At 44.5% G+C, this 558,537-nt stretch overlaps 7 protein-coding genes across 19 annotated transcripts; 3 read left to right on the plus strand and 4 right to left on the minus strand.

Annotated features, from left to right (window-relative positions):
• Positions 1 to 12,556: 12,556 nt before the first annotated feature.
• On the minus strand, positions 12,557 to 96,252 carry QSOX1 (quiescin sulfhydryl oxidase 1). The gene is made up of 12 exons (XM_068239716.1): positions 95,951 to 96,252; positions 53,335 to 53,435; positions 48,949 to 48,997; positions 46,860 to 46,956; positions 44,067 to 44,157; positions 38,544 to 38,689; positions 32,141 to 32,269; positions 29,450 to 29,579; positions 21,926 to 22,045; positions 19,819 to 19,963; positions 17,049 to 17,222; positions 12,557 to 13,627 (listed from the first exon to the last, which is right to left on the minus strand). Exons 1-12 carry the CDS (start codon positions 96,204 to 96,206, stop codon positions 12,837 to 12,839), a joined length of 2,229 nt encoding a protein of 742 aa, XP_068095817.1. The 5' UTR covers positions 96,207 to 96,252; the 3' UTR covers positions 12,557 to 12,836.
• Positions 96,253 to 166,309: 70,057 nt separating this feature from the next.
• Positions 166,310 to 275,563, minus strand: CEP350 (centrosomal protein 350). Of its 4 annotated transcripts, none has more exons than XM_068239720.1 (39): positions 275,479 to 275,563; positions 257,686 to 257,768; positions 257,238 to 257,281; positions 249,634 to 249,748; positions 244,854 to 245,019; positions 242,205 to 242,668; positions 238,824 to 238,937; positions 235,840 to 235,950; positions 235,450 to 235,737; positions 233,266 to 233,888; positions 230,544 to 230,665; positions 228,612 to 229,576; positions 228,381 to 228,531; positions 226,404 to 226,546; positions 226,090 to 226,270; positions 225,852 to 225,997; positions 224,025 to 224,188; positions 219,405 to 219,515; positions 216,856 to 216,933; positions 212,778 to 212,872; positions 208,926 to 209,003; positions 208,653 to 208,810; positions 208,304 to 208,452; positions 207,536 to 207,720; positions 206,531 to 206,618; positions 206,310 to 206,456; positions 201,017 to 201,174; positions 198,672 to 198,794; positions 198,233 to 198,426; positions 196,569 to 196,765; positions 194,385 to 194,526; positions 193,530 to 193,690; positions 187,495 to 187,625; positions 187,343 to 187,410; positions 185,984 to 187,236; positions 183,026 to 183,430; positions 174,410 to 174,556; positions 174,205 to 174,327; positions 166,310 to 167,833 (listed from the first exon to the last, which is right to left on the minus strand). In XM_068239720.1, exons 2-39 carry the CDS (start codon positions 257,762 to 257,764, stop codon positions 167,669 to 167,671), a joined length of 8,232 nt encoding a protein of 2,743 aa, XP_068095821.1. In that variant the 5' UTR covers positions 257,765 to 257,768; positions 275,479 to 275,563; the 3' UTR covers positions 166,310 to 167,668. The 4 variants fall into 4 exon arrangements, with proteins under 4 accessions (XP_068095821.1, XP_068095820.1, XP_068095822.1 ...); XM_068239719.1 differs by having other exon boundaries at positions 208,653 to 208,813; XM_068239721.1 differs by lacking the exon at positions 198,672 to 198,794 and having other exon boundaries at positions 208,653 to 208,813.
• Positions 261,500 to 264,592, minus strand: LOC137521017 (uncharacterized). Its single transcript, XM_068239717.1, has 2 exons — positions 264,136 to 264,592; positions 261,500 to 263,781 (listed from the first exon to the last, which is right to left on the minus strand). The coding sequence occupies exons 1-2, from the start codon at positions 264,587 to 264,589 to the stop codon at positions 261,728 to 261,730; spliced, it is 2,508 nt and encodes an 835-aa protein (XP_068095818.1). The 5' UTR covers positions 264,590 to 264,592; the 3' UTR covers positions 261,500 to 261,727.
• Positions 275,564 to 275,754: 191 nt separating the features above from the next.
• Positions 275,755 to 304,917, plus strand: LOC137522494 (uncharacterized). 3 transcript variants are annotated; one of them, XM_068242563.1, is made up of 7 exons: positions 275,755 to 275,944; positions 297,903 to 298,067; positions 300,089 to 300,224; positions 302,401 to 302,498; positions 302,684 to 302,785; positions 304,105 to 304,247; positions 304,756 to 304,917. In XM_068242563.1, exons 1-7 carry the CDS (start codon positions 275,928 to 275,930, stop codon positions 304,869 to 304,871), a joined length of 777 nt encoding a protein of 258 aa, XP_068098664.1. In that variant the 5' UTR covers positions 275,755 to 275,927; the 3' UTR covers positions 304,872 to 304,917. The 3 variants fall into 3 exon arrangements, with proteins under 3 accessions (XP_068098664.1, XP_068098665.1, XP_068098666.1); XM_068242564.1 differs by having other exon boundaries at positions 304,759 to 304,917; XM_068242565.1 differs by lacking the exon at positions 275,755 to 275,944 and adding an exon at positions 292,733 to 293,162.
• Positions 304,918 to 322,753: 17,836 nt separating this feature from the next.
• On the minus strand, positions 322,754 to 363,742 carry LOC137521020 (torsin-1A-interacting protein 1-like). 4 transcript variants are annotated; one of them, XM_068239728.1, is made up of 13 exons: positions 363,622 to 363,742; positions 362,154 to 362,201; positions 361,683 to 361,733; positions 359,864 to 360,055; positions 357,353 to 357,469; positions 353,682 to 353,732; positions 346,092 to 346,121; positions 338,577 to 338,636; positions 337,731 to 337,790; positions 334,126 to 334,173; positions 330,584 to 330,613; positions 327,671 to 327,709; positions 322,754 to 324,862 (listed from the first exon to the last, which is right to left on the minus strand). In XM_068239728.1, the coding sequence occupies exons 1-13, from the start codon at positions 363,668 to 363,670 to the stop codon at positions 324,075 to 324,077; spliced, it is 1,563 nt and encodes a 520-aa protein (XP_068095829.1). In that variant the 5' UTR covers positions 363,671 to 363,742; the 3' UTR covers positions 322,754 to 324,074. The 4 variants fall into 4 exon arrangements, with proteins under 4 accessions (XP_068095829.1, XP_068095832.1, XP_068095830.1 ...); XM_068239731.1 differs by lacking the exon at positions 362,154 to 362,201; XM_068239729.1 differs by lacking the exon at positions 330,584 to 330,613.
• A 47-nt stretch (positions 363,743 to 363,789) lies between these two features.
• On the plus strand, positions 363,790 to 395,099 carry LOC137521019 (trichohyalin-like). Of its 5 annotated transcripts, XM_068239727.1 has the most exons (5): positions 368,828 to 368,921; positions 376,469 to 376,551; positions 380,635 to 382,348; positions 382,973 to 383,145; positions 393,198 to 395,099. In XM_068239727.1, exons 3-5 carry the CDS (start codon positions 380,802 to 380,804, stop codon positions 393,974 to 393,976), a joined length of 2,499 nt encoding a protein of 832 aa, XP_068095828.1. In that variant the 5' UTR covers positions 368,828 to 368,921; positions 376,469 to 376,551; positions 380,635 to 380,801; the 3' UTR covers positions 393,977 to 395,099. The 5 variants fall into 5 exon arrangements, with proteins under 5 accessions (XP_068095825.1, XP_068095826.1, XP_068095828.1 ...); XM_068239724.1 differs by lacking the exon at positions 368,828 to 368,921 and adding an exon at positions 363,790 to 363,894 and having other exon boundaries at positions 380,635 to 383,145; XM_068239725.1 differs by lacking the exon at positions 368,828 to 368,921 and adding an exon at positions 364,303 to 364,379 and having other exon boundaries at positions 380,635 to 383,145.
• A 53,668-nt stretch (positions 395,100 to 448,767) lies between these two features.
• Positions 448,768 to 554,534, plus strand: ADAMTSL2 (ADAMTS like 2). Its single transcript, XM_068242081.1, has 18 exons — positions 448,768 to 448,866; positions 449,685 to 449,735; positions 451,378 to 451,466; positions 467,850 to 467,969; positions 474,080 to 474,155; positions 481,581 to 481,683; positions 484,557 to 484,702; positions 488,123 to 488,240; positions 495,275 to 495,355; positions 497,045 to 497,220; positions 501,025 to 501,301; positions 511,117 to 511,360; positions 515,186 to 515,277; positions 516,891 to 517,017; positions 518,779 to 518,992; positions 520,377 to 520,532; positions 522,552 to 522,696; positions 550,792 to 554,534. Exons 1-18 carry the CDS (start codon positions 448,768 to 448,770, stop codon positions 550,908 to 550,910), a joined length of 2,433 nt encoding a protein of 810 aa, XP_068098182.1. The 3' UTR covers positions 550,911 to 554,534.
• Positions 554,535 to 558,537: the final 4,003 nt, after the last annotated feature.

Below are 558,537 nucleotides of genomic sequence, written 5' to 3' on the forward strand. Positions count from 1 at the left end.
AAACATTCTCGATCGCAATGTTATTTTTGCTCCCTCCAACTGGGGGACGCTGCTCTGTCATGCGCTGATAGTCGTCCTTCCGCCCCAATCCATAGTAATAGAATGCATCGCTAGGCTAGAGAGGTGACTGTACAGCATCAGTCCCTGATTTATCGCACAAGGTATCATTTCCCGATCTCCAATAGGCGACAATAATCGCATGTGTGTACATAGCTTCAGCCCAGAACTCCTTTATGAGACAGCGCTAGAGAAAAGTTGTTTTTACCTTTATTTATAATAATTTATACTAAATTTGTTTAAATGTGTAAGTGTGTGCGTGTTTGTGCATGCATCAAAATAAATAATTTTAGATCATAATTCTGTCTTTGGAAATTACAATAGAGCCATTTTGACACCATAACTTATGTCGCATTTGGGTTTCTCATCTCATAGAACAGGTTACTGGTTTTGGACCCAACCCATATATTATATACACTTGCTCTTATCTGTTCCCTCAAGTCACCCACTCCCACAACACTTGTATCGGTTATTTACTGTATATCATTAACATACTGCCTAAACCTCTGTGACAGCGAAGCTTTCCTTGGCAGGTTTTGTTGCTCCATATCAGATGAGATGTACAGAGTGCTCTGTGAGGCCCAAAGTAAAGCTCACACTGGGGCACATAGCCACACCACTGTTGTCAGTGTATATAGACATTCTGCCTAATTTGTGGACAAGACCCCGTCCAGCTTTGTTTCTGAGCATCTGCAAAAAGTTCCAAGGGTCAAAGCTTCTCCACAAATGCACATTTGTGGGGAATTCCCTATATGAACTTGTTAGTACTTACCAAATGTAATCTTTGGAAGAACAACTGGAAAAATAGTACTACGCTCATAGGCAATGCCTATAGTTTGCACAGTTAACATACGTGAGCAGGGCCGGATTCTTACTTTTTACCGCCCAAGGCCACTATTACATGCGGCCCCCTGAGGAACAGCTAGCGCCATAACACAAACACACACACACACACACACATATATACTTTTATTGATCCCAGTAATCAATGGATTTAAAGAGGAACTGTAACATGAAAAGATCCCCTGGGGGGTACTCACCTCGGGTGGGGGAAGCCTCCGGATCCTAATGAGGCTTCCCACGCCATCCTCCATCCGTCAGGGGTCTCGCTGCAGCCCTCCGTGGAGTCCGTGCAGCGGTGACGTCAATATTTACCTTCCTGGCTCCTGCGCAGGCGCTCTGACGGCTGTCGGCTCCGAACTACACGGAAATACCCGATCGCCGTCGGGTCCGCTCTACTGCGCAGGCGCAAGTGTCCTGCGCCTGCGCAGTAGAGCGGACCCGAATGAGATCGGGTATTTCCTGTGTAGTTCGGAACGGAAAGCCGCCACAGCGCCCCCGCTGGAGCCAGCAAAGGTAAATATTGAACTGACAGTCGGCACAGTCGCCGGCTGTTCGGAGGGCTGCGGCGAGACCCCCGTGGGACAGAGGACGGCGTGGGAAGCCTCATTAGGATCCGGAGGCTTCCCCCACCCGAGGTGAGTACCCCCCAGGGGATCTTTTTAATGTTACAGAGTCTCTTTAAAGATTCTTATTAACGATGCAATTTTACTGATCAACCTTCCGATTGATTGGGTTGAACAGTGTTGATGGTGCCAATCGACTACAAACGACCAATTGTCAATTGTTTTATCGGTCTGTTATGTGAGTTGATTATATCTGGAATGGTTAATTTTTTATTGCATTTATGGACCAAATCGATGCTTTCTGCTCTGAACAGTTGGATCTGGTGGATTTGGAATTGAAAAGCGATAAGTGACAGCTCAGGTCACAGACAATGAGCTGCCCCTTCACTCCCTGAGTTCCAGACACTTACCTGACTGCTGCAGTTAACATGTTAACAGGTTGACTGCATGAGTGTGCCAGCCTGCAGCCCGCCCCTTGCTTCCTGGTGCCCTAGGCCATGGCCTATGTAGCCTTGCCTGAAATCCGGCTATGTACGTGAGAAGTGAAGGCTATATCATCTGATCTGTTTCTATAAGAGAACTAATGTAGGTCAGGTTGTTGAAAAGGTTAATGCTGGCCACAAGAGAAAGGTGTCAGAACACACAGTACATTGCAGCTTGCAGTGTATAGAGCTACATAGCCGTAGACCAGCATAGCCGCTGGACCATAGAGCGGTGGAAGAAGGTGGCCTGGTCTGAGGAACCACAAAACTTCTAGATCAAATTTCCCCAGATCTCAAGCCGATTAAGCATTTGTGGAACGTGCTGTAAAAATTAGTTTGATTCTTGGAAGTCCACCTTGGAAGTTGCTGCTATCTTGATAGCACATGACACCTCCAGAGATCTTGTGGAGTCGATGCCTTGTTAGGTCAGAGCTGATTTGATGGCACAAGAGGGACCTTCACAATATTAGGTAGTTACAATGTTTTAGCTGGTCAGTGTATACATTTTGTAGGACTTGGTTCAGATAGCAAAAATAGAGAAATTGCAAAACACCAACACAACAATATTATAGAGTTAAAATAAATGCAAAGTGTTGTTAATGAAGTCAGAATGCCCCCCTCCCCATAGGATATTCACATAGGATATAGATTGGAGAAAACAGTTAAAATATAGACTGTCCCCTTGGGTTCATGGCCGGATTTGAGGCAATGCCACAAAGGCCATGGCCTTGGGCACCAGTAAGCAAGGGGCGGGCAGCGGGATGGCACACTAAGGTAGTTAAACTGCCAAACATATAAACAACAGCAGTCACAAACCTAGTCCACAGCCCCGCTTCCACAGGGGCAAGCAGTGGAGCACTCCCCAAGCACAACACAGAATGGGGGTAGCACAAGACAAGGGAAGTGCACAGTATGGGGGGAGTACAAGACGAGAGCACAGGACCAAGGGAACAAACAGGACAGGGGGAGCACACAGGGCGGGTGGTGCACAGGACGGGGTGGTTGGGGAATGGCAAGGTTGGTGACAGTGGGCATTAAAACTTCCAAATCCGGCCCTGCTTGTGTTATCTTCATGGTCTCTACTATTGATGGTCAGCTACATGCTACCAATTGTTGAGCATGCTAATTTAATGCTAACTGCAAGCATCTTGGAATTGGGCCAGTCAAATGCACTGCGTGCTAAGTTTGGCCAAATTTCAAGCTGCATAATATGCATGAAATTTGCCATTATTATTTGCATTTCTTAGGCCATGTCTACTCACTACTTTAGAGCCTCTAGTCAGTTTTTAACACTACTAGCTTCAGAACTCCACCAGCGTTAACAAATTAACCTTTCCCTGGCTATTGCTGTGCCACCCCCCGCGATTTGAGAGTTGCTAGAAAGCGGAGCATGGAGGAGACGGAACTCACCACTCGGGATCTTTCTTCATCAGTGCCACAGCTCCCCCTGTCTATGACTCCCACAGTGGCGTCCCTCATTATCTGGCACTGCTGTAGGAGTCATAGGAAGGGGATGCTATATGCCCATGAAGTTATACAGCAGTGCCAAGTTGTGAGTACCTGTTCCTGCATGCTCACAGCTCAGCATATTAGGGAGAGTGGCCAGGGGACACATTCTACAACCTATACTGGGTGGTGGGGGCTACCGAACACTGGAGGCACGTCTGGCTTCATATTGTGGGTGGAGGGCTGCGTAATACTGGGGGCACATATGGGGGGCTACCTGACGCTCCCCCGCCTCCCTGGACACTATGAGAGACAACACAGGGGTCACGCAAGTGAAAGTGGGTCCGCGGCCCACCTCGGGCTCTCTTTAAAGTGAACTCAAGGTGAAAACAAACTGATGAGATATTAAACATTTACTAGATTGAATGTTGTGTTGCCTCCGCTCAGTGGCAGCCTAATAAGTGTCCCAGAGTTAGAAAAAGGAAGGTCAATAGTTCATGTATTTTATCTCCCTCCGCTCTCAGAAGTTGTATTCTGCCAGGAAAACTTTTATGGCTGTAATTAGCTTATCAGTGATGTTTACTATATTCCTAACAAGGATATAGAAAAGGGAAACCGAGAGCCCAATATAACAATAACAATAATATTTATATAGCGCTTTTCTCCCTGGGGACTCAAAGCGCTGTGACCCTGCATTATGCAGTCTCAAAGGCTAGGGAAAAGAGGTGAGTTTTTAGCCTTTTTTTAAAGCTGTCCAGAGAAGGAGCCTCTCGTACTGATTGTGGAAGTGAGTTCCATAGAGTAGGGGCTGCATAGGAAAAGGCCCGAGCACCAAATGTTAAGTGTATCCTGGGAATAACCAGCTTCATCTTGTTGGCAGAGCGGAGGGTGCGTGGAGGGGCATAAAGTTCCAATAGATCCGCTATGTATTTGGGTCCCATGTGGTGTAGAGCCTTGAATGTCAGCAGGCAGATCTTAAAATTGATTCTCCATTTTACTGGCAACCAGTGAAGAGTTTGCAGTACTGGGGTGATGTGTGAGCTGCGGGGGGCATTGGCTAGGAGTCTGGCTGCAGCATTCTGTACTAGCTGTAAGGGGCGCAGAACCTTATCTGTAGATCCGATTAACAGGGCGTTGCAGTAGTCTAGGCGGGAGGATACAAATGCGTGAACCAGGGCAGGTAGGTCTTCAGCTGGGATAAGGTGTTTTATTTTCGCTATATTTCTTAGATGGAAGAAGGAAGACTTGACGACAGCTGATACCTGCTGTCTGAGTTTTAGATTTCCATCCAGGATCACCCCAAGGTTTCGCACAGAGTCTTTATACTGTACAGTATCTCCCCCAATTGCTAGTTTGAGGTGGTGAGCGTTTTGAACTTTATCCATCATGTGTGGACCACCTACCACCAACACCTCTGTTTTGTCAGAGTTCAGCCTCAGCCAGCTGGTGTTCATCCAATTTTGTAAATCCACTAGACACGCATTTATGGATGCTGATGGGTCTTGGGTGCCAGGCTTGAAGGACAGATACAGTTGTGTGTCATCTGCATAACAATGGTATCCTAAACCATAGTTCTGGATTATTTTGCCCAGTGGGAGCATGTAGACTGCAAAGAGTAATGGTGATAGTACAGAACCCTGTGGAACTCCATAGGCAAGTGGCACTGGATTAGAGTAGTGTGTGCCCAGACATACTTGCTGTGTCCTGCCAGATAGGAAGGTCTGAAACCAGCTAAGAACAGTACCCCTTAGGCCACAGTAATTCTTCAGTCGCTGGATTAGTATTTCATGGTCCACAGTATCAAATGCTGCTGACAAGTCAAGAAGAATCAGAATTGAGCAATCACCCTTGTCCCTTGCAGTAAGTAGATCATTCATTACTCGGACTAATGCTGTTTCAGTGCTGTGCCTTTTCCTGAATCCTGACTGAAAAGTATCAAAGATGTTGTTATCTGTAAGCCTGGCTTCTAGCTGGTTGGCGACTGCTTTCTCGATAACTTTTGATAGGAATGGTAAGTTCGCCACAGGTCTGTAGTTGGTTACAGAATCAGGATCTAGTGATGGTTTCTTCAGGAGGGGTTTTATGATTGCTTTCTTTAGTTCTTCTGGGAAAAGTCCACTTTGCAAGGAGCACTGAGTGATTTTGTGAAGTGCTGGCCTGAACAGCGCTGGGCACTGCATTAAGGATCCAGTTGGGCCAGGATCCAGGTCGCAGGTAGTGGGGCGGAGACTTTGAATGAGAATTCCAAAATCTTCTACACTCAGAGTGTCAAAGACTCGCCATGGTGGTACGGTAGTAGGCATATGCAACGTCCAGTGGTCAATTGATGTTGTTGGTGTAATGCTGGCACGGATGGTAGACACCTTGTTTGAGAAGAAGGCAGAGAATTCTTCACACCTTTCCCTGGAGTATGTGGTTGGGGCTTTTAGGCAGGAAGGATTGCAGAGTGATTCCACTGTGTGGAAGAGTTGAGCAGCTCTGTTGTTGGCTGTAGATATTTTGTGTGAGATAAAGTCTGATTTTTTCTTGGTTATTGCTTGTTGGTATTGTCTGAGGTGTTGAACTAGGCAAGATTTGTGCTCCCCAGACCCTGATTTACGCCACTGTCTTTCTAGTCTGCGCCCTTTCTTTTTTAGATCCATGATGGTTTTGTCAAACCAATTAGCTTTCTGCTTTTTGGTTGCTGATTTGGTGCGCCATGGGGCAATACTGTCAAGTGTTTCATATATCGTGTTGTTGTACTGGGTTACTAGAGAGTTTGGGTCCATTTGACTGTGGAGCAGATTTGTAAAATCCAGGTTGGCAGTTATCCTCTCCGGTGTTAATTTACTCAGGGGACGGGTTTTGATTGTTTCTTTAGGGAGCTGCTTGATAGGGTGATGTTCAATAGTAAACTGTATTATGTGATGGTCTGACCACACCACTGGGGTTACCGTTATGTTACTAATGTCCATTCCGAGGTGGAACAGTAAGTCTAGCGTATGCCCTCCTCTGTGGGTAGCTGATTTTACAACTTGTGTGAAGCCTAGTCCACCCATGAGATTTATTAGTTCATTTGCATCTTGTGATTGAGTGTTATCAGCCCGGATGTTGAAGTCACCAAGGATGATCCATCTCGGATAAGACAGAGCCAGCATGGCCAGAAGTTCTGGAAATTCCTGTAGGAAAGGGTCAGCATCTCCGGGGGGACGATAAACCACTAAAATTTTGAAGCCTTTACCAGCTGAGATCTGGGCACCTATACATTCAAAGGACTTTGTTGAGCCAACATTCAGGGCCCTGAGCTGCAGAGTTGTTTTGCCACAAATTGCTACACCCCCTCCTCTGCGGTCTCGTCTTCCCTCACTTAGGACTGAGTAATTGTATGGGATGGTTGCTTCCAATGTGGGGCCTGCATTGGCATCAATCCAGGTTTCAGTGATGCATGAAAAATCGCATGTCTGAATAAGGTCCGCAATAATGGCTGTCTTATTGTTTATAGAACGGGCATTGCAGAGCAATGCAGTGACTGCATGGGGCTTAGCAATGGCGACTGGGTTCACTGCCGGGGTGTTACTGCATCTCTGACTAGGGACATGGTAACTTCTGCTACTTTCAGCCTCTGATTTCCAGTACACATCACTAGAGATCGCTGGAAAGTTCTTTTCTTTGAATGGACCTGGGTCCCTGAAGTTGGACTGAGACTGAGTGTGGCACTTTTTATGGGCCTGGCCGCCTTTTTTACCTCTGTGCGTTTTATTTAAAATCCCTAGAGATTCCAGCAAATTAGCTTGTTTTTTTCCAATGTGAGATGCAGCTCTCAATGGCCTGAGAGATAGTAAGAAGCTGGCTGTATACATTAACATTGCTCTTTGGGAAGGAATGGGTTAAGTAAGCTCTTCCTTTGATTGTTGTTGTTTATCAGTGGGGGGTAGACAAAAGCAAATGCTGGCCTTCAGGATCTGCTAGAATAGGTGTGAAAAGTATAAATATAGCGCAGTATGTACTGTAGAAATTGGATATATGAAAGAGTACAATAATTATACTCACAAAGCAGGGATACCTCCAAGGCAACCACTGAATAGGCAGGCCCGTTTTGGAGTATGCCAATAAAATCTATATGTATTTGAATAGACAGTTTTCAGTGTCTGCTTGAAGGAGGTAAGTCCACCACTGCCTCCTAAGCATTTTTAACCCTTTTATCGTTTTGGTTTTATCCTGTTGGCGCCTCTGTATTCTCTACATAATATTCCCAACAAGGTACAGACAAGACAGAAGCTGTCACTTCCATGCCTGGAAATGAACTATTTCAGGCAGAAAAATAAACCAAATCACAAACACTGGTCCACATGACAGCCCAGGGGCCCCAGGTCTCTCTCACTCACTGGGGCCCCCAAACCACCATGCGACACCTAGAGGGAAGTGCGGGCAAGCCCTGGACCTCTCACCTCCAGGGAACTCACCCCACCAACTCTAAACTGAATGCCAACTGCAACAAACACAATTGCTAACTTCCAGCTAGAGCAATATCGTGCCTCTATCTGGCCAGCAGACGCCAATCAGCCAATCAGGTGTACTGTCATACACCCTTTGCCTGCTGTACCAAATCTAGCAGGAATTACATAAATTAGCATTCAGGTGGGAGGCTTCGGTTGGACGCAATCGTGAATTACATCGTTTACAGGGACGGCTGACTGGCGTCTGCTGGCCAGATAGAGGCAGGATATTGCTCTAGCTGGAAGTTAGCAATTGTGTTTGTTGCAGTTGGCATTCAGTTTAGAGGTGGTGGGGTGAGTTCCCTGGAGGTGAGAGGTCCAGGGCTTGCCCGCACTTCCCTCTAGGTGTCGCATGGTGGTTTGGGGGCCCCAGCGAGTGAGAGAGACCTGGGGCCCCTGGGCTGTCATGTGGACCAGTGTTTGTGATTTTAAATTTCGTTTTTGCAGCTTCTAGGATGCGGTTGACAGGTCAGTGGTTAGGGAGGGGACCGTGTGGGAGATGTGCCTACACGGGGCGTCCCTGTAAACGATGCAATTCACGATTGCGTCCAACCGAAGCCTCCCACCTGAATGCTAATTTATGTAATTCTTGCTAGATTTGGTACAGCAGGCAAAGGGTGTATGACAGTACACCTGATTGGCTGACTGGCGTCTGCTGGCCAGATAGAGGCAGGATATTGCTCTAGCTGGAAGTTAGCAATTGTGTTTGTTGCAGAAAAATAAACCAGTCTGGTTATTAATGTTTTGCGCTGTACATACACGTTTATCTCATCATGTCATATGTTGCCTTGGGTACACTTTAAGCTACCTGGAAGTTTGTATATGGACCTGGGACCTGTAGTCCGACAATTCTCTGCTCAGCAGCAGGATCTGTAGTGGATATTACCAAACTGAACTTCCAGAGCTTAGTGCCCTAGGCAATTGCCCAGTTTACCCCTATGGATGTGCCAGCCCTGACCCATCCTCTAAATTACTTAAGTATAAGAAAATCTATTGGCTAACAAAAAAGATAAAAACTTTGTGATTGCAACAAAACCACTTAAAACATTTTCCTCCTGGAATGAGGTTGGGGCGCATTCTGACATCTCTGACTTGGGTGCTGGAGGACTTTCTCCCAGTCTGGAAACATTCCCAAAGACAATAGCAACGATACAGAAAACAGATTACAGATTGCCCAGCAAGATCAAGGTGAACCAGAATTCCTAGGAGTAAACAGATTATAGTTTGCATGCTGTTGGATAACTACATTGAAATGGCTCCCTCTTGTGGTAAATCCCAGAAAATATGGTAGTCTACGCAGAAAGAAATCAATGGAACAAATTTTGCATACAGAGTTTCTGTCCCTAATCTTTTGTGTGTGTGTGTTTAACAGAGAAATCAGAATGTGTGATTAGTATAGTAATACTGAATTTGCCACTGTTCACTGGGATCACTTCTGATTGATTCCTCTTCTACTCTACATCTGCTGACAAAGCCTGCCAGAAGGAAGCCACAGCATTCTCTACATTGCCTATTGCTGAAGCCCAAACCAGATTTTTCTGTAATCCAGATACATACACATACAGATGTGTCAGATCACTAGCTATTTCATTGTCTTTGTTTTTTACAAAACTATATTTATTTATTTTTTTGCATGATTAACTAAATGTTCTAGTAAATATACATAAAACTATATAAGAACTTGGAAGTTTAACAATAATCTTACCCAGGGCCGGAATTACCATAAGGCACTGTAGACACATGCCTACAGGCGCCTGATGATGGAAAGGCGGCTCAATCCCCTCCCCTAGTGCCTCCCTCCCACAGAGTCTCGAGTTGATTGTAAAGCTCTCTGCTTTCCACTGATGAGATCTCCTTTCAGTTGGGGGCACCTCTAGCTACTTAATACTGAGGGTACCTCTAGCTACGTAATGCTAAGGGAGACCTGTAGCTGCTACCTATGACGGGTAAGGGAAGTAAGAGAGAAGTGACAGCTGGGCCAGCCAGCATACTTTAAGTGCGCTTCAGCGGGGGTTTGTAGATTCATGGAGGGCGAAGTCTAGGATGTAAGGACATCTGTACCTATAGGCTCCTATGATGTAAATCCGGGCCTGATCTTACCCATAAACTATGTCTAACACAGGGGCGTAACTACAGTGGAGCAACCCCTGCAACCGCAGGGGAACCCAGAGCAGTGGAGGGCCCCAATTACTAACCTTCCCTTCGTCCAATAAAAGGGTCCATCCTTCAGATCAGCTGTTATTGTGGCTGTCCTTATATGGGTATGAAGATTATCACGGCCACACTTTATGCACCTTGCAAGACAGGCACTTAGGCTGTAAGGGTCACAAGGGGTAGGCAAGGGAAAGGGTGTGTACATTGGGCACCACCAAAGTTTTACAGGGGGCCCCCATACTTTGTAGTTACGCCTTATACTAGCCTTTCCCCACCTATGCCCTAACATTGGACAAGGATGCACAGTAAAGGTGGCAAGGCATATGTACCCCCAACCTCTTTGCAGAGTCGTCCCCCGCCTTGATTTTAACATAACATTTTGCTGATTAAAATAAATGTTGCAGTATATTTTATATATAGATTTTATGATAAAAATATGACCCCCTCTTCTAGTGCGTAAAATGAAACCTCCCCACCTAATGCCTAAACCGAATTCCCCTCCCTAGTGCCTAAAACGAGCCCTCATTCCCATTGGCTACAATGACCCCCCCCCCCCCACCTAATGCCTAACCATAACCCCCACCCACTCCCTGTGCCTAAATGGAACCTCCTGCCTCCAAGCCCAATCCACGGCTAGCTGTAAGCGATCAGCAATAGCTGTTAATACCTATGGAGTAGCCAATCTAAGCTTGGGCATCCAATTGACACTTATTACCATAGGTGTCAATTAGATGCCTGCTGATCCCTGCACAAAAATTACTTGATCCAACAGAGCACATCTCAAGGTTACATTGGCTTGCTTGAGGGTTCGAGTGCCAATCCGTGCAGGTGACATTCTTCATGCATGTGTACAAACCTTTAACCAAGCCACTGTATCTGTCCAAACCAAATGTGTCACATCAGCAGAATTTCTGATATCTACCATCCATGAAAAGGAACATGCATTTATCCTGAACCTATGCTTATTCTCTATAACTAACTTCTTTTTCGCTGTCTATATTTGTACATCATCCTTCATTATACTTTTACTACAGCAACAGTCCAACTACCTGGTCCATATTCTGCCATTCTCTACTTTATGCTGGTTTAAGCTACTCACCCACTAAAAGATAAATTGTGTGAATCACCCAACGAAACGATCGTTTCACAATCTATCTTTCACAATGTACATGGTGAGATGTGTTGATGGGCGATACAGTAAATGATGTGATTGTTAAATGATCTGGAACATGCGACAAACGCCGTAGACTTTGCGGACACATGGTTTATAGCTCTGTACTCACTGCTGACTATAAATGATTACCTGCCAATGTGATCTGTAATGACAATCGTTTGAAACGCAAAAGAATCGCTGCAGATTGTTTGTCTAAACATTATACTTTTCCTACAGCAACAGTCCAACTCCCTGGTCCATATTCTGCCATTCTCTACTTTATGCTGGTTTAAGCTACTTACCCACTAAAAGATAAATCGTGTGAATCACCCAACGAAACGATCGTTTCACAATCTATCTTTCACAATGCACTTGGAACAAAAAGAAAAACCGAGAGCCCAATATAGTGCAGTAAGTCTAACAATTGTTGGCGAAATAATTAACAGATGTGGATATACTCACAAACTCGGGTTACCACACAGGCAATCACTTGATATGCAGGTGGGGAGCATTAGAACCTGACCCCACTCAGGTTTAAGAAGTCGCTCTCTGTAGATAGAAAGAGGGGGACAGTCCCCTCCACCCAAGGTGGACTATATACTGTGCAAATTTGGACAGGGGCGCCAGGCAGGTTAAAATGATCTAAAAACAACTAAAAAGGAGGAGTACAGGTGGACTTACCTCCTGAAATGATGGACAATCGAGATTGTTCAAATCACAAATAACAATTTATTTTGGCACTCCGCAACGCGTTTCGCAGGTATAACCCGCTTCATCAGGCAAGGAGTGCAAGCTCAAAAAGGTCCAATAGTGGCAATGCGCCACTAGTAGCACCTTTTTGAGCTCGCACTCCTTGCCTGATGAAGCGGGTTATACCTGCGAAACGAGTTGCGGAGTGCCAAAATAAATTGTTATTTGTGATTTGAACAATCTCTATTGTCCATCATTTCAGGAGGTAAGTCCACCTGTACTCCTCCTTTTTAGTTGTTTTTAGATCATTTTAACCTGCCTGGCGCCTCTGTCCAAATTTGCACACTATCTTTCACAATCTACATGGTGAGATGTGTTGATGAGTGGTACAGTAAATTATGTGATTGTTAAATGATCTGGAACATGCGACAAACGCCGTAGACTTTGTGGACACATCGTTTATAGCTCTGTACTCACTGCTGACTATAAATGATTACCTGCCGATGTGATCTGTAATGACAATCGTTTGAAACGCAAAAGAATCGTTGCTGATTGTTTGTCTAAACATGTCGTTTTCTACATACTGTATTTTCCCTCTGATATTGGAATGATCCGTCATTTGGTTTGTTCGATTTTTTTTCCCCTGTGGGTATGAGGTTTAGACATTGGTACAGTACTAGCCAACCACCAGTGTTTAAAATAAACATTTTAATAGTCTTTGTTTGTTTTGTTACCATATCGTTTGATAAGCTACAACGGTACTGAGCTCATTTTTGCTTTTTATTGATTGCTTTGTTACCATATCGTTTGATAAGCTACAACGGCACTGAGCTCATTTTTGCTTTTTATTGATTGTCTCAGGTTTGCAAAGAATGTCCACAAGTTAAAAGTGGCAAACTCTCTCTTTAAAATGAACCATTTTATAGGAATCTCTAAGTCTGTCATACACGTTATTGCAAAACGAGAGCTGGTATCACGCGTGAGACCACACGCTGCGCTGTCGCACGAATCGTGACCTGACATTTAGGTAGAAATACATGGCAAGGAGGCCCATGCTGGTGAGGAAATAAAGTATGACACACAAACTGATATCTAAACGAGAAAATCCCACTTCCAGCATCTTCATCCATCGTCCTTTCCAGTTAATGTTCCCATCTTCCACCACCAACCCAATGATATATTTTGTGTCTACTCCTCTCTTCAGTAGTCGCTCCCTGACTGCCTCCTCATCAAAGTCAGCATCTGGGGGGTCTAGCAATGTCTTGGGGTGGAGGGCACTTTTAAAGTGTCGTGAGTTGGAGTCCTGCAAAGTTCTTCCTGGGTAAAAACGGTTTTCATAAGCATCCAGGTCCAAAATCTCCTCCTGATCAACCTGAGAGGCTGGGTTGGCTATCAGCCTTATGATGCTGGGTCTATAACGTGGTATTTCCTTTGCATTGGTTATTGGAGAGGAGTCATCCGTTTCCTCCTCTCGAGCTTTTGCTGGTGAAACCGTAGCATCATCTTCTTTGTCCACATCTTGAGTTTCCCTTTTTTTTCTTACAACGTCTACGCTTGTCTCTTCTTTGTGCTTTTTCAGTAATTCTGCCTCATCTTCCAAGTACTCATGGGATATGTTGTCCTCTGAAAATCGTTGCTTAAAAAAACGAAGAACATTCACTTCATCCCACGTTATGTCATTTCGGAATTTCCTTCTGCACTTTGGACAGAGGTCTGTGGTGGGCCACTGAACCTTTGGAAACTCTGGATCTTCTTTTGCATCTTCTAGAAAAAAGGAACATAGGGTTGAGTTATTACAGAATTACAAAACATACAGAATGAAAATAAATGTAATGAAAAATGACACATCTCGTCACAGGAGTAGTGATAGCCCAATGGGCCTATCACAGTGTAGCGGGTTCTGGCGCGATAAAGCACTGTATGCCTCACTCCACTGTGCACCTTTGTCAGTCAGGACAATTACGGAGCGATCATATAGCAATTGCACCTCAACAGTGTAAAAAGGGCATAAGAGTTTTACGCAATTGCCCAAAGTGAGAATTGGTTGCAATTTATCCAGGCTGCTTTGTATTTGTTTTAAAAAAATATAAAAAAAACTTCTGGAGCTGTGGCATGCTCTTGCAATTACCAGTTCACATACCTCTGAGCAATCCTCACAATGGTCTGATAAGAGGGTGGCAAAACCTAACCACTTAATGGCAGACCACTTATTGATAAATTGAGTGCAGGACTGCTGGATCAGTTATGATATTCCCATTGGGAAGGCTGGAGATGTCTTAGTAAATCTGGCCACCACATTCGCAGGCCTATCTCTGAGCCACATTGACCTGCAAACGGACCTCTCCAGACTATCACAGAATAAAGTATTAATAATCAGGCAATAGTAAACAGAAATATTACTAGAACAATCACTTATTCCACTGGTAGTCAAACTTTAAATATAGAGGACACCATCAAATGGCCACTTATTATATTCCAAGCTAAATACCGCTAGTTCCACCACTGAGACTGAGGCATAGCTAGTGGGGGGGAAGGGAGGACATCTGTCCCAGGGTGCAGCATCTGTGGGGCACTCAGGACTATTATTGAGCAAATACATTACAGGAACCAGCTGTTTCACTGCATTGGTGCATTACACTGCTGATAATAAGCAAGATCATCATCAGCAACAGCCCTGTTGTCCTCACCGTCAGCCACTACAGGCAATGCTGTTCCACCGCTGAACACACAAGGCATACCCCAAACGTGCCCTCAAGTCCGCGCCCCCCAGTCCGTCCTTCCTGGAGTTCATGGTTGAGAACACACCCCTCACATGCCCCAAGTCATTGCCAGCCCGCCTGATCTTGGTGGTTGCTGGAGAACACACACACACACCTGAAATGCCCGTCCTTGCTCATCATCAAGGAGGGCAAGGCTGGTAGGAGGCAGGGACCGTGAGGCAGCGGTGGGGACTCTGGAGGGCAGGAATTCACTAGTGCTGCTCCATGTGAAAGGGGAGGTCTGGGAAAGCACTCGAGGGGTACCATTAAACTACCAGGGGGGGTTCAGACCTGTATCCTGTGTCTCCTCTTGCTCTACACAGCTCATAAACTAGGTGAGCCCTAACCACATAGCCTAAACTGCTTTTATCAACAAGACAAGGCAATGTGGAGCATTTTCTGGGTAGGCTAATGAAAGCAGTTTAGGCTATGTGGTTAGGTGCATACATTCGTAGCGGGCGCCCGTCATTTTGGCGCAGGGGGAGCCGAATGAGGGATCATCCTGCTGCCGCATAAATTCCAGGCAGCCCTAATTACTACTCCCCCTCTGAATCGTAGCAACTCAGAGGGAGACATAATTCGGGGTCCAGCAATCGCGGGGCGTGGACTATTGCATTGCTGCTATGGCCGCATCGAACTCAGGTGCTACGTGGCAGGCTGTGTGCGCCAGGAAGCCTTGCCCCGTTGTTAAGTCTCACCTGGTTGATGAGCTGCCGCTGTGACAAGCAACGTGCTGTGCTTCTGTCCCCATTTGTACACTGGAGACCAAGTGTCTGTAGCTACCCGTCTGCATAATCCGCTGTGTGTAGCGTTCATTGATTGGACCTCCTGGTATTCATGGCTGGGCAGATTGCTCGAGGGGAGAGTTGACAGGCTGTGGTGCACTTGGGGCAGAGAAAGCCTTGCCAGCTATGGGTTAGCAGATTATACACTATCACATAGCTGTCAATGGTGTTCTCTGCCCAAAGCGCACATAGCCTGTCAATGCCCGCTACCCTGGAGGATTGTACAACCAGGTACCAACACACACCTGGTCCTCGGCGTACAAGGCAGACACAAGTCCAGCTCTCTGGATGCAGCAGCTCTAAGTGAGACCTGACCATAAAGGTCTCCATATTGCCTTGTCTCGTTTAGAGGATTATTTTTTTGTGTTTGTGTGTGGGCATTATTTGTTAAAGGAGAGCGGGCTTCATTTAACATTTTGTTGGACAAGCCTACTTACACCACAGTTAAGTTCATGTACATTCGGATTCTACCAGGACCATAACCGCATTCTGTTGCATAGCCAAGGGTTTTTTTTATTGGTACAGAGCGTGACGCGCTCTGCAGGTGTTCCCAGGGGGCTCCAAAACCGTCTCTATCCCTAAACACTGAAAACCCTAGCTACGCCTCTTAATTGAGAATCAGCCATGTCGAGGAATTACCGGAACTATGGTGCAGAGTAAACCTGTATATTCTGAGTATGAGGAGGTGCTGAAATGTAACTATAAAGGTAGCTACAAACACTCCCAACCAAGCCATTTCTGTTCTGCAGATACTTCATTGATGTGTCTTTGTAGACACTCTACTGGGCATACTGGACTGATCCAAATATAAATATAGCTTTGATTTCAATGACCATATTTGGTTAATATTTGAGTATATTCATTAGTCTGATTTCACAGTAGGGCATTATGCAATTTCCTGCCAGCAGTGTGTAGTCATCTTTCTGCTCCACCTGCTGGGTACGAGTCTTAAATAAACAGTATTAATATTTATTATATAATTTTAGCCTCACTGAAACAAATCAAATCTAATTGTGTACAAAATGCAAAAATTACATAAACTACAATAATTACATAAAAACCTCCCCACAAGGAAACTAGGATTATGATTATTATATACCATCGCTTTGTAGGTTTGTAGGTGGCATTGCATTACATAATATCTCAACGTTCATCCAGTAAATGACAATCAACATTTGATGCCAATGCATTACATCTGGAGTAGAGGAAGTTTCAACTGTTGGATTCAGTTTACTGACTAAAAAGGGAACCCGAGGCGAGAGGGATATGGAACCTGACATTTTTATTTCCTTTTAAACAGTGCACACTATCTGGCTGTCCTGCTGATCCTCTGCCTCTAATACGTTAAGCCATAGACCTAGAACAAGCATGCAGATCAGATGTCTATGACAAATCTGACAAGATTAGCTGCATTCTTGTTTCATTAGCTGCATGCTTGTTTCAGGTGTGTGATTTAGACCCTATTGACCAGAAAGATCAACTGGACTACTAGGCAACTGGTATTGTTTAAAAGAAAATAAATATGGCAGCTTCTATAGGTCTCACACCTCAGGTTCCGTTTTAAGTCAGAGAATGAAAGCAGAAGACAGGCTGTTTGGAGGAAAAGCCATTACAATTAGCTGTGTAAGGTTTCCTACTGACCTGCCAAGCGTTTATTCACACGATTATGACTTCTCCATAACCACAGGATAGATTCATCATGGTCCCGGATACTGTCTATTGTCACTGCCATGGCTGCAAAGTGGCCGGCGCATTCCCTGCAGCCGAAGAAGTATCGCACATAACCCTTCATTGCCTGCAATACTTCTTGTGGATCTAAAGCAGGAAAAAAAGAAAACAGATCAACCGTGTTGCTTTATAATTGCATAAAGAACATATTTTAGTTGCTTAGCGGCTAGTGATCTCTACGTTATCTGTCTGGGCCTCCAGTAATGGGACAGCTAAGCCATCATTTACAGTTAGCACCAGCAACCTCATGGGCCTTATTAACCAATGCTGTCACTATCCTCTAGGTCAGTGGTTCCCAACCCATGTGCCGCGACACATACATGTGTCGCGGCAGCTTTGGGTATGTGTCGCGGCTCTCGGAGGGGAAGCGCAGTGGAGGGAGAAGAACTGTGGGCAGCGGCGGAGAAGGGGGCCATCTCCCCCCCTTCTCTCACCTTAGGGTGCTCTGCCTCCCTCACTCTCCCCTCCGATACTAACTGTGGCGGGCTGGCGGCACTTGGCAGTGGGCGGGACTTACCTTCCGTGTCGCTCCATGCGCCGGCCGGAAGTTCTGGCTCTGCAGCCGCTGCTCTGGTCTGGATCAGGCCAGAGTAGTGGCAAATCATCCCGCGTCGGTGACGAGACCAGACGGGACAGAGACACGGAAGGTAGGTTCCGCCCCTCTGCCAGCCACTGCACTTTGTTCCGGAGGAGAGAGCGAGAGCACCCTGAGGTGCCGCTCATCTTCCCTCGCTCTCTCCTCCTGGGGGGGGGGGGGGCACCTGGCTACATATACTGGGCACATATCCCTGGCTACATATACCCCTGACTACATATACTGGGGACATATACCCCTGACTACATATACCGGGGACATATACACCTGCCTACATATACTGTGGACATATACCCCCTGCCTACATATACTGGGGACATATACCTCTGGCTACATATACTGGGGACATATACACCTGCCTACATATACTGGGGACATATACCCCTGGCTACATATACTGGGGACATATACCTCTGGCTACATATACTGGGGACATATACCGGGGACATATACACCTGCCTACATATACCGGGGACATATACACCTGCCTACATATACTGGGGACATATACACCTGCCTACATATACTGGGGACATATACCCCTGCCTACATATACTGGGGACATATACCCCTGCCTACATATACTGGGGACATATACCCCTGCCTACATATACTGGTGACATATACCCCTGCCTACATATACTGGGGACATATACCCCAGCCTACATATACTGGGGACATATACCCCTGCCTACATATACTGGGGACATATACCCCTGCCTACATATACTGGGGACATATACCCCTGCCTACATATACTGGGGACATATAACCCTGCCTACATATCCTGGGCACATATACCCCTGGCTACATATCCTGGGCACATATACCCCTGGCTACATATCCTGGGCACATATACCCCTGCCTACATATACTGGGCACATATATCCCTGGCTACATATACTGGGCACATATTTCCCTGGCTACATATACTGGGGACAACTGGCTGTTTGTCATTATGTGCATTTACTGGTGAAAAGCTGTCTCTTATTATGTGCATTTACTGGTGAAAAGCTGTCTCTTATTATGTGAATTTACTGGTGAAAAGCTGTCTCTTATTATGTGCATTTACTGGTGAAAAGCTGTCTCTTATTATGTGAATTAACTGGTGAAAAGCTGTCTCTTATTATGTGCATTTACTGGTGAAAAGCTGTCTCTTATTATGTGCATTTACTGGTGAAAAGAGGTCTTTTATTATGTGCATTTACTGGGGAAACGCTGTCTCTCATTACGTGCATTTACTAGTGAAAGGCTGTCTGTCATTACCTGCATTTACTGGTAAAACGCTGTCTCTTATGCGCATTTAGTGGGGAAACGCTGTCTCTCATTACATGCATTTAGTCTACGTGTCACGGAGATCTGAACGTTTGGTTTGATGTGTCACGACTCCAAAAAGGTTGGGAACCACTGCTCTAGGTGTTGGCTAAATATAAAGGGATCCGAGCAGCATTTATAGCCCCCAAAGCATTTGAATGGCACATTAAAAATGCATGCTAACTACGTGACTCATTAAAAATAACTTCCATTCTACCTTCTCTTTTTACATTTAAATGTTTGTTAGAAGGTTTCATTACCCTACTTCTGCAGTTTGCTATTCACAGGAATAACAGGAAGATAAGGACTACTGTAATTACCTACTACTGTAAAAATCATTCATGTTTTTGTCCCCAGTTCAGAGGTCAGGGGCGTATCTGGGTTTTATGGTGACTATGGCAAATGCTGAAATTGCCCCCCATATCCATGCTGGAGGTTTCCCTCCAGGATGGATATCCAGAGTTGAGTCCACCCCAGTATAGGTAGCCAGAGGTGCCCCCTCCCAGCATAGGTATTTAGATGAGCGCTCCCCCCCCCCCCCCCCATATAAGTAGCTGCCCCAGTATAGATTGCTATCTCAACTATAACCCCAACTATAAGTAACAAGCGCCATCCCTCAGTATGGTAGTGGAGCACGAGAGAGGAGGAGGCAGAAGGAGGAGGGGACAGCCATAGCGCCCATGTTGCTGCGGCGCCCATGGCATGAGCCATGCCTTGTACCCCTCTAGATATGCCTCTGTCAGAGGTACTTAAAAGCCACTTGTGTGTACTCACTAGAATCGCTGGTTTTCAACTCGAATGCTCGGACTGTGAGTAGATGGAAGAGAGTCCACACTGTACAGGGGAAGCCTCGGTACTCCGGCTGGGATCCCTGGCACCACGCATAATTCACATTTGAGGCCAGTACTGCATCCTTATCCTTTGGAGGAACAGGGAGAGACGAGGAAATGAGCCACAAACTGCAAATACTGATCCCAATCACACTTTAATGAACAACCTCAAAGATTTAGCTCATATCAGTTACTGAGCCGTGATGCAGGGTTTCACCAAAGCTGCTATAGACACTCTTTAGTCCCAGCAAGCAGGTATCAGTTATAGTTAACAACAGAGGTAGGTTCTAGTTAGGCCTTGTTTCAGTGATGCACGTTAGAGCAAGGCTAAGATAAGTGGTTAGATTGCATTAGGCATATGGGGCGAGAAGTACTGTACTAAGCTAAGTCACAAGGTTAATATGTCCTCAGTGGTAATGGCAGAAACTGACGGATAAGCGTGTCAAAATGTACTGTTAATGTATTAGTTCAGGTGTTAAAAATGAGCATCAAAGCCTCTTGCTCAGTGCAGCTAATGGACATGTTGTAGTACCTGTACTAGAGTAACATAGTAACATTGCTAAGGCCACCAAAGAAGAGCAGTTTAAGTCTCACTGTCAGTTTTAGAAATTCTTAGACATTTTCAGAAATACAATTTTTAATAACACAAACGCCCAAAAAGACTGTGATCACAGAATCAGGCTCCTGACCAGCTCACAGAGCTTTGCTTTCTCTGCTGTCATACTGACAGCAGAGCAAGTGGGGTGCAGCAACAGGAGAGCGGCGCAAATAGCGAGAGAGACAGGTCTGTGCGGCGTGTTCTAGGTGAGCCCCCTTTTTACCAAAAAGTCTCTGGTCCATAAGGGGTCAGAGACTATGGGCAAGGAAGTGGTTAAAGTACACCTAAATCTCCCCCCCCCCAAAAAAGTGACATACTTACCTCAGTATTGGTCCACAGGCTGCCTAGATCCTCTTGCAGCCCACCAATCCAGCACGGAGACCCTCTGTACCTATTTGACTCAGCAGCATGCTCCCATCTGCAGATGAGCACTTCTGGACTGGCCATGCACCAGTAAGGTCCACATGCACGAGTGCTTCATTCTACTGGGCATGAGCAGACCTTACTCATGTAAGTACGTGATTTATTTTTTTCAATTGAAGTGTACTTTAGTTTCAAGTTTTTTTTATCTGAAAATACTGCTTACAGAATACAATTTTGGAGACATGGCCTCTATGCAGGGAGGCTTGCTGAAGTAGACAGTAGCTTGTAGCAAAAATATTCCCAGGAACACAAGAGATAACATAAGAAAATGTTACAGTTAAAACGAATAGTATACAAGTAGTAGGGATCACATAGGATATTCAGAAGGTGTCAGTTTTGTTAAAACATGGATGTACGGTCATATTGGGGCACGTTCCCTAAATAGTGATAAAACTGCCGTGGGTTACCTAAGTAGCCTGTATTACTACTAATGTAATGTACATTGTGTAAGTGCCCTAGCAACGTGTAATGCACATTACCTATCAATGCCTGCATTATCTAGGCAACACGAGTTACACTAATTGTGCAATGCATGTAGCATTACACGCTGTGGTGGTAAAAGAGCATCGTAGTGGCAACACAGCATCTTCTGGAGCAAAAAATACGGTAATTTTTTAATTTATCCATTAGCATTCATTTATCCATTCTGTCTTTTATTTGGGTGTACTTTAAAGAGAATGGATAAGAAAACTAACATTAATAGCTAGTGAAACAAAACCTGACTAGTAAGGAATAGTTTACACTGGGGTGCTTTTCAGGAGCATTTAAGCGCTTTGCTGATTGCTGGCAACCAGCAACACACTGTAACAATGTATCCCTCTGGGACCATTCTCACTGCAGGGTTTGAGATTTGTATAAATCATAAATGCGCTGCATGCAGCATTGTGACTGCGAATGCAATGGATTACTGTTACCCCCAACAAAACAGTATCATCGAAAGCTGTGCAACGCAAAAATGCAATTACTTGGCGATTTGTGATCTGAGTGATAAGCAGCCCTTACAGATGATTTCAGGATTAGGTGTACTCGCCTGATTCTTGTTATTTAAAACATCTGCAAATTCTCCGTAGGTCATGTTTTCCTGCTGCTCGGACATCTTGTTATTGAGATTTCCCAGAAGGTTTTGCAGCATGGGGCGAGCAGGAAAGTACTGCAACAAAAATGTACTGTGAGCAAACTAGCCCAACACATCAGAAACATTTCTCAAGATAAATTACTAAAAATAATTAATAAAATGTAATCAAAATATACCATTCAAGGAAAAATAATGGCTACTTTAGACAAAATTGGCAAAGACTTGACAATTATCGTGCAGTGATAGGGTGTCACATTAGTGTCAAGATTATAGAAGCCAGCTTGAAATTGGCTAATCAAAATCAACAGGTTTGATTGGTCCAATTTCAAGCTGCAAGCAATTTTAAAGGGGAACTGAAGTGAGAGGAATATGGAGGCTGCCGTATTTATTTCCTTTTAACCAATACCAGTTGCCTGGCAGCCCTGCTGGTCTATTTGGCTACAGTAGTGTCAGAATCACAGCAGAAACAAGCATGCAGCTAATTTTTTCAGATCTGACAATAATGTCAGAAACACTTGATCTGCTGCATGCTTGTTCAGGGGCTATGGCTAATAGTATTAGAGGCAGAGGATCAGCAGGGCTACCAGGCAACTGGCATTGCTTAAAAGGAAATAAAGATAGCAGCCTCCATATCCCTCTCACTTCAAGTGGTCCTTTAATTAAAGGGTCACTATCATGAAAAAATGTAGTATTTAAAATACTGTACATGTAAATACATACAAATAAGAAGTATGTTTCTTCCAGAGTAAAATGAGCTATACATAACTTTTCTCCTATGTTGCTGTCACAGTAGTTAGTTGAAATCTGATAAAATTGACAGGTTTTTGACTAGTCCATTTTTTCATGGGGGAGTCTCAGTATTTTTTTATTTATTCTTTAAAAAAGTACTACATAGAAAGATGCAGTCCATCCCCACCTGTTTCCACACTATTCTGGCAGTTGGACGGAGCAACTGCTGTTACTAAGTGCTTTTGAAAATAAGGAAAACCTTGAGAATACCCCATGGGGAGACAGGCTAATCCAAAACCTGCCGCTTCTGTCAGATTTCTACTACTTACTGTAAGTGAGAGCAACATAGGAGAAAAGTTATTTATAGCGCACTTCACTCTGGGAGAAATGTACTCAGTATTTATGTGATTTCATGTACTTGAGGGCTCGTTTCCACTTGTGCCGCACGCATCTGCGAGACGCGCGGCATCACTTCCGGGTCTGCGGGTACGCAGACGAATCCCATCAGCCGTGCATGGATTCGCAGCCTCCCGCACAACTTTGGATGGAAATGGCGGCCGAATCGTTAGCGCAAGTGATTCAGCTGGCGGCGCTGTTACTCCCTATGGCAGAGTATCCCCGTGCGATTTGCCTGCGGGGAAACTCTGCGGATTCGGAGCGGAAACGGGCCCTTAAAGTTTACAAGTGTTTGTGCTAGTGGTCCCTTATGCATACACAACGGAATTTTGTTGTCCCTTCCCAGTCAAGATTTAGTCCTGATGAGAAACTGTTGAAGTAAAGCTTGAATAATGAGCCACATCTTCAGCTTACTATATTCTGCCAGAATTTTGTACAATATTATAATGCTCCCCTATAAGCACAAATGAGCTCCTAGATCCGTGTAAGAACTAAGCTGTAGACCTTGATTTTAACTTTCTTGCAGCGTTAAATCATCCACAAGGCAACTAAGGTAGATGCCTAGGGCCTGGTAAGGTGTCCAGTAGGGATGAGCAAAGATATGCAAATTCTTCCAAGTTGATGCAAATGTATGCAAATTTGTATGCAAATGTATGCAGTTGCATAATTTCATAAGTATTTGCATCTCATTAATCATCCCCAGTGTCCAAGGCCTGGCTGCCACCTTTTCTGATCCCCATTCCTCATCTTACCTTACCAAATTAGCCAGGTGGCCAGCAGGTGGAGACAAATTTGATATCTTCCTGACATATGTTTTTAAACTGGCTATTTTTATGCATTTCTATTATACAGTATGTATACCAAACAAATGGCGGTCAACAGACGGTTGCTGGTCACCTGATAGTTGCAACTATAATAATATAAAATACAATAACATTTCTATAGGGCTTTTTTCCAATAGGACTCAAAGCGCTTAGGCTCTCTCAGATTCATTAGTTGGTAGTAGGATGAAGTCTTCACACAACAAAAGTTATATTTCTGCAAATGCCAAACTGAACAGGTGAGTTTTCACTCTGAATTTAAACACGTCCAGAGATGGAGCTGTCCTCATCTGTTGACGTAAGAGCAGCATGACAGAAGGCTCTGGGACCAAACGTTTCCAAGTGGACTTTGGGTATGACTAGATTATTAGAACCTGTGGATCTGAGAATGCGGGGATTGCTACGCAGCTGCAACATTTCTTTCATGTATCCAGGGCCCAGATTATTCAGGGATTTAAATGTCAGTACGCCGATCTTGAATAGGACCCTCCAAACTATAGGTAGCCAGTGAAGGGAGTGCAGGACTGGCGTTATGTGGCAGTGACGGGGTTGGTTGGTTAATAGTCTGGCAGCAGTATTCTGTATCAGCTGTAGGTGGTACAAGTCCTTTTTTGGAAGGCCAGTGTAGAGAGCATTGCCAGTAGTCCAGTCCGGAGGTAATGAAGGCATGAACTAAGGTTGGTAGATCTTCTGGGGGGATGAGGTGCTTTATTTTTGCGATGTTCTTCAGGTGAAAATAGGATGATTTCACCACAACAGAGATGTGAGTTCTGAAGTTTAAATCCCCATCAATAAGAACTCCCAGGCTACGCATATGATCAGAGCTATGTAGATCCGTGCCTCCTATTCCCAGTGGTGAAGACTGCAAATTAAGTTGTTTTGTTATCATGCTCTGCCCTCCGATCAGAAGGACTTCAGTTTTGTCAGCATTTAGTTTCAGCCAGTTGTCACTCATCCATTGCTGTAGTTCACGTAAGCAGGCGTTTATAGTTAAAGTTGGGTCTGTCACACCAGGCTTGAAGGAAATATATAGTTGGGTGTCGTCCGCATAGCAGTGGTATGTCAGGCCATGTTTTTGGATACGTTTTCCAAGCGGTAACATGTAAATTGTGAAAAGCAGATGAGAAAGGATTGAGCCTGGGGGCACCCCATACTTAAGTGGTATAGAGGTGGACAGGAAGGATCCCCTAGACACTTTTTGGGTTCTGCCACTCAAGAAGGATTGGAACCACTGAAGAACTATTCCAACAATGCCGCAATATTCCTGTAGCCTGTTTATCAAGATGTCATGGTCAACTGTATCAAAGGCTGCAGACAGGTCTAGCAGTATCAGAATGGAATGGAACTCTGTCTCTTGCTATGAGCAGGTTGCATATTTGGATGAGGGCAGTTACAGTGCTGTGATGTTTCCTAAAGCCAGACTGAACTGGACCAAAGAAGGGGGACGTTAAGCACTGTTCCTGATATAAGCCAGCTGGATTTCTTTATCTCACCTTAGTACTGTTTGGGGGCATGTGCAGTGAAGTTTTACATCCAATATACAAGCATGTGCAGCAGCATAAAAACACAGGAACCTTTCTGCACAAGTGGATTTTTTTTTTTAGTTATCACTAAGTAATTTCACTGCTCTTTACTGTATGACCGTTTAGTAAACTATTATACAATACAATACAATAACATTTGTAAAGCGCTTTTCTCCCATAGGACTCAAAGCGCATAGCTGTGTCTCAGATTAATACAGGGTTTCAGGCTGGGTTGTGTTACAGAGGAGATAGTCAGATGTTCATGAATGCCAGACTGAAAAGGTAGGTTTTCAGTTTAGACTTAAATGCTTCCAGGGATGGGGCTGTCCTGATTGGGTGTGGCAGGGAGTTCCAAAGTGTAGGGGCAGCATGACAAAAGGCTCTGTCTCCAAAGGTTTTGAGGTGGACTCTGGGGGTGACCAAGGTGTTACGTCCTTTTGATCTAAGATTGTGGGGGGTGTGATGTAGTTGCAACAAGTCCTTCAGGTATCCAGGGCCCAGATTGTGCAAGGATTTGAATGTCAGTAAGCCAATCTTAAACAGAATTCTCCATTTTATCGGTAGCCAGTGGAGTGAGCTCAGGGTTGGTGTTATGTGGCAATGGCGGGGTTGGCTCGTTAACAGCCTTGCGGCGGCATTCTGTACTAATTGCAGGCGGCGTAAGTCTTTCTTATGCAGGCCTGTGTAGAGGACGTTGCAGTAGTCTAACCTTGATGTGACGAAGGCATGAACTAGGGTTGGAAGATCCTCTGAAGGAATTAGGTGTTTAATCCTTGCAATATTCCTTAGGTGAAAGAAGGAATGTTTCACAACAGCTGAGATTTGATTCCTGAAGCTTAATTTCCCATCAATCAGTACTCCCAGGCTGCGCACACAGTCTGAGTTGTTCAGGTCTGAGCTCCCTATCCTTAGCGGTGTTGGTTGAGACTGGGGCTGCTTTGCTGTTGAGCCCTGGCCCTCGATAACAAGAACCTCAGTTTTGTCAGCATTAAGTTTTAGCCAATTATTATTCATCCACTCCTGAAGCTCAGCTAAGCATGCGTTTATTTGTGGAGTAGGGTCTGTGACATCAGGTTTGAATGACAAATATAGCTGGGTGTCATCAGCATAGCAATGATATGTCAGGCCATGTTTTTGTATGATTTCTCCAAGTGGCAGCATGTATATGGTGAACAGTAAAGGGGATAATATTGCGCCCTGAGGTACACCGTATTTTAGTGGTACAGGGTTGGAGAGGAAGGGCCCTAAGGCTACCCTTTGTGTTCTGCCAGCCAGGAAGGAGTTGAACCACCGGAGAACAATGCAATCTATGCCACAGTACTCTTGTAGCCTGTTGAGTAAGATTTCATGATCGACTGTGTCAAAAGCCGCTGAGAGGGCTGCACGATATATCGTTTTTTAATAGAAATCGCAATGTGCATCATGACAATTTCAGTATCGTCAGAGTGGCGATTTTTTTTCATTGCGGCTGTTTTTCCGCGTTCAATGCTGTCCCTAGCATTGCACACGTACATCACCGGCTTGTTACTATGGTGCGCTTCCTCCTTCCAGAGGGAGGAGGAGTGAGGCACAGAATCGAGGAATGCACGGCCAGCAGCACTTGTGAGAAGGAGGATAGTGAGTGATACTGCCGCTATTTCAGATAGGAAGCCGGCTTCCTAGTTCCAGCAGTCGGCTCTGCCCCCTCTTCGCGTCTGCTGCTACATGTAATATTGTCGTCCTGCTACTGTTCTTAGCATAATTATCCTCCACGCAAGTCCCCGGTAAGCTCCAGGCTGCCTCCAGCTTCATCTAGCCGCATACCCTCTTTCTCTCTCTCTTCCTTTAGCTGCCTTGGCTGCGCTGAAGCACGCATTGTTTTCTCTGATCCACCGCACAGTCACCCAGGCTCTCTTGCACAGTGGGACCAGAGAACACGTGGCAGAGAGATAGACCACACACAGACTATACAGGCTGTATACAGCACACAGCGCAGCGTCCTGTTAAAGCCACGCTAGCTGTCTGTTTACACAGACAGCTCTTAGCTGTAACAAGCTTTGCTGGCATTTTGAGGTCAAAAGGGCAGGATCCTTAAGGCCCATACACATGTCGGATTTTTCCAGAATGACGGGTCGTTTGAACGTCCCGTCGTTCAGTCGTCCATACGCCAAATCGGGCGTGTGTACAGACTGTCGTTCGGGTGATAAGAGTGATTTTGAGCGATCTTAGCCTCGCATCTCCTCGCATCCCAAAATCAGTCTTAGCCTCGCATCCCATCAGATAGCAATATGGGCAGTGACACCAGTAATGACAGCAAAGATCAGAATACAGCTAGAGCTGTCTGTGTAAACGGACAGCTAGACTGGCTTTAACAGGACTGTGCTGTATACAGCCTGTATACAGTCTGTGTGTAAGCTCTATCTGCCTGGTCCTGCTGTGCTCTCTGTCACAGCTCTGTTTCATGCCCTTTCAGCTTAGCCACTACTTTAACTAGCCTGTCTGCCTAGTGCTTCAGGCTTCACAGTGGCAGTTGCAGAGTAGTCATTGTAGCTGCAGAGGTTAAGTGTCGTGTAGCTGGGAATGGGGGCAGAAGGTGTTAGAGTAATGCATTGTAGCATAGCTGGTGGGCATCAGGGGTTAGCTTAGTGTGTTATTGATGGGAATCAGAGGTTAGCATTGTGCAGTAGAGTTTAATTGGTGGGGCATCAAGATTCAAGTTAGCATAAGTGTAGTGCAGGGCTGCCCAATAGGTCGATCGCGATCTACCGGTAGATTGCGACCGCCTTCTCGGTATGTAACGTGCCCGGCGCCGCCCCCAGCCATGAGGTAGCGGCCGCGCTCCCTCTCTCCTCGCCGCGTCTTCTAGCCTGCATCCTTATTGGCCAGCGGCCTGCCTGCCGGAGGTTCCAGGAGTCCAGAGGACCTGGCTAACCTACGCTGCAGGTACATATACCTGGCTAACCTACACTGAGGGCCCCTATATACCTGGCTAACCTACACTGAGGGCCCCTATACCTGGCTAACCTACACTGAGGGCCCCTATACCTGGCTAACCTACACTGAGGGCCCCTATACCTGGCTAACCTACACTGAGGGCCCCTATACCTGGCTAACCTACACTGAGGGCCCCTATACCTGGCTAACATACACTGAGGGCCCCTATACCTGGCTAACCTACACTGAGGGCCCCTATACCTGGCTAACCTACACTGAGGACCCATATACCTGGCTAACCTACACTGAGGGCCCCTATACCTGGCTAACCTACACTGAGGGCCCCTATACCTGGCTAACCTATACTGAGCGCACATATACCTGGCTAACCTATGCGGGGGGGGGGGGCGTGCTTAGCATTTGGGACGTTGGTAGATCTAATGGCCTCTGCAAATTTTAAAGTAGCTCACAAGCCGAAAGAGTGTGGGCACCCCTGATGTAGTGTATTGGTGGTTCATCAGGTGTTAGCAGAGTATAGTGGGGGCAATGTGAATTTAGTGCTAAAGCTTGATTTAAAGGGAAGGTCCAAGCAAAAAAAAAAAAATGAGTTTAACTTACCTGGGGCTTCTACCAGCCTCATGTAGCCATCCTGTGCCCTCATAGTCACTCACTGCTGCTCCAGTCCCCCGCTGGCAGCTTTCTGACCTCGGAGGTCAAGGCCGCATTGTGTACATTTTTACGCATTCCCGCTAGTGCAGGAACATTAACATATACATTTTTACGCGTTAGTGGTGCAACGCATACATTTTTGTTCCTGCACTAGCTGGAATGCGTAAAAATGTATGCAATGCGGCCCTGACCTCCGAGGTCAGAAAGCTGCCAGCGGGGGACTGGAGCAGCAGTGAGTGACTACGAGGGCACAGGATGGCTACATGGGGCTGGTAGAAGCCCCAGGTAAGTGAAACTCATTTTTTTTTTTGCTTGGACCTTCCCTTTAAAGAAAATCGTGAAAAAAAATCGCAATTTCAATTTTTTACTAAAATCGTGCAGCCCTAATCTACGTTTTTATTGCCCTGAAGTGCATTGGCACCACATACCTTTGTCAGCACACTGATATAGTTGGAAAGAGACTTTAGACGTTCCCCTTGAAACGTGGAAAAGCGAGCAACCTCAACCCTCAAAGAGTAATGGAGAGACGATTCAAGATCCGCCATGTAGACCTTGGAGCTAGAAGCAGAAAATAGCAAGGGTTTGCTCAACAAATGCAACTATTAACTTGTACTTCCTTCAAATTCAGGTTTCTAAGTCAGAGAATGGGCCAAATGAAGCCATCTGTCCATTCGGTATAATGGAAAAATCAAAGCTGGTTTCTTGTAGTAGAAGGTATTTAAGAGTTACCATGTCCAAAAATAATAATGCATGAATGCAGCATAGTGAGAGGAGCTTTGCAAGTCATTCCTGCACACCCTGGGCTTACTCAGGTATCCACTGGTGTACAGGGCAGATTAATCTAAGCCCTAGGTTCTCAACGTGTGGTACGCGTACCCCAGGGGTACTTCTGATGGTTCCAGGGGGTACCCGGGCTTGATATAATTAACCAAGAATAACAAATTTGGAGTTTTAGAAAATTATAAATCTTATTTAAACAACACCAAATTAGTGTTTTAGCTAATTAAAAGCAATAGTAAATGCTTGAAAATTGTTTAGAACTAATTATCATGTACTACGATTAAATATATATTTGTCAAGGGGTACTTGTGATAATGTTTACTATGCTAGGGGGTACTTGGTGAGTACAGGGTTTTAAAAGGGGTACATGCTAATAAAATGTTGAGAAACACTGATCTAAGCCATAGGGCTTGATTCACAAAGTGGTGATAACTCAGTTATCACGCCTAAAAGACTTTAGGCGTGATAAGCCGTGCAAAGCTGAGTTATCACAGATTTGTGCTGCTATTCGCGCGAAGCTCCCGCGCGCAAACGCGCACGCAAAGTCCCATAGGGCTCAATGGACGCTGCGCGCGAAGCACGGTACACTGCGCGCGCAGCGCGGTGCGCTACGCGCGCAAAACTTTGCGCGCGGGAGATCGCGCGAGTTTCTTCTTATGACGCCTAAACTGAGTTTAGGCGTGATAAAGGGCTTTTCACAGGCGTGCAAACACTTTGCACCGCTTTGTAAATCAAGCCCATAGACTTCAAACCAAGAATCTGAGATTCCAATGATTTTCCCAATATCCACACTTTGTGCACCTTACATCTTCCTCTCTGAACTCTGATGTTTGGTTTAAAGCAAACCTCGAGTGAATATAAACTGATGAGATAAAAACTGTTTCCTAGCCCTAATCCTGAATAGGATTTTCCTGGAATCCCATTGCCTTATTTTTTATTTAAAGCCATGGCCAATTTTGCATACTTACTTTGGGAGGGAAGCCTCTGGATCCTAGAAAGGTTTCCCCTGTTCTCCTCAGCCAGGTAATGAGACTGCGGTGGTGCACCCCACTGAGCCTGCACAGTAGCATGGACCCGCTTGGGCTCCGGAGATAAAAGCCTTGATCGGGCTCAGCTTGATCCAGCCTGATCCATGCTTCTGTGCATGCGTGAGCTGTCCACAAGTGATTTTATCAGGGGACTCTGTGGTGGAGGAGGACGGGGAAGCCTTTCAGAGGTGAGTACTTTATATGGGGTACTTTCTTTCCTGCAGGTAAACTTTAAAAGTTAAAATCTGTGTTTAAAGCTTTGACTGTCTCAGGTACATGAGTGTGTTTTTTATGTTATTAAGGGTCTATAAAGACAAATCTTGAACTTGCTATCTCTTTCCTGTACTCCGATCTGTTTTTCTCACAGTTATATAACACCTAATTAGACAGCAGTGAAAGCTACCCTACTGTCTAACTGCAGACAAACTCTGATTTAGAGCCCTGAATTTTTAACCCTTACAGTGAGAAAGAAGAAAAAGGCACTTAGCCAAGTTCGAAGTTGGATAGGGACTGTACATACCCATGTTTATCTCATCATATTACCTGTGACTTCAGGTACCCGTTAAAGAGAAACTTTAACCCAGGATTGGACTTCATCCCAATCAGTCGCTGATATCCCCTTTCCCATGAGAAATCTTAACCTTTTCTCAAATAAATTATCAGGGACATCTGTATGGCTGATATTGTGGTGAAACCCCTCCTACAGTGTGATGTCATGGCCATGACAGTTTCCTTTCTGTGAACCTTGCTGCATTGTGGGAAATAACAGCTGTTTCCAACTGTCAAGTAACCAGTATCTCCCTCTGTGCATATGTACATCTATAACAACCTTTTAGCCTATCGTATTTTTGTTGGGTATGGTTATAGATAATGGCAGTTGGTGCTGTCTTGTTTTTTCATGTCTGACAGTAGTAAAGACGATTACTTCCAGACACATTGAGGATCAAATGAATAACATAAAGAATATCAATCATTTCTTGATCTCTCTTCCATTGTTTAACTTCTCACTTTGCAACGTTTTCATTCTTTTTTCTCCCTACTACTATTTGTGCACTTAGAGAACACAAAAATGTCAGAAACAAAATGGCTCTTATCTGCTCCTGTGGGTCAGACCAGCTATGTTTCCTTTGACTATTGCCATGACTCCATACTGGAAGACATTTTTGGGATTCTACCTAGCAACACTTTTTAAAGCCTGCTATGCTGTAAATGACTAAAGATAAAACGCATGATGCAGTTAAGCATTCCTACAGCAGATAGGATAGGTCATCACTGTCGGGCATAGAAGATTTACAGTAAAATTCCATGTACCCATCTGTGGGTCTCATTGTCAGATTCTTCTCCTCCTTTCCCAGCCATCCGATGAGATTGAGATTTAGCTTCTTCACCCCAGGCAGAGAGCGCAGGAACTTGGTGTATTCTGCTCGAGACTCCTTTGCCCTGCAGAAGACACAGAAGAGGGAAAACTGTAGAGCGCATCTAATACAGACCTGATTGTTACTTGTTGCTAGACAGGGCCAGACTTCTGCAAAGGCCACAGGACGGGTCTGAGGCTGCACACATGAGGGCTGCTGCACATGGTAGTGGGGCTTCAGTACATCAAAGAGCTATACATGGAAAGAGAGGGTTCTGTACATGGAAGAGGAATATTAATGCCCTGGCAGCAGGGGCCGCTGTACATGGAAGAAGTGACTGCTGCACATACAAGAGGGTGGCTGCTATAGATGGAATAAGGAAGCTGCTGTGTATGGAAGGATGAAGATGGGTATGAAAGTGGAGTGGCTGCACAAGGCCCCTGATATAGAGGGCAAAAATAATAAATCTGCACCTGTGTATATTTGGAGACACATCCAATAGTTTGAAAATATTTTCAGTTTATCAGCAATTAAAGACTTTGTATGGCATAATCTGATGTTCATTACTGATACAGCCATATCAGAAAGGTTGCCTTTGGAAATACAAAGTAAGGAAAGTGGAAGTTGCTTCCCCAGCACAGAGCTATCACCTGACTCTGCTCCTATTATCCCTCTGCTCCAACCTGTGGAGGACAGAGAGGAGGAGGGGCAGGGTCTACTCTCTGCTCTGCTAGAGGGTGGAGCCTAGAAAGCTCACATACTGTATATCAGTTCTCCCAGGCACTCTGCATCTGACAGAACAGGAGAGCAGCTTTGTAAACCAAGACATCCAGGTATTAAAATGTGCAATGCACAAAACTTTGTTTGAATTTTTGCATATAAAGAAATATTCAATGCAACGTGCATTAAAAAACACAATCGTGGACTAGGACTTTAAACATGTGCTGTGTACAGTATTGTATCAAATAGCAAAACTAAAATCACATATACTGCAATCACCATTTGATCCAGTATTGAGCTTAAAGGACCACTATCGTGAAAAAAAATTGTAAAATACATGTTCATACAAGTAAAAAGTATGATTCTTCCAGAGTAAAATAATCCAAAAATTACTCTCCTATGTTGCTGTCACTTACAGTAGGTAGTAGAAATCTTACAGAACCGACAGGTTTTGGACCAGTCCATCTCCTCATGGGGGATTCTCAGCATGGCCTTTATTCCTTATAAAGACACTCCCTGAAAAGGATTTATACAAAGATGCTGGCCAGCCTCCCTGCTTGCTGCACACTTTTTTGGCAGTTGACCGGAGCAACTGCCATTCACTAAGTGCTTTTGAAAATAATGAAAACCCCGGGAATCCCCCATGAGGAGACGGGCTTGTCCAAAACCTGTCAGTTCTGTTAGATTTCTATTACCTACTGCGAGTGACAGCAATATAGGATAAAAGTAATTTATCTCTCATTTTACTCACTCTGGAAGAAATGTACATAGTTCATAGAACATAGTTTAAATGTACATTGAACATACTTCCCATTCATCGATCGAAGTCCCCAGCAGAAAAACTGGTGGTCTCTTATCTGAGGCCGCAGTCTTTCTGCACAAAAAAAAAGTTTCCCGTCCTTCTAATGCTTCCTGGAAGCGAGAACTTTTGCTTCCAGGACTTTTTAGACTGTAGCCATCTTGTGGCCAAATAGTAAAACTACACCCACATGCATTTCTTATTAAACAAACACATAATATTACATTTAAAATGAACTGTTTACCTCCCACACCAAAAATTACCCAAATAAAATGTTTAATAATAAAAAAAAAAAAATTACAACAAAAAACAACATAAATAGTTACCTAAGGGTTTGAACTTTTTGAATATGCATGTCAAGAGAGTATATTACTATAATTTTTTAAATTATAAGCTTGTAAATAGTTATGGACGCAAATTGAAAAAATGCACCTTTATTTCCAAGTAAAATATCGGTGCCATAAATTGTGATAGGGACATCATTTAAACGGTGTAATAACCGGGACAAATGGGCAAATAAAATACTTAGGTTTTAATTACGGTAGCATGTATTAATTTCAAACTATAATGGCCAAAAACTGAGAAATAATGAATTTTTTCCATTTCTTTCCTAATCTTCCTGTTAAAATGGATTTAGAATAAAATAATTCTTAGCAAAATGTATCACCCAAAGAAAGCCTAAATGGTGGCGGAAAGAAACAAGATATAGACCATATAAGTGTGATAAGCAGTGATAACATTATTGGCAAATAAATGGGAGATGAAAGTTGCTCGGATGCATAAGGTGAAACAATGCTGTAGGCTGCAGTGGTTAATTAAAAAAAAAATCATTAAATGTATTTTATATACACACAAGAAATTACGAGGAAATTGTTACAAGAAACCTCTCCATTTCCCCCAACTGATTTTGCCCTAGTTCAGAGGTTCTCAAACTGGGTGCCGCGGCACCCTGGTGCGCCTCAAACTCTTCCCCGGGTGCCTTGGCATTTATCCCCATCCTCTCTGCATTGCCATCAGGTAATGCAACCACATTGATATACAATGCGGCTGCATAAACTGCCAGTTAACCTTTGTGTTTAAGTTGAACAGGTTAGGTAAGGAAATGCTTGTCCTGCTAATGGGGGTTACTTACAATCTGGAGTGGGTGCTGCCTAGTGCCTAACAAGGGTTATAACAGCATTTTGGTAGTTGTTGCCAAGGGGTGCCTTGAAAAAATGTCAAAGCCATCAAGGGCGCCCTCACCCAAAAAAGTGTGAGAAACACTGCCCTAGTTGATTGCATGTTATCTACAGTAATCTTACACTTCAATAATACAATGTGGCCACTAGAGGGCAAACTTTACAAACGAAATTGCAAGCTCAGGACAGGCTACTGAATCACGAGTACAGTGGTGAGGAAAATGATTTTCCTCCTTCCTCATTTCCTCTATTTTTGTTTATGACCATTAAATGTAAGCCATAGCTACCCAGGTAGTTTTTATTTGTCCAAACAAAGCCCTCTTAAATCTCTGTTTTATTCAGAGTGGGTTGCCCCACCGTGTCATTACAAGGCTTTGTTGGCTGCACATTGAAATGGAAATATCATTTTTAAAGACGGTCCATAGCAAAAAGATTTGTGCAGCTGCCACCTATGTTTATTTTATAATGAAACTGGACTTTGCTTGTTGTTATGGTGATCCAGCTGGCATTGTTAGTTGCTGTGTGTGTCTGTGTTGATATAGCGTGCCCTTCACCTCCTGTGCTACAGGAGAATGATAAAGGTAAGACTTTCTGTAGTTTTGTTACATTGACCTTGCTGTACGATCTGACATGTTTGCAGACAAATATACTACTTCCAAAAAGACGGAAGATGAGAAAATATGTTTTAAGAAACACAGATGAAAATAAAACAAAATTACACATCAGAAGATGATGTCACAAATTAGAATCACGCAGAAGAAAGAAGAAAAAGAGGAGACAGAAATACACCAATGAAACAAGGAGAGGTCAAAAAAGAAATTTTTTTTCCCCGATCATTTGTGACCTTAAAAAAAAAGTCTCAAAGCCTCATGTAGAGGGGAGCTTCTGGATGCGCCAAAGGCTTCCTCTGTCTTCCTCTACCCCACCGCCGCTGGCTGGGGCCCTATTCTAGTTTCTAGCCACGCTCCCCATCGTGTAGGATTGCACCCGTACTGCGCATGGGCAAGTATGGCCGCATCTACGCAGTAAGCCGAATCTGCTCGTGATATGTTTGGAGGATTCCTGCATAGCAACAGTCGGCACTAGTACGGATTGGGGAAGAAACTGGGCCTTCCAATGGCTTCTCTCTATGTAGGTATCTAGCTCACAAGTTTCCTTTAAATTAACCATTTCAGCCCACTGGGATTTTTCACCTTATGCATCAGAGCAATTTTCATCTCCCATTCATTCGCTAATAACTTTATCACTACTTATCACAAGTTATTGATGTATATCTTGTTTTTTCTGCCACTAATTAGACTTTCTTTGGGTGGTACATTTTGCTAAAAATAATTTTTTTATAAATGCATTTCAACAGGAATATTAAGAAAAAAAATGAAAAAATTCATCATTTCTCAGTTTTCAGACATTATAGCTTTCAAATAATACATGCTACCATAATTAAAACCTATGTATTTTATTTGCCCGTTTGTCTCGGTTATTACACCATTTAAATGATGTTCCTATCACAATGTATGGCGCCAATATTTTATTTGGAAATAAAGGTGCATTTTTTCCATTTTGCGGCCATCACTATTTACAAGCTTATAATTAAAACAAATCGTAGTATACTCCCGTCCCTTCACATGCATATTTAAAAAGTTCAGACCCTGTAACTAATAGGTAACTATTTATGTTTTTTTTTATTATTGTAATTTGTTTTTTCCATTGAAAATTTTATTTGGGTCATTTTTTGGTGTGGGAAATAAACAGTTAATCTTAAATGTTAAAATGTGTGTAAATTGCCTTAAAACATGCATGTAGATGTAATTTTACTATTTGCCCACAAGATGGCCACATTGAGTTTTTGTTTAATCTCCTCGCCTACCAGAAGCATAAGGAGGATGGAGAACTTTTTTTTTCAGAAAAACCGCGGCCTCTGATGAGACCATCGGTTTTTCTGCTGGGGAATTTGATCGGGAACCATGTTCCCATTCACTGATCACAGGGCTACCGGGGAACAGCACGGGGGCACGGGGGAGCGTGCCGAAGCGCAGCACCGCAGCAGAGCAGCCAGCTGGACGTGAGGATCATGTCTGGGCAGCTGAAATGGTTAATATAAATAGGTAGGGTAGGTACCAATTGACTACCTTTATTTATTTTCCAGGGAAAGACATATTCCACCGTAAGTACCCCCAGAATCTTCCACCAGATCAGATGTGTGGGTCATTAACCCACCACCCGGAGCTTGAGATGGGGAAGAGTCCCTTGGTCTTGTCATGGGAAAGGGGCTTTGTCATAGACAATCTGTGTTGGTATTGTTCAGGATGTGAAGCCCCATGCTGGCTAGCTCAACCATCTGCAGTTGCAAGCTTGCAATCTTAAGGAATAGGGAGAAAACAAGAGGTGTGGCAGTATAAAAGATGAGTATCCAGAGGTGGTAAATTTTTTAAAATTATATTTACTTTTTTTTCAGAGGCTGAATAGAGTGACCTGAGTTAGATTGTATGCTTGCCTGAAAAGGGAAGTAGGGATGTTCAATGAGATGCAAAAAAATCTGATTTGATATAAATGTTGTTTGCAAATGTATGTAACGTTAAAATGGTGAAATTAAATTCCACCTTGGTGGGATTCAATTGGTCCATTTTTAAGCTACATAAAGTTTCCTACAAAATTTGCATAATCCTGCATCAACTTGACTTTTTTGCATCTGAATGGCCACCCAAAAAGGTGAGTTTTAAGTGTGTGTTTAAAGCGGAACTGAATACTAAAAAAACCAAAGAGTTTCACTTACCTGGGGCTTCTCCCAGCCCCTTGCAGCCTTCCTGTCCCTTGCCGGTCCTCCACGACCCTCCATTCTCCCACCGACAGCTAGTTTCGTTGCTGTTGACGTGGCAGCTGCGCCTGCGCGCCCCAATCCACGCTTAACTTTCTTCACATTCCCGCCCACAATAGCGTCCCACGCTAATAGCTAGCTGCCGAAACTAGCTGGAGGCAGGAGAACGGAGGATTGGGAGGACCAGCGCAGGACATGAAGGCTGCAAGGGGCTGGCAGAAGCCCCAGGTAAGTGAAACACGTTGTTGTTTTTTTAATATTCAGTTCCGCTTTAAACGCTTCAAGGATGTGTTTTGGAAGGGTATTCCAAAAAAGGGGAGAAGCATATAAGAAGTTTGGTAAATGCAAGGAGGTGATTCAAGAAGTGGACAAAAGAAGGTTGTGTTCAGAATGGTGGTTGTGGTTGGAGTTCTCTCAGGAAATTAGTCAGGAGATGCACAGGAAAAAAAGATTGTGGAGAGCCTTGTAAATTAGAATTAAGAGTTTTAAGTGGATTCTCTGATTAACTGACAGCCAGTGACGAGCTTGGCAGAGAGGAGCAGCAGTTGAGGAGTGAGAGAAGAGGTGAATGAATCTGGTGGCTGAGAATGGCACAGATTAGAGAGAAGCAAGTCAGTTAGATTGAGGGTCACAGGGAACGATACTACAGTCCACACTGAAGTCATCAAAATGGCTACAAAGCAGATTGTCATAGTGTGAAACGAGTATAAGTTATTTGCATTATTATTTTTTAAACACTTAATGCATTGCTTCGGACTGTAGGTTACATAGTGCTAATTTTAATTTGTTTTTCATTAGTAAGATTTAGCGACACAGAAGGCACTATACCATTCACAGCGATACTTACAACTGTATTCTGCTAATAGATCCATTTCTACTGAGCAGGTATCCAGACGGCAAGGACGTCACCTGGTACTTTGTGACGAGATCCTCCTGTGTATTGAGAACCCTCCGTACCGAAACACCGTCATACTGCACCATGTCCAGGGCCACCTGAGAAATGGGAAATTATGCTTATATGATACTGATGATACTTACTCATAAAGGCCAGCAAGTAAATGTTGTTATTGCTAATATTTTGCTGGCAACAAAAATAGTGATTTCAAGACATTGGAACGTAGCTAAAGTTCCATCTTTAGCATGTGATATAAACAGGTGTATACATAGAACCAATCCACTTAGAACTTGTCTGTGTTCCCATTTCTTACTCTAAGGGTTAAAAAGCAATTTATATTTTTTCCTTTTAAACAATACCAGTTGCCTGGCAGTCCTGCTGATCTATTTGGCTGCAGCAGTGTTTGAATAACTCCAGAAACAAGCATGCAGCTAATCTTGTCAGAAACACCTGATCTGTTGAATGCTTGTTTAGGGTCTATGGCTTAAAGTATTAGAGGCCGAGGATCAGCAGGATAGCCACGTAACAGGTATTGCTTAAAAGGAAATAAATATGGCAGCCTCCACATACCTCTCGCTACTGTTGTCCTTTAAGGTAGCAGATTCCAGTGAGACAGCTAAGTATTCAAACCTAGATTTTAAACCTTTAAAACCTAAATTTAAAATTAGATCTATAGAGACAATTGTTTAAAGAGTAACTGTCAGGCTACAAAAGCTAATTTAACCACTTAACGACCGCCCCCAGCCGATGGGCGGCGGCAAAGACCGGGCCCAAACGACCGCAATACGCCCATCGGCGGGGGCGGCTGCGGGAGTGGCTGTGCGGCGATCGCGTCATTCGTGACGCGATCAGCCGCCGGGGACTGGCTCCGCCCACCGTTCGTTGTAACCCGCCGGCCGTTCGGAAGCGCCGGCGGGTTACTAGCACCCGGATCGCCGCATGTAACAAGTATAATAGGCTTTGTAATGTATACAAAGCCTATTATACTGGCTGCCTCCTGCCCTGGTGGTCCCAGTGTCCGAGGGACCACCAGGGCAGGCTGCAGCCACCCTAGTCTGCACCCAAGCACACTGATTTCCCCCTCCCCTGCCCCCTGATCGCCCACAGCACCCCTCAGACCCCCCCCTGCCCACCCCCCAGACCACTGTTTGCACCCAGTCACCCCCCTAATCACCCATCAATCACTCCCTGTCACTATCTGTCAACGCTATTTTATTTTTAAGTCCCTAATCTGCCCCCTACTCCCTCCTGATCACCCCCCCACCCCTCAGATTCTCCCCAGACCCCCCCCCCCGTGTACTGTATGCATCTATCCCCCCTGATCACCTGTCAATCACCTGTCAATCACCCGTCAATCACCCGTCAATCACCCCCTGTCACTGCCACCCATCAATCAGCCCCTAACCTGCCCCTTGCGGGCAATCTGATCACCCACCCACACCAATAGATCGCCCGCAGATCCGACATCAGATCACCTCCCAAATCCATTGTTTACATCTCTTATCTCCTCTAAACACCCACTAATTACCCATCAATCACCCCCTATCACCACCTGTCACTGTTACCCATCAGATTAGACCCTAATCTGCCCCTTGCGGGCACCCAATCACCCGCCCACACGCTCAGATTGCCCTCAGACCCCCCCTTATCAATTCGCCCGTGCAATATTTACATCTGTTATTCCCTGTAATAACCCACTGATCACCTGTCAATCACCCATCAATCACCCCCTGTCACTGCCACCCATCAATCACCCCCTGTCACTGCCACCCATCAAACAGCCCCTAACCTGCCCCTTGCGGGCAATCTGATCACCCACCCACACCAATAGATCGCCCGCAGATCCGACATCAGATCACCTCCCAAATCCATTGTTTACATCTCTTATCTCCTCTAAACACCCACTAATTACCCATCAATCACCCCCTATCACCACCTGTCACTGTTACCCATCAGATTAGACCCTAATCTGCCCCTTGCGGGCACCCAATCACCCGCCCACACCTCAGAACGCCCTCAGACCCCAGCCCTGATCACCTCGCCAGTGCATTGCTTGCATCTATTTCCCCCCTCTAATCACACCTTGAGACACCCATCAATCACCTCCTGTCACCCCCTAGCACACCTACCCATCAGATCAGGCCCTAATTTGCCCCGTGTGGGCTCCTGATCACTCGGCCAAACCCTCAGATCCCCCTCAGACCCCCTTCCGATCACGTCCCCAGTGCATTTATTGCATCTATTTTCCCCTCTAACCGCCCCCTGAGACACCCATCAATCACCTCCTGTCACCCCCCTAGCACTCCTATCCATCAGATCAGGCCCAATACATCCTGTCATCTAAGAGGCCACCCTGCTTATGACCGCTTCCACAAAATTTGCCCCCTCATAGACCACCTGTCATCAAAATTTGCAGATGCTTATACCCCTGAACAGTCATTTTGAGAAATTTGGTTTCCAGACTACTCACAGTTTTGGGCCCGTAAAATGCCAGGGCAGTATAGGAACCCCACAAGTGACCCCATTTTAGAAAGAAGACACCCCAAGGTATTCTGTTAGGTGTATGATGAGTTCATAGAATATTTTATTTTTTGTCAAAAGTTAGAGGAAATTGGATTTTTATTGTTTTTTTCACAAAGTGTCATTTTTCACTAACTTGTGACAAAAAATAAAATCTTCTATGAACTCACCATACCCCTAACGGAATACCTTGGGGTGTCTTCTTTCTAAAATGGGGTCACTTGTGGAGTTCCTATACTGCCCTGGCATTTTAGGGGCCCTAAACCGTGAGGAGTAGTCTAGAATCCAAATGCCTCAAAATGACCTGTGAATAGGACGTTAGGCCCCTTAGCGCACCTAGGTTGCAAAAAAGTGTCACACATGTGGTATCGCCGTACTCAGAAGAAGTAGTATAATGTGTTTTGCGGTGTATTTTTATACATACCCATGCTGGGTGGGAGAAATCTCTCTGTAAATGGACAATTGTGTGTAAAAAAAATCAAATAATTGTCATTTACAGAGATATTTCTCCCACCCAGCATCTGTATGTGTAAAAATACACCCCAAAACACATTATACTACTTCTCCTGAGTACGGCGGTACCACATGTGTGGCACTTTTTTGCACCCTAAGTGCGCTAAGGGGCCCAAAGTCCAATGAGTACCTTTAGGATTTCACAGGTCATTTTGCGACATTTGGTTTCAAGACTACTCCTCACGGTTTAGGGCCCCTAAAATGCCAGGGCAGTATAGGAACCCCACAAATGACCCCATTTTAGAAAGAAGACACCCCAAGGTATTCCGTTAGGAGTATGGTGAGTTCATAGAAGATTTTATTTTTTGTCACAAGTTAGCGGAAAATGACACTTTGTGAATAAAAACAATTAACATCAATTTCCGCTAACTTGTGACAAAAAAAAAAAATCTTCTATGAACTCACCATACTCCTAATGGAATACCTTGGGGTGTCTTCTTTCTAAAATGGGGTAATTTGTGGGGTTCCTATACTGTCCTGGCATTTTAGGGGCCCTAAACCGTGAGGAGTAGTCTTGAAACGAAATTTCTCAAAATGACCTGTGAAATCCTAAAGGTACTCATTGGACTTTGGGCCCCTTAGCGCAGTTAGGGTGCAAAAAAGTGCCACACATGTGGTATCGCCGTACTCAGGAGAAGTAGTATAATGTGTTTTGGGGTGTATTTTTCCACATACCCATGCTGAGTGGGAGAAATATCTCTATAAATAGACAATTGTGTGTAAAAAAAATAAAAAAATTGTCATTTACGGAGATATTTCTCCCACCCAGCATGGGTATGTGTAAAAATACACCCCAAAACACATTATACTACTTTTCCTGAGTACGGCAATACCACATGTGTGGCACTTTTTTGCAGCCTAACTGCGCTAAGGGGCCCAAAGTCCAATGAGCATCTTTAGGCTTTACAGGGGTGCTTACAATTAGGCACCCCCCAAAATGCCAGGACAGTGAACACACCCCACAAATGACCCCATTTTGGAAAGTAGACACTTCAAGGTATTCAGAGAGGAGCATAGTGAGTCCGTGGCAGATTTCATTTTTTTTTTGTCGCAAGTTAGAAGAAATGGAAACTTTTTTTTTTTGTTGTTGTTGTCACAAAGTGTCATTTTCCGCTAACTTGTGACAAAAAATAAAATCTTCTATGAACTCACCATGCCTCTCACTGAATACTTTGGGATGTCTTCTTTCCAAAATGGGGTCATTTGGGGGGTATTTGTACTATCCTGGAATTTTAGCCCCTCATGAAACCTGACAGGTGCGCAGAAAAGTCAGAGATGCTTGAAAATGGGAAAATTCACTTTTGGCACCATAGTTTGTAAACGCTATAACTTTTACCCAATCCAATAAATATACACTGAATGGTTTTTTTTTTTATCAAAGACATGTAGCAGAATAACTTTCGCGCTCAAATGTATAGGAAATTTTACTTTATTTGAAAAATGTCAGCACAGAAAGTTAAAAAAGTCATTTTTTTGACAAAATTCATGTCTTTTTTGATGAATATAATAAAAAGTAAAACTCGCAGCAGCAATCAAATAGCATCAAAAGAAAGCTGTATTAGTGACAAGAAAAGGAGGTAAAATTCATTTAGGTGGTAGGTTGTATGACCGAGCATTAAACCGTGAAAGCTGCAGTGGTCTGAATGGAGAAAAAGGCTCTGGTCCTTAAGGGGCGAAAAGACTGTGGTCCTGAAGTGGTTAAACCTCTATTCTCCTGTGTTAAACAGTTTAGAAGGAAGCCAAAAAGGCAATACTGAAGTTAAAAATCTCTCTTACTTTTGATGTGTGCTGAACAGCAAGGCTGTTATTCCCAAGCTCTTAAGAGGCAGAGAGGCCGCATACCATACTGCAAAGCATTCTGGGGCTGCTTCTTCCCACCTTGGGTCCTCCCCTCGGCTGCTAGTGAGAAGTTACAAGCTCATGTTACAACAGCTTGTAACGCAGTCCAGCTCACAGCACAAATCTCCGGGCAGAGTATACTGCATGAGTCCGCTATTGTTCCTAGCCACATGGCTAATTAATATTCACTGTACAGTAGTGTTGTCTTTTTTCTGAGTCGAATCATCAGGAAGCAGGGAGGACATGACGACACAATTAACTTCATAGGAGACAGACAAACATGGAACCTGCCATGAGCTGTCAGGAGCATCATTCTCTGCAAATACTATATAAAAATTCTGTGAAATCCAAACGTGGACAGTGAAATGCATATGTAATGTAAGTACAGCCAATCTTTAGCTACTGATATATGTGTTTTTTTTCTCTGAGACCTTATACCTAACAGCTCCTCTTTAATCTCAAAGGGCACAGAGACAGCAATTAAAATCCCAAAGAAGTTCCTAGCTTTTCCCCACTCTATCCAAAACTTTAGAAAAGATAATTGTTTGCTTTGACTCACTTTATAATGAATTGTGGCCGGTGCTTTCTATATGTAATACTTGCCTCTCTTGCCATATACATGTTGGGGCGTTCAAATATAAGGAGCAAATATGCCTCATCATTGTTCTCGAAGAACTGTTCAACCTCAGTGGTGCTGCAGGCGATAAGAGGGTTGTTTAGGTCAATATTTCCAAAGATCTATGGATATCATTAAATAAAATAGCAACAGGCTTTACGATATCATGCTGCAAATACAGGAGAGATATTATACACATTCTTGCTCACTGGGCACCAACAATAACTCTCTCTTAAAGGAATACTATAAATACCCAAGTGTTCTAAAATGACAATGTACAAATAATGTCTAAGTAGCTGTGTAAACATTTTCCTACTTTTCATGTTAAATATCAGAGGCAAAAGCTGTAATTTATTGAGGGTAGGATTTAGCTATATTGGGACAAATCAATTGCAGAAGGGGTGTCTGCTTAAATGCACAGCCAGAGTAGCATATCAGACTACAGAAAGCAAATAGTAAACATATCAAACTCTGAAAGCAAAAACAGTATGAAAAGCTGTGACAATTAGTTACATTTCCTGTGCTCTCTGCAAACACTTCAGTCAGAAACACAGGACACAGGAGCTGCTGCTGTTCTCTCTGTCACACACAGAGTTACAAATAGAGTTAACTGATCAAGTGTGAGGGAAATTTCCCTTCTCCTCATGGCTCAGTCTACGTCAGTTTTGGCGTCAGTAAAGTTTGAAAGTATTTTGATAACAGTAAACAAGGAGGTTGCTACTAAAATGTATACACCAGTACTTAGCAGCACTTCCCAAACAATTCCTGTGTCAATTGAAAAAAATATGTGAATCGATAGTATTCCTTTAACTTTGTGTTTCTTAATCAGAAATGTAATGGCCAAATTGCACAGTGCAGTAACTCCCAGCAACTTAATATCCCAATAACCACAGCTCTTCATGCTTATCTGCGGGTAATACTGACTGGGAGCTTATTTCATCGTCACATTACCTCACTAGCTCCTGTCATCTGAATTTTAAAATTAATTTGAGGCAAACCTCCAGTCAGAAAACACATACTTACCTAAGAAGGTGGAAAGCTGTGGGCATGCATGTAATTAAGGAGCAGAGTATTTTGGGCGCAGGGAAAACCTAAAAAACGTCTCACCCTGCTATTGCAAAAGTCCCGGTGGCGTTAATTACTACTCACTCTCCAGGCCGCTGTAAACTCAGGGGTAAGATGTATTTTAGCTGGCGGCCGAATGACGCTGTTTTTATAGTAATTTGGGGACTGTAATTTGACGGCACCCAAACTACTGTCTGAGTGCCGCTATAGCTGTAATTCCCATCATGACCTATGGCGGCGCATGGTGCGCCAAAATTTCCTGTGCCATTTTTGCCCGTCTGGAGCCTGTGGATTCTGCCACTCCCCGGGACCCTCTGGAAGATGCATGCTGTGCTCCACTTCATGCACTAGCACGGCTGTTCTGCCTCCACACCAGCACGGCCACGCCTGTGCAGTAGTTCTCTGTGACTACACCTTTTCAATGTAAAAAAGCGTGCAGCGTCCAAAAAGAAGTGTGAAAAACCTTTTGGGTGTGAACACTGCATAAGCTTTAGAGTCTGTGTGTTCACATGCAGAAAAACATAGAAAATTGTGCACAGGGGAAATGAGGAATTGTGGTGAAAAAAAAAACATACTAAATGAATTAGCTTATTTTTAACAGTATTCACTTATTATTTAGTTAGTGTTTGTAAAATCTTTCCTCTCCCTGGTTTACATTCTGAAATGTATTAGGCGGTAGACACACTATGAGTGCTTTCTGAGCGTTTTTTTTAAAAAAAATGCTCCCATTAACTTTTAACCGTATTAAAATCGCGGTAAAATCACCACGAGCGAGTATTTCAAAAAATCGCAGTTGCTGCAATTTTACCACGATTTTAATGCAAATCAATGGGAGCATTTAAAAAAACACTCAGAAATCGATGAGGGTCAGAAAACCACTCAGAAAGCGCTCATAGTGTTTCTACAGCCTCACTGTTGCTGACATCTTTAGTTCTGCCAGATGATCTGTGTGGATTGTTTGTTATTGAGAGTTCCATGTACAGAGGGAGATAATGCTTGCTTGGCAGTTGGAAAAAGCCATTATTCACAGATAGCAAACTGTCAGGAACATGGTCATGACATCACACTGTGGGCGGAGTTTCACCACAATTTCAGCCGTACTGACTCCCCTAAAGATCCATTTGAGAAAAGGTAAAGCTTTCTTGTGGGGAGGGGGTATCAGCTACTGATTGGGATGAAGTTCAATCCTTGGTTATAGTTCCTCTTTACACTCACCTCTCCAAACAAGTATATCATGTGACCTGGCTACTAATCCTGCTCATTCTCTACTTCCCAGTCATGACTCGCTTCACCCAACCCTTTATTCATTTACACTGTAAGCACTTATAGGTAAGTACCTTCCTCAGAATGGATTACCCTTGTTTGTTTATCATGTACTTGTATGTCACTGCAACTGCGAGGCAACTGCGACCCTCAGTTTCAGGGTTACTGTCTAATTATATAGAGGTGTAGTTCATTATTCGTTGCTGGGTAGACTGGCCAGACAAACACAATGGATTTTTATTCCAAGCCATTGGTTGCGGATTGCCTCCCTTGATCACTTCCTGGAATCTGTACTCTATACGTAGATGAAACCAGGATGGTAGATTGCTGCCTCATAGCCTGAGAGCATTAGAAGGTAGAAAAAGAACTACAAATTGGTAAATACAGACTTCAACTCATCCTTTAAGGTCATTTCTGATTGGTTGCTATATGTATATATGGTTTAGTCATACCTGATTGGTTCTAGCGGGGGACATGCAGGAGGAGGGGACTCCTTCATGGCTTCCAGTTTGTCAATAATGCTTTTTCTGAGTGACTCCACATCCCGAGCTGCAGAAATATATAGCACAGATTGAGGCAACAATAAGCCCTAAACCCTTCTATTTAATTATTTCCAACCACTTGTATGTTAAACAACAAAGATTTAGGCCTTCATGTGACAGATGTTGGTAACGCTGGCCAAAGATTTCTCAGTCACATTAGCACTTGTAGTCAGGATAGTGGAATATTAACATTGATACACATTAGAGAGAGCCATGTATATGCTACAAAAAACAAAAAGCCTTTCAAATAAATGTGTGTTAATATGATTATTATAGATAGATTTTATGTCAAAGTACAATTGTTGACTGTATATCTGGTCAAAATACTGCTATATTGTAAATGAACTGTATATTTATATGTTATTTTTTTCATGCATTTTCCATCCTGGCACCTTGCACTTTATTTCTCCCATGATGAAGCCTCCTATATGGAGGTGAAACATGTAGGGGTTTTTTAGTTACTGTTGTATTTCAGTAGCGGGACCACTACAATATAACGGTACACCAAATGTTGCCTCATAGGGACCTCCATCAAGCTGATTAGGAACTTACTCAGTCACTGTGTTTATTTTGGCACTAACCCTTTATGGCAAATAGGTGGGGGTGAGAATTAATCCCTTACCTATTTACCTTGGTGAACGTTACTATTTGTTCTATTAAAGAGGTGACCAGGTTAGGGCTGCACGGTTTTTCGGTTCAAAACCGAAACCGCGGTTCGAGGCAAGACGATCTGCTGATCGTCAGTGCCTTCGGTTTTTCGGTCCGCTGTCTTGCTTCTGGCCCCGCTGTGCGCTGATTGGCCAGAAGCAGTGAATATGCATAAGTGTTAATGAGCGGGCGGGGGGGGGGGGGGCGGATCCACTCGAGCGAGCGGCGGGCACATGCAGCATTACTAATCACTGGCTAGCGATGGAATGACGGCAGCGGTAGGCGGAGCTGTATGCTCTGTACAGCTCCGCCTACCGCTGCCATCGTTCCATCGCTAGCCAGTGATTAATGAAATGCTGTATGTGCCCGGCCGCTCTCTCGAGTGGATCCGCCCCCCGCTCATTAACACTTATGCATATTCACTGCTTCTGGCCAATCAGCGCACAGCGGGGCCAGAAGCAAGTTAGACAGCGGACCGGGCAGGCATTGCGGACCGTGAACACCCCCCCCCCCCCCCCCCGAAGTGCAAAAAGCAGGATTTGAAAAAATCGGGGGAAAATCGAAATTGCGATTTCTGAGAGAAAAATCGCAATTTCGATTTTCCCCTAAAATCGTGCAGCCCTAGACCAGGTAGTACCATAGGTCCCCCCTAGGTGCTAGAGAACAAGAATCCTTTGAACAAGTCTACAAAACAGCCCCCCCCCCCCCCATGTTACTACTCCCAGCATTCCATCGCTGGACTCCCCATTAGCAGTCTCCAAATGATGCGGCTCAGTTCTGCCTCTGTGGGAGGCTTGGGCAATCTTCGGCCACGGGCCACTCCATACTCCGAGACTGCTAACAGGGGATCCAGCAATGGAACACAGGGACCATAGGAGGAAGGGGAAGGCTCTATAAGACCCAGAGCCTTCCCTCTCCTTAGGTGAGTATCCATTTTATACACACACACACACATATATATATATATATATATATATATATATATACTTGGTTCAGACTCCCTTTAAACAATAAAAAGTACAGAAGAAGGAACAGAATTAAAAAAGAAAAAAGACGATGGAGGATGTAAAATTTTACTTTGCTCTGATAGCCCAAATAAAACTTAGCAAAGCGTTACATAAACTGTGTACCACAAGTTGCGCAAGAACTGCAACGTACGCAAATAACGTAAGTCGTATTGTATTTTGCGCAAATAACGTAGGTGTGCACACAACACATGAATTTTACATGCGCTATCAATGTCAAATTTAAAGTGCGTTTGTAAATAACCCATGTCCCTTCACAACCCACCTACTAAATATACAAATAAGGGACAAAAAAAAGTCAAAAGAAAACTTAACAGATTGCTTACCGGTAACTTTGATGCCCGCTTTTGAGTTTTTTGTTTGTGCATGGAAGAACTGAAAAAAGGAAAAAACATGGCCAATAAACATAATCTAGGCTGATCACAGGACAAGAACTCAAAGGGCCTGGTTTACTAATGCAGCAGCATGTAAATAAACCAGCAATGAGTAAAAGATCCCAATTGCAGATTTACAAAAACATATTAAAAAGGCCACAAACATGCCTGTAGGGGGGCACACAACACAAGAATGAAGTTATTCTCCACCATCACTTGCTCCAAGCAATTTCTACAGCGATCACATGCAAAAAGGAGGCCGTGCCGCCGCACGAGGGCCCCTGAAGTTCCGTTTTCTTCAGGGGCCCATTAAGTATTTTTTTTTTTTTTTTATATTTTTTTTTTTTTATTATTTTATTCCCGGGGGGCCCCCCGACTCCTATCCTCCCTCCCTCCCTCACCTCGGGGGGCCCCCTCCCGATATGCGCGGCGGGAGAGCGAGCGAGCGGCAAATGCAGGAAGGGCTCTCCAGGCATCCGCTAGAGGCCCAGCCGCTTGGTCTCCAATATGTCTCCAGTTGGAGACATATTGGAGACTTAGCGGCTGGGCCTCTAGCGGATGCCTGGAGAGCCCTGAAGACTTCCTGCATTTGCCGCTCGCTCTCCCGCCGCGCATATCGGGAGGGGGCCCCCCGAGGTGAGGAAGGAAGGGAGGGAGGGAGGATAGGAGTCGGGCCCCCCACCCGGATAGCTACCCACCCGGCTACCTAACCACCTACCCACCCGGCTACCTACCTACCCACCCACCAGGCTTCCTACCTACCCACCCGACTACCTAACCACCCACCAGGCTTCCTACCTACCTACCCACCCGGCTACCTACCCACCCACCAGGCTTCCTACCTAACCACCCACCCAACTACCTAACCACCCACCCGGCTACCTACCCACCCGGCTACCTACCCACCCACCAGGCTTCCTACCTAACCACCCACCCAACTACCTAACCACCCACCCGGCTACCTACCCACCCGGCTACCTACCCACCCGGCTACCTACCTACCTACCTACCCGGCTACCTACCTAACCACCCACCCGGCTACCTACCTAACCACCCACCCGGCTACCTACCTAACCACCCACCCGGCTACCTACCGGGCTAGTTACCAACCCACCCACCAGGCTACCTACCCACCCACCAGGCTACCTACCTACCCACCCACCAGGCTACCTACCCACCCACCAGGCTTCCTACCTACCCACCCGGCTACCTACCTACCCACCAGGCTACCTACCCACCCACCAGACTACCTACCTACCCACCCACCAGGCTACCTACCCACCCACCAGGCTTCCTACCTACCCACCCGGCTACCTACCTACCCACCCGGCTACCTACCCACCCACCAGGCTTCCTACCTACCCACCCGGCTACCTACCTAACCACCCACCCGGCTACCTACCTACCCACCCACCCGGCTACCCACCCACCAGGCTTCCTACCTAACCACCCACCCGGCTACCTACCTAACCACCCACCCGGCTACCTACCGGGCTAGTTACCAACCCACCCACCAGGCTACCTACCCACCCACCCGGCTACCCACGCACCCACCAGGCTACCTACCTACCCACCCACCGGGCTACCTACCTACCTACCGGGCTAGTTACCCACCCACCCACCAGGCTACCTACCCACCCGGCTACCTACCCACCCACCCACCAGGCTACCTACCCACCCACCCACCAGGCTACCAACCCACCCACTCACCCACCCACCCACCAGGCTACCAACCCACCCACCCACTCACCCACCCACTAGGCTACCTATCCACCCAACCACCCATGGGAGCTGCGCGCCGGATGGAGGCTGGGACAGGAGGTCTGCTGCTGCAGGTGAGTAAATGTTTTTGTTTTATTTATATTAGCAGGTGTATGTTCTGGGCAGGTCTGCCACATGATTGCATGTATTTTCTTCGCAAATCTGCCGACATGATTGCATGTATTTTCTGGGCATATCTGCCGACATGATTGCACGTATTTTCTGGGCATATCTGCCGACTTGTTTGCACGTATTTTCTGGGCATATCTGCCGACTTGATTGCATGTATTTTCTGGGCATATCTGCCGACTTGTTTGCACGTATTTTCTGGGCATATCTGCCGACTTGATTGCACGTATTTTCTGGGCATATCTGCCGACTTGATTGCACGTATTTTCTGGGCATATCTGCCGACTTGATTGCACATATTTTCTGGGCATATCTGCCGACATGATTGCACGTATTTTCTGGGCATATCTGCCGACATGATTGCACGTATTTTCTGGGCATATATGTGTATTTTCTTGAGAAAACCTGCACAATTATGTGAATTTTCTGGGGAAAGGGTCACCAAAACTTGGGCCCACTGTCTTTGCGTTGCACTTTTCAAGGGAACCTGAGGTGAGAATAATATTGAGGCTGCCATATTTCTCTCCTTTTAAGCAATACCAGTTGCCTGGCTGCCGTGCTGGTCCTCTGCCTCTTATTCTTTCAACCATAGACCCTGAACAAGCATGCAGCAGGTCAGGGGTTTCTGACAATATTGTCAGAACTGAGAAGATTAGCTGCATGCTTGTTGCTGGTGTAATTCAGTTTATTACTGCAGCCAAATAGATCAGCAGGGCCGCCAGGCAACTAGTATTGTTTAAAAGGAAATAAACCCTCACCCCGGGTTCGCTTTAAGTTACAGTTAGCTCCGCCCTCACCCGGTCATTGCCACGCCCATTTTTTTGCCGCGGCGCATCTATCCACTAATTTTAGGTTGTAGCCACGCCCAGGGGGCCCACAATTACAATTTTGCACAGGGGCCCACTGCTGGCTGTGTCCGCCACTGGATGGAACATTAATAAGTTTTCACTAGTCCAAAATGTACTTTCTTGCCTGTTTATTATGGTTACAATTCTTGCACATTACAAGGCTTTAAAATACAAAACCCAAAACATAAATGCTTAGAACTCTTGTATAACAGCACTAAAAGTCTGTTTGATGCTTTCCAGGTACACTATGTGCCATGGAGATTGTATTATATTGTATGTTCTCTTCATGCTTGTCTGAATTCCCTTTGAGTGCTCTGCTTTCCCAAAACCAAAAACTATAATGGTAGGTTAAGTGGATATTCCTCATACTGTCCCTAGAATTGAGGCATTAAAATGTTATGCCTTTAGAGTAGGGGTGTCAAACTCAAATACAAAGTGGGCCGAAATTGTACACTGGGACCAAGTCGCGGGCCAATCTTAAGGTCTACTGGCCACCTTTCTCACTTATAAAGGTCCCTGCTGTCTAGAGGCCACCACGCTCCCCTATACAGTTCCATAGTGTTAAGTGCTTTCCTGCTACCCTTCCTTATGGTTTCCCAGGTGTTCTAGGGCTTCACCTTCAATATAGCTTCCCTGGTGGTCTAGAGTGGGCCAAATATAATGCAAAGTAGGGAAACCACTTGAGGGCCAAATGTAATGTCTCTGAGGGCCAGATTTGGCCCGCGGGCCGGAATTTTGACATGTATGCTTTAGATGCACAGTGGGTTATGTGAGTGAAAAAAACCATCAGTACTAAATACCTGCAATAATTATAATTATTGTGTTAAACTTAAAGCAGGAGGATTAGCCATACTATGCCAGGGAAAAAAAACACATATATAAGTAGATAGATAAACACTTGATATACTTACATAACACATGTATTGTACTGTCCACGTTTTGATTTTAGTGAATTTTATATAGTAAATGAAGAAAATTCTGTTCCTGGTGGGAACTATGTCTTTTGCCCACAGTTGAGTCTAAATACTGATGTCATTTCTTCCCTTAACTTTTTTTCTTTTCTCCTCCAATCGCTGAATCACCTCAGGCTTGCTTGTAAACACAAGTGAGCAGAGGATCATGTTTCAGCTAGGCAGGGAAATAAAGGGAAGAGGAGGAATATATTATCGATAAATAGAACCCCCAGCATGCAACTGAATGGCAAAGGCTATTAAAGGGCCAGTGCTCCTAAGGTATGTGATAACAGCAGAAAAAGTTTTGAATGCAGGATTAGCATCTTTATGACTTAATACACTCAGACGGGTTGCTGTTGAAATTTGGTTTTTATGGTGACAATACCGCTTTAACACACTTTCACTTTTGAGTTTGATATGCTTGGCATTGAGAGTCTGATGTTTTCAGTCTGTGTAAACAGATGAGAGAGGCAGCAGAAGGTTATCAAATCATGTGGCCCCCAGAAAAAGCTAGAGATGGGGCTCCTAACAACATAAACAGGGAGATCTAGAATGTGCTGTACAGAAAGTCATTATTTTTCAGTGAAGTAGAGTTTCCCTCAAACACACATTAGATAACAAAGGTTTGTTTTAACTGAGGCAGTTACCTTCATGGTTGGGAATCCTTGAACATCAAACTTTCTACACACTTCCAAGTTTTTCTCATCGCCACAGTCTATAACACCCAGGTACACTGCAGGCTTCCAGTCTGTAGAAGGAAATCAACACATCAATATCATGGCTACTACTGTACAAATAAAGATCACTTAAAGAGAACCAGAGATGAAGCACCCTCTTGTATTTTACCTTATAAATCAGTGGGAACATGACAGTAAACACCTAATCTGCTCTTTGTTTCATTGTTCTCTGTTTAATCTGACTGTTATCACCTCTGATAAGAATCCCCGACTGAGCACCCAGTCTAGTTTTGCTACGGAAAGATTATAGCTGAGTCTGTCTTCTCTGGTGTCTTTTCAAGCCCAAACCTGCCCCCTTGTGGCTCTGCTATCATTATAGTTCATTATGACTCAGCTATAATTATTCCCAGCAAAGCCAGACTGAATGCTCAGTCTGGGATTCTTATCACAGCTGATAACAGACACTTTTAGCAATGAGGATGAAACAGAGAGCATGGTAAGTGTTTTCTCTAATGTTCTTACTGATATATATGTTAAAATACACAAGGGTGCTTCGTCTCTGGTTCCCTTTAATCATTCACATCTAGAAATACATCTACCGGTATACAGTATGTCTTACTAATATCTACTCCCAAACTGTAGACGAGCAGAACTTTTTCTCATAACCAAGATCAGTTACATAAATAAATCACCCGAACTAAAGCCAACTATGTCCTACGTTTTACAAGTATGTAGATATTGTCCATAGGGGTGCAGTGAATATTCCTTCTCCTGGCTTTCTCTGTGGTATTCTGTCTCAATAGCCTTTTACTGAAAAGACATCTGGGCTGACCCAAAAAAATCATAAAATAAACTACTTATGAGGTTTCACTGCTGCCTGTGTCCCTATTGAGGAGATTGGGAATAGTGCTGGCCCTGGTGCCAGAAAGTAACAGAAAGAAAAACTAGAAAACTTGATAGAAGTTTACTTCTAACTCTTCCCTTCAATGGCGCCCATCTGCCAACATTTATATACCAAAGGTTGCCACCATGATCCCCCACCCATCCCTAGTGTAGGCACAGCAATACCTGCCCTAGGGGGAGGGGGCTGTATTGGAGGGAGGAAAAGTAAAAATGTGGGGCCCTCTATGGCCCTGGGCATCCTGCAGCTGCAGAGTCTACTACCCCAATAGTTGCACCACTGCTATGAAATGTTACTACAAGTACAGTTATGAGTTCCTCCACATTTACCTACATAGATGAGGTACTGACTACAGTACTAAGTGCAAATTATGAAAGATAGATTAGCCACAGGTCCAGTTCCATCTTCATTATGTACAGAAGAGATGACAGCAGGTGGAAGGTCAGCTACAGAAACTCCGTGTGTAGGTCAGTTTCTCCCAGAGGGAAGCCTGTGGAAGATGCTGAAATTTTGAGCCCGATCCAATTCACATTTGCTCCTAGGTGATATTGCCACATCTTATCAATAAAATGCCTTTGATGTCACCAGCAAGGAAGAAAATTCTCTTACTTGTGTGATGTCTTCTTCGTCCGTCCCTGGTGCCTCATACGATACGGTCCACGCGCATCACGTGACTTCAACCCGGAAGGAGGAAGTGTTTGTAGTCACATGACCGCCGCGTGGACCGCATTGTGGGAGGCGTCAAGGACGGACGAAGAAGACGTCACACAGGTAAGCTTGACCCCCCCCCCCCCCCCCGCGCGTTTACTGGGAGATATCCGGAAAGCAACTATCCGGGCATCTCCCAGATCCGGATTTCAGCAGCCCTAGTTATGGATATTCTGTGTCATGCAGATCTCACTACTTCATATCTTGCTGCAAAACCTCAAATGGAGCACGACGCGAGTCAGCCAGTGCTGAGCTGGTAATACTAGATGGAGCGCATGACGCGTAATGCGTGAGCGGAAGCGCAGTAGGCGAGGAGCAAACGGCCATAATGGAAATCGAGTATAATAACCCCAGAATGGCATCCGGCCCCCGTGCCCCTGATGAGCTACGAGGCAGTAGCAAAATCGATGGGGCGGAGGCTGGACGTTCTGGGAAAACTGCGGTGACCAAACCAACTAGATATAGCCGTATGCAGGACTATCCGGGGACGAGAGATATGCCAGACAGACCCAGGAGAGGACCAACAAGCCCAGCATAGGCAACGGGGGAGATGAAATCCTAACAGAATGTGAGTGTTTTTTATAATACAATTTTAGTGTTTTTAAACGGTATCACACTATGCAAGGTGTTTTCTTTGAGGTAAACTTTGCCGCAAGATATGAAGTAGTGAGATCTGCATGACACAGAATATCCATAACAACATAGGCACCAGGAACCTGAGGCTCCAAGGCTACCTGGATATTGTGCATATCTGACCAATCTAACAGTGGTCAGAGATATCTGGTGAGTCTATTCACAGAAGGGTGCTAATGGTGCAGGATATCGTCATACAGAAGTTGTGAAGTTTCAAATGAGTGAACTGTACTAACGTGGATGTGCGCTTTACATTATGGAATAGTGACTGTGAACAGGCCCGCCAGGCCTAGATGTGGCGCATTCTAATGTGTTTTAAGAAGTGGTTGCTATTGCGCTTTGATGTTTGATCTTACAATCAGTGATACAAGGTGTTCATTCAGTAGCCATCTTGGTTGCAGGAAGTAGTAAGATAATAGCATATCATGAAACAGCAGCGAGCAAAATAAAATAAATTAGCGTAGAAAGGGACGAGAAGCCGTAACAAGCGGAAACCCCCTATAGGATTACAGATACATCTTATATACAGTAAAACTCTCCAGCTTAACAAGTGTTTATTAGTCATCCCACTGTAGGTGGGCTGTAGGTAGATTATAGGTGTGAACTACATTATGAGCTTTCTATTGGCTTCTACGATTGACGTATTATCCACAGAGCATGCCAGTCAACCCAAGACTATGTTTTGGGTTTCTGTGAACTGTACCCTGATATTTCATGGAAACTCTTGTTCTCTTCAGGCTGGGAAAGTCCGAGAATGCATTCTGGTGTTTCCCGGACTGAACAACGTGTAGCTTAGAGCTGCTGATCTTCTAACAAGATGTTTCATTAGAATTAGTTCCTCTAGTCTAGATTACATGTCTTAAAGAGACTCTGTAACAATTTTTTCAGCCTTAGTTCTTCTATCCTATAAGTTCCTATGCCTGTTCTAATCTGCTCTGGCTTACTGCAGTCTTTCCTAACTGCACTGTCTCTGTAATAAATCAATGTATCTTTCCTCTGTCCTGTTTGTCGGGCTAAAGCTTGATTGTGTGGAATGTGCAGGGCTGCTTGTGATTGGTAGAAGCGATACACACCCTCTGCAGGCCCCCTGCATACTCTGAATGACTTATACACTATGCTTAGCTGAGCCTATTAGAAGCTGGTTAGTTTGTTTGTAAACACTGCCTAAAACTGTTAATTACAAGCCAGGATTGCAGCAGAGAGTGGCAGAAACAGCACAGAGGGGCACAGGAGAAAATAATGAATAGAATGGTATGCTTTTTATTGTAAGAATATTAGAGTACAGATTCTCTTTAAAGAGAATCTGTATTGTTAAAATCGCTCAAAAGTAAACATACCAGTGCGTTAGGGGACATCTCCTATTACCCTCTGTCACAATTTCACCGCTCCTCGCCGCATTAAAAGTGGTTAAAAACAGTTTTAAAAAGTTTGTTAGTAAACAAACAAAATGGCCACCAAAACAGGAAGTAAGTTGATGTACAGTAAGTCCACACATAGAAAAATACATCCATACACAAGCAGGCTGTATACAGCATTCCTTTTGAATCTCAAGAGATCATTTGTGTGTTTCTCTCCCCCATGCACTGAAGTTTCAGGCTGCTCTTTTCTTTCTGCAAACAGCTTTGCCCTTGTTTGTAATTCCTCAGTATTTGAAAGCCCAGCCAGCTCAGAGGACAATTTATCCAGCTTGTAAAAGATCAGAGAGAAGCTGCTCTAATCTAAATAACACACAGGCAGTGTGCATAGAGGGGCCAGGAAGGGTGAGTTCATAGCAGAACCACAACACTGAAGAACTTGGCAACCTTCCAGACACAGGCCGACAAGTCTGACAGGGGAAAGATACATTGATTTATTACAGAGACAGTGATAGTATAAAGTGCTGCAGTTAGCCAGAACACATTAGAATAGCTTTTGGAACTTGTAGGATGATAAAAAACAGGATGCAATTTTTGTTACGGAGTCTCTTTAAGATAGAACTCTGCATAAAGCCGTCTACTGAAACATTGGTTCTAAATGAATGAGGACTTTACATTTCAAAAACCTCACAAATTCCGGAAGATGAAAAATGAACTCCTACCCAAAAACTTTGAAGAAAAAATGAATTGCATCAGGCCCATTATCTGTTAGCGTTCTAGTAGACTGTATGCCAACAATGTGCTGCGCATGTCCTGGGAAATTTCCAAAGCAGGATAAGATTAATAATTCCATCCACAGTATTTACATTAATTATTATAATGATTATATATTTTAAAACAGTCTGTGAAGAATGCTTTTAACACAACTGTACACTTTAATTCTCCTGTTTATAAAGCTTTATTTGGGTGTGTGCTACGTTCCCATACCAGCCCTAACATCTCCACCAACTGTCTATATTATCATTGGCTTAGGAAAGGTTCTCAGCTAAGCCTAGATCTCACTAAAAGGTCAATCCAAAACTGTTGGATCAATGTTATCTTATTAAGAATAGGAGCTACTTCCTCCTGTCTACACTCAAACCCAAACATGGCTGAAAATCTGAATAGGATGAAATAAAAGCACTACTTTACCTTCTGACTAATGTTCCAGAAGTCTTCATTTTGACTTGTAGGTCTACACTTTTTTTTAAATTAGGGGCATAACTAAAAATCATGGAGCCTCCAGGAAAATTCTGATGGCCTCTGGTGGTGACTTCTAGTGCAAGGTGACCATTCCACCATAGATCATATAACAAGTGCAGCTACCATGACCTTCCCCACACAATAACCAGTTGTCATTTCCTCCACTAACAAGAGCGGTCACCGGTCCTCTTGCCCACATTACATGTGCATCTATCCATTTGCCCCAATACAGAACGAAGGTGGACACCTCTCACCACTCCACCATATCCATTTGACCCATTACAAGTTTGGCCATCATGAGACCTTCTCTCTCCCATGCAGAGTAGTGAAGACAGTGACTGTCACCCTTTCAGAGCCGGCCATGCCTCCTTTTTTACTGTATCTGCCCGCTCTCACTCTCCTCTGTCCTGGTCTTCTCATGCAATAAGTGGGAATAATTGAGGGCAGAAAGGAGAGTGAAAGCAGGCAGCTGCAACAAAATGGGAGGACTGAGTGGACTCAGCTCTGGAGACATCCTACTAGCAGCACTAATGGCCAGGGCTGTGAAGTCGGAGTCGAGAGGTTGGTTACATTTTTGGGTACCTGGAGTCGGTGTCAGGAAAAAATGCACCTACTCCGACTCCTAATGAATTTAAACTGTAATTCAAATAGAAAATATGATAACATTTTATATTTTTCAGATAATAGCCATCATAAATTATATATACAGTAATAGCTGTGCTTAGGTCCTCCTCCTTTTGTGTCCTACCTGATCTTGCACCTCCATTACTGTAAACCCATGCTATGCATCTGAGTGAACCTAACTAACCTAATCTCCATGCTCCCCTCCAGTGACTAAGCATTACTTGTACTCATACTGTGATGCATGATCTGGTCTTTCTTGTATTCAGGTATTGTCATTTTGCTGTATGTCACCCCTACACATTGTCTGCAACCTAAACTAATGTCCAGTGCTGCGTAATATGTTGGCGCTTTATAAATACAATAAATAAATAAATAAATAAACCACCCTAGCGTTCAATTTTTGCGGCCATGCGTCTGCGGGAGGGAATTTTTTATTTAAATTTGTTTTATATAGTGTAGCTAGCACCAGGCTAGCTACACTTGTGCCCCAAGTCCCCTCGCACCGCTCTGATCCCCCCGATCGCCGCTGGCTATATTTACCTAGCCACGATCCCGCGAGAACTGCAACTTCCCCGAACAGCTTCTGTTGTCGCTATGGCGACAAACGGACATGACGTCTGACGTCATCGACGTCATGCGCAGTCCCGATCCTCCCCATAGCGACACCTGGAGGCTATTGGAGAGGCTGCCCCATCGCGGGTTCCAGGGGGAGGTATGTATAAGGTCGGCGATCGGGGGGATCAGAGGGTGCCAGCTGCGATCGGCGGCAATATGTAGCTAGCCAAGTGCTACCGGTAGTTACATGATATGAGACCATTTTTATTTTTAAAAAAACATCCGGGGCCATGCAATCCCCTGCGGCGCTATGGACGAGCTGAGCTCGTCCATACCGCTCAAGTGGTTAAGCTGCCCTGCTTAAGCAGCGCAGCTTAATGTGAAGAGCGCAAGATGTGCGCATGCTACGTGCGGTAGTGCTGCGTAGTGTGCGCTGGTAACTTATGCATGCTCACATAACGGCCGCTCCACTGATCCCGCCCTGTGCCCCATCAGGTCCAGTGGCTTTGTAGGACTTGATTCCCTACACTTTGATTGGACCAATAGACTGCCTGTCACTTGACGCAGCTTAATGAATCAACCACTATATTACAGTAGATACACATGGAATAGAGAAGCTTCGACCCATGTTTTTCATAAATGTGCACCTAATTTATGCATGACTTAAAGGGGCACTACGGTGAAAAATTGTAAAATTCAAAATATGTGCAAACATATACAAATAAGAAGTACATTTTTTCCAGAGTAAAATGAGCCATAAATTACTTTTCTCCTATGTTGCTGTCACTTACAGTAGGTAGTAGAAATCTGACAGCAGCGACAGGTTTTTGACATGAAAAAGGGAAAACGCTAGCGTGGCCATGCTATAAGTTAGCACGGTTTAGTGAATCAAGCCCATGGTGTGGTGCAATTTGCATGTGGCAGAAGAACCTACTGCAGTGCATCACACTGTACCACAGCATGCAGATTGGTCCTAGCGGCAGATTGCACTGACAGGGAAATCTGCAGTATCCTGTTCCCAGACCATGTGTGTCACTGAAGTCAGGTGTCAGAAACATCTGACCCCTCAGTCATGTGCACACTTTCAGACAGGAAGTGCATCAGGGGATTTCATTGTTATGCGCATGCTGCTCCCGCAACAACCTATAAAGATTGTTATGGTGGCCACTAATGATCCAATCTTTTTCATCCAATCTTACCAAATCTATGTAGTAGAAGAGTAAACTGAGTGAATATACTTAATGGATACTATAGGCAGTTCCCTTATATTATATAGAAATGGTAAGATTGGATGAAAACGATTGGATCATTAGTGGCCACCCTTACTGTGCCATTGGCTCGATTCATTACAGTAATAGCACTGGGAAGCAGCGTGACTTAAAGGAATACTATCGATTGAAACAACTTTTTTTTTAATACTCTATATTAGTGTACACATTACCACTAGTGCTAGGGGCACTTTATTTATTCACCCAGGTCTCTCTGTCGCTATCCTTGCTTAAAAATTCATTTCTCACACAGCTCATAGTAGTTTGGGTCACCCTGAGCTGCTTGGTTACTCTGTCACACAGCTCACAAATCTATTTCACTGTGTCACTCACAGCATGCAGGAGACATGAGGAGAAATAGGCTGATCTGAGGTGGTAACAGGTAACTAAATGAGCTGGAATATTGCTGGAATATAACTAGCTATACCACGACTCTGTGTTTACACTCAGACTGGCTGCCTGCTTGAGGTGATTCACTCCAGGCTGCATCCACTTTACAAGCGGCTGAGAGGGGCAGACCACTGTCTACAATTAGCATTATTAGTATCTTTATCAATCAAGAGAAGCAAAGATAAAAAACACACATTGCTAGAATCTTTAACCCCTTACCTCCATATCAATAAGATTCTTTCAGCAAGGTGATAATTAAACTATAAACTGAGGAGTTGATAGCAACTCCCCTGTGCAGACACATGGTCTAGCCCTCTGGGAGCTCAGTATTAGTTACATTTTGTATCCAACACTGACGCCAAAACTGACGGAGGATTTTACAGCTGAGAGGAACAGCTGTGTGAGGAATCAAATTGCTCCTAGTACTTGTCCTAATGTGTGCTACAACATACAGCATTTAAAAATAAATGCATACATCGATAGTATTCCTTTAAATGAACTTACGCCCCCTAATGTTACCAGCGTGACTTAATAACAGAGCGGGCAAGCTACACACGTTACAGGCAGCGTAGTGTGCGCTCCTTAGCAACGGTCGCTCATTGTGAAGTCTCGCACGATAGAGCGGCCGCTACTACGTTAACTAAAGTAGTAGCAGCTGTCACTATAACGCGGGACTTCACAAGGAGCGACCGTTGCTAAGAAACGCACACTACGCTGCCTGTAGCGCGCCTATTGTGCCCGCTCTGTAATTAAGTTGCGCTGGTAACATTAGGGCGCGTAAGTTCATTTAAGTCACACTGCTTCTCTGCGCTACCGGTAATTAATCAAGCCCATTGACTCCCATGCAATCGTGTGTTATGCAGTACTGCCCGGCAACGCACTGCAGCCTCTGTGTCGCCCAAACCACTTCCGTTGCATTACGTTGCACAGCGGATACTGTGGTCTCAAGCCTGGGCTCAAAACAGGAAGTTAAAGTTTGAGCACAGCAGCTTTCCTTTATGAGAACAAATATGTATTTATTCTGTTCAAAATGTGATTTGCATCCCTCTATTGTCTACTGATTCATATAAGTTATTGTTTTTAGTTATAGGTGCACTTTAAAGTGCTTTGTTTTGTTTTAAACTTTGATATGTTTTACTTTTGTTGGTGATTTTACACACGCAGAAAGCTCCTTGTTTTCTTAATTCCCAGAACCACCCAAAGAATACACACTCACACGGATTACGTGCACAAGAGTGCAAATATTTGTGCTATGGAAGATTACACTGGCTTAGAGTCAGTTTCCACATTTATCCAGCTACGACAGGATCAAGAAATTAGAACAGATTATATTGTAATACGTAAATCACATAAATACAAGTAAACTGCATACATAGTGGAATAATGGGTGAAGAAAAAATGTATGCTGTGCAAAAATGTATATTTTTATTTTCAAACTCATTTCAGTAAAATGTCAGTTGTATTGAGATTTATTGATATGGGCAAAAGCCCCCAATTTTTCCTTTTAATGAATAAATGTATTTTTTTAACATTATTACAGGTAATGTCCTGGTTATTGAATGAAATAGGGACTGTAGGTTCATTCTTAACATGAATCCATTCTTACGTCGGAACACTGTACCATCTCTGTCCACCGTACCTCCTCCTTTATCCCCCCGTTCCCCTGTACCTCCAGTGTCCTCCTCTGTCTCCAGGGACCCCTCTGTTCCCCTGTACCTCCAGTGCCCCCTTCTGTGTCACTTCTACCCCCTACTGTGTCACCTCTGTCCCCCAGTGCCTCTTTACATCCCCCTGTGCCATTAGTGTCCTTCTCTGTGACACCTTTGTCATCCCATGCCTCCATGGTGTCTTTCTTTGCCACCTCTGCCCCCTGTGCCTCCACTGTATCCCTCTGTGCTAGCTCTGCCCCCCTGTGCCTCCACTGTATCCCTCTGTGCCACCTCTGCCCCGTGTCTTTCTGTCCCCCTGTACCTCCTTCTGTCCCCCTGAGTTCCCCTATTCTGTTTCCCTTGTTCTGTTACCTTGTGCCTTATTCTGCCCCTCTGTGTCCTCCTGTCCCCCTTGTGCTTTGTTCTGTTACCTGTGTCGTGTTCTGTCCAGGCTCCCCTCCTGCACTCCCTCAGCCCAATGCAGTGCAGAGTATGTGCAGCATAAAAAGCAGAGCTCCTCTCGCCTGCTCAGGGTGCATCCAGCAAGGAGCGACCTGCTCTCACTGCTCCCTCTAGTGCCGGCTTCTCCTGAACGCTTAATTCCATGAGAAATGCAGGAGAAGCTACCTGCTCTCACTGCTCCTTCTAGTGCCAGCTTCTCCTGAACGCTTATTTACATGGGAAACGCAGGAGAAGCCGGCACTAGGGGGAGCAGTGAGGGTGTGAGGAGGTCGCTCATCGCTGAACGAGCCCCCAGAGCAGGTGAGAGAAACTCTGCTGCTGTCACTGCGTATACTTTACAAGATGACTGTGGCTTTTTGTTTTTCTTCGTAAAGAGGTTCTGTGGGGGGGAGTTTAAAATAAAAATGGACACATACCTGAGGCTTCTACCGGCCCCCTGCAGCTGTAATGTCCCACGCTGTCCTCCAACGATCCTCCATTCCCTGCCGCCGGTGTAATTGCGATCCTAGTAAGACTGCAGCTGCGTGTCTTTGGGAGCTTACTGCGCAGACAAGAAAACTTCGTACTGCGCCTGCGCAGTAAGCTCCCAATGACGCAAGCGGGAGTGCGCACTGTTCGTCTTATAAGACAAATTATTTACCGGTGCCGGGGAACCGAGGATCGTAGAGGACGTCACGGAGTATGACAGCTGCAGGGGGCCGTTAGAAGCCCCAGGGAAGTGTCCATTTTTATTTTCAAACCCCTCCCAGAGAACCCCTTTAACATCAGCTCTCATTTGCTCAAGCCATCTGAATAGACTTCATCAGCTTGTTCCCTTGCCATGGGCTTGTAATTTGCATCATAGTTTGTAAAACACAAAAAAAAAGAAAAAAAAAAAAAAGAGAGGAAATCCCAAAACCAGTGCCCTGCTAAGATAGAAAGTCAAGAAAAGAAAAAGACCAGAACAAAATTAATAAATAATTAAAGCACAACTCATGAACCAGTATATTTTAATAGCTATTGATTAGGCATCTTCTTCTGTCCCCGTAGTAATTATTTACCGATTTCTTGTTATGCCTTTTCTTCCAAGATGGCCACTTCCATGTACACATCGCACCTTTCACACACACCCCACTCACTCTCTCCCGTCATCCCCACCCTCAGACTTGCTCTGTTCACTAATCACTACCTCTTCTCACCTCTACTTCAGAGGTTGCGACCGCATCGGGGCCCCGAAGGGCCCTCTCTCAACTACAGTATTAGCTCTCTATTGGTCCTGTGCTCATAATAATCACTTCTATAGATACTTTGAATAGTGGTAATCATTAACAAACTGTTCCCCATCCCCTTCTTGCACCTCTGACACTGTAGTTGCCATTGGCAGGTTTTGGTGCGCTGTATCAATTGTTATGTATAGAGTGCTTGGGGGGCCCCATTATAAAACTTGCATCGGGGCCCACAGCTCCTTAGCTACGCCACTGCTCATTGGCCACAATTCACTTAGCTTATCCCCTGTCTTTAATGACAATTCTGTGTTGTTTTTACTGTTATCCCCATGGTGATGAAGCATGTAGTATTCACTAAGCAATTTACCTCAGGCAAACCTTACAATAAGGTTTCTGTCTTTAAGTTAAGGAGTGATTTCTAAAGTTTCATCCTTAAACTAACAACAAAATCCTAAAGTTAAAGGCAGGATGTTAATTCACAAAGAGTGAATGCAAGTGTAAAGTGTGTGAGGAGTTATCCCCTGGCCTGAGCTGTCATTAAGTGGAGTGTTACTACAGACTGCAATGAAAAGTGAAGCATTAAGCATGAATCTAATGGGAACCGTTTTTTTTTTTTTTTTTAAAGTCAGATACTCACCTAAGGAGAGGGAGGTTCTGGGTTCCATAGAGCATTCCCTCTTTTCTCCCGGTGCCCGCTGCTGTCCTGCCTCCCCGTAGCGGTATTCAACCGTTTTGGTCAAATACTGCTGTCTCTCGGCCGAAGGGAGGCTTCGGAGATGCTTCGGGAGCCCGAGTGCTCCCGAAGACGGCCCGCTCTACACTGCGCATGCGTGTGCGCCCTCTATAACGCACTTGCGTGTGCGCCGCCTGTCTTCGGGAGGACTCGGCTCCTGAAGACTTCCGAACCCCCTTCAGCGGGGGATACAAACGGAGGAGCCAGCGCAGCACCGGGGGCACCGGAAAAACGGGGTTACATTCGCTTTAAAGCATATTAAAATATATATACACAGTACAGACCAAATGTTTGGACACACCTTCTCATTCAAAGAGTTTTCTTTATGTTCATGACTATGAACCTTGTAGATTCACACTGAAGGCATCCAAACTATGAATTAACACATGTGGAAGTATAGTATATAACCAAAATGTGTGAAACGACTGAAAATATGTCATATTCTAGGTTCTTCAAAGTAGCCACCTTTTGCTTTGATTACTGCTTTGCACACTCTTGGCATTCTCTTGATGAGCTTCAAGAGGTAGTCATCTGAAATGGTTTTCACTTCACAGATGTGCCCTGTCAGGTTTAATAAGTGGGATTTCTTGCCTTATAAAAGGGGTGGGGACCATCAGTTGCATTGTACTGAATAGACTGTTAGAATGTGTATTATGGCAAGAAAAAAGCAGCTAAGGAAAAAGAAACGAGTGGCCATCATTACTTTAAGAAATGAAGGTCAGTCAGTCTGAAAAATTGGGAAAATTGGGTGTCCAAACTTTCGGTCTGTACTGTACATACACAAAGACACACACACACATAGACCCAGCCATACACACACACCCACAGCCTATCTCTCTCCTTCCATTGCTGTCTACACAAGCTAGCTGTAATTGTCCTGGCAGCAGGAGGGATGGAGCTGCATCCTGCCTGCGTGTGCTCCTCCCTACCCTATGTACTGCATGTGAGAATAACTACAGAGTTGATAACTTAAGGACTGGAGTGATAAAACAACACTCTCAATGTGAAAGTTTATCACTACATGTTAATAAGGCAAGCTTCATTAGTGAATTAACACATAAAATACTGATCGATGTGTGGTAGTTTTCACTAGCCTTATTATAACAATTCTTAGTGAATTGTGGCCATTGTCACCCTCATTCTTTATATTTAACATTCATATTACTGTATATAGTGCATCCATTCTCTCAATGTTGGCATGTGTGGACTTATCCTATTGCTTTTAATGACCTCTTTTTTTTCATACACATCACGTATCACCTCTGGCTTGGCTAACCCTAATATTGGCACACTTTTGCTAGTGACAATTTAAGCACTGATAGAACCTGTGCTGCAGGTTAATGAAGTATGGAAAGTGCAAATGAAGTAAGAGGTAGAAAGGTGCCTAAGAGACAGCATACTGGCAGAGATAGACAGCAAAGTGGCAAAGAGAAGGCAAAGGGGCAGGAAGTGAGAGGGTAAGGAGAGGGGTAAAAAGAATGCACAAGGTGGCAGAGAGAGCTGAAGGTGGCAGAGGGAGAGAGGGAGAACAAGAAGGAGCTGAAGGTGGCAGAGAGAGAAAGAGAGGGGAAAGGAAAAAGAGCTGAAGGTGGCAGAGAGAGAAAGAGAGGGAGAAGGAGACAAGGCTAAAGGTGGCAGAGAGAGAAAGAGAAGGAGAAAGGGCTGAAGGTGGCAGAGGGAGAAGGAAAAAGGGCTGAAGGTGGCAGAGAGAAAGAGAGGGAGAAGGAAAAAAAAGCTGAAGGTGGCAGAGAGAGAAATAGAGGGAGAAGAAGAAAGAGCTGAAGATGGCAGAGAGAGAAAGAGAGGGAGAACAAGAAAGAGCTGAAGGTGGCAGAAAGAGAAAGAGAGAGGGAATGAGAAAGGGTTGAAGGTGGCAGAGAGAGACAGAGAGGGAGAATGAGAAAGAGCTTAAGGTGGCAGAGAGAGAAAGAGAGGGAGAACGAGAAGGGGCTGAAGGTGGCAGAGAGAGAAAGAGAGGGAGAACAAGAACCAGCTGAAGATGGCAGAGAGAAAAAGAGAGGGAGAACAAGAAAGAGCTGAAGGTGGCAGAAAGAGAAAGAGAGAGGGAATGAGAAAGGGTTGAAGGTGGCAGAGAGAGAAAGAGAGGGAGAATGAGAAAGAGCTTAAGGTGGCAGAGAGAGAAAGAGAGGGAGAACGAGAAGGGGCTGAAGGTGGCAGAGAGAGAAAGAGAGGGAGAACAAGAACCAGCTGAAGATGGCAGAGAGAGAAAGAGAGGGAGAAAAAGAAAGAGCTGAAGGTGGCAGAGAGAGAAAGAGAGGAAGAACGAGAAAGAGGTGAATGTGGCAGAGAGAGAAAGAGAACAAGAAAGAGTTTAAGATGGCAGAGAGAGAAAGAGAGGGAGAAGATGAAAGAGCTGAAGGTGGCAGAGAGAGAAAGAGAGGGAGAATGAGAAAGAGCTGAAGGTCGCAGAGAAAGAAAGAGAGGGAGAATGAGAAAGAGGTGAAGGTGGCAGAGAGAGAAAGAGAGGGAGAACAAGAACCAGCTGAAGATGGCAGAGAGAGAAAGAGAGGGAGAACAAGAAAGAGCTGAAGGTGGCAGAGAGAGAAAGAGAGGGAGAATGAGAAAGAGCTGAAGGTGGCAGAGAGAGAAAGAGAGGGAGAATGAGAAAGAGGTGAAGGTGGCAGAGAGAGAAAGAGAGGGAGAACAAGAACCAGCTGAAGATGGCAGAGAGAGAAAGAGAGGGAGAACAAGAAAGAGCTGAAGGTGGCAGAGAGAGAGAGAAAGAGAGGGAGAATGGGAAAGGGCTGAAGGTGGCAGAGAGAGAAAGAGAAGGAGAACAAGAACCAGCTGAAGATGGCAGAGAGAGAAAGAGAGGGAGAACAAGAAAGAGCTGAAAGTGGCAGAAAGAGAAAGAGAGAGGGAATGAGAAAGGGCTGAAGGTGGCAGAGAGAGAAAGAGAGGGAGAATGAGAAAGAGCTTAAGGTGGCAGAGAAAGAGAGGGAGAACAAGAAAGAGCTGAAGGTGGAAGAGAGAGAAAGAGAGGGAGAACAAGAAAGAGCTGAAGGTGGCAGAAAGAGAAAGAGAGAGGGAATAAGAAAGGGCTGAAGGTGGCAGAGAGAGAAAGAGAGGGAGAATGAGAAAGAGCTTAAGGTGGCAGAGAAAGAGAGGGAGAACAAGAAAGAGCTGAAGGTGGCAGAGAGAGAAAGAGAGGGAGAACAAGAAAGAGCTGAAGGTGGCAGAGAGAGAAAGAGAGGGAGAACAAGAAAGAGCTGAAGGTGGCAGAAAGAGAAAGAGAGAGGGAATGAGAAAGGGCTGAAGGTGGCAGAGAGAGAAAGAGAGTGAGAATGAGAAAGAGCTTAAGGTGGCAGAGAAAGAGAGGGAGAACAAGAAAGAGCTGAAGGTGGCAGAGTGAGAAAGAGAGGGAGAAGAAGAAAGAGCTGAAGGTGGCAGAGAGAGAAAGAGAGAGAGAATGAAAAAGAGGCGAAGGTGGCAGAGAGAGAAAGAGAAGGAGAACAAGAAAGAGCTGAAGATGGCAGAGAGAAAGAGAGGGAGAACAAGAAAGAGCTGAAGGTGGTAGAGAGAGAAAGAGAGGGAGAACAAGAAAGAGCTGAAGGTGGTAGAGAGAGAGAGAAAGAGAGGGAGAACGGGAAAGGGCTGAAGGTGGCAGAGAGAGAAAGAGAAGGAGAACAAGAACCAGCTGAAGATAGCAGAGAGAGAAAGATAGGGAGAACAAGAAAGAGCTGAAGGTGGCAGAAAGAGAAAGAGAGAGGGAATGAGAAAGGGCTGAAGGTGGCAGAGAGAGAAAGAGAGGGAGAATGAGAAAGAGCTTAAGGTGGCAGAGAAAGAGAGGGAGAACAAGAAAGAGCTGAAGGTGGCAGAGAGAGAAAGAGAGGGAGAACAAGAAAGAGCTGAAGGTGGCAGAAAGAGAAAGAGAGAGGGAATGAGAAAGGGCTGAAGGTGGCAGAGAGAGAAAGAGAGGGAGAATGAGAAAGAGCTTAAGGTGGCAGAGAAAGAGAGGGAGAACAAGAAAGAGCTGAAGGTGGCAGAGAGAGAAAGAGAGGGAGAACGAGAAAGGGCTGAAGGTGGCAGAGAGAGAAAGAGAGGGAGAACAAGAACCAGCTGAAGATGGCAGAGAGAGAAAGAAAGGGAGAACAAGAAAGAGCTGAAGGTGGCAGAGAGAGAAAGAGAGGAAGAACGAGAAAGAGGTGAATTTGGCAGAGAGAGAAAGAGAGGGAGAACAAGAAAGAGTTTAAGATGGCAGAGAGAGAAAGAGAGGGAGAAGAAGAAGAAGAAAGAGCTGAAGGTGGCAGAGAGAGAAAGAGAGGGAGAATAAGAAAGAGCTGAAGGTGGCAGAGAGGGAAAGAGAGGGAGAATGAGAAAGAGCTTAAGGTGGCAGAGAAAGAGAGGGATAACAAGAAAGAGCTGAAGGTGGCAGAGAGAGAAAGAGAGGGAGAACGAGAAAGGGCTGAAGGTGGCAGAGAGAGAAAGAGAGGGAGAACAAGAACCAGCTGAAGATTGCAGAGAGAGAAAGAAAGGGAGAACAAGAAAGAGCTGAAGGTGGCAGAGAGAGAAAAAGAGGAAGAACGAGAAAGAGGTGAATTTGGCAGAGAGAGAAAGAGAGGGAGAACAAGAAAGAGTTTAAGATGGCAGAGAGAGAAAGAGAGGGAGAAGAAGAAGAAGAAAGAGCTGAAGGTGGCAGAGAGAGAAAGAGAGGGAGAATGAGAAAGAGCTGAAGGTGGCAGAAAGAGAAAGAGAGGGAGAACGAAAAAGAGGTGAATGTGGCAGAGAGAGAAAGAAAGGGAGAACAAGAAAGAGCTGAAGGTGGCAGAGAGAGAAAGAGAGGAAGAACGAGAAAGAGGTGAATTTGGCAGAGAGAGAAAGAGAGGGAGAACAAGAAAGCGTTTAAGATGGCAGAGAGAGAAAGAGAGGGAGAAGAAGAAAGAGCTGAAGGTGGCAGAGAGAGAAAGAGAGGGAGAATGAGAAAGAGCTGAAGGTGGCAGAGAGGGAAAGAGAGGGAGAATGAGAAAGAGGTGAAGGTGGCAGAGAAAGAGAGGGAGAACAAGAAAGAACTGAAGGTGGCAGAGAGAGAAAGAGAGGAAGAACGAGAAAGAGGTGAATGTGGCAGAGAGAGAAAGAGAGGGAGAACAAGAAAGAGCTTAAGATGGCAGAGTGAGAAAGATAGGGAGAAGAAGAAAGAGCTGAAGGTGGCAGAGAGAGAAAGAGAGGGAGAATGAGAAAGAGGTGAAGGTGGCAGAGAGAGAAAGAGAGGAAGAATGAGAAAGAGCTGAAGGTGGCAGAGAGAGAAAGAGAGGGAGAATGAGAAAGAGCTGAAGGTGGCAGAGAGAGAAAGAGAGGGAGAATGAGAAAGAGCTGAAGGTGGCAGAGAGGGAAAGAGAGGGAGAATGAGAAAGAGGTGAAGGTGGCAGAGAAAGAGAGGGAGAACAAGAAAGAACTGAAGGTGGCAGAGAGAGAAAGAGAGGAAGAACGAGAAAGAGGTGAATGTGGCAGAGAGAGAAAGAGAGGGAGAACAAGAAAGAGCTTAAGATGGCAGAGTGAGAAAGATAGGGAGAAGAAGAAAGAGCTGAAGGTGGCAGAGAGAGAAAGAGAGGGAGAATGAGAAAGAGGTGAAGGTGGCAGAGAGAGAAAGAGAGGTAGAATGAGAAAGAGCTGAAGGTGGCAGAGAGAGACAGAGAGGGAGAATGAGAAAGAGCTGAAGGTGGCAGAGAGAGAAAGAGAGGGAAAACGAAAAAGAGGTGAATGTGGCAGAGAGAGAAAGAAAGGGAGAACAAGAAAGAGCTGAAGGTGGCAGAGAGAGAAAGAGAGGAAGAACGAGAAAGAGGTGAATTTGGCAGAGAGAGAGAAAGAGAGGGAGAACAAGAAAGCGTTTAAGATGGCAGAGAGAGAAAGAGAGGGAGAAGAAGAAAGAGCTGAAGGTGGCAGAGAGAGAAAGAGAGGGAGAATGAGAAAGAGCTGAAGGTGGCAGAGAGAGAAAGAGAGGGAGAATGAGAAAGAGGTGAAGGTGGCAGAGAGAGAAAGAGAGGGAGAACAAGAACCAGCTGAAGATGGCAGAGAGAGAAAGAGAGGGAGAACAAGAAAGAGCTGAAGGTGGCAGAGAGAGAAAGAGAGGAAGAACGATAAAGAGGTGAATGTGGCAGAGAGAGAAAGAGAGGGAGAACAAGAAAGAGCTTAAGATGGCAGAGTGAGAAAGAGAGGGAGAAGAAGAAAGAGCTGAAGGTGGCAGAGAGAGAAAGAGAGGGAGAATGAGAAAGAGCTGAAGGTGGCAGAGAGAGAAAGAGAGGGAGAACAAGAACCAGCTGAAGATGGCAGAGAGAGAAAGAAAGGGAGAACAAGAAAGAGCTGAAGGTGGCAGAGAGAGAAAGAGAGGAAGAACGAGAAAGAGGTGAATTTGGCAGAGAGAGAAAGAGAGGGAGAACAAGAAAGAGTTTAAGATGGCAGAGAGAGAAAGAGAGGGAGAAGAAGAAGAAGAAAGAGCTGAAGGTGGCAGAGAGAGAAAGAGAGGGAGAATAAGAAAGAGCTGAAGGTGGCAGAGAGGGAAAGAGAGGGAGAATGAGAAAGAGCTTAAGGTGGCAGAGAAAGAGAGGGATAACAAGAAAGAGCTGAAGGTGGCAGAGAGAGAAAGAGAGGGAGAACGAGAAAGGGCTGAAGGTGGCAGAGAGAGAAAGAGAGGGAGAACAAGAACCAGCTGAAGATAGCAGAGAGAGAAAGAAAGGGAGAACAAGAAAGAGCTGAAGGTGGCAGAGAGAGAAAAAGAGGAAGAACGAGAAAGAGGTGAATTTGGCAGAGAGAGAAAGAGAGGGAGAACAAGAAAGAGTTTAAGATGGCAGAGAGAGAAAGAGAGGGAGAAGAAGAAGAAGAAAGAGCTGAAGGTGGCAGAGAGAGAAAGAGAGGGAGAATGAGAAAGAGCTGAAGGTGGCAGAAAGAGAAAGAGAGGGAGAACGAAAAAGAGGTGAATGTGGCAGAGAGAGAAAGAAAGGGAGAACAAGAAAGAGCTGAAGGTGGCAGAGAGAGAAAGAGAGGAAGAACGAGAAAGAGGTGAATTTGGCAGAGAGAGAAAGAGAGGGAGAACAAGAAAGCGTTTAAGATGGCAGAGAGAGAAAGAGAGGGAGAAGAAGAAAGAGCTGAAGGTGGCAGAGAGAGAAAGAGAGGGAGAATGAGAAAGAGCTGAAGGTGGCAGAGAGGGAAAGAGAGGGAGAATGAGAAAGAGGTGAAGGTGGCAGAGAAAGAGAGGGAGAACAAGAAAGAACTGAAGGTGGCAGAGAGAGAAAGAGAGGAAGAACGAGAAAGAGGTGAATGTGGCAGAGAGAGAAAGAGAGGGAGAACAAGAAAGAGCTTAAGATGGCAGAGTGAGAAAGATAGGGAGAAGAAGAAAGAGCTGAAGGTGGCAGAGAGAGAAATAGAGGGAGAATGAGAAAGAGGTGAAGGTGGCAGAGAGAGAAAGAGAGGAAGAATGAGAAAGAGCTGAAGGTGGCAGAGAGAGAAAGAGAGGGAGAATGAGAAAGAGCTGAAGGTGGCAGAGAGAGAAAGAGAGGGAGAATGAGAAAGAGCTGAAGGTGGCAGAGAGGGAAAGAGAGGGAGAATGAGAAAGAGGTGAAGGTGGCAGAGAAAGAGAGGGAGAACAAGAAAGAACTGAAGGTGGCAGAGAGAGAAAGAGAGGAAGAACGAGAAAGAGGTGAATGTGGCAGAGAGAGAAAGAGAGGGAGAACAAGAAAGAGCTTAAGATGGCAGAGTGAGAAAGATAGGGAGAAGAAGAAAGAGCTGAAGGTGGCAGAGAGAGAAAGAGAGGGAGAATGAGAAAGAGGTGAAGGTGGCAGAGAGAGAAAGAGAGGTAGAATGAGAAAGAGCTGAAGGTGGCAGAGAGAGACAGAGAGGGAGAATGAGAAAGAGCTGAAGGTGGCAGAGAGAGAAAGAGAGGGAAAACAAAAAAGAGGTGAATGTGGCAGAGAGAGAAAGAAAGGGAGAACAAGAAAGAGCTGAAGGTGGCAGAGAGAGAAAGAGAGGAAGAACGAGAAAGAGGTGAATTTGGCAGAGAGAGAAAGAGAGGGAGAACAAGAAAGCGTTTAAGATGGCAGAGAGAGAAAGAGAGGGAGAAGAAGAAAGAGCTGAAGGTGGCAGAGAGAGAGAGAGAGGGAGAATGAGAAAGAGCTGAAGGTGGCAGAGAGAGAAAGAGAGGGAGAATGAGAAAGAGGTGAAGGTGGCAGAGAGAGAAAGAGAGGGAGAACAAGAACCAGCTGAAGATGGCAGAGAGAGAAAGAGAGGGAGAACAAGAAAGAGCTGAAGGTGGCAGAGAGAGAAAGAGAGGAAGAACGATAAAGAGGTGAATGTGGCAGAGAGAGAAAGAGAGGGAGAACAAGAAAGAGCTTAAGATGGCAGAGTGAGAAAGAGAGGGAGAAGAAGAAAGAGCTGAAGGTGGCAGAGAGAGAAAGAGAGGGAGAATGAGAAAGAGCTGAAGGTGGCAGAGAGAGAAAGAGAGGGAGAACGAGAAAGAGGTGAATGTGGCAGAGAGAGAAAGAGAAGGAGAACAAGAAAGAGCTGAAGATGGCAGAGAGAAAGAGAGGGAGAACGAGAAAGGGCTGAAAGTGGCAGAGAGAAAGAGAGGGAGAACAAGAAAGAGCTGAAGATGGCAGAGAGAGAAAGAGAGGGAGAACAAGAACCAGCTGAAGATGGCAGAGAGAGAAAGAGAGGGAGAGTAAGGAAGAGCTGAAGGTGGCAGAGAGAGAAAGAAAGGGAGAACGAGAAAGGGCTGAAGGTGGCAGAGAGAGAAAGAGAGGGAGAACGAGAAAGAGCTGAAGGTGGCAGAGAGAGAAAGAGATGGAGAAAAAGAAAGAGCTGAGGTGGCAGGGAGAGAAAGAAAGGGAGAACGACAAAGGGCTGAAGGTGGCTGGGAGAGAAAGAGAGGGAGAATGAGAAAGGGCTGAAGGTGGCTGGGAGAGAAAGAAAGGGAGAACGACAAAGGGCTGAAGGTGGCTGGGAGAGAAAGAGAGGGAAAATGAGAAAGGGCTAAAGGTGGCAGAGAAGGTGGCAGAGAGAGAAAGAGAGGGAGAACGATAAAGGGCTGAAGGTGGTAGAGAGAGAAAGAGAGGAAGAACAAGAAAGAGCTGAAGGTGGCAAAGAGAGAAAGAGAAAAAGAAAGAGCTGAGGTGGCAGAGAAAGAGAGTAAAGTAGCATGGATAAAAAGTGAACTCAAAGTGGTTGATTGGCCGATCAGTTTGGTGGAATCTCTCTTAAGGTGCCCATACATGGTACAATTTTTCATTTTTTTTCGATTAGATAATTTAGTTCAATTTCTCCGTTAGATTAAATATAATGATTTTTCCAGCATGTCCGATCAGATTTTTTTCGATAAAACGGGATAATCATTCGAATTTCTTGATCAAAAAAAAAAAGATGGCAGAGTGAGAAAGAGAGGGAGAAGAAGAAAGAGCTGAAGGTGGCAGAGAGAGAAAGAGAGGGGGAATGAGAAAGAGGTTAAGGTGGCAGAGAGAGAAAGAGAGGGAGAATGAGAAAGAGCTGAAGGTGGCAGAGAGAGAAAGAGAGGGAGAATGAGAAAGAGCTGAAGGTGGCAGAGAGAGAAAGAGATAGAGAACGAGAAAGAGGTGAAGATGGCAGAGAGAGAAAGAGAGGGAGAGCAAGGAAGAGCTGAAGGTGGCAGAGAGAGAAAGAAAGGGAGAACGAGAAAGGGCTGAAGGTGGCAGAGAGAGAAAGAGAGGGAGAACGAGAAACAGCTGAAGGTGGCAGAGAGAGAAAGAGATGGAGAAAAAGAAAGAGCTGAGGTGGCAGGGAAAGAAAGAAAGGGAGAACGACAAAGGGCTGAAGGTGGCTGGGAGAGAAAGAGAGGGAGAATGAGAAAGGGCTGAAGGTGGCTGGGAGAGAAAGAAAGGGAGAACGACAAAGGGCTGAAGGTGGCTGGGAGAGAGAGGGAGAATGAGAAAGGGCTAAAGGTGGCAGAGAAGGTGGCAGAGAGAGAAAGAGAGGGAAAACGATAAAGGGCTGAAGGTGGTAGAGAGAGAAAGAGAGGAAGAACAAGAAAGAGCTGAAGGTGGCAAAGAGAGAAAGAGAAAAAGAAAGAGCTGAGGTGGCAGAGAAAGAGAGTAAAGTAGCATGGATAAAAAGTGAACTCAAAGTGGTTGATTGGCCGATCAGTTTGGTGGAATCTCTCTTAAGGTGCCCATACATGGTACAATTTTTCATTTTTTTTCGATTAGATAATTTAGTTCAATTTCTCCGTTAGATTAAATATAATGATTTTTCCAGCATGTCCGATCAGATTTTTTTTCGATAAAACGGGATAATCATTCGAATTTCTTGATCAAAAAAAAAAAATGTTCTACTTTCATTCGATCATTTAGATCGAAAAAACGGGAAAATCTAATGTTTTTATTGCAGCGTGTCTGGGCACCATTACATTTTTTTTCAGAAATTATAAGTTTGAATTGAGCCTGAGCAATTGAAAGATTAACATTGTGATGAAGAGCAGCAGAAAATGCCAGCTGGTTGGTGGCGGTTGGATGTCTACCACATAAAACAGTATGTAACCACAGAATGGGGCATTACCAGTCAGGCTACTGCATATGGACCTCTGATTTCAGTCCAGCTACACTAAAGAAAGCTGGAGTTAATCTGTGGTCAGCCTGAACGCAAAGTTAAGACAACGATGTATGTACACTAGCTCAAACTGAGGTCAATGTCAGCTGATCAGTTTGGGATGGTGTACACAGAACTTTGTCTTCAGTTCACATTCACATTGACCGCAGGATCACCCATTCACTAGATCAAGTTCAGCTGGCAAATAAACTACGGTAAACAAACTGAAATCAAGGGTTTGGAAATACAAGACCTTGCTATAGTCATCAAAACAAGCTGTTTGTTTCTGTTGAATGGCGTGAGTTACACTTGATGCTTCCAATTTACAAACCATTTTCAAAGTTAAAGGGCCACTATCGGGAAAATCATAAAATTTAGAATACATTCAAATAAGAAGTACAGAGTAAAATGAGCCATAAATTACTTTTCTCCTATGTTGCTGTCACTTAGGTATTAGAAATCTGACAGAACCAACAATTTTTAGAATAACCCCTCTCCTCGTGGGGGGTTCCTGGGGTTTTCTTTATTTTCAAAAGCACTTAGTGAATGGCAGTTGCTCCATCCAAATGCCAAAAATGTGTGCAGCAAGCAGGGAGGCTGGCCAGCATCAAATTGTATCAATCTTTTTCAGGGAGTGTCTTTTTGAAGAATAAAGGTCATGCTGAGAATCCTCCATGAAGAGATGGACTAGCCCAAAATCTGTCAGTTCAGTCCGATTTCTACTACCTACTGTAAGTGACAACAACATAGGAGAAAAGTAATTTATGGCTCATTTTACTCTGGAAGAAACATACTTCTTATTTGTATGTTTTTTGCAATAATGGTTGTAAATCAGGAGGATCAGCCATACTATCCCAGGGAAGAAAACACGTATATAAGTAGATAAATACTTAATCTACTTACATAACACATGTATTGTACTGCCCACGTTTTGATTTCAGTGAATTTTATATAGTAAATGAAGATAATTCTGTTCCTGGTGGGAACCATGTCTTTTGACCACAGTTTGAATCTAAATACTGATGTCATTTATTCCCTTCTCCTCCAATCTCTGAGTCACCTCAGCCTTGCTTGTAAACATAAGTGAGCAGAGGATCATGTTTCAGCTAGGCAAGGAAGTAAAGGGAAGAGGAGAAATATATTATAGATAAAAAGAACCCCCGGCATGCAACTGAATGGCAATGGCTATTAAAGGGCCAGTGTTCCTAAGGTATGTGATAACTAAAAACTATAGCAGCAGAAAAAGCTTTGAAAGTTTTGAATGCAGGATTAGCATCTTTATCACTTAATACACTCAGACCAGTTGCTGTTGAAATTTGATTTTTATGGTGACAATCCCGCTTTAAGGGGCTCAGTATGTTTTGCTCTCCGTAGACTATACACTTGTCTATAGGATTTTCTCCAATACACAAGTGTAGGTAGATCATTTTATAAGGATAGTATTAGGCCCTGTTTCCCATATACACAGACTGGTTATTACTTTCTGCACTTTGCAAGCACGGCCGATGGAAAGGTCATCTCTCTGCTCCCAGTGACAGACCGGAGATGAGTGCCACCAGATTAGGCTGTTACGGTCTCATGGTTGCAAGCTCCATGCAGGCACTGCCGGCTAAATGCTACCTGCAGAGTAGGGAATTCATTACTCAGGATAAGGAAACCTTTTTCAGTCACTTTTGTTTATGTATCAGCTTATAAGCTGGATTTGGCAGTATTTCCGTCCACATTTCTCCCCACGTCTAGCCCCCTTGCAGATCCAGGAATTCGCAGCTGACCAAACTTGTTTCTGTCTCTGTGGCCTAAAACGTTGCCTAGAGACAGATTCAGTTACAGCAAATATAAAGGCTGGTTATTCTTTAATGCATGCAAATTGCCAATATTACACAAATATCACCTCGTACAACATTGGGGTCGATTCATAAAATCTTTGCGGTAAAAAAAAATCTAGTCTGTAAAGGCGCATTCGGTATTTTAGACTTCTGTGTGCTAATTCATAAAAATCTTGACAGGTGCGGTAGAAATGCTGTGTTTTACCGAACTAAAGTGTCGGTAATGAGAAGAGTAGCTGGCTGAGTTGATACATTAATGAGTAGCTGGCTGAGTTTAATACATTTGTGCAGAGACAGACAGCATTACAATAAAACAGGCATCCCCAACTTCCCTTTAGATGTGTTTTTTGTTATACTGCCTCTGTTTGCCCTGAATCTGTGCTGAATCTGTCTATTAGTCTTTCTATCTATCTATTTTTTCAATCTATTTGAGTGCCACAGCTTAGAAGATCTTTAAGAAATGTTACACATGCCAGGCTTTCTGATGTGAAATACACATCTGAAAACAGGTACTCAAGAGGTTAAAAACACAGCCTAAGTTATGCACAGGAAGCGTTGTTTGTTCCATCTCGCTGCTGCTGCCTGGGAGATCTGCCCCCCCCCCCCCCCCCCCCCCTTTGCTCTTATTGCTCCCTTATCACCTCTTCAAAGCAGGTGGTATTCTCAGTGCCATTACCGCCAGCTCTAATCTTTATGAATTGACATTTAATGACATTTTCTGACATGTGTTGGGATACTTACCGCACAAGGCGGTAATTTACCTCACTGCTCAGGAATTTCAGCTTTTCATGCGGTAACTGCTTGTATGAATTGACATAAAGCATGTGGTAATGCTTTATGAATCGACCCCAATGTGTTCTGTAATCACGGAGGCAGAATAACTGGAACTAGGTTTATTTACAAGTTACTGCAGCCCTGTAAATATCAAGCCATGCTTTACATCCAGTACAAAGCAGGACAGGAATTAACAAGTCTATCTGTTTTTTTGGTAAGTATCTGTTTTTTAGCATTGGAAAAAGTCACAGGTTTACTTTAAAGCAGTTTCCTCATGGCAGTCTGGCCAAAGGTCACATACAGTACGTGTGCTTACATTAGCAATATTTAAAAAATACATGTGCAGAATTTCTATGAGTAGATAATGCATCGAGTAGTGATTGTTACATTGTGACGGATGTTCAGCAGGAATATACAGACATCACAGTGCTGCCTGTCCTGAGACAGCGGTCTGTGAGCTGCTTGTTCCATTCCACGTGTGCAGTCTAATCCATCTCTACCGGCACTGGAAATCATTGCCTTTCCTAGAAAGTGATCTGTCCACACGTTCCAGACTAGATGGCATGACAGCATCATCACCGGCTCGGTACAGGAAAATCCGCAACAGCCAAGCAGTGAGGACACACACACCCCTTCTCTGCACTGCTGCCTTAAAAGGGAACCTGTCATGACAGAAGTACAGGCATTGCTGAGGTTTAAAATTTACCAGCTCCCTGACTGTCATGCTTCTCTACTCGCAGAAGTGGGACAGGGCTGCTTTCGATGTGTCCCAACTGATTCCCAACAGCCCATTACAATTAAAGGATATCTGAAGTGTGAGGCATATGGAGGATTGTCATATGTATTTCCCTTTAAACAATAGCAGTTGCTTGGCAGTACTGCTGCCGAAGTATCTGAATCACACACCTGAAACAGGCATGCAGCTAATCTAGTCAGACTTTAGTCAGAGCACCTGAATTACAGTGGCATGCAAAAGTATTCGGCCCCCTTGAAGTTTTCCACATTTTGTTGCATTACTGCCACAAATATGAATCAATTTTATTGGAATTCCACGTGAAAGACCAATACAAAGTGGTGTACACGTGAGAAGTGGAACGAAATTCATTCATAATTACAAACATTTTTTAAAAATAAATAACTGCAAAGTAGGGTATGCGTAATTATTCAGCCCCCTTTAGTCTGAGTGCAGTCAGTTGCTCATAGACATTGCCTGATGAGTGCTAATGACTAAATAGAGTGCACCTGTGTGTAGTCTAATGTCAGTACAAATACAGCTGCTCTGTGATGGCCTCAGAGGCTGTCTAAGAGAATCTTGGGAGCAACAACACCGTGAAGTCCAAAGAACACACAAGACAGGTCAGGGATCAAGTTATTGAGAAATGTAAAGCAGGCTTAGGCTACAAAAAGATTTCCAAAGTCTTGGACATCCCACAGAGCACTGTTCAAGCGATCATTCAAAAATGGAAAGAGTATGGCACAACTGTAAACCTACCTAGACAAGGTCATTCACCTAAACTCACAGGCTGAACAAGGAGAGCGCTGATCAGAAATGCAGTCAAAAGGCCCATGGTGACTCTGGACGAGCTGCAGAGATCTACAGCTCAGGTGGGGGAATCTGTCCATAGGACAACTATTAGTCGTGCACTGCACAAAGTTGGCCTTTATGGAAGAGTGGCAAGAAGAAAGCCATTGTTAACAGAAAAGCATAAGAAGTCCCGTTTACAGTTTGCCACAAGCCATGTGGGGACACAACAAACATGTGGAAGAAGGTGCTCTGGTCAGATGAGACCAAAATTGAACTTTTTGGCCAAAATGCAAAACGCTATGTGTGGTGGAAAACACTGCACATCACTCTGAACACACCATCCCCACTGTCAAATATGGTGGTGGCAGCATCATGCTCTGGGGTTGCGTCTCTTCAGCTAAGACAGGGAAGCTGGTCAGAGTTGATGGGAAGATGGATGGAGCCAAATACAGGGAAATCTTGGAAGAAAACCTCTTGGAGTCTGTAAAAGACTTGAGACTGGAGCGGAGGTTCACCTTCCAGCAGGACAACGACCCTAAACTTAAAGGGGAACTGAAGAGAGAGGTATATGGAGGCTGTCATGTTTATTTCCTTTTAATCAATACCAGTTGCCTGGCAGCCCTGCTGGTCTATTTCTCTGCAGTAGTATCTGATTAAAACCAGAAACAAGCATGCAGCTAGTCTTGTCAGATCAGACTTATAAGTCTGAACCACTGAAACACCTGATCTGCTGCATGCTTGTTCAGGGGCTATGGCTAATAGTATTAGAGGCAGAGGATCAGCAGGGCTGCCAGGCAACTGGTATTGTCTAAAAAGAAATAAACATGACAGCCTCCATATACCTCTCTCTTCAGTTCCCCTTTAAAGCCAGGGCAACAATGGAATGGTTTAAAACAAAACATATCCATGTGTTAGAATGGCCCAGTCAAAGTCCAGATCTAAATCTAATCGAGAATCTGTGGCAAGATCTGAAAACTGCTGTTCACAAACGCTGTCCATCTAATCTGACTGAGCTGGGGCTGTTTGCAAAGAAGAATGGGCAAGGATTTCAGTCTCTAGATGTGCAATGCTGGTAGAGACATACCCTAAAAGACTGGCAGCTGTAATTGCAGCAAAAGGTGGTCCTACATAAGTATTGACTCAGGGGGCTGAATAATTACGCATACCCCACTTTGCAGTTATTTATTTGTAAAAAATGTTTGGAATCATGTATGATTTTCATTCCACTTCTCACGTGTACACCACTTTGTGTTGGTCTTTCATGTGGAATTCCAATAAAATTGATTCCTGTTTGTGGCAGTAATATGACGAAATGTGGAAAACTTCAAGGGGCCGAATACTTTTGCAAGCCACTGTACATGCTTGTTCAGGGTCTATGGCTAAAAGTATTGGGGGCAGAGGATCATCAGCAGGTCAGCCAGGCAATTTGCATTGTTTAAAAGGTAAATATGTCAGCCTCTATATCCCTCTCACTTCAGGTGCACTTTAAGCTTTCGGCTACATTGGGCGAAATAAAACCTTTTTCTGCTACTGTAGCAGTGTTCAGGTAGATTTATCTCAGAAAGAACGTTCCCGTGCCTCCCCATTAACAGGATGTAAATGATATTTGTTTGCAGTAATGTACTTGTTACAAGGTAAAGCTGGCGATGCATGGGTTAATTATGGCCCGATTGGCCAAGCTGGTCAGACCTATCTGATTGAAATTCGATGGGATAGTGATCAATTCCTACAGCACACGGCATACTCAACCTCAGCAGAAGTCTACTGAACATCAGTTGACCCATAAGTGTTGCTCTACTCGATGCAGTGCAGTATGGGTCATCGATCTCCAAACGCTCCTGCCCTGCCCCCACACACCGAGATATTCCATCATGTCCAATCAGACGTATGATCAATCAACTGCACACAACTGATCAAAAGTGAATGGATTGATTGATGTTGGAGCAATAGATTAAAGGCAGATTCAAAGTGATCAAATTGGTCACAGACTGATCAGAAAAATCAGTGTGTGTATGGGCAAGTTTAGGGTGCGTTCACACAAGGGCCCTTATCCAATATGCTTTTTCTGGTAGGAGATAATTTTCATCTTCTGTTAAAAATAACTTGTCGGCACTTTGCAATTGAAAAACTACCAAAAGTAGGCGAAAAGTACTGTATTTTTTCTCACATATGCTTTATTTGCCTCATGTAGAAGTGGGCAAGTGAATAGTGAATATACACTTTCACCAGTTACTAAATCACTGCCCAGAACAAGAATAAAACAAATGATGAATTCTGACATCAGTGGCTGAACGTCTGTATTTGGGGAGTGTGCAGTGAAGACTGTGAAATTTGCTTTGTCAACTCAACCAAATCAGAGGATCTTTTCCAGTCCAGGATTAGCTGTGAAATGCAACTTTAATTGTTTGATTTTAAAGATCAAATTTTTTCACAAGGAAAGCTTGTTCAGGTCAATTTCGTTTACCCGATTATAAGTTAGAATTAGCAGCATTTCCACATAACTTCACACATGAGTTCCATGTCTGTCCCATCCTTAACCTTTTGTCTTTCTGCACATGAACCTTTTACTCAGCTCCTTCTGTCTTCTTAGCAGCCTTTCAATCAACTCCTTCTCTGCAACATTTACCTTAGCTCCTTCTCTGCCTTCTCAGCAAGCTCTCACTCAACTCCTCTGTTTTCTCAGCAATCTTTCATTTAAAGGGAACCTAAACTGAGAAGGATATGGATTTTTCCTTTTAAAATAATACCAGGTGCCCGACTCTCCTGCTGATCCTGTGTTTCCAATGCTTTCAGCCACAGCCCCTGAACAAGCATGCAGATCATGCTTGTTTCAGGTGTGTGATTCAGCCACTATTTCAGCCAAAGACATCAGGTCTGCCAGGCAACTGGTATTGATTAAAAGGAAACATCCATACCCCTCTCAGTTTAGGTTCCCTTTAACTCCTTCTCTGCCTTCTCAACAAACTTTCACTCAAATCCTTCTCAGCCTTTTTAGCAACCTTCACCTCAACTCCTTCTCTATACTTTCAACAGCTTTTCACTCAACTTCTTCTCAGCAACCTTTACCTCAACTCCTTCTCAACATCCTGTCACTCAACTCCTACTCTGCCTTCTCAGCAACCTTACAGTTAACTCCTTCTCTGTCTTCTTGGTAACATTTCAATCAAATCCTTCTCTGTCTTCTCAGCAACCTTTACCTCAATTCCTCCTCTGTCTTCTTAACAACCTTTCACTCAATTCCTTCTCTGTCTGCACAGCAACCTTTATTCAACTCCCCTATCTTCTCAGCAACCTTTTACTCAATTCCTTCTCTGTCTTCACAGCAACCTCTTACTTATCTCCTTCTCTGTCTTCTCAGCAACCTTTCACTCAACCTCTTCTCTGTCTTCTCACCTACCTCTTACTTATCTCATTCTCTGTCTTCTCAGTAACCTTTCACTCAATTCCTTCTCTGTCTTCTCGGCAACCTTTCACTCAATTCATTCTTTGTCTTCTCAGCAACCTTTCACTCAACTCCTTCTCAGTCTTCACAGCAACTTTTCACTCAATTCCTTCTCTGTCTTCTCAGCAATCTTTTACTCAACTCATTCTCTGTCTTCTCATCAAACTTTCACTCAACTCATTCTCTGTCTTCTCAGCATCCTTTCACTCAACTCCTTCTCTATCTTCTCAGTAACTTTTCACTCAATTCCTCTGTCTTCTCAGAAACCTTTCACTCAACTCCTTCTCTATCTTCTCAGCTACCTTTACCTCATCTCCTTCTCCGTCTTTATAGCAACCTTTACCTGAACTCCTTCTCTGACTTTTCAACAATCTTTCACTCAACACCTTCCAGGATATGATAGATACATTTTCTGAATGAACACTTACAACATAAAATTAATGAGATGAGATTTTGTAAATTGCTCCCATTACTTCTCAAACTACATTTGCCGTAAAAGAATTTAAAGAATTGTATGTCTAATGCTCAGCTTGTAACAGCTTTGGAAATTTCCATTATATCCGATAAGCACTGTCTAAAAGCATCCTTTACCATAAATTCACAAAACCAACTAAAACTTGTAAGAAGCTGTATGGTACCCCTTATATACACAAGTACAAGGGCAAGTATTAATACAAAGAGCATCACACAGTACAAATACACACACACACTATAAATGTGTAACTATTTACTCACGCAGCTACTGTCACACAAAGGTTTTACTATGTGAAGATGAAGGGATGTTTCTTTAATCTTTATGAGAAGCAGATGTGCACTCATCATGCCACACAGCAGCTTAAAATACTCACTGTTGTGCCACAAGCACTCTCAGCACTCTGATTTCACTTGTAAAAGTCCTATTATATTTAATGGCATGATGGAAAGTACCTGTGGAGTACCCAAACAGCAATGAGCTGCATTTATGTCAGCGGTACAAAGCTGATTAGTGATATTATTCTTATTACGGGTTGCTGTGCATCATTGTTGGTTGCACTGTGCTATTAAATAAGGCTGTTGGCGTGGCAGGGATCCCCTAATTGCTAGTGCAGTTTTTATAAAAGTAAAAGAAAGATGTAAAAAGAGAATGAGTCATGCCATGAAACTGCATTTTAAAAAATACCTTTTTTTATGGAAGGGAGGGAGACAGAAGGGGTCAGGCCTGGTGTTATGTGATATCAAGATGGCATTATCATTGCAAAAATGAGAGGTAAGTATAACCATTTTCAGAGGTCAGGTTAGGGTTAGGGAGGATAGTGTTTTAGTTAGTGCTAAGGTTATGTTAAAATCCTTGTTCTCCATCCCAGATTTTTTATTGGTGATAAAGCTAATGAAGGACTACGCTCCAACTCACAGGTATAAGAAGTCGCTCTCTGTAGACAGGAAGGAATGGGGATACTCCCTTCCACCACGGGTGGACTAGACAATTGGTAGAGTAGTAACACAGAGGCGCCAAGTAGTAAAAGCGATTAAAAACCGTTTAGAAAGGGGGAAGTTGGTGGACTCACCTCCCTCATGTAAAGACAAACCGGACAGTGGGACGTTACTCACAGTATAAAGTAACTTTTATTAAAAGCTCCGAAGTTGCAATGCGTTTCACGGGTCACAATCCCGCCTTATCAGGCAAAAAGTTTGGAGGGTACAAAGTCGGGTGAAAAGCCTGGCTAAGCGCCTCTGTCCGCTTTGTCACCCTCACTAGAGCTCAGGAGATATAATTACAACAATGAATCGTAGCTGCAATGCTGGCCACAAAGCGTTACTTGCTGGCCACAAAGCTTTGCCAGTACAGGGAAAAGGATAGCAAGGTCAGCTGATCTGTGCTCACAGTGAGAGCCTGAGCCCACTGATTCAGTTGTATTTGCTTCTGTCTGCTTTTCAGCATCTGTAACATTGATGTGTGACTGAAAAGCAGACACAACTGCGTCAGTGGGCTCAGGCCCTGAGAGAGACTGGCTGCTGCCTCCTCACAGCTCCTCTCTAAGTCCTGTGTGAGTGATGATGGGAAAGCCACCGCAATGTCAGGGATTGCCTGCTCAGTCCCTATATAAATGAAATTAGCGGCAGCTGCTATCACTAACCTCATTCTGGGAGCCCGTGGCCATCAGCTGCTGCCACCCTCATGCCCTCCGTGTCCCGTGTCCTGCTCCACTTTCCCTTTGTCAATGTAAGCAGCAGTGGCAGCCGCGGACATGACTCATCTTTTCCATGGAGCCCGCGTGATCAACCTCTTGTTTCTCTCACTAGTGCTGGTGTGGTCTGTAATGACGCGACCAGAAAGTGTCGGCACTAGGGGGAAGGTGGGAGAGAGACAAGCTCCATGGATCAGGTGAGTGATGCCTGCGGCAGTTGCTGCTACTCACATTGACAGGGCAGACCAGGAGACCGGGGACACAGAGGACGACACCAAGGACATGAGAGGGCCAGTAGCTGATAGCCGCAGGATCCCAGGAGGAGGTGCGTGATGGTGGCTGCCCCTATTTACATTTATGCAGGAGAACAGGGGACACTGAGGGGAACATAAAAAGACTACCAAGGGGGACATAAGGATGCTACAAAGGGGGGAAATAAAGAGGCCACCAAGGGGGATATAAGAGGGACACCAAGGAGGTCTTAAAGGGACACTTAAGTCAAACAAAAAAAATTAGTTTTACTCACCTAGGGCTTCCAATAGCCCCCTGCAGCTGTCTGGTACCCTCGCCGTCTCCCTCCTATCCTCCTGGCCCCACCGGCAGCCACTTCCTGTTTCGGTGACAGGAGCTGACAGGCTGGGGACGCGAGTGATTCTTCGCGTTCCCAGACACATTAGCACCCTCTATGCTGCTATATGGTACATGATATATGCTATAGCAGCATAGATGGCGCTATTGTGGCCAGGAATGCGAAGAATCACTCGCGTCCCCAGCCTGTCAGCTCCTGTCACCGAAACAGGAAGTGGCTGCCGGCGGGGCCAGGAGGATCGGAGGGAGACGGCAAGGGTACCGGACAGCTGCAGGGGGCTATTGGAAGCCCCAGGTGAGTAAAACTCATTTTTTTTGTTTGACTTAAGTGTCCCTTTAAGCAGGCCACCTAGGGGAATATAAGGAAGCTACAATAGGGAAAATAAGGAGGCCACCAAGGGGGACATAAGGAGGCCACCAAGAGGGACATAAGGAGGACACCAAAGAGAACATAAGGAGGCCACCAAATGGGGGCATAAGGAGGCCACCAAGGGGGGACTTAAGGAGGACACCAAGAGGGATATAAGGAGGACACAAATGGGGACATAAGGAGGCCACCAAGGGGGACATAAGGAGGACACAAGGAGGCTAGAAAGGGGAAATAAGGAGGCCACCAAGAGGGACATAGGAAGGCCACCAAAGTGGACATAAGGAGGCCATTAAGGGGGACATTAGGAGGATGCAAAGGGGGACATCAGGAAGGGGGGGGGGACATCAGGAGGACACATAGGGGGACAACAGGGTGTGGTTTTAAAACCACAACTGTGAAAGTATGATGTAATGTTATATATAAAAAAGCCATATAACTGAAAATAAAAATGTGAGATTCTTTTCTTTGCTACTAATGCTCTATTCATTATGTGTACTACACATACAATTCACTATATACTGTAAGTATTTTTTCCACTTAAGATTTGTTTTAAGTGCCTCTTTGAAGCAGAACTTTAGGTTAGAAATAAGACAAAATATTTGGTAAGGTTACTGCTGGCAGCGCTTCTGCTGCCCACTGCTATGGCAATCTCTCTGTGCTTCTTCCTGCTACTTGCTCTCCCACACCTCTTCATTTCCTGCTTGTATCATCAGCACAATATACAGTGGTAAAATTACAGAGCACGGGGAACACACAGCAATTTTACCAGCAGATCCGTGCTGCGGCTGTAAACAATTCGGCCACTGCTCTGTTCTGCTGTGCAGCCTGAATTTATAAGCTGCTATAGTGATTCAGCTGCGTGCTGCATAAAACTGCAGCATGCCATCCAGATTTGTACCAAAGTGCAATCTGAGCAGCAATCCCATGTTAGGTATAGGCAACGTTTCCCCATCCCGCTTATTTGTGAGGAAACGCTGCAGATTTGTGCCAAATTCGGCACTAGTGGAAATAGGCCCTAAGAGTGTATACGTAGCTTTACACATCTGTGATATGACACATATCTGCGATCTTCTATCTACGCATAAGGTCTTATCACTCCTCCCTGTCCTGTCCTAGATCTTATGTGCTGATTGAAGATATGGGATTTAGATTACAAATATGTGAATAATAAGTTGACATTCAGGTTGGAAAGCACTAGAAGGTTAAGGAGGTTGCAGAGAGCAGGAGAGGTGGAAGAGGTTGTGAGACACAGTGTTGAAACCGCACAACAGCAGTGTTTGTTACATGTGCACAGAATGCTGGTAAAGAGGTAAGTACTTGTAAGTGGCAGGCAGCCCAGGGGATTGGGGGCATATGGTATGACAGAGAAAGATACCTGCAGAAGGCACAACAGCTGTGTCTGTAATTGTGTACAATTTGCAGGTGAAAGTGGAGTACATGCAAGCAATTGGTGGCTCAGCTGTCATCATCTTCCTCCATTTGGGGGAGGGGAATGGGAAAGGTATCAAAACAGTAATGTTTCATTGTTAGGTTATTAACTATGGAGAATATGGAGTAGATGTAGGTTCACACGGACGTTTACCCCCGCCTGCGGCTCTCGTCTTCAAAGCGCTGTACCCTCATTTGCATGACCGCTACGTTCTGATCCCAATTTTTTGTTGTTGTTTCAGCCGACCATGGAAACAACATGCTGCTTCTAATGCTGGGTACACACGATGAGATTTCCCGTTCGATTTGCGGATCGATTCGATTAAATCAAACATGTTTGATTGGATTTCGATCGTTTTTTCCATCGATTTTGCATACCTATCATGAAAAAAACGATCGAAATCCAATCGAACATGTTTGATTTAATCGAATCGATCCGCAAATCGAACGGGAAATCTCATCAGTGTGTACCCAGCATAAGGTTGCTTACTGCTGCATCTCCGTGTCCACCTATGGGGGTGAAAAACACCGGGGGCTATCGAAAGCTGGTGGAAGTTGTCAAATGCTTTTCTGCAGGCTTGCAGAAAAGCATCTGACCGACACACTGGCAGAAGCCCAAGTGTACCGGCCCTTAAAGCAAAATTTCACTAAAAAAAACGATGGCTCTGGGTCCTATAGACACACAGGCGCAGCATGGAGCTGCCTGCCTTTGGGAGCACTTAGACTCCCAAAGACTTCTGAAGCCTCCTGTGGCAGCACAGAGCATTCTTTAACCCACCTGGTAAGGGAATTGACGGCACTGCAATGAGGAGACCAGGAGAGGAACGGGAAGACTCTATAGGACCCAGAACATTCCCTCTCCATAGGTGAGCATGTTTTTTTTTTTCCAATTCCACTTCAGGTTTGCTTTAAAGAGACTCTGTAACAACAAAAACCTCCCCTGGGGGGTACTCACCTCGGGTGGGGGAAGCCTCCGGATCCTAATGAGGCTTCCCACGCCGTCCTCTGTCCCACGGGGGTCTCGCCGCAGCCCTCCGAACAGCCGGCGACTGTGCCAACTGTCAGTTCAATATTTACCTTTACTGGCTCCAGCGGGGGTGCTGTGGCGACTTTCGGCACGGAAATAGACGGAAATACCCGATCTCCGTCGGGTCCGCTCTACTGCGCAGGCGCCGGAAACTTGCGCCTGCGCAGTAGAGCAGACCCGACGGCGATCGGGTATTTCCGCCTACTTCGGCGCCGATAGGCATCAGAGCGCCTGCGCAGGAGCCAGGAAGGTAAATATTGCGTCACGGCTGTATGGAGGGCTACAGCGAGACCCCCGAGGGACGCAGGACGGCGTGGGAAGCCTCATTAGGATCCTGAGGCTTCCCCCACCCGAGGTGAGTACCCCCCAGGGGCCGTTTTGTGGTTACAGTTCCTCTTTAAGATGCAAATTTTAATTTAGGGTAATTGTTATACAATAGAATCCCTTTAAAATAAACTCCAAGGGACAAGAAAAAGCAGTTTACTATATCAAAAATGATCATACATTGGGCTTGATTCACTAAGACAAATAACATATCTTATCAGAGTTAACGTGCCTTATCAGAGTTAACACGCCTTATCAGAGTAGCATAGCGAGCGCTACAAACTTATGCCCAATAGGTTGCCTGTCACTTGACAGGCAGCCTATTGGGCTAATCAAAGTGCGGGGATAATGTCCTTTAAAGTGATTGGACCCGCAGAGGCTCAGGGCAGGACGAGTGGAGCTCTCGTCATTGGCAATTAGCAGGCATACATTTGTAGCGCTCGCTATGTTACTCTGATAAGGCATGTTGACTCGGATAAGGCATGTTAACTTGGATAAGGCGTGTTAACTATGATAAGGCATGCGATTTGTCTTAGTGAATCAAGCCCATTGTATATTAATACAGACACATATTCTGATACCCGAGGACTGAGATTACTATATCCAGAGGTTTACTATATCAGAGTTTTTTATAGCGAGATTCTGTTGTATATAAAGGCAGTTGTAATATGCATGGTGTGGACGCAGTACTGCGTGCGCATATTGCAACTGCCTGTGTGATGATGGGGGAGCATGTGTGTGCGCACACGTGGGGAGGGCACAGCGGGCATGGAATAATCTTTAAATATTCGGGGGATTACTGATTATAAAGAGTAAGGGGTTGGTACATATTAGTACACACAGTTATTGCACATCCAAGATGACCGTTTTCTGACATGATCTTTTAATGTAATGAATTATGATCTTTCAATAATGACTGCTGTACAAACATGCAGATGCGGCTTGGTTCTCTGTATGTTCTGTCCTATAGAAAGAGTAGGGAGAAGGATGAGCATGAGGTGTCCCAGTGTGAGCTTCAGCAGAAACTGCAACAGTAGTCGGCTGAGTATCTTTCATTGTTCATCACTGGTTTTCCAGATCCCCTGACCCTGGGACATGGCCTTGTGGCTGCTCCATAATAGGCCACAAAGATGCAGCCTATACTCAGAAGGGCCGTACCATTTGCCCTGCTCACCCATGTCGGGACCCACTACAAGTATGGACCATCTTGTCTATGTGGGCGAAAGGAGATGTACCACCTTCGTCCCATACTGCAGTAGGGACAGCAGCAACAGCAGCCTCCAGCACAGCATGCCAGCAGTCTGTGGGGGTCTATGATTTGGCTAGGACACTAATAAAGGACACTAACCAGCCAGCAATCACCAAAGGGATTCACCTTTTCTCCCTCCCTTTCTCTCTTCTCTTGCTCTGCCCTTCCCCGAGGACAGACTGCAGGGCATCTGATTTATTTATCACTGCAGAGCATTTGAGTGCCATAGACTGCAGCAGATTGCCTCCTTTATATGTATCTTTTGTATCTACTGTATGCTTATCCTCTGTATTTACTGTATGCTTATGCATCATACTATTTGTAACTGTGTATGCCTGTGCACCATACTGTTGTTACCATACCACTGTATGTTACTGTTCCTTCACCGACCCGGTAGTGCCAAAGCCAACTCTGGGTACAGCCCCCGTTGTACATGGCAAAATAAACCAGATTCTGATTCTGATCTTGATGGACAGCAGAAGAGGAGGCCGTCACCAGAAACAATGATAACCAATCATTTATGGTCATAAAAACGTACTGTGGTCTGCTGCAAAGGAGCAGCCAGGAAATCAGTGGATGAGTTAGAAGATCAAAGAGGTCAATGTTAATCATTGTTCCATTCCACTATTCTCTTATTTACAAATATGGCAGAAGATCCGTGTGTCCTCAGTAGTCACACACATTGGGTTACTTGGGATCATCCTAGGAAACTGCCTACAGGGGAAGAACAGCTCCACCTTATGCTGGGAATACAAGATGAGTCTCTTTGGCAGATAGATGGCTCTATAGATAATTTCCAACAGGTCCGATCAGATTTTGATTGTTTTTCTGATCGATTTTCTCATAGAAGTGATTGAAAAGTGCTCAGAAAAATGATAGGAAAATAAATAGGAAAATCGATCGTTCAGTAAACTAATTGCGTTTTCCCAGCATAATATGTTCAAACTTGTCCTAAGATCTCACTGCACCTGCAGGGAGCAACGATCAGCAAATCAAACACATCCCATGAAATGGTTCTGTTTTAGTGATTGCTCAGTTGCAATCAGGGGCGTAACTAGACATCACTGGGCCCCCCTGCAAAACTTTGGAAGGACCCCCCACCCCCCTCGCTTTCTGCACAGGAAAACTGAGGACCAATGTGTTTTCCCCATGCAGATAAAAACACTTAGACTTAAAGGAAACGTCAGGCAATCTATGCTACCCCCAGATCTACTTACCCGGGGCTTCCTCCAGCCGACAAGTCCCTTGTTGCAGCTCTGCTCCCAGTACATAAATACACACACAGCATTATTATTTTACTACATAAAAGCACATGCTATATGGTGGAACAACAATGATATATGCTGAACATAAGATACAGTATTCAGGATGATGCCATTTATTGGCTAACTTAAAAGAATAAAAGTAAGCTTTTGGCTTCTCAGCCTTCCTCAGACTCAAATACTGTATGCTTGCATCCTGATTCAAAACGTCTTGCGTTTACTGATGACTGACATAGTACTATACTCTGCTGCGACTATTATTCAGAATAAGCATATCAGGGAAGTCAAAACATGTTCCAAGCAAGCGATTTAGAAAATCCCAGCATGACATACCAGATTCTAGCATAATCAGGAAATCAGCAATGGTTATCTACACATTTCACTTACGGTATATAGATTTATTTTCAAGGGCCCCTTGTGATAAGTAAGAAGTGCATGAATTAAAAAAAATGGATAATGCAAAAAGCATGTCAGCACACAGAAAAAAATACATAGATATAAAGTGACCATACCCATACATATTGCAATCCAACTCTTCAATAAAGCATATGGCTAACAGGGTACACAGAGCAGGTGTAGTTGCATTGTTCTATGGGACATACACACACTATTGACTTTTATGCTCACACCATTTTTCTTATCAATACAGCAATTTTCCATAGTCACATAATTTTTTTCAATTTAAGGTGCCAGATCCAACCATTCCTGTTGAATTAAATATTGATCATATATCAACAATCAAATATTGATTGTTGGTAAGCCATAAGGAAATAGAAAAAAAAAGTGAGCCCAATAATGCAAAACCCTACAGAATTCTATTACCCTGACAGTGTATGGCACAGGAAAGCCTGGAAGATGCCACACCACCGTCCTACCAAAATAGGCTACCCTTTTGGGAAGTTAGTGTAAAACAGCAGTTAGAGAAGGTTAGGCTTACGCAACAGGAAAGCAGGGTATAGCATAAGCTGGAGAAGGTTAGTTAGGCACCAGGAGGAAGGGTCAGAGTAAAGGTGCGTACACACATGCGACTATAGTCGTTTGAAACGATCGTTCCCCGATCGTTTCAAACGACGATCGTTTAACCACTTGCCGACCGCACGCTTATACTGTGCGTCGGCAAAGTGGCAGCTGCAGGACCAGCGACACCGGCTGCAGGCTAATTAATCAGGAAGCAGCCGCTTCCTGTCAATTCACGGCGGGGGGCTCCGTGAATAGCCTGCGGGCCGCCGATCGCGGCTCGCAGGCTAAATGTAAACACAAGCGGAAATAATCCGCTTTGTTTACATTGTACGGCGCTGCTGCGCAGCAGCGCCGTAAGGCAGATCGGCGATCCCCGGCCAATCAGCGGCCGGGGATCGCCGCCATGTGACAGCCTGTCACTGGCTGCACAGGACGGATAGCGTCCTGTGCAGTCCGGATCACCAGGGGGGCCAGGTAGGAGAGGGAGGGGGGGGGGGGATTTCGCCGCGGAGGGGGGCTTTGAGGTGCCCCCCCCGCAACACCCGGCAGGCAGGAGCGATCAGACCCCCCCAGCACATCATCCCCCTAGTGGGGAAAAAAGGGGGGCGATCTGGTCGCTCTGCCTGCACCCTGATCTGTGCTGGGGGCTGCAGAGCCCACCCAGCACAGATCAGCTAAAACAGCGCTGGTCCTTAAGGGGGGGTAAAGGGTGGGTCCTCAAGTGGTTAAAAAAAAAGCAGCCAACGACTATTAAGTCTAACGACGGACGAGCTAGATCGTTAAAAACGAATGATCTAGCTTGGCGGATTTTTTCCAACGACGATCGTTTGCAAAAGTAGTACATCGTTGGAAACGGCCGTTTGTACTAGGCTTGACATGCACATTTCACTATTTCTCCATGGAACTTTTCATTTTTATGCGCAGGTGCAATAGTTGCTTTTACGTGATGTAACGTTCGTTCTAACGATCAGATCGTTACACACCTTTTAAAACTAACTTTACTTAGGTCGTTCTTTCATCAATTAAAAGTTTGTTCGTCGTTGACAACGAACGATCGTTGTCGCATGTGTGTACGTAGCTTGAGGCTCAATACACACGTGCAACTTAAAGCGGACCCAAACCAAACATTTTTTTAATTAAAAATATTTAGTTGCACTATTCTGACACATACAAAGATAAATAAACACTCCTTCAAACCTATGATTATTTCAGTGCATGCTTTTCACCCTCCTCTTTTCATAGCTAGGGTTATACTGGGGGCAGCCATTAGCAATTCCTCCTTTGCTGGACACCATCTACTCCACCAGTTTGCCGGAAAAATCCCGGCAATTTGAAAGGAAGGGAGGGGTTCCTCCAATAAATGTAAAATATTTTATATTTGTCATCATGCAGCTGAAAAAAAGGCTGCTATTTATTATTATAATTTAGAAAATAGATTTTATTTCTGAAATCTTGTATTTTTAGTTTGAGTCCACTTTAATGCACAACCAGCCGCACAACTTGTTGTTTACACAAGTACATACACACGCGCTGATCAACTAAACAACCAACTAAATTAAATATATAAATACTGTGTGCGCACCAACAAGTCTGCATTCAAAAACTATAAGTTGTTTAATCTACCTGCACACACGTGGCCAACCAGCACTATAATTGGGTAGGTTTATCCACCGGTTGGATTGGGCAAACCACCTGTTATCAGTTGGATGTCTTGTCTTTTTCCAGCATACACACACCCAACTATCTTTCAACAGACCAAGTTTAGATTATAGTTGGGTGGAATAGTTGCACGTGTGTGCCTTAAAGCATCAGCTGGAGAAGGTTAGTTTTAGGCACCCGGTAGGAAAGGTTACCACTGGCTGGAGAAGATTAGGTTTAGGCACCAAGTAATAAGAGCCAGAGTTAGGCACCAGTTGGAAAAGGTTAGGTGTAGGACCTGGATAGGAAGGGTCAGAGTAATGCATCAGCTGGAAAAGGTTAAGCACCAGAAGGAATCAGCTGGAGAAGGTTAGGCATAAAAAAGAAAGGTAGGAGTAAGTAAGGAATCAGCTGGATAAGGTTAGAAACCAGGAGGAAGGGTCAGACTAAGGCATCAGCTGAGGTTAGACACCAGGAGGAAGGGTTGGAGTGCGGGCCGGTTCACACGGACGCTTGGCCGGAACTTGTCATCAAACGCTCTCATTCAAGTGAATGGAAGTGTTTGCATCGGGTGGCGTGGATCGATTACTGGATTTTGCACAAATGCGGCATTCCGATCCTGATTTTCCCCATCGTTCCATCCAGGGTCAATTACCGCTGTGTTTTCGTGCCCCCCCCCCCCTGCAGGAACTAAAAACGCAGATCGTGGTGGGAAGCTGTCAAAGGTCCGTGCAAGCCGCTGAACGAGACGCCGGCAAAAGGGACGCCGCTAGAAGCCCATGTGAACTAGCCCTAAGGCATCAGCTGAAGAATGTTAGGCACCAGGAGGAATGGTCATAGTGAGGCATCAGCTGGAGAAGGTTTAGGCACCAAGAGGAAGGGTCAGAGTAAGGCATCAGCTGAAGAAGGTTAGGCACTAAGTAGGAAGGGTCAGAGTAATGCATCAGCTGGAGAAGGTTTAGACATCAGGTGGAAGGGTCAGAGTAAAGCATCAGCTGAAGAAGGTTAGGCACCAGGAGGAAGGATCAGAGTAAAGCATCAGCTGTAGAAGGTTAGGCACCAGGAGGAAGAGTCAGAGTAATGCATCAGCTGAAGAAGGTTAGGCACCAGGAGGAAGGGTCAGAGTAATGAATCAGCTGAAGAAGGTTAGGCACCTGGAGGAAGGGTCAGAGTAAGGCATCAGCTGTAGAAGGTTAGGCACAAGGAGGAAGGGTCAGAGTAATGCATCAGCTGTAGAAGGTTAGGCACCAAGAGGAAGAGTCAGAGTGATGCATCAGCTGAAGAAGGTTAGGCACCAGGAGGAAGGGTCAGAGTAATGAATCAGCTGAAGTAGGTTAGGCACCAGGAGGAAGGGTCAGAGTAAGGCATCAGCTGTAGAAGGTTAGGCACAAAGAGTAAGAGTAATTAGGCATCAGCTTAAGAAGGTTCGGCTCCAGGAGGAGGAAGGGTCAGAGGCATCAGCTGGAGAAGGTTAGGTGTAGGCACCAGGTAGGAAGGGTCAGGGTTAAACACAAGGGAGGGCAGTTGGTACTCTGTACTGGTTAAGATTGCATAATAAGACCTTGGCTAAAGAAACTTAAATGAGAAGGTAACTCAAAGTCATCAAAGCAGGCTACCTGTCAGATAGTAGAGCCACGCAAAAGTATGTTAAAACAGAGAGAACACCCAGTCCTCCCTCTGCCATGCTGCAATGCAAACACGCTGAAGTTGCATATCTCACCCTTTACATCCTTGGCCAGCCGAAGCCAGGTGGGTTTGAAGTGTTGGCAGTGGCCGCACCAGCTTGCAAAGAACTGGGCGAACCATGCGCTGGAGGAGTTCAGCATAAGGTTGTGTGCGCCGTCAGCGAGGGATACCACCGAGTCATTCTTTCCATACAAGTGAGCCTGGCCCGGGGGTACAGCGAGCAGAGATACCAGCAGCAGCCCGGGAATACACAGCCAGCTCGGCATCCTCGCAGCACTGCGTCCCAGCATCTGGGAGAGGAGGCGCACTGACCCTGCCCACAGGGAAGAGACACTGACATCTGGGACAGGAGACACACTGACCCTGCCCACATGGCCAGACAGGCTGAGCGACTCCCAGCTGACCCTGCCCACTGCTAATCATCATCATCATTCCTTTTACTGGAAGCATCACTGGCTGCTGTCACTTCTAGCCTGGGCTTCTCACACACTGACAGTTTTCAGGTTTGCTATACAGAAAATATAAGGAGAGAGGGAGCCAACTAGAATGACGACAGATTAACATTAACATAAATTATTATTATTTAATAGGAGAAAATTAACTGGCTATTAGAACATGAAATTCAGAGAGGCGACTAAGTGGCTGCAAAAGAGGGTACAAAGGGTATAGGTAGCCAAATGTTCCCTCCTCATCAAGTATAGGTAGCAAGGTGGCTGTTCCCCTTTCCCCCATAGGTAGCCAGGTGCTGCTCCCCCTTCCAGTATAGGTAGCAAGGTGGCTGTTCTCCCCCTCCAGTATAGGTAGCAAGGTGGCTGTTCTTCCCCTCCAGTATAGGTAGCCAGGTGCTGTTCCCCCCTCCAGTATAGGTAGCAAGGTAACTGTACTGATTGCAGAGTGCAGGCGGACCTTAGTGGGGTTTGGGATAGCAACAGAGGCTGGGCTGTATAGGCAGATCCAGCCTCTGTATGCAGATAACATTCTTTAAACACACCTCGGGTTCTCTTTAAAGAGAACCAGAGAGGATCAAGAAAATCTTTTATACATATCTGGGGCTTCCTCCAGCCCCATAAGCCTGGATCGCTCCCACGCCGCCATCCTCCGCTGCCTGGATCCGCCGATACCGGGTCCCATCATTACCGCCAGTCGGCCGGCGAACGCGGCCAATTCTCCGCATCACAGAGGGCTCCCTCCATACAGTTACGCGTGTGGCTGCCTACTTCACAGCCGCATGCGTACGGGTATTGAGGGAGCACCTGTGATGCGGACAATTGGCCGCGTCCGCCGAAAGTGACGGGCCCGGTACCGGCAGATCCAGGAAGCGGAGGATGGCGGCGTTGGAGCGATCCAGGCTTATGGGGCTGGAAGAAGCCCCAGGTATGTATAAAATCTTTTTCTATTTTAACAATGCATTCCTCTCTGGTTCCCTTTAAAATCGATTTTCTCAAAAACTATAAGGTCTTTTTGAAAAACATTTCCCCTTGTTCCCACTGTTCTACTTAAACCCCTTGGCGTTCTGATTCTTTCCGGATTTTAGGGTCTAAAAGCGGTGCAATTTTTTGTAAAGTATGCAGTAGGGCTTCTTATGTGACTCCAGGGGATGTTCTGGGAGGGGGGAGGTCATGTGCAATGTTGTGTGTTTATGAGAGACATCTGTGTCTGTGTATAATCTGTGTGTGTGGCTGTGTGTGTGTGTGTGTGTGTGTGTGTGTGTGTGTGTGTGTGCGTGCGTGCGTGCGTGCGTGCGTGCGTGTGTGTGTGTGATCTGCATGTCTGTGTGTGTGATCTGCATGTCTGTGTGTGTGATCTGCATGTGTGGGATCTGCATGTCTCTGTGTGTGTGTGTAATCTGCATGTGTGGGATCTGCATGTCTCTGTGTGTGTGTGTGTGTAATCTGCATGTGTGGGATCTGCATGTCTGTGTGTGTGTAATCTGCATGTCTGTGCGAGTATATGATTTTCATGTGTGTGTGTGTGTGTGTGTGTGATCTGCATGTCTGTGTGATGTGTGTGTGTGTGTGTGTGTGTGTGTGTGTGTGTGATCTGCATGTCTGTGTGTGTAATCTGCATGTGTGTGATCTGCATGTGCATGTGTAATCTGCATTTGTGTGATCTGCATGTCTCTGTGTGTGATCTGCGTGTGTGTGTGTGTGTATGATCTGCATGTCTCTGTGTGTGATCTGCGTGTGTGTGTGTGTGATCTGCATGTCTCTGTGTGTGATCTGTGTGTGTGTGTGTGTGTGTGTGTGATCTGCATGTCTCTGTGTGTAATCTGCATGTGTGGGATCTGCATGTCTGTGTGTGTGTGATCTGCATGCCTGTGTGTGTGATCTGCATGTGTGGGATCTGCATATCTCTGTGTGTAATCTGCATGTGTGGGATCTGCATGTCTGTGTGTGTGTAATCTGCATGTGTGGGATCTGCATGTCTGTGTGTGTGTAATCTGCATGTGTGGGATCTGCATGTCTGTGTGTGTGTAATCTGCATGTGTGGGATCTGCAGGTCTGTGTGTGTGTAATCTGCATGTGTGGGATCTGCATGTCTGTGTGTGTGTGTGTGTGTGTGTGTGATCTGCATGTCTGTGTGATCTGCATGTGTGTGTGTGTGTGTGTGTGTAATCTGCATGTGTGTGATCTGCATGTCTGTGTGTGTAATCTGCATGTGTGTGAACTGCATGTGCATGTGTAATCTGTGTGTGTGTGATCTGCATGTGCATGTGTAATCTGTGTGTGTAATCTGCATGTCTCTGTGTGTGATCTGTGTGTGTGTGTGTGTGTGTGTGTGTGTGTGTGTGTGTGTGTGTGTGTGTGTGTGTGTGTGTGTGTGTGTGTGTGTGTGTGTGTGTGTGTGTGTGTGTGTGTGTGTGTGTGTGTGTGTGTGTGTGTGTGTGTGTGTGTGTGTGTGTGATATCTGAACATTGTTTATATATTAATTGAATTTGATAGTATCTGAAATGTGTGTGTGTGTGTGTGTGTGTGTGTGATCTGCATGTCTGTGTGTGTGATCTGCATGTGTGTGATCTGCATGTGCATGTGTAATCTGCATTTGTGTGATCTGCATGTCTCTGTGTGTGATCTGCGTGTGTGTGTGTATGATCTGCATGTCTCTGTGTGTGATCTGCGTGTGTGTGTGTGTGATCTGCATGTCTCTGTGTGTGATCTGTGTGTGTGTGTGTGTGTGTGTGTGTGTGTGTGTGTGTGTGTGTGTGTGTGTGTGTGTGTGTGTGTGTGTGTGTGTGTGTGTGTGTGTGTGTGTGTGTGTGTAATCTGCATGTGTGGGATCTGCATGTCTGTGTGTGTGTAATCTGCATGTGTGTGATCTGCATGTGCATGTGTAATCTGCATTTGTGTGAGCTGCATGTCTGTGTGTGTGATCTGCATGTGTGTGATCTGCATATCTCTGTGTGTAATCTGCATGTGTGGGATCTGCATGTCTGTGTGTGTGTGTAATCTGCATGTGTGGGATCTGCATGTCTGTGTGTGTGTAATCTGCATGTGTGGGATCTGCATGTCTGTGTGTGTGTGATCTGCATGTCTGTGTGATCTGCATGTGTGTGTGTGTAATCTGCATGTGTATGATCTGCATGTCTGTGTGTATGATCTGCATGTCTGTGTGTGTAATCTGCATGTGTGTGATCTGCATGTGCATGTGTAATCTGTGTGTGTGTAATCTGCATGTCTCTGTGTGTGATCTGCGTGTGTGTGTGTGTGTGTGTGTGTGTGTGTGATATCTGAACATTGTTTATATATTAATTGAATTTGATAATATCTGAAATGCCTTACATGATCTTATCTCATAACAAAAAAGGGTGCGGCCTGTGCTGAGGGGGTGTTTAGGGCGCCAGAACTTCTGTGCCTATAGGTTCCTCCGCTCTAAATCCAGCCCTGTGTATCCGAGCAACAGTACATATTAACTGCCTGAGTGCTGGGCGTCCCTTCTCCTCTGCCTCTCATCGGCCGCCCTGGGCCAGGGCCTGTGTGGCCTTTGCACAAATCCAGTTCTGCTGGTGACCACTTGTTGAATAAATCTTTAAACTGAATTTTTGACTCCAGTGGGCTTATTCCCTAATAAGAAAATATACAGGTCAAAGGGAAATAGGCATGATGTAACAGCATATTTTATTCCATATAATGCATCATTAGTTTTACGCTAGACCACCATATGTGCCAGTCTGACCCTACACTGTTACAACCACTACAACAATTTGAAAACCTGGTTGGGTTGAATTTGTGAATTTTCTCTGGAGTAACATACTGTATGCATGATGCTCCCAATAGCTCTTTCAGAGGGACAGTCCCTCTTTGGGAACCCAATCCCGCTGTCCCTCTTTCTTCCTCATTTGTCCCTCTTTCAAGACTCATGTACTGATCAATGTAAATATATGCATTTTTTGTACTGAAAAATGTGTTTCATTTACTCTAAACTCCTTTAAATTGATATATTTCTTGTTTTAAAGAGTAACTGTCGGGCATAAAATCAATTCTTTATTTTTATCTGGTAAACAAGTAATAAGGATGCTAATCAGGCAATCCAAAAGTTAAAATCACTATTAATTTTCTTGTTGATAAATTATCATTCCCCAGTTTACATGACTCTTATTTGGTACACAAAAGAGAAGTTGCAGGGCATGCTGGGTTGTCTTGTTTGCTTCTCTACTTCCCCTCAGACTTAACTAATGCATCCTGATTGGCTGAAGGCTGAAGCCTCTTTCCCTCCTGTTTTCCCCTCCCACACCTCTGTTCCTCTGTGATTGGCCAACATTTCTCGGGCTGAAACAATGCACTTTCTATAGTGAAGAGTGGCAAATCAGGCAGAGGAGACTAAGGGCGGATATTACATCACGACTGGCTTCAAAATAGCCACAGTAAATATGGAAACTGTCTAGAATAGGATTCTCTACTTTTCCTTTATAAAATTCACAGGAATCATAACGTGGACAGTGCAATACATATGTTATGTAAGTAGAGCAAGTATTTATCTACTTATATATTTGTTGTTTTTTTCCTGAGATAGTATGGCTGACAGCTCCTCTTTAAATGTTATTATGAAGGAAAGTGAACCAGGACAGAAAGGATCAGTGTGGTTTGAATTTTAAGATGACACATTTTGAAGCCTTCATGGTATGCATGACTAGTAGCGTGCCGGAGGCATGATTAGGGGTGTGGCAGGGTCGTGATTAGGGGTGTGGTAGGGGGATGGCTTAAGTGTTCCTCTTTATTATCTCAAAAAGTTGGGAGGTAGGACGATGTAATAATTTGACAGAGGATTCTCGAGTAGAGTAGTACATTTTCCATTAGGAATGCATAGCAAGGTGTGTATTTCCATGTAACTATTGGAACCCCCAGCGTCAAAGCCTTGCCACAAACCCGAATGTGCAATGCAAAACATGCATATAAATTCACATTACCAGAGTAGATGTAATATAGCTATTCCAGGGAGTTTGGCCATGTTCCATGTTACTTGCTCAGGGATAGATTACATTACCACACACCAGCCTTACCTGACAGAGAGAGCAGAGGGTGGGAACCAGTCCAACCCTGAGGAAATTGTAGGATCTTTTACCCGCCCTGCACTGTGCCAGTGCCAAATCTATACACCCTGAATATAATTACAGGAGAAGTGATTACCACATAACTACTGGAAGGAGAAAGAGAAGAAACTCCACAACCATAACTGTGTCATTTTGTGCCAGACGTAATAATTGAGGAATTCTTTGAAAGACAAAGACATCTGTGCTTTATACGTATTATTAGTAGTAGTTGTAGTAGCATCAGTATTTAAAGTAGTACTAGTAAACTAAATAACGTTAATAATTAAGAAGCAGAAATAACAAAGGAGCCAGGTGGGGCATTACTACAAATAATGAAATGACCTCAGTATGCACATGCCTACGGGGGAATGGAGAAAGGAGAAGAGGCACCAGCAGTGGGATACAGAAGGTTGGAGTGCGCTAAGGAAGGACAAAGGACTGAGCATGGTGGGTTAGATATTATGGTGGGTGAGAGATATTACACTGCACTATGCATTGCCAGGATGGCAGCAAAGGTTGTTCAATGTGGGGGGAGGGGCAGGGCACCACAAACGCCATCTACAGCTCAAACATATCATCAATAGATATATAGAAGTAGGGCCAGATTTCTGGCAAGGCCACATAGGTAGAAGGCAGAATAAAAACATAACAGTTTCGCTTTTTACACCTAAGTCTGTACAAATGACAAAAGGATGTGAACTGTGTATGGAGGAAAGGAGATTTTAGTACGTGTTTAGAAAGGAGTTCAGAAAGGAGTTCTTAACATTAAGAGTGTTAACATTACCATACGTAGCAAATTCTGCAGTTCCATTTAAAAGCCTTGAATGCTTTGTTGATAAAGATTTTTGTTCACTCAGATTTATGTCACATTGTGGCTGTGCTCCTTGTTTGGGTAGGATGCGTTACACAGTTACATAATTAGAAAAAAGACACATCCATCAAGTTCAACCTCTTCAGTGTGACATTACCTTAGTCCAAAGACAGGAAAAGCATCAATGGTAAAAGTATCTCCCTGAAAGGAGATCCTACCAGGGAGATAATTTTACCCTTGTTGCTTTTCCTGCCTTTGGTTTAAGATAATGTCACACTGAAGAGGGTGAACTTGATGGATGTTATATAGGAGAGAACAGAGGTGCCAAAAGGACAAAAGGGGTTTTAAATGAGCTTAAAAGCCAACAATTTGGTAATTAAAGGAGGCAGTGGTGGACTTACCTCCTTCAAGCAGACACAACACGACTGTACATTCAGTCTATTTATTAACGAACTCCAGATAAAACAAAGCAACGCGTTTCACGGGTCAGTGCCCGCTTCCTCAGGCAATAGAAAAAGGAGTTACAGTTGCAAATGACAGAAATCAGAGGGTATATTGTTTCTGCTATGATACATCCTACATTTAAAGCTTCGATCAATGAGTGACAAACATGTGCAACATAATATGGTATATTGGCAGTAAAGGTACAGTATTTGTATTATAGAATTGTTATGTTGGTGGGTTGTGTTGGTTGGGGAAAAGAATGGGAGGGGAGGAGAACCACACAGGGGTGGGGGATGGGGGAAACCTGGGGGGAGGGGAGGGGGAGAGGCCAAGGGAAAGTTGTGTATCAGGAGGAGGGAGTGGGGAGGGGGGTGGGGAGGAAGGGGTTTATCAATTATAGCCATGGGACGTGCAAGTTACAGATCAAGTAGCAAAAGAGGTGACTGTAGATCAAAGGTAGTAAAAGAGTGTGAATGGCAGCAAAACAAATGAAACAGTGGCAGCAGAACATACCCCAATATGGGGTTAAAAATTACAGATGGCAGCAGTAAAGACAAAATGTAAGTGGGTGAACCCACCAGGACTTACCATCTAGCAAAACAAACAACACTCGGCACCTCTGTAATGGCAGAGAGTGTCTGAGCATGCTAAGTAGTGTTCAGGATGTGACATCAACTGGGGAGAAGAAGTGCATCATCAGTGGGCGGAGCCTACAAGGACTTACCCTTTTAAAGAGGAGTCAGGCCGCCATCTTGGCAGAGGCATGCCTGGTTCTCAGTACTGATGGGCCAAGTGGTCTGATGTTGGTTGAGAAATTCACTATTAAACTTATGGTAGATCAACTCCAGGACCCATTCTTGAGACCCCTCCTCCCCACCAAACCACTTATCACCTACCGTAGAGCCCCCAGTCTCCGCAATTTACTAACCCCCAGTAAACTTCGCTGTCCCAAAACTGAACTTGCACACAGTTTAGCCCCTTTGACACCTGGCTCACGACCCTGCCAACGTCCCAGATGCCTAGCCTGTACCTTTGTAGCCAATGCTGCCACCTTTACGTCCACCGTCACCAACATCCAATACAATATAAAAAAACATTTCTCCTGCCAGTCCCGATTTGTTATTTATGTCATTTCATGTCCCTGCCATCTTCAGTATGTGGGTAGAACCACACAGGAAGTCCGGAGCAGAATTGGCCAGCATAGAAGAAATATCCTGAATAAATTCCCTATGCACAGCGTGTCACTTTCACCAAGCTCACCAAAATAATCCCGAAACACTCTCCGTCACCCTCATCGACAGTACCTGCAATAACGAACCAGCGGCATTCAAAAAATTAAAAAAGCTCAATGTATTGGGTCCAGACCCTGAGGACACTGGTCCCAGGGGGTCTGAACGAGGTCCTGGAAAAAATATACTAAAAAAATGGTGCATCCCTTTTGTTCCGTTTATTTTTAATTAGTCCTCTCTTTTTATATTTTATAGTATTATGATTTTTATCCACACTTTTATGCAGATTGATAAGAATTTTATGTTGTACCAGTTTTATGTTTATGTTAATGTTATTTCTTAAATTTTGTCTGAAAAACATTTTTGGTCAAAAACACCCACTAACCCCTTTTTTAAACCCCCCCCCCCCCCCCCCCCTCTCGAAAATCATATCTGGCAATTTTAATGATACTTCAGCTTACCGTTGATCTACCATAAGTACAATAGTGTGTTTTTTAACCAAATATTTTTTTTTTTTTTTATCTACCATAAGTTTAATAGTGATATTCTCAACCAACATCAGACCACTTTTTTTTTTTTTTTTTTTTTTTTAATACAAATGTGACATAGACCTTTTATTCTGTCCCTTTACTCTGTACTTTTAATATTATAAAGTATATGTTGTATGTATATTCATGTATATGCTTTTTATCAAGACCTGGTTAATCTCTGCTATTTATTATATCTTTTTGGCAAATGTTGTAGTTACTGCTGTGTATCTGGGCCACCTCCAACATGGTGGCCCATCAGTACTGAGAATCCGGCAGTTGATGTCACATCCTGAACACTACTTAGCATGCTCAGACACTCTCTGCCATTACAGAGGTGCCGAGTGTTGTTTGTTTTGCTAGATGGTAAGTCCTGGTGGGTTCACCCACTTACATTTTGTCTTCACTGCTGCCATCTGTAATTTTTAACCCCATACTGGGGTATGTTCTGCTGCCACTGTTTTGTTTGTTTTGCTGCCATTCACACTCTTTTACTACCTTTGATCTACAGTCACCTCTTTTGCTACTTGATCTGTAACTTGCACGTCCCATGGCTATAATTGATAAACCCCTTCCTCCCCACCCCCCTCCCCACTCCCTCCTCCTGATACACAACTTTCCCTTGGCCTCTCCCCCTCCCCTCCCCCCAGGTTTCCCCCATCCCCCACCCCTGTGTGGTTCTCCTCCCCTCCCATTCTTTTCCCCCACCAACACAACCCACCAACATAACAATTCTATAATACAAATACTGTACCTTTACTGCCAATATACCATATTATGTTGCACATGTTTGTCACTCATTGATCGAAGCTTTAAATGTAGGATGTATCATAGCAGAAACAATATACCCTCTGATCTCTGTCATTTGCAGCTGTAACTCCTTTTTCTATTGCCTGAGGAAGCGGGCACTGACCCGTGAAACGCGTTGCTTTGTTTTATCTGGAGTTCGTTAATAAATAGACTGAATGTACAGCCGTATTGTGTCTGCTTGGATGAGGTAAGTCCACCACTGCCTCCTCTAATTACCAAATTTTTGGCTTTTAAGCTCATTTAAAACCCCTTTTATCCTTTTGGCGCCTCTGTTCTCTCCTATATAATATTGTATCCACCCTGGGTGGAGGGTTGCGACCCTTTTCTACTATCTACAGAGAGCGACTTCTTATTCCTGAGTGGGGTCAGGATAATCTCCCCACCTGCCTTTACAGTGGTTGCCTATTGTTGACCCATGCTTGTGAGTATAACAACTATTACTCTGTCATTATCCCCTTTGTCAATACATACTACACTATTGGGGCTCTTGGTGTTCCTCTGTTTAACTTGATGGATGTGTCTTTTTTTCAAATTCGTTAGCTGTGTAATGCGTCTTACACAAACTAGAAGCACAGCCAAAATGTGACATAAATCTGAATCTACACAAATCTTCAGGGTGAGCCTAACTGAGGTTGCCCATTGGGGCAGAGGATGTATACACATGGGATGCAGCTAATGGCCCTCAAATGCAGGGCCGGTTCAAGTAACAATTGGGCCCTAGGGCAAAATTAGCCTGGGGGCCCCCCCAACAGACACCCCCTGACAAAAAGTGTCATTAGAGGCCCTTTGTTGCAGCCAAATTTCCCTCCTGGGCCCCTGCGCTGGCTGCTGACCCTCCCCCAATCACCTCCCAGCTTAACAGACTCTGCATAGTCCCTGGGGAGCAACAGTTAAGATGGGGAGGGACACCTTGGGGGCCCCTACAGCAGAGCAAGGACAAGGTCCTCCAGCACCCAAGGCTGAAACACCAAAGTGCGCCCCTCCATCCCTCCCACTCCAGCTGTCACACACTGATTGCTATTAGACTCAGAGGGCCACAGGGCCCACAACCTCCCCAACACCTTAATATCTAGTTATCTGGCTTGCAGTCACTGCCATATATCCCCTTTTCTTATTTATTTCTGCTTCATACACAATTAGGAATGACAGCTGAATGAATTGTGCCTCTCCAGCCTATGCTTCGGCCCGGCCCTGCCCTACAGGCTCTGGGGCCCTGGGGCAATTGCCCATTTTTTCCTATGGTAGCTCCGGCCCTGCTCAAATGAGGAGCTCACAAGACAAACTGTAGGGAACCAGAATGAGTGTGGCGTTGATGCTGGTACAGGGCTGGTCTTTATACAGGGTGGTGCATATAAAACTGGCCCTGGCTTCCTGCCACAAGCGTGAGTATATAGTCAGATGTCAGCCATCCAATCTGTCCCTGTTACTCTCCCTGCTGTGTGTGGTCCCTAGCTTTATTGAAGCCTGTGACACTTGTACTCGCTGCTGTACGGATAACGCTCTCATACGGCAGTAAATACAGGTGACACAGGCTTCAGTAAAGCTGGAGAGCACACACACTGGAGGGAGAGAGAGAGACAGGCGGGCAGGGATAGGCTGGCCGGCATCTGCCTATATACGCACGCTGGTGAAAGTGCTGGTTTTCTATGTGCTGCCCTGAATCATTAGATATATGGAATCAAGACTCTTTAAATTGAGGTGTTATGGGCATCCACTGGCTTCATGTGAGCTGAACCGGAGAGGGTAGGTTTCTTTTATTTTTTGCTGTGTGACAAATAGTCCTGCCCTATTAGCGGGTCACATGTATTGTTAAGGCTTGACTGAGTTAGCAAACATTCCTCTCTTAAAAAAAGATCTTGGTCAGATGCTTTAAAAGTGATTTACAACCAATGGTAAATTTTAGTTTCACAGTTACTGGAATTTGCAGGGAATTTGCAAGGGGCTAATCAGATTTGAAGTTTTGGGTCTTTCAAAATCCACCATCACCTACAGGGCTAGGAAAATATTTGTGCTAGTCTTTGTCTTCAGAGTAAACACAATATTCCCAGTTGGAACAAAGAGCCTTAGTCACAGAGATGTCTTGCAGTGGCTTTTATAGGCATATTTACTTGTATCGGCATGTGGTCTGTATTTTGTTTGTAGATGTTACTTGCCTTGTGAAGGACTGCTGTGTGCATGGACAAGGCCAGAGGTCTAGCATCGATCGCCCTCTGCAGTGTTTTCTCAAAACAAAGTCCTTTTAAGCACTCTGTGCAAGCTGTTCTCTGGATTCCTGACCCCATGAACCTTCTATTACTCTGCAAATGAAAAACACCAGCACAGTACATGGTTTCACCTGTTAGATGTGTGCAGCTGCCTTAGTGCACTCGCAGCATCAAAACAGGTTTCAATATTTTTTATTTGTTTTTTTCAAAAAGGAAGTTTTATGGCCAATTTCCATGAAAAAGGCCCCCCCAAATAAACATTATTCATCAAATAACAGATTATATTCAAGATACATTACAAAGTAGACCAATTATAACAGATCTAATCCAATATTACAGAATGAGTATAACCAAATTGACATAATATTTTAAGCGTTAAAGAAAGAGAAAAGAAACACATTATGTATTATCAGGGACGGATCTAGACCAAGTTGCCCCAAGTTGCGCCTGGGGCAAGGTCAGGTTTTGGCGCCTAAACTGCCATTCCCCATCCAAATTTTGCCGCCTTTTTAAGAATTCAACAAACTGCGCCTGGGGCAAGAGACCCGCTTGCCCCCCCCCTAGATCCGTCCCTGTGTATTATGCATTATGCATTTTAAGTAATTAGTTGTCCTGGTACTATTAAACTATAATACCTTTCTAAGGTTATTTGTTAGGGAGCAGAACTTCCCTAGTAACTGGGGGCTTTCAATCCTCCCAACTAAGTCACCAGGGAGTCGCGTCCATCTATTCCTGTTTCTAAGTATTATAGTGTATATATAAACCAATCTTATTTTAGAGCTATTATACATTAATATCTTTATATTTCTATATACAAATTTGGTGTATATAAGATACAACCTGAAAAAACCAATAAGAAAGAAAAATACTTGTTTAGGAGCTATTCTAATTAAAAAAAAGAAAGGTAAAACAAAAGAAAGAAGATGTATCTCATTAAATTTGGAAGATATATACTGTAGTTATATCTATCGTTAATCTAGTTATCAAGTCATTGTGTGTACAGAAGAGATCGTGAGGGTTTAATGATTTGTGTTGGTACATAAATATATTATACTTCTAGTAGTTTAGATTGAGGATCTAATTTAGGCCATAGAGATGATCTTTTCATGAAAGCTTGTATATTGCCTGATCTTATCGCCCAAGATTTTTCTGCCTTAAAGCCCCATCTACACGATATGATTCTTTATACGATTCTATTACGATTCTATTTATGATCCGATTAAATCCAACATGTCCGATTGGGATTCGATTCAATTCAATTTGATTTGCCATTTTTTGCAATGGCAAATCGAATTGAATCGAATCGAATCCGGATCGGACATGTTGGATTTAATCGGATCGTAAATAGAATCGTATAAAGAATCGTATCGTGTAGATGGGGCTTTAAAGGGACACTGTAGGGGGGGTCAGGGGAAAATGAGTTGAACTTACCCGGGGCTTCTAATGGTCCCCCACAGACATCCTGTGCCCGCGCAGCCACTCCCCAATGTTCCGGCCCCGCCTTTGGTTCACTTCTGGAATTTCAGACTTTAAAGTCTGAAAACCACTGCGCCTGCGTTGCAGTGTCCTCACACCTGCTGATGGCACCAGGAGCGTACTGAGCAGGCCCAGTATGGTCTGTTCCTGCGCCGTGCTCTCCTGTTGACATCAGGGTAAGCGAGGACACGGCAACGCAGGCACAGTGGTTTTCAGACTTTAAAGTCTGAAATTCCAAAAGTGAACCGGAGGTGGGGCCAGAGCATCGGTGAATGGCTGCGCAGGCACAGGATGCCTGCGGGGGACTATTAGAAGCCTCGGGTAACTTCAACTCATTTTCCCCCGACCCCCCTACAGTATCCCTTTAAATTAAATTCCATTGTCTTCAAATTTTCGTCTAAAGAGGGAATATATCTAAACTTCCAGTTATCCACAATACGTGTTTTTGTTGCTATACATATGTGATTGAATATATATCTTTCTTTTAAAGGAAGGTCTACAGTATTGATATGGAATAATGCCATATATGGTGGTATATTGTTAAGTTTTACATGTAATTTTTTGAGAAAACTTTCAATGTCAGACCAGACAGATTGGATTTTTGGGCAAAACCAAAAAATATATTCCAATGAGCCAATCTGTCCACATTCTCTCCAGCAGAGAGGTGAAACCTTTGCATCAAATTTTGAATTTTTTTCAGCGGTAAGGTACCAACGCCATACCATTTTAATAAAATTCTCTTGGTGAGATACTGAGTGAGATGATTTTTTAAGTGATCTAAATGCAATCTCCCAATCTTCTTGTGTAAAATCCATTTCAAAAATTATATCTGTTGCATAAGAATTCAAAAGTATTTAACCACTTTACCCCCGGCGGTACGAATTTCTCCGTCCCTTTTTTCCCTCCTAAAAAAACAGGGACGGAGAAATCCGTACCTTCCGCGCTCCCGCCGCTGTCCGCGCTACCGCCGCTCGTGCGCACGCACCCGCCGCTCGTGCACGCCGCCGCCCGCTTGCCCGGAGATCAATGAACGGGAAAATCCATTCCCGTTCGTTGATCTAAGCCCCCGCAATGATCTGCTGCTTCTTTTCAGAAACAGCGCGATCATTGTGATTCTCCCAGCCTCCTACTGCTTCCTGTAAGCGTCCTTTCGGTCGCTTACAGGTCGCATGTAAACATACTCACTGTGGCCATCTTGTGTCCAAATAGTAAACTACACCCTAAATCATTTTACACATACAAATAAATTGTTTTACATAATAAATTAACTCATTACCTCCCACACTCCCCAATTTTTTTTTTTGTAATTTAAAAAAAAAAATCATTGCGATAAGTAATAATAAAGTTATAGACGAATGAATGGACGGAGCTGAAAGGTGAAAATTGCTCTGGTGGTCAGGGGGTAAAACCCCTCAGTGGTGAAGTGGTTAAACCTTGTTCTCCAAACAGTTTGTCTAATGTGTCTATTCCTGCTTCTATCCAATTATGGTAAGAGATATTTTTAATAACATTCGATAGGTTAATGAGGGGAAAATGTACTTGAGTGGCCAATATATTATCTTTAGATAATTTATTAAATTCTCTCCAGATCTTCAATGTCTGATTCATAATTGGGTTAGAAATTTGCTTCCTAGCCTTCCAAACTAGGTTTGTTTCTAGACAGTTTCTATACGATGTATATGGATCGCAGCATCAAAACAGAGCTTGAGATGTGATTCGATTTTTCCACAAATGAAAATGCAGTGCCTGCTGTATATTTTTTTTCTGCCATTGCGTCTGTGTTAGTCAAAAAGTCAATAGAACCACAGAAAAAAAAATTGCATACCAAACATGCTTTTAAGTGATTTCATAGTTTAATTGTTTTTCTGTTTGTTTTTTTATAACAAAATGAATTGTCCTAAAAATGCAAACATAATAGCACTGTGATTGTACGGAACTGCGCAGAAAAAGCGTATCAAAATTTGATTTAAATAACCCTTTTCAGTGGAAAAGCTCCCTAAGGCTACTTTTACAGTGGTGCCTTGCAATGCGGCATAACGAGTGCACTGCAGTGCGTCACCGCAAAGCGCGGTTTTGGATGTGGATAGGGAAGAAAAGAAAAACCACAGATGGTGGAGTAAGAATGTTCAGGCTCCTTTTCCACTATATACATTCTATATACATTGTGTTAAGTATCCTGAAGTATAGGATTGCAACCCAATGGTGATGTTGAACTAAGCAGGAGCTGCATAGCAGCAATGTAATGCTGCGCGAGGTGCGTAAGGGTAATTCGGGGCTCCGGCGGTTGCTGGACCCCGAATCACATCTCCCAAAGAGTTGCGACAACTCGAAAGGGGGAATAGTATTTAATTACGCCAGGGAGTTTTGCAGCAGTAGGGAGAGCCATCATTTGGCTCTCCCTGCTCCCAACTCACCAGTGACACCTACATACGTACAAGCAGGGCCGGATTTCTGGAAAGGCCACAAAGGACATGGCCTAGGGCGATGAAAAAGCAGAAGGATAAAAGGGCGGCAGGACCTGGAGAGAGATAAGAGGCTGTATGTCAAAATAACTAATCTCTCCTGCTCCGAAGCCGCCCAGCTTTGCTGCACACACAGTCAGAATTCCAGAGCTCCGTGGATCTTCCTTAGGGTGAGTATACACACACTACGGCCGCCAACGCTGGGCGGATCGTTCAGAAACAGCCTTATCAGTCCACCGACAGTGCGTACACACGCGCTACTGTCGCATGAAAGTCCGCCCAGCGGGAGGGTCTGATGGACCTGTCGTTGGCGGCCGTAGTGCGTGTGTACGCACCTTTACTTCTTGGTGTGCGATGAGACAGTGCTATCTCCTGAACATACAAGCTTCAGTTTAGTGCCAGTGGTGTATTTTGACACCCGGTGTGGATTATTTACAGACTAGGGATGATCAATGAGATGCAAATTGTTCCTGAAATTATGCAAATTGTATGCAAATGTATACAGTTTGAAAATGGACCAATCAATTAAACCCAGGTTTAAATTGATTGGTTCATTTTCAAGCTGCATATATTTGCATGAGAATTTGCATAAATGTGCATCAACTCGGAATAATTTGCATATCTGTGATCATCCCTATTACAGACACCCCCCTCCCCCCCCCCCAAAAAAAACCCCCCCAAAACATAAAAGAAAACAATTTCTTTTGATGGGAAGGTTGACGGGTTGGGGTGCCAAGCGTTTACCTGTACATTTTTGGGGAAAAAGGAGTTGTCAGGATGTGGATGGAGCTAGCCATTATGGAACTCTCTACTCTGTACAGTGCTGTAGAGGATGTCAGTGCTATATAAATACACAATAATATTATGGTAGGACATTACACTATGACTATGGTACGATTAGATTGTGAGCTCCTCTAAGGACAGTCAGAAAAGGGGGACATATGGGGATGCATGGGAGGAGGGGGGGATAAAAAGGTAGAGGCACAAGACAGAGAGCCTGGTGGGAGAGGAGGAACAGGAGGAAAAGTCGTGGGATCAATTCTCATTAGAACAAGATGTTTCCTCAACACCTGCGGCAGCACAAAGTGGGGAGGAGGAGGAAGAGTCGTGTGGGGAAGAGGAGTCAGAATCAGATGATGAGGAAGGTTTTTTTTAGAGGAGGCGGCAGAAGAACAACCGCAGCAGGCGTCGCAGGGGGCTTGTGCTGCTCAACGTTCCCGTGGCATTGTTCGTGGCTGGGGGGAGGAGGAGAACTTACCTGACGTCACTGAGGAGGAGATGGATAGTACGTCTGGATCCAAATTTGTGCAGATGGCGTATTTCATACTGTCCAGCCTGTTGAGGGACCCCCGTATAAAAAAACTCAATGGGAATGAGCTGTACTGGGTGGCCACGCTACTAGACCCTCGGCATAGGCACAAAGTGGCGGAGATGTTTCCAAATCCCCAGAACACAGAAAGGATGCAGCACTTGCAGAACAAACTGGCAACTATGCTTTACAGTGCGTTTAAGGGTGATGTCACAGCACAACAGAATAAAGGTACCACTGCCAGTAATCCTTCTCCCATGTCCACGCAGGCAAGGACAGGACGCTCCAGCGATCTCATGGTTATGTCGGACATGCGGACATTCTTTAGTCCAACGCCTCGCCTTAGCCCTTCCAGATCTACCCTCCACCAATGCCTCGACCGGCAGGTAGCCAACTACCTGACCTTAAGTGTGGATGTAGACACTGTGAGCAGCGATGTCTACTTGGACTACTGGGTGCGCAGGCTTGACCTGTGGCCAGAGCTGTCACAATTTGCCATCCAACTTCTGTCTTGCCCTGCATCAAGCGTCCTGTCAGAAAGGACCTTCAGCGCAGCTGGAGGCATTGTCACTGAGAAGAGAAGTCGCCTAAGTCACAAAAGTGTTCAGTACCTCACCTTTATCAAAATGAATGGGGCATGGATCCTGGAGGGCTACTGCCCGCCCAAAGACTAAGTCAGTCCCCACACACAGCATCTCTGTCTGCACGCCGTGTGACTGCCTGCCCCAAAACTAAGTCGCTCCCCCCACAGCATCTCTGCCTGCAGGCTGCTTGACTGCCTTCTCCGCCACCACCAACAGGGTCCAGGACACCAGGCGGATTCCTGAATTTTTAAAGCCACTGCTATAATAATTTTTCTGGTGCGTGTCCAGCCTGCCTAATTTTTCTGGCTGCACTGCAGCTGCTACAACAAAACAAAAGGCATGTACATGTGCCAATTCCCCTTCGTGATCGTTACCTTGCTGCGGTGAAGGAGGGCTTGCGTATCACAATGAAGCAATGACCGACGGCTATATGAGTGTCTCGGGGGGCACACCCACGCTAACAAGGTCGTTGCTTCATTGTGCACAGACCAAATTCGATCAGCTGGACAGTCACTGTTATGTCATTCTGCTACCACAGCCCGGCGACCATATGGGCTTGAAAACCGCCATGGCCTGCACTCCCGCCATAGCGCGCACCAGTCCAGCAAGGCCGTCACTACACAAACAGCTGTTTGGGGTGTGTTACACAGTGAGTTTGGTGTGTCAGTGTGAAGCACTACACTAATTACACTACCTGATTGATGTATACACATGCAAGATGTTTTAAAGCACTTTATGCTTGTAATTTAGCATTCAATGTGATTTCTGCCCTTAAAATGCTGCTGTGCGTCAAATCCAGATTATTCCACTCATCCATGCAAAAACTCAGATGTTAGACCCCTTGAAACATCTTTTCCATCACTTTTCTGGCCAGCATAAATGTTTCTAGTTTTCAAAGTTCGCCTCCCCTTTGAAGTCTATTGCGGTTCACAGAAGTTTGCACGAACCGAACTTTTGCGGAAATTCCCATTCGAGGTTCGCAAACCGAAAATCGGAGGTTCGAGCCATCTCTACGGCAGTAATTCCCTGCAGAAAGTGTGTTGTTCGGAACTCGTGGCACTGCACAACTACCCTGAGTGGCCTAAATGGCTACTCAGGGCATCACAATATTTTTTGAAAGGGCACTGGCAGGACTGTGTCCGCCTTCCTCCTGTGTGGTACACAAACAAGCCGTACAGTCAAGTGAAGCTTCCCACTCAATGTAAAGAAAAGCACTTCTGTCTTCTGCACCTAACCAATAAGAGCGGAAGTGCTGCACATGTCACATACCCATCTGCACCTAACAAAGCAACATAGCTCCCAACTGTCCTTCTTTTGGAGGGACAGCGCATCTTTGGGAATCCAATCCCTTTGTCCCACTTTCTTCCTCATTTGTCCCTCTTTCAGGACTGATGTACAGATCTATATATACAGTATGTATTTTTCTACCTTCCTTCTCCTTTCTGTCTTCGGCCACCAGTGCAACGCAACTCGGCAAGTGTGCTAGGCCCCATTGCCTTGCATTACCATTACGTTACCCTGCGGTAAAAGAGGGCAACATAAAGCATACTTGCAATGCAAGTGTAAACAGGGCCTTAAAGGTATAATTCCAAAACATATACTGTGAGACTGTTCTTTGAAAACTGGTCTTTAGAGATAATTTACCAAATTTAAGTACAAATGGGACTAGAGCAATAAGAAGCACCTACCCAGAACAGCCAATCACTCAGCAGTTTCACTCAGCAGTTAAAATAAAATTGAGATGGCAAGGGAGAAAGAAAATATACATACCTGGGGCTTCCTGCAGCCCCCTCCAGGCTGATCCCTCCTTCACTGTCCTCCTTCGCCGCCTGGATCGTACACAATTGGTTTCGGTTCTGCACATGCATGGCCCAGCCGCACGCCCCTATCACGATCTCATAGCCAGGAGCGTGATGGGGAGTGCACGGGGCTGGACTGCGTTTGCTCCGACTGGAGGACTTTCCAGGGCCAATTGCGAATGATCCAGGTGGTGGAGGAAGATGGCGAGGTAGGGATCAGGCTGGAAAGGGCTGGAGGAAGCCCCACGTATGTATATTTTAGTTCTTCCTCGCCATCTTGGGTACCCTTTAAAACCTGGTTGCCTTGGGCAAATGTTCCACTTTGATGTAGTTTTACGTGTACCTTCATAAATAAGCCCGTCAGAGGAGTCATATATTTTATTGTTTCTTTACTGTGCTAGCAAGTACAATTTGTATTGAAGAGCTATACTTTTATATATACAAATATTTACTGAGACAGTTCACTTGGTACCTCTGCACTTTGCTGCAGGGCTTCAATAAAGTGCTTTGTCTGAGCTGGAAGTGGCATTGTTTCCTATGGATGTTTGCCAAGTCAATGGAAGGAAGAATAATAAATATGCAATGGAATTTCAAGGGAAGTGAAACTATATTCATTACAGATGAACTTGCAGGTTCAGTGCTTAAAATGTATGTCAATGTGATTAATATGTGGCTACATAAACCACCACTTTTATTACTATAAAAACAACCCCCACCCTCCCCAATTGATCTACTTCTTTCACTTTCCAGCCAGCCAGGATTTCCTGTGCCTAACAGTTAATGTTACTCTTCCTTGGAAAATGTACCTTGTAGTCAGCACAGCATTTCAGTATAAATCTACCCACTTCACAACCTTTTATCTAAAAGGATATCAGAGGTGACAAAATAAATCTATCCTTACTTAAGTGAAGATGTCTACAGGCAAATCTAACCCCCTGTTTAACTACCTAACGGCCGCGTCACGCCAATGGACGTGACCGCGGCGGCAGCCCCAGGACTGCCTAACACCAATTAGCGTCAAGTCCTGGGGCTGGCTACTGCAGGAGATCGCACGTGCGGATGTGCACGCATCTCCGCTTGGGAGGGGGAGTTCTGCCTCGCCTTCAGTCTCTGAACTGCTCGGGAGACTGTTAGACTGCATAACCGCCGTCTATTAATGGCGTAACCAACGTCTATTTACATGGTACAGCTCTGCAATCTGCAGCAGCGCTGTACTGGGGACAGCTGTGTGACACGGCTGTCCCCCTGGGACATTAGGGAGCGATTGGCTCTCATAGGCAGAAGCCTATGACAGCCGATCGCCAGGATTGGCTGGCTGAGGGAGGGAGGGGTTTGCAAAAAAAATAAAAATCAATAAATGGTGAAAAATAATAATACAAAAAGAAAGAAACAAATATTTCATTTAAAAACAAACACCTGGGAGGGCGTGTGGAGTTGTGCGGCCCTGCAGCTTGGCCTGTAAAGGAGTTATCAGCCAAATGAATGAAAATGAGGTTTACTCGCCTGGGGCTTTTTCCAGCCCTTGCAGCCGGCCGCTTCCCGCTGTTCGGCCGGTCTCCGGGCTCGGTATTCAGGTTGACCGCGGGGTCGACCTTACTGCGGCTGCGCAGTTCGCCGCGGCCCACGTGGCCGTGATTGACAGCGGCGCTTCGTGCAGCCGCAGTATCGAGCCCGGAGAATGGCAGAAAGCGGAGCGGTCGGCGTGGGACAGTCGGCTGCAAGGGGCTGGAGAGAGCCCCAGATGAGTTAACCTCATTTTCGTTCATTTGGCTGATAACTTCTTTATAGCTGCAGTGGCCAATTACACTAAATATGGCCTGGTCTTTAGGGGGGATCAGCACTGCGGTCCTCAAGTGGTTAAAGGGAATGTCCGAACTGAAATAAAAAAATTACATACATATAAATACTTACCCGGGGCTTCCTCCAGCCCCTAGCAGCCGCTATGTCCCTCTCTATGCTCCACTCTCAGCCGCTGGCTCCCAGTCCCCGATGGTGCAGAGGACAACCTTGCCAGGTCCTTATCGACTGCGCCTGCATGGTGTGGAGTGTACTGCGCAGGCACAGAACTACTGCGTCTGCGCAGTACATTCCACACCACGTGCGAGTGATTGACAGTGTCAATTGTTACCTTTAAGGACAATATTAAGATCCTCATCAGTCTGTAAGACAGGTAAGAACCTAAAATTTTATTTTTATTTATGGACCACTCCAGACATTTTGTACCTATGCTATGATTAATGAGACACTGAAGCGGGAAACAAAAATACACTATAATGATTATAAATTATAATAAATAAATTATTATAAAACAATAGGAGCAGAGACATAAGTCTAATATTGTTTCCAGTACAGGAAGAGTTAAGAAACTTCAGTTATCTATGCCAAAGAGCCATTGAGCTCCTGAAGCCTTCTGAAGCTTGTTATCTCAACTGTCAGTCACTGTCTTTTCTTTTTCTCTGCAGAGGACAGTTCAATAGTTCATTGGCCTGTTCTGTGAAATCATTTAGAATGCTGAGTAGTGTGTAAACTGCAAATATTAGAGAATGATGCAGTGTTATAAAAAACACTATATAACTGAAAACAAAAATATGTGAATATTTTCTTTGCTATTAATGTTCTAGTTACTATCCGTACTACACAACCGATTCATTATATCATAATTTTTTTTTCCACTTCAGTGTCTCTTTAAGGACATTGTAAGTCCATAACATGTCAGCATGTGGTGTATGGAATTTAGCCTGTCTGATTTAATAAAGCACTTTTATTTTCACCGGTTATTGTGCGGACTTCATCTTCTTTTTTCCATCAACCAAAGGTTTATTGAAATATCAGAACAACACATAAAGTGTAATATTTACATTTATCACAATGGCAATGGGAAGTGAAGAAATCTTAAGTAACAGAGGTACGTTTTCAGGCAGTAACAATTACAATTTAGATATCCAACGTTCCCACACTTTAAAGTATTTGCCTAGACATTTCCTATGTTGTTACACCAATTTTTAGTAAGGCAAGGAGTGGTTAACTTTAGCTTTCCAGTCTTCAATCCTGGGGCAGGTCTGGTACACCCGCCAAAAGGCAATACATTGCTTGGCTGCAAAAAGCGTTTCGGTAAGAAGCACCTTATCAAACTTAGCAGTATCTTCATCAAAATGCAGGTTTTTAGATCAAGTCAGACAGGCGATTTGATAACATCGTGTAAGAAAGCTATAGGCCCATACACACGTCGGACTTTTGCGAACGACGGGTCGTTTGAACGTCCCGTCGTTCAGTCGTCAGCACACAAAATCGGGCGTGTGTACAGACTGTCGTTCGGGTGATAAGACTGAGTTTGAGCGATCCGCCCGGTGGATCGCTCAAGACCAGTGTTATCACCCGAACGACAGTCTGTACACACGTCCGATTTCGAGTGCGGACGACTGAACAACGGGACATTCAAATGACCCATCGCTCGCAAAAGTCCGACGTGTGTATGGGCCTTTAAACTTGTTTCCAAAAATCCTCCAGAGGGGTGCATTGCCATAATAAGTGAAGAAGGGTAGGATTCACAGCATTACATTTAGGGTATTGATTGAGGGTTGAGGGGGAATATTTGGTTCTTCGAGCAGGAGTGATTGATGGATGATATAAAGTTGCGTTAGGCACTCTCCTATTCAAGGAGACACTTGACATATGGATAATAGACAATCCTCCCAGTCTTCATCATCAAATGAAAGTTCCAATATGGTGCTTTATTGGACCATCCTTTAGGAGCTCAAGACCCGAAGAAGTACCTGTATGCGGGAGGCCGTGTGGAAATTGAGCCCGTAAAGCATTCGTTAATTGTTAGTACATATAGGAGTGTACATCAGGAATGGAGTATTGAGTTTGAAGGGTGGTAAAGGGGACTGTCTGAGTGTTGTTGAGGATTTGGCCTAAATATTGTACACCTTTATTCACCCAGAGAGAAGTGTTTCCAAGTTTATCAAGCTCAGGTAGTAATAGGTTTTGCCACAAAGGTGTAAAATGTTCCCAGGAGGAGAAAGGAAGACTTTTCTTAGGTATTTGCCAATTTTACTTGGCTTGGTTGAGGAAAGAATTTGGTGATAAAGGTGATAAACCCAAAAGGCAGGTAAATAAATCAGTAGGACATTGCTATTGTAGTTTAGCCGTAAATGTATGCCATACTATAGATAAAGTCACAGATCTTAATTTCTTAAAGAAGGACATAGGTATAAATGTAGGGGAATTGTGCATCATATATGAAATGTTGGGCAGCATAACCATCTTGATCAGGTTAATACGTCCCATCACTGACCATGGCAGTTTAGTCTATGTAGCAAGTTTATTTTGAGCAAGGTTCACAAGAGGAGTAACATTATTATGGAGGTAGTGGTTTGGAAAAGCACTTAACTATACACCTAAATATTTTAATGTAGTTACTATTTGTAAAGGGCATGGCAGAGGGGAGGCAGAGACATTGGAATCATCCAGACCCATAATGACAGATTTACACCAGTCTATGGAGAGGCCTGAGTATTCACCCATTTCAGTAATGAGGTCATAAACTGTATTACGGGATGTAAGGGGATCAGCAAGATATAAAATAGTGTCATCAGCGTACTGGCCGATTTTTTCCTCGAGTCTTTTAATCCACAGGCCGTGAATAAGTGGGTGGGCTGTGATTTGACAGGCTAAGGGCTCAGCAGACATGGCATAGTAGAGGGGAAGCCTTGATGGGTTCTTTGGAAAATTGGGAAGGGGGGAGAAACAGAATTAGTACATATTTGGGCTGTAGCACTAGAGTAAAGAAGTGTAACCCACTGAAAAAAGTTGTCTCCAAATCCAAATCTGGTCAAAACCGCTAGCAAGAAGGGCCATTCTACTCAATAAAAGCAATAAAACAATAACAATAAAAGCAATGTAAATCGCGCTTGAGTCTCAGCATGCACACAGTACTTATCCTACGGTGGAGCGCTGTAGCCAAGACCACCTAGCAGTCCAACGTTGCATCCAATCCAATCTACAAGCGTTCAGTGTTCAAGTGCAGTAGTATCAAAAAACCGCATGCCTCTTCAATCACATTAACACCTTAAATAAAACATAGCACTTCTTCAAAGGACCGGCACCTCTCAGCATGTATTTTAAAGCTCAATCACTTTATTGCAGCATAGGCATATCGACAGCAATAACAGCCCGCTGTTTCGGCCTCATAGGCCTTTATCAAGTTGCCAACAGTCAATTACAAACACAAGTGCACAATCACACATATAGAGTAAAAATGTAGAGAAACCGAGAGCCCAATATAGTGTAGTATGTTAAAACATAAACGAAGTAAGGCATATCAGTGAGAAGATTATACTCATAAACGTGGGTTACTACACATGCAACCACTGTAAATGCAGGTGAGGAGATTAGACCTGTCCTCACTCAGGGCTAAGAAGTCGCTCTCTGTAGATGAGAAAAAGGGGTAGATCACCCCTCCACCAGGGGTGGACACGATTTTGCAGTGGGAGCAGGGGCGTCTCACCCACCAGGCAAGTATAGGCGGTTGCCTGAGGCGCCATGAGGTGGTGAGGCGCCATGAAGTGGTGAGGCGTATTCCCCCACCGCTGCTACTGTGACCATGTTTTTTTTTTTTTTTTTATATATTATATTACCTCCCGACTCAGTCCCCGGTGCTCGGCACGCTACCATGTGCTCAGCAGTGCCTCCACCTCCACTTCTCCCCAGCCAATAGAGCAATCAATACTGCTCTTCTCTGCCAGGCTCCTTCTTTAAAGCCATGCCCCTTCTTCTCAGTAGCCACACAGGTAAAGTGTTTACCTCGTGTGGCCCAGCCTTTAACTCCGCCCCACGCCAGTCAAACCAGGAGCCAGCGGCCAGCCAGCTTATGCCCCCGACAGTCTGACCCCCCACCTGTGTCACTGGCTGCACACAGACACTGGAGCGAGACAGCCAGGGGACAGATGCAGTCACAGAGAGAAGAATGTGATGTGTCTGTGTTGGAGCCCCGCCCCCGCACAAGACAGCAACACAGCCCGGGAGAAGGGAAGTTCCTGCTCCAGAGTAGTGATGGGAATTCCGGCTCTTACGGCTCTGAATCGGCTCTTCATTCAATATCACTAAACACCACTCAGAATCGGAGTAAAAGCCCCGCCCCCGTCTCCATGACAATTCCAGACTGCTTCTCTGACTGGGGCAATCCCTCCTGCTACTGCTCTGCTCCGCCCCATACACTCCTACAAGCTGCAAGAGGAGGACTACATCTCCCAACATGCCTCAGCGCCCTTTATTGCAGAGCAAAGCAGAGCTCTGTGGGGCGGCTGAGGCATCGGCTCTTTCAAAACTGAGAACCGGCTCTTGCGTTCGCAGCAAAGAGCCGGCTCTTAGAGCCGGCTCGTTAGCGAACGACCCATCACTACTCCAGAGATGATAAGCTGCATGCACAGGCAGAAGAGAAGGTATGCAGGCAGGCTGCTAAGAACACTTCCTGTCCTGTGTACAGACTCCCAATACTGTTATAACTGCTAGAATGTGCCCTGCTCTTTTGATACTAGAGATACTAGAGTTTTCTTTGAAAGCTGGTTAGGCTGTAGGCTGGTAAAGCTGTAAACCTGTGCTTTAGTGCTGTGCTGTCTCTCCCTCTCCCCTCTCTTTTCCTCTGCCCCCTCTTCCATCTTATGCTGTCTCTACCCCTCTCTGTTCCTCTGCACCCTCTTCCATCTTATGCTGTCTATCCCTCCCCCTCTCTGTTCCTCTACCCCCCTCTTACATCTTATGCTGCCTCTCCCTCTCTACTCTTTCCCTCTGCTCGGATTACGCTTCCACATTACGATTATTTTCTGACAACGCTGCCCCATTACGATTATTTTCTGGTGAAACGCTGCTGCCCTATGATTAATTTCTGGTGAAATGCTGCTGCAATAAGTATTTTCTGGTGAAACGCTGCCACCTTACGAATATTTTCCGGTGAACTGCTGCTGCAATAAGTGTATTTTCTGGTGAAACACTGCCACATTACGATTATTTTCTGGTGAATTACGATTCTGAATTACGATAATTACTATTATTTTCTGATGAAACACTGCCGCATTATGATTATTTTCTGGTGAAAAAAAATGCTGCATTATGATTATGTTCCTGGGGGGAGGGGCTTGGAGGGGGGGCGCCACAGGTTTTCTCGCCTGGAGTGACAAAATGACTAGAGGCACCCCTGAGTGGGAGAACAGAGGCGCCAGCAGAATAAAAGTGGATAAAACCTTTAAAATTTGCTTGGAGGAAGAGGTGGACTTACCACCATAAAGCAGACACGAAAGACTGTCTGAAAAGTAGCAATCACATTTATTAAATAGTACCCCAAAAGTGCAACGCGTTTCGCAGGCCAAGCCCGCTTCATCAGGCAATAAACGTAGGGAGAAATAAGAATTTCAGTAATAGCAGGTGTAGCACCTCAGTCACCCCATACCAAAGTGGCTGACCAATCATGGTGGACATAAAGAGCACCAATCATAGTGTGCACATTCAAATTTAAACTCACCAATCAGGGAACAGAGGCCAACCGCCAGTAAAACAAACAAAAGACCGGTGTGTAGTTGCCTCAAGATCAATGTTGCCACCATGGCAACGTGTACATACGTCAGCATAGCGTTGCGGTCACGTGACCAATCATGTGATCGCTCACCAGGCTTTTGTTTGTTTTACTGATGGTTGGCCTCCGTTCCCTGATTGGTGAGTCCAAAATTTGAATGTGCACACTATGATTGGTGCACTTTATTTAGACTTAGGGCCTGATTCACAAAGCGGTGATAACTCAGTTATCACGCCTAAAAGACTTTAGGCGTGATAACCTTTGCACTAGCAAAGTTATCACCGCTTTGTGCTCCAACTCACGCGAAGCTCCCGCACGCAAAGTTTTGCACGCGCAAAGTTCCATAGGGCTTAATGGGCGCTGCGCGCGAAGCGCGGTGCGTTGTGCGTGCGCAAAACTTTGCGCGCGGGAGCTTCGCGCGAGTTTCTTCACATCACGCCTAAACTAAGTTTAGGCGTGATAAAGGGCTTTTCACAGGCGTGCAAAGTGTTTGCACCGCTTTGTGAATCATGCCCATAGTCTCCCATCAGGTCCACTCTTTATGTCCACCATGATTGGTCAGCCACTTTGATATGGGGTGTGGTTTTTACTATATATGTGTGATTTGTGCACTTGTGTTTGTAATTGACCGTTGGCAACTTGATAAAGGCCTATGAGGCCGAAACAGCGGGCTGTCGTTGCTGTCAATCTGCCTATGCTGCAATTAAGTGATTGAGCTTTAAAAAACAGGCCGAGTGGTGCCTGTCCTTTGAAGGAGTGCAGTGTTCGTGATCCCTTGGTACAGGGGAGAGGACCTGGGCACACTTTTCTTTACTGTGCTTTTTCTTGGGTGCTCCTGGACTCTGTTTCTACTTAAACAAAACATATAAAAAAAATGCATCATAGTTCAGACTGTATATAACACTCAAGTCTCCGCCTGTCTATGTCCAAGGCATGCACCCAAATCCTCCAAGGGTTGTGATAAACCATCACCAGGGTATCGGGGTCACACACCCCTCAAATCCCTGCTCACCAGAGCATTTCTTGTATGATCGCAGATCAAATGCTGCCGCTCCCTTTAAGCAAGATCCAGTACCACCTCAGAATACAAAGGCTTATCATGTGTAAATCAATATTTGAATAAAACACTTTCTAAAACCTATATGCATACATTAGACATTCTTTGTAAACAGCATATCGCATAATCACCATCTGCTTCAGAAGCGGTCCCGACCACAGCTGCGTGCAATCTTTCTTCCCTATGTTTGTTCAACACGTCTCTCAAGGCTCCGCCTGACCGGTTTTGTCAGCGCTGCTGACTCATCAGGGGCTGGAGAGCATGCGCTAAACCTCAGACTAAATAGCTTAGACGTCAGCGCATCTAGCGTGAAAAAATTCCCTCCCCACCCTCTGATTAGATATTATTCCCCTTCCTCTCTGTCTGTCAAGCCCGGCCCGGAGCGTTTACTTCACAGAGATGGCCCGAACGGTTCGCACGCGAACCTATTCGTGCGAACTTCGGTGGTTCGAACGAACTCAAACTTTATGGCGGATCGACCCGCCCCCTATACTACATCATTAGGGTCAACTTTGACCCTATACATCACAGTCAGCAGGCACAGGGTAGCCAATCAAGCTACACTCCCTCCTGAAGCCCCACCCCCCTTATAAAAAGCAGGCAGCGTCACCCATTTCACTCACTCGTGTGGCTGCAGTAATTAGAGAAGGGAGTGGTGCTACAGAAACAATAGAGAAAGCTTAGTTAGGCTTGTTAGGTTGTTCTTTCTTGCTGAACCTTATTGCTAAAAAGCACTCCTCATCCTCAACAGCTCTTTTGAGAGCTAATGTTCTTGTGATCTATTTTTTGTGTGTGTGTGTCCCACAGACACTTGTGTTGCATATACAGCCCTGTCAGTCAGTCTTAGCTGCTGGACCTTGGCCCCTTGGTAATTCCTAGTGTGCCACTGCCAGGCCCAGCACATTCAGTGACTACCTGTGTGTGTGACAGCTGTACATTTGTAATACCCATCACTGCATATACCTACTTTTTGTTCACAGTGCACCCACCTACCTACGTGAGCGCATGCAGTGTCACTGTACCTGTTCGGTACCTGTGTGTGTGTGACAGGTGCACATTTGTAATACCCATCACTGCATATACATACCTGTTGTTCAGTGCACCCACCTACCTACATGAGCGCACACAGTGTCACTGTACCTGTTTGGTACCTGTGTGTGTGTGTGACAGCTGTACATTTGTAATACCCATCACTGCATATACCTACCTGTTGTTCACAGTGCACCCACCTACTTACGTGAGCGCATGCAGTGTCACTGTACCTGTTCGGTACCTGTGTGTGTGTGACAGGTGCACATTTGTAATACCCATCACTGCATATACCTACCTGTTGTTCAGTGCACCCACCTACCTACGTGAGCGCACACAGTGTCACTGCACCTGTTCACGGTACCTGTGTGTGTGTGTGACAGCTGCACATTTGTAATACCAGTCATTGCATAATTGTTCACAGTACCTGTGTGACCACACGCTGTGTAATATACCACACCGTGCATACCTGTTAACTGCACCTGTTTGACAGCTGCACATTGTATTGTAGTACCAACCACTGCATACCTTTCACTGCACCTGTGTGACTGCACATTGTATTAGTCAAGTCAGTGCATACCGTTCACTTCATCCCCGATATGGACAAAACAGGTAGAGGCAGGGGCAGACCCAGAGGCAGGCGACCCGGCAGGTCTGTTTGAGGTCGTGCTGATGTGATTTCGTGTGGCCCAGGACCAAAGTACAGTGCTCAGAAGAAGGCACACCCCATCAACTCCCAAGATTGTTAGGACGTGGTTCACTATTTAACACAGAACACTTCATCTTCCGCAGCCACCAGTGCAACTACAAGCACCACATCCGCTGCATTTGACACTTCGCAGGAGATATTTGGTGGGGAATTAACTGATTCACAGGCATTATTGTTACAACAAGATGAAGGCGCTAAACAAGATACACCACCTCATATGTCGGAGTTAGGCGACACTATGCACGTAACGTGTGAGGAGGAGGATGATGAAGTACCTGCTGTTGGTGCAGTTTATAAGGTGTCTGAGGCAAGAGAAGCTGGGGAGGATGATTATGATGATACAGATGCCCCGTGGGTTCCTAAGAGACAAGATGACCAAGGGGACAGTTCAGAGGGAGAGTCAGAGAGGAGTAGGAGGAGACGAGTTCCTGAAAGAAGCAGGGGGAGCTCGTCATCAGAAACAGCTGGTGGCAGTGTCCAGCACCATGTATCGCCACCTGTGTAAAGCCAGCCAACATGTCCTTCAACGTCAGCTGCTGATGCCACCATAGTGCCATCACCCCAGGGGGGCTCAGTGGTTTGGAAAGGTTTTAGTGTGTCTGCCTTAGATCAGAGCAATGCCATCTGTTCTCTCTGCTTCCAAAAATTGAGCCATGGAAAGGCCAACAGCCGCGTAGGGACAACTGCCTTACAAAGGCACATGAAGAAAAGGCACAAACTGCAATGGGAAGAGCACCAGAGGAAAAGCAGCACACAAAAGAAAAGCCACCCTCCTTCTCCTCTTCCTCCTTCAGGTGCATCATCTTCAGCCTCTTTCTCCCTTGCACCTTCACAATCACAGCCACCCTCCTCCACTCCGCCTCTCACCTTGAGTGGTTCCTGCACCTCTGCCCACAGCAGCAGCCAGGTGTCTGTGAGGGCAATCTTTGAGCAGAAGAAGCCAATGTCTGCCAGTCACCCCCTTGCCCGGCGTCTGACAGCTGGCTTGGCGGAACTGTTAGCTCGCCAGCTGTTACCATACCAACTGGTGGACTCTGAGGCCTTCCGAAAATTTGTGGCCATTGGGACACCGCAGTGGAAGATACCAGGCTGCAATTATTTCTTCAAAAAGGCGATACCCAAACTGTACCATGAAGTTGAGAGGCAAGTGGTGTCATCTTTGGCAGACAGCGTTGGGTCAAGGGTCCATCTGACCACGGATGCCTGGTCTGCCAAGCACGGTCAGGGCAGGTACATTACTTACACAGCCCATTGGGTCAACCTGGTGGCCGATGGCAAGCAGGGAGTACGTGGCTTTGCAGCGGACCTAGTGACACCTTCACGGCTTGCATGCAGGCCTGCTGCCACCTCTCCTCCTGCTACATCCTCTTCACTGTCATCCTCCTCCTTGGCTGAGTGGCAGTTTAACTCTGCTGGTGCTGCGATCTCCTCTCCAGCTACACAGCCCCAGCTCCCCAGGGCCTATGCTGCATGCCAGGTACGATGGTGTCACACCAACTTAGACATGTCTTGCCTCAAAGCGGAGTGTCACACTGGAGCAGCTCTCCTGGCTGCTCTTAAAGGACTTCCGAGGCCAAATGTTCCCCCAAAAAATAAAAAAAAGTTAGATACCTGTATAACTTTGGTGGACACGGAGGACGCCGTCCGCGCCTTCCGTGCCGTTCCGCCGGGTCCCCGCCTCTCAATATCCCCCCAAATGGATCCAGATCCCACGGCCAGGGTCGGGCTCTGCTGCCTGTATAAAGATGGCCGCCGGCACTGGCCGCGGCTGCGCAGCACTAGGGCCAACCCCCCGATCCACGCAACAGGCTGTTTCCTGTAGCATGGATCGGGGGGTTGGCCCTAGAGCTTCGCAGCCGCAGTATCGGCCATGCGGAGTGCGCAGCCGAGGCCAGCGGCCATCTTTATACAGTCAGCAGAGCCCGACCCTGGCCGTGGGGTCGGGAGCCATTCGGGGGGATATTGAGAGGCGGGGACCTGGCGGAACGGCACGGAGGGCGCGGGTGGATCAGTGGCTGACCCCGCAGCAACTGGAGATCGGCAACGTGGTGTGTGACAACAGCAGCAATCTCATTTCGGCTTTGAATTTGGGAAAGTTGACACAAGTACCCTGCATGGCACATGGGCTGAATCTCATAATTCAGAGATTTGTGTCTAAGTAACCAGGCTTACAGGACGTCCTAAAGCAGTCCAGGAAGGTGTGTGGGCATTTCAGGCAGTCTTACATGGCTATGGCACGCACTGCCGATATTCAGCGGAGAAACAACTTGCCGGTGAGACGCTTGATTTGTGATAGCCCGACTCGCTGGAATTTGACCCTGCTGATGTTTGACCGCCTACTACAACAGGAGAAAGCCATCAAACAGTATTTCTACAACTACAGTAAAAGGACACAGTCTGGGGAGATGGGGATGTTCTGCCTGAAGTACTGGACACTCATGCAAAATGCCTGAAGGCTCATGCGGCCGTTTGAGGAGGTGAAAAACGCAGAGTCGCAGTGAAGGCGTCATCAGAGACTTGATCCCATATGCTTTCTTCCTGGAGCGTGCCGTGGGAGAGTGGTGGATTAAGCTGTGGAGGAGCGTGAACAGAAACAAACAGGAGGAAGAGTTGTGGGATCAATTCTCATCAGAACCAGATGTTTCCTCAACACCTGCAGCAGCACAGAGGGGGGAGGAGGAGAAGGAGGAAGAGTCATGTGGGGAAGAGGAGTCAGATGATGAGGAAGGTGTTGTTTTGGAGGAGGAGAAGGAGGAGGCGGCAGAAGAACAACCGCAGCAGGTGTCGCAGGGGGCTTGTGCTGCTCAACTTTCCCATGGTATTGTTTGTGGCTGAGGGAGGAGGAGAATTTAGCTGACATTACTGAGGAAGAGCAAGAGGAGATGGATAGTACGTCTGCATCCAACTTTGTGCAGATGGTGTCTTTCATGCTGTCCAGTCTGTTGAGGAACCCCCATATAAAAAACTCAAAGGGAATGAGCTGTACTGGGTGGCCACGCTACTAGGCCCTCGGTATAGGCACAAAGTGGCGGAGATGTTTCCAAATCACCAGAAGGCAGAAAGGATGCAGCACTTGCAGAACAAGCTGGCAACTATGCTTTACAGTGTGTTTAAGGGTGATGTCACAGCACAATGGAATAAAGGTACCACGGGGGGCGGAGCTAGCCATGGCGGCGTAAAGACCTATCTGGACGGAGCTCCTCACTCTGACAGCTTAAACTACCTGTCCGACGGCACTTACGGAGGCAGAAACCACTCAAAGTATGCCCGGAGACCCCAAGAAAAAGAATACCACCAACAAAACACTTAAAAAAGAAAGGCTAACCCAGCAATCCGTGTCAAAGTTTCTAACGCGCACTGCCACTCCGGAGCCCAAGATGGCCGACACTCCCGCCACGAGAGGAGCCAAAGCAAAGGAAGACGTCAATGAGGCTACTACCCGCTCCTTAAATGAAATACGGGACTATCTCCACAGCCTCCCCACGAAAAACGACCTCACAGAGCTGGCAGAAAAAATCACTGCGAGCACAAGAGCTGAGCTCCAATCGTTAGCAACGACGGTGACTGACAACAGCGCCCGTATCACAGCAGCAGAGGTCAATATTCAAGCCTTACAAGCAGATCTAGCAGCACTCAGGGAGTCTCAGACACGCCAAACAACCTTGAACACCATGATGAGAACCGGCATAGAGGACTTACAAAATCGGAGCTGCCGGAACAACATCCGACTTCGGGGCCTGCCGGAATCCGTAGAGGCGGACCAGCTAACGTCTACGGTGACGGCCATCTTCAACGGCCTCCTGGGTAACCCAGAAGATACAGCCATTCAAATGGACCGTATACACCGAGCCCTACGTGCAAAACCAACTGCAGACGATCCACCCCGAGATGTGGTCTGTAGGATCCACCACTTTCCACTTAAAGAAAACATCATGAAGGCGGCAAGACAGCGGATAGAAATTCTCTACGAGGGCAACCAACTGAGCCTGTTTCAAGATTTGGCGCCCTGTACGCTAGCCCAAAGAAGAGCGCTGCAACCGCTGCTGAAGGAGCTACAGGAGAGGGGAGCGGTATACAAGTGGGGGTTTCCCTTCCAGCTACAGATCACCCTGGAGGGTAAATCTTTCATTTTGCGTACCCCGGCAGACCTACCGGAGTTGTTCCGCTCACTAGGGGTGCCGGAGACCGAAGTACCAGAATGGAAGCCGGAGCAGCTTTTCCTTGGCCTTCTGCAACGCACACGGAAACAACGGCAGGCACGGAACAAGCCTAGAGGAGACGACTAACGGAGCTACTTAGACGCAGATAAGTGGGGTAATTTTGTAATCGCTAAGCTAGTGGGATCCTAGTTAGGTGGGGCGGGGGGACCTGGGTAATGGGAAGAGGGGATTGCGGCCTATTTAGGTATACTCTGGGCGAGGAATATCGGATGGCGAATTACTTAAGCCACGAACAAACAGATATATATATCAGCAAGAAAGAGCAGCTGGCCACTTACGGTCTTGACTTGTACAGTTTAAAGACGGCTGAGGCCTATTTGCAAAGCTCACGAGCATACGATACACGCTCAGGCCTATGTTCTCCTAGTGGTTAAGCTGACCCTTATTAATATGGGACAATTGCACTCCGTTACAACTGATATGATGTCATAATATTATGTGAAAATGTGAGGCAAAGATCTTCTTGCTATCTGAATGCTTTTGAGCTAGTTTAACTTTTGTATATGCTTATGTACCTTGAAGTAATGGGATTTATGCTTTCATATGTTTAATTTTAAAATTGTGGCGCCATCTGAAATCTCAAACATTATAGCTCAGGGAACGCAGTGTAGATTTGCAATGCAAACGCACATTGATTATAATTGCCATAGAGAACAAGACCACTACCCAGTATATGAGGCTTCATGCGTACTCAGGGGCCCCTGCCCCCCTCTTCCCCTCGAACCTCACCTGACCCACGAGATCTGACACCTATTTATTTTTATACTAGAGATTAGATTAAAGTCTCTGGATTAAGCATCTATAACAGCGTACAGAGAAATTTTCTTTACAACCTAAGTTGATCTAAGATATAAACCCATACCCACTATAAGGGGGATAGTTCGGGTTTAGGTGGTTCTTTCTACAATTTTCACTGATAAGGTAGTTAATAGTAAGCCTCATTCATACTTAAACTTATTAGAGTGAGGGGGCCTCGGACGGGACATGACCGTCATGCTATTTTCCTTCCCACATAGGGCAGTCCTAGAGACTGATATCACTGAAGGATGGCCTTGGCTCACTACTCAGCATAATGTTTGGATGTTAATTTTATTCTGTTATGTTTTACCTTCCGGGATGCGAGGTGTTCATTCTCAGCTCTACAATAGTGATGCATATCAATGACAAACTTAAAAATAGTATCGATCAATGCCAGGGGGTTAAACATTCCTGAAAAGAGGACTGCACTTCTACATGATATGTGGAAGAAAAAGGCAGACATAGTGTTAATTCAGGAAACACACTTTAAAAAGGGACTAAAATTCCGAAGCTAACCAATAAACATTTTCAGTCCCTGTATACTAGCAACTCACCTGATTCCAAGACAAAAGGAGTCGCAGTTCTCTTGAGCAAAAACGTACCAGCTACAGATATTGAAATAGAAACAGATGACCAGGGTAGAAGTATCATGATAAAATGCCTCCTCAATCAGCAAAAGCATACCATATGCTCCCTGTATGCCCCTAACGTAAACCAGGTTACTTTCCTGCTAAATTTCTTAGAAAAACTGGACACATTCCGTGAAGGTAGTTTAATAATAGGGGGAGATCTCAATATAACCCTAAACCCAGAAATAGATACCTCTCATGGAAAATCTTTCATCTCCCATCACAAACTAAACAGATTGAAAAGAGCCCTAAGAGAAAGACAACTGGTGGACGTGTGGAGGCTGCTCAACCCAAATGCCAAAGATTTTACGTTTTATTCTCCGCTTCATGCGATGTACTCGAGAATAGACTATATACTTATTTCACATGATTTGCTTTCAGAAACACAGAGTGCAGACATTGGCATAATCTCTTATTCAGACCACGCCCCTATCTCCACGGAACTCTATTGTAGGCCTCTGTGTGAAAAGGCCTTTAATTGGAAGTTTAATCCCTCCATGTTGTCCGAGCCGGAGAACGTGGCAGCTATCAAACAAGAGCTTGAAACTTATTTTCGACTTAATTCAACCAATGACGTCTCCTGCCTGACAACATGGGAAGCCCACAAATGTGTGCTTAGAGGATTTCTGAACCAGCTGGGTTCCAGAATCAAGAAGCGACGTAGCAAGGAGCTTGCTGATCTGATATCTGAAATTCAGGAGTTGGAGCAAAGACATAAACATCATCCTGTACCACAAGACCTACAAAGACTAAAGGAAGCTAGGGACTCAGTTATGAGAATCATGAAGGCGAAATACTTAAAAGCGGCACACAGATGTCAGAATGTTTTCTACCAAAGTGGAAACAAATCAGGCAAAATTCTGGCTCGAGCTCTCAGAGAGCAGCAACAACGAAATTATATTCCCCAAATTGTAGATTCTAAAGCCCAAAAACATATACGTAATACATCGATAGCCGCGACCTTTCGGAATTTTTATGCTAAATTGTACAATCTGAGGGGGGAGTCTGGGACGGGCAGAGAATCCATACTAAGAGAAAAGATGAAACAGTATCTAAGAGAGAGGCCTCTATGCCTAAACTGTCGCAGGAAATGATTGAGGAATTAGAGGAACCAATTTCTGAAGAAGAAATAATACAAGTAATCTCTCAAATCAAACCGGGAAAGGCTCCGGGGCCAGATGGTTATCCTATAGAATACTTTAAGCATTACAAGAGCATCCTGGTCCCTTTCATGTGTAGAGCCTTTAACAAAATCGCAGATCCCGAAGGAAATGACTCCTTCTCTATTCAGACGCTTGAATCCCATATTTCGGTCATACTCAAACCAAACAAGGACCCCTCCTCGTGTGCCAGTTACCGGCCCATATCCCTGCTTAACTTAGATCTTAAGATTTTCTCCAAAATTCTGGCCAACAGACTTGCGACCCATATGAATCACCTTATTCACTGGGATCAAGTAGGCTTTATTTCGGGTAGAGAGGGGAGAGATAACACTATCAAAACTCTCGATGCGGTCCAGTCTGCTCGGTCGGAGTCACTCCCTCTGATGCTACTTTCAACAGACGTTGAAAAGGCTTTCGACCGAGTGGACTGGACCTGGATGTTGGAGGTACTCGGGTACATTGCCTTGGGTCCTAGGATGCTCCAGTGTGTACGGGCTCTGTACTCGGCGCCTACGGCACGGGTTAAGACCAACGGGTTTTTATCAGATGCACTTCAAATCAGAAACGGCACAAGACAGGGATGTCCATTCTCTCCTCTAATCTTTGCCTTGGCCCTGGAGCCTTTCCTGTGCCACATACGAAGTAATGCTGACATTCAGGGTCTTATGTACGGTGAGAACCAAACAAAAATAGCAGCGTACGCAGACGATTTACTGTTTTACATTTCTAACCCAAGGATAGGGTTACCAAATCTTCTAAAGGAGTTCCACAGATTTGGAGACATCTCACAATTTAAGATCAACCTAGACAAATGTGAGGCACTGAGCGTCAGCCTTCCTTTAGAATTACAGTCCTCTCTGAAGGAAAACTTTCCTTTCAAATGGAATGAGCAATTTATAACATATCTGGGGACAAAGATTACCCCCAATATCAGGGATATTTTCCAAAAAAACTTTCCGCCTCTGCTGAAAACTTTGACAGCAGATCTAAAAAAGTGGGATAAACCCCAATTTTCTTGGTTGGGACGAATAGCAATCATTAAAATGAACGTGATGCCACGGATCTTGTACCTGTTCCAGACTCTCCCTGTCCAGATACCAAATTCCTTCCTCAGAAAAACTCAGACGATATTTAATAAATACGTCTGGAAGAGTAGACCTCCCCGAATTCAGAGACAAATCCTATATAGGCCCAAATATGCAGGGGGTCTGGCTGTCCCGGACGTACAAAAATACTATTACGCAGCTGTCTTAACAAGGCAGATTGATTGGCATAGACATGTTACATCCAAACAATGGGTTGGAGTCGAACAACACTTTACCCGATTTCCCCTGGTTAATCTACCCTGGTCATCCGCAACACTTAAATCAGAATGGTCTAAATTGGACCTGGTCCAAAACACTCTGAGGGTGTTCTCTAGAGCACGATCCCTGCCTGGCGTCTCTTCTTGGCCTACCCCTCTCACTCCAATTTGGGACAATCCGGGCTTTGAACATGGCTGTAACCCAGGATATCTGAGATATTGGAAAGCTAATGGTCCATCAAAAATTCAGGACCTGCTCACTCTCAATAGATGGGCTACCCTGGAAGAGCTACAGCTAAAATATCGTAACCATAATCTTGATTGGTGGGGACATATGCAATTGAAACACTTTGTGAGGGCGGTGGGTGTCACACCAGGAAACGTGCGCAGCCCCACAGAGTTTGAAAAACTGTGCCAAGCCGGAGAACCCCTGAGGAAATCCCTATCCCTGATTTACTCCATATTCTCGTGCCAAGATGTAGACACTTTACCCTTCTTTGAGGCGTGGGAGAGAGACCTGCAGGCATCTTTTACCACGGCTCAGAAGAGAATGATGTGTACCCTTGCTCACAAGGCCTCTGCAGCATCCCGAATACAAGAAATAAACTACAACATTTTGGCCAGATGGTACTATACCCCCGCCAAGTTGGCACACATATTCCCCGAGAGAGACCCAAATTGCTGGAGATGTAAAACGGCTGTGGGTTCACTGGTTCATGTTCTGTGGGACTGCGCACTCATAGGCCCCTTTTGGAAAAAGATTGAGGGGTTGCTCGGGGAGATGTCAGGCAGAGATATCCCATTTAATGCTCAATTCTACCTATTGAATTTAAATACCTGGAGGATGAAGTCCTTTAAAGGGTCTGTGGTAAGACATATTTTAAATGCTGCAAAAACAGTACTTATGAGAGCGTGGGGAACAAACAGGGTTCCCAGGCTTTCAGAAATTGTTAAAGAACTCGACCTTATCTACGATCTAGAGAATACAATTTACACGCTTCAAAACAGAACCGAAAAATTCAACAAAATATGGAGAATTTGGGTTGTGTATAGATACGTGTATAGATACGTGTGCCAGGGGTCATGCATGACCCCTGGCACACGTGCGCGGCTAGTGCAGATGACTGCGTGTATGGAGGCGGCGACCCAGCGAACTCCAGCGGCTATTATTCAGAGGACCCAGCGGACTCCAGCGGCTATTATTCAGAGGACCCAGCGGACTCCAGCGGCGATTATGCAGATGGCCCAGCGGACCCCGGAAGTGTTTATGGAGATGGCCCAGCGGACCCCGGCGGCTCTGCACAGCGGTAGGCGGCCAGTGCCCCTGCCTACCGCTGCCACTGAAGAGGATCGCACTGCGGGACCCAGGGTGAAAGGAGGATGCTGAAGAGGATCGCCGACAGCCGGGGGGAGGATCGCGGCTGCAAGATCAGGTAATGTATGAAAGTGTATTGTAGTGTAGTGTAGTGTAGTTAATTGGAGTTTAGTGCAGTGTAGTGCAGTGTAGTTTAGTGCAGTGTAGTGCAGTGTAGTTTAGTGCAGTGTAGTGCAGTGTAGTTTAGTGCAGTGTAGTTTAGTTTAAGTGTAGTGTATTGCTGTATAGTGTATTGTAGTGTAACTGATGGGGAAATAGGGCATAGTGTAGTGTAACTGGGCAGTGTAGTGTAGATAGAGTAGCTTAGAAAATGTTTTTGGGGGATAAATGTCCATAAGACGCCCCTGCAGTATAGACGCACATAGGTTTAGTTTTTTTTTTTTTTCCTGATTTTTGCCCTCTAAACCTAGGTGCGTCTTATATGCCGGAGCGTCTTATATTCCGAAAAATACGGTATGCTTTCTCAAAATAAAAGTTTTTGAAGAATAAAGGTACCACTGCCAGTAATCCTTCTCCCATGTCCACGCAGGCAAGGACAGAATGCTCCAGCGATCTCATGGTGATGTCGGACATGCGGACATTCTTTAGTCCAACGCCTTAGCCCTTCCGGATCCACCCTCCACCAATGCCTCGACCGGCAGGTAGCCGACTACCTGGCCTTAAGTGTAGATGTAGACACTGTAAGCAGCGATGAACCCTTGGACTACTGGGTGCGCAGGCTTGACCTGTGGCCAGAGCTGTCACAATTTGCCATCCAACTTCTGTCTTGCCCTGCCTCAAGCGTCCGTCAGAAAGGACCTTCAGCACAGCTGGAGGCATTGTCACTGAGAAGAGAAGTCGCCTAAGTCATAAAAGTGTTCAGTACCTCACCTTTATCAAAATGAATGAGACATGGATCCCGGAGGGCTACTGCCTGCCCGAAGACTAAGTCAGTCCCAGCACACTGCATCTCTGCCTGCACACCGTGTGACTGCCTGCCCCATCACTAAGTCGGTCCCCACACAGCATCTCTGCCTGCAGCGGCCGCTATAATAATTTTTCTGGTGCGTGTACATGCCTGCCTAATCTTTCTGGCTGCACTGCAGCTGCAACAACAAAACAAAAGGCATGTACATGTGTCAATTCCCCTTCATGATTGTTACTTTGCCGCGGTGAAGGGGCTTGCGTATCACAATAAAGCAATGACCAATGGCTATATGAGTGTCTCGGGGGGGGGGGGGGGGGATGGGGGTTGGCACACCCAAGATAATAAGGTTGTTGCTTCATTGTGGGCAGACCAAATTGTATCAACCGGACAGTCACTGCTGTTCGGTCGTTGAGCTCCCTCAGCCGAGCGACCATATGGGCTTGAAAACCGCCATGGACTGCACTCTGACCATGGTGCGCACCAGTCCGGCACGGCCGTCACTACACAAACAGCTGTTTGCGGTGCATTACACAGTGAGTTTGGTCTGTCAGTGTAAAGAAGTACTGTAATTACGTTCCCTGATTGATGTATACACATGCAAGATGTTTTAAAGCACTTTAGGCCTCCAATTTAGCATGCAATGTGATTTCTGCCCTTAAGACGCTGCTTTGCATCAAATCCAGATTTTTCCCCGGGACTTTTGGCGTCTATCCCACTCCGCCATGCAAAAGCTCAGATGTTATACCCCTTGAAACATCTTTGCCATCACTTTTCTGGCCAGCATAAATGTTTCTAGTTTTTAAAGTTCGCCTCCCCATTGAAGTCTATTGCGGTTCACGAAAGTTCGCGTGAACCGAACTTTTGCGGAAGTTTGTACTCGAGGTTCGCAAACCGAAAATCAGAGGTTCGAGCCATCTCTATTACTTCATTCTACTGCATCGAAAGCTTTAGTGGCATCCAATGACACTATGACTCGACTGCCCTAGTTGTTATGTTCTGCTTCAATATTAGCATAGAGTCTGTGGATATTCAAAGATGTCTTTTTCCCAGGCATAAAACCTGTGTGGTCATTTTGCACTAGTGATAGGATCACTTGGTTCAGTCTGAGGGCAAGGATCTTTGCTAGGATTTTGACATAAGTTCATTATAGGGAGATTCCCTATTGGCATTGTGGGCCTGAGCAGCCTGGTTCCTGCACTATCGGTAGGACTGAGGTTCTGAGTGGAAAACCACTTACTTCCGTGCAGGGTCGGACTGGGACACTAAGGGCCCACCAAGGAAGTTTCAGCCTGGCCCCCCCCCCCCCCCCGATCCCCTCCTCCTCGCCACCCCCCCCCCCCCACCCCCCATTTTGGGCTCACATACACATGTACTCTAGAAATTTTGCATGAGTTTATGGTAGGGAAAAGATTGTGAGCACTTCTGAGGACAGTCTCCAATAGGGATATGTCCACATGCGGCGCGCGCAGCGCGCCGCAGCGAAAGTAAATGGGTGTCACCACGCACTGGAACATCGGCGTGGTCACGATGAGTCATGGGCAGACTTAAAAAAAAAAAAAAAAACACAACATAAGTAGCGGTGTTATTCACAGAGATTAGGTCCGACCAGATACATTTTAGATAAAATATTCAAGTAGTTACATGCCTCATGATAATTCATCAAGTAGTCAAATCGCAGCAGATTTTCCAACAAAATGCAATCAGGTTGGCGGCTGATACCCCCACAAAATGCAATCAGATTGGCGGCAGATACCCCCCAAAATGCAATCAGGTTGGTGCCAGATACACCCCCCAAAAGTGGGCAGCAGTGACCAGAAAATCGTAATGTGGGCAGCAGACACCTGAAAATCGCAATGTGGGCAGCAGTGACCAGAAAATCGTACTGTGGACAGCAGACACCAGAAAATCGTAATGTGGGCAGCAGACACCTGAAAATCGCAATGTGGGCAGCAGTCACCAGAAAAGCGTAATGTGGGCAGCAGACACCTGAAAATCGTAATGTGGGCAGCAGACACCAGAAAATCGCAATGTAGGCAGCAGTGACCAGAAAATCGTAATGTGGGCAGCAGTCACCAGAAAATCATAATGTGGGCAGCAGACACCTGAAAATCGTAATGTGGGCAGCAGTGACCAGAAAATCGTAATGTGGGCAGCAGTCACCAGAAAATCATAATGTGGGCAGCAGACACCTGAAAATCGCAATGTGGGCAGCAGTGACCAGAAAATCGTACTGTGGGCAGCAGACACCAGAAAATCGTAATGTGGGCAGCAGACACCTGAAAATCGCAATGTGGGCAGCAGTCACCAGAGAAGCGTAATGTGGGCAGCAGACACCTGAAAATCGTAATGTGGGCAGCAGACACCAGAAAATCGCAATGTAGGCAGCAGTGACCAGAAAATCGTAATGTGGGCAGCAGTCACCAGAAAATCATAATGTGGGCAGCAGACACCTGAAAATCGTAATGTGGGCAGCAGACACCAGAAAATCATAATGTGGGCAGCAGTGACCAGAAACCCCCCTCCCTCACCTAGGGGCCCCCGCTCCAGAATTGCAGCCAGCGGCAAATAATCACTTACCAGCATGACGGAGATGAGATCCGTAGCTCTGCGTGCCGCTGGCTGGTCTGCTCTCTGCTTCCTGAACTGACTGTCCAATCACGCTCTCGCAGTACTTCCTGCGAGAGCGTGATTGGACAGTCAGTTCAGGAACCAGAGCAGACCAGCCAGCGGCACGCAGAGCTACGGATCTCATCTCCGTAACTCATGCCGTTAAGTGATTCTTCCCCGCTGGCTGCAATTCTGGAGAGGGGGGGGGGGAGCGCGGAAGGGGGGCCCCTAGGTGAGGGAGGGGGGGGGGGAGGCTTCCGCCCCTCCCCGCCGATCTGTGCACAATGTCCCCCCTTCCTGCGCTTAGCCCCCCTCCTTTTTAGCACTGGGGCCCCCAGGATGCGGGACGGCCGGGGCCCACCGATGGGACCATCGGTGGTTCGGTGGGCCTGTCCGAGGCTGCTTCCGTGATTTTTACTTACCTGGGGCTTCTTCCAGCCATAAAAGTCACGCGTGTCCCTTGTCACAGCTCCAGTCTTCTCTTGAGTCCCGCTGACAGCTTCTGAAGTATCACCGACCCCTGATGGGCCCACGGGCGCAGGTATATTAGGCTCCCAATTACGTGAGTGCCTTCATAAACGGCACATGTGCAGAAGACACTGGCCTTATCAGAGGTTGGCGATACTTCAGAAGCTGCCAGCGGGACCCGGGAGGAAACCTGAGCTGCGAAGAGGGAAACACGTGATTTCTAGGGGCTGGAAGAAGCCCCAGGGAAGTAAAGAGAGATTTATTTTGTCACCTCAGATATCCTTTAACCCTCCTCTTGTGTTAGGGTCAGAATCGACCCGTTTTCAGGTTTTGAATGTCTATAAGTATCATTTAAATTTGTTTATTTCATTAAGATTTTTTTACTTTGTCAGGAGAAAAATAATCCTTTTCACTAAATTAGAAAATACTGTGATGAAAATTATGACGTTTATGGTGTTAGGGTCAATTCTGACCCAGTTATGATATAGGATTATAGAACACTAATAAGTGCCAAAACAGAGATACTAGAGCAAAATCTGACAAGCTTGCTCCCATAAGGGATGTCTGGGAGAAATGGGTTCAGCTCCTTCCACTAATGTTTCACCCTGGGCCTCAGGTAACAGTAGATAAACATTTGATCCCTTTCCGTGGAAATTGCCCCTTTCGGCAGTATATGCCCAGTAAGTCAGGCAAATACGGCATAAAAATCTGGGCAGCCTGTGATGCAAAAACAAGCTATGCATGGAACCTACAGATTTACACCGGCAAACCCGAAAGCGGCATCCCTGAGAAAAAACAAGGACAACGTGTAGTCTTTGATAGGACTACTGGACTGCGGGGTCACAATATCACATGTGACAATTTTTTTTACCAGCTATGACCTTGGACAAGAACTTCTCAGGAGGAAACTTACCATGGTAGGCACAATAAAAAAAATAAACCTGAGCTGCACACTGAAATTTTGCAAGTGAAGGACAGAGCTCCACTTTCTTCAAAATTTGCTTTTACAGACACCACCCCGTTGTTTCATACTGTCCAAAAAAAAAAAAAAAAATGTGATACTTATGTCCACTTTTCACAAAGATGCAGCTGTGTCATCAAGAAGTGACAAAAAGCCCACAATTATCCTGGATTACAATAAAAACAAAGGGGGAGTGGACAACCTGGACAAGCTGACTGCTACCTATACTTGTCAGCGAATGACCAGGAGATGGCCGATGGTTGTGTTTTATAACATCCTAGATGTGTCTGCATACAATGCATTTGTGTTATGGACCCACATCCACCCAGGTTGGAACACAAAAAAGAACAACAAGCGGAGAATATTTCTCGAGGAGCTAGGAATTTCCCTTGTCAAGGCACACATTGAGCAAAGGAAACGGGTGTCTCGAGATCCAATCGCTGCAGCCATGATCAGACAGATGCAGAGTTCATCAAGCACTCCATCCACACCATCAACAACACAAAGAGAATCAGTGCCAGCATCCTCATCATCATCTAGCCTTGCCACAACATCAACCAGCACAGCCTCAACTCCAGTGATGCCATCTGATTCTAAAAGAAAGAGGTGTCAGGTCTGCCCCAGCAATAACGACAGAAAGACACACACATTATGCTTCCACTGTAAAAAATATATCTGCAAAGAACATGCTAAAAGTGTCAGCTTTTGCCACACATGCATCTAAAAACACCCACACAAACACATGCAAGTTCTTGCACAAAGATGCTTTGAAACTAGTACTTGATTTCTATTGGTTTGCCTTGCTTGGTTGTGTGTTGTTTGTTTGACCTTGCAAGTCTACATTTTGTATTATTACTTGCTTTTCATTGTTTATGAATGTATTATATTAAAACCAATCTTTTCAAGGATAAAGAAGCCTAACAAGGTAACCAAGAGGAATGAAACAAATTGGATGATAAATGTTTGTTCAGAGGGTATTTTATGGCTTATTTAAGACACGGGTCAAAACCGACCCGTTAACATCATGGATAGTAACAGAAAGCCAACATAAGAGGAGGGTTAACCACTTGAGGACTGCGGTGTAAACCCCCCTAGTGACCAGGACATTTATTACTAAAATGGCCACTGCAGCTTTAAGACCAAGCTGCAGGGCCAAACAACTCAGCACACGAGTGATTCCCCCCCCTTTTCTCCACACCAACAGAGCTCTCTGTTGGTGGGGTCTGATCGCCCCCCAGGTGTTGTATTTTTTTGTAAATATTTATTTTATTAAATGTTTAATAAAATTTACTACTTTTTTATATCCCTCCCTCCCCTGGGCAGCCAATCACTGCGATTGGCTGTGATAGGCTTTATTAAAACCACAATGGGCAATCAAATGTAAAAAAAAAAAAAAAAAAGACAATATACCCTGCACGTGGGTGGGTAGGAGGGTGATGGTGCCCCTGGAGAGGAGGGGAAAAAATGATTGAAGCGCCAGCCGCACGGATGCGGTGTGTGGGATGCAGGTCCGGCATCATATTCTCCCCTCCTCCCTCCGAATGTGCCCCCGTGTCCCCCTGTTTGCAGAGTAAAGTGCGCAGTGGAGCGGGCTGTCATCTTACCATTCATCCTTGTGTACCGGCATCTGGCTCTTGTGTTCTTTCCTCTTCCTGTGACGTCACAGGAAGTAGAGTGAAGTCAGATCCCGGTACGCAAAGATGAATGGTAAGATTAAATGACAACCCGCTCCGCTGCGCAAACTTACTCTGCAAACAGGGGGGGACACTGGGGGGCACATTAGGAGGGAGAATATTATGCCAGACCCGCATCCCACACACCGCATCTGCGTGGCTGGCGCCTCAATCATTTTTTTTCACATCTGACCCCCACCAGCCAGCCGGGACACTGGGGGGTCATAACGGGAGAACGGGAGAGCCCCCCAAATTGGGACGGTCCTGCAGGATAAGGGACAGTAGGGGGGGCATGTGTCTGGCCACCTTTACTTTGTCTTCCTGGATTAAACACAACTTTCTTCACTGTGGCTTCATTGGCCGTAAATATATATATTTATTTATTTAGTACAAACTAGACTTGGATGGAATCTCCCCCCATAATGTTATATCATATACTCACCTCATGGCCTCACTCAGTGCCCTGCACTTGACGTTGAAAAAGCTTTTGATTTTGTTGAGTGGGAGTACCTGTGGGAAGTCTGAGGTTTAGCATTATAAATTTACTTAGTGGCATTTACTATATATTCTGGGTGCTTGATCCAGGCTACCGCCTGTGTATTTTTTTTTTTTATTATTTATTTATTTTTTTTGTTCCTTGCATTTGAGTTCTTAAGCTAATAAGAAATCCACCGAACTACATCCAGGAGAAAGAGTCTGTGATAGCTGACATTTTTATAGCACTCTGAAAAGATCAATAAATTTCATACCTTCCCTAAGGCTACCACACACAGAGTTCAGTCATTCAAAGCTAATTATAAAACAAGCAGACTCCTATCTCGTTGATCTTTGTGTTGTAAGCTAATTTAATGAGCTAGCTGAATTAATGACAAGATTTATGTGTGGTACCTGTGCATATATTATACCAGGGAGGAGGAATACAAGGGTTGCATTACTGCGAGTATTACGTGAATAAGCTCACAGACCTGCGGACTAGTGTTACCTAATTTGGTCCAGGGAAAGTCACATGACCTCAGTTGGATTAATTCTTCTTGCCAACACAACAACAAATTTTTTTGCTGGTTCAGTCTTAATGGAAACCTGAGAGAAATGGGTGAAAAACATTTAGGGCCGGTTTACATCACAAATGCGGATGGCCATGCGTGCAGAACGCGTGCGGACCACAACGCGTACGAACGCACGCCATCCGCGTTTGTGTGCGTTGCGTGGCTGATCCCATCACTGAAAAGTGAATGGGACAGCCGCGCGTTTTTGTAAAATCTGCGTGCAGCATGCGTTCTCGGACCGCACAGGTCCGGAACGCATGCAGTGTGAACATCAGACAGTGCACTCTATGCACTGTCTGATGTCGTGCGTGTCGGCCTCCTGCACGCGTTTACAAAACGCGGCTGGAAACGCGTGCAGTCTGAACGGGCCCTTATATTGACAGTATCTAGGGCTTCCTCCAGCCCCCTTAAGGCCGTGGGCTCCCTCGCCGCCTCCCCGGGCCGCTCCGGTCATTAGCTAGTTGTTCCGATACTTATGGGCTGTCGCGCCTTATCGCAAATACGTGGTCTGGGCACGCCCATCACACTCGCTTAGCTGGAAGCGTTCAGGCACAGAACACTCCTGACCATGGAAGCGCAAATACATGTCAGAGCATGACTGACAGAAGTAACGTGATGGCTAGTAGACGACCAGAGTGCCCGGAAGGGCAGCAACGGAGCCCATGGCCTGAAGGGGGCTGGAGGAAACCCCAGGTAAGTATAAATATTTTGCATCCATTCGTCTCAGGTACACTTTAATAATTTTCCACTTGACTCTTTCAGTGCTTAGTGGCTCCCTGCGTGGAGTACATATTATCTGTCTGTGTTTCATTTGGGTGAATCAACTAAAAATAGCGCCAGAGATCTCCATGCAACCGGCACTGCCATAGGCCGTAATAGGAATGATGGCTAAAGCTGTGCTCAGACAGTAATTTGGGTGCTGTCAAAAGACGGAGCCCAAGTTACTATATAAACAGCATAATTCCACTGCCAGCAATATCTGTCTTCCGAATTACATCTTTCCCCCCCAAGTCCACAGCGACCTGGAGGAGACTAGTAATTAACACCCCCACAACTCTTGCAGGAGCAAGGTGAGCTATTTTTCGGCTTTACCCTGCGCCCCAATGTTCCCGGCGGCTTAATTATATCTATGCCATTTGGGCACAGGAAGAAGCTGAAAGACATCTCTCCCAGTGCGCTAGGTAATCTCAGGAAATATAATAAATTTTTTCCCCCACAGATTACCTAATTTCTTCCTCTGGACATGTAATTTGGTGTTCAGCTATTGCCAGCACCCAAATTACAATAATTCTATAATAATTCAACCTGCACCACTATAGCCATTAACATTATGGCCTATGGCAGCACCCAAATCAGGCGCAATGCGGCGCTGGAGGGGGCGCCCAAATTACCTGACTCACTAACCGCGTGAGCAGCAGCCCAGGTGAAAATGGTCTAATGACTGTTGGATGCTTTGGATGACTTTCTGTGTTTTTACCCAAGGGGAATCAGTCAAATACTCTTAAGCTCTCAGAGAAACCCTGCATAAAAGTTAAAGGGATACTGTAGGGGGGTCGGCGGAAAATGAGCTGAACTTACCCGGGGCTTCTAATGGTCCCCCGCAGACATCCTGTGCCCGCGCAGCCGCTCACCGATGCTCCGGCCCCGCCTCCGGTTCACTTCTGGAATTTCTGACTTTAAAGTCAGAAAACCACTGCGCCTGCGTTGCCGTGTCCTCGATCCCGCTGATGTCATCAAGAGCGCACAGCGCAGGCCCAGTATGGTCTGTGTCTGCGCAGTACACTCCTGGTGACATCAGCGGGAGCGAGGACACGGCAACGCAGGCGCAGTGGTTTTCTGACTTTAAAGTCAGAAATTCCAGAAGTGAACAGGAGGCGGGGCCGGAGCATTATTATTATTATTATTTATTGTATTTATAAAGCGCCAACATATTACGCAGCGCTGCACAATAGATAAATGGGTTAACATACAGGTAGAACATACGGAAACTCACAACAAAACAAGATCATGCAAATGATTTGATAACAATAGTGTCATAGGTCAAGATAGAGACTGTTCAAGTCTACAAGAAGGGTGGTTGTGAGTAAGATTGCATAATCAAGATGGATACATTAGGGAGGAGGGCCCTGCCAGAGGCTTACAATCTAAAGGGTGGGGTGGAGACAATAGGTGCGTCTTTTGAGAGGGGGTCTAACAGAACATATTATGATACTGGTGTAGGGGGGTATGCGAGCGTGAAGAGGTGAGTCTTGAGAGCTTGTTTGAAGGTATTAAAGGTGGGGGCGAGTCTGACGGCTGGTGGGAGAGAGTTCCAGAGAGTAGGGGCAGCCCTGGTGAAGTCCTGCAATCGTGCATTGGGGAGTGGCTGCGCCAACACAGGATGTCTGCGGGGGACCATTAGAAGCCCCGGGTAAGTTCAGCTCATTTTCCCCCGACCCCCCTACAGTATCCCTTTAAGTCACCAATAATCAGTAATTTGTTGCTCCTTCCTGCGTGGGAAAACCCAAGAGGTTTTGAGAGGTAGCTAGCAAATGATCTAATAAACTACGGTACTTGTTCCAATCTTGGAGTTGGCGCAATTATTAGGTACCTGGAGTCGGAGTCGGTGGTTTCATGAACTGAGGAGTCGGAGTTGAATGATTTTTGTACCGACTCCATGGCCTTGAATAAAAGTATATGCAGATCTGCCATTGGATTACTGGGCTTGTACAAAATCAAGCCACTTTCCCAGTTCAACTTACCAGGGCCCATATTCAATTCACTTTTCCTCCTAGGAGATATTTTTTCCTCTTCTGTTTAAAATATTTTTACAGCACTCTACAACTGAGAAAAGTATCAAAAACAGTACTGTCAGGGTCGGCGCTTGCAGTAAGGCAAAAGGAGCAACTGCCCCTAGGCCCCAGGGGGCCCCCCTTTGCCTGGCAGCCAAATGTCCACGCGGCCACCATCCTCTGTCCCACCAGTGTGGACTGGTCTGCCTGCCTGGGTGTGTGGGGTGGCTGTGCGGCGGCCGTGCGGGCAGTGAAGTCACCTGGCAGAGGGAGAGACATGAATCATATACATACCTCCTCGGAATCGCTTGGAGGAGACAGACGCTGCACCGAATTGCTTGGAGTAGAAGTATGTATAGGATTCATGTCTCGGTTCGGGTCCAACGCATTTCGGTTCCAGCGTTGTCTGACTCGGACTCCTCCGACTCCTCTCTCAAACGGCTCATCTCAGTGGTTCGGCTCCCTGACCCTGCCTCCACGCAGCGCCGCCGACGTAGCTGCGCTCCCAGGATCCTGGACTTGGAGAGACGTCCTGGTCACATGCTGCGGCACCTGGCTGGTAGTAACGTGCGCCTGACTCGGAGCCTGCCTCTGAATGCCTGACACAGCTAATGGTAAGAGAAGAGACGTCAGGGGTTGACTTCGCTGGGGGGGGGGGGGGGGGGGGGGGGGGGGCACCTGGTGAGTATAATAAAGTTTATTTAAACTGTAATCGCTTTGGCCCCCAAATCGCTGCAAAATCACTTTTAACCCTCCTGGCGGTTAATTTTTTTTGCCAAAATGGCAAAAATCCTTTTTTTTTTAATTTTTTTTTTTGTGTTTCATGTAAAGCTACCAGAGTGGTAGCTACATGAAACACCACTAGAGGGCGCATGTGTCCCTCTAGTGCGATCGTCGCCGGCATCAATAGCAAACAGGGGAACGCGTATATAACGCGCTCCCCTGTTTGGCTTCTCCTGTCGCCATGGCGACGATCGGAATGACGTCATGGACGTCAGCCGACGTCCTGACGTCAGACACCTCCGATCCAGCCCATAGCGCTGCCCGGAACTCATTGGTCCGGGCAGCGCAGGGCTCTGGCGCGGGGGGGGGGCCCTCTTGCGCCGCTGCGTACGGGCGATCGCCGCAGAGCGGCGGCGATCAAGCTGTACGCGCGGCTAGCAAAGTGCTAGCTGCGCGTACAGCATTTTAAATGGAGCAAATCGCTCCATCAGGGGGCTGAGATATCTTCCTGCGCGCATAGCCCGAGCTCAGCTCGGGCTTACCGCCAGGAAGGTTAAAAGTGCAAAGGCAATCAAAATGCTGCATGTCCTGCGATTACCCCTAATCATAATCACACTAGTGGGTTCAGTTCCATTCAACCACATTGGCAAATAGTTTTTGGGAATCGCTGGCGATTGTCAGTGATCCCAAGACACTGGCAAAAACGCCCTGGTGGGACCAAGCCCTTAGGGTAAGTTTACAATGAATCCATTGCGATGTGCATGGTCCTGTGTGCAGAAATGTTCCCAGTCCCAGAATTTTCCTGCCAAAGAAACAAGCATAAAGTCTGAGTGCCTGGGTCAAACTGTGTTATAAAAACACGGCAGTCTCATAAATATCCCAAACAGACTAATTGCAGCCAACACACTTTTATGTTTGCGTTTCTTAAGCAAATCCCATAATTACAGAAGGCCCAAATACAGGAGAAATCTCTTTGAGCAATGTAACTGTTGCCATTTCACAGCAGCTGTAAAAGTGATCAGATTTCATGTGTAAACACTTGCAGCTAAACCAAATCCAATATCCACAAACCAAATAGATAACATTAAAAGAAAAATGAATTTTAGCCTGGCTGGAGAAACTGAAAATCGTGTGTATGGTCTATTATTAACTTAGGCTATGTTCACAGTAGCGGGTTGCTGGTCCTTGGGTCCGACAATGTAAGCGATGCAAATGTAATATGATACATCAACACTGCGTGTTAGCAGTGCGGATGGATGGATGCGTTGGCATAACGCATGGCATGGATGCCCTAGCAGGACAGCATGCGGGTTTACAGTTACAATGAAGACACCCCTCCAAGGTAGATACCTCGGTAGTGGAAAGCCTCTGGATAGTCCAGATGCTTTCACATCTGATCCCTATATACTGTACCGTTCCATGTACTGTAAGTCGTAACCATTGTTTGCATGGGTTTTTTTCCAGGCACTCCACTTTCTCTGGTCAAAAGCATACTGATAAATTAAGTGGTTCTTTTCAAAAAATGTTTGCTACCTTCACATTTGTAATCCCTGTTGCTTGTTAGGGATTGACCTCGATCCCTTGGACCAGGGCTGGTTCTAGACTCTTTGCTGTCTGAGCAAGCTTGTGAGGATGCGCCCTCCGCTTCTCTGTTTAGAATGATCGCAAAGCACCAACATTTTCACACTCAGTATAGGAAGGTACGGTAGTGAGATCTTCAGGGGGTTATATGATTGAGAGGAAGGTGTATGAGTGTTGAGTCGGTGGCCTGATCATCCACCATCAGTCCTTTTTATACATAGTCTTATTTGTGTATGTCTTTTTTGATAAATAAAAATTATATTTTAAAATTATTATTTGTTGTGGTCTCCTGTTTCTTGGGGTATATGCCTTGCTTTTGGTCTCCTACAGGTGTAATTTTAGGTAGGTATGTAGGCAGGTATAGGTGCCCCCAGTATAGGTAGCATAGTTGCCCCAGTACCTGCTCCCCCCTCAACCGCCGCTCATGTTACTGTCTGAGCTGCAGCCGCTTCCTCTATTATAGTCACTGCCGGCCCCCTCTCCTCCAAGTGTGCTCTGTGATAGCAGTGTGCCCTGCAGCTGCTGTGAAGAGGCCGGAAGCAGGACAGTGGCTTCCTGTTGCTGTCTCTTCAAAGCAGCTGCAGGGCACACTGCTCTGACAGCACAATCGGAGGAGAGGGGGACGGCGGGGACTATGATAAAGGAAGCAGCCCGTCAGCTCAGATGGTACCACAAGCGGCAGTCGCGGGGGAGAGGGGGGGGTGGGTGAATGTGGCACCCAGGGCCATGCTTCCTGACGCAAATGCGTCACTTGGAGTCATGGGCCAACTGCCCCTGCCTTGGGCGAAAGATCATGGCTGAGTTTTATACAAGCCTATATGTGGAAGGAGACAGAGGGACAACAGAGGCTGGCTTCACACTGCAGTTTGGCGGCAGCGATGTGGGCCGCGCACTGCCAATACAGGCCTTCATGCATTACCGCGTTAGTACACAGTACAGCCAATAACTCCTCCAGCCCCCAAGTGCAGCAATTATTCACATCCCCTTCCTGCAGCCCAGTATTTTTCACTTGCCCCTTTCCTTGTTAATTGTCGGTGACCAGGACTTTCAGACCGGTGCTTTTTTTTGGCATTTTCTTTACCAAGAAAGTGTCATTTACCACAAGGTAAATTGCTGCAAATACAAATGTCAATAATAGTACACACATTACTCAGTATGCTCAATGTTGCCTGTGACTCGTGTATAAGTCGACCCTACACTTTTATTTAGTGAGTTGGACCTAAATCTCTAGACTTATACTCGAGTATATAGGGTACATCTTTCCCCAATATCCACGGCAACTTGGAGGGGGAATAGTAATTAGCGCCACTGGGACTGTGCAGGTTGAGCCATTTTCGGCTTTACCTGCACCCAAATCTCCCAGAGGCTTAATTACAGTATATATATATATATATATATATATATATATATATATAATATAAGCGACTAAGATGGCCACTCCAGAACACCCCCCCCCCCCTCCAAACTGCACAATGTTGCATGTTCTGAGATTTATTTTTCCAACATAGATGTCTTATCTTGTCCCCGGAATGGGAATCTGGGAATCGCTATCTAAGGAAGTTCATGCTGGAAAATTGCAATCGCCTTGCAATCATTTTGTGATCCGGCTCTTATACTCTGTTTGCTGGCTGCTGTCCCCAATTGGCTATTCCCAATCACTGTGTTTGAAAAAGAGAGTGGGTTATTCTCCTACTGCCTCATTGGACTGACAGATCCATGATGTTTCAGGCCCCTTTTTCACAAGCAGGTAGTTCCTGATTTGCGTTACCTTGTTTTACTATATGGATACTTTCACACTTATTGCGGTCCGTTGTGGTGTGCCAGGAGTATCGGAGCCGAACCACAAGGGCAACAGTCTTCGGGCAACACACATAGGGCTTGATTCACAAAGCGGTGCTAACCTACTTAGCACGTCTAAAGTCTTTAGACACGCTAACCAGGGTGCTAAATAGGTTAGCACCGGATTTCTCAATCAGATCGCGCGCTAACTTTGCGCGCGCAAAGTTTTACGCGCGCTTAAGTCCGTAGGCTTTAATGGGCACTTCGCGCGGAGCACCCTGCGCAGTATGCGCGTAAAGTTTTATGCGCATAAAGTTTTGCGCGCGCAAAGTTTTATGCGTGAAAAGCTTGTTTAGACGTGCTAAGGGGGGTTTTCACAGGCGTGCTAACAGTTAGCACCGCTTTGTGAATCAAGCCCTAAGTGTAAACGGCGGAGCACTGTGTGACGCAGCATGCATGCGAAGACCAATAGGCAGGTCACTGAGTAGGGGGCGGAGCTATACATATGATCCTGTCGGCACAGTCTCCGCATGGTTATATGTTTGTCATTGTTTGCGTTGCTATGTGGCAAGAGCATCGCATTCCTACCACAATGCAAAAAACTATATATAAAACCAGCCTCAACGTTTTAGCTATGACTGCATTTTTTATTATTTTTTGCAGTAAAAAATTTAAAGTGACAGTTTTTAGCTTTATAAAACATCTTTCATGAAAAGACCATAAAAGCAACATGTAAGCATTCTATATGCTAACGCTAACCCCTCAGATTCAAAACTAAGGCTGGAGCTGAGCTTTTATTTTCTCTGTGCTGTTCTCAGAATTGTGTGGATTAATAATAAATGGCCACAGTGACTCTGCAGGGAATAGATTTGTAGCATTTGACAACTGAATGGTGCCCGGCTGGACGTTCCCTTCCCTCATGCACAATAGGTGAACACCTCCTGAATCGAGAACGATAAGATCTCAGCACCTCTCACATTGTCAACATTAGTTAACATGCTGACGTCACACAGAGCTCGGTGTCTGAGGCCCTGTTGTCAGGCTGCTGCTGTTTCTAACAGGGCCATGCAGAAATCACAGAGCAGAGAAGAATGTAGTACCAGGGCAAGCAGCCACCACAGGCATTCATCATAGCATTGTCATGCACTGAATTTCAGCATTATTCCATAGAGATACTCAACAAATCACTCATGCAGCTAAGTTTCACACAGCTATATGCAATTACCTGGATCCAGGGGAAAACCCAGGATTTTCAAGGGGGGAGGGGTATTTTCAGGATGGATTCCTGAAAGGTCTCTCTCAGGCACACACAATACAGTATATTAATATGGTAGGACATCATGCTGGGAGCATATAATGCAATTTCCCATCCGACTGACCAACAACGGGATCGATCAGGAGCAGTTTGGATACAGATAATAATGAGAACAGCCGGCAATGTTAATGAAGGGGAAAGTGAAGCATTCACACAGCAGGGCACAGGGCTGTGCTCATACCTGACTCTGTGCTTTGTTAAGTTCCCCAGAGCTGTTCCATGCTCTGTACACACACTGCTACTCCATGCTTTCTATACACGCTGCTGCTCCATGCTCTCTATACACGCTGCTGCTCCATGCTCTCTATACACGCTGCTGCTCCATGCTCTCTATACACTCTGTTGCTCCATGCTCTCTATACACGCTGTTGCTCCATGCTTTCTATACACGCTGCTGCTCCATCCAAAGTCAACTGTAGCAGGGAAGGAAAGGGAGCAGTGCTGTGAGCTGCAGGATATCTGCAGATATTGTGGTGTCTAAACTTGCTTGTCCCCAGACAATGCACCAGCCCTGGTTTGTCGGGGAATTCTGGGCAGCTGTAATCCCCCCTGCGTTTGTCTATGGGATCCCATAAATTATTTGTTACACCGCAAAACACCTGCATGAGAAGGCACTGATGGAAGCTGCCATGCCAGAAGTCATCTGTGATGCTGCCATACTGTAGCTACAAGCTTTAAAATTCAGGCAACCGGAAGTCTCAACCAACAGGCATGCCTTAGGGAATAACGGGGATTATGGTTGGTTTTTTTTTTTTTTGGGGGGGGGGGGGGGGGCTGGGGGGATTTGGAACATATGCGGAATGCAAAACCCTAGTGGAAATAGACCCAAACTGAATCCATCCATTTCAGGTATCCTGAATAACTCATGGTATCCCAACAGGAGAAGCTTGAAGCTCTTTGGACTTTAGCTTGGCTTTTAATACCATCTGCCCACACATAACTTCAGGAAGACCTTGCAGCACTTGAGATCCATCCCACCCTATGCCTATGGATCACATACAGTACTTCCTAAGCAACATGTCCCAAATTATCAAGCTGGAGGATATCTCCTCACAAACAATGCCTACCAACATCTCCGATGTGGTTCTCCATTATAGGAATAACTGCAGATCCACAGCAGGATCTGTCAAGGCCATTAAAATTTGCTGACGACACCACCACAGTCGGCCTTGTCACTAAGGATGACGTGCAGGAATACTGTATACAGAAGAATCTTGTTATAGTACAATCTGATATAGTAAACCTCTACATATAGTAAACTCAGTACTCAGGTCCCAGCAAATGCTTCTGTATGAATGTACAATGAATGACCAATTCTGATATACTGTAGTAAACTTCTGATTATAGTAAACTACTTTTCCTGGTCCCTTGGAGTTAACTATAAAAGTATTCTACTGTATTATATTGTCATGTATATTGCGTGCATTGTGTGCCCTTTCTACTAGAGCTATGTATAAACCAAACCCAATTCTGGGCAGCACCCAGTCATGCTTGGCAAAATAAAGGATTATGACTGATGTAACTTCGGTCCTCAATGTATTGTAAACAGCGGTTATCAATAACTGAATTTGGAACATCCCAGCTACACGATCATACATACACTAACATTTACCCAGACATGGAGAACAAAGAGATTCCAGGAAGTAATTATAGCTTGTACTGGGGAAGTAAATTCATATTATCACCAGTTGCTTTTGTTAGACCTGGAAGGACATAGCAAATCTGCATAGGAAACCTATAATAATCCCTTTCTTATGCTATACCTATAAAGATTGCTAACTATGCTGTATTACAGTAGCTGTGCTGGCTGAATAATGTTCATCTGAACTTTTGGATCTAATAAAAACCAGCCTCTAAAATTTGATTTTACTTTCCCCCAGTGTAACCTATAACTACGTACTGGAATTGTGAGCAGAGCAGGGTGTAACTTGTCACTACATAGTCTGAGCAGCATCAGGTGCCAATGATTCCAAAAAATGGGTCAACTGACAGCAGCAATAGATATTAGGGAAATAATCCTTCAGAGGCTCCTCTTTTTCCTTAATCCCCAATAAACACTGCCAGGCAACCACAGACATCCCTGCAAGGGCAGCCACTCAGCTTTGGTTCTGGTGGTCATATCTCATTCTCATGATGGTCAACGAACAGTTTGTGACACTGAGGTCCAGAGGCAATGAGTAGAACTTGGTGCTGACCAAATGATGTAGGTAAGGATCAGTGAGGGCCTTTTTCCACTGGGTGCCTTGTCCATTTGTAAATTGGATGCAACACCAGTGCTGTTGTGAAGCTACAGCCAAATCGCTGCAGTCAATCGTGGCCACGTTCGCAGTGGCCCACGTGGCCATGATTGACAGTGGCGCTTCGCGCAGCCGCAGTAAGGCCGACCGGCTGAATACAGAGAACGGAGACATCGGCGGGGAGCAGAGCGGTCAGCGTGGGAAAGTCGGCTGCAAGGGGCTGGAGAAAGCCCCAGGTGAGTAAAGCTGATAACTCCTTTAAGGACTCGTGAGCCCAATGCTACAGATAAGCCCTTTTGAAAGTACAGACTGTAAACAATATGTCTGCTTCCATGAATCAGGAAGGAGAAACTGAAATTTTAGGATTTTTATCAGCTGTAACAAATCCCGGATTCGGGGTCCGCTGTCCCAGGCTGCATGAGGATCCCAGGAAACGTCCCGCTTTCAGCAGCGGGACGTCCCGGCCTCGGGACTCTGGCCACTCCATCCTTATGAACTGGCAGCGGCGTCTATAGACGCCGTGCCAGTTCATTGCCCGCAGCCCCGCTCCAGCCTCGTCTTCCGGTGTCTGTACGGCAGGCGAGCAGGGCTACGGCAAGATGGCTGCCGAAGCCCTGTACTGGAGACTATTTGTGTCTCCAGTACAGGGCTTCGGGCGCCATCTTGCCGTAGCCCTGTCAGTACGGGAGACAAGAGAAGGAGGTCCCGGGAGCAGCGCGCCAGAGGCCGGAGACTTCTGCCAGGTGAGTAAATGCTTTCTTTTTCAGGTGAAATGTTTGCCCGCATTGTGTTTCTTTTCAGGTGAAATGTTTGCCCGCATTGCATTTCTTTTCTGGTGAAATGTTTGCCCGCATTGCGTTTCTTTTCTGGTGAAATGTTTGCCCGCATTGCGTTTCTTTTCTGGTGAAATGTTTGCCCGCATTGCGTTTCTTTTGTGGCGAAATGTTTGCCCGCATTGCGTTTCTTTTGTGGCGAAATGTTTGCCCGCATTGCGTTTCTTTTGTGGTGTGAAATGTTTGCCCGCATTGCGTTTCTTTTCTGGTGAAATGTTTGCCCGCATTGCGTTTTTTTTGTGGTGAAATGTTTGCCCGCATTGCGTTTCTTTTCTGGTGAAATGTTTGCCCGCATTGCGTTTCTTTTCTGGTGAAAGGTTTGCCCGCATTGCGTTTCTTTTCTGGTGAAATGTTTGCCCGCATTGCGTTTCTTTTCTGGTGAAATGTTTGCCCGCATTGCGTTTCTTTTCTGGTGAAATGTTTGCCCGCATTGCAGTAATTTTCTGGTGAAATGTTTGCCCACATTGCAGTAATTTTCTGGTGAAATGTTTGCCCGCATTGCGTTTATTTTGTACTGACATGTTGCCCGCATTGCGTTTATTTTTGTACTGACATGGTTGCCCGCATTGCGTTTATTTTGTGCTGACATGTTGCCCATTGCATTTATTTTCTGGTGTCCGGGGTAACTGTTACTACATTTATTATTTAATGGTCATAGATGGCTATGTTTGCTGCTTTGTGGTTACGGTATACTATTAGCATCACAGTTTCTGCACACTCATGATGCAAAGTCTCGATTGTCCACATCATGGCGTAAACACAGCTTTCTTATGCCTCGCTGTTACATCATTACGTTAGCTCCGCCCATTAAATGTCATGGCCACGCCCATTTTTCGCCGCAGCCCCCCCCCCCAGTTTTCATCACTGTGCGCTCCTCAGTCCTCCCCACTATTCGCCGCGGCGCGCCCACCCTCCCTGTCCCAGGTTGGACCCACAAAAATCTGGTCACTCTATAACAAAGAAATGTTTTTGTTTAAAGGTTGTTATGCTGTTTATCTTTTAGAGCAGAGAGGAGTTCTGAGTTCAGGTCAACTTAAAAAAGCAGCTCCACAGATTGTGAATCGGTTTCATAGTGAAATAGTTTCAAAATCTGTTTGCAGTGTAGGCAGCCAATAGATCCCTCTTTGATCAGATTTGCTCACAGAGAGATCTATCTGCTGGTCGATCTGGTGGCAAATCGACCAGTGTATGGCAGCCTTTAGCTAGTTTACAGGGAAAACAAAGGGTGATTTGCATATACAGCAGTGATGCATTGTGGGAGACAACATATGCTCACTCCAACCTGAATAATCATAAATACCTTCTGTTTTAATCAGATCAGAATCGGAATCTTTTATTTCGCCAAGCACGACTGGGCCGTGCCCGGAATTGGGTTTGGCAAGTACAGGGCTAGGTGAGAACAAGCAGGACATAACGATACATATATGTAAGCAGACAGACAATATAAAGGGTACAGTTACAGCATTTGAACACATTTGAACACGTATATATGAAGTGTGCAGCCATGCGGTCAGGCTGGGTGCTACTAGACACCACTTGTCGTGGTAGGATGAGGAGGGATCTAAGAGTTCAGATAATTCACGGCTGAGGGGAAGAAACTGTTCCTGTGTCTTGTGGTCCTGGTGTAGATGGATCGGAATCTCCGGCCTAGGGGGAGCTTACTAAAGAAGCGGAAACCTGGGTGGGACGGGTCATTAGCGATTTTTTGAGCTCTGGAGCGCAATCTAGAGTTGAAGATCTGGGCGAGAGAGGGGAGTGGTTTCCCGATGATTCTCTCCGCTGATCTGATGACCCTCTGCAGTTTGTGTCTGTCGCTGGCGGAGGATCCAGCATACCAGTCCAGGATGGAGGAGCAAAGGACAGATTCAATTGTGGCAGTGTAGAAGCTCGTCAGAAGTTCGCGGGCCATACCGAACTTCTTTAGTTGGCGTAGGAAAAATAGCCTCTGCTGGGCTTTTTTCTGGGTTGAGGTAGTGTTGGCTTTCCACGTCAGGTCCTTAGAGATTGTCGTGCCAAGGAGGCGTGCACAGGGGACGTTCTCAACTACCGTGCCGTCAATGCTGATCGGGGGTGGGGTGGTGGCGCGTTTCCTAAAATCGACAATCATCTCAACCGTTTTTGTAGTGTTCAGGACCAGCCCGTTCTCCCTACACCAGTGGCAAATTCTGTCAATCTGGTGGCGATACTCCTGTTCATCATTTCCAGAGATAAGGCCAACGATGGTGGTGTCGTCAGCGAACTTGAGGACTTTGACGGAGTCTGCGGTGGACCTGCAATTGTTAGTGTATAGGGAGAATAGGAACGGCGACAGTACGCAACCATGGGGGGCCCCTGTATTGGTGGTCCTTGGTTGGGAGAGGATAGTGTCCAGCTTGACGGCCTGGGATCTATTACTTAGAAAGTCCGTGATCCAGAGGCGGAGGGTGGGGTGGACTCCGAGGGCAGCAAGATTTTCTTGAAGTATTAGGGGGCTGATGGTGTTAAACGCCGAGCTAAAGTCGAGTAGAAGGATCCTGGCGTATGAGTCAGGTCTGTCCAGGTGTTCATTTACAAGCTCCAGGCAGATATTTATGGCGTCGTCAGTAGACCTGTTTGCTCTATATGCAAACTGAAACGGGTCCAGCAGGGATTCGGTCGATTGCTTGAGGAAAGGCAAAACCAAGCTTTCAAAGGCTTTCATGATGACCGAGGTGAGAGCCACTGGCCTGAAATTGTTGAGGTCTGAGACGCCCTGTTTTTTGGGGACCAGGATGATTGTGGACCTCTTGAAGCAAGCAGGGACCCTGCCTTCCTGGATGGACTTGGTGAAGATGGATGAGAGAATGGGAGAAAGCTGCTGTGCGCAGGTTTTCAGACAGGCTGGTGACACTCCATCTGGGCCTGAGGCTTTCCTTGCATTAATCCCTGACAGGTGTTTCCTGACGTCATCCTCATACACCTCAAGGGGGGGTGGGCTTGGATGTGGGGGTTCTAAGTCAGAGGAGGTGGCCGGAGGCTCTGGGGACCTTGCTGGATTCTCAAATCTGCAATAGAACTCGCTGAGGTTCTCAGCGAGCTCGGTGCTGGGAGTTGCATGCTGCGGAGGGGGCTTGTAGTTCGTGGCAGCCTTGAGCCCCTTCCAGACAGTTCGTGTGTCTCTTGAGGAGAGGTTCTGTTCCAGTTTTACCGCGTAGTTCTTTTTGGCGGCCCTCAGTTCCTTGTTTAGGGTGTTTTTTTGCCCTCCTATACTCCTCCTGGTTGCCAGACTTGAATGCCAGTTCCTTGCTTCTGCGCAGATGCCTAAGTTTATTGGAGAACCAGGGTTTGTCATTCGGGTAGTGTTTGTGGATTTTTGTTGGTACACACTGCTCCTCGCAAAAGCTGATGTACGAGGATACAACGTCTGCCCACTCATCTAAGTTCGGTGTTTCCAGAGCCTTCCAGTTCGTGCAGTCGAAGCAGGCTTGAAGTTGTTGTTTAGCCTCCTCCGACCAGACTTTGCTGGATCTTAGGACTTAGGACTTTTGTTTTGTACAAGATGAAACACAAGCTAGGATTAATGCATTTACTCTACACACACCTAGCTGGCACCCAAGCATCACGCTTAGCAAGGATTTTATCCCAGCCAATACGACTTATATCTAATACTGTACTAATGAAACTTAATATCCTTAGTGGCCACAGCCTGCAATGTGCTGGGTGTAGATGTGTTACCTGTGCCGTCTCTTCCTGTACATGCTGAATCCACACAAGCCTAGCATTAACCACAGTGACTCCTAAAAAGAAACCGGAGCCCCACCCAGAGACACAGCCAGAGTTACATGTATAAATTGATTTATTTACAGCTTTACTTCATGTACATATTGTTCTGCAGGTTATTCACAAGGCTATACAGAGCAAAGGAATTTACAATGCAGCACTGTGGGTGACAGTTAGTGGCCCTGAGCTGGAAACAGCAGAGCAGGGAGAGATATGGAGGTTGAGGCAAATACAAACCATTCAAATGCTAAACAAGATGCTTCAGTCAGGCTTATGCTAGGTACACACCATACAATTTTCTAGCAGATTTACTGTCAGATCGACTTTTTCCAACATTTCCTATTTTTTTTTTAAATGTATGTATTTTTTTAATCGATTTTCAGAGAACTTAACGAAAATTGATTAAAAAACAGATAAAACGATTGGAAAATTTTAAAATCGAACGAAATTCAGATCGGACATGTTGGAAATAATCGATCTGGCAGGTAAATCTGCCAGAAAATTGTATGGTGTGTACCTAACATTGGGGCAACCTATGGATATTCCAGTGAAAGGGAACTACAAGCTCTGTGCTTCTACATCACTTGAGGAACCCAAAGACCAAATGTGGCATAACGTGCTATTAAATCTAGTCAGAATGTCCCTTCCATTCTCTCAATGCAGCATAGGAGGAAAAAATAAAAAGGTGCAATCTGATTGGTTGCTGGGACTGCAGGATTAGATCTGCCCTCAGACACATGAATAAATAACATGTTGAAATCATGTTGAATAGCAAAAACTAGAGTCATCACACTGCGCAACCTTGTCAACAACAAAAGGCAAGGAGAGGAGACGACACATATCTGTAGTGGGAAGTTTGGTGCTTCTGCTGCACAGCCCTTCAGTTGTGCAGAGCTGCAGCATTATACACTGTATCTAGAAGTGGTGTGAAAAGTGCAGAGCAGAATTTGTCACTAAGCATGACTACCAGTGTAAGGAAGACTGCTGCTATGAGGCTTAATGGCCTGGAGCAAACATGCAGACAGTGAGTGATGGGATAACTGCATATCGCATGCATGTTAAAGATGGATAACTAAGCAAGCAGTGATATATAGGAGAGAACAGAGGCGCCAAGAGGATAAAAGGGGTTTTAAATGAGCTTAAAAGCCAAAAATTTGGTAATTAGAGGAGGCAGTGGTGGACTTACCTCCTCCAAGCAGACACAACACGACTGTACATTCAGTCTATTTATTAACGAACTCCAGATTTTTATCTGGAGTTTGTTAATAAATAGACTGAATGTACAGTCGTGTTGTGTCTGCTTGGAGGAGGTAAGTCCACCACTGCCTCCTCTAATTACCAAATTTTTGGCTTTTAAGCTCATTTGAAACCCCTTTTATCCTTTTGGCGCCTTTGTTCTCTCCTATATAATATTGTATCCACCCTGGGTGGAGGGTTGCGACCCTTTTCTACTATCTACAGAGAGCGACTTCTTATTCCTGAGTGGGGTCAGGATAATCTCCCCACCTGCCTTTACAGTGGTTGCCTATTGGTGACCCATGCTTGTGAGTATAACAACTATTACTCTTTGTCATTATCATCTTTGTCAATACATACTACACTATTGGGGCTCTTGGTGTTCCTCTGTTTATCTCGTAAGCAAGCAGTGAGGAACATAAAAACGACAGCTCTAGATTTCTATCTTGAGAACCCTTTTGTTTACATTCCCGATCTTCCTTGGAGTCCTCAAAGACAAGCTACTAAAAAAATACAAGCTTTTCAAATTTGCTTAAACCGACTTATCTTTTGTCCGAAATAGTTAAATTAACTTACAGACATGAGAGGGAATCTGCCTTGTTTAGCCTTGACTGCAAGTTAACTTTGGAAACGGTTTCACCAGCAGTATATTCCTTGAAGCCCAAGGTCCGGTACATTTCACATAACTGAATTCATAGAAATGCAATAATAAAAAAAACCTATAAATTCAGACTGTTGCAGAAATGCTTGGTTTGTGCTATGATTAGATACTGACAGGTGTAGCAGTCCATTGGTGGCAAGTTCCTCAACACCAGAAATCCTGCAGCCCCTCCCACCTTAACCACGATTAATGGAAGCCTAAATAAAGATAAAACTGCCCCATAGACACTACCTATCCCATCTTCTATGACATGGCAGGTGTCAATGCTTTTCATAGGTGAATTTGGGGGCGGGGTGGATGAAGAAGGGATGTAGAAGAGACTGGTTCTTGATGACAGAGGATCTAGAAACCTTGAGCTATTGCAGCACTAAGTTTCTATTTTAATATAGCATCAACCAAAATTATCTTGGCATTATCATTCTGAATGAATTAAGCTCTATTAAATGCAAGTATAAAAATCGGAGAATCTTTTTAACCACTTGATGACTCAGCCTTTACCCCCCCTTAAAGAAAACCTGAACTGAAAATTAAAAGTCAAAATAAGCATACACAAGTCATACTTACCTTCCATGTAGTCTACTCCTCAGTGTCTTTCTCCTCTCCCGCGTCCTGTTTGTTCACTGTGATCAAGGGAATTTTCCGTCCTCCATTTTGAAAATGGACATCACCCATAACAGCTTTCTGGTCAGCACAGTTAAACTGTAACATCGCCTACTTGAGCTATAGGGAAACATGGACATTACCTGGTACATCAGTTTTCCTCTTGGCTATAATTGACAGCAACTGATAATTTACTGACAGCAGCTGATATATTTCAGATCTGACAAAATATTGTCAGAACTGGAAGGGATTATTGTAAGAAGAAAATGGTGAGCGTCTGAGAGGAACTGATGGCAAGGTAACTATGTAATGTTCATTTGAAGTTACCTCATGTGTTTATTTTAAATATTTTTACTCAGTACAGGTTCTCTTTAAGGACCAGCGCTGTTTTTTTATGATCTGTGCTGGGTGGGCTCTGCAGCCCCCAGCACAGATCAGGTTGCAGGCAGAGCGATCAGATCGCCCCCCTTTTTTCCCCCATATGGGGATGATGTGCAGGGGGGGGGGTCTGATCTGTTGCGGGGGGCGCACCTCAAAGCCCCCCTCCGCGGTGAAATTCCCCCCTCCCTCTCCTTCCTCTCACCCCTGGTGATCGGGGCTGCACAGGACGCTATCCGTCCTGTGCAGCCTGTGACAGGCTGTCCTCTGTCACATGGCGGCGATCGCCGGCCGCTGATTGGCCGGGGATCGCCGATCTGCCTTTTGGCACTGCTGTAGCAGCAGCGCCGTTCAATGTAAACAAAGGAGACAAACGTCTCCTGCGTTTACATTTAGCCTGCGAGCCGCGATCAGCGTCTCGCAGGCTATTCACGGAGACCCGCTCCGTGATCTAACAGGAAACTGCCGCTCGCGCGAGCGGCCTTTCCTGATTAATTAGGGAGGCACCTGGCGACGCAGATATGCGTCGCTGGTCCTACAGCTACCACTTTGCCGCCACACGGTATGAGTGTGCGGTCGGCAAGTGGTTAATGTCTCTAATCAAGAAAATATTAGCGCTCATAAGTGAAAATGTAGTATTGCTTAGACAGTGTTCCCCAACCCTGTCTTCAAGGCCCACCAACAGTACATGTTTTGTGGAAATCCACAGAGGTACAGTAGTTGATGAGCTCTACTGAGACACTAATTACCCCACCTATGCATGTTTGTGATTTTCTGCAAAACATGTACTGTTGGTGGGCCTTGCGGACAGGGTTGGGGAGCTCTGGCTTAGAGCACCCCCTGATGATTTCACTAGCAAGCTTTTATAGGTCATGAATGGATTTGTTTTGCTGCTTTGCAGTTGAGAGACGAGCTCTTTTGTAATGTTACAGAATTGTTTTTAGTGTGATGGTATAGCAACACTTTTCTGCTGAAGCAGCCAGAGCTCCAAGCAAATTGGTATCTGTAACCTTTTAACTTACATGCTAAATAAATAAAACAATCATGCAAAAAAAAAAAATTATGTATTTCTTTTTAAGGCCAAATTCACCCAAAATGGCTCCTTAAAGGGGCACTACAGCGAAAAGCTGTAAAATTTAAAATATGTGCAAACATATACAAATAAGAAGTAAGTTTCTTCCAGAGTAAAATGAGCCATAAATTACTTTTCTCCTATGTTGCTGTCACTTACAGTAGGCAGTAGAAATCTGACAGAAGTGACAGGTTTTGGACTAGTCCATCTCTTCATAGGGGATTCTAAGCAAGGCTTTTATTATTTATAAAGATATTCCCTAAAAAAGATATAAACAATGATGCTGGCCAGCTTCCCTGCTCCCTCAAAGTTTTTTGGCAGTTGGACGGAGCAACTGCCATTCACTAAGTGCTTTTGAAAATAAATATATCCCTGAGAATCCCCTATAAAGAGATGGACTAGTCCAAAACGTGTCACTTCTGTCAGATTTCTACTACCTACTGTGACAGCAACATAGGAAAAAGGTAATTTATGGCTCATTTTACTCTGGGAAAAAAAATTACTTCTTTGTAGGTTTCCACATATTTTAAATTTTTTCGCTGTAGTACCCCTTTAAAGAGATCCCAAGGTGGTTTCTAAGAATCTAATTAGCATACAGAGGCTGGGTCTGCATATAATACCAAGCCTCTGTTGCTATACTGCTGCCCCCAGGCCCCCTCTGCACTCTGCTATGCCCCTATAAATCAATCGCCATGCTGGGGACACGCAGCGTGTCGCCAGCCAGCTGTTTACATGTGAAGTGTCAGTCTCTGCCACTCCCCCGCCTCCTCCATAGCGCCAGTCCCCGCCCACGACCCTTCCCTCCCCGATGATTAGAGGGATAAGACCCAGGCAGGGAGCAGCGCTATGGAGGAGGCGGGGGAGCGGCAGAGACTGACACTTCACATGTAAACAGCCAGCTGCGACACACTGCGTGTGTGATTTATGGGGGCATAGCAGAGCACAGAGGGGAGACTGGGGAAGACAGTATAGCAATAGAGGCTGGGTATTATATACAGACCCAGCCTCTGTATGCTAATTGGATTCTTAGAACCCACCTTGGGTTCTCTTTAAGTACAGGCAACCAATTACCATATATACTAGTGTATAAGATGTTCCATGTATAGGCAACCCCGCAATGTGAGTGCCTACCCCCCCCCCCCTCCCGACTACTATAAGCAGACTACTAAACCCCCCCCCCCTGCATTCCCCCCACCACACACACTTTTGGGACACTTTCTTTGTCTTAAAAATTGGGCTTATATGCTAGTATGTACGTTACATGCTTTTTACATTTCTCCCAGATTCCAGCAGCTAGCTATAATGACCTAAAATGTCTGCCATTTGTCCCTGCTGTTACGCAGCAAACTAAAGCCATCACTCCCTGCGGAGTAGAACTTCAGGGCTGATAAACTAATGATGAAGTAATGAACTCAACAACAAAAAAGTGATTCCTTAATTATACATTGTGAAAAGCATTGTGAGAAGCATATCTTGCTAAAAATGGACTGCTGGAATATCAAAAAGAAAGCTGGGCCTCGATACATAAAAAGACATTTTCACTTCAAACAGCCAATCAGAATGTATTTAAAGTGAGCCAGAGGTGAAAATAAACTAATGAGATAAACAATTGTATTTATCCTCCTACTCCTAAAAATGTCTGTTAGATATCTCATGATTTTATTTTATTTTATATTTAAACATCTACAAAGTAGATTGAATGTTTTATTGTCTCTGCTCAGTGGCAGCCTATTAAGTATCTCAGAGTTAAAAACACATGAACTACTGACCTTTTTCCATCTCTCCCCTGTCCTAAGTTGTATTCTGCCAGGAAAACTTTTATGGCTGTAATTTGCTTATCAGTTAGGTTTACTATATTCCTGACAAGGTACCGACAAGACAGAGCTGTTGCTTGCATGCCTGAAAATTAATTATTTCAGGAAGCAAAATAAAACAGCCTCGTTATTAACATGTTTGGCACAGTACATACACGTTTATCTCATCTTGTCACATTGGGTACACTTTAAGAAAACAGAACATTTCATGAATCTGATAGGATGCTTGGAGAGAAAACTGTCTCTCTTTTGTTCAGCAGGCCTGGATGGTGATAAAATACACTGGTAATCAACACAAACAAAACAAACAAATTAGTCTAGGGTTGAAGTTGCCTTTTATGGGCAACTTACATTTTAGCATCATTGGTCCTTAAAGGTCAACTGTCATGAAAAGCTGACATATCATTTAATACTGTACACGATCGCGCTTATTGCCAGCAATAAATATTCTTTTCCTATTCAACACATCAGTTGGTTTCCTATAGTCAGCCTGCTGCATTCTGGGAAGTGTGGCCCTACTGCTTAGTTTTCATATACTTACAACTGCTGTAATCCCTGCAGCAAATAAAAAATAAATAAATAAATTACAAAACAAATCCAATAACTGCTGATCAAGGCAGGTACAAGGCAGATTACCAAACCTGTACTGAGTGAACTGATGGGCATTGACATTGGTTGAGACCTTTAAACAGCTATGACCGAAGTATCAATGTTATGTACTGAAGCAGGGACGTCTAGCAATCACATCACTTAATGTTACTTCTTCCTGTTTTGTTTTCTTTGCCTTCACAACAGGGGAGGCCTTAATACTGTCAAACGAGTTTGCCTGGTTCCATGGCTCCTCTCCAACACATTTCACATAGAGTCACTAATGACTCACTCCAGTCCCCCATGGAGTGCTTCACCTGACCCAAGTGATGTGGCAAGACTCCAATATATTTAATGAAATGTCCTTCAAATGACCAATACCCAGAGCCAGCTGGACTGAAGCCACTTCATGCAGCAGCTGCGCCATCTACTGGTTTGTTTAGGACAAGCACACAACAGCATTTTCTACAGGAACAGCCAAATTACAATTAATCTCACGCTGCAGACCAATCTAAAAAGAATAAGTCAATTCTAATTAGAGTGAACATTATGTGATAAACTTTAATTAGGAGCAATTCCAGAAGCCCTGAAATGGAAGATGCTTTTATATGCAAACATTGATTTTCCTTCAGAGAGGTATGTGGCACCCCCCTCTCACCAGGCTTACCAACTGTCCGCACCAGTGATGGGTGGGACTCACTGGGCCTTACCTACCAGGAGAACTCAAGTGATCCAGCAGACTCAAACTAATTTTCAAATTGTGTCTAAGTGACAAAAGCTACCTGGGTCACAGCAGACCATTGCAGTCACACTTACACACCCTCAACCTTTTATTTTCATAATTTCAGGCTGTTCTGGACATATAAAAAAACAACTAAAAATAAAACAAAACACACTCATTGGAGGTGAATTAGCACAAGTCACTCACCTTTCAGCAACCCTTGCCTTATATGACTAACACGAGGGTGGCTAATTCTTGTCCCCGATAGACAATTGCTTGGGGAAGCCATGGGGTTACGGTCTCCTCACATACCCGCATCCACAAAACCCCTCGTGCTATAAACAATGTGTGTGCCCCGTTGCTTCAGATAGGTGTACACCACACAGGGAGTAAAATAAGAACATGCAGCTTGACCAGCCATTTGGGTCTGTAGAGCGAAGCAAGTGAAAACCGCGCTGGAGATTTCCATGTAGCCGATGCCACCATAGGCCGTAATAGGAATCACGGCTAAACTGACGCTGAGACAGTAATTTGGGTGCCACCAAAAAACAAAGCACAAATAACTATAAAAAAACTGCGTAATTCGTCCGCCAGCAATAGCTGGAAGCCAAATTACGTCTTTCCTCCGAGTCCACGGCGGCCTGGAGAGGGGAACAATAATTAACACTGCTGGGACTTTTGCAGGAGCAGGGTGAGCGGTTTTTCGGCTTTACCCTGAGTCCAAATTTCCTGGCAGCTTAAAGGATACCCCAACTGAAATGTGACATAATGAGATAGACATGTATATGTACAGTGCCTAGCACACAGATAACTATGCTGTGTTCCTTTTTTTATTTTTCTGCCTGAAAGAGTTAAATATAAGGTATGCAAGTGGCTGACTCAGTCCTGACTACAGTGTGACCCTCACTGATAAGAAATTTCAACTATAAAACACTTTCCTAGCAGAAAATGGCTTCTGAGAGCAAGAAAGAGGTAAAAAAGGGGAATTTCTTATCAGTGAGAGTTACACTGTAGTCACTTCCTGTCTGAGTCAGCCACTCACATACCTGATATTTTACTCTTTCGGGCAGAGAAAGAAAAAAAGGAACACAGCATAGTTATCTGTGTGCTAGGCACTGTACATACACATGTCTATCTCATTATGTCACATTTCAGTTGGGGTATCCTTTAATTATATGTACAGACTCGAACTTTCCCTCGGCCGAGACTTATTCTACTGATGGTATTAGATGAAAACTGGGATCAGCACAGGAGTCCCACAACATTGATTCACAATCCGCCATACCAGATAAACCACTAAACAAAAACCACATCACTGTTCAGCATTCCCATTCATAGTACAAAACAAGCTGCTCAGCTACAGCCAAGCAGCCTGTGCAGCAATCATTACTAAAACAGTCACCTGAAAAACAAACAATCACCAGTGACTGTACCATGTGACTGACTGTCTGTATGAGTCATAAGTAAGGTCAAATATTTTGTGAGGTGAACAACAACAGTTACTACTATGATTAGTGGGGACAAATTATTTAATTCATGATAAATTTTAGTTACTTTTGCACCTCCTTGCAAACAACTCTGGTGTTAATTATGATCCTCTGTACATAAAACTATGTTTGAATGATGTCAGCTTAGAGCCCAGCTTTAAATAAAAATTCCAATAAAATTGTTTTTTATTGTTAAAAAATGGTATGGTATGCCATGGCAACAATGCCGTCCCCTAATCATAGTGAAGGCACAGGTGAAGTTTAGACATTATGTACCGGGCTTTGGCAATGCGGAGTACCTGTCTTGTTGCATCCTATTTCCCAAGTGTAGGCAGCAGAAAGTAAATTGCAAGCACAGATCTTACCATGTGCATGAAGGTACATTACTCACTGAGGGCCATTCCTGCACCTGCACAGCGGCAGACGTCCGTACCTGCACTGTGCGCTCTCCCACCAGCATCCTGGAAATGGAATGCTCTAGCTGTGCCCTGCAGCCTTCAAGCCGGGCATATAAAATCTAGACTTCCCCTGGGCACAGGTAACTGGCTTTACCATCAGGGGTGACCACGGCACAACATCATTTGTAGCAACATGATGTTTATGATGTTTCCCATTGACACAGTGGAAGAATGAAGACAGCTTGACTGAAGCAGTGACAGAGTGGAGCTGATGGATTGCATTGCAGTGTTAAAGGCAAAGTTTGGTATGCATGTGAGCACAGTGTGACTCAGAGGTCGTAAACAGTCTTAATCATGTCATCCATAGCACAGTATTAAAACTAGGCTTTGACTGCCTTTTGAATGTGCATAATTAATGCTAAATCGTTCTTTTCACTATGATCCTTTGTAAACACACCCTTCTAATGATTATGTAACAAGCAAGGGGGGAAAAAGAGCAAATGCCAAACCTCTGATCCCAGGCATTGGATTGCCCATACACGCCACTGTACACCCGGCATTTCAAGTATTGCAAGAAGTTAAGGACACTTGATGAGGCAGCTGAACACACCCAGGCCTCACAAACGCTGTGGTGAGGTTACACTGATTAGCAGTCTCACACACGCACTAGTAGGAACGGGCAACTTTCAGCACCTGAGCTGCTGCTGAACAGCCACCGTCTAGCTGTGTAGCCGGCAGCGGTTCAGCTGCTGATAGTTAGCAATGCTTGCATTATGCTACCTACTTGCACTGTAACTGGCCTTATGACCACCATTTAAAGTGTCATCTCAAGAGAAGCGAGGCCTCTACTATTTCGGATAATAGAGGGTTTATAAATAATTCCAAGTCCAGGCTACTAGTAAAGGGTGTTTCCTTGCATCAAAATGAAGAAAAAAAGTCTAAAATATAAAGTTTCAAGTGGAGAAGTGGTATCACTCCTTTCAGCTCGTCATTCTCTTATGGAAGAAAACGATCCACGCCGGGGGTCTGGCTCCTCCTTGCTGTAAGAATAGCGCCAGCCCTGCGCCTTGGAGAGCTCCTCCTCCTGTAATCTTGTATCCAGAGAGAGAGGTTGTGTGCACCATCACACGGAGAGCGAGAGGTTCTTCTTGTTCTGGATGCTCTGGAGCACCTGGATAGTGTCCCGGATTAAGGCCTCAAATATGCCGTCAGCCAGCTGCATCTTTACAAAGAGCTCATCTTCATCATAGTTCACCCACTGCGCCTCCTCTTCATGCAGCTCCTGCACCTGTCGGATGAACAGAGGCAAACACGGGTAAAGCACTCATGCAGCATATTAAAAATAAAACAATTGTTGCTTCACATTCATGACTTAAATGCCATACCTCCGCCATGCAGACCTGGCTTATTGCTTTTGGCACTGTAGGATAATCAAGGACTTTTGGACATAGGTGGTAAACTACACACTTGACAAACTACTGAACTTTATACCCTTCACTCCAGACTGGGTACTGCTCAGGATTTCTGAGCTAGAAGGTACAAGAGTCACCACTAGTAGCAAACAAAAAAACCTTGTATTAATTATCTTACTGGTAGCACGGAAAACAATCCTACAGAATTGGATATCTCCCTCACTTTAAACTGAAATTATGCAAGGCCTTCCTAATGGACTGGCTAAAAACCGCTTAACAAAAGAAGACTTATACTAAGCAGTTTTTTGAAGTGTGGGAAAGCTTCATGGACATGTTATCCAAGCCCATCAAGAAGAATCATTAAATCATTTAGTTTACCTTAACTCAATGGTACTTAAAGAGAGCTCCTAGGTGACCCTCCTATAGTCATAAGAGAATTGAGGGTCATTTGAAAGTAAGCCCCAGAAGATGACTGCTTAGTTTGCTTTAATCTTTTTTCTTTGTGTACAGGATGTGTAACCTTATATGGCGATAGATGCCAGTTCTAATTGATGTCACTATGTTGCTTGTTCTATAGTGATGATTGCTTTCCTCAATATGCACTTGTGATTGTAAATTGTTGTATTTCCTTTTTGCTGTTGCTTATCACAGATGACATGTAAAAGCTTGTGATTGCCAGATATGCTTCTTCTATGGTTTCTTTTACAAAACTGGGTACCATAGTTCTTATCCCGCCTAATCTCATATTTCTGTGGAAAAAAACAAAACTGAAGGCACATTGATAAATGAAGCCAAATTTGATGCACCTCTGGCCTTAGATACAAACTCTGAACACTCTTGGGCCCTGTGCACACATACAAGGAAATTTGCCAGCAGGGCATCTTTACCTGATCCCTTGGGCGAGAGTACGGGGCCGACACTGTACCGACACGTCACTAGCTGCAGGCTTGCAATGCTATGCGGGGGAGGAATGATTGACATCACACAGCGATGGGGTGAGCGGAGAGAACAATGGTCGGCGCTAGTCTAGTTTAGGAGATGCAGCAGAAAACCTCATAGGGAAATTCCGCTCTCTTGAACGTTTAGGTTTCAGATAGGTTGTAGTAAACTAAGCACACACTATTCTGCCAATGACAACGCTTTGTGCTGTAGAGGGTACCGTGATTGGAGAACTGTTCACTATGAGGTCTCCTGCTGGGTCCCCTAAACTAGACTAGTACCCAATGCGCTAGGCCAGCGACAGGCCAACTCGATCGCTGGCTGGCGCATTGGAGAGCACTGTACACACAATAGATTTTCAGCAGAGGCGGTTTTTATATTCATATGAGGCTTAAAAGAGGACCTAAACTGATGATATAAAAAAAGTGAAGTACCAACAAAGCTGGATTCAAATCAGCCTCACGTACCACTGTGAACTGCACACTAATGCTAATACTGTATCAACTGGGAAAGATCCTTCTCTTTGCTAAAAAATACCATAATTCAGATGAGTGTATCTTAGTGACTGGTAGGCAGATGACTGCTTAGATGGGCAATACTACTGAATTAGTCCTGAGACAGCTCCTGGCAATACCCTGCATTATTTTTTTTTAGCATAATAATCTTTAACCGCTATAACTTGCACAGTATGCAAAGTTTCTAGAGGCAAATGCTGTCAGTGATTTTGCACAAGCAAATGCTTCACTTTTTCCAACAACATACGTTCTTTTTAAACCCCCAGATGTTGGCTTCAGTTGACGGCAGTACTTATATAGCCCAGTTGTTGTTTTTTTTGTGTGTAAATAAAAGTATTTAAACATAATGAATCAGAAGTCACTGTGCAATGGGAGTAATAATAAAATGGAGTATTTATTGTACTTTGAACCAAATTGGAGTGGGAGTACCTCAACATCTCAAACTAGCTGCATAGATTGAAGTTTTGCATTTAAAGGAATCGTCAGGCAAAAAAAAAAAAAAAAGTTTCACTTACCTGGGGCTTCTACCAGCCCCATGCAGCCATCCTGTGCCCTCGTAGTCACTCACTGCTGCTCTGGCCCCCCCTACGCATTCCCGCTGGTGCAGGAACATTAACGCATACATTTTTACGCGTTAGTGGTGCAATTCGTACATTTTTACGCGTTGCATCACTAATGCGTAGAAATGTATGTGTTAATGTTCCTGCGCTAGCGGGAATGCGTAAAAATGTATGCAATGTGGCCCGCTGACCCTGAGGTCGGCAAAAACGAAACTAGCTGGTGGCGGGGGACTAGAAGCAACAGTGAGTGGCTACGAGAGCACAAGATGGCTGTATTGGGCTGGTAGAAGCCCCAGGTAAGTGAAACACTTTTTTTTTTTTTTTTGCCTGACGATTCCTTTAAAGAGGAGCAACACTACAATCCATTCACTACCGGTTTTAAACAGAAGTTTTTGCAAGGACTTAAAAAAACAAAAACAAAAAAACCCCATACCATTTCTCCCTTTTCTTGTCAAGTGTGATGTGGCTGCGAAGAAAATTCCTATCTTTTCTTCTTCTTCTGCTAGTTTATTTACACATGCCTCCATATAAACGAGGGAGTCTTTTAAACTAAGAGCATCAGCCAAAAGTAGCCATACGATACTTAACAGGCACACATGCTGGCAAATTACTGATATCTCCATGACATGATGGTCGGGGAATATTGATAAGATTTCAGCAGAGGTTTATTTGAATACTAACCAATCCGGGACAGCTGATAGATAAAACTAAGCCACATTTGTGACTGCCTAAGCATTGTGCGGCACAGTTTTACTGCCGGCAACTCCCATGCACGGGACACATTTGCATGTCTTCGCAGGCCTTCGTACCTCAGTCAGGAGATGTTTTATTAGCTCCTGACCTCCTGAACACTTTAAACCAATCACCGTGATCAGGAAGTGAAAAAAAGGCTCTGGTCCTTAAAGGGATCAAAACCTGTGGTCCAAAATAAGTTGGTTTTGTGCCAATCAATGTAGTACAAATGTATTGCTGACATTGTTTCCACTTGCCCAGATCTATAAAAATGACTAGCATTCTCAATGAGGTTTTAATCAATGTTTATATTTAATATTTAGTTTGTGCCTAGTCTTTGATCAACTTTTGTCTAATTTTATGGATTTATCAAATAAAAAGACTAATTAAAAAATTCCAATCGGGTTTTAGTTAAATTAAAAAAAAAATGCCATTCTCAACACCTTGTGGTTATTCAACAATAAGCTGGGGGAGTTCAATGAAAAACCCTTCAACCTTATTTCATATAAAATATTACTGGTGGCAAAAAAAAGTATTATTTCCCACATGGCTGGACTCAGACATTTCAAAAATAACTAGAGTTGAAGATCCAGGAATTGTTTATACTGGAGAAAGTAAATGTTTTCCTTTCTAAGGAAAACCGATCTGAGTCCTTGAGGGCTCATTCCCACTATATGCAGATTCGTAGCGTTTCCCCGCTTCCAAGCTGCTTGGGAAACGCTGCCAATCTTCACTGGCTTGTCGTCCAGTTCACATTTCAGTGCATATCTGGGCAGCATGCTGCAGATTTTTGCAGCACGCAGCCAAATAACTATAGCCGTGCATTCGGCCTGTGGCTATGCAGCAGAATGAGAGCGTCAGCCAAATTGGAAACAGCCGCGGCTCCCAGTGGAAGTAGGCCCTTATAGAGGTTTGAAATCAAATCAGGAAAGGAATGTCTTGATAGGCAATTTTACATTTACATCCTGGTATTTGTTGGAAAGTTCCAGGGGGACACTGAGGACCGTGGAAACAAGTGAAATAACTTAAAGGTAGAATGGTATGAGTGGGGATCAATCTGCACGGAGAAAGGTGAGGGAGGGGGTGGAGGAGGAAAAGGTAACAAGAGAGACTATTTGGGGGAAGGAAGGGAGGTTAATTTGCAGGGCTGTGGAGTCAGTACAAAAATCATCCAACTCCTCATTTAGGAAACCACCGACTCAAAGTACTCAAAATTGCTCCGACTCCACAGCCCTGATAATTTGTCAGAATGGATCTATTGACACCAACACAAGACAAATGACATTTATATTGTGCTTTTCTCCTGGCAGACTCAAAGAACAAGAGCTGCAGCCACTAGGGTGCGCTCAATAGGCAGTAGTAGCGTTAGGGAGTCTTACTCAACGTCTCCTTACTGAATAGGTGCTGACTTACTGACCAGGAAGAGCTGATATACGAGTCCAGGCTCAGCCCTCAACTGGTACACTATCCAGCCAGAAGGAGACATTCAAAGAGGCTGCTCTTTATCCCTTTGGATGTGCAGATATATATACACTGATACACAGAAGAGGGCCCTCTAGTAACAAGTATGCACATCTAAAGAGATGCAGGAAGCCTTTTACACTTGTACACATCTGCCAAACAAGGGTCATGGGCCAAATGCGGCCCTCCTTGCCATTTTATGTGGCCCTCGAGAGCTTCAAATGAGCAACGCACTGCCTTCTCATGAATCACCCCCAACATAATTAGCACAGGGCCTGCCATGTTTCGTGAAACATAAACTGACTTTCACCTCCCGTTCAACACCATCTCCCCGCATACCAGTAGTGTAGTAGAGTAGTGCAGCAAAACAGTGTAATATTTACCTGCAATGCAGTATGTCTAGACTGTTCTTCCTGGCAGTGGCACGCTGTGATTCCATTGCTCCTTTTCCAAATCACATAACATGCCTCAGGAGCCAGGAAGATCAGAGGAATAGTAAACTGCTCTACTGCCCAACTCAGTAGAGAGAAGAGCGGGCCCCAATGGTCGCTGTAGTTACGCCACTTAGTTTGTAGACTGTTCAATAAATGTTAAATCTTGATTTTAAAAAATGTGACCCACAACTTCTCTTAGGCCTGGTTAACATTAGCGTTCGCTGTCCAGATTCGCCTGTATACTGTACAAACGGAACGTACGTTCCGCATAGCAATGCAAAGTCTATGCGGACGTTCACATGCGTACGTTCCGTACAGAACGGAGCCGGATCGGATCCGGACACTTTTCTAACATGCGCTATTTTTCGGTGCGGATCATCTGGCCCACGCACCCGGACCGGAGCCTGACTGCACCATCCGGAAATAGAAACCAATGGGAAACTGAAAGCACAGAACACACTGGCTACAAACACCTGACGTTCTACCCCACTTCCTATGCGTATTCTAGCGGCCATTTTGGATGGGGACACATGGGCCCAGCATTCCTGGAGTGGAGCAGCAGTGACTAACGTGCTGGAGCTGTTTGGCAGTATGTCGGAGGTGGAGGTGAGGCCTAAACAGCGGAGGACCTAATTCTACAGGTGCACCTTCTGCTGACCTCCCAGACCCCAACAATTATAAAGTTTTATTTATAACTTTTACCAAACGGATCCGGATCGCAGCCGTATACATACCTGATGCAACCGGACCGGATCCGGATCGGAACCGTACGGTTCCGATCCGGTCATCCGGTCCGTTTGGCACAGAAACGCAAATGTGAACTAGACTAAGTTATAGATTTTGGCCCCTTCAGTGATTGAGTTTGACATCCCTGGCCTAGTAAGAAGCCTCATGCAGACCACTTGTAGGAGAAGAATTACGCTTGCTGCAGAGACCTACTCCACCTACTGGTGAGACTTCTACACATGCAAAGCAGATCTTTGTGAACTGAAGCAACTTTATTTGTACATTACCAAACTATTGCCATGTGTGGAAATCATAATGAATTTAGAAAAAAAAATATATCTAAAATTACCCAACTTCATGTTTTAACAAACAGCCTTACTTAATTTAAAAGAATTGTAGTAAGGCTTTCATCTTAAAATTCTGGTCAAGGTAAAATTCTGGCCAAGACTACTACATATCCAGAGGTGAGGTAAAGCTGGGATTTGCCAAGTGAGAAGTCTCTTCAGAAATGTGCAGGTAAGAATTTTTTTTTTTTTAAATATTTGCTAAATGCTTTAAATTTGTATACCTGATGAAGTGGATTGTATATGGTGGGAATACACAATACGTTTTTTTGCGGTCGATTATCCGCGCGATCGATTTGCCATTCGATTCTCTGCTCTATTCTTTTATCTTCCATTTCTTTTTCTTATTTTTTTTCCCATTCATTTCTATGAGCATTCGAGCGGTAAAACGATCGAGCAGAATATCAGACATGAAGGAATTTATCAATCGAATGCATCTATTGTGCGGAAAAAACGAAACGCGTGTTCCCAGCATTAGTTTCCTCATGACTGGAATAAATATTCCTACAGAAAGAAAAGGAGGTGCTGTTCATTACCAGTATATGATCCACTCGGTCTCTTTTTTTCCTTCCAAACTTCATCATCCTCTGCCAGTCCATCTTATGATTTTGTTCCTTCTTTAAGCTCAGGAGATGAAGAATTTCGCTGGTCAGAAAGGACTACAAGCAGATAAAGTAATTTAAACAACAATAATTTACACGTAACACCACAGGAATAAAAATCGCACACCCTGTGCAGTACCTTCACTTCATGAATATTTCTGGGATCTTTCACACGGCGAGAGTATGATGGTGTCACCCGCATAGGCTTTTTCCACTCCGGCTGAGATCCACGGGTGTCAGGAGAGCAGATCTCTTGGAATATATGCATTGTCAGGTCGAACAACATCTGCAAAGAACAGATCGTGTTATGATGAAAAGTAACTTTTTTCAGATGGTATATGTATTAGACGAGTAGACAAAGTATACCTCCTTAAATAGTTACCTTTGTTATATATATATATATATATATATATATATATATATATATATATATATATATATTACGGCCAAAACCAGAAATCGGCAAATTCTAGAATTGGCCGGCCGTTTCTAGAACTGGCCAATTTGACGTCAGCCAAAGTCCAAAATGCTGGGAATTTCTGACATTGGCCGGCCAGTTCTAGAACCGGCCAAAGTCATTCGGCCAGAGTCAAAAACGCAAAAATCCCAGAACATCGCGGGTCCTGTCCAGAAACATGAATGGCACTCGGAACTTCTTTCTATTTGTTAGTTACAGCTGATACAAATCCTGCAATAAATCTGCAGTGTGTCTACATCCTGCTTTCTTGGGAGCAGACATATTGTTAACATCCTGTGCTTTTAAATTGGCTGCTCTGCTGTGGCAGTCAGGTGGGTGCTATGCATGGCTGGAGGGGGGGAGGCTTTGCTAAGGGGAGGGGGGGCCTTTGCTGGGCGCTTTGCATGGCGGGGGATTTGCAGGGCGCTTTGCATGGTGGGGGGGAGGGATGTGCTGGGCGCTTTGCATGGCTGGGGGGGGGGGGGGGATTTTCTGGGTCTTTGCACGACTGGGCGGGGGGGATTTGCTGGCCGTTTTGCATGGCTGGGGGGGTAAATGCTGGGCGCAGCGGCCAATGTTAGAAATGGTATGATTACACTAAGCTACAATGTATTTTACTGCCGTCTCGCTGCGGCCAAATGTATTAGAAGTTAATTTTATGAAATATAGCCGGCGGCAATATAATAGATGAAGCCGCTGGCTTTCGCACTGCCTCCTCCTCCCCGCCTCTCTCCTCTCCCTGCCTCCTATACAATATACAGAGCAGCCGGGGACACACGGAGAGTTGTTCATCGCGGCAGGGGAAGCAGAGCGGGGAGGCTGCAGACATTGCTTCTGCCAGCACCCGCTCTGCAGGAACGGCAGGATTCCCCTGCCGCGACGAACGACTCTCAGGGACACACGTGTCCCCGGCTGCTCCGTATATTGTATAGGAGGCAGGGGGAGGAGAGAGGCGCGGGGGAGGAGGAAGAGAGGAGGCAGTGCGAAAGCCGGCGGCTTCATCTATTACATTGCCGCCGGCTAGAGTTCATTAAATTAACCAACTTCTAATAAATTTGGCCGCAGCGAGACGGCCGTAAAATACATTGTAGCTTAGTGTAATCATTCCATTTCTAACATTGGCCGGTGCGCTGCGGCCACTTCGCACATTGGCTGGCCAGAACGCGAAGTGGCCGCACTTCGGGTTCTGGCCGTAGCATATATACAGTGGCAAGCATATAGACACTTATGCTGTGCTCTTTGTCTTTTTTCCCTGCCTGAAAAAGTTTATAATTAGCTATGAAGCTGACAGTTTTTCTCCAGTCAGGACTCAGTCAGCTCACTGATAACAAGATACAGATATAAAACACTTTCCTAAGCAGATATCTGGGCTTTTTTCTGTGAGAGGAAAAGATAATAAAGGTCAATAGTTCATGTATTTTCACTCTGGGACGCTTGAGACACTGCAATTGAGCAGAGACTATCAAACATTAAATCTGCTTTGTAAATGTTTATAAATAAAACCTTGAGATATAGAAGAGTATTTTTTAGAAGAAGGACAGATCCAATTGTTTATCTCAGTATTGTATTTTCTCTAGCCGTCATACGGGACAATGGAGATGTGGCACCGCCCATCCAATTAGTGGAAACCACCTGAAAGAGTAAAAGACTATAAATAGCCCCCACCCTCCCCTGGCTCCTCAGTTTCATTTGGTTTCCGTCCCGGAAACACCGAAGAGGAATAGCTCCCTTCATTTTTGTTATTTATATTGTTTTTTATTTTAAACCTCACTAAGTGGTGAGGTAAAGAGAAAACAGAGTGGCTTGGGTGATCGTTGTGACGCTAGTGGTGTCTTTTTGCTCACCCGGTTTTCTGCCGAACGCAGTGTTCGGATGTCGATCCCTCTGCCCTCCGTATGCATTTGTTTGGGCAAGGATCATTGTACTCTCCCACAGCTGCTGAGTTTATTTTGCAGAATTGGTGTCCTCTTGGCAGCTCTACACATGCATGAAATCCCTGGGCCACAAACGATGGTCAGGAGGCTGACACTGGTGGGGGAGTCCAATATAGGAGAACTGGGCAGCATAAGAAATGGAACTGCTCCTGACGTTCTCCGCCATGCTGGAAAGATGGGATCACAGACAAGAGGCTTCCCAGCCTGTTCCAGCAGCAGAGGTGAGTGCACGGATGGTGCATTTTTGCAGGGAGATACATTCATATGGTTCAGATTAGAGTGTGATTTCTTTCCCCTGTGTTTTTTACCCTTTCCCTCTATAATCTAACAAAAGGACAGGGTTTGGAAAAGCTAATATCTTAAGAATGTTGCTATTTCAACATTGGGCTTCCCCAGCATTATAACAAAATGATTTGTCAAGCCTGCACTAAATCTGTGGTAGCTGTAGTGATTGACAATTTACATAAATAGCTAATGGAGGCTTTCATGGTAATGAGGAATCCCTGAGCAGTTTCAGGGAGTCATTTGTTTCCCATTTGATTTGTCAGGCCTGCAGTAAACCTATGCTAGCGGTAGAGACTGACGATTGTTTGCAGGGATGTGCACTCACATGGAGTGATTTTGCCATGTATAGTTTATACTTTCTCTTGTCCTCTGGCACCCACTGCTAAATTGCATGGATACAAGCAGGAGGTGGAGTGGAGGTGAATTGTTGCCATTGTGGCAATATGCTTCCCCAGGGTTAAAATGAGATGATTTGCCAAACCGGTACTGGAGCGAGGGTGATTGACAAAATGGAAATTTTCAGGAAGTGAATCTCTGGGTAGTTTCAAGGAGTTCCTTTTTTTCAAGTTTGTTGCAGATCTGTTTTGAATTTGCATTTTGTTTCAGATCTGTGTTGCATTTGTTTGATATCTGTGTTGCATTTGTTTGATATCTGTGTTGCATTTGTTTCAGACCTGTTTTGCATTTGTTTCAGACCTGTTTTGCATTTGTTTCAGACCTGTTTTGCATTTGTTTCAGACCTGTGTTGCATTTGTTTCAGACCTGTGTTGCATTTGTTTCAGACCTGTGTTGCATTTGTTTCAGACCTGTGTTGCATTTGTTTCAGACCTGTTTTGCATTTGTTTCAGACCTGTTTTGCATTTGTTTCAGACCTGTTTTGCATTTGTTTCAGATCTGTTTTGCATTTGTGGTGGAGTGGAGGTGAATTGTTGCCATTGTGGCAATATGCTTCCCCAGGGTTAAAATGAGATGATTTGTCAAACCGGTACTGGAGCGAGGGTGATTGACAAAATGGAAATTTCCAGGAAGTGAATCTCTGGGTAGTTTCAATGAGTTCCTTTTTTTCAAGTTTGTTGCAGATCTGTTTTGCATTTGGTTTCAGACCTGTGTTGCATTTGCATTGGTTTCAGATCTGTTTTGCATTTTGTTTCAGATCTGTTTTGCATTTGTTTCAGATCTATTTTGCTTTGCATCTGTTGCAGATCTATTTTTGCATTTGTATTAGTTTCAAATCTATTTTTTCATTTGCATTGGTTTCATACCTGTTTTGCATTGGTTTCAGACCTGTTTTGCATTGGTTTCAGACCTGTTTTGCATTGGTTTCAGACCTGTTTTGCATTGGTTTCAGACCTGTTTTGCATTTGCATTGGTTTCAGACCTGTTTTGCATTTGCATTGGTTTCAGATCTGTTTTGCATTTGCATATGTTTTAGATCAGTTTTCCATTTGTTTCAAATTTATTTTGCATTCGTTTCAGATCTGTTTTGCTTCTGAATTCGATTCAGATCTGTTTTGCATTTGTTTCGGATCTGTTCTGTGTTTGCATTTGTTTCAGATCAATTTTGCATTTTTATCAAATTTATTTTGCACTTGTTTCAGATCTATTTTGCTTTTGCAGATCTGTTTTGCTTTTGCATTTGTTTCAGATCAGATTTCCATTTGTTTCAAATTTTGTTTTTCATTTGCATTGGTTTCAGATCTGTTTTGCTTTTGCATTAGTTTCAGATCTGTTTTGCTTTTGCATTGGTTTCAGATCTGTTTTGCTTTTGCATTGGTTTCAGATCTGTTTTGCATTTTTTTTTCAGATCTGTTTTGCTGTTGCATTGGTTTCAGATCTGTTTTGCTTTTGCATTGGTTTCAGATCTTTTTTTTCATTATTGGTTTCCAATCTGTTTTGCATTTCATTTAGAATTTTGTTCAATATCAGGCCTGCAGTATGAAGGCAGTGCTCAGTTGCAGTGCTCAGTTGTGTGGTAGATTTATTTTGCATAGGAATTCACTGCCCATGAAATTCTATGGGCCTTTGCACAGTGCTGGGTTGTACCTGACCGCATTGTTCTAACAAGTTGCAGGCAAATTAGTAGTAAAAGTCCATGTCAGGGCTCCATTGCAGTTCACACTCATAATGTTGCATTACTATGCATGCGTTATGAAACTAACCACTGTGAACCTAGCCTAGAGCTATAGTAGCAGTGGGTGTTGTCAATTTACTTATAGGGGTATTGTAAACTGTCAGGAACATCCCTGAGCAGTTATAAAAGTCCCTTGTGTTTTAATAGATAGGCCCATGCTGATCTAGGTCAGCCTTGCTGTTGCCCTGATATGCTCACGAACACATGGGAAACAGCGGCCTTGGGGTTCTTTACCTGGAATGGCCTCTAGGTATATTTCCAGCAATTTAAGGATGTGGATGAATAGTTTGGTTGTTGCATTACAACAGATGCCCTGCTGGAAACATACAGCCTTCTCGACAAAGCAGCATCTGACATCATTTGTGTTAGACAAGGATAAAACATTTTCTTGATTAGGTGTTTTAACTTACACATTTTTCTACTAAATGACCAGAGTCAATCTAGGGCTCATCTTTGACCCTCCTAGGTATGCTGGGAGTTGTTGCACAATTGAGTGGTCACAATTACAATTGTCATTTTGCCACAATCTGTCCCATGTAGCGCTACATACAACATTTTTTTGCGTTAGTGAATGCTCCCATAAGGAGCCGCTGCACTGGTTAGATGGTATTGCATCACAGTTGTGCGATTTCCTGCGGTGTGAGAGGGCCTTAAAGGACTTGCGAGGCGAAATTACAAAAAAAAGTAAATTACCTGCCTCATCTTTTAAGGCAGGGAGGACGCCGTCCGCGCCGATCCGCCGGGTCCCCCGCTCATTAGCCCCCCGGGCCGGTTGCCGACCCCACGGCCTGGGTCGGGCGCTCCTGCCTCTCAACATGGCCGCGAGTGCGGCTGCGCAGCTCTAGGGCCAACCCCCCTGATCCACGCTAGCGGCAGAGGCAGGAGAGCCCGACCCAGGCCGTGGGGTCGGCAGCTGGCCCGGGGGGCTAATGAGCGAGGGGACCCGGCGGATCGGCACGGAGGGTGCGGACGGTTCGTGAGTCCTTTAAGAAATCCACTGTGAGCCTCCTGTGGCAGTTCATCTTAGGTTATGCTTTCTCTCTGGATATAATCCAGAACCCAGGAGAGGAAATGCAGAGGAAGATGGTCAGAAGGATCGTTGTCACTCATTGGCCCAAAAGGCCAATATTCTAACATTAATGGATCAGCCATCTGGTTTGCCTTCCAATGTAAACAAAGTTGTTAGAACAAGCTTCTTAGCTGTGTTCCAAGTCACACCTTGCCAGGTGGACATTATGATCCAGTAGGGGTAAACCCAAGAAATCAGTTTGTCTGACAGGGTTATTAAACACCATTGTGTAAGGGCATAGAATGATTATGCATAAGATTCACAGAAATGATTAGGAGGTCTGTGGATCATGTACCAATTAGCAACTCTCGTTTACACCAAATAGCATGAATAACTTCACCCATAGATCATGGAGTGGTTTTGTACAATCCTATCCTTTGGTGTGAACATAACGATTTTGTAGGAGGACAGAATTCCATTGTTCATAAGAATGAATGGGGGTCAACAAGCATGAGGCAGACTTCATCAAGAGGGATTTGAGAAGTTTAGCATGTACTTATGTGGTTAAGCCAAGTTCCGACTCTTAAGATTAAGGCCCACTCTACTCGCTTCTTGGGCAGTAAGAGCAGGGGCTACAGTATCTGTAAAGTGGCAACTTAAACATACCTCCGGATTAATCAAGATGTTTTTCAGATGTTTATAGTGGAGGTCGTGTCTAAACAAAATTTGTCATTTTGGCAGATTAGTGCTCCAGGTTGTGGTCCCTCCCTATATATGTCTTTTCAGAGTACTTGTTTATCTCTCCATTGTCCCGCATGATGGCTAGAGAAAACCACAGTTCGACCTACCGGTAACTGTATTTCTAAATGTCATATGGGACACTAACCCACCGATATACCTGCCGCACTCTCTTACGACTATTGGATAGGGGGTTTAGGGGTTACACTTCTTTGGAGGTGTGTTGTTTCCTCTCCTTTTCTCTGTGTTTTTGTTTTAAAGGAAAGGTTCAGGGAGGGTGGGTAAAAAATAAAAATCAATTTCCACTTACCTGGGGCTTCCTCCAGCCCGTGGCAGGCAGGAGGTGCCCTCGCCGCCGCTCCGCAGGCTCCCGGTGGTCTCCGGTGGCCGACCCGACCTGGCCAGGCCGGCTGCCAGGTCGGGCTCTTCTGCGCTCCAAGGCCCGGAACTTCTGCGTCCCACGCCGGCGCGCTGACGTCATCGGACGTCCTCCGGGCTCTACTGCGCATGCGCCTGCGCAGTAGAGCCCGGAGGACGTCCGATGACGTCAGAGCGCCGGCGTGGGACGCAGAAGTTCCGGGCCTTGGAGCGCAGAAGAGCCCGACCTGGCAGCCGGCCTGGCCAGATCGGGTCGGCCACCGGGAGCCTGCGGAGCGGCGGCGAGGGCACCTCCTGCCTGCCACGGGCTGGAGGAAGCCCCAGGTAAGTGGAAATTGATTTTTATTTTTTTACCCACCCTCCCTGAACCTTCCCTTTAAGGTTACTTTCATTACACTGAGGAGCCAGGGGAGGGTGGGGGCTATTAATAGTCTTTTACTCTTTCAGGTGGTTTCCACTAATTGGATGGGCGGTGCCACATCTCCATTGTCCCGTATGACGTTTAGAAATACAGTTACCGGTAGGTCTAACTGTGGTTTTCATCTCTGGTTCACTTTAAGTATAGTTAGTGACCCCAATCTTGTCTGGAGGGAATGTTTGGAGTGTCCTCACATTTTGCTGCATTATTGTTAGGGGGGGGGGGGGGGGGGGGGGGGGATTCTATACTGGTAAAAGAGAATAGCTGTATTTACTGAAAGGAATTCACTTTACATACAACTTGCAGATTAGCATGTAGGACAGGAAATAAGCCTAGAGAACAGCTGTATGGAGAACTGTGATTTTCATATTGCTCTTTATTAGGTAATGGCCACCATAATCTTGCCCATCACACCGATGCAGCTGCATAAAAGAATAAAGATCTGAACTAGGAATGTCAAGTCCTAGAAAACAGAATGGCCTGTCCACATGGGGGGGGGGTGGGAACACTGAATCTAATGAACAGGGCACATGGATCATACCAAGACTGGTTTCAACTTGAAATTTGAGCAGTCACATTTTTTTTGTTTGAAATGTAACCTGTAAAAAAGCAACTCCTGTCAGTAAGTTATGGAGCGCTGCCCTTACTTTTATTCTGGAGTAATACTTTAAAGAGACTCCGTAACAAAAATTGCATCCTGTTTTTTATCATCCTACAAGTTCCAAAAGCTATTCTAATATGTTCTGGCTTACTGCAGCACTTTGTACTATCACAGTCTCTGTAATAAATCAACTTATCTCTCTCTTGTCAGACTTGTCAGCCTGTGTCTGGAAGGCTGCCAAGTTCTTCAGTGTTGTGGTTCTGCTATGAACTCCCCCTTCCAGGCCCCTCTGTGCACGCTGCCTGTGTATTATTTAGATTAGAGCAGCTTCTCTCTTATCTTTTACAAGCTGGATAAATCGTCCTCTGAGCTGACTGGGCTTTCACATAGTGAGGAATTACAGACAAGGGCAAAGCTGTTTGCAGGAAGAAAAGAGCAGCCTGAAACTTCAGTGCATGAGAGATGCAGGGGGAAAGAAACACACAAATGATCTCTTGAGATTCAAAAGGAAGGCTGTATACAGCCTGATTGTGTATGGGTGTATTTTCTATGTGTGGACATACTGTACATCAACCTACTTGCTGTTTTGGTGGCCATTTTGTTTGTTTATAAACAAACTTTTTAAAACTGTTTTTAACCACTTTTAATGCGGCGGGGAGCGGCGAAATTGTGACAGAGGGTAATAGGAGATGTCCCCTAACGCACTGGTATGTTTACTTTTGTGTGATTTTAACAATACAGATTCTCTTTAAGAAAAATGCCATGCATTCTTAAGTCAACATTTGAATTATAACCTAGACTTACTTCTTTATAGGCACTGAAGGCTGGGCTTTGCTCATCACTCTCGAGACGAGTGAAATTGTTTCGGATGTCCTCAATGTCTAGACTCAGCCTTTTCCATGCCCACAGCTTATCCACTGCCGTTTGCACCAGCTGCTCCACCTCTTGCACAGTGTGAGGGACAGCCATAATGACCTCTGGAGGGGAGAGAGGCAGAGCTGGCTTCGGGGGCATCTCAGAGCGAGGTGCTAACATGCCAGGTTCTGTTACCATGCTGCTGGAAGGTGCACGTTCCAGATGATGGTTTTTTCGGCTACTCAATCCAAAATCCTCCTCAAACCAGTCTGCTTCTTCACCGAGGACAGACAGTAAGCGGCACGAGTCAAATTCAGTGATGTTTTGTTCTGTAAACTTATCATTCAAAGGTACCTAGCAAAATAATAGACATGAAATCAAAGGGTAATGGGATTTTATATTAAACAAGAACCACACAAGCCATTTTCACCAATACTTTGTTCACAAATTGCCATCTACAAAAAGTTTCCAATTGCTTAAAGGACAACTGGAATGAGAATATGGTGGCTGCCATATTTATTTTTATTTGAATAATACCAGTTGCCCGGCAGCCCTGCTGATCTATTTGGGAGCAGTAGTGTGAGATCTATTTGGGAGCAGTAGTGTGTGAATACCACCAGAAAAAAAAGTATGTAGCTAATCATGTGAGATGTGACAATAATGTAAGAAACACCTGATCTGCTGCATGCTTGTTCAGGGGCTATGGCTAAAAGTATTACAGGCAGAGAATCAGCAGGGTAGCCAGGCAACTGTATAGCTTAAAAGAAAATAAATATGGCAGCCTCCATATCCCTCTCACTTCAGTTTTCCTTTAAAGCGGACCCAAACCAAACATTTTTTTAATTCAAAATATTTAGTTGCACCACTCTGACACATACAAAGATAAATTAACACTCCTTCAAACCTATGAGCATTTCAGTGCATGCTTTTCACCCTCCTAGTTATGCACTAGGGATATACAAGTGGCAGCCATTAGCAATTCCTCCTTTGCTGGACACCATCTACTCCACCAGTTTGCCGGATTTTTTGCTGGCAATACGAAAAGAAGGGAGGGATTTCTCCAATAAATGTAAAATATTTTATATTTGTCATCATGCAGCTGAAAAAAGGCTGCTATTTATTATTATAATTTAGAAAATAGATTTTATTTTTGAAATCTTGTATTTTTATTTTGGGTCCACTTTAAGCAGTTTTGAAGTTCAATCTCCATTTAGGGCTGTGGGAATTACATATGCCATACCATGTGATTTTCTTTAAAGCCAGTAAGTGTACCATTAAGCATACCCATGGCAAATGGAAAAATAAAGCAACTTACCAAGGTCCTCCAGAGGCTTCCCATGTCCGCCTCAAGATTACAATTGCTGCTCAGGACCTTCTTTTAGATCACGACTGTGGCTATACTGCCTACACAGCACCACGGAGCCGCTTGTGAGCTCGCAGCTTTGGTTTACGGCACATACGTGGCTGTACTAGTGCAGGTGCTGCACGGCCACCCTTGTACATAGTAGGGAGTGTGGCCACGAGAACACATAAGACAACCTCTTGTCGGATATGTTCAGATGTCAGTGTGTGGCAACGGTGGTGGTGGGGGGGGGGGGGGGGGGGAAGGATGACACAGGAAGCCTCTGGACTATACAGAGGCTTTTCTCTTCATCTAGGTAAGTATCTAACTGTTTTTTTCCTTGGGCTCACTTTAAAGTTAACCTGCAACTTTAAATTAAGAAATGAAACAGATACTTAACCTTGGGAGGGGAAGCCACTGGATTCCTAATGAGGCTTTACCAATCGTCCTCAGCCAGCCCTATACAGCGCTGGGAACCCCGGACACTCTAAAACAGTAGCATGCCCGCGCAGGTACACTAGCGGCTTTCCGCCTGCGCAGTACAGCTGACCTGATCAGGCTCGGCTATTTCTGCTGGAGCCTGAGCGGAAAGCCGCTAATGCAACTGTGAGCAGCAGCGAGAAACGCCACAAAATGGACTTTCAGAAGTCCTACTGCTGGAATGGGGCTTAAAGGGAGCCCGAGGTAAGTACCCCCTAGGGGCACTTTTTTCAGTTCAGGTTCACTATAAAGACAATTAAAGGGTGTTAAAAAAAATAAGGAAGTCCACTGATTGAACTACTGATTAAAAGTTGATTAGGAAAGGCAGAAATATTTATTAATTGAATGCATGTGGGGAACAGTAGCAGAAGGCTGAATGACTCAGGTGCATTGCCTGGGGTGCCAAATAGGTCACAAACAGCCCTGAAATTGCATGACAATAGAACAATTAATCTCTTGCAGACACAGGTAATCTAAATCTATACTCTGCTTGGAGCCTCTAATTCCTGCCTGGGCATAGATTTCAGCCTTCTGTCACTCTCGCTGCTGCTGCACTCAGTTGCCTAATGACAGCTGGGCTCATGCACCAGTTAGGAGGCGGTTTCATTGGCTTATGACCCTGTGATCACTATGAGTCAATCACAGTACTAAACACAAGAGAAATTTGATTTGAAGTGGTATCTGGCATTGTGGGCTGCACACCTGCTTTTCATGTTAATCACCTCTCCAATTCCCGGCAGCTCAACTTAAATCAATTTCCGATTGGCTCTCATGCTACATCAAGAGAGAGTATATGGAAGATGGACATGGAGATAGAGAGGCAGGAGGAAGGGCAGTACAGATCAGAATTAACTGATAATCATACCCCAGACCATACCGGTCCTGTCTGCAAGGGAGGTGTAAATTGGGGATTTTAATCCTAATTTTCTTTTAGAAAACAGGGTGACTTTAGTATTAGTCATCCACTCTATAATCTGAATTACAAGTAGACATAAAATATTTTATATCAATTACAGCTCTTTCATCTGCTAGTGTAGTGCAACTCATCTAAAGTTGCTCAATTTCAAATAATATCTTTAACTTACCAGCCTTTGGTGTTGATCTTGCTTTGTGGGCTTCTCTAAAGTCTGAATACTGTGGAACTCCTGGTTGCTCTGCTGAATTTTCAGGGATCGTTGTTTGCGTATGTTTTGGAGGTAAGTAACTGTGTCCTTTAGGCAGGCTTGCAGAAGACTTTCCGAAAGTATATTAACTTCTGGTGTCCTTTTCATTAAGCTGTCTTCTTGTTTCTCATCAACATCTAGTACGGAATCCTGAGGTTCTTTATTTTCTTTATCCAGAACTGTAATGTCAGTGGGGATGTCCACTTGAAGATCTTCCTGTAAGGAAGAACTGTGGGACTCAGAAACAATGGACTTTGGACTTTCCAAAGGGGTCTTCTCTGGTGTTCTATGCTCAAAGTCCTCAGTTAATAGAACACGGCCATCTAAATAATCATTGTATTTAAAAGCGGTCTCTTGCGTCAATAGACCCTTTTCTGTTGCTGAAGACAAACGTTCCTCCTCTGACAGGCGAGTGATCTTGTGTGGTGGAGCAAAGATTCCATGACGAGGAGAGCAAACAAAATATCGATTGCCTTCAAGTGACCCATCATTGTTGCCCTCTGACTTGTCAAGCTCCACCCCAGCCCATATGCCCTCAGCAAAGAGAGTTTCTCCTTTGAAACGTAGGGTACCTGGCTGCACTCCACTTACCAGTACTCTGTCTCCAAGGTGAAACCCTTCAAGGGGATCATCAATTGTCCCACTGGTGGGAAGGGGCTCTTGAGAAGAGGGCTGAAGCTCTGTAATGTCCTGAAAGTAAAGACGTGCTGATTTCCACTCATCTTGCTCCTCAGCCTCCAAAAAACTGTCATGAGGTATCTCTCTCCCTGGTGTGGTTGAGTATGAGATATCTAGTTCTTCCCGAGGAGTTTCAGAGACAGAGTGCTTCAAAAGTGCAGATGACTCAAAATCATCAGAGTAAGAGTGATCCCTGTGTGGTGAAACTTGCTCTTCTGGGGTCTCACTCCTTAGGTGAAGGTTCAAGGCAGGCAATGGTGAAACTGATCTATGAGAGTCCAGTGCATATTCAGGGATCTCTGAATGAATGCTGGACTCAGGACTATCACGTGCTGAAATTTGTGAAGCTTCCTTGACTGGAGGTGACAATGGACTGGTGATTGAAGCATCTTCCTTAGGAGAAAAGGGTTCATGTGCTCGTACAAAATCATCATGGATACTCTCAGCAGCAACATCCTTCTGGCTGTATAAAGATTTCTCCTGACTAATATTTTCACCTAAAAAACAAACAAATAGCATCAGAAGTAAGTAAATTAAGATATCTCATTCACACTATACACTCAGCAACACTACACTGCCAAATGAACCTACATAAGCTCTTACCTTCAGACTTCGCACTGATGTCTGTTAGGTGCTCAACTTCTGCTTTCGAGGAAGGAGTGCTGTCAGGTCTGAAGAACAAAAAAAAAATATCCAAAAAAATGCACCAGTAAGTCAATGTACAGTGCGTAATACAAGCTTGTATAAGTAAATACCTTTGAAGGGAATCCGGTCGTACAGGGACTGAATCGTAGTCAGCTTTAGTCAGACTCTTTACACTGGGCGGTGTTGTACTTTGCTCTCGGCTGAGCTCAGCTTGTGTCTTCTGAATGTAATCATCATAAGACTGCAAGACATAGTGGAAGAGACAAACTAAACTTCTGCAGTTACCTAAAAGTATACCTGTGGGTCTTTTTTAATGACACGTATCTGTATATTCTCCTCTGAATAATTATTAGCTATATACCTTTACTTTGTCTCTGTGAAGACCCATTCCTCAGATATTTCTGCCAAAATCCTCAGGTACGAACTGAAATTATCTGGGAAATGGGACTTCCCAGAGACCAGTTAAAGCCATCCTTATGTCCTCCTCTGAAGCACAATTAGCTACATACCGGTCAGCTGCTCCCATCCACACGCTTGCTAGGGCTCAGCACAAGCCGTGGACAGGTGACCTCGACCAGTCATGTTGTTGCATCTGAGCAGCACCATGAGACTTTGACATGCAGTGGCTTTAACCTGCAGTAAAACAAACATGATACACGTGGTGTTACCATACGCTTCCATTTGGCTGCATGAAACTGAAGCCAAATGGTGATTGTGGCTGAAGTGCTCGACAAATGAGCAGTTCAGCCAGTCGTGGAAAAGAGGCCATTTTTTTGTCTCTGAAGTCCTGTTCTTTAGATGTTCCTACTTCTAACCTTAAGACTTGCAGCAAGTCTATAGGTAGGAAGTGGAAATATCTTATGAGACTTCACAGGGAAGGCATAAGAATGTGAAGTAATTCATGCTTTTGTATGAGAAATACAAATACATGTTATTTAAAAAAAAATACATTTTATGTATTCAGGTACCTTTTAAGTGAAAAACCAGCAAAAGACTTTTCCAATGACAAATGAAGATGGAAGGATTACAGTTGGATTTTCTGTAACTTTCGAACCCAGTGACAAGAACGACTGATATGAGCTAAAGGGGCATCTACCAGCCCCCTGCACAGGTCTTCTGGTCCCCCTCCGCCCAGGGGCGGACTGACCATTAGGGCACTAGGGCACGGACCGAGGGCCCGTGGTCAGGGGGGGGCCCCATCAGACAACCCTGGGCAGGAGGGGAAGCAGCCAGTGAAAGGGAGCTATGGGAACAGCAGGGAAGTTTCCCCCCCCCTTCCCTCACCTTGGGGCCCCCCTTCCTGGCTGTCCCCTCCGGAATACTGAAGTGTCGCACTGTCGTACAGCGGCTGACAGCGGGCGGAGACTTACCGCTGTTATAGCCAGCTGAGCCTGAGGGAGCTGTGATCTGTGCGCCGCAAGTCTGGTCTTGAGTAGACCAGACTAAGTCTCCGCCCGCTGTCAGCCGCTGTACGACAGTGCGACACTTCAGTATTCCGGAGGGGACAGCCAGGAAGGGGGGCCCCAAGGTGAGGGAAGGGAGGGGGAAACTTCCCCCCTTCCCCACGCTCTGCACACCGCTCCCTTTCACTGGCTGCCTTCCCTCCCGGGGACACCTGGCTACATATACTGGGGACACCTATACACCGAACTACATATACTGGGGACACCTATACACCTGGCTATACTGGGGGCAGCTATACACCTGGCTACATATACTGGGGACACCTATACACCTGGCTATACTGGGGGCAGCTATACACCTGGCTACATATACTGGGGACACCTATACACCTGGCTATACTGGGGGCAGCTATACACCTGGCTACATATACTGGGGACACCTATACACCTGGCTATACTGGGGGCAGCTATACACCTGGCTACATATACTGGGGACACCTATACACCTGGCTATACTGGGGGCAGCTATACACCTGGCTACATATACTGGGGACACCTATACACCTGGCTATACTGAGGGCAGCTATACACCTGGCTACATATACTGGGGATACCTATACACCTGGCTATACTGGGGGCAGCTATACACCTGGCTACATATACTGTGGACACCTATACACCTGGCTATACTGGGGGCAGCTATATACCTGGCTACATATACTGGGGACACCTATACACCTGGCTATACTTGGGGCAGCTATACACCTGGCTACATATACTGGGGACACCTATACATCTAGCTACATACACTGGGGACACCTATACACCTGGCTACAAATACTGGGGACACCTACAAACCTGGCTACATATACTGGGGACACATATAGACCTGGCTACATATACTGGGGACACCTATAGACCTGGCTACATATACTGGGGACACCTATAGACCTGGCTACATATACTGGGGACACCTATAGACCTGGCTACATATACTGGGGACACCTATCCACCTGGCTACATATACTGCGGACACCTATAGACCTGGCTATACTGGGAACATCTATCCACCTGGCTACATATACTGGGGACACATATCCACCTGGCTATCTATACAGAAGACACCTATAGACCTGGCTACCTATTCTGGAGACACCTGTAGAACTGGCTACCTATACTGGGGGCACCCATTGACCTGGCTACCTATTCTGGGGACACCTATAATCCTGGCTACCTATTCTGGGGACACCTATAATCCTGGCTACCTATTCTGGGGACACCTATAGACCTGGCTACTTATACTGGGGACACCTATACTGGGAAAACCTATAGACCTGGTTACTTTCACTGAGGATACCTTTTGACCTGGTTACCTATACTGGGGGCACCTATTTTCTGGGAACTGTTGCCAGATTAACTATTTTTGGGGAACTGCTGCTGCCAGATTAAGTGTATTTTTTGCGAAACAGCTGCCAGATGATGTGTATTTTTGGGGAACCGCTGCCAGATTGTGTATAATGGGGGAACCGCTGCTTCCAGATTATGTGTATTTTGGGGAACCACTGCTGCCAGATTACATGTATTTTGGGTGATCCGCTGCCAGATCACGCATATTTTGGGGAGCCGCTGCTAAATTATGTGTATTTGGGGAACCACTGCTGCCAGATTACATCTATTTTGGGGGAACGACTGCCATATTATCTGTATTTTGGAGGAACCTCTGCCAAGTTGCATGGATTTTTGGTGAAATGCAGTCAGATTACATGTATTTAGGGGGGAAACACTACGGCAGAGTTCAAACTACCCTGGCAGACCTTTTACACCACTGCTAAGGTCATGTATATTTTGCCCTACCCATGACCACATTATGTTGCGTGACCACACCCATTTTTCGGCGCAGGGTTTTTTATCATTATAAAATATCTGTTGTCAGTAAATTATTATTTCTTAGCCTGTAAAAAAAGAACGTGAAAGGTGGAAAACACTGGTATGGGGGCCCCCATAATCTCCTATTGCCCGGGGGCCCCATGAGTTGTCAGTCCGCCCCTGCCTCCGCCGCTTAGTTTCAATTTGGCACATCCTTGTACGCATTCACGTCAGAGAGAGTGTCCTGCGCAGGCGCAGTACAAGGTTTTCTCTCAGTGCGCCTGTGCAGGACGCTCTTGCCCGCGTCAACGCATACGAAGATGCACGTGGCCAGGGCTGCGCAGGCGCAGTGGACCTCCGACTGAACAGTCGGCAGAATTGAAACTAAGCAGCGGCGGTGGACCGGAGGATCATTGAGGACCGGCACAGGACGGCTGCTGGTAGAAGCCAAAGGTTAGTGAAACTCTTTATTTACTATGGTTTAGGTTCCCTTTAAAAAAAAATTCTGGTAGGTGTTGCACTTTAACTTCTTAAAGAGACACTGAAGTGGAAAAAAAAAAGATGATATTATGATTTGTATGTGTAGCACAGCTAAGAAATAAAACATTAAGATCAGATACATCAGTGTAATTGTTTCCAGTACAGGAAGAGTTGAGAAACTCCAGTTGTTATCGCTATGCAAACAAGCCATTAAGCTCTCTGACTAAGTTAGTCGTGGAGAGGGCTGTTATCTGACTTATTATCTCAACTGTTCCTGGACTATTTACTTTTCCTCTGCCAGAGGAGATGTCATTACTTCACAGACTGCTCTGAAAGACTCATTTTGAATGCTGAGTGTTGTGTAATCTGCACATATTATAGAATGATGCAATGTTAGAAAAAACACTATATACCTGAAAATAAAAGTATGAAAATATTTTCTTTGCTGCTAATCTTCTAGTAATTATTCATAGTACACAACCAATTCACTATATCATATTTTTTTTTCGCTTCAGTGTCTCTTTAAAGACCAGTGGTTTATACCCCTCTAGTGGCCGGGCTAATTATTACAATTCGCAGCTTTAACAGTTTATTGCTCTGTCATACAACTAAGCACCCAAATTAATTTTACCTCCTTTTCTCCTCACCAACAGAACATTCTGTTGGTGGGATCTGACTGCTGCCATTTTCATTTTTTTTTCTTTTTATCAAAAAATATCTTTTAAAAAAACAAAACAAAAACCCTGATTTTATTCACCAACCCCCACAAATTAGCTATAGATCGGGATACATACACTACATAATACATACATAGGCATATGCCTATGATAGGGATTAGATTGCGAGCTACTCCTGGGGACAGTTAAGTGACAAGGCTGTCCTTTGTAGAGCGCTGCGCTAGATCATAGCTCTGTACACGGTTTTTACCTTTTTCTTGGGAAAATTAGCCTGCCAGCTCCGATCGCGGCTGGCAGGTTGATAACGAATCCCCACTCGTTTATCCACAGGGAACATGCACTAATCCCGCCCACTGCACTTTGACGCCAAGGTGGTGGTCCCCAGACAGCCACACTACCGCTGCCGATCGCTGTTAGGCAGTCAGGAACTGGTTAACTACTTCGTGCCATAGGCTGAAGGGTTAAAGCACACCTGTTCTGGCGGGGTGTGTGCACTTCTGAAGAATGGACGTTTATATAAACGTCCTATTTGCACCAAGGGTGCAAAGTGAGGACATTTATAAATGTCTACTTGCATGAAGTGGTTAAAGTACATCAGAACTGAGAGGGATATGGAGGCTGAAATATTTCCTGTTAATCATTACAGAATGCCTGGCTGTCCCGCTGATCCTCTGTTTCTTTTACTCTAAAGGTGCATACACACATCAGACTATAGTCTTTGGAAAATGAAAGATCACAGACCAATCTTACCACCCTTCATGTAGTATGAGAGCCATACTCTACAGTCTTTTCTATGGAGCTGAACTCCACATCAGAAAAAAATCTTTGCAAGATGCTGCACACACAGATGCTGTGCAGACACAAAAGATCAGTATCTGCAAAAGATCTGTTCCTGCCAAAAATCCATTCCTGCAAAATGCAATGATAGTCTATGAGATCTGCAGATCATCATACACACATGATTTAACTGACATTCATCTGCAGATCAAGCAATCATCCGCAGATCTGAAAATCCATCCAGGTGGATCTGATCTGCAGATGAATGTCAGTTAAATCATGTGTGTATGATGATCTGCAGATCCCATAGACTATCATTGCATTTTGCAGGAATGGATTTTTGGCAGGAACAGATCTTTTGCAGCTACAGATCTTTTGTGTCTGCACAGCATCTGTGTGTGCAGCATCTTGCAAAGATTTTTTTCTGATGGGGAGTTCAGCTCCATAGAATAGACTGTGTAGGTATGGCTCTCATACTCCATGGAAGGGTGGTAAGATTGGTCTGTGATCTTTCATTTCCCAAAGACTATAGTCTGATGTGTGCATGCACTTTAAGCCACAGACCCTGAATAGGGATGATTAATGAGATGGAAATAATTTCTCCTTGCAATCAAATTTCATGTAAATGTTATGCAGCTTGAACGATTAAAAACGGACAGGAAGCTATTCTGATTGGTCCAATTTCAAGATGCGTATCATTTACAAGAAATTTGATTGCAAGGATAAATCATTCCTGACCCTGATCGAGGATGCAGATCAGGAGTTTCTGGCTGAAGTCTGACTGGATTAGCCACACGCTTGTTCCAGGTGTGATTCAGACACTAGTGCAGCCAAAGAGATCAGCAGGGCTGCCAGTCAACTGGTACTGTTTGAAAGGAAATAAATGCGTCAGCCTCCATATTTGGGCATTTGCTGCCCTACTGCACATAGATGAAAGCTTACCTGAAGCTGTTGTAACAAGATGGCTTCCTGTGCCCGTAAACGCTCCTTCTGCCGCCTTTTCTGTTCTCGCTTCAGGTTTTCCACAACAGATTTGCGTTTCCTGAGCTCTTCCTTCAGTGCTCGGACACGGCCCTCAATGTCACTCTGATCAGATGTAGCTTCTGTAAAGAAACATTTACTGGGTGAAGATTATAGTGAGTGGAACTTTCATGTGAGGCAAAGCGTTAACTCACAGTTGGCTAGGATGTGGACAGCAGCACTCAGTGGGGGACATTTATCAAGAGTGTCCGAGACAAAATATTCGTAGGTTTTTAGAAATCCATGCAGAACGGTCTCAGGCATTTTAAGAAATCACCAAATAGTGCAGTTTCCTTCTTAAACTTTTCTTAAATAGGATGAGTTAGGAAGGTTTCTCAGACAGTGCAGTTTGTGAGGGAAATTGCTGTTGCTGAGGTAACCAATACATCTGCTGTATTGCATGAATGCCCAGCACAGGAACAGTTGAGCATAGAACAGCTTCACAGGAACCAGCAGGTAGGAGGAGCTCTTCACAAATTATGTGTAGCTTGCACTGCACAAGCTGTGTAGAAGTACTATTCAGTACTTCTTAATCTGCTAAAGTTTAGGAATGGATTAGCACTTTTCTTAACTGTAGTGCAGTTCTAGAAATTCACGCTATTAAGTAGGATTTAAGAATTTTCTCATGATCATGCAGAACTGTTCCTGCTGCTGGTTAGAACTGTTTAAGAAGGAAAAACTGTCGGTAATGCTTTGACAAATCTGGCCCAGAGACAGTAACAGCTGTGAAGTCATGCAGGTCAGTTAAATATTTAAAAAAATGGATATGGTAATTACCTGAATGCGTCATAGACAGGGACTCTTCAGACCATGTGTGAGAAAGCTGATGGGGTCGTAGGGTAATGTGGACTCTCTGCCTTGGAGACTTAATACTCTCTTTACTGGATTCAGCTGGGGACCTCTCGCTTCTAGAAGGAGACTATAAAAGAGAAAAGAAGCGGTTCAAAAATAAAGTAAAAAATAACACAGTGAGTGACTGTCTTTTTCATCTTCACAGATTTAGTTTTTGTTGCTATGTAAAGATGATACAGTGGTTGTGGGTCATGCTGTGAGTCGTACAATTCATTAGTTTAAGTCATTCAAAAAAAAATACTATAAACAGCTTTGAAGCTGCCACTGAATAACATGTAAAGACATGTATGGCAACATTTATAAGAGAAACATTTGGGTGTAACGTATAGATTGTAACTGTACACCTACCCCAAGTGCTGTAAGAATGTGTGTAATACCAGTTAGGTTTTTGGCACACTGAACTCACTGGTGTGTCAGACTTATCATATATCCCCATCACAATAAATACGGTGCTTGGATTTTGAAAATCCACAACAGCTGACGTTGCTCAGGGCTACTCTAGGCAACAGAGATATCAACACAGGCCGAAAGACTTTATAATTCCAACACTTGTGTCCTGACAGACAGCTGGCATTTTCTGCACCTTCCAGCAAATTCTGCCTGGCAATACAGAGTTTTGAACATATCGGCTTTATTTCTGTGTTCTGCCAAGCTCCACCAATGCATTTTACTTTAAACTAGGAAGAAAAGTATCATCAAGAAAATGTTTTTTTTTTTTTTTTTATTTATTTATTTGAAGCTCCGGTTGCTTGTTGGACTGGAAAAACAGATGCAGATAATCCTGAGAATAATTCTCAATTGATCCAGGATTATGCAAATTCTGTATGCAATTTTCTGCATCTTGAAAATGGACCTATCAAATTCCACTTAGGCAGCATCTGATTGGTCAATTTGCTTCTTTTTAGTTTCAGTCTATTCAAATGAATAATAATGGTGCAACGTGAAAAACACGTGAAAAACTGACACAGCTGTGCAGTTATGAGTAACGCCATAAAAAAGGAAGACACCTATAAAATAAAGTAAAGCTGTGTAAATCAGACACCTAATTGATTGGTTTGTTTTCAATCTGCATACATTTGCATACAGAATGTGAATAATCGCACATCATCTTAGATTTATTTGGACCTCACTGAGCAAAAAAAGTGCCTTGCATTGTCGCTGTAGAAAAAAAAAGCCATACATCCCTCCAGCTCTTACTCACCCTCAAAGTTGTATTGTTTGTAAAGGTGATTAGGAGATTACAACGATTACTCACACCATTTTCATATTTTAATCTGCCATTTATTTTTAAAAAGTCATACACCTGACTCAGATCTGTGAACAAAGTCTAGAGCTGGCAGTGAGAATTTCATCTTCTTAGAACAGCTACCAGCTGACCTCACCCACCTTCTCCCTCCTGTGAAGCAAGGGGCAGATGTGGGCAGGGTCAGCACAGTGTTCTCAGGGGGAGACTGGATGGTTTCCCTCCTAGCCACTCCCCTGAATACCCTCCAATGGGTGATGGTGGGATAGGGGAACTCTGTTCACAGGAAAAGCCTGGCTGGTTTCCCCTGCCAGAGACTCCCTATCTCCTGTGGATGATGGTGGGCTCTAGGTTCACTGGAAAAGACTTCTTGATTTTCTCCTCCCAGCTACTCTCCGACTACCTCCTGTTGGTGATATTTTACAGGACAATACTGGCTGGTCACTCTTCCCCTAATAACTCCTGACTACTTCATGTGGGTGATGGTGGGATGGGGCAGCTCTATACTTAAAGGACAAAACTGGCTGGTCCCCCTTTCCTGAGTGACTCCCTATCTTCTGTGAGTGATGGTGGGATAGGGGGAGGTCTGTGTTTAGAGGAAAAGACTGACTGGTTTCCCCTCCCAGCAACTCCCCAGTCCCTGTGGGTGATGGTGGGACAGGGGGTGCACAGTTTACAGAACAAGATTGGCTGGGTTCCCCTCCCAGCGACTCCCCATTTTCTGTGGGTGGTGGTGGGATAAGGGGCGCTCTGTGTTTACAGGACAACACTGACTGGTTTCTCCTCCCAGCGACTTCCTCCTGTGGGTGATGGAGGGGGAGCTATAAATTCACAGGAAAATACTTTATACTGTTTTATGCACTTACCTTCTTACTGGGGACAGATAAGCCCAGATCTTCAGAGATGCTGCTGATTTCCCCACTCTGCTCATGGATCTGTTCAGCGATGGTTGATTGCTCTATGCTCTCGGAGGATAAATACTCTGGTGGGGGGCTTAAAGAGGTCCTGGTATGAATCGTGGGGCTTCTTAGAGTTGGAGAGGCTTCCCTACTACTTCTCTTCTCTGCAGAGCACACACACAAAAAAAAAATCTTAAATTGACATACACAATTTTAGCTCTTCTTCCTCCTCACCTACACCCCCTTCAAATAGGCCAACAACAGCATACTGAAAATAAAAAATGATGTACGTAGTCTGGTCACATGTCAACCAATGGGCTCTTCCACCTGTTTCCCTCTACTGTTCTATAGATGGAGTTCTGCGCCTGACGTTAATAGAGCCAGAAGGGAAGGGCAAGTAGCCCAGAGGTCACTTTCCTCCTCCTCCTGCACAACCATACAGAAAGGGCTGTAGCTTGGATTGCCAGGACTCTGTAGGGCTTGGGATCTTGACCTGCAGTCAAGGCCAAAGCAAAGCTGAGTGCTCTGTAGTTAAGATTAAACTAAAACTGCAGCATTTAAAAGTCTTACTTTATCTAATGCTGTTTAAAGTGGCATAAAACTCAAAAATAAAAATCATAATATAAAAAAGTGCCCTTAAAAATATAGATTATCCATTTTACACTGTAAATAAAGCAATATTCCAGTCTTACTTCTAACCTTTTGCTTCTCAACCCCTTTATGAACTGATGCCAAGAAGGAGCCAGCCACTGTGCATCATGGGGCAGGTTTTTTCTTTTTCTTTATCCCTGCAGCCTGATAGATGGTGAAGACTTCCAAGGCTTCCTCCAGCAGTTTTAGTTCATGATCTGCAGCTGCCTTTGTCGCTGTCTCAATCAGACTGAGTGCTAGCAGACATGGACGGAGCTGCATATCATAAATAAGAACTCAGAGAGGAAGTCTTTGACATCTTTTGGGCTGCAGGAATAAACAAAGTAAACCGACAAAACAAAACTGCCCCAGTATGCACAGCAGCTTTCTAAGGTTTATGAAGGAGTTTGAGAATCATCTAGGTTAAGAGGGCAAAACCCATACTAAACCTGGTGTATTCATGGTCCATCTTGTACATGTTCTACCCCAATTATTGTGTCCCCCTTGTACCTCGTGTCGTCCTGTGTCCCCCATGTTCCCCCTTCTAGTGCCGGCTTCTGCTGATCGCGTCACCAACAGAAGCCGGCACTAGGAGAGCAGTAAGCGAGAGGTGAGGTATCTGATCACCGCTGGAACGGATTGATGAGGTGAGCTGTGCTGCTTATAATTATACACAGGGGAGTGGAGGAGACATGGGGGACAATACAGGCCGTCTCTGACATTGTGGTGGGTCGTATGGGTTCGTAAGTCAGGGACTCCCTGTATTTGGCATATAAGATGCAGTGACTTTTTCTCCCCGTATTTGGAGGTCAAAAAGTGCGCCATACATCAACTGCCCACTGGGAAAGTACTACTGACCTGTTTCTGGAGAAGCGTGTTAGATTTGGGTAGCACAAGTAAGTGAAAAGCTAGGGGACACCTCTAATTGTTGGAGTTTTTATTAATTATGCAAATATAAATTTAACAGGTTTGGAAATTTCAGTTGAAAACAGACTCCTCACCTTCCACCACAGTGTCTTCCCCCTCCGTACTTTGGCTCTTTGTTTTCACTCTCTGTTTATCCCAAGCTGCCAGTGCCTGCTTCTCAATGCGTCTAATTTCCAGCTCTTCAGCATCCAGCCTCCTTTTCCACTCCAGAAGCTCCTGTGCATGCAGCCTCCTCTGCACCAGCTGCTGCTCCCGCTTAGTTAGGAATCTGAGGAGAGGTGTCAAGGTGAGAGACATACACTCTGTGGCAGACAACTCACCCAGGATAGGAAGGGATGAGGGAAGAGCAAGCAGTGGAAAAAGGAAGAAGGAAACACAACATCCGCATGCTCTGCCTTCACTAGCCCCCCAACAGCACACTGTCATGCCCCCAGGATTTATCATCATCATCAACAAAGCATCTCCCTACCCCCCCTCACACAGTGCAGGGAGCAGAGGGAGTGATGCTGTTACCTGAGCAGCTGGCGGCAGATATACAGCTGGAATTTGGGATGAAGTTTGGGAAAGCACACACTGAGAGAGGCCCAGTGCTGGGGCGTAAAGACAGAGAAGAAGCAGTGAACAGGACAGATGTCTCTACAAGAGAAGGAGCAAGAGTTTACCAAGAGAGTGACAAACAGTAACAGAGTGGAACAGCCAAAAATCTGCAAAGACAGGACCACTATGAGGATCCTGGAGGATGCCAAGCAGAGTGCAACTGAGAAAGGCAAGGAAGTCACATGGTTTCATATTATATGGGAAACTGAATACTATGGAGAAGACACCAGAGACAAGGATATGACAACAATGAACTATCGCAGGATGAAACATAGCATGGAAAAATCACGGTTAGCATTAACAGAAAGAAATGACGCAATGTAATTTATGCCATGTGTCATTAAATGTGCGGTACATTTCTACATGCTAGATACAGCAGGCTGCACACAAATCAATTTACTACCTGGGAACTCCATCAGCTTTAAGAATAAGGGATCTTTTCGACTGCAAATTGGGATCCCGATTGCAAACCCACAGCGATCTTATTGAGATTTGTCATCTGACATACAATTTTCAGCGCATTGCAGCTTGTTTTTTTCCTGCAATCATTATTAACATTGTGATTGCAATTTTCTGAGCGTAGGTGGAGGGGTTTCAAGCCATATAGGAAAATCACATGAAAAATTGCATAGTACTGCTCTAGGTATTGACCAAAAGAACCTATTTAATAAAAAATGACACATTCTATGGATCCTGTTCTAATATAAAGTTATAATTACCTTCTGAATCCGTCCCGGAGCCCGGTGTCCGCCAGCTACTGGTGCATAGCCCCACCTCCTTGCAGACAAAAACATGGTGCTTTCTTTATTTGGGATAGAGAAAGTGCCACAACTCTTTTCTGCAAAAGGCGGGGCTCCACGACAGATTGAGAAGAAAAAGACCGGGCTACGTTTATATTAGAAGAGGATCCATAGAATTGTGGCATTTGAAAGCTGGCCGACTGAGCCAGTCACTGGCCACTGCACATGCGCGGTCATAGTTGCGCACCTCCTTGATATCGCTCCAATGGCCAGGAGCGTCCAGAGCAGTTCAGCTTCAGAAGCCTCCATGGGGACTCCCAAAGGCGCATTCAACCAATTGGTGGGTTAACTGTCACGGGAGCAGTGGTGGATCAAAGGCACGAAGAGAAGTCTGAGAAGGCTCTATGGGATCTAGAGCCTTTCCTCTACAAAGGAGTGTCTAAAGTTTTTTAGGTTCACTTTAGTATTACTTTAATCACTTAAGTACCAGCGGTCCCTCACCCCTTAAGGGCCAGAGACCGCTCGTACCAGAAACCGCGGAAAACCACGATAATAACGACGAATTGCCGCACATATCCGCCGCAATCTTCGTCACCGCCACATGTTGGGAACCTGGCCCACCCACTTTGCCGTCTCTATGACGGCAGAGTTCCTGTGAGCCGGTCAGGGCCACTTTCATTGGCTCCTGACCATGCCTATTAATGTAAGCCAATGAGAGCTGCTTACGTTGATAGACGGCTCCTGACCCGCTAACAGGGCTCTGCCGTTATAGAGACGGCAGAGCGAGTGAGCTGCGGTGGGGAGATAGCGGTGAGATCGTCGGGAGTGACTAAAGCGGCGAGAACTCGCGGGGTTGGTGGATTGAAATCCACGCCCTGCCAGCCTAGATTTTAATCAGTAAGGTCCTCAAGTAGTTAACATGTGAATATTAACTGAAATAATCAACTTACAAAGAAAGCACAAGTGTAAGTTTACATAATCTCAAATTTCAATACATGGGGCATTACAGATTTCGTCTACATTGCTCTTAGCAGAGTTTTATCTGACGTGAAACAAAATTCTGAGGATTGGAAATTATATCGAAACATTTCTGGAGACACTGCATGAAATCGGGGTCGGCTCACACAGGTTAGTTGCCCTGCATTTTTGATGGAATGGGCTGCAGACAAAAACTGGTAGCACATAGCAAACCGTTACCTTTAATGGGCAGGTTCATCTCTACCTGTTTTTGATGTGCCCATTTTGTCCATTGCGTTTCTGTAATGGACAATGTGGACAGGTATGATTTTTATGGACAGTGGACGGTGTCACCATTCATGAATGGCACGCATCCTCTCCAAAGTGACAGCAGACCGTACAACAGTCCATATGGCCTACCTGTAACCACACAATATGGACACAATATTGCTCCTGCTGGGTCCATTGTAGTATGAACCAAACCTAAGCACGTTGACCATGTTACAGCAAATGAATAGCAGAGTGTGAAGGCAACATGTAATAATCAGATATGGAAGTAATTACTTGGCATCCGTATGGCTGTGCATTTTCCGGAGCTTCTGCATGATGCTGCTGGTTTCACTACCAGACACAGACACAGGAGAGGGGCTCCGGCTCTCTGCATCAGAAGGAACACGGCTTGATGATGGACTAGGCTGTGCCTCCCCTTCAGTAGGCTGCTCCTGCTCAAGGAAACAAGTACATCAGTGTCTTCAATCTTGTTCATATTGACAGTTGCAAAGGTTAAACATCATGGCAATCACAATGCAACTACATGGAATATCACTTTGATGGTAAGGATGGAGGTAAGCAGAGGATGGTTGTAATGATTGCAGCAGCAACCACTCTCACCCGCTGTGTGTGTACAGGGAATCAGCAGGTTCACACATTAATGTTTATTGCACCATAGTGGTACTAGAGTGGCTGGTTAGTTTATCTGCCAACACCTGGAAAATAGCTATGGTAAATGGAGATTTCCAAGTATCTAAAATGCAGCGATTGTGAATCTATCCTTAATCCTGCAAATATACAGGGAGTGCAGAATTATTAGGCAAGTTGTATTTTTGAGGAATCATATTATTGAACAACAACCATGTTCGCAATGAACCCAAAAAACTCAATATCAAAGCTGAATATTTTTGAAAGTAGTTTTTAGTTTGTTTTTATTTTTAGCTATTTTAGGGGGATATCTGTGTGTGCAGGTGACTATTACTGTGCATAATTATTAGGCAACTTAACAAAAAACAAATATATACCCATTTCAATTATTTATTTTTACCAGTGAAACCAATATAACATCTCAACATTCACAAATATACATTTCTGACATTCAAAAACAAAACAAAAACAAATCAGTGACCAATATAGCCACCTTTCTTTGCAAGGACACTCAAAAGCCTGCCATCCATGTATTCTGTCAGTGTTTTGATCTGTTCACCATCAACATTGCGTGCAGCAGCAACCACAGCCTCCCAGACACTGTTCAGAGAGGTGTACGGTTTTCCCTCCTTGTAAATCTCACATTTTATGATGGACCACAGGTTCTCAATGGGGTTCAGATCAGGTGAACAAGGAGGCCATGTCATTAGTTTTTCTACTTTTATACCCTTTCTTGCCAGCCACGCTGTGGAGTACTTGGACGCGTGTGATGGAGCATTGTCCTGAATGAAAATCATGTTTTTCTTGAAGGATGCAGACTTCTTCCTGTACCATTGCTTGAAGAAGGTGTCTTCCAGAAACTGGCAGTAGGACTGGGAGTTGAGTTGACTCCATCCTCAACCCGAAAAGGCCCCACAAGCTCATCTTTAATGATACCAGCCCAAACCAGTACTCCACCTCCACCTTGCTGGCGTCTGAGTCGGACTGGAGCTCTCTGCCCTTTACCAATCCAGCCACGGGCCCATCCATCTGGCCCATCAAGACTCACTCTTATTTCATCAGTCCATAAAACCTTAGAAAAATCAGTCTTGAGATATTTCTTGGCCCAGTCTTGACATTTCAGCTTGTGTGTCTTATTCAGTGGTGGTCGTCTTTCAGCCTTTCTTACCTTGGCCATGTCTCTGAGTATTGCACACCTTGTGCTTTTGGGCACTCCAGTGATGTTGCAGCTCTGAAATATGGCCAAACTGGTGGCAAGTGGCATCTTGGCAGCTGCACGCTTGACTTTTCTCAGCTCACGGGCAGTTATTTTGCGCCTTGGTTTTTCCACACGCTTCTTGCAACCCTGTTGACTATTTTGAATGAAACGCTTGATTGTTCGATGATCATGCTTCAGAAGCTTTGCAATTTTAAGAGTGCTGCATCCCTCTGCAAGATCTCAATATTTTTGACTTTTCTGAGCCTGTCAAGTCCTTCTTTTGACCCATTTTGCCAAAGGAAAGGAAGTTGCCTAATAATTATGCACACCTGATATAGGGTGTTGATGTCATTAGACCACACCCCTTCTCATTACAGAGATGCACATCACCTAATATGCTTAATTGGTAGTAGGCTTTCGAGCCTATACAGCTTTGAGTAAGACAACATGCATAAAGAGGATGATGTGGTCAAAATACTCATTTGCCTAATAATTCTGCACTCCCTGTATAGCATGATGATGGCAATGAATGAAAAGGAGTTACTCAATTTATTGTTATATATGATGTGTCATTTTCGCAATAAACAAAACTTGTTATAATTTGTATGCGGATACAAATACATATTGAACAGCAGCTAGTTTGCTTGGGTGCCAACGATAGTTAAAATATTGGTAATGTTCATTACCGAACTCTTACTGTAGACTTACCTGGCCCCCATTCACCCCCCCCCCCTTTCCTAGTGCCTAACACTAACCCTTACCTACTAATATCCAACACTAAAGGTGGTCTCTAACAGTCCAATTTCTAGCGAAAAATCATTAGAGCGATCAGGAATTCTGATCGGATTGGTTGTAAATCTCCATTGGTGGACACAATCGATTATGAACGAGTGAAATAAAATGTTGTCCGAATTAATTTTTTCCGTCGAACCAAAATTTGGATTTTCTTGTTGGTTGTGATAGATAGGAAGCAAAGATTGGTTCCTTGAGGGTGTAGTGAACGATGTATTCCAATATTTCACTTCCGATACCGTCTTTCCCCTAAAGTAAGACATCCTCAGAATATAAGACCTAGCTAATACTTTGCTTATTCTGTTAATATAAGACATCCCCCGAAAATAAGACATCCCCCGCCGAGTAGCCGACACATACCACTAATGGACTGCGGTGTCTGTGAGGTCTCTGGGACGCTTTCTGTTTACTACAGGCTGCGTGCTGTCAGTTTGTGCTGCTCGTCGCCTTCTTCCCTGTTAGTTTACACAGGCGGCCAGCATGGGGGACACATCGTGCAGTGCCGATCAGGCACTTGTCATGTCATCCTTGCACACAGCAGATTTATCAACTGTGTGCAGGGATGACATGACAGGTGCCTGATTGGCACTGTAACTGTACAATGAGCAGCAGGCAAAGGCGTCCAGCAGGGGGACACATCATGCGTTGCAATATAAGACATCCCTGAAAATAAGCCCTAGCACACTTTTTGGAGCAAAAATTAATATAAGACACGGTCTTATTTTCAGGGAAACACGGTAGCTCGAACGATTTTTCACTAGAAATTGGACCGTTAGTGGCCCGCTTAAAGAGAATCTGTCCTCTAATACTCTAATATTCTTACACTAAAAAGCATACCATTGTATTCCTTATTTTCTCCTGTGCCCCTCTGTGCCGTTTCTGCCACTCTCTGCTGCAATCCTGGCTTGTAATTAACAGTTTTAGGCAGTGTTTACAAACAAACTAACCAGCTTGTAATAGGCTCACATAAACAGTGAGTGAGAGTGTGTGAGTCATACAGAGTGTGCAGGGGGCCTGCAGAGGGTGTGTATCGCTTCTATCCAATCACAAGCAGCCCTGCACATTCCACACATTCAAGCCTCAGGGCCCGTTTCCACTAGTGCGATGCGAATCGCCGGGATTCCACCGCTGACGAAATCGCATGCAGAATGAGATTCCACGTGCGTTTTTGCCGCGATTTCGCATAGGCAGAGTATATGCGAATTTAACCATGTCACTGCCTGGTTCATTTTACATTACTTTTCATGCGAATTCGCGGCAAAAAACGCATGTGCGTTTTCCCTATTAAATACATAGCCTGCGAATCGCCTGCATTCCTCACGCAGGCGAATTCTGCAGGCTCTACCGTGCAGAAAAATCCTGCACAGAAAAACGCAGGAAAAAACTGACAAGTGGAAACAGGGCCATCCACTTGTATTAGTTATGCGAATCCGCATGCAGACAACGCATGCGGATTCGCTCTATTGGAAACGGGCCCTTAGCCCGACAGACACGACAGAGGAAAGGAGATAAGATTTATTACAGAGACAGTGCAATTAGGAAAGGCTGCAGTAAGCCAGAGCACATTAGAACAGGCATAGGAACTTATAGGATAGAAGAACTAAGGCTGAAAAATTTATTACAGAGTCTCTTTAAGGCTTCTTTTCCACTTGCATGCACAATCGCAAAAGTTTCTTTTTCCACTCAACGTGATTGCGGCGGTCACCTTCGGGAGCGAAACAAGCTAATGGAAAAGTGCATTGCGATTTACATATCAATCACAGTACACTAGCGATCGGCAAAACGCCGGCACCCGCTTATTCAAGTGGATCGCGGCAAGTGGAAAAGGGCCCTAACCCCATTCCCCCCACTGCCTTACACTATCCTTCGTACCCTTTATTGCCTAGACACACCCCTCACCCCCTTAAAGACCAAAACTACAGTGGCCAATCAGCAAATAGGTGATCGGCTATACAGACTGTAGCCAATCAGCTAACTGCTATCAGTCGCACCTTGCGTCAGATTCGCTAGGAGCTGGTTAGCCACGGAGTTTTCATTGGCATCTATGAGACGCTTACTGCAGCGAGTGCCCAATCAGCCTGATCTATTCATGCCACACACAGAGAACCTTAGGCCTGTGTTTATGGCCTCCTAAGAGTTAGTTTACTTATGTGTTCATGTACTTACACTTATGTGATTTTAAAACAATATGAGAATGTGCCCAATAATGTAAATTACTTGCATTATCTATTTAACCTCTGCTAAATCACCAGTTTGTCACTAACCGCATCTACAAATGAGTCATTAGATGCACTTTCTGCCATACTTAATGTTTGCCAATGCATCAGCACTTTGTAAGATAGCTTATAATCAGTCCAGATTTTTTTTACTCCTGTTTTAAAAACTCAGAACTCTCCCCCACATCTCATTCTTCTCTAAGAAGGCCCTCAGCTTTGGTGGCGACGTCATCCTAGGGTGTGAGCTGTTACAAGCCTCCAAGCCAACATCACCATCAATCCCTTTCCCCTTCTGAACAGTATACTGTGTGTGTGTGTGTGGGGGGGGGGGGGAGTGGTAATGTCAAGCATTCAGTAACTAACAGGAACACACTCTCCAATCAGTGACAAAGGGTAATTGGCATAAGTGCTGTGCCCCCTTCCAGAAGTGACCACAGATGGACTGATCGCTGAGTAAAAAGGCTGGTAGACATCAAGTCAGAAGGCCAATTATGATGTCACTTGCTGGGTTTCGCTCTTGATTGGGCTCATGAGAATCTTTGATACAAAGGCCTGAAGAAGGGTGTATCTAGCCCCGGTAAGTATCGAATCTTTAGATTTAATCATCTCTGGTAAACTTTAAGCCTTTTGCTACTGCAATACACTGTAGTGGTCTCTACTATAAGTCCTGATAAAACACATTGAGTGTCAAACTGTACCAACAGCAGACATAAGAGTGGTGAAGAATACGCACCAGCTGTCCGCTCTCTGCAGACTTCAGCTTCTCCTGCAGCCGTAACGTGCTGTCCTGGATGCGCTGAATCTCCTCTTGCTGTTTCAGGATAAGTTGTCTTTCTCTGCGAGCGGCTTTGTTTGCCTCCTGCAAGCGCTTGATTTCCGCCTAAAGAATGAAAGTCTTAATGAAAGAATGAACAATTTATTTATAAGTACATAAGTACTGCCTGATAAACATACCTGTTCCTGCTGGAGTCTCAGTAAAAGACCTCGCTGTCGCTTTCTCAAAGGGGGCATTTTATCATCTTCTCCTTTGTCACGAAGATGTCTAGAAGCATACACACATTTTAAATTATAAAATGACAGAAGCAAAAAAAATGGTAGTTGCAGGTAAGCAAACCTGAACTGCAAAATGAGAGAAATGCATGTATAAGCACTAATGGTAAATAAACTGAAAATATGAGAAAAGGCAGTCATGACAGTGTTCTGTCAAATACGCTCCATTCAGGTGCAAAACAAATAGAAGTAAGAGCTCTGTGAGCGTCACAGTTCTGACTTGTTACCAGGGGGACACACGTAATTTGGGCACTGGCTATTGCTGGCGTCCGAATTACCTAGTTTATTTTCTAATTTGGTCTTTGTGCAATTCACATTATGGCCTATGGTGGCGCCCAAGTCATTGGTGCAGAAATTTGCTGGCTCACCCCTTCTCCTCCCATAATGTTCCCTGGTGTCTAGCGGTACCTCCTCCCCTACCATAAAGTGAAACTCTAGAGGAGATACCATTAAGCACCATGTAATGCTGTATGGGGAAGGGAAGGTGGATGGCCACTGGGTATGACTGGAGTATAAACCATTTGTTTTGGAGGCCGATTTAGGAGCAAAAATATTAGTTTATACAGTACATGGCTCCACTACAAGATCTGTGCAATGCAATGTATAATTGTACTGACAATTGGGAAGGCTGGGCTCTCCACTTGCTTTACTTTCACATTCTATTTATCCCAGCAGTCTATATCATAAGGTTCTCACTGAATTTACTCTTAGTAATAAATACATACTCGTTACATGTTCTCTTGCCCACAAGTGACACATTTCTTTCAAAATATAATAAAGCAGTAATATAAAAAGTAAATACGATATCTTTATGCACAAGCAACAAATATGCCTCATTGCAGGTGTGGACAAACAGAGGAATCAGGAGCCATTCAGGCCAGAAGCCAGAAACTGCTAAAGCCCTTCTACCTTTTCTGGTGCTCCAGCCATGCAAGCTCCGCCTTGGTCTTCTCTTTCAGGGCTTTCTGACGTAGGCGAAGAAGGGCGGCCTGGTGGGCAGAGCGCATCTCCCCTTCTTCCATGTACTGCCGCACCATTTCCATGGTGAATTTCCAGAAACTGTCCTGTCCACTGGAAAATGGTCCAGTAAGCTCCTGCACAAGAGTTGCACAATCATACACAACAGAATTTAAAACCATTACATTAATACAGATATGGTGTCATACATAGGAAGCAACTCAGCATATAGGAAAAACAAAGTAGTATTGAGGCTTAACTGTGCTTTGCAATTGCAAGCAATTCCAAAAGCGCTAGGCTAATGAAAGTAAATAGCTGCAAACCCACAGGAGGGATTGAAATTAGAGAAGTCGCAATTGCGGGTCCTGCAGCATTTTTGGAGTGTATGCGCTTGAAGTATAGGAGCGCTGCAAAACTGCTTTTGAATTGCTGTTCAAAAGCGATTTTGCCTGCACTTGTGGTGTTTTGAATAAAGATTTTACTTGCATGCCAAGTCTGTGCACCAACTTCTGACACGTAGCCACGGCCCCTTGCACATTATGTGTAAGGTGGAGGAACAGTACTACAGAAGCCAGCGCACAGACCCGGCACATACAGTATGTTAAAACTTAAAGCGATTGCACTTTAAGAAGCGCAAGCGCTGCTCCCAGTGGGTGCCCAGCCTTAAAAAACATTTAACTGTGCTTCAAGGTCAGAGCAGAGCTGACCAACAAGCCTCACCTTATCAGGTGTACTTTCTTCATCAGATTCATGCCTCCGACTTCTTTGTCTCTCCAAACTACCTCGCCGATGGGACTCAGAGGGAAGCAGTGAACGGAATGATAATTCTTCAATGCCTTCTTCATTAGGAAGCGCCTCTGAGCTAGCACCTGACAAAATCAATCACAAACATAGACGTGAAACTGCTGTTACTTTCTGAAGGACCCTAATAAAATTGACAGGATAAAAGTTATGACCCCAGCGGTCTGCTAATCATACATGCAAAGTTGGCCTGGGCAGATTTATGGTTAAAAAAAAGGGATATGTTCATATACAAAATGTAAACCGTGATGGCTCTCTAAATGCAAACCTTTATCATCAAGTGATATGTTGCTGTCCCCCTTCACTGTACTCTTTTCTCCTATTGGAAGCTCCTCAGAAATGCTCTCCTCAAGATCTTGTTGGCTAACTATTTCTTCCTTCACAGATGCAACTGAGGATGCTGAAGGACTGTCTTGCTCACTGCTGCTACTGAAAAACATCCACATAGCAATATCAGCATTCATTAACCAATTACAACCACGGGTAATGCACAACCCAACACTACAGCAATGAAAAAAAAAAGGTTGTGTGACCTACGCACCTGTGAGATCGCTCTTTAAAGCTAGACACACTGCTTGGAGGTTGGGAAGATGGTGAGGCAGATCGAGAGCCCTTTTTCCTACACAGGAAATAGCGAAACAATATACATAAGATATATTACAGGGGAATTTGCTCACCTCTTGAAAATTAAGACAGCTCTGGTCATATGCAACATTAAGACTTGGACCCTTAGAGGCCTATTTCTACAGCATCCAACATCACGGTGGTAAACAATATATTCTTTGACCTATTTATAAAAGGTCTGGATTTCACATAGCTTTAAGAACAGTGTTGTGATATTTCATTTGGGTCACATGATGTTTAAAACACAGTGACTTGACTGACCTAGACAATTTCAGACTAATTATGTGCATGTGTGTTCCCTAAAATGGTTGAACACTGATAGTGCCTCAGCGTGAATCCCAGGTTATGAGCATGACAGGTTTTCTTGTGTGCTGACTGGTATAGGAAGAGTAGGGTCCTTTACCATAATGGGAAAATCTCATCGCTGGTGTAAAGGTCTAGTACAGAATGCTACTGCATGCAATCCATTTTGGAAGCAAATGCTCCCTTTCCTCAACAGCAAAGTCTTGCAACCTGGTTGTTTTTAATGCATCTAGCATTTCAGCTTGATGTGTCATGAGTGCAGAGGGTTAATGATTGTTTGTATGTAAACTGACCACTCCCCTCAGCTCCCAAGTTTCAATATAAAATCGTGGTCTCTTAGCAAGGTGAGCATAGCCTCTCCTTTGTATGTACGACCAACCATTTATCCACTAACAATCCAGCTCTGATTGATGGCCCATAGTCCAAGAAAAAGGCAAGCATAACAAATATACCAAAATGTGCTTACGGAATATAAACTAGCACATAAAGAGAAAAAGTACCCTAAACAGCACCAATCTGGGTGCCTATGCTTTGGGTCTGGTGGTGGCTGTCTCCTCCCCACTTCCTCCTTCACATAAGCACTTCTCTCACAATTCACTCTTCTACTTGGTTTGATCAGCTTATTGGTTGGAGATTTGTTTTAAGATTGCCATACATCTAGCGATGCATGAGCAGACCAAGAGACAAATCTCTCTCATCGAATCTAATGAGCAAGATTTGTCAGCTGCCCATACACCGCAGTCTGATTCCCGATCTCACGCTGAAATCGATCCGGTATCAGCCCTGAGCGCTGCCACGCCGCTGTGCCCCCCTAATGCCCGCCATGCCAAAGTGTATATATTACCTGTCTGCGGCCTCCACTTGTCGCCCGCTGCTCCAGGCGCATTCTCCTCTTCGCATATACGCACGCCCCACGTGGTTTCCGAGTAAGGGCGTGTATGTGTGATGTCACACGCGCGGCCTTACCAGGAAACCACGTGGGTCGTGCGTAGATGAGGAGGATGTGTCTAGAGCAGCAGGGGACAAGAGGAGGCCGCGGACAGGGAATGTATACAATTTGGCACGGCGGCGGATGGTTGCATCGGTCGTCAAGAAATTGCATGCCGTTCCCGCTGCACACTCGACCAAACAACTTTGGCCCGACATCTTGCAGCATGCACTATTGACGATACGACCAATTTCCGTCCTGCAATTGGTCGCTTTGTCGGTAGGGCATGCACTTGGCAGCACAGACTTTCGTCCAATTCGATTATAATAATTGAATTGGATGGTCGATCGGCCGTCAAGGTGCCTGATGTATGGCCACCTTTATGCTCCTATGCAATTGCAAGTTAGGTTGCGGTTCCTATTTAAACAGGCAATGCACTTTTTGGTTGCTATTTAACTTCCACCATTCCTTACCATAATATCATTATTAGCATTTGCACCTTATTTTCTTGCAAATAGTTACTATGCATTTTTCTTATTAATCTGTGTAAGGATTTCTTACTTTGAGCTTAATTGCTTCTACAATGTACAGACATGCTGTTGGGGAGTTGAATCTATAAGACATACTCATTTTTTTTATACCAGGATGTTGATATTTATTAATGGCCATCACTGAACCTTAAAGAGGAGCTGTCAGCCATACTATGCCAGATAAAAAAAAATCTACATATATAAGTAGATAAATACTTGCTCTACTTACATAACATGTGTATTGCACTGTCCACGTGTTGATTTCAGTGAACTTTATAAAATAAGAAAAGGTAAATGGAGAGAATTCTGTTCGCTGGCAGGGGCCATCTTTAGTTTCTCCAACTGAAGCCAATGCTGAGGTAATTTTCTCCCTTACTCCCCCCCCCCCCTCCTCCCCATAGCAATACCGTAGTGAACACCACATCAGTGGGATTCCCCGCATCCATGAGAGCCCCCCCAGCCCTGCTACTATATCCATAGGGATTCTCCTTGCATTTACCTTCAACCCTGCAGCATCCCCGCTCGTCTCACAGCATAACAGCGCTTAGTGGGGAAGAATAAATGCAGCTCCATCGCCTGGAACCATGTTGAGGTGAGTCTGTGTGCGCTGCATATATACATCCAGACTCTACAATTCTGCGGGACGAGCGCCGACCGGGGGATGCTACAGGGTTGAATGTAAATGCAGGGAATCCCTATGGAAATAATAGAGCCAGGTGTCCCCATGAAAGCGGAGGTGCCCACATGAATCGGCGGAGATGCTCGTCGGGCTGGAGTGCAGGGAGGGGGCGGACGGTGGCAGACACGGAGGCATCCAATGAGAGGAGTAGGTGGGAGAGTGACACAGGCTGCAGTCAATCAGGCTGAAATAGCGGTATCTGTGCAGAGCGGGAGGAAAGTAAAGGAGAACGCCCCCCCCCCCCCCCCCCCCCGCCCTGCCCCAGGCTGCACTGCAACTTCTCTTTTGCGGTTGATTGCTGCGTATTAAGGAGCTGGGGACATGAGGATTAATATCTGCAATTAAATAAAGTATTGATTTTGAAGTTAGGCATTGCCTGTTTAGCATTCTTTTTTTATGTTCAACCCATAGAAATAAAGAATTTATTTTGGTTTTCATGCCTAACAGTTACTCTTTAAAAGGAGTTCTGTGGGGCTGCTGCAGATAAAAACGGCTATCTATCAGCCCCCTGTAGCAGTAATGTCCCACGCCGTCCTCCTCCGATCTGCCGTTCTCCGCCGCCGTCCCCGGTCTAGCGCGTCATGCATCCAACTGCGGCTGCGCGGCTAGGGCCGCGGGCCTGCTCGCTTTTGCCCACGTCACCGGAAGCTTACTGCGCAGGCGCAGTAAAAGAAAACTTCGCACTGCGCCTGCGCAGTTAGTTCCCGATGACGTGACCGGGAGCGCGCATTATTCGTCTGTGTTAGACGAATAATAGCCTGGTGCCGGGGAATGGCAGCTCGGAGGAGGACTGCGTGGGACACGACAGCTACAGGGGGCTGATAAAAGCCCCAGGTAAGTGTCTGTTTTTATCTGCAGCAGCCCCCACAGAACCCCTTTAACACCTTTTGGCGATTTTTATTGTTTTTATATGTGTTTATATTCTTCAATAAAGATTTACTGATTATTTGCATACCAAATTGGCGCTGTTTTGGGTAGTTTTTCTCTTTATGTGCAAAGTCAGGGCCCTGTAGTAAGAGAGGAATGGAATCATTTTTCACTGTAAATGTTATGTGGCTGTATTGAGGTCAGTAGCTCAATAAATAAGTTGAGTAAGAAGTGGTCCCAACCTTACAAGATGCATACAGAGTATCTTTCTTATTAAAACAGAAAGTCCACATATAATATGATTTTAAAAAACAGACCTCTAGTTTTCAACTGCAATAACAGAATAAATTAATTCATGTCTGTGGGCAATAGGGACAGTTTCAGTGAGCACAAAATGATGGTGAATAAGAATACAGGTTTTATATACAACTTAGAAACGTCCCATAAATAATGTTTCCATACCTAAGGCCATGAGAACGATGTCGTTTATATGGCTCAGAGGGAGAGGTGGCAGCAGGATCTGAGCTGGTAGGAGACAAATAATCATGCTCCCCCTCCTGAAAAAGGCAAAGAAGCAATAGCATCATCTTACAGTATATACACTGTAGCTTTCCAGCACATTATAGATAAAATCAGTGAACCAGAGATGAAGCACCCTCATGTATTTTACCATATATTTCAGTGGTACCATTATCAGCCCTGATAAAATCCCCGACAGAGCATTCAGTCTGGCTTTGCTCAGGAATCATTATAGCTGAGTCATTATAGCAGAGCCAGAAGGGGGCAAGCTGAGGCTTGAAAAGAAACCAGAGAAGACAGACTCAGCTATAATTAATGATTCCTGAGCAAAGCCAGACTGAATGCTCAGTCTGGGATTTTATCAGGGCTAATAACAAGCAGGATGAGCAGTGAAGAATGAAAGAGCAGAGTAGGTGTTTTCTTGCACGCACGCACGCACGCACGCACGCACGCACGCACACACGCACACACACACACACACACACTAAAATACATGAGGGTGCTTCGTCTCTGGTTCACTTTAACTTCCCACATTTTCACTAAATGAAAAAAAAGGCTAACAAAATAAGAGTGAGGACACTGAACTAAGAAAAATTGTTATTGTGATTCAAGGCTCACGGAGTAAAGCTGCTGTAGAGGATATGAAAAAAAAAATACTTCTATATAAACCAAATATAGCACAGCACAATATAACAAGGCCCTCTCATAAGCCTTAGATGAAGCTGTCCCCCTAACCTTCCGCCCCATCAACCCCCCCCAATTCCCAACCCTGGCACTCCACCCACACACGCAACCTCAAGAACGGGACACGAGCCGCTGAGCAGAAATGGGGGAAATCATGCTTCAATCCCAATTTCCTGGACTGTAAAGCTAAGCCGCTACTTTTCCACACTGCACTAACAGAAGCTAAACAAAAGTATTTTTCAGCCCCGATTGAAACACGAGCCTCCAACCAACGACGTCTCTTCGCCACCTTCAACTCCCTACTTAACCCCACTCCCCCCCCATCTCAGCCAATAACTTTGCCACTCATTTCACCAGTAAAATCGCAGCTATCCAAAATTAAATCTCCCTCCTACATTCTTCAAATTCCCTCCAACTCCTCCCCGGCCACTGCCATGCCTCACCTTCCATGGCTCTCCCATGTCCCCCCCCCCCCCTCACCTCCTCCATCCAGACTGTTCCAATGCACTACCCTCCCTCATCTCCTTCACTCCTGCCACCATTGAAGAGGTGAATCTATTGCTTGCCACCTCCTCCCCCCTCAACCCCACCCCCTGACCTGGCCTAAGTCCTCACCTCCTTGTTCAACCTCTCCCTCTCCACCAGCACGTTCCCCTCAGCTTTTAAAGAGGCCACTGTACTCCCCCTGCTGAAAAAAACCTTCACTTGACCCCTCCCTACCATCCAACTACCATCCAATCTCTCTTCTCCCTTTTGCCTCAAAGCAGGGCTGTGGAGTCGGTCCAAAAATCCACCGACTCCGACTCCTCGGTTTAGGATTCCACCGACTCAGACTCCTCGACTCCGACTCCTCTAATTTGCATATTACAATCTTGTTGATTAAAAGTATGTAACGTGAAATTTGTCTCTCAACTGCCAACGCTTAGGAATTTTACAAGACAACTGAAGTGAGAAGGATATGTAGACTACTATATTTATTCCCTTTAGACTAAAACTAGTCCTTGGTAAGAGTACTTGTAAAAGGTACAAACCGGAACAAAGAACATCTATCAGGCCCTAGGCAATGTTACTGTGGGTACATGTAAGAGTGATGTGCAGGTACTCTGCAGGGGAATAAGGAGATTCTTCCTCTATTACACATTCTTCATGCACAATCTGAACCAGATTTATGGGTGATAGACAACACCTCTGTGTTCAATGTGCACAACATTCTCAGTGGATTCCCTGCAGCTCTGTGGAGAGTGCATATGTAGAGTATAGTACTACTGTGTAACAAAGTAAACCTGAGACAGATGAAATTAAAGTTTTGTACATACCTGGTACTTCCTCCAGCCCCCTTCAGGCTAATCAGTCCCTCGCTGTCCTCCTCCGCCACCTGGATCTTCTGCTATGGGTCCAGGTACATGGGCCAGTCGGGCGTAGTGCGCATGCACACACTCCGCCGCCGGGAGCGTACTACACCTGCGCAGCACTATTGCGCAGTTGAAGAACGCTCCAGGCTGTGGGAGTGGCACGTGGCTGGACTGCGCTGACTGGCTGAATTACCAGGACTCATAGCAGAAGATCCAGGTGGTGGAGGACAGCAAGGGACTGATTGGCCTGAAGGGGGCTGGAGGAAGCCCCAGGTATGTATAAAACTTTAATTTTCATCCGTCTCAGGTACCCTTTAATTCATAGTCACCAAACCAAATTTTAACAACATATCAAATTATTTGATTTCATGAGCAAAGAGTGCGTACATTTGCATAAATCAGAATCAACGCAGAATTATTTCCATCTCGTTGACCATCTCTATTAGTGACACAGCTACACATCAGACTTTATTCTTACAGCATAGATGTTATTTAGTGTATATATAAGAGATTCCTGTGTACACATCATATATACAGTCACAATCAGATGTGTATATCTGACTTTAAAAATACAGGGTCTGCTTTATTGAAGCAGCACAAGTAACTAATTTTGATTGGTTTATTTCATTTTTGTGGACTGAGCACAGCTATTACTGTATATATACTGTATATATTCATTATTTTTAATGACTATTATGTGAGAAATAGAACATTTTATCATATTTTCTATTTTAATTACAGTTACAAATTCATTAGGAGTCGGAGCATTTTTCCCCCACTACGACTCCAGGCACCCAAAATTGCTCCGACTCCCCGACTCCGACTCCACAGCCCTGCCTCAGACTCGCTCCTTCCTTCAACCCCCTTAAGCAAGCCCTCAAAACACATTTCTTTAAAATGGCCTACCCCACTAACTCTCTCAGTCAACCACCTTTTCCACAGTCCTACCTTGTGTCCCTCCCCCACCCTTTAGATTGTAAGTCTTTGGCAGGGCCTCCCCCCTCCCTTCGTGTGTCGTCCTTAATTTCACTACCCCAGCAATGACACCCTTCTCATGGACTAACTCGGACTGGTTTTGCCGGGTTTCTGTAAAACGCATTTTATACCCTGATTGCATGTATAACCTTGTGCTAAGTTGTATAACCGTTTGCTACCTCTCTGTCTGTCACCCCTTGTTACAATATATGTATTTATTGTCCAGCGCTGCGTAATATGTTGGCGCTTTATAAATACAAATAATAATAATAATAATAATAATAATGATATAGAAGCTGTATATAACTAAACCCGAACTCTTCTGGAAGAAGAGAAAAGAAAAAGACAGCCCCTCTCTATACACAAGATCAAGCACCCACAGCTGGCTGCTGCAACATATCCTCAATCTGCCCTCTTCCTGTACTATCACACATAAATCCTCCAAATGGTCAAACAGACACTACTAAAAAGTGTGACCCAATTTGACCAAAATTCGATTGTGCCAGAGTTCAGGCACACTTGAAAGCCACAGGGCCAGATTTATCAAGCGTGTCTGAGACAAAATATTAGTAGGTTTTTAGAAATCCATGCAGAACTGTCTCAGGCACCTTAAGAAATCATTGGATAGTGCAGATTCCTTCTAAAACTGTTGTATAATAGGAGTTAGGAAGGTCTCTCAGACAGTGCAGTGTGTGAGGGGAATTGCTATTGCTGAGGTAACCAACACACCTGCTGTATTGACAGCAGCAGGCTGTGATGAGGAATTCAGCAGGTGGGAGGGGCACATCACAAATCATGTATAGCCTGCACTCTGCAATCATGTCTAGCCAGCAGTTCTACACCTGTAGAACTGCTATCAAGCACTTCTTAATCTGCGCCAGTTTAGGGATGCATTTGCACTTTTCTTAACTGTAGTGCATCTCTAGAAATTCATGCTAGAGATTGGTAATGCATTGATAAATCTCCCCCACAGACTTCAAATGTCAATCTCAAAAACAAACCCCACTCACCTCTTGTGCCCGAACTGAAGGTTGGGGTGCAGATGATTCTAGAGTCTTTTGGAGACGCTGTAACATTTCTGCCTGTGTCTGTGGGTAAACCATGCATTAGTTTTGAAATATACATTTATAAAAAACGATTCCATTCCAAGTACTAAAAAAAGAACTGTAATGATACATCATAGAATGGATAATTTAGGATACCCATTATCCTGGTTTTAACACCAGAAACACTTCTTATATCTACAGTATATATTAAAGAATATTGATATGTAACCCCACCCTCCTACTGAGATTTGGCCTAGACTATGATGGCATGCAGCCTTTTCCCCCAGAGCACTCTGGGAGGTCAGGTGATGTTCCTTCTCACAGTACAGAGGAAAGAAATAATATTTCATGGTAATTCCCCTTGCCAGCAGCAAAGATGCTGGCATCTATGACAAATTTAAGGTGAGGTAAGAATTTACACAAAATTTATAAAAGAATATTGCAAAAAAAATAATTTTATTCATTATGTTCTATACAACAAAGTTAATCTAATAACTAGTAGCTAACCATTTAACTACACTATTCCACTTTTTCTCTCTTTCATGCATTTCCAGTCTTCAAGAGGTAAAGAGGTTTTTTTGGAATTTCAGAAGTGTAAAGAAAGAGTTTCTTTTTTCTACTGATTGCTGACTTTGGATTATCTACTAGTAAATATTAAATCATTCATAACATTACATGCCTTAGGCTCCCGAAGTTACCGGGAGCCATAGCGGAGGATCATGGAGGCAGCGGACAGCGGCGAGGAACTGATCAGGCCGAAGAAGGCTGGAGGAAGCCCCAGGTATGTATGAATTTTTACTTTTAATTAATCTCAGGTTTACTTTAATTTTAGTCTAGAACATACATGGCTATTCTCTAGCCCATGGACCACATTTGGCCTGCAGAGCCATCAAATTTGGCTCTCAAGTAGTCAAGAAGCTATATTGGAGTTGAAACTCTAGACCACCAAGGAAGCCATTAAGGTGAGGGAGGGAGCTGTATAGGGGAAGAAGGGGAGGGGGGGCTCAATAGAAACCAGGGGAACTATGTAGGGGAGGGAGGGGTCACTAGATACCAGCGAACTGAATAGAGGAGGGAGAACCTAAACACCAGGGAACTGCAGCGGGGAGGAGGACCACTAGACACCCTGGAACTGTATAGGACAGTGATCTGCAAACTTGGCTCTAGAGCCGTTAAGGAATTACAAGTCCCACCATGCATTTGCCTTTATGGATCATGACTGTGGCTGTCAAGACTCCTGCAATGTATTGTGGGACTTGTAGTTCCTTAACAGCTGGAGAGCCAAGTTTTCACATCACTGGTATAGGGGAAGGAAGGGGACCATTAGAAACAAGATAACTTTATAAAGGAGGGAGGTGGCCATTAGACATTCAGATTGGCCTGCAACTTGATCCCAGTATTCAATTTTGGCCCACTTTGTAATTGAGTGACACCCCTGGTCTAGCAGATCCCCCATCAAGTCATTCGGTATGACATGATGTTGTATTCTCCACTGATAAATGACAAAGCAGGAAATTCATTAGATTACAATTCTTAAAGAAAAAGCAACAGCAAGATGCGGCAGGCTATAGGGAACCCTGGGTACCAGGCTTTAGATTAAGTAAAGAAAACCTGTACTGAAAAAAAAAAGTTCCCTTGGGGGGTACTCACCTCAGTAGGGGTAAGCCTCTGGACCCTATCGAGGCTTCCCCGTCGTCCTGTATCCCACGGCGGTCTCGCTGCAGCCCCCGGAACGCACAGGCGACAATTTGTCACGCTGTGCAATATTTACCTTTTCTGGCTCCAGCGGTGGCGCGGTTGTCCGCTCTACTGCGCAGGTGACTTGCGCCCTGCGCAGTAGAGTGGCCTGATGGAGATCGTTTTTTTCGCCTATCTCCGTGCAGAGCGAATACTGCCCCTGCGTTGGACGCAAATATTTACATCGCCGCTGCTCCGGGAGGATTTTCGCCGCCGCCGTGTGACAGAGGAGGACAGGGGAAACCTCAATAGGATCCGGTGGCTTCCCCCCCCTTCCACCCAAGGTGAGTACCCCCCAGGGGAGGTTTTTTCGTTACAGATCTTCTTTAATCATAATCCTGGGAATACACAGTTCATTTTGTAGCTGATTAGATGGTTCGATAGAGAATTTCCGACATGTCCGATCTCCCTTTCAATTCTTTGCCGCTCGATTTCTGATAGAAGTGACTGTAAAAAGATAAGAAAAAACGAGCGGAGGAGAAGAGAATTGACTGCAGAATTGAGCGGCAAAAACGATCGAGAGCAGAAACGCACGGCAGAAACGAACCGTGTATTCCCAGCATAAGTGGTGGCTGGATAGTGTACTGGTTAAGGGCTCTGCCTTTGACATGGGAGACCAGGGTTCAAATCCTGGCTAGGTCAAGTACCTATTCAGTAATGAGTTCAAGGCAAGACTCCCTAACACTGCAGAGTGGCCTCTTGAGCGCTTTGAGGCCGACAGGAGAAAAGCGATATACAAATGTTTGGATTATTATTATTGTTGTTTTTAGTCTCACCTGTGCAGCCATCTGCCGTGCCTCCTCTAGCTGTCTCATACTTGCTTGGGCCTCTTGTTCTGCCTGCAGTCTCAGAGCAGCCATGCTTTGCTCATGACGCTGTTGCTGAGCCTGTAAGACACACAACAAGTTCTTTAGAAAGGCAGAAAACAAGATTTAAAAAAACCCTTTATTTACCACATAAATGTGTTACACAGACAAGTGCACATATAACATGCCAGTAATAATACTATACGGTAACCTCACAGAGGAAAGGAAATTATATTTATTGCAGTCTCATGTCCTGTAAGCAGGAACACCAAGGCTCATATGAAAAAGGAACTGCAGTAACAATAACGTAATGAAAAAAAGTGCTCAATTTTTACAATAATTATTTATAAAGGATTTAGTCAGTCCATTGTAAAATCTTTCCTCTCCCCGATTTACTTTCTGACATGTATGACATGGTGACATCTTTACTGCTGGCAGGTGATCTCTGTGGTAAGAGAGGATGCATTTTTGGCAGTTGGAAATAGCTGTCATTTCCCACAATGCAACAAGGCTCCCACGGTGTGAAGTCAGCAACCTGGTGCTGACATCACACTGTGGGAGGGGTTTCACCACAATATAAGCCATACAGAACCCCCTGATGATCCATTTGAGAAAGGAAAATATTTTTCATGGGAAAGAGGATATCAGCTACTGATTGGAATGAAGCTCAGTCCTTAGTTATGGTCCCTCTTTAAAGGGGAACTGAAGAGAGAGGTATATGGAGGCTGCCATGTTTGTTTCCTTTTAAGCAATACCAGTTGCCTGGCAGCCCTGCTGATCCTCTGCCTCTAATACTAATAGCCATAGCCCCTGAACAAGCATGCAGCAGATCAGGTGTTTCTGACATTACATTCAGATCTGACAAGACTAGCTGCATGCTTGTTTCTGGTGTTGTTCAGATACTACTGCAGAGAAATAGACCAGCAGGGCTGCCAGGCAACTGGTATTGAGTAAAAGGAAATAAATATGGCAGCCTACGTATACCTCTTACTTCAGCTCCCCTTTAAAGAACAAGCGACACCACCCATGCTAACCTAGAAATAAAAAACATATATAAATAGATAAATACTACTTCTACTTACATAACAGATGTAATGTGCTATCCCCGTAGTGATTCCTGTGAATTTCATAAAGGAAAAGCAGAAAATCCTATTCTAGGCAGTGGCCATCTTGCCAAGCTAATGCTGACATCATATCCTCCTTGACTTGTTTCCCCCCCTCCTTTATCTTGCTCATTGTGTATTCATTAGCTGCCCTCCTCCCAGAGTCTTCAGACACTCCCACTGAGGTGTATACTAACATCTACACTGTCTTTTTTTATTTACACATCCAACCACTGAGTCACCTCAGCCTTGCTTGTAAACACAAGTAATCAGCTAGGCAGAGAAATAAACGGAAGAGGAGGGTTAGATAAAAAGAACTCCCAGCATTCAACTCTTTGGCACGGTTTGGTACTCGGGCCAGTGCTCCTAAAGTATGTGATAACTACAAACCATAACAGCAGAAAAAGTTTTGCAAGATTTGAATGCAGGATTAGCATCTTCATCACGTAATACACTCAGACCAGTTGCTGTTGAAATTTGATTTTTATGGTGACAATACCACTTTAAAAGGATACCCGAAGTGACATGTGACATGATGAGACAGACATGTGTATGTATAGTGCCTAGCACACAAATAACTATGCTGTGTTCCTTTTTTTTCTCTGCCTGAAAGAGTTGAATATCAGGTATGTAAGTGGCTGACTCAGTCCTGACTCAGACAGGAAGTGACTACAGTGTGACCCTCACTCATAAGAAATTCCTCTTTTTAGCTTTTTCTTGCCCTCAGAAGCCACTTTCTGCTAGGAAAGTGTTTTATAGTTGGAATTTCTTATCAGTGAGGGTCACACTGTAGTCACTTCCTGTCTGAGTCAGGACAGAGTCAGCCACTTACATACCTGATATTTAACTCTTTCAGGCAGAGAAAGAAAAAAAGGAATATAGCATAGTTATTTGAGTGCTAGGCACTGTGCATACACATGTCCATCTCATCATGTCACTTCAGGTATCCTTTAAAACTATGGACGTTGAATGAGGGACGGTTTCAGTTAAGACAGTTGAAGTAAAAAACACCAAAATCAAGAAGACGTTTTTTAATTTGTCTATTGAGTGGCAAAACTAGGACGTCTCTCACCTGGGCCATAGGAGGTCCTTTTGTTTTTATTTGAATAAATTAATTCTGTATTTACTAATAATGAGTTCCTGCTGTGGGTGCACTAAAATTTCAACAAATTGTCAGCATTCATATAGCTTACGCTGTTGTGTGTATGGATGTATAATGTAGCACTCTTTGAGATTAGTCGGAAAGCATCTGTCCCATGAGAGGACATTTATGTCCCAAGAGAGGGGGTGGGGAGTCTCATTATGAAGCAGATCTACCGTTGCTACCGACATGCACCTGCCCCCTTTCAAGCAAGTTCTTTATGTGTGGAGCAATCCTTTTTGGCCAGAAATTACAGTAGGGGGGTCATGTTGGAGCATCAATCTCGGGCAGATTTGATCGCAGTGATGGAATCTGCCATGAACAAAAAATATCAGTAACTGTATGGACCCCTAAAGTGAATATACATAGCTAGTTCCCCATACTACCTAGATGTGGTAAGATTGGACTACCATGATTGTATCCCTGATGGGCACCTTAAAATGGAGGATTCTGAGATCATTCTGCTTACATTTATGCAGAAGGAGACACTGTACACAGAGAAATGCACATTGATTTGGTTGGGGGGTGGGGAGAGACAAATGCACACAGGCTACACACACACACACACACTAACTCTCTGTACACCTACACGCATCCTGGCAAACACAGCACACACACAGTCACTCTTAAGCCTCATACACGCTCCTGAATAAAGTCGGCCCAGGTGGCTGATAACGATCGAATCAGCCGATATTTAAGCTTGTATATAGAGGCCCCACTTGATGCCGGTGGGTTGGGAGTGCGTAGCTAGCGGCGTTCGATTTGGAGGCGACCGAAGCAGCATAGCGGCAGCAATAATCTCACCTGTCCGGCTGGTGCGGATCCCCGGAGTACATGCTGTCACTTCTTCCTGGCCCGTGACAAGCCGAAGTTCAAACAGTAGAGCGCTCTCTACTGTATGAACTTCAGCTTACCACAGGACAGAAAAGGAAGTGAAGAGGACAGCAGAAGTGAAAGCAGGGACCCCAGGCCTGTGGACAGGTGAGATTATTGCTGCTGGTCGGGGAAACCCAAATGGGCAGGTGGCGGCAGCTATTCAGATTTTGAATCAATGTCATGCTAAAATAGATTCAAAATCTGTGTGCACAGCCAATAGATCCCTCTCTGATCACATTTGATCAGAGAGGGATCTATCTGTTGGTCGATCTGGTGGCCATCGACCAGTGAATGGCTACCTTTATTTACATACAAAGGTGAGGACTTAAAACCTTAAAGGCTCATACATACGTGCAACTTAATGCACTACATGATCAGCCGCACAACTTACACGGCAAGTACACACACACGTCCTGATTAACTAAACAACCAACTTATTTAAAGTGTACCAGAGTTGAATTAAATTATAAGTGTTATACATACCTGGGGCTTGAGAGCCCAGCCGCTGGAGAGATACGCAACGGGCGCACTTCTCTTGCGCAGACTGGCCGCGACTGGCTGAAGTTACGGGACCCGGTACAGAAGGAGAAGACTGAGGACGGCGGTGTGGGAGTGATCCGTGCACATGGGGCTAGAGGAAGCCTCAGGTATGTATAAAACTTTATTTAATTCAGCTCTGGTTTCCTTTAAATACTGCACGCACCAACATGACTGCATTCAAAAACAACAAGTTGTTCAAACAAATTGTACACAGTGGCCAACATGCATGGTGGTTGAGCAGGTTGATCCAATGGGTGGATCTGGCAAACCACCTGTTATCAGATGGACAACTTGTTTGCCAGGCGTACACATGCCCAACTATGCTCCAACAGACCAAGTTTAGAAGATAGTTGGATGAAATAGTTGCACGTGTGTGTGTGTACGAGCCTTAGAGTGAACCTCCAGACTAAAAATCTACTCAGCAGAACTGAAAAGGCTTGGTGTTTAACAGTTTCACAGCATCAGAACTATGTTTTTGTTACAGAAGTCATTTTCAGCTGCATTTTTAGCTAAGCTCCACCCCATCAAAGAAAACTGCCCAGGCTTTTTCCTTCTGATGCTGTGCAAAGCATGATGGAGTTTCCTATGTTATTCACATTGCCTAGCAACTGGGAGGGGTGATCAGGACAGAGGACAGTTGGAACTGTGTCTCATGCTCCCTGTCACCTTCAACCAGAAAGATGCCCTTATGAAATCACAAACATCTGCCTGTTCTTTTAAAACGGTGGGTAAGAGATTATATTACCTATCTATTTTAATTAACATAACTAATGTAACTTAATGACAGTATGTTTGTTTAGTCTGAAGTTCCTCTTTAATACAAACAGGTTATTAAGCCACTTCACATTTACAATGCTGATTGAGGTTTTGTAATAAGTTTTGATTTGCCTTATCACCAGCATGATGTCAGACGAATGTAGGTGTAGTTACCTTTAGGATCTGAGCAAGCGAAACAGTTTCTTGTTGTGCAAGTGAAATTCCTCGGACACGCTCCACATCGCACAGCTGGCGAACAGATTCCTCCATGGCGCCCAGGTAGTTGAGCTCTGCAGACATGCGCTGTTGTAGACCAGCCGGAGAAAATCGCATAGAGCCTGCAACATGCCCATTCATTAAAAGGTTATCCCACTTTAAAAGCAAAAAAAAAACAAAAAAAAAAAACAAACCCCTTAAAACTACATATGTGATCAGTACCTATGCCATTTTGCACTGGAAAGCCATTTAGGCCTCTTTCACAGTGTGACGTTAAAGTCGCATGTTAGAAAATGTTTCACCGCAGACTAACGCACAGCAATACTAAGTCTGTGTGACATTCACAGTGCGCACGCTGCGTTTGTGCGTAATGTGTAGCGTTATTAGAAAGTGCTGCATGCTGTGCGTTATACACGTTATTAGCTGCGTTAGACTGTTTGCGCATGATCAGTAATGACTTGGAAGCATACTTTTCATTGCCTGCATGCTCTACTGTATGCGACGATAACGGGGCATTAAGTTGCGTTGCGACTTTTTTAGGACATTGCATTGTAATTTGCGTTGGGACTTTTAACATTGCATCAAAACGCAACATCCTACTGTGAAAGAGGCCTTAATATCTCAACTTCAGTCTGCAGCTACTATAAAACTTTTCTTAAGAAATTGCAACAGTTTAAGATATCCAGAATTCCCCTCATCTCAAGGGTACATAAGCCATAACAAGAAAATAGTAAGAGCCCGTTTCCACTTGTACGAATCTGCATGCGTTTTCTGCATGCAGATTCGAATAACCAATACAAGTGGATGGACCTGTTTCCACTTGTCAGAAATCCTGTGCAGTTTTGTGTGCAGGAAAAATCTGCACGGCAGAGCCATCAGAATTCGATTCGCTTACAATGCATTTAATAGGAAATTTGCACACGTTTTTCGTATGCAAATTTTACAGCGAATTCGCTGGCCTTTTTGCATAAAATCAATGTAAAAGCACACAGGCACTGACATGGTTAAATTCGAACGCCTGCGAATTTGCAGTAAAATTGGCATCCGCGTGCAAATTTGTTTTGCGTTCTCCGTGACTAATTCGCACCGCACAAGTGGAAACGGGCCCTGAGACTTATTACATCTCTTTGCACCATCCCCGCTTTGCTATGTTTATTCCACTTGCATTAATTGTACAGCAGGGGTGTCAAACTGAAATAAAAAGTGGGACGAAACAGAACACTTTTGACCTTTGTGTGCCAACTTCAATGTCTAATGGCCGCCTTCCTCAAAGTTTCCCTGTAGTCAAATGGCCCCGCTCTCTCCCCTCTACAGCACCATGGTGTCTAATAGCTCCCATACAGTTCCCTGGTGTCTAGTGCAATATAGCCTTCCTGGTGGTCTAAAGTGGGCCACATATAATTCAAAATGGGGAAACTACTTGCAGGCCAAATATAAAGACTATGGACAGATTTTACATATACGTTCTGCAGGAAGAAGGGATCCTACACATACTGGGTATGTGCAGGCGTAATTGGCAATGGTCACTTTATCTCAGCAACAGCGGACACAATCATGCCAGACAGCTTTTGTAATTAAATCAGGGGATGCTGCAGTGACCAGAGAAAAAAAAACAGACAAGCCCCAGGTTGGTCTATAAAATAAAGCTAATTAAAATACTTCAACTATATAGAGGCGATTTAAGGATCTTTTCTCTTTGTGAATGTCAACATATGCTTTAAGCACAAAAAAATTTACAAATCACCCTAATTCGCAGTAAAGACGCGTAGAAGTATCACCACATACTTTGTCCTGAGGCAGCCAACAGCCCGGGCGCTTGTGTTCCTGCTGCAGCGGTGGCTGGTTGTAATGGCGGTGAAGGCATTTGTCTTCCCGCTTCCTGAAGGCTGGAGTGATTGCTTTTACTGTCTCTTCCTCCATCAGACAAAAGGCTATCGTGGAAAGAAAAAGACGCACCTGAAACTTAGCTGTTGCTTCACACAGAGACCACTAGTATAACATGAAATATGCACAAGCAATGCACCTTGCGATGGATTGAGAAGAGAGGTCGCCCATTGTGCTGTCAGAGTCAGAGCCAGCAGAATTCTCTCTTCCAGGAACCACAGCTTGGCCTTGCTTGCTAACCTGGCTTTTATGTTCAGAGCCCGACAGGTTTTGCACAACATCTGCAGACACTTGAGGGCTGCCATTCTGTAAGCCCTTTCCTGCATGGTAAAAAGACAACAGATAAGAGTACATTTGTGTTTTCGTACTTAGTTTTCTTTATTGAGGAGCAAGATACAAAGTCATCAAAATTCATTAGAACACAACGGCATAACTGGTAAAAGGTTTTCTTACGTTTTGAGCTCCCTCCCTGAGAGCAAGCCGATAGTGGGGATGAGGAAACAGAGGGTGGCTGTGAAGAATGCGGCGATGTCACTTCACTTTGAGGTTTGACAACTGATAGGTCTTCCTTGACACTGGAATGAGTGGTGTCCACACTGTGGAATAAAAGATAAATTATTATTGATTTATATGGTGCTAACATATTTCAGAATGATGTGCAGATACATATACAAGACAACTGCCATTATAGACAAAAAAAAAAAAAAAAAAAAAAGGAGAGAAACATATAGCACATTTTATGCCAAGAAAGCAGACAGTCAGAAAATACAGCAATACCAAGATACAACATGAGAGAGTCCGGTCTATACAAGCCTACGATTCCACAGTTAATATGGAGGACCGGTTACGCTCAACATTGTCTATGCATTGTGTACCAACAGGCGAGTAGTGCTGTGCAGTGGTTTAACAAACTCCTACAGGATGTCTGAATTTTATTCTATTTGAAATAATAAATAAACAATTCTAAGCTGTGGTGTAACAAAAAATTGTTGGTCCCTATAGGAAAATTTTGATGGGGCACCCAGACCAAGGCACACAAGCAATGAGTTTCCTCTACCCGATAGATTAAAGTCATAAACAATTTATTGTGCATTCAGCACATGGAAACACAAGTAAAATCACAGTATGGTAGAAAAAAAAATATTGGTAAACACACAATGGACCACCTTGGCCACTGTCTGCTCCAGGGCCCTAAATGCAGCGGCTATGGCTATTGTTATGCTCTTGATATTACGATAGAGTTCATCGGTACTCCCTGACCTGTTATGTTAAAACTCTATGGCAGTCACTGTGTGGGAGATGTCATTTTCTCTCCTCATCATCTCAAGAGGTAGCCGCTGGACATTTTTTTTTTCTATCTAGCCCTTTTCCTGTAACACTGTACAGAGGGGTAGTGGGCCTTCTGTCATCTTTCACTACTTTCTACAGGAAATGTCACAAGCTCCTTTTCTTTCCAAGATGGGGGCAAACTGCTCACTAGTTGAGGCCTGGCTGATGCTGCATGTGAAGAAGCTGGAGGGTTTAAGGACTCACAGCCAGGAGGAGTTTTTGAGAGAAAAAAAGTGCAGGAAGAGTGAAAACAGATATACAGTACATACACACAATCGGGAGAAACAGTACAATATTTTCCCTATCCTCCCTGACAATCAGAAAACTTGGGAGATGACTTAATGTCAGTATTCCTGCTGCTCAGAGCTGCCCGTCGCTCTTACTGTCAGCGTAGAGAAAGAGGCATATATCTCTTGCCACCACTGTATTCCCTGTAATGGAGTGCTCAGCAGCATCCAGAAATAAATAATCCACTCATGATCTCAGCAATTCGTCACAGCGAAGTGTGAATATTAGTGGCTGGGGACAAGGGCACTGAAAAACAACATTCAGAGGGACCAAAACGCTACTTAAAAATATCTAAACAAATTACTTGGGGAAACATCTGCATGAACTGCTGACTGCTGATACCTTTAGACCGGTTTTACACCTGGCCAGAGCATTCGGGTGCAATGCTCCGCCCACCTTGCATCGCAAAACTACTTCCATATAACCCTGCGGCAGAGTGCGCCAACAGGGTCATATGCATAGCACCGCCCCCTGCATGCCCCTCACCCAGTGACATACTCCCTGCTGGAAAGGAAGTATGTCACTGGGATTCCTGACTTCCCCGTTGCATTTGTGTTGTTCCCTGCATGTGCGCCTCCACCAACTTTTTAAAAATTTCTTCCGCTGCCAAAGATGGTAACATGCTGTTAAATTTGCAGCAGCGATTCGGAAACTTCCACACGCTGCGGTTAGTGTACTAGGCCCATACACTTTCTTTGCTGTTGCGTTACCCTGCGTGCAGAAAGGGTAACCCAATGCAAAAAAGTGCCCTAGTGTAAAAGGGGCTTTCATTTACAAAGCAACTTTTTATTTTTTTATTATAAAAATGCTCACCTTAGATGAGCAGACTTCTGGGAACTAATGGCTGATTCACTAGCTTGAGACGAAACAAAATCATCTGCATAGGAGATACTGTTCTGAGGACTGGCTGCAGAAGGCACACGCTGGAATTCAGGTGCAGGGTCTTCAGAAAGTCCGTTCAATTCTAAAAGAAACATCTTTATTTAAGCAAAACGTTCCTAAAATGAAATATGGGGTGCGCATTAAAAATAATATAAGACTCACCTTTGCCATAGAGCTGGTAGGACCTAGTAAATATGTTGATAACGCTATGGGGGCTTCCTTTGGCCAACTCCTCCCAAGGACCATGGACATCAAGATTAATGCTTGACGTTGGCAATGGTGAATACTTTTCAGCCTCCCTCTGAAACTCTGTAAGTGGAGCAAATGATTTGGTGTCCCGAGTGCAGAATTCTTTATTTCTAAGGGTTTCTGCAAAGTGGTGTGGTAACTCATGTTTGGGGAGACCCTCCCCTTCAGAAAAGCTGCCATCACTCACAATGGGTCCTTCACTGAGAGAGCTGGTGCTAGAGTTTGGAGACAGGGAGACTTTCTTTGGCACTTCAGAAGACCTTGCAGGCTGTTCAAGTCTTTGCAAGGAAAATTTTTCCTCATCTCGGACATCACATGTCCCTACAGAGGTGGAAGGCCGAGGAATAAACTCCTCAGGTTGTTTTCTGTAGAGATGGTTTGCCCCAGGAAGTTCTTCCTCTGTGAAATGACTTGAACAAGTGTTCAGCATTTTCTGTATTCTACTGGAGAAAACATCCTCTCCACTCTCTCGCTCTGGTGGGCTATCTGGCTTTTTCCATGCGGTCTTTATTGCAGGTCTTGGCTCTGGATCAGCAGACCATGCTGAAGGAAAGTTAAGTGAACCCCCAGCCAGCTTTTTAGCTTCATTTTCAATCCTAGAGGAGAGGGACACTGCTGTTGCCTTCAAGGATTCTATGCGGTTCAAATTGCTCTTGAAGTCAGTGGATGGTTTTACTTGCCCGTCCACCTTATGACTAGATGGGACATTATTTGGAGAACTTTTCCAGGTGCTGAATAATGATTCCAAGTCTTTAGGCAGGACAAGGTACTGTGGAAGAAATCCAGATCCCCCTTGTGTCAGACTAGAAGAATGAGGTAATAGACTTTTTGAGGTCAGCCTGTCTGGTTGAGGGTAGTAAGCCTCTGTAAGGTCATTCCTGAAAATACACAAACATAATTCACTTGCACACATAAAATATTTTTAGATCAAGGGAAAAACAGAGTGACCCAAATGTGAACGCTTAGCTCGGGCCAAATAGGTCCTACTCTCCCCAGTTTAGCTGCAGTAATTTATAGTGAACCTACTGTATATGCAAATGATATAGGAATAAAAATCAGGCCTGAATTGTAGATGGTGCCTGCTCCTTCCTTCAAAAAGTTGCTGTCAATGGCCAACTTTCACTAGACAGATGCCCACTAATCCTGTCATGCATATCACATGACTAAAGACTGAAAGGTGACTAAAGGGAGCAATTCAGAGGGAGGAAAAGGTCGGGCACCATACAAGACTCAGGCCCGAGTTTAAATCCGTAAACTGTTGAATGGAAAATTACTAATTTTGGAAATGTAGTCATGTGATTGCTCAGGCCGAGGTTTTACTCTGCCTCCTTCAGTTCTGGATTAAGTTAAACACTATATCACTGGTCGATTGTGGTGTAGGGACCAGGAGAAGAGGGGTTCTGACTAATACCTGGAGAGAGAAAGATTCAGAAGACATTACCAAAACAATGAACGCATCTTCAAGCTAAAAGTGTCACTTACGAAGTCTTAAAATGGGGCCAGATCCATAATGCAACAAATGCTCACTGCTGGATTTCAGCCCCATTTTAAAGCCTGTGCCTTCCCATTTTATTACAACAATCTCTCCCACTAGTCACATAAGCTACAGTTAAATTACTAAAAACGATCTTGATTTTGAAGTAAACAGCAGCAGTCATGTGAGCACTGCTTCTCTGCGAGATCTTTTGTCAGACTTCTCCAGAGCTGGTCATTTTCTGGGACGGGAGGTCTTACTGAGCTGCTGCTTACAGTGACATGTCCATTCTGATTTTGCAGTAAACATCCAAACAAGTTAATTCATACAAATATACAATGGTAAAAGTTGTAAAAGGTAAAAAAACTCACCTGAGAAGGGGGTGCAGAGGCTCAGAAAGGGAGAGGTCACTACTAGAGGAAGCACTATGAGGTCTATCCTGGCCTTTATTCTCTTTGTCTGACTCCCCAGAGGGTTGGTACAAAGGTTTTACCTTCAAAAGAAAAAATAGCTTATATTAATTTAAAGGGATACTGAAGCAAGTAAAAATGAAGCACTACCACATGAGGACCGCGGGCTTTACTCCCCTTAAAGAGACACTGAAGCGGAAAAAAAAACTTGATATAGTGAATTGGTTGTGTACTATGAATAATTACTAGAAGTTTAGCAGCAAAGAAAATATTCTCATTTTTATTCTCAGGTATACAGTGTTTTTTCTAATATTGCATCATTCTATAATATGTGCAGATTACACAACACTCAGCATTCAAAATGATCCTTTCAGAGCAGTCTGTGAAGTAATGACCTCTCCTCTGGCAGAGGAAAAGTAAATAGTCCAGGAACAGTTGAGATAATAAAAGTCAGATAACAGCCCTCTCCACGACTTTGAAAGTTGCAGAGATTAATTGCTTTTTTGCATAGAGATAACAACTGGAGTTTCTTAACTCTTCCTGTACTGGAAACCATTAGACTGATGTATCTGATCTTAATGTTTTATTTCTTAGCTGTACTACACATACAAATATCATAATTTTTTTTTTCGCTTCAGTGTCTCTTTAAAGGGAACCTAAACTGAGAAGCATATGGATTTTTCCTTTTGAAATAATACCAGTTGCCTGACTCTTCTGCTGATCCTGTGTCTAATACTTTCAGCTACAGCCCCTCAACAAGCATGTAAATCAGGTGCTCTGACTGAAGTCAGACTGGATTAGCGGCATACTTGTTTCAGGTCTGTGATTCAGCCACTACTGCAGAAAAGAGATCAGCAGGACTGCCAGGCAACTGGTATTGTTTTAAAAGGAAATATCCATATGCCTCTCAGTTTAGGTTCCCTTTGACCAATTAACCATACTCGCCCATGGAGAGGGAAGACTCTGGATCCTTGAGAGCCTTCCTGTTCCTCTCAGGGTCCGCTCATTCCAGCACTGTCACCTCCATTGCATGTATTCAACCAACTGGTCGAATATGCCGTTGGGAAGCCCTTGAATCCTTGAGTGTCTCTAAAGATGGGCCGCACTGTACTGCGTGCTGCACTCTCGCGCATGCACAGTACAGATGGAGCTGCCTGCCTTCAAAAGAACTCTGGGATGAGGGCTCCTTGAGGCAGCAGGTTTGAACCGGGGACAGCGCTGGAATGTAGGGACCGTGAGAGGACCAGAAAGGCTCTTTAGCCCTCCCTCTCCATAGGGTAACTTAAAAAGAAAATTACTACAAATTAGCTTTGTATTGACACTTTCACGTCCAACAGCATGTTAAAAATATAAACATGTCATAAAAAAAAGGTAGACACTGTATCAAGAGGCTATGCAATTACCAACTCTGAAAGTTATGCCAAGTCTGCCATTAAAAGCCTCACTATTTTTGAGAGTGCAAAACGGCAATGAACCAACACCGAAAGCAAAACTTTCAGGGGGAAAAACGTTAGATATTTACCCAAGTAGTGGGAAGCCCCTGGGATGCTCCAGAGGCTTCCCACATGTTTTACAAGCCCAATGCTGCTAGCCGGGACCCTCTGCACCTCCGTGGCGCACTGCTGTTCACGTATGAGCGTGACCATACAGCACATGCATTAATACAGACCACATGTGCCCAGGAACATGAAGCCACATGTGACAGTACACCAGCAGCTTCATGCTACTTAGCATGTGCAGACCATACTGGTGCATGGGTAGAATGGTCACGCTTGTACACAAATGGTAACATGGCCGCAAAAGCATATTCAGCAAGCCCTTGTTGAATATGCTTAGAGGGCCCCAGTGCTGGAACGGTGGGCTACAGGACTATCCATAGGCTTCTTTCTATTGAGGTATCCAATCTTAATTTTGAAATCCACTTCAGGTACGCTTTAAGGTACGAACACATGTACTAGAGTGTCGCTCTTTAGGTTCTAGCTGTTGGCAGCATTGCCGGGAATGAGTGCTCTATAGCATTAATATGGGGAGGGAACACAATGGCATTGCACACGATGGTGCGGCTTCCTGCGGCCAGGGTAAGGAGGAGAACAAGGCGCAAGGGGAACACTTATACACAGACTGGATTCTCAGCTGAGACAGCCCCAAATGTGTTAAAATAATTGCTGTGCAAACAAGATGTTTGGCTCCCAGCCTAGCAGCGTGTTTTGTGCCATGGGGTGGGTAATGCGGAGGTTAAAACAGAAGCAAGCTATCAGTGTCTGCTGGTGATAATAGTGATTGGATGTGATTTTCTAGCATGTCTGATCACTAAAAAGTTCTTAGTGGACATTGGGGGACATCTAAACACACTTGGATTCACCGGCTAAGCCAGTTGCGGGCTACCAACACTGCAAGTGTGTACAGGTCTTTCTTGTCTATAAACGTGAAGACAGTTTGATTACAGTTTAGTGTTGCTTCAAAGAAATGTGTTCTCAATATAAGAGCAGTGTAACATGGATCATTTGTAAGATCAAGTGCCTATTAAGGAGTAAACACAGACGTTTGGAATGTCCATTTGGAAAAACTTACTCACTGTGCACAAACCAGTTGTGCCTCTTTTCAGCTTACAGTACCAACACGATTATATAGAGTTTCCAGGCTTATGAAAGATTTAAGAGCTTATTCACATTGTACAACATACCTGATTATCCTGTGCAGAGGTCTCAGGCCACGTTTGTCCCAGCAGTATTTTAGTGTAAGTATCCTGTGCTCGATGTACAGACGGATCCAGATATTTGTTAGATTCTATGTCCCGAACTTCCTTTTCTCGCTGTCCCACTGTAACACTTTTTCCTTTACTAAAAGCCTCTTTTTGTTTCTGGTACAACTCCTGCAGACGCTTGTTCTTTTGCTCCTCTGCTTGCCGTTGGGCCTCTCGCTGCTCCTGCTGCCTCTTTTTCCTCTCTTCCTGCTGCCGCATAATATACAGCCGTACCTGCTCAGTATCATAATGCCTCCTTTTGGAGGATAAGTGTGGCTCCTCAGGAACTTGCCCTTTCTCAGGCTTCCTTTTAGTGGGGCTGTGACTTCTGTTACGTACTTGTTTCGTGCCATCAACTGCACTATCTAGCTGCAGATCCTCCAATATGCCTCGAATTTCAAGGGGAAGGAAGTCTCTCTTTACATCTGCAGATTCAGGCTTTTGTTTTTGTTTTTCTGGAGACTGTAGCTTCTTGCTATTATCGTTTAGACCATTTGTGTTGGAGATTCTGCTTCTAAATGAACCCTCAACACGATGTGACTCAGAACGACTGGAGGCACTTGCTGTAGAATATGAGAACATTTGTGAAAAAAAATTCAGCCAAATGAAAACAAACATCAGTTTTAGATAGATGGCAGTGACCGGAAGTATGCACCAAGTACAATGTGTACTCATCTGGCCAACAGATCTTATTTCTACCTACAGCAAATCTTAATTTGTGTTGCATTGGGAAAACACAGGAAGACAGGAAGAGAACTTAAACTCCTTTTGCAACTGGAAGAGTATGATTCAACAACCAATGACCATGACACACCAAATACTCTAGCTAGAAAAACTTCCATACAATATTTTGATCCTCCTCTTATTACGTCCATTTTAAAACATTTAAAAAATAAAACTTGCCTGATGAAGGTGCAGGGTGAAGCTGAAAGACTACCCTGCGCCTGCTGAAAGTCTGGGGTGGCGTTAATGCCATCCCCCCTCCGAGTTGAAGCCACAGGGTAAGGGGGCTGTATGGCAGAGATACGTAATTTGGTCAATGGACAAGCCGAGTTACCTCGTTATTTTTCTAATTTGGGCTCCGATGATTGTCGGAGCTCAAATAAGTCACAGAGTGCCGCCATAGCCGTAATTCACATTATGGCCTATAATGGTGCCCAAATCATCTGCGCAGTCCTGTGCCAAAATTAGCCGTCTCGCCGTGACAAACGGGAGTAAGCTCTCAAAGTTCCTACAAAAGTTTCTCCTTATCTCCCTGAAAGATTAATGTACGTTCTTGTACGTTCTTCATAGGGCCCACCTAACCCCAGTTCGCTTGGTCAGGTTCGGGCATAGTGAGTACACCATGTGTCCTAATTGCAAGGTGGCGCAGGGTACATCCTACCACATGATCTGGACCTTCCTGGTAGTCAATGACGATTGTCTTAATATTATGTAATTCGTTCACGATAATATAGGCTGCTCTGTTGGGCTTGAATCTAAATTGTGTCTGTTAAAAATTACTCCATAGCATTCATAGTGCCTGCAACCTACTTACCAAGCACTGGATACCACCATCCTGCATACCCTTGAGACTTGATCCATACAGTAATTAATGTACTCCCATTTCATGAACCCGTTTATAACCGTGGGAATGCCATCTTCAATTACCTGAGGATTTGGGATGTGTGGTGGCAATCATCCCACACAGATGCTATATGATAGATATGCTCTCTCATATCTGTTTACTTTGGTGTTCGGCCTGGGGTGCTGTTCTCCCATTCAGCATTTTGTACACTAGCATGTGACTTGTTGATAGGAGTTTTGAGTCACATTTTACATACGTTTCTACAACAATGCTCTTTACAACTAGTTTCTACAATTCTCTACAATACACATAAAAAACATGAAGACGCGGTATAGGTTAACTGTACACACACTCTCAAGTGCAGTTATGTTAGACTAGTCACATTATCCTGCAGTCAGCTCTGCCCCTTGTTTATTAACAGATATCCTAAGTGGATAATTTCTCAATGCAATTTATGGGGAAAACACAAGTAAGTCAGCACAGTTATAACAAGTAAAAAATGCTTGCAGAAGTCAATCTGTGAATGGTAAAAAAAAGATGGACTAGAATCTAGTAACCTGATTTACTGGATTTGTCCTGGGACTCCTTTGGTGGCTCTTTGGAGGATGCTCTTTTGCTAGAATGTCTATCACTTGACTTGGAACGGCCCTCCCTCCTCTTTTTGTCCATACGCCTGTCTTTCGATTGCGGCCTTTTGTCTGTTCCGTTTATGGAGGTATTTTGTTTGCTTATTTGAAGATCATTAGACAGAGTAGCTGATTCCTTCTCAACCTTAGGTGCAGGACCCAAAATTTGCTTCACTAGTTTCTGACCATCTCTCCATGAAGATGTACTAATGAGGTGTCCTGAAACAAGAAAAAAATGGAATATACAAATTTAATTTTACAATACTGCTATAAAAAAATAAATAAATGAAAGAATGGTACTTTGTTACCATATAGACTCACCTATCTTGCCATCAGGACTTGCAGAGCCTCCAGCTCCTCCCAGCCTTTGCACCTTCCTCACTGGCCTGGATGCTCTCTTCTCCTTGGTCTTTTCACTCGACTGTGGTACTTCTATATGAGAAAAGGGTTCAGAGTAAAATTTTACTTTCACCAGAAGTGCTATAAACATTAGTGCTATCCAGTTATAATTTAAGATAAAAAAACTAAAAACAAAAAGTAGAATTTCCAAAACTGGGTGAAGCTGAAATTGCTATCCTATGCAAGCCTGAAATATGTACTCTTTTGTAGGATAGGGACTAAATAATTAACTGTATAGAGTAGGAGCTTGTAGTGTATTTTCTACACCTGGCCTAATCCACTGACTGAAAACAACCCTGGAAACTCCCATATCACTCTCTTTCAAGAACAATGTTAAACAACTATATGTTACATGCACATTTCACTTGTTTAAATGCAAGAAAGCGGACTTGCTTTTAACTCATCCAATGCACAGTGGTGATATGAAGGGTAGTGTTTCACTTCAAAATTTAGTGTCCGTCTACTTTGCTGTTAAAACTGAGTTTGCTGCCCGTTTTGCTCATTCAATGGTCATTACTAACGGATTTACTGACCCAACAGTATACAAGCCTGGGACGTCTAACTTCACCATCTGCATGCCCTGGACATACACTGAGTGGCCCCCAAAAGAGACACCCTCTAATAACGAGTTGATCCACCTTTAGCCCTGATCAGTACTGTAGATGTTATTGTTGCCATGGACTCAACAAGATGCTGATACCATTGCTGAGGAATATTGGCATATTCTGACAAAATGGCAGCTCTAGGTTGGGTCAGATTGGATGGTGGGGTTTCCAAGCTTTGAAGTGATCTTTCGACTTTGGCCCACAAATGTTCAATAGGATTGAGGTCATGGGACTGAGCTGGCTATGGAAGCAGGTTAAACTCTGATTAATATTCCTCAAATCAATTTGAGACCGACTAAGCACAGTGGTAAGGGCCCACGACAGGCATCTTTTCCTATTTTTCTGCGATACCAAAGGCATTCTTGCTGGTCTCCTACTCCTAAAGCCCATCCTTTAGAAAGTACATCTTGTTGTGCGTTGGGATATGCTTTGTGATGCACCTGCATTGAATTGAGCTGTAATTTGTCTGGTTGTTGCCCTTCTGTTGCTATGGACTATACACGCTATTCGCCTTTCACCTCTCTCGTTCACCAACCTTTTTCGACCAGTATAGTCCTTATCGCTTGAAGTTATTTCGCTTATCTGCCCTTCTTTAAACACTCGAGACACTGTTGGGCGAGAAAATCCTAAAAGCACCAGCTCTTCTTGCACAGACAATCATCCCTCTTTCAAAGTCACTTGAATCTTTCGTCTTACTCATTTTGGTATCAACTTCCATAATAAAAATATCGTCCAAAGCTAAATGTTTCTTATGCATTGTTAGGTCACTATGTCACCGTTGGACTGGTTTACTTTCAAATAAGAGGGGTCTCTAATTTTTGGCCACTCAGTATATATATATATATATATATATATATATATATATATATATATATATATATATATATATCTCAAAGCTGTGCATGGACATGGCCTTCTGGGGACTTGTTCTGCAAGACTCAATATAAACAGGAGAGCTCAACCAAGTATTCCTTTTAAACCATGGATCTACATACAGAAGGCACTAGCATATCAAAGCAGATTAGCAGGAAATGGATAGTGCAGCATGTGTGATCACTTTCCCCTTGTCAGCAGTCTAACAGTGGTTTCTGAAGGGCACTGACAGTAGAGATGGTCAGTGAGAAGCTAATAATTCTGTCATGCATGCAAATTTAACTAATTGCATACAGCTTGGAAATGGGCCAATCAAAATCATTAGGAATTGCATTCGCTTGGCTCTGCTGCAAGCTGCATACAATTTGAATAAATCTGCATGCAAACCAAAGCAACTCACAGGTCATCTAATATACAAACAACTACATAAAAAGCTCACTGCATCACACATTACTAGAACCTTAAAAAGTGTACCAGAGATTAAGAATACTTACCGTCTTATACATATCTGGGGCTTCCTCCAGCCCCATGGGTATGTATTGCTCCCACACCGCCGTCCTCCACTGCCTGCAGCTCCGGCGGCAGGTCTCGTAACTTCCTCCAGTCGCATCCAGTCTGCACAAGAGGAAGTGCGCTCTTTACCTATCTCTCCAGCGGCCGTAAACCGTGTACTTCCTCTTGCGCAGACTGGCCACGACTGGAGGAAGTTACGGGACCTGGTACCAGAGTACCGGTACTGATCCATTTTCAAGCTGCATACGTTTGCATAATCCTGCATCAACTCAAAATTATTTATCATCATTATCATCATTGACCATCCCTAGTCATCGCAGCGACCTAGCTGTGATCCCATCTGAGAAGTGACTCGGTGCCACAATCTACCTCCTTTCACTGCTGATTGTAGGGATGGTGTGACCATTACAACCTCTAACCACCTCTCCAGATAATACATATTAATATTTCACCTTAGTCGTGAATTATGTGTATCAGTTGATTTGTATGATCTAAATCCCAATTCTTATGTGACACTCAAACTTTTGGAGTTGTATACCTACATGTTTTTTTTTTTACTGTCTCCTATAAAATCAATTGCTGTTTTCATCTCAGTGTTATATACTGGTTGGTAGGAGTTGAGGCTAGTGTTGTTTACACATTGTATCTTGGTCATATGTTATAAGATATACAAGTACATAGGTGAGGTGCAAACTCCAAGCAAGTCACACACCCTTTATCACAGGTGTCGAATCCCAGGCCTGGAGGGCCAGATCCATGCCAGTGTTTAGGATGGACTGAGAAAGAGAGGAATGTGTTCTACCTGATGGACCACACCTTTCCTGATTCAGACCCATCAATTCATTTGAGCGGTGTCAAAAACGTGAGGACCTCGACCCTCGCAGGAAAGGTTTGACATCCCTGCCCTATACTCACCATGGAATGAATGTGGTAGTGTACCATGCAAGTGTGCACTGAGATCCTGAAATTCAGCCTCCTGCCAGACCTTGCCATCTGGGGTACGAATTTTTGTTTCTGGATTGTTAAAACCTGAATAAGAGAAAAAAAAAATGTGCCAATCCTGTTATAGTATGGACCAGTACGGTTTAAAAGTTAGTTTGGGCACAGATACAATTAAAGGGAACCTAAAAACTGAGAACGATATGGATTTTTCATTTTAAAATAATACCAGTTGCCTGACTCTCCTGATGATCCTGTGTCTCTAATACTTTCAGCCACATCCCCGAGAACAAGCATGCAGATCAGGTGCTCTGACTGAAGTCAGACTGGATTAGCTGCATGCTTGTTTCAGGTATGTGATTCAGCCACTACTGCAGCCAAAGAGATCAGCAGGATGACAGGCAACTGGTATTGTTTAAATGGAAACATCCATATACCTCTCAGTTTAGGTTCCCTTTATTTGCGGTCATTAAATCCCTAGAATTGTAAGTGAAAACCCAAATTAACATCTATTCCTATACAAATATTCTAAAAGTAATATCACAGCAATTCCTGCTAACTTCAGCTCAAAGTTCTTACCTATTGAAAGTGCAGTTTTTTTCCCCACACAATTTCCTTTCGCCTAAATAAATATATACTATAAATGTTTAAAGTGGAACTAAACTCATAACCTCCTCCTCTGCTCTAAAAGAAGATTAGCCACAGCATGATAACCTTTATAAAAAAAAATATAATTTACATTTTAATTTATGGCAATGCACCGAAATCCCCCCCCCCCCCCCCCCCCCTCTAATTGTGTGCTGTAATAGAGTTTGGGTCCGCTTAGAAAAAAAAAAAGTCAACAAACTTGATGAAATAGAGAAAAGACACAGAAAGAAAGACACTTTTCTGAACTTTAAGGTCACAAAACAGATTATGGGTTACTAACACTTGAATTAGGTTTATTTTCAAATAAGCTTTATGTTTCTTATGGTTTTCTACCTTCTGCAAGAGGGCTACCGTTTTTACACCATTTCCTAAAAATGTATGAGTAGCCTTGCATGGTCAAGCCCAGCTGTTTAGTCATACGCTGATCTATAATGAATGCTGCCAGACTATACTATGCAACAACCATCTGACTACAGCCTATCACACAAAAAAATGTCATCGTAATACAAACACAGTGGAAATAGGGTGAATCTTAAAGGGGAACTTCGGCCTAAACAAACATACTGTCATCAAGTTACACTAGTTATGTTAATTAGAATAGATAGGTAATATAATCTCTTACCCACCCAGTTTTAAAAGAACAGGCAAATGTTTGTGATTCATGGGGGCTGCCATCTTTTTCATGGGGGCAGCCATCTTTTTGGTTGAAAGGAGGTGACAAGGAGCAGGAGACACAGTTTCAACTACCCTGTGTCCTGATTACTCCTCCCAGCTGCACACGCTAGGCTTCAAATGTCAAATTCAAAATGTAAAAAAAAATAAAAAAATAAAAAAAATAAAAATAAAAAATTGCACCAAAACAGCAGAACGAGAACAACAAAATCAGAAATCCCATCATGCTTTGCACAGCATCAGGAGAAAAAAGCCCCGGCAGTTTTCTTCTGTGCAGCTAAAAATGAGACTTGTATAAGAGAAACAAAGTTCTGATGCTGTGAAACTGTTAAAGAAACACCAAGCCTTTTCAGTGCTGCTGAGTCGATTTTTAGTCCGGAGGTTCACTTTAAGAACATAATATTGGTTACCAGAAAGAAAAGTAATCCAAAGGTGTGTGTTGACATTGCAACAACACAAATGCACAGTTGGAATAAGTCACATTTCAGATAGTTCACGTAAAACACCCGTGAGGTTACCTATAAAAACATAACTTTCATAGCATACTCAGTATTATTATAGCATGTGCAGTCTCATGTCTCGGCCATGTTCAAGTACTGTCTAGTATAAGTAACAGGAGAATATATATATATATATATATATATATATATATATATATATATATATATATATATATATATATATATATATATATATATATATATATATATATATATATATATATATATATATATATATATATATATATATATATATATATATATATATATAGTACCCCACCAAGTACCCCACGATACACATACACCTATTATCAATACACTTCAATAATGCATAGATGCTTCCCAAATTTTTCAATCCTTTTAATTAAAATCCATTGGGCCTAATGCGGTACACTCTGGCAAAGTTGCCAAGTGCAGGCAATGCACAGCATTTTTACCATTATGAACGCAGGGGGAGCACTGGCTGTTAACCCATTAGCTTCATGTGTTATTGTGGTAAAGTGTGCATTGCAATAATGCTGCAAGTTACCATAACAACACACATTATGCTAAGGATTAATGGCCGGTGCTCCCCCTGCGCTAGTAATGGTAAAATTGCTGTCATGGCATGTTTACTGGAGTTTACTGCATCAGGCACATTGACTCTAGGACTTACTATTCTCCAAAAGGTATGTATAAAACTTGTACATGTACTCATCTCTGGTTTCCTTTAATGTAGACATACATCAGGTGATGAGGGGCAGATTCGACCAAGAGACAAATCTCTCTCTGATCTAATAAGATTAGAGAGAGATCCGTCGGCAGCCTATTCACCGCAGGCCGATTCCCAATCTATTTCATGTTAAGATCTCTCAGGAATCGTGTCTGCCGCTATTACCAGTGTATAATTTACGTGTATGTGTGCATTTATACGTTACCTGTGCTGTGTCATGGTGCCCGTCTGTGTTCCAAATCCACCGCTCTTCCTTTTAGCCCTATACATGCCGCCAGCGTGTTGTGCATGACGTCACACTTGCGCTGCTTGCTATCTGCTGGCGAAGTGTATAGGGCTACTGGAAGAGCAGCTGATTCAGAAGACGGACGGGCACCACAACAGCACAGGTAAATGTATAAATGCACATTTATACATTGGGGAACAACGGCAGGGTTTTTGCCGTGTCCATCTCTTGTCCCCATATTGCTCGCCGTTACCGCTGCACGCCTGTTCAACGACGACAGTCTGACTTCTTGCAGCACGTCTGATCAACATGCTCAGTCTGATTTGGTTGCATCGTCGATTGAGCATGCACTTGGTGGCACCGATTTTCATCCGATTCAATAATTATCGAATCGGATGGTCGATCGACCGCCAAGCCTCAAGATGTATGGGTATATTAAGAAACCATTAATGATAGCAAAGCAAGGGTTAACCAAACCCCCAGTCTGTGTAATCTATGTAGATCAAACTGTACATTTTCAACACCTGTATTGACTTGAGCTGAAGACTGTCGCTTGAGAGGGCAGCTGTAAGTTATTCTGTTACATACTAGAAACTTACCACGGTAGGATGGCGGTGGGGGAGCAGCTGCCACTTTCCGTGTCTTGGCACTTGTAAGGTCTGTGTGGTTTGTAGCGTTTGGGAACCGTTCTTTGTTATCCTTCTCCACTGATATCTCCCATTGCCGGCGAATTCTCTCTTTCAGTTTTTCCAGTTTGAGGTCAGGCTGACGCTTCTTTAAATTATCTAGTTTATTACTTGAGGGGCTGAATGATGGAGGAGGATTGGAAGATTCTGATGGTTGCAGCTCTCTAAAACTAGTTTGTGCACCATTGTGGGGCTGCTGTAACCTCCACTCTAAAGCATCAATGGCTAGTCTGTCATTCAAATATCGCACAGAGGTCTCATCCACAGCTGAAGTACGGGTGCTGTCAAAGTCCTTTTCTTCCTGTACACCATTGCTTTGCGCAGGTGCAGGGTACACAGTGCTCCTCTCATTTGAAGAAACTGTAGTAACAGCATCCCTAAAAAGGAGAATATAAATCAGAGGAGGAGTCTTGAACACAGAAGACCTGACCGAGGATCTAGTTTAAAGTATGAGGGTCATCCAGAATGTAACAGCCATTATCATCTAATCAATTAAGGAAGCATCTTATTTTAGACACAGTGAGCCATTTGAAATTAACTTTTTCTCCTAAGAGATAATTTTACATCTTCTCTATAAAATAACTTTTCAGCAATCTCCTTTTGAAAAAGTACCAAAAAAGGAGTTGGAAAAGTAGTATAAAAATTTTAAATATTTTGTTGCTTGTCAGGGTTTAAACTGCATTTTATTGGTGTGAAAAAAGCACCCAGGAGAAAACTCAGGAGAAATAGGCCAGTGCATCTTATTATTATTATTTAGTATATATATAGCGCCGACATATTACGCAGCGCTGTACAGTATATATATATATATCTATATATATCTTGTCACTAACTGTCCCTCAAAGGAGCTCACAATCTAATCCCTACCATTGCCATATGTCTATATTATGTAGTGTAAGTACTGTAGTCTAGGGCCAATTTTAGGGGGAGCCAATTAACTTATTAGTATGTTTTTGGAATGTGGGAGGAAACCGGAGTGCCCGGAGGAAACCCACGCAGACACAGAGAGAACATACAAACTCTTTGCAGATAGTGCCCTGGCTGGGATTCGAACCAGGGACCCAGTGCTGCAAGACGAGAGAGCTAACCATTACACCACCGTGCTGCCCAGGTGATTGTGTGCCAATGTAATCTTATGATTACATTGGCACACAATCACCTCCTCTATTTAGTGATTTTGCCCGTAGAAAGGTCCTGTATCTGAATCTTCCATTTCCAGTCCGCTTGTCTGCAGTATCCGGAGAATTGCTTCAGGGAGCAAACTTGCGGTTCAGCGGATCATGCGGAACGGATCATGCGGAACGGATCATCCGTTCCGTTTGTACAGTATCCGTTCCGCAAACTGACCGAACCGAGCCTAAGCTTGTGAACCGAGGTAATAACATTGTATCAACAGAAGAATGTAAAACAACGGATAATTAACCTTCCTGGCGGTAACCCCGAACGTGGTTGGGGTAAGCCGCGCAGGAGGATTTCTCAGGCCCTGCTGGCCCGTTTTGCCTAAATTTTTTTTTTTTTGGCGACACGAAGCTAGCACTTTGCTAGCTGCATGTGCACACCGATCGCTGCTACCCGCCGATTCGCCGCGCCGCCCCCCCCCCCCGACCCCATGCGCTGCCTGGCCAATCAGTGCCAGACAGCGCTGAGGGGTGGATCGGGACTCCCCTTGACGTCACGACGACAGTGACGTTATCCCGCCCATCACCATGGCGACGGGGGAAGCCCTAATGGAAATCCTGGTTAGAACGGGATTTCCAGACGTGCTTGATCGCCTAGGCTCGCTACATGATTTAAAAAACAAAAACTGCTGCGCTACCCCCTGGCGGTTTTTAATAGACCGCCAGGAGAGTTAACTACTCAGAGCTGACAGACACAAGAAATTTATGCTAAATAGCTGCTGTATTATATTAAAATGTATTAATAAAATGCAATAGCAGATAAACTGAACTTTGGGACCTTGTAATTTGTAAACAGGCATTAGTACTTGTGCACAAAAGCAAATATGGTAACTGAATGGGTGATAAAAAGTAGGAAAACGCATTTTTATTGAAGGTTATGTCAGAGGTTTATTCCACTTTATGCTCCTCTGGTATCGGCTTACAAGGTTTTCAATTGCTTTGTTGTAGTAGCATCACACTCCTCATTTATGAGTTGGAGGGATTCATTAAATCAAAAATCAATAATGTACATGCAGCTACCCTAGCTTACAGTGCACTGAGCAGCATTTTTTTGTGCATGGTTCCAGTGGTGGCTATTTGGGCGCAGGCAGAAGTAGAGACATATCTCTCCCATGCTTTTCTCTCTTCCAGCCCCCCTCTCTCCCCCCAAATCTGTGTAGCGAGCACAGTTTATATTCAGATTGCTGTGGGACAGAAGGCTGTGTAACATCATGACTAGGCTAAACATCACTGATAGGGCAGGCTAAGTACTAATATACCAGAATTTATAGTTATAAGAAGTTTCTGATGCAGAATCTGGGATTATTGACAAATCTGGTAGCCTGAATAAGTTTTAATGTTACAGCTGCTGTTTAGTAGGCAGGCCACATTTTATTTTTCCTACCGGTATGAGGCCAAAGGCTCCCGGAAGCCCACATGGCAAGAACTCTTCACATTGCTCTCCAGGGTAGTGACGCGGAGCGGACTGCGCGAGGACTTCTCTCTGACAGATTTCCTAGGGCGGGAAGACTTACTGGGACGATCATTTGGATCCTCAACGTAACGACCATCTACAGTTACAATCAATTAAAAAAAAATAAAAACAGTGCATTGCCAAAATACAAAAATAAGAACCGTAATGCCAGTTAAACTAATGGCCGGTTCCAACTGCATGGATGAAAACTGATCCATCAAACAGATCAGCTTTTAATGGGCATCCATTTTTCATTCGTGACCTTCTGTTCCATTAGCAAGCGGTCAATGCGATGCATCTGCCAATCCGGATATATCGCACTTTCCCCAAAATTGCACTCCCTTCATAGGACGTGCATAACGGATCTGTTACAACAGAGTAATGTGAACAGATGCTACTGACATAACATAGGATACGTTCGCATCAGTAAGGGCCCGTTTCCACTAGGAGCGATGCGATGTGGCTACATAGCCGCATCGCACCACGTGTATGCTGAAACACATGCACGCCAATGGTAGAGTTTCCACTGCTTGCATATTGTGCGGAGCGGTGCAATCCGAGAATCTACCGCATGCTGCAGATTATCGCACGCCCGCATCCTATCTCTTCCATTCACTTCCGCATCGGGAGATGAGGAAGTGACGCGGGCGACGGCGGAAGTGATGCAGCTACCTAGCCGCATCGCATCACTTTAGTAGTGGAAACAGGCCCTAAGGATCTGCTACGCTAAGGCCCAGTTTACACTTAATCAGTTGCTCACAGTTATATCTGAAAGGACAACTGATTTTCAAAGTAATGCCCATGTTTTCCTATGGCACAGTTCACACTTAGGCCTTGTTCACATTGCGTTTGGCTCGCATGTCCATTGGGCTGTTTTTCAGGCGTCTTTTTTTTTCAACTCTTGGCGCTTGAGTGGGCGATTCATTTTTGTGCTTAGCGGTTTTCTAAGCAATTTTTCCGAGCGGATTTGTAATTCTCTCCCTGACACAAATCAGGAATTGATCTCTTTGACCCGGAAAAAATAATTACAATGTATGCATTCTTAAAAACGCAAACAAACAATACACAAAGCGTTTTTGTGAGCGTTTTGCGTTGCTTCTATAGTTTCTAATGAGGTGAAATCGCCAAAAAAATGGTACACGCACCACTTTACTGACAGCGCACGACCCACGCTGATATGAACCTTGTCATAGACATTCATTGTCCACGCGGTGGGGGGGGGGGGGGGGGGGGGGTGTTTTTAAAAACCGCACGCGGGCGAAAAAATCCAAAACCGCCTGCAGTATGAACAAGCCCTTAAAGAGACTCCGTAACAAAAATTGCATCCTGTTTTTTATCATTCTACAAGTTCCAAAAACTATTCTAATGTGTTCTGGCTTACTGCAGCAAGTTCTACTATCACAGTCTCTGTAATAAATCAATGTATCTTTCCCTTGTCAGACTTGTCAGCCTGTGTCTGGAAGGCTGCCAAGTTCTTCAGTGTTGTGGTTCTGCTATGCACTCCCCCCTCAGAGGGGAAAGAAACCCACAAATGATCTCTTGAGATTCAAAAGGAAGGCTGTATACAGCCTGCTTGTGTATGGATGTATTTTCTATGTGTGGACATACTGTACATCAACCTACTTCCTGTTTTGGTGGCCATTTTGTTTGTTTATAAACAAACTTTTTAAAACTGTTTTTAACCACTTTTAATGCGGCGGGGAGCAGCGAAATTGTGTCAGAGGGTAATAGGAGATGTCCCCTAACGCACTGGTATGTTTACTTTTGTGCGATTTTAACAATACAGATTCTCTTTAAAGAGAACCTGAACTGAAAATTAAAAGGCAAAATAAACATACACAAGTCATACTTACCTCCCATGTAGTCAACTCATCAATCTCTTTCTCCTCTCCTGCGTCCTGTTTGTCCACTGTGATCAATGAAATAGAAAATTGTGGAGCGTCCCAATTGTTGCCACAGGAGAATGTGCCCAGGCTATGATCCGTCAGCACTCCGGATCCAAATCAGTAGTAGAGAGTAGAGCCGGCACCATCCAAGTTAATTATATGCTCTTTTATTCGATATTCATGCATAATATCAGGCAAAAATACAGCAATGTCAAGCAACGTTTCAGGGCTATCGCCCCTTTGTCAAGCTGGTGCTGCATCAATGTTACAACAGATAATCACAATGCACGTTATATAGTATTGCTAATCAGTGAAAGCCAATCATTTCAAATCTCACTCTAGCCAATCATGATAGTCCTACAACACACGGACCTGATGGGGAACTATATGGCTATACACTAACTGGGTGAAGACGCAGGTACACTCCCACTCCCACTATGACTCACCTCCTCTGCCCCTATTGTCCGTCTGGCTCCCTCACTCCCACAATACAGGTCGCCTCAGGCGGACCTGATGGGGAACCCACAGAGCAACACGCCGGCTGCAGTGCTACTGCGCAGCTGCTGTACGTGTAGACTGGCATTGTGTGACGCAGTCGCGGGTCCCGCTCGCGGCTATCTGTCACTAGATGTAAGACGGGGCGGAGGGGGTGGCCAATGACGTAGCACCACTTCCCCATTGGCAAATGCGAACACCAGGTCGCATAAGCCATGATTAATTAGCATAAGTAAATAAACTTGCATCTGTACAGTGCGACAGATACATCATGCTAAGAAGCAGTAGGCACACAAACAAGTACAAATGTCATAACTAAACAGTATCAATGTTTCACAGGACAGTTAGTCTATAGGGGGAGGGGGCAGCAGAAAGAAAAAGATCAAACAGAGACGGATCACACTAGAGGCTGTACACAGTGGTGTCAGTGTCGCTATAAATCTGTGCATTAAGGGGTAGTCTGTTCATTATAGTTAACAAAGGGACTTGAAGCCTCATTTGGTAACATACTTTTGCTGCTGCCCCCTCCCCCTATAGACTCACTGTCCTGTGAAACATTGATACTGTTTAGTTATGACATTTGTACTTGTTTGTGTGCCTACGGCTTCTTAGCATGATGTATGTGTCGCACTGTACAGATGCAAGTTTATTTACTTATGCTAATTAATCATGGCTTATGCGACCTGGTGTTCACATTTGCCAATGGGGAAGTGGTGCCACGTCATTGGCCACCCCCTCCGCCCAGTCTTACATCTAGTGACGGATAGCCGCGACTGCGTCACACAATGCCAGTCTACACGTACAGCAGCTGCGCAGTAGCACTGCAGCCGGCGTGTTGCTCTGTGGGTTCCTCATCAGGTCCGCCTGCGGCGACCTGTATTGTGGGAGTGAGGGGGCTAGACGGACAATAGGGGCGGAGGAGGCAAGTCATAGTGGGAGAGTGGGAGTGGGAGTGTACCTGCGTCTGCACCCAGTCAGTGTATAGCCATATAGTTCCCCATCAGGTCCGTGTGTTGTAGGACTATCATGATTGGCTAGAGTGAGATTTGAAATGATTGGCTTTCACTGATTAGCAATACAATATAACATGTGCATGGTGATTATCTGTTGTAACATTGATGCAGCACCAGCTTGACAAAGGGGCGATAGCCCTGAAACGTTGCTTGACATTTCTGTATTTTTGCCTGATATTATGCATGAATATCGAATAAAAGAGCATATAATTAACTTGGATGGAGCCGGCTCTACTCTCTTCCACTGTGATCAATGGAATTCTCCGTCCTCCATTTTGAAAATGGCCATTACCCCATAACAGCTTCCTGGTCAGCACACTGTTAAACTGTAACATCGTCCACTTGAGCCATAGGGAAAAATGGACATTACCTTGCATATTCAGTTGTAACTGACAGCAGCTGATATAGAACTGACAGCAACTGGTATATTTCAGTTCTGACAAAATATTGTCAGAACTGAAAGGGATCACTATAAGAAGAAAATGGTGAGCTTCTGAGAGGAAGTGACAGCGAGGTAAGAATGCAATATTAATTTGCAGCTACATTATGTGTTTATTTTAAATAATGGTACTTAGTTCAGGTTCCCTTTAAAGAGAAACTCAGACCAAGAATTGAACTTTATCCCAATCAGTAGCTGATACCCCCTTTTACATGAGAAATCTATTACTTTTCACAAACAGACCATCAGGGGGCGCTGTAAGGTTGATATTGTGGTGAAACCCCTCCCAGAAGATACAAGAAAAGTAGGTACTCTTGGCAGTTTCCTGTCTGTGAACCTTGTTGCATTGTGGGAAATAGCTGTTTACAGCTGTTTCCAACTGCCAAAAAAAAAACACACAGCAGCTACATCACCTGCCAACAGTAAAAATGTCACCATGTAATAAATATCAAAATGTAAATCAGGGATTTAAAAGATTTTACAATGGGCAAACACTGACTAAATCATTTATACATAATTGTAAAAATGAAGCACTTTTTTTTATTACATTATTGTTACTGGAGTTCCTCTTTAACGCGTTTTAACTGAAATCTTCTTACAATGCACTGCTATGGAGAAGAAAAAAAATGCGTACTAACTGATTTAGTGTAAACGGGACCTAAACGGACCGTTTTATATGCCAGCATGAACCTGCCCTTAGTGGTCAGACTTCTTGTATCATTCAGCAGTTGAAATCCAACTGGTTGCCCTGGGCAACTAATACACGTGGTAATATTTTCATGCAGCTCTCCTGAAACTCCCTTCCACTACTCTTGACTGCACATCTTCTTTAGCAAATCACCCCAACATTCTAGCACATGAAGATACCAGAAACATACCTTTCCTGCTTATTTTACGGGTAGCACTGCTTGTTGGCTTCCTGGCGTCCATAATGGCATCAAACACCACATTGCCTGTAGGGGCCACATCCAGCTTATTTTCAATATGTCTCAACTAAAAAGGAAAAAAAGTGCATCTATTGTTAACTACAATAGTAAAGTTATAACACCATTTCCTTTGTGAAAATTACAATGAAGAATAAGTATTACAAGGTGAAAATAGTCAGAATGTCACATTGAAAAGCAGCTAATAGAAATCTTTATACTCCCCTAAGCCATGAGCAACATCCATGCAAATTAACGCTCCCCCCCATAGCCCTCAACTGTAGACCATCAGAGATGCACTCACTGCAGTGTGATGTGGGATGGAAGAGAGCCTCTCAGAAATCATTTGTACGCTGTAGGCACTCAAGATTCAAGATGGGGTTTACATCTATTTTTTGCCTTGCGGTGGGGATGCAATACTCCTGCCACATCCCACTACAATGCAAAAAACGACAAACATATGACCCCTGCGGCAGAGTGCGCTGACAGGGTCATATGCACAGCGACGCCCCATGCTCAATGACGTACTCCCTGCTGGGCAGGAAGTATGCCACAGGGATTCCGGTCCGTCCGCGCATGCACGCCGCACCATGCTCCATCGTTTAGGGCCCGTTCACACTGCACGCGTTTCCAGCCGCGTTTTGGAAACGCGTGAAGGTGGCCAAAACGCACGACATCAGACATTGCATAGAGTGCAATGTCTGATGTTCACACTGCATGCGTTCCGGACCTGTGCGGTCCGGGAACGCATGCTGCACGCAGATTTTGCAAAAACGCGTGGCTGTCCCATTCACTTTTCAGTGATGGGATCAGCAACGCAACGCACACAAACGCGGATGGCCATGCGTTCGTACGCGTTGCGGTCCGCACGGCCATCCGCATTTCTGATCTGAACGGGCCCTTACACTATGTGCATCGCATATAAACTTCCATTACCCCAAGCATGCATTAAGGTGGTGTTTGCGGTAATGGGCTGATGCCCTTGTGTATGCTAGGCTACTTCTGCTGCACCGCAAGGGAATGCAAGAAGTGTGATAGTCTTCAAAGACACTTGGGGGTGGAGCTTTCTTTACCTGGCTGAGAGGAAAAAGCCCCCTGCTCTCCCCCCCGTGCTCCTCCAACCTCAGCATATACAATGCAGTGTCAGTGCTGTGGAGTCGGAGTTGTAGTCAAGACAATTTTGGGTACCCGAGTCGGAATCAGTGGTTTTATAAGCTGAGGAGTCTGAGTCAGATGATTTTTGTAACAAATCCACAGCCCTGGTAATTATTAGACTAAGGAGTCGGATCCATTTTGGATACCTGGTGTCGGAGTTCGAGTCGGAGGTTTTATAAACTGAGGAGTCGGATGATTTTTGGACCGACTCCACAGCAGAGTGTCAGCAGTGCTGAGTACTCTCACCTGCTCCAATGATGCGTCCACCTCACAGATCACTTTCTCTAGAGACCAGTGTCACAACAGACATCATCATGTGACGCATCAAGACAAGGTCGGCCACTACAGGGTTTGAGCTGTGAGGAGGATGCATCATTGGAGCCCAGCCAGAGCAGGTGAGAGCAGTCAGCACTGCACTCTATTTACAGGCGCTGGGTGAGCACAGGACGGCCCTGGGCACAGGGACAGGGGGAAGGGGGCTGCTGCAAGAGTATTGCTGCCCGGCCACCTCTTTGCACATGGGGCCGGTAGTCTCGAGCCTACAGCGCTTTGTGCAAAATCCAGCCCTGAGCCAAACTGCTCCTCCTTACTCAGTTGTCACTCTTATGAGCTACTTCTCTAAGCATTGCACAAGCTGACATTGCGGTTAGTTTGCTAGGGCATCCTCTGCTGGGGACATTGGCTATCATTCATAAAGGAGCTGTCGGTAAGGGGAATCAATGCGGCAAAACACCGCTGCCAGTATTTTATGGCCCGTACTCACGGGCTGCAGAAGTGGCCTGTCGCCAGCACACGTGAGCGTGGTAGCGACAGGCCGGCGACAGCTTCTCTCCAGGTCCCTCCGCGTACACACGCGGAAGAGGGACCAGCGGCGAGACGGAAGCTGTCGTCGACGTTCCTCCTCCCCCCGCCGGAAGCTCCATTTACCTCTATGGAGGTTGCTGTCGCTAGTCCGCGTACTCACGCGGACTAGCGACAGTTGCGGCGGAGGTGCGGCGGCGACTGTTGCCATGCGATTGAAACTTTCAATCGCATGGCGACAAGAGCGACGGGCGACAGTTCGGGGTGCGCGCGTGCAACGGCCCATACTCACTGGCGACCTGTCGCCGCAACACGCGCGCGCCGCGTGTTGAGGCGACAAAAGTCCCTCGTGAGTATGGGCCATTAGACTTCTGGGTGGGCATTCATAAAAATGTATCCATGTGCGGTAGCAGTGCGGAGATTCCCCGAACTAGGCTGGCAGTAGGTAGGCGGTAGGCTTGCGGAGACATGGAAGCTGCCAAGTTGATACATTTCTCCGTGTTCCGCTCTGCTGCAGCTGCCTGGGAGGTCTGTGTGTCTCAATTCACTTACATTGTTATCGCCACATCAGAGTGAGCGGTACTTCCCGACCTCACACCGCTTGCGGTGATCTTCATGAATTAACATTTTGCTACATTTGTTCCAAAAATCACCGCACAAGGCGGTGATTTATCACTCTGCTCGGTAGTGTCATTTTTTCATGCGGAAAGAGCCTTTATGAATGCTGACTTTGCCGAGTGTTCGGTAAAGTCAGCTGTTTTAAGCATTTCCGCATGCGGAAATGCTTTATGAATGATAGCTATTGTCTTTAAAGGACCTCTGTCGCAAAAATCTTAAAATTTTAAATACATGTAAACATATAAAAATAAGAAGTACGTTTCTTCCATAGTAAAGTGAGCCATAAAAGTAATTTATGGCTCATTTTACTCTGAAAGAAATGTACTTATTCGTATGTGTTTTACATTTTAAGATTTTCACATCAGTTCCTCTTTAAAATGTTTTTTTTTCTTCCTTGAGAATAATCTTTCTCACTGTTTAATGATGGACTTCAAATTGTTTGGAATTTCCCATATAAACCTCTCCAGATTGATAGGCAGCAATGATTGATTCGCATTGTGCATACACACCTTTGATATATGTCCCTGGATGGGGACCCGATACCCTTGGATGACATCGCTTGGTCAGACTGCACAGAGGTGAGTCAGCTGTATAGCTAACGGCGTGCTGTGTTGCTAGCGGTGGGATGATGAGCTGCAGGCGGCGTGATAAAAAGGAATCACCCACCCCTTGGGGCGAGTTTATCCTCTGGGCGAATTGCTTGCAGGAAGGGCACCTCTGTATTCATGTCTAATTTTTAGCTGAGGCATTCGTTATCAGCTGCCTCAGCTGACATATCAAGCTTTAGATCACTACTCAGATCTTGCCTTCTCAACACGGTGTGATCACACACCTGAATGCTCTAGACCAGAGTTCCCCAACCCTATCCTCAAGGCCCACCAACTGTACATGTTTTGCAGAAATTCACAAGCATTCACAGGTGAGGTAGTCAGTGTCTCAGCAGAGCAGATTAACTACCTGTGTGGATTTCCACAAAACATGCATTGTTGGTGGGCTTTGATGACGGGCTTGGGGAACACTGCTCTAGACTAGCAAACTGCTAAAACCTTTGCTTTTAGGCCCCATTCACACTAGAGCGCTTTTCAGGCATTTTCAGCATCGCTGGAAATCGCTAGCGTTTTGAAAAACTTGTGTACAATGAAAGTATATTGTAGTGTTCTCATCTAAGCGATTTGCTGAAATGCAAACTTGCAGCCTGCAGCATTTTCTGAGCGATTCTGGAGCGATTCTGCAGGCTTATATTGAACTAGAAATCACAAAACGCTAATCGCTGGAAAAACGCTCTGTATACAGTGAAAATCGATGGGAAATAGCTAGGAAAAAAACGCTAGAAAAATCGCTCAGCATTTGCGTTTAGCAATTTCTAGTGTGATTGGGGCCTTACAATGGTGGCCATACTTGCTAACAATCATTTATCAATTAAGCATTTGACTAGCAACACATGGCTGCTACTTACCCTCTTAATCTTAATTTCTATGGAAGTGGCCCCTGGCAGTCCTGCTGATCTTTCTGGTCCATAGGGTCTAATGCCTAATACACATGATGAGATTTTCTGGCAGATTTTCTGCCAAATCGACTATTTCCAGCATGTCAGATCTGATTTCTGATCCATTTTCCCTTGACTTCTATGGAAAACTGGTCGGAACTCAGATGGGACATGCTGGAAATAGTCGAGCTGGCAGTAAATCTGCCAGAAAATCTCATTGTGTGTATTAGGCATTAATCACACACCTAAATCATGCAGCTAATCTTGTCAAATTTGTCAGACATCTGATCTGCATGCTTGTTCAGAGTTTATGACAAAGTATTAGAGGCAGAAGATCAGCAGGACAGCCAGGCAATGTGCATTATTTAAAAGCAAATAGACATGTCAGCCTCCATATCCCTCTCACCTCAGGTTCCCCTGAGCCCTGCTTAGTAACAGATGATTTTTAAGTAATGATACATAAAAGCATAAGACCATAGAAGTGAAAGAGGGTGTACTTCCTCTTTCTCTAGAATGTAGACAGAGGATTTGGGAGACAGGTTTTTAATTGTATGTTATGTCAGACTATAGTTCCGCTTTGAAAGGTGCATGGCTTCAGTCTCCATAGCAATATAATCTCGCCTGCCTATTCACAACTCCCATTCTGATTATATTGCACATGTGGGGGTTTACTCCCACTGGCAGTTTTCGATTTGACCGCAGCTCTTGTTCTGCTGTAGCTCGAAACGCTAAGCCCATGCCATGCATGGCTACAGTGATTCAGCTGTGTGCTGCAGAAATCTGCAGCAAGCCATCCAGATTCGCACCCAAGTGCGATTTGGATGACAAGCCTTGTTACAGATCAGCAGCGTTTCCCTGTGCAGCTCGCAAGCAGGGAAACACTGAAAATCTGTAGCTAGTGGGAATGGGCGCTAAAAGAAAATTCCAAAGTGCCATTGAACGGGGCACTGAAGAATAATATCTGAAATTCACACATTAATGTCCATCATAAATGAAGAGTTACTATAGTTTTCAATGTTCATTCTCTAGTTGGCTGCCTATTTAAATGAATCTTTGAACTAAGAACAGGAATCAGCCCGGCTAGTAGAAGAGACTCTCTTTGGTTGTTGTAATTGTGCAAAAAAGTCTGCAGCCTACAAAGGTAGTAGACTTCCTAATTCCTCCTTTATCCCTCCACTGCCGGCCAGAACCCTCTTTGCAGCCACTCTCTCCTTGAAGACATTTTTTCAGCAAATTACCAAACTATTATCGCATGCGTAAAAATCTTAGTGAATTCAGAAAAATATCATAAATATTGCAGTGCAGTATTTTAACAGGTAACAGGTCTTCGTGAACTGAGCACAAGGTAAGGAAAAGGAACAATCACTGAGCCACTGCTTTGCTGTGCCTCATCTTTAAAGGGACTCCGAGCAGTGCAGAAACTATGGAAAGATGCACATCATTTTAAAGCTCTCTTTCTCCTCTTTCCAATGATATATAAACCGCCACCCTACGCCTTTTAGTTTTCGCTATTTTCGCGATTGAAATTGCAGCGACCGCAATTTCGATCGCGAAAATAGAGAAAACTAAAAGGCGTAGGGCAACGATGTAGGTGTCGTCAGAAAGAGGAGAAAGAGAGCTTTAAAATGATATCCATCAAGCCATAGTTATATTGTATTACACAGGGCGATTTTTTGTCAAAGTCAGCAGCTGCATTCAGCATAATGGAGCTGCTGACACTGGGGAAAGTGTCGCCCTGTGTAATACAATATAACTATGGCTTGATGGATATCATTTTAAAGCTCTCTTTCTCCTCTTTCTGACGACACCTAAATCGTTGCCCTACACCTTTTAGTTTTCTCTATTTTCGCGATCGAAATCGCGGTCGCGGCAATTTCAATCGCGAAAATAGCGAAAACTAAAAGGCGTAGGGTGGCGGTTTATATATCGTTGGAAAGAGGAGAAAGAGAGCTTTAAAATGATGTGCATCTTTCCATAGTTTCTGCACTGCTCGGAGTCCCTTTAAACTCCCTCATAGGACCTATACACACTCTAGATCAGGCATGGGCAAACTTGGCCCTCTAGATGTTAAAGAACTACAAGTCCCACAATGCATTGCAAGAGTCTGACATCCAGTCATGACTCAAAGGCAAATGCATTGTGGGACTTGTAGTTCTTTAACATCTGGAGGACATATGGAGGGCCAAGTTTGCCCATGCCTGCTCTAGATTCTCAGCCAAGAGAGGCCTGAACAGCCACCTCAGCAGAGTTCAATCTACAGGGTGGGACATTTATATGGATACACCTTAATAAAATGGGAATGATTGCCAATATTAACTTCCTGTTTGTGGCACATTAGTATATGTGAGGGGGGAAACTTTTCAAGATGGGTGGTGACCATGGAGGCCATTTTGAATCCAACTTTTGTTTTTTCAATAGGAAGAGGTTCATGTGACATCAAACTTATTGGGAATTTCACAAGAAAAACAATGGTGTGCTTGGTTTTAACGTAACTTTAATCCTTCATGAGTTATTTACACGTTTCTGACCACTTATAAAATGTGTTCAATGTGTTGCCCATTGTGTTGGATTGACAATGCAACCCTCTTCTCCCACTCTTCACACACTGATAACAACACCGCAGGAGAAATGCTAGCACAGGCTTCCAGCATCTGTAGTTTGCACTCCACCACAGCATGTGCAGGTAGTATGCCCCCCAACACAGCATGTGCTGATAGTATGCACTCCACCACAGCATGTGCAGCTATTATGCCACCAATACAGCGCAGATATCGTGACCCTAACATAGCAAGCCATATGCGAGCCATGTCGTCACCCAATAGCTTGCCAAAGCCTGCAGCACAACCCAGAAGCCAGCAAATAACTGCTTTCTGGCTTCCATGTGGAAGTTTGGTGCCAGAACTGCTATTCTATATGTGGGCCACCAATGATTCAAGATGCAGCAGACCGCATCTATAAGTAATACATTTTGTGTGTGGGGGGCCGGTAAAAAAAAGCCTCAGGGGGCCGCATTCGGCTCGCAGGCCTTAGTTTGAGGACCACTGCTGTACGCCCACCCTCACCGCATCAGCATAACCCAAACCACAGCTACTCCCACAATTGCTGGTAAAAACAGAAGGGAGAGGTTTGTAGTGGTAAAAGGAGCGTACTGCGCAGGCCCAGTATGGTCTGTGTCTGCGCAGTGTGCTCCTGGTGACATCGGTGGGTTCGAGGACACGGCAACACAGGCGCAGTGGTTTTCAGACTTTAAAGTCTGAAATTCCAGAAGTGAACCGGTGGCGGAGCCGGAGCATCGGTGAGTGACTGCACGGGCAGAGGATGTCTGTGGGGGACCATTAGAAGTCCCGGGTAAGTTCAACTCATTTTCCCCCGACCCCCCTACAGTATTCCTTTAAGCTACAGTCCTTCTACAATGCAATGTTTGCTCATGCATACAAAAGGGGAATGTTAGTGGTTGAAAACCCCCTAAAATATAACAGAGGTCACAGGCAAGACTCACAGCAGCTTTGGCACTAGAGATAGTCTTCCATGCTTTGCTGATCTCTGCCAAAAAAAAAAAAAAATATGCAACATTAATCCGTCACCCACTGCAATCCACATATACCGCATGATGATATCTGAACACCTATTTATTATTTATTATTATTATAACAGCTGTCGAAATCTGTCAATCTTCACGTTCTAAGTGTGGCATATATAGTATTGGAATGAAAAAAAGACCAAGAGACACACAGGTCCTTCCAGGAATATAGTACATTTTCTGCTAAGAAATATAACCCACAGCAATGCTAATTTGTCAATATCAAACATAAAATCAGCTAATATAAATTACAGCTGAGAGATGCAACTTTTATTTAGTTCAAGTTTACTTATCTGGTCAATGTGCTACACCTATAAGTGGAAATGCTAAAACTGCTTACGCAGAAGCAAACACAGTGTTAGCTTACCTCGAATAGTCTCCTGTGGCTGCTGATGTGCTGAGTCCTTGCAAAAGTTTCCTGTCCTCCACAAACTCTTCTCAGCCATTCATCTGTGATTAACAGAAGAAATAATGCAAGCAAATTACCAAACCTCTAGCTGTAGAAAGCAAGTCACTGTTCAACCAACCGGCAAGCCCCCCACCTTATCCCCCTCAGAAGCTCAGTGCAGGCTGAGCTGTCATGAGATCCACACGCTTGGAGGCTTTCTCCAACAGCTGCCACTGACAAGGATCAAATGTAGGCTCCCGGCGGATACTAGTAGTTTAATGAGGGCCAGTGGCCAAAATATGTTCAATATGAAAAGCTACACAGATACTTGTGCCAGTATTCAAAAATACAATCCATGAGGTAGGCGTCATGGAGGACAAAAAAAAAAAAAGTAATTGCATATGCATTGACATTTCCTACCTTGTAGCTTTAAGTAAAGGTACCCAAATATTCCTGCTGTATTTACTTAATGCAACTTATATAACAGCCAAAGTTAAAGTTATAATAAGAGTTCAGAAAAAGAAAAAACGAACATAGAACCCAGGGGATGATTAAAAGGTCATCCTGCTGGGTCAGTACTTTGTGGAACCACATTTGCATTAATTATAGCTCTTGGTTTCAATATAATAATACATTTTCCATACTGACTCAAAGAATGTAAAATGAAAGGCATTTCATCACTGTCAAAGAGTAGCAATTTTAAGCTATATTAAGATGGTGTCTGCTTTTGGGAATAAAAAGTTCCTGGCCCAGAAGCTAACACTCTGCCCTATTGGCAATCTTGGCCATCTTGGCCATTGCCGACTCGAATGAGGAGACTGGTAAAGTTTGTGTCTTACATTTATAGCAAAGCCTGTCATTGTGGCCTTTTTATTTTGTTTATTGAAGAAAAATGCACATATCAATTAAACTTGAAATATAGACCACTGGGCACTCACTACAGCTGCAATGTGCATGGTCTGCTACGGTAGTACATGATTTGCATCTGATTTGCATTCAAGGCATGTATTTAGCCCTGTGGGGCTCTGCATGCCTCTGTTGGTCTACAATTCAGTTGCAGCCTATGGCCTGGAACCCACTGAAATCAGCAAACGCGAAACGCTATCGCTAGCGTTTTGTCTGAGCGGTTTGCAAGCGGATTAATGCGCGTTTTCGGTCACGTTTTGCAACATTGTATTTTTTTGCTCAGCAGTTGCGTAGCGTTTTGATCCTGATTGGTCCTGTGAATTATTTTTCATTTTGTTACAGTGTGCTGAACCGCAAAACGCTAGCAAAACCATTCAGTTTAGGTTTTGCTGAGCGTTTCCGCTAGAGTTTCAATACTTTACATTGAAGCGCTAACGCTCCCAAAATGCTGCAGGTCCTGCGTTTGCGTTTCTGGGAAACGCAAACGCTCCTGTGGAAGTTGCCCTATCCATTAACATTAGCCCAGCGTTTTGGCAAAGTGCTAGTGTATCGCAGCGCTGCCAAAACGCTGCCAAAAGCGCTCCTGTGGGTTCCAGCCCTATGAGCGCTGTCATTTGTTTAATGTCTGTTTAAGAGAAATGTGTATACCATTTTAGGACTAGCAGCACTAGGAAAAAATCATGTTTTTACCTGTCACCGCTATCAATCAGATCAGACCCCTTTCTGCCCCAGGGCACCCAATCACCTGCCCACACCCTCAGAACGCTCTCAGACCCCAGCCCTGATCACCTCGCCAGTGCATTGCTTGCATCTATTCCCCCCTCTAATCACACCTTGAGACACCCATCAATAACCTCCTGTCACCCCCTAGCACACCTACCCATCAGATCGGGCCCTAATTTGCCCCGTGTGGGCTCCTGATCACTCGGCCAAACCCTCAGATTCCCCGCAGATCCCCTTCCAATCACCTCGCCAGTGCATTGCTTGCATCTATTCCCCCCTCTAATCACACCTTGAGACACCCATCAATCACCTCCTGTCACCCCCCTAGCACTCATATCCATCAGATCGGGCCCTAATTTGCCCCGTGTGGGCTCCTGATCACTCGGCCAAACCCTCAGATCCCCCGCAGATCCCCTTCCAATCACCTCGCCAGTGCATTGCTTGCATCTATTCCCCCCTCTAATCACACCTTGAGACACCCATCAATCACCTCCTGTCACCCCCCTAGCACTTATATCCATCAGATCAGGCCCAATACAGCCTGTCATCTAAGAGGCCACCCTGCTTATGACCGGTTCCACAAAATTCGCTCCCTCATAGACCACCTGTCATCAAAATTTGCAGATGCTTATACCCCTGAACAATCATTTTGAGGCATTTGGTTTCAAGACTACTCCTCACGGTTTTGGGCCCCTAAAATGCCAGGGCAGTATAGGAACCTCACAAGTGACCCAATTTTAGAAAAAAAGACACCCCAAGGTATTCTGTTAGGTGTATGATGAGTTCATAGAAGATTTTATTTCTTGTCAAAAGTTAGCGGAAATTGATTTTTATTGTTTTTTTTCACAAAGTGTCATTTTCCACTAACTTGTGACAAAAAATAAAATCTTCTATGAACTCACCATACACCTAACGGAATACCTTGGGGTGTCTTCTTTCTAAAATGGGGTCACTTGTGGGGTTCCTATACTGCCCTGGCATTTTAGGGGCCCTAAACCGTGAGTAGTCTAGAAACCAAATGCCTCAAAATGACCCGTGAATAGGACGTTGGGCCCCTTAGCGCACCTAGGCTGCAAAAAAGTGGCACACATGTGGTATCGCCATACTCAGGAGAAGTAGTATAATGTGTTTTGGGGTGTATTTTTACACATACCCATGCTGAGTGGGAGAAATATCTCTGTAAATGACAATTTTTTTAAACACAATTGTCCATTTACAGAGATATTTCTCCCACCTAGCATGGGTATGTGTAAAAATACACCCCAAAACACATTATACTACTTCTCCTGAGTACAGCGATACCACATGTGTGACACTTTTTTGCAGGCTAGGTGCGCTAAGGGGCCTAACGTCCTATTCACAGGTCATTTTGAGGCATTTGGTTTCTAGACTACTCCTCATGGTTTAGGGCCCCTAAAATGCCAGGGCAGTGTAGGAACCCCACAAGTGACCCCATTTTAGAAGGAAGACACCCCAAGGTATTCTGTTAGTAGTATGGTGAGTTCATAGAAGTTTTTATTTCTTTGTCACAAGTTAGCGAAAAATGACACTTTGTGAAAAAAAGAAAAATCAATTTCCGCTAACTTGTCACAAAAAATAAAGTCTTCTATGAACTCACCATACTACTAACGGAATACCTTGGGGTGTCTTCTTTCTAAAATGGGGTCACTTGTGGGGTTCCTATACTGCCCTGGCATTTTAGGGGCCCTAAACCGTGAGGAGTAGTCTAGAAAACAAATGCCTCAAAATGACCTGTGAAATCCTAAAGGTACTCATAGGACGTTGGGCCCCTTAGCGCAGTTAGGGTGCAAAAAAGTATGTGTAAAAATACACCCCAAAACACATTATACTACTTCTCCTGAGTACGGCAATACCACATGTGTGGCACTTTTTTGCAGCCTAACTGCAACTATTCAGAGAGGGGCATGGTGAGTCCATGGCAGATTTCATTTTTTTTCCCGCAAGTTAGCAGTAATGGAAACCTTTTTTTTTTTTGTCACAAAGTGTCATTTTCCGCTAACTTGAGACAAAAAAGCCAAGCTTACCTCGGGTAATGTCTTTTCCAGTAGTCCGAGTGACAGCACCCCTCCTATGAGACTTGTCTCCCTCCCAAACTTTGGACAGGAAGCTAGAAGATACAAATTTGCATAACAGGCAGGCAGGAGTAGTATATAAAGATGTTACTCACAAAAGGTATTCAGTTATAAAAAAAGACACGGACACCAAATGCTGCTGAAACGATTAATTTAATTATGCCCTTTATTAGGGTGGGCCGGAGGGGTGCTGTCACTCGGACTACTGGAAAAGACATTACCCGAGGTAAGCTTGGCTTTCCCAGAACGTCCTCCTGACAGCACCCCTCCTATGAGACGATAAACAAGAACATTATAAGTTAGGGAGGGACTACTGCCTGCAACACCTTTCTTCCGAATGCTAGATCAGTATTGGCTAATAAGTTTAGTCTATAATGTTTGACAAACGTATTTTGGCTGGACCAGGTGGCCGCTCTGCAAATCTGCTCTATCGAGGCGCCTGCCCTCTCTGCCCAAGATGTTGATACACTTCTTGTGGAGTGAGCTTTAATTGAGGTCGGTAAAGGCCTCCCTTGAGTCTGATAAGCCGCGGTGATAGTTTGTCTGATCCATCTTGCAATTGATGTCTTAGAGGCTTGCCTCCCCTTGAATTTCCCCGCAAACAGCACCAACAAGGCATCTGATCTTCTCCAAGATGCAGTCCTTTCAAGATAATGAAGGATACACCTTCTAACATCCAAACAATGAAGCTTCCTCTCCTTTTCATTAGTTGGTTTATCACAGAATGATGGCAGAAAGATCTCCTGAGATCGATGAAACTTTGAAGTCACTTTAGGAAGGAATGCAAAGTCTGGACGTAGAGTAATCCTATCCTCCGAGATGGTACAATAAGGTGGCTTAATGGATAAGGCCTGAAGTTCGCTGACTCTCCTGGCTGTGGTGATTGCCAGAAGAAAGGCCGTTTTCAACGTCAGAAATTTATCTGGAATCTGATCCAGAGGCTCAAAGGGATGTTCACAAAGACTCTGTAACACCACATTCAAGTCCCAAGGGGGCACCTTAGATATCACCACAGGCCTGAGACGTTTAATTCCCTGAAAAAAACGAAGAAAAAACTCCTCCTGAGCTAATCTTCTCTCTAAATATACACTCAAAGCTGCTGTCTGAACTTTAAGAGTGCTGGAACTTAACCCCATCTGAAATCCATCCTGAAGAAATTCCAGAGCTGAGGCGGAAAGTCTAGAATCCTTCTCTTTCCTTGTACACCATTCACAGTAAATTTTCCATGTCTTCTGATAAATCTGCCTCGTCACCTTCTTGCGGGATTGTATTAACGTTTCAGAAAGTTTATCCGAAAACCCCTTTGATTTCAGGATTCCCCACTCAATCTCCATGCTGAAAGGTGAAGACGCTTGAAGTCCGGGTGAAGAACTGGGCCCTGCGACAACAAATCTGTTCTGACTGGTAACATTATTGGTTGACACATCGCTAAATTCTGTAACAGAGCAAACCACGGTCTTTTCGGCCAGAAAGGTACTATGAGAATTACTTGTGCTCTGTCCTGCATAATCTTGTTCAGAACCCTTGATATCAGAGGTATTGGGGGGAATGCATACATCAGGTTCAACCGCCACTCTATCGAGAAAGCGTCTATTTCCCACGGATTGTCCTTTGGATACAGGGAGCAAAACTTTAGACACTTTGAATTTTGTCTCCTTGCGAATAAGTCTACTGCAGGGGTGCCCCATGCCTGGCTGATCTGAACAAATACTTCTGGATTCAGAGACCATTCGTCTTGTAATATCGCTGACCTGCTGAGATAGTCTGCCACAACATTGCAAGTCCCCTTCAAATGAACTGCTCTGACGGATGTTAAGTTGCTCTCTGCCCAATGCAGAATCCTTGCTGTCTGAGACCACAACCGACGACTTCTTGTTCCTCCCTGATGATTCAGGTAAGCCACTACACTGCTGTTGTCGGACCTGATCAGGACATGACACTGATTGATTTGATCCTTGAAGAATTGAAGGCTTCTCCATACTGCTTCCAGTTCTCTGCTGTTGGAGGATCTTATTGCCATAGCCCTGGACCACTGCCCTTGTGCTGGTAGAGAGTCCATGTGAGCGCCCCACCCCCACGTACTGGCATCCGTCGTTATGATTCTTTGTACTGGAAAAAACCACATGCGGCCTTCCGATAGGTGAGACAGTTCCTGCCACCAGTTTAACGACACTTTCACACCGTATGGGATCAGAATCTTCCTTTCTAGTGCTGAAATGTTCCTGTTCCAGCTCCTTAGTATCCACAACTGCAGGTTCCTGGCATGGAATTGACCCCATTGTACTGCAGGGAAGACTGAGCTTAACAGACCGAGAAGTGCCATGGCTTTTCTTATACTGATGGACCTTGATTTCTGAAAAGAAAGAACAGAATTAAGTACTGCCGAAACTTTTCTTTCTGGGAGAAATACTCTTTGCTGGCGGGAGGAAAAAATAAACCCCAGATATTCCATAGATTGGCTGGGTATTAGCGCCGATTTTGACCAGTTAATTAACCAGCCTAAAGACTCTAGACTATCAATGCATATCTTAACCTGATCACTTACAGACTGTAAAGAATTACCCCAAATCAATAAATCATCTAGGTAAGCAATGATGTTAATGGATCTACACCTCAAGACTGCCAAAACTTCTGCCATCACCTTTGTGAACAGCCAAGGTGATGAAGCTAGCCCAAAAGGTAACACATTAAATTGGAAATGTCTTACCTCTTCTTGTAGGTGAATTGCAAATCTTAGGAATTGCTGGGACTCTAGATGAACTGGTACATGCAGGTAGGCATCTTTGAGGTCCAGAGAAGCTAGAAAACAGTCTTTTTGCAACAGGGTTATTACAGACTTCACATTGTCCATTCGAAACTTCCTGTATTTTACGGCCCTGTTCAACCCCTTTAAATTTAGAATAAATCTGAAGGCTCCCTGAGGCTTTTTTATCAGAAAAACTGGTGAGTAGAACCCTTGGCCTCTCTGGCAGGATGGTACCTCTCGGATCACTCTTTTTTCCAGAAGGGAAGCAACCTCCTCCTGTAATGCCTTCCTTTGGTCTGGTGATTTTGGCTGTGGAGTTACCACATACTGCAGGGGTGGGGGATACTCGAATTCTATCTTGTAACCTTCCAACACTATTTTCAAGAGCCACTGACTTGTGAACCGCTGGCACCATGTTTCGTAGTAGTGGGAAAGCCTTCCCCCTACTGGAATACTGGCGTCATTGCTTATTGGGTTGGTTGGACCGGGGAAAAAGAGCCTTCCCTTTTTGGTTTCTATTTGGAATCCACTTCTTTTTAGGTGGGATCTTTGCCTCAGGTTCCTTGTTGCCGCTGCGAGCTGGGCCCCTGTACTGAAAAGCTCTCTTTTTGGTCGGAAAATTTTTCTTATAATCTGAGGTTCTCTCTAGCGTCTGGTCTAGCTTTGAACCAAATAACAGTTCACCTTCACAGGGCAAACCACACAACTTGGAGCGAGACGAATTGTCCCCCTGCCATGTTTTTACCCATATACCTCTCCTTGCCGAGTTGACAAGGGCAGTTGTTCTGGCCGTTAATTTAACCGTATCATCCGCTGCATCAGTTAAGTAATTAGTAGCGTTAAACAAATCTGGAAAGTCCTATAAAATTTCTTCTCTGGGCACCCCCGAAGCTATCTTAGACTGAGTCTGCGTGAGCCAAGCTTTAAGGGATCGTCCCACTGCCGTGGATGCCACTGCTGGTTTAAATGTTAAAGATGCTGACTCCCAAGCTCTACGCAACAGATTGTCCATCTTTTTATCAATGGGGTCTTTTAAATTCCCAAAGTTCTCAAACTGCAAATCGGATTTTCTCGACACCCTTGAAAACGACGGGTCCAGTTTGGGAACCGGACCCCAGAATTTTTGATCTTCCGGACTGAAAGGATAACGACGAGAAAGAGACTTGGGCCAAAATGCCCTCCTTTCAGGGTCATCCCACTCCTTCCCAATCATTGACTTTAGAGAGGAATGGACTGGGATGAAACAATTCTGGGGTTCCGCCAAACTCACGTACATCTGATCCAAGGGGGTCAAAGATTTCCGCTCCACTGTTATCCCCATAGTATTTTGCATTGCCGACAACAAGTCTTTCATTAAGTTGGGTGCGAAAGCAAACTTCTGAGTAACCTCTGGGTTTTCCTCCTCCTCCCCAGAAATCTCCTCCAAAGATGAAATCTCTCCTTCCTCTCCAGATAAATCTGAATCCCCTGATTCATTATCCTTTCTTTTACGTTTAGCTGCAACTTGATGAGGTGAAGCCTCTAACTGACTGTGCCCCTCAATCACCGGGGCTGGTAAGGGAGCAGGCACAGTATCAGCAGCAGAAGTAGAAGGAACTGTAGATTCCGCCATTGCTGAATCCTTTATCTCTTTAATGGCCGAGGCCATCTCAGACCGCATCCATCCCATCAAGTCCTTAAATACCACTGGGGATTCCTCCTTTACCACCTTCTCTCTACAAGACTGGCACAGTTTCTTCGTAGAGGAAGAATAGAAGCGAGAGTTGCACATAACACAGCGTTTCTCAGTTCTACCAGAAGATTGTCCCCCTTGACCTTGCTGAGACACAGCCTTGTCTTTGTCTTTATCACCTTTTGGGGCTTTAGGCTAAAAAGAAATAAAGACAGACTGTCAGCCTTACAAGGTGGACCTATGATTACAAATCAACTCCCTCAAAGTCTGAAAAATTACAGCTCACCAGAGAGGGGATAGCGCCAGACTCCGCAGAAGTCAGAGGAGAAGGGCCTACAGCGTCCTCCATGATCACCGACAGCAATGGTGATCGTGGCTAACATTCACATATATATACCCCTGTTAATTACCTGCAGCTGAAGTCAATCTTAACACCGCCGCGGCCCCTGCCGCTATGCCGTCAGCTGACTCGTCATGCGGGACGCATGCGCATGACGTCACTTCCACCCGGAACTTCCGGTTTCGCGCTCCTGCCGCCATAAAGCTTCCGCATCTCTAGGAGAAGCCTCCTCCACGCTGTGCGCTGGACCAGCTGAGTCCCCTGCTCAGCCTTACTATGCCCGCGCTGCACGCTGCACTCGCCGCCTGACGTAGTAGCACCTGGAGACCTCTCAAAGCGTCCCGTCCGGGACAGGAAAAACAACTGAATACCTTTTGTGAGTAACATCTTTATATACTACTCCTGCCTGCCTGTTATGCAAATTTGTATCTTCTAGCTTCCTGTCCAAAGTTTGGGAGGGAGACAAGTCTCATAGGAGGGGTGCTGTCAGGAGGACGTTCTGGGAAATAAAATCTATGAACTCACCATGCATCTTAGTGAATACTTTGGGAGGTCTTCTTTCCAAAATGGGGTCATTTGGGGGGTATTTATACTATCCTGGAATTTTAGCACCTTATGAAACATGACAGGTGCTTAGAAAAGTCGGAGATGCTTCAAAATGGGAAAATTCACTTTTTGCACCAGTTTGTAAACGCTGTAACTTTTACCCAATCCAATAAATATACACTGGATGGTTTTTTTTTTTTTTTTGTTTTTTTTTAAATCAAAGACATGTAGCACAATAAATTTGGACAAAAATGTATACAGAAATTTTACTTCATTTGACAAATTTTATCACTGAGGCTGGTTTCACAGTGGGACGTTACAGGCGCACGTTAGAGCAGCCTGTAACGCAGCCCACCGCACAGTAATGAAAAATCAATGGGGCTGTTCACAGTGCGGACGTTGCGTTACATTGTAACGCTGCGTCACAAGACAACGTACTGCATGCAGTACTTTGGACGCGGCTGAGCCGCGTTAGACTGCTTGCACATGCTCAGTAATGTGGGGGAGGAGCGGAGAGCGGCCAGGCACATGGCTAATTAATATTCACTGCACGTTATGACGTGCAGTGTTTACTTCCTGGAGCAGCCGCTCTGTGCGGCGATTGGCCGGCGGGACCACGTGATGCCGCATGCGCACAAGAGTGCGCATCACGGCATCACTGACGCCAGAGTGAGCTGCACAACGCGGCTCACTCTGACGTTCAGATCCAGCACCACCAGGCGTTCCGTTAGGGGGACGTTATGCGACCTTAATGCCCCTCTAACGCAACGTCCTGGTGTGAAATTAGCCTGAAAGTTAAAAAAAATGTTTTTTTGGACAAAATTCATGTCTTTGATGAATATAATAAAAACTAAAAATCGCAGCAGCAATCAAATAGCACCAACAGAAAGCTGTATTAGTAACAAGAAAAGGAGGTAAAATTCATTTAGATGGTAGGTTGTATGGCTGAGCAATAAACCGTGAAAGCTGCAGTGGTCTGAATGGGAGAAAAGGATCTGGTCCTTAAAGTGAACCTAAAGTCAGGAAGAAAAAATGAGTTTAACTCACCTGGGGCTTCCCTCAGCCCCCTGAAGCTGATCGGTGCCCACGCTGACTTCATCAGATGTCCCTGGACCGGCCGGCAGCGGCTTCCGGTTTCGCCGTCACCGGCCAACAGGCTGGGAACGCAAGTGATTCTTCGCGTTCCCAGCTAGAATAGCGCCCCCTATGCTGCTATTGCGGCCTCCCTATGCTTCAATAGCAGCATAGGAGGCGATATTCTGGCTGGGAACGCGAAGAATCACTCGCGTTCCCAGCCTGTCGGCCGGTGACGGCGAAAGCGGAAGTCGCTGCCGGCCGGTCCAGGGACATCTGATGGAGTCAGCGTGGGCACCGATCAGCTTCAGGGGGCTGAGGGAAGCCCCAGGTGAGTTAAACTCATTTTTTCTTCCTGACTTTAGGTTCACTTTAAGGGGTAGAAAGACTGTGGTCCTCAAGTGGTTAATTGAGGGAATTCCTACAATCCTTTTAGCATAGCCTTAGAAAAAAAAAAAAAAAAAGAACACTAAAATCATCACATGAAGACTTTTCTTCAGACATGACAAATGCCCACAACCATTAGAAAGACTAATTTCAGCAAAGCAATTTTTCACTGATCACACAAGTGCTGGTCTCCCCCTTTTCATATTTTATGAAATTGCTGCGTTTTTTTCCTTGATTCTCTTTCAAGTGAATGAGAATGCGTTTTCAAAACAAAAACCCAGCCAGTGTGGATCAGCACTGAAGTGTAAACGTGCATACACCATTAGTCGCCTGTCAGGCTCTCGCTTTATTCTGCAGGTGGCACTGCGAGACACAAGGCTTCCAGAGGGAGAGGTAAGGAGAATAATAATGCAGGGCTGTGGAGTCGGATTCGAGGAGTCAGAGTCACAGCAATATTGGGTACCTGGAGTCGGAGTCAGTGGTTTCATAAACTTAGGAGTCTGATGATTTTTTTTAACCAAATCCATAGCCCTGGAATAATGTACTCAGGGATCATTGTCATTTAACCTCCCTGGCGGTACAATTCTGTCTGGCATTAGAAGTCAAAAGCGGTACAATTTTATCAAGAATTTTAGGGCCTCCGATTCTTAAGTTATAACTCACCAAAATAGGTCAGAATAAAAGCCTGGTAGACATTTTACATATAAATAAAAGACTGCGTATGTCCAGGCAGGCAGGCAGGCAGGCCTGCGCACGTCCAGGCAGGCGGGCGGGCCTGCGCGCGCACGTCCAGGCAGGCGGGCCTGCGCGCACACGTCCAGGCAGGCCTGCGCGCACACGTCCAGGCAGGCCTGCGCGCACACGTCCAGGCAGGCCTGCGCGCGCACGTCCACACGGGCCTGCGCGCGCACGTCCACACGGGCCTGCGCGCGCACGTCCACACGGGCCTGCGCGCGCACCTCCACACAGACATACATTCATTCAGTACAGACCAAAAGTTTGGACACAGACATCTCATTCAAAGACTTTTCTTTATTTTCAGGACTGTAAACATTGTAGATTCACACTAAAGGCATCCAAACTATGAATTAACACATGTGGAAGTATAGTACATAACCAAAAAGTGTGAAACAACTGAAAATATGTCATATTCTAGGTTCTTCGAAGTAGCCACCTTTTGCTTTGATTACTGCTTTGCACACTCTTGGCATTCTCTTGATGAGCTTCAAGAGGTAATCACCTGATATGGTCTTCAAACAGTCTTGAAGCAGTTCCCAGAGATGCTTAGCACTTGTTGGCCTTTTTGCCTTTACTCTGCGGTGCAGCTCAACCCAAACCATCTCGATTGGGTTCAGGTCTGGTGACTGTGGAGGCCCGGTCATCTGGCGCACCCCATCACTCTCCTTCCTGGTCAAATAGCCCTTACACATCCTGGAGGTGTGTTTGGGGTCATTGCCCTGTTGAAAAATAAATGATGGTCCAACTAAACGCAAACCGGATGGAATAGCATGCCGCTGCAAGATGCTGTGGTAGCCATGCTGGTTCAGTATGCCTTCAATTTTGAATAAATCATCAACAGTGTCATCAGCAAAGCACCCCCACACCATCACACCACCTCCTCCATGCTTCACGGTGGGAACCAGGTATGTAGAGACCATCCGTTCACCTTTTCTGCGTCGCACAAAGACACGGATGTTGGAACCAAAGATCTCAAATTTGGACTCATCAGACCGAAGCACAGATTTGCACTGGTCTAATGCCCATTCCTTGTGTTCTTTAGCCCAAAAAAGTTTCTTCTGCTTGTTGGCTGTCCTTAGCAGTGGTTTCCTAGCAGATATTCTACCATGAAGGCCTGATTCACACACAGTCTCCTCTTTACAGTTGTTCTAGAGATGTGTCTGCTGCTAGAACTCTGTGTGGCATTGACCTGGTCTCTGATCTGAGCTACTGTTAACCTGCGATTTATGAGGCTGGTGACTCGGATGAACTTATCCTCCGCAGCAGAGGTGACTCTTGGTCTTCCTTTCCTGGGGCGGTCCGCATGTGAGCCGGTTTCTTTTTAGCGTTTGATGGTTTTTGAGACTGCAATTGGGGACACTTTCAAAGTTTTCCCAATTTTTCAGACTGACTGACCTTCATTTCTTAAAGTAATGAATCTACAATGTTCATAGTCATGAAAATAAAGAAAACTCTTTGGGCTTGATTCACAAAGCCGTGCTAACTGTTTAGCACGGGTGTGCTAAACAGTTAGCACGTGAAGTGCCATTCGCGGACATTTGCACACGCAAAAGTACGCGATTGCGCGAATCGCGGCAATTTGCGCGCTCAAAAGTCAGCGAACGGCACTTCACGTGCTACCTGTTTAGCACACCCGTGCTAAACAGTTAGCACGGCTTTGTGAATCAAGCCCTTTGAATGAGAAGGTGTGTCCAGGGACTCCTGCCTCTTTCCCCGCAGCAGCTGCACTTGCCAATCACGTTAGGGACTCCTGCCTGGAGGTAAACATGCCGCCGCTCCCGATCACATGGGCTGCCGGGTCCCCGCAAGATTACTGGAGATATTGGGATCCCGGCGGCCGCACAATACCTGCAGCAGTTGGGGAAGAGAGGCAGGAGTCCCGCTGAGCGGCACCGATCGGCGTGCGGGACTTCTGCTAGCAGGCAGACAGCCCTTTTCACTGCCCCAACCTGAGCTCGGGATTACCGCTCATAGCTGTCTTTTCCTACCTCGAGCTCAGGTAGGGGGTTACCGCCAAGGAGGTTAAAGATCCAGTATGAGTAAATCGGTGCACTAGTGACTAGTCAAAGTCCAAGCTGCTGGTAAACTTTCCTGAAATCTATTGCTATTTTCGAGGGAAATGTTTTTATGAATGTGCAGATAGCGGATTTCATAAACACCAACATGAAACCTAGCTTGTCAGAAAGATGGGTGGGGGCTGCCTTCATAAGCAGTAAAATAACTCCCTTTTTAACTTTCTCCTAATCCTTCATATAAGTGCTGCTACATGAAAGAGACATACTTGTAAATTGACCTTCATTATGAAAAGGTAAAAAAGTCATGCTTATGTTTAACCTATGACGAAAGATTGACCAATATGCAGGTCTTTAAACTATTACATATTGAGTGAAGTTTGAGGTGACCTTCCATAAGGTGTAAAACACTCATTTGGGATTACTTTGTAGAAATGGTTTATGTATAAATGTAGTGGTGAAGCACTCTCAGGTTTAGGGAATTACACCATCCAAGTGCCAAATATGTTCACATTGCACCAGATGCACAACAGTGCATTCACAGCATAACCTCTCAGTATACACTGTGGTCCGCAGTGTCAGCGCCTTGTTCTCAATACACATTATTGTGAAAAAGGCATCCTTTCCCAATGCCTAACCCCAGCCAACCCCCTCTTGCAATTAATTTTCCATAAAATGTTAAAAGCCTTAAGGCTCAAGGTCCGTACACACGCCGGACTGGAGGCAACGACGGGTCCGTCGTCACCTTCCGCTGGGTGGGCGTTCCAACGACAGTCCGGCGTGTGTACGCACTGTCGGCGGACTGATACGGCTGTTTGAGCGATCCGCCGGGCGGATCGCTCAGAAACAGCCGTATCAGTCTGCAGACAGACTGTACACACGCTGGACTGTCGTAGGAACGCCCACCCGGTGGAAGGTGACGACGAACCCGTAGTTGCCTCCAGTCCGGCGTGTGTACGGACCTTTATACACACATCAGACCATAGTCTTTGGAAAATGAAAGATCACAAACCAATTTTACCCCCTTCCATGTAGTATGAGAGCCATACCTACACAGTCTATTCTATGGAGCTGAACTCCCCATCAGATACAAAGCTTTGCAAGATGCTGCACACAAAGATGCTGTAGACATTCAAAAGATCAATATCTGCAAAATGCATTCATAAGGCTCATACACACATCAGACTATAGTCTTTGGAAAATGAAAGATCACAGACCAATCTTACCACCCTTCATGTAGTATGAGAGCCATACTCTACACAGTCTTTTCTATGGAGCTGAACTCCACATCAGAAAAAAAATCTTTGCAAGATGCTGCACACACAGATGCTGTACAGACACAAAAGATCAGTATCTGCAAAAGATCTGTTCCTGCCAAAAATCCATTCTTGCAAATTGCAATGATAGTCTATGAGATCTGCAGATCATCATACACACATGATTTAACTGACATTCATCTGCAGATCAAGCAATCATCTGCAGATCTGAAAATCCATCCTGGTGGATCTGATCTACAGATGAATGTCAGTTAAATCATGTGTGTATGATTATCTGCAGATCTCATAGACTATCATTGCAATTTGCAGGAATGGATTTTTGGCAGGAACAGATCTTTTGCAGATACTGATCTTTTGTGTCTGTACAGCATCTGTGTGTGCAGCATCTTGCAAAGATTTTTTTCTGATGTGGAGTTCAGCTCCATAGAAAAGACTGTGTAGAGTATGGCTCTCATACTACATGAAGGGTGGTAAGATTGGTCTGTGATCTTTCATTTTCAAAAGACTATGGTCTGATGTGTGTATGGGGCCTCAGTCTATGAGATCTGCAGATCCTCATACACACCTTGTTTAACAGACATTCATCTGCAGATCAGATCCACCAGGATGGATTTTCAGATCTGCAGACGAATGACAGTTAAACAAGGTGTGTATGGTGATCTGCAGATCTCATAGACTATGAATGAAATTTGCAGGAACGGATCTTTGGCAGGAACGGATCTTTTGTGTCTGTACAGCATCTGTGTGTGCAGCATCTTGCAAAGATTTTTTTCTGCTGGGGAGTTCAGCTCCATAGAAAAGACTGTGAAGGTATGGCTCTCATACTACACGGAAGGGGGTAAAATTGGTCTGTGATCTTTCATTTTCAAAAAGACTATGGTCTGATGTGTGTATGTGGCCTTAGACTGCTAACCTTACCATCCTTCTCCTTTCACTTTATTCGCTCCCTGAATCCAAATCTTCTAAGGCTTGTTTCTACTATTTCTGAATACGCCGTGTATCCCTGCATGCGAGCTGCATGTTGAAAAGCTGCATATGCAGACACGGACGTTGCGATTCTGGATGGCATGACGCAGTATTTCGTAGCGCGCATCAGAATCCCTATAGCTGTGCATGACACGGCTATATCGATTCGGCTTCGAGGCAGCATAGGTGCCGCATCGGAATCGGACGCGGCTCCCAGTGGAAATAGGCCCCTAACCGCCCCCTAAACTATCCACTTTATGCCGAACCTTAACAGGTACTCAACTTCACTGGCTTTAGTGGCATTTTGGCTTACACACCCAATTGAAACAAATATCAACTTTTCATTCATACAACTGTGAACATCTGGGCACATTTCATCCAATTAGTACATCTGAAAAGCTCTAAGTACAGTATTGTTTTCACCTACTGCTGTATTGATTAAAAATGCTTGTAAGCAATTCTGCAAAAATAAGTAAAAACACAGATGTTCTCACAACAGCAGTACTGAACTGTGTTAGGCACAGTGCACACCAAAAACCTCTAGCAGATCTGCAAAACGCTAGAGGTTTTTGAAGCAGATAGAGCGATTCTAGGCATGTTTTCTAAACGATTCTAGGCATGTTTTCTAAACATTTTCTAAACATGTTTTCTAAACATGCCTAGCGTTCTTTTGGAGTGTTTTTGTGTAGCAGATTACAAATATTGTTACAGTAAAAGCTGTTACTGAACAGCTTCTGTAATAAAAACCTATCTGATCTAGCGTTTTTCCACTTTCCTATACTTTAATATTAAGGCAGAAACGTCTCACAAATCTAAAAAATGCCGCAGCCCCGAGTTTGCGTTTGTGGAAAAAATGAGCCGCTCTGGTGTGCACCATCCCATTCACTTTCATTAGCCAAGCGGTTTTCCCCTGCAAGCGTTTAAAAAAAACGCATCAGAACCGCTCTGGTGTGCACCAGCCCTTAGTCAGTGGGGATGGTCAATGAGATACAAATAATTTAAAGTTGATACAGCATTATACAACTTTATGCAGCTTGAAAAAGAACCCATCCAATACTGCTGAGGTAAAAACTTGAACGGTCCATTTTGAAAGCTGTATAATTTTGCATAGTTCTGCATGAACTCGAAATTATTTGCATCTCACTGACCATGCCCATTAGCCACCATCAATGCAAAAAGGTTTAAATAAAGGATATCGTTTATCTGTGAGCTCAATTCATTAATGGATCAAGTTTTGGGGAAAAAACTTTTGGGATTTTGCAAAGTCTCATACACAAAAAGGATTTTTTTTTCATGTTCTGCGGTTCTCTGTCAGGACTCAGACTCACAGCTGTGTACTTTAGCCACATACAGCTGTGAGTGCAGCCAGAGACGGAGGGAACTGCCAAACGTACAGTAACAGAAGAAGTCTCACAAGACTTTGCATCTATCTAGACTTTAGGGGAGAAAAAAAAAGTGACCCATAATGCACAGCGAATGACAGACTTCCATCTCATCTGCTTCAGTTCCTAAACAGCTGGAGGATCAACCAGGTAAATGTAACACTGGCAAGATGCTTCAGCAAATACAGAGGGTGGATTCACACAAGGACAAAAACTCACATTACATCACAACTCACATTACATCACACATACTTAAGTAACAGCTAATACACGTCAATGTAGATTAACACATTCATGCATACGTCATTTTGGCACAAATTTCAGCAGCTAATTACTGCTGTACCAGAAAAATTCATACCAGACATTCATAGAAATCGTAAAAACCTTCATTCACAGAACTGCATTTAACACAAATATCTTTGGCATGTCTGCATATAATCAACTACATTCACTTATAATAGCACTGCAGTGAGTCATGAGGCAGGAATACAAGCCGCCTGAAAACATAAACAAATGTAAATATAACCATGTAAACAAACACAAAGCTATCCAAGTTCCATTCCTTTGCTAACAACACGACAAAAGTACAGAAAAAAAGTCTTCTATTCCAATACACATTCAAACATTTTCTAATTCCAGAGTTATGCCTGTATCTGATCATCTTCCACATTCTGCTATATGGACTGACTCCATTCTACTAGCATATCAGTATGGGGGTTGGTGCACTCTATTTCAGTAAGAGCATCTTTTCCTCAACAGATTATGTCCAAAGGCACCTTAGGGCTTCTGAATTTCACAAGCCTCCCAATGTTCAATCATCCATGACTGTGAATCCACCTCGAGTTATCAGCGGGCATTACCCGTTCTACACAGATCATAAAGAGCTAGTGTGCCCCATATAGTCACTGACCTCCTGCCCGCTTCACCAGAGCTCCAGACCCACTTCTATCCTCTTCTCCTCCAGATACTAAACTACTTCCGCTTCCGGGGCCGCCTGCTACCTCCTATTGGTTGCCGCTCAGGGGAGGATAGCAGCGTTCTGCAACAGAATCTACTGCAGCGCCAAAGAGGGCGGGAAGGGGAGAAAGTGAAATCTCGCGAGATCCGTCTCAGCTCCGTTTGCGTTCCATCGCGGTTAGGCCAGGCTGTCTGTCAGTCTGTCGGCCACACCCACCGCCTCCTGGCTGTGAAGAGATGCTTACGTAATGTGGTGCCTCTCCAACAAAAAAGTGAAATGAAAAGTGAAAATGAAATGAAATAGATGCTGGTATCATAAGTGTGGCATCTTAAAAGCACTAACCATGAAAAGCGAAATTCAGTGATACTGATAGCTGAGGAACTGAAAGTGAACCCAGGCGGATGAAAAACAAAAATGGGTACTTTTCCATTAAACGGGCACAAGTGTAATAGGGTAAAGTAATCAGGGACGGATCTAGGGGGGGCAAGCGGGTATCTTGCCCCAGGCGCAGTTTGTTGAATTCTTAAAAAGGTGGCAAAATGAATGGCAGTTTAGGCGCCAAAACCTGACCTTTAGGCGCCAAAACCTGACCTTGCCCCAGGCGCAACTTGGTCTTGATCCGTCCCTGAAAGTAATGTGTTCTGTGAGCCCGTTAGCCGCCAACTTTAATAGGGCAAAGTAATGTTTTCTGTGAGCCCGTTAGCCGCCCGCAATTTTAATAGGGCAATGTAACAGATGAAGCCGCTGGCTTCGGTTCTGCCTCCTCTCCTCCCCCTGCCTCTCTCCTACAGAACACTGGCAGCCGCGGGACACAGAGTCGTTCGTTGCGGCCGTTCGGTCTTGCAGAGCGGGTACTGGCGGAAGCAATGTCTGCAGCCTCCCCGCTCCGCTTGTTTCTTGCGACGAACGACTGTCAGGGACACGCGTGTCCCCCGGCTAGTGATGGGTCGTTCGCGAACGGCTGCGAACGTCAAGAGCCAGTGCTCAGTTTAAAAAGAGCCGATGCCTTTGAGTCACTCACCAGTGCGCTCTGCTCTGTAATAAAGGGCGCTGAGGCATGCCAGGAGATGTAGTCCTCCTCCTGTAGCTTGTCGGGGTCAGGGGCGTCGCTAGCCATATTTTGGAGGGCAAATCTGTCCTGGGGTGCCACGGATCTCTTTCCCAGGGGGTGCCCGCTGTCCCTTCCTGGCCGCCGCTGCCCCCCTGGCTGTCCCTGCAGCCAGAGCGTCGGACCTCGATCAGCGGGCGACCAGATAGAGCGGGTGCTAGGACCTAGCGGACACCGCTGATATGCGGAAGTGACATCACTTCCGCATATACAGCGTGGTGCGCCCGGCGCCCGCTCTATCTGGTCGGGTTGCCCGCTGATCGAGGTCTGATGCTGCAGCTGGCTATCAGGTGAGGGGGCGCCTGTCACTCGCTACCTAACGGGGGGGCACCTGTCCCTCACTACCTAACTGGGGTCCCTGTCGCTCACTAACCGGGGTCCCTGTCACTCACTACCTAACTGGGGTCCCTGTCACTCACTATCTAACGGGGGTCCCTGTCACTCACTACCTAACTGGGGTCCCTGTCACTCACTATCTAACGAGGGTCCCTGTCACTCACTACCTAACTGGGGTCCCTGTCACTCACTATCTAACGGGGGTCCCTGTCATTCACTACCTAACTGGAGGCGCCTGTCACTCACTACCTAATGGGGGTCCCTGTCACTTACTACCTAACTGGAGGCGCCTGTCACTCACTACCTAATGGGGGTCCATGTCACTCACTATCTAACGGGGGTCCCTGTCACTCACTATCTAACGGGGTTCCCTGTCACTCACTACCTAACTGGGGTCCCTGTCACTCACTATCTAACGGGGGTCCCGGTCACTCACTACCTAATGCGGATTTCTGTCACTCACTATCTAACGGGGGTCCCTGTCACTTACTACCTAACTGGGGTCCCTGTCACTCACTAACGGGGGTCCCGGTTGCTCACTACCTAACTGGAGGGGCCTGTCACTCACTACCTAACGGGGGTCTCTGCCACTCACTACTTAACTGGGGTCCCTGTCACTCACTATTTAATGGGGGTCCCTGTCACTCACTACCTACGGGGGGGGGGGGGGGCGCCTGTCACTATCTAACGGGGGTCCCTGTCACTCACTACCTAACTGGGGTCCCTGTCACTCACTATCTAACGGGGGTCCCTGTCACTCACTACCTAACTGGAGGCACCTGTCACTCACTACCTAACGGGGGTCCCTCTCACTCTCTACCTAACTGGGGTCTCTGTCACTCATTACCTAACCTGGTGGTCCCTGTCACTCACTACCTAACCTGGTGGTCCCTGTCACTCACTACCTAACTGGGGGTCGCTGTCACCCACTACCTAACCTGGTGGTCCCTGTCACTCACTACCTAACCTGGGGGTCCCTGTCACTAACTACCTAACTGGGGGTCCGTCACTCACTACCTAACTGGTGGTCTCTGTCACTCACTACTTAACCTGGTGGTCCCTGTCACTCACTACCTAACGGGGGGTCCCTGTCACTCACTATCTAACCTGGTGGTCCCAGTCACTCACTACCTAACTGGGGTCCCTGTCACTCACTACCTAACCTGGTGGTCCCTGTCACTCACTACCTAACTCGTGGTCCCTGTCACTCACTATCTAACCTGGTGGTCCCTGTCACTATCTAACCTGGGGGTCCCTGTCACTCACTACCTAACCTGGGGGGCGCCTGTCACTACCTAAACTGGGGGGCTTCTGTCGCTACCTAAACTAGGGGACACCTGTCTTTACCTAAACTATCCAGGCCAGCCAGCCCAGTATCACCACCAGCCAACTAGCCCAGAATCACTGTCAAAAAGGCCATAGCATCACCACCAGTCAGGCCAGCATTTACTTCAACAGCCCAGCATTACCGCCAGCCAGGTCACAGAATCACCGCCAGCCAACCCAGCCACAGCATCGGCCACAGCATCACTGCCAGGCCTTTCAGCCCACACATCATCCCTAATCCAGCCAAAAACTGTATTGCGAGGCCAGGGGCCTCAAGATTGCTGAATTTGTCTTGTTGGGGGCCTCATGATTTGTTGGGGGCCTCATGATTGCTGAATTTGTCTTGTTGGGGGCCTCATGATTGCTGAATTTGTCTTGTTGGGGGCCTCACGATTGCTGAATGTGTCATGTTGGGGGCCTCACGATTGCTGAATTTGTCATATCGGGGGCCTCACGATTGCTGAATTTGTCATGTCGGGGGCCTCACGATTGCTGAATTTGTCTTGTTGGGGGCCTCATGATTGCTGAATTTGTCTTGATAGGGGCCTCATGATTGCTGAATTTGTGTTGTTGGGGGTCACGTTTGTACAGTATTTAGTTTAAATTGCTGTTGCCACTTTGCGATAGATAAGTGACTTTTGGGTTGCAGTTTGAGCACTCGGCCTCCAAAAGGTTCGCCACCACTGTCCTAATCTAATGTCCTACCATTGCTAGGTTCATGTAAATTTGTCTCCCCCCGTTACCACACCCACATTTTGGTCCATGGCCCACCCATTTTTCGGTGTGGCGCGCTGAGCGCACCGCACAACGTGACCCTCATATTTTTCGGTGCGCTAGCTGCAGTGTGCTGAATTCTGTTTCCTACAGTATGTACAGTATAAGCTGTTCTCTAGTGCCTGCACTGTGTGCTGATCTACCTCCGGTGTGTACAGTATAAGGTGTTACTCTGTGCCTTTACTGATTGTAAAACAGCTGTATTGTATGCTGATCCCTGCTACTTTCAGTATGTACAGTATTAGCTGTAAAGCCTGGTACACACATACAATTTTGATTAGCCAATTTTAGCTCTGTTGATCAAATTCATTGTCTGTTGGCCCACTTACTGCACGGGGGTGGTAAAATTGGTCAGTGATTGACCAATCATAATTGTATGTGCGTATACATCTTTGATTTATGCCTATACTGATTGTAAATTATCTAAATAAAGGACAGGGGGCTCCATCCAATATTTCGATGGGCAGGCCCGTCATCTGTAGCTTACACCGCTGCTAAGTTCATGTACAATTGGCCATACCCATGGCCACGCCCACTCACCTCATGGCCATGCTGAGTGCCCACAGGTGCCCCCGATCTCCAAGGACCCTAGAAACGCCCCTGGTAGGGGTGTATGGGGCGGAGCAGAGCAGCAGCAGCAAGAGTGATTGCCCCACTCAGAGAAGCAGCCTGGAGTTGTCATGGAGACAGGGCAGGGCTTTTCTTCCGTATCTGAGTGGCTTCTAATGATATTAAATGAGGAGCCGTTTGAGAGCCATACGAGCCGGCTCTTTAATGGGAGCCGAGCCAAAAGAGCAGATTCTCTTAACCACTTGCCGACCGCCCACTGCACATTGGCGGCGGCAAAGTGGCTGCCCCAGGACCACGTAACGCAGATTGGCGTCGGGTCCTGGGACACTGTGTTGCCGGGGATCGCGCGCTGGGATGTGCGCGCATCCGCCAGCAATAGGCTCTGCCCACCCGCGACGACAACCCGCCGGCCGTTTGGAAGCGCCGGCGGGTTGTTAACCCCATAATCGCCGCCATACAAGCGTATAATACGCTTTGTAATGTATACAAAGTGTATTGTACAGGCTGCCTCCTGCCCTGGTGGTCCCAGTGTCCGAGGGACCACCAGGGCAGGCTGCAGCCACCCTAGTCTGCACCCAAACACACTGATCTTCCCCCCCCCCCCCTGCCCCCTGATCGCCCACAGCACCCCTCAGACCCCCCCTGCCCACCCCCCAGACCACTGTTTGCACCCAGTCACCCCCCTAATCACCCATCAATCACTCCCTGTCACTATCTGTCAACGCTATTTTTTTTAGTCCCTAAACTGCCCCCTGGGGACTCCGGATCACCCCCACCCCTCAGATTCTCCCCCCCCCCCCCTGTGTACTGTATGCATCTATCCGTCCTGATCACCTGTCAATCACCTGCCAATCACCCATCAATCACCCCCTGTCACTGCCACCCATCAATCAGCCCCTAACCTGCCCCTTGCGGGCAATCTGATCACCCACCCACACCATCAGATCGCCTGCAGACCCGACGTCAGATCACCTCCCAAGTGCACTGTTTACATCTGTTCTCTCCTCTAAACACCCACTAATTACCCATCAATCACCCCCTATCACCACCTGTCACTGTTACCCATCAGATTAGACCCTAATCTGCCCCTTGCGGGCACTCAATCACCCGCCCACGCGCCCAGATTGCCCTCAGACCCCCCCTTATCAATTCGCCAGTGCATTATTTACATCTGTTCTTCCCTGTAATAACCCACTGATCACCTGTCAATCACCTATCAAACACCTATCAATCACCCCCTGTCACTACCACCCATCAATCACCCCCTGTCACTGCCACCCATCAATCAGCCCCTAACCTGCCCCTTGCGGGCAATCTGATCACCCAACCACACCATCAGATCGCCTGCAGACCCGACGTCAGATCACTTCCCAAGTGCATTGTTTACATCTGTTCTCTCCTCTAAACACCCACTAATTACCCATCAATCACCCCCTATCACCACCTGTCACTGTTACCCATGAGATTAGACCCTAATCTGCCCCTTGCAGGCACTCAATCACCCGCCCACGCGCCCAGATTGCCCTCAGACCCCCCCTTATCAATTCGCCAGTGCATTATTTACATCTGTTCTTCCCTGTAATAACCCACTGATCACCTGTCAATCACCTATCAATCACCCCCTGTCACTGCCACCCATCAATCACCCCCTGTCACTGCCACCCATCAATCAGCCCCTAACCTGCCCCTTGCGGGCAATCTGATCACCCAACCACACCATCAGATCGCCTGCAGACCCGACGTCAGATCACTTCCCAAGTGCACTGTTTACATCTGTTCTCTCCTCTAAACACCCACTAATTACCCATCAATCACCCCCTGTCACCACCTGTCACTGCTACCCATCAGATTAGACCCCTATCTGCCCCTAGGGCACCCAATCACCCGCCCACACCCTCAGAACGCCCTCAGACCCCAGCCCTGATCACCTCGCCAGTGCATTGCTTGCATCTATTCCCCCCACTAATCACACCTTGAGATACCCATCAATCACCTCCTGTCACCCCCTAGCACACCTACCCATCAGATCAGGCCCTAATTTGCCCCGTGTGGGCTCCTGATCACTCGGCCAAACCCTCAGATCCCCCTCAGACCCCCTTCCGATCACCTCCCCAGTGCATTGATTGCATCTATTTTCCCCTCTAACCACCCCCTGAGACACCCATCAATCACCTCCTGTCATCCCCCTAGCACTCCTATCCATCAGATCAGGCCCAATACAACCTGTCATGTAAGAGGCCACCCTGCTTATGACCGGTTCCACAAAATTTGCCCCCTCATAGACCACCTGTCATCAAAATTTGCAGATCACGGTTTAGGGCCCCTAAAATGCCAGGGCAGTATAGGAACCCCACAAATGACCCCATTTTAGAAATAATACACCCCAAGGTATTCCGTTAGGAGTATGGTGAGTTCATAGAAGATTTTATTTTTTGTCACAAGTTAGCGGAAAATTACACTTTGTGAAAAAAAAACAATTAAAATCAATTTCCGCTTACTTGTGACAAGAAATAAAATCTTCTATGAACTCACCATACTCCTAACGGAATACCTTGGGGTGTCTTCTTTCTAAAATACAGTGTCAGACATGCGCAGGTAGTTTCGATAGTCCTCAGGCGCTGAGACTCTTAACTCCCGCAAAAGATTATCGTGGGAAATATTGTCCCGATCCAGTAGCCAATCCTTGGCCCACAGACGGTGTTTGGCAGGTGTTTGACTTTGTGACTCGTTCTTTCTTCTTCTGCTCTGGCTGGTAGAGCACATAAAAACAAGCTGCTGCTTGCTCTGTAGAAATCATTTTCAAATCAAATCGCAAGGCAATGAAGAAAGCAATGTGCACTCAGCTGGTCGCCTACTACTACAATGCATATCTAGCAAACTGTCTCACCTTTTATAGTGAAATGATTGCATCACGGCGTTCGAACGTCACAACATCTGAACGTCTTGCCGTGCACCACCGCCAGCAACGCGCCTTCCATTGTTCTACGTTCTATCGTTTAATTCAGTCTCTGCGTGTGTACGCTCATGTATGGCCGATTGCCATACTTTTCTGTCGTTGAGCGACTTTACTTTCCCGTCTGTCGTCCGTTTTGTCGTTCGTGTGGATGTGACGTTCAAACGATTTAACTTTCCTCGAAAAGTCAGTCAGACAGCTAGTCCAAACGACAGTCTGTGGAAAAATCTGACGTGTGTATGGGCCTTAACAGAGGAGGATTTTTATCCAGCTCTCTTCTATCACTGATAAGATAGCAAAGACCTGCTGGCTTATGTAAATAACTCACACACTGAAGTGTGCATAGAGGGGGAAGTGCATAACAGACCAGCACGGAAGAGTTGGTAGCCTTCCAGACACAGGGCGACAAGTCTGACAGGAGAAAGATACATTGATTTATTACAGAGACAGTGATAGTAGAAAGTGCTGCAGGAAGCCAGAGCACATTAGAACAGGTTTAGGAACTTGTGGGATGGCATTTTAATTTTTGGTACAGAGTCTCTTTAAGGGGTTTTATGACTGTAGTCCTTAAGTGGTTAAAAGAGCCGGTGTAATGTCTGATTGCGCTGCCCGGAAGCTTCCTTCCACACTGAGTAGCACGCATGCTCAGCGGCATCCCCCCAGCCAGGGGCGTAGCAATAGGGGGTGCAGCGGTAGCGACCGCATCGGGGCCCTTGGGCCAGAGGGGCCCCAAAGGGCCCTCCCTAAACTACAGTATTAGCTCTCTATTGGTCCTGTGCTGGTAATAATCACTTCTATAGATGCTATGGATAGCAGTAATCATTAACAAGCTGTTCCCCATCTCCTTCATGCACCCCTGACACTGTAGTTGCCATTGGCAGGTTTTGGTGCGCCATATCAATTGTTATGTATAGAGTGCTTGGGGGGCCCCATTGTAAAACTTGCACCAGGGCCCACAGCTCCTTAGCTACGCCACTGCCCCCAGCCCCTCCGATCGCCTCCGGCGATCGGAGATGAGGAGATCTCAATCAAAGAACGGGATCTCCTGGAGGGCTTCCCCCGTCGTGACGTCAAAGGGGACTCCGATCCACCCCACAGCGCTGCCTGGCACTGATTGGCCAGGCAGCACACGGGGTCGGGGGGGGGCAGCTGCGGCACGACGGATCGGCGGGTAGCGGCGGCGATCGGATTGCACACGCAGCTAGCAAAGTGCTAGCTGGGTGTAGCAAAAAAAAAAGTTATGCAAATCGGCCCAGCGGGGCCTCAGCGGTGCCTTCCGGCGGCATAGCCCGAGCTTAGCTAGGGCTTACCGCCAGGAAGGTTAACCAATTAAGGATGGCAAGCTCTGTCCCCTTAAGGACCGGAGCCTTTTTTTTTTTTCCATTTTGCCATTCGTGGTCACAGTGATTGGTTCATAGTCATCACCTGGTAAGGAGCCAATGAAACTGGCTCCTTACACATATGATGTGGGGCATCACAGCCGAGTTTGCAGCGGCAATGATCAGGGATTGGCTCGGGACTGCAGAAAGTCGCTGCATAGATTATCACTACCGAGCCGGTTAAATGCGTAGATGTGAACTAACCCATAGAGAAACATGGACATATCCTTCACCAGATCAGCAGCAGCATTTGGTTGGTCAATTTCCAAGCATGAACTTTGAATCATTAGCATCTATTGGGCCAGAATGGTGGCATAGGGTCCCTAGTTCAAATACGGGCCTGGACACTATCTACACAGAGTTTTGGAGTTTGTATGTCTTTCCTGTACTTGCATGGGTTTCCTCTAACATACCAAAAATCTACAGGTAAGTTAACTGCCCCCCCCCCCCCCCCCACCAAAAAAAAAGTCACATGAGACCTATTACCTATTGTAGGGATTAGATTGTGAGTTTTTCTGTGGGTCAGTTAGTGACTATATACTCAGCACTATACAAATACAAAATTATCTATCAACCATCCCTATTCACCATATAGAACATAAAGCAAAGCCATGAGATTGGTGAATATGAAAAAAAAAAACAGTGGCATCTAGTGGCCAAAACATTAAAGGACACGTCCAGGAAGACAGTCCCTTGTAGCCGTCCTGTGCCCTCACCGTCGGTGGCCCGAGGTCCTCTCCAGTACAAGAGGCCTACCTGCGCTCCAGCGTGCGGCTTGTCAAAACAGCTATTTCCTACAATGCAACAAGGTCCACAGACAATAAACTGCTAGGACCCTTGGTCCTCATAGTTTCTTATGGGAGTGGTTTCACCACAATATCAGCCATGCAGAGCCCGCTGATGATCCGTTTGTGAAAAGGAATAGATTTCTCATGTAAGGCCCCATTCACACTGCGCGCGTTTCCAGACGCGTTTTGGAAACGCGTGCGGGAGACGGACACGCACGACATCAGACAGTGCATAGAGTGCACTGTCTGATGTTCACACTGCATGCGTTCCAGACCTGTGCGGTCCGGGAACGCATGCTGCATACATATTTTGCAAAAACGCGTGGCTGTCCCATTCACTTTTCAGTGATGGGATCAGCCACGCAACGCACACAAACGCGGATGGTGTGCGTTCGCATGCGTTGCGTTCCGCACGCATGGCCATCCGCGTTTTGTAATGTGAACGGGGCCTAAAAGGGGGTATCAGCTACTTATTGGGATAAAGGTTAATTCTTGGTCACGGTTTCTCTTTAACCCTTCCCTCTCCACCTAACCAAAGGTGGGTAACTAATCTTAAACTCCACCCCCACGGCTAACTGTAGGTGGGCGCCTAACCCTGACACCCTTCCCCTTAACCCTACAGATCCCCCTCTTTCACCCGCTATTTTATCAGGAAAGTCCCGCGTCGAAATCTACAGTAATAGCTTTAGTTTTTAATTGGCACCGATGGTAGCGCCCATATGGTACGGCGTTTATCATGCCCAAATATACACAGGGCCGGTTCTAGACAGGCACATATGAGGGGGCAGACAGAAATGTGCAGGGGGCATACAAAAACCCAGCGCCGCGCGTAGCGCGGCGCGCCAAAAAATGGGCGTGGTCATGCAGCAGACTGTGGGCGTGGTCATGGGTGGGGCCAAATAAACATGTCATGACCTTACAGTGGTGTTAAAGGACTTCCGAGGCCAAAAACAAGAAAATGACACTATACCTTTTTAATATCTGAATCCACGGAGGACGTCCAGCGCGTCCTCCGCACCGTTCCGCCGTCATTGCAGCCCTTTTCGGTGCGGAGGACGCGCTGGACGTCCTCCATGGATTCTGATAATAAAAAGGTATAGTGTCATTTTCTTCTTTTTGGCCTCGGAAGTCCTTTAAAGGTCTGCCAGGGAAGTTTGAGCTCTGCTCTTTTTAGCACAAATACAGCTCTGCGCACTGCAGATTATCGAAAAAAATGTTCTCAGGTGTAACACAGAAATATTTTTCGTCAAATGCTAATATGCTGATATTGCGTGTTTTTTTCTACCACAAATACAGTTCTGCGCACTGCAGATTATCAAAAAAATGTTCTCAGGTGTAACACAGAAATAATTTTCTTCAAATGCTAACAAATTAATCACGAATAACCACGGTGGATACTCGTGATTCAAGTTAGCTCTAATTGCCACAGCTGAGCGGCTAGATGCAGTGGGGTTAATTACCCAGAACGCCGCTCTCCGCCCAGCATTTCAACGAGGTGCAAGTGTCCGAATGGACGCGTTGCAAGCCTCGATATCGAGCACTTCCTCCTTCAAGCCGGAAGGAGGAAGTGCTCCATCATTTTTTTAGAACCTCCCAGTTTTATTTTCTGTTTAAAAAAGCTAAAAAAGTAGGTTTAATGCTATTGTCTCATATGGTAATGATTCAGCTTTTCCCATAGTCTCGCAGTTAGCAATCATGTGACCCCCAACAAGACAAATTCAGCAATCATGAGGCCCCCAACAAACCATGAGGCCCCCAACAAGACAAATTCAGCAATCATGAGGCCCCCAACAAACCATGAGGCCTCCAACAAATCATGAGGCCCCCAACAAGACAAATTCAGCAGTCATGAGGCACATAAATAGACAGCATTTCACATAAATAGGCAGAATGACCCCTTATTATGGTAGACACCTCTCACCTGGATTCTGACAGGGACCCCCAGGTTAGGTAGTGAGTGACATGGAGCCCTTTTAGGTAGTGAGTGAGTGACAGGGAGCCCCTTTAGGTAGTGAGTGAGTGACAGGGAGTCCCTTTAGGGAGTGAGTGAGTGACAGGGAGCCCCTTTAGGGAGTGAGTGAGTGACAGGGAGCCCCTTTAGCTAGTGAGTGACAGGGAGGCCCTTTAGCTAGTGAGTGACAGGGAGGCCCTTTAGCTAGTGAGTGACAGGGAGGCCCTTTAGGGAGTGAGTGAGTGACAGGGAGCCCCTTTAGCTAGTGAGTGAGTGACAGGGAGGCCCCCCCCCCCCCCCCCCCCAGCCGCCGCCGCTGCTTCCCCTACCTTGCCAGCAGCGTCAGACCTCAAGATCAGCGGCGACCCGACCCCGGCCAGGGGGGGTTGAGCGGCGGCCGGGCGACACCCGCCAGGGCCGCGGCGGGGATGTCCCCCCCTGATGGCGGGCCTGGAGAGAATCGACTCCTCCTCTATGCGGGGTGGCTCTTACGGTCGCCACTGCCTGCGTCACAGCAGAGAGCCAGAGACTCGTCTCGGAGAGCCGTCCGAGGGAGAAGCGGTCATGTGACTGATCACATGACCGCTCTGCGCTCCACACCACGGACCAGGAAGCAGCCAGCGGCATAGCGAGAGCGGCTCTGATTTGAGGGGGCAGTGAGTCTGTTTGAGGGGGCTCTGCCCCCTCTCGCCCCCCCCTAAAGCCGGCCCTGAATATACATGATCCTCAGGACCATCCAGAGGCTTTCTTCCTTCTATTAAAGGCAGGGCCGGAGCTTCCATAGGAAAAAATGGGCAATTGCCCCAGGGACCCAGAGCCTGTAGGGGCCCCTAAGGTGTCCTTCCCCCATCTTAACTGTTGCTCCCCAGGGACTCTGCAGAGTCTGTTAAGTTGGGAGTTGATTGGGGGAGGGTCAGTAGCCAGCTCAGGGGCCCAGTAGGGAAATTTGGCTGCAACAAAAGGCCTCTAATGACGCTTTTTGGTTGGGGGGTGTCTGTTGGAGGGCCCCCAGGCTAATTTTGCCCTAGGGCCCAATTGTTACTTGAACCGGCCCTGATTAACCACTTCAGCCTTCAGTCGTTTTCACTTTATGCATCCGAGCAATTTTCACCTCCCATTCATTAGCCTGTAACTTTATCACTACTTATCACAATGAACTGATCTATATCTTGTTTTTTCCGCCACCAATTAGGCTTTCTTCGGGGGGTACATTTTGCTAAGAGCCACTTTACTGTAAATGCATTTTAAGAGGAAGAATAAGAAAAAAATGGAAAAAATTCATTATTTCTCAGTTTTCATCCATTATAGCTTTAAAATAATACATGCCTCCATAATTAAAACTCATGTATTGTATTTGCCCATATGTCCCGGTTATTACACCGTTAAAATTATGTCCCTATTACAATGTATGGCGACAATATTTTATTTGGAAATAAAGGTGCATTTTTTCCGTTTTGCATCTATCACTATTTACAAGTTTAAAATAAAAAAAAATTAGAAATATTTCATCTTTACATTGATATTTAAAAAGTTTAGACCCTTAGGTAAATATTTACATTTTTTTTTGTATTAAACATTTTATTTGGGTATTTTTGGGAGGGTGGGATGTAAGCCATAGTTTTATAATGTAAATGTGTCTTGAGTTTTATTTTTTTCACTTTTAGTTGTAGTTTTACTTTTTGGCCACAAGATGGCGGCCATGAGTTTGTTTACATGACGTCACTCATACGCTTAGAGCGACGTATGGGGGACATTACAGCCAGAAAAAGCGCAGCTTCCGAGAGAAGCTGTCGCTTTTTCAGCGGGGAAGAGGAATCAGTGATCGGGCACCATAGTCCGATTCACTGATTGCCAGGCTAACAAACCGCGGCCGGGAGCACGCGTGCACGAGCGCGATCGGCCGCGGGAGCGCGCGGACGCACACATGGCCTCCTGGGCGTAGCTAGTACGTCCAGGAGGCCAAAGTAGTTAAAGGGAAACTAAAGCAAAGTGACAAAAAATGGTTTCACTTACCTGGGGCTTTTACATGCCCCCTGCAGCCGCCCTGTGCATGCGCCATCCTGGAACGATGTTCCTGTCCCTCGCCGTGGCTAGGTTCTCTGCGCCTGTGCGGCCCTGGCCACGAGCGTCCTCGCTTTCACTGCCCTTGCCATCCTGCGCATGCGAAGTATGAGATTTCTCTTTCTACACATGCGCGGGACGGCAGCGGGAACGATGGGCGTGGCCACATAATGCAGTGGGCGTGTCTATAACATACAGTGGGTGTGGCCAATTCAAAGTTCCCAGTAAAGGAAGTTAAGCATAGGTAGGTGTCCCAGTATAGGTAGTTAGGCATAGGTAGGTGCCCCAGTATAGGTTGGTAGGTACCCCAGTAGTTAGCTAGGCATAGGTAGGTGTCCCAGCATAGGTAGGTAGGTGCCCCAGTAGTTAGCTAGGCATAGGTAGGTGTCCCAGTATAGGCAGATAGGCATAGGTAGGTGTCCCAGTATAGGTAGTTAGGCATAGGTAGATGCCCCAGTATATGTAGCTAGGCATAGGTTGGTTCCCCAGTATAGTTAGGTGTCCCAGTATAGGTAGTTAGGCATAGGTAGGTGTCCCAGTATAGTAAGTTAGGCATAGGTAGGTGTCCCAGTATAGGTAGTTAGGCATTGGTAGGTGCCCCAGGATAGGAAGTTAGGCGTAAGTAGGTGTCCCAGTATAGGTAGGTAGGTGCCCCAGTAGTTAGCTAGGCATAGGTAGGTTCCCCAGTAAAGGTAGTCAGGCATAGGTAGGTGTCCCAGTATAGGTAGTTAGGCATAGGTAGGTGTCCCAGTGTAGAAAGTTAGGCATAGGTAGGTGTTCCAGTATAGGAAGTTAGGCATAGGTAGGTGTCCCAGTAAAGGAAGTTAAGCATAGGTAGGTGTCCCAGTATAGGTAGTTAGGCATAGGTAGGTGGCCCAGTATAGGTTGGTAGGTACCCCAGTAGTTAGCTAGGCATAGGTAGGTGTCCCAGCATAGGTAGGTAGGTGCCCCAGTATTTAGCTAGGCATAGGTAGGTGTCCCAGTATAGGCAGATAGGCATAGGTAGGTGTCCCAGTATAGGTAGTTAGGCATAGGTAGATGCCCCAGTATATGTAGCTAGGCATAGGTTGGTTCCCCAGTATAGTTAGGTGTCCCAGTATAGGTAGTTAGGCATAGGTAGGTGTCCCAGTATAGAAAGTTAGGCATAGGTAGGTGTCCCAGTATAGGTAGTTAGGCATTGGTAGGTGCCCCAGGATAGGAAGTTAGGCATAAGTAGGTGTCCCAGTATAGGTAGGCAGGTGCCCCAGTAGTTAGCTAGGCATAGGTAGGTTCCCCAGTAAAGGTAGTCAGGCATAGGTAGGTGTCCCAGTATAGGTAGTTAGGCATAGGTAGGTGTCCCAGTGTAGAAAGTTAGGCATAGGTAGGTGTTCCAGTATAGGAAGTTAGGCATAGGTAGGTGTCCCAGTAAAGGAAGTTAAGCATAGGTAGGTGTCCCAGTATAGGTAGGTAGATGCCCCAGTAGTTAGCTAGGCATAGGTAGGTTCCACAGCATAGGTAGTTTGACATAGGTAGGTGTCCCAGTATAGGTACTTAGGCATAGGTTGGTGTTTCAGTATAGGTAGTCAGGCATAAGTAGGTGTGCCAGTAAAGAAGTTAGGCATAGGTAGGTGTCCAAGTATAGGTAGTTAGGTATAGGTAGGTGTCCCAGTATTGAAAGTTAGGCATAGGTAGGTGTCCCTGTATAGGTAGGTAGGCATAGGTAGGTGTGCCAGTATAGGAAGTTAGGCATAAGTAGGTGTGCCAGTAAAGAAGTTAGGCATAGGTAGGTGTTCCAGTATGGGTAGTTAGGTATAGGTAGGTGTCCCAGTATTGAAAGTTAGGCATAGGTAGGTGTCCCTGTATAGGAAGTTAGGCATAGGTAGGTGTCCCGGCATAGGTAGGTGTCCCAGTATAGGTAGTTAGGCATAGGTAGGTGTTCCAGTATAGGAAGTTAGGCATAGGTAGCTGTCCCAGTATAGGTAGGTAGATGCCCCAGTAGTTAGCTAGGCATAGGTAGGTTCCACAGCACAGGTAGTTAGACATAGGTAGGTGTCCCAGTATAGGTACTTAGGCATAGGTAGGTGTTTCAGTATAGGTAGTCAGGCATAGGTAGGTGTCCCAGTATAGGAAGTCAGGTATAGGTAGGTGTCCCAGTATAGGAAGTCAGGTATAGGTAGGTGTCCCAGTATAGGAAGTTAGGCATAGGTAGGTGTCCCAGTATAGGTAGGTAGGTGCCCCAGTAGTTAGCTAGGCAAAGGTAGGTTCTCCAGTATAGGCAGGCCATGCATAGGTGGGTGCAGGTAGCCAGGCAGGGAGCGCGGCTGCAGCGGCATTACAGTGGTGGCTAGGCGGGCTGAGCAGAGGTGAATAAAGAGACTCACGCAGGAACAGGAAGCACAAGGCGCACGGACCCCGCAGCGCGAGTCTCTCATTCACGCTCTGCTCAGGGCCTAGCCACCACTGTATCGCTGCTGCAGCCCTGCTCCCTCCCTGCCTGGCCCTGCCTATGGTTGCACCCAATTTACAGCATCAGACAATGTGGAGGCATTGCACTGAACTCTAATTACCCCCATTGCTGCCTGGCTGTGAGTTTCAGCCAGCTGTCTCACTGACTGGCAGGATGGCTTCATTTCCCAGGATGACTGGGAGATGACTCCAGGGAAGCCCCGCCCCAAAGCAGCGAGAGGTCCCGCCCTCAAACAAACGCGAAGCCCCGCCCATCTGCAACATGGCAGGTGTCTGGCAGATGACTTCCGTGAAGCCCCGCCCCTAACCAGTTTGAAGCCCCGCCCCAACCATGTAAAGCCTCGCCCCAAACCCACGCAAAACACCGCCCCCAAACCCGTGCGAAGCCTCGCTCACCGGCAACATGGCAGGTGACTGGCAGATGACTCTTGGTAAGCCCCGCCCCCAACCCGCGCAAAGCACCGCCCACCGGCAACATGGCAGGTGATTCTTGGGAAGCCCCGCCCCAAACCCGTGCGGAGCCCCGTTCTCAAACCCGTGCGAAGCTCCGCCCACCGGCAACATCATAATATAGCAGTACCTGTCCTCCGCGGACAGTCCAGTCCCGGAGAGCAGAAGAGGCAGACGTGTTTATGCCGTCCCGCACTTCGCAGGAATTGTGACTCTAGAGAGACGTAGGTAGGGACAAAGCTAGAGAGCAGATTCTGAGCTTTCCATACATGTATAACTTGTGGGAGTTTAAAAGAGCTGAAAGCGGAAAATTTGTTCCGTTTTCAGCACAGCTCCAATTCTCTATGGGGATTTACGGTGGGTCCCCTAAAGTAGACTAGCTCCCCGCCTACTCACCTGAGGGCCTGTATAGGAGTGACGGGGAATCATCAGGCGCTCCTATGCCTGCCAACTGCCAAGGAGACGGCATTTATTATGTCTCGAGCTCCCCCTTGTGGCCGATAGTGAAATAACCTCGCTGAGAATAATGATCGTGTATGGATGGAGATGCTGTATAGGAACTGGATGCTGCAGATGTCAGTCTACCCACTTAGCAGAGTGTACCACCATACATAGACTAGGGGGCATATAATTGTAAAATATTCATAAATATACCTTATAAAGAGGTGACTGCTGGGTACATCACTGTGAGTAGAGATGAGGGCTTCATCTGAGTATCAAAATGTAAATAGTAACCACAATCAGGAAGCGTAATTTTGCTTTTTTGCGTAATTCTGTTCCAACTACAGCGGTTAAAGGGGCACTACGGCGAAAAAAGTATGTTTTTTCCAGAGTAAAATGAGCCATAAATTACTTTTCTCCTATGTTGCTGTCACTTACAGTAGGTAGTAGAAATCTGACAGAAGTGACAGGTTTTGGACTAGTCCATCTTTTCATAGGGGATTCTCAGCAAGGCTTTTATTCTTTATAAGGATATTCCCTAAAAAGGATTTATACAAAGATGCTAGCCAGCTTCCCTGCTCCTCACACAGTTTTTTTGGCAGTTGGACAGAGCAACTGCCATTCACTAAGTGCTTTTGAAAATAAATATATTGTGAAAGAATCAAAGAAAGGATGGGAGCTGGGCACCCGGCAAAAAATGGGGGTGAGCAACACCTGCTCTGGTGTATCATATACAAGTCCTCACTTTTCTGGCCGCATTGACATATTATGCACAGTGACGTGCTCACAGTTCAAAGGAGCGGAAGAAAGTTCCCAATGTGGCAGAAAACATGAAGATGAAGAGACCGGGCACTGTCCTGTTGTTGCAAATTGTTTACTGCTTACAGCCAGATGACATGCGGTATTGAATACAATCAAAACATCAAACCTGTCAGGTGTCTTGCATCATAATTTCATAGATACATCCAGAAAATAAATATATACGTGAGAATCCCCTATAAAGAGATGGACTAGTCCAAAACCTGTCACTTCTGTCAGATTTCTACTGCCTACTGTAAGTGACAGCAACATAGGAGAAAAGTAATTTATGGCTCGTTTTACTCTGGAAAAAATGTACTTCTTATTTTTATATGTTTGTACATATTTTAAATTTTACAGGTTTTCGCTGTAGTGCCCCTTTAATGGCAAAGCTGCCATACATGCAATCGTCACCAGTATAGGTAGTTAGGCATAAGTAGGTTTCCCAGTATAGGTAGTTAGGCATAGGTAGGTGTCCCAGTATAGGAAGTCAGACATAGGTAGGTGTCCCAGTATAGGCAAAAACAGGCCTTAGGGATTACCACGATTATCTCCATCTGGCAGCAGGCCAAGCAGTAAGTGACGTTCAATGCCGGGCTGAGGCAGAGGCGAGAGAGGCTCCAGCCTCAGGGCGCATCGTAGGAGGGGGAGCACAACTCACTCAGCTATTATTCCCCTATTGTGTGTATATATTCCCCTATTGTGTGTATATACTGGTGTATTCCATTTGTATGGATTATTATGCCCCCTCTATGTTCTTTTCTTACTGTGTGCAGCACCACAGAATACATTGGCGCTTTTTAAATCAATAACAATAATAGGCAAGATGACGTTACAGCTAGATGTCTTTCAGCAGACATTTGTGCTTTCTAGAAATCGCAGACGATTTCAAAAGTGCTTCGCTGCTGAAACTGAATCCACAGGGGCTACTGCAATTTGCAGGAATGCTTGTAGCATTTTCAGAATAATTTTATGAGGGAAAGCAACAGGGCTGTGGAGTTGGAGTCGGATGGTTTTGTTTCAAATCCACAGCCCTGGTAAGTATTAGACCAGGCGTGCCCAATAGGTCGATCGCGATCTACCGGTAGATCGCGACCGCCTAATCGGTACCGCGTCCCATTGAATTTAGCAGCCAGCAGCTGTATATCGCAGTTTCTGCTGCTGGCCGCTGGAGGAGAGAGCCTGGCCAATCAGGGGAGGGGAGGAGAGAGCCTGGCCAATCAGGGGAGGGGAGGAGAGAGCCTGGCCAATCAGGGGAGGAGAGGCGCACAGCCAATCAGGGGAGGAGAGGCGCACAGCCAATCAGGGGAGGAGAGGCGCGCAGCCAATCAGGAGAGGAGAGGCGCGCAGCCATTCAGGAGAGGAGAGGCGCGCAGCCATCCAGGAGAGGAGAGGCGCGCAGCCAATCGGGTGGAGAGGCGGAAAACGTCCGAGTTCCGACTCCACTCACGCTGCCCACCGGAGCCAGGCCTGAAGACCTGGACGCCACCGGCCCTATATCCAGGTAACCTATACTGAAGGGACCTATACCCGGCTAACCTATACTGAAGGGACCTATACCCAGCTAACCTATACTGAAGGGACCTGTACCCGGCTAACCTATACTGAAGTAACCTATACCCGGCTAACCTATACTGAAGGGACCTATACCCTGCTAACCTATACTGAAGGGACCTATACCCTGCTAACCTATACTGAAGGGACCTATACCCGGCTAAACTATACTGAAGGGACCTATACCCAGCTAAACTATACTGAAGGGACCTATACCCTGCTAGCCTATACTGAAGGGACCTATACCTAACTACATTTCCGGGGGGGGGGGAGGTGCATTTGAAACACCGGTAGATCTCCCGGCCTCAGCGAATTTTAAAGTAGCTCGCGAGCCGAAAAAGTGTGGGCACCCCTGTATTAGACTAATGAGTCTGAGCCATTTTGCGTACCTGGAGTCGGAGTTGGAGTCAGTGTTTTCATAAAATGAGCAGTTGGAGTCAAATGATTTTTGTACCAACTCCACAGCCCTGGAAAGCAGGACCCCAAATCACTTACCCTCAAATTGCAGTGCAAGTGGTCCCAGGCCTAAATATGTATTTGTGCACGCATCCTTGGATATAGAATGTGCTGTATATCTCTGTGGAACAATTATTACCTTTTTTAATACAGATATTGGAAGCATTCTAGACTACTGTTTACTTAAAATGCTATGTTACTGTAGTACAGTAACATCTTGCCAGTTAGTTGAAATATTTCATCATTGGTGTGTCTGGAAGTACATATATATATTGTCAATGCATTTACAGTATGTAACAGACATATCAATGGTAAAAGTTTTTCTCCTCAACGGTTGACAACCATATTTAACTACTTAAGGACCTTAGTAGTTAAAATCTACGCCCTGTTTTGATGGCTGCCAGGGCATAGATTTCAACTCACCACTGCTGCGAGCATCTGCCGTTTTCATCGCTCCCGCCTCTGCACATTGCAGCATTCACCCTCAGTGTCGAAGCTAAGGAGCTGTGGGCCCGATGCAAGTTTTACATTGGGGCCCCCCAAGCACTCTATACATAACAATTGATACGGCACGCCAAAACCTGCCAATGACAACTACAGTGTCAGAGGTGCAAGAAGGGAATAGGTAGCAGTTTGTTAATGATTACCACTATTCAAAGTATCTATAGAAGTGATTAGTATGAGCAGAGGACCAATAATTATACAGTTGAGGGAGAGCCCCTCGGGGCCCCTCTGGCCCGAGGGTCCAGATGCGGTCGCAACCTCTGCACCCCCTATTGCTACACCCCTGTTCACCCTCCTGTTCTTCTTGTGTCCGGGGGAGGCTGTAACTATCAGCAAAGTAATACGCTGCACAGTGGCAGACATGGCAGCGCTTTTAAATAAAACTTATACCTGAATGATTTATCTGCATTGATGTGCAGAGCTTCAATCACTGGACTACATTACACAACTAGCACTCACTACAGGCAAAGGGGGGTGTTAGCTTCAGTGATAATGTGTGCACAAATTATTACTTAATAGACTTCCCTACGGCGGTGACGTACCCTCTCGGGGAAGATCTTACACTAATCTAACAATAAAAACATAATAATCCTCGTGCTGCTTATCAAATAAATGGTATACACATTTCATAGAACTAACAGACAAAAAGTGACAGCGCTCAAGGATGCACCTGAAATGTAAGCCTACAGAGGCAATGCAGAGCCCCTCTGGAACTAAATACATTTATAATGATACAGAATGCGCCCACCGTTAAATCACAACCACAAAAGTCCTTTAAAAGTCCTCTATTATCCAAACCCAGAGTATTCGCTGTCAAAAAATCCACCAGATTGTCTTTTGAAGATAATGTATACTGTGACAGCGCTCCTCTTTCTTTATAGTGTAACCTGCAAGATTAAAACCTCAACATAGTGCATTACTGTTATATTGCATTTTACACACAAACACCCAGTGCAAAACGTGTGTCACTCGTGTTTTACTCCTTGTGCAATCAATCCTGATACCCTTTTGAAATACAGGCTCACCAGATATTAACCACCTCAGTTTCCAGGTGGGTCTTGCACATGTTTCAATGTTAACACTCAGGCACTTGTATACTTCCAATGGCTTTAATCCGCTTAAAAAATCACAATAAAACACACATAGTGTAAAACCTTAAAAACAATTGCCAGTGCCCTGCGCTATATAGCACTCACATCAGTAAATGATTTAAAAGCATGTCAGGCTCAGAGAGCCGTTGCGGTGTCACCTCCACTGTGGTTCCGGCGTCCCGTCTCCACTACGGCGCATCCGCTTGTTGCAATGCTCCCGGCCGGCTATCGTAACTCCGTCTGTTACCAATGACGTCAGGCGCTCCAATGCTCCGCCTAGACGTCATTGGTAACAGACGGAGTTACGATAGCCGGTGTCACCTCCACTGCGGTGTCACCACAGTGGAGGTGACACCGCAACGGCTCTCTGAGCCTGACATGCTTTTAAATCATTTACTGATGTGAGTGCTATATAGCGCAGGGCACTGGCAATTGTTTTTAAGGTTTTACACTATGTGTGTTTTATTGTGATTTTTTAAGCGGATTAAAGCCATTGGAAGTATACAAGTGCCTGAGTGTTAACATTGAAACATGTGCAAGACCCACCTGGAAACTGAGGTGGTTAATATCTGGTGAGCCTGTATTTCAAAAGGGTATCAGGATTGATTGCACAAGGAGTAAAACACGAGTGGCACACGTTTTGCACTGGGTGTTTGTGTGTAAAATGCAATATAACAGTAATGCACTATGTTGAGGAACTAAATACATGCCTTGAATACAAAACAGATGCAAATTATGTGCTAATTCTAATCTAAAATTTTGAAAGTGGATGTGAAGCAGTGAATGCAGCTAGCCACAAGAATACTTACATACAATTTGCACAGTGGGAGACATGGTAGCGCTTTCAATCAAAACTTATACCTGAATGATTTATCTGCATTGATGTGCAGAGCTCCATTAACTGGACTATATTACACAATTAGCACTCACTACAGGCAAAGGGGGGTGTTAGCTTCAGTGATAATGTGTGCACAAATTATTACCTAATAATACGCTGCCCATTAGTGGAAGCAGCTCATCTCATTCCCCATCCTAAAATGCAGTGGCGTAGCCAAGGAGCTGTGGGCCCCGGTGCACGTTTGACATTGGGGCCCCACAAGCACTCTATACATAACAAATGATACGGCGCACCAAAACCTACAGTGTCAGAGGTGCTAGAAGGGGATGGGAAACAGTTTATTAATGATTACCACTATTCATAGTATCTATAGAAGTGATTATTATGAGCACAGGACCAATAGAAAGCTAATACTGTAGTTGAGGAAGGGCCACAATGCGGTCGCAACCTCTGCAACCCCTATTGCTACGCCCCTGCTAAAATGTATGCATTTCCAAGACCTGTGTGTTATTTTGATGTAACCTCATATTAATAAATTCTCTTTCTCAAACAGTTACAGTGACAAACTCAGAGAAAATATGGCTACTCTGGAGACCGACATAATGATATGCAGCCAGTCCCTGGAGGAGGAGCCGCCATTCTGGTTTGAGGCCCCCGGATGTGACCAACATGGAAGCCAGCACACCGGTGAGGCCAGCCCACATGAATATGGACAGACGTAAGTATATTATTTTTCAGTCTTTCACACACCCTGAGCACAAAAAAGGTCTTCCTAAACTAAAGTCCCATTCAGTTACAGTTAATCCTATGACCCCTCTAATAGACCGACAATTACATTATCACTTTACTTTACAAAACTGAGAATACCATACATTAGTAATCCATTACATAGAAGTATTCACCAAGTTATATTAGTTATTGCAGTTTATTATTTGTTTTTTTCTTATGCATTTAACTGCTCTGCGACCCCTAACGCCAATTGGCGGCTGATGAGTGGCTCCCCCAGGACTGCCTAATGCCGATTGGCATAAAGTCCTGGGGGCGAAGATTAGCAGGGAACATGCGCGCGCGCAATCGCGATCGTTCCCTGCCGAGACGCGGAGCTCCGTGATCAGCCTGCCAGCTGTTAGAGGGAAAAAAACGCTATTTACATTGTACAGTGCTGCAATCTAGGGCAGCGCTGTACAGGAGACAGCACTGTCACTCAGCTGTCCTCAGGAGTAGCAGGGAAACAGATCCCTCTCATAGGCTGCAGGGCCAGTTCTAGACTTTTTGCTTCCTGAGGCAAACTTGTGAGGATGCGCCCCCACCCCCCGATTTGGAATGATTACACAGCACCCGGCAATTTACTCTGCTTCATTTAATGTTCTCACATGACATGCTGCAGCTCAACACAATAGCACTCTGGCTGGCTGTGAGTCTGTGACAAACTGCTCACCCTCAGCCACTCCATTCCTACTCAGGAAGGTAGACACAGTACAGAAATTCTGCCCCTGAAATCTCTGCGCCTGATGCAAATGTTTCACCTTGCTTCATGAGATAACCGGCCCTGATAGGCTGATGCCTATGAGAGGCAATCATAGTGATTGGATGTTGGAGGGAGGGAGGGAAGGTGGGGATGGGGTGGGGGAAATAGCTGATCTTAATAAAATAAAAAAATACAACAACTATAAAATTAATAAAAAAAACAAATGCAGCAGCAGTCAGATCCCATCAACAGGAAGCTCTGTTGGTGGACAGAAAAAGAGGGCAGATTAATTTGGCTGCTAAGTTTTATGGCCGTGCAATAAACTGTTAAAGCTGCAGCGTGCTGAATTGTAAAAAATGGCTTGGTCACCAGGGGGTGTAAGCCTGTGGTCCTCAAGTGGTTAATGTGAGTATGTAAGATCATTTAAATTAGCTTAAATCACTGGTTCTCACACAGAGCCTCCAGTGAAAACTGCACCCCACAACTTGCTGACCCCCTCACTGTACCCCCAAAAAAGGGGCAAACGTGGTGGTTCATCAATGGCCCCTCCCAGGTCTTGAATAGGAGGAGCAGTGAGAGGTAGCTCTCCCACACCTCCATCTCTTCCTGTTTTCTGCATTACATGAGTGGAATTACAAGGAAGGCCAGATTTATAATTTTCCCACCCATAAGCCAATTTTTTTGTTTCCTATCCATATTCAATAGCACCCCTCCCACTCCACTTGTATCTCCCTCCTCTGTACGTAACATCAATGGACAGGAGTCCCTTTCTTTTATAAACAGCTCCCTTGGGAAGCAGCTCCCCTCCTCCCTTTTCCATTTGCAGATTTTTCGTCCATATTTACCAAACCCCTTTCCCTGTCCACCTGCCCCCTTGGCCGCAGCTGTCCAAGGCCCATTCCCTTGTGGCCTTTTCAGAAATCTGGCCCTGCAAAAACTAGGCGCAGGGACAGTTTCATAACCACTGCTGTTCCTAAGCAAATTAGGGTATTTACATAGTGTTATTGGTAACTTTGGTAACACATTTTCCCTAATTTCAACAAACATTCGAACAAAAGGTAAAATGTCTTCACCAGGCCGGTCTTAGAATGATAGAATAGACTAGTGATCTATCCATCTTTTAATGGTAATAGATATGACTGACCTACACTGTCTCTCCATAAATGTCACATTGTACTCATAAACACTGGACAAATGACAGTGAAATAATGTATTAGTTTTTATCTTGGATGTGGGCCTAACCTTCCTGTTTGCTCTCTGATCCCTCACAGTTATGACGTGCCAGCCGGACTTGACAGCAAGTACCTGGAAGAGGCCCCTGTCCCCGACAGCCAGGACGAGGAGGATGACGATGACGACGACGTCTTCCTTCCTCAGGATGATGTGAAGGAGCCTTGTGATGAAGAGGTAAGTAAATGGATGGTCCAGTAATGCATGAATATTGGGAAGAACATTTCACCACATCTTATGTCTGGGATTTCTCAGGGAATATATTTTCACTCAGTTAGTAGAGTGTTTTTGTCTCCAACTCTGATTGGCCCTCCCTTCTTTAATCCTCCTATCCACCACTTCTCCATCCTCCAGCTAACACCTCATAAAAACACACCTTACATGATTCATCAAACATGGGTAATGTTAGCGTGCACACACAGCACACGTCAATATTACAGTTATGTCTGCGGGTAAGTACCACAAGATATACTAGAAGCGGGCCCCGTGGTACTCTAGTAGCACGACCATTGCTATGGTAATGCGCATGTTACCGTAGTAGCGGGCAAACTACCCGAGTACTGTGGGTTGTGCTACTAGCGTATATTGCGGTACTTACACACGGGAGTAATGGTAATATTGCCATGCTCTGTGTTTGCTCGGTAATATTACCCATGTTTGATGAATCAACCCCCAAGAGTAATATTGCTAATTAGTTTCCCATCACCTTTCTTACACATGTACCACACCATGTCACCACCATAAGCTGTGTCCTCCACCCTCACTCACCTCGGGGTCCTCAGTGCTTAGAGGTGTTGATATTGCTTTGGGGCCAGCAGTGAAGTTTCTGTGTCACTTTTGTTGTCTCCTCATTTCTTCCTGTGGTGCTATAAATCCAAGCAGTGTATGATAGTGAAGTTCTGTTTATTTAAAAATATAAAAATAAAGTATTACACTTACACCAGCAATGGTGCTGCTTGGCTATGTGCAAAGAGACAGTGGGCCCGATCTAATTGACTTTTTCTCCTAAGTTTTCTCCTTGGAGATCATTTTCCATCTTCTATTTAAAATAACTGTTTTTCCACGTTCCATCTGGCAATAGCGTCCTGGGTTAATAGCTCGGGGCGGGCAGGCGCAGTTGCCGTCGACGGTAATGTAAGTCAACGGTAACGAAAGTAGCTGGCGGCAGGAGAACCGAGGATCTTGGAGGGCCGGCGCGGGATAGGAAGGCTGCACGGGCTGGCAGAAGCCCCAGGTAAGTGAAACACCTGGGCCCAGTGACTTTGCTTTTAGCCAGCGCACCACCTCTATTACTGCACAGCCTTTCTTCTTTATTGCGCTAACTGCTAACAACTTACAACTAACGCATAAATATTATAATGGCTGTGTGGTTAGGGGTGGAGGATAAGAGCCAGGCATTGGGGATAGGGGTTAGGTATCAGGCTAGGGCAAGGAGCTCAGCTAGGATATACAGCTTCATACACACTTTCAATATTTTTTGACTGAAGGCAGCAGCTTGGGAATGGCTGGTGTACAGACACATTGTCCTCCTCATAGCAAAACAACATGTACTGCTGAATGGGGGGGGGTGGACATACAAGTGGAAGCATGCGGTGTGGAATTCCTGCTGATAACAAAAATATATCAGGGGACAGTGATCTGACCGAATGTATTGTTGCCCAAAAGGATCACTCTGGAAATTCTAAAATGCGTATGTAGCTTAAAGTGAGCCTATAATAAGGGAGGTATGAAGGACGCCACAGTTATTTCCCTTTAAACAATTCATATTGCCTGGTTAACCCGCCTGATCTGATCCTCTAATGCATCAAGACACTGACACAGAACAAGGATGTAGATCAGGTGCTCTGACTAAAGTTTGCTAACAACACCACTATAAAGTTTATATATTTTCTCTGCTTGAGTTTCCTCCAAGCATTCTGGTGTCCTCCCATATCCCAGAACATAGCGGTGAAATAACTGTCCCTCTCCCAGCTCTCCCAGACCCAAAAGAAAAAAACAATAGCTGTGGACAAAGATAGGGACATTAGACTATAGTAGGGATTAGTTTGTGAGCTCCTCTGTGGACAGCCAGTGACATGACGATGTACTCTGTGAAGTGCTGCATAAGGTGTCAGCACTACATGAATTCACAAGAATAATAAATTATAGAATGATGTGAACACACAGATCCAGGTTTATGTCAGTTGTATAACAACAGTTGATTCTCTGTTTAAAGACAAAAATGATTATAAAAATTGATGTAATTGTTTTCTCACTGGGCTCATTTCTCTGTTATGGTCTTTTGTTGGTGGGGATGGACCATGTAGCCGGCTCTACATGGAGACCACTGATTAGCTGTACTTACATTTTTCAGGAGGAACCAGACCTGATTTTCGACCTGGAACTGGAGGAGCGTGAGGACGCAGGACCAGAGGAGGAATTTGACTTGATCTCACCACCAAAGGGAGAAGAGTAAGTGATAATGTTTCCCCTTCAAAGTCCTAACAACTATACCTTGCTACCTACCTATACTGAGGGTGAACATTTTCAGGTGTTGTGTGATCATTCCAAATGGGAGCGGGGTATCCTCAGGAAGCAAAAAGTCTAGAATCGGCCCTGACACTAACATTATGTTTCTCTTCATTTTTGTATTATAGGGAATATCCAGTTCTTATCCAGGAGCCGTTACGTTGGACCATCCGGAGGGTGTGGCAGGACCATCCAGAACTCCTGGACATGCCGAGACGACCCACACATGTGTAACTATAACATTTGTATTGGATAAGAACATAACGTGTCTTTTGTTTGTAGGTGAATATCCAATAAGACGATTTGGCTGCCACAAACACTGTGACTGATAAAGCCAAGATGCCTGTAGAGGAGATAACACTCACTGACCCAACACAGATGGAGAAACCTATAGTCATTAAGGGAAAAGACACCACAGGACCCCTTCTATCCTCAGGAGCTTCATGTGATCGCAGTAGCTAGGCGGGTCATCTGCACATTTGAATGCAAATTTAAGCAGCTTATAAAAAGACCAATATAATAGGCCCGGATTTACCTCACAGGAGCGTATAGACACAGATATCCTGGCACCTTATACTTCACCCTCCATGAACCTCCAAACCCCCTCCAAGCCGCACTGCAAGTGTACTGGCTGTCCCAGTTGTCACTTCACCCTTATCTCCCTTGCCCATCATAGGTAGCTACAGGTGCCCCTTTGTATTAGGTAGCCAGAGGTACCCTCAGTATGAAGTAGCTAGAGGTGCCCCCAAGTATTAGGTAACTAGAGGAACTTCAGTATTAGGTAGCTAGTGGTGCCCCTGACTGAATGGCGATCTCATCAGTGGAATTCCGAGAGTAGGGTGAGTGACCTCTCATTTACACTCTCCTCAGGACTCTGCATAGGTAAGGTGGGAGGGAGGCACTTGGGGAGGGAGCCACCTTTCCATCATCAGGTGCCTGTAGGCACGAGCCTACAGTGCCTTATGGGAAATCCAGCCCTGCAATATAATGAAGTTGAGGTGAAGGATTTCATTGATCAATTTTCAAGTTGGGTAGATTTGCATTAATATTTCCATATTTTCTGACCCGTACACACAATGAATGTACAACAATATAGATAAGTCTAATCCAGATGAAGCTGCATGCATGACTGAGTTGGTGTTATCTGTTATTTGAGGGGGTTTTTTTGTCGTTGATTCCCATGTATTGCTTGACCAGCTTGGAATACGATATATGTATATCTCAGACTGCTAGTTACTAACTGTCACAACAATTCTGCTTCAGCTACATTATGTTTATTCCTGCAGAGCTGCATCTACAGATATTTTGAAGATGGAAGTATGTTTATGGCATGTTTATGTTCCATCTGGATGCTATTGTGCCGATTTGTCTATCACATAAATTACTTACAATAAAGAGTAATAAAAACAAAAAACAAAACATTTCCATATTTCTTTATCAACTATTATTAAGAATTATTTGCCTATCACTGACCATTCCTAGACATTTGCCGTATCTTTTCATACATTGTAGACTCTGTAATGACTTTCTGTGTTATTTTCTGTTTCAGAATGCCTGAGACATCCATCCAGGACCTGCTGGACAAGAAGGGGGTGTGGATTCCCCCGGACATATCCCTCCAGGAGTTTCTGGACATGCAGAGTGTGTGGTTTCCATCCCAACCACCAGTGAAACAGGAAAAGCAACGCAAAGGTAAGAGTCCCCGAACACTAGCGCTCTTTATAGAACCTCTACCACATTTGTGGATGAGGAAGTGCAATTGCCCACTACATATCATCTCATTGGGAAGTTATAAATAATTAAATAATTAGGAAAAAGCAAAAAGCCCAGTCATATCCGATCTGTATCCAAGTAAAGCAACCACCATAATTAAACGGTATCCAAAAGTGCTCAGTGCAAAATGGAACTGGCCCCTTCATTCCTATATACTGGAAGTCAGGAGAAATCTTCCCAATAGGATCACACATTTCAATAAAAACTTTCAGTAGTTTTAAAAATTACAAATGATTATGCAGATTAGGCAGTCATATAAACGTCACTCAGTATTTAGCTGTTTGCCTGGAGAATAGTGTCTTTTAACCCTTTCCAGTTTCTTTTTAAACATAACTAAAATTATGCTGGATTTGCTTTGACAACGCATGTGTTCTCAGTAATATAGACCTTTGTCTAATGCAGTCTCTCTTGTGTGTTGTTTTGTTAGCAGACTCTGATGACAGCAGATGCCGCCGATCCTGGGCCTCACGCTGCCGATCCTGGGCCTCCCGCATCAGGAGCCTCTTCAGCTGCTGCGGCTGCAGCAGGGTAAGTGTTCAGTAATAAAGAGTTGTGTGGCCGCTGCGAGGGCCAGAGACACCCTGGGAGCGAAGCAGGCAATTTAGGCATAGGTAGGGGGTGGGGGGTTAGTGTTAGGTATAGGGAAGGGAGTGGGGGGGAGGTTAGTGGTAGGTGTAGGTAGGAGGGTGGGTAGCTTTAGTTTTAGGCAGGAGTGGGGAGGGTTAGTGTTAGGCACAGGTAGGGGGTTGGGGTTAGTGTTAGGTATAGGTAGGAGAGAGGGGGGATGCTAGTGTTAGGTGTAGGAAGGAGGGAGGGCAGGGTTAGTGTTAGGAATAGGCAGGGGTGGGGAGGGTTAGTGTTAGGCATAGGTAGGGGGTTGGGGCTAGTGTTAGGTATAGGTAGTAGAGTGGGGGGGGGGGGATGCTAGTGTTAGGTGTAGGAAGGAGGGAGGGCAGGGTTAGTGTTAGGCATAGGGAGGGGCTGGGGGTTAGTGTTAGGTCTAGGTAGGGGGTGGGGGGCTAATTGTAGGTGGAGGGGTGAGGGGTCAGTGTTAGGCCTAGGAAAAGGGTAGGATTTTAGTAACTCCTGTTAGCGCTCTCGCAGCTTTAATTCCAACGGGCCCACATAAATCACCGGCTATGGACTTCCCTACCAATTATGACACTGAATGGATCTTCCAATGGAGGTGATGTGACCGATGCATGTAGGGGCGCTTCCTGGATTAGGGCAGATGGCGAAACATCCGCTCATACAGAATGCATCTGGGTTTCCCTCCTTGGATTTGCCATTCACTACCGGACATGACATTTAAAACCGTGTGGTCACGAGTGGTTTTCTAGCCCTGTGGCAGACATATTGTGGGGCTCAGACCCCCCATGCATAGATCAGACTAGAATGTTCTGATCAGACTTCATGAAGTCATTGAGGTATTTTGCTCCTGCGGCTGCAGCTGCAAATGTTGCTTCCTTCACCTGAAGGAGCAACGCCCCGTGTGACGGTATGAGTGCTTCCTCCAATGAAGATGGCGCTCCAGCCACTCATACACAGTCCACGGCAATGACTTCATCACCGGACTTTCCTTATTTCCCGCAAAGTCACGGCTGGCCCTCCGGCCCGTGGCAGACACATTGTGCAGCTTGTACCCGTCGGGTGCACTGCTCATATCTTTACTGTAACCTAAGACCACCGTGGAAGACAGAAGAGATGAGAGAAGAATCTCCAGAACAACACCAGCACACCATCTTCCACCACCAGAAAGAAGAAAGAGAAGAATCCCAGCAGAGCCCAGCAGACTATCTTCCACCACCAGAAAGAAGAAAGAGAAGAATCCCAGCAGACCATCTTCCACCACCAGAAAGAAGAAAGAGAACAATCCCAGCAGAGACCAGCAGACCACCTTCCACCACCAGAAAGAAGAAAGAGAAGAATCCCAGCAGAGCCCAGCAGACCATCTTCCACCACCAGAAAGAGGAAAGAGAAGTATCCCAGCAAAGCAACACCAGCAGACCATCTTGCACCACCAGAAAGAGGAAAGAGAAGAATCCCAGCAAAGCAACACCAGTACACCATCTTCCACCACCAGAAAGAAGAAAGAGAAGAATCCCAGCAGAGCCCAGCAGACCATCTTCCACCACCAGAAAGAGGAAAGAGAAGAATCCCAGCAAAGGAACACCAGCACACCATCTTGCACCACCAGAAAGAGAAGAATCCCAGCAGAGCCCAGCAGACCATATTCCACCACCGGAAAGAGGAAAGAAGAGTCCCAGCAGAGCAACACCGGCAGATCATCTTCCACCACCAGAAAGATGAACATCTACAAGACTGCAAGACCATCTACATCCTTCACAGCACCTGAAATCTTAAATGAACAACAGAGTACCCTCTATATGAGGGGACTATTAATAAAACTTAACTTTTAATAATGATTTATAAAATTCACTAATCAACTGCTTTCATAACAAATACATACTCTGTGTAAATAACGGAGCTAGGTGTACATTATAAGTACAACAATGTGATCACAATCACACCCCTTCAGCTCAGTGATCTCATAAAGTATATTACACAATATACCCCCCCCCCCTCTCCCCCCAAAAATAAACCCAAAATGTTTCACTTCTAAAATGAAGCTTTTTCAAGGGAAAACATGATGTGCTATAAGTGCAATAGTGTTAGGGTGTAAAATACAAGGTAATAGTAAAATAACAAAGCGCTAGTGAGCGTGTCCACTCATGATAGCAGTTTTTGACGGCTATCACGAGTGAGTGGACACGCTCACTAGCTCTTTGTTATTTTACTATTACCTTGTATTTTACACCCTAGCACTATTGCACTTATAGCACATCATGTTTTCCCTTGAAAAAGCTTCATTTTAGAAGTGAAACATTTTGGGTTTATTTTTGGTGGGGGTTATTGTGTAATATACTTTATGAGATCACTGAGCTGAAGGGGTGTGATTGTGATCACATTGTTGTACTTATAATGTACCCCTAGCTCCGTTATTTACACAGAGTATGTATTTGTTATGAAAGCAGTTAGTTAGTGAATTTTATAAATCATTATTAAAAGTTAAGTTATATTAATAGTCCCCTCATATAGAGGGTACTCTGTTGTTCAAGACCATCTACATGCCTGGAGAGTGGGGCAGTGCATCAGCCATGGGCCTCCAGAGGTTTCCTCCACCGGGGGTTTTTCCTCTCCTGCGTGCTGGTGTCACATTGGTGGCTCCTCTCCAACACAGGACCACCACCAACTCTGTAATCTTTATTTTCCATCTTCAATAAAGCTCAAATCCCCTCTATTTCACTGCATCTTTTTTACTTAAGCTTTAGATTATTTCTTCAATGTGTGTTGTGATGTTCCATAAGCTGAATACTCACCTGAAGATGGATCGGGGAACCTCACAGAGTTGCCTCCCAATTAACGAGATTCACAGATCCATCTTCCTACCCGCGGGAACACTCGACGGGTGTGAACAAGAGGTTAAATAATCGTGGTACTTTGTACGGGAGTCATCAGGGATTTGTAACATCTGCACTGTCGCCAAACATCGTTCGTGTAAACGCCCCACTTTAGGTTTACTGTAGGAGACTATGGCCTCAATTCACTAAACTTATCTCCTGTCTTTAATAACTCTTCTAGAGTTGTTACCATGGTGATAAGGCATGTAGTATTCAGGAAACATTTTACTTCAGGCAAGCCTAAAGTTAACTCTTCTGTCTTTAAATTAACTCTCCAATCCTTAAAATAACTCCAGAGTTAAAGACAGGCTGTTAATTAGCTGCATGTGAAAATAACTACAGAGGAGGTAAATTAACTACAGGAGAGGTAACTTAAGGAATGAAGAGGTAAGATAACTCTCTCACGTGTGGAGGTAAGTTTTTTCTTGCCTTATTATCTCTAGCATGATCTTAGTGAATTGAGGCCTATTTCAGTTATTTTTCAGGTTGTAGAACAATTTGGCATAGTATCATTTGGTGTATTTTGTTCACTGATAGGCAAAACAATAGTGGTATCTGGGTACATTTTTTATTTTAAAGGGATACTGTAGGGGGGTCGGGGGAAAATGAGTTGAACTTACCCGGGGCTTCTAATGGTCCCCCGCAGACATCCTGTGCTGGCGCAGCCACTCACCGATGCTCCGGCCCTGCCTCCGGTTCACTTCTGGAATTTCAGACTTTAAAGTCTGAAAACCACTGCGCCTGCGTTGCTGTGTCCTTACTCCCGCTGATGTCATCAGGAGTGTACTGCACAGACACAGACCATACTGGGCCTGCGCTGTGCGCTCTTGATGACATCAGTGGGTTTGAGGACACGGCAATGCAGGCGTAGTGGTTTTCTGACTTTAAAGTCTGAAATTCCAGAAGTGAACAGGAGGCGGGGCCGGAGCATTGGGGAGTGGCTGCGCGGGCACAGGATGTCTGCGGGGGTCCGTTAGAAGCCCTGGGTAGCTTCAGCTCACTTTCCCCCGACCCCCTACAGTATCCCTTTAATTAAAAAGGTCATATGATGGTCTATTTATCTTGCTAACATAACGTGGATCATTCTGAAAACACTTTAATAAAAGCAAAAATTGTAAACTTTTTTTCATTATCAAAGTTTATTGAAAAGCAAGATATAAAAACTTACAAACAAGTACCTCAAACTGATAGCAGAACATAACATTCAAATGAACATTATAACAAAACAGTATGCAGCTCAGAAACAGTTGGCAATATAGCAGGATATTTTCAATGGAAGACGTATCACAATCTAGAAGCCAATATCAATGTCGATATTTGTTGACAAAGTCTATATTTGGAACTTCAACAGTAACTTTGATATAGTGTATAATACCATCTCCAATTATAGAACAAGCTTCTCTGTTCTCAACAAAAGAAGTAAAAGAAAAAAAGAAAAGGCAAAGAGAGGAGAGGAAAAAGGAGAGAAGGGTAGACAAAAAAAAAAGTAAGGAGTGGGAGGGAAAGAGTTAACGCGACCTTCAGGTGGGGTTCATTATTGGTTATTGTTATATAGTTATATTATAGTCAAAAATTGTAAAGGTAATTGAGGAAAAGAGGTAACGAATCCAGTAGTCTGCTTTGCTATACTCCAGGATGTGGTATTTATATTTAAAGCGGAACTGAAAACTCAGTGAAAAATATGAGTTTTACTTACCTGGGGCTTCTGCCAGCCCCCTGCAGCCGACCAATGCCTTCACAGTTCTGGACCGATCCTCCGTTCCCCCGCCGTGGCTCACTTTTTTTTTTCCTGTGATGGAGGTCGACTGCCATAGCGCCCTGGACACGTGTATCCTAGTATGCGTTCCTGTAGCCAGGAGTGCCCGGCACAGGCGCAGAATGAGAAAATCTCTACTGCGCTTCCGCAGTACGTGTCTGGCTGTAGGAGCGTGAACGAGGAGGCGAACGGCCAGTGCACTCGAACTGCGTAAAGTTAAAGTGAGCTGCGGCGTGGGACCAGAGCATCGGTGAGTGGCTGCGTGGGAACAGGTCGGCTGCAGGGAGCTGCGAGAAGCCCCAGGTAGGTGAAACTCTTATTTTTTTACAGAGTTTTCAGTTTCGCTTTAATGTAAGGAAGTTTTCTCCACCATTACACCAGTCGGCCCTCAGCAGATTACAGTATAGCTGCATGTGGAATGCTAGTAGGATGAATATCCAGGGTTTTTGCTGAACAAGAATTGCTTAAATACTGTAGCTCAAAAAAGTCCTCTATCATATGGTATTATCATTTACAAAACTTTTTTTTTCTACCTCTATCATATGGGAAGTTTTAAAAACCGATAGCTGGAAAGAGGCTGAAACGCAAAGGTAATTAGCAATAAATTATAAAAACAAACAGCAACAATCAACAATTACATCTAAATCTAACAAAACTGGACTCCCAACTATATTCTATAGAAGGTAACTGCTTTGTAGCTGTGTGCTAGAAAAAAGCACAGGGCATGACAGGAATGAGTGAAAATGACCTGAATTATGAAAACCATTAAAGGACCACTATTGTGAAATAATGTAATGCTAGGTACACACTATGAGATTTTCTGGCAGATTTACTGTCAGATCGATTATTTCCAACATGTCCGATAAGATTTCTGATTATTTTCAGATCGATTTCCGACCGATTTCTGTTCACATCAATAGGAAATCGATCGGAAAGTGCTCGGAAATCGATCAGAAATCAGATTGGACATGTTGGAAATAATTGATCTGACACTAAGGGCTTGATTCACAAAGTGGTGATAACCAAGTTATCACGCCTAAAAGACTTTAGGCGCGATAACCTTTGCACTAGCTGAGTTATCGCCGCTTTGTGCTGCTGATCGCACACAAAGTCCCGCACGCAATTGCGCGCGCATCGCCCATAGGGTTTAATGGGCGCTGCGCGACGTTCGAACGAGTTTCTTTTTATCACACCTAAAGTTAATTTAGGCGTGATAAAGGGCTTTTCACCAGCGTGCAAACACTTTGCAGCGCTTTGTGAATCAAGCCCTAAATCTGACAGAAAATCTCATAGTGTGTACCTAGCATAACATTTTAAATATATGCAAACTCATACAAATAAGAAGTACATTTCTTACAGAGTAAAATGAGCCATGAACTAGTTTTCTCCTATGTTGCTGTCACTTACAGTAGGTAGTAGAAATCTGACGGAACCAACAGATTTTGGGCTAGCCCATCTCTTCATGGGGGATTCTCAGCATGGTCTTTATTCTTTATAAAGATACTCCATGAAAAGGATTTCTACAAAGATGCTAGCCAGCCTACCTTTTGGCTTAACACATTTTAGCAGTTGAACGGAGCAAAGACCATTCGCTAAGTGCTTTTGAAAATAAAAAAAAAAATACCCTGAGAACCTCTCATGAGAAGATGGGCTACTCCAAAATCGGTTCTGTGAAATTTCTACTACCTACTGTAAGTGACAGCAACATAGGAGAAAAGTAATTTATGGCTCATTTTACCCTGGAAGAAATGTTCTTATTTAAATGTGTTTACATGGATTTAAAATTTTACGATTTTCACGATAGTGTTCTTTTAAGGCACCTTTTACACAGACACTTTTTTTGCATTCTGTTACCCTTTCCGCATGCAAGGTAACGCAACAGCAAAGAAAGTGTATGCATTGCACCGGAAGCTTACAAAGCACCGCCGACCCACTACAAAGTCAGCAGCGCTTTACCATGCAACTTCTGCGGCAACCGCGGAATGCATAGAAGTAAGTGGGCAATGGCAAAATTTTCAATTTGTTGTGTGAAACAGCGCAAATATGATGGGGAAGCCAGGGATCCCAGTGATGTACTTCCTGTCCAGGAGGGAGTATGTCACTGGGTGAGGGGCGGCGAAGACCAGTAAGGGGCATGCAGTGGGGGGCGTGCAAGCGGTGTGTGTGTGTGTTTTGGGGGGGGGGGGGGGGGAGGGTGTTTTGCATATGACCCTGTCTGCGCAATATGTGGCAGGGTCATTGATTTTTTGGTGTTGCGGTGCGATGCAAGAGGGCACCTCAAATGTAAAACCGGCCTCACTGTGTAACAAGTACAATGTGTTCCTATTGGATGTCTGTCACCAGCAAAGCTGCCAGTACACTGAAAAAAGCAAGTGTTTTAGTTATATTAAATGTTAGCAGTCTTAACCACTTGAGGACTGCAGTGTTAAACCCCCCTACCGACCACTGGGCTGTGCAGGCTTTTCACTGGGCTGTGCAGGCTTTCAGCCTCCTGCACAGCCCAGCTATGGAGCCCAGCGATCGGACTCACCTCCTTTCTTTGTCCCTAAGGGGACATGCTGCCTGAGGTGTCCTATCGCTGTGGCAGTAGTTTTTTTTTTTTCAGCCTGTATCAGGCTGTTTCACCCTTCCTCCCCTCCTTTCACTGCATTTGAACAGGACGGCAATCCGTCCTGTTCCGCCTCTCATAGGCATCAGCCTCTGATTGGCCGGGGATCGCCGATCTTGTACAGCACTGTTGGAGACCAAAGGGGATTTCTTTCCCCTTTCGTTTACAAACAGCCTGCTAGCTGCGATCGACGGCTAGCAGGCTAATCACAGAGCTCCGCTCCGTGAACGGGCAGGTAACGATCGCGTATGCGCGCTGCCGTTCCTTGGGAAAGGCCTTGACACCAATTGGGGTTAGGCGGTCCTGGGGCTGCCACCGCGTTCACGCCCATTGGCGTGACACGGTCGTTAGGTAGTTAATGACTGGTCAGATCATATCTACAACATATACACTGCTGTAAAAACACAGGGCTCTCAGACCTTTAAAAGACACCTGAACTGAGAGGTGTATGGAGGCAGCCATGTTTATTTACTTTTAATATCGATTTAGGATAGGTTTCAAGGTTCTGTTCCTTGCCTATAAATCTGTGCACAAAACCTGCCCTACCTCCATCTTGGACCTTATTAACAGGTATACACCAGGCTTCCCCCTCCAACGACCTTTGCCTAACTGCCCCACGCATTTCCATTTCCATGTGCGCCAGCAGGATTTCTCAAGAGCCACCACCACCTTTTGCCGCTCATTAGACTCTCCCCCTTCTTCAACACATTCAAGCAAGCCCTCAAAACCCACCTCTTCAAGATTTCCTACCCACCTTCTACCACACAGCCTGGTGTCAAGAAGGGCAGCAAAGAAGCCACTTCATCAGGGACAGATTGATCTTCTGCAGAAAGTATGGTTAATGGACTGCTGAGGACTGGGGCAAAGTCATATTCTCTGATGAAGTCCCTTTCCGATTGTTTGGGGCATCTGGAAAAAGGCTTGTCAGGAGAAGAAAAGGTGAGCGCTACCATCAGTCCTGTGTTATGCCAACAGTAAAGCATCCTGAGACCATTCATGGGTGGGGTTGCTTCTCGTCCAAGGGAGTGGGCTCACAAACAATTTTGCCAAAAAACACAGCCATGAATAAAGAATGGTACCAAAACACCCTCCAACAGCAACTTCTTCCAACAACAATTTGGTGAAGAACAATGCATTTTCCAGCACGATGGAGCACCGTGTCATAAGGCAAAAGTGATAACTAAGGCCTCCTTTCCACAGACCGCTGATAGGCAGTGAAATGCCTCTCAAACTCTCACAACTGCTTACTGCTGCCTAGTAACTGCTTGTTGCTGCATGATAACTGCTTGTTGCTGCATAACTGCTTACTACTGCCTGGTAACTGCTTGCTGAGCACACAGCTCAACAGTTTGTGGAAAGGAGGCCTAAGTAACTCGGGGACCAAAACGTTGAAATTTTGGGTCTATGGTCTGGAAACTCCCCAGATCTTAATCCCATTGAGAACTTGTGGTCATTCCTCAAGAGACGGGTGAACAAACAAAAACCAACTAATTCTGAGAAACTCAAAGAAGTGATTATGAAATAATGGGTTGCTATCAGTCAGGATTTGGCCCAGAAGTTGATTGAGAGTATGCCCAGTTGAATTGCAGAGTTCCTGAAAAAGGGGATACACTGCAAATACTGACTCTTTGCATAAATCTCGTAATTGTCAATAAAAGCCTTTGAAACGTATGAAGTGCTTATAATTATATTTCAGTACATCACATAAACAACTGAAAAAGAGATCTAAAAGCAGTTTAGGAGCAAACTTTGTGAAAACTAATATTTTTGACAGTCTCAAAACTTTTGGCCAGGACTGTAAATATATTGAGGAAGAAATACTACTTCAAGATTTTTTTTGCTTCAATAGATTTTTATTGAGTTTTTCAAACAATAAAGTAAAATACAGGTGTGTGTGTGTATATATATATATATATATATATATATATATATATATATATATATATATCCTAGTGGCTGAGAGGTGTGCAGAATCAAGACAAACATAGATCATACAAATGAACACAGATCATAATGAACCCCAGTAAGAAGTCACATTAATAAACCACATTAAAGACTAATGCAGAGGGCAGAGAACACTCAGATATAAGTTATCCTGTTAGGGTTAGAGACAGTACTCAAATTTAAGTAGACAAATGAGGCCTAATTGGCCATAGCTATAATGAGAGGGGGAGGGATGGGAAAGGAGGGGGGTTTTGGTGGAGGAGGAGAATTATTCCTTGAGTATAGTCGTGTCGGGGTAAAATAAGGGCCAGTTCTGAACCTGTGGGAGGAAAGCAAATACGTTTCCCTCTCTTGCCTGGAAACACCTCTCTGCATGGAGATGGAAATTCACTTTAGAGAGGATATTCTTGATTGAGGGAGAATCAGCTGAAAGCCCAATTGGCTGTTAAAGCTAGTCTTGTGGCTATGAGGATATTATAAGTTTGTCTTGTTTAGGTAGAAGATGACCATCTATATGGAGGACTGCTAGTCCAGGCAGTAGAGGGCCAGCAGAACGGTTAATGAGTCCTTCAATTTGCTTCCATAAAAGACTGATTCGAGGACAGAACCACAATATATGAGGAAGTGTACCTAAATACATCAAGATTTTTAACAATGACTCTGTATTTATCTGAAAAACCAAGCAGCTTCTGTAGATCAAAAAGAGGCAGACTAGAAGGAGAGACTGCTAAGCCATTGTCCTCTTCCCCACCATTTCCATGTACCCCTTTTCCCCTTGCTTTGGCAATGCCTGTATGAATCTTGGTCATGCCAATAAAGCCATCTTTGATTTAAGTAGCAGGAAAGGGGGGGGGGGGGGATTAGGAAAGCGAGGAAGAAGGCAGCTTCGGATCCAACTTGCTGATACCCAGGAATCAACCACTCCAATGATGTTAAAGGGTGGAGGGAGTTATGCATCCATGTCTGAGGTCTCAGCCAAGCATATTAACAATTATTACAGTTAAGTCTGCATGACTCAGCCAGGACGGCCATACCGTCGTATAACATTTTTTGGGGCAATTTTGACTTAAATATGTAATTTTGTATAGTAGGTTGCAGAGGGACAACTATTCCCCTTCCAGACTCAAAGTATATCTTTATGAGCATACAAAGCAAATTAATCAGATACTGAGAGTGTTTGCAGGAATGAGCACCGTCCAATAAGCCCAGTAGTGCCACTCTGGGATTGCAGGGACATGTATTATTTATTGTATGAAAGATCTTTATACAGGACTAAAACATGTGGAGGAAGGTGCCAGCTACAGAGCCACACTTAAAAAGAACCCGAGGTGGAATATTAAAATCCTAATAGGACCCAGAGGCATGTCATGTGCACAATGACATGTCTCTGTGTCATTCTATCGCCCTGCCAACCCCCCCCCCCCCCCCCCCCCCGCGTACTGCTGTTCCCCCTAAAAAGATCACCAGGCTAGCGACAATCTGCTTGTCGCTAGCCTGCTTTGTTTATGTGAGGCTTGTTAGCCTCCTCTCCGTCGCCTCGATACCAGGCTCCCCCCGCCGCTCTCCACCTCTGCTAGTTTCCTCCAATAGGAAGCCAATCCATGACCCAGGAAGTACTCCTGAGTCGCGGCTTAACTTCTTATTGGAGGAAGCTAATAGAGGCGGGTGGAGCCTGTTATGGAAGCAGCGGCGAGGAGAGGTTGATTGACAAGCATCACAAAGCAGGCTAGCGACAAGCAGATTGTCGGTAGCCTGGTGATCTTTTCAGGGGGGACAGCAGTGCGCAGGGGGGGGGGGGGGGGGGTTGGGGGCTGGCAGGGGCGATAGAATGACACAGAGACATGTCATTGTGCACATGACATGCCTCTGGGTCCTATTAGCATTTCAATATTCCACCTCGGGTTCTCTTTAAAGGGAATCTGAAGTGAAAATGAACCTATGAGATAATGAATTGTATATGTGGTACAGCTAAGAAATAGTACATTACTAGCACAGAAATCAGTCTCATATTTCCAGTACAGGAAGAGTTAAGAAACTTCACTTGTTATCTATGCAAAAGAGTTTCTCTGAGCTCTTATACTTCAATATAGAAGATAAGATGTTTACTGCAGGGAGGTTTAAAGGGACATTAGCCCTGCACTGTTTCATAGTTGATATTTCATAGAGTGAGGTTTGTAAATTGCAAACATGATAGAATGATGCAATGCTATAAAAAAGATATATAACTGAAAATAGAAACATGGGATTCTTTTCTTTGCTAGTAATGTTCTATTAAAAAACCATACTACGCACACAATTCATTATATTATAACATTTTTTTTGCTTCAGTGTCACTTTAATAATATGTGCCCCTGGGGATACTTACCTTGGGCGGGGAAAGCCTCTGGATCCTAATGAGGCTTCCCCCTTCCTCCTGTGCAGCATGTATCCAGCACCGGGATTCTCAGATGGCAGCAGACAGCAATATTTACCTTTCCGATCCAGTGCAGGCGCAGTACCATCTTCCACCTTAGCTTCGGCGGTAATAGCCAAACCAGATTGGGCAAATAGTCATGCCCAATCGCATCTGCTCTACTGCACAGGCACAGGAGAGTAGATCCAATTGGCTATTTCCGCCTGAGCCTGAAGGAAAACTGCTACTGTGGGGGGCTCACACAGGATTGTGATCCTGAAGCCCAGATAAATCTTCGGCTGTAATGGAGCGACGGAGAAGGACGGGCGAAGCCTAATTAGGATCCAGAGTCTTTCCCCCTCCCGAGGCAAGTACACCATGGGGACACTTTTTCTTACAGATTCTCTTTAAAGCCAGAACTGCTTTAAAACACAATATCATTTCTGAGAAAAAAGATTGCTACTATGTCCAAAAAAAGTTATATTCAACAACTAATATAATATCAAATCATTTTATTAATTTTTAAATTCAAAACTCAGACAAAAATCAACATGACAAGGATCAAAAATATTCTCTGAAAACTAGAAATTTTATATTACAAGTTTCTAAAAAAAAAAAAAATTCTCAGTAAATTGTATTCAGTAATCTAAACAGCTCAAAAATTTCATAAAACAAGCAAAACAAATAATATACTATTTACATAGTGGAGTTTGATTTACTAAAATATGAAAGGTTGCAAATCTGAACACTATTTTCTTTTTTTGCATGCTGTTAGATGACAAATATTTGCAGCCCTCACTTGGGTTGTACTGGAACATGGTGAAGATTGCTAGCCGGTTAATGAATTTGAGTTTGTGGTAATGCAGATGCATAATTGTACCCACAGCAAGAATTGTTCTATAACTTCAGGGCAGCCAGCAATTATTAAGGAAACGTTCTGAATGCAAAAGTGTGTACATTGAAATACAACACAAACTCCAATTCACTAACCTTTAAAAAATCTTTTACCATCTTGGAGCAAAATATCTAGGCCACATTTCCTGGCTCACACGTTCTAAAGCCTTAGTAAATTAACCCCACTGAGGCTGATGTATCAAGACAGGTGCCAAAAAACTGGAGCACTTGCCAAGATAACCAATCAGAACCCTTGTTTCATATAAAAGCTAAAAACTGGCCGATTGTTGCCATTTTTGCACCAGTTATCTTTATAGAAGTCTTGACACATCAGTCCCACTACTCAGTGCTTTAAGATTGGTAAAGTGTGTATTAAAATAACATGTCCTATTTTTGTATGCGGTACAGTTTTCTGGACAGGTGGAGCTATAGACAAAACAAATTAAAGGGAGAAAATAGACAGACATTCCATTTTTTCCACTGCAGTGCTATCCTCATGAAAGCTTTTGTTCTGTGACCCAAAGTCTTCGCTACCCATGGACCATTCATGGACGAGTTCTGAGGAAGCCAGTGAGCCATTCTCTTGCTTAGCACTGCATTGATCAGAGAGGGCAGGAATGGGACCATGCAAAAGAGATTGTTTTCTTCAGAGTGGTTTCTGCAGTATCCATAGGCAGAGTTTCTCTGGCTCACAAATGACTAGCATCAGTGAGGAGAGGTCTGGTAAGGGAGGAAAAAGTATAATGCCTTCTATATACAGTATACACTAAGCTTACGACCAAAGTTCCACTTTATTGTGGTGCAATCAAATCCTGTAGTAACCAGATTCTGATCCATGCCAGATCTAGACAATTATGTGATTTCGTGGCTTGCAGAGGCTCTCCTGGGATGGAGAATCCAAAAGACTTTTCAGATATAGCAGTGTTCGCCCCAGAATTTTCTTCCCAGGGTGGATGCAAGGCCAGTGGCTTCTCTGTGCAACTCTGCTTACCGCATAGGAGGTGAACCAATGCCACCCGGGTGCCCACCAAAATAAGCCAGGTGGAGCACAAGTTTGCTACCTTCACCAACAATTTATCAGAGCTCAGCAAGGTTTGCTGGACTATTAGGAAACAAAAAGAAATCCTTAGAGCATGTATGTAAGTATGTAATTACAGCCACTAATCTATGGTCCAATATTACTAAGGGTAGAGGAACAAAGTTTTGCCTCCTAATGGACAATATTTAATAAATTCCGACCTGGTTTGTAGGAACACTTATGTTCTCCAATTTTCACAAGCACTGAAAAACCTCAAGACATCAAATCCCTTGTGCTTCAAGTTTACTTATAATACGTCCTTTTTACCTTGCACAATTTTGAGGGCTTCTTGCTTGTAAAAGTAAAACAGTTTAACAACAAAAGACATTGTTGAAGTTTAGATCACACTACTTGGAAGTATGAATAATTTGCACCCCAGAAATATTACTTCCGCTGTATATTGACTAACTTAAAAATGAGTAAGGCCCCGTCCACACTGCACGCGTTTCCAGCCGCGTTTTGGAAACGCGTGCAGGTGGCCGACACGCAGGACATCAGACATTGCATAGAGTGCAATGTCTGATGTTCACACTGCATGCGTTCCGGACCTGTGTGGTCCGGGAGCGCATGCTGCACGCATTTTTTGTAAAAACGCGTGGCTGTCCCATTCACTTTTCAGTGATGGGATCAGCCACGCAACGCACACAAACGCGGATGGCGTGCGTTCGTACGTGTTGCGTTCTGCACGCATGGCCATCCGCGTTTGTGATGTGAACATAAGGCCATAAACACTAATTCACAGATACCGACTCACATCTTAACCCTATGAACAGGTGTACGTCTATGTGAAATGTGTTCTTGCTAAATTTTTTAAGATGGAATAAATATAAAGAAAAAGCTGTATTTCCTAAGTGAATATTCCAGTGTCCCAGTTTATAAGAATGTTGTCTCTATTCCTGTCCAGAGAGGTAGTGCAGCAACAATATATGTTATTTCCTGTGAAGTTTTTATTAACTCATGACCATCCGGTATCATATTAAAGCCACAAAGCTTTCTACACTACTCAAAATAAATAGAAAAAAATCTAGGAGTTGGGCCTTAAAACTTAAAGGGATACTGTAGGGGGGTCGGGGGAAAATGAGCTGAACTTACCCGGGGCTTCTAATGGTCCCCCGCAGACATCCTGTGTTGGCGCAGCCACTCACCGATGCTCCGGCCCCGCCTCCAGTTCACTTCTGGAATTTCTGACTTTAAAGTCAGAAAACCACTGCGCCTGCACGCCCGTGTCCTCGCTCCCGCTGATGTCACCAGGAGTGTACTGCGCAGACACAGACCATACTGGGCCTGCGCTGTGCGCTCTTGATGACATCAGCGGGATCGAGGACATGGCAACGCAGGCGCAGTGGTTTTCAGACTTTAAAGTCTGAAATTCCAGAAGTGAACCGGAGGCGGGGCCGGAGCATCGGTGAGTGGCTGCGCCAACACAGGATGTCTGCGGGGGACCGTTAGAAGCCCCGGGTAAGTTAAACTCATTTTCCCCTGACCCCCCTACAGTATCCCTTTAAAGGATAGCTTAGCGTTGTTAAAATGTAAAAACATTCTCCCCTGCTCCCCTCCATTATGTTCTAATGGCCCCCCGGAGCTACCTCCGGATTGGTAAACGGTGCTTGCGTCCTTGATCGTGCGTCCGTGGCTTGGAGCGCATGCGCAGAGCGCTCCTGGCTACGTGATCATGGATGCAAATCGCCTGCCAGCGCTTGCGCGCTACTGCTCACCGACCCAGAAGTGGCTTCAGGGGGGCCATCAGAACATAAAAGGGGGGACAGAGGAAAACGGGGGAACGGTGGGCATGAGGAGAGCTTCCTACACATGCCTGCTCCAACAGTTTTTAACTTTTGAACAGCACTAAGTTGTCCTTCACTAAGTTGTACTTTACCCTCAATAATCTGTTTTACAATCTGCAGTGGCTGAAATATTTTATTTTATTTTTATCTGTATTGCTGATGGGGAGAAGAGAACAGTTCCAGTGACAGGCGTTATTGAAACTGTAAGCAGGGATTATACTCTACAACAGATGCAGAAACTGAAATATGTGAGTGAAAAGGGTTAGTGTGTTGATTTTTTTTCGAAGAGTGTGTCTTTTCTGGCAAGATTCCCCTCACGTTTTGTTCTAGTGACACTCATAACTCAAAGCCGAGCTCTGGGTGTCACAGATACAAGAAGTGTGAAACAATGACAGCAACACAGCCTGATAGAGGGAGTAACTAGTAAGTAGCAGGAGTACATTAAACTGCTTAGGAACCCATCATCAAGGCATTGCAAAGAGAGCAGGTTACGGGCTAGGAAGAGGTTGTCACACCACAAAGTCTGTGGATTATTTATTATTACTGATTTATAAAGTGCCAGCATATTCCGTGGTGCTGTTGCAGATTTCTCAGAGCTTAGATGGGCTTGGGACCATATCGGGACCATATCGATTTTTTTTTGTTATGATATTTGTATATTATTTAATTGTTTAGCACTAAATCAGAAATGAAATGTTATAAACATATCCTTCTCTGTATTACTAAGCTGTAAAAGAACTATCTTGAACTTGCAAAGTCTGGCAAACCAGCAAAAATGCATTTTTTCATTTGTGCTATAGATTGTCTGATAAAATATTTAAAAAAGCATCCTTTTTAGTACTAAATTGAACAAATAAAATATAAATTAATAAAGGAATGGACACCATTAGACATAGGTGAAGAATAATGAAGTGGGCCCTGAGGGATGGGCAGTAGGTGGACGTCCTGTGAAGTGGGGTCCTGGACTAAAAGTAGAGGGAGACTTAGTGAAATTGGTGGGGGTGTGGCAGATATATCATGAAAGATGAGCTTGGGGAAATGCTAGAAGCACATATAGTTTTTTTTTTTTTTGGGGGGGGGGGGGGGGGGGGAGGGGGGTGTAAGTTTTAGTGGAGCTGGAGGAAGTACATGGACTAGAATTATTTTACTGAAAATGTTAAAATATTAGCATTCAAGCCAAGGCTGGATATTGCAGGGTTATACACGGGGAATTAGAAAGTGCCCTTCAAAACCTGAGGAGTAAACGATTTGCTATGAGGCCATGTGACTATTAGCTCTGCACCTGGAATTATTGGCTCTACAGTTGCATGCCTTTAAATCAATCCGGTGTGCCCTTGATTAAAATTCAAGATGAAAGACATTTTTTTATATTATAGTTTATCTTCAGGTGAGAGTAGCTTTGTTGGTCGTCTAACTGAACGCTGCTAGTGACGTGCTCCCAATTCACTGTCAATAGACCAACATTTTCTGCCCTGTGTGATCAACCAAACTGACCAATTCCAGTATCTGGAAAAATCGGGAATAGTTTGTGGCATCGATTTCTAGTAGATTAGCTCAAATGATTTAATCAGAAGGATATTGATGAAAAATAATAATAATAAAAATCGGTAAGTGTAGGCCACTTTAAAGTGTACCAGAGCAGAGTTTAACTAAAAGTTTTATACATACCTGGGGCTTCCTCCAACCCCATCCGCACAGATCACTCACACGCCACCGTCCTCAGCCTTCTCCTGCGCCTGTAACGGGTCCCGAAACTTCAGCCAGTCTGCGCAAAACAAGTGTGACCTCTGCCCTAGGAGTGCAGCGTGGGAGAGATCCGTGCGCATGGGGCTGGAGGAAGAAGCCTCAGATATGTTTAAAACTTTTAGTTAAACTCAGCTCTGGTTTCCTTTAAGGCCCTACTTCCACAGACCCTGAATCTGGGCTGAATCTGCAGTGTTTCCCTGCAGGGGAGAGGGGCTGGGAAACTCTGCTTATCTCTACTATGGGCTTGCCATCCATGTTGCATTGCAGCACAAATCTGTACAGCATGCTGCAGATTTCTGCTGCATGCCATCCAGAAAGCAAATGGGAAAATCGATAAGTGCATGGGTGCCTTATTATTACCATCAAAGTACATTTCCTTCCCTCCTCAACACTGTGCATAAACATATGCAGCCCCTAAATAGATTAAGAAAAAAATAATTTAAATAAAACTAGGAAAATGTAAAGTGTAAGACAGCTATATTATAAATCTGCAGGAGTGTGTGGTAGATCCTTTCTAATGAATATTTGGACTGAAATTTATCAATTATAGATCAGATCTGGCTAGCATCGGTCTTTGTATAATTGGATTAGGAATCTTCAACAATAAATGTCCGAAGTACAGACAAAGTCTAACGAACAGATGCATGTAAGTTTTGGGATAGTGAAGTGCCATCATGTAGGAATGACAGCTTTACACACAAATAACCCAAAGATCGAACTTTTAAAATGTAACAGTTTAGAAAAAGAGAGAGGAGAGAGACAAATTTTAAGAGCGATATAATCCTTTAAACAGCAAAGTATATTATACAAAAAGCATCAAGGACCTCCAGTTTACTTTAAAAAACGATTTCCTGTCAATAATTCAAGAGTTAATCAAAATTGTACCTACAAGCAAAGAAAGAACAACATTTTTGCAGCTTAATATCTGTTGCCATTGAAAAGTACGGTATGTTACCTCTGCACCCCTCATGCTCATTGGCAATACAGCTTTCCAAAACAGATCCCTGATGCTGTGAGAGGAGCTTGTTGCAGGTAATAAAACTACTCAGCAACCGAGGTGGTGTAATCATACACAGGGACAGCGGTTCAAACTACCACATGGGACCTGACAGTTACAAGCATGGTGACAAGCGGAGTTCTTCCTTATACCAGCTCTTGGCAACAAGCTGAAACCATGCAAGTGGAGTGTCTACAGCTGCCACGCACAAAGCCATCTGATCCTTGGCTGTGACTCTCCATAAGATTTTAGACTGACTGGTGGTCAGTAGAAGTACTTGGACAACGGATGTATTAAAACATGCATTTCATTAGCACAATCATTTTTTTTGGGGGGGGGGGGGGGGGGGAGAATTGGGAAAGAAAAAAAATATACAGTGTGTGTCCATATCAGATATAATCAATGCTTAGTGACAGCTTAGGCGTTCATCATATCTTAAGATCTGAGTTTCTGATTTAGGAATTACTGTGAGAATAATGTTGCAATATTAACCTTCCACTGTATCATACAGGAATTTTTTGCTGTATTCTCCTGCTGTGTTTTTATGAATAGTAAGTCTTCATGCTGCTTCAGACAACTCCATGCTTTACTTCGGATTAAGAACTTTGTGGTGAGGTATGTAGCTTTTTTCCCCACAGGCAGATGCAATTGTGCCACTGGTTGTCTGTGTTATTAAAGTTTGTTGAAATTATTGATCTCTGCATCTTTTTACAGATAATTCTCAAAGTACATTTTGCTTTATGTTAGAGAGTGCTGCAGATGATAAGTGCTGGTGTAAACAGAATAGTTCACAAAAGACTGAGGCATATTTCTCTAAATCTGCAAAAGAGATGGATCAGTACTGAAAATGTAGATTTTTTTTTTACATGACAGCCATCAAATTCTCGATTTTAGTTTTTAAGTGCAAAATTTGACAAGTAAAAGGAAATTCTGGCCGGCAGTTCTAGGCTAAGAACTGATTTTCTGTAAACCCTTGCTGTCAATAGGACCTTGTATAGTCATAGACCCTTGCTGTCATGGTACAAGGCGTCGTCCATGTGACATGGATTCTGGCAATACGCGTTGCCTCCAGAAGACTTTCCATACTCATGGGCTGGTTTCAGGTTCTCTGCATTCTTTCACATTGTCCTTTTCGGGAACCACAGGCAGAACAACATGAGAGATGCGACTCCACACACCACCAAGCTTGTCTGCATCCATCTCGCTATGTGACGTTCTCGACTTTGAGGAAATGAATTTTTCCTTTAGGAAATCATAGACCATCTCTTCCAGTTCACCAAGTGCAGTATCGGATGCCAGGGTTGAGTTCTCTAAAAGCACTGTTAACACGAGTGCCACATTCTTATAGGCAGCATTTTCGTGGTCACAATACTTGTAGAGGATGAGCAATGATCCAGGTGGCAGCGATTCTATTTGATGCAGCACTGCTGCTTTCTTGTTGGCCTGAAAACCACCACTTAGCTTGTTATCTATCTCCATCTTAACATCTTCGCTGTCTTCAGAGCTCTTGCCAGAACCAGACACAACAACGTAGCTGCTGTTAAAGGAAGAGGCATAGGTTTTTGCCAGTTGGTTGCCTACACATTGTAATGTGTGTCTTGCATCCTGAGCAGCAGTTAGTAGAATTATAGCTGGTTCTTTGTTTTCTTTCCCATTTTTGAGGTGAATGTCTAGCATTCGCTTGCTTCTGAGCCACAGGTTCTGCGATTGACCAGGAAAAAGAACTGGCAACTTTCGAAACCTATCCTGGAAAGCATTCACGACTTGTGATTTATCAGCTGCTTCCGTTGCGGACAGCGTCTCCAATATCAACGGCCAAAACCGAAATAGCAATGCACCGAAAAGTAGACCTACGAACAGGCTCAAAAGTGTACCTGGAGGAGAAAAATTATTGCATTACAATGTGAATAAAAATGTAGGAAATTGTAATATAATATTATGAAAGCTAAAGTCAAAAGTAGTTTAACTGAGAGCACTTTTACCTTCTCCAGTTTTGCACAGACTCCCTCTTCTGAGCTTTAAATAGGGCTGTGTCAAGCTACCTATATGGGCATTCCGGGCAGATCAGGGGAAATAAAAGCACCTCTTCACAATAGTATTATACAAACACAATCAGAGAAGATCAGCTGGACAAAGAGATGGTCCTCTAAATGTGCCCATAAATCAGACGATGTATGGGCAGATTGACTGTCCAGAGATCTCTCTGATCGTATCTGATAGAGATCTGTTAGCTGCCCATACACAGCAGGCCCATTCCTGATCGATTGTAGCATGAAATCGGCTTTGTAACGCCGCCGACATACATGCACCCACGTTACTCCAGCAACCACGTGGGGCGCCTGTATGGGGATTGTGGATGGAGCCTGGAGCCAGCAGCAGACACGCGGCTACCAGCCAGTGGTTTGGTACCAGGGCCAGTTCTAGACTTTTTGCTGCCTGAGGCAAACTTGTGAGGATGCTCCTCCCCATCCCCCCGAATTTGAACGGTCGCACAGCACCTGACAATTTGCGCCGTACATTATAGCTGGGGTGAGCCCACCAAAAAACACCCTCAGTATAGGTAGGTAGCCGGGTATATGTGCCCCCAGTATTGGTAGCTAGGTAAAGTTGCCCCCAGTATAGGTTAGCAAGGTACAGTTGCCACCAGTATAGGTTGGCCAGGCACTCTTTTCACTTCCTGTTTCTGCCTGGTGCTGTCCCCAGACTTCTGCTGCCTGAGGAAGTCACCTCACTTGGCATCATGGGTGGACTGGGCTTGTTCAGTACAAGCACAACAGTCTAGATCAGGCATGGGCAAACTTGGCCCTCCAGCTGTTAAGGAACTACAAAACCCACAATGCATTTGCCTTTATGAGTCATGATTGAGGCTGTCAGACTCCTGCAATGCATTGTGGGATTTGTAGTTCCTCAACAGCTGGAGGGCCAAGTTTGCCCATGCCTGGTCTAGATAGTCACCAAGCGGATGCAGCAGGACAGATCGCTAAACGATGTTGGAAGGGGTGGGCCAGATGCTACTGTAGATTTTCACCCAAGACTGCACTGAACGACTGTCTCTGCCAAAGATTATCTAGTTTGACCACAAGGCTTAATTTGCTGTTGAAGTTCTAAACATGTTTGAACTGTTTGAAGTTCTAAACATGACAAACACATGGGCTCAATATAGACACCTAGCTACAAGTGTGTACAGCATTCTTTGAATAACTTATAGATCTAATCAGAACAATTATATATAATGTCAGGATTTCAGCTTGGCCATATTCCCATTACAGCACTGCTGTACCGCGTATCTACGCCCCTCTAGACTTCACAACCAGAGGTAGATACACGTATCTCTGTTTATTTTATTCACATTATTTCCTGTGTACTTTTTTAGTACACTAGTTAATGTGGGGACATCTAGTGGTCTAAAAGTAAAAAGACATCTTACACATTCATTAAAATTAATTAAAACATAAATAAAAATAACCCATTAGTTATCAACCACTTATTCCCCACACTTGTTCAAGAAAAAAAAGTGACAGCATTTAAAAAAAAAAAATCATAGTTACATCAAGGACTTATCTTTTTTTTTAATATGTATGTAATGTGGTTACTTATTAGTTATGTTTGCAAATTAGGGCTTGTAATTATTGATATAGTATAAAGAAACACAAAACAGAAGAAAATACAACTTAATTTCCAAATTAAATATTGTCGCCATACAGTGTAGTGGGGACATAATTTAAAAGTTGTAATAATTGGGACAAATCAACAAATAAAATGCGGGTTTTATGTACCAAAACATTTTTTCCTTCTTACTCCCTTTAAAATGCATATACAATTAAAATAATTCTAAGCAAAAAGTACCACTAAAAGAAAGTCTAACTTGTGGCACCCCCCCCCCCCCAAATATATAGATCATTTTGGTGTTATAAGTAGTGATAAAGCTATTGGCGAATGAATGGGAGGGGCGTGATATGTGAAAATTGCTGTGGCTTTTCAGGGGAAATAACCTGTGGTAGGGAAGTGGTTAAAGCTGTACCATATCATTTCTTTGTTCAATGTTTACATTTTCCAATGATTGCATATGAGGCATGTAAGCATTAACCTGCAGAGTGCCCCAGAAACCCCAAAATGGTGACTAATAAGGAAACCTATGTTGACCATTTCACCTCCTGATCCCTGCTATTAACCCATAATTATGGTGTGCAGCTTCAGTGAACAGCAATACGCCTCAAAATACAGGAAGAAGCAAATGTTGCACAGGTCAATAGCAGCTGCAACATGTGGCCAACAATACACCTAAACCTGGTTCACACATCTAGCTTTGATTGGCCAATTTTACCACCTTCATGTAGTATGCCAACAGATTTTGAACACTATGAACAGATTACGTACGTAATCTTTCATGCTACATGGGAGTGGTAAAATTGGGCAATCAAAATTAGATGTGTGAATCAGATTTAATGCTGGAAATAAATTACAATTTTGAAGGATTTAGAGCGGTTGCTTTGGAAAATGTTGGCAGCACAAGGGTGAAATGCAGACGGAGTGGAGCTCCTGCATTTCTCCAGTCACTAACTTGCTACATTAATGTAACATGTGTGATGCATGTCTAGGAGTGAGGAAACAATTGTTCAACTTGCTTCCTTTTTTTGCATTTCTGAGTCACAATTGAAGATAAATAAATCATTGGTGTATACCTCTGCCATCATGAGATTTAGAGGGGTCTTCCACCTTACCTGTAAGATCAAAAAATTAATCTTTAGCAGAAGAAGCAAATATGTTGTGTAATTTCAAAGAAGAGGCGGCTAGGAAGACAAAATACTTGATGCAATTCACGTTGGTGCTGGATTAAATTGCCACAGCCCTTAAAAGACCTACGTCCCATTGTCCACACCAAAATCATAATGGTGAGATATTGGTGCAAGATACTTATGCACCAAGTAAGACTATTCCTGCAGTAAAAGTGGATGTTACTAGGCAATAACAAGAGTTACAGGGATAATTGCGGTACAAAGAATCTCTGACCAAATGAATTTACAAATTTGTTGTTTTTCCCCCGTTTACAGGACTCCAAAATCCATTCCACGCTCAACAATCCGCTTTTCGTTTTTCCCTAATGATGATCAGTGATATGCAAATATTTCTGAGTTTATGTAAATTTTTATACAAATATGCGCAGCTTGAAAATGGAACAATTAAGTCCCACCCAGTTTTAAATTGATTGGTCCAATTTCAAACTGCATATATTTGCATAAAAATTTGCATAAATTAGGAAGTATTTGCATGATTGATCATCCCTATTTTCCACTTTTGCTTCCTCGTAAAATGTAAAAGTATAAATTCTTGAAAAATGGTTGCCAATAATCTTTAGAAAATCTGCATGCTTTATAACAGAACTCCAATCAAAAGGTTTCTGTGTTAGGCCCGGTTCACATTAGCGTTCCAGGTCCGGCTTCCCCGGCCCGGAACGCTCCGTACACAGCGGATGGTGAATGGATACATTGTTAATCAATGTATCCATTCACATTCGTGCGCCGTCCGGAACCGGGAACGCAGCTCCGGGACGGTCCGGCTTTTTTTTCCAACATGCGCTATTTTTCAGTCCATCCCGCTGCGGCTGCGGACCCGGGCCGGATCCTGACCCTTCGCATGCGGCCATGCTGTGCAATGGGAAACGGATGTTTCCCATCACACTGTCAATAGGACCGGATGCTTCCAGCACCGGTCCTATGCCACTTGGGGGGCCCGGACTACACGCCGGTATCCCCCATGCTTGCAGTGCCTTTCCGGCACTGCAATGTATCTAGTTCCGGCTACTTTATTGTAGCCGGAACGGATACATTCCGGATCCGCAACTTGTGCCGCCTTGTGGCCACCGCAGAGACCCGTACGGTCTCTTTGCGGCCACCGGACCCCTGGACACTTGCGGACTCGAATCGCAAGTGTGAATGGGGCCTTAAATAGTCCAACTTTTACAAAACAGTCCTATTTTTCCAAAATAATCCAATTTTACAAAACTTATAAGAGTGGTCCAAGCTAAAAGGCTTCCCCCAGCCCCTGGCAGCTGTCCTGTGCCCTCGCCGCAGCTGCGCTTACTGCCGGTGTCCTCCGCTGAAGAAGCCGACCTCGCCAGGTCTGCTTCTGGGTCGCCTTCTTGTGCACTCCACGGCGCGGGTCATGTGCTCTAGCCGACGTCATCAGGTGTGTACTGTGCAGGTGCAGTAGTTCTGCACCTGCGCAGTACAGACCTGATGACGTTGGTTATACCACATGAACCGCACCGTGGAGCGCACAAGGCGGCGACCCGGAAGCGGACCTGCGAGGTTGACTTCTTCAGCGGACGACACCGGCAGTGAATGGAGCTGCGGGGGGCGAGGACACAGGACAGCTGCCAGGGGCTGGAGGAAGCCCCAGGTAAGTGGATTTTGATTTTTCTTTTAGCTTGGACCACTCCTTTAATGAACCAACCCAGTGTTTTCGTCTTTGTTGTGTGTCCCTTTTACACAGACCTCATTCCACTTGCTCTTCTCAGTGACCCAGTCCCTGAGACAGAAGAAGATGGTAAATCTCCCAACCTCAGGGTTTTTTGCAGTTACAGCCCTGCTTCTTATGGTGACATATAAAGGGGATGTGGCTAGGGAAGGAGAAACAAATCCAGCGATCTTGCTTTGGTTTACCAGAGAAGGGAGGAAGTGAGAGCAGCATGACTAAGTCTGCAGTCACATCTTAATCCCGCCTACCTCTCTATTCCAAGTCTGCAGTCAGGCTGCTAGCGACTTTCCCTGAAAGCTTTATCCACACAGATTAGCACTACAGAGCCCATACGCCAAGGGGACGCCAGGGGCACAGCCTCCACATGGGCTATACTTGAGTTTTTGCTTGGACTGCTCTGAAGTATCAACTTTGCAATCATTTCATTCTTTACCCAGAAAAGGGTCAATTAACTTTGAAATTTTTACGCTACAAAGTTTACATAAATGGGGCAGATGGAGTTTACATTAAAGGACAACTGGAGTGAGAAGAATATGGAGGCTGCCATATGTATTTCCTTTTAAAAACAATACCAGTTACGTGGCAGCCCTGCTGATCTATTCGGCTGCAGTAGTGTCTGAATCACACCAGAAACAAGCTTGTCAGTTCCAGCCCATTCTGACAATGTCAGAAACAACTGATCTGCTGCATGCTTGGTCAGGGTCTATGGCTAAATGTATTAGAGGCAGAGGATCAACAGGACATCCAGGCAACTGGTACTGCTTAAAAGGAAATAAATATGGCAGACTCCATATCCCTTTCACTTCAGTTTTCCTTTAAAGGGAGGTGTGGCTGTAGCAAGGGCATTGGCTCCTTCCCCAAGTAAGATAGGAAGAGAAATGTTGGGGCATTGCTAGAGAAAGGAAGGGATAGTATATTAGCAGTATGAGCATAGATTGTTGCTTGTGATTCTAAAGAGAACGTTCAGTGGCAGAACACTACTGAAAAAGTAATCTAGCCGACTACAGGCTGCATTCATTTGTGTTTTTCTCGCCTACTTTAAGCAACATTTAATGACCTAAAGACCGCTCGGCTGGCGGGCTGTGGCATATACTTTATACCCAAAAATGGAACAGTACCTTTTCTTGCCCTTGGTACAGATTCATCGTCTATGGAAATAAAATGGGAGACACAAGTAAGCAAAGCTAAAGAACATGTTTTACAAGGAATATGCCACCAAATGACACAACCTGAAATGGCTTTGAAGATAAAAAAAAGGACCTCCCTGGCATAAAGTCACATTTGCTTATTGCTTCTGACTCCTTGGAATAATTCCCTGAAGGGATTCTACAGCTGCTCCACATTACTAAAACATTGGAGCACCTTAAAACTGCAATATGAGGTCATTAGATAACATCCTTGGCAAAGACGGTCTGGCATTGTGGCATAACCATTTCACAAGAATTTATATTATCTGGCTGAGCTGTGCTAGACTGAGCCTCTAAAGGCTCATACACACGTCAGATTTTTCCAAACGGCCGGTCGTTTGGACGTCAAATCAGGCGTGTGTACAGTCGGTCATTCAGCTAATAACGCTGGTCTTGACGGATCCGCTTGGTGGATCTGTCAAAACTAGCGTTATCAGCTGAACGACCGACTGTACACACGCCCGATTTGACGTCCAAACGGCTGGACGTCCAAACGAATCAGATGTGTGTATGAGCCTTTATTACTACACCCTGGGGTAAAAGCTGTGTGCAGATCACCATTATTCCAAGAACACCTGTGGAAACCTATCTACGTTGGCCACCCCTCCCGTTACACTCCAGTAGAGCACAGGAGTTGGCATATATACTTACCTCTATAGCCTTCATTTTGGTGAAGCCTTCGAGGAACTGAGCAGCCACATGACTGCTAACCACTGCCCCCTCTTCCAGGAAGTGATATACAGGCGGATCCCTGAGAACTGTAGCACTCAGCTAATGGTTCTGTACACTACATACAATTCAGTACATATTGTCTCCAGCAGAGGAAGCCTCATAAGAGACTCACTTTTCATGGTGCTCAGATTAATTCTGTGCACGCAGACACTGCAGGATAGATGAAGACCACACAGGATATTATTAGAGCCCTGAACTGTAAATCTCATCTCCAGTCCTACAGCACGACATCAATAGAACCCCAAACAGCTGCCTAACAGCTGTACAGCACAGCTCCAGGTCTCCAGCATCTTCTTTGCCTGCTCTACATCCTCTTTCTAGCTTGTTTGTATCTCCCAGTTGGACGATTGTGGCTCTGTACAATTAACAAGCTGACACAACATTGCATTATGCTAGGCATACACAATCCGTTTCTGCGGCTCGATTAGCCGCCGGATCGACTCCCGCTCGTCCCTGCGGGCGCGTCTCTTCTATTCCGCTCGTTTTCCGCTATTGTCCGCCCGCGGGTATCGATTGCGGAATCGATCCAGCGGGTCATCGGACACGTCGGATAGTATCAATCGAGCCATCAGCGGCTCGACTGATAACAAAAAACGACCCGTGTACACCCAGCATTACAGCGGTTCTGGCCGTGTGCTTAGCTTTCCAGGAAAACAAAGGGACGATTTGCTGTAATGCATTGTGGGACATCTCGTACGCTCACTTCAACCTGAATAATCACAAATACCTTCTGTTTTAAAGGACAACTCAAGCGAGAGTAATATGGAGGCTGCCATATTTATTTCCTTATAAGCAATATCAGTTGCCTGGCAAGTCTGCTGATACTCTGCCTCTAATACTTTTATCCATAGATGGTCCTGAACAAGCATGCAGCAGATCAGGTGTTTCTGACATTATTGTCAGATCTGACAAGATTAGCTGCATGCTTGTTTCTGGTGTGATTCAGACACTATTGCAGCAAATAGACCAGCAGGGCTGCCAGGCAACTGGTATTGTTTAAGAGGAAATAAATATGGCAGCCTCCATATTCTTCTAATTTCAGTTGCCCTTTAACCTCCCTGGCGGTTTGATTCCCGCGGCCCTACAGCCGCGGGAAGGTTTTTTTTGCAAAATGTTTTTTTCTATCATGTAGCCAGCCTAGCGCTAGCTACATGATGCCCCCCTCCCTGCGGCGTCCTTCCCACCCCTCCGATCGCCGCCGGCGCACTCGCCCATAAGGAAATCCTGTTCTGAACGGGATTTCCTTTAGGGCTTCCCCCGTCGCCATGGCGACGATCGCGATGACATCATCGACGTCGTGACGTCAGAGGGAGTCCTGATCAACCCTTCAGCGCTGCCTGGCACTGATTGGCCAGGCTGTGCACGAGGTCTCGGGGGGCCTCTAACGCGGCGGGTAGCGGCAAACCAGCGGCGACCGCGGTATACACGCAGCTAGCAAAGTGCTAGCTGCGTGTAATGAAAAAAAAAAATTGCGCAAATCGGCCCAGCAGGGCCTGAGAAAGACTCCTACGTGGCATAGTTCGGGCTTACCGCCAGGAAGGTTAAGAAAGTACATTTCTGTTTTAAGAAGAAACATTTCTGTTTTGCATATTATTTTAGTTCTTTGGTCTTTTATAGCCCCTTACACACTCCTAGAAGTTCTGGTTTAACATGAGCTTGCTGGGCAATCTGTAAATTCGTACCTCCCAGAAATTATAAGTCAGGTGATCCTAAGTACGGGACTACCTAATGAAGAATCTTAAATGGGGGCTGGGCAGAAAATATCAAGAGTCCCATTTAGAAAGGAAAGCTTTAGGTAGAGAGAGGTTACTTTATATCCACTTAAAAAAATTGGCAGCTCAATTTGGAAGACAGGTGAAAATGTGGAGCAGTTTCCCAGAGGAAATAAACAAATTCTGTTGATTTTACCGATTGCTCGGGGCAACTGCTCCAGTTGTGTTTTCACCTACTTTGATATATCAATGTAGCAACGTATCAATTATTGCCATCTCATTTACTTTCCCTAGTCATTATTGCATGGCGTCTTCAATACCACATTATGGCACTGAAGACGACATTCATATATAATTACCCTCTACATGTACTCCTGCCCAGGATTAGTTTTGAATTCTAGTTAACAGTTACTCTACCGCAGTTACTCTTTATCCCAAGTTTAGGCAAAGTGCATCTCTGGTGTACATTAAAAACACAGAGGTACGCCAATACTCAAAAGTTAGAATGCCTCAACATATTGTCTATTTAATAATATTCACTGGAACCCCGTATCAGCTGGGTTCTGGTGCATAGATCAGCCCCCCTGCAGAAAATGGCCCTGGCCTTTTCTGTATCGGATATAAAAAGGCAGAGGCCTTTTTCTGCAAGGTGGCAGGGGCTACACGCTGGAACCTGGCTGATATGGGCCTCCGGTGATTATTATTATACAGACAACATGCCGAGGCATTCACATTGGCAAAGACAGGCTGGGGCAGCTGACAGGGTAGAGTATCAGCTTCCTGGCCAAGAGCTTTGTTTTGTTCCCAAAAGCAGATACCTTTACAATATTGCTTTAAAATTCCTACGCTTTGGAAGTGATGAAATGCCGTTTATGTTACATACTTTCAATTAACAAGATTGTTATATATAAATTAGAGGAGTCGGAGGTCTCATAAACGGAGTTGTCGGATGATTTTGTACCAACTCCACAGCCCTGCTGCTCCCCTCACTGCTCAATCACACAGATAAGAAGAGCACAAAACACATACCATCAGAATAAGCCGACTTGTTTTGAGCCCGCTGTCGTTTTTGATTGTCTGGAAAATAAAAAAAAGATCCATGCAAGTAAGGAAAGCAGAACCGTAAATTCATCTCCAGTCACAGAAATAGCATTGAAATAAAGGAGCATGTTTGTATAAATTGATTTCTTTATATCCCAAGATCTTCATGCACAAATTATGAATGAGTGCCCCTCTCTACTCCTGTCTGATTCCTGCCTCTGTAAAAACTGCTACTTATTCTTTTACATTCTTTAGACTTATCATGCAGTTTCCCAACAGAACATCACCTAGTCAAGATGCAAATAACAGAAATAATCAGATACAATCCCATGTACTGTATAAGCAAACTACTGAGAAAATAACTTTCTACTTTGATTCTATACAACAAACCTGAACTAAAGTCCTTAAAAGGACACATCTAAGTTTTTTTTTTAAATCCACTTACCTGAGGCCTCCTCTAGCCCATGGCAGCTGTCCTGTGCCTTCACCGCAGCTCCAGTGGCTCCCGGTCTTCATCACCTGCGCAGCTGACCTCGCCAGGTCGGGTTCTAGGTCAGCCTCTTCTCCGCTCCACCGCGCGGGTCATGTGGTCTGGCCGACGTCATCAGGATTGTACTGCGCAGGCGCAGAACTACTACGCCTGCGCAGTACCATCCAGATGACGTCGGAGAGACTACATGACCCGCGCGGAAGAGGCCGACCTGGAACCCAAACTGGCGAGGTCAGCTGCGCCGGCGAGGAAGGCCGGGAGCCACCGGAGCTGCTGCGAGGGCACAGGACGGCTGCCATGGGCTGGAGGAAGCTCCAGGTAAGTGGATTTTTAAAAAAAAAAATTTTTTTAAAAACCTTGGATCACTCCTTTAAAGAGACACTGAAGCGAGAAAAAAATTATGATATGATGATTTGATTGTGTAGTGCGGATAATTACTAGATCAGTAGCAAAGAAAATATTCTCAATTTCATTTTCAGTTAGTTTTTTTTTTTTTTTTTTTATAACATTGCATCATTCTCTAATATATGCAGTTTACACACTACTCTGCATTCTAAACGATTTTAGGCCTGGTGCACACCAAAAACCACTAGCAGATCCACAAAACGCTAGCGGATTTTGAAATGCTTTTTCTTATTTTTATGAAGCATTTCACCTAGCGTTTTGCGTTTTTGGGTAGCGTTTTTTGTGTAGTAGACTTCATATATTGTTACAGTAAAGCTGTTACTGAACAGCTTCTGTAACAAAAACGTCTGCAAAACCGCTTTGAACTGGCGTTTTTCAGAGCGGTTTGCGTTTTTCCTATACTTTACATTGGAGGCAGAAACGCCTCTGAAATCCAAAAATGCCTCAGCCCGGGAGTATGCGTTTATGTAAAACGCCTCCCGCTCTGGTGTGAACCACCCCATTGAAATACGTTACCCTAGCGTATCCACAGCTGCAGGCAGGCGGTTGTAAAACACAACAAAACCCGCTCGGTGTGCACCACCCCTTACAGAGCAGGCCAGTGAACTATTGATCTGTCCTCTGGAGAGAAAAAGAAAATACAGTGACCGACAGTTGAGATAACAAGCTTCAGAAGACAGGACTCTCTGCGACTTTGAAAGTCGTGGAGCTCAATGGCTCTTTTGCATAGATAACAACTGGAGTTTAACTTTTCCTGTACTGGAAACAATATTAGACTTATGTCTCTGCTCCTAAGGTTTTATTTCTTAGCTGTACTACACATACAAATCATCATATTTTTTTCTTTCGTGTCGGCTTTAGTGTCTCTTTAAACTTAAAGGGATACTTAAGTCAACTGGAAAAAATGAGTTTAACTCACCTGGGGCTTTCATCAGCCCCCTGAAGCCGATCGGCGCCCTCGCAGCCCCGCTCCGATGCTCCTGGACCCGCCGGCGGCGACTTCCGGTTTCGCCGTCACCGGCCGACAGGCATGGGAACGCGAGTGATTCTTCGCGTTCCCAGCCACAATAGCACCCCCTATGCTGCTATGCTATAGCATAGGGGGTGCTATTGTGGCTGGGAACGCGAAGAATCACTCGCGTTCCCATGCCTGTCGGCCGGTGATGGCGAGACCGGAAGTCGCCGCCGGCGGGTCCAGGAGCGGGGCTGCGAGGGCACCGATCGGCTTCAGGGGGCTGAGGGAAGCCCCAGGTGAGTTAAACTCATTTCTTCCAGTTGACTTAAGTATCCCTTTAATCTCGTCATATTCTACACCTAAATAAAGCCCAGTACACACAGGTGGGATCGTCGGGGGAACCTCAGGTGCCCGGCAGAGATCGGTATATGATCCTTTAGGCGACATAGTAGATCTGTCGCTGTCACTGGCTAGCAATGTGTCTGTTGCTATGAGGGGCGAGGGGGGGGGGGGGGGGGTGGATAAAGAATGAGTGTCATGTGGCCAAACAGAAATCCAAGGTGTGGGGGAATGAGGAGAATAATGCCATCGGGCATTGGGGATACCTAGTCATGAGTCCCAAAACAATTGGAACGCCAATCAGAAATAGCTTGATCAGTGTATGGACACCTCTATTCCCCATTTCATGTCTGCTGTTAAAGGAAACCTTAACTGAGAGTGATATGGAGGTTTCCTTTTAAACAATACATTTTGCTTGGCAGTCCTGCTGATCTCTTTGGCTGCAGTAGTGGCTGAGTCACACACCTGAAACAAGCATGCAGCTAATCCAGTCTGACTTCAGTCAGAGCACCTCATCTGCATGCTTGTTCAGGGGCTGTGACTAAAAGTATTAGAGACACAAGATCAGCAGGAGAGTCAGGCAACTGGTATTATTTTAAAAGGAAAAAATACATATCCTCAGTTTAGTTTATCCTTCTCATCCTTTAATTATTGCTTCATTCACTGCCTAATTAAACATCAATATACTAAATAATTAATTCAGACCTAAATTATTTTACTGCCCTTAGCGAATTGAGACCATTAATGTATATTCACAAAACTGAGGTAATAAGAATAACTTGTGTTAAGTCTTACACATGATGAGTAGAGCCTAAATCAATATATTAAGCTTATGCTTTACTTCCGGCACGTTATTCTCATTATCACAGTTTAGTGAATACATCCCATTGTATTTTATATTAATGATGCATGTCCCAGTTACTGGAAAAGGACACACTGCACAGTGCTATGCTGTGTATGGCCGTAGGTCATCCCAGAAATTGGTGACCATGTGCTCAAGCGATGGTTTAGTCTCCAGTTATATGTGTGGGAAAAAAAAAACATCCCAACCCCTATAACATTAGTCCCAGAACACTGCTGTAGCTGCAAGTGTGCATAGATGATTTAGAGAATAGCTGTTTCTATCACTGTCTAATCACAAAGCTATAGGAAGTGAAAAAGAAACTAACAAAACAAACAAAAAATTCTATGGATCCTTCTTTTCCCCCGTGGCTGCTAAGTGATTCAACTAGTATGCTTGTAATGTTCAATTGTAACTCACAATAATTCTGTATCAATGTTTCCTGACCTTGCCGATTTGCTTACTTAACAAGTTAACTCATAATATGTGGTATGATGTCAGATTTATTTCATATCTCTGCTCGATAAAATATTGCTTGATTAAAAAAAACAAAAAAAACTTACTACTTGTACCAGAAGAAAAAGAGGACTTCTTCTCATCTTCCCATATCTGTTTCTGTAAGTCTGGAAGAAGAAAATAAAGTTGTCAGATACATGTAAATAACGAAAACAAAATCCATGAAAAAGGAAACAAAATATAGCTGAAATTTTGTTTTTAAATGACCATATATCTGCACCTAGAAAACATCAATCCAAACGTGAACTGATGCAAATAAACTGCTAGCGTGCATAGGGGATTAATGGTTGGCACCCACGGGTCGTTTTTTTCTCATCAATCAAGCCGCTGATGGCTCGACTGCGCTCTCGATCCCCGCGGGTGGACAATGGAAGAAAACGAGCGGAAGATAAGTGCCCGCGGGGACGAGCGGGAATCGATCCGAGCGGGAATCGATCCGAGCGGGAATCGATCCGAGCGGGAATCGATCCGAGCGGGAATCGATCCGAGCACCCGCGGGGACGAGCGGGAATCGATCCGAGCACCCGCGGGGACGAGCGGGAATCGATCCGAGCACCCGCGGGGACGAGCGGGAATCGATCCGAGCACCAGCGGGGACGAGCGGGAATCGATCCGAGCACCCGCGGGGACGAGCGGGAATCGATCCGAGCACCCGCGGGGACGAGCGGGAATCGATCCGAGCACCCGCGGGGACGAGCGGGAATCGATCCGAGCACCAGCGGGGACGCTCCGGGATTGAGCCAGCGGCTCGATTCCGATGCAGAAACGAGCTGTGTATGCTCGGCATTAGAGAACAGCTGTTTCCATCACTGTCTAATTACAAAAAAAAAAAAAAAAAAAAAAAAAAAAACTAAAGAAAAAAACTAAATAAAAACACAACAAAAAAAACTTACAACTAGTATCACCAGAAAAAGAGGAGGTATTCACATCACCCCAAGACTGTTTTTCCAAATCTACAAAACAAAAAGTTGTCAGATACAAAAAAAGTAATCAAAATAAATAAAGGAAAAAGGAAGCAAAATATTGCTGATTATTATTGATTTATTAAGGGCCAACATATTCTGTGGCGCTGTACAAAGTACCGTATTTTTCGGACCATAAGACGCTCCGGACCATAAGACGCTCCGGACCATAAGACGCTCCGGACCATAAGACGCACCTAGGTTTAGAGGACAAAAACCAGGGAAAAAAAATACTAACCCTGGTGCATCCATGGTGAAGGGGGCATCTTGTGCATATTCTCCCCTCCCCAATTTATATGTCCCCCTTGTACCTCTTGAGTTCCCTTTGTACCTTTAGGGTCTCTCTTGTGACCTCCACTGCCCCCGTGTGGTCCTCTGTCCCCCTGTGTCCTCATCCATGCCCCTCATGTCCTCTTAGGTGGCCACCGTGTCCTCCAAAGTGCCCCCCTGGGTCCTGCAAAGTGCCCCCCCGGGTCCTGCAAAGTGCCCCCCCGGGTCCTGCAAAGTGCCCCCCCGGGTCCTGCAAAGTGCCCTCCCGGGTCCTGCAAAGTGCCCCCTCCGGGTCCTCCAAGGTGCCCCCCCGGGTCCTCCAAGGTGCCCCCCTGGGTCCTCCAAGGTGCCCCCTGGATCCTCCAAAGTGCCCCTTGGGTCCTCCAAAGTGTCCCCCTGGGTCCTCTAAAGTGCACCCCCTCCTCTAAAATGCCACGTTTTCTCTTAAGTGCATCCTGTGACACCCTGTCTGTCTAAAGCCTGTGTGTGGCTTCTAGGCTTGTAATGCACAGTTTCTGTGTCCCCCGAGGCTACCGCGTCCCTTTATACATTGTTTCCGCCCCCCCGTCGTCCTCTGCACCCCCCTCCTCCTCTGCCCCATCCCCACGGACTCCTTCCCCTGGCTCTCTAATGTGGGGCTATGCGGGAGTGTGAAGGCTGCTGCGGCTTACCATTGGATTATAGCGCTGAACATCGGTAAATCCGCCGCGTGAACAGCCGCTGGGTGGTCCGTGCACATTGCCGAAGCCTCTCTGCCTTCACTTCCGCTTACATCACCAATGCGGACGTGAAGGCAGAGAGGTTTCAGCAATGTGCACGGACCACCCAGCGGCTGTTCAGGCGGCGGATTTACCGATGTTCGGCGCTATAATCCAATGGTAAGCCGCAGCAGCCTTCACACTCCCCACATAGCCCCACATTAGAGAGCCAGGGGAAGGAGTCCGTGGGGATGGGGCAGAGGAGGACGGGGGGCGGAAACAATGTATAAAGGGACGCGGCAGCCTCGGGGGACACAGAAACTGTGCATTACAAGCCTGCAAGCCACACACAGGCTTTAGACAGACGGGGGACGAGGCAGCCGTGCGGACATGTGATTTTAACGGTGGGGGGGACAACTGGTGCCGGGCAGAAACTTCAGCATTTGGACCATAAGACGCAGGCACTTTTTCCCCCCATGTTTGGGGGAGAAAAAGTGCGTCTTATGGTCCGAAAAATACGGTAATAGACAAACAAGGGGTACATAATACTGACAATGGCATAACCAATATACAAAATACAGAATTGGTATAAAATACAGAATTAGTAATTACTAGGGTTGATCAATGATCTGCAAATACCTCCGAGTTTATAAACAGACAGATAAGTGACAGCGCTTAAGGATGCACCTGCAATGCAAGCCTACAGAGGCAATGCAGAGCCCCTCTGGAACTAAATACATGCTTTGAATGCAAAACAGATGCAAATTATGTGCTAATTCTAATCTAAAAATGTATTTATTTATATTTTTCAAAGTGGATGTCAGTGTTCTCCCCAGAATTTTTTCCCAGCCGGGTGGCATAAAAAATTTGCCGGGTGGGGTGCGAGGGGGAATTCAGGACTAGCGCTTCCATAAGGGCAAACTGCACCATTGCCCCCAATTGCAGTGCAGCTCTCCCCTCAGGTGGTTCCTGGACATCGTTGCAGGAAGCAGATGGGAATGTAAGCTCTGGGTCCCTGGTTCGAATCCCAGCCAGGGCACTATCTGCAACAGAGTTTGTATGTTCTCTCCGTGTCTGCGTGGGTTTCCTCCGGGCACTCCGGTTTCCTCCCACATTCCAAAAACATACGGATAAGTTAATTGGCTCCCCCTAAAATTGGCCCTAGACTACAGTACTTACACTGCATAATATAGACATATGGCAATGGTAGGGATTAGATTGTGAGCTCCTTTGAGGGACAGTTAGTGACAAGAGAGAGATAGATAGATAGATAGATATACACTGTACAGCGCTGCGTAACATGTCGGCGCTATATAAATACTAAATAATAATAATAATAATAATAATAATATTAATCTGTAGGGTGTACCAAATGGTGATGGAGAGACATATGAAATCATAGCCTCTTAGGTTGTGCTGTTCCCTGCAAAAGCCGTTGCAGTTTAGCTTTATGGGGATCAGCAGCATCTGGCAGCTGTGATCACCGTAACTAAAGGTGCTCATTAACAGTAAAATTTTTCCCTCAGATTCGATCTTTCAACACAATTTTTATGTTCAGACCCATAGAAAAATGTGCCTTATGTGGCGTAAATCGATGTGAAACAATTCTTTGGTCATTTTGCAAAGGGGGGGGAATATTGATTCAAAAGTTTGATTTTATGATTGAATTGTAATGTAAAACCTTCCTAAATTGATCTGTTAATGGGAACTATCGATAACTGCCATCAGATTAGTTTTGATCATTCAAATGGCGTAGAAAAATCAAATCTGAAAGAAAAATTGTACTGTTAATGGGCACCTAAAGCAAATGTGCAGAGCCTTCTGTCTCTCCAGCAGGACTGACATAAGATGATAAGGAATCAGCCATGCTGTCACACAGTGATATATACTCTGCAGTAGCATAGTGTGCCCTTTCCACTCCATTCCTGCAATTTATTGTTCCTGACTGACAAAAAGTAAACATAAAAGAATCCCAGGAATGCAAAGGAGGGAGCACACTATACAGACTATAAGTATATACTGTATATTACCATGTACTGCCGGGCTGCAACTAATGGTCATCTCCCCCAGCAGTCTGCACATGTTTCAATTCAGTTCTCCTCACACTCTCTGCTGTTGACTCGCTGAATGAGGAGAGCTGCGAGTGTCCCGCCCCTGTTCATTATTATTCACTGCTCTGCCCGCCTCCTCTGCACACAGGGCTCAGGACCAAGAGCTGCGAGTGTCCCACCCCTGTTCATTAATATTCACTGCTCTGCCCGCCTCCTCTGCACACAGGGCTCAGGACCGAGAGCTGCGAGTGTCCCACCCCTGTTCATTAATATTCACTGCTCTGCCCGCCTCCTCTGCACACAGGGCTCAGGACCGAGAGCTGCGAGTGTCCCACCCTTGTTCATTACTATTCACTGCTCTGCCCGCCTCCTCTGCACACAGGGCTCAGGACCAAGAGCTGCGAGTGTCCTGCCCCTGTTCATTAATATTCACTGCTCTGCCCACCTCCTGTGCACACAGGGCTCAGGACCGAGAGCTGCGAGTGTCCCGCCCCTGTTCATTATTATTCACTGCTCTGCTCGCCCCTCTGCACATGCTGGCTAAGAGAATGTGACAGCGAGCAGCAGCCGGGCGGGAGCCAGGGCGGAGCCGGGCGGAGCGCCCACTTAAATGGGCTTGGGGAGAACACTGCATGTGAAGCAGTGAATGCAGCTGCCCACTAGTATACTTACGTTCAACTTGCACAGCAGGAGATATGGCAGCGCCTTCAAACAAAACTTATACCTGAATGATTTATCTGCATTGATGTGCAGAGCTTCAATAACTGGACTACATTACACACCTAGCACTCACTACAGGCATAAAGGGGGTGAACTTATACCTGAATTATTTATCTGCATTGATGTGCAGAGCTCAAATAACTGGACTACATCACACACCTAGCACTCACTACAGGCAAAAAGGGGGTGAACTTATACCTGAATGATTTATCTGCATTGATGTGCGGACCCCAACAACTGGACTACATCACACACCTAGCACTCACTACAGGCAAAAAGGGAGTGAACTTATACCTGAATTATTTATCTGCATTGATGTGCACAGCACCACTTCCGAGTTTATGCAAATGTATGTAAAATTTTACGCAAATATATGCAGCTGGAAAATGGACTAATCAAGTCCCACTCAAGTTTAAATTGATTGGTCCAATTTCAAGCTGCATATGTTTGCATAACATTTACAATACAAAGCTGGTATCATAAGGTATCAGAGGTACCTTCTTTCTGGTCACTCAAAACATTCTCAAGACGCTTCTCATCTCAGGTTCTCTTTAAGGACCAGAGACTTCTGAGTAAAAAAAACCAAACAAACAAACAAACAAAAAAAACGCAGCTCACTGATGTCAGGCTGCAAAGACCCCGTCTCCCTTGCTGTTTGTGCTGCTTTCCTGATGCTGAAGCCCACTTTCTCTGCTGTCGGTAAGACAGCAGAGCTCTGTAAACTGGTCAGGAGCAGATTTCATTGGCTCCTGATCCTGTGATCACTGTGAGCCAAGGCGATGGGCTCACAGTGATCACAGGCTCAGGATCCCATGAAATTGGGCTTCTGACCGACTTACTGAGCTCTGCTATCATACAGAGAGTAGAGCGAGTGGGCTGCAGCGGTGGGAGAGTGGTGCGAACAGCAAGAGAGATGGGTCCATGTGGCGTAGGCAAGAATCTTAGGTAAGCCAAAAAAAAAAAAAAAAAAAAAAAAAAAATCTCTCTTTAGGTTCATCCTATATGTGCTAGATTGCAGATCGCTAGAATGTGGAAGAGCACCAGATGCCTCTATGGAATGGATCCACCGGTATTTCAAGAAGTCAACAAGCTAATGAGACTGGACAAACTAAGGTTATCAGCCCAAGACAAGCAGGAGATTTGGGTACAAAAAAGGGGGAACATGGATAGACTCTGATCAAGCTATTACCTTCTGTAACAATGCATTCTTCCTTCCAGGCTGGAATGCCATTGCAGCCCTCCCACCCTGGACGCACTGCACTACAGCCAGCCATTCCCATGCCGACCACTCAGTGTTCTCCCCAGGGCTAATTAGGTGGGCGGGCCGCCTGGCTGATTTGAAACCCCGCCCACTTGTTCTCATGTGCCCACCTAGCTTCTAAAATCCACTGCTGTAAACCTTTTTAAACTGCACATAGAAGCGCTCCATTGCCTGCTATAAACCAGTGCCAGCTCTCACACACACACACACACACACACACACACACACACACACACACACACACACACACACACACACACACACACACACACAAACACAACACACACACAACACACACACACAACACACACACACAACACACACACACAACACACACAACACACACACGTGAAAGCTGAGACTGTACCCTGCAGGAGCGCTCCTCTGCCTGTTACCTCATGCTTTCTGGCGAGTCAGGGATTGGCTGGGCAGGTTGTAAGGGGCGGCACTCCTGCTCCAATTCTCCCTCCCGCCCTGCCATGAGTAGTAGGATCTATGTTATGGCGGCGCCTCTCTCCTGTCAATGAGAAGAGAGAGGCACCCTTCACAATCACACTGCAGGAACTTAGTGGAGCTGAACTCTTCCACAGGACAGAAGGAAAACAGAGAGAAATGCACCCTGTATTTAGAGAGTTTAGTCTGTAATTTGAGCTCTTCCTGTGTCACATGACTGCCATTTCAGATAGGCTCATGTGAAAAGCACTGAATGGTAACAATATGTCTGCTTCCAAGAAAGCAGGAAGTAGAAACTGCGGATTTATTTTAGGATTTGTATCAGCTGTAACAAAGAAATGCTTTTATTTAAAGGTTGCTTGCTAAATTATGCTGTTGCGTATTGTTTAAAGCAGAGAGGAAGTTCTGAGTTCAGGTCCGCTGAAAAGGGGTCCTGGGCACCTTAATCGGAAACAATCACTCCCTAATGCTAGGTACACACAATGCAATTTTCTGACAGATTTACTGTCAGATCGATTATTCCCAACATGTCCGATTTGATTTCCTATAGCAGTGAACAGAGAATCGGAACTCACATCAGACATGTTGGGAATAATCGATCTGACAGTAAATCAGTCAGAAAATTGCAATGTGTGTACTTAGCAGGTACATTGGCTTGCCTCCTCATCCTTTCTTTATTCTGTAAGCAGAGTTGCACCAGCCCTGCATTCCCCCCTCGCACGCCACCCGGCTACTTTTTCATGCCACCCGGCTGGAAAAAAATTCTGGGGAGAACACTGCCACCTGCACTGGATCAGGTCGTAAGCCTGAGCCTAATCTTTCGATGTATGGCATCAGTTTCCCACCATTCTGCACTGCACCAGGCCGTAACCTAAGGACTTCATTTCTGCAAGCATGGCCTGTTTTTCTCCACATATGGGGACCCTCGGATTCTATCTCTCTTCTATCGCTCCTTTTTTCTCTGTCTCTCTCACCACCTGCCTTCTCCAAGACATGCGGTGGGGTGTCTGTTATCGCTGCAGAGCAGTTGAGCGCCGCACAGAATGTAGCAGGCAGCTCTGCTCGACATAGCATTCAGACGGACCCATCTAGCTAAATGTTTTGTGTAATGTGACTGCTTGTATATCTCTGATGATGACTGCTTGTATATCTCTGAAACTACTTTGTGTATTTCTATGTTTCTGCTGTTACCGTACCATCACCGCCAAAAATAATTCCGGGTACAACCCCCGTTGTACGTGGCGAAATAAATGATTCTGATTCTGATTCTGTGGAAGCAACATATATATCTCATCATGCTGTAATAGTACTTTATGGTGCTAATCAACATGATATGGTTATAACTTTATGGATATAATCAACATATATAAGAATGACCAATGTGATGCTATAGTATGGTGAAATTGCCTACATTTTGTTCTTCCCCCTTTTGTGTTGAATCCTTCCCTCGCTTTTCCCTTCCTCAGCCCCTTGTCACCCCTACCCTCTCTCTCCGCTGCATAAACATTGGACGTGGCGAGTTCTGTTCTAATCATTTATACCCATCAGCGATAGAAGATTATGTCAATAGCATGTGAAAGACTTGGATGTACTCTCATAAGATGTACCATTGTTAATATTTTGTATTGAAAAAAAAAAAAAGTGTGCTTCACTGCAACTGTAAACGTGCAGCTCATCTGTTAAATGCATAGCATGCATTTTTCTGACAGAAAACTGATAAACCACTGATGCATAAATGTGATCATACCATTAAAATACAACTGCATCACGTTGCTATTGTCTGTTGAGATGGGCCACAATGGAAGCAGTGAGAAAGGACCCTTACACAAGCGCATACTTCATTATTGTCACCCATGTGCACCCTGCATAGTCCAGGGAGTAGTTACAGGTAACATTTCATCAGCTGGAAGAAGCACTCTTGGTGCAAGGCCAATATGAAAGTATACAGTCAATATAAAATGCTGAGATTCTAATAAAATCCACATAAGGTTACCTTTTTTTGCTCGCTGTCTGGGCTGTGCTTCTGTTGAATGAAAAAGGACATGATTTAAAATGGAGAATAAGCAGAAATGTGCAGTATGTGAAAGCTAGAGATGGAACAGTCAAGAGCTGCATTTTACAGGGAATACACACAATGCCTATCAACAGTTATAATGGTGTATGTGCACCACCTACTGGCAGTTGCACATATTACAGCATACAGAAAATTCAAAGTTCTGTTAGATTCTATACAAACATCTGTATTGAATTTAATACCACACTGTATATTGTACAGAGAATGACACTTATTGCCACACTGGTCTGAACTCAGCCGTGAGGGACTATAACGACCGCCATGACTGGGAATTGGGCAACAGCTCAGAGTGTGTACATTGGCCCAAAGAAGATCGCTAAAGATCTGGCATATTGGACCTTTGGCAATGGCCGAGCATCACCCAATGGCATTGTTTTTAGCACCTCCCCACCCGCTGGAAGCTGCTCTGTAGTACGTGCAACAGATGCATCGTTAGCCAAAGGTGGCAGTGCACTAACAACGCTGTACAGACGTGTCATCAATCTTTGCACCCGACGCGTCTTTTGCTATGAAGTGGGGGAACAGAGAAACAATGAGCGTGTGTAATGGAGCAGCTTCTGGTGGTGGGAGCAGCAACAACAATAATAAGGAAAAGGTGCCATCACTCATGGCATAGAAAAAATACAAAATAACACTTATATATTATATGTTGCATCAACAGGTCACCCAATCTAAAATCAATTAAAATGTGCCTGCTAGTGGAGCGCTCCCATACACCCATCCAGGGGCGTAGCAATAGGGGGTGCAGAGGCAGCGACTGCATCGGGGCCCTTAGGCCAGAGGGGCCCCAAAGGGCCCTCCTCAACTACAGTATTAGCTCTATTAATCCTGTGCGCATAATAATTACTTCTATAGATACTTTGAATAGTGGTAATCATTAACAAACTGTTCCTCATCCCCTTCCTGCACCTCTGACACTGTAGTTTCCAACTGGCAGGTTTTGGTGCGCCATATGTATAGAGTGCTTGGGGGGCCCCATTGTAAAACTTGCATCAGGGCCCACAGCTCCTTAGCTATGCTACTGCACCCATCCACACACTAGAATCCCACTAATACATCCACTACAATCCAATACAACCAGTACTGGTATTCTTCAGAGAGGAGGAGAGGTCATAGTATCAGGGGGGACCATATCGCCCCCCCCCCCCCCCCCCCCCATGGCAGTAATTATGGTCCGTCACTCAGAGTTTAGACCAGTGTGTGTACGGATCTTTAGGGCTGGTTCAGACGGATGTCTGAACCACCTACCCAGAGTCTTGTACAAATGCTTTTTTGCAAGCGTAAAGAAAAGCATTTGTCGACTTTCAGTGGAGATTCCCAGTGATGGTCATTTTTCCTCCTGCAGGGGGACACAGGAGTGTGGTGCTAATGGACCCTGGAGCAAACAGACTTCTAGACAGTGGAAAAAAATAGTGATCAAAATAATGTGTTTGCATAAACCGCAGTAAATGACGTGCAAGTGTGCGTGTGAACCGGTCCTCAGTTGTTGTACCACACAAGTGAGATGTTTTAGTTAAACACTGGACAGTATCCATGGGATAGTGCCGTGTGCAAATCACTAAAAATGCTGGAGGAGCCTTGATTGAAATTTGAGGAAAATACCAGCTATTCCAAAGCTCGGCATGCAGGGGCGCAACTATGAATCTTGGGGGCCCCCAGCAAAACTTTGATGGGGCTCTCTTAATGTTCACAACCCTCCCCTTGATGACGCTCACAGCCTGGGGGCCCATCCACAAGGGTCATAAAACAAGTGTGGCCATCAGGATCTTCACACCCATAACATGCGTAGCCGCAAAAACACCTGATCTGAAGTATCAAGAGAAGGTTAGTAGTTGGGGCTTCCCGACACCTCTGGGCCCCTCTGCAGTTGCAGGGGCTGCTCCCCCTGTAGTTATGCCCCTGGCTGCATGCTGGTCCCAGGCCTTAAAGTGTACCACAGACAGCAAAATACAACGTTTTTTTTACTTACCCTTCCTCCAGCCCTATAAGCATAGATGTGTCCCTCACCGTCCTCCCGCGGTCCTCCGTTTAGCGGTAATCAGCTCCGGTATTTGGCTCAGTGAAGTCAGCTGGGGTCTTCTGCGCATGCACAGAAGACCCTGGCTGACTCAGACTGGAGCCAACTGAGCCCGTTATCGGGGCTGATTGCCAATGAACGGAGGTGAACGGGAAGACGGCGAGGGACGCATGCATGCTTGTGGGGCTGGAGGAAGCCCCAGGTAAGTAAAACTCTTTTGTCATCTCTGGGTCACTTTAAGGGCCTTTCCACACTGCATGCGCTTTGATCCAATTTTTAAAGCACATGCGTTTTGACAATCAAAAACACCGGCAAAATAATGGAAGTGCACCTTCTTCAGTGGTGTGTTGCAATTTTCATCTGCATTTGCATTCGCGTCAAGACAACAGAAATACATTCAAATCACATAACAAATGCAGTGCTATGCAATATACAATGTGATTTTCCATTCGAAAAAGTTCCCACCGTTTTTTTTCCCCTTTCAATGTTGGAAAACAAAATCGAACGTGCCAATCGCACCCTAAAATCGCAGCAAAACGCACACTTGGCACAAACTGAAAATTGTGATCGCAGCACACCACAACTGAGTGCAAAGGCCCTCTATAATAAAGAATTAAATAAAATACTAAAATAAATACTAAATCTGTATGCAAGCCAAAATAATTAGTATCTAAAGGACCACCTCTAGTAAACTTAGATGTAGGCAGATGCCTCCGAAGAATACCAGCAGCATTGATGATATTCTACAAGCGGCTTAATTCGGAGTCTTTTTTTACATGTATGCCTCCAGTCTATCCATTTAGTCACATCTCTTCCTGCTCCTCAGATTATGCTCCACTCAGTTACATCCACCACTGGCTACCCATCAAAGAAAAAATACAGCTATCCTCCTTTCTAGATACCATACTGCAGTGGCTGCATAGTGTAATGGTTAATGGCTCTGCCACTAAAACAGGAGGGCCTGCGTACGAATCTTGGCTCTTCCTGTTTAGTAAGCCTGCACCTATTCAGTAAGAGGTCTATGGGCTAGACTCCCTAATGCTGGGAATACACTATGCAGTTCTGCCACTCAATTGTTCTTGGCGCTTGATTCTCAACTCGATTCTCATATCTTCAGCTCATTTTTCTTATCTTTCGCTCATTTTTATCTTTTTCCATTCACTTCTATCAGAAATCAAGCGGCAAAATGATCGAACGTGAGATCGGACATGTCGGAAATTATCTTTCTAACCCATCTATCTGCTGGAAAAAAAACATTGTGTATTCCCAGCATAACACTGCTACTGCCTCAATTGGCAAAATCATCTCCTCCATGGGCTTCAATTACCACCTGTATGCCGACGACACCCAGATATATCTCCACACCCCAGACCTCTCCTCCTCTACCATGGACAAAGTCTCTGACTGCCTCACATCCATTTCCTCCTGGATGGCTGCCAGGTACCTGAAGCTTAATTTGGACAAGACTGAGCTTCTAATATTCCCACCCCGCACAGCTGCACCCCTCCCAGATCTGCACGTCACTATTGAAAATACTATAATCCGCCCTACCTCCCAAGCCCGCTGTCTAGGCGTTACTCTGGACTCTGAACTTTCCTTTACCGCCCACATCCAAGGTATTGCCAGATCCTGCAACTTCCACCTCCGCAACATCTCCAAGATCCGCTCCTACCTGTCCCCTGACACCACTAAACTCCTTATCCACGCCCTTGTCATCTCCCGCCTAGACTACTGCAATTCTCTTTTATCTGGCCTCCCCTCTAACCGTACTGACCCACTTAAATTGGTAATGAATGCGGCAGCCAGACTGATACATTCTTCTCACCGCAGCGCCTCTACAACTCCGCTCTGTAAAGCACTACACTGGCTCCCCATCAGCTTTAGGATCAATTTCAAAATCCTGTGCTTTGCCTACAAATCAGTGCACAAGACCTGCCCAAACTACATCTCTGATCTGGTCCACAGGCACATACCAGCCCGCCCCCTCCGATCCTCCAATGACCTGCGCCTAGTCGCACCACGCATAACTCAGTCACACGCTCGATTGCAGGACTTCACCAGGGCCGCCCCTACTCTCTGGAACTCTCTCCCACCAGCCGTCAGACTCGCCCCCACCTTTAATTCCTTCAAACAAGCTCTCAAGACTCACCTCTTCACGCTCGCATACCCCCCTACACCAGCACTATAATATGTTCTGTTAGACCCCCTCTCAAAAGACGCACCTATTGTCTCCACCCCACCCTTTAGATTGTAAGCCTCCGGCAGGGCCCTCCTCCATAACGTATCCAGCTTGATTATGCAATCTTACTCGCAACCACCCCTCTTGTAGACTCGAACAGTCTCTATTTTGACCTATGACACTGTATTGTTATCAAATCATTTGCATGATCTTGTTTTGTTGTGAGTTTCCGTATGTTCTACCTGTATGTTAACCCATTTATCTATTGTGCAGCGCTGCGTAAGATGTTGGCGCTTTATAAATACAATAAATAATAATAATAATAAAATACTGCCTGCTGAGTGCACCTTAGTAGCTACAGCTCAAGTGCTTTGAGTCATCCAGGAGAAAAGTGCAATGTAAAAGTTATCTGTCTTGTCTTGATATTCCAGATGCCAACCCTAACTAACAGTAAGCTTCTCCTTTCAATCACACTAGTCAACCTGCATGACTGCATACTGGGTTTCTCACATGCGCGTCTCCATGTCTAGAAATCTAAAACTCTACAACACTTGCCAATTGCTGAAATCTTTTAATGTAACCTAAAAACGAATTTCTTACTCACCTGTTATTGAGACAATTAATTTCCTCCACATGTAAAATGATGCTGCTGCAGGAGTCAACAAAAATAGTCTGCAAACAAATCTGCTCTTTAGACTGTTTCTTCTTCAGGGCCATTTATCAGTTCTAATGCACATAACCAGCTATTACTTACAGGACATCCGTGCCACACTAGAGTGTATGGCTCTCATCTGTATGCAAAACCATTTTCTAGCAGAGATTTTTAGCTGGATTTCAAACTAGTAATGCAGGACGTGAACTGGTAATAAGAGGTGGTCAATGAGATGTAAATCATTTTGAGTTGATGCAGGATTTTGCAAATTTTATATGCAAATTTATGCAGCTTGAAAATGGACCAATCGAATTTTACCTCATTAGGATTTGATTGGTTCATTTTCAAGCTGCATAAATATGCATACAAAATTATTTGCATCTCATTGATCATCCCTACCAGCGAATTAGTCCAAACCATTCTGCTTGTTCACAAAGAGGGAGTACTGGAGCTTCTCTGTTTCTATCAACTGACGGCTGGGTTTCCTTGCTCTTATATTGCTAGGTCTGGTTCCTGTGCTCTAAATAAGGCCACATACACACATCAGACCATAGTCTTTTGAAAATGAAATATCACAGACCAATTTTACCCCCTTCCATGTAGTATATGAGCCATACTCTTCACAGTCTTTTCTATGGAGCTGAACTCCCCATCAGAAAAAAATCTTTGCAAGATGCTGCACACACAGATGCTGTACAGACACAAAAGATCAGTATCTGCAAAAGATCTGTTCCTGCCAAAGATCCGTTCCTGAAAACTGCATTCATAGTCTATGAGATCTGCAGATCCTCATACACAACTTGTTTAACTGACATTCATCTGCAGATCAGACAATCATCTGCAGATCTGAAAATCCATCCTGGTGGATCTGATCTGCAGATGAATGTCTGTTAAACAAGGTGTGTATGATGATCTGCAGATATCATAGACTATGAATGCATTTTTGCAGGAACAGATCTTTTGCAGATACTGATCTTTTGAATGTCCACAGCATCTTTGTGTGCAGCATCTTGCAAAGATTTCTGTCTGATGGGGAGTTCAGCTCCATAGAATAGACTGTGTAGGTATGGCTCTCATACTACATGGAAGGGAGAAAAATTGGTCTGTGATCTTTCATTTTCAAAAGACTATGGTCTGATGTGTGTATGAGCCTTAAGTTTCACCAAGATAAAAAACAAAAAAGTTTCCTTTTTTAAAACAAAGTATTTGCGACAATTCAGGTTAGAGTGAGCTTGAGATGTCTCCCAGTGACTCACTGCTGAATATATGCAAATTATCCATTGTTGTCCCTGTGACCTAAACACGCCTCCAGATCTGCTGGAATACAATATGCGTCAGCTTGTTATTTGTACAGAGCCATAATAATCCAACATGCATACAGACTGTCTCAGATTGGTTGATCCTCATCAGTGCATGGCATGGATTAATGTGGCTCTATAGCCTCGTACACACGCTGTACTATAGGGAACAACGGGTCCGTCAGACCATTCCGATAGGCGGGCGTTCCAGCGACAGTAGAGCGTGTGTACAGTCTGTCAGGCAGACTGATAAGGCTGTTTCTGACCGATCCGCTCAGAAACGATCAGGCAGACTGATAAGGATCGTTCAGAAACAGCCTTATCAGTCTGCCTGACAGACTGTACGCTGGAACGCCCGCCCAGCGGGAGGGTCTGACGGACCCGTCGTTCCCTATAGTACAGCGTGTGTACGATGCTTTAGGAGTAGGATTTGAAACACCCAGAGGTACAGACTAACCAGCAAGCTCATGGTGAACCAGAACTCATTGGAGTGTGTGAAGGGGCTACAACGGTCCAATAAGCCCTCTTACTAAAATGCTATGGAAAACAAAAGTTTACTTTCTTAAAACAGAAAGCATTTGTGATAATTCAGGTTGGCAAGAGCTCCGAGATGTCTCCCAGTGCATCACTGCTGAATATATGCAAATTATCCATTGTTGTCCCTGTGACCTAAACACGCCTCCAGATCTGCTGGAATACAATATGCGTCAGCTTGTTATTTGTACAGAGCCATAATAATCCAACATGCATACAGACTGTCTCAGATTGGTTGATCCTCATCAGTGCATGGCATGGATTAATGTGGCTCTATAGCCTCGTACACACGCTGTACTATAGGGAACAACGGGTCCGTCAGACCATTCCGATAGGCGGGCGTTCCAGCGACAGTAGAGCGTGTGTACAGTCTGTCAGGCAGACTGATAAGGCTGTTTCTGACCGATCCGCTCAGAAACGATCAGGCAGACTGATAAGGATCGTTCAGAAACAGCCTTATCAGTCTGCCTGACAGACTGTACGCTGGAACGCCCGCCCAGCGGGAGGGTCTGACGGACCCGTCGTTCCCTATAGTACAGCGTGTGTACGATGCTTTAGGAGTAGGATTTGAAACACCCAGAGGTACAGACTAACCAGCAAGCTCATGGTGAACCAGAACTCATTGGAGTGTGTGAAGGGGCTACAACGGTCCAATAAGCCCTCTTACTAAAATGCTATGGAAAACAAAAGTTTACTTTCTTAAAACAGAAAGCATTTGTGATAATTCAGGTTGGCAAGAGCTCCGAGATGTCTCCCAGTGCATCACTGCTGAATATATGCAAATCAACCATTGTTGTCCTTGGAAGCTAAACATCAAGATAAAACATACCATCAATCTTGCTGGAATAGATAGTCTTGGAGGACCGTATCTTCTCAGTGACTGAAATAAAATACATGAAATTAAAACGTATAAGCCATGTAACATAAGTTATCCTCACCAGTGATTCTGAGAGTTGGGTTGCATGTCTGCCTACAGTACATTGCAGAAGGTCTGTGTTAAACAAGAGTGCTTTAGTTGCTTTATGCTGAGACCATGTAAAGGTGGCCACTAATGCTACAATTTGCTGAATGATCATTAACGAACGATTCTTCATATGAACGATCGGAAATGATTGTTTGGGACCACTAATGGACGAGACTCTCCCAACCACTATGATCAGATTAATGAAATTGATCCAAAATTCGGATCAATTTTTTTCATTATTCTGAATGGATTGGTTAGGAGATTTTTGTCCATTAGAGGTCCCAAACGATCATTTTCGATAGTTCATATGAAGAATCGTTCGTAAAAGTCTGTTTGGCAAATTGAATCATTAATGGCCACCTTAATGGAAATAATGGTACAAAAAAATGTAGTTTTTATTTTTAACACACAGTGGACACGCCACAGTCACATTATGAAGTAATTGCCGCCCTACAGATCAGTGGCAATGTATCTGGTAAATGACCTCCTCTCTGTTCCGCATCTGTACAGTGTGCTTACCACTGTCTTTGGATTTTTCCCTCACAGACAGATTATGTCCCTTTTGCCTCTCACCCCCATTCTTCCTTTGCTGCACCTCCACTTCCCCCTCCATCTCCCCCAATATTCAGATCAGTGCTGCAGAGAAGCAGGGAATGCCTATTCAGGCATCCATAAACCAGTCTCTTAACCATCTGACCCCAATAGGAATGGTGCACCGCTCTCCATAACGGGGGCTGTGGTAGAAAGGGGAAAAGCAGGTAAGAGTTTTAATAGAGGATGGGGGAAGAATAATGACATGGTAGACAGGATTACATGGGGAAAGACAGGCGAGTTTTCACTGGGAGCGGCGGAGATGGGCAGCGGGAGTTATCAATTGGGGTTTTGATTTTACTGACTTACAAGGAGGTTCAGTCTAAATTTGATGTGCGTGAGCAAGAAAAGACTGAAAATGTTTTTTCATTCTAAAAAGGTTTCAGTAATAAAGATAAAAGATCCCTCAATGTAAAACTTTAAATAATTTGTTGATCTGATCAACTGTATTACACACTATCATTAAAAGATTCAGGAAATCCATAGAAATGTGAGTGACAGGGCAGAAAAAACATAAAAACAAACTAAACCCTAAATTTGGCCAAAATCATTTTTTGTTTATTAACAATAAACTACAGCAACTGGTCTACTCAGATCCCTGACGTCTACAGAAAGTTGATCAAAGCAGGACTGAGGACATAGTGGTAAACATGCCCTTGTCTGAAATTTAAAAGGAACCCTTAGGGCTGGAACCCACAGGAGCGCTTTTGGCAGCGTTTTGGCAGCACTGCGATACGCTAGCAGTTTGCCAAAACGCTGGGCTAATGTTAATGGATGGGGCAACTTCCACAGGAGCGTTTGCGTTTCTCAGAAACGCAAACGCAGGACATGCAGCATTTTGGGAGCGTTAGCGCTTCAATGTAAAGTATTGAACCGCTAGCGGAAACGCTCAGCAAAACCTAAACTGAGCGGTTTTGCTAGCGTTTTGCGGTTCAGCACACTGTAACAAAATGAAAAATAATTCACAGGACCAATCAGGATAAAAACGCAAAACGCAAAACGCTAGGCACCCGCTGGGGAAAAAAATACAATGTTGCAAAACACGACCAAAAACGCGCATGAATCCGCTTGCAAACCGCTCAGACAAAACGCTAGCGGTTGCGTTTGCGGTTTTCAGTGGGTTCCAGGCCTAACAGAGGGATATGGATGGCGTGTCAGTCCTGCTGATCTCTTTGGCTGCAGTAGTGACTGAATCACACACCTGAAACAAGCATGCAGCTATTCCAGTCAGACCTCAGTCAGAGCATCTGATCTGAATGCTTGTTCTCGGGGCTGTGGCTGAATGTATTAGACACACAGGATCAGCAGGAGAGTCAGGCAACTGGTATTATTTTAAATGGAAAAATCCACATCCTTCTCAATTTAGGTTCCCTTTAACCTGCTAGGATTAAGAGTCAAAATAATCACACATTTTTCAAAAATCAATATTTATCATTTTCAGGCCGGTTTTACACTCTTTTTTTCTGATGTGATGCTGCTGCCCCATTCCACGCAAACAAACTACAATCATATGACCCTGTGGCAGAGTGCGTGACAGGGTCATATGCATAGCTCCGCCCCCCACTCCATGACTTATTCCCTGCCGGGCAACAAGTATGTCACGGAGATTCCTGTCGGTCAGCGGATGCGCACTGTGACACACTGCGCTGCGTCATTCATTTACACGCAACGTTGTGTGAATCACCCCATTCACTTGCACTGCTGTTGAGTCACCCTGCGGTAAAACAGGGTAACGCACACTTGCAATACAAGTGTAAAAGAGGTCTTAAAGGAGAGTCTGAAGTAATTTAATTTACCTCCTTTTATTGCCCAATTATCTTAAGAATTAAGATCAAAGCTGATTCCTCACATCCCCGTGGCAGAACGAGGAATTTATCCCCCAAAATCCCTGAGGCAAAATTCTGCGCATAATTTTGCTTCCTGGAAGAGGCAGAGCCGTGAACAGTAGCTCTGCCTCTGCTCCAGTCAATCTCGGCCTCTCCCCTCAGTCTTCTTTCACTAGGGGTCGGGTAAATACCTCGTTCTGCCGCGGGATGCAAATTATCTTTGAGATTAATGCTTAAGACAATTGGGAAATAAAGAGGTAAATTAAATGGCAGACTCTCTTTGACCTTTGCTGTGTTGTCTGTGTGCTATTTTCAATTAAATATAGGGTGTATATAATTTTTAGGTTGTATTTTGTCTATTTCCATTTCACACAGTGTCGCCACTTTATTGGATAGGGAGTCATAATGGTTTTATCATGCAACCTTCAATGAAATAACCACTGATTATGGTTGTTATTCTTACACCCATGTACAATTACACGCATGAGGCAGTTCTGATTGTCACAGGTGCTTCTTGTGTAACCAGCTCTCATTTTAAAACCAGCTACTGCCTAAACAAAGAAGTAATACTGTGGTAGAAGAGAATTATAAAATCCCATGAGGAGCAGCAGGGCACACGTTTACGTTTTACAAAGATTATGATATGGAAACAAAAGTTTGAAAAGACAGTAATGCTGAATTACATACAGCACTCTCTGCCAGTCCCTGTTGTCAGTTTTGGAAATAAACATTCTCCTCAGATCTGAAAGCACTCCAGTAGAGAGTGGAGTCAGGAAGAGCTGGCACATCCTGGTCTAGTCCTCTTCTTCAGACGACCGCTCTTCAAACCTCTCATTGGAGCAAAGGGTAAAGTATGGCATGACACTGAAGAATGGCAATGGGTTTGCACACCAGGACAAAAGAGTAGCGAGTTGTGACTGGTATGCATCTTAAAGTGCACACTATGCTTCCCCCTCTGCTTCACCCCCCACCCTTCCCTGCGGGAAGAGGGACTCAGCGGTGCATATGGGGTTGGAGGAAGCCCCGGTTAAGCCACAAGTCTTTCTTGACACTTTACATATCAGTTTTGCAAACCAACCACAACAGTCCAACTAAGTACGGTAAATAAAAAAAATCAACCTGTCGATGAAGAGCGGTTGAAGTCAACAGCAGGAGGTTGTTCCTGTTCTTCACTATCCTCTTCTTCGTCATCACTTTCGCTTGCACTGTCACCATGATCATTACGCTTATATGCTTCTAAAGTGAAAATGAAATAAACAATCGTATTTCCATCTGCTGGATGATGTGGAGAAGTTTGTCTACACAGCTGTGTTTAAAGCACACCTGTCTCTACATTAAATTTATTTAGCCGACAGTAGAACCTAACAAGAATACATGTGTCCTGGACAGCATGTCTGAAGCCCTTTACTCTATGGCAATTAATTAAAACAAGACTATGGTCACAGCCTGCATGTGTAATCTCCATAAACGAGCTGCGGAGATTTATATTATATTATATATTTTTTTTTACATAAATAGTAAAGCGCAGTGGGCAGACAGACAGAGAGGGTTAATTTACCTGTATTGACCGCCTCTTGCTGTGGCATTCCACTCCATCCTACCGATACTTCCTCCTTTAAAGGGGGAACTTCTGTGAAGAGGATGGAGCGGACCGCGAGTTGCTATGGAAAGAGGCGGTCATACAGGTAAATAAACCTTGTCTGCTGTAGCCTCCTCCTCCTCAGACACAAGCGGGTACAATTATGCTTCTCATTCACCACTATTCACAGCGAGTTAAAAAGGCAAACACGAGTTCCCCATACTAAGGGAGATGCATATCCTGATTCTCCAGACTCTAGGTAAGGGTCGGTCTTACTAGAGTGTGCGGCAAACTACTATATGGTACAAAGTGAGGTCTGTGTATACCAGCTAGTGACTATGCTCTGTCTCCCTCAGCCAGCTAAAAATGTTGGCATAGAATCCTAATATAATCATAGGCTGGCCTGACACTGAATACAATGGGCTCTATTCACAAAAGGTCTCCTAAATTACTTATTTATCACCCAATTAATAAAAATAACCTTTCAGCACATTTACAAGCAAAATAATTGTTCAAAGTAAGTTGTTCCTGATTAACTTCATTTCAATACCACTTTTCTTATTTTAAATATATCTTTGCTCTTTGGGAGCTTAAAAATTTAACATAGATAAGGTGAGAACAGAGACAGAGGAAAACTGGTAAAAAAAAAAGGCGTTGTGAATCATGCCCAATACGATCTCCGATCAAGGAAACCCGAATGAAAGATTCCAGCCTAATTTTGCCTAGGTTCCCCTTGTGCTGCTTAAACCGCTCTGACCCATAAATGAGTTGACTCAACAACCAAAGAAGTGACCTGTGGTTTCTACCACCAAAACATTACCAGCCTTTATGTTGCAAAGTGAGGCATCCATGGGCCAGACTTTATTTTTTTTGTAATCAGGGATCCGTGGGATTAGATGCCTGAATTAGAGGAAAATTCAGAGAATTTCAAGGGTAAGAAAATGGTAATTTACTAGACCAGGCGAACTCCTCAAATTGCTCCATAAAACAGTTTTGATGCTCAAGTGCCCATTGTAGAGGATTTCAGAAGAGGGCATCGGTCGCTCTACATGATCTGTGGCTACCCCATATACGGCAAGCTATGATCCACTGTGCGTTCTGACACCTTTCTCTCACGGCCAGCATTCAGTTTTTCAGCTCTTTTGTGGGATCAGAAGGCCTAGCCTTCGCTCCCCATGCATGTCAGTGGACCTTGGACTCCCACAGGCCAGTCAATTGATCACCATTTTTCCTTCCTACAACTTCTGGTAGGTATTAACCACTGTATACTGTAACCTACAGGAGATGCCATTTTAAAGATGCACTGACCCAGTCTCCAGCCTTCACAATTTAGTCCTTGTCAAAGTAGTTTAGATGCTTACATGACATGATTTTTACTGTTTCCACCAGGGATGTGGAGTCTGAGTAGGAGCTATTTTGGGTACCTGGAGTCAGAGGTGTGTTAAACTGAGGAGCCGGAGTCTGATAATTTTTGTACCGACTCTACAGCCCTGGCTTTCACACATCATCTTCAATAACTAACTGTTCACATGCTGACAAACCCCCCCCCCCCCCCCCCTTCTCCCGTATCTGCTCAGAGAGAAATCTATTGCCTGGCAACACACTGCACAGCCATTTCCAATTGATTTTACCATTAAATCTATGGGGAATGGGGAATGTTCCTGCTGCTGCCATCTGTATAAAATATCCATGCCAATCAGCCATGTTCGCTTTAAAATCAATACAATTATCAAATCTGAAGGTTGAACAGGCCACAATATCAAATGATGTAAGGGCAACCTTAGGGTGGCCATACACCATACAATCTTGATTGTACAACCTAACCAAATCTATTTAGTATAAGAGCCGACAGAAAATACTTTGAAAAGGTTGTTTTGGTAAGCTTTTATGGAAATTATAAGATTGAACAACCAAGGTTGTATGGTGTATGGCCTTTAAAGAACTTCTTTGAAAATGGAGAAGCTCCTTCATCCCAAACTCTCTCAAGGTAAATGTCTCTGTATCTAATACAAACTCACTATTAGCAGTTAGCAGGAAAATGAATAACTTACTTCTGTTTTGGGGGACTGCGCTAGGGCCACCCGGTCTGTTAACATTCGGTTTGCCCTTTTTGCTTCCTGGACCCTTCGCCTTGGGAGAACCTTTTGTGGGACTTTCTTCCAAGTCTGTATTACCAACATGCTGCATCTTGCTAATGCTGATGTTCAGAGTTGCTCTGGTTGTCTTGCTGTCCTTTGCAGAAGCTAAAGGAAAATAAAAAGTCATTCATGAATTTGCACCTGTCAGGAACCTGTGGTGGAATACTATAATAATAAAAAAAAAAAAAAAAAAAAAAAAAAAAAAAAAAAAAAAAATTATATATATATAATCTATCTATCAACTTGATGGTCATTTCGGATGTTTTACAATCATTGTGCGATTGTTTGGGGTGTTTTTTGGCTATTCACCAGAAGGAATTGCTATTGGCAACCGTACATCAGGAGTGTGGGTAACTGCCCATCTCCCACTCAGGTCTTTGATCTTATGGTTCTAGTGGTTGCTCTCAACTCTAGTGGGAGTTACAGTACTAATGAACTACACTCTCTATATAAAGTTGTGGGTAAGGAGGTGCCCAAGGAGGGTACCATTAAAAAAGGATTTCAAAGTGAACCTGAAGTGAAAATAAACTTATGAGATAATGAATTTTATGTGTAGTACAGATGGCAAATACAACATTAATAGTACAGAAAAGACTAATGACCCTTTGGACTTTCCTGCACTAAAACCTTATAAGTCTACTCCCTCACAGATACCAGGCTTTTAATTTCTATTTACTTTTCAGGAAACTGACCATATTCGACTAGCTGTTTGACAAGCTCTTTTGCATAGACAACTCTTCTCTTTTTTTTTTTAACTCATAGTGTACTGGAAAACAGAAAAGGACTTCAGATAATTTCATAGTAGCATCACGGTAGTACTATATGTGTCTATGTTTATCATCATGTCACTTCAGGTACACTTTAAAAGGATACCCGAAGTGACATGTGACATGATGAGATAGACATGTGTATGTACCGTGCCTAGCACACAAATAACTATGCTGTATTTTTTTTCTTTCTCTGCCTGAAATAGTTAAATATCAAGTATGTAAGTGGCTGACTCAGTCAGGAAGTGACTACAGTGTGACCCTCACTGCTAAGAAGTTGCAACTATAAAGTCAGGACTGAGTCAGCCACTTACATACCTAATATTTAACTCTTTCAGGCAGAGAAAGAAAAAAAGGAACACAGCATAGTTATTTGTGAGCTAGCAAAGTCGTCCTCTACTGCACCTGCGCCGCTGTCAATTACTGGCACGTGGTGTGGAGTGTACTGCGCAGGTGCAGACCTACTGCCCTTGTACAGTACACACCACGTGCGAGTGAATGACAGCGGTGCCCACACAGGCGCAGTAGAGGACGAGCTTGCGAGGTCAGCCTCTGCACCAGCGGGGACCACGGGTCGGTGGTTGGGCGCAGCGCTGCTGCGAGGCACACGTCGGCTGCAAGAGGCTGGAGGAAGCCCTGGGGAAGTAGATGTCATTTTTTTTAGATGCCTGGACATTCCCTTTAAGCAAAAACATTTGTCTCCTATAAAGAGCAACTGATAAGTATAGTAGAAAACTTTTATTGGCTCAACGTACTGCGAATTTCTTAAAACTTATGATTGCTCGATCAAATACAGTGCTGATTGGCTGGGCTTTGACTAGTATGAGTGCCTCTGAGTTTTATTAATTTGATTTTCATTTTGTATTGACCCAGGAGTACCGTAAGTTCAATTAATTTCCATACTGAACTGTGATGGATATTAAATGACCCAGTTGAAGTTCTCCTTTAAATAAACTGATACTTACATCTTCTAAGCGGTGGCCGAATCAATGACCCATCATCAATAGTTTCATCATCTGAAAAAGCAAAGGGAAACCTTTTGTATAATGTTATTCTAATATGTAAATGTGTACATGAACTAGTATCTCCATACCACCCCCCCCCCCCCCCCCTTCCTAGCAATGAGAGGAAAGGCGGACTGCTCCACAAACAAGCATACATCAATGCCAAAACTTCATTAAAAAAACAACAACACACAGATCACAGCGCTCTCATAAAAAAGATACATGTGGATGGCTGATTTGTGCCTATAGAGCAAAGAAAAATGGGCAAAACCAAGATAAGTAAGCAGGAGGAGAACAGGTAGGTACATTTTGCAACCATCAGGTGAATGTTACTGTACTTTGAACTTTGTTTTTTCTGTGCTCCTATATTACACTGGCCCCTGCACTCTGGATACATATACTGTACTGAAGGAAAATGCAGGCAAAACATACCATCTGTTCGGCTGTAATCATGTGTTTGGGAAGATATCTTTCCAGTGGCTGCAACAAAACACATGAAATACAATGCTATCAGGCATGAAAAAGAAAGCGGAAAAAACTAATAAAAATATAAATGCTACAAGAGGTCTATTGCAGGTAACAGAGCTGTATGCATTTTCATAATTATCTCCTTTAATGTAATAACTGTAAAATATTCTGCAGGATAGGATCAGCCATGAAAAAAAGGCACAGAGAAATGACTGCAAAGCTGGTGCAGGGTTTCTTTGCATCTGGGCACTAGTAAGGTGGAGGTGACCCGGTGGGAAACCTCATAGGTAACAGATTTCCCATCAGTGTCCTCTACAACTTGAAGCGTTCTAATTGGCTGAATAGTGTAGGTTGTAGTCATCATTACAGCCAATCCAAACACAGAACCATTCTGCGTTTGTTACCTTGACAAAGGGGACCCTTCGGGGACAAGAAACATTAGTTGGTCATACAAATGGATGTGTGTCACAATTATGGACTAAAAAAAGGATTTATCCTTTACTGGAGTGTGCGGAACCTCTGGATTGTTCTGTATGTGATATTGGGCCAGCACCTGAAAGAAGGTAGTAAGGGGGTGTGCAGGGTTTGTGTTTTTCTCCCTGTCTAAATTATCATGCAGTAAACAGCATACGATTTATAACTAGAAACAGGCCCTTAGGAGCCCACACTAAGGGCTTTTTTTTGCCCTTTTTTCAAGCGCAGGCGATTTTCAAAATCGCCCTAAAAACACTTAAGCAATGATTCCCTATGAGAGAGTTTACATCTGAGCAGTTTGTTTCCGATCTGCTCAGCAAAGCAGTGCCTGCACCTTTTTTGAGGCGATTCCGCCTTAAGGGAAGGTAAAGGAAAAACACAAAACACTCACAAAATCGCTTTGTGCAGCGATTGCATCCGCATTTTTAAGAAGAAATACATTGCATGTATTATTTTCCGGGTCAGGGAGTGAATTAAAACATGCTCTGGAAAAGCGCTTTTAACAAAACCGCAGCCCACCCAAGCGCTGGGAATCGCAAAACAAAATTGCATCAAAAACCGCACAACGCAAATGCAATCAGAACGCAATGTGAACAAGGCCTTAATGATCATTCCTTAAATTTGTATTTATCATTAACTTCCTATGCACATTTTTGACACAGATTTGCTTTGAGTTTATATACTACTAGGTCGAAGCTCATCCCTACTAATAACATCACACTTTCTTTTCTCTTTAAGCAAGCAAACGGGTTCAAGAAAGATTTTAAAAGTATAATTTCATAACTAACTTTTTCAAGGACTAGCAGGGCCGATGTGTGCCATTCATACAGGAAGGGTGTGACAGCAGCTACATATCTGTGTGACACTTTCATGTGTGACAGACAGGTGGCCGCAGCCATAGATCCTCCCTGCTCAGACATGGCGGCACCGGAGCTCTGCCCACACACGGCCACCTCACCTGCTGGCACGGCTTCGGCCGCCCGGGCACGACTTTGCCGAGTCTCCATCTCCCCGGCTGATCCTCACTGTTACACAAGTGCGCGCCAGCTACACGAGAGGGGAAGTCCACTGCTACTTCCTATTTCACAATCGTTCCGCCTGAGTCACGTTTCCCCCGGAATGTTAGTGGTGGTGCACTGCACCAGAAATGGGCATGGTTTGCAGCGGTGTGGAGATTGAGAAATGAAACTTACACACTCCTAGGAGTTCTGATTCACCACGAGCTTTCTGGGTAATCTGTAACTATGAAACTTATAGAGAGTATTACATTACAGAAGCAGTCAGGGCAAAGATTAGGGACGTTGATGAAAGATCACTACCTGTTGCTATTATAAACCTAAATCGTTGTTTCCCTTTTTCTGTGTAGTTCTAACATTTCATTGCTTCTCCTCCTTGTCCTGCAGTCCTCTTCTGTCACTGCTGGGATGCACAATTATCCATGTATTGTGCTGCAATAGGATTGCATTTCTTTCCATTACAATGATTCTGCTACAATAGCTTGTATGTACTGTATGCCACAATTGCAGTTCATTTGCAAATTCTGAGGGAGGAAAAATATTTGGTATTGCAAAATTTGCATAGCAGCGCAATTACTATGCAATTTCCATGTGCTACTACCACACGTGCAGAAGCCACAGAGGGGACACCAAAAGACTGGGTGACATGGGAACTGCAGCGATGGACACAGAGACTTCTAGGGGCTAGACAAAGCCCCAGGTAAGTAAAGCTTCAGTACTTTATTTCTACTCATGTATCCTTTAAAATGTACCTGAGATGTAAACAACATCTGGCGTCAAATAATTAAAGAGAACCCGAGGTGGTTGTTTCTAGAGATAATAGGACACAGAGGTATATTTTCTGCACAATGACATGCCTCTGTGTCCTTCTGGTGCACTGCCAGTCTCCTCCCTCCCACCCTTCAGTTTTTTTCTTCTGATTGGAGGAAGCTTACAGCAATGCAATGGAGGAGGTGGGGAAACAATGTAGGGAAAGGTGCAGAGATTGACAAATGCAAGGTAAATTCCAGGCTAGTGACAGCAGGTTGTCGCTAGCCTGGCGCTATTTTCAGGGGGGACAGCAGAGCCTGGGGGTTCCCTTTAAGCATTACCACATTGGGTAATGCAATAAACAGGAGATTTTACCGAACATGTTCTCAGGCATCAACTCATTAAAGCTATTACCGCACTGAAAAGTAAAATTACCAACTAGTGAGGTAAATTACCGACTTGTGCAGTAAATACCTCACACAGCACATGTTTAATGTAAATTCACAAAGATTAGAGCATTTGGTAAAGTCGTTAACTAACAATAATCATGCAATAACACAATAGACAAGTAAGATAGCCAAGAGCCTCCTGGTCCATGCTTCTCACCCATTTGATCCGATGCCTTGGCGGGCAGGTACGAGTGCAGGAGAAGGAGATATTGAAAAAGGCTTATCTGTATCCCTTTAGATGGGGGAATCTTTATACTGATGCACAAAACTAAGACCTCTAGTGGCTGCATTCACATCTAAAGGGATACAGGTGGTATTTTACTTTACAAAACTATCAAAGAATGGCTCATGCAGAGAGAAGAATCTTAGCACAGCTAGTTACTAACAGATTCTACTGGGATTGATTGACACAGTTTAATTTGCATGCAAAGCTAAAATTTAAGCATATTTAAGAAATGTTTATATTTTGGTAGCTATGCATTATGAATTACATTAAAGTGAATCTTTAGTAAAAATAAATAATAAAAAAACAGATAACTAAGGAGAAGGAAGGCTCTGGGTCCTGGGTCCTGCAGGCTCTTCCGGTTAAATCTCCCACCGCGGAAGTCTTCGAAAGCAATTGGGCTCCCGAAGACAGGCAGCTCTGGACTGCGCAGGGAGCTTGCGCTTCTGAAGACTTCCGAAGCCCAGCCAAAGCGGAAGTGAGCAGTCTCTGACCGATCGGTTGAAAACTGCTAACGGGGGAGCCTGCGGGGGAACGCAGGAACCAGGAGAGGAACGGCAAGGGTCTCTAGGACCCAAAGCCTTCCCTCTTCTTCGGTGGGTATCTGTAAAAATCATCAGGAAAATTTTCATGTTTGGTTATTTACTTCATGTGGCAAAAAAATATTTTTTTTATTAAGATTTTCACACATGCAGTAATAGTTTGGTAATTTACAGAAGAACTGCTTGACAATACACAAAGGTTTTTACCTTATGCGGTATTTCATTTGCTAGATAATTGCAGAACATGGAAAATAGATGAAAGGTGTAATACAGATAGCATTTTTTTTTTATTATACTGACAAGTAAAGCGCAAGTTTCAAGGTGCATAAAAATTAACTTAAAAATTGTATCAGCACAAAGGTGCGTACACACGTCTAATTTTTCCAAACGACCGGTTGTGTGGACTTCAATTCGGGCGTATGTACAAACGGTCATTCAGCTGATAACGCTGGTTTTGATGGATCCGCTTGGCGGATTGGTCAAATTCAGTCTTATCAGCTGAACGACCGTTTGTACACACGCCCGATTTGACATACAAACGACCGGTTGTTTGGAAAAATCAGATGTGTGTATGTACCTCAAAACCTTGAGTATCTTATTAACCATGTTTAATTACTACATAATAATATTGTGAAATAACGGAAATATGTTTTTATTAATAACTTTTTTCCTGAATAGTTCAAATCAGCGGCGTAGCTAGAGATTATAGGGTCCCACAGCAAAACTTTCATGGCGCCCTCAGATATAGGTACTCTTTAGCTAGGGCACCTGCCCTTATCCTGTGGGTATGAGTTAGTTGGCAATGTACAATGTACACTGCATATAGTTCATGGGCACTGATAGTCAGAGAGTGGAGTAACCCAAGAAAGGGAATAGTGAATAAATCAAGTACCACCTTGGCCCCCTCTGCTCCAAGGCCCCATAGCAGCTGCTATAGCTATTGCTACACCCTGGTTTAAATAGTTTTCACCTGTTCCTCGATCCAATCGCACTGCCTGAAATGAATGGACATGACCCCCATCAGGGGCCATGTCCATTCATAATAATGAAAGTAAAATGACTTGATGACTTGCAAAAAACCCAAACCGAACACTTCCTGGTAACCCATGATAGTATTTATAGTGCTCCCCCCCCCGCCATTACCAAATAAACACACACAAAATAGTTTGTTTTTTTAAAATACATAAATAGTTGCCTAAGGGCTGTTCACACGGGCGTTTACCCCCGGTGTTTGGGAATCGTCATTAAATGCTTGTACGGGGCTTTTACCGGCATTTGCGCGAACGCGGCTTTCCAATCCTGACTTTCCCTGGCGTTCGAGGCGACCTTGGACGCTACATGTAGCGTCCTGGAGCGGTTAACCGCCATGGCTAATGTCCCCCTATGGGGTAGAAAAACACCGACTGCAACTGAAAGCCATAGAAAGCCGCTGAAAACCCAAACGCAACGCCACTGAAAGCCGGGCAGATGCCGTCTGAACCAGCCCCTAGGAACTCAGCTTTTTTAACCTCCTGAGCGGTATGGACGAGCTCAGCTCGTCCATCACCGCCGGAGGCTGCCGCTCAGGCCCTGCTGGGCCGATTTTTATCAAATAAAGTGCAGCACACGCAGCCGGCACTTTGCCAGCCGCGTGTGCTGCCTGATCGCCGCCGCTCTGCGGCGATTCGCTGCGAGCAGCGGCGAAAGAGGGCCCCCCTAGCCGCCTGAGCCCTGCGCAGCCGGAACAAAAAGTTCCGGCCAGCGCTAAGGGCTGGATCGGAGGCGGCTGACGTCAGGACGTCCATGACGTCACTCCGCTCGTCGCCATGGCGACGATCTAAGCAAAACAAGGAAGGCCGCTCATTGCGGCCTTCCTTGTTTATTATGGGCGCCGGAGGCGATCGGAAGAACGCCTCCGGAGCGCCCTCTAGTGGGCTTTCATGCAGCCAACTTTCAGTTGGCTGCATGAAATAGTTTTTTTTTAATTAAAAAAAAACCCTCCCGCAGCCTCCCTGGCGATCTCAATAGAACGCCAGGGAGGTTAATATATATGTCATGAAGGTATATTACTCTTATGTTAGCAAATAAGGTCTTGTAAGTATTGACCAGATTAAAATGTTTACCTAAAAAATGCATAGAACATAGAGTAATTACTGAGGACAGGTATCACCCCCAAAAAGCCTAATTTGTGGTGAAAAAAACAACATATAGATCATTTATGTATGATTAATATTGATAAAGTTATTGGTGAATGAATGGGAGGAGCACTGATGGGAAAATTGCTTCCACTCTTGATGTGAAAGCACCCGTAGGCTGAAGTGGTTAAACTTAAAGGAAACCAGAGACAGGAACATGAAAAAGATTTTATACATACCTGGGGCTTCCTCCAGCCCCATCCGTCTGGATCGCTCCCACGCCGCTGTCCTCCGCTGTAGCTACGAGAACCAGGTCCCATCACTGGCGTCATCAGAGCCAGCCTATACAGGAGACGTGCGCCCTCTACATATCTCTCCAGGATGCTGGAGAGATACGCAAACAGCGCATTTCTCTCACGCTAGACTGGCTCCGACTGACGGAAGTGACGGTTCTTGTAGCTGTGGGCAGCGGAGGACGGCGGCTTGGGAGCGATCCAGGTGGATGGGGCTGGAGGAAGCCCCAGGTATGTATAAAATCTTTTTCTTTTTCAGCTCTGGTTCACTTTAAGTTCCAGAAAAAGTAAAATTTGTAATCAAAAATGTATAATAAAAAAGTGTGCATTGTTTCATCATTAATTACTGTTTTTTTTAATCACCTGTAAGGATCACCTTATCTGGCGCAATTTTTCACATCCAATTACATGTAGTCTAGAGACTTTTGAGCTGTGTCTGCTGGACTTTGGACAGAAAATTCCACACAAAATTAAATTTTACACACTTGTTCTGTATTTTTAACTACCTTTTTTTCACCATTACCGCCATGTTACCGCTCCAATATTACCGACCTTTTTACTCGCACTTGTGGATGTGGAAAAAGAAATGGTAATTACGGCTGTCAGTAACTTTTCGTTACTTTTTCGTATATATTTCCCTAGCAATGTCAGGCCTGCAGGTGGCAGTGTTCTGTATCTGGAAGCAGACTCTGCCTTGTACTTCAGAAAACACAAACGTTCCTTGCACTCTAGTGTCTGGGGGACTATTTTATTTGTTACACTAGAAGGTGTGGCTGGGCTGTACTGTCAAAGTTCTTTCACTTCAAGCTGGAAGAGCAAGTTTTGAAGGGCTGAGGACTTGTATACATAGACATCAGCCTGCTTAGCTGGGGTGAGTGTTTGGCTGGATTATGTATGTCCTTGTCTGTTTGTTTTGTCACCCCAGTGCAGTGTTATGACTGCTGCAGCAACAGCCTTATAAAGGCTTTATGCTCTACCTTCCCTATATCACCATTACTGCATCTGTCCTTAGTACATATAGGGAAGGTTACTAGAAGTAACTGATTGTTCAGTCCACTTCTTCCTGCAGACTTTCAGTGGTTTTACATTTATCTAACTTTAAGAAATTATACTGAATTGATGATAGTAGGATTTGTAGGGTCTGGTATGAGGGTTATTTTTTGTGTGTATTTTTTTAATGGAATTCTTGGTGCTGAACGGAAAGCTGTCAGTTAATTGTTTGCTACTGAATCTGATTTTCTCCCTGGTAAGTTGCAGTTCAGCCTCCACCAATTCCAGTAACTTTACATCCAAACTGAGCAATTACATTTAAAGCAAAACATTTTGAATCAGTATGATACCACTTATTGTCTAACAGTAACTTAAAAGAATAAGAGTAAGCAAGCTTTCTGCTGTGCAGCCTTTGTCAGACTCAATCCTGTTAGCTTACAAGTTGATGGAACAGACAGCTATAAACATGGGAACTTCAAATGGGGATGCATCATTTTTTTTTTTGCCGGCATAAACACGTCATTACGATGGATTAAATGAAACAGAACATCTAAATAGTGTGGGAGGTTGTTTGCTGATTAATAAATTAGACCCCTCGCCCCATTTAGATGTTCTGTTTCATTTAAACTATCTTAATGACATGTATTTATGCCTGCAAAAAAAATCTATGTAGCCCCTTTTGATGTTGCATGTATTGTATATTGCTGTCTGTTTGTGAGAAAACGCGGAAGCACCGCCGCATGCGCTTATGGCAAAGCGGCGGATTCCGCGTCCAGCGTGACCACTGATGTATGTGCTCACTCGTCTTTGTGTCTGCCTGAACGCGAAGGAACCGCCGCATGCGCTGGCGGCATGGCGGCGGATTCCGCGTGCAGCACAACAGGCATTTCACAGCAGGGTTCTGGTGTGGCTGGGAGCTGTAGTCCACATAGGTTTAGATGGACGTGCGCGCGCGCTGAGAGGAAGAGCTTTGTACCAGTCAGTGGGTGATCAGCTGACCAGGCTGGTCAGCTGACGCCAGAAACGGTTTCCATTGGTCCAGCACTTGGGGGAGGCGCTGGAGAGCGCTGAACTATATATACTGGTGGCTGGGCATTTGCTGGTTGTCTGCCGTTGCGACCACTACGTGGTAGCACTCAGACCTTGTCTGTATCTGTGTTATTAGACCAGTTTCCAAAGGTGTTGATGGCCAAGGATCTCACACCTTAGTCTAGGAATTCTGTTATCATCTGTATTGTTATCTAGACCAGTTTCCAAGGTGTTGATGGCCAAGGAACTCACACCTTAGTCTAGGAATTCTGTACCATCTGTATATTTCGTATTATCTAGGCTAGTTCCTGGAGTGTGAGAATCTTGGAGCTCACACTCAAGTTTAGGCATTGTTGATTATTTGTTATGACCTTCTGCTTTCCTGACCATTCTTCTGATCTCTGATTGTGTACCTTTGTCATTCTGATACTCTGTTGCTGAACTCGGGTAGTCTCTGGAATCCGCATCTGCCTCCTGTCTCTGTACCCTATCTGTCTGTCTGTTGCCGACCTGGCCTGTCCGACCTCGAGAACTATCTTCCCTGTCTGGAGATAGTTCACAGACCTGTCAGTGACACTTCACCATTGGTGTCAATCACCTTCTGTCCTTCTCTCTCTTAGCCTTGCTCCTCCCCTTGGGGAGCTTCAGGCCTGTAGAAGGAATCTGATCCATAGCAGTATCTCTTACTGTCTAGCACCCATCTCGGGTGCGTTCCTCAAAGTATTACTGTTGCACCAAAACACTCTCATCTCTCAGGTGTCCAGAGGTTAGAAGATATATCTGATTATCGGTGATACTGCAGATCATCAATAATCGGGTATATTCTGTATTCTCGGTGATACTGCAGATCACCGGTAATCAGATCCTCTCTGTGTTACACAGATCGTTACACTGTTCCATCAGCTTGTAAGCAAACAGGATTGAGGCTGACGAAGCTTGCTTACTCTTATTCTTTTAAGTCAGCCAGTAAATGGTATCATCCTGATTTAAAACGTCTTGCTTTTACTTATGGCTAACATGGTACGATACTCTACTGCTACTACAATTACATTTGAGATCACATCTCTATCTGTTGATTTGCCTAGCCTCTCTGCCGACCTTGATCAAAGATAATTGCAGTAAAGGTTCGTATACACGTCCGATAAAGATCGTTCGTTACGAACGATTCGTGACGTTTACACGATATTTAAATTAGACGGAAAAGATCGTTCGTAATGAACGATTGTGTACACACGTGAACGATATAAGTATAAAGTACTGAACGACGAACGATTAAAAAATGCGTGCGCAAACGGAAGTGACGTTATGACAGGCAATAAGAACATGCGTTATCGGACGATCTTTGTACACACTGCAACGATTGAACGATTATCTTTAGAAAAAATCCGCCGGGTTGGATCGGTCGGATTGAACGATAACAGTCGTTATCGTCCCAAAAAACGATCGTTGGAAAATTTGGAGCGCACGATTATCGGTCCAATTGTCGTTATCGTTCGTTTTTGAACGATCGTTATCGTACGTGTGTACTCAGCTTAAGTCTATGGGTAGGAATCGGGCATACCTGAGAAATGGGACTTCACAGCCACAAAGCAAAGGTTTGTTGCTAATCATGCTTCAAAGGAGAATATACAAATACCGTTGATAAAAATAAGATTTAGATATTCTAGGTTTAGGTATCCTTTAGGCTACGTTTTAGACAGGGCTGTGGAGTTGGAGCAATTTTGGGTACCTGGAGTCGGAGTCAGTGATTTCATAAACTGAGTCGAATGATTTTTGTACAAAATCCACACCCCATTAAGTGTTAGACTAGGCAGTCGGAGTCATTTTGGGTGCCTGAAGTCAGAGTCGGTGGTTTTATAAACTAGAAGCCGATGTTGAGGAGTCTGAGTCGGAGGCATTTTGAATACCTGGGGTCGGAGTCGGTGGTTTCATGAACTAAGGAGTCGGAGTTGGAGTCAGATGATTTTTGTTCTGACTCCACAGCCCTGGTTTTAGAGCCACCAAAATCTCCATCGCAGCCAAATGGGATATCAGACGATTAAGACTGGAATTCAATAATTTCAAAGATAAAATATATATATCTTAACATTTTACCAGCTACTGCCAAGACAATGCTGATACCTTCATGGAGAACGTATCCATGGCATGGGTGGCTATATTCCCCCTTAGGTTCCCATTTATGGTCTCAATTTCCTCTTTAGGCCACGTTCACATCATGGAACGCAATGCGTACGAACGCACGCCATCTGCGTTTCTATGCGTTGCTTGGCTGATCCCACTCACTGAAAGTGAATGGGTCAGCCGCACGTTTTGGTAAGGAATGCGTGCAGCATGCGTTCCTGGACTGCACTGGTCCGGAACGCATGCAGTCTATGCAATGTCTGATGATGTGCGTTTTGGCCTCCTGCACATGTTGCCGAAATCCGGACGGCAACGCGTGCAGTATGAATGGGGCCTTAAAACAGGCATATGACACCCGTTTCTCCTACCAGAGTAGGCTGATAAATAGCTGTTAAGGTGGCCACTAAAGATCCAACCTTTTTCATCCAATCTTACCATTTCTGTGTAATATAAGGGAACTGCATAAACGATCCATTTAATATATATTTACTCAATTTACCCTTATACTACATAGATCTGGTAAAATTGGATGAAAAAGATGGGATCATTAGTGGGCACCTTTACACTAATTCCTGATATTCAGTTCTAATTATGGTTTTAGTTTTCAGTTTTTCCTCATTACCTCTTTACCTCTAGATACTTACACTAGTTTGCTTGTACATGATACTGTGGCTACAGTTTTGATTGGTTCTTATGCACATCTTTTCTTAGCTCAATTTACTGATATTTGACAGGAAAACGTTGTTTATTGTTTGGTATGCAGGCAAATAGATATAAGAGCGAGTGCACACCAATGCCTTAAAACTTATTTGCAAATAGAACAGCGGTGCAACGTCCGGATGAAAAACAGCTTCTGGGGATGGGGAGGGAGTGGCCACCCGGTATATAGGAGTGGGGATTCACTGAGGGGGCAGATGGTCTCGAGAAAGCCCTCATAGAGGGGCGAAACGATCGTCGACCTGCCTCCGCACCAATTGTACTACCTCCTGTCTGATAAGTATTGCTGTTTTTTGCCTTTTACCTTTGGAACAAGTTTTATTGGAAGAATTGCATTAAAAGTTGAATTTTTACTGAAGTAAATCATGGCGAGTAGCTCCTGGATATCTCTTTTTCTCTCCACAATGTTGTTTATTGTTTGGACAGTGATACTTTAAGAGTATTTCACTGTTCTGATGTTTTCTATGTTATTGTCTCAGTAACATTATTGAAAGCAACAAAAAAGGCTATGCTCACAGTGGTGCGTTGCAGTGCGCATAGTAATGTAAAACATCATACTGGAATCTAAAACATTGCGGCGTTCTCAGTGCATCCGGTGTGCGGTGCAGACCGTGCAGTCTAACAGAGTGCGGCATTCCATGCAGTGCGTTACTGCATAATGCATGCGTTAACAGTGAAGCATACTTTGCATGGACTGTTTGCGATGCAACGGTTGTACAACGTGCAGTGCAAGTTTTTCGTTCCACTGTTTTCCTGCTTACTGAGAATGCAGTTCAACTCCCACTGTGAATGTAGCCTAAGTCATGAATGTATGACAAACTGTTATGCCTTATTTTGGCCACAGATTTATGGATTTGAAGATACTGTACTTGATTTTTAAAATGTTCACAGACAAATCTAAAAGAATAGTATACAAGATTTAAAGGACACCCGAGGTGAAAATAAAGTAATGGAAGAAAGTGTTTTATAGTTGGAAATTCTCATCAGTGAGGGTCACACTGTAGTCACTTCCTGTAAGCACTGAGTCAGCCAGTTAAATACCTACGTTAACTCTTTCAGGCAGAAAAAGAAAAAAAGGAACAGCATAGTTATTTGTGTGCTAGGCACTGTACATACCCATGTCTAGCTCATCATGTCACATGTCACCTTGGGTATCCTTTAGGAGAGCATATTATGTGATTAGAACTAAATGATACAGCTCTCCCATTCAATAATAACAAAAAGCATTTTATTATCTTCACGAATCAGTTATTCTTACTGTGTCAGCTTAGGTTTTGCATGGATACCATTATTTGATTGAACACAAAGTTCCAGTGAACAGTCCCGGTTGAAGCATGTGGCTAGTATACATCTGAGAGGGTGAGATGGACATTTCTTGGGGCAGTTCAGGCAGTGTGGCGCAGCATCTCAGATAGCGTCCCATGGACTTCTGTATCCGTGTCTAACCATATACATTTATTACTGGCAATCTGATGTCAGTCTGTCAGATTAACGCAGTAAATTTCATGGTATGGCTGTAAGGTCGAATTGTTCATGATGTACAGACTTTGCTCACCTTATCACCTGTATGCACAATGTTAATATTTAACAGTTCTATTTAGTCTTGAAATATTTCTATGTGCATATGGGTAGTACGGTATATAATGTTTTTATATAGGCCCTATTCTTTTACTTAGTCCTTTGTAGGCACTCAGTTGCAGAGCTTGTTTTTTCGTCCATGTTCCTTGATTAGCTAATGTCAGACAAATCACTGTTTTTATTGTTTCAAAGCCCCTTCAACAGCTTTCTCTTGCAGTAATGGTTGCTGGCGTTTGGTCTCTAGTTATTCTTAGCATGGCTATCTTGCTCAGTGAGTAGCATTATATCAATGAGTCAGGCTGCAGCCCCACCCACAGAGCCTCCTGCGAACTTTTTCATTTGAGTAGCTACAGTTCACGGGACCAGATTTTTTTAAATTGCATTCACACATTTAATACACTGGTAAAATTGCCTCTCCCCTATAAATTTACTAAGCCAGTTATCTCTTTTGATGGCTTTTAAATAAACACACCCACGAGGGCTCTGAGTGCCTGGGAACTGGGCCAGGTGCTCAGAACTTTCAGCAACAATGTAGGCAGCACACACAGCTCTGGAAACTATAGGGGAGACCACTGCATCTTATTTTTAAATCAGTATCTTTATATGACAGCCATTCCATGCTATTGTCTACACAAGCACACCTGTGTTTGCTTTGAAATACTGATTAGGTCAACACCTGGATCCAGTGACATAACTACAATTCATGCCCCCTCCCCTTGGGGCCCATCTCACAAGGGCCATAAAACAAGTGTGGCCATCATGATCTCCACACCCATAAGTGTAGCCACAAAAGCACCTGATCTGAAGTATAGTCCCCTGTGCTGGAGGAAGGGATGGTTAGTAGCTGGGGCGCCCCACAGCACTGGTCCCCCTGCGATCACAGGTGCTGCTCCCCTCTAGTTGCCCCCTGCCTGGATCCACTCTTATTTAATGAGGCAAAGTATAAAAAATAAATCACTGATTTAATCAATACTCTCCTCTCGACCAGGTGTATGGTTAGACTTGCATCAAGCAGTATGGTGAGTGTGGATAGTACTCTCGCATCGCAGTGCTGGGTCCCCAGTTCGAATTTTAGCCAGAGACCATCTGCATGAAGTTTGTATGTTCTTCCCTTATGCTGGGAATATACGGGTCGATCCGGCGGCCGATTAGCCGCCGGATCGACCCCATCCGCGTCTCCGCGTGTGCGGATCGATTACCGCTCGTCCCCACCGGTACTTCCTTATCAGCGCTCGATTCCCTGCCATTGTCCGCCGACGTGGATCGAGCGGGCGGGGGTCGAGAGGCTTGATCGGGCCAGCTGAATATTATCAGCTGGCCGGATCAGCTAATCGATACACGTTACAGAAACGTACCGTGTATCCACAGTATTAGACTACAATGGATATATGACTATGGAAGGCATTAGATTGTGAGCCAATAGAGACAGTTAGTGACAGTACTCTGTAAAGGCGCTGCAGAATATGTCATAGCTATATAAATACTAAATAATAATGCTTTACTTTCAATGAAGGTAATAGTTGCATTGGTTTTCCCACGCAGGGGAGTCAAAGAATAGTATATTGGAACAGAATTCGTCAGACATTATGCGTCGGGGAGAAAAGCCGACCATATACTATTACGTTACAGAAAGCCATTGTTTTATCCAGTAAGACAGCCAGAGCAGTGCTGGCTTTGCTGTATGTTGTCTATTTTTGCCTATAGATGGACTTGACAGTAGCTTCTTCATATGTGGCATTTGTATCTCTTGCTTTTCAGATATATTTTCCCTCTGCCTGTTTTATGTGTAAATATAATATCTCTATGACCTTTGTCCGATTGCTTGTGTTTAGGTCTTCCTCCCTGTGTCTACACACCCACCAAACATCACTAATTTCTCTCTTGTAATCTCTGTAAAATGATTTATATGGGTGCAAAGTACCATTGCTGCTAGATAAGAAACTGACTTCCCCCACTTACCTGTTGTCTTCTGCATTATTTCAGGTCAGCGTCTGATCTCTTCCTGACAGTGTTTGTTTTGCATCAACAGTGTGACAGGTCACCTACAAACGCCACACACAAGTAAGGTGATTATTGACCTGCATAGCATAATTGTCCTTTTACTCCACTTTGATTGAAGGAGACAACGCAGTTGGTGCATTCAGAGCATTTAGTCACTTAACCTTTAAGGATACCAGATGTGAAATAACCTAGGGAGACTGGGGGAGCAGGTTTATCATAATTACCAGTGGCTGTTTTGGGCTACAGTCACTGAACATAAAAATATAACTTCTCTCTGCGGAGAAGGTGAAATCCTGTCAGAGCTACGCAGACACCTGCAGGACATAGATTTCTACCAACGTGGTCCGGAAACGGTTAAAAAACAACTGAAGTGAGAGGTATATGGAGGCTGCCGTATTTATTGCCCTTTAAGCAATACCAGTTGCCTGGCAGTCCTGCTGATCCTCTGCCTCTAATACTTTTATCCATAGATCCTGAACAAGCATGCAGCAGATCAGGTGTTTCTGACAATATTGTCAGATCTGACAAGATTAGTTGCATGCTTGTTTCTGGTGTAATTCAGAGACTACTGCATCCAAATAGATTAGCAGGGCTGCTAGGCAACTGGCATTGCTTAAAATGAAGTAAATATGGCAGCCTCCATGTACTTCTTACTACAGTTAGTGGTCCCTGTGAAGAAATCGTATAGCAAGCCAAATAAGTTGCTTTGAAGTATAAGTGCACTTTTATTTATATTACATGAGCCCCACATTTTCCCCCCAACAAATCCCACTTAATCATAAAACGTGGAGCTGCTGGCGTGTGCAAGATCATGGCCGCACCCTTCTTCCAGCCCTTCGTAGTGTGTCCCTCACTGCAGCTGCGCAGCCAGGCATTCGTCAGCTGTTTGGCCGTAATGGTCCACAACCCGGCCTGGTCATGCGCAGAAAATGCTAACAATGCAGATTTCCTGTCTGTTCTGCTGATGCTTTGCCTCTACTGCTTTTAGCTATAGATCCTCAATAGTAGGGAATAGCAGACTTGGAGAAGAACTTGGATGGCTTATATGTTACATAACCACATTCAATGTCAAGCAAAAGCAATAAAAAGAGAACCCGAGGTGTGTTTAAAGAATGTTATCTGCATACAGAGGCTGGATCTGCCTATACAGCCCAGCCTCTGTTGCTATCCCAAACCCCACTAAGGTCTCCCTGCACTCTGCAATCCCTCATAAATCACAGCCATGTTGTGAGGCTGTATTTACATCTGTAGTGTCAGTCTCAGCTGCTCCCCCGCCTCCTGCATAGCTCCAGTCCCTGCCCCCGTCCCTTCCCTCCAATCAGCAGAGAGGGAAGGGATGCAGGCGGGGACTGGAGTTCTGCAGGAGGCGGGGAGAGCAGCAGACTGACACTATAGAGATAAACACATCCAGCTCTGACAAGCTGTTTGTCAGCAGCGTGGCTGTGATTTATGAGGGATTGCAGAGTGCAGGGGGACCTTAGGGGGGTTTGGGATAGCAACAGAGGCTGGGCTGTATAGGCAGATCCAGCCTCTGTATGCAGATAATATTCTTCAAACCCACCTCGGGTTCTCTTTAATGCAAATCTAGGATGCATAAAAAGGGAAGTGAAACCATGAGATCCTAGCATAGTACGGCCTGTGTATAAATCACTTGTTTTGCCACATATGGATTATAGGATACAGTTATTTGGGCACCCTACTACAGGAAGGACATTGTAGTTTTAGAACAGGTGCAAAAATTGGCAATCCAGTGAAAGGGGTGGAAGGTCTTACTTAAAATATACCTGGGATAAATTGCAGCAAAGGATTTTTACTTACCTGGGGGTTCATCGGAGTCTGTCCTTCTGTTGTGTCCCTGTGACCCAACCTGGTTGTGGGCCACCGCATATGCGGTCTCATCCACGCCCACCCACTCAATCATGTTCCCGTAGCTGGGAGCGGTCTAAGTGGGCACAGTTACAGTCTTAACGAACTGAGCATGCACAGAACAGTCAAGACTTCGGGGATGCATGCAGGTAGAACTGCACATAAGTAGTGGCCCACGACTCAACTAAATTTGCAGACTTTACAAGGGACCAGAACTGACCAGAGCCGAAAAGGTTTAGAGAAATGGGAGTAGCAGGCATGTATGGAAAGCTGTCCTGATGGCCACCGCTCACCCCCCCTCCACCCGTTCTTCACTGCCCCCTCCTTACATACCTAAAGCCCCTCTGGCAGCCTCCTCTGGGTTACCAGATTCGGACATCAGTACGCAGGTGCTAGCCTGGCTGAGCGCGTCCCTCAGCGTGCGACCATGGCGTAAACGAGACTTCATGCGCAGAGCCTTCATGGACGCAGTTGCAAGTTGAGGGATGCACGCAGCCGGCCCAACTCCTGCGACCTGGAATAGGCTGCTGGAGGGGCTTTAGGTATGTGAGGAGGAGGACAAAGGAAAACAGGAGGAGTGTTGACCATTAGGACAGCTTCCCATACATGCCTGCTCCTCCCTTTTCTTCAAACTTTTTTTGTCTCTGGTATCCTTTTAAGTGGACACAAACTAAACACTGAACATGCCTAGCAAAATAACATTATTTCCCCCTCTAAGTATAAATTGTAATTTAACTAATTGTAAACTGAAGCCTCTTCCACCCCAGTGCATCCTGCTGAGGCATGATTGTATTGCATGCTGGGACATTTACTTCACAGGCTCCCAAAATTACAAACTCATGCAAAATGCTACAAAAATTGCATACATTTGTGTTTTGGGTTTGCATTATTCATTTGTTTGCATTTTGCATTTGCGGTTTAAAGATGGTGGTAGCCTGTATTTAATACAGGAACCCACTTATCAAAAGTTTTTAAACAATGCTGGAAGAGTAGTTAGGTAGTATGGTTGCATTTTGTATTTATAATGCTGTGGATGCAATATGGTCAAAGCTTCTTTTTTTCCTATTTAAAGGGTAGACAAATTGACTTTATTAGTTTGGTTACACAATTAATATGTATAAATGCATCCAAGGCTAATATAAAAGCTTGGCAAACTTTTTATCCCCATGTCTATACAAAGGACAAGATGACATGAACTACACATGAGCAAAAGGGGTCCTTCACAGTAAGAATGGCTAAGATGTGGAATATTTTACCAAAGGAAGCAGTTATGGCATTTTCTGTTTTACATTTAAAGGAAACCTGAAGTGAGAGGGGCTATGTAGGCTGCCATATTTATTTCTTTTTAAACTATACCAGCTGTATGACAGTCTGCTGATCTCCCATGCATCATTAGTGTCTGAATCACACACCTGAAACAAGCATGCGCCTAGTCCAGTCAAACTTTAGTCAGAACATCTGATCTGCATGCTTGTTCAGGGTCTATGCAAAAAACATTAGAAGCAGAGGATTAGCAGGGCCACTGGGCAGTTTGCATTCTTTAAAATAAACCTGAAATCTCGTAATAAAAAGATTGTATACTCATCCGGGGCTTCCTCCAGCCCCGTGAGCACTCTTCTGCGCATGACCCAACTGGCGCAACTTAGCCAGATTACCGGGACTAATTGCAGCCGCTCTGAAGCACTCAGGAGTACTGAAGGACGCATCAGTGCTCATGGGGCTAGAGAAAGCCTCGGGTCAGTATAAAAATGTTTTGTTGCGATATCCCAGGTACACTTTAAAAGGAAATTAATATGGCATCCTCCTTATCTCTCTCACTTCAGGTGTCCTTTAAAAGAGGCTTGGGTGCTCTGCCTACCTTGAAAGGCATCCACAGCTATAAATACTCACTGTAAGGTTGTACCTCAATCCAGTCAGGGAGTAAACATGTACCGGTTTGTTTTATGAAACTAAGCTCCATGAGCATGCTAGATTTCCGTAAAAAAAAATAAAATAAAAATGATTGCACCAGTTTATAATACATTGTGAGCAGATGTGTCCTTCTACACCCCTCCCTTACAGGCTTTATTTACAGCAATCTGTTGCAGTGAATTACACTTGCCTGACTAGTATTCTAATTTTAGTGTAGCTCCTGCAACAGCGCTGCTCTTGCTTATTTGCTCTCTTATCCCGAAACCTCTCTTCCCCATTTAGTATCGCTTGGCAATAGTTTATCACGATAGGGTCTTAAGGCTAATTTGACTTTCGTTAAGTTTTTGTTTTGTTACATTTAACCAATACAGATTGAAGTTTGAGACCAGATATTACCAAAGAGGATTCTGCTGATATTTTAGCCATACCGGAATATAATGGCTTGAGTATTTCCTGAAACACATGAAGCCTACAACCGCGAGAAAGCAACTTCTAAGGAAATTCCTAACTGTAGAGCTGCCATATTACAGATTTTAGTATGGCAGATCAGGAAGAACAAAGCAAGATACGTCATTCTATGGAAGACGGAAGTCAAATACGTGAAAAGATTGTTTCTGTTCCTACAGAAGTACAACAGCAAGATAAGTTGAGAGAAGAGCAGGAGAATTCAAGAGGAGAAGAGAAGAAGGAGAATGAGAAGTTGAAAAAGGAGCAAGAGGAGAGGTTAAGAAAAGAGCAAAAAGATAGGTTGAAAAGGGAGCACAAGGACAGATTGAAAAGGGAGCATGAGGAGAAGTTGAAAAAAGAACAGGAGGAGAAGTTGAGAAAAGAACAGGAGGAGAAGTTGAGGAAAGAACAGGATAATAAGTCAAGAAAGGAACAGGAGGAGAAGCTGCGAAAGGCGAAGGAGGAGAATCTGAGAAAGGAGCAGGAACAGAGGGTGAGAAAGGAGGAGAAGCTGAGGACGGAGCAGCAGGAGAAGCTGAGAAAGGAGCAGGAAGAGAGGGTGAGAACGGAGGAGAAGCTGAGGAAGGAGCAGGAAGAGAAGCTGAGGAAGGAGCAGGAGGAAAAGCTGAGAAAAGAGCAGGAGCAGATGTTGAAAAGGGAAAAGGAGGAGAAGGATAGGTTAAAAAAAGAGCAGAAGGAGAGGCTGAAAAAGAAGCAGGAGGGAGAGAATGAAAGGTTGAAAAAAGACCAGGAAGAGAAGTTGAGAAAGGAAGAAGATGAGCAATTGAGAAAGGAGGAGGAGAAGAGGTTGAGAAAGGTGGAGGTGGTGCAGTTGAGAAAGGAACAGGTTGAGCGGTTGAGAAAGGAGGACGAGCGGTTCAGAAAAGTGGAGGAAGAGAAAAGGTTGAGAAAGGTGGAAGAGGAGGAGAGGTTGAGAAAGGTGGAGGAGGAGGAGAGGTTGAGAAAGGTGGAGGAGGCGGAGCACTTGAAAATGGAGCAGGTTGAGCAGTTGAGAAAGGAGGAGGAGCGTTTGAGAAAGGTGGAGGAGGAGGAGAGGTTGAGAAAGGTGGAGGAGGAGGAGAGGTTGAGAAAGGTGGAGGAGGAGAGGTTGAGAAAGGTGGAAGAGAAGGAGAGGTTGAGAAAGGTGGAGGAGAAGGTGAGAATGAGAAAAGAGGGGGAGAGACTGAGAAAGGAGGAGAAGGAGAGGTTGAGAAAGGAGGAGGATGAAAGACTGAGAAAGGAGGAGGATGAAAGACTGAGAAAGGAGGAGGATGAGAGACTGAGAAAGGAGGAGGATGAGAGACTGAGAAAGGAGGAGGATGAGAGACTGAGAAAGGAGGAGGATGAGAGACTGAGAAAGGAGGAGGATGAGAGACTGAGAAAGGAGGAGAAGGAGAGGCTGAGAAAGGAGGAGGAGAAGGAGACGTTGAGAAAGGAGGAGGAGGAGAGGCTGAGAAAAGAGGAGGAGGAGAGGCTGAGAAAAGAGGAGGAGGAGAGGCTGAGAAAAGAGGAGGAGGAGAGGCTGAGAAAAGAGGAGGAGGAGAGGCTGAGAAAAGAGGAGGAGGAGAGGCTGAGAAAAGAGGAGGAGGAGAGGCTGAGAGAAGAGGAGGAGGAGAGGCTGAGAAAAGAGGAGGAGAGGTTGAGAAAGGAACAGGAGGAGAGGTTGAGAAAGGAACAGGAGGAGGAGGAGAGGTTGAGAAAAGAGGAGGAGGAGGAGAGGTTGAGAAAAGAGGAGGAGGAGGAGAGGTTGAGAAAAGAGGAGGAGGAGGAGAGGTTGAGAAAAGAGGAGGAGGAGGAGAGGTTGAGAAAAGAGGAGGAGGAGAGGTTGAGAAAAGAGGAGGAGGAGAGGTTGAGAAAAGAGGAGGAGGAGAGGCTGAGAAAAGAGGAGGAGGAGAGGCTGAGAAAGGAACAGGCGGAGAGGTTGAGAAAGGAACAGGAGGAGAGGCTGAAAAAGGAGGAGGAAAGGTTGAGAAAAGAGGAGGAGGAGGAGGAGAGGTTGAGAAAAGAGGAGGAGGAGGAGAGGTTGAGAAAAGAGGAGGAGGAGGAGGAGGAGAGGTTGAGAAAAGAGGAGGAGGAGAGGTTGAGAAAAGAGGAGGAGGAGAGGTTGAGAAAAGAGGAGGAGGAGGAGGAGAGGTTGAGAAAGGAGGAGGAGGAGGAGGAGGAGGAGAGGTTGAGAAAGGAGGAGGAGGAGGAGAGGTTGAGAAAGGAGGAGGAGGAAGAGAGGTTGAGAAAAGAGGAGGATAGGTTGAGAAAGGAGGAGAGGCTGAGAAAGGAGGAGAGGCTGAGAAAGGAGGAGGAGGAGAGGTTGAGAAGGGAGACATTCAGAAAAGAGCAAGAAGATAAGGAGAACTTGAAAAAGGAACAGGAGGAGAAGAGATTGAGGCAAGAGCTTTTCATACAAAAACAAGAGAAGAGCTGGAAGACAACAGTGATAGGTAAAAAGCCATGTTTGCCAAAGCTATATATTTGCAACTTAGTCTGAATATATATTTTTTTTTTGGGGGGGGGGGGGGGTCCACTGCAGAGGATTAAAAATAACATTGTTGGCCTCAAATAAGAACGAATGGGCACAGAAGTTAGGCCTCTTGCACACTACATGCGTTTCCGATTTTTTTTATACTATCCGATTTTAGATTCTGATTAAAAAAAAGTACTGCATGCTGCTACGTTTTTTATTTGGAATAAAGAATCGGATTGTATAAAAAAAATCGGAATTGCATGTAGTGAGCAAGAGGCCTTATAGTGATAATCCTTAGGCAAAATACTGCCAACCCCCCACCCATTTTAATAAAAATATTATTGTAATTCACTACCTCCTCTGCTGCCCTTTAATGCTGTAGAGAGAGAGAGAGAGAGAGTGAGGATAGAGTAGATTCTATCTCTATACTCTTTCCACGGCATAGATGCAGTGTAGGGGGCAGGGGTGTTCCTAGCCCCAAGGATCAGTGGCAAATGCCCTGGATCTTTTCTGGGGTGCCCCGGATGTCCCCCAGGCAGAGTAAGGCAGGGGGTGGCAGTACTCATCTCTGCCCGCTTGGTCTTCAGATCCTGCAGATGTCTCTTCTGGGCTTCTCCCCCATTGTCTGAGAAGGAATCAGAAGCTAGAGCTCCTAGAGTCTGATTCTTGGATGCTAGAGGGAGAATTGCCAGCAACAATGGATGTCTCCAGGCATGGAGAGCGAACAGAGGAGATGAGTAATTCCTCCCGCTGTGCTACTATGCTTTGGTGGCAGGGGGCACAATTCATGCTCCCTATGGAGGCTCCAGGCACCACAGCTTCCATTATGTCACCACAGCACCGAGCATGCCCCATAGAGGCACCACAGAGCACCCAGCAAGCTCCATAGAGGCACCGCAGCTCCCAGCTTGGCACCACAGCACCCAGCATGACACCATAGCACCCAGCATGGAACCACAACACCCAGCACGCCCCACACCACACAGCACCTCGAATGCCCTAGCATGTATTTTTTCTAATTAATGGAGAGGGGGGCTTAATTTAACATTTTGCTGGGCAAGCCTACTTAGACTGCTGTTAAGATCATGAAAATCTGGCTCCACCCATGACCACACCCCCATTCTGGTGGGTGGCCACACCCATTTTTCATCTAGAGTTCCCAAAAGTGCCCTGGATCTTTTAGAATCCTGACAACTCCCCTGGTAGGGGGTGGCTTGGTGTAGTGATGTCACGCCTCTACTTCCTGTCAGTTGAGGCAGTACCTAGTGTTGGCCTGTGGTGAGCACTGCACAACCTTGTAGGGCAACAGCAGAGATGATGTATAACACTTTTCCTGAATCCACTATGGGAGGGGTGGTGCCTAGTGATACTGGCTTTAAAAATATTTACAAATATGGCTTTAGACACGTGCATATTTCCTCCACAAAAGGAACTTTTTTGGGTTAATTTTATGTGTTTGAAGGTGTGGATACCCAAGAACCACCATCGTGAAAAATTTTACAATGTAAAATTCATGTAAACACATACAAATAAGAAGTACCGGTATATTTCTTCCAGAGTAAAATGAGCCATATATTAATAATTTCTCCTATGTTACTGTCACTTACAGGTAGTAGAACTGACAGGTTTTTGACTAGTACATCTCCTCATGGGGGATTCTCAGCATGGTCATTATTGCTTATAAAGATACTCTCTGAACAGGATTTATATAAAGATGCTCCCAGCCTCCCCCCCTGCTTTACACTTTTTGGGCAGTTGGACGGAGCAACTGCCTTTCAAGTTCTTTTGAAAACAAAGAAAACCTTATGAATCCCCATGAGGAGATGGGCTAGTCCTAAACCTGTCGGTTCTGTCAGACCTTTACTGCCTACTGGAAGTGACAGCAACATAGGAAAAAAGTAATTTATAGCTCGTACTCTGGAAGAAACGTACTACGCATTTGTGTGTGTTTACATGTATTTTACTTTTTATGATTTTTGTGATAGTGATCCTTAGTGGATCAAGGTTATATTTTTATTTTTACAGTGGTTTGCAAAAGTATTTGGCCCCCTTGAAGTTTTCCACATTTTGTCACATTATTGCCACAAACATGAATCAATTTTATTGGAATTCCATGTGAAAGACCAACACAAAGTGGTGTATATGTGAGAAGTGGAATGAAAATCATACATGATTCCAAACATTTTTTACAAATCAATAACTGCAAAGTGGGGTGTGCATAATTATTCAGCCCCCTTTGGTCTGAGTGCAGTCAGTTGCCCATAGACATTGCCTGATGAGTGCTAATAACTAAATAGAGTGCACTTGTGTGTAATCTAATGTCAGTACAAATACAGCTGCTCTGTGACGACCTCAGAGGTTGTCTAAGAGAATCTTGGGAGCAACAACACCATGAAGTCCAAAGAACACCCCAGACAGGTCAGGGATAAAGTTATTGAGAAATTTAAAGCAGGCTTAGGCTACAAAAAGATTTCCAAAGCCTTTGAACATCCCACAGAGCACTGTTCAAGCGATCATTCAGAAATGGAAGGAGTATGGCACAACTGTAAACCAACCAAGACAAGGCCGTCCACCTAAACTCACAGGCCGAACAAGGAGAGCGCTGATCAGAAATGCAATCAAGAGGCCCATGGTGACTCTGGACGAGCTGCAGAGATGTACAGCTCAGGTGGGGGAATCTGTCCATAGGACAACTATTAGTTGTGCACTGCACAAAGTTGGCCTTTATGGAAGAGTGGCAAGAAGAAAGCCATTGTGAACAGAAAAGCATAGGAAATCCTGTTTGCAGTTTGCTACAAGCCATGTGGGGGACACAGCAAACATGCAGAAGAAGGTGCTCTGGTCAGATGAGACCAAAATGGAACTTTTTGGCCAAAATGAAAAACGCTATGGCTATCATTCATAAAGCATTTCCGCATGTGGAAATGCTTAAAACAGCTGACTTTACCGAACACTCAGCAAGTTCGGCATTCATAAAGCCTCTTTCCGCATGAAAAACTGACACTACCAAGCAGAGTGATAAATCACCGCCTTGTGCGGTGATTATAGGAACAAATGTAACAAAATGGTAATTCATAAAGAATTACGCAAGCGGTATGTGGACGGGAAATACCGCTCCCTCTCATGTGGCGATACTAATGTAAAGTTAATGGAGACACAGACCTCCCAGGCAGCTGCAGTAGAGCGGAACACGGAGAAATGTATCAACTCGGCTGCTTCCTGTGTCTCCGCCTGCCTACCGCCAGCCTAGTTCGGAGAATCTCCGCACTGCTATCGCACCTGGATACATTTTTATGAATGCCCACCCAGAAGTCTAAAATACCGGCAGTGGTGTTTTCCCGCATTGACTCTCCTTACCGACAGCTCCTTCATGAATGATACCCTATGTGTGGCGGTAAACTAACACTGCACATCACTCTGAACACACCATCCCCACTGTCAAATATGGTGGTGGCAGCATCATGCTCTGGGGGTGCATCTCTTCAGCAGGGACAGGGAAGCTGGTCAGAGTTGATGGGAAAATGGATTGAGCCAAATACAGGGCAAACTTGGAAGAAAACCTCTTGGAGTCTGCAAAAAGACTTGAGACTGGGGCGGAGGTTCACCTTCCAGCAGGACAATGACCCTAAACATAAAGTCAGGGCAACAATGGAATGGTTTACAACAACACTTATCCATGTGAGAATGGCCCAGTCAAAGTCCAGATCTAAATCCAATCAAGAATCTGTGGCAAAATCTGAAAACTGCTGTTCACAAATGCTGTCCATCTAAACTGACTGAGCTGGGGCTGTTTTGCAAAGAAGAATGGGCAAGGATTTCAGTCTCTAGATGTGCAAAGCTGGTAGAGACATACTCTAAAAGACTGGAAGCTGTAATTGCAGCAAAAGGTGGTTCTACAAAGTATTGACTCGGGGCCGAATAATTACGCACACCCCACTTTGCTGTTATTTATTTGTAAAAAATGTTTGGAATCATGTATGATTTTCATTCCACTTCTCACATGTACACCACTTTGTATTGGTCTTTCACGTGGAATTCCAATAAAATGGATTCATGTTTGTGGCAGTAATATGACAAAATGTGGAAAACTTCAAGGGGGCTGAATACTTTTGCAAACCACTGTATATTCCTTTTAGCTGTGAATGTGTTGAGATTTTGAGAGATAAGTTGCATATTAAATCAGAACTTTTATAGTAAGCTGTTTAAATTAAAAAAAAAATCAAGAATTCTTGATTAAATTATGTATTTGTATAAGTATGTATAATAGGTTATCTATGCATAATTAAGCTTCAAATTAAAATGTTGAACTCCAGGGAGGACACCTGAAATGAGGATATGGAGGTTGCCACATGTATTTCCTTATGGTGGGCAGAAAAGGGGCAGGGATCACTTGTGTACTGAGTTGTACAGCCCTGCAGCAGTGGTCAATTAGTAAAAAAAAGCCTGGTCACTGGGGGGAGGGGGGGGGGGGGGAGGGGAGAAGCCTGTGATCCTTAAAGTGGATCCAAGGTGAACTTTTACTCATTGCATAACTGTGTTCCTTTCCTATTGTTTATAGGGCATTCCTCAGCCAAATACTTTTTTTTGTTTTAATACTCTAATTCCCTATAAACTAAAAAAGCCACGCCCACAGGTTTTCAGAAAGCCTTGGCAGTAGCAAGGGCTCATGGGAGCTCAGTCTGGGCAGGAGGAGGGGGAGATGTTACTAGCCATTGATTTCAGAGGCAGAGGGGAGGAGGCGGGATTAGGCTAATGGCTCAAGATACAGATAAGCCTGCCTCTGTAATGTTTACAAACAACATGGCCGCTGTCATTGTATCACAGGAATAATCAATCATATTCTATTAAAGCTGTTTGCAGCTAGATTTGCTGTGTAAACCATCTAAACTTTAGATAAGATATATAGAAAAGTTACTTGTTATAGTTAGTTTTTCATCTCGGATCCGCTTTAAGTGGATACAAGGAAATATGTCAGTCTCCTTATCCCTCTGACTTCAGGTATGCTTTAATATACAATAATTAGGGGCACTATGGCAAAAAATGTAACTTTTTCAAACCCCATTCACACATACTGTATGTACAGAATGTACACTTGTCACAAGCTACTTCATATACAGTATGTAGCTAATGCTGCTGCCGAGGGGGTTTAGGATTGTTAAATTTTATTTCCCAACCTACAATTGCCGCCATGAGGCTGTGGAAATCATGGTGGTGCAATCCCGAGGCCTTCACAGCACTTGCACAACATGGAGGAGTGATTGATCATGCCGCAGTGCAAGTGGCAAAGATGCTGTGTACAGCAGGAGACAGAGTACACCCCACTGTGCTAGGATTCATGCTTCTACTGTGCCAGGATTCATGCCTCTACTACCAAAACACTTTTGGCACCTGAACCGTAGTGGAGTTGAGTCTGTGTGACTGAAAAGCACTCCCCCCACTTGTTTCCTTATCTAATGGACTCCATGACACTATAGGATAGGTGCAGAAAGTGTGCATGCTCAGTTTAATAGTAAAGACACAAATACTCAGTAGACAGGAAAAGATCAGCACTAAACCAGTATAAATGCAAATACATGAAAAATTTATTGAAGATTACATTCCACTGCGCAGTAGAGCCTGGAAAGGTAAATATTGAACAGACTGTCGGATTAGTCGCGCCAGCTTTAAAACGCTGCAGCGAGACCCCCGTGGGACAGAAGAGGATGGGGGAAGCCTCATTAGTATCCTGAGGCTTCCCCCTACCGAGGTGAGTACCCCCCAGGGGACGTTTTTCTCGTTAGAGTGTCTCTTTTACTTACCCGGAAGTCTTCGGGGACGTCTGCGTTCCATTACGCGTCATAGGTGTAATGAAAGCTGCGTTCCACCACTCCCTTCCACGCGTCTTCCTTCTGCTTGAAAAAGGAAGCGCGGTAGTGAGTTATGCAACGCGGCTTTCATTACGCCTAAGAGGCGTAATGGAACGCAGACATATCTGGGTAAGTTAATCCCACCTACCCCGCAGTCACACATGAAGTCATTAGGTTTCATTTGAATTCCAAATTCGGGTAGGATCCTACTCGGAAGCCCATCACTGCTCTCCTGTGGGGAAATGTACCAGTCCATAGAATGTTGGCATCCTCCTCAGTCTCCAACTAATGTACCAAGTCACACCTCATCCCCCAGCAATCTGAACATGACTTATAAGTCTTATGACACGCACTTTTTGAACGCGTGTATGAATAGGTTTGAAGATGTGATGTCTTTTGCCATAACACCCCTGTTAAATACAGCATTATATATGAGGACTGACTGAAAAAGCACTTTTTTATTAATTACCAGAGGACTCCAGTGTGAAATAGGCTACATGTTTCATCAGCAAATGCTTGCAGTAATCCTGCAAGAGTTTCATTACCATTCTCCCCAATCTTAAAGGACAACTGTAGTGAGAAGAATATGGAGGCTGCCATATTTATTTCATGCTTATAAATTTGGCTGCAGTAGTGTCTGAATCACATTAATAGCATTCAGCTAATCTTGTCAGATCTGACAATGTTAGAAACACCTGATCTGGTGCACGCTTGTTAAGGGTCTGTGGCAAAAAGTATTAGCGGTGGTGGATCAGTTGGATGGCCAGGCAATTTACATTGCCATGGCAGCCTCCATATCCCTCTCACTTCAGTTGTTCTTTAAAGAGAATCTGTATTGTTAAAATCGCTCAAAAGTAAACATACCAGTGCGTTAGGGGACATCTCCTATTACCCTCTGTCACAATTTCGCCGCTCCCCGCCGCATTAAAAGTGGTTAAAAACAGTTTTAAAAAGTTTGTTTGTAAACAAACAAAATGGCCACCAAAACAGGAAGTAGGTTGATGTACAGTATGTCCACACATAGAAAATACATCCATACATAAGCAGGCTGTATACAGCATTCCTTTTGAATCTCAAGAGATCATTTGTGTGTTTCTTTCCCCCATGCACAGAAGTTTTAGGCTGCTCTTTTCTTCCTGCAAACAGCTTTGCCCTTGTTTGTAATTCCTCAGTATGTGAAAGCCCAGCCAGCTCAGAGGACGATTTATCCAGCTTGTAAAAGATAAGAGAGAAGAGAGAAGCTGCTCTAATCCTAAATAACACACAGGCAGTATGCATAGAGGGGCCAGGAAGGGTGAGTTCATAGCAGAACCACAACACTGAAGAACTTGGCAGCCTTCCAGACACAGGCCGACAAGTCTGACAGGGGAAAGATACATTGATTTATTAGGGCCCTTTCACACCAGAGGGATTTTTCGGCGTTTTAACGCCACGGCCGAAGTTGGCGTTTTGCTAGGTAAAAGAAAGTCCATAGACTTTCATTTTACCTTTCACATCTAACTCGGCGTTTTGGAGCGTTGCGTTTCAACGCTCCCAGGAGCTTTTTCAGGGCTGTTTACAGCCGAAGTTGGCTGTTGGTGTTTCAATGATAGTCAATGGAAAACGCCAACTTCAGCGTTTTCAAAGCCTTTTCAAAGCGTTTTACAGCTATCTTGTTCACTTATTTTTATAGAAGAAAAAAAAAAGGACGTTTTCATATGGGCTGTAAAACTCTTTCAAAAGGCTTTGAAAATGCTTTGAAAAACGCTATGTATTGGCGTTAAGCAAAAGGCTGACTTTCAGCCTTTTCTACCGCAGCCTCTAGTGTGAAAGAGCCCTTACAGAGACTGTCATAGTAGAAAGTGCTGCAGTTAGCCAGAACACATTAGAATAGCTTTTGGAACTTGTAGGATGATAAAAAACAGGATGCAATTTTTGTTACGGAGTCTCTTTAAAGTAGAATTCAGTAGTGCCCTGCTGCCTCACTCTTACTGGAACATCTTCCTCATTTGCCCTAATGATGTGCATGAAGGGCTTTCCAGTCACTGTGACAGACTGAAGAATAAAGTGGTCCAACTGCAGGTTCAGTCTTGTCAATGACAGGGATGCTCTCACAAGTAATAGCGAGTGTGTAAACACTCGAATTCGAGTCCTATTGGACACATTGAAAGCCTCATCACCACACACTTCCGGCTTGAAGGAGGAACTGAGGCTTGCAACGCGTCGCATAGGACACGAGCAAGGTATTTGGAGTGCAGGGAGGACACGGAATTATGGGTAAGTAACCCTTTATGTCCCCACCGCACACCTGAGCTAATTAATTCTCATTTCAATCACGACTTGTGAGAGCATCCCTGTACAATGAATGTCATTCACAAACACCTGCACAGCTTTCCCTACCCCCCTGAATCCAGGGCTAGGCCCTTATTCAATTATCTTTTCTCCTAGGAAATAGTTTTTCATCTTCTCTTTAAAATGCTTTTTCGGTACTTTGCAGCTGAAAAAGTACCAAAAAGTAAGTGAAATGTACTACCAAAATGATCTTGAGTATTTTCTTACTTGCTGGTGGCTGAAAACGCATTTTATTGGCAAGGTGTGAAAATATCTCCTAGGAGAAAACTCAGTAGTGAAAAAGAAAAATTGAATAAGGACCATAGTCTCATTACTCTTCAGTCAGGCATCATGTATTCAGTAAAACACAGGATTGTGTCTATATATAAATTGATCTAGTCCTTGCTGAACTGCACACACAGGCTGGAAGTGAGAGGGTTGCACTGCAAGTCCTCACTTTGTAACACACACTATGTATACACCAGGGGGTACCGTACTTATGAATGGGCTCAGGAGGTGGTTGAACTTTTCACAGCCAATTCATTACAGCACATTTTGAGATGAAAAAGTAAGAATAGTTTCAAAACAAACATAAATACAAATTCTTGGTTAATTTAACCACTTAAGGAACGCAGTGTTTAACCTCCCTAGTGACCTGGCCCTTTTTTACAATTAAGGCCACTGCAGCTTTAAGGGCTCGCTGCAGGGCCGCACAACTCAGCACACATGTGATTCCCCCCCTTTTTCTGCCCACCAACAGAGCTCTCTGTTGGTGGGTTGTGATCGCTTCCAGCATATTTATTTCTTTTATTATAAATATTTATTCCATTTGTTTTTTTCAATTACATTTGTGCTTTTTTTTAAAACTTTTGTAACCCTCCCCCTGCCAGCCATTCAGTGTGATTGGCTGTCATAGGCTTCAGCCTATGACAGCGGATCGCCTTTGTGCCTCTGGATGGGACAGCCGAGTGACACAGCTGTCCCCTGTACAGCGCTGCCTTAGATCGCAGCGCTGTACCTAGTAAACAGACGCCGGTTTCACCATCTAACATTCTCTTGGCTGGGAGACTGATGGCGGAGCAGAGCTCCATCATTCTAGCGGGGATGTGCGCGCATCGGCGCACGCGATCCTCTGCAATCCCCGCCCCTAGCACTTCACACCGATCAGCATGGAGGGGTCCTGGGGCTGCCACCGCGGTCACGCCAATTTGGCGTGGAGCAGTCGGCAAGAACTTAAAAACCATGGGGGAAAATAGCAAACGTAGATGCCTTCTAAAATGACATTATTATTTATTTTATTTATAAAGCGCCAACATATTACGCAGTGCTGGACAATAGTAATAAGGTTATACAACATAAGACAAAACTATACAAGGCAAACGGTACAAGATACATGATCATGTGATTTTGGGCTGGTAAGGTAGGCCCAGTAATACAAGTATGAGGCTGTCATAGGAAAGGAGCACACAATCATGTAGAATACACTAGGGAAGGGAAGACCCTGCCAAAGGCTTACAATCTAAGGGGGAGATTATGGCATATATCATTCTGATGTTTCAGCAACAAAGCAAACCTGGAATTATTCCTTCATTGTAGCTTTCTTGCTGGAAGGGAAGGCATCAGATGGTTGTTGACCTTCTTGTCCAGTCAGCATAACTGAGGAGAGAAGGGAGAGCAGAGAGAGTTGCTTGTGTTGGTTTTATATGTTGTTAAACTATATGAATCACAGAGCTGGCTGTTTTAGTGTTTTGTTAGGTAATTGCATACATACTGTATTTTCATCTGTGTGTGTTTAGCTTTCTGCCTGAAGTCCATCTTCAGATGTTACCATGGTATTGTTGTACACTTACCGCAACCACTTCTTGTATTGCAGTTGCTGCCATTCTCATCGCTCTGTTTGCCGGTATCTATGCCGTTCCTGTGCTGCTCAGACCTACTCCATCTTCAGAATCGAGATCCGTTCTACAGATTTTCCAGAGTGAGCTTGACAAGCTAAAGCATTATTTTCCTGACCAAAATCAGCATTTGTGGTTGCGAAGTGGAAAAATGCTGCAAACTCATCTCAACAAATCCCAACCCAGTGAACCCGCTACACTCATCCTTACTGCAGGACAAGATGCAAAGCGCACTTTACTCTGCTTAGGCGGGGGTCTGGCACAAGCCTATGCTGATGCTCTCAATGCAAGTTGGTTATTAATCCATGGCCCTTCCAAATCAGACCATGATAGCATAACTACCAAACTTCATATAGATGAGGAGCTAAGTTCAGGGTTTGACTCTACTGCCCGGGCAGCAGTATTAAACCGTTTAGAGACTCTGCCTCCTGGTTCCTTGCTCATCCTCTACAGGTATTGTGACCACGAGAATGCAGCTTATAAGAAAGTCGCACTAGTGTTTACAGTTCTTCTAGATGAGCCATCATTGGATCACGACACGCCTCTCCCGGAGGTGGAAGAGAAAGTCAGAGACTTCCTGTGGGAACAGTTCGTTACATCAGACAAAGTTAGATCATATCAAGAGATGGATAGTGATAAGCTAGGTGGGGTGTGGAGCCGCATTTCTCACCTAGTTCTCCCTGTGTACCCAGTGGAAAGTATGGAGGCTGGGAAGTGCCCTATTGATTACGATGGAAGATTAACTATAGAGGACTAAAGAAGCTCAGAGGCCATGTCACCTTAGCTTGCACTATATTCCGTCTACCACTAGGCTTTTGGACATGTTCTTTTAACTGTACCTTCATCTTTGTGGTGACCCCCCCCCCCCCCCCCTTCTCCATATGCATTGCAATGAGATTATAATAGACTCTTATTTACTCTGCACTAGGGATTTTGAGACAGGTGATTATTGTATATTCATCTCCTCAGAGGAAGTGGTGAATGACTGTATCTGCACATATTCACTTCAGGGTTGTGAAACAGAATGATAACTTCATTTTTCCCTTCCCATATGAACAAAACAGCTATTGCAGAAAACATAGAGGTTGTAACGGAATGCTAAAAATCAACTTCCTGCTCTCCACAGAAAGATGTGCCTTCCATTTGCTAGTAGAAAAATGGGAAAATGGGCATTCTGTATAGCAAAAGAAACACTAGCATCTTGATTGCTCAAAGAATCTTTAGCAATCTTAGGATGAAGGTGGCCACACACACAAAACATTTTTTTATATTTCTTTTCAATTCAAGAACTAATATCAATTTTTATGATGAATTGTAACTGAAAATTTAACCAATGTATCGCACAACTGTGTTCAATTATTTTCTGATAATGAAAAAAGCAACAAAAAAAAGGATTGAAAACTCAAAATCAAGAAATTGACCGCCTATCCTAAACCATTTTTAAAAATTATGCAGAAAATTCCGCCACTCCCAATCAAGTTCTATCAAAATAAGTAAAAAAGTAAAATTTTTCTGTTCAACTGATCGTTTTTATTGAATTGCTGTAAAATCAGTTCCTTTTAATGTATCGTATGTGGCCACCTTAACAGAAATTAATGCAATGTAAAACAGAAAAAAATAATTTGTAATATTAAATTGCTCAATTTTTGTACCAATGAGATGTTTGATCAGCAATCTTTTTATTTTATTTTTTATTTTATTTACATAAGAGAATTTGTACACTGAAATTGTTTTTAATCAAAGTGCCTAATGTTTGTAAAGCCTGACTGATAAAATGACAGCATAATTGTTAAATACATAAACTACCGATCGTTAAAATGTAAAAACCTGATGGAAAATAGACTCCACTATTCTTTTTGTTCTGATTACACAAATCAAGAAATACTGTAAAAAATATTTTTTTCCAGTTTTTGTACACTAAACATTATTAAAATTTCTAATGTAAAGATATTTAAAAAAAAAATCTGAGGTTATGCTGTAATTTATTTTATATGACCTTATACATTGTGGTGGTAATTTTTTTTTTAATAGTAAGTGTAACCTATACATTCTTCTCTGAAGCATGATGATTTATGTACCTTTACTTAGTTTCTGTAAATCCTCATTTCTCAGAGATTCCACTTCCTGCCTCTAGATTTGCAGTAAATCTTTTGTTAGGACGTAGAAATATCTGAGAAAGCAACTTAACAGGTATGTAGCTAATCATGCTTAAGACGAAAACAATTTGCAGGGTTTACAGTCCGATCGTTTTTTCTGATCAATTTTTCGATCGATTTTCTGATTAATGTTTCCGATTTCCATTCACTTTTATGAAAAAATTAATAAAAAAAAATTTAAATCAGATTGGACCTGACATAAATTGTCTATTGAGCCATCTATCTGCTGAAAAAACTCATGGTGTATTCCCAGATTAACACAGACAGCCATTAAAGATGTCTAAATGGGGTATAGTAGTTAAAGAGAACCTCCAGAGTAGAAACGAAAATCCGTCAGCCTGCAAGTAAAAGAAAGTTCTATTTACCCGAGAAGTCTTGTCCCGCGATGCTGTCCCGAAGTCCCTGCATCACTTGACTTCCGGCACCTGGCCCCGCCTCCTCTCTCTCTCCAGAGAAAAACGCCAAGCTATTTACTACAGGACATTTTATGTTTTACCTCAGGAGAACTTAAAACAAGACATTTGAAATAGCACCGTTCTCCCATAGGACCAAATGTTGATAATGAAAACTTTAGCCACTTCACCACTGAGGGGTTTTACCCCTGAAACACCAGTGCAATTTTCACCTTTCAGTGCTCCTTCCATTCATTCGTCTATAACTTTATTATTACTTATTGCAATGGAATGAACTATATGTTGTTTTTTTCACCACCAATTAGGCTTTCCTTAGGTGGGACATTATGCCAAGAATTATTTTATTCTAAATGTGTTTTAAAATAAAATAAAAAAAATAGGAAAAAAATGTGGGAAAAAAAATCATTTTTCAGTTTTCGGCCATTATAGTTTTTAAGTAATGCATGCTGTAATGCATGCTACTGTAATTAAAACCCATGAAATGTATTTGCCCATTTGTCCCAGTTATAAAACCGTTTAAATGATGTGCCTATCACAATGTTTGGCTCCAATATTTTATTTGGAAATAAAGGTGCATTTTTTTTCAGTTTTGCATCCATCCCCAATTACAAGCCCATAGTTTATAAAGTAACAGTGTTATACCCTCTTGACATAAATATTTAAAAAGTTCAGTCCCTAAGGTAACTATTTGTTTGTTTGTTTTTTTATTGTATTTTTTTTGGTTTTTTTTTAATTACAAAAAAAAATAATTGGGGAGTGTGGGAGGTAATGAGTTAATTTATTGTGTAAAACTAATGTATTTGTATATGTAAAATGCTTTAGGGTGTAGTTTTACTATTTGGCCACAAGATGGCTACAGTGAGGTTTTGTTCATGCGACCTGTAAGCGTCCGTAAGGACGCTTACAGGAAGCACTATGAGGCTGGGAAAATCACAATGATCGCGCTGTTTCTCATAGAAGCAGCAGATCATTGCGGGGGCTTAGATCAACGAACGGGAATGGATTTTCCCGTTCATTGATCTCCGGGCGAGTGGGCGGCGGCGTGCACGAGTGGCGGGAGCGCGGACAGCGGCGGTAGCACGGGAGGTACGGATTTCTCCGTCCCTTGGTTTTATAAGGATGGAAAAAGGGACGAAGATATCCGTACCGTGGGGGGTAAAATAACCAAAACATGGCAGACTCCATATAGCTCTCACTTCAGTTGTCCTTTAAAACTCTGCAAACAAAAATTGCCACAAATCACCAGATAGGACTAAAGATATAGCCATCTTTAGTCCTGTCTAACTGACTAAATAATCTATAAAAATAGTAAAAAAAAATAAATAAATTTTTTTTATTCATTACATTATTTTCACTACAGTTCCTCTTTATTGACTGCATTACTGCATGAATGAATTGGATTTAAACGGAATATGAGATAAGAGCCATACGGAAGTTGCTATATTAGTTTCCTTTTGAACAATACCAGTTGCCTGGCAGTCCTGCTGATTTCTTTGGCTGCAGTAGTGTCTTAATCACACACCTAGAACAAGCATGTTGCTTGCTTGTTCAGGATCTATGGCTGAAAGGATTAGAGGCAGAGGATCAGCAGGGCAATTAACATTGTTCAAAAATATATTATTATTATTGATTTATAAAGCGCCAACATATTCCGTGGCGCTCTAAAAAGTAAGAAACAAACATGGGGTACATAATAATACAGACAATGGTGTACACCAATATACAAGATACATAATTAGTGACAAAATACAAAGAATGATACAAAATACAAATTATAGTATATAATTGGTAATGACAGTGATAAAATTAACATGATGAATAAAATGTATAATGGTTACCAAGACACAAAAGGGGGAGAGAGCCCTGCCCTTGCGAGCTTACAATCTAAAGGGAATGGGGGGGGGGGGGGGCAGGAGGAGGGGTAGTATGCAGCAAATATATAGAGGCTTTGTGTTTTAGGATACCTAGTAGGAGTGAAATTTGGTCTTAGTACAAAGGGAAGTGACCTAAGGTAGCGCATATGCTTGTCGGAACAAGTGTGTTTTTAGAGAGCGTTTAAAGGTAACAAAGGTTGGCGAGTGATGGATGTATTGTGGGAGGGCATTCCAGAGGAGGGGTGAAGCGCGTGCGAAGTCTTGTAAACGTGAATGTGAGGAGTTGATTCTAGAGGAGGACAACAGACGATCATGTGCCGATCTGAGATTGCGATTGGGTTTGTATCTGGAGATTAGTGAGGATATGTACCGGGGAGAGAGATTGTGGAGAGATTTGTAGGTTAGGGTTAGGAGTTTGAACTAAATCCTCTGGTTAATTTGCAGCCAGTGAAGAGCTTGACAAAGAGGGTCGGCAGAGGAAGATCGAGAAGAAAGATGAATGAGACGAGCAGCTGAGTTCAGTACCGACTGGAGCGGGGCCAGTTTGTTAGACGGTAGTCCACAAAGTAGTACGTTGCAGTAGTCCAGACGAGAAATTATGAGAGCATGTATTAACATTTTAGTTGTGTCTTGAGTGAGAAAGGGACGGATGCGAGATATGTTTTTGAGTTGGAGATGGCAGGAGCTGGTTATGGAGTGAACATGAGGAATAAAAGAGAGAGATGAGTCGAATATCACCCCCAAGCACCGAGCTTTGGGAACTGAAGTTATGGGAGTGTTAACATTTATTGTTACTTCAGGCAGGGAGGTGGACAGAGACGGTGGAAAAATTATTAGTTCTGTTTTACTCGTATTAAGTTTTAGGAAGCGAGAGGACATGAAGGAGGATATAGCAGACAAGCAGTCAGGAACACGTTTAAGGAGGGAGTTAAGGTCTGGGGCAGAGAGGTACAGTTGTGTATCGTCTGCATAGAGGTGGTATTGAAACCCGAATGAGTTGATTAAATCACCAAGACCATGCATGTAGATGGAAAAGAGGAGTGGACCAAGGACAGAGCCTTGGGGAACCCCGACAGACAAAGCATGAGGAGAAGAGATCTGATCTGAGTAGGAGAGTGTGAAGGACCTTCCAGAGAGGTAGGAAGATAACCATGTGAGAGCAAGGCTCTTTATTCCGACATTTGAAAGTATTTGTAGGAGTAAGGTGTGGTCGACAGTATCAAATGCTGATGACAGGTCAAGAAGGATGAGTATGGAGAATTAACCTTTGGATTTGGCTGTAAGAAGGTCATTGGCCACTTTGGTAAGGGCTGTTTCTGTGGAGTGGTTAGAGCGAAAGCCAGACTGGAACTGATCAAGTAGGGAGTTAGCAGATAAATAATGGCTTAATTCTGCATGTATATGGCGTTCAAGTAGTTTGGATGCAAATGGGAGAAGTGACACTGGGTGGTAGTTGGCAAGTGTGGTAGGATCTAGAGAAGGTTTTTTAAGTAGTGGTGTCACAACAGCTTTTTTGAGTGGGGACGGAAAGATGCCAGTAGAGAGGGACAGGTTAAATAGCGTTGTTAGTGCAGGCAAGAGAGATGAGGATAGCTGCGGAATGAAATGGGAGGGAATAGGAACCAACGAACAGGTGGTTATGTTAGCTTTGGCAATTATAGAGGAAAGAGAGTGTTCAGAGAGTGGAGAGAAGGCAGTTAGAGAACAGTCAATGAGAGGTGTGGAGGTGGGATTTGAGGGCTGCATGGAGAATTCACTTCTGATTTGGTCAATTTTATCAGTGAAGTATGTTGCAAATTCTTCAGCTGATAAGCAAGATGGAGGAGGGGGATAGGGAATGGAGTTGAAGGTGCTGAACAAGTGTTTTGGATTGTGTAAATGGGCGGATATTAGGGAAGAAAAATAGGACTTTTTTGCCACAGTTAGTGCGTTTCTGAAGTTGTTCAAGGCAATTTTATATAAGATGAAGTCCTCACTTGTGTTACTTTTCCTCCAGCGCCATTCAGCTGCTCTAGAGCATCTTTTTAACTGTTTAGTGGTTTTAGTCATCCAGGGTTGGCAACAGACACGGTGAGGGGGGTGAAGTCATCCATGACTTTTGTAATGGAGCTGTTGTAGTGTATAGCAGCCGAGTCTGGGTCAGTGAAGGATTGTGTGAGGAGAGGTGCCAGGGCATCAGAAACAGTTTGAATGTCTAGATTGCGATAGTTTCTTCGAGTATGTGAGCGTGCTTGTGCCAGGGTGGTACGAAAAGAGGAGGAGAGAGAGAAGCTAAGTAGGTTATGGTCAGAGAGTGGTAGTGGATCATTAGTAAAGTCAGTGACAGAGCAGAGACGAGTGAATACAAGGTCAAGCGTATGGCCATCAGTGTGGGTTGAGGTAGAGGACCACTGAGACAAGCCATAGGAGGAAGTGAGTGATAGAAGTTTTTTGGAGACAGTGTTATTGGTGTCAATAGGAATGTTAAAATCACCCATGATGATGGTAGGGATGTCAGAGGATAGGAACTGGAGAAGCCAGGCAGAGAAATGATCCAAGAAAACCGAAGCAGGGCCTGGAGGGCGCTTTGAGTCCCCAGGGAGAAAAGCGCTATATAAATATTATTGTTATTGTTATTGTTATAACTGCAATTTGGAGGTTCAAGTGAGAGTATAGTCGGACTGCATGGACTTCAAAGGATGGCAGGGAGAGAGAGGGAATAGGAGTGAGAGGCTTGAAGGAGCATTTATCTGAGAGGAGAATGCCCACACTACCACCCTGCTTATTCCCACCTCTAGGAGTGTGGCTAAAGCGGAAACCTCCATAGGAGAAGGCGGCAGGTGAGATTGTGTCAGAAGGGGTCAGCCAGGTTTCAGTGATCCCAAAGAATGTGAAAGCATTGGAAATGAAAAGATCATGGATAAAGGGCAGTTTGTTGCAGACTGAGCGGGCATTCCAGAGGGCAGCCGAGATAGGAGGGGGTGTAGGGGGAAGGAGTGGAATATTAATAAGGTTACAAGAGGGAGGGAAATTTGATTTATTGCAAACAGTGTGATTAGCAGGGGGGAGTGGGGGTCCAGGGTTAGGTGAAATGTCCCCAGCAACAAGGAGGAGGAGTAGGCAGACTTCTATTTAGGCGTAGTGTGGCATGGAAGGTGAGGTTGTAAGTATAAGAAAATCTCGAGAGGCGAGCTGTGGAGTGGGTAGGAGGGATGGTGAAATGTACAGCATATTGCTGACAGCAGGGGGATGTAGTGTGTGGAGAGATTTGAGGATGGCTGGGGAGAGCAGGCAGGTAGTAAACACCAGATTGAACATTTTTGCAACTAACCAGAGAAGCAGAGTTTTATGTCAGTTCCTTCTGTTCAATTCTGGTCTAATTCTGGTCGTTGTATTTTCTTTACACTTAGAGTTACAGATGCACTTTGAGTTCAGATCAGATCAAAACTGACCAGTGGTCAAAATTGACCTCCTATGCTAGCTATATGCAAACAGGCTGCCAGCATCTTAATTCACAGACTGAATGCAGGTCACATGGTCAAGTGTTTGAATGGGAGTCTCAGCCTTGTAGGCTGGAATTTAAAGGAGACTGTGTATGGGGCTGGACAGAAATGTAACTCACAGATCAAACACAGCATAGAACACTGCATAAACAGCTGGCAAGGCAATAAATTGTATGTTAATTTAAGGCCAAGACCTAGATAAGGCCAAAAGCTGGGAACTAGTGGAATGGAACCAACGATCAGAGGTTGACACAAATTTAAAACCAAGAATGTCCATAGTCAGATAGCAAGGCATGGTATGTTACAAACAGACATATAATAATGCAATCAGATAGAAATCGATAGATGAAGCTGGGATCGTACCATAGACAGACAGATATTGCAATCAGATAGAAATCGATAGATGAAGTTGGGATCGTACCATAGACAGACAGATATTACAATCAGATAGGAATCGATAGATGAAGTTGGGATCGTACCATAGACATATGTCAGACTCCATAGCCCTCTGACTTCAGGTTCCAGTTATGTGTGCCTGGAGTTTAGATTGAAATTTAGGTCTGCTACTTGGCCTCAGACTTGATAAATGGAAGAACCTTTTCAGTATAGGAATTTGATTTCAGTATTAAATAGACCACAATTGTTAAACAAAAAGCTTTTTCTTCCTTGATTTCATCAGCAAAGGGACTGCTGAGTGCAACTTAAAAAAATCACCACCAGAGGGAGCATTTAGTACATGCTATTGTAGTCAAAGCTGTTGCCCAGTGGTTCTGAAACTTTTCAGAGGGAGCCTGTGATAATGTTAATTTTTTTTCAAGGGGCCCCTACTACCAAAATGCTGTAATGACTCCGCACCCCTTCTTCACCACTAAGCTGCACTGCCCCTGCAAATAATCAGTGACCTCCCCCCCCATTAAGAAGCATGTCCTCTTCAGGTATTCAGTGACCCCCATTAGGCAATATCTCTCCCTTCAAGTAGCCAGAGACCCCCAATCAGGTACCACCACCCCATCTGCTCTGATCCACACCTCTGCCTGACTGCTTTGTGTTCTGCCCCTGCCTGGCTGCTGTGTTTTCTCAGAGCTCTGGGCATGTGCCCTAAAGTAGCACCCCTCCAATTGGTTAAAAGTCTCCAGAGATGCACCCCCTAGTTACATGAGAATCCAAAGCTGGAGGGGGGAGCGTAGATCGGGGGACCCAGGTGAGGGAGGGGGGCAGCCACTGTGCCCATTACCCCCTTCCTGCCTGCTACCCCCTCCTGGCTACCATCTATTATGGGGGGTAATTATACTGGGGGGGGGGGGCGGCATCATCTCACTGGCCCTGTCACCATGCTAAACTGTTTTTGATTCATTGAACTGGTAAAAATGAGTACATATAAATCGGCCGCATGATAATTTGGGAGCAGGGAGAAGCCGGCTCTCCCTGCTCTAGGTAATCTTGAGGTATATAAGCTCTCCCTGCTCTAGGTAATCTTGAGGTATATAACAAATGTATTCCCCTACTTATTACCTAATTATTGCATACTTATGAACGTCGCTGGTGAGCTGGGAGCAGGGTGGGCCGAATGATGGCTCACCCTGCTGCCGCTCAAATCCTGGAGGTGTAAAATACTATTCAGCAATCAAATCTGGTGCAGCGTGGGTGGCGAGCAGGCACCAATATATTATAAGTACCCTATCCAGCCTTGCCTTTCCTTTTAAATGGAAACTTATTCGAATTAACTATAAGCTGTGTTACTGGATGAGTACTTTATTTTTTTAAGGGGAAAATGGAAAAAGTATTGATTTTTAATAGAAGCCAGCCTTCCATGGCCAACAGACCTGACAGTACAGGGAACCACAAAATCACTGAACTGAAGATAAGTCAGAAAGAAAGCTGCCATAGGCTCCCATGTTAACAGCCCCAATTAGCGGCTATAAGTGGGGATTTGGGTGCCTAAGCCTTCTGATAAAATAGCGCCAACTATTTGTATCCGCAGTTTGTATAGCAGGCAGGCCAGCAGCTGATATTTTATTGGGCACCACCGGTGCCCAAATTACTACTTATAGCCATTATTCTTGGCCGTTAACATGGGAGCCTATGGTGGCTTAAAAAATGCCCACCGCTATTTGTAGCTGCATTTTAGTTAGCCTTAGGTATCATCTGGGGAGGGGGTGTTGGTTAGGGTTAGATATAGGTTGAGGGAGTTAGCTAGGGTTAGGCAATAGGATGAGGTGTCTGTTAGGGCTAGGCATAGGTGGCTGACTGGCTGGGTCATTAGTGTTAGGCACAGACTGGGGGGTCGTTAGGGTTAGGCATCAGTTGTGGGGGTTGGTTAGAGTTAGGCATCAGTTAAGAGGGTTAGGGTAAGGCATTGATAGAGGGAGGATTCAATTGAGAATGGGATCAGGTTAGGCAGTAGTACAATATCAATAAAAATTACCAAAATTTTACTATCATAATAATATAGAGTCTATTCTAATAGTAGAATATCCATAATTTCACCAATATTCTACTAGCGCCTATTTCCGGTGCCCAAATTACCACAGCGCCCTTAAAGGGGAACTGAAGTAAGAGGTATACGGAGGCTGCCATATTTATTTCCTTTTAATCAATACCAGTTGCCTGGCAGCCCTGCTGGTCTATTTCTCTGCAGTAGTATCTGAATATCACCAGAAACAAGCATGCAACTAATCTTGTCAGATCTGAGATTAATATCCGAAACACCTGATCTGCTGCATGCTTGTTCAGGGGCAATGGCTAATAGTATTAGAGGCAGATGATCAGCAGGAGGGCCTGGCAACTGGCATTGCTTAGATGGAAATAAATATGGCAGCCTCCATATCCCTCTCACTTCAGTTGTCCTTTAAGTACGCATAAGTAGGGGAAGGGAAGCACATTCAGGGGTGATCATTACTAGCACCGCAACAATGTAAAGCTAATACAGTGGTTCAAGGAAGGACCCTGTGGGCCCTCTAGTCCAGGGCCCTGGTGCAGTTGCAACCTCTGCATCCCTTTTTGTTACCCCTCTGTTTTTAGGGCGGTTAAATGATGAGGACTAACTACCTTCAGAACTGTCCATATGAATGAGGCCTTCGTTTATTCCCACTTATTACCTGAGGCATTTACCGCTTATTTTCCTACTCCTAAATCCACTGAGCCGCATGTAGCGCAGGTCTCTAGCAGCACTTGCAGAATCTGCTATGGATGCAGGTGCGCCACACGCAAACAGATCTGATGTGCCAGCTGGCCATAACCCCCTGTTTTTGTGTCAGACTGTTTGCTTTCTCACAGCTTACAAAGCACGCCATGGAACAGAACTGTTGTGGTACACGGGGATGTTTTTTGGCCTTTGGAAACGATTGCAGAACTTCTTTGCATAAAGCTTTGCAGACAGTTTTCTGGACCACACATGGAGAAGCTATCAACAGTGAGATCCCAGCTCACAATCTAATGATGAATTTATCAGCTGTGTTACAAGAGCTGAACATGGGGAGATGATGAGCCTTCTCAGTCACACAGAAACATCTGGCGCAGAAGCAATGGCCATCTGGAGACAGAAACTCAGGAAGACACATCTTCTGCAAGAGACACGCTAATAGACCTGTTGTCATGAGGCATATTGTTATATAATGCAAGGAATAAAAGTTACAAAAAGTACATCAATATCAAGGAGTTTAACCGTAAAAGTTCTCATTTATCCACGCTGACGTGGTACAAGCAGGGTGACCCTCGTCAGCCATTACAACGCTGGCCGTTAACATGGTTTCCACTTCATAAAAAAACAATTTAAAGTGAACTGTAAATGGCAATGCAGCAACTATACCCTGGCTGTCAAGCTTATCCTATGCTTATCCTATGGCTGCACCAGGCAGGGCAGAGGCAAGAGAGGCTCCAGGGAGAGGGCGCACAACTCACTCAGCTATCATTCCCCTACTTTGAAGCAGAGAGAAATTACGAAAAGGAGATACATGGCAGTGACTGCAAGCCAGATAACTACAGATTGAGGTGTTGAGGGTATGGGGGTTGGGGGGGGGGGGTGGGAGCACTGGGACGCCTCTTAGTGTAATAGCAATCAGTGTGTGAGGGCTGGGTTGGGGTGGGAGGGATGGAGGGGCGCACTTTGGTGTCTCAGCCTTGGGCGCTGGAGGACCTATCCCAGCTCTGGCACCAGGAACAGCCAACACTAAGAAAATGGGAGGTGGAGCCTAATATGTTTTTTTTTTTTTTAATAAACATTGATACATTACTAATTTTAAAATGTTAATATGAAGGAAAATGAGCCAGGATAGAAAGGACCAGTGTGGTTTGAATAATAAAACCACATATTTTTCTTATGAAATCTTTATGGTATGTGTGACTAGGGTTGTGATGGTGGTGTGATCAGGGGTGTGGCTTAAGTGTCCCTCTTTCTCATCTCAAAAATGTGAGAGGTATGGGAGGGCAGCACCCTCTCTCCTATTGTATTGTGCTATCAGGGGCATAGCAATAGGGGTTGCAGAGGTAGCGAACGCATTGGGTCCCTTGGGCCAGAGGGTCCCCAAAATGCCCTCCCTCAGCTACAGTATTAGCTCTCTATTGGTCCTGTGCTCATAATAATCACTTCTATAGATACTATGAATAGTGGTAATCATTAACAAACTGTTCCCCATCCCCTTCCTGCACCTCTGACACTGTAGTTGCTATTGGCAGGTTTTGGTGCGCAGTAGCAATTGTTATGTATAGAGTGCTTGGGGGGCCCATTGTAAAACTTGCATCGGGGCCCACAGCTCCTTAGCTACGCCACTGTGTGCTATTGCTTGTGTATATACAATAGTGTATACCTATGTGGACATACACTGAGCAGCCAAAAATTAGACAGCCTCTAATAACGAGTTGGTCCACCTTTTGCTCTGATCAGAGCCAACATTATTCTTGGAATGGACTCAACAAGATGCTGATACCGTTACTGAGGAATGTTGGCATATGCTGACATAATGGCAGCTCTAAGTTGGGTCATATTGGATGGTGACGTTTCCAAGCTTTGAAGTGATCTTTTGACTTCGTTTTACAAATGCTGCTCAATAGGATTGAGTTCAGGGGACTGAGCCGGCCATGGAAGCAGGTTAAATTCTGATTGATATTCTTCAAACCAATTTGCGACACTCAGACAGATCTAGCACCCACAACAGGTGTCTTTTCCTATTTTTCTGTGATACCAAAGGCACTCTTGATGGTTACCTGCTGCTAAAGCCCATTCTTTGCAAAGTCTGTTTTGTTGTGCAATGGGATATGCTTAGTGATGCACCTGCATTGAATTTAGCTATAATTTGTTCTATTGTTGACCTTCTGTTGCTGTGGACTATGCGTGCTACTTGCCTTTCACCTCTCTTGTTCACTAGCCTTTTACAACCAGAATAGTTCTTATTGCTTGAACACCCGAGATACTGTTGGGGAAAAAATGCTAAAAGAGTCATCATTTCAGAGATGCTAGTAACATCTCTTCTTGCACCGACAATTATCCCTTCCTCAAAGTCACTTAAATCTTTTGTCTTACCCGTTTTGACATTAATTTCCTAGAAAACTATGTCATCTGAAGCTAAACGTTCCTTAAATAAGCAACTCTATGTTGTTACGTCACCGTTGCACTGGTTTACTTTCAAATGAGGGGTTTCTCTCATGATTTAGTACATGTTATACTATATGTAGTAACTGTACAACGGTATAATATCTGCATTGCCCTTGTTTGTTCTTGGTATTTCACGGAATGATGTTAGATTCTGGTAGTTTATAAACTAACTAGTGACCTTAGCCCGTTTAAAAACGGGCTAGGTCTGTCTCCACGTGCCTGCCGCGCACATGTGCGCACCAGCCCGTCGTGCACGTCCGTCACACGCACGCAAACAACATGCGCGCGCACACCCGGCTGCCCGCTCACACACCCGCCTTAGTCCCTGTCCCTGTCCTCCTGCCTGTGTGAGGCTGGGTCCGTGCTACGCAAAAGCACGGACCCAGGCCAGCTACACAGAGACAACTGTCCCTGTTGTACGCAGGGACAGTTGCCTATTATTATATAGGATAACAACAATGCTGTGTATGTAACTTTAGGTAGGAGAAGTGAAGACTTTGCAGTTGCACCAGCTGTCACAGTTGTGCAATGGGAGAGCAAGCAAACTTTAAGTTGTAATGGGTAACATGTTCATGTTTCATACAACAATGCCTCCCATGTGCTGTGATGAGACATGAATGATCCTCTGCATGTAGGAAACGGTACAGAGCTGTAGATAATCTGGAACCACATGCAGCGGGCCAGGCACAGATGCCAGCGGCCGAACATATGAAGAGCATTAGCTGTAGGGGAGAGTGGGACTTCTTTGTAAGAGTGGCAGATCAGCTGTACACATGTGCTGTACAGATCTCCCCTCCCAGCTCAGTGTCAGCCACCTGATTCCACTTTAAATAATTCCTCATTCAGAAGAGAGGTGGATGGGAAAATTGCTACCAGGGGGCTCCCTCTCCTGACAAGTCCTATGTACTTGTAAGGATTAAAGAGGGGGAGTGCCTGCCATTTGAAGGGAAGCCTCTACCCCCCTGTAGGCTGACAGTGGGGGATACTACTTACTTTGAAAACTTTTAACTCAATAGTTCCTGATTGATTCTTTGGTATTGGTCACAACAACAACAACGAGAGTTCTAGGTACTCGTTCACCTCCCCAGGAAGGCTTAGCAGAGGGAAGTCACATCAGCAGCCCCCTCATCCCCGTTTGCTAAGACTGAGCCTGGGAAAAAAGCAGGAGAGGGAAACAGAAGACCTGGGGGCTTATAGACAGACTGGAAAACCTGTGGGAGGAGGGAGCATTGGGAGTTCTAACCCAAAAAACATCCTCTTCCAAGATCACATATCCTGGAATATTCATGGCACTTCAATAAACATCTGTCTGTGTATCGCCTAATGTATAAACAGTGCAAGATTAGCACATTTGCACAAGCAGTGCATAAGGCCTTCTCCAGTGAGGTCAACAGCATGATGCAATAACACATGGCAGCCAGCTATTTATGTGTCAATGGGGTCATTAGGGAATTGTGAAATCTGATTGGCTGCCACAGTTACTGCACTTTGCACATTACCATTGCTCTTTACACCGTTGTATTATGTCATTTTTATGAGTATAAAACAATGTCAGCACCACTAAAAATCCAGGAAGATGGGTCTATGGTTCACTGGGAGGTTAATGCTTAGGTGGAAATTATATACATTAGGGTAAGTAAATAGTGTTACAGACGAGAGATGAACATTATAGCTGTCCTTCCTGTATTTTATTTTTCCAGTCTATAGGAACTGGAATTTGGAAGGGCTAGTCAGATCCTTCCACAAGGATAAATAGATTCAGAAGCTAATGATTCATTAACTAATCAAGCTGTCAGTTAAAATCAAATTAAATGAAGAACCCCCCAAAAATTTACAAATTGAATTCCAGATCACATCTCAGTTTCTGTTTTAGTACCATGTTTGTTCAAATTTCATAACCCCTTTAAATGTAATGAATCTTTAAAGGAGCACTAGGATAAAAAAAACCTTTAACATTAAATATACATGTGTACACATACTGTATGTGTTCCAGAGTAAAATGCACTGTAAATTACTTTTTTTCCAGGTAACTTGTCACCTACACTTAAAGGGATACTGTAGGGGGGTCGGGGGAAAATGAGTTGAACTTACCCGGGGCTTCTAATGGTCCCGTGCAGACATCCTGTGCCCGTGCAGCCACTCACCGATGCTCCGGCCCCGCCTCCGGTTCACTTCTGTAATTTCTGACTTTAAAGTCAGAAAACCCCTGCGCCTGCGTTGCCGTGTCCTCGCTTCCCCTGATGTCACCAGGAGCGTACTGCGCAGGCACAGACCATACTGGGCTTGTGCTATACACTCCTGGTGACATCAGCGGGAACGAGGACACGGCAACGCAGGCGCAGGGGTTTTCTGACTTTAAAGTCGGAAATTCCAGAAGTGAACTGGAGGCGGGGCCGGAGCATCGGTGAGTGGCTGCGCGGGCACAGGATGTCTGCGGGGGACCATTAGAAGCCCCGGGTAAGTTCAACTCATTTTCCCCCGACCCACCTACAGTACTCCTTTAATGCGTTGCTATGCGTTGTGTTTTAATGTGTTTTTTTTCCTCCATAGCAGTGCATTGTGAAAAAAGCTTTAGTTTTTCAGCATAAGGGCCCATATGCAATTTACTTTTTCTCCAGTTTTCTCTTAGGTGATATTTTCACAACTTGTCAATAAAGTGCCTTTTAAACCATCAACAAGCAAGTAAATAGTTTTGATATACATTTTTCACCTTTTTAAATAGTTTTTTTTGTGTTGCAAAGTGCTGAAAAGTTATTTTAAAGAGAAGATCAAACATTAACTTATAGAAGAAAACTCAGGAGTTTTGAATTCCATATGGGCCATAGTGTGAAAGAGGTCATAGGGAAACATGGACACTGGACTGCACATCAGTTGTCCTTTCAGTTACAACTGGCAGCAACATATATATAATATAAAAGTACCCTCTCACACTGGGACATTTTCATTGCGTTGCGTTACCTTTTTTTTTTTTACCACAGGGTAACCCTATAGCAATAAAATGCGGGAGAATGGGGCCTTTCATACCTACTGTGGTGCGATGCGCTGTAAGTATCGAACTTAACGTGATGACAACAGCGGATTATCGGCGAACACCCGGAAGCGGTGCAGTGACCGGAAGTCATGTATGTCTATGGTGACGCAGAGATTGTAAAATGTTTGGTTTTAGTGTTGCAGTGCACTTGAGTTGAAGCGTATTTTTTCAACACACTTCCGTGCAATACTAATTTTGGCCACAGGAAGTGAGCGCCAGAGAGCATCACTTCTTGTTTGGATTGCAGCCAGAAGGGAGATTAACACACATTGCTGCGGTAATCTCCGAAGCCTATTTGTTTGTGTTGCTGTGCGATGTGATCATCACAGCGCAGAGCACCTATAACACCGGTTAGAAGTGTGTTACTGGCCTAAGTGTTCTTAATCTGATGGTTCTGATCTCTTAACAACCGGTTTTGGACTGGTCCATCTCCACATAGGAAGTTCTCATAGTTATCTTGATTTTCAAAAGCACTTACTGAATGGGGGCTAAGATGCTTTCCTTGCATTGAAAGACATTTATGGCTATAATTACTAGGTAATGCCCAGTGATGTTGATCCAGAGATTTTATCTTATTGCCATCTGGAGTTGGGATGGAATTTTCATTCCTTTTGGGGCTAATTGGACCATGCATTGTAAGGGTTTTTCGCCTTAAGGTCCGTACACACGCCAGACTGGAGGAAACGACGGGTCCGTCGTCACCTCCCGCTGGGCGGGCGTTCCAGCGACAGTCCGGCGTGTGTACAGTCTGTCTGCAGACTGATACGGCTGTTTCTGAGCGATCCGCCAGGCGGATCGCTCAGAAACAGCCGTATCAGTCTCCCGACAGACTGTACACACGCCGGACTATCTGCTGAAAACACGCCCAGCAGGAGGTGACGACGGACCCGTCGTTTCCTCCAGTCCGGCGTGTGTACGGACCTTTCCTCTGGATCAACAGGGATATGTGAGGGAGCAGGCTGGTGCTGTACTTTTTGGATGAACTTGATGGACGTATGTCTTTTTTCAACCCAAGTAACTATGTAACTATGAATGCCAGTTGCTCAATCTAACTGCCAGAATAGCATGAGAGGAAGTAGGCTGGCTCTCCAACATCTTTATATCCATTTTATCCAATATTTTGTAAAACAAAGAGACTGATACAAAACCTTTTGGTAACAGGTAAGAACCATCAGATTAAAAACACTTACTGTAAGTGATGCCTACATAAAATTAAAGGCATTTACAGTGCATTGGGTTCTGGAACAAATGTGCATCTTATATGTATGTACACATATGTATTTTAAATTTTACAATTTTAATTATGGTGCCCCTTTAAACGACACCTGAACTGAAATATATGTCATCCTCCGGTCCCCCCATGTCTCCTCTGCTCCCCATGTGTAAATACAATTACCGGCAGCAGGGCTCACCAAATCCACAGTTCCGGCGATTTCAGACCTTTCCTCTGCCACATGGTTTCCCTAGTGATGGCTACTGCTGATCGCATCATCAGCAGAAGCTGTCACTAGGAGAGCCGTGCAGAAGAGAAGAGGTCTGTGATCGCCGCTGGAACTGTGGATTAGGTAAGCCCTGCTGCCGCTAATTGTATTTACACATGGGAAGCAGAGGAGACCGGGGAGTCACAGGGGGACAATACATGGAGTCTCCGACATTGTGGCGGGTTGGTGGTTCATATCGGTGGGCGATCATAAATCGGGGACTCCCTGCATTCGGCATATAAAACAAAGGGACTTTTCTTCCCCATCTTTGGGGAGAAAAGGTGTGTCTTATATGAATAAAAATACTGTGTATATGCAGTATAATCTGTCGGGCGTTTTGTCAATGTTTGTATAACTTGTTTAAAAATAAATATAAAATCAAAAATGTAAATGTAATGCTCCTGGGAAAATAGGAGGAGCTAAAATACAAACATACGCCTAACTGTGTGAGCTTGTTTTCCGAGGTTTTACAGTACTGGTTTAAACATGCAAATAAATGTGGACCAATTTATAAAAATATCAATTTAATATCGAATAAATATTACAATATCAAAACAATATAAAATTGCACTTTTGATATATAACAAAACTCATAAGGTCATTCTTATAATAAGCAATGAGCTGGATAATAATTTCAGTAAAACATCAAAATGTTATTATACTTAATCACCAATACAAAAGGCTTAAACCAATTAGCAGTCAACTCAAATACAGTGCAGAGTTATGACTCATCAAATATGGCCGTCGGCCCTGTTACTCAATTTACCACAGGGTCTCTGGAGACAAAATGGATGAATTGAACGACAACAAAATGGCTGTTATCAAAATCAAAATGGCTGCTATCAAAACAAAATGGTGGCTATCAAAAACAAAATGGTGGCTATCAAAAACAAAATGGTGGCTATCAAAAATCAAAATTGCGCAGTCCAAAATCAAAAATGCGCTATCTAAAATAAACTGGCTGATGTCAGCTATACCATTCAATATAACAAATTTAGGATGACTCAGTGGATCTGACGACTGGGCGTTGCCCCACAATCGCTATGCAATCAACTATAAGTGACAGGAATTTTCCCTCTGTCTACACTTTAACCTCCGCTGGCCTGTGATACTACACAGAGCAAGCGGGTAAAATACATATAATTTTGGAATAAGATATCTATTGAGTCGTCCTAAATTTGGCTAGGTGTGGCTTGCACATGCTGCGGCAAAGTATCAAAATATCTAGAGGAGGTAGCTTAAAGTATCTAGCGCTTTTATCCAAAACAAGTTATGGCATTCACAGTCAGCGATTCTCGAACTATTGGTTGTGTTAAACGACAGAAAAATATACCCACTGAATGGGTTTTATCAAATATATGGAATGAGTAATTCCTGTGCACTGGAAGAACGCACTCCCTTTGGCTATAAATGACTATAAACTTAAGAAAGACAATCGTCAATAAATCAAAAGTTCAGATATTCGTGCTGTGATAAGCCATATGACTAAAAAGAAAAATCAGAACTGGGTTCAAGTATAGTCACCAAGATGGCCTCTGGGCGTGTTCCTCTTAGGCGTGGCTGTGTTCAGATGGCATGAATCCTCTATGTCCTGGTCTGCTCAGATCTCTTGATGGTCTGATCTCCCTCATTGAATGACCCCTCTCATCTTATTCCCCTCACTACCTATGGTCCTGCCCAGGAGATTAAATCTTCTAGCTTATCACTGGGCAGTGGGAGTGATCAATGGGAGCTTTCTGTGACTAATCTTTAACCCAAGTGTAATACTGGCTTTCACCCTTTGTAGGTGCTGTTGGCTAACTAATCACAGACTTACTGGGATATTTGGCAAACTAAAAACAAAAATCATGTTTTATTATAACCCAACAGTGAATAAATCAATGTTATAATTCCTCTATGGATAGCTGACTTTGCTGGAATCACTGGTTATTATTTATTATACAGTGACCTTTTCTACCATATTTAAGATAGATTGGATTTGATCCAAAAATCATTGGCATGCTTAAAACCACCATGGATCTCTCCTTATAACACATTGTGCTTGTTAGCAGAGTTTTATATCTCTAACATTATTGTTTAATATACAACACTGGTAAACATTTACACATTATGACTGGTTTGTCCAGCTATAGGAAAAACAAAGGTAACATATACAATGCCATAACCTTTTAAATATCCCTTCTTAATTATTATGCAATAATACATACATGTGCTGTCTGTTTTCTTAACCTAGATGGGAATTGTAATATAACTTTATGCTTTTTAATATGAACTATTGCTGACAGCATAGTCAATATATTTCCCAAGCTTCGTTTTATCCATTAACTAAGGAACCTGTGTTTCTCAGCTGACATTGTCTACCCTTCACAATGAGGACATCTGGATTTACTTGGATTAAGATGTAGACACTCAACACAAAGGGGTTTGAGCAATTGCACACAAAAACTGGTTCATTTATAAACAAAAGTTAGTGAAGGTTCGTCTGTTTTTCATTGTTACTTAACTTCTTGTTTGGCCATTGTTTGTCCTAGCAAGGTACAACCTGATATCATTATTCCTGCAAGTTGCATAGGATTACCTATTGCAAATATTACAGCAGCTGACTGCCTGTTATTCCCAACTAATCTTTCTAGAGGGCACAGACTGTGCAATTCAGTATTACTTGGCAGTATTATATCGCCATATTAAAATATGCTCTGCCTTTCTCAATGATCAATGTATATGTTAACCTATAATCACCCTACATCAGAAAGTCTTTGTCTCCTGTACCTTAGGGGAAGGAAATTAATTAGGTTTTATTTGTATTTGATCATGCGCAGTTCAGTTTATCAGAAAAACGTTACTCCGCCATATGGAAATCTCGACACATCCCCCTTTTCTTTTGGAATGTTCCAGGGTGTGACCATTTCAAAAGAACAACAAGGATTATTAAACGTTTTACGTTTTCTTCATTCCTGTGGGAACGCGTTGCGAACGAAGCTTTATGTTTTGTATTTGTAATCCAAGTATGAAAGGGAAATGGACTTTAAACATTGTCTTCATCACATTGAAGTTCATGTTTCACGCTTCAAGACAAATAGACTTGGCAAATGATACTCCGGCTGCAAACAAACAGGTTTCTTCTTGCTGCAAAGGTAGCAAACAGCGACTGTAACAGCGATGAACTGCTTTGGCCTTTGGTTCAAACAAAAGGATTTTCCGGATCTGCTTCAAGATTTGAACAACTCACTCCTGTGAGTATCTGGTGTGCAACAGATATCCAACTTGCATCTCCATCAAATGGACCTCGGATACATCAGCTCGTCATTCAACGACACATCGCGGGTTTAGGCTCATCTGGACCCTCTAGGATAGGAACATCTATCTGGTCATGATGAACTCCGCTGTATCCGGTAACATCACGGATGCTGGATCTGGCACCACACTTGGCTCGGCACTCTTCCCCAAGATTAGGACTGCGTAAAGGATGGCAATCGTCAGGTGGGGCATCTTTGCGCCGGCTTGGAATCTTTGTGTCCATATGGATTCTAGTAGAGATTAACACATCATTAGGTATACCTGTCAGGAGAAAAATAATTTGTTAGGACACATTTCAAGATTGCTCAATTCTCCGTAGCTGTGAGCTAGGGTGACATATACGCAGTTGATTAATATGTACCCATTTTTCAACAAAGTCATCCCCCTTAGGGATTTTAACCTTATAAACCACAGGAGACAGTTTATCGGTGATTGGGTATGGACCTTTCCATGAAGGGAGGAACTTCTTTTCCTTTACCTGGTCTCTGGCAAAATTGTACAGATACACCTTATCGTCCACCTGATACTCCTTTTGGGTAGTTTTGAGGTCATAGTACGTTTTCGTACTGACTGCGGCTTTTCCGATGTTTCTTTGAGCAAATGCAAAGGCATGCTGGAGGTGCTTCCGTAAGTTTTCCACGTATTGATGTGCAGTAGTTGCATTCATCAAATTGTGATCCGTGGTTTTGTAAAGCAAATGTTGGGGTAACACCATCTTTCTACCCGTGAGCATCTCAAATGGTGAAAGTTTGGTTGCTGCGCTTGGAGTAGCTCTAATAGCCATGAGAACTAGTGGCAGCTTGACATCCCAGTCTTTTCCTGATTCGCTAACAAATTTTTTCAGGATATTTACAATAGATTGATTGTAACGCTCCACTCCACCACTAGAGGCTGGTCGGTAAGCTATGTGTAGCTTCCGTTTTACCCCTAGGATTTCCCACATTTTGGTCATTACTTCACTGGTGAAGTGACTTCCGCGATCGGATTCGATGCGCTGTGGAAGACCAAATCGGGAAAATATGTGGTTAATGAGCAGTGATGCGCACACACTGGAACTGCATGTTTTACTTGGTAGACATTCTACCCATTTAGTGAACAGGCATGTTACGGTTAACATATACCGGTTTCCTTTTGAGGACGTTGTTACTGGACCAATAAAATCGATCTGGATGTCTGACCATGGCATAGCTATGCCTCTTTTCATCAGCGGTGCCCTGTGAGTGGGACCTTGTGGCTGGAATTGAGGGCATACCAAGCACCCTTGACAATATGTCCTGACATCCTGTAACATGTGTGGCCAGTAAGCGTAGTCTCTTAATAACTCATACGTTATTTTCTCTCCTCGATGACCAGCTGTCGGGGCATCATGAGCATGTTGCAACATCAAACCCCGATATGCTGCGGGTACTACCCACTGCGTAATACCATTTTTCGAGGTTCGTATCAGCAATCCATCCTGTAATGAAAATTGTGACACACCTTTCATCAGAATACGTAATTCTTCGTTGTCACTGCAGTCTTCCACGGTGATGGGATAATCATGTGGACTTCCAATATGTTTATAAAACAAACCAATAACGGGATCCCCCTTTTGGCTCGCAATGAGATCCTCATTAGGAGAATCTTGACACCACATTGCCACACTGGGTTGAGACTCCTTTTGGGCCTGCCCCCTAGTGGTGACATTTACTTCGATAGTTCCCATGAGGTCATTGATATCGAAGATTTCACCATCAATGGCTGCTTTCTTAGCGAGGGAATCTGCTAGATCGTTCCCATCTTTATCAGCGCCAGGGTGTTTCGAATGACCCCTTACCTTTTTCCAATAAATGGTAAGGTCGTGGGTATTAACCAGTTCATCAATTTTACAGAACAGTTTACCATGTTTGACTGGCTTTTTGTTACTCCTTGTCATGCTAGTTCTTTTCCAACTGGGAAAATATTCCACAAAACTGTTTCGAACATATTCAGAATCTGTTATCAAAACAAATTCCTTAAGGTCATGTTCGATAGCCATTTGTATAGCTTTATACACGGCAGCAAGTTCTGCGACCTGGCTACTTTTGGGACCAATTTTGTATCCCGCAGATATCTCTGGAAATATGTTATTCCATACGATACCGATACCTGCAACCAGCATCTTTTCATCTCCTTCTGTGTGAAAAGAACAGCCGTCAACATATGCACATGGTAGTGATTTGCAGTACTCCTCTTCATAGGATTTATATGGAGATAGAGATTGTTCTTCCAGAAAATCGTTTTCTGGTGGCTCATCTTTATGTTCCACATGAGTACAGTCATGGAGTTCAGCTAATCCTTGAGCGACTGGATTTTTAGTATCCTGTTTATATTTGATTTCCAATGGCCATCCCATTAGGGACATTGTCCATGCGGTTATCCTACTGTTTGACAGGTTACCTTCTTTTATTTGGTTACTTTGCAAATATTGTAGTGATTGGTGTGCAGTTTCCACAATGATCTTTTCACCTTGAATAAAACTTCTGAAATATTGCAAAGCCCACACAGTTGCTAATAATGCCTTCTCGCAATTATTAAATTTGATTTCAACTGGTGATAGTGATTTACTGGCATAAGCAATTATTTTATTCAGTCTTTCTTGCTTTTGGAAAAGAACTGCACTTACACTCTTGTCGGTAAAACCTGTTTCAACATAGAAGGGTTTACCACCTTCTGGATAAGCAAGGCATGGGGCCTGTATGAGTTTTGTTTTAAGCTCAGATACAGCTTGTTCATGGTACTCATTCCATTCCCATTGTACTCCTTTCTTTAGCAGCTGCAATAGCGGCTTTGTAATCTCAGCATAGTTATCTATGAACTTGCGAGAATAATTCATCATCCCCAGGAATGATCTCAGTTCCTTGAGATTTGTAGGGGACCTCGTATTTTTGATTGCTTCCACTTTCTTTTTCTGTGGATTAATTCCTTCTGCAGTAATTTCGTGTCCCAGGAAATTTACCTTGGATCGGCACCATTGAGCTTTCTGTAGGGAAAGTTTAACACCTGCTTCTCTTAGTTGATTTAATACATATCTCAACTCTGAAATATGTTCCTCAAAGACTGTACTTTTGATAAGGATATCATCGACATAAGTTAGTGTACCTCGTTCTGCTGCATCAGGCATTGCTTTGTGCATAAACACAGCAAATTCGTGGCCTGCGTTGATGTATCCGAAAGGCGTCCGGGTCCACGCAAATTGTCTATTACCGAACGTAAAGGCTAGTTTGTATTGATCCCTTTCATCTACTTTAATTGTCCAATATCCTTGTGCGCAGTCAAGGGCTGTGAATATTTTAGACCCTTGGATTTGCGCCAAGCATTGGTCAATGTATGGTACAGGCCAACCCGACATGTAGACACGTTTGTTTAACTGTCTCAAGTCTGAGCATAGACGGAACTGACCATTCGGTTTGAGAACTCCGAGTACTGGATGATTGAAGGAACTGTGTACTGGGCGGATAATACCTTTCTTTTCCAGGTTCTTAACAATTTCCGATAATGACTCGTAGGCTGCTAGCGGAAGTCGATATTGTTTGATAAACACAGGTGGTGCATCTGGATCAGTCAGGATTCTCGTAACATGTAGGTTAGTTTCCCCACAGTCATAAGAGTCCTTGGCAAACATGTCCTGGAAATCCCAGAATAGTTGCCTTAGCTGCTGTCGTTCTGATTCATTAGAACATCCATCAGCTATAGAGAGCTGTTCTTCCACCCGTTCCTGAAATTCTGGGAAAATCTCAGGTTGACCTACCTCATAAGCTTCTTCAAGCCTATTAGTTAAGTCATTTGGGGTGTAACATGCTTGATCCTTACCCTGCTGGAGTGTTTGATACTCCCTTTCATTGATCTCATGGTTAAAAATCAATGATGTTTCCTCGACATGACATGTACCTTCCTCAGGACTGAAAGGATAAACAGAGTGTATGCTGAATAATCCTTCAGGTGTTGAGAAATATTGTTGGTCCACTATTTGTTCTTCTGTCAAATATTCATCAGGTATTATTCCAATGACTTCATTTTGGAATCCAAAAGTGTAATATTCTGAGTCAATGGCTAAGCCAATCATTGTATCCTCCTGTAACGTGATACTATGAGGGCTCATGTTTTGCATGACCATATATAATGGTTCCTGATGAATATTTATTAGGGGAATTGGTTTTACCCTCAACCCCAATTGTTGCATCCGATTGGATAAACAAATCAAGGCATCTGCATTTCTCATCTTTTGCCCCTTCTTTACTTGAATGGGTAAAAGAAATGATTTGCAACCTTCAGGGACTTTTACTTTTTCAGCGACAGTGATATCCACTGCATATGGTATTCGCTGTCCCCATCTCAAGGCTTGTTCTCTATCCTGGAATTCCTCTGGGTTTCCGGATAATTTGGACCACAGAACATCATTAACCAGATCAACCTGTATGGCAAATCGGTGAATAATGTCGTTTCCTAAGTACATTTGGTACTGTGGTTCCTTTAACACACTGAAGACATGTTTTGCAGATTTGTTTCCTAGAGACACAGATAAAATGCATTTTGCAATCACATTATGACTCTGGTTATCGTTATCCAGATCATGGATCCATTCCTGTGTGGAAATAAATTTGATCACCTGAGGGTCTGTTACCTGCTTCAGCAGTCCTAGGCTTATGTAGCTGGCCTCGGATTTGAGATCCAACTTGGCATATTTTACCCGAGCAATATTATTTACCTGCACGGGAACCAGCACATTATCATTGATTTTCTCGATTTCAACCAATGCCTGTGTATGCTTGGTTATGCCTGCCACTTCCTGGTTTCCCCCTTTAAAGGAAATAGTTAACACATCCTCTTCAAGGACTATCTTTTCAATCTTATCCTTTCGGATATTTATGATGTGAAAAGCAGTGTTAGCATTTTCCTCGGGTTTACCGTTTTTCAGGATAGTGACTTCTGGTATCTGACTGTTCCGGAAATGGATTTCAACAGAGTTAGGCCTTTCCTCAATCATATGGCAGCTGCGTTGCAGTTGTGCATTGCTGGAGCGCTCAAAATCAATTGGAGTATTGACTTGGGCCCATATTGCTTCATTTATGAAGTCAATTATGGAATTTAGTCGTTTGAGTAAATCGATTCCAATGATCAATCTATCATATGGAAGATCAACAATCAAAGTTGGATGTTTAATGATCTTTTTACCGATCTTATATGTCAGCCAGGATGTGCCTTTTACTTGTAAACTATTACCACCAACGCTTATCAGCGCACCGTCAAAGGCTTTTAATCTTGGCTTCCTTTGTGATGAATCCAAGATCTGCTGGTAATAGTTAAAAGACAGAATAGTAACCTGGGAACCAGTATCCAGTAAACCTGGGATCGGTCCGATACATCCATCTTGTAGATGGGTATCGATAAAATACCGGCCATCTACCTGTTCAAGATTGCAAAGAAAATTGGAATGTTTTTCCATTTGTTGCTTCAGAGAATGATCTCTCTGTAGTGCCAGGGTATTATGAACTTGTTCCTCCTGATTCTGCCTGCAAGGCATTTGGGTTCCCATGGATTCTACCACTGGGACAATCTGAACAGAGGGTACTTCATGCTCTGGCTCAAATGACACAATATCACATATTTGTGTTGAAATATCGAGAACATTAGACTTCCCTTCCTCGACCTGGGATAGGTCGGTACATTGCAAGTCATTTTCATTAACGGTATTTAGTATTGCCATATCCGTTTCCGTATAGTGATTTGTCTCGGTTTCCTTTAATTGGCAGAGCTGGGCCCTGCCTCCCCAGCTAAAAAATCCTCATGCTGTCTTCCTGCAGATCCCTGAGCCAACTTACCCATCATGTCACTCAATTTGTTCACTTGATCAACAAGCTGATCAAACCTATTAGGTCGGCGAGGGTTCTGGTTCCTGGGATCATATCTGTTCCCTGCGGGTGATCCACTCCTAGGTGAATTAGGTGGTGATCTACCCCTAGGTGAATTAGGTGGGTGCTGTCTCCTTTCCCACTGCTGCCTGGGTCGGTTATCCCATTGTCTATATCTTTGGGGACGTCTGTACCCCTGGGGTTCTCTATATCCCTGGTAACCTCTGTAACCCTGGCCACCCCGGTTTCCTTGGTAACCCTGGTATCCTTGATACCTGCGATTAAACCGAGGACGGTAGTCCTGGTTTCCAGAGCCTGAACTCTCCCTATCTGACCCTTTAGGGTTTTGGGGCCTATTTTGATTAGGGTTTTGTTGCTGTCTTTGGCCCTGCTGGATAGGTACTTTTGCAGGAGGTATTTTCTTCTGTTGGGATTCAAGGTTTAGGTCCGCTTTCACTTTGGTTTCTTCTACTCTGTGCTCTGGGTACTTTCTGTTGTTCCTCCCACTTACGTTGGAACTCCCACTGATATTGAACAGCAGTGTCGCTGAGGTAACCATTTTCTCTAGGGAGTTTCCGAAGTCTAACTCATTGGCCATGCTTAACTTTATTTGGGTAGGCAATGCATCGTAATATGCCTGTTTAAAATCAAGAGACTCCCAGTTAGGATTCCGATATGCCAAACTGTAAGAGTTTTTTAGCACAGAAAGGAATTCTCGGGGGCTCTGATCGGGTCGACAAGTAAGTCGATACACATCTCGTTTTGCTTCTGAGATAGTGCGATACGGCCCAAACTCCAGCTTCACTTCGTGTGAAACTGCTTGCCATCTAATGATACCTCGCTCCTTAAATGAGGTGAAATGGTGGCGGTATCTGTCATCAAAAACCCATGGGAGAAATCTGATTTTGTCTGCTTCAGACAGATTTAAAGAATCCATAGTGGATTCATATAACTCCAAGTGGGATGCGATTTGTGCTGAACCCTTTTTAGTGAATTTTGGCACAGCGGTGTTTAAGAATTTTATGATGCTGGCCGAGCTCTGCTTTTCCTGGGAGTACTGATTATTTCCCCTATTTGACTCCCCCCTATACGTACCTTTCCCCCTTCTTGGGATAGGGCTGGATTCTCGCTTTCTCTCATCAGCCTCCAATTCATCTGAATCAATATCAGCAAGGGAGTCGTGACCTTTATGGGAATCATCATACCTAGGGGCCCTCATTTGCATATCTCTCTCTGGAGAGGAATCCAAATGTTGATCTTTAGGGACCCTTGTACTGTCATCGATTATGGTATTCATAGTCTTACATACCGTCTCCATACGATCCAACATGCCTTGCCATTTTAGGTCATATGGAGTGAGTATTGGCGGGCAAGGGCTGGATGATCTATCGAGTCTACCTGCCTGTTGGATTTTGAAGTACTGCTGTTGTAGTTCTTCAAAATCCTGTTTAAGTCTGCGATGCGCTTCACGATTCCGTTCGGCGTCTCTTTCCAGACTTTTGATCGCTACCTCCCTGTCTGAAATATCAATCATTAATTGGTCTCTATCAGCCCTTATAATTTGAAGATCTGATTCCACATCCCGTAACTGGGAGTTCAATGATTGGACGTTTCCCTCTGTTCCTTGCAATTGGGATCTCAACTGTACAATCTCTTTTTTCCTAGACTGTGCAAGGATATCTACCTCTAATAACCCATATAGAACAGAGGGTAGGGCGCCTAACAACCTCTTCTTCAGTTCGGAATCCGAGGTTATTGTGGTCATACATGAAAGATAATGATCCACCAGACCCTTAGATTGAAATATATGATCAGCTTCCTGTTTTATACTTTTCCTCATTCCGCTTATCCATTCATCTACTTCCTCATTATATTTCAGTTGTATAAATATAAATTCCACAATTTTTCGGAACGTCTGTTCCAAATGCAGTTCTGAATCACTACCTGTAGCACTCATGATTCAATAGCCAATGCAATAAAACCAGCTCAATAAAACGTTTTTACACTGTTTAAACCAGTAATGGAAAGTAAACGGATCTCACTAGGGCCTCCAATTCTTATGTCGGGCGTTTTGTCAATGTTTGTATAACTTGTTTAAAAATAAATATAAAATCAAAAATGTAAATGTAATGCTCCTGGGAAAATAGGAGGAGCTAAAATACAAACATACGCCTAACTGTGTGAGCTTGTTTTCCGAGGTTTTACAGTACTGGTTTAAACATGCAAATAAATGTGGACCAATTTATAAAAATATCAATTTAATATCGAATAAATATTACAATATCAAAACAATATAAAATTGCACTTTTGATATATAACAAAACTCATAAGGTCATTCTTATAATAAGCAATGAGCTGGATAATAATTTCAGTAAAACATCAAAATGTTATTATACTTAATCACCAATACAAAAGGCTTAAACCAATTAGCAGTCAACTCAAATACAGTGCAGAGTTATGACTCATCAAATATGGCCGTCGGCCCTGTTACTCAATTTACCACAGGGTCTCTGGAGACAAAATGGATGAATTGAACGACAACAAAATGGCTGTTATCAAAATCAAAATGGCTGCTATCAAAACAAAATGGTGGCTATCAAAAACAAAATGGTGGCTATCAAAAACAAAATGGTGGCTATCAAAAATCAAAATTGCGCAGTCCAAAATCAAAAATGCGCTATCTAAAATAAACTGGCTGATGTCAGCTATACCATTCAATATAACAAATTTAGGATGACTCAGTGGATCTGACGACTGGGCGTTGCCCCACAATCGCTATGCAATCAACTATAAGTGACAGGAATTTTCCCTCTGTCTACACTTTAACCTCCGCTGGCCTGTGATACTACACAGAGCAAGCGGGTAAAATACATATAATTTTGGAATAAGATATCTATTGAGTCGTCCTAAATTTGGCTAGGTGTGGCTTGCACATGCTGCGGCAAAGTATCAAAATATCTAGAGGAGGTAGCTTAAAGTATCTAGCGCTTTTATCCAAAACAAGTTATGGCATTCACAGTCAGCGATTCTCGAACTATTGGTTGTGTTAAACGACAGAAAAATATACCCACTGAATGGGTTTTATCAAATATATGGAATGAGTAATTCCTGTGCACTGGAAGAACGCACTCCCTTTGGCTATAAATGACTATAAACTTAAGAAAGACAATCGTCAATAAATCAAAAGTTCAGATATTCGTGCTGTGATAAGCCATATGACTAAAAAGAAAAATCAGAACTGGGTTCAAGTATAGTCACCAAGATGGCCTCTGGGCGTGTTCCTCTTAGGCGTGGCTGTGTTCAGATGGCATGAATCCTCTATGTCCTGGTCTGCTCAGATCTCTTGATGGTCTGATCTCCCTCATTGAATGACCCCTCTCATCTTATTCCCCTCACTACCTATGGTCCTGCCCAGGAGATTAAATCTTCTAGCCTATCACTGGGCAGTGGGAGTGATCAATGGGAGCTTTCTGTGACTAATCTTTAACCCAAGTGTAATACTGGCTTTCACCCTTTGTAGGTGCTGTTGGCTAACTAATCACAGACTTACTGGGATATTTGGCAAACTAAAAACAAAAATCATGTTTTATTATAACCCAACAGTGAATAAATCAATGTTATAATTCCTCTATGGATAGCTGACTTTGCTGGAATCACTGGTTATTATTTATTATACAGTGACCTTTTCTACCATATTTAAGATAGATTGGATTTGATCCAAAAATCATTGGCATGCTTAAAACCACCATGGATCTCTCCTTATAACACATTGTGCTTGTTAGCAGAGTTTTATATCTCTAACATTATTGTTTAATATACAACACTGGTAAACATTTACACATTATGACTGGTTTGTCCAGCTATAGGAAAAACAAAGGTAACATATACAATGCCATAACCTTTTAAATATCCCTTCTTAATTATTATGCAATAATACATACATGTGCTGTCTGTTTTCTTAACCTAGATGGGAATTGTAATATAACTTTATGCTTTTTAATATGAACTATTGCTGACAGCATAGTCAATATATTTCCCAAGCTTCGTTTTATCCATTAACTAAGGAACCTGTGTTTCTCAGCTGACATTGTCTACCCTTCACAATGAGGACATCTGGATTTACTTGGATTAAGATGTAGACACTCAACACAAAGGGGTTTGAGCAATTGCACACAAAAACTGGTTCATTTATAAACAAAAGTTAGTGAAGGTTCGTCTGTTTTTCATTGTTACTTAACTTCTTGTTTGGCCATTGTTTGTCCTAGCAAGGTACAACCTGATATCATTATTCCTGCAAGTTGCATAGGATTACCTATTGCAAATATTACAGCAGCTGACTGCCTGTTATTCCCAACTAATCTTTCTAGAGGGCACAGACTGTGCAATTCAGTATTACTTGGCAGTATTATATCGCCATATTAAAATATGCTCTGCCTTTCTCAATGATCAATGTATATGTTAACCTATAATCACCCTACATCAGAAAGTCTTTGTCTCCTGTACCTTAGGGGAAGGAAATTAATTAGGTTTTATTTGTATTTGATCATGCGCAGTTCAGTTTATCAGAAAAACGTTACTCCGCCATATGGAAATCTCGACAAATCTGATCTGCTCTGTACAAGTTTTGATGCTGATAATAAGTAGTTTGATCCTGGCACAGTGTCAACACAAGTTATTAAATTTTTCTCCTATTTTTTTATGCTAGATAAAGTAGATAAATAAAGGAAGAAGATATGCCCATGGCTATTAGAACATTGCAATTATTCAATACCTCTGACCTCAGTAAGACATTAAAGAGAATCTGTATTGTTAAAATCGCACAAAAGTAAACATACCAGTGCGTTAGGGGACATCTCCTATTACCCTCTGTCACAATTTTGCCGCTCCTCGCCGCATTAAAAGTGGTAAAAAACAGTTTTAAAAAGTTTGTTTATAAACAAACAAAATGGCCACCAAAACAGGAAGTAGGTTGATGTACAGTATGTCCACACATAGAAAATACATCCATACACAAGCAGGCTGTATACAGCCTTCCTTTTGAATCTCAAGAGATCATTTGTGTGTTTCTTTCCCCCTGCAGCTATCTTCCACTGAAGTGTCAGGCTGTTTCTTCCTGCAGAGTGCAGACAGCTCTGCCTGTATGTAATTCCTCTGTATGTGAAAGCCCAGCCAGCTCAGAGGAGGATTTATCCAGCTTGTAAAAGATAAGAGAGAAGAGAGAAGCTGCTCTAATCTAAATAATACACAGGCAGTGTGCAGAGAGGGGCCTGGATGGGGGAGATGCATCACAGAACCACAACACTGAAGAACTTGGCAGCCTTCCAGACACAGGCCTGACAAGTCTGACAAGAGAGAGATAAGTTGATTTATTACAGAGATGGTGATAGCAGAAAGTGCTGCAGTAAGCCAGAACAGATTAGAATAGCTTTTGGAACTTGTAGGATGATAAAAAACAGGATGCAATTTTTGTTACGGAGTCTCTTTAAGCTTTTTTTGAACAGTTTCCTAATCTCTAAGCAACTTTTCTAAATAAGTGGAAGAAGCTCTGAGTAAATTACCCTACTTGCTGTAAGATAATAGGGTGTCCCGTGGAGCAGTCATCTATTTAATAGGAAAATGGCCTAATTAAATCACAGGGCCCATCCACTATTAGACCACCCATTTCATGTTTATTGGGCAGTATCTCTGTTGCAGACTTCTTACGGCCTAAGCATCCATACAAGCGATTACTGGCACACCTGTTTACCTAACTATTTTGCGCCTGCCTGTCCCAGATAGAGGACAACCAGACACATGGGTGGTTACGGCCGATAGTAAAAAAAAAAAAAGTCATGGGAAATGCACATCTTTATGATACTGTGTTTTTGCGTCTTCCAATGCTTTTGCACCTTTTCAGTGTGCGATTTTGGTGCGTTTTGTCCCATTTCAAAGCATTATGTTGGGAATTCCATGCAATTCACAAGTGTAAGCGAAAAAGTATTGCATGTTGCCAGTTTCTTTACTGCGGCCAATATGCAATTCAAAATCACAAAGGGGAGCAGAGATCACAGTAGGCCCATAGGAAATTATTATATGCGTTTCTGCATGCGATTTTGCATTGCGGCAAAACGCAAACGATTTTGCCAAGTGTGACCCCTGCCTTAGACTACCACTAATTGTAGAAAAAAACCTACATGCTTGTGCCAGCTTTTTTTGGCTTTAGGCATTTCCGAACACTCACCTCCAGACGCTGCAGGCACCCAAAAGCGTGTCTTAGGAAAAAGTACATTTGAAGATACGCCTCTAGATGTCAGCAGTGTATGTAGGGGCGTAATAATAGACTCTGCAAGCGATGCAGTAGCAGTAGCAGGGGGCCCTATAGGGGGAGAAGTTTCTTTTCTCTGTCCAGAGAGACTGACAACTAAGGGTACTGAGAGAAAAAACTTTCAGCTCTCTACACAATTGTTGTAATGACTACATCTGCTCAGCCTCTGATAAGGAATCATACAACGTTTTGTATACAAAGATTTGTAGACAGTCCCTATTCAGTGTGCAGCAGGGTCTTGTGAACAGCGCCCAGCCCCCAACATCTCTACCCCTCCCCAAGTGCTTTGTCAGTTTTAATTTGCATGGGGAAAACACACTCAAGTGTGCACTAGCCAATCAAATAATTGGTTCTCAGTTTACTTGTGCAGAAAGTGAGGGGGGGGGGGGGAGGGGGCCGGTCCAAATGTTCGCAGAGGGGCCCAGTGATTTCTATATATGCCCCACGGTGTATGGATGTGAACATTCAGAAATGGCTAAAGACGTTTGTGGCAGACGAATGAAGTCATGCTGAAAGACGTCTTCAGACATCTGCAGCGCACGGAGCTGAAAATTCAGAAAGTCTAAACATGTTGGTTGCAGTCAAATGGTGCCCATACATGGTACAATAAAAAGGTTAAGTTTTCCCATTTATTTGACCAAAACGATCAAATCCAATGACAGTCGAAACAATATTTTTTTTCGATCTAGAAAAACGAACGATTATCCAGTTTTTTCAATAAAAATCCAGTCAGACACATTGGAAAAATCTTTATATTTGATGTAACAGAATAATTGAACAAATTTATCTAATCGAAAAAAATGAAAAAATTGTAGAAAGGATGAGGGTGGGAATGCAATGGTGGATGACTAAGATAAGTCTGAGTTATTATTAAATGCTTCCTTTGCTTCTGTCTTCACAAGGGAAACATCGCTGTTGCACATTACAGATGCGGAAGGGTCTCAATCTTCCAATTGTAATATTAAATACTTAAAGGGAACCAGAGGCCCCAGAAAAAAGATTTCATACATACCTGGGGCTTCCTCCAGCCCCATACGCACGGATCGCTCCCACGCCGCCGTACTCCGCTTCCTGCATCCGGCGGTACGGAGTCTCGTAGTTTCGGCCAGTCGGCGGCAGCACGCGGCCAATTGTCCGCATCACAGGGGCTCCCGGCATACCCTTACGTGTGCGGCTGCATAATGCGCAGCCGCACGCGTAAGGGTATGGAGGGAGCCCCTGCTCATGCGGACAATTGGATGCGTCCGCCGGAAGTGACAGGACCCAGTACCGGCGGATCCAGGAAGCGGAGGATGGCAGCGTGGGAGCGATCCAGGCTTATGGGGCTGGAAGAAGCCCCAGGTATGTATAAAATCTTTTTTCTTTTTATTAGTATGGCGTGTCTGGTTCCCTTTAACGCAGGAAGAAGTGAAGGCAAGACTAAATAAATTAAAAATAGATAAGGCACCTGGCATACATCCTCGGGTCCTAAGGGAATTAAGTTCAGTTATTGATAAACCCCTTTATCCTATCTTTTGTCAATCTCTTTCAACTGGCAGACTTCCAATAGATTGGCGTACAGCCCACGTTTTCCCATTATTTAAAGGGAAGGTTCAGGGAGGGTGAGTAAAAAATAAAAATCAATTTCCACTTACCTGGGGCTTCCTCCAGCCCGTGGCAGGCAGGAGGTGCCCTCGCCGCCGCTCCGCAGGCTCCCGGTGGTCTCCGGTGGCCAACCCGACCTGGCCAGGCCGGCTGCCAGGTCGGGCTCTTCTGCGCTCCAAGGCCCGGAACTTCTGCGTCCCACGCCGGTGCGCTGACGTCATCGGACGTCCTCCGGGCTCTACTGCGCAGGCGCAGTAGTTCTGCTCCTGCGCAGCACAGCCCGGCGGACGTCCGATGGCGTCAGCGCGCCGGCGTGGGACGCATAGGTTCTGGGCCTTGGAGTGCAGAAGAGCCCGACCTGGCAGCCGGCCTGGCCAGGTCGGGTCGGCCACCGGGAGCCTGCGGAGCGGCGGCAAGGGCACCTCCTGCCTGCCACGGGCTGGAGGAAGCCCCAGGTAAGTGGAAATTGATTTTTATTTTTTACCCACCCTCCCTGAACCTTCCCTTTAAAGAGAATCTGTATTGTTAAAATCGCACAAAAGTAAACATACCAGTGCGTTAGGGGACATCTCCTATTACCCTCTGTCACAATTTTGCCGCTCCTCGCCGCATTAAAGAGACTCCGTAACAAAAATTGCATCCTGTTTTTTATCATCCTACAAGTTCCAAAAGCTATTCTAATGTGTTCTGGCTTACTGCAGCACTTTGTACTATCACAGTCTCTGTAATAAATCAATGTATCTTTCCCCTGTCAGACTTGTCAGCCTGTGTCTGGAAGGCTGCCAAGTTCTTCAGTGTTGTGGTTCTGCTATGCACTCCCCCCTCAGGGGGGAAAGAAACACACAAATGATCTCTTGAGATTCAAAAGGAAGGCTGTATACAGCCTGCTTGTGTATGGATGTATTTTCTATGTGTGGACATGCTGTACATCAACCTACTTCCTGTTTTGGTGGCCATTTTGTTTGTTTATAAACAAACTTTTTAAAACTGTTTTTAACCACTTTTAATGCGGCGGGGAGCGGTGAAATTGTGACAGAGGGGAATAGGAGATGTCCCCTAACACACTGGTATGTTTACTTTTGTGCGATTTTAACAATACAGATTCTCTTTAAAAGTGGTTAAAAACAGTTTTAAAAAGTTTGTTTATAAACAAACAAAATGGCCACCAAAACAGGAAGTAGGTTGATGTACAGCATGTCCACACATAGAAAATACAACCATAAACAAGCAGGCTGTATACAGCCTTCCTTTTGAATCTCAAGAGATCCTTTGTGTGTTTCTTTCTCCCTGCAGTTCTCATGCACTGAAGCTTCAGGCTGCTCTTTTTTTCTCCTGCAAACAGCTTTGCCCTTGTCTGTAATTCTTCAGTATGTGAAAGCCCAGCCAGCTCAGAGGACGATTTATCCAGCTTGTAAAAGATAAGAGAGAAGAGAGAAGCTGCTCTAATCTAAATAATACACAGGCAGTGTACATAGAGGGGCCTGGAAGGGGGAATTCATAGCAGAACCACAACACTGAAGAACTTGGCAGCCTTCCAGACACAGGCTGACAAGTCTGACAAGGGAAAGATACATTGATTTATTACAGAGACTGTGATAGCAGAAAGTGCTGCAGTAAGCCAGAACACATTAGAATAGCTTTTGGAACTTGTAGGATGATAAAAAACAGGATGCAATTTTTGTTACGGAGTCTCTTTAAGAAGGGCAAAATAATCAGATCCGGGAAATTATAGACCTGTAAGCTTAACATCAGTTGTGTACAAACTAATTGAGGGGTTACTAAGAGATACTATACAACACTTCATAGTAGAAAATAATCTTGTTTCTCAGCATCAGCATGGGTTTACTAAAGACAGGTCCTGTTTGACTAACATGCTCAGCTTTTATGAGGTTGTGAACACTAATGTGGATATTGGGAGTGCTGTAGATGTGATATACAGTACTTGGACTTTGCAAAGGCCTTCGACACTGTTCCCCACGAAAGCCTGGTGCAGAAGTTGAGGATGCACGGACTGAGGAAGAGTCTGTGTGCATGGATTGAGAACTGGCTAATGGACAGAAAACAAAGAGTTGTGGTCAACGGATCTTATTCAAAATGGGTGACTGTTAGCAGTGGGGTCCCACAGGGGTCAGTGCTGGGTCCAGTGCTCTTCAATTTCTTTATTAATGAAATAATAAATAAATAATAATAATAGTAGATGTAGTAGAAAGCAATGTGGCTATTTTTGCAGATAATACAAAATTGTGCAGAATCACCAACTCTCAGGAAGACAGTGGCATAGTGCAACAGGATCTGGATAGGATGGCTTTATGGGCACATAAATGGCAGATGAATTTCAATGTTGAAAAATGTAAAATCATGCATTTTGGTCGTACCAATGGTTTAGCACCATACAAAATAAACGGGATACAGATGGGGACATCAAACTTGGAGAAGGACTTAGGAGTACTCATCGACAACAAATTAAATAATCGTATTCAATGCCAAGCCGCTGCAGCTAAAGCTAGTAAAATTTTGGGATGCATTAAAGAGAACCCGAGGTGTGTTTAAAGAATGTTATCTGCATACAGAGGCTGGATCTGCCTATACAGCCCAGCCTCTGTTGCTATCCCAAACCCCACTAAGGTCCCCCTGCACTCTGCAATCCCTCATAAATCACAGCCGTGCTGTGAGGCTGTGTTTACATCTGTAGTGTCAGTCTCAGCTGCTCCCCCGCCTCCTGCATAGCTCCGGTCCCTGCCCCCGTCCCTTCCCTCCAATCAGCAGGGAGGGAAGGGATGCAGGCGGGGACTGGAGTTCTGCAGGAGGCGGGGAGAGCAGCAGACTGACACTATAGAGATAAACACAGCCAGCTCTGACAAGCTGTTTGTCAGCAGCGTGGCTGTGATTTATGAGGGATTGCAGAGTGCAAGGGGACCTTAGGGGGGTTTGGGATAGCAACAGAGGCTGGGCTGTATAGGCAGATCCAGCCTCTGTATGCAGAAAATATTCTTCAAACCCACCTCGGGTTCTCTTTAAAAGGGAAATAAAAACGTGAGATGCTAGCATAATATTGCCCCTGTTTAACTCTTTAGTAAGGCCACATCTGGAATATGGAATTCAGTTCTGGGCACCACATTACAGGAAAGATATTGCAGTTTTAGAGCAGGTGCAGAGACGAGCAACAAAATTGATACGTGGGGTGGAAGGTCTCGCTTACCAAGAAAGGTTAGATAAACTGGGTTTATTTAGTCTGGAGAAAAGACGCCTTAGAGGGGAATTAATTAACATGTATAAATACATCAGAGGGCTATATTAAAGCTTGGTGGATGAGCTTTTTGTCCCTAGGCTTTTACAAAGGACTAGGGGACATGATCTGCGCATCGAGGAAAGACTTTTTAGCCATTTATTTAGGAAAGGGTTCTTTACAGTAAGACTAATTAAGATGTGGAATGCATTGCCACAGGAAGTAATTATGGCAAATTCTATATCTGCATTTAAAGGGGGCTTAGATGCTTTCCTTGAAAGGCATCCATGGCTATAATTACTAGGTAATTCCCGGTGGTGTTGATCCAGGGATTTTATCTAAATGCCATCTGGAGTCGTCAAGGAATCTTTTCCCATCCTCTTCTGTCCTGGCAATCCAGCACTGAAGCCTCCGAACACTCGGGGGGTAAATATTTACCTACCGCTATCCTGCGCAGGCGCAGGACCCGCCTGTGCCCATCGGAAAGCCGCTACTGCATCTGCGCTGGAGCAGGGGAAAGTAAATATTGCATCCTTGTCGGCTGTGGTTTCGAGGACCTCTAGTGCTGGATTGCCGGCAACGGTGGAGGACGTGGGAAGCCTCATTAGGATCCAGAGGCTTCCCCCACCCGAGGTAAGTAACCACCCGCAGGGTTTTCTTTAATAATGTTTCCCTTTAAGATTAAAAGGATCTTCAATGATCAACCAAACCATTAAAACCACCTGCCATGCATATACTATGGAGGTGTGACAATTGAGGATGCAGGGTTTGCAAAGGCACCTGGGCCCCTGACCAAAGAGCACGCATAAACCTGCTTGTGTAACTACACTCTTCATTGGTACTATAATGGACATGGATGCTGGTTGGTCACTATAAACAAAAGTGGGGACACCGAGAGCCCAATATAGTGTAGTAAGCAAAACAATAGGTTGGAATTGAAAAGTATATAGTGTATATAGTGTATATACTCACAAAAGTGGGATACCTCCTAGGTAACCACTGTACAGGCAGGTAAGAAAATTAGACCTGTCCTCACTCAGGATTAAAAGTCACTCTCTGTAGATCAGGAAAAAAGAGATGGGGATTGACCCCTCCACCAGGGGTGGATATTGGTAACAGTACAGTCTGAAGGTCACGAGGTCAGAGGCGCTTATCGTGACCTTGAGACTGTACTGCGTGTACTCCTATTTGTTATTGCCTGAGGAAGCAGGAATATACCTGCGAAACGCGTTGCATGGTTGTCTGGAGTATATAAATAAACCTGTTGTTGTTAAAAAGCTGACAGTATCTTGTCTACTTCAAGGAGGCAAGTCCACCACCTCCTCCTGAGGAATTTTAAACTTTTTAGTACCTTTTATCCTGCTGGCGCCTCTGTTCACTCTTATATTCCTGGTTGGTCACTGAGTAAGCCACCTCATGTACCCAAAGCTGCAATGCAATGTACTGATACTGCATAGTAATAAAAGTAGCCCTGGCTCCAGATTCCATGCTCACTACCTCCTTCTGGTAGGACCTGCGCAACTTCAAGCATACGATTGCCGGTTGGGGTGAAGAATGGTGGGGACTTTGTGGCCCCGGGGCCGTTACTGTAGCTATGAAGGCCTGACAGAAACCCTAAACACAATGGTCAAAGCAAAGCGAAGACAGTCTGGAGTTGCTGGTCTCCACCTGGAAAGATGCCTCCTTGGGTGGCGGATCAAGGAACGCTGGCTAGATATAGCAAGTACTGGAGTAATCCAGGGTCAACCAAATCCTAGCACCACTACATTGCGGTGGAAGTAGAATTCCAAAGGCTAAGGAAAAGAAATCTGAAAGAAAATCAGTGTGCCTGGAAGCTTTAGGTGGCAGCCCCACCACTAGGATTGGGTTCTGAAGGTGAATACCCTACCTACCCACCTTAAATTAAATTATTACTGAAACTAACCAATACTGCACTGATGTCTTCTGTGCTTTCTAATACTTTTTGTCATGGACAGCATTACTTATTTCAGCAGTTTGTGGTACGGCATCTCTTCTGTGGGTTTTTCAGTGGCCTACTTCTGGTAGGTTCAAATTATTGCATCCAAAAGACCCAGCAAGACTTGCCATTTTGCTCTGACTGTTGTCTAGCCATCACAATTTGGTACTTGGCAAAGTTGTACGAATCCTAAAGGTAGCGACTAACGGTCCAATTTCAAGCAAATAATCGTTCACAATGTCATAATACATTGATTATTTCATCATCAACTAACCAAACTGTACATCCTATCCATCAAAATCAACTATAAAAATGTTTTTCCAATCAACACAATTGCCGCTTAACGATCGCTTTAAAGAGACACTGAAGCGAAAAAAAAATGATGATATTATGATTTGTATGTGTAGTACAGCTAAGAAAAAAAACATTAAGATCAGATACATCAGTCTAATTGTTTCCAGTACAGGAAGAGTTGAGAAACTCCAGTTGTTATCTCTATGCAAAGAAGCTATTAAGCTCTCCGACTAACTTAGTCGTGGAGAGGGCTGTTATCTGACTTTTATTATCTCAACTGTAATTGAACTGTTTACTTTTCCTCTGCTAGAGGAGAGCTCATTACTTCATAGACTGCTCTGAAAGACTCATTTTGAATGCTGAGTGTTGTGTAATCTGCACATATTATAGAGTGATGCAATGTTAGAAAAAACACTATATACCTGAAAATAAAAATATGAGAATATTTTCTTTGCTGCTAATCTTCTAGTAATTATTCATAGTACACAACCAATTCATTATATCATATATTTTTTTTCGCTTCAGTGTCTCTTTAAGAATCATTTGCAGTTGATTGGGAACATCAACAGAGTTTATCTTCTGCCAATGATCACAATTATTTGATTGCTCAAGATTCTTTGCTAGAAGTGTTCACCTATTGCCTTAAGGTGTCCATTAAAGGTACAATCTCCCAAACGATCGACTAGATCGGGTACCATAAATGGTGCTAACTGTCATTCTGTCGATCCAAATTTCTGAATGATTATTCGTGTGATGGTATTTTTCTTGTGATGGTATTTCTTATACCCTACGTTGGTGGACCTGAATAATTGTTTTAGATCGATTGCACTGATCGGATCGGACTGCTCATCATTCGGGAATTTGTATTGTTAATGGTCATCTCTTTGACAGTTGTCATTGTAACAAGCTGATCAGGGTTCTTCACATCACCTGTTAGTGGTTGTAATGTTGTAGCTGAAGAGTGTACTTTTTGGGGCCCGATCCATGTTGCCTCAGTTTCCTGTTCTCAGCTGACAGGTCTCAGGACTGGCACCTGGTGTGGTCTTTTGCTGCTGTAGTCCATCTGCTTCAAGGTTTGACGCATTGTGTGTTCAGTGATAGATCTCTGTATCCCTTGTTTGTAAGGGCCTGTTTCCACTAACGTGAATCTGCATGGATTTTCTAGATTGCTATACCCACTGCAATCTGGATTTCGGCCTGCCCACTCAACCGTAACACCTCTCATCAAAGTGGTCAATGACCTTGCCTTAGCTAAAGCAGAAGGTAAATACTCCATTCTTCTTCTACTTGACCTTTCAGCAGCTTTTGACACAGTAGACCATCCCCTACTCCTCCAGTCCCTCCAGTCCATTGGCATTCACGACCTCGCCCTGACCAGGCTTTCTTCCTACCTCTCCAACCGCTCCTTCACGACCTCCTTCAATAAGTCATCATCCACCCCTAATCACCTCTCGGTGGGAGTCCCCCAAGGCTCGGTCCTTGGCCCCCTACTGTTCTCCCTATACACATCCTCCATTGGCAAGGTTATCTCCTCCATGGGTTTTAACTATCATCTGTATGCAGATGACACCCAGATCTACCTCCACACCCCTGACCTATCCACCACTACCATGGACAAGGTCTCCTCCTGACTATCAGCCATCTCCTCCTGGATGTGTGCTAGGTTCCTGAAACTAAATCTAGACAAAACAGAATTTATGATCTTCTCACCCCGGCCATGCCTAAATCTCACAGATGTGCATGTCACTGTTAACCACACTACCATTCACCCTACCTCTCAAGCTGTCTGGGTGTCACCCTGGACTCCGCACTCTCCTTTACTCCCCACATCCTAAACCTCACAAAGTCCTGTAACTTTCACCTCCGTAACATCTGCAAGATCCGCCCTTTCCTGACCTCTGCCACCACTAAACTCCTCATCCATGCCCTCATAATTTCCCGCCTTGACTACTGCAATGCCATTCTGTCTGGTCTCCCTATGACCCGAATTGTCCCGCTGCAGTCCATCATGAATGCGGCAGCCAGAATTATCCACTCCTCCCATCGCTTCACCACGGCGACTCCCCTCCGTGAATCCCTCCACTGGCTTCCTATCCAGTCCAGAATCAGATTCAAGATACTGTGCCTGACTTACTAATCTGTCCACAAAACCTGTCCAACCTACATTTCCGATCTCACTCAGAGGTACACACCTAGCCGCTCTCTCCGCTCCTCCAATGAACTTCGCCTGACCGCTCCCGCATCACCCAGTCCCATGCACGCCTCCAGGACTTCTCAAGAGCTGCACCAACACTATGGAACTTCCTACCTCCACCCATCAGGGCAGCCCCCTCCTTCAACATCTTCAAGAAGGCCCTCAAAACTAACCTTTTTACTCTGGCCTACCACCCCTCAGAAGTGCTCTAAAACCGCAGCTGAACTCTGGTCCCTACCTTTCGTGTCCCTACCTCTCCCTCTAGATTGCAAGCCTTCGGGCATGGTCCTCCTCCTTTTGTGTCCTACCTGATCATGCACCTCCATTACTGTGCACCCATTCTATGCATTTGAGTGAACTCAACTTGCCTAATCTCCATGCTCCCATCTAGTGACTGACTAAGCATTACCTTGTACTCATACTGTGCAGAGTGATCTGGTTGTTCTTGTTTTCCTATATTGTCGTATTGCTGTATGTCACCCTAAATTTTGTCTGTAACCTAAACTAATGTCCAGCGCTGCGTCATATGTTGGCGCTTTATAAATACAATCAATAAATAAATACATATACAAGTCAATGGGCCTGTTTCCATTCCAGGTGAAATTCGCTTACCCCAGCAGGCGAAAAAAAAAACGGCTGCCTCTGTCAGGATTTTCCGCGCGGTTTAAGAGATTCCACGTTATTGCGTATGCGTTTACGCATGCGGAAGTCAATAGTAATGAATGGTGACAGTAAAATCACATAAAAAAAATACAAAAATTGCGTAAGCATGTAAATTTGCATGAAAAAAAACACCTGCAAATGCAGGCAATTATGCATACGCATGCGAATCCGCAGGCGTTTTTTTCTATGCAGATTCGCCTAGGTATAGTGGAAACAGGCCCTAACAATTGGTTATTTGAGCTACTGTTTCTTCTCCAACTTTTTAAACCAGTCTGCTGGTTCTCCTTTGACCTCTGACATCAGCAAGGCATTTTTGTACACACATCTGCTGCTCCCTGGATACTTTCTCCCTTTTGGACCATTCTCTGTAAACCCTACAGATAGTTGTGCACGAAAATCCCAGAAAATCAGCAGTTCCTAAAATACTAAGACCAGCCCTTCTGACACCAACAAACATGCCACAATTAACCACTTTGCATCCAGACCTTGTTTCCCACTTATGGACCAGATAAGTTTTGACAGTTTAGCTATGTCCTTATTTAATCAGAAATAACTTTATCCCTACTTATGACACAGAAATGAAATATATATTGTTTTTTTCAAGACAAACTAGGCTTTAATTGTATGGCATTTTTTCCCTTGAACAATTTGGTTTTCAATGAATTTTAATGGGAAAACAAGGTAACAAATAGAAAAAAAAACACATTATTTCTCAGTTTTAGCAATTCCAGTTTAAAAATAAAAAAATCTACTGTAGATAAAAAACACATATTGTGTTTGGCTATTCTTTCAGCTTATCACAAAACTTAGATTATGTTCCTGTCACAATTTATGGTGACGACATTTGATTCTGAAATAATGCTGCAGAGTGTATTTTTCACTATGAACTGAGAAAATAAAAGTATTTTTAATGGTAAAAATCAATCTCATTAGTTCAGGAAACATATATTCCCGTTCACCAATTAGGGCTGCATCAGATAGTGCCAGAAATGTGCACAGGAGCAAGCCCAATCCTGCACAGCACTGCTTCTGCTACAAGACGTATATCTACTGACTAGTGGCTTAGATGAAGTCACAGAGGACGTAGATATACTGTAGTGGTGTATAAAGTGGTTAAAGTCCCTTAAATCCCCCTTTTTCCCGATTCTGATGCTCTGCTGGAACTTTAGCAACTTGTATTCAGCACATGTAGCTTCCTAATGTATCGCCTTGCTGCCATGTGATTGATTTATTAGCTTTTTATGTTAACAAGCAATTGAACTGGTGTACCTTATAAAGTGGACCATGGTTGTATTGCACTGACTGACATTTTCAACAACCGTTAATAGAATCAAAAGACAATATAGATGTAGGTATGCATGCATGTATTGTCAACATAAGTATTATGAGAATATATGAAGTCTGATGCTGGTGCTTGAAAAAAAAAAACATTAGTATTGTGAATTCATATAATAATTGTACTGTAAATTGCTTTCTACTCATTTTTTTTACCACTGCCACATACATACATACATTAGAGGATACCTTAGCCTATAAAGAAGGCTATGTCACAACTATGCACTACGCATGTGCAAAGTGCTCCTGGCCGCAGGCACGTGATCAAGGTTGCGCATTGCCGGGTAGTGCCTGCGCAGTGTTCCCCAACCCAGAAGTAGGTTCGGGTGACATTGCACAAAAACTGAGGGAGATGGAAGAGAACAGGGAGAGCAGTGGGAATGAGGAGAGCCCACTACATATGCTTGCTCCCCCATTTTAAAATTTCTTTATGGGCTAAGGTATCCTTTAAGAAGTATTGTAGGCACTTCCGTTGGGGCAAACTGAGCAATTGCCCCAGGGCCCCAAGCCAGCTGTCACCCCCACCAGGTCTCCCACCAACCTTATTGTGGTGCCTGGGGCCCCTGCAAAATTCCTGTCAGTGTAGCGACTCACCTGTCCCAGCTAGCGCACTCCTCCATTAGTCTGTGGCTTGGAGCATTCCCATCTTCATCCCCACTGGCTGCATCTTCTCAGTGACCCAGCAGCGTGCCGGTGGGATGCGAAAGTTTGGGCAACCTTGTTAATTGTCATGATTTTCCTGTGTATAAATCGTTGGTTGTTATGATAGAAAATGTCAGTTAAGTGTATCATATAGGAGACAAACATAGTGATATTTGAGGAGTGAAATTAAGTTTATTGGATTTACAGAAAGTGCACAATAATTGTTTAAATAAAATTAGGCAGGTGCATAAATTTGGGCACTGTTGTCATTTTATTGATCCCAAAACCTTTAGAACTAATTATTTGAACTCAAATTGGCTTGGTAAGCTCGGTGACCCCTGACCTACATACACAAGTGGATCCAATTATGAGAAAGAGTATTTAAGGGGGTCAATTGTAAGTTTCCCTCCTCTTTTAATTTTCTCTGAAAAGTAGCAACATGGGGATCTCAAAACAACTCTCAAATGACTTGAAGACAAAGATTGTTCACATCATGGTTTAGGGGAAGGATACAGAAAACTGTCTCAGAGATTTCAGCTGTGTGTTTCCACAGTTAGGAACATATTGAGGAAATGGAAGACCACAGGCTCAGTTCAAGTTAAGGATCAAAGTGGCAGACCAAGAAAAATCTTGCATAGACAGAAGCGACGAACGGTGAAAACAGTCAGAGTCAACCCACAGACCAGCACCAAAGACCTACAACATCATCTTGCTGCAGATGGCGTCAATGTGCATCGTTCAACCATTCGGCGCACTTTACACAAGGAGATGCTGTATGCGAGAGTGATGCAGAGGAAGCCTTTTCTCTGCCCACAGCAGCACATTTGGACAAGCCAGCTTCAATTTAGAATAAGGTGCTGTGGACTGATGAAACTAAAATTGAGTTATTTGGGCATAACAAGGGGCGTTATGCATGGAGGAAAAAGAACACAGCATTCCAAGAAAAACACCTGCTACCTGCAGTAAAATATGGTGGTGGTTCCATCATGCTGTGGGGCTGTGTGGCCAGTGCAGGGACTGGGAATCTTGTCAAAGTTGAGGGATGCATGGATTCCACTCAGTATCAGCAGAATCTGGAGACCAATGTCCAGGAATTAGTGACAAAGCTGAAGCTGTGCCGAGGCTGAATCTTTCAACAAGACAACGACCCTAAACACTGCTCAAAATCCACTAAGGCATTCATGCAGAGGAACAAGTACAACGTTCTGGAATGGCCATCTCAGTCCCCAGACCTGAATAGAATTGAAAATCTGTGGTGTGAGTTAAAGAGAGTTGTCCATGCTCGGAAGCCATGAAACCTGAAGGAACTAGAGATGTTTTGTAAAGAGGAATGGTCCAAAATACCTTCAAGCAGAATCCTCTCATTGGAACCTACAGGAAGTGTTTAGAGGCTGTAAGAGGATCTACTAAATATTGATTTAATTTCTTTTTTGTGGTGCCAAAATGTATGCACCTGCCTAATTTTGTTTAAACAATTATTGCACATTTTCTGTAAATCCAATAAAGTTAATTTCACTTCTCAAATATCACTGTGTGTGTCTCCTATATGATTTATTTAACTGACATTTTTATCGAAACAACCAATGATTATTACAGGAAAATCATGACGATTAACAAGGTTGGCCAAAGTTTTGCATCCCACTGTATTATGTAATAAAAGGACAGGTGAATTGCTACACGGCTGAAAACTTGTAGGGGCCCCAGGGACAACAATGTGATTGTAGGGATACTGGGGGGCAGCAGGTGGCTCAGGGGCCTGTGGGGGAGGGGGGTTCCCAAGTTGACTTTGCCCAGGGCCCGTGACTGAATGGTGCTGCTAAACTAAACTGTCAGAAAGCTACCAAGTCCCTCTGTCCCTCTTCATTTGTTTCTTCAGAATTGATGTACAGATTTATGTACCTATATATGAAATATTATATAAAAATATATACATATATCTTTTTTTCACAAAAAAAAAGTTTGTTTAAAGGATGCATGAGGCGGGAAAATAAAGAAAAGTTTTACTCAGCAGATGCTTCTTCCATCAGTACGCCACAGTTCCGCCCATTTCCAGGGCGCCATGGCTAGGTCGGGATCTTCTGCGCAAACACTGGCGCGCCACTGGTGATTGCATTGCCGTGCAAGGCCACGGACTGCGTGAAGTGTTTTGGTGGGACAGAGTGACAGTGCACGGAGGTCGTTTTGTAGCGCACCACTCAGGGGCGTAGCAATAGGGGGTGCAGCGGTAGCGACCGCATCGGGGCCCTTGGGCCAGAGGGGCCCCGAAGGGCCCTCCCTCAACTACAGTATTAGCTCTCTATTGGTCCTGTGCTCATAATAATCACTTCTATAGATACTTTGAATAGTGGTAATCATTAACAAACTGTTTCCCATCCTTTTCTTGCACCTCTGACTCTGTAGTTGCCATTGGCAGGTTTTGGTGCACCGTATCAATTGCTATGTATAGAGTGCTTGGGGGGCCCCATTGTAAAACTTGCATCGGGGCCCACAGCTCCTTAGCTACGCCACTGGCACCACTGTAAGTATTTTCAAATTTTCTTTTTAGCATATTAATGCTTGAATACTGTTATTAATATTGTAATATTGTTAATATTGTATTGACAATTAGATCTTGATTGTGATTGCAGTTCCAGGTATACTTGTATTGTATTGTACTATCATACACTTGCTTGGAGGATATTTTGTGATTATTTATTATTGTATCATTGATTTTTTTATTGATCATGTGATTGAGTATACTCTGTTCCCACCTACTCTTTGGTTTTTAAATGGTTTTATCTTGCTTTTGGCATTCAATAAAGATCTATAGATTATTATGAGATAGCAGTGCAATTTTATTCCAATATGGATGTCTTTTTCTTTATTTATAAACTGTTTGGAGTCATAAATTGGACCTGCCCCTTCCTTTTTCACTAAGCTGCTCCCAGTGGCCAAATGTCACTGGAACAGTGCCTAGCAATGATTCTGTCCCCAGCATCACATGACTACAGTTTCTGACAGTTGGCCAATGGGAGCAGCACAGTAAAGGAGGAAAGGGCGGGCACAATTTATACCGTAGGGCCTGAGTCTCTCTTTTTAGCAGGTGTACCCAGATTTGTTTTAAAGGACAACTGAGGTGGGAAGAATATGGAGGCTGCCAATTTCAGCAGATGTTCTGACAATATTTGTAAACCTTTAAAAATGCTGTAGGAAAGCTTTTTGTAGCTCTTGTATTCCTAGGTGGTGGAAGCAACCACTACATCCACAAGACATGCAAAGAACTTAAAACACAACTACAGACGGTCTGGAAAGAGGAACAGATCCAGAAGTCCCAGTAGGAAAAGAACTCTAAATATAAAGATGGATCCTCAAGAGGTAGTAAGAAATAATGCTTGAGTATAGGTCATTTGTCTTCCTCCTTCTTTCTCCCTCCACTACCCCCAGGCCTGGTGGTGTTAGAAGCTGTAAACCTCTCTTCTAGCTAAAGCATTTGATCTCCTACTTAAAAGGGACGCCAGCAGTTAGATGTTCCACCCCTTCACTGCTGGAGGGGCAAGAGCAGAAGGAAAGGATTAGGAAGATGGTGTAAAGTGATTAATGGGGAGATGAGGGAAATGAAGAGAGATGCTTTGTAAATGCTGACATATGAAACTGAACATCCACAACTGGATTTCTTTCTTTCAGAATGAACCGTGAATAAATCCCTTTAACACAAGCAGGCCTTGAGAGGCTGCGCAGCAAGGGTTAATCTGTGCCGAATCCTATGGCAAGAGGTCTTTAGCTGCATGGGGGCATTAGAAAAAAATAAACCAAAAAACATGTGACTTCTATGCTAAGGGTAACATGAGGTCTCACCATTCACAATCCAGTGAACTTGTGAATTCTCCTGTGACCCAGCAAGTCAAGGGAGGATCTGTAAATTCTATCACCCAGTAATGCATAACCAAAGAGGTGAGACCCTCCAGCCCTCAGGCCAGCCATTCTATTCATCTATTGGCTGGAATATGCATGCCTCCCACGGACTCTTATCAGTGCAGAGAGTCCTACCAAGTGCATTAATGTTGCCATCTGAGGTGACAGTGCCACTGGCACAGGAGAATTAAACAGCTGGGGATATACTGGAGATGTGTAGTGTAGACCATGCAGCTGTGTTCACAACAAACATGCAATAGGGGAAAGAGAAGTGAGCACTGAGTAGGATCATTCACAAGGCAACTTAGGCAGGTGCCCTGGGAATAGTGGGTGTAAAGGGGTCCACTTGCCACCTTCATTGACCCCCCTGCACCTCAGATTACCTAAGGGGAAGCCAAAGCTGCTATTTTACCTAGGACTCTATTTCATCATAATCCACCTTTGCAAGCATCCCCACTTTACTGGCTTTCACTTAACAGAGGTGCCAGAAGGATAAAACAGCTAAAATTGTTAAAAAGGAGGATGTAGCAATGGACTTACCCCCTCGAAGCAGACAAGAAATGTTGTTGATTAATATTCAACAAAAATAGTTTATTTACATACTCCAAATAGTTGCAACACTTTTCGCAGGTATATCCCGCTTCATCAGGCTATAGAAGCAGCATAAAACTCATGTAGTCTGATAAACAGCTCTTAGCGCCTCTGTCTGTCAGGCAGGATATACCAGCGAAATGTAGGCATGCTTGCAAAGATGGATTATGATAAAATAGGGCATCTCTGTTTACTTGTACATTACTTGAGTCCACCCTTGGTGGAGGGGGATTGGCCCATGTCTTCCGATCTACAGAGAGCGACTTCTTGATCCTGAGTGGGGACAGGTCTAATCTCCCCACCTGCCTACATAGTGGTTGCCAACCCTGGTTTGTGAGTGGGTATTACTTTATACTTACCTAATCATACCCACATTTCCAGTACATACTACACTATACAGGGCTCTCGGTGTCTCCCTTTATATCTTATGGCATTCACTTAACATCCTCCTTTGAAACAAACTAACTAAAAAAAAAGTGAAGAAAGTACCATACATCTGGTGTGAAAGGTACACGAGAAAATCACAGGTGGAATATGATTGACTGCTAAAGAAAACGCCTCCAGTGTTTTCTCTGCCAACACTGCTACCTCCACCTTTCTCACTGCCCAGTTTTTAAGAGCATCAGCAGAATCAAAATCATTAATTTCGCCAAGCATGACTGGGGGCTGCCCGGAACTGGATTTGGCACATACGGTACGTAGTTATCTCAGGAAAAAGATAAGACACAAAATATATACAATATTCCACATAGCATATGTAAACAGACAGATTAGTTCCAGCCGTGCAGACAGTTTATGTATAAACAGCAGCCGGTCCGTCAAATAAGGGGGAGGGGGAAACATCGGGGGAGGGGCATGTAGGGAGTTCAAGAGGTTGTCAGCCAAGGGGAAAAAAGAGTTTAGGTGCCTTGCGGTCCTGGTGGAGATGGCCTGAAACCTCCAACGTAATGGGAGCAGACTGAAGAAGCGGTGGTCTGGGTGAGAGGGATCCTTGGCAGTCCCCAGCGCTCTAAATCGCAGTCTGAAGTTGTAGAGGAGGTCCAGTAGATCATATAAACGACACAGGCTCAAAGCAGCGACAGCTGTCCATACATTTATCTAATACCTTAATAAAACAGTGACAGGGGTAAAGGGGAACATTCCAAAATGATTGCTGGTAGATTGGACACGGAGTATCAGAAATAGGATTGCTGGTACCTGTGTGCTTCGATTATATGATACAACACAACAACATTTGTAAAGTGTTTTTCCCCCATTGGAGTCAAATGCACAGATATGTCTCAGATCAAAATATAGATGCAGGTTGGACTGTGTTACAGACACAGTCAATAGTCAGGTGTCCATAAATGCCAGACTAAACAGGTGGCACTTCATGCTTCCAGGAATGGAGATGTCTTGACTGGGTGTGGCAATGAGTTCCAAAGTGTAGGGGTAGCATGACAGAAGGCTCGGTTTTCAAAGGTTTTGAGATGAACTCAAGGGGTGACCAAATTATCAGAACCTATTGATCTAAGATTGTCGGAGGTGTGGCGCAATTGCAACACATTCTTTAGGTATCCAGGTCCCAAATGCTGCAAAGATTTAAATGGCAAAGCCAATCTTAACAATAAACTGAGATGAGCTGTGTGGTCAAATTTACCTGGGGCTTCCTTCAGCTCCATGAGGTGCTTTGGTGTCCTTCCCAGCTGCTCTGTTCTTTCAGAAAACCTCAGAGTAATCAGGCTGGCTGCTCCCTTCTGCACATGTGCAGCTCTTCTGCGCATGCGTGGTTCGGCCACGCCTGCACCCCCCTGTCAAGCTCCAGCAGCCTGGAGAATTCTGCACAGTAGTACTGCGCAAGCGCATAATGTTCCTGGGCAAGGGACATGACGGGGTGCATACGCTGAAGACCACGACTGGCGGCAGCTGACTGGATTCCCAGGAGGATTTATGAGAGAACAGAGTGGCAGGAGAAGATGTCAAGGGACTCCAAGCTCCTCATGAGGCTGGAGGAAACCCCGGGTAAGTATAAATTGGGCCACACAGCTCATCTCAGGTACACTTTAAATAGTATTCTCCACTGTATGGGTAGCCAGCGGAGTTATCGAAGGATTTGTTTTATGTGGCAATGGCGGGGTTGGTTTGTTAACAGCCTTGCAGTGGTATTCTGTATCAACTGCAGGCTGTAAGGTCCACTGTGTCCGGGCAGCGGCGGAATGCCGAGACTAGGGCTGCAGTTCCGTATTCCGGGTCTCGGCAAGCCGCTAACGTCAGTGGAACGCAAGGTGCTTCTCAGATCTCATTGGATAGGCGGAGGACGCGTTCCCAATATGCACTCCACAGATGTAAACAGTAACTCTGACGTTCATGTGCGTGTCAGCTGACACGCCGGATTGTTATTGGTTTGTCTTCAATTCTGCTTGTGTTCATTGGTTAGTGCTAGTATTTAAACCTGGTGAGCGCTTCCAGTCATCGCTCGTGATAGCATTAACTTTGGCTTGTTGCTGGGTAGCGCTGATTGGATTCCTATTGCCGATTATTGCCAAGTATCTTGACTACGCTTAACCTCGTTTGATTCCTGTTGCCGACTACTGCCTTGCATCCTGACCATGCTTATCTCTGCTGGATTCCTGTTGCCAACCTTGCCTTGTCCATTGACTACGCCTTACCTTGCCAGCTGGATTGACCTTTGTTTGGACACGGATTGCATGAACGCTTCCTGGACTGACTTCGGCTTGTTTAACTATGCTACATCTGGAATGTTCCTATCTGGACTACCTCACTGCCACCAGGATCCCCTGGCATCTCTGCCACTTGATTCTCGTCTGGACAGCCTCATCCACTAGGCCCCAGGTGACTATTATATATATATATATATATATATATATATATATATATATATATATATATATATATATATGTCCATTGTGCCCATACTGCATTGGCAAGAATTATCAGGTCCTGTTTTGTGGATTAACTGCCTGTCAGACAGTCAGACTGTATGCTACATCTACCTGCAGAGTGTATTGTAGTTTGTGTTAGGCAGGAGCTTGTGCAGGTGTTACGGGCTGGGCTCTGGGTCAGTCATATGGGCATACAGTCTGAGCTATAGTTATTGACTAGACAAGCCTGACACAGGCAGTGCAGGTCTTTTTTTAGAAACATTGCCTTTGACTGTGTTTTGGTGCTACCCCTTCATTAAGCCTACCCTGACCAACCCCTTTGTAACAAATCTTCCCGGCATCTTGTTGGTTCAACCTGGGATTAGGAGGGGGGGGGGGGGGGGGGGGGGGGCATGCCATTGTATGGGCGGAGCTACCATAATGATGTAACAGCGAGGCATAAGAAAGCAGTGTTTACGCCATGATGCGGTCAAACGAGGTGTCGCATCATGGGTGTTCAGAAACTATGTGATGCTACTTAATAGCATACCGTAACCCCAAAGCAGCAAACATAGCCAACTATGACCATTAAATAATAAATGCAGCAACAGTTACCCCAGACACCAGAAAATAAACGCATTGCGGGCAACATGTCAGTACAAAATAAACGCAATGGGGGCAACATGTCAGCACAAAATAAACGCAATGGGGCAACATGTCAGCACAAAATAAACGCAATGTGGGCAACATGTCAGTACAACATAAACGCATTGTGGGCAACATTTCAGCACAAAATAAACGCATTGCGGGCAAAATGTCAGCACAAAATAAATGCATTGCGGGCAACATTTCAGCACAAAATAAACGCATTGCGGGCAACATTTCAGCACAAAATAAACGCATTGTGGGCAACATGTCAGCACAAAATAAACGCATTGTGGGCAACATGTCAGCACAAAACAAACGCATTGTGGGCAACATTTCAACACAAAATAAACGCATTGCGGGCAACATGTCAGCACAAAATAAACGCATTGTGGGCAACACCTGGGGAAAAATAAAATTACTCACCTGACAGAAGTCTCCTCTGGCACGCAGCTCCCCGGACGATCCTCCTACAGCCTCCCGCGCTGACAGGCAGAGCAGGGCTACGGCAAGATGGCGCCCGAAGCCCTGTACTGGAGACACAAATAGTCTCCAGTACAGGGCTTCGGCAGCCATCTTCCCGTAGCCCTGCTCTGCCAGAAGAGGAAGACTAAGGCTGCATTTCCACTTGTGCGGTGCGAATCGCCGCGGTAAAAATTCATGCGAATTTCGCATGCGGGTCTAAGCAAATTTTCATGCGAATTCGCATGGATGACGATGTATGCAAATTTAACCATGGCAGTGCTGGTGTGCTTTTCCATTGTTTCTATGCAAACTCGCATGAAAATTCGCATGAAAATTCGCATACCCAAACCTCATGCGCATTTCCTACTAAATACATTGTATGCGATTCGCATAGCGGTATGCGGTATGCGAATTCTGATGGCCCTGCCATGCAAATTTTTTCTGCACAGAAAAACGCAAAGGAATCCTGACAAGTGGAAACAGTCCCATTCACTTGTATTGCCCTGCAAATTTGCATGCGAATTCGCGATAGTGGAAATGGGCCCTAAGGAGGCTGGAGCGGGGCTGCGGGCAATGAACTGGTTCGGCGCCAGTTCATTCAGTACGCTGACCAGAGTCCCAAGAAAGCGGGACGTTTCCCGGGACCTCATGCAGCCTGGGACAGCGGACCCTGAACGCGGGATGCGTCCCAGGTAAAGCGTATGGTCAGCGTACCTTACATCACCCACCCCTAACATCAGCTTCTTCCTATCCCTTTTCTTTCTCCATAATCCTAACCCCTTCCTGAGCCTAACCCCAACCCCCCTAACCCCAAAATCCATGCTTAAAATTAGCCCCTTAACCAGCTGTATTCCCCCCAATATTACCTCCTTTCTAAAGTATAACAACCTGATTATTCTATCTTCTAAAACTAACCTACCTGGAATCCGTCCCCTGAAACTCATAGGCAAACGCAGGGTGGGATTACAGCTGCCCAGAATCCCCTCTCAGACCCGGGGCCGGTGCAATGTCTGGGGAAAGGCACAAGTTGAGACACCAGAATATCTGCAGGCATCCTGCAGCTTACAGCACCGCCCCCTTTCTTTCCCTGCTACAATTGACTACAGCTGTAGCAGCAGTGTGTGTACAGAGCTTGGAGCAGCAGTGTGTGTACAGAGCATGGAGCAGCAGCGTGTGAACAGAGCATGGATCAGCTCTGGGGAACTTAAAGGCAAACGGAGACCTCATACATTAAAGATTTGATACTTACCCAGGGCTTCCTTCCGCCCCATAAACACGTCTAAATCGAGCAGGAAATTGCATTATGTGTACCCAGCATGATGTCCTACCATATTATTACAATGTATGGTGCATGGCTGAGGGAGACCTTTCAGGAATCCCCCCCCCCCCCTGAAAATCCTGGGTTTGCCCCTGAAACTAACCATCATAAATGAATAACCCTAACTAATACTCACCTTTTGTTGTTTTCAACTCTGATGCTAAATCTTAAGCTGTGTACCATGCGATTTTTCCGACCAGCAATTTTTTGAGCAACTGTTTGCAATCTCGCAAAGTGGGTATACTGTAGGTGCATGATCACGCTAATGACATTTAGCGGCACGTGCCAATAACGACCGTCATGGCAGATTAGATCTTTAAGATCCCCAGCGACACCGCACAAAATACTGTGATCGCTTGAAGTCTTGTTCGGGCCCGTCGCGTAATGTTTTGTGACCTCGCGCATACCCACCGGCAGGAAGATGGATTGGGGAGCGCTCGTCGTGGACGAACATCGCTGAATCCATCTTCCTACATCGCCGTGGTGAGTATTCAGCTTCAGCATTTGGGCCCAAATCTTCTAGCCACCAGAATTGGCACAGATATAAATGGTGCTAACGATCATTTTGTTGATCCCCATTTCTAAACAATTCTTTTAGACTGATCGTATTGCTTATCATTTTTCCCTACGTTGGTGGACCTGAATAATTGTTTTGGCTCAATTGCAATGATCGGATCAGAAGGCTGATTGTTCGGGAAATTGGATCATTAAAGGGACTCTTAACGGTAATTAAAACGAAATTTGGTCTTACCTGGGGCCTCATCCAGCCCCCGTAGCCCGCAAGTCCTCCAGCATCCTCTTCTTCCCTCTCCTGGTCCCGCTGGCGGGTCTGGTAATCGGTGACTTCAGGGGAAGTCACGCGTAAGCGCCCCCGCCGTGCTCCAGTCACGTCATCACGCTGGTTGCCGTAAGCCTCCTGCACATGCGCGGTTCAGTATTTAGAGTACTGCGCAAGCACAGGATGTTTACGGTGACTGCCATGATGACACGTGGGGCATGCATTTAATGTTTTCCAACCGAACAGTGTTTCTCAACACGCGGTTCGCATACGCCAGGGGATATGTGAGACCACAGACGGGGGTACACAGTCAGGAGTGGACGCAGTGCAAAATGGGGGAGCATGCCCACACATAGCGGCAGGGAGGGGGGTCCACTCCCCGCTCCCTCACCTTGGTCTCACCATCAGCGCTTCCCCCTCCGACACTCATTAAAAGAAGCAGCGGCGGTGGCATAGTAAAAGGAACGCGTTCCACGCCGGAGGCCCTTCTCTGTCAGTGATGACACTACTTCCTGTTTATCAGGAAGTAGCGTCAGGCTCAGAGAAGATCAGACCTCCGGTGTGGAACGCAGAAGTAAGTGTGCGTTCCTTTTACCATGCCGCCACTGCTGCTATTAATGAGTGTCGGAGGGGGAAGCACTGACGGGGGAGCCCAAGGTGAAGGAGGGGGGAGTGGACCCCCCTCCCCGCTGCTATATTTGGGCATGCTCCCCCTTTTTTGCGCTGCTTCCCCCTCCTGGCTATACTGAGGGCGCCCATGCCTGACTAAACTGTGGGCACCCATGCCTGGCTATACTGGGGGCACCTATACCTAGCTATACTGGGGGCACCTATTCCTAGCTATACTGGGGCACCCATGCCAGGCTATACTGGAGGGAACCCATGCCTGGCTATACTTGGGGGGCACCCATGCCTGGCTATACTGGGGGGCACCCATGCCTGGCTATACTGGGGGGCACCCATGCCTGGCTATACTAAGTGCACCTATAAGGCCGAAAGCTTGCTTATTTTTATTCATTTTTAGTTAGCCAATAAATGGTATCATCCTGATTTAAAACTTCTTGCTTTTACTGATGGCTAACACGGTACAATACCCTATTGCTAGCTATACTGGGGGCACCCATGCCAGGCTATACTGGGGGCACCTATACCTAGCTATACTGGGGGGCACCCATGCCAGGCTATACTGGGGGGCACCCATGCCTGGCTATACTTGGGGGGCACCCATGCCTGGCTATACTGGGGGCACCTATACCTAGCTATACTGGGAGGCACCCATGCCAGGCTATACTGGGGGGCACCCATGCCTGGCTATACTGGTCTGGGAGCACCCATGCCCGTATATATTTGGGGCACCGACCAATGCCTGGCTATACTGAGGCCACTTATACCTAGCTACACTGGGGGCACCTATACCTAGCCATACTGAGGGCACCTATACTGGGGGTGGGCACCTATACATGGCTATCTCTAGCTATACTGGGGGCACCTATACCAGCGGTGGGGGTATATATATATATATATATATATTTGTGTTTGTGTGTATATATATATATATATATATTTGTGTGTGTATATATATATATATATATATATGTTTGGGGGTATATATATATATATATATATGTTGGGGGGGGGGAGCGTACTTGGCTGGAACTGAATTGTGATAAGGGGTACTTGGGTCGAAAAAGTTGAGAAACACCGCTCTAGAATTTTAATCATCATCTGGTTCATTAGGTAAGAGCCTGAAGTGGTCTCCATTACTGGTACTAAATAAATGAAATCACACAACTCTTATGTTACCTCACTATCTTAACTGTCTGTCCCCATCCTGTCCAGCTCTCAACTTTTCACCAACTTTTTTTTTTAATCTTTTTTTTTTTGTTCCCCTGTGATATTGCATCAGCACCGCAAATGTCACCCTTTCTCCCAGCCCAGATCAGAGCTTCCCCTGTGCTCCATCCATCCCCTCCAGCAGCCCTCATCTCCTCCCCTTATCACCCTATCTGTCTACCTCTCTCCCTTCCTTGACCCATCTCTCCTTCCATGTAGTCTCTCCTTGTCCCTCCTGTGCCCCCCTCTCCCCCTCCCCCTGTCCCAGCTCGGAGCTCCCCCAGCCTCACACAGCTCAGAGCCTGTAATTACTTGGCCATGCGGGGAGGGAGCGGGCTGCCCCAGCCGGTGCCGAGGCTTTTCCTGCCGCAGCTGCAGTATAGGGATGTGTGCGTCTCCCTGCTGCCCCCCCGGACTCCCTGTCCTGCTCATCATCCTCTGCCTGCACCCCGGATCTGCCTCCCGCTCTAAGGTAACACGCATCCCACCCATCCCACCGGCCCCCGGCGTGCAAGAGGTTAACCCGGGGGCACCACATGACCTTATCAGTGACAGGATTGCCTATGGATGATGTGTAGGAATTTCGGATGAGAGATCTAATAATGAAGTATAATTACATTATTGCTGTACATGGCTGTTGATGGGGAAGTTTTATGTACTGCATAACAATGCTGACAACAATATTTATAGATCATCTTATTATATATAGTAAAAGCTTACTGGGTCTTGCAAAAGTGATGAATTAGGTAAAATAAAACATTAGAAAGCATGCTGTATAATAGTGGTGAAGGCATAGCGCAGAGCTGTTTAAATAACCATGTGGCTTCATAGTTTGTGTATGTCTATAATTACATGTCTGTTTGCATAGTACTGTACAGTCTCTATATTTATATATAGTATAGTATGTGCGTCTACATAGTTATTCTGTCTATGGCATGTTGCATGTGATCATCTTTTTTTAGTTTTGTTGCAGAAATAGTTGAAAAAAAAAGTGACAGTGCAAGGAAGATTGTAGAAATGGATCAGCGCCACGAAAGATGCTGGCGCTATAGAAATCAATAATAATCAATCATAATCTATGCAGGATGGCACAGAAAGGATCGCTATTACACAGTGGAGATGCAAATGTGCAAAACAGAATTGGCTGTAGCTTTAAGGATGCGTGCGGACTACGCAATTGTACGCATTACCGCATGTGAACTTACTGCCCATATAACTGTATAGGCATGTTCACATTTCTGCATTGTACTAGATCATGTTGTCCTAACACACTTTCTACAGTGAGTTTCTAGATAACGCTTTAATGTGTGCTCAGCATTATACTTGGTATAACGTGTGTATTACGCATACACGTTGGGGTATATGAACAAAAGTGCTGTAAAGTTGCTGTGCGCAGGGGGTGCAGGACAGTCTTACCACAACAGTGGCAAGATATTGCGTGTTGCGCAATTAGTGCGACCTGCAGAACTTAGGTAATATGAGCGTTGCTAGAGTAATGCACATTTCGCTACGTGCATAGTGCATGTTACTCTAACAACACCTGCATTACCTAGGTAACGCTGGTTGCGCTAAATGCGCTTCTACATGCCCCATCCTGTCACCATAAGTAACGGTAAGATTGTTAAGTGCTCCCTGCACTTGACAACTTTACTGTACTTTTGTGCAAATGTGCTATAGTAAGAACTCGGCCTTAGGGATAGTTACTATAATATTACTATACCAGTGCAGGTTTATTTGTAAATGTTCCCCTGTATTGCTTCGATTATTATACGTCATTGCTGCATTCTAATAAAACATGCCCCAGACCACATCTTACAGGTATGCCTGTTTTAAGACTGTGGTTTACTACTGGAGAAATTCCATTTGTATTACAAGATTGCAAGAAACACAGATCAGTGCTGCTCAAGTCTTTTTTTCCTTTACTGTTATTAATATTGTATTTCTATTTCAGTTGGCAGCTTGGTAAGAACTTGCAGAGTTGACAGGCAGTCCAAAAAGCTCTCTTTTCCATCCATTGCAACAGTACTCTGAGTACAGATTGCATATAAGCACCCAACTTTGCTGCGTGAGTCAGGGCCAGGCCAAGGCAGAGGCGAGAGAGGCTCCAGCCTCAGGGCGCAGTGTAGGAGGGGGCGCACAACTCACTCAGCTATCATTCCCCTATTGTGTTTGAAGCAGAGAGAAATAAGAAAAGGGGATAATGGCAATGACTGCAAGCCAGATAACTAGAGATTAAGGTGTTTGTGGGGTTGGGGGCCCTGCGGCGCCTCTTAGTCTAATAGCAATCAGTGTGCGACAGCTGGGGTGGGAGGGATGGAGGGGCGCACTTTGGTGTCTCAGCCTTGGGTGCTGGAAGACCTTGTCCCGGCTCTGGCGTGAGTGATTAGCTGCACATAGCAGAATCCATTGCTGCACATTTTTAACAGCTAAAGATGTACTGGCAGGATAAGCCTCTTATCTGCCTGTGTTTGATCATCTCACTGTGGAATACCTAAGTTGTTATGTATATAGTAAGAAATTAAACAAGCTGAACCAATGGCTGTCCTTAAAGGACAACTGTAGTGAGGTATATGGAGACTGACATATTTACTTCCTTTTAAGCAATACCAGTTGCCTGGCTGCCCTGCCTCTAATACCTTTAGCCATAGACCCTGAACAAGCATGCAGCAGATCAGGTGTTTCTGACATTATTGTTAGATTTGACAAGATTAGCTGCATGCTTGTTTCTGGTGTGATTCAGACCCTACTGCAGCCAAATAGATCAGCAGGGCTGCCCGGCAACTGGCACTGCTTAAACGGATATAATTATAGCAGCCTCTATATACCTCTCACTACAGTTGTCCTTTAATCCTTGCAATATCCTCCTGAGGTGAACTGAACAGACTGCTTTCTTCTCAGCGTAAGTAAAATTTCCCTCTAAGATTATATACAGGATCTTCTAAAAAATTAGCATATTGTGATAAAGTTTATTATTTTCTGTAATGTACTGATAAACATTAGACTTTCATATATTTTAGATTCAAATACACACAACTGAAGTAGTTCAAACCTTTTATTGTTTTAATATTGATGATTTTGGCATACAGCTCATGAAAACCCAAATTTCCTATCTCAAAAAATTAGCATATTTCATCCGACCAATAAAAGAAAAGTGTTTTTAAAACAAAAAAAGTCAACCTTCAAATAATTATGTTCAGTTATGCACTCAATACTTGGTCGGGAATCCTTTTGCAGAAATGACTGCTTCAATGCGCCGTGGCATGGAGGCAATCAGCCTGTGGCACTGCTCAGGTGTTATGGAGGCCCAGGATGCTTCGATAGCGGCCTTAAGCTCATCCAGAGTGTTGGGTCTTGCATCTCTCAACTTTCTCTTCACAATATCCCACAGATTCTCTATGGGGTTCAGTTCAGGAGAGTTGGCAGGCCAATTGAGCACAGTAATACCATGGTCAGTAAACGATTTACCAGTGGTTTTGGCACTGTGAGCAGGTGCCAGGTCGTGCTGAAAAATGAAATCTTCATCTTCATAAAGCTTTTCAGCAGATGGAAGCATGAACCCACTTTTGAACCAGAAACAGCGGCAGAAGCGCCTGACCTGGGCTACAGAGAAGCAGCACTGGACTGTTGCTCAGTGGTCCAAAGTACTTTTTTCGGATGAAAGCAACTTTTACATGTCATTCGGAAATCAAGGTGCCAGAGTCTGGAGGAAGACTGGGGAGAGGGAAATGCCAAAATGCCTGAAGTCCAGTGTCAAGTACCCACAGTCAGTGATGGTCTGGGGTGCCATGTCAGCTGCTGGTGTTGGTCCACTGTGTTTTATCAAGGGCAGGGTCAATGCAGCTAGCTATCAGGAGATTTTGGAGCACTTGATGCTTCCATCTGCTGAAAAGTTTTATGGAGATGAAGATTTCAATTTTCAGCACGACCTGGCACCTGCTCACAGTGCCAAAACCACTGGTAAATCGTTTACTGGCCATGGTATTACTGTGCTCAATTGGCCTGCCAACTCTCCTGACCTGAATCCCATAGAGAATCTGTGGGATATTGTGAAGAGAAAGTTGAGGGACGCAAGACCCAACACTCTGGATGCACTTAAGGCCGCTATGGAAGCATTCTGGGCCTCCATAACACCTGAGCAGTGCCACAGGCTGATTGCCTCCGTGCCACGCCGCATTGAAGCAGTCATTTCTGCAAAAGGATTCCCGACCAAGTATTGAGTGCATAACTGAACATAATTATTTGAAGGTTGACTTTTTTTGTTTTAAAAACACTTTTCTTTTATTGGTCGGATGAAATATGCTAATTTTTTGAGATAGGAAATTTGGGTTTTCATGAGCTGTATGCCAAAATCATCAATATTAAAAAAATAAAAGGCTTGAACTACTTCAGTTGTGTGTAATGAATCTAAAATATATGAAAGTCTAATGTTTATCAGTACTTTACAGAAAATAATGAACTTTATCACAATATGCTAATTTTTTGAGAGCATCCTGTACAGCATGAAAAGTATGGTCTGATTACCAATAGGAGACCAGCCAAGCCATAGCGGGTTAACAAAATCAGTGATTGGCAGAGCATTTGTGTTACTGTTTAGACAGGAAGCAATTGCAGCAGGTGCTTTAACCTGTCCAGATAGAAAGCTCACCATAAAGAGATTGTCACCAGATCTGGGAAAAGGAAAAAAAAGTCATAGTTATTAAGGGGCAGAGGCAGAACCTCATTGGATAAATGCTTGGTTCTATCAAAACCCTGCTTTATAAATTCTCTCAAATTATTTTCATATGATCTGTAATATTAAGAGGACCTTGATACAAAGGTAACTTATTGTGGTGCAATCAGGGCCGGGCCGAGGCAGAGGCGAGAGAGGCTCCAGCCTCGGGGCGCAGTGTAGGAGGGGACACACAACTCACTCAGCTATCATTCCCCTATTGTGTTTGAAGCAGAGAGAAATAAGAAAAGGGATACATAGCAGTGACTACAAGCCAGATAACTAGAGATTAAGGTGTTGGGGGCCCTGGGGAGCCTCCTAGTCTAATAGCAATCAATGTGTGATGCTGGGATGGGGGGCGCACTTTGGTGTCTCAGCCTTGGGAGCTGGAGGACCTTGTCCCAGCTCTGGGTGCAATTGATCTTGGCACCAATGCTAGGCTATAGTATAGGCAAAACCAGATTACTTCAGCCTCTGGGTTTATTGACTTGGTGCAGAGAATTTTTTTTTACTAGACGTCCATATTGGGTGCCAGCACACAGCTATAACTATGCCAGTTCCGGTGGCCAGAAGATTTTGGCCCAAGTGCTAAGATTTAGCATTGGAGTTAAAGGAATACTGTAGGGGGTCGGGGGAAATTAGTTGAACTTACCCGGGGCTTCTAATGGTCCCCCGCACACGTCCTGTGCCCCTCACCGATGCTCCGGCCCCTTCCATTTACTTCTAGAATTTCAGACTTTAAAGTCTGTAAACCACTGCGCCTGCGTTGCCGTGTCCTCACTCCCGCTGATGTCACCAGAAGCGTAGTGTGCAGGCCCAGTATGGTCTATGCCTGCGCAGTACGCTGCTGGTGTCATCAGCGGGAGCATGGACACGGTAAAGCAGGCCCAGTGGTTTACGGATTTTAAAGTCTGAAATTCCAGAAGTGAACCGGAGGCGGGGCCCGGAGCGTCGGTGAGTGGCTGCGCGGGCACAGGACGTGTGCGGGGGACCATTAGGAGCCCTCAGTAAGTTCACCTCATTTTCCCCCGACTACCCTACAGTATTCCTTTAAAGACAACAAAAGGTGAGTATTAGGCTTAATCATTTATAATGGTTAGTTTCAGGGGATGGATTCAAGGTAGGTTAGTTTTAGAAGATAGAATCAGAAGGAGGTTATGTTGAGAGGAATACAGCTGGTTTTAGGAAAGGGCTGAGCTGACTTTAGGCATGGATTTTGGGGTTATGAATAATGTTAGGGGAAGGTTGGGGTTAGAGCTCAGGAATGGGTTAGGATTATGGAGAGAGAAAAGGAATAGGAAGAAGCTGATGTTAGGGGTGGGTGATGTAAGAGTAAGAGGTCAGAAAAATGTATTACGAAGGGGTTGGTCAGGGTAGGCTATTGATGAAGAGGTAGCACCAAAACACAGACAAAGGCAACTTCCTAAGAAAGACCTGCACTGCCTGTACTACTGCAAGGCTGTTAACAAACGGACCCCCCCCCCCCCCCCCCCCCATTGCCACATAACACACATTATTTGATCACTCCACTGGCTACCCATAAAATGAAAAATTCTATTTAAGGTTTTTGGCTTATTGGTATTCAAATTGTTGCACAATTTGGGGACTTGGATACCTAAGGATTTGTTGCAACTGCGCCACACCTACTTAGATCAAAAGGTTTTAATACCTTGGTCACCCCCAGAGTCCATCTCAAAACTTGTGGAGACAGAGCCTTCTGGCATGCTGCCCCTACACTTTAGAACTCCTTGTCACACCCAATCATGACAGCTCGATCCCTGGAAGCATTTAAGTCCAAACTAAAAATCCACCTATTATGTATGCCATTTATGAAAACCTGACTATTTTCAGTCCACCCTGCAACTATGTTTTGCTCCGAGACATACAGTGGTTTGCAAAAGTATTCGGCCCCCTTGAAGTTTTCCACATTTTGTCATATTACTGCCACAAACATGAATCAATTTTATTGGAATTCCACGTGAAAGACCAATACAAAGTGGTGTACACGTAAGAAGTGGAACTAAAATCATACATGATTACAAACATTAAAAAAAAAAATACTGTAAAGTGGGGTGTGCGTAATTATTCAGCCCCCTGAGTCAATCCTTTGTAGAACCACCTTTTGCTGCAATTACAGCTGCCAGTCCTTCCGTGAAATCCTTGCCCATTCTTCTTTGCAAAACAGCTCCAGCTCAGTCAGATTAGATGGACAGAGTTTGTGAACAGCAGTTTTCAGATTTTGCCACAGATTCTCGATTCGATTTAGATCTGGACGTTGACTGGGCCATTCTAACACATGGATATGTTTTGTTTTAAACCATTCCATTGTTGCCCTGGCTTTATGTTTAGGGTCATTGTCCTGCTGGAAGGTGAACCTCGGCCCCAGTCTCAAGTCTTTTGCAGACTCCAAGAGGTTTTCTTCCAAGATTGCCGTGTACTTGGCTCCATACATCTTCCCATCAACTCTGACCAGCTTTCCCGTCCCTGCTGAAGAGAAGCACCCCGAGAGCATGATGCTGCCATCACCATATTTGACAGTGGGGATGGTGTGTTCAGAGTGATGTGCAGTGTTAGTTTTCCGCCACACGAAAGTTCCATTTTTGTCTCATCTGACCAGAGCACCTTCTTCCACATGTTTGCTGTGTCCCCCACATGGCTTTCTTCTTGCCACTCTTCCATAAAGGCTAACTTTGTGCAGTGCATGACTAATAGTTGTCCTATGGACAGAGTCTCCCACCTGAGCTGTAGATCTCTGCAGCTCGTCCAGAGTCACCATGGGCCTCTTGACTGCATTTTTTTTTTAACAATTCAATTTTATTGAGTTTTCAACAAAAACAGGTACAACAAAGTGTCAATAAACTGCGTGACTAAGTAACATTGGTACAGCTTATATCAATAGACATAAGAATCCAAGATGTCATGAGAACATTTACATTTGCATTGGTTATAGAACAATACACAAGCAATAAAGATAAGTAACGTAGTAGCTAGTATTCATATACAGCTAAGTCCACATATGATGTTGTGTATATGATTGGGTAATCAGTAAATAACTGAGCTGCACCAATGTTGGAAGTGAGAGGAAATTAAGAGGGAGGAGAAAAAGAAGAGAAAGAGGGTAGAGAAGAAAGAGAAGAGGTCTCCGGAGCCTGCCCTCGTCCACCAAAAACAACCCAGAGGCTATCATATCCAGCATTGTGCAGAGGTAGATAGGGTACGGAAAGGGGTTATTCTGGACCAGACGGAAGAGCATCGACATTGTTGTACCAAGGGGCCCATATTTTGTCATACCTTTGAGGGCAGTTGCGACTCCTATACGTCAAATGATAAAGGGGTAAAGCCTTCATTATGGTACATTTTCAGAAATTGAAAGAAGGGGTTCTATCTGACTTCCAAGTGCGTAATATTTCTTTACGTGCATAAAAGCACAGTAGTCTGACTAAATATTGAGAGTGTTTGCCTGGCGGGGTACCATCTAATAGTCCTCTTGACTGCATTTCTGATCAGCGCTCTCCTTGTTCGGCCTGTGAGTTTAGGTGGACGGCCTTGTCTTGGTAGGTTTCCAGGTGTGCTATACTCCTTCCATTTCTGAATGATTGATTGAACAGCACTCCGTGGGATGTTCAAGGCTTTGGAAATCTTTTTGTAGACTAAGCCTGCTTTAAATATCTCAATAACTTTATCCCTGACCTGTCTGGTGTGTTCTTTGGACTTCATGGTGTTGTTGCTCCCAATATTCTCCTAGACAACCTCTGACGCCGTCACAGAGCAACTGTATTTGTACTGACATTAGATTACACACAGGTGCAATCTATTTAGTCATTAGCACTTATCAGGCAATGTCTATGGGTGACTAACTGCACTCAGACCAAAGGGGGCTGAATAATTACGCACACCCCACTTTGCAGTTATTTACTTGTAAAAAATGTTTGGAATCATGTATAGTTTTCGTTCCACTTCTCACGTGTACACCACTTTGTGTTGGTCTTTCACGTAGCATTCCAATAAAATTGATTCATGTTTGTGGCAGTAATGTGACAAAATGTGGAAAACTTCAAGGGTGCCGAATACTTTTGCAAACCACTGTATCTATACATTTGACTCCTCTGGGAGAAAAGTGATTTACAAATGGTATTGTGTCATGTAACCGCAGCACACAGGTACCAGCAATCCTATTTCTGATACTCTAATACACCAGCAATCTTTTTGAAATGTACCCCTTTACACCTGTTGCTGCTGTGCTAAGATATTAGATACATTTATGGATGGATGTCGTTGCTTTGAGCCTGTGTCATTTATATGATGCTCTTAAACTTGGATGGTGAGAAAGGTGGAGGTAGCAGTGTTGGCTGAGCAAGAATAAGTGGAGGCTTTTCTTTTAGCTGCCAATCATATTCCTCCTGTAAATTGTCTTAGTACTTCCTTCACATTTTTTAGATGATTTGTTTCAAAGGAGGATGACAGTGAAAGCCAATGAAAAAGGGATGCTTGCAGAGATGGATTATGATGAAATGGGGCCCTAGGCAAGGTAGTCGCTTTGGCTCCCCCTTATGGTCCTTTAGGTAATCTGAAGAATAGAGGGGTCAATGAAAGTGGCAATTGGGCCCCCTTTACACCCACTAGCCCCAGGCACCTGCCTAGGTTGCCTTGTGAATGATCCTATTCTGTGCTCAATTCTCTTTACCTTACTGCATGCTTGATGTGAACGAAGCTGCATGGTCTCCACTATACATCTCCGGTATATCCCCAGCTTTTTAATTCTCCTGTGCCAGTGGCGTAGCTAAGGAGCTGTGGGCCCTGATGCAAGTTTGACAATGGGGCCCCCCAAAGCACTCTATACATAATAATTGACACGACGCACCAAAACCTGCCAATGGCAACTACAGTGTCAGAGGTGCAAGAAGAGAATGGGGAGCAGTTTCTTAATGATTACCAATATTCAAAGTATCTATAGAAGTGATTATTATGAGCACAGGACCAATAGAGAGCTAATACTGCAGTTGAGGGAGGGCCCTTTGGGGCTCCTCTGGCCCAAGGGCTCCAATGCGGTCGCAACCTCTGCACCCCCTATTGCTACGCCCCTGCTCCTGTGCCAGTGGCACTGTCACCTCAGATGGCAACATTAATGCACTTGGTAGGACTCTGCACTGTAAAGAGTCCATGGGAGGCATGCATATTCCAGCCAATAGATGAATAGAATGGCTGGCCTGAGGGCTGGAGAGTCTCACCTCTTTGGTTCTGCATTACTGGGTGATAGAATTTTTCAGATCTTCCCTTGACTTGCTGGGTCACAGGAGAATTCACAAGTTCACTGGATTGTGAATGGTGAGACCTCATGTTACCCTGAGCATAGAAGTCACATGTTTTTTGGTTTCTTTTCTTCTGAAGCCCCCATGCAGCTACAGACCACTTGCCATAGGATTCAGCACAGATTAACCCTTGCTGCTCAGCCTCTCAAGGCCTGCTTGTGTTGAAGGGATTTATTCACAATTCATTCTGGAGGAAAGAAATCCAGTTGTGGATGTTCAGTTTCATATGTCAGCATTTACAAAGCATCTTTCTTCATTTCCCTCATCTCCCCATTTATCACTTCACACCATCTTCCTAATCCTTTCCTTCTGCTCTTGCCCCTCCAGCAGTGAAGGGGTGGAACATCTAACTGCTGGCGTCCCTTTTAAGTAGGAGATCAAACACTTTAGCTAGAAGAGAGGTTTACAGCTTCTAACACCACCAGGCCTGGGGGTAGTGGAGGGAGAAAGAAGGAGGAAGACAAATGACCTATACTCAAGCATTATTTCTTACTACCTCTTGAGGATCCCATCTTTATATTGAGTTCTTTTCTTTCTGGGACTTCTGGATTTTTTCCTCTTTCCAGACCCTCTGTAGTTGTGTTTTAAGGTCTTTGCATGTCTTGTGGATGTTGTGGTTGCTTCCACCATCTAGGAATACAAGAGCTAGAAAAAGCTTTCCTACAGCAGGTCTAGACATAGTGTTCGCACACTTATCCTCCCATCATAGGGCTTTTGAAGTGATTTTTTAAAGTGAATGGGAACCGCATTTAAATAAAAATGAAACAAATACTTACCTAAGGAGAGGGAAGGCTCTGGGTCGTATAGAGCCTTCTGTCTCCTCTCTCGGTGCCCTCTATCCTGTGCTGGCTCCCCCCGTTTCAATCCCCCACCGAAAGCGTATTTGGGAGTCTTCGGGAGCCGTGTCCTCCCGAAGACGTGCGGCTCCATACTGCACACACGTGAGCGTGTAAGAGAGCGTGCTTGCGCAGGCGCAGTACAGGGCCGCCCTTCTTCAGGAGCACTCGGGCTCCCTGAAAACTTCTGAAACCTCCTTCGGCCGGGTAAAGCAGTATTTGACTAATTTAGTCAAATACTGCTACCGGGCGAGCCAGCACCGGAACGATGGGACCAGGAGAGGAGTGGGAAGGCTTTATAGGACCCAGAGCCTTCCCTCTCCTTAGGTAAGTATCTGTCTCATTTTTTTAAATGCGGTTCCCATTCACTTTAAGGTTATACTAGGAATGTGCCTAGCGATTTTCTAAGCATGCCCTAGTGGGTTTTTTGGAGCGTTTTGGTGTAGCGTTTTTATATTTTGTTACAGTAGAGCTTTAACTGAACAGCTTCTGTAATAAAAACGCTTGGAAAATCGCTCTGATCTAGCACTTTCCAGAGCTATTTTCCACTTTCCTATACTTAACATTGAGGCTGGATCGCCTCAGAAATCATTAAAAATGCTGCAGGATCCAAGTTTTGCGTTTGGGGGAAAAAAAAGAATCACTCTGGTGTGCACCTTCCATTGAAATACATTAGCCAAGCGCTTTTCAAAGCACAAGTGTTTTTAAAGAGACTCCGTAACAAAAATTGCATCTTGTTTTTTATCATCCTACAAGTTCAAAAAGCTATTCTAATGTGTTCTAGCTTACTGCAACACTTTCTGCTATCACAGTCTCTGTAATAAATCAATGTATCTTTCCCCTGTCAGACTTGTGGCCTGTGTCTGGAAGGCTGCCAAGTTCTTCAGTGTTGTGGTTCTGCTATGAACTCTCCCTTCCAGGCCCCTCTCTGCACACTGCCTGTGTGTCATTTAGATTAGAGCAGCTTCTCTCTTCTCTCTTATCTTTTACAAGCTGGATAAATCGTCCTCTGAGCTGGCTGGGCTTTCACATACTGAGGAATTACAGACAAGGGCAAAGCTGTTTGCAGGAAGAAAAGAGCAGCCTGACACTTCAGTGCATGGGGGAAAGAAACACACAAATGATCTCTTGAGATTCAAAAGGAAGGCTGTATACAGGCTGCTTGTGTATGGATGTATTTTCTATGTGTGGACATACTGTACATCAACCTACTTCCTGTTTTGGTGGCCATTTTGTTTGTTTATAAACAAACTTTTTAAAACTGTTTTTAACCACTTTTAATGCGGGGAGGAGTGGCGAAATTGTGTCAGAGGGTAATAGGAGATGTCCCCTAATGCACTGGTATGTTTACTTTTGTGCGATTTTAACAATACAGATTCTCTTTAAAAACACTCAGAACTGCTCTTGATGTGCACCAGCCCATAGTGCCAAGACAGCTGCTGGAATTCCAGTACCATTTAATTTGTTTAATAAAGCGATATAAAGTGCAGGAATAGTGTAAACCAGACTTTCTCAAACTTTTTACCCTGGAGGAACCCTGCAATTAACTTTTGGATCTCAAGGAACCCCTGAAAACACTTTTTTTGATCCCGAGGAACCCCTACATTTATTTTTCAGGAGGCGTGGTCTTTAAAATTTGGTGTGGCTGTTTATTTCACTACCCCCTATTACAATAATCTCATTATAATGTCTCCTTATCCTAGTGCTTTTTATTAATGTGCTCATTATTATTCTGACCTCCAATTAAGATCTTATTTTTACAGTACCCCCAGTTACAATGTGCCCATTATACTTTCCCCAGATGGGGGAAAATGCTAGGGAACCCCTGTAGAGTACTCAAGGAACCCTGGGGTTCCAGGCAACCCTGGTTGAGAGAGCCTAGTGTAAACAGTGCAGTAACTACTGTTACTGTAACAGCGAATAAGATCTTATGCTAGGAATACACAATGAGATTTTGTGTCAGATTTACTGTCAGATCGATTATTTCAGACAGGTCCGATCTAATTTCCAATTAATTTTCTGTTTACTTCTATGGGAAATCGATCAGAAAATCGATAGGAAATAAGATCGGACCTGCCGGAAATAATCAATCTGACAGTAAATCTGACAGAAAATCTCTCCTTGTGTATTCCTGAATGTAGCAAGGATGGAACAGAGGCGCCAATAACAGGATAAAACCTTCAAAAAAAGTTTAAAAGAGGAGGTAGGGGTGGACTTACCTATTGGTTGATTTAATAGTCAACAATGAAATTTATTTATACACTCCACAATGCAACGCGTTTCGTAGGATCAAATCCGCTTCATCAGGTAATAACGGAAGCAATAACTGGGAAAAATCAGAGACATATAGCTAAGAGCCTGGCATTACTCTTTGTCACAAGTGTGACAAAGAGATTAAAACTCTTGCCTTCAGTAAAGCTCAGACTTTGGCAGTAGACATGTCTTGTCATCCAATTATTTTTCCCAATGAAAGATCATCATTCACACAGTTGTTCTAGTAAGATCCGCACCAACACATAACTTTTGTGAGATGTTATTTTTCGCTGGTAGGAAATGGGGTGTTCTCTGCATATCCCTGTACACTGGAAATGACAAACACAGTGCGAGTTTGTATTGCAGAACTGGCATTCATGTTGGTGTAGTAGAGATACTACCGCTTCACAAATACAAAAGTAGCTGCTAAAGGTTTTGAGATGGGGACTTAAAAAGAATATATACATACCTGGCGTTTCCTCCAGCCCTTATCCAGGCTTATTGCTCCTCCTCCTCGTTCTTCTGCAATTGGCCCGGGAAAGTCCTCCCGTCTGGGGCCAGCTGTGCATGCGCTGCACGGGCACGTGTGCTCCCGCTGCGTTCTGTTGCCTTTGCAGTACTAGGGCGCAGGTGCAGAACGCTCCCATCGACAGGAGCGAGACAGAGCAGCGCACGTGGCTGGACTGGGGCTGCACCGACTGGCTCCAACTGGACGACTTACTGGGGCCAGTTACAGACCAACGAGGAGGTGGAGGAGGACGGCATGGGAGTGATAAGCCTGGAGGTAGCTGGAGGAAGCCCCAGGTGTGTATATTTTATTTTTAAGTCCCCATCTCAGGTAGTACACTTTAAAAAAAAAAAAACATTTCTTTGTTACAGCTGATACAAATCCTGCAAATAGATATGCAGTGTATCTACTTCCTGTTTTCATGGAAGCAGACATATTGTTAACATTCTGTGCTTTAAAATGAGCCTCTCTGCTGTGGCAGTCAGCTGACACCGCTGAGGGATCAAAGTACAACTTGTGATTAGACACAGGTGAGGGGTAATTAGATCAGCTAAACTCTCTAAATATGTACAGGGTGCATTACTCTGTATTCTTTTTGTCCTGTGCAAGAGCTCAAGTCAACTTTAAAGTGCAATCGGGGCAGTTCAAGTTTGCAAAATGACTTGTGTAGCACTGATATGTCATAGCATTTTTGTAACAAAAGTGGAATTTCAATTCAAATAATCTTCACCTATTGTACATTTATTTAATCTTAACTTTGTAAAACCTGTAATATAACTTTGCTTTGTTATAGATATCAGTAGAGTGTCATTAGGCCTAATTTCTAAGGTCTTCAAGGACTGTGTGTGATTGTACAAAAATAGCGATGCTCCAAATCCGGCTGGCATTATGTAAAAATTGCTGCTGTTGGCTAGGATTGGACAATGAGATGCTAATAAATTTAAGTTGATGCACACTGCATGCTAATTTATTCAAATTGAAAATTGGCCAAACTAAAAATTAAGCTGCTGTATTTAATTGGTTGGTTTTCAAGCTGCTTACATTTGTATACAAATGAACATAACATTTGCATCAACTCAGAGTTATTAACATCTTATTGACCATCCCTGCTGTAAAATGGCAAAAATTTGTAACAGTCATCTGGCTCATTGACTACAGCAGTGATTGCTGAAAATTTAGCCAATTAGGAATTGTGTGTTTGCAGTGACAACTTTTTCCCTCCCCCCCCCCCCCCCCTTAAAGTGGGATAAAACTCTGACATATTCAATAAAAATGTGTTTTCTTAATTTTCATTGCCCATACAGTTATCATATTTGCTTTTGTCCACAAGCAATATCGTCTGTTTACAAATTACAAGTTCCCAAAGTACAGTTTATCTGCTCTGAAAGCTGCTGTTGTATTTTATTGCATAGCTGCTATATTTATATATTAAAGGGCAGCTGTCAGCCATTCTATCTCAGAAAAAACCCGCATACATAAGTAGATATATACTTGCTCTACTTAAATAACATATGCATTGCACTGTCCACATTTTGATTTTACTGATTTTTCTATGGTAAAAAAAGAGAAAATCCTTCTTAGGTTTCTCCATTTTAATGGTGTCTAGTTTAAAGCCAATCCTGATGTAATTTCCTCCCTTACTCTCCTCTGCCTGATTGTGTATGCATTGCCCGCCCTCCTCCTAGTCTTCAAGCACTCCCACTCAGCTCTGCAATAGAAAGGGCATTGTCTCAGCATTAGAAAAATTGGCCAATCAAAGGTGTAGGAGGGGAAAACAGGAGGGAAAAAGGCTTCAGCCAGTCAGGCTGCATTAGTTAAAGGGAAAGTCCAGGAAGACTTAAAATAAAAAAAACACTTACCTGGGGCTTCCTCCAGCCCCTGACAGTCATCCTGTGCCCTTGCCGCAGCTCCGGTGGCTCCCAGTCCCCTCCGGAGCCGATGCCGACCTTGCTAGGTAGGCATCTACTTGCCCTACAGCGTGTGGCTCACGGAGTTGCACTGACATCATCCGGATTGTACTGCGCAGGTGCAGAACTACCGCACCTGCGCAGTACAGTCCGGCTGACGTCAGCATGACTACGCGAGCTGTTGGAGCGCAAGTAGGCCTCTTTTACCGTTGAGGATCTCAGGCCACCTGTGAGGAGCAGAGCTGCGGCGAAGGCACAGGACGGCTGCAAGGGGCTGGAGGAAGCCCCAGGTAAGTAGATTTTTTTATTTTTATCCTCTATGACGTATCCTTTAAGTCTGAGGGGAAAATAGAGAAGCAAAGAAGGACAACCCAGCATGCCCTACAACTTTCTTTGTGCGGCAATGTACCAAATAAGAGTCAGGTAAACAGGGGAATGATCATTTATCAACATGAAAAGTAATAGTGATTTTTAACTTTTGGATTGCCTGGTTAGCATGCTTATTACTTGTTTACCAGATAAAAATAAAGAATTGGTTTTTGATTTTATGCCTGGCTGTTAAGCCCCGTCTACACGGGGAGATGTTGGGGAGATGTTGTGGCAATCGGCGGCCTGTTGCGCGTCCCCGCGCGTGCCCGCCGCGTCCCCGCTCGCCACGCTTGCGCCGCATTCGATTCCCCGCTCGTGCCCGCTCGTCCCCGCCGGCGCCGCTTATCTCCCGCACGATTCCCTGCCATTGTCCCCTCGCGGGGATCGAGCAGGGAATCGGCGGTGCGGAGATCCGTCCTGTCGGATCTTATCAATCGAGCCGCATCAGCGGCTCGATTGATAAGGAGCATCGCGGCCGCATCTACTCGTGTAGATGCGGCTTTACACTTTAAAATCTATCTAGTGACTATTTCTCTCCTTTTATTACCTTCTGCTAAGCATGCAGCTGAGTTAACTCACTGCCAGGAATGTTTAGTAATTGTGGCTGATAAGGAAATGTAAACAAAAGACAATGTATTCACTTTCTCTGTACAGGTTGCAAAGCTTCCCTCTGAAGAAGAAAGTGTTGTGTTTAACTGTTTAAACGCTATTCTGCTGTAAATAATCTTTTAGAGCAGCTTGTATTTAAAGTGCAGAAGACAGCAGCTGATAAACTTTCAGCAATCCTTACTTCAGTCTGGCTTGACTAAGGCAAGGATTGCAACCTTTGGTTGTCTAATTAAACAATCTCAGCCGTGTTTGATGGATTATTTATGCTTTTCAGTCCTAGAAAACATTAGTAAATTGTGTCCATTGTGTTGCGGGGCTGTGCTGTTTGCTGACGGTCTCTGGTCTTGTCAGGACAGCAGTGAGGTGTGGGATGAAGATGTGACTGAGTGGTGGGGTGAGTGGAGTTCCTGGTCTACCTGCTCTCGAACCTGTGGAGGAGGAGTGATGTCTCGAGAAAGACATTGCCTACGGCAGAGGTAAGTGAGTGTTTCTGGACCCCCTACAAACCTGGATTATTATTGCTAATTAATACAGTGCTGTCATGTGCTGTGCAACTGAATAATATACAAAGTTGAGCCATTGAATTATGGGCACCTGCTAATAGCCAGAACAACCCCCTCTGGCAGCAAGAAGGGTAGCCAGGCACTGAGGGAGTGACTCTGTAAGATGCTGGATGGCTGATAGAGGTATCTAATCCAAGGTACAAACCATACAATTTTCTGTTAGATTTACCTACCAGATTGATTTATTCCAACATGTCCGATCTCAAATTCGATAGATTTTCTGATCGATTTCCGCTCACTCCTATGGAAATCAATAGGAAAATCAATTGGAAAATCGATCGAAATTAAGATTGGACACGTTGAAAAAAAATCAATCTGGCAAGTAAATCTAACAGAAAATTGTATGGTGTTTGGTATTGTGTGTACCTAGCATTAAGCCATGGAGGCTACATTTATCCAATAGTTGTTGATAGGGTAATGGTGGTGGATCCAGTTGCTGAACTTGTCAATCAAGGTGATGCCAAATTTAAAGGATACATTTGGGAATTAAAGAAAAAAGAGTTTTACTCACCTGGGGCTTCTCCCAGCTCCTCTGTTAGATCCCACGGTGCAGTTCTGCTCTGAGCCAGGCCTCCGGTCGCCCCTCCATAAGCTCGCGACCCGCGGCCGGCATCTTCTGGGCATGTGTGGGCACGCCACGCATCTCTCATGATTGTGCCCCCGGCACTGGGAGCATACTGTGCTTGCGCAGTTCAATTCTCTACGATCACTAGCAGGGCCTGCACGCATTTCTTTTAATTCCCGGATGTATCCTATTTAGAACTGGGGAAATTGGAACCCAGGGCATTGAGCTGAAGACATGACTCATCAGGTAAGGCAACCTCATGCAATTCCACTGTTAGTACTTCTAGTATCACAGTGTAACAAAATGCACAGAAGTACAGTTAGTTGCTCCACAGTAGCTTGCCAATCAGCTTGTATCAACCTGTGTGGCCAATGTTCACCTCTTAAATCGATGGCTCACGCAGCACGTTATCCGGTCATCAAAAAGGTTCTACTCGGCAACTGATGGTGCACTTTAACCGGAACAGTGTGTAACTATACCACAAACTCTGCCAATTTCAAATGCTTCTGCCTTTGGCTCATAGCTAGTGAGAATGCTTTTTTCATTGTCGGATAAATCATGCTATTTTCCCATAACAGCCATGGTTGCTGTATTGGCAGCTTGCTAACATCCTAAAGCGTGCGCTGTAATAACAGCGCAGGAGATTTGGGCGCAGCTGGCTGCACCATAGACAGTAATAGGAATTACGGCTATAGCGGCGCACAGTGAGTAACTTCGGCGCCGTCAGAAGGCAGAGCTGAAGTTACTTTTAAAACACTGTGATTCGACCACCAGCAATAGCTGGATGCCGAATTACATCATTACCCACCATCCACGTGGACCTAGAGGGGGAATAGTATTTAACGCAGGAGCAGGGTTAGCCATATAGCGGCTATATCCTGCGCCCGAGTCTCCCGACGGCGATTTTATATGTATGCATCCTACCTTATCTATCCACAAGGTCTACACGTGACATGTGGACGCCTTCACTGGCTGTGTGTCCATGATGTCAGAGGAAGGCAGTCGTCATAATAATGTCACTCAACCGTGTATAATTCAAATAGGTTACATCAATAAAAAAGGGGCAGTACAGATAGTACAACATTGTACAACACAATCTGTAAAATACATTTAGATGATACAATTAAGGAAATACTGCAATATACAACAGAAGTGAGTGAGAACTACCCATATGAGCTTACAGCCTATTAAGGACGAAACAAGTTCACTTGCTTTCTTATTTATTTGATTCAACGAAAACTATCACATTTGTTACAAAAGATGCACCATCTGGTAGACATTTAGTTATGGTCATTGCAATAATTGTTTGTATTTCAAGGTTTTTTATTTAGTTTTGTAAATAACAATGCTCAAGTAACAACATAGACATCTAAGCAGAAAAAGAACAGAATTTTTTTTTACAACGAACAGTAAAAAAAAAAACTTTGAGAACAACAACTGCTGTTTTAACAAGGACTGGTACGGGAGCGGGGTACTCTCATTGAAGACTCAAAATATGCTCCAGAGGACTATGTCCAACTATCTGGAGCACATGCAAGAATGGTACTCGTTATGACAAAGAAGGCTGATGTAAATCTAGGGTGGCCCAGCAGCCAGAAATGGGTGGGACACCAAATGACATATATGCCATGCCTATTGATGAGGTCAGCTGAAGGAACAGGAAAAGAAGAGAAAGAATCAGGGAAAGGAAAGGGAGAAAAGAAAGAAAAAGAAAGTCGAAGAGTAAGGTAAAGAAGTAAGAAAAGAAGAAGAATGGAGAAGAGGACTGGGGGTCTGTCCTATAGCCTAGTTATAAAGGAATCCTCTAGAGAAGGATGTTTTAATTTGATCCAGGGATCCCAGATTTTCTTATACTTTTTATGGGTGTCTGTAAGAATGCTTGTTAGTTTTTCATTGACCATGTGCGTGTGCGGCAGCCATGTGTGTGTGCTCGATGCGCGCACGTGTGGCGAGTGGGCATGCACATGCACGCTGTGATGATGCGGCAAGGACTGACCTAGAGTACGTTTTTAAACGAGCTTAGGTTGCCTAGTAATTTTATAAGCCGCTTCCACCATGTGCAAATTGTTAGAACAGGTGGAGACCCTGCCCCAGATATCCAACCAATTCTACCCATCTCTAGGTCTGGACAAATCGAGTTGATATGCATGACAAAGTGGGTGTTTTGGGTGAGTGAGGAGATCAGTCCCCGGGTATTGGGGCATTGGAGGCAAATAGTTTCAAATGGGGTAAGGTCCCAGGGAGAGATTTGCAATAATTTTTCAGTTGAATGATATGTCGATAGTGAGCAGCAACCTGCCTATACTCAGAGCCGGCGCTACCATTAAGGCAAAGGAGGCAGCTGCCCCGGGGCCCCAGAGCTTGTAGGGGCCCCCAGTGGCTACAAGAGGAAAAATTTTTTTTCAAATCGGCTTTATAGTTTTTGAGAAAATCGATTTTAAAGTTTCAAAGGAAAAAAAACACATTTAAAAACCTGCCAACTTTAATGGTTAATAGCAAATCCACCTTAAATGCTAGAAACCCTAAATTTGCAGGATATGTTAAGGAGATCATTAGGAATAAGAGGAAAAAACAATTTTTCAAAAAGACCTTATAGTTTTTGAGAAAATCGATTTTAAAGTTTCAAAGGAAAAAAGTATAGTTTTAAAGGGACTCCGAGCAGTGCAGAAACTATGGAAAGATGCATATCATTTTAAAGCTCTCTTTCTCCTCTTTCCAATGATATATAAACCGCCGCCCTACGCCTTTTAGTTTTCGCTATTTCGCGATTGAAATTGCCGCGGCCGCGATTTCAATCGCGAAAATAGAGAAAACTAAAAGGCGTAGGGCGACGATTTAGGTGTCGCCAGAAAGTGGAGAAAGGGAACTTTAAAATGATATCCATCTTTCCATAGTTACATTGTATTACACAGGGCGACTTTTTCCTAAAGTCAGCAGCTCCATTCTGCTGAGTGGAACTGCTGACACTGGGGAAAGTGTCGTCCTGTGTAATACAATGTAACTATGGAAAGATGGATATCATTTTAAAGCTCTCTTTCTCCTCTTTCTGGCGACACCTAAATTGTCGCCCTACGCCTTTTAGTTTTCTCTATTTTCGCGATTGAAATCGCGGCCACGGCAATTTCAATCGTGAAAATAGCGAAAACTAAAAGGCGTAGGGCGGCGGTTTATATATCATTGGAAAGAGGAGAAAGAGAACTTTAAAATGATATGCATCTTTCCATAGTTTCTGCACTGCTCGGAGTCCCTTTAAATGCGGTAAATGTAACTTTTAGTAGCAAACCTAACGGTAGTGTAATTTTACATGCATCAAACGAAAGCGCAATAAATTTATTGACGGGGTTTCCAGGGGGTCTATACGCAGCCGCAGCGCTTTGGCCAGGGATCGCTATACAGCCGCAATATGGCTGTATGAAGATCCCTGGCATTTTTTCCTATTTTCCCAATTTTTTTTATGTTTAGAGTGTGGGAATGTTTTTTAAAAAAAAATTATGTGGGGTCCCTTCTCCTGAAACTTTTTAACCCCTTGTCCCCCATGCAGGCTGGGGTATCCAGAATGTGGAGCTCTGACCGATTGGAACTTCACACCCTGACTATACCAGCTGCAAAAAAGGTCCCCTAATGCCGATTTTTGTTCCGGGGTATATGTTGGGGGGCCCCCCAGGTTTATTTTGCCCTGGGGCCCCATTGTTGCTTAAACCGGCCCTGCCTATACTACTCCTGTGTTACAACAGAAGGTATGTATCGAAAGGTATGTAAAGGGAAAAAGGGAAAGGCTCTCCAAAAATAAGGTTACTCAAAATGCAAGAAAACATTGTGTTAACTCATATCAAAGAATAACAAACAAATACCCACTTTAGGAAAAATAAAAACAATTAGAGCAGTCCCTCACTTGCAATGATTAAATGGTAATAGACTGCAGCAAGGCAGGAGATGGAGACATTTTTCGAACGTACAACTGACCGTCAAATGTTATTTGTTGGTTATAAGCAATAATATATCAAAAGACAGCTCATACGATTTAATGAGGAAGGCATTCCAGCTAAATAACTTAAAGTGGTGTAAATGCTGCTACAAAATGTGAAAGCCAAGGTAATAATTGAAGGAAAGATTGGCCATTTCCTTAAAAAAAAGTTCTAAAGTATATAGCCAGAAAAGGACTTCTGGGTATCTCATGTCATTTTTTTTTTAAAGAAAACCTATACTGAAAATTAAAAGTCAAAATAAACATACACAACTCATACTTGCCTCCCGTGCAGTCTACTCCTCAATCTATTTTTCCTCTCCTGCGCCCTGTTTGTCCACTGTGATCAATAGAATTCTCCGTCCTCCATTTTGAAAATGGCTATTACCCCATAACAGCTTTCTGGTCAGCACACTGTTAAACTGTAACATCGCCCACTTGAGCCATAGGGAAACATGGACACATCAGTTCTCCTCTCAGCTGTAACTGACAGCAACTGATATGTAACTGGCCGCAAATGATATATTTCAGTCCTGACAAAATCTTGTCAGAACTGGAAGGGATCACTGTAAGAAGAAAATGGTGAGCTTCTGAGAGGAACTGATGGCAAGGTAACTATGTAATGTTCATTTGAAGTTACCTCATGTGTTTATTTTAAATAATTTTACTCAGTACAGGTTCTCTTTAAGCACAAAACTAATTTCATACAAAAAGGTGACACTGACATTTGAGTGCTCCTAAATGGTCCCCGGTTAAAATCCCAGCTAGGGCACTATCTGTACAGAGTTTGTATGTTCTCCCAGTGTCTGCGTGTGTTTCCTCCAGGCACTCTGGTTTCATTCCATAACCCAAAAACATACAGATAAGTTAATTGGCTTCCCTCTTAATTGGTACTAGACTATGCTACATACACTACACGATACATGCATAGACTTATGACTATGGTATTCTGTATAACGCTGTGGAAGATGTTGGCGCTATATACTGTAAATACTAAATAATAGTAATACTACACTCACACATGTAGAAACAGGAAGTTGCGTCAGGCACTAGAGAGAGAAACATCCACGCTGGAACGCATGGAAGGTATGTTTGTCTGCTGCTGCTCGCCGCTGCACACAAATAGTGATTGAAGCTGGAAGTGAGCGCAGAGGGGAGAACCCGAGGTGGGGGGGGGGGGGGACTGTCCCCCCTCCCCGCCGAGTATGGCCATAGTTTTCCCTTATGCTGCGACTCCTACAGCACCCCAAAACGGCCCTGAGTGGGCCTCGGGGGGAGGGGGGGACCAGCTCAGAATTTCTGCAGGGGGGCCCGGTGGGTCTTAGTTACGCCCCTGGTTGAGGAGGATGTGGGAAGTGTCTGGATTGTCCAGAGAGGCTTCCCTCTACTTTGGTAAGTATCTAACCTTTCTTTTTCTTACACGTTCACTTGATTTGATTTTCAAAAAATAATGAAATGGCAATGATTTATTTGTATGTATCTTCTGTTCTACAGGCTCCAAACTGTTTTGGGAATGGATAACACTGTATGCAGAGGGCAATCTAAACAATACCACTTGTGCCAGAAACAGGTAAATAAACGATTTGATATGTTTCAAATACACTAGCAAGCAAGTGCAGTTTAGAGATGACAGAGTATATTGGATTTGAAGCAGATCATTTCCCCATGCACTGTAACCCGCGCTGCGCCTGACCTGGGTGCCCCCATGTTATTATGTCTATGTCCGCGCAAGGGTAATTCGAGGCTCTGGTGATCCCTGGACCCTGAATTACTTCTACCTCCGAGTTGCTACGACTCGGAGGGGGAATTGTAATTAACACCTGAAATTTGTGTGGCAGCAGGGTGAGCCAAATGACAGCTCACCCTGTGCCAAATGACAGGCAGCGTATATCTATGTACGCTATTGGATTACAATGACCTCTGCGCTTTGAATCTATGGATAATCATGTTCAGTCTGCAGGCCTTGGCCCATGAGTATCCTGTGTCCACCACTTATGCATGTGCGAAGCGTCTATAGAACTATACAAGACTGGAAACTAATTCCAGGCCAGTCTTATATGTGTGTGGACAGTCCACGAGATGACAGTTCCAAGGTGCAGATATCTAAAGGCCTTCTCTCACTCAGCTGACTACAATGGCTTGTGGTACAGCCTGGCCTTATTTGATATACCTAATAGGTTGTATCCAGCACGTCAAACGCTGCTCACTGGATTTTTTTATTAACATGGCCTTGGTTTGACCTTCACTTTTATGTATCCTTGGTCTAGAAATCTGATTGCTATTAATCACGGCAGTGTCTGGGCCACTGGGAACAATCATGCAGTCGGTGTACAGAGAAATTGTGATTCATGCCTGTTTCAGACTACCGATACCTGGGGCCGCACCGCCAAAAACAGGCCTTCAGGGATTACCAGGTTAGTACGTGGTAATCCCTGTCTGGCAGCCAGCCAAGCAGTAAGTGATGCTTTCTTCCTGTGGCAGAAGCGATCACGTGCACAGAAACATATTGCTAAAAATACACTTCTGTGCATGGGCGATGCGTAAAACTTGCGACTAGTTTTCACACACGCCCCGCCACAGACTTACATGACTTCCGGTCCGCCATATGTCGACACAGAACCGCGCAGTAACGTAGATTTGTCTGAGCATCAGGGATGCGGCAAAAACGCCACTTCCGTCACATCGTGCCACACCGCGTCAGTATGAAAGTCCCCATAGGCTTTCACTGCTCTGTGGCGGGGTGCGGTAAAAATACTGCCACCCGGGAGGACAGCGAGGGACGTAGCAGTGCTCATCGGGCTGGAGGAAGCCCTGGGTAAGTATAAAATCTTTCTTATTCTTGCGTTTAGGTACACTTTACAATAACTTTTCAGCACTCTGCAATTGAAAAAGTGCCAAAAAATTAGGTGACAAAAGTACCATCAAAATAATTCTGGGTATTTTCTTCCTTGCTGGTCAGAATAATTTTAATGCTACAGGCTAGCAACGCATGTGTGCATCTGTTGCTATGGAAGGGGTCGGAGGAAAAGGAGCGGTGCACGACAGAGAGGATTCCCGGGGGCAGAAGTGCGGGGAGAACAAATCGATTGTTGCTTGTTTGGTGTTGAGAATCGCTAAAGATCCAGCATACTGAATCTTTAGCAGACATAGAGCGGCCGCTGTACATTCGCTGGATTGACTCACGATTCTCGGCTGAAATGATCTTTATCATCCGCCATGACTGAGTTCAAACCAGCGTGCGTGCATAGCTTAATTTAAAGGAAACCTTAACTGTAAAAAAATATAAGAGTTCCACTTACCTAGGGCTTCGACCAGCCCCATGCAGCCGACCTGTGCCCGCAGCGTCAAGAACCGATCCTCCGTTCCTCAGTATCCTGGTACGCATACAAACGCGTCTTATGCAGGCGCAGTAAGCGGTTCTCTCTTACTGTGCATGCGCAGGACGCATTCGATGATGTGTATGCGTACCAGGATACGCGTTCCAAGGGCCGCACAGGCGCCGTGGACAAAACCGAAACGTAGCTGTGGCTGGGGAACAGGATTGGTTGTTCACCCTGCGGGCACAGGACAGCTGCAGGGGACGGGTCAAAGCCCCAGGTAAGTTTTTACAGTTAAGGTTCCCTTTAAGCCCCAGATTGCCCCCCTGATCAATGTTGCAATAATGGCGCATTCTTAATTTTTCCCCTCTGAAATTTTGGGTACATTTGACATATTTCTGTTATAGGTACCGGTATATGTATTCCTCAAAATAATATAGCTACATATATGCATGAATAGAGAACAGAAAAAAATGGTTGTCACATTGCACCCAGCCCTTCCTGTACTCCAATCATCACTAGGCATAAGTGTGGCGTCTCTGCTTAGCCTGGAGTTGAGGAGACCCAGCTGTCATTTTCTCAGTGGGCTTCCTTGTTTGAATTGTGAAAACGGCTGTATCTTCTAATTCTCCTGCAGAGAAGTGTGTTTATTGTACGAAAGATAATTTATTTTTTATTTTCATTAGTTCTCTCCTAACAGGCAACCAGGATAATTAGTAACTGAGTGTTTTTTTTTATAAGACAATATAATATGTAAGCTTATTGAACTGTCACTCTGCATCCTGAGTTCATAACTCTGTAGAACTGATGCACAAGCCTGTAGTTATCCACACATTGCCCTGTTATTACTCTCATGTTAAACATGTAATTACTTGCCTATAATCCTGTCTAACGCATATATTACAGTGCGGACAGCAATAGCCACCACTAACTCATTCACAATTATGTGCAGCCAAAAGGTTTTGTACAAGGTAGGGATGGGCTTTGAAGATGATCAGCGAGTGTTTGAAGACTCATGTAGACATAGAATTACAGAAGGTTTTACCGTCACTACCGGGCAACAAGCAAAAAGCTGGACTGTCCGGATCTTAGGCTACCATATGTGGAATTAAAAGAGGAACTTGAACCTAGGATTGAACATCATCCCAATCAGTAGCTGATATCCCCTTTCCCATTAAAAATATATTCCTTTTCTTTAATAAATCATCAGAGACATCTGTATGACTGATATTATGGTGAAACCCCTCCCACAGTGTGATGTCAGGTTCATGGCCCTGACAGTTTGCTTTGTGTGAACCTCATTGCATTGTGGGGAATAATACCTTTTTTCCAACTGCCACTGTATGTGCCTGCTGTATAGGTTAGATAGGTAGGTGCCCCAGTATAGGTTAGATAGGTAGGTGCCTCCAGTATAGGCTAGATAGGTAGGTGCCTCCAGTATAGGTTAGATAGGTAGGTGCACCAGTATAGGTTAGCTAGGTAGGTGCCTCCAGTGTAGGTTAGATAGGTAGGTGCACCAGTATAGGTTGCATAGGTAGGTGCCTCCACTGTAGGTTAGATAGGTAGGTGCCTCCAGTGTAGGTTAGATAGGTAGGTTCCCCCAGTATAGGTTAGATAGGTAGATGTCTCCAGTATAGGTTAGATAGGTAGGTTACTCCAGTGTAGGTTAGATAGGTAGGTTCCCCCAGTATAGGTTAGATAGGTAGGTGCCTCCAGTGTAGGTTAGATAGGTAGGTTCCCCAGTATAGGTTAGATAGGTAGGTGTCTCCAGTATAGGTTAGATAGGTAGGTTACTCCAGTGTAGGTTAGATAGGTAGGTGCACTGCAGCAGCGGGTGGAGCGGGCATAGTAGTTACAACTCACCTTCCTTTCAACGATCCCCCGTAGCGTCCATCCCCTTCCTGTCCTGGCATCTGTCGCATTGGTAACAGCGCCTCCTGTGATTACATCATCACAGGGGGCGCTGTTACCAATGCAACGGACGCCGGGAGAGGAAGAAGACTGAGGCTGTGGGGGATTGGCGGAAGGAAGGTGAGTTATAACTACTATGCCCGCTCTCCCACCACAGAGGGTGTGGGCCTTCTTCAGGCTCGGAACCTGGGGTGATTGCCCAACTTGCCCCTTCTCCAAAGGCCACCTCTGGATGTCACCATCTGTGATAAATTACAAAATGTAAAAGACAGTTAACCCTTTGCACACTCACATGCAAATGTTCATACAAATGTATTCACAGCATTCAATCATCCAGGCACCACTGGTATCCCTACAGCTAAATTAAAAGCCGAGGTCTTAGTACAAAAGAATACATTCTCTTGCATAGTCACCGACACTGTGCAGAAGTATCCCAGTGTTCGTAGGTGTCCTAACTCTGGCCCTGTAACATGGATAGTGCAGACATGCAAACATTCATTGCATCAAACCTATCTAAAGATTAGGAACGTATATCCTAACGTCCTCTCCTGGGACAGATAGTGCATCAGACTAATCCCACAAGGGAGCAAACAAAATACCGTATATCCATGTGTGCTATGCACACACCAGCATAATACTGACAGTGGTCAGAAAGGGGAATGGCAGAATGTAAATCAGGGAGTGGAAAGACTGTACAATGGGCAAAAAAAAACCCTGACTAAATAATTTATAAATCAATATTGTAAAAAATGTGCAATTTTATTCATTACATTATTTTTACTACAGTTCCTCTCTAAGATTCTGTATAAGATTAAAGGGGAACTGAAGAGAGAGGTATATGGAGGCTGCCATGTTTATTTCCTTTTAAGCAATACCAGTTGCCTGGCAGCCCTGCTGGTCCTCTGCCTCTAATACTATTAGCCCTAGCCCCTGAACAAGCATGCAGCAGATCAGGTGTTTCAGACTTTAAAGACAGATCTGACAAGACTAGCTGCATGCTTGTTTCTAGTGTTATTCGGATACTACTGCAGAGAAATAGACAAACAGGGCTGCCAGGCAACTGGTATTGATTAAAAGAAAATAAATATGGCAGCCTCCGTATACCTCTTACTTCAGTTCCCCTTTAAAGGACCACTATCACGAAAAAATTGTAAAATATAAAATGCATGTATACAAGAAGTGTATTTCTTCCCGATTAAAATGCACTAGAAATTTGTTTTCTCTTATGTTCCTGGCGCTTAAAGTAAGAATTACAAATCTGAAAGATCTGATATGTTTTGGACTAATCCATCTCCTTACAGGGGATTCTCATGGATTTCTTTATATTTAAAAGAACTTGCTGAATAGCAGTTGCTCAGTCCAACTGCAAAATTGTGTAATAGTGCAAATGAATAGAGTGATTGACCAACATCTCTGTATAGATCATTCTTTCCAGGAATTGCTTTCATCCTACTAATATAATAAATGGGAAAGTTCGGATGTTTGGATGTTTGTTACTCAATCATGCAAAAACGGCTGAACGGATTTGAATGAAATTTGGCACACACATAGTACATTACCTGGAATAAAGTATAGAATACTTTTTATTCCCATAGTCAAAAAGAGACAAATACTGGAAAATGTAAACTGCAGCCATTCTTACACTGTTACACTGGAGGTGTGTTTAGCTTCTAAGAGTAGAATGGTTAATTTGCATATATTCAGCAGTGATGCACTGGGAGACATCTCAAGCTCACTCCAACCTGAATTATCGCAAATTCTTTCTGTTTTAGGAAAGCAAACTTTTGTTTTTCTTAACATCTTAGTAAGGGGGCTTTTAGGACCATTGTAGTCCCTTACACACTCCAATGAGTTCTGGGTCACCATGAGCTTGCTGGTTAGTCTGTACCTCTCGGTGTTACAAGCCTTACTGCATAGAGCCAAATTAATCCATGCCATGCACTGATGAGGATCAAACAATCCAAAACAGTCTGTATGCATGTTGGATTATTATGGCTCTGTACAAATTAACAAGCTGACACATCATTGCATTCCAGCAGTTCTGGAGGTGTGTTTAGCTTCTAAGGGTAATAATGGTTAATTTGCATATATTCAGCAGTGATGCACTGGGAGACATCTTAAGCTCACTTTAACCTGAATTATTGCAAATTCTTTCTGTTTTAAGAAAGCAAACTTTTGTTTTTCTTACACTGTTAATGGTAGGGTTTTCAAACTTTGCACAGTTGGTCGTTGGGTGACTAGGATTAATATTCAAAAAAGTGGGTGGAGCCTACAAAAAACAATCACAATTCACCTTTTGATTTTCAAGGCAAATATTTAATTGCTGCCATTTTTGCACTGTTAATGGCACAAGCCTCAAACCTGGTACAGTTGATCATTGGGTGACTGGGGTTAAATATTTAGAAAAGGGATGGGGCGAATCAGATGTGTTTTTTATTTCAATGAAAATTATTCATGCCAAAGACCACAAATCTCACAAACTTGGTCAATGACTATTGACAATTGTGTGTTAGGGTTAGAAAAAGTGGCCACAACCAACAGCAGCCAAATACATACCCTGGAAACATTAGGACATCAGTGGGTGGAGAAAAATACAAATTTCACTGCCAGAATGTAAACTGCAGCCATTCTCACACTGTCTGTCAATGGCAGGGTTCTTAAACTTTGCACAGTTGGTCAGTGGGTGACTGGGATTAATATTCAGAAAAGTGGGTGGAGCCTACAAAAGCTAATCAAAATTCACCTATTGATTTTCAAAGGAGTGGAGCCACAGCCAATTAGATTTATTTCATTTCAATGCCAATTATTGATGCCAAAGACCGCAAAGCTCACAAACTAGGTCATTATTGAGTAATTGTGTGTTAGGATTAGAAAAAGTGGGCAGAGCTAACACTAGCCAATTACATACCCGGGCAACGCCGGGCGACCAGCTAGTATAAAATAAAGGAGATACTCAGAATCCCCCAAGAGAAGATGGTCTAGTCTAAAACCGGTTACATCTGTCAGAATTTTACTGTCAGAAATTATTTACAGTATATTGCATTTAAATGTGTGGCTGGATGGTTAAGGGCTCTGCCTCTGATGCCGGAGACCAGGGTTCGAATCTTGGCTCTGCCTGTTCAGTAAGCCAGCACCTATTCAGTAGGAGACCTTAGGCAAGTCTCCCTAGCACTGCTACTGCCTATAGAGTGCATTCTAGTGGCTGCAGCTCTGGCGCTTTAAGTCCGCCAGGAGAAAAGCGTGATATAATTGTTATTTGTCTTGTCTTGTCAAATATGTATTTTAAATTTGAATATTTGGTGCCTAAACCTTAATTTCCCCTGCCACAGATCTGCGATTTGTGGCAATGACAGTAAAGTTGGGCGCAGGTAGACGCCCGATAAAATAGTGAGTGCCAAGTCTTCTCGTTATGTAAATTGTGGCTTTTGATGCCTAACCCTAACCCCCCTCCTTGGTAGCGCCTATCCCTAACTTCCCCCTGGTGGTACCTAAACCTTAATTGCCTCCCCTGCAGCAGAGTGTAAAGAGAGTACATTTTGGCGCAGGGAGGTGCCCGATCATTGAGTCTGCTCTTGTTATTCAAAGCTTAGGGGCAAGCATCCCTGATTAATATTTCCCAAATTTCCTCCTATTGCCGCAAATCTTGGCTTTTGTAATGGGAGCTTATGGCGGTGCCTTCCTGTTCCTTTTTGGCTATCATTGTCTCTGTCATTCTGTGTATTTGTAAGGCAAACCGTTAACCCATTCATTGTTCTTCCCTGTTTCAGCTTTGTCCCACTGGCTCTGTGAGCTTCAAACAGTATCAGTGTTCAGCTTTCGATGCCAAGGCTTTTGGGAAAATGTATCATCGCTGGGTACCTCTCTATCCAGGTCAGTTATACTTGTATAATCTCAGAATATTAGACCGTCATTTGCCAGGCGTTAAATACCTCTTAATTCTTTTCAAACTACTTTTCAGACTGGTTTAACCACCTTAGCGGTATGGACGAGCTCAGCTCGTCCATTACCGCCAGAGGGTGCCGCTCAGGCCCTGCTGGGCCGATTTGCATGAAATAAAAAGCAGCACACGCAGCCGGCACTTTGCCAGCCGCGTGTGCTGCCTGATCGCCGCCGCCATGCGGCGATCCGCCGCGAGCAGCGGCGAAAGAGGGTCCCCCCAGCCGCCTGAGCCCTGCGCAGCCGGAACAAATAGTTCCGGCCAGCGCTAAGGGCTGGATCGGAGGCGGCTGACGTCAGGACGTCGGCTGACGTCCATGACGTCACTCCGCTCGTCGCCATGGCGACGAAGTAAGCAAAACACGGAAGGCCGCTCATTGCGGCCTTCCGTGTTACTTCTGGCCGCCGGAGGCGATCAGAAGAACGCCTCCGGAGTGCCCTCTAGTGGGCTTTCATGCAGCCAACTTTCAGTTGGCTGCATGAAATAGTTTTTTTTTTATTTAAAAAAAACCCTCCCGCAGCCGCCCTGGCGATCTTAATAGAACGCCAGGGTGGTTAAAGCATCTAATTGTGTCTGACTTATAAAAGGGATTAAAGAGATCCTGAGGTCAGCTCAAAAAAAAAAAGTAGGCTACCTGATCCGCAGGGCTGAGCGAATCAGGTAGCTGCAAAAAAACGCCGCTCCTGAGGGCCGCAATGGCCCACTTTCATTTGCATAACCCCTGGGTCATGACGCTGCACTGAGAGACTGTGTTGTCTCTCATAGCGTGCAGGGAGGCAGGAAGCAGCAGGAGGCGTGGCTAGGGAGAGAGAGCTGCCCAATGGCAGCTCAGGAAACCCTGTAGGAATGCCCCTGCCGGACGTTTTAAACAGGGAATTCCTCTCCCCTCTGTTTACCTCAGATTTAGCAATAAATCTTGTCGCTAAACTCTGGGGGGGTTCTATAGCACAGTGTGGGGGGGGGGGGGGCAGAGAGCGGCAGTTGGGGGACACAGAGCCATGTCATTAGGCAGAGAACATGGCTCTGTGTCCCATCTGCCCCCTGAAGATCCACCTCAGGTTCTCTAATACTATACAAATGATCCTCAGTCAATGTTTAAATTAGAAATACTACTGAAGGCAGTGGAGAATAACAGTGCTAAGATATTATAGTATTCCCATATTCAAATGGATAAACATAATGGTAATAAATGAGGACCAAAAGATGCCAGTGTTGATAGATAAAGCAATGCCAAATAACATGAGGAAGAGGGAGTATGAGGTTCTGGAGAAATACCAGAGCAAGTAAGAAGAACTAAAGAGGACTTGGAAAGTGAAGTCCTAAGTAGTGCCAGTGGTAGTGGGAACATTTAGGGCTGCAACACCTAACCTAAGAGAGTGGTTCTGACTGATCCATTTATTCAAGTATAGGGCTAGTTCACACGGATAGCTGGCAGGACAGCTGGAAGTGACTCTTGTAGTCGGTGCTGAACACTTTTCTGCTACCGAGCAGAAGAGCATTCGGCATCAGTTCTTGGAATTTCCTCATCATGCTTTGAGCCCCTAGTGAGATATAGAACCATGGGAACCCAGCCAAAACGAGACGGCAGTATCTACCACAACGTGTGCACAAACAATGCCAACTGACAATGCCAATAGGTTAAAAACCTCTTCCAATCATTTCAATGGAACAGCAGTAGATCCCTTTCAAACTACGCTTTCTTCAGCCGCCAAAACACACGCACAGCTGCACTTGTCCTTTAGAGGCCTTTGACACTGGGACGGTGCGGTATTTTTAGCGCACTACACTGTAGGGCAATGAAAGTCTACGGGGACTTTTATAATGATGTAGTACGTCGTGACACGATGGAAGTGACATTACCGTGCGGTTCTGCTGCCACGAGCGGTGGACCGAAAGTCATGTAAGCCTATGGCGATGCTTGTGTGTTAAAATGCCCGCTGCAAGTTTTATACGTCTCGCATGCGCGGAAGCGTATATTAGGAAATAGGCTTCCGTGCACACGATCGCGTCAGCCACAGGAAGTGAGCGTCACTTCTTGCTTGGCCTGCTGCCTGAGGGGGATTACCACGTACTAATGGGGTAATCCCCGAAGGCCTGTTTTTGGCCCCGCTGCACCAATCCCCAGTGTGAAACCAGCCTTAAAGTGAACCTCCAGACTAAAAACCTACTCAGCAGCACTGAAAAGGCCTGGTGTTTCTTTAATAGTCGCACAGCATCAGAACTTTATTTTTCTTATCCAAAACTCATTTTTAGCTGCACAGAAGAAAACTGCCCGGGCATTTTCCCCTGATGCTGTGCAAATCATGATGGGATTTCTGATGTTGTGCTTGTTCTGCTGTTTTGGTGCAATTTTTTCTTTTTTTTGTTGAATTTGAGATTTGAAGCCTAGTGCATGCAGCTGGGAGGGGTGATCAGGACACAGGACAGCTGGAACTGTGTCTCCTGCTCCTTGTCACCTCCTTTCAACCAACAAGATGGCTGCCCCCTTGAACAAGATGGCTGCCCCCATGAAATCACAAACATTTGCCTGTTCTTTTAAAACCGGGTGGGTAAGAGATTATATTACCTATCTATTTTAATGAATACAGCTAATGTAACTTAATGACAGTATGTTTGTTTAGGCCGAAGTTCCCCTTTAAGAGAAGCACTGAAATAAACTAAGGTTTTTTTTTCAATTCAATCACCATGGTGCTTGTGTTATCTATAAAATGAGTCAGACCATTTTATTATCCATACTGTGTGTCTTGTCCTGTTTTGTGCTTATACTTAAATTATGTTTTTGTGTTTGTTTGTTTTTTTTGGTCAGATGACTACACCAGCATCTCTAGCAAGCCCTGTGATCTGCAATGCACTAGCACGACTAGAGAGCGACAGCTCTTGGTACCAGCCCATGATGGAACTAGCTGTCGAGATAGAACATTTCAGGGCGTTTGTATCAATGGCAAATGTGAGGTACCACTGGGGCTATGAATTTCATGTATTTATTTCACAAACTGAAATTTTTCTCATTTCTACAGTATTTCTACAGAAATAATAGCGCTTTACACGTCACCATTTTCACAAAAGTGGCAATTGGTTTTGTGTGGTTCCCTATGTATTTATTTCAGCAGAACACCACAATCAAAATATACTATTGGCATATTTAGAAACCGATCAACTGATCATCTCTTTAAGGACTGTACCACAAAAGTGGATAAAGCTATAGATTGCCGTGGAAAACACTGGTGTTTTATGTACCACATTGCTACAGATTGCAGCTTTACTCCTTTTAACCGTTCAAGTGATTGAAGTTGTGAATTGCTACTTTAGGTTACTAACAGCATGATGGTGAAAGCCTTGATCAGCACCATTATGCATCTGATTGTCCTTTTATAAACATGGCGTTATGAACGCTACGATCAGATGTTCAAAATGAAGTACAAAGAAGTTGCGATCTGGTATATCACCACTGCTTTATAAATAATGCCCCTGGAAATTGCCAGGCATACAAATATGCTACTGGACAAGCGCGCTCAGAATTTTCATGCCCCAAGGCCCATTGCAGATTTTCCATTACAATTACTTTTTCCTGGAGGAAATTGGTCAGTCAAGCTTCAGGAAGTATGGTTCGTGCAAAGGGAAGGGGAGTTCAAAGCCAAGTGCTGTACAGGCATGATGCTGTTGTTATGGGGGTTGGGACTCGGGAAGGGGGGGGGGGGATTATAATGATGCAGTGCATGTCAGAGCGGCTTCGAGCAGAGAGGTAAGGTGGAGAACAATGGGTTTGGCCTGCGCCCGACTGAGAGGATTCTGCACTCCATATCTTTCAGCGACACTTCTAGGCCACCGTACTAGTTTCTCGGCAGAGATGGCCCCACACTCTAAGTAGCTGTTTCTCTCAAGCAATTTGAGTCTGACTAGTGTTTGTGTGCTACATCAATGCTGGCATTTCATTTAATTTTGCATTTTAGCAATAGTATTCTCGCTGGAAGCTGGGGCACTTCTGTGTCGTAAATCTGTGGCTCTGCTAGGCTTGGTTTCCACTTGTGTAGAAAACGTACAAGGAATTTGACAGTCATTATTGGCCACCTCGCCTGAGTTAATTTTTTTTCTTCACAACTCATTTTATTGGTTTGTATACAAAATGTAACAACCAACAGCGAATGGCACTTGAAACAATTATGCTCCCGAACAGGACAGAAAGAATACAGTAGAAGATTAACAACAGTCACTAGTATCCTATATAATAAAACCCCTCTGTCCCTGCGTCATTCTCCTGTCCCTGTGTCCCTGCTTCCAGACTTGACAGTTTGCTGTCTGAGAACCTCATTGCATTGTGGGAAATAACAGGTTTTTCCAACTGGCGAGCCAGCAACATTTCCCTGTGTGCATATAATTAGGACAGTGGTGGGGGACGGGTGAGCGGGAAGCGTCGGTATGTGCTTTACAGAAGTTTACCGGCCATGGCCTAGCGCCTGTTTTTTAATGGGCGGGCCTTTTTACTAGTTATCCTATATAATAATTCCTAAGAGTCTCTGGGCCAGATTTATCAAGAGTGTCTGAGACAAAATATTAGTAGGTTTTTAGAAATCCGTGCAGAATTGTCTCAGACATCCTAAGAAATCACTAGCTAGTGCAGATTCCTTCTTAAACTGTAAGGAATAAAAAGAGTTAGGGCCTGCCCTAAGGGCCTGTTCACACTATATGCGTTCCTAGCCGTTTTCAGGGAACGCGTACTGGAACAAAAAACGCATAGAAACGGCTCCTAATGCTTTTGAATGGGCTAGTTCACATGTATGCGTATGAGACGCATACGTTTCTCATCCGCATTGCTGCACGCAGTTCTGTGCGATACGCATAGAAACGGACGCAATGAAAGTCTATGGACGCGTATCAAAAACGCGTACTATTGTGTTTTTAGCGTCCGTTTTCCTCTGCGGTTCCCATAATTCTTTTTTTTCCCCTGGGTCACGTGTTTGTGCAAAACGCAATAGAAAACGCATTCAAACGCAAGAAAAACGCATGCGTTTTTCAACTTGCGTTTCTTTGAATTTATACGCGTTCTACAAACGCAGCAAGTATGAACAGGCCCTAAGTAGGAAGGCAGTGCTGTGTGTGAGGGGAATTGCTGTTGCTGAGGTAACCAACACACCTGCTGTCAGCAAGCTCTGAGTGGGTGGGGGGGGGGGGGAGCCCTTCACAAATCACATCTAGCCTACACTGTAGAACTGCTAATGAGCACTTCTTAATCTGCAGCAGTTAAGGAATGGATTTGCACTTTTCTTAACTGTAGTGTAGCTTTAGAAATCCACCCTAAACTGCCGCTATTACATAGGCTTTGGGAAGTTTCTTACTATCATGCAGAACTGTTCTTCTGCTGGTTAGAACAGTTTTAGAAGAAAAAACTGTCGGTAATGCGTTGATAAATCTCCCCCTCTGTGTCCTGTCCCTGTGTGTGTGTGTCCCTGCTTTCAGACCTGACAGTTTGCTGTCTGTGAACCTCATTGCATTGTGGGAAATAACAGCTTTTTCCAAGTAAGCAACATCTCCCTGTGTGCATATACTTTGGACAGCAATGGGGGATGGGAAATTGGGATGCGTCTGTATATGGGCTAGGAGCCATGGCCTGGCGCCCGTTTTTTTAACGGGCGGACCTTTTTACTAGTATATCTATAGTACATAACGGTCAATAGTACACACATAGATCCGGATGCCTGAAAGGATGGCTAAAACCATGATTTCTTACCCATGTAATACAGCATGTCTTATATGGTGGTTTATATGTTTCCCAATATGGGGGCTCATCGACCATCATGCACTAGTTTGAGTGATACAGCCTGGAAAAAGGTTACTAATGGAAAACTTCTCTCTTGCACAAGCTGAACTGTAACGATCTACCCTGCTTAGTCAAGTAGAACTACACAAAGACATTAAAAATGTCCTTCATGAAAAGTTTGGCCCACTACTGTGTTGCCTTCCTAAATTAGTGTACTGGTAAAGGGCTCTGCCTCGCTCTGACACAAGAGAGCAGGGTTTGAATCTCGGCTCTTCCTGTACAGTAGGCCAGCACCTATTGAGTTGGAGACCCTGAGCAAGACTCCCTAACACTGCTACCGCCTATAGAGCATGTCGTAGTGGTTGCAGCTCTGGCGCTTTGAGTCCGCCAGGAGAAAAGCGGGATTTGTTATTTGACTTGTCTAAAATAGAGAATATTTACATGTTTCCATGGTAACACCGAATACCCCAAAAAACAAGACTTCACTTGTTTTCAGTTCATCCTGCTCCAGTTCATTGCTATAAGTGATATTATTATTCTTGGTTGCTGAATGTTCATGAGATACATTTAATAAACTCAGAACAAGTCACGGTTTCCATGTGATGCTTTATCTGCAGCCAGTAGGATGTGATGGGAAGCTGTATTCCGCCAGGTCGTTGGATCGATGTGGCGTTTGTGGTGGGGATGGAAGTACATGTTACAGAGTCTCAGGAAGCTTCCGAAAATGTGTCCTGGGTAAGTGCCTACTTTGTATTGTGAAGCATTTAAAGGAAACCCAAGGAGGTTAAAATAAAACGATGGGTTAAACAATTGTATCTATCCTCCTACTTCTAAAAGTGACTTTTTTTTTTTAGAATTCTGCAGTTTTATTTTCTGTGCATCAGCTAAAAAAAATATGTTTAATGTTGTATTGTCTCATATGTTGACACAGTCCTTCAGTGTCCCATAAGTTAAAATATTTGACCTACCTATTGACCTTTTTTATCTATCCCTTGCTCTCGTCAGCAAGGAAAGTGTTTTATGGCTGTAATTCCTTATCAGTGAGGATTATCTGAATAGGTCCCTGCTTGAGAGTTAGGGTGCATACACACATCAGACCATAGTCTTTGGAAAATGAAAGATCACAGACCAATTTTACCCCCTTCCATGTAGTATGAGAGCCATACCTACACAGTCTATTCTATGGAGCTGAACTCCACATCAGATAGAAATCTTTGCAAGATGCTGCACACACAGATGCTGTACACATTCAAAAGATCAGTATCTGCAAAAGATCTGTTCCTGCAAAAGATCCGTTCCTGCAAAATGCATTCATAGTCTATGATATCTGCAGATCCTCATACACACCTTGTGTAACAGACATTCATCTACAGATCAGACAATCATCTGCAGATTTGAAGATCCATCCTGGTGGATCTGATCTGCAGATGGATGTCTGTTAAACAAGGTGTGTATGAGGATCTGCAGATATCATAGACTATGAATGCATTTTGCAGGAATGAATCTTTTGCAGGAACAGATCTTTTGCAGATACTGATCTTTTGAATGTGTACAGCATCTGTGTGTGCAGCATCTTGCAAAGATTTTTATCTGATGGCGAGTTCAGCTCCATAGAAAAGACTGTGAAGGTATGGCTCTCCTACTACACGGAAGGGGTTAAAATTGGTCTGTGATCTTTCATTTTCCAAAGACTATGGTTTGATGTGTGTATGCACCTTAACTGTCTCTTGCATACCTAAATGTTAACACAGCCTAGTTATGTACTTATACGTCTATTTCGTCATGTCACATCTCCTCGGGTTTCCTTTAAGTGAAAATACTTTATAAAGTAATACATTTGTTAATTACATCAATGAAGTCTTTTCAGGTGCATGCAGTGAAACATTTTTGGAATCTGTATTAGCTCCATAATAAATAGCCTAGTGCACCTCTGTCTAATGCTAACTACTAAAAGCATAACATCCCACTGGATTATTCACTGAATAATACTTTTTTATGTAATTTCAAAGCCATATATACATGTACAAGGACTGTTTCGAGAGACAGATCAGGAGTTGAACCCATGGGGAGGCAATGTGGGGCCGTTTCAGGCCATTCTAGTGCCCCGGCCAGGGCACCTTTTGTCCCGTTTCCCCGCCCCCCCGTCCTGTGAATAGGTAGATCACAGCATACATTCATTAGTTTTTCAGACACCAGTAAAAAAAGGAAAAGTTATTGATATGATGAACTGATGTACCTTTCTGACCTTAACTCACTGAACTCACATGAGAAACTTTTTCTTTAATTGTTATGGGGGATGTGTAGCTAATATATAAGATATACTGTTTATGTCCAGCCTGAAACAATTGCAGCCCAATTAGCACATGATAGCACTTGCCACATACCTGTAATTGTTATGCTATTCAGATCTCCATCCCTCAATTTCCTAATAGAATTAGCAGAGCTGTATAAGAATTCCATAAAACACTGGGTGGTAAGAATAGCTCTTTGGTGCCCCCTCCTTTAGGAGTCACCGTAGGCATCTGCCTGGTTTGCCTATGCCTAAAAACAGCCCTGCATTACCAGCCTCTCGGCATCACTGCTGAATATGCAAATTGTCCCTTTGTAGTCCCTGAAAGCCAAACACACCTCCAGAACTGCTGGAATGCATTGATGTGTCAGCTTGTTCATTTTTACAGTCACACTAATCCAACATGCATACAGACTGTTTCGGACTAGTTGATTCTCATCAGTGCATGGCATGGATTTATATGGCTCTATGAGGTAGGACTTAAAACACCCAGAGTCAGAGATTGCCCAGCAAGTTCATGGTGAACCAGAATTCCAAGGAGTGTGTAAGGGGCTAAAAAAGTCCAAAAAGCCCTCTTACTAAAAACGCTATGCAAAACAGAAATTTGTCTTCTTAAAGGGAACCAGAGAGGATGAAGTATACATACCTGGGGCTTCCTCCAGCCCCATATGCACGGATCGCTCCCACGCCGCCGTCCTCCGCTTCCTGGAACCGCCGATACCGGGTCCCGTCATTACCTCCAGTCGGCTGGCGGACGCGGCCAATTCTCCGCATTACAAGGCGCTCCCTCCATACAGGTACGCGTGTGGCTGCCTACTGCGCAGCCGCATGCGTACCGGTATGGAGGGAGCCCCTGTGATGCGGAGAATTGGCCGCGTCCGCCAGAAGTGATGGGCCCGGTACCGGCGGATCCAGGAAGCGGAGGATGAAGGCGTGGGAGCGATCCAGGCTTATGGGGCTGGAGGAAGCCCCAGGTATGTATAAACTCTTTTTATATTTTAGAAAATCATTCCTCTCTGGTTCCCTTTAAAGCAGAAGGTATTTTCGATTATTCAGGATGGAGTGAGCATATGAGGTCTCCCACAATGCATCACTGCTGGATATGCTAATTGTCCCTTTGTTGTCCCTGAAAGCCAAACACACCCCCAGAACCGCTGGAATGCAATGATGTGTCAGCTTGTTAATCAATTGTTCACCGTGACCTTGCTGAGCAATCTGTAACTATGACTGAAATATCAAATATGTAAAATAATTAATTCTATACTTGGAAACTATTTACATACCTCAGCATTCTGACGTATTCCTAGTCTGCCTATTTATACTGTGGTAGTGATAAGTGTCAATGTCTTCACTAAGATTCCTTTCCTTACTATGCTTTAAATATAAATAGATAGACATTGGCCTCTCACTTACCCCAACCTTTTCTGTTTTTGCCACATACACACACACACATACATATACTCACACACACGCGTACACACACACACACACGCGTACAAACACACACACATACATATACTCACACACACGTGCGTACACACACACACGCGTGCGTACACACACACACACACGCACGCGTACACACACATATACTCACACACACACACACACACGTGCATACACACACACACACACACACACGTGCGTACACACACGCGCGTACACACACACACACACACACACACACACACACATACATATACTCACACACACGTGCGTGCACACACACACACACACACACACACACACACACACACACGTGTGCGTACACACACACGCGCGCGTACACACACACGCATACGTATACACACACACGCGCGCACACACACACACACACACACACACATGCATATACACACACACGCATACACATGCATATACACACACACGCATACACACACACACACGCGCGCGCGCACACACGCGTATACACACACACACACGCGTACACACACACGCACATACACACGCGCGCGTACACATGCATGCGTACACACACACACGCGCGCGTACACACACACACGCGCGTTCACACACGCGCGTACACACACACACACACGCCCGTACACGCACACACACACGCGTACACACACACATGCGCGTACACACACGCGCGTACACACACACACGCGCGCGTACACACGCACACACGCGCGTACACACGCGCGCGTACACACACACACACACACACACACACACACGCGCGTACACACACACACACATACACATTTACACACACACGCGCGTACACACACACGCGTACACACACACATACACACACATGCGTGCCTACACACACACACACACACGGACACACTAGTGAACTTATATGGCAGGGATTAACTCCATGGAAGCAGAAATATACCGTATTTTTCGGACCATAAGACGCTCCGGACCATAAGACGCACCTAGGTTTAGAGGGCAAAAATCAGGAAAAAAATATACATACTTATCCTGGTGCGTCCATGGCACAGGGGCGTCTTATGAATCTGTTCCTCCAATTCCCCCAAATTTGTATGTCTCCCTTGTACCTTCTGGGTTCCCCTTTTACCTTTTGTGTCCCTCTGTGTCCTCCTCAGTGCTTTCTGTGTCCACCTATGTCCATTCTATGTCCCCCATGTCCTTCCTTTGTTAGTCCTGTGTCCCCTCTCTCTGTCCAGGTCGCTGTCCAGCGCATCACCTACTCTTCTTCCATATGTACCTTTCAGATGCCTGCCGGCCAATCACATGATGGCGCTGTCAATCATGGCCATTGCAGCAGTCAGACACGCTAACTCCTGCCGTCCACCGCATCAGTTTTCTGCCTGGCCTCTGCCTCTATATGTTTTAATCAGATGCCCGCTGGTCAATAACCTGGGATGCTGTCAATCAGGGACGCTGCAGTGGCCAGACACGCTAACTTCCGACATCCACCACTTCCGACATCCACCGCATCACTTTACGCATCTGCTTCGTCTCTTATCTTCATATGTTAGTATCAGTTGCCCGGCCCGCCGTCTAATTACATGGGGACGCAGTCAATCATAGCCGCTGCACCGGCCAAACACGCTGACCCCACACCGTCCATTACACCAGCACTCGCTGTTCCTACTGTGTAATCTATTCAAACTACCGCTGGCCAATCAGGCGGGGGCCGATGGTCTTGAGGGCGGGACAAGGCTCTGCCATACTAGCCAATCACTGCACTCGCTCTGATCAGAACGAGTGCTGTGATTGGCTAGTATGGCAGAGCCTTGTCCCGCCCTCAAGACCATCGGCCCCCGCCTGATTGGCCAGCGGTAGTTTGAATAGATTACACAGTAGGAACAGCGAGTGCTGGTGTAATGGACGGCGTGGGGTCAGCGTGTTTGGCCGGTGCAGCGGCTATGATTGACTGCGTCCCCATGTAATTAGACGGCGGGCCGGGCAACTGATACTAACATATGAAGATAAGAGACGAAGCAGATGCGTAAAGTGATGCGGTGGATGTCGGAAGTGGTGGATGTCGGAAGTTAGCGTGTCTGGCCACTGCAGCGTCCCTGATTGACAGCATCCCAGGTTATTGACCAGCTAGTGCGGTGGATGCAGGGGGTCAGCTGCTGTGTATGTGTGGGCGCCTGGGGGTGGTCTCAATTGTTACATTCGGACCATAAGACGCAGGTACTTTTCCCCCCAACTTTTGGGGAAGAAAAAGTGCGTCTTATGGTCCGAAAAATACGGTAAGCTGTTAAAGTGCGACCTAGGTGAAAATAAACTGATGAGATAAATAATTGTACATATCCTCCTACTTCTATAAATGACTTTATTTTTAGATATCCCATGGTTTTATTTTATATTTAAACATTTACAAAGTACATTGAATGTTTTGTTGTCTCTGCTTAGTGGCAGCCACTATTGCACTATTGACCTGTTCCTATCTCTCCCTCGTAAGTGTATTCTACCAGGAAAACTTTTATGGCTGTAATTTGCTTATTAGTGAGGTTTAATATATTTCATTCACATCCTGTCCTGTTGACACCCAGGCCTCTGCTTTGGGGAGACTCTACTTAGAAGTCAGTGAGACTGCTTTTAGCCTCTACTGGGCCCTGGGTGTCTACAAAACAGTAAAAAGATGGGAAGGGAGATCTCCTCAACGTCCGAGAATTCTATTTCCTAAAAGCATAGAAAGCTTTGGCTGAAAGTCTAGCCTGCTTTTTGCTTACATACCGTACATGTAAGTTTCCTTATAGAGCCTAACAACTGTGATTTCATATCCCTTTGGTTACTAGCTACACATGGCCGAATGAAGGAAAAGATCTACGTAAAGCGCATTTTAAAGGCAATCCCAGACGGCATGTAAAAGTCAAATGGTTTTAACAAGTTCTCTGACCCCTTACACAGGAGTGGAACAGATGCTTGCTCCAGTTCCTTACTTCATTGTGCTTAGTCACTTGGCTTCAACTTATAAAGCTCATTTATGACCATTAAAACCACACATGCTAATCCCAAGAGCTGTCTGCATCCATAAAACCACTGTAAAGACACCATTTTGTGAGGCTGATTGTTCATGTAAAAGTGATCAGACTCATAGAAGATCCTTCTCAGTTTATTATCACTGTCTAGGGCATGTTATGCTTACGTATGAAAATGTTATGCTTACGAATGAAAAATAGTTTCTGTTATCTGAAAATCTGATGATTTCTCTAATTGTAGGCGCACATCATGCAATTTCCCATCAGATTGACAGGTTGAACCAAGCCTAGATATCATATTATCAACCAATCATTGTTTTTCCTTGAGAAGCCTCCTTGCTTCCACACCCCCTCCGTAGACATTGGGCTTGATTCACAAAGCGGTGCTAACAGTTAGCACGCTGCTGAAAAGCCCTTCATCACGCCTAAACTCAGTTTAGGCGTGATAAGCTTAGGTGTGATAAGTTTAGGCGTGATAAGTTTAGGCGTGATAACTATAGCACCGACTGGGTTAGCTCTGCAGTGCACAGCTGATCAAAAAAAGTTTTGCGCTAGCAAAGTCTGGTGCACTTCGCATAGAGTTTAATGGCGCTGCTTTGCGTGCGGGACTTTGCGCGCAATCTAAACTTATCACGCCTAAACTTATCATGCCTAAACTTATCACGCCTAAACTTATCACGCCTAAACTGGCTTTTCACCAGCGTGGTGCAATGGTTATCACGCCTAAAGTCTTTTAGGCATGCTAACTGGGTTAGCACCGCTTTGTGAATCGAGCCCATTGTATTTAAGACAGGCATATATTAATAAGAAGAAGCTTTAGGGTTACTATGCTTATGGGTGACTTGAAATCAGAGGGATAAAATGATGGGGAAAACAAAGTTTGTCCAAATATTAAAAACACTGTAACTAGGGGCCTGATGCAAGAACCTATGGTAATGTTGCTGTTGCTGTCAAAAACTAGATCAGCACATATTTATCTGCAAGATACACTGTATTGTTTAAATAAAGTATCTGTAAGTCATCTGCTATATCCATGCTTTGTTTTCCAGGCTATGCTCTCATCTCAACAATTCCAGCAGGTGCTTTTGACATCATGATAACAGAGAAAAGGAATACAGAAAATATTCTAGGTGAGAAATAGTGGCTGGCTGCTATTTCTACAATCATCAAAGCTATTTAACATGTGCTTTACAGAGAGGCCACAGATTGCCCAGCCAGCGTATGGTGGCCCAGACCTCCTAGTAGTGTGTACGGGGCTGAAAGAGACCAAAATACCTCCCTACTAAAATGTAATGCATCAAATTGTAGGAGAGAATAGATATGGCAGTTTCCACATTCCTCTCACTTCAGTTTTCCCATAAAACAGCATAGATGGATGTTCAACAGTACCTGTTGGCTGGATAGTGTAATGGTTAAGGGCTCTGCCTCTGACGCAGGAGACCAGGGTTTGAATCTCGGCTCTGCCTGTTCAGTAAGCCAGGACCTATTCAGTAGAGACCTTAGGCAAGTCTCCCTAACACTGCTACTGCCTATAGAGTGCGTCCTAGTGGCTGCAGCTCTGGCGCTTTGAGTCCGCCAGGAGAAAAGCGCGATATAAATGTTATTTGTCTTGTCTTGAATAGGGATTTCGGAATGATGCGTTTTTTGGGGTGTTAGTCCATTTCCAAGCCGCATAACATTTGTACCAACTTGAAATTACTATGATCTCATTGACCATCCCTATGTAGATTTTGAATATATATGTATTTATATACAGTACACTATAAAGGGATGGGTGGTGACTCATGACATGCCTCTGTGCCTCCCCCCCTGCCAATCTCTGCCCCTCAGCACTGCGCTATAGCCCCCCCAAATTAGCGACAATAATTGTTGCTGTTCCAGAGGGTAATAGGAGGAGAGGGATTCCCTGCTCAAAACGCCCACCGGGGCCTCTTCCTGGCCACGCCCCCTGCCGCTCCCCCGCCCATGCTGAGAGAAAGATTTCTCTCTTTCCAGTGTCACGTAAGTAAAAGAAAGCCACTGCAGGCCAACGGAGCGGCAGGGATGGTTGCTACCTGTTCCCTCTAGCCCTCCGGATCAGGTAGCATAGGTTTTTTTTATTATATGAGCCCACCTCAGGCTCTCTTTAACTTGCCTTCGAAATTTTCAATACAACATGTCTTATTATCCTGCTAATGAAGTGCTTTGCTTTAAAGTGGTTTGAAACTCCAACATAACATTCAATAAAAATGTGTTTTCCTACTTTGTATTGCCCTGAAACCTGCCATTGCATTTTATTCAAACTGCTTTTTATGATATATTAACATCTTCTAATTAGCTGTTCTGAGCTGTTTGTGTGCTTGAAGCACAGAGAGCTCCTTTTTACTTGTTACACTGTTTTTACACACATGTATCAACATTGGAATGCAAACAAAGATACTGTTTTCTCCAGTTTAGATGTGGATTTGAAGCTGAATAGCAGGACAAAGTGCTTTGTTTAATCATTTCAGTGATATGCTCCTAAAAAAAAATTCTGGGATAGTAGCTTTCAAGCTGTGAGGAATCTTTTAGAGCAAAGTATGTAGGTAGAAAAAAACAAAGTCTTGTTAAAGTAATACCTTTTAATTTAATTGTTAAAGTAATACCTTTTAGAGCAAAGTAGAAATGCTGACTTTCAGACCACTTTAAGTACTGCATCCAATGGATAAATATCCAAATTCAAACACAAACCCTAGTCAAAGACAAAGTAAAGTAAACATTCAGTGACAGATATCCTAATAGTGGTTAAACTGCATAATATTATTTCTTGTCTCTTATTCTGACTTGTTCTCCTTCCTTAGCTCTGGCAGACTCCGCCGGGAATTTTTACATTAACGGGAACATGATGATGGATAATCCTCAGAATTTCCGGGTCGCAGGGACGCTGGTCAAATACAGACGGCCACCAAATGTACAGAGCGAGGGACTGGAATATCTGACTACTCCAGGGCCGACTAACCAGTCCCTCAGTGTCATGGTGTGTGTGTGAGACCCCAGCCCTTCTGCTTGCTTTTCAGCCTATAATGTATTCATGTTCCAGAAGATAACCTCTTGCCAGCTAATAACCAGCAATTGAATGCTTAAAAAGATTGTCACAAACTGGTATTTCTGAGAATCTGAATCACTAGTCTTACATTTTATGACTGTAGAGTTTGTCAGTGGGATGCATCTGTTTTCACTGTTTATTTATATTCTCTTGTCTCTTGGCTATCATCTTGAGAGGCATCTTAATGAGCTTCCACAGCATTTTAAATTTGTGAAATTTACATAATTGAGAAGCGTCTGTCAGTAATACAGTAAACGAAAGGCTTTGTTCATTAACTATTTTGAACAGCAGGATATATTCATACTGTAAGAAACACTGGGTTAGGGCAATATAATAGACAGCCTTTTAGGGGTCCTTCAAGGCTGACACAGGAAAAGATAAATGCTGTAAGCAAGTTCTCACAAATATTGTTGCTCTTAAAATGTAAAATATATGTAAACATATACATATAAGAAGTCTGTTTCTTCCAGAGTAAAATCAGCCATAAATTACTTCTCTCCTATGTTGCTGTCAGTTACAGTAGGTAGTAGAAATCTGACAGAACCAACAGGTTTTGGGCTAACCCATCTCCTCATGGAGGCTTCTCAGTGTTTTCTTTATATTCAAAAGCACTTAGTCAATGGCAGTTGCTCCGCGTAAATGCCATGAGCAGGAAGGCTGACCAGCATCTTTACATAAATCTTTTTTAGGGAGTGTCCTATGGAGAGATGGACTAGCCCAAAACCTGTCGGTTCTGTCAGATTTCTACTACTTACTGTAAGTGACAGCAACATAGGAGAAAAGTAATTTATGGCTCATTTTACTCTGGAAGAAACGCACTTCTTATTTGTATGTGTTTACATGTATTTTACATTTTAAGATTTTCACGACAGTGGTCCTTTAACTCTCATCTTTGGATCCACTAGTCAACCGACATGTTTCTTAAAATATCTCTTTGACTTATGCAAAGACATTTCTCTGAATTCTTAGTAAGCTGGGATGTGACAACTACTTAGAGGTTTTGCTGGTGATAACACAAGAAAAAAAGCAACAACCTCCCATCTCTGCTTTAAATAAAAATAAAGAATAAAAGATTACATTACAAATGTTATTTAATTTATTAATTTAACTTATTTAATTCCAAGTCTGATAACACTGCAGGACTTCTCTGCTAGATCAATTTCAGAGTGGATATTCAGGTTATCACAATGCATACTTGTCACCGATTCTCTTTCAAATCACATTGCAGTTTCCCAGGGTTTGGAGGAATTTACATTTAGGTTCTCAAATTGAAATGGTAAAATTCCGTTTTTTTTTCTTTGACCGTTATACTCTGATCTGCAGTCCAGCAGAAATAGAGGATGGTTTCAGGGGAGGACATGCCACCTCCGGAATTTCCCAGCATGCATAGCAGCTATAGTGGTAGTGGCCTGGTAAAAGTTCCTTCTGCTCTCACATTCTGAAGCTGCAACTCCTGTGATTGACACTTCACCCTGGTGCTGGGAGGTAATGAGGAGAAGTTCTGAATGACATGACATAGAGCTCAGTTCTGCACACCACTAAAGTACACCAACCAGCTATGTAGTATTATAGGGCAGAAGAGGAAAGTATGCAGATCCATGTCTTGTGTGGCTGTGTAGGTAGAGAAAGAACTATATGGTTGGGTGATGGATACATTGGTAGCGAACTGTTAGATAGGTGATCAAACAGACAAGATAATAACTGAAGATTGAGAAAAATTGAAGAAACGAAGAAAAACTCCACCCACTGCAATTCAGCCGTGCCAGTGGAGGTGAGTTCAGGTATGTTTATCATATATACATGTCTGTCTGGCAGGTATCAGGAATTCTGCTTACTTGAAGAGATGGTAGCACAAAATTAATCACTGATATGCCACAATTCTGGTTTGTATATATTTTAAAGTGAACCAGAGACGAAGCACCCTCATGTATTTTACCATATACAATATCAGTGGGAACATTAGAGAAAACACCTACCCTGCTCTCTGTTTCATTTTTCACTGCTCAGCCTGCTTCTAATCAGCCCTGATAAAACCCCCAACTGAGCATTCAGTCTGGCATTGCTCAGGAATCATTATAGCGGAGTCTGTCTTCTCTGATGTCTTTTCAAGCCCACGCCTGCCCCCTTCTGGGTCTGCTATAATGACTCAGCTATAATGATGCCTGAGCAAAGCCACACTGAATGCTCAGTCGGGGATTTTATCAGGGCTGATTAGAAGCAGGCTGAGCAGTGAAGAATGAAACAGAGAGCAGGGTAGGTGTTTTCTCTAATGTTCCCACTGATATATATGGTAAAATACAAGAGGGTGCTTCGTCTCTGGTTCACTTTAAGGGCACCTTTTTTCATTTTAATATTATTTTTTAATTTGAGCTTAATCCCCCATAAGCAGAAGTAAAATAAATGACATAAAACAGACATTAAAATATGGTGTGTTAGTGCAGTGCTTCTCACAACATTATGGTGCAGGAATACATATCCCCTTGGGCCTAGGCAACAAAACCTGGTACTCGGTAATAGGCATGATCAATGAGGTGCACATACAGTATTTCTGAGTTTATGCAAATGTATGTACATTTGTATGCAAATATATGCAGCTTGAAAATGGACCGATCAAGTCAGGTTTAAATTGACTGGTCCATTTTCAAGCTGTATACATTTGCATAAACATTTACATACATTTGCATAAACTGAAATATTTGCCTGTCATTGATCATCCCTACTCAGTAGACACTTACTACTTACATCCATAGACTACCGGTAGTTGAGGGCTTACAACATTCTTAGGACCAATGATGGAGGGGAGAAGGAGAAAAGCAGAAACCAAGGTTGAAAAAAGAATTAGGAGAGAATGTTTTTATTTGCCCACTTAAGCTTTTAGCTGTTACATACCCCTGTGAGTCAAAGGCCAGTGATGCCCTCTTGCAGGTATAGGCAAGGATGAGAACACCGTACAGAACCTGTTTAGTAATAGAAATCTGTTTCATGATGTAGGTATCAGGCGGCTAGTGGACGAAAGGGTGCCGCCACTAGACTCCATTGCAATTATTGTAAATACGGCGAAAAAAGCAGAAAAAAGGGCGCCCGATAAATATACAGTAGTTAACAACATTTGAACATTAAAGTTTATGAAGTATGTTATCATTTTAGAAGCTTGCAATGTTATAGGTTTTGTCATATTATTTTGTTTGTATGTACAGATTTTACGTTATCAAAGATATTATTGTTTCTGTGTGTAAAAGGGTGTTTCTGCAGGGTACGTGGTTAGGGTTAGGCACCACCCAGGGGGCGGTTAGGGTTAGGCAACACTGGGGGGGTAGTTAGGGTTAGGCACCACGGCAGGGGTGGTTAAGGTTAGGCACCACCGAGGGGTGGTTCGGGTTAGGCACCACCAGGGGAGTGGTTAGTTTTAGCTACCACCAGGGGAGGGTTCTGTGTGAGGCTAGGGTTGGGTTTATTGCTGTATTGTTGAGTTACGTTACGATTTTTAACGTTAATATCTTTTCGTTATTATCTCCCGTCTGGTTTAAAACTATTTATCGTTAACCAGGTTCGTTAACAATGTTTATCGTTATTGAGATTTCGTTATCCGCTAGCGCCATTTCGTTATCCAGCCGGGCCCTTTTTTCCTGGCGCTCTTTTTTCATGCACGCCTTTTCTATTATTGAACATTACAATGCATTGTAAATTACCGCTAACTTTCATGTATAATTTATGCAGTGCATTTTTGTGATTTAGTACTACAACTTCAATGGGAAGATTCCACACATAACCTTTGAATACACAGTACCTCACGTGCCTCAGTCACCTCTCCCTCTGCACTCCGAGCCGCTCCAGCCAGCTCCAGCTGCTCCAAGCAATGTACAAAGTGTGACGCAGAGAGAGTCTGACAGAGACTTGCCTGATACAGCCGACACCTGGAACTGGGGAAGCACCCAAGAGGCAGAGAACTCGTACATACCTCAGGAGAGGACAAGCAAAGAACAAGGGACAGTAGAGGAAGACCAGACAGAAGGTAAGCATCATCTCTTGTGTTCAGGAACTGAAGTCATGCTAAAACTGTTCCAGCTGTGTCTATAAACACGGGCCACACTGCAGGCCAGACTGTATGAAGAATCTATGTAATGTACCGTCTGCAGAGAGCTTAACTGCAGGCCAAATCTTTCTACAGTACTAAATCCCACAAACATTCTGTCTAGAATAAAGCAATTTCATAGAATTTGTTTAGGCCAGCTGAATCTTCTTAAATGCAGCACAGTACTGGAGTTATGTGGGAGATAGGTACTCTAGAACGTTTGCCACATTGGCCTCAATTCTGAAAGCATTACCCAGGGCCCGTTTTAGACTTTTTGCTGCCTGAGGCAAACTTGTGAGAATACGCGCCCCCCCCCCTCCTTTCCGAATTGGAATGTTTGCACGGCACCTGACAATTTGCACCGCAGTTATAGCTACGGTGAGCCCCCCAAAAAACACCCTCAGTATAGGTAGGTAGCCAGGTATGGGTGCCCCCAGTATTGGTCGCTAGGTACAATAGCCCCCAGTATAGGTTGGCCAGGCACCCTCTTCAATTCCTGTTTCTGCCATGTGCTGCCCCAAGACTTCTGCTGCCTGAGGAAGTCGCCTCACTTGGCATCATGGGCGGACCGGGCCTGGCATTACCGAATGCGGTAATACAAAAAACACATACGTTTTAGAGCAATTTTCGGTAAAATCAATTTTTTAAGCCTGTGGCTGCATGAAAAAGTTAAATTACTGACCAGTGAGGTAAATTACCGACTTGTGCGGTAAAACTTCCTTAACCTCTGCCGACCGTGTCACGCCGATGGGCGCGGCCGCGGCGGCAGCCCCAGGACCGCCTGACGGCGATTGGCATAAAGTCCTGGGGTCTGTTTTGCAGGAGATCGCGCGCAGGCTGCGCGCGCATCTCCTGCTTGGGGGGGCGGAGCTCCGGCCCGCCTTCAGTCTCCGAGCGGCTATTGCCGCTCGGGAGACTGTTAGTCGGCGTGATCGCTGTCTATTTCCATGTACATCGCTGTGATCGGCAGCAGCTCTGTACTGGGGACAGCCGTGTCACACGGCTGTCCCCCTGGGGGACAAGAGAGCGATCGGCTCTCATAGGCAGAAGCCTATGACAGCCGATCGCCATAATTGGCTGGCTGTAAGGAGGGAGGGAACATTTTTAAAGAAACAGGGTTTTATTTTTATTTATGATAGGTTAGTATGTAATATTCATTTGCAGCTACATCATGTGTTTATTTTAAATAATTTTCCTCACTTCTGGTTCCCTTTAAATGTCAGTAAATGTCCATTCTCAAAGACTACAGCAGTCGGTAAAACCAGTATAAATGGTCAGTTTTTAAGACCAGCTCTAAGCTTAGCTGTCAGTAACTTACTTCAGACATGCGGTGGAACAGATTCCCCAGCAAGCTCACAGTAAACCAGGACTCCTAGCAGGGGCGTAATAATAGACCCTGCAAGGGATGCAGCCGCAGGAGGGCCCAGAAACCACAGGGGGCCCTGTCCTGAAAGACTGACAACTAAGGGCAAGGAGAGAAAAAACGTTCTGCGCTCTGCACGGTTGTTCTAATGACTGCATCTGCTCAGCCACTGATAAGGTATCATACAAAGTTTTGTGGATAAAGATTTGTAGACAGTCCCGATTCAGTGTGCAGCAGGCTTTTATGTACAGCTCCCAGCTCCCAACCTCTCTACGCCTCCCCAAGTGCTGTGTACTGTAGTGATGCTGGAGGAGTCTGCAAAGCCAGTTCTGCTCCATCAGAGATGGACAGAGTGTAATAAGCTGAGGCTGGGAGAAAAATTGTTTGTCTGTTTTCTGCATGCGTTTTCTGCATACCATGTGTGTCTGTATGTGTGAATACATGCACGTTTTATCACAGAAGCTAATGTAATTGATACAGAAAATGTAGGCAGTGCTTCACTGCTGACTGTTTTTATCTGCATGGGGAAAACACATTCAAGTGTGCACTAGCCAATAGAATAACATTGGTTCTCAGTTTACCAATATGGAGGGGGTGGGGGCCCCATCCAAAGCTTTGAGGGGGGGGGGGGGCAGTGATTTCTAGGAAGAGCCTCCCTGTCCTGCTATTCACTTCACTTGTAACAACTAAGAGACATGAGGGAGAAGAGTACATTAAGAATGGTTTCCCTGTATACCTTCAAAGGTGTCGGAAAATGGCTAAGACACAGAGCATCAGATCTGGAGAAGGCAGTCTGTTTAAAGCTATGTTGGGGGTGCTTTTTTTTCACCATTCATAACAGCAGCTTAATGCAGAGGGTTACGGCCTTTACCCACCTTTTTTTCCCAACGGCCGGCATTTTTTTGAGCGACAAGCAGACATTTACGGGATCTTGCAACGTGGGTACAGGCGCACAATCATGCAAACGCCACTTAGCGTTGTGCACAGATAACGACTGTCATGGCGGTTCTTTAAGATCCCTGGCGACTCAAAGTACCGCAATCGCTTGAAGTCTCTACATGCTTAGTGTTAAATCGTGGATACCGGCCAGCTGGAAGATGGATCGGGGAAGTGCTCATCATCAGGGAGACGGTGGTGGATACATCTCCCTGCATCCCGAGGTGAGTTTAGAGTTCTGTATCTCACACTGACTGCACTCCCACCCCTGCCAAGACGCTGCTACTGCTGGCAGTATGAGAAGTGTGACATCTGGGACAGCGTCCTGCACTACCACACAGTTACTGAAGACTTCTGTGGGTAAATTACCGACAGCAGCCCACATGCGGTATTTTTCCGACTATTATTTTTTTTACTGCAAATGCCTACCAGAAGTGTGCCCACGTGTCTCTTTGCATTCCAGTTTACTCAGTGCACTTGTCTGCAGCTTTGTGCCCACATTGGATTAAAAGACAACTATTGCCGTAAATTGTAAGAGCTAAAATACATGAATACAAACGTACATTTCTCCCAGAGTGAAGTGCATCATAAATTACCTTTTTGTTATGTCACTGTCACTTACAAAAGGTAGTGAATAGATCGGTCCAACAGACAAAGTTTGGATAATAGTTGGGTGGAATAGTTGCATGTATTTATGAGCCTTTAACTCTTCCAGTACCTTAAAAAGCAGTCAAGTGGTTTTAGCTGTGAATTTTATGCTTTGTTTAATGCTTTAGAGTTTAGACCACAGGTTAAATTTGAGTACAATACCACTTTAATATAAACCTGTAAAAGGGAAAAGACGGAGCACCAGCTCTTGCTTATAGGAATTTATTAGTGGTTACATAGGCATACAGGCATTCCAGCAAAGTGTAGGAAGAGATACCGGTCTTACAGTCGTTTTACGGAAACTGACGCTTCTTCAGAGAACAGAGGACCCCTCTGGTCTCTGAAGAAGCGGCAGGTGCCGTGAAACGGCCGTAAGACCGGTATCTGTTCCTACACTTTGCTGGAATGCCTGTATGCCTATGTAACCACTAATACATTCCTATAAGCAAGAGCTGGTGCTCCGTCTTTTCCCTTTTACAAGTATCTGGATTCATCTACGTGAACACAGCTCTAATAGGTGTGGTACATAGAGCTTGTCCACAGCTAGCATCTGGTGCCAACTAATCTGTCCTCTACTAACGTTATCACTTTCATGAAATCTGTTCAAAACCTGTCCCTGATCCTAGGCTTTCATTATTTTCTTAGTAAAATTTTACAGATAGAGAATGGTTGCTTTTTGCTGTGGGAGGTGATTTATATGTGTAATGTAATAGCAGAGTATTGTACCATGAGTAAGATGAGTGAGCACTCTGTGCCTGAACAAGATGTTGTGTTTAATGATTGTAGAATGAGTTATGGACTTAGGGCCCTATCATATTCACTTTTTCTGCCAAGTTTTCCCCTAGGACTTTTTCCTCTTCTGTTTAAAATAACTTTTTAGCCATTTACATTTGAAAAAGTCTCAACAAGTAGGTGAAAAAAAACCTCTCCAAATGACTCTGAGTATTTTCCTACTTGCTGGTGACTTAAAGGGAACCAGAGATGTCACATTGCTGAAAAAATTAAAAAGATTCTATACATACCTGGGGCTTCCTCCAGCCCCATATGCGCTGATCGATCCCATGCCGCCGTCCACCGCTGCCCGCAACTACGAGAACAGGCTTTTGTCGCTGATGTCATCGGAGCCAGCTACGCAGGAGAAGTGCGCCCTCTACGTATCTCTCCATACACTGCTGCAGAGATACGCAAAGAGCGCACCTCTGCTACGCTTAGGCTAGCTCCGACTGACTGAACAGCGAGGAGCCGGTTCTCGTAGCTGCGAGCAGAGGAGGATGGCGGTGTGGGATCGATCAGCGCGTATGGGGCTGGAGGAAGCCCCAGGTAGGTATAAAATCTTTATTTTTTTATCTCTGGTTCCCTTTAAAGCAGGGGTCTCAAACTCGCGGCCCGCAGGCCATTTGCGGCCCTCGATACAATATTTTGTGGCCCGCGCCGGCAAAAGCTTCCTTATAGTTCGCTTCAGTGCTCGCAAGTAATCCGCCGCACCCCTATAGCTGAACGAGGGCTGCAGAGCCCCCAAATCGCCCGGGGGGGCAATCCGCTGGCATTTCCTAGAAGGGGCAGAGCTTTCAGCTTCAGCTCTGCCCCTCCTGACGTCAATCGCGGCGCATCGCCGCCTCTGCCCGCCCCTCTCACTCTTCCTTCACAGAGAGGGGCGGGGAGAGGCGGCGGGAAAAAAAACATAAAAAAGTAACAGTTAAAAAAAAAAAAAAAAAAAAAAAAAAATTATATATATATATATATATATATATATATATGTATATATATATATATATATATATATATATAGTTACCTTAGGGACTGAACTTTTTAATATGTATGTTGTGAGAGTATATTACTTTTGCCTATATGGGCTTGTAATTAGTGATGGATGCAAAACTGAAAAAAATGCACCTTTATTTCCAAATAAAATATTGGTGCCATACATTGTACTAAGGAAATATTTTAAATGTTGCAATAACCAGGACAAATGGGCAAATAACATGTGTGGGTTTTATGCACAGTAGAACGTCTTGTTTTAAACTATAATGGCCGAAATCTTTGAAATAATGATTTTTTTTCCATACTTTTCTTATTATTGCTGTTAAAATGCATTTAGAATAAAATAACTCTTAGCAAAATGTACCACCCAAAGAAAGCCTAATTCATGGCGAAAAAAAAGATATAGATCGTTTTCTTGTGATAAGTAGTAATAAAGTTATTGGTGAATGAATGGAAGGAGTGCTGACAGGGGAAAATTGCATCTGTCCTAGAGGTGAAAACACCTGCGGACTGAAGTGGTTAATATATTACATGAAGAGTGTTTCCAAGTACAGCTTGTCTGCTTACCAGTACTTGAGTTACAAAAGTCTCATGTACAAAATGTACTGTACTCTTTTTAAATGTTTTTGCTGTAACATGTTACAGTATTACCGTATATAAGCTGTTGTAAGTTGTTTCAAACCAAAAAAACAAGTTTATGCTGTATGTCCGGGGTTGTCCGAAAGTAAATAATTTATCTGTCAGTATGTTTAACAAATGACTTGAAAACAACCTCCTGGAATCAAACATGTTTGTGAGTAGTGGATAGGGATGGGCAATGAGATGCAAATACTTCTGAGTTTATGCAAAGTTATGCAATTTTGTATGCAAATATATGCAGCTTGAAAATGGACCAATCAATTTAAACCTGGGTGGGACTTGACTGGTACATTTTCAAGCTGCATATATTTGCATAAAATGTGCATATATTTGCATAAAGTCTGAATGATTTGCATTTCTTTCATCATTCCTAGTAGTGGACCACTTGTAAAATATTTTAGTGTAGCTAATCTGATATGGAGTTTCCAAAGCTTACATCCAAGGCCACCACCAGGACAGTAAAGTCAGCACTCGTGTAAGTGCTTAGTAGTGATGCCACTGTCCTGTCTTGACTTAAAGGGTAAAGACAGTTTGTAAGATTATCTTCACCTCCTTCTCCTCTCCTCCCTTCACATGGCAAATAGTGCATATTTGACAACTTAAAGATGTAAGGTAGAAGTACCTGTCTTTTTACTTGAAAGAATGGTCATGTGATCTGATATGGCCATCGGTTCTAAAGTGCTGTAGTCCTTATTACTGATGTAGGGCTGTCTAGTGGACTTGGCCCCTCCTCTCCTGCAGACTTTTATTGTGTGGGGTAATTCCCCTCCCCAGCTGTTTTAACTGTGTGGCTGCTGCACGGTGTGTCAATGGGATTTAAAGCAAGCTGTGCTGTCTCCATAGAGGATTATGTACAGACAAACAGATATGACTATAATGTGGGTCTCTAATTACAGTGGCAGGATCATAGAGGGTGCTAATTAAAGCTTTCTCTCTGATTGGCCTGTTGACTTGCTGAGGGTAGAAGATAATGGGATCAGTAAAGTATGGATGGAGTAATAGTGTGTGGTTTAGTGTATGAAGCACTAATCTAAATGCCTTAAAACAGATTTAAAGAGGAACTCCAGTGAAAATAAGGTAATAAAAAAAGTGCTTCGTTTTTACAATAATTATGTATAAATGATTTAGTGTCTGCCCACTGTAAAATATTTTAAATCTATGATTAACATTGTGACATTTATCAAATTGTGACATTTTTACTGCTGGCAAGTGATGTAGCTGCTGCTTGCTGTTTTGGCAGTAGTAAACAGCTGTAAACAGCTATTTCCCACAACGCAACAGGGTTCACAGACAGGTAACTGCAAAGAGTAGGTACTCAGAATTTCTTTGTGGGAGGGGTTTCCCCACAATATAAGCCATACAGCGCCCCCTGATGGTCTGTTTGTGAAAAGGAATAGATTTCTCATGTAAAAGGGGGTATCAGCTACTGATTGGGATAAAGTTCAATTCTTGGTCGGAGTTTCTCTTGAATACCGTCATTTCTGTTAAAATAGCAGAGGAATTTCTAATCGGCCTTGAAGTGTGGAGTTGACAGTGGTGATAATGAAACTTTGAAAGGAATACAGTTGTGGATCTCAATATGTCATAGAGGTCCAGGAACTGCCATCTGCTGCTTTCTAGTAATAGCAGAAAGTGCTCACGTTACACATTAGCAGTATGCACGAGCATAGACAGCTGGACTTCTAAAGATATCATATGAACATAATCTGTGTCTTGTTTGGGAATTCTGGTCCCATTTCACCAAGCAGGTTTCTCCATCCCGTCAGTCCTAGTGGTGATGACAGCCAAGCAAGAGCGAAGTTTACTTAAAAATTGCAAACTGCCAAAAAACACTTCTTAATATTTTTGATCAATTGCTGACTAGACCTTCTGAAAGCTTACAGTGTTTAGAGTCATGCAGCCACTAAAATGTTTTACAATGTATTCAGTCCCACAGAAAAGCCATTTTATGTACGATCATGAAAATATTTAAATTAGTACTGTAATCTGGTTTAAAGCACAACTTACTTTCTGGGAAATGAGCATAATTTGCTGATGTGATGTTTTTAAATGCCTTTAAACTGTCCATCGTACTTACTGTACCTTACACAAATATAGGTATAACATCCCATTATGCTTCAGTAAAAGGACACACTATAATTCTAGATGATAAATAGATAAATATGCAAATCATAGTGTCACACCCCAAAAAAACACAGGGGACCAATGTGCTAGCCCTCAAAAGGCCTGTTGGGGATGCTTTCACAGCAAGTGAGAAACAAGAACACAGGCCTAGCTAATGCTTTCCCTACCGATCTGCAGCAAGTCTGACCCTGTTCTCACTAACAGTCAGCAGCCAGCATAATCCAATATGGCCACCGATACTGCTTTTTGATAGGAGGGTGGTGGGTCCAGGAAGGGGTGCTAGCTGATTGGCTGCCATGTGTCTGCTGACTGTGAGGCAAGGGGTCAAAGTTTAGCTCAATGATTATGTTTAGGGGCGAACCAACCACGCCAAATGTTCGCTGTTCGCCGCAAATGTGAACAGCCGATGTTCGCAGAATACTGGTCGCCGTTGAACTATTTTGCGCATAGTTGTGCACAGCACATTACTTTTACACAGCCGAACCAATCCAACGTGTAGATAGTTATTTCAGGCTTACATTGGCCTTCATGAGTGCAAGGCATGGATTGGTATGGCTTTACGGGTCAGACATAGGAAATAGCAGTTTTATTTTATGACTTTCTGAAAGGTGTGAATGTATTAAGGATCCAGAATAAAGGCCCCAAAAATCCATGAAATTTTAGTAAAAATACATAGATTTGGTAGTATAGTATTCTAAAAAAATTACTTTAGAAAAAAAAAAATCACCGTGGATGTCGTTTTACATGATTTTTTTTACTTTAAAGTGTACCCGAGTCAAAACTCGGGTACAATATTATATACTTACCTAAAGAGAGAGAAGCCTCAGGATCCTATTGAGGCTTCCCTCACTACTCCGTTGCTGAGGGAACGTCGCTAATCACATTGGTGCCACGCAGCTCCTCTTTCTGTAACGTGGCTGGTGCAATAGCCGCGCATGCGCAGTAAGCCAGAGCCACGGGCTCCATGGTACTGTGCATGCTCGGGTGTCCTTGCGTAGCTTCTGCGCGGCTCACGCTTCAAGAAGAGGAGCTGCGCGGCACCAATGTGGAGGGGGCCACGCTCAGCAACGGCGGACAGCAGAGTAGCGAGGGAAGACTGAATAGGAAATGTTGAAAACAAAGAAAACCCTGAGAATCCCCCACAAGGAGATAGACTGGCCCAAAACCTGTCAGTTCTGTCAGATTTGAACTGCCTACTTTTTGCCATAGTAATCCTTTAACTAATCATTTATTCCATAGCAGTGCATTGGGAAACAACTTTCAGTTAAAATGCATGGAATCTGAACTGAGCCCTAGGCCATTACATCAGTTGCTGTCCAGGTGAAGGTAATGTCCATGTTTCCCTATGTTCCCAGTGCACATTATATTTGTTATAACTGAAATCTTTTTGACAATGCATGACTGGAACAAATGATGAGTTAAAGCGCCCCAATTTTTCAGCATATGAAAGAGTCCATAAGGAAACATGAAATTTACCTTGTGCATCAGTCATCAGTTGAGTTATAAATGAAAGCAACTGATTCAAGAAGAAATGCATTTTTTTCAAATTGTCAAAATACATTGGCAGGTAGGAATAAAATAAGTTTAAAAATGAATTTAAAAGGAAGGTCAAGAACTACCTACCTCCTAATATATGTCCATATACTGCAGAATAGCCCCCTCTTCCACACGTGTCATCCTACACTGCAGCCTCTCTTTTGTATTCTTATTCCTTGTGCAGCAGCTTCTCTCTTCCATTTGTTGCTCTTTTCAATTTGCAACTTCCTCTTATATATGCAGTAACACTTATTTGGGTAGCAGCCGCCCGTGGCCCGGGCCTTTCCAGAAATCCAGCCCTGAGGCCAAAAGGGTTGTTACGGGTAGAAGGGGAAAGGGTTGTGAATGTTGTATGGGCCCCTGGATGCATTTCCCATGACACATGCACAACAAGCTCATGAGAATGCTTAGCAGGTTTAGAGGCGTGTGCTAATGGCAAAACATCAGAGGGACCCCAATATTTATTTGCAAAAACATGATAACAACACTGTGGCTATCCATTCAGTAGCAAATGAATCCAACCCATACAGGTTAGATTTGGTTCAGTTATCACTATCTGAGCATTCAGACAGACCTTGCAAGAATCATAACACATGTTCAGGTATACATATATTTTATTAAAAGAAAACCTTTTCTGACAAGTTCTTAGAAGTGTTCAGGGCAGTGATTCACTCCACTCCAGATGTGTTTGATCTAGCGTGTTAAGTGTTGTGTAAATGTCAGAACCACTCTCTCTCCCTGTTCCAGGCCTCCAGCCCAGCACAGACACTCCACAGGGATTACTGCAGAGTGAATTATGGAGACTGTGTGATCAACAGAGTCACTCTGCTCTTTGCCAATCTCTCTTCGGAGGCAGTCCAGGGGGTCCGACCCTGGCAGAGTCTATACAGGAATCGGAGCAGTTCAGAGACAGTCTAATGCTGCCAGCTGTTTATGAACATCTTGGAAGCATTCCTGGGACACAGCCGCTACAAGCACCCGGCTTCAGCAGGTACGCAGCTGTGCACCGTGTACTTGGATGCAAGTGGGCTGGATTTTCTTTGTTTTCCTGTTCGTGTTGTTTGTGTGACATGTCTAAATTATTATGACTTCAATCCAGTATCATGTTAATGTGAAGAATGCCATTACGCACTGCTTGTTTCCAGAATGTATTTTCAGAGTGCAGTGTAAAACACAAACCCCTTTCTGGTTATAAAATTATGTATTTCTACTACTCTGACTGCTTGATACAACAACTGCAGGAATGGTAAAACAGCAATTCCAGCCACAATCCTTCATATAACCAAGCAGAGTGTCCACATGTTACTCTTGTATGTTCTAATGAGGCTTCTTCAGCAACAACAAATCCAAGTTAAATCAGTTACAGGGAAGGTCCGAGCACTGTAAAAATAAAAAATCGACTTACGGGGCTTCTTCCAGCCCCCTGCATCTGTACTGTGCCCTCGCCGCAGCTCCGGTGGCTCCCGGTCTCCTCCGGTGCAGATGCCCACCTCACCGGGTTGGCTTCTTCTGTGCTTCAGCATGCAGCTCACTGTACAGTACAGCCCGGATGATGTCAGTGCGACTCAGAACCGCTTGCGCAGGAGCAGTGGGGATCTTGCGCCGGAGGGGACCCTGGGCCACCATCGGTGAGCGGAGCTGGGGTGAGGGCACAGGACGGCTGGCAGGGGTTGGAGGAAGCCCCAGGTAAGTGGATTTTTTTTCTTTTTATAGTGCTCGGATATGTCCTTTAAGGAGAGATAATTCATAAGTTAAGTTAGATAGCGAGAGATAAACCATGAGTTAAAGGAACCTGAGATGGGCAAATTAAAAGATTTTATAATTACATGGGGCTTCCTCCAGCCCCATGAGCACTGATGCTTCCCTTGCCATCATCCTGAGTGCCTCCATTCCCCCGGTATTGGTCCCGGTAACTGGCTCAGCTGCGCCACTGTGCGGAGGGGCCGCGCATGCGCAGAAGAGCCGACTAGCCCTACTGAGCGAATGGAGACACTCGGGAGGAGGGCGAGGGATGCATCGATGCTAATGGGGCTGGAGAAAGCCCCGGGTGAGTATAAAATCTTTTAGTGTACTCGTCTCAGGTATACTTTAAAGCGGAATATAACCCAGCATTTCATCTTTGCTCTAAAACATTATTTACAGCATATTATATGCAACCAGCATTTTATTTTACTAGACCAGCATTTGAAGGGTTACACACAGAGCTTGAAAGTTCAGTTCAGTGAAATGTGGAGGCATCAAAGTTGTAGATTATGTTATCTTGTTTTTACTTAAATGTATCAAACGAGGAATGTGACACATTCTCTGACTGTGGAGAATCTGCTCAACACAGACAGAGAGTCAAAGCATGTCTGCCTGAATGAATGAATAAAGTCAGTTATTAATAAAAAGCAAAGTCAGCTCACAAAGCAAAAAACTGTACTTTTGGGAACCTATAACTTCTAAATGAATAGTAATACTTATGCACAAATGCAAATATGATAACCGTATGGCATATAAAAAGTAGGAAAACCTGTTTTTATTGAATATTATGTCAGGGTTTTAAACCGCTTTAAGTCATTTAACCACTTAAGGACCAGGGGATATTTCGCTGATCAGTGCTGCGTGGGCTCTCCAGCCCACAGCACAGATCAGCAAGCAGGCAGGGCGATCAGACTGCATGGGTTGGATACAGTCCTATTTTCTGAACCACTTAAACAGCAGAGAAACAGTGAGAGACAGTTTTATCTAAAGTTTTACTGCAGGGAAGTTCAAAGGGTCATTATTTCTGAATTGTTTTAAAGCTTAAAGGATACCCAAAATGACATGTGGCATGATGAGATAGACATGTATATGCACAGTGCCTAGCACACAAATAACTATGCTGTGTTCTTTTTTCTCTTTCTCTGTCTGAAAGAGTTAAATATCAGGTATGTAAATGCCTGACTCAGTCCTGACTCAGACAGGAAGTGACTACAGTGTGACCCTCACTGATAAGAAATTTCAACTATAAAACACTTTCCTAGCAGAAAATAGCTTCTGAGAGCAAGAAAGAGATAAAAAGGGGAATTTCTTATCAGTGAGGGTAACACTGTAGTCACTTCCTGTCTGAGTCAGAACTGAGTCAGGCACTTACATACCTGGTATTTAACTCTTTCAGACAGAGAAAGAGAAAAAAGGAACACAGCATAGTTATTTGTGTGCTAGGCACTGTACATACACGTCTATCTCATCATGTCACATGTCACTTTGGGTATCCTTTAACCATCCTGGCGGTATGGACGAGCTCAGCTCGTCCATTACCGCCGGAGGCTGCCACTCAGGCCCTGCTGGGCCGATTTTCTTCAAATAAAAAGCAGCACACGCAGCCGGCACTTTGCCAGCCGCGTGTGCTACCTGATCGCCGCCATAGGGCGGCGATCCGCCGCGTGCAGCGGCGAAAGAGGGTCCCCCCAGCCGTCGGAGCCCAGTGCAGCTGGAACAAATAGTTCCGGCCAGCGCTAAGGGCTGGATCGGAGGCGGCTGACGTCAGTCCGCTCGTCGCCATGGCGACGAGGCAAGCAAAACAAGGAAGGCTGCTCATTGCAGCCTTCCTTGTTAATTCTGATCGCCAGAGGCGATCGGAATTACGCTTCAGGAGCGCCCTCTAGTGGGCTTTCATGCAGCCAACTTAAGTTGGCTGCATGTAATAGTTTTTTTTTTTATTTAAAAAAAACCCTCCCGCAGCCGCCCTGGCGATCTTAATAGAACACCAGGGTGGTTAAAAGACAGAGTATTCTAAACTGCAACTCTGAGCAGTTGTCTGAAGAAGGTAAGAGCAGGTTGTATAGGCTCTAGTGTTTAGGCTGCAGGGAGGCAGTTATTGGATAAGATTACAGTCTGCAAAGAGACAGCCACAAATGTGGGATTAATGTGTCTAAAGCTGTCCTGTGGTATCTGGCAAAAAGACATATCCAACATATCCTTTAAGTTTTGCAAATTGGGAATGGCTCTTCCATGAATTGGACTTGTTTTCCAGCACATCTCAATCAGATTGAGCTCTGGGGAATTTGGAGGCCAAAGACAAAGAGATTCATCCTTCCAGGCCACATTCTTCCATTGCTCCATTGTCCAGTTCTGAGGGTCATGTTCCCATTGTAAGCACTTTCGGTGGTCGTCAGAGGTCAGCATGAGAAGGACTTTGATTACTCTGAAGCTACATGACCCCATATGCACCAAACTGCAATGCACTGTGGCACATATGCAATTCACTTTTTCTTTTGAGCTTTCTCTTGTGTAATATTTCCATAACTTGTCAATAAAATGCCGTTTAAACCACCAGCAGGTAAGAAACTGCTCAAAATAATTTTGATTAAGTTTTTTTCATCTACTTTTGGAAAATTTTCAATTGACAAGTGCTAAAAAAAGTTATTTTAAAAAGTGGTAGTGGAACGCAGCGTGACCAAGCGTCCAGGAGGACGCGAAGCAGCTGTCACTTGTCCCGTATCAGTATCCGCCACCTCATCTCTATGCACACGGCTGCCGAAGTTGCACGCATGGCTTGCATTATGAGCAATCTCAATGTATGGATGTACTGATGCTGCATGAGGATGCAATGAACGACGGTTGCATATGGACGGATTGGTGCACATGGGCTTTCATTCACACGCTATGCACATCATTGATTCATGGGAACCATGACCTTGCTACTGGTTCACCAGTACTCCTTCTTTGGACCACTTTTGATTTGTACGAAGCACCGCATACATTAAATACCTCACAAAACCTGCCATTTTGTCATTGTTCTGACCTATGTTTACCTTTCTGTCCATGGTTACCTTTGTCTTTTTATGCACAGTGATTTAATGTCAGGCCAAGATATCAGCAGAGCAGATATGTATCGCTGGAAGGTCTCGGCCTACTCACCATGCAGCTCAACCTGCAGCTCAGGTAAGTAAGAATTACCAAGTAATACTAACAGACATTCTGAGAACACTTTTCTTAGCTGCATTACTACCATGCCTGCACAGCCACAGGACTCTTCTGAACCTCAAGGTGCACTCATTTAAATCAAAATCCAATATCAGATCTGATTGCAGGTTTAACCTTGCTCATGCGAGTACTCCCTCTCCCTGACCTCTTTACTGATGCAGAAGCTGGGTGTGCCATGGCTTGAAGAGGCATGGTGCTAAGAATATACTGTAGACCTCTCAGTTTTACTTCATCGTATAAGCTTTATTCTTTGTTACAACAGTCAGGGCTTCCACATGCCTCTACCTGTTACATGGGGGACCTGTATTCCATACACATTCCCAGTGTTTCCAGCTCTCTAGTGCCCCTTAAAGTGGATCAATACTCAGAACTTCTCTGATCAAAAAGATTAGGGTAAAATCTTCATTACAATTTAGGGAAATTCTAAAAAAAAAGAAGTTTTAGCTGGATTTACATTCCAGGGAACACTGAAAGTATATAGCATTAATCATTCCTGTAGAGGCAGAGCCAAGATGACTGAGTCACAGCTGCTGATGAGAGCTAAATGGACACTCTGATGTAGCTAAACAAGCACACAGAGCACAGTGTAGTAGATGTCTTCAGCAATTATATGTGGTATAAAGACTTTTCATTGCGTGTTGTGCAAGAGTTCAGGTGTTCTTTATTATTATCATTATTATTTATTGTATTTATAAAGCGCCAACATATTACGCAGTGCTGGACAATAAATATATAGAATGATACAAGGATGACAGACAATAACAAGGTTATACAACATAGAACAAAGTTATACATGCAAATTGTACAAAATACATGTGCTTCTGCTTTGCAGTGTCCCCAGAATGTGTCTCGGTTTTACAGAGCCCCACTTAGTAGTGAAATGACAGTGTATCGGCATGTGAAGGCATAGGTCCCTGGGAACTCTGAAGGCAACACTTTCCATTGTCACCCAGAAATGCCATCATATGAGGCCATCAAGGAGAGGTAGGGAACAGTGGTGTAGCTAAGGAGCTATGGGCCCTGGTGCAAGTTTTACATGGGGGTCCCCCGAAGAACTCTATAAATAACAATTGATACAGCGCACCAAAACCTGCCAAGGATTTCCACAGTGTCAGAGGTGCAAGTAGGGGATGGGAAACAGTTTGTTGATGATTACTACTATTTAAAGCATTACCAGCACAGGACCAATAGAGATCTAATATTGTGCTTGAAGGAGGGCCCCTATGGCTCAAGAGCCCCGGTGCGGTTGCTACCTCTGCAACCCCTATTGCTACGCCACTGGCAGGGAATATGCAGCAGCAGGTGTACCTTCTGTACCTCAGCCTTGATTATAGTTACTTTGTTTTATGCTTGGCTATTTGTTTTGACTTTACTTATGTATTACAGTACTATATGCCCTTATAAGTTCTTCCTTTTCCAAGTAAGTGTGCCTTCATATGCCGTGATTTTACATAGAGTATATTCTGACTTTTAACCCATTATGAACAGCTCTAGGCTTCGTGTTGCACACAGTCATACACAAAGTCCTGCACCTTTCCCACTCATGTAGCAATGCAATGATGTCTCTGCAGGAATCAGCTCTGCCTATGCTTTGTGCATCCGCTATGATGGGAGAGAAGTGGACGAGTCATACTGTGATCCAATGATGAGGCCGGAGCCCACCCATGAATTCTGCTCAGGGAGAGAGTGCATGCCCAGGTAAGAAAGAAACACACAAACTTTATAATGTGCTATTAAATGCTTAAAGTATAACAGTACTACAGAAATGCAGCTTAGATTTTTTTTAAATAAATAGGTTAGCAGTTTTGCAGTAAGTTAGCTCTGGTGGCTGCCATCTTGACTCTAAAACATTTCAGTTGAGTTTCCAAGCTTTAATGCCTCTGATCTTGCTATTAAACATTGATCTGTATACTTGTTCCAGGGGAGTGATTTAAATGATTGCAGGGAAGAGATCAGCATTAGAGTTAGCAAATTTGAACTTTTTAGAAGGAGGTTACTGTGGACTCTTTTATACTTCTGTGATAATGGTGAACTTCAACTATATGACTCTGTAAGATTTTGAAGAAAAAAATGTAACAAGTGGCATCTGCAGCAGTCAGAATAGCAGTCAAACCCCTCCAGCCCCTAGAGATCACTGGGATGTAGATTGCTGTTTCAGATTATCAGAAAACTTGCAACAGCAGCCGTCAGTGCTCCCTTCAGCCCTACAAAAGCTGTCAAGGTTAGGTGCAATGAAGACCTCCATAGAGATGTGCTGTCATAGATTGTTCAAAATCTAGCCAGGGTTGAGGATTTACTCGACTACCATTTTTGTTGGTTTAGAAGAGTGATTTTTATGTTAGCGATGGATCCTTGTTAGCTGAGTGCATGATTACAGTTACGGTATATATATATATAAGAAATCTCCTATATGAAGAAAAACAGTTTATATTATATCTTCTATTACATCACAGCTTTAAAGGAAACTCGAGGTGTACTGAGTACTGTGTTTACACTAACAGCATGTAGTCAGAGTAGGAAGAGAACGAGACTCACAGATTCACAGCCAGCCAGTGTGCTATTGTGTAGAGCTGCAGCATGTCATGTGAGAGCATTAATTGAAGCGGAGTAAAGTGTCGGGTGCTGTGTAATCCTAAATTAGGGGGCGGGGCCTCAGGTACAAAAAGTCTAGAACCGGCCGTGCTTGTGTCCCTTATACTTTTAACCAACAGTCCAAGTTTGGCCAACACACCATTGAAAGTAATCCAAGATGTTTTATTCCATCATTGTATGTACAACATGACAATTGTTTCGGGGCCACGGAGGGTCCCCTTCATCAGATACAGTGCAGTACTTTTAAACACAGACCTTAAAAAAGCATGCAGATCAGGTGATCTGACTGAAGTCTTACCGGATTAGCCAGTTGTTTTGTTTCAGGGTTGTGACTCAGATACTACTGATGCCAGAAGAGCAACAGGTTTAATTGCCTCCCCCCCCCCCCCCCCAAAAGAATACTTCAGGGTCGGAGAACAGTGCGTAGGCGATGTCCGGTGAAGCACGTCCTTGATTGCACATCTGGGAGCACTCTGTGTACTACAAAGTTGTGATCGCAGTGCGCTCGCAGGTGCACCATCAAAGACAGGTGTCGCTGGGCAGTGCATACGTACTGCTCACCGACCCCTGACCTGGAAATATTTTCGGAGACCATTAAAACATAACGGAAGGGGACAGAAGATACATTTTTCACAGTGCTAAGGTATCCTTTAATGTCCCATTGTAAAAGGTATCCTTTAATGTCCCATTGTAAAGATCCTGTACTGCTGAGGATTCCTATTCACAATTCTGAAGGTAGAAATTCTGCTGACCTGAAGCATAGTCTTCCTTACTTGGTTTCCGGTTATCAGTAATCATTTTCAGTGATTGGTAGCTGCATGATTTAGTCTTTAGGTTTTTATTCTCTGTTGTCTGTTCTGTTTGGAGATGGGAGTCTAGTGGTTGGAGTGAGTGTTCCAGGAGCTGTGGCCAAGGGATCCAGGTGCGCTCAGTCCGCTGCTGGAAGATGCTGGCTCCAGGGCTAGATAGCTCTGTGTACGATGAACAGTGTGAGGGTGCCCAACTTCAAAGACCACCACAGAGGAAAGTCTGCAAGAGCAAACCATGTGGACCACAGTGGGAAACGTCAGAGTGGTCAGAGGTATGTGCAGGAGATCCACTGTACCTTTTTTATTTAACCTAGTTGTGTTGTGTTTCTTATTCATGGTTAGTAGAGATAGGTGATTTTATTGAATCTTGTTGAAGCTATCACCTCCCATTTAATGTGTCCCCCGGGCTTGTGGAGTGTGTGGAAACAGCTCATCTATCCACCATGCGCCTTCTCTAACGTCTTTTCTCCATTGCCAGCAGGGCGCCGGTACCTTGTGCTGAAATCTACTGGAAATCGGTGTGCAGTGTGTGGGCAGGTAATAGATCCGTCTCTGATTAGAATCGATCAGAGAGGGATATTTCAGATGGTTGATCCCCATGAGGTAGATGAACTAGTCCAAAACCTGTCCGCAGATTTTCCCTATGTACTATAAGTGACAGTGACATAGGAGGAAAGAAACGTATAGTGCATTTTATTCTGCATTGTGTAAGGACTGCAATGCAAGGTGAGTGCATTTTATTCTGGAACAAACTTACATTTCATATTATGTGTTTAAAATTTTAAATTTGTTTGTGATAGTTGTCGTTCAGGGGAAGCAGCTAAGGCAAGCCCTTCTCTGATGGCTGAGACCCTTCTCCTGTGCTTTCTCTGTAGCACCTGTCCACCGCCCGTTATGTCATAGGATGAGAAAGAGGGGCTATGGTAGCTTGCTATGCGTGGAAACCACCCGTAGTAAATCCTATGCTGCACTTGTGTCTGCCTAAGTCTGATGCGGGGTAGGATTTACGCCACCTGCTTTTAGTGCTTCCAACGCGATCACACGCACCCAAGAGGGAAGATTAAGCTGTCATATGACAGCCAACATCTCTCCTCACTGATCAGGAGTCATGGTGATTGGCTACTACTCACTACGATCATCGGCCAATCATAGTGATCACCATAAGCAGGGGCTGTAGGAGGTGGAGAAGAGGACTGGCACTCACCTTCCTGACATTCCCCCGGCAATCGTCGGTCCCCTCTGCTCTGCCCGGCATACCTGCTTGCTCTGCTTCTAATGTTGGGTCCCGGCTTGATGACATCATCAAGCTTGGACCCGGAACTTGGCAGTGGCAGTGCAAGTAGGGATGTCGGGCACAGCGGAGGGGGCTAGAGCTGCTCATCACTGGTGCTTGGGAGGTGAGTAAAGGCTGCTGGCTATATGGGAGACACCTATCTATACTGGGGACACCCATGCCTACATATTTATACTGGGGATACCGCTGCCTGGCTATCTAAATGCACCCCCCTCCCTTCATGTAAAATGCTCTGGTCCTTAAGGGGAGTTAGGCTGCCGGTCCCCAGGAGGTTAATGAAATCAAATTTTTTGCAGAAGTTTGATACGAGTCAATCGTCTTTAATAGTATGGAAATGTGAACAGGGTTTCTTCTTTTTTCAGTGTGCGGCTGCCTGTGGCTCTGAGGGAGTGGTGACGCGGGAAGTCAAGTGCTCAACAGAGTCCAGTCCATGTGACGAGAGCCTGAGACCTTCAGATCAGAAACCCTGCCTGGGACCTCCCTGCGACCATCACTGGACAGCATCTGATTGGGGACCAGTCAGTATTATCTAACTGTGAACATATTTTACAAATACCCTTAAAGTGAAACTCTGCTATTTCTGTCTGTAAAGATCCACTGTTTACGTTGCAGAAATTATTGGCAAATCGTATTTCAAGCAGATACTGTACATGTAACACACAATGGGCTTGATTCACAAAGCGGTGCAAACTGTTTAGCACGGGTGTGCTAAACAGTTAGCACATGAAGTGCCGTTCGCGGACTTATGCGCGCGCAATTTGCTGCGATTAGCGCGATCGCAGACTTTTGCGTGCGCAATTTGCAGCGAACGGCACTTCACGTGCTAACTGTTTAGCACACCTGTGCTAAACAGTTTGCACCGCATTGTGAATCAAGCCCAATTACTCCAAATGGTTTATAGCAGAGATTATGACATGACATTGTTTAAGTTTGCTACCAGCTAAAGGGTTAAAGTGTACTGATGTAATGATCAGTAATAGCTCTAACAGCACAGTAGTCAGTATTTTATTCAGAGTGTGATCACACGTGTTTTTTGTGCACAGTAACATAGGAGTACTCCTATGTGATAGCCCTTGGCTGTAGGGACTATCACTAGATAGAGTGGTCGTACAAGCAATGTTGGTAACAGATCGGTCAGGTAGCAGTACAATATCGTCAGGCAAATACGTAGTGAGAAACAGGCCAAGGTTGGTAACAGATCAGATGAGCGAAGATACGGAATCAGGAGGCAATATCAGAGTCGAGGTCGGGCTGAGGTCGGCAACATTCAGATAGGCAGAGTACAGAATCGAGAGGCAGAGAGAAGAGTCAAGGGTTCAGGCAAAGAGTCATACACAATAATCAATATACAATGATATGTTATTCCTAAGCTAAGTGTGAATCCCCGGGGTCCTGCCGGATCAAACACACACGGATCTGACTAAGGTCTGAGAGCTTAACCGCAAAGTATCAGCAACAGCAGACAATGAGCTACTGGCAGCTCAGGTCTTAAATACAGACAGGTAATCCCGCAGTTCCGCCCAGCGCACTTCAGCCAATCAGGAGAGAAAGTCAGCCCATCACTGTCAGCTGACCGGCAGGTCAGCTGACCCTCCTCCTTAATGCATAAAGGTCCTGTCTCCTGGTGCGCGCGTGTGCTGCCCTGCTCTGATGCACCCTGGAGAGACCTGCACCATCCGAAGGAAATGACTGAGAGGACGCGGCGCGCTCCGCGATGACGTCAGACGCGGGAGCGGCGGCTTCCCCGCTCGCCGCTGCAGAGGTAACAATGTCACTCCTAACAACTGAAGATGGGTGTTGTGGGTGTATTTATACTTACCTGGGGCTTCCTCCAGCCCCATTAAGGGGCATGGGGTCCCTTGCCGTCCTCTCCGTTCTCTAGTAAATTTCCCGGTAATCATTCGTGCACCTCTGTGCATGCGTAGCCACGTGCACCCCCACCGCTACGCCTGCGCAGTACTACTGTGCAAGCGCAGAACGCTCCCGGCTGACTGTTTTTTTAAATAAATATTTTTGTTGTTAAATGTTACAGTATTCTATAAACTGTTGTAAGTGGTGTAAACATATTAAAAGAGCATTGAAAACCCCAAAACATAGTTTATACTATATGTCCAAATTTAGAGTTTTCCAAAAGTAGATCTTTATCCATGTTTCACCATGTTTAAAGCACAACTCAACTTATAGACATATTCAACTTACAAACAATCTCCCAGAATGGAAGCTGTTTGAAAGTACGGGACCGCCTGTATTATCTCGGTTTGCCAGTTTCCAATGTTTCTTAGTTTATGTGGTTCCCCTGCCCCAGCATTAACTAAACCCCAATGGCTTCCAAACTCAGCATTTAGCCATTCCATGGAGTCTAACTAATCAAGCAGGAAGAGGCTAACTTCTCCCACTGAATTATGGACACAGAACAAGAAATCCACTAGAGTGAGCCCATCTTGTTCAGTACGAGAGTCTGCCAGATGTATTCATACTGATGATGTGTGTTTGTCATGGAGCATGTGGTCCTCACTTTGCTTGTCTTCCCTACACAGTGCAGTAAGACGTGTGGCTCCGGACATCAGCTAAGAGAAGTGAACTGCTATCAGGGGGAGGAGATCAGCCAGGGCTGTGACCCATCTACTAAGCCAGAAAACAGCCAGACGTGCCAGCTGCAGCCATGCCCAACCGAGGCACCAGGTAAGACTTCCATTGAAAACAAAGTAAAAAACGAGGAAATTGCATGAAATAAGAGAGATTATGGGTCTGTTTATAAAAATCTGTTTGCCAGAAATTGCCTGGAGATCACCAGTTTACGTTCATTATGGTATGGTGATCAACACACTGATTGCCATCGTTATAAATGTGATTACCCGTTTATAAATATAGAGCTGTAAAATAAGTGGCCATCAGATGCTGAAAAATGAATGAGAAAATGTTTTTTACATGTTTTACAAATAGGCCATGTCACCTTCCCATACCTGCCTTTCATATTTTGTTGTATCCTTGTTGCTTAAATGCTGCCAACATTATTATTTTAACAGCAGAACATCTGAGATGTTTAATAGGTAATCTGACATTTTTTAATACAAGCAATTTCCTCCAGGACAACTATATATCTATTTAAATGATGATACCTGATACGAGTGGCCTCTGAGGAAGCTGAACTATCTATGAAACGGCTGTTAGGCTGGTATCTCACCATTAGCTTTGCTGTACTGCCTGTGTCAGTGTTGGTTGCAAACAGGGCTGGATTTCTGGAAAGGCCACAAGGGCCCAGGCCTTGGGTGGCAGCTGGCTGAAGGGTGGCTGGACATGGAAGAGGGATTGCTTCAAATGGAATACAGAGGTTGGGACTAAATAGGGACCTGCAGCCCATGGGATTTGTATATACTTAAAGGGAGCAGCTGTACAAGAATGCTAGACATGGAAGATGGGTCTGCACAGGGAAGAAGAGGGAGTGTTGCACATAGAAGGGGAGCTGCAAGAAAGTTGGCCTTGAGAACAAAAAGTATAAATCTGGCCTTGGTTGCAAAATAAATTGTCTAAGCATTGGATTGGTGCTTCATCTGCTTATTTACTTGAGAATTATTAGAAGTAAGTAAGTAATAACAGTCATACTTCCTGTACAGGGAGCCCTGGATCTCACTGTGATAGTTTCACAGCCACTTGTATCCCCAGTCTCCAGCCCTGATCTCCATCTCTCCAGCTCATAATGATGAGGTCTGTAGGGATCATGCGGGACCATGGTAGGCAGTGTATAATATAACAATAATATTTTTACGGGGATCACCACCTCTTCCTCGGAAGCTCAATAATATCAATAAGAGAATTACATAGTCTTAAAGAGAACCCGAGGTGGGGTTCTGACAGTGCAATCCGCATACAGAGGCTGGGTCTGCCTATACTGCCCAGCCTCTGTTCCTATACAGATCCCCCCTAAGCCCCCCCCCCCTGCGCTCTGCTATCCCCCATAAAGCACAGCCGCGCTGTCGACACACAGCATGTCGCAGCGGGCTGTGTTTACCTTTGAATTGTCATTCTGCGTGCTCCCGCCCCGCCTCCTGCATAGCTCCGGTCCCCGCCCACGTCCCTTCCCTTCCTGCTGATTGGAGGAAAGGGACGCGGGTGGGGACCGGAGCTATGCAGGAGGCGGGGGAGCATGCAGACTGACAGTCCAAATGTAAACACAGCCCGCACAGCGCGGCTGTGATTTATGGGGGATTGCAGAGCGCAGGGAGAACTTAGGGGGGATCTGGATAGCAACAGAGGCTGGGCTGTATAGGCAGACCCAGCCTCTGTATGCGGATTGCATTGTCAGAACCCCACCTCGGGTTCTCTTTAAGAAATAAAAAAATCACTTTTATATTTAATTAATAAAACAAAGATAATGTATTGTTCCTGTGGGGGTTTATACAAACAATTCCAATTTTGAAGTACTAATTTTCAGATATTGTATATTCAACTTAAAAATGTCAGCATTTTAAAAAAAAGTTATTAAAAGTAGGATATAAAGCAGTGATGGCTAACCTTGGCACTCCAGCTGTGACAAAAATACAAATCCCATCATGCCTCTGACTCCCCGAGTTATGCTTAGAGCTGTCAGAGTATTGCAATGCCACAGCTGGAGTGCCAAGGTTAGCTATCACTGATATACAGTATGTATGAGGAACGGTGAATGCAGGACCAAAGTGCCATCTATTGGAGGTTAATGGAAATGACACCTAGCCCTTGAACTAAAATTTAAATCAAATAGAGAAAATAGAGACTATCAACCATAAGATGATCGCCTAGTTGTGGTGAACACGCCCCCTGCTCTGTGATAACTGGAAATAAATGTGAAAAATCACCATCAAGAAATTACTAATACACACAAATTACACAAATTAACTTTACAGCAAAAAAAAAAAAAATATATATATATATACAAGGCCGGATTTACCATAAGGCACTGTAGGCACGTGCATACAGGCGTCTAATGATGGAAAGGCGGCTCACTCCCCTCCCCTAGTGCCTCCCTTCTCTGCCTTACCTATGCAGAGTTCCTAGCAGAGTGTAAAAGAGAGATCTCGGCATTCCACTGACCACATCTGCCACTTCAGTGGGAGGCACCATTAGCTACTTAATACTGTGGATTATCTGGCTACATAACACTAAGGGGCACCCGTAGCTACATATGATGGACTTGGGAGCTAAGAGAGAAGTGACAGCTGGGCCAGCCACCCAGTTTGGTGGATGTTTGTAGGCGCATGGAGGGTGACATCTAGGGTGCCAGGAGATCTGTGCCTATAGGCTCCTGTGAGGTAAATCCGGGCCTGTATATATATATATATATATATATATATATATACAGTGATGTGAAAAACTGTTTGCCCCCTTCCTGATTTCTTATTCTTTTGCATGTTTGTCACACTTAAATGTTTCTGCTCATCAAAAACCGTTAACTATTCGTCAAAGATAACATAATTGAACACAAAATACAGTTTTAAATGATGGTTTTTATTATTAACCGGTTCAGCACCGCAGTCCGAAAATCTCATGCAACGTTCACCTCCCATTCAGTCGCCTATAACTTTATTGCTACTTATCACAATGAATTGATCTATATCTTGTTTTAATTAGGCTTTCTTTGAGTAGTACATTTTGCTAAGAATTATTTTTTTCTAAATCTATTTTAACAGGAAGATTAAGAAAGAAATGAAAAAAATTCATTATTTCTCAGTTTTTGGCCATTATAGTTTGAAATTAATATACGCTACCGTAATTAAAGCTCATGTATTTTATTTGCCCATCTGTCCCGGTTATTACATTGTTTAAACGATGTCCCTATCACAATTTATGGTGCCGATATTTCATTTAGAAATAAAGGTGCATTTTTTCAATTTGCATTTATAAGCTTATAATTTTAAATAATATAATAATATATTCTCTTGCCGTGCATATTTAAAAAGTTCAGACCCTTGGGTAACTATTTATGTTGTTTTTGTTTTTTTTGTTTTTTTATTTTTTAATAAAAAAAAAGTGTATGTGGGTAATTTTTGGTGTGGGACGGAAACTGCTAATTTCAAATGTAAAATAATATTTTTTTTTATTAAAAATGTATGTGGGTGCAGTTTACTATTTGGCCACAAGATGGCCACAGTGAAAAAAGTCCTGGATGCGAACGATCTCGCATCCAGGAACTAAAATGCTGGGGAGAAGTTTCCTGGGGGCAGAATTACCGCGCTCTCTGGAGAGAAAGCGTCGGTATTTCTGCGGGGAAGTTAGATCGGTGAATGGGAATTATATTCCCATTCACTGATCGGGGGGCTAGCGGCGGGCAGCGGGAGCGCGCGTGGGGGCGCGCCCGATCGCGCGCACCAGCCGGCGGCAGCAGCAGTGCCTATCTGGACGAGGAAGCTCGTCCAGATAGGCCGAACTGGTTAAGTGAGAAAAAAAACTCCAAATCTACATGGCCCTGTGTGAAAAAGTGATTGCCCCCCCTTGTTAAAAAATAACTTAACTGTGGTTTATCACACCTGAGTTCAATTTCTGTAGTCACCCCCAGGCCTGATTACTGCCACACCTGTTTCAATCAAGAAATCACTTAAATAGGAGCTATCTGACACAGAGAAGTAGACCAAAAGCACCTCAAAAGCTAGACATCATGCCAAGATCCAAAGAAATTCAGGAACAAATGAGAACAAAAGTAATTGAGATCTACTGTATCAGTCTGGTAAAGGTTATAAAGCCATTTGTAAAGCTTTGGGACTCCAGCCAACCACAGTGAGAGCCATTATCCACAAATGGCAAAAACATGGAACAGTGATGAACCTTCCCAGAAGTGGCCGGCCGACCAAAATTACCCCAAGAGCGCAGAGAAAACTCATCCGAGAGGCTACAAAAGACCCCAGGGCAACATCTAAAGAACTGCAGGCCTCACTTGCCTCAATTAAGGTCAGTGTTCAGGGCCGGGCCGAGGCAGAGGCTGGCGAGGCTCCAGCCTCAGGGCGCAGTGTAGGAGGGGGTGCACAATTCATTCAGCTGTCATTCCTAATTGTGTTTGAACCAGAAAGAAATAAGAAAAGGGGATACATGACAGTGGCTGCAAGCCAGATAACTAGAGATTAAGATGTTGGGGGCCCTGGGGCACCTATTAGTCTAAAAGCTATCAGTGTGTGACGGCTGGGGTGGGAGGGATGGAGGGGCGCACTTTGCTGTCTCAGCCTTGGGTGCTGAAGGACCTTGTCCCGTCTCTGTCAGTGTTCACGACTCCACCATAAGAAAGAGACTGGGCAAAAATGGCCTGCATGGCAGGTATCCAAGGCGCAAACCACTTTTAAGCAAAAAGAACATTAAGGCTCGTCTCAATTTTGCTCAAAAACATCTCAATGATTGCCAAGACTTTTGGGAAAATACCTTGTGGACCGACGAGACAAAAGTTAAACTTTTTGGAAGGTGCGTGTCCCGTTACATCTGGCATAGAAGTAACACAACATTTCAGCAAAAGAACATCATACCAACAGTAAAATATGGTGGTGGTAGTGTGATGGTCTGGGGTTGTTTTGCTGCTTCAGGACCTGGAAGGCTTGCTGTGATAGATGGAACCATGAATTCTACTGTCTACCAAAAAATCCTGAAGGACAATGTCCGGCCATCTGTTCGTCAACTCAAGCTGAAGCGATCTTGGGTGCTGCAGCAGGACAATGACCCAAAACACACCAGCAAATCCACCTCTGAATGGCTGAAGAAAAACAAAATGAAGACTTTGGAGTGGCCTAGTCAAAGTCCTGACCTGAATCCTATTGAGATGTTGTGGCATGACCTTTCAAAGGTGGTTCATGCTAGAAAACCCTCAAATAAATCTGAATTACAACAATTCTGCAAAGATGAGTGGGCCAAAATTCCTCCAGAGCGCTGTAAAAGACTCGTTGCAAGTTATCGCAAACGCTTGATTGCAGTTATTGCTGCTAAGGGTGGCCCAACCAGTTATTAGGTTCAGGGGGCAATTTCTTTTTCACACAGGGCCATGTAGGTTTGGAGTTTTTTTTTCTCACTAAATAATACAAACCATCATTTAAAACTGCATCTTTGACTAATAGTTAACGGTTTTTGATGAGCAGAAACATTTAAGTGTGACAAACATGTAAAAGAATAAGAAATCAGGAAGGGGGCAAATAGTTTTTCACATCACTGTATATATATATATATATATATATATATATGTGTGTGTGTGTGTGTGTATATATATATATATATATATATATATATATATATATATATATATAAATATATAATATATATATATATATATATATATATATATATATATATACAGGATATTCTCAAAAAATTAGCATATTGTGATAAAGTTCATTATTTTCTGTAATGTACTGATAAACATTAGACTTTCATATATTTTAGATTCAAATACACACAACTGAAGTAGTTCAAGCCTTTTATTGTTTTAATATCAATGATTTTGGCATACAGCTCATGAAAACCCAAATTTCCTATCTCAAAAAATTAGCATATTTCATCCGACCAATAAAAGAAAAGTGTTTTTAAAACAAAAAAGTCAACCTTCAAATAATTATGTTCAGTTATGCACTCAATACTTGGTCAGGAATCCTTTTGCAGAAATGACTGCTTCAATGCGGCGTGGCATGGAGGCAATCAGCCTGTGGCACTGCTCAGGTGTTATGGAGGCCCAGGATGCTTCGATAGCGGCCTTAAGCTCATCCAGAGTGTTGGGTCTTGCGTCTCTCAACTTTCTCTTCACAATATCCCACAGATTCTCTATGGGGTTCAGAGAGTTGGCAGGCCAATTGAGCACAGTAATACTATGGTCAGTAAACCATTTACCAGTGGTTTTGGCACTGTGAGCAGGTGCCAGGTCGTGCTGAAAAATGAAATCTTCATCTCCATAAAGCTTTTCAGCAGATGGAAGCATGAACCCACTTTTGAACCAGAAACAGCGGCAGAAGTGCCTGACCTGGGCTACAGAGAAGCAGCACTGGACTGTTGCTCAGTGGTCCAAAGTACTTTTTTCGGATAAAAGCAACTTTTACATGTCATTCGGAAATCAAGGTGCCAGAGTCTGGAGGAAGACTGGGGAGAGGGAAATGCCAAAATGCCTGAAGTCCAGTGTCAAGTACCCACAGTCAGTGATAGTCTGGGGTGCCATGTCAGCTGCTGGTGTTGGTCCACGGTGTTTTATCAAGGGTAGGGTCAATGCAGCTAGCTATCAGGAGATTTTGGAGCACTTCATGCTTCCATCTGCTGAAAAGCTTTATGGAGATGAAGATTTCATTTTTCAGCACGACCTGGCATCTGCTCACAGTGCCAAAACCACTGGTAAATGGTTTACTGACCATGGTATTACTGTGCTCCATTGGCCTGCCAACTCTCCTTACCTGAACCCCATAGAGAATCTGTGGGATATTGTGAAGAGAAAGTTGAGAGACGCAAGACCCAACACTCTGCATGAGCTCAAGGCCGCTATTGAAGCATCCTGGGCCTCCATAACACCTGAGCAGTGCCACAGGCTGATTGCCTCCATGCCACGCCGCATTGAAGCAGTCATTTCTGCAAAAGTATTCCCGACCAAGTATTGAGTGCATAACTGAACATAATTATTTGAAGGTTGACTTTTTTTGTTTTAAAAACACTTTTCTTTTATTGGTCGGATGAAATATGCTAATTTTTTGAGATAGGAAATTTGGGTTTTCATGAGCTGTATGCCAAAATCATCAATATTAAAACAATAAAAGGCTTGAACTACTTCAGTTGTGTGTATTTGAATCTAAAATATATGAAAGTCTAATGTTTATCAGTACATTACAGAAAATAATGAACTTTATCACAATATGCTAACTTTTTGAGAAGATCCTGTATATATATACTGTATATATACATTGTAACCATGTCATGGTTTTACTTATGTAGCCCGCATATTTGGCAAAACAAAGGTCATCCTTTCAGACAATTTAAGCTGCATCTGTAAACCAGTATCCAGAATCCAGAAATATTTACATGTATTTTACATTTGCTTGATGTGGTGACACTTGTTTAATGGGTGTAACAGTGAGAATAGTTTTGATGTTGTTCTGATGAAATAGAGCATAGCACTTTAACTGATCCAATAGCCATGCTAAACGGTAGTACTGTATGTCATATTGGATTGACTGTCTGCTACCATTTTATGCTTGCCTATTGCTTGGAAAGCTAATTGGAAGGGAGTTTTTGGCAATTAAATCTGGTTAAAACTTGATGAAATGTAACATTTTGCAAGTTCATAATAGTTTACTAGAAAGAAGTGCAGTGTTATGAGTCTCATACATCCTAGCGTAAAGACAAAGCTACTAAAGTCATTTCTACACATCTTACTTCTTTAGTAGTCCATCGAAACTGGAAGCTTTCTGAAAGTCAAAGTTTTCTCTGGAGTCTTTTATTGCTAGGATGTAACATGTTTTTCCATTCATTTTATAGTAGTAAACATTACCAAATCATTTATGTATTGTATTGATAATGAGCAAAGACATACCAAGTTTTGTAATTGCTAAGGGACCATTAATGTCAAATAGGCCATACAGTATCTATGATGTCTCATAGCTATTTGTACAACAGCTTTAGTACTATTATGGCAGAATTTGTGGGACCTTTTTAACTGTGTATTTTCTACTGAAACATTAAAATCAAGTCTTAACCTTTGAACCATAAAGCTTAAACTAATTCTACTTAGCGGAACGTAGAAGGTGACACTGTTGACCTGTACTACTCTGTTGTTCTGATCCTTTGCCTCCAACACCGTCTAAATAAACCATTTTGACTCTATTTTAACTCCCCTGGCTACATGCTTGTTTCAGACTCTAAATCCACTGGTAGTATGCTTGTTCAGGGTGTGGCTTAGACCATCCAACTACTAGCTACATGCTTGTTCCAAGTCTGACTCCGACTCTACCTTTCCTGGCTGTATACTTGTTTCAAGTCAGACACAGACTCTCAGACTCTCCCTTCCATGGCTGTATGCTTGTTTCAAGTCTGACTCAGACTCTACCTCCCCTAGCTGTATGCTTGTTCCACTCAGATTCTACCTTTCCGGGCTGTATGCTTGTTCCACTCAGATTCTAACTTTCCGGGCTATATGCTTGTTCCACTCAGATTCTACCTTTCCGAGCTGTATGCTTGTTCCACTCAGATTCCACCTTTCCTAGCTGTATGCTTGTTCCACTCAGATTCTAACTTTCCGGGCTGTATGCTTGTTCCACTCAGATTCTACCTTTCCGGGCTGTATGCTTGTTCCACTCAGATTCCACCTTTCCAGGCTGTATGCTTGTTCCACTCAGATTCTACCTTTCCGGGCTGTATGCTTGTTCCACTCAGATTCTACCTTTCTGGGCTGCATGCTTGTTCCACTCAGATTCTACCTTTCCGGGCTGTTTGCTTGTTCCACTCAGATTCTACCTTTCTGGGCTGTATGCTTGTTCCACTCAGATTCCACCTTAACGGGCTGTATGCTTGTTCCACTCAGATTCCACCTTAACAGGCTGTAGGCTTGTCCCACTCAGATTCCACCTTTCTGGGCTGTATGCTTGTTCCACTCAGATTCTACCTTTCTGGGCTGTATTATTGTTGCAAGTCTGACTCCTGAATCCTGCATCAAGATATCTCAGTAATTAAGATTTGTGCTTTGAAATGTCCCTTTGTTGGAATTTAGTATTAGTCACAGTAGTTACAAGTAAATTGTTAGCTATCAGTACACAGCTGTTTAGCTGCATCCATCCTTTAAGACACACTTGAACAACCCATAAGGTCCTGCTGGGCCTGCGAATATGTTACTGTTCAGATCTGGCTGGAATGTGCTGAGTTGCACATATAAACAGAACTGTTTGTTGACATTTTCTCACCACACACAAAACGACAAAAAGCATAAACAGTCTGCAGACAGAATGCACACATGGAGGCCACATCTTCTATAAAAGACCCCCAGGGGTTATGATTATACATGAAGGGGCCTGTATGGATGAATGAAAACCCAACACACAGACAGACCAGACTGTTACTGCTTCGCTGCAGGTGACTCAATCACAGCTCTAGCACTTGATGCTGACACACGTAATGGTATGCTGACATTTCAGAACTGGAAGTATTGGACATTTGGCAGCCATTTGAGGATTGTTTCATTTGTGTTCCTTTTCTCCTCTCACAACTTGACATGTTTATATGTAACCAAGTAAACTGTGACTTAGCTGTACTCAGCAAACACTGAAACTGTGCCTGGGGTAGGGGGATTTGGAAGGGTAGAGAGGAGCCCATGTTTTAGGGGGTAGTCTTTTGTATAAGTTGAAGTGAAGCATGATCTTTCAGTATGAAGTATGGCTATAGGTACACCACAGAGGTAGATAATCAGCATTGCTGAGACACTAATTACCTCACCTGTTCATGTTTGTGGTTTTCTGCAAAACATGCCCTGTTGGTGGGCCTTGAGGACAGGGTTGGGGAACTCTGCTTTAAATAACATAATTAGGTGGCCTGCATGTCCAAGTAAAAAAGATGTCCCATAATAGAGCCCCAGTAACAAAGAGTGCTCTTCACCCAGCATCATATATTGGGGTCGATTCAATAAAGCATGATAACTGCTATCACAGCAGTTATCACGCGGTTTGCGCGCGCAAAAGGTTACTCCGCGTGATAAGCGGAGGTTTGTGCGTGATCACGTGTGCGCTTCACATGAAACGCGCACATGATCGCGCTCAAACCTCTGCTTATCATGCAGAGTGACCTTTTACGTGCGCAAAGGTTTGTGCGCGGCAGATCGCGTGATAATTGCTGTGATAGCAGTTATCACGCTTTAGTGAATCGACCCCCATTAACCAAACCTCATCCAACGCCTCAATTCCGCATCTGAAGTATACTCCTTGGATACTGTGACGGTCTCCACTGTATTGAGGTTTCCACTGATCTGAGTTCAGTGTGTGAGTGGCGAGAGGCAACGGTGGCCACTGGTCATGCTTAATAAGCATGGTAGTCTGCTGCTGTTAGTACCAGTAATATTGCTGTGCACTGCTCGCATATACATATGATAAATTAATTTTGAATTGATGATTGTTTATTCATTTTAAATGTGGAACACTTAATATTTCTAGTTGAGCATGCCGCAGGTGCTCTTTAATACTTAACTTGTTAGGCTTACTTGAAAATGGCTTACTTACTGGCTTACTTTTTCCAGCAGAGGGCACTGCAAGACCAATTCTGAATTCTTATAGGCCATGGTGAGAGAAACTAAGCTACATTCCAGCTAGTTTTGAACATTGAATTTACCTCAGTGAGGTGTAATTCCAAACATTTGTACATTTGTATGGCGCTTTTATCCTGTCGGACTCAAGAGCTGCAGCTACTGGGCTCAAGAGGCCACTCCGCAGTGTTAGGGAGTCTTGAACTCCTTTCTGAATAGGTACTGACACTAGCTAGGAAACCCAGGTCTCCCATGTCAAAGGCAGAGCCCTTAACCAGTACACTATCCAGCCACTTATCATAATACTATACTATTTTGTATTCTAACATTGATATGACTAGTTAGAGTCTGGTTCCAGGAAAAAAAAAATTAATTCTGAATAGCTTTAAAAGGTAATCATTTAAAAAAAATAATTCTATTAATCAGTATCTGGTTCCGTATTGTAGACCCTGAGAGGTGGGACCTGGCTTTCATAAGAAAACTAGTTATCTTAGGGACAGGAAATAATAGACAGCAGTGAATACTAGTCAAGAATTATAAATCTTCTCCAATTCATGGGTATACATATTTTTCTACTTTGATGTCTCTGGCTGTCTTGGAGACATTTCTCCACTTCCTCTCTGCACAGGAAGGGAAAGCAATTCTCAGTGATAGGAACACAGGTCACATGACTGCATTAACCGTTTGGGGACCGGCTGCCTAACCCGCTTAACCACTTCAGCCTTCAGTCGTGTTTTACTTTATGCATCCGAGCAATTTTCACCTCCCATTCATTCGCCTATAACTTTATCACTACTTATCACAATGAACTGATCTATATCTTGTTTTTTCTGCCACTAAAGGCCCATACACACGTCGGATTTTTCTGAACGACAGGTCGTTTGAACGTCCCGTCGTTCAGTCATTCGCACGTCAAATCCGACGTGTGTACAGACTATCGTTCGGGTGATAAGACTGGTGACCAGCGATCCGCCGGGCAGATCGCTGGAAACTAGTCTTATCAGGCGAACGATAGTCTGTACACACGTCGGATTCCGCGTGCGAACGACTGAACGACGGGACGTTCAAACGACCCGTCGTTCAGAAAAATCCGACGTGTGTATGGGCCTTAAGTAGGCTTTCTTTGGGTGGTACATTTTGCTAAGAGCTACTTTACTGTAAATGCATTTTAACAGGAAGAATAAGAAAAAACTGAAAAAATCATTATTTCTCAGTTTTCGGCCATTATAGTTTTAAAATAATGCATGCCTCCATAATTAAAACCCACGTATTGTATTTGCCTAATAGTCCCGGGTATTACACCATTTAAATTATGTCCCCATCACAATGTATGGCGACAATATTTTATTTGGAAATAAAAGTGCATTTTTTTCCGTTTTGCATCCATCACTATTTACAAGCTTATGATGAAAAAAAAAAATAGAAATATTTTATCTTTACATGGATATTTAAAAAGTTTAGACCCTTAGGTAAATATTTATATTTAATTTTTAATGGCATTTTGGGGGTCAGGCAACCGGATCCCCAGTGTTGCTTGCTGGACTGTGCCCCCCCCCCCCTGTAGCCAGCAGCCTTTACTCATCTTCAAGGCTCCAGCGATGAGCCTCTGTGGACCCCTCCTCTCCAGCCGGCATCCCCGCTTGTACTGCCGCTCAGTTCTGGGTCGCGGTCTGATGACATCATCAAGCCGGGACCCGGCACTAACGTCAGAGCGAGAGTGGATGCCGGCCAGAGCGGAGGGGAGCGCTGAACGCCGGGGGAACGGCAGGAAGATGAGTGGATCCACTTCTTTCCCCCTACTGCCGCAGCTCTTAATGGTGATCACTATGATCCGCCAGCGATCATAGTGATCATGTGATCAGTAGCCATACGCGATGGCTTCTGAGCACTCAGGGGAGATGTCAGCTGTCATATGACAGCTTAATCTCCCCTCTCCGGTGCACACGATCGCTTAGGGAGCGGAAACGGCGGGTGGTGTAAATCCTACGCCGCATCAGCCTAGAGTAGCCACAAGGATTTACTTACGTCGATCTGGAAAAGGTTAAAATCTGAAGAGGTGCAAATCCCTTACCACACTATCCATTACTATGATAATAATTTTCCCATGAAATTAGGCATTAGGACATTATTTGCAGTTGCATGTAGCTGGGTCAGCAATGAGTGGGCCCTCCTAGCACCACCTCCTTTGCAGCCCCCGAGCCAACTCCCAGGACCCATCTCACCACGGTCCCAGCCACACAAAATCATTAGGTGTCCATCATATGTCTCCAAAAGCATTGTTGGGAACCCCATTATTCCCCTCCTTGCCCTTTCAAATGCAGAGTTTACACACAGCGGGATCTTACCTAATTCCAGGCTGCGCACAGGAAGCAGCACCATGCGCTACACACCAGACTCCTACAGGCATGTATAGGGTCACCATAGCTGAAAGGGAGGGGGACACACCTTAGGGGGGCCCTATAGGCTCTGTGGCCACTGCTCCCTTTGCCTCTATGGAAGAGCCGGCCCTACTAAAAAGCAACACTCTTAGTACATCACATTGGGAAAAGCCATGCAAACCGTTCTTTTATATACTTATAGTGAAACAACCCATCATTAAAGGACCAATAGATATGCTTGAGAAGAGGAATGATGGGGTCAAGTTTAGCTTAAAGGGAACCTGAAGCGAGTAAAATTATTTAAAATAAAAACATTAAGTAGCTGCAAATTAATTTTACATACTAACCTCACCGTCAGTTACTCTCAGAATCTCACCGTTTTCTTCTTACAGTGATCCCTTCCAGTTCTGACAATATTTTGTCAGAACTGAAATACACCAGTTGCTGTCAGCTATATATAAGTAGCTGTCAGTTACAACTGAATGTGCAAGGTAATGTCCATGTTTCCCTATGGCTCAAGTGGGAGATATTACAGTTTAACAGTGTGCTGACCAGGAAGCTGTTAGGAGGTAATGGCCATTTTCAAAATGGAGGACGGATAATTCCATTGATCACAGTGGAAAAATGTGATGCAGGAGAGTAGAAAGAGATTGAGGAGTAGACTACACAGGAGGTACATGACCTGTGTATGGTTATTTTGACTTTTTATTTTCAGTTCAGGTTCTCTTTAAACAGGAAATATTAATTTGTAAATTATTTTAGCCAAGCTTTTTAAGGGTTTTTCATCTTCCTCTTGTATCAACTAGGATATGTGAAGACACAATATGGGTGAAAGAGGCGCCCTGGTGTGTATAAAATTCTTTAAAAACAAATACAAACAAAAGAAAGGGAGGTAGCTTACCTCAAATAACAAAATCTTTGTAACAACAAAAGATTTTTCTCCTTAAGCACAGGCAACGCGTTTCACGGGTCTAAGCCCGCTTCCTCAGGCCAAATAACAGTGCCAAATGGAAAAACCTCTTTAGCATATGGAGCCTCTAGATGAGGTTGAGGTTTTTCCATTTGGCACTGTTATTGGCCTGAGGAAGCTGGCTTAGACCCGTGAAACGCGTTGCCTGTGCTTAGTAATACAAATCTTCTGTTGTTACAAAGTTTTTGTTATTTGAGGTAAGCTACCTCCCTTTCTTTTGTTTTTATTTGTTTTGAAAGAATTTTATACACACCAGGGCGCCTCTTTCACCCATATTGTGCTTATATACCCCCCAACATATCCTGTTGGATGGGTTCAGACAGACTGCACGCGGTTCACACCACAGGGGACAACTGTCGAGTTTCCTAAGAGAGCGACCGCCACCAGGTCCGGCTGGACCACCCCGAGTGGAGTCGGGTTTATGGTCTCCACCTGCTTCTTGTGGTCGGTTACCCCTCTGCAACCCGCCTTTGTGAGTAGTTTTCATTATACCACTTATAGACCTTATACTAAACGTATTACGCTATTGGACTCCCGTCCTTTTTGTGCTTCCTGTGTCTTTTCTCCAGGTTGTCAAGACACCCCTACCATACCAAGGATATGTGAAGGTTCTTTTCTTTTTTTTTCCTCTGGTTGACCTTGATGGAGGGATGAGGGATGTATTTTTCTCAGCCAAAATATGTAACTATGAAATGATAAGCTATTATATGTTGCTGCCTTTAGACTGGTTCCATTCATCTCTGAATTAGACCTTTGGAGTAACTGTTATGACTCATACACACCCAATTACTGTCTCCTGTAGGGATCGAGACTCGATCCTTTGTGTGACAGCCATGGCCGTCCGCAGAAAATTTTCCAGGGGGAGGGCAAAAAGGGGGGAGGAATAAGCGGGGGGTGGTGTTGTGTGGTGCGCGTAGCAATGGGTGTGGTCATGAACCAGAATGTGGGTGTGGTCGTGGGTGGAGGCAAGTTTACATGAACTTAGCAATGGTGGGACATTAGATTAGGACAGTAGTGGCGAACCTTTTGGAGGTCGAGTGCCCAAACTGCAAAGTCACTTTACTATCACAAAGTGCCAACAGCAATTTAAACTAAATACAAACGTTTTAACTCATACATGAACTTTATGGAAAATACAAGTTGAAAATAAACTGTGAAGATAAACAATTTCATCCATCCGACTCCTGAAAAATGTATTCATTTTTTTTAGAACCTCCCCGTTTCATTTTCTGTTTTAAAAAGCTGAAAAAGTAGGCTTAATGCTATTGGGCCTGATTCACAAAGCGGTGCTAACAGTTAGCACGCTGGTGAAAAGCCCTATATCACGCCTAAACTCAGTTTAGGCATGATAAGTTTAGGTGTGATAAGTTTAGGTGTGATAAGTTTAGGTGTGATAAGTTTAGGTATGATAAGTTTAGGTGTGATAAGTTTAGGCATGATAAGTTTAAGCACCAACTGCGTTAGCACCGCAGTGCACAGCTGATCAAAAGTTTTGCGCTAGCAAAGTCTGGTGCACATCGTATAGAGTTTAATGGCGCTGCTTTGCGTGCGGGACTTTGCACGCTATCTACACTTATCTAAACTTAGCATGCCTAAACTTATCACACCTAAACTTATCATGCCTAAACTTATCACGCCTAAACTGGCTTTTCACCAGCGTGGTGCAATGGTTATCACGCCTAAAGTCTAACTGGGTTAGCACCGCTTTGTGAATCGAGCCCATTGTCTCATATGATCATGATTCAGCTTTTTCCATAGTCTCGCAGTTAGCAATCATGTGACCCCCAACGAGACAAATTCAGCAATCATGAGGCCCCCCCAACAAGACAAATTCAGCAATCATGAGGCCCCCAACAAGACAAATTCAGCAATCATGAGCCCCCCAACAAGACAAATTCAGCGATCTTGAGGCCCCCAACAAATCATGAGGCCCCCAACAAGACAAATTCAGTAACCATGAGGCCCCCAACAAGACAAATTCAGCAGTCATGAGGCACATAAATAGACAGCATTTCACATAAATAGGCAGAATGCCCCCTTAACATGGTAGACATCTCTCACCTAGCAGCAGTTCCCCAAAATACACTCAATCTGACAGCAGTGGTTCCCCAAAAATAAGTAGCCCCAGGTCTATAGGTGTCCCCAGAACAGGTAGCCAGGGGTAGAGATGTCCCCAGAACAGGTAGCCAGGGGTATATGTGCTTAGTATATGTAGGCAGGGGTATATGTGCCCAGTATATGTAGGCAGGGGTATATGTGCCCAGTATATGTAGTCGGGGGTATATGTGCCCAGTATATGTAGTCAGGGGTATATGTGCCCAGTATATGTAGCCAGGGGTATATGTCCCCAGTATATGTAGCCAGGGGTATATGTCCCCAGTATCTGTAGACAGAGGTATAGATGACTCCAGTATATGTAGTCAGGGGTATATGTGCCCAGTATATGTAGCCAGGGGTATACCGTATATACTCGCAAGCAAGCCGAATTTTTGACCCCCCAAAAGTGGGCCAAAAGTTGGGGGGTCGGCTTGCTTGCGAGTCTCGTTAGTCGTAGGCCACCCTTCCCCCCCCTGCCCCGCGTCTGCCGCTGCTATTAGCTTACTGTGCGGCTTCCTCTATTCCCCTCTTCGTTTCCCGGGCATGTAAATAGTTCACAGCAGCTCGCTCCACGGCGGCTGCTGTGTGATGACAGGAAGCTGGAGGCAGAGCGGTTTCCATAGTAACGGCGATACACATAGAGGAAGCCGCACAGTAAGCTAATAGCAGCGGCGGCCGCGGGGGGGGGGGGGGGGTCACTATACTAGTTATACTTGGGCACTTAACTAGCTATACCTTGCACTATACTAGCTATACTTGGGCACTAAACTAGCTATACCGAGCACTATACTAGCTATACTTGGGCACTAAACTAGCTATACCGAGCACTATACTAGCTATACTTGGGCACTAAACTAGCTATACCGAGTACTATACTAGCTATACTGAGCACTAAACTAGCTATACCTGGCACTATACTACCTATACTGAGCACTATACTACCTATACTGAGCACTATACTGAGCACTATACTAGCTATACTGGGCACTATACTAGGTATACTGAGCACTATACTACCTATACTGAGCACTATACTAGCTATACTGAGCACTATACTACCTATACTGAGGACTATACTAGCTATACTGAGCACTATACTAGCTATACTGGGCACTATACTAGCTATGCTGAGCACTATACTAGCTATACTGAGCACTATACTAGCTATACTTGGGCACTATACTAGCTATACCGAGCACTATACTACCTATACTGAGCACTATACTAGCTATACTGGGCACTATACTAGCTAAACTGGGCAATATACCAGCTATACTTGGGCACTATACTAGCTATACTGGGCACTATACTAGCTATAGTTGGGCACTATACTAGCTATACCGAGCACTATACTAGCTATACTGGGGCACTATACTAGCTATACCGAGCACTATACTACCTATACTGTGCACTATACTAGCTATACTGGGCACTTTACTAGCTGTACTGGGCACTATACTGGGCACTATACTAGCTATACTGGGCACTATACTAGCTATACTAGGCACTTCACTAGCTATACTGGGCACTACCTACCCATACTGGGCAATATACTAACTATACTGGGACACACTGGGGGGATCACACGGCCAGCATTTCCTACCCCCGGCTTATATGAGGGTCAATCATTTTTTCCTGTTTTTTTCAGGAAAAAGTTGGGGGGTCGGCTTATATGCGGGTCGGCTTGCTTGCGAGTATATACGGTATGTGCCCAGTATATGTAGTCAAGGGTATATGTGCCCAGTATATGTAGTCAAGGGTATATGTGCCAAGTATATGTAGTCAGGGGGATATGTGCCCAGTATATGTAGGCAGGTGTATATGTCCCCAGTATATGTAGGCAGGTGTATATGTCCCAGTATATATAGCCAGGGTTATATGTCCCCAGTATATGTAGCCAGGGGGTATATGTCCCCAGTATATGTAGCCAGGGGGTATATGTCCCCAGTATATGTAGCCAGGGGTATATGTCCCAGTATATGTAGCCAGGGGTATATGTCCCAGTATATGTAGGCAGGGGTATATGTCCCAGTATATGTAGGCAGGTGTATATGTCCCCAGTATATGTAGGCAGGTGTATATGTCCCAGTATATGTAGGCAGGTGTATATGTCCCAGTATATGTAGGCAGGTGTATATGTCCCCAGTATATATAGGAAGGTGTATATGTCCCAGTATATGTAGGCAGGTGTATATGTCCCAGTATATGTAGGCAGGTGTATATGTCCCAGTATATGTAGGCAGGGGTATATGTGCCCAGTATATGTAGCCAGGGGTATATGTGCCCAGTATATGTAGGCAGGTGTATATGTCCCCAGAATAGGTAGCCAGGTGTGCCCCAGCAGGAGGGGAGCAGCGCAGAGAAGAGGGAGAGCTATGTGCGGATAGCGGGGAAGGGCGGACGTTTCCCCCCCCCCTTCCCTCACCTTAGGGGGCTCTCCCTCCCTCGCTCGTTCTCCCCTCCGGAATCCGGAACGAAGTGTGCAGCGGCTGGGCAGCGGGCAGAACTTACCTCGTCTCGTCGCAGGCGCCGGATGGATTTGCCGCTAGCCTGGTCTGGTCCAGACCAGAGTGCGGCACCAGAACTTCTGGCGCAGGAGCGAGACGAGGTAAGTTCTGTCCGCTGCCCAGCCGCTGCACACTTCGTTCCGGACTCCGGAGGGGAGAGCGAGCGAGGGAGGGAGAGCCCCCTAAGGTGAGGGAAGGGGGGGGGGGAGACGTCTGCCCTTCTCCACTGTGCCCATAGCTCTCCCTCTTCTCTGCGCTGCTCCCCTCCTGCTGGCCGCACAGGCACGCGGCCAGGGGGGGCAGCGGGCGGCCAGGGTCGGGCAGATGCCCGATTTTGCCATATGCACGGACGCCCATGGTGACAGCTCAGGGCCAGAGTTCTATACAGAAGCGGCATTAGCCTAGTCAGGGGCGTAGCATTAGGTATAGCCACCATAGCGTTGCTATGGGGCCCCGCAGTATCCCTACGCCACAGGGGCCAGTGTTGATTCAGGGTACTTTTTTTTTTTAATATATATTGATGCCGCCCGTCCCCCTCCCCCCCGCCGGGCCCCCCCATAATTTTAAAACAGCGGCGCATCGCTCTCCCGGGCCCCCCTCTTCTGATAAGGTGGCTGGTGAGGAGGGGGACCACGTAGCGGCGCATTGATCCTCCCTGGCGGCCGGGCCCGACACTTACTGTATAGTTCCGGCCAGCCAGGGAGGGAGAAGGAGGAGGAGACAGCAGAAGAGTGACTCTCTCGAGTCTCTCAGACAGACGTGCGAGCAGGAGGGAGAGCGGACCAGCTGCTGCTGCAAGGAGTAGAGTGGGAGAACACCGAGCCGACCCGACCCCACGCAAGCTGGCAAGGCAGCTGCAGCCTGTAAGTTTGCCTCGGCTCAGTGCCTGGTGCTGCTGCTGCCTGCAGTGGATGGAGGTGGGTGTTAATGGGGGCGGCCCGGGGGACTTGGTGGCTGCTGCCACCCATACCTGGCCAGCGGCCATGATGCAACCTGGTGCTGGCTGCTTGGGGGGGGGGGGGGGGGGATAGGGCAGGGGGTGACTGCTCCCCACATAACGATTGTTTTCTGGTGACTGCTCCCCACATAACGATTGTTTTCTGGTGACTGCCCCCACATAGCGATTGTTTTCTGGTGACTGCTCCCCACATAGCGATTGTTTCCTGGTGACTGCTCCCCACATAGCAATTGTTTTCTGGTGACTGCTCCCCACATAGCGACTGTTTCCTAGTGACTGCTCCCCACATAGCGACTGTTTCCTGGTGACTGCTCCCCACATAGCGATTGTTTCCTGGTGACTGCTCCCCACATAGCAATTGTTTTCTGGTGACTGCTCCCCACATAGCGACTGTTTCCTGGTGACTGCTCCCCACATAGCGACTGTTTCCTGGTGACTGTTCCCCACATAGCGACTGTTTCCTGGTGACTGCTCCCCACATAGCGATTGTTTTCTGGTGACTGCTCCCCACATAGCGATTGTTTCCTGGTGACTGCTCCCCACATAGCAATTGTTTTCTGGTGACTGCTCCCCACATAGCGACTGTTTCCTAGTGACTGCTCCCCACATAGCGACTGTTTCCTGGTGACTGCTCCCCACATAGCGATTGTTTCCTGGTGACTGCTCCCCACATAGCAATTGTTTTCTGGTGACTGCTCCCCACATAGCGACTGTTTCCTGGTGACTGCTCCCCACATAGCGACTGTTTCCTGGTGACTGTTCCCCACATAGCGACTGTTTCCTGGTGACTGCTCCCCACATAGCGATTGTTTTCTGGTGACTGCTCCCCACATAGCGATTGTTTTCTGGTGACTTCCCCCACATAGCGATTGTTTTCTGGTGACTGCTCCCCACATAGCGATTGTTTTCTGGTAACTGCTCCCCACATAGCGATTGTTTTCTGGTGACTGCTCCCCACATAGCGATTGTTTTCTGGTGACTGATCCCCACATAGCGATTGTTTCCTGGTGACTGCTCCCCACATAGCGATTGTTTTCTGGTGACTGCTCCCCACATAGCGACTGTTTCCTGGTGACTGCTCCCCACATAGCGACTGTTTCCTGGTGACTGCTCCCCACATAGCGATTGTTTTCTGGTGACTGCTCCCCACATAGCGATTGTTTTCTAGTGACTTCCCCCACATAGCGATTGTTTTCTGGTGACTGCTCCCCACATAGCGATTGTTTTCTGGTGACTGCTCCCCACATAGCGACTGTTTCCTGGTGACTGCTCCCCACATAGCGATTGTTTTCTGGTGACTGCTCCCCACATAGCGACTGTTTCCTGGTGACTGCTCCCCACATAGCGATTGTTTTCTGGTGACTGCTCCCCACATAGCGACTGTTTTCTGGTGACTGCTCCCCACATAGCGACTGTTTTCTGGTGACTGCTCCCCACATAATGATGTTTTTCTGGTGAATGCTCTCAGTGTGGGAGGTCCGAGAGGTGCGTTGGGTTGGAAGGTAGTTGGGGGGGGGGGGGTGCGGCGGCTGTGGGGAGGGGGCCCCATACAAAAAAATTGCTATGGGGCCCAGTCATTTCTAGCTACGCCCCTGAGCCTAGTGACTCATTCTGTTGCTATGGAAGCGGGCAGAAAGATGGTGCTGTGACACATGACAGAGCGGGTTCAAAAAGGAGAACATTAGCCTCAGCTATCTCAGATGAGATGATTCAAAAGGCCAGATCTCTTGTCAACCCATTGGGGCAGTATTACATGCTAGATGGTGGGTTGGGTCAGTGTTTAGGCTGTGATGGGTGAGGTTAGTGTTAAGGTTCTGAAGAGCCTATTGAATTCAATAGGCTGCGATTCTGCCTTTAAAATTGCGTGCAGAAAACGGCCATGATTCTTGACTAGTGGAAATGTGCCTTTAGATGTGCGGCAGCGTAAATTTAGAAAAAAAATTCACATATGAATTCTGTCAAGTGTGAAGTGGTCCTTACAAAGCCTTGAGGTTACTAAGAGCTCACTTGCTACATTTGTATGTTACATTGTTATTATTATTATTATTATTATATATACAGTATCATATTGAACTACAGTTTTGTTCTGATCTGTAACAAATAGTGAATCCATACGATAAACATCCTTTATGTTCATTATTCACAACCAAAACTGAGTATAATAAAAGCTGCAAGATCTTGGCACAATAGGCGTTTATCCTTCCCCACGTGGCACTCTGCTCGGAGTGTCTCCTCAGGATCTGCTGCCCCCTGGGAGGAGTAGAGAAATGAACATCAGTCCTGATTACAGCCATTATCTCTTTACTTTCTGATGTCAGTTCAGCATCCTACTTCCTGGCCACAGAACCTGGTCATCATCTCAGAGAGTGATGCAACTGCTCAGAACTAGCGTGCTGCTTACGAGTCAGCCAATGACTTCACACAACTATTAGCTTGTGCTGACGTTCACTTTAAATGCATTAATATGGCTGAGATTCACTTTAAATATATTATTATGACGTAGCGGCTACTGATCTGCTGCAGTATAAAAAAATGACATATACAAGTGTATTTAACTCCTTGCATACCAGCAGTCTCTGGCCCCTTAAAGGGAACCTAAACTAAACTGAGAGGGATATGGATTTTTCCTTTTAAACAATACCAGTTGCCTGGGAGCCCTGCTGATCTCTTTAGGTGCAGTAGTGGCTGAATCACACACCTGAAACAAGCATGCAGCTAATCCAGTCTGACTTCAGTCTGAGCAAATGATCTGCATGCTTGTTGAAGGGTTGTGGCTGAAAGTATTAGAGACACAGGATCAGCAGGAGAGTCAGGCAACTGGCATTATTTTAAAAGGAAAAATCCACATCCTTCTCAGTTTAGGTTCCCTTTGAAGAGTAACTGTTAGGCATAAAATACACAATATGTTTTCTATTGCAGGCTGATATATTAGTAGAAAGGATGCTAACCAGGCAATTCAAAAGTTTAAAATCATTCTTACCTTTTTTTCATGCAGATTTTCTCTCCCCATGCCCCCAGGCTCTAACATGGTACGCAGACGCAAAAGAGAAGTGTCAGGCATGCTGAATCAGCCTGAATGGCTGATGTCTCTGTCACACACTTCTCTCCTCTTTGAATCTTGGCCTTGGTTTCCCCTTCTCTCTGGTGGTCGCAAGGCTTCTAAGGCACGGGGGGGGGGGGGGGGGGGGGATTGGCAGAGGCTATCTCCTGTCACTGTCCTCTGTCCCCTCCTCCAGTGGCATGTCAGCGCCCCCCCCCCCCCCCCTCTGCACTTCTGCCGCCGACGCATTCTCCCTCTTCCCCACGCTGAACATTGGGGAAGGATAAAGGTGGTGCACACGGACTCACCTAATAATGGTTCCAGGCGCTGCAGTATCTGCTGCAGCGCTTGGATCCATTAGTAGGTGAGTCTGTGCTTGCTGCATGTATTCCTCCCCGCTGGGCACAGAATCAGAGCGGGGAGGAGGGAGGATGTTTGGGAGGATCTAGCCCAGGCATGGGCAAACTTGGCCCTCCAGCTGTTAAGGAACTACAAGTCCCACAATGCATTGCAGGAGTCTTACAGCCACAGTCATGGCTCATAAAGGCAAATGCATTGTGGGACTTGTAGTTCCTTAACAGCTGGAGGGCCAAGTTTGCCCATGCCTGATCTAGCCGGAGGACACAAGATGTCCCCTGCCAGCAACAGGGTCTTCTAATATACAATGTACAAATCACAGAAATCAAAACGTGGACACTACAATACATCTGTTATGTAAGTAGAGCAAGTATTTATCTTACTTACTTTATTTGGGGGGGGCAATAGTTTCTCTTTAAGGACCAGGGACTGCTGGTACCACAAAACGGCGCTTACCGAATCGCCACACATACCCGCCGCTCTTGCCAGTCACGCCACTCTCCCATTGCTGTAGGCCCCTCTCTCTGCCATCTCTATAACGGCAGAGCTCTGTGCACCGGTCAGGAGCCGCTTTCATTAGCTCCTGACCCTGTCTACCAATGCAAGCCAATGGGATTGGCTCACAGTGATCACATGTTCAGGAGCCAATGAAATCGAGAGCGAGTGAACTGCGGTGGAAAGAGAGTGACGCGATTGATGGTAGCGGTGGCTGGGAAGTTGAAATCTACAACCTGTCAGAGCCGTGTAGCCACCTGCAGGACGTACATTTCAACCAACGTGGTTGGGAAGCAGTTAAAGAGACTGTCAGAAGCAGAAGTGCTGATGATTAATTAAAATAAATGTAGATTTAGCAATATGTTTGATCAGAGCTGTTTTCTGCACTGCTGACATAAAGATCTCGTTATGAATGCAGATCCATTAGGGACCGTCTTCCAATCAGCGCTGGGAACGCAGTGCCATGTCTAATCCATGCCTGGCATATTCCCTCCCCTAGGATCCTCTGTGTATTGTCAGCTTGTAACTAGTCTTTTGAATTGTTGCCAGGCTTTGCCTTCTCATTTTAACCTATCATTGAAGAGGAAAAAAAATCTAATTATCTGAATTTTCCCACACTTTCCAAGTCTCTTGATAGAGTCTATGAGCTTTAGGTGTTATGTTCACAGCTGGGCTTTAAAAAGCAGATGCATCTATGTGCATAACTCTGCTTGTGTACATGAATGCTAACGATCTTCACAGCAAATAACGCTTTATATTGCAACAGCTTCAAGGAATAGGGGGAATGTTTACTGAAAATAGGTGAGGTTTGGACCAAACGCGATACGGCTAATAGAGAAAGAACACATTTTTTGGTAATATTAAAGAACTACTATTGTGAAAAAATTTAAAATGTAACCACTTCAGCCCACAGCTTCTTTTCACCTTAAAGGGAACCTGAAGCGAGGAAAATTATTTAAAATAAACACATAAAGAGTACGATATCTGTAAATTTACCAATATTCTGCTATTGGCTTTCCTGGGCGCCCGCATTTCCAGACACCCTTCTATTACGTACACGATATCGAGGCTGCCATATTTATTTTCTTTTAAACAATACCAGCTGCCAGGCAGTGCTCTTTGGCTGCAATAGTACCTGAATCACACACCTGAAACAAGCATCCAGCTAATCCAGTCAGACTTCAGTCAGAAGCACCTGATCTGCTGCATGCCTATTCAGGGTCTGTGGCTAAAAATTAGAGCATTGTTTAAAAGGAAATTAATATGTCAGTCTTCATATCCCTCTCACCTCAGGTTTCCTTTGAGTGGTTTTGATGGAAAACTGTAAGGATTACTATTAAACAGATTCCCATTTTTTAACCACCACATGTGCGCCCACATGCCTATATAAACAGATACATACAGTATATCACTCAGATGCTTCTGTGTGTAACGCAGGTCTCATCTCCCCCAGCCTGCTTGCTAACATGTCCCTCTGGAGAACAGTAATGCTTCTCTTTAGACTGCAATTATAACTGTTTGGACAGGCTGCAAAACCACATTCATTAGCAAGCGGCACTGCACATAAATTCTCATATTGTGGCCTCTGATGACAGCAAGCACTCCCCAGACCAGTATAAATATGCAGGCTTCATTCCTTGTATACAGAGAGCCAATAAATGCATGTAGAAATAAATATCATCTGACAAATCCTCAGATGAGAATATTCACAAAGATGTTTGGGCAGGAGAAAATACATCTCCGCACACATGAGAAGACTTGCTAAAATATATGAGCAAGAGAAAACAGCTTTTTCGGCATAGGCATTTAAAGTATACTTGACCTGAGGTAAAGCTACCTGAGGTAAGCACAGAGATATATAGCCATACTGGATCCGCATACTTCGGTGTCTTGGAGGGAGCAATGCAGTAAGCCCGCCTCTTCCTGTCTGAAAATTTGAGTTTAGCCACAGGTCAAATTTTTGAAGTAGTAATTATAGGAAAAGGGCTAAGCGAGGAGAGGAACGGTGAATTCACAGAGATATGTGAATCCAGCATAGCATACTTTAGGTAGCTGTGTCTCATTGTCTCGCTTGAGAATAGAAGGAAACCAGAGCACCTGGCAGAAACACCACAAACAAACAAGGAAACTTACAAACTCCAACCCCAAACCTTAGCGGTGCAAAGTGTTAACCTCTTGCACAGAAATGGATTAAGATGTAATGGGGCCCTAGGGAAGATGGTAGATTTGGGTCCCACTTGTGGTCCTTTTGGTTAGTTGAAGTGAAGAGAGGCCAGAGAAGGTGGCAGGTGGACCTCTTGACACCCACTGGGCCCCAAGCACCTGCCTAGGTTGCCTGGTGGATGATCCTGTTCTGCGATCTTGCACACTGCTCTGCCCTCCTGGCCATTTTTTGGGAAAATCCATCCCTCTACATCTTGCTTTCTCAACCATGGTTCCTTGGATCCCTAAGGTAGCTTGAGGACTCTGCAGGGGTTCCTTGGCATTTTCCCCCATTGTGGGGGAAGTATCATAGAGTACATTAAAATAGGGGCTACTGTAAAAAGAAGCACTAAATTGGGGGTCAGAATAATAATGAGCGCTAGAATAAGGAGACAGTATAATGTGGGGCATTGTAATAGGGGGTAGTGAAATAAACAGCCTCACCAACTTTTAAAGTCCATGCCTCCTGCAAAATAAATGCAGGGGTTCCTTGAGATCCAAAAAATATTTGCAAGGTTCCTTTAGTTTAAAAAGGATGTGAAAGGCTACTCTACATAGTCACATTTTTTCCCTTTCTGGACTGGACATGGGAACATACCTGGGCCACCAGGCAGACATACAATCCAACCATAAAAGGCCATGTTGCGTGAGAGTAGGCACCTGAAGAAGAGCGCACAGGTCCAAAGGGTTGTGCTGGCTGGGCTGTATTTGATGCCTGGATAAAACTGTGAAATACATTTTGGAGTATCTGCACTGAAGCTGACATCTGATAATTGTTTATGTACAAGCACACTGTGTGATGGTCATCTATAAACGAGGTTTTCTACTTACCTAGGTCTTCTTCTAGCCCCCTGTAGTCTGTCAGCTCCCACAACGTCCTCCTTGTACAATCTGATGTGTAGGCTGCAGGCCAAAAGAAGGTCCATGACCCAGGGGCTACTGGGCATGCGCTGTTCAATGACGCGAACCTCTTTGACCGTGCTTCCATGGCCAGAACTGTTCTGCACCTGCATAGTTAACTAAGGCTTGTAACTGCGCAGGTGCAGAATGCTCCTGGCTATGAAAGAGCGATCGAGGAGGTGGGGTCCGCGCATGGGATTGAGGGCTACTTTACTGGGGCTGATGGCGGCAAAACAAAGGGGACTGAATGGATGCTAAGGGTGCTGATGGACTAAAGGGGGCTGGGAGAAGCCCCAGGTAAGTATAAATTCTCTTCTTCCACTCCTGACAGGTACACTTTTAAGGGCAGTGGATAACCATGGAAGACAAACACGTAGGGCTTGATTCACAAAGCGGCGCTAAGTCTTAGCACCGCTGTGAATAGCTACTTTGTGCCCCATAAGTAGCTTTGCGGGCACTAATAGCTCGCAAAGCTACATCGCGCACAGGACCCCACACAGTGCGCGCAGTGCGGCAGCCTATGGTTAGTGCGCGATGCGACGATAACGTCGCACCCGCTACCCTTTAAACGTTGTGTGGGGTCCTATGGGTGCAAACCACCTAACGCTGTGGTTTGCACCCACTATCTATTAGGGCTCACTAACCGGCTTAGCGCCGGCTAGTGAATCAAGCCGTAGTGTTTTTAAACTCAAGTCACCAATTCCAAATTCTATATTCTTCTCAGTGTAGATTACTGATACTTCGGTAAACTGGCAATGGTGGGCATTTCTAAAATGGTGGTCATGTGATTGTGGTCATGTGCATACACATGCTGAGATAAGTTAATGAATCCAGAAGGCTTTTATATTTACCTCATTCTCTCAGTGGGGAAAAAGAGATGAAAAATGACCCATACATTACAAATAAAGAAGCTGGACCACTGATATCCAGCAGTGGCTGGTTAGTGTACTAGTTAAAGAGACACTGAAGCGAGAAAAAAAAATTATGATATAATGAATTGTATGTGTAGTATACTGTAATTACTAGAACATTAGTAGCAAAGAAAATATTCTCATATTTTTATTCTCAGATATAAAGTTTTGTTTTTGTAACATTGCATCATTCTCTAAAATTTGAAGTTTACACACTACTCAGCATTCTAAATGATTTTACAGAGCAGGATAGTGAACTTTTGAACTGTTCTCTGCAGTAGAAAAAACAATACAGTGCCAGACACTTGCGATAATAAGCTTCAGAAGACAGCTCTCTCTTCGACTTTGAAAGTCGTGGAGCTCAATGGCTCTTTTGCATAAATAACGACTGGAGTTTCTTAACTCTTCCTGTACTGGAAACAATATTAGACTTTCTGTATGTCTCTGCTCCTAATGTTTTATTTCTTAGCTGTACTACACATACAAATCATTAAGTCATATTTTTTTTCGCTTCACTGTGTCTTTAAGAGCTCTGCCGCTGACACAGGAGACCTAGGTTCAAATCTCAGCTCCTCCTGTTCAGTAAGCCAGCACCTGTTCAGCAGAAGACCTTGGGCAAGACTTCCTAACACTGCTACTGCCTATAGAGCGCCCTACGGGCTGCAGCTCTGTCGCTTTGAGTCCGCCAGGAGAAAAGAACCATATCAATGTTATTTGTCTGGTCTGCTTGTTTTAACATGTAATCTTGTCATCTATTGTTCTAGATGAGGCTTGTGAAGACAAAGCCACTGCAAACTGTTCCCTGGTGCTGAAGGTGAAGCTCTGCTCACATTGGTATTACCGGAAGGCGTGTTGCCGAGCCTGCGGAGGACGCGCCTCCTGACTCCTCCCACCCCGTCACCCCCGTGTTTGTGAATTGTGTACATTTCAGATTGTGCCCGGGGCTCCTTCTGTGAATAACCCTGCAGACATTCTATTGGTAGTAACAAGGTGTGCCTGGCAGCAGTTATTTTTACCTCTTCAATGTAATTTAATCCTATGCTGCCTGATGGTCAATCTACTGTTCGGTGTATGTGGATATTTCCTGAGAACACACCTGTGTAAGATTAAAACATCTTCTAAATGCTTTTTACATCTAAAGTGGCAACACAACGCAACCCAAAAGGAATTTTATCAGAACAGCAGATCTGTCTGTGACATTAAAAAGAGATTTATACTATACAATTTATACTATATATGGGGTCCACATATCTCTAATGATCAGGCACATGTATTCAGATGTTAAAAATCTACATCCTTTAAAAGTGAAACTAAACTCAGAACTTCCACTCTGCTCTAAAAGATTAGCCACAGCATGATACTCTTTATGGGGAAAAAATATCTTCATTACAGTTTATGGAAATCTTATAAAAACCTGAAGTTTTAACTTGGTTTCACTTTCCGGGGGCACTGAAAGAGTTAAGCCTCAGTGTTTACTGTGTGCGGAGAGCTGCCTTAGCAGTTTATTCACAGCTGCTGATAGGAACTAATTAGACACTTTGATCTGGCTAAACAAACACAAAACATAGAGCTGTGAATGTCTTCAGCAACTACTGTATATGTGCAATAAAGACTTTTCATTGTATGCTGTGCAAGAGTTTGGGTCCGCTGTAATTTGGACCTATACTGATAGCTTATAAAATCTGGCATTGTTGAATTTTCTTTCTGGAAATCTGCCGTGCTGTTTTTCAGGCTTGGGTAGTTTCCGATTAACAGCAGGAACAAACGTGCATTTAGTTTGTGAAGTTAAGTCAAATCTCCTGATCTGCATTCTTGTTCTGATCACTGATGTACAGAAAAGATGAAATGCAGAGGTTCAGCACAATAGTCAAGCAATGAATAATGTCAGGAATCTCTAAAGGTGGCAATTTGTGTAACAATCCATTTGAGTCAGAAAACCATTGGCTAAAGTGATCATTCAAGTTGATGTTTTGACCAAAAGTAGCGTTGACAAGGGCATGTGACCTGATCAATCGTTTGCATATATGGTGAAATTTTCAAAGGTTTGAAACGTTAAATGATTGTTTTAAGCATGGACCTCAAGTATATAGTATAAGTTGTGTACCTTAATTAAAGTAAGCCTGTTACTTTCCCACTCTTAGTAAAGTACAACCCGGTTTCAGAAAAAATGGGATGTTGTGTATAATGTTTACAAAAACAGAATTCAATGATTTTGCAAATAATTTGGGTCAAAGAAACAGATACTTACCAAAAAAGAAGGAAGCCTTTGGATTCTGAACAGGCTTCCTACGCTGTCCTTTAGACCACCACGGCTGCCCAGGACTCTCCTGACGGTTCATGAGCTGCTCCAGTCTACTGCGCAGGCATAGCCATACACATGCATGTATAGTATGGCTACGCCCGTGTATTAAGAGGAGCCTGGTCGCGATCAGCAATCCAACAACCTCTTGGCAGATTTCTTTTGAAGGTCAGAGAGCGTCAACATAGTGGGAAGCCTTTGCAGGATCCAGAGGCCTTCTTTGTCCTTGGTAAGTATGTATTGTTTTTTTTTTACAAGAGATTCACCTCTAAAACTGTTCAACAATACATTTGATTTTGAAAAAAAAGGTTATTGTTTTATAATAAAATATACCAGTATGCTTGTTTTGAATTTAATGGCAACAGTATGTTTTAAGCAAGTTGGGTCAGGGCTAGAAAAGACTGGTGATTTCTGAAACAAATCAACTGGTTAATATTTCAATTTCATAACTAACTACATTAATTGGTGTCAGCTTAATAACAAGGAATTAAAAAAAAGTATTGCAGAAAGGCTGAGCCTTCTGAGTTTAAGATAAGATGGAGTACACCACTCTGTGAAACCCTGTGCAGAGAAATAGTGCATCGATTTAAAATGTCATTTATCAAACCATATATGAACATGATGCACAAACACTGCCGCCTTCTCTGCACCTGAACTCTTTTAAAATGGAAATCATGGACACTTTGTCGCATTATCTTTCGTTTCTTCAAAGAGTGTGGCAGATTATTTTTTTCACAGATATGACCTCAACAGATTTTGTAATTGGGTATAGATTAAATTATTTAATGCTGTTAATCGATTGAATACAAACTTTTCTTTAGATCTAAATAATCGAATCAAAAATACGATATTTTGCTAAAATTTGCACCAGTAATAAACACCTTTAAATTTTACACAACTTCTCGACTTTTCTGTAAACAATTGTAAGATGAGGCTAGTAATTCTACAGTTGAAAATATGTGACCCCCAAAGCAGGAGGATTTGGCACACACTAACCATAAGATTAAGCCAGACTTGCTGCACTTCCTGCTGCTTCTGATTGGATCATTTTTAAGCTACACATAATTTGCATGCAAACCAAAATTATTTGCAGCTCACTGACAATCTCTGCTAATCTGTACTACTTTAACAAGTGTTGGGGATGTTAAAAATGTACTTCAACTTTACAGAGTGACTTCACACAAGCAATAAGTCTTCAGAGTTTCTTTATATGATCGAAGGTGCTAGAGAATGAATGTATTATTTTTTTTATAAATATACATAGAAAAATGTGGGCATTATGTAATAGATCAGACAGATATTTTCCTGTACTAAACATCACTGTGGTAATCCAGATCTCAGCTGCCCAAGTAAATCTGATTCTCACATGATATCAAACACAGCAACATCCATGTAGTTACATTGCTGTTATTTATGGCATTGTGCTAGTGGTCGTTTCATCTCTCCAATGCCTCACATAGATCTCCTGAGATACTTTACTGCAAGGGGAAAGGTAAAGTGAAATTGCTGCAACATACTGTATTTCTGAATAAGACCGTGAAGTAGTCAGTGGTTATGAACACCAGCGGCAGATTTAGAGGCATGTTCAGGAATCATGAATGTGTAGCTACATAGACATCATCATGCCCAGGCATTGCATCTATCAGGTCCCAGTTTGCAGATTGCATTGCCACAGCTATTAACATTTTGGCAGAACCCTCATATGAAAGCTCCACCTACTTTTTGCTGTAAAAAAAAAGGTGAGCTCACCCAAAAAATTATATTTCAATTTAGAGTTGATGTTAGTTACTAAATTCAGAAAAAACTATCTCATGAATTCTCACCTAACTTATTAACCTTCTTGGCGGTATGGACGAGCTCAGCTCGTCCATAACCGCCGCAGGGCACCGCTCAGGCCCTGGTGGGCCGATTTTCGTAATTTATTTTTTAAAATACGCAGCTAGCACTTTGCTAGCTGCGTGTTGGGGACGATCGCCGCCGATGCGCCGCTACCCGCCGTGTAACAGGGCCCCTTCCCGAGACCCTGTGCGCAGCCTGGCCAATCAGTGCCAGGCAGCGCTGATGGGTGGATCGGGACTCCCTGTGACGTCATTCTGCGACGGGGGAAGCCCTAAAGGAAATCCCGTTCATAACGGGATTTCCGGTTGGGCTTGATCGTTGGCGGCGATCGGAGGGGTGGGAGGGATGCCGCAGGGAGGGGAGAATCGTGTAGCTTGCGCTAGGTTAGCTACATGATTTAAAAAAAGAAAAAAATCAAAAAATACTGCTGTGCAGCCACCCTGGTGATCTTAGTAGAACGCCAGGGTGGTTTTAACTTGCAATGTATCTCTCCTTGGGGTTGTTTCAGTAAGTGCGGTCTAATATAGTGATGGGCACAGATTTCGCTTCATCTTAATTCTGCACTGTAGCGATCTGGATCGGTGTTCATATTGCCTCAAGTGCTGGTGAGCGTCCTGCAAAACGCACACTGGCGGCTAGAAGAAACAAGCCCTTACTTCAGTGGCAAGTTTTCATCGCTTGAGTGCCTGTGTCTAATACAGGGGAAATCACTGGATTTCTATCACGGTTATTTCCAGTACAGGTGATGTAACAGGACAGGTGATGGCATATAGGGACCAGAGCTCTGGTGGCACGTTCTATTCACTGGAGTCCCTAATATCTTGAAGCAAGAAGTCAAGCCGGCACCTTCAAGTTTCTCATGCTTGCATGAGAAACTTGATGGTGCCGACTTGACTTCTTGCTTCAAGATATTGATCTGGGATGCTGCCAGATCCTGCCAGGGCACATCGGACATTATTTAGAGAGGTGCTTCACCCTTTCCAGTAACTGGAGTCCCTAATAGAAATGAGGTGCAGTGTCTGTAAGATCAGATTGTGGTAGCCTACCTTCTTTTATTCTACTATAGCAGTAAATGTTTTCAAAAGTAGCATTCTCCAGCTAAATGGAGTGTGCAGATATTCAGGTGCAAGATGATGTATGTCAAACCCACTAAGGCAGTGGTGTGCCCAGCCAGCCATACGTATATCACTTCCATTATTGTTTGACTTTTGCATTTATTGTAGCTGTGTTTTCAGAGGAAGGATAGAGTCTGTGTTCTAGAGTCATCAGCTAGCTCCAAAAGCATTGTGGTAGATATAGTGCAGTCCCACCTGGAGGAGCAATTATTTCCTATTACTAGTAACTCAAATCAAGAAACCAAACCAGCATGGTCGTGTTATTGCCAACCCGTGGCAGAATCTATTGTATTCCTGAGACAAGGGCCGACATGCCCGGCTCCTGCTATAAAGACAATGACTGAGAAAGATGTATTTTTATTATTCTAAATAAAAAGTCTAAACTGAAAATTGTGATTCTATGTGTATGATTTTTTACAGTATAAGGGAAATCTGTATAGATGGCGGATTAGAAACCGTTCTTGAAACAGTTGCTGAGCTGTCCTACTGATTAGTGGAGGTGGTCTATTCCTTACAGAGGAACTTTAGCGGAAAAGGGAAAAAAATAAGTTAACAAATAGAAGAGAGATCAAGAAATGATTGATATTTGCCATGTAATTTATCCATATTGTTTGATCCACAAGTCATCTTTAATACTCGCAGACATTAAAAAAACCTAGACAGCACCAACTGTCATTATCTATAACCACACCCCTTATGCGATAGGCTACAAGGTTGTTGTTTTTATAGATATACCTATGCTGCACAGAGGGAGATACTGGCTGTTTGGCAGTTGGAAACACACATTATTTCCCACAATGCAAAGAGATTCACAGCCAGGAAATTGTCAGGACCTAGGTTCTGACATCACACTGTGGGAGGAGTTTTCCTATTTGATAAAGGGTATAAATTCCTCATGGAAAAAGGGGTAGATTGAGTTAAAGCGGACCCAAACCAAACATTTTTTTTAATTAAACATATTTAGTTGCACCACTCTAACACATACAAAGATAAATAAACACTCCATTAAACCTATGATCATTTCAGTGCATGCATTTCACCCTTCTCTTTTCATAACTAGGGTTATACAGGTGGCAGCCATTAGCAATTCCTCCTTTGCCGGACACCACCTAATCCTCCAGTCTGCTGGATTCTGTCCCGGCAATATGAAAGGAAGGGAGGGGTTCCTACAATAAATGTAAAATATTTTATATTTGTCATCATGCAACTGAAAAAAGGCTGCTACTTATTATTATAATTTAGAAAATAGATTTTATTTCTGAAATCTTGTATTTTTAATTTGGGTCCACTTTAAAGTGCAATCCTTGCTACAGTTCCTCTTTAAAGTAAAGTGCACTTCAATTGCCTTTCATTCTTTGTAGCTGTCACTTACAGTAGGGGTTTTTAATCTGATGATGCTTACCTGTTATTGACAGGTTTTTGACCAGTCCTTCTCCTCATGGGAAAGCCTAAAGGTTTCCTTTATTCTTTTAAAAGCACTTCCAGGCACGGTTCTGTGCACAAAGATGTAGTCTGGCCAGCCTACTTGCTTGCACACTATTCTGGCAGTTGGACTGAGCAACTGCTGTTCTAGAAGTGATTTTGGAAATAAAGAAAACCCTGAGAATTCCCCATGAGGAGATGGATTAGTCTAAAACTTGTCAGTAGGAGGTCAGAGCCATTAGATTAAAAACACTGTATATGACAGCTACCTAGAAAGAAAGTCATAATTAATTGTGCTTTCTATTCTGGGACAAATGTACATCCTATACATATGTGTACACATGTATTTTTTTTTTTCTCATAGTGTCTCGGTAATGATAATGTATGGAGAAGCTTTGATCGATTTTTTTTAAATCTTTGGAAAGTTGTCATGATGGGGCCATGTCTTAGTTGTGCCTCTTGCATACATGAAAACATGAGGAAGAAGTGGAACAAGATTTCATGAGGAAGGCCAGCCAGCCAGAGTCTTACAGATTGATCACATGCTTCTATGTGACTTCTTTTCAAAGAAAATTTATGATGGAGAAATTGATTTTCCCTTCTTATTACTTGAGATAAGATTGCTGAGCCTTACCTACAAAAGCTGCAGTACAGAAAAACACATTAACAGCAGATTTGTTGTCCATAGTTACCAAACTCATTATACCAAATTTATTGTACCTTGGTATTACAGGAATACTTACATAGTTATCTAAGATGAAAAAAAGGACACGTCCATCAAATTCAACTTATTTTTCCTCTCTTAATAATCTATTCACAACCATTGTGTATTATTGAATATCTTTCCTCTCCCTGATTTACATTCTGAGATTTATCACTGGTGGCAGTATCTTTAGTTCTGCTAGGTGATCTGTACAGAATGTTTATTATTGAGAGTTCTATGCACAGAAGGAGATGCTGCTTTGTTGGCATTTGGAAAAAGCTGTTATTTTCCGCAACGGGGTTCACAGATCCCCCTGATGATCTATTTGAGAAAATGTAAATATTTCTTGTGACAAAGGGGTATTGGCTACTGATTGGAGTGAAATTCAATCTTGGGTTAAAGTTCCTCTTTAAAGGATGATACACACTACAATAAATTCACTCCGGATCAACTTCTGGATCTAAATGGTCAGATCATCTATTGATCAAGAATAAATCCTTCTGCTGGTCAGTTAAATATGACTAGTTCCGTTGTTATTTCTTGACTGGACAGCTTGATAAATATCAAATCGTCCTTGAGGATCTTCATGTGCATGGAGTGCAAAACTGAGCAACATTAGTGTGAGACGTGGCTGGTGACTTGGGTGGGTTGTGCCTGTGGCTGGTAATGTGGGTGGGACGTGACTGTGGCTAGTTATGTGGGTGGGAGGTTTCTGCTGGTGATGTGGGTGTGGTGTAGTGGAGGCTGGTGATGAGGGGGGCACGTGACTGAAGCTAGTGTCATGGGTGGAATGCACTGGCTGGTGAGCTGATGATGTGAGTGAGACGTGGCTGCAGCTGGTGATGTGGGTGGGAGGCAGCTGAAGTTAGTGATGTGGGTGGGACGCGGCTGCTGGTGATGTGGGTGGGGCGCAGCTGAGGCTAGTGATGGGGGAGGGTTGGGGGTAACTGAACCTGGTGACATGGGGGAATACACAGTGGCTGGAGATGTGGATGGAAAGCGGCTGAGGTTAGTGATGTGGGTTGGACATGGCTGGTGATGTGGGTGGGGCGCAGCTGAGGCTAGTGATGGGGGTGGGGTCGAGGGGTGACTGAACTTGGAGACATGCGTGGAATACACAGTGACCGGTGAT

The sequence above is a fragment of the Hyperolius riggenbachi genome, chromosome 6 (genome assembly GCF_040937935.1).
Source record: "Hyperolius riggenbachi isolate aHypRig1 chromosome 6, aHypRig1.pri, whole genome shotgun sequence".
Classification (NCBI taxonomy): Eukaryota; Metazoa; Chordata; class Amphibia; order Anura; family Hyperoliidae; genus Hyperolius; species Hyperolius riggenbachi.

What these genes read in the sequence shown, in the direction of transcription:
- QSOX1 (XM_068239716.1), bottom strand. Translation starts at nt 96,206, where the DNA reads ATGCTGGGACGCAGTGCTGCGAGGATGCCGAGCTGGCTGTGTATTCCC. An exon ending in ACAATGAGACCCACAGATGG is followed by an intron (nt 29,580 to 32,140) that starts GTACATGGAATT and finishes TTCTGCTTCTAG; the next exon opens with CTCCAAGGTCTACATGGCGG. An exon ending in TTTTAAATAACAAGAATCAG is followed by an intron (nt 19,964 to 21,925) that starts GCGAGTACACCT and finishes GTTCCTCCAAAG; the next exon opens with GATAAGGATGCAGTACTGGC.
- CEP350 (XM_068239719.1), bottom strand. Translation starts at nt 257,764, where the DNA reads ATGGCTGAGAAGAGTTTGTGGAGGACAGGAAACTTTTGCAAGGACTCA. An exon ending in CATATCACTTGATGATAAAG is followed by an intron (nt 208,453 to 208,652) that starts GTTTGCATTTAG and finishes TGATTTTGTCAG; the next exon opens with GTGCTAGCTCAGAGGCGCTT. An exon ending in CACAGCCATACGGATGCCAA is followed by an intron (nt 198,795 to 201,016) that starts GTAATTACTTCC and finishes CTTCTCTTGTAG; the next exon opens with AGACATCTGTCCTGTTCACT.
- LOC137521017 (XM_068239717.1), bottom strand. Translation starts at nt 264,589, where the DNA reads ATGGTGCCAGCGGTTCACAAGTCAGTGGCTCTTGAAAATAGTGTTGGA. An exon ending in CAATTCACCTACAAGAAGAG is followed by an intron (nt 263,782 to 264,135) that starts GTAAGACATTTC and finishes CTTTCTTTTCAG; the next exon opens with AAATCAAGGTCCATCAGTAT.
- LOC137522494 (XM_068242563.1), top strand. An exon ending in CCGAGACGACCCACACATGT is followed by an intron (nt 302,786 to 304,104) that starts GTAACTATAACA and finishes TTTCTGTTTCAG; the next exon opens with AATGCCTGAGACATCCATCC. An exon ending in ACAGGAAAAGCAACGCAAAG is followed by an intron (nt 304,248 to 304,755) that starts GTAAGAGTCCCC and finishes TTGTTTTGTTAG; the next exon opens with CAGACTCTGATGACAGCAGA.
- LOC137521020 (XM_068239728.1), bottom strand. Translation starts at nt 363,670, where the DNA reads ATGGAGACTCGGCAAAGTCGTGCCCGGGCGGCCGAAGCCGTGCCAGCA. An exon ending in CAACCGCTCTTCATCGACAG is followed by an intron (nt 353,733 to 357,352) that starts GTTGATTTTTTT and finishes ATTTTATTTCAG; the next exon opens with TCACTGAGAAGATACGGTCC. An exon ending in TTTTTCTTCTGGTACAAGTA is followed by an intron (nt 334,174 to 337,730) that starts GTAAGTTTTTTT and finishes TTTATTTTCCAG; the next exon opens with ACAATCAAAAACGACAGCGG.
- LOC137521019 (XM_068239724.1), top strand. Translation starts at nt 380,802, where the DNA reads ATGGCAGATCAGGAAGAACAAAGCAAGATACGTCATTCTATGGAAGAC. An exon ending in CTGGAAGACAACAGTGATAG is followed by an intron (nt 383,146 to 393,197) that starts GTAAAAAGCCAT and finishes CTTGTATTGCAG; the next exon opens with TTGCTGCCATTCTCATCGCT.
- ADAMTSL2 (XM_068242081.1), top strand. Translation starts at nt 448,768, where the DNA reads ATGTTTTGTGACCTCGCGCATACCCACCGGCAGGAAGATGGATTGGGG. An exon ending in ACCACTTGTGCCAGAAACAG is followed by an intron (nt 474,156 to 481,580) that starts GTAAATAAACGA and finishes TCCCTGTTTCAG; the next exon opens with CTTTGTCCCACTGGCTCTGT. An exon ending in CTTCCGAAAATGTGTCCTGG is followed by an intron (nt 488,241 to 495,274) that starts GTAAGTGCCTAC and finishes TTTGTTTTCCAG; the next exon opens with GCTATGCTCTCATCTCAACA.